Source organism: Pseudonaja textilis, chromosome 1 (genome assembly GCF_049901715.1).
Source record: "Pseudonaja textilis isolate UNSWEBS1 chromosome 1, rPseTex1.2, whole genome shotgun sequence".
Taxonomy (NCBI): domain Eukaryota; kingdom Metazoa; phylum Chordata; class Lepidosauria; order Squamata; family Elapidae; genus Pseudonaja; species Pseudonaja textilis.
The window spans coordinates 126,805,228-127,381,943 of record NC_141990.1 but is presented as its reverse complement, the minus strand read 5'-3'; the positions used below and the strand labels follow the sequence as shown (position 1 = coordinate 127,381,943).

The following is a 576,716-nucleotide window of genomic DNA, read 5'->3' as shown; positions in this document are numbered from 1 at the left end:
AGAAAAAAATATTGCCATAATTAGCCCTTTGTCTCACTAATTTTCAACAGAGCCTCCCTCTCTCTCCCTCTCTCTCTCCCTCTCCCTCCCTCTCTCTGTCTCTCTCTCCCCTCCCTCCCCTCTCTCTCCGTCCCCTCCCCTAGTACTTTGCACCATATCCCCCCCTTCTTCAGTGCAAACAATGAGCCGTAATGCCTTCAAGTAAAATGCTGTGGCTTTTATGTGTGTGTGCGTGTGTGTTTTCAAGAAACCTTTCCGAATTGCATGGAAGAGCTTAATTGCAGGGACTGGTTGGAGAAAAGGCATATTAGCAGAAAGTGCAGAACTTAACAGGTGATGCTGGAAGTGTGTGCATGATATGTGTGTGTGTGGGGGGGGTGGGGAGGATAAGTTCATCCCACACTTAATTGCTGCAATATATAATCTCTAAGGTAGGCTTTGCTTCAGGATTTATACTTTTGAAAAAGTCAGTGTTTTCCAAGTGTCTTTCTGTTTGCTTTGTTCTGTTACTTAAAACAGAGACCTTTGACTGCATTAGCCTTCCCTGAAGTGAAGACAGAACTATTAAAAGCCATATTCCTCTCCTCCCCTAAAAAAAAAAAAAAAAGAACGGAAAAGATAAGAAAAAGCAAAGGAAGCCCTTGGTGGTAATGCAGGGAAGAGAAGATGATTCAGTATGCCTCTTGCCAGCTGCACCCAATGTGAAACCCGAAGTGGCTGATAGAGAGTCCTAAAGGTTCTGGGTTGCTTCTGTGAATCTGACATTGCCGAAAATGTTTCTGAGACCATCACTTTCTCTGATTTGAGAAAGCTTTGTCACAAAATTCCAGGAACAGCCAGGTCGCTGCTTTATGAATGCTGAAACGAGGACTTCACGCCGTGCTAAAAAAGGGCAGGAATGAAGAGGTCACCGGCATCACTAGGTTCCAACCCTGGGTTTTGTCGACATGTCTTTTCTCAATTACAATAAGGCTTACATCTCGTGGGCCTTTGATGAAATGGGCCACTGTGTCATAACTATACCGGTGCCTAGAAAGCTTAGGGAAAGTAGCTTTCTGGAGTATACTTCAGATGCCTGCCTTTTCAATGTGCGATGGGATTATCAAGGGAAAGAGGCTTTTAGGAATAACATACAAATACGCACAATTATAATTATAAGTCATTTGGTCAAATGGCTCTTAGTGAAATGTTAGATATCCTTGTAATTCAATACAGTTTCTCTTTCCTCCTTACCCTCCCTCTCCCCCAAAATAATCATTGAATGGCAGCCACTTGTATATTGTTCTGAATGACATTTCAGTCTATAATTTGCAGCCAGATTTATAGCAAGTCTAAGAGCTGCTTTAGCGGTATGAATACTTTGTAAATATATATTTCCACATTTACGCTTTTTTTCCTTTGCTGGTGATTTATGGGATCTGTGGAGGGAGAAAAGATGCTTTCATGTGTCCTTTGTTTAGCAACAAGTGATTGAATAAGATAATTCATTACAAGGAAAAATACTCCTTAAATACTTAATCTGTAAGTAGCATTTTAAAAGAAATACCACAGAACGGTCACATGCAGTCAGTCTGAAGTCCGAATATGCAGTTGGGCACTGCAAAGGAAATGACTTCTGCTCACCAGAAAATATCAAATGGACATGTGGTGTTAGTCATTAAGCTCTTCACTTTGTAAATAAAATCAGCATAAAACACTTAACATACAAAGGAATGTATGAACATATCCTATAAGCCTACCCAGTGCTTATATTTTTAAATGATTGAACCAATTGCATCTAATATGAAAAAAAGGGAAGTTTTTTGTATAGCATCTCTCTAAAGATAATTCACAGGTATGAAGACTAAGATTTTCATTCAACCTTTGAATTTCCTATATGTTAGTATTTAGTAATTGTAACTTCCTATGTATGCTAGCTGACTAGATTTTAAGTATGATTTGATTTGCATAAATAGCTTTCAGAGGAGAAAAAAAAATATTAGTCCTTTCTTTTTTTCTCTCTGAAATTATTAACTTGGAATGGTCTTTTCCAATGAAAATCGAATAATTTAGAGTCTACTATTGATTTAAATGGAGAGGTAATGTTAAGAGAGTTACTATTAAAATATTGGAATAATATCTTTGAACAAATTTTCCACTTTTCAAAATCACTGAAGCTTACAGAATTGAGAAAGGCATCTAAAAAACATTTGGCCATCTGAAACTTTCAGTCTATTCTAAAGTTTAAACAATAAAGGGTGTAGCATATTTTGCAGCAATTTTCACTTAATAAGATTAATCTAAATGTCATCTGAACTACAACTTGTTTCTATCATGAGCAATCAGGTTTGACTGCAATTCAATTAAGTGGACTTAAATTGGAATAATATTGGTTCTGGCCAGAGTGCTACTCTTGGCATCTACTAGACGACAAAGCCATATGACCTCCATGAATCACAGAGTAAGATATTATAGAATAATCAAAACAACGGCTTTTTATATTCCCGAGCCCATGAAGATCTAAATTAGATACATTTAAAACCATTGATTTCAGTGAGCTTCAGAGTGCTTAGCACTGCTCATTCTATTTTTCAATCAGATGAAAAATAGTGATGATTTTATTCTTTGGGAGAAATAGTATTAAGGGCAGAGAGCTGGATACAATAGTATAATGATTAAATAAGCACTGATCAGAATAATCCTTATTTATCTGGAATACTGATTTCATAGCAATGGAATGGAATAAATGCTCAATGGAAGAGTATGTGTTTTGCGTTCAAAATACCTTAGATACAGTTTTTAAATACTATATTTGGTGCTGGGAAAACCTCTGTCTGAACCTCTGTAAAGCTATAACCAGTCAACAGCATAGCATTGAATCAGATAGCATAAAATCATGGAAATGGAAAATAATGGAATCCTTCAAAAATGGAAACAATCCACAGACAAAACCACAAGAAAATTAGTATAGAAAATTAGATTTCATTGGATAAATATTATATTCATCTTTAATGGTTGGCTTGGGAAATAGATTTTATTTATTGCAATTCAAGAGAAAAATTTAGCTAGACATCCTGGTTATGAACAGAAAAAGAATGATACTAAGGTGGCTTCACTGTTCCATGTACAGGATTTTTGTAATTTCAAGTTTATTGTATTGTGGATACAATTACTGCATAGAAATAAAATTTAACAGAATTGTATCATGCATGGTAATGGAACTGCCGGAACATGTATGTCTCCAAGTGTGGATGTGTTTCTTTGATCTGCTGCTGTCTTTTGCACACTCACTGAATTTACTGGGAGTTCATTGCAGAAATAATACGTATCATCATCGTGCCATAGTAAGTCAAGAAAGCATAGATACAAGCATCTGCATTTATTATTCATTTAGCAATAAATTTGATTATATTTAATTTCTTATCAAGCCATCAAGACAGCATTCTCTAACAGTGAATAGGTGTTGTAAATCAAAATACTGTGTGATCCTTATCAAGTTATTTCAGACTAAATCCCCTTGAGTGTGGCTGGATCAAGAGAAAAATAAGTGTGTTTAGCTTGTTACTACCCCATTTAGCACAGAAGGACATTGGTCACTGACTATATCAAAAATGCATTGGGAATATGATAATCTGTCTCACTTTTTTTAAAACTTACATAATAGAGTACATAGGGAATGGTAATCAAAACATTAACTTGACCTAGACGGAGCGTCTTCTTTTTTTCCATAACTATATTTTGTAAGCAGGCAATGTTACTATTATATTGATAGAACACTGGAATCAGCTTATGGTAACAAATTGCCAACATGCTCAAACATAAGGTTGTCTATTAAAATACAGCTAGACTTACAAGCAACTTCTGGTAGCTTTTTGTCTGTTAAAACAAAGCAAAACAGAAGCAAAGCAAATCTTAACTAATTATATTTCAGAATGTAAATGCTGGTTCTGTAGTCTGATTGTTCCAATGCACAAGCCATGCAAAATACATGCATACATCAATGTACATACTTGATCCATGTTTCATTGGAATGAGCTCAACCCGTCAACTCCATTTCCCTTGCCGCCTTGAAAGGGATCATATATTCCAATCAGTCTTTAAAATTCAAGACAGGTGATATACTCTATCTGGTCAACACCAGTGATGTTGTCATCTTCTCCACAGCCTAGAAGGTAGAAAGAGTAATAGAAGCTCCCAGGGCCCAGTGAAACAGATTTTTCTCCATCAGAGTTTGGGGCTAGTAGTAGAAACCTTAGTAGAAAATGACAGTATCCCCCACCTCCAATGAAAGTGATGAGGGATGGGAATATGAAGAATGGAAATAGTCTGAGTTTTCAGAATTAATGTAACTCCAATCCTGCTGATGAGTAATTAAGCAGGTGTAGCTGTTTAGATGAATGCTCATGCATGAATGTTTGCAATGCTTATAAAATTGCTGCCATTGGCTCAGGAGGGCTTAGGAGCCCTGGTGGCACAGTGGTTAGAATGCAATTTATTTATTTATTCATTCATTTATTTGATTTGTCAATCACTTAAGATAATAGAGATAAGAATAAACATAAGTATAAATACAGGAAATAGGTACAAATAATTGGGGGGCAATAGGAGAGGGACGGTAGGTAGGATTGTGCACATATGAATGCCCCTTACATACTTCTTAGGAATGGGGTGAGGTCAATAGTGGTTAGTTTCAGGGAAAAGGAGTGTGGGTTTGGGGTAGTGTGTTCCAGGCATTAACCACTCTGTTACTGAAGTCATACTTTCTGCAATCAAATTTGTAGTGGTTTACATTAAGTTTATATCTGTTGTGTGATCTAGTATTGTTGCGGTTGAAGTTGAAAATGTCATTGACTGGTAGTACATTAGGGCAGATAATTTTGTATTCAATTCTTAAGTCAAACTATAGGCTGCATAGTTCTAGGTTGTCCAAGTTCAAAATCTCAGGCCTGATGGTGAGTAACTAACTTTTACATGCAGGCTAACTTTACCCAGAGTTTGGAGTTCAATCCTGAACTCAAAGTTGACTCAGCCTTCCATCCTTCCAAGGTCAATAAAATGAGGACCTAGATTGTTGAGGGCAATAGGCTAACATTGTAAACTGCTCAGAGAATGCACTTTGGAGCAATATATAAGCCTAAGTGCTATTGCTATTGGCTCATCCAAGGGAATCTGGCAAAGGACAGTTGAACATATCTTATTCTACCCTGTTTCTCTAAGTCGCCTCTTTATCCAATGCTAAACCAGAAGTGTGGGGGCTATCATTCCACCATCCACAGGAACAAATAGTATTTCTGCAAAACACTGTTTTTATGAAGTCTTCCTGCTCTCGATCCCACTCATGAATGCCATCCCTATCTATTATTTTTTAATTAAAAGTTGGCCAACCTCTTAAGTTTAAGTAGAAATTTTAGTAACTCCGTTGGGAACAAACCATTTTTTTTTTTTAACAGTAAATTTTCTTCTGGCATTTTGGTGGGTTTGGGGTTGTTGTTTTTTTTTTTGGTTTTCATTCTATTGCATTACTGTTTTTACTGGATGCCACTCAGTATCACTGTCGAGTTTAGAGCTCACTATTATAAGTGACTAGAATAAAATAAATACACAAGAGGCTGTATGTTAGTACCTGTTTTGCTATGTTTATAGTGATAGAAATTTTCTTCGTCCTGCCTACTGATACACTGAACTGTAAACTTTGGAGGGCTTGATATAATATAGAATAGTGTACGTGTGTGTGTGTGTGTGTGTGTGTGTGTGTGTGTGTGTGTATGGGGGGAGCGAACCAAAGTCTTGTGGTACTTTCATTCTGCTCAAAAAGCATGCTCCTCTTTTTCATCTCTTCGCCTGCTCTCCTTTAGAATAATCTAATTCCAGAATGAGTATACTGTCATACTGTCATAGTCAGCATGATGGATGTTTCTAGGTAGAAAATCAAGAGTCTGATGATAGTCTTTCATTGTGCCATTTCAGGGGTCATACTCAGCGGCTCTTTGGTGTCAATGATAAAGAGAAACAGATGCTTTCAGGGTCATTGCCCATGGGTCTTTGTGAGTCTATCTATAGCTCTGCAAGCCTACATTTTTGACATACGATGTGATGACTGATCAGGGAAGGGGTTATCTTTTTACATTACTCCTTTGCTGAATCTATACATTTGCCAGCAAAAAGCCAGACCAGGTGCTAAAGCCACGTGAAACATCTTTAGGTCTTCCTGGGTGGCCTTTGTGGGAGTTGCTGTAGATCTGCAGGGGAGTTCAGGCAAAATCAGTGGTTCTCAAAGGAACCATACTGCTTAGAGAGGAATTGAGACAGCTATGCCAAGGACTGGCCTTTAAAGGGGTATTTCCTTACAGCTCTATTGCTTTATTATGTCTGTCTGTCTTCCATTAAAGCTATTCTCTGGTGGACTAAAGTGTCAATATGAAATGCAACAAATCTTTTAGAAAGTTAAGGGACTGGGCACTATAGGGAAAGCATGCAATTTGCATTCATTAGTTCCATTTCCAGAACCTGATGTTTTCTGTTTAAGGATGTCAGAGCTGAAAGGCGACTACAATTGAAAATTAAAGTAATCACTTTTGGGGTAGATGGAGTAATAGTCAAATTTAGATTTTTTGAGAGTCTCGTTTTTTTCTATCTAACCCCCTTTTTTTGTTTGTTTTGTTTTAAAACTGAATTACTCTGAGGAACAGTTTGCAATGAATCATTTTGTAGGGTTTTTCTCTTAATATTGCATGCTCTGGTACGCATAAAATACACACTTTCTGGAATTTGTTTAGGAGTCTTTTTGTCTTCTTTTATGTTCTTTGATTTTTATGAAACTGCATTCAGCTTAATAAAATTTCAGAAAAAACAATCTTTTCCACAGAGTTTTTAAGAACCATTTTCGGCAATCTTAGCTCTGGCTGAGCTGCCAGCGATCGGGCCCCTTGCTGAACCATGTAATCAAATTCCACTCTCCCCAAATTAGTTTTTTTGGATTTTTTTCCACTCAAAATTTGGTACCCTAATGTGCCCTACATCGTGACTTAGTTTCCTGCATAAGGAAAACAAATCACATCTGAAAACCTGGGCCAATTTAAAAACCTGATTTTAGTGGCAAAATTCTTGTTCCTTTGAGTAGCTTCATTGAAAATGGATGTTTCTTTCAAGTGATTCAAGCAAGTTTTGGGGGGATTATTCACTGATGATAGAAATGACATTTGAGGATGTGAATGTTAGGAATTTGCCTCAGTCTTTTTCCATTTTCTTCTTCCCTTTTGATATTTTAAATGGCTCCTCATAGTCATCGCTGTCTTTTTTCTGCCATTTAATCTTGCAATCCTTTCCATTTATACAAAACTTCTATCTAGTCACTACAATGAAATACAAAGAACACACCACATTTGTTATTTTTTAAATAGGAAAGAATGAATCAGCTATTTCCACTTGGCGGGATTATTTTAATCATAACTACCTAAATCACTGCAAATCGATCTACTTGATCAGTCTATGTCATGTAAAAGACCATCCACCTCATGTTTTGCTTTCAGTTAATTAGAAATAGTGATCTCAGAGTTTTGCTTTGACATCTATTTGCTAGGATCTAAATACTTTCCAAGATAAACCCAAGAGCTTCAATATTCCAGCAAAATGTTGAATTATCCCAGCCTTTCAACTGTTAGCCATCATTCTGAATCACATTTTTTCTCCATTTCATCATCATTTTGCCATAAGACAAGAGGAAAAAGGCTGAAAATTGATTGTTTTACGAATGTTGAAACGTTTTCACTAAATAGCAGTGTTCCAATATCTCAGGGGCTGCCACAAGGAAGAGGGAATCAAGCTATTACAAAGCACCTGAAGGCAGGACAAGAAGCAATAGGTGGAAACTAATCAAGGAGAGAAGCAGCTTAGAACTAAAGAGGATTTTCCTGACAGTTAGAGCAATTAATCAGTGGAACAACTTGCCTCCAGAAGTTGTGAATGCTTCAACACTGGAAGTTTTTAAGAAGAGTTTGGACAACCATTTGTCTGAAGTGGTGAAGGGTTTCCTGCCTAGGCAGGGGCTTGGTCTAGAAGACCTCCAAGGTCCCTTCCAACTCTGTTGTTCTATTCTATTCTAGATTAAGGAGAAGGGGGAATCAAAACTTAGAATGAACATTTCCAAGATATGTTTGCTATATTGATAGAAAGAGACAACTCAAAAGCCTCATTATTCTTCATTGATGTGGAAGATATTGAAATCACCCATACATCAGAAATGTGAACTGAAGTATATCCAGTGAATGGTATGCTGCAAATTGTGAAAGCACTGCCAATATTCTAGGAATGCCAACCATCAAACATAATCTTCAGCGGTGCTGAAGCTTCCTGTAGCCTTTCTTTGAGATTGTAAAAGAACAAGGGAAATGTCTACCATTAGGACATTGTGCCAAAAGAGTATTTTAAATTAGGATGCCTAGCTTGTCTAGTTGTTTTCCCTTTTAATCATTTATAAATTTACCCAGTGGTGGGATTCATTTTTTTTTACTACCAGTTCTTTGGGCGTGGCTTGGTGGGCGTGGCAGGGGAAGAATACTGTAAAATCTCCAGGCAGAGGTGGTATTTGCTGGTTCTCCAAACTACTCAAAATTTCCGCTACCGGTTCTCCAGAACTGGTCAGAACCTGCTGAATACCATCTCTGGATTTACCCCACTCTAAACTCTCTGATATAGGACAGAGCCAACAAAGTTTAGTAAATCAATGAAGAGATTTTTCTTCTAAAATACAACTTCATAGCATAAATAAGACTGTTGAAGATAAAAATATTTTGTGTTTTTTTTACAGCAAGACTCAGAAATCCTAAGATATTTGTACTTGTAATCCTGGTAGTTAAAGCAATTAATTAATTAAATCAATTAATTGTACTGATTGATTGATTGATATGCTCAGCAAGCAACTCTGGATGGCTTGCAATAAAAGTCATAAATACTGAATATTTGTTCTTACTAAATTCTATTTTATTTTAATACTAAAATATTAGCAAGACAGATTAAAAACCCAAGGCAAGGTCAGTATGGTGCATTAAAACTGAAAGGACATCCTGATAATATTAACTATCATAGACCTTAAGGTGCACGTATATAAGACTTGCACTTAAAGTAGGACATGCAGAAACAAGCAAAACCTGAATTAATGATTTAAAATTTGAAGTTTGATATTCTTTACAACTGTTCTGTAGAATGTTTCTCTTTGGAAAAAATTGTTTATAGATGTTTTTCTTACTTTTTTCTTTTGCTTCCTTGGAAGTATTCTGCCACAATTTGATGCTTCAAATACAGTGCAGTGCATAATTTATCAACAGCAAAGACAAGTAAAGGTTTGTTAGTGGAGACATAAAATAGTGTTCGAGAAAGACATTTCCACAAAGTATATGTCACACAACTATGGCTTTGCTTTTCATCTCTTATTCTTGTTTTATTGTGTGTCAGCTTTGGATGGCAAATGGACAGAGAAAAGACCATGGCTGTACCCAATCACTGGGTACCTGCTAAAATGATTAACATGAATTTTAATTAACAGTGAATAGTTATCCTCAAAATATGTGATGAGAAAGCAAGGTTTTTCAAAGAAAATTCTTTTTTTTAAATTTTTATTGGTTTTTAGGACAAACATAGACAAACAAAACATAAAAACATCAAGCCATCTTCCATATAAATACATACAGTGTGTCGGTTGGTTTACAAATTGTTTTGTGCTTCCATTTCGTAGTCTTCAATTACAATTACATTGTATATATTCTCATATTTTCAATCAAATATTAAATACATTTAATATCATTGTTAATCAATCATTTGACTATACTTTTATTCACTCATGTTTTACGAAATAATCCATATTTTACTTAATTTGTTTTATGACAGTTTATATTATCATCTCAAATCTATCCTACAAACATTTTGTAGATATAATAAGAAAAGAATACACCTTTATATATTTATTATTTCCTAAGAATCTACATATTTCATTACCATGTTTTATTGTCTAACCATTGATAGAATAGACCCCAAATTTTATAAAATTGTTTATCATCTTGTTCTCTGATTTCAAATGTCAATCTACTCATTTCAGCACATTCCAATATTTTCTTAATGATTTCCTCCTGTAATGGTATTTTCTCATTTTTCCAGTTTTTGGCAAATACAATCCTAGCCACTGTTAATACATTTACAATCAGGTATTTCAATTCTTTACTATATATTTCAGGTAAAATTCCCAATAAAAATATCTCTGGTTTCAAGTCTGTATGCTTTTTTGTCATTTTTTCCAACCACATGTGGATTTTAGTCCAATATTTTTTGGCATCCGCACAAGTCCACCACATATGGTAATATGAGCCAGGTGTCTGATGACATTTCCAACATTTTTCCGATTTGTTCTTGAACATTCTTGCTATTCTTGTCAGGGGAAAATGCCACCTGTAAAACATCTTATACCAATTTTCTTTATATGCTGTTGACATTGTCATTTTATAATTTTGAAACCACAATTTTTGCCATTTCTCTAAATCAATCCCATATCCAAAATTCTTCCCCCAAGCAATCATTGTTTCTTTAACGTGTTCTTCTTCTAGTTTAATTTCTAATAAATATCCATACAATTTTTAAATCACCTTTTCATCAGTACCTGTCAAAATCTTATCTAAGTCAGTCAGTTTATCATAGAAACTTCTGTTTTAGAGTCTTTATCATACCTTGAATGTATTTGCGCATATCAAAACCAATTCATCTTTATACCTTGTTCCTCTAGTTTTTGCATAGATTTAAGTTCACCCTTTTCATTCAATATTTCACCATATCTAACTGTTTGTTCCTTTTTGTATATTATAGGATAAGAAAATGCTTCAATAGTCAATAGCCAGACTGGAATTTTCAAATAACACTGTCTTTTAGTCTTCACCCAGTTTAACCACAGGGACTCCCGTATATAATGTCTTCTAAAATACCCCTGTGTTTTAGTTCCCTTATACCATAGAAAAGCATCCCACCCCGACAACAGATCATGTCCTTCTAATGACAGTCTAGTATTTCTTAATGTTATCCATTCCTTAACCCACATCAAATTTGTAGCTTGGTGATACAACTCCCAATTAGGCAAACCAAATCCTCCTCTTATTCTGGCATCTTGCAAAAGTTTTAATTTTATTCTCGCTTTCTTACCTTGCCATATATATTTCAACACAATTTGATTTAAATCTTCAAAATAATCTTTTCCAAGCCTAACTGGAATTGTTTGGGTAGGATATTCATCTTGATTGTTGATATTTGCCGTATTAATGACAGTTGTAAATTTTCCCACTTTGCCAAATCTAGCGCTATCTGCTGCTTAAGTTTGATATAATTATTCTCTTTTAGTGTACTACATCTTGCTGTCAAATGTATCCCCAAGTACTTGATCTTATTTGTGACCTGAATTTTCAATACATCTGCCAGTTCTTCCTTTTGTCTTGATAGCATATTCTTTGTCAAGATCTTTGTTTTATCTTTATTTATTTTCAAACTAGCCACCTTCCCATGTACCTGTATCTTTTCTATCACTTTTGATGCTGTTTCTAGTGGGTCTTCTAAAATGAAAACCAGATCAACTGTGAATGCTTGCAACTTAAATTCTTCCTTTTTAAATTTCATCCTTTTTATATCCCTTTCTTCTCTAATATTTCTGTTTAACACTTCCAAGGTTAACACAAACAACAAAGGTGAAAGTGGACACCCTTGTCTTGTTCCTTTTCTTATATCAATAGAGTCTGTCAGTTCTCCCTCTATCATTACCTTTGCTGTTTGGTTATGATATATAGCTTCTATTGCTTGAATAAATTTTTTACCAAAGCCCATCTGTTCCAGCTGTAATAACATGAATTGCCCATTCACATTATCAAATGCCTTCTGTGCATCTAAGAATATCAAAGCCATTTGTTTTTCAGGGTGTGCCTCGTAGTATTCCAGTGTCCAAGTTTACTCTCATAGTCTTTAATTTGTCTCTTTGGCAGAAATCCATTTTGATCAGGATGGATAAAATTATTTAGGTATTTTTTAAGTCTTTCTGCCAATATTGAAGCAAAAATTTTATAATCTGAGTTTAGTAAGGAAATACGTCTATAGTTCTTAATTTGTAATGGATCGGCCTCCTCTTTTGGGAAAAGTGTAATATAAGATTCTGACCATGATTTGGGTATCTTCTTCTTTAACAAAACTTCATTCATAACTTCTAGCAATGGAAGGTTCAACAATTCTTGTAGTGTTCTATAAAATTCTGCCAGAAGTCCATCTGGGCCTGGTGCCGTTCCATTATTTTGCTTCTTAAGTGCTTCAGTTAAGTCCATCATCGTTATATTGCTTTCTAACATTGTTTCAATCTCTTTAGGTATCTGGGGTAGATTAGCATTCTGTAAGTACTGTAACTCTTTCCTCATCAATATTCTCTTGTGTATATAGTTTCCTATAATAGTCTCGAATAACTTCCTTCTTCTCTTTACTATCATAGCAAACTTGGCCTTGGTCATCTATTAATTGCAATATTTTCCTTGATTCTTTCTCTTTTCTCAGTTTATATGCTAACCATCTACCTGGTTTATTTGGATCTTCAAAATAGTTCTGTTTTGCACCTCTGATTTTCTGTGCTAGTTCTTCTTTTTCCATTAGTCCCATTTTATGTTTAATTATATCCATTTTTAACTTAATGTCCTTTTTCTGTGGCATTTTCTGTAGCTCTTTTTCAAGTCCTTAATACTCATCCTCTAATGCCTTTTCATGGTATTTCTTTTCCTTGTATAGTCTATTATCAAGTCTCTGGCATATGCCTTCATTGTATCCCATACGTTCTTCATTCATTTTTGTTTTCTCTAAAGAAGAAAGCCAGTTCTTTCTCCATCCACTGTATGAAGTGTTTTTCCTTTAATATAGTATTATTTAACGTCCATCTAGATCTTCTTCTTTGTCCCTTCCACTTCATTGTCATTGTATTGTGATCTGCCCAAGTACTTGTTTCAATATTTATTTCTTGAATATTAGCTAACAATTCTGTTGACATCCATATCATATCTATTCTGGACTATGATAAATGTCTGTTTGAATAGAAGGTGTATTGTTTAGTCTTAGCGTTTCTTTCTCTCCATATATCTTTTAAATTTATTTCATCTATCATTTTAAAGAAAGATTTAGGGAGAGTCTTTCTGTTTTGCTTTGTTGTTTTCTGTGCTGTATAGTCCCATTTATTATCTACAGTTCCATTAAAGTCTCCCATCATAACTATATTAGCATAGTCCAGTTCAATTATTTTCACATGTAATTTTCTATAAAATTCTTCTTGATTGTCATTTGGGGCATAGATTGCAATCAGGAGTGTTTTCCTATTATTGTCCATTATTTCCACCATTAGTAATCTTCCATCATCATCAGTATAGATCAATTTCGCTGGGATAATATCTTTAATGTATAAAACCACTCCTCTTTTCTTGCATTGTGTCAAAGAAGTAAATATTTTCCCTAATTTGGCTGTATCAGCAATTGTTCATGTTGCTTTTTAAAATGTACTTCTTGTAGGCAGATTAATCAAATTTTAATTTCTCTAATTTATGGAAAGTTTTCCTTCTTTTAACAGCTGAGTAGAGTCCATTTATGTTAACTGTAATCAGTTTTTTCTCTCCCATGTTTATATTTTGTAGTTGGGTTTAGCAGCTCTCGTAGATCTTGGTTCACGTTGTTCTTTAGCTTCCACCTTTCCACCTATTGCACCTTCTGCTTTTTCAGTCGCTATTTGGCAGTCCTCTTGGAATTTGATTAGTGACATTTCTTTTTCTGCCTCCTCCTCTTTCCCTCCAAAATATTCTGTATAAAATAATTCAGTTTTCTCAATTGAGTCAATTCTATGTCTCTGTTCTTGCCATGTAAACATTAAACCTTCTGGAATCAGCCACCTATAATTCACCTTTTTTTTTTAAGTAGAATTTTAGTCAAAAATCGGTATTCTCTTCTCATCTCTCTCACTCTTCTGGGTACTTGTTTCAGGACCACAATCTCCTTGTCTTTATATTTTAATGTTTTCTCTCTTGCCACTTGCAATATTTGCATTTTAATGGCTTTCTTTGTAAATCTGATGTGAACTTCTTTTGGTAAGCTATTTCTCATTGCATATCTTGTGAAGACTCGATAAACCTCATCTATTCCATCCATCATCTTCTCTTTAGTTATTTCCAGAGCTTCAGCCAAAATTTCTATCATTATCTCAGCTAGGTTTTGTCCCTTTTCTTCCACTATGTTTTGGAATCTGAGATAAAATTCTGATCTGTCCACCTCCCATCTCAACCTCCCACTTTTATCTTGCTCAACCACAGTTAATCTGCTATCAATATCTCCAATCTTCTTATCTCTTTGTTTATCTTCTTCAGTTTTTTGGAATCTCTCATCATACTTCATCATCATTTGTTGAATGTTCTCCACCTTTTCATCAGTTTTTCCTGTTCTTTGTTCAATGTTCTCTGTTCTCTTTTCAATATTCTCTGTTCTTATTTGTATATTTTGAATTCGTTGCATAATCAGCTGCAGCATCACTTTTTCCTGTTCTTTTTCTTGCTGTAACATCATCTGTATTGAGTGTTGTCCTCCAGATGGTGAAGAGGAAGAAGTAGAAGTTGAGGAACCAGAGGCTGTTAGTTTCCTACTCATTTCAGACAATTCAAAATCTTCAGGTTCTTCTAGACCTTAATCCACTTGTGAAATAACCAATTGTAATTCCAAGTAAAAATAGTGGGAAAAAAGAAGCATAATAATAATAATAATAATAATAATAATAATAATAATAATAATAATAATAATAATAATAATAATAATAATAATAATAATAATATAATATTTCTTCAGGTTCTTGTATACCTTAATCCAGTCGATTGGTTAGATAGCAGTAAAAACTCAAAAATGGAAGAAAAGACAATAAACACACACAAAAAAAGAAAAAATTGTTAAATCCTGGAAAAGATGGAAAAATAGAAAATAAAAAACTAAAGAAGAGAAGAGAAAAGTTCTTCAGGTTCTTCAACACCTTAATCCAATTAAAAAGTCTCAGGTATAAAAGGATACATAACAAAAAAAAAGAAAGCCACACACACAAAAAAACCCAATATGGAAGGTAAATAGAAAAAAAATACAAGGGAGGGAGAGAGAAAAAAGAAAAGAAACTACTCCCTTAAAAAAAGAAAAAAGAAAAAGGAAGGAAATTATTAATACTAAAGCTTTTCCTTTAAAATAAAATGTAAATGTAAAAATTAGACTTCAAAAACAAAAAGAAAGACAAAAACAAGTTCCAAAAGGCCAAAGATCCAAATAGCTATTACAAAAAGTAAGCTAGTAAGGAGGGAGTTTGTTAAAGTAAAAAATAGACCAGCTTAAAAAAAGTAAAAAGAGCACAGTGCACCTTGTTTGGTTATCCAAGGCTTTTGTTAAAATTTATAACTCTCTTCTCCAGAGTCTTATCACCATTTTTTTCTATAAACTTCAACACCAGACTCCAGCTATTGATAGAAACCCAGAAGAGCACCTGCAATAATACTCTTTCCTCTATCTTTTAATCAAACAGCAATGTCCTTGAAAAGAAGTCTCAGTTCTTTCTCAGCTTTGTCTGGTCAAGAAAAAGAGATAGAATATTTCCAAGCCTCTAGTTGGCTGTGTTACAAAGTTTCTTCTGCTTTCACTTTTCCCCTCCTTTTCCAAACAAGATATAATAAGAATTAATTAAAAAGGGGAAAAGATATTTAAAAAGATGACCTAGAAGGGAGTCTGTAGCCTAAAATATTATAAAATCAAAAAGGAGAGAAAGAATAGGTGGAAAAAAACAAACAGTCCAGTTTCAAAATATAAAATCATGTGTAAAAAATCCAGCAATGAGAAAAACAATAAGAAAATTATTACTTTAACTTCCTGTTTAAAATCGACGCTTAATCACTTCTGTCAAAACTTTTATAGATTCTTTCTTTTCCTTAGGGTGTCCTTTCAAATCTTAAAGTAAAGAAAAAATTCTCACCAAACCAGCACACTTTCTCTTTCCATTCTCTTTCGTTTCAGAGATGTCCCAACTTCAGCAGCTTTAATGGCTGCCTCTTTGCCTCTAGCAAAAAGAGCTTCTCTGGATCTACCAGGGACTTTGTGGTGTCCCTGGGATTGACAGGATGATCTCTTTACATTCACCGTCTCTTCGGGACGGTTTAGATCCATTTGGACCATCCAGGAGCAAAGATATCGGCAGTTATCTCAGACCTCCAAGATCGCATGCCATATCATTGCGACGCCAGCTCTACCCTCCTTCAAAGAAAATTCTGAAGTTCACAAAGCAGTTTTAAAGGTCGGATTGCAGGTGGATGTGTTCTTGGCAAGGAATTATGTTTAAGAGTTATGATCAGAATTGAATATTCAGCCATAATTTGGAAGTCTCCCATAAGGAACTAGAGGGCTCCATGCAAGTCTTATGATCCTGTATTGGCTGAGCTTATCTTTCTTAGGTAATAAGCAAAATATAAAATGATTAAATAAACAAAATATACATCTTGTGAAGGAAAATTGGGGATTTTCCCTAACAAAGATCTAATTCTGACAGTGGAATTATTTCCCCATCTCTCCAGACATGTCTGGCAGTGGCCGCAACAATAGCAATCTGATAGGATGAGATAAAAGTAATCCACTTTGATTGGAGAGAGTGCTTCCTAAGAGGGTCTTCACTGCTAAACAATGGAGGGACATTTAAAACACTGCAAAGAAGTCATTGGATGACATTAATTCCTCATTCAATGCAGCCGACTAACTTTATTATTATTATTAAAATGCAAATCATAATTTTAGCTGGTATCCTACTTCATTTCAAACCTTGTGGACATGGAACCACAGTGCTGTGGAATTGAAAGGGCCATTTAAGTCATCAATCAAATCTATCTCCTTGCTCACTGCAGGCATCCAAATTAAACCATCTCCAAAAAAAGCTCTAGATAGCTTCTGCTTGATGGCACCCAATGACAGGAGCTCATTACCACCCTTGGTGACCATTCCCATTATCAAACTTTGCTTATCGCTTAGAGCCCCCCCCCCCAACATTCAACTAGAATTTGCCCTCTTAAGTGAAGACAAATATTCCATGAGTTTGGGGAGGGATCATAGAGATTAGATAATGACTCTCTTCCCAGTGACACTCCTTCAGCAATTTCTTAAAGAGTGCTATCACGTCCCTCCTGGTTCAGGTCTTCTCAAAATTAAATATGCCTTGTATGTTCAGATGTTCAGCTCAGGGAACATTCACATTGGCTTCTGCCAGTTTGTCTGAATCCTTCTTAAATTGTCATGGTTGGAATTGGGAAGTCTGGATGCCATCTCTATTAATACAGCCTAAAACTGTCCTGTTTTTTTTTTCTTCCAAACATATGGTGCTGATGGCTTATATTCATCTTGCGAATTGGTATGTGAGTGCATGGCTAAGGCACCCACTGGTCTATTCTTCAGAAATTTTTTCTCCTTACCAGGAATGGGTAGAAATCTCTCAGTTCAATAGAGATTCAATGATAGCCATTAAATTAAGGAAGTATTTCAGATTTTGTGAATACACCATATGTGTTTTATATTTACCTGCAAGATCCACTTTTCAACATCTTAAAGCATGACTGTCCTTTCTAATTAAAAAGAAAGATTGAGAGAGAAGGAGACAAGCCTAAGTTAAACTGAGAGAGACCAGATCAGTTAATGGACTTCTGTTATATTCTCTAACATGGTTCGATCTGGGGCACAACTGACGAACAAAGAGGGTTTCATTTCATCCCTAACTCTGGGACCATTAAGGTAGGAAGGTGTCAGCTTTATTTCCCTTTGTTGATATTCTTGCACTGTATTGGAAAACAACTACTATTTTTTTCTTTGGATAAGAAGTAGGACAATATATACCAGACCTTCGAGGTAGATCAGACTGTGAAACCAATGCCATGTAGGTCAAAATGACTTTTATTGTAACAGCTGTAATAATAGAATCTTGCAAGTTTCGGGGTGCTTCCCTCTTCATCTGAATTATAGAGGGTCCTTTGTGAAACATTTTCTCAAGTTATTTTCTCGGCTTGGGCTCAGGTGCCTCTTATCTGACTACTGCTTTAGTAGTGGCTCTACCTCCTGTTCTTAAAAGTCAATCTGTCATCTCTCTGCTACATAATATTGCATACACCCCTCTTCTTTCTAATGCTGGGCAACTATACATTTTTAGTTGTGTAGTATTTAATAATGATTTTCAATATGTATTTATTGGCTTTCTATTTTAATTAAGTGTTCTGTGCTGCCCAAAGTCATTCTATTTCAAGACAGGTAGCCATACAAATAAGATAGATAGATAGGCAGGCAGGCAGGCAGGCAGGCAGGCAGGCAGGCAGACTGAACTAGGAAGCATTAAAAGAGCTCTTCCCATTGACTTCCTTGCTCCTATGCTTGTGTTGACTCCCCTGGACACTTCCCAGAAACCTCTCCAGATGTCAGCTCAGAGGAGGATGAACCAATTCCAGGCACATCTGGAGAGGAGTTGGTCAATGGCTCCAAGAAGCCATTGAGAGGGATTTGGCTGAAGCACAGCTGCAGCAGGTTAGCCCTAAGGCTTCAGGTGGGGGAAGCACACAGCTGCAGCCAGTCAGTGATGAGGAAGAGGAAACTGCTTTCTGGATAGAGAAAGGCAGGAGCAGAGATGGTCAGCTAGATTACTCACAAAAAAATGCCTCACCCTCCTTGATGGGCTGCACTGGAAGCTGGCTATTTAGCACAGCAGACAGATGGAGACGATGTTGGAAACAGCATGTTCATTTCCTAGCTGCATGTTCTTGCCTTGAACGTCAGATTGGCTCTCTTCATCTGTTGCCTTTGCTTGCCTTGCCTTTGCCTGCTAATTTACCTTTGTCTTGGAACTTGCCTTTGCCTTGGGAACTTGCTTTTGTCTAGTGGACTGGACTTGCCTTTGCCTTGAAGACTAGTGTTGGCTTGACTAGTGTTCATTTGAGTAGCTGTGGAACTCATTGGGGCTGACCTGGTGCTGGCACAGGGAATTGCTGGGGAATAATAATTCAGGCTCAGAAGTCTTAATAAAGACTCCCTACACCTGTAGTGTGTGTGCCTGTGCGTGTGTGCATGAGTGGGACAGCACAATGCTGTGCTTCCATATAAGAGAGACAACTATATTGATTGCTTCATGCGGGAATATCTACTGGAATATGTAATGAGAAAGATATCTTGTTGGATGTGTTAGGCTATGAACATGAAACACAAGAAACGATATGGTAGGGTCACATGTTCTTCCTGAGTAGAAGTGGGAAGAACCCCATGGGCATGCCAATAGAGAAGTTATGCCTTTTCTTTATAAATACATCGAGAATGGCTGGGGATATTCCATAAGAAACTTAAGGTTACTCAAGAGAGATTTTGCTTTGGTCAAGAAGACCAGCATCATAAAGATTTGGGAATGAGGGAGAAATATCGAATTCACATTTTGCTTTTTTCTATCTAGATCAAGGGTCTTCAAACTTGGCAAGTTTAAGACTTGTGGACTTCAACTCCCAGAATTCCTGAGCTAACATGACTGGAGGAGGAATTCTGGAAGTTGAAATCCACAATCTTAAAGCTGTCAAGTTTGAAGACCCCTGATCTGGATGATCTTAGACCACCTGTGATCATCTAGTTTTGTTGATAAATTACAGCGCCACTCACTTTGTGAAGTTAGAACATTGTTTTTATAGTTTATACTGACAATTTAGAGAACTTCCGTATCACCTTCAGGTGAATTATTATGAGCTATTGGTCTATATTTGAAAACCCCCTTTTTATGACTCTGTTTAAATTAATCCATTATCGTAAGTCACTGGACACACTCAGAGATTGTTAAAATATACTGTCAAACTTTCTTGGGGACTAACCTCTTGGGATCTTCAGCACAGAGCATTAGCTTTAAATCATTCTCTGAGGCAAAAAGTACTTGCGTTCTCTCTCTTTCTCTTTCTTTCTCTCTCTCTCTTACTAAAGCACAGTTCTATTGCAAGTTAAAATAGGCAAAATTAAAAACAAAGACTACAAAGTTATTTTATCTGGTCACAACATTCCTACAATCAAATAATTAGCTTATTTCCATATGAAGTCATATTAGTTAAGTAATATTGTCAGATACCAGCTGCTGAGAAACAGTACGTATAAGCAGAGTTGTGAAGTAAAAATACAGTATAAGAAGAAGAATTAAGATTGAAAAATCATAATGACGTGCACATAAACGGATTACTCAATCATCAAAAAGCCTGAATCATTAACACTTAGCAATTGTGCAAAACAGCTAATTTTCTGGATAGTTCTGGAGAGATATTTGCCTTTTCCTTGATTCACATTTATGTACCTGTGCAGGTAAACTATTTCCTTAACTGATATAACTGAACCATATCAAAAAGGAGGCTGAACTGTCCATTTCATGGTCTAAAATAGCTTTAACATGTGTTTCCTTTTCCTAATCTCATATTTATCTGATAGGTCATATATATGACAGATATTTATTTATATATTTATAAAATTTTATTGGCCGCCCATCTTACTGTAGGGCAACACTGGGCGGCTTACAGTTACATAATATCTAAAATATAAAAAGTTTAAAACAAACATTAAAATTATGAATAAATAAGCTGAAATTACCCTACCCTCACTCCACAATCATAAATATTGTTATACTGAACTTGTTTGTCAACATGTCTATTCCCCCAAGACAGCATGTAAAATGATACTCTCAGTATCTCGGATATCTCTGCAGTGCTTTCTTTCCCAATGTTTGTTGCACTTTCTGAAAGTCTGCTAATTCAAGAACGAAATAAGGAAAGCATGACTTTAAAACCAGTCATGTTATGCTTCTTTCTAGTTTTGAATTTCATTTTTGAAAGATCAAAATTACCTTCTTGTAAGAAAGGAATTAGACCCTGTTGTTTATCAGACTAGTATTTGGTCTCACTCATGATGAAGAGAGCCAACGGCGAGAATAAAGTATGAGAGTTTTGAGGCTAATCTCCAGAAAGACTAGAGTACAACTCTTTTTGAACATGATAATGGTTTGTCTGGTGGGCCATTCTTCCCAGCCAATTACCTACCTAGCATTTTAACCATATCACATGGAAGTGCTCTTCTTCTTGCATCCATGCTAATGGACAGAAGTAGAAAAACATCCTGATGCATGACTGCTTATGACCTTGTCCACAGGGAGAAAGTCTGCTGATCATGTGTGTATGATTATTTGCCCATATTATTACAGCATGAACCTAATAATCTTTTTGGCATCCATTTCATGTAAAGACATCTGGAGCACAGTAAGTGGGGAGTACACAGCAAAACGTGTATAACGATATCATGACCCACACTATGGCTTATGCATTTGAGTCTGACATTAAGATATAAATTTGAAAGGCCAGTGTTTATGTCATGATGTTAAAAGAACACAGAATAACTGAGTTGGAAGCAGAGGTGGTATTCAGCAGGTTCTGACCAGTTCTGGAGAACTGGTAGTGGAAATTTTGAGTAGTTCGGAGAACCGGCAAATACCACCTCTGGCTGGAGATTTCACAGTATCCTTCCCCTGCCACATCCACCAAGCCACGCCCACAGAACAGGTAGCAAAAAAAAAAATTGAATCCCACCACTGGTTGGAAGGGACCTTGGAGGCCTTCTAGTCCAATCGCCCGCCAAAGCATGAGACCCTCTCTGATTGTCCAATAAAATGACTGTCCGATATCTTCTTAAAAGCCTTCCAGTGTTGGAGCACCCACAACTTTTGAAGACAAACCATTCCACTGATTACTTTTTCTCTCTGTCAGGAAATTTCTCCAGAATCCTAAATTGGATTTCTCTTTGATAAGTTTCCATCCATTACTTCTTGCCTTGCCCTCAGGTACTTTGGAAAACAGTTGTCCCTCTCTTCTTTGTGGCAGCCTCTCAAATATTAGAAGTTTGCTCTCAAGTCACCCCTAGACCTTCTCTTTGTTAGACTAGACATACCCAATTCCTGCAACCGTTTATTGTATGCCTCTGACTCCAGCCCCCTAATCATCTTTGTTGCTGCTCTCTTCATTCTTTCCAGAGTCTCAACATCTTTCTTGTATCACAATTTTGCATGTTGCGATACTTTTATATGTGTGTTTTTAACCAGAAGTCTTCCTATCTAGGTGTTTCAGTAATGCAAAGAAGAAAATACTCATGTTCTACTTGCTGATCAGCCACTACAAACTTGGAGAAGGGATGTCAAATTCTGTTCCGTTCTAGAGGTTCTTGGGATCGCTTTGCTCCCCAAGTATATTCTTGTACATCGGACCCGTGTTACAGAAATGCCCTCACATTTCAATTCTGCCTTTCTTTCTCCCCTCTTCTTTCTTTTCCCTCTTTCTCGTTATTATGGTTGTTTGTTGTATGAAATACAGAGCTCCTCATTGATTGTAAATAAAGCTTGTATTACATCGGATCAGAGGTAGAATAAGAAATGTGGAATGCTTTCTATGACATTAGCTGTTCGATCTTTCTTCCCAGAATTCTTTCTTGTTTCCTTGGCCTAGAACCAAATGCTTTTTCTGGGAGATTTCCTGTATTCGATTCATTAATACTCTTAGCCAAATTAAATGGGATCCTTGGTCCCTTCTTCCACTTAATTATGCTTGCTCTTTTGGAGACGTAACTAATGTTGCTTGCTTATAGTTAAATTGGATACAAATGGAAATAATTTTATTCTGTCATGAATTTCATTCAAGCACTCCGTTACAGACCCAACTGGGAGACAATTGTTTGGACTGAAAGAAGGCTTAATTTGAATAATTCCTTGTGGTTTTATGTTGGTTTAATTATTTATTTATTGGCCCCAAAATACTACACAATTGGATGCTTTTAATATTAGGAAGCATAAAAAGAGTGTATGGAGAAAATGCAAAGTGTGAATCTGAAAAATATCTGTGAAATACAACAGGTATGATTTTAAAAAGTAAATATTCCACATAATTCTGAGAGCGTACAATCTGAATTGTTTGGCTAGGGGAATAGACTAAAAATGCATACAAAAAGTTCTCCCTCCTGTTTTCTCTCTCTACTGTTTGAATTAAAATTTAAGCCCTTTTTATATTTGAAACACTAATCCTGCTAATGAGTTATTTAATTGCAGCTGTTCTCATTCATCTGTTTTATTTTAAAACATGAAAGCAATAAAAAAATAAACAAGGAATATGTAGTTGTGGGGAGAGTGAAATTATTTATAGATTTTGGATCTGTGTCCTATTAATGGAGAAGAAGCACCCACCTGTTAGGAAGTTTGGAGTAGAAGAAAGTGAAAAGTACTTTACAGTATTTCACACAATAACTTCCAGTAGGTTTTGGTACAATCCTGATGGTATCACCTCCTTGATGCCAAGAGTTGCTTCTCTCATTGATTCCAATAATTCTCACATCTAACTTAGGAAATTCAGCTTGTTTGCGAACACATCAAATAAATCAGATCATCTTTCATTTCCTGCAATATGATGATCAGCCAAAAAAAATGCCAGTTTTTATTGCTGACAGGTTAAAATAATATAAATGAAATATCCAAATTGAGACTGTGCAAAATAAATGAAATACATCAATGATAGAATGCAGAATGTAAAAATGCAATTACTTTGTAACATCAAATAACATCTGAAATAACAATATAATCTGATTTCAGTGTGAGGCCAAATTCTAGAAGCAGGAGGAATTCTCTTGGGAGAGGTACATAAATAAAAGAAAGCTTGAGCAGTAGCAAGTTTCAGAGATCCACAGTAAGTATTTGCAATACAGTTGCACTAGTGCTACACACTTAACAGTAGATTTTTTCCATAAGCCATACAGGCATGGAAAATGCCATTTCCCCCCATATATCTAGGCTATTTAATCTTTCTCAGAATGGAATATAGCTGCATATGTATATTTTGCACACAGAATGATGAGGCATAATAGTTTTTGTTCTTGCCTGGAGCATTCTATGAACTATTTTTAAGCTTCTTTCTTATTTAAAGACTAGTCCGAGAGCACTTTCAGACTGAGCTTTATTTAGTTTAGCTCCTTTGAAGAATTCTTGAGGGTTCTTCTGTTCCTCTTACACCTACCTGCTATTTGTTACAATGAGGATGGAAAGTTAATTTCCTCCCAATTTATTGTATATAGCTACCCATTTTAAATATATGACTCTGGGCAGCCAAGAGCAATTAAAAACAATATAAAGAACCAAAAGTTGGTATAAAAACAGGTCGTCTTCAACTTATGGTAACAGTTGAGCCCCAAATTTCTCTTGTTAAGTGAGACATTTGTTAAGTGAGCTTTACCTCATTTTATGACCTTTCTTGCCACAGTTGTTAAGAGAATCACTGCAGTTGTTAAGTTAGTAACACCGTTGTTAAGACAAAATGGATGGAAACTAATCAAGGAGAGAAGCAACCTTGAATTAAGGAGAAACTTCCTAATGGCTACAACAAAGAATCAATGGAATGGCTTGCTTTCAGAAGTTGTAGGTGTGCCACCACTGGAGGTTTTTAAGAAGAGACTTGTCAGACACTTGTGTGGAATAGTATAGGGTCTCTTGCTTGTTCAGGGGGTTGGACTAGAAGACCATCAAGGTATCTTCCAACTCTGTTATTCTGTTATTCTAAGCCCACATTTTTTTTTCATTAAAGAAAAAATATTGATCTCTTCTCATACCTATTAGGTGCTGAAATTAAACTCTGCCCCTGCCCTTCACTCCCTATCCCTTTAAAAAATACCCTCATCTGCTACATTTACTGCATTACTCCAAGTCAACTCCCTTGAATTTATTCTCATGAATGGAGGACATTCTCTTGAGCTTTATGAAGGAATTGTAGAGAAGTAATAGAGAAAAAAAAATAACATAAAGATTTCCCTTACGGAGATGCAGATTTTAGAAGCAGAGTCTTACATATTACCTTAACAATCAAGTAGTGTGTTCAATTTTGTTTATTCGTGTCAGAAGCATCACAATTAAAATAAGGCATATTGTATGATATAACATTTAAAATATAAAATACAAAATTAAAATATGTGCAAATTAAACAGATCTTGCCCCCAAAACAGGGAACATTAATTGTGTTCTGTCGGGCGGCCATGACAGATGTGTACACTATGTACAATTGTGCAAGTGGAAAGGTGTGATTATGACAAGCTCCAAGGAACTGATCACCAATACCTCTTTTGCTGAAGGCCTACTGTAGTTCCCTCGCTTGTGCTATGCTTAGTGTACGTAGTCTTACGCCGTCATGTGTCTTGCAGCGATAGATTGAGAAAGGTGCTATTACTAGGGTCTTTATGTTGAAGTAAGCTGCTCCTTGATTCAATGGAATTGCAGTATTGGATAGCCAAGCTTCCAGCTCCTAATTTACATCTAATGTGACAAAAGAAAATAACACGCAGTTTGATTAATGTGTGAAATGTCATTATTTGGAGCAGTTACTGTTTTGTGGATATACTTCATGTGGGACAATTGTCTATTAAGAAGGCCAGTGCTCAAGGTGGGGTAATAAGAGGAGGACATATGGCTGGAGATTATGCTTGCCAAAGTTCAAATCACAAGCAATTACTAGCATGTTGACATAATGGTTACATCAAGCTGTGTCAGTCTGCCCCCATTCACTACCTGACTGCCTCTATGATTCACACATGCTACTTAATTTTTTTTTTTTTAAGTCAAGCTTTCTCATATCTACAATGTTTGAACTGGTTTGAAGTTATTTCTTTTGATCTATAGAATCTATGCCAGCATGTAATGAACCAGCTTTTAATGTTTTATCCTTAGATTATGACTAGTGCTGCTAATTCTTAGTGTTTATTTCCAGGAAAACTTTGCTACCTTAGAAGACTTGAAAGAAGTTTTTAAAGAAATATTTGTACTGATACAGAATAATTACATCTCGATTGCTTGTGAAGAGAATTGACTGGAACTTTTCCTGAATGCTATTGTTCAGTAGGGTTGTAGAAAAGTAGAGGAACTAGATATGTTTGGGGGGCGTTGACAAGGAGAGCAGGTTAATTTCTATCTCAATTGTTCAGGAAATGTTTTTTCCTTGGTTAGAAGTTACTAGATTGATTAAAATCACTTGACTATCCCAAGCACTGTTCATCCACTTAATTCCATGAATATGAAAAGAGAGAGGCAGGGAGGGAGAAAAGGCAGTGCTTTTGAAGTGTCTGGGAAGAACCGTCCATTGTCACTTTACATACCTTCTACAGTATTGACCCTTCTAGGTAGGACTGGGTTTTCATAGAAAATGTAAGAGAACATGTAGCAAATCAAAGGCACAGAGGGAAAGAACAATTATTTGCATTAAATGGTCAAATGTGAATAAAGTTCTGGGTCCATTCACTTTTTCCTTTAAAAAAAACCTATTTTCAAATCTTTGGAATTCTTGGGGAACACAATTCTCCACTCCTGCCGTGTGCACTATCTTTGTACAGAGTAAATTGCTCTATATAAAAATAAACCATCCATGGCCTGAAACAGAAGAACCAATGTAAACCACATTTTATATGTTAAAAAAACAACAGCAGCACTCAGATGTGCTATACAATAAGTTTTTAAAATTAATGTTTATTGCTTTTAAGTTAATAACAGAAAGGTGCTTTAAGAGAAAAGTTAAAGAAATATGACAGAGAAAAAACACATAGTATGATAAATCATATTAACAGTAAATAGTTACAATTCTACTGTATATATATATATGTGTGTGTGTGTGTGTGTGTGTGTGTGTGTGTATGTTTTCTGAGGTTCTCGCGGGTATTTGTATGTGGATCTTTGGTTGTTGGAACAACCAAAGATCCATATATATATATATATATATATATATATATATATATATATATATATATATATATATATATATATATATATATATATATATATATATCTCACAGTATGTAATGCTAATATTATTCAAGTGCATATATATTTATAATATCATATAACTATCTGTTATGTCCCACCTTCCAAAATAAACAGATAAGGCTGAAAGCAGCAGTCCTCGCAAATAAAGGCAGCAACCAGGAATCTTCACTGATAACAGCTGTAGTTAGCCTCCACAAGATAGTCCAAGTTAATAGTTCCAACGAAATAAATCCAAGTCCCAACAAGATATTTCAGGTTTAAATCCTCCAAGCCAAAATCTTCGGTTCTCCTTGCAAACAGTTTGTTCCGGACAGAGTGCAGAGTCATCTCTCTCCCTTTATAGAGCAGCAGCTAATTAGTCTAATTACTGATCTGCCCTCCTCCTGTGCTCCCGTTGGTTTCTTCTCGTAAGGAGACGCCTGCTTCTGACATCCACCCAGCAATCGTCTAAATTATTACTTTCACCTGAAGACTCCATAAGTTCCTCATTATCAGCCGTTCCCGGCTGATAACCTGATTGAGAAGCCGAGGAGGTTGAAGGTTCAGGCCGGTCCTGCAAATCAAATGTGACCTCCCTTGTAACATTCGTCTCCTCCTCTTCATTGAAATCACTAATACTTGCTGATTCATACAAGTCCTCCTCGCTGGAGCTTTCATTCAAAAAACCTGTAGCTGATGCCGGAATCACAACACTATCATATTTTAACCTGACTTTATTTTGTATAAACGAGCCCCATATTTCCTTATATTTATCCATACAAAGTCTACGTCTATAGGCAATCTGTTATAGGCAAGTGCAATCAGGTCTTCAATCCATTGAGTGAAAAAAATAAAGTTAAACGGTAAAGGAATCCCTGTGGATTTTACTCCACTAGTCATTGCTGCCTCTAGGGGTCAGTGCTCATATCTGTTTCAAGGCCATTGAGCCAGCGCTGTCTGAAGACATTTCCGCAGTAATGTAGACAGCATGATGTCACAGAGCACTGTTACCTTTCCACCAAAGCATACTGCTAGGTTGGTAGGATCTGGGGCAAGGATGGGACTTCACCCCATCATGTGACACTCGGATCTCAAACCTTTCTATCTGACAAGCCCAGCATCTGAACTGCTGAGCCACTGCATCCCCCCAATTGAGTGAAAAGGGCCTTATATACCTCACTACAGAATGATTGTAGAAGGCAAAGGGGTCTCACAACGGTAGTGTCAGCATTCCAACTAACAACCTCCAAACCAATAAACTCCGAGACAAGCATTTTCTGAAAGTTCCATTTTATTAGAGTTGTCATATTGGCATATCTGGCAAAACCTGAATTTGAGAGTTCCAGGTTTTCCCCTCCCAATAGAAATTGAAATCACCCATCACATCAAACATTGTCCCAACTTGAGACATTACTCTAGACACTCCTCTCCAGGTGCAGGGTAATATGTCCTTAACTTTATAGGAAGAATGTTGTTGAGTCTAATCTTCCACCTCTCTATGAAATCCCGCCTCTCAATTTCCCAGGCGCTAAATGTGGCAGCCTCAAAGCTTCGAAGTGAAATATGGCTTCCAAGGCTGACGAGTAGAAGGCAAAGGGAGTCTCATTGTTTCCTTTCAGTTTCCTTCTCTTTGTTGCAAATTAAGGGCCCAATCTGTCTGTCAGCAAGCAGCAGCCCAGGGAGGGCTTGATAGAGAAAATGGAGTGAGTAGAAGGATCACACTTTGGGGATCCTATTTCCCAAGAAGACTTGTGATCTTTGATCCTATCCACGTAATCCCAGGCCCAGTCTGGACTGATTACAACTAGTATTTTAATTGATTTACTTTTCCACAGGACAGCCAACTATAAAAAAGTTTATTTGCATGCAAGTGGCTATTTCAGTCACAAATGTGTAACCTTATGCAGGTGCATTTTCATGCTTATGAATGCTGATCGAAAAGCAGTCGAGCAGCCTTGAACCATTGATCATTTGCATTTTTCTATGTCAGTTACTTGCTTAATAGCCCTGATTCTATTTCATCTTAGGTAGCGAATCATTTCTTTTCATTCAGCATGCATATATATGCTTGAAATATTTAACTTTCCCTGCATTGAAGAAAAATGGGAGGAGGGAATTTAAAATTACTGTCTAGTGCTTCCAGTAGCTCCACTCAGCCTAGATCCCTCCCAGTGTTTTGGCGTGCAATACCTATCATTTCTGACCATGGACAATACTGGCAGGAAGATAAAGTCTAAAATAATGAGAAGGAATTGAGACTGAGGAAAGTTGGATTGTGAAGTGTTGTAGTGTGAGCCATAAAAAGGATTCCCAAAGGCTGCAAATGTTCTTCATCTTTTATGTGCAGACAAGCATATTTGTATGTATTATATCTGTCTCTGGGCATTAATTGGGATTATCATTTATGTGCCACACTGTGCAAGTTCTAACTTTTACAACAAACCTTAATCTAGGTCATTATTCCTCCTGCTCCTTCTCTCCTTTCCTCTCCTCTCCTCTCCCCTCCCCTCCCCTCCCCTCCCCTCCCCGTCTTCCTTCCTTCCTTCCTTCCTTCCTTCCTTCCTTCCTCTTCATCTCCTTTGTACCTCTGATCCAGTACTGTTTCAGGAGAGAGGCAGTGTGTGTTGAAAGCCACTTGGAGCAATTGTGCCTGGGGCAAGACTCAATCTGCAAAGATTGACTTATAGTTTGGTCTCTTAGCAGCTGCTATTTTTCACTGGGTATCAGAAAGAATGAGGGCTCACCTCCTGAGTGGTGTCAAGAAAGCAAGAGCTTGACATGGGCACTTAGATATTTTGTCAGGTGGCAGGGGCCTGAAATGTCCTTTCTTGCTCTGTATGTACAACTTACTTTAGTGTCAGTTGCATCTCTGTGTTGTATTTATTTTGGAGCATTGTGAACAGGAAGGCTTTAATTTTATGGCAATTAAGTAGGCTTTCTCGTTTATGTTTAGTTATCTTCTAAACACAGCGAAGAAAAAAAAAATTTCCTAGAGAGAAAGGAAGAAAGAATCTTAAACTTATTTTAAGCACTGCATATGTTAATTAAATCCAATATGATAATGGTTGTAGTATTTAATAATTATTTAATAAATGAAATAAATAATAGTTAGTTCCTAAGTATGCTGTTGTCCTGAACTTGCAATCTTCCTAATATTAAACTAGACGCAGAGGTCTCCAACCTTGGCAACTTTAAGACTTGTGGACTTCATCTCCCAGAATTTGTTGGCAGAGGAATTCTGGGAGTTGAAGTCCACAAATCTTAAAGTGGCTAAGGTTGGAGACCCCTGAACTAGAGAATATCATTTTAAAACAACCTCTGTAAAGCAAATGGAAATTAATCACTGTCATTTGTGTTGGGTATTCATGTTCATGCAACATTGTAGCTGGGTTACCCTTTAAAAGATGTTCTTAAAAGACTGCTCTCCTTTTACAAAATATGTATAATTTGGATACTTTTACCTTCTCTATGAAAACAAAACTGATGCAGGGTTTTAATTATGTTGAAATTGTGGTCGCTGAAATGCCATCATTTTGTTTTGTAATTGAATATCATTACTGTGCAAAACTGCCCTTGTTTGTCAGTAATCTTGTCAATAATTGTAAGCGGTCAAGATCTTTTCTATGGATAGCATTAACTATGTGGCCAGAAATAGCATTGTACTGTATATGAAAAAAAAATTGACAGGTGATTTATTTATTAGGAAAACTCTAGGCACAGCTTTAGTTGTTACAGTTTCCTATGGGTTTGATGGAACATAGGATCTGTCTGTCTGTCTGTCTGTCTGTCTGTCGTCTGTCTGTATCTCTATCTATATTTCTATCTATCTATCTATCTATCTATCTATCTATCTATCTATCTATCTATCTATCTATCTATCTATCTATCTATCTATCTATCTATCTATCTATCTATCTATTTTTCTGACAGTGAGAACAATCAACCAATGGAACAGCTTGCCCTCAGAAGTTGTGGAAGCATCATCACTTGAGACTTTCAAGAAGAGATTGGACTGCCATTTGTCAGAAATGGTGTAGGGTCTCCTGCTTGGGCGGGGGGTTGGACTAAATGACCTATAAGGTCCCTTCCAATTCTGATTATCTGTTAAATCTGCAACTATCTTATCTATCTATCTATCTATCTATCTATCTATCTATCTATCTATCTATCTATCTATCTATCTATCTATCTATCTATCATCTGTCTGTCTGTCTATCTATCTATCTATCTATCTATCTATCTATCTATCTATCTATCTATCTATCATCTATCACATTTATATGCCGCCCATCTCTCTGTTGAAGTGGGACCTTGGTGACTTACAAAATGAGGTTCCAGATTCATACTGTCCACTTTGGCCATCCTTCTGCTGTCCAAACATGTCTGCTTGTTGGGAAATCTGTGTCCCAATCACAGTGACCCAGCCAAGCCTTACACCATACTTTTTCTTGTAAAACCTATCCTGGGAGCCTCAAGGTGATCTGCAGTTTTGCAACGTCATCACCTCTTCAGCCTTAGGAGCATTTCCTCCACACTGTTTGTTTTATGGCCACTAGTGGCGCTCCCAGACCTTGGATCTCCTGACCCAATGCTATAAATGCCACCACACCATTGTGATGTTTTACTGATTATACTTTACCAAATTGCACATGCTTTAATAATAGGCCCAAAGGGATCAGATAAAGCTCATTGCCCAGATCCAGGGTGGCCTGAAACATAGCCTAAAAACTTTAGGTCCATTCTTTCTACAGGTGGTCCTCGACTTACAACAGGTCATTTAGTGACCGTTCATGGTTACAATGGCACTGAAAAAAGTGACGGATGACTGGTCTTCTAACTGACAACCATTGCAACATCCCTGTTGTCAGAATTGGGACATTTGGCAACTGACTTGTATTTATGACAGCTGCAGTGTCCCAGGGTCATGGGATCCCCTTTTGTGACCTTTTGACAAGCAAAGTCCATGGGGAAGCCAGATTCACTCAACAGCCATGTTACTGTAACTTAACAACTGCAGCGATTCACCTTACAACTGAAAAGTTGTAAAACGGGGGCAAAATTCACTTACCTGTCTCACTTAGCAACAGAACTTTTGTGTTAAATTGCAGTTGCAAATGAAGGGCTGCCTGTAGCTCTTCTTTTCCTGGATGGTCAGCATGCTAATGGAGGGGGAAAGTAGCTTTTCCTAATAAGACACACTTTTTTTTCTGTTTTAATATCTGGAAGAGATCACAATGTTTGGGGTGGCTTTCTTAGTTTGGCTGTTGAGATCCTGTAGACACAATGCATTAGCATCGTGATGCTTTTGCATTTTGGCTTCTTTCTATGGTAGAAGAGTAGAACCAGAAGCCTCAATCATGCTGGACGTTTGCAGCCTTGACCTTCATTGTGTCTGGTTCCAGGCGATTGATGTAGAATGAGGAACAATTACAATAGAGATTCTCACCCTTTAGCCAAGTTGCTTTCATTCTGGCCCTTACCTCTTCTCAAATCAGTTTGAGTGAGTAGCAAACTAAATAAAGTAGTGTCAAGCAAAAGCCATAGCTATTCCTCTTTCAAAATTATGCCTCTCCAGTAAAGGGTCAGGCAGCCACCAAGGTCAGTGGCTTGGAAAGAGTAGAGGAGCTCAGAAGAGAGTGGTTAAGTTTGGTCCAGAGATGGTATTCAGCAGGTTCTGACTAGTTCTGGAGAACTGGTAGCGGAATTTTTGAGTAGTTTGGAGAAACGGCAAATACCACCTCTGACTGGAGATTTTACAGTATCCTTCCCCTGCCACGCCCACCAAGCCACGCCCACAGAACCAATAGTAAAAATTTTTGAATCCCATTACTGGTTTGTCCTCCATCATTATCCATGGAATTGAGTCAATATGTGTTGTAATCATGCTGAAGACCATTTCAGACGTTTCCAATTATAGAGTAGGATCATGTCCATAGACCCATTCCTAATCTTAGCATGTTCAACCGAAGATATGAAGTTATACAAAGCAACATACATTTTTTTTTAATTAGAGCAATATTAAATGCATCGCTTCATATTGTTCCTCCACTTTTATAATAAAAACCAATATGGGATTCTAATATTAGAACTACAGTCTGTGGAAATGCATTGGATATTGCTGTAATTTCAGCAGTATATGAAGTGTAGCAGTTTATTGAAAATTCCTGTTTGACTTAGTAGAACTTTTCTAAGTAACGAGCATTTTAAATTTTCAAGAACACCCTATTTGGAAGAAAAAATGACAGGCTTCACGGGTGTTTCCTCTTTCTTTGTTTGACAACCTATCATATTTTCTCCAGATGCCTCTGAAGATCAGGACATACCTGAAAACCTCCATAGTAATTACCAGTTCAACAGACTCTTGTAGAGTTCTGCAAAGTTGTGATTGTCTCCTCAAAAAAAAAAAAAAAAATGCACCAACTATTGCGGTCCCCAAGATAACACAATGTAGATACCATATTAATAAAATGAGGGATGATTGGCAAAAAGATGAAGCATTAAGAAATGTCAGACACAAGAGCGTGTAAAGAGCAGCCAGATGGAATGCAGCTGTAATGAATGACATTTAACAATGCGATTACTATCTCAGTAACAATTAGCATGAAAAAATATTTTCAACATTGTAAATGATGTGATTGGGTAAAGACCCCTTTTTGAGATTAACCACCGAGTAAAGTGAAAATGTAGCTGAGAATTCATGCATGACAGTAGTAAGAACTGAAGCTGCACTGGATTAAGAAACCCACATTACAAAAGAACAGAAGATGAAACGCTGTATTATACATAAAGAGGAGAAGCAACTAATCGGTGCACTTGCAGATGAGAAACGATAGATTAGACATCCAGATTTATTTATTTTTTAAAGTCGTTGGAAAGATGTAGGGATGTGAATATGGAGAACTGCATAAAAAAGGCCAAAATAAAAGCTTTGTTCAGTGAAATAAAGTTGCTATGAATGCTGCCTACAGCGGAGACAAGATACCATATGAAGATCTGAGGAGACTGTGAGACATAGATGGAATATATTCTGTTATAAACAAGAATTAAAAGTAACATTTGTGTGTGTGTGCATTCACACACACAAATACATAAATAGGCAAAATATAAAACAACAGTGGCCTGGGGAGGAAAACCCTATTCAATTTATAAACACTTTCAAGATACTTATATGGGCTAATAGAATGAGTAGATGTATGTAAGTCTGGGAAAACGAAAGAGGGAAAAGAAAGTTATCTGTATTTCTAGAATAAATATAGGTGGCATTTTAATGTTTATTATCTACAGCAGCCTTTCTCAACTAGGGTTACGCCAGAGATCATGACTGAAAAAAGAGCCACAGTTTTTATTAAGTTTGCTCAGCGCACTGCACTAGGAATGTTTAAGTTTCATAACTCAGCTGCGGGCCTGTTGGTTTGGTGTTGTAAATGTAAGGAAATGTGGTTTGTGTAGGTTAAAAGTGAAATTTCTTGGGAAGTTTTCTTATTTTTTGCAGTTTTTATGCAAGAGATCTGAAAATTATGTCAAGCATCCCTACTGGGTGGAAAGGCTGATCTATAGAGACATAGTAGGAGCAGTGGGCAAGATATGGAACCAAGAGAAAAAACAAAAGGGATGTTGCTCATCACACACTAAACACGATCGCAGCACCAGCCACTAATAATTCTCCAAAGAAAAGTGACATTAATACTTGCAGAAAAGAAATCTGTTGAGAAACATTTCTAAAGAAAAACTATAGAATTATTAAGTTCTATCAATTTCCCCCTGTAGATTTACAAGTTTGTATGTGTGTATGTTTATCAGTTTGGTGTAGTGGTTAAGGTGCTGGCCTAGAAACCAGGAGACTGTGAATTCTAGTACCACCCTAGGTGTGAAAACCAACTGGGTGACATTGGGCCAGTCTCACTCACAGCCCCACCCACCTCACAGGATGGTTGTTGTGGGGAAAATAGGAGTATTAGGTATGTTTGCCGCCTTAGGGTACTTACAAAGTAATAAAGGCTGGATTTTAAAAAAATGGAATAAATGAATAAATAAATGGGTGCTAATTTATAAAATTCAACTAGGCATGGTGTATATTGCTTAAATATAGGAAATAGCATACCATAACACAAGAAGTTGCAGTCAGTGCCATCAAAAGTAAGATTCACTATTAGATATAAATCAAATCATTCTCTTTTATTGATTGATATGGGTTCAGAAACATGTCACGTAGGGTCCTCCATTCCTTGTGCAGCTTCGTCTCCATGTCTTTGGCTCTAAAACATGTTGCAATGGCACAGGGATTTTTTTTTTAAGTACAGGGCTGTTTTGTTTATTTGTTAATTATCTCATTAGTTACAGTTACTATAACTAACAAGCCTGCCCAATCGGAATCCCTTGGCAGTCTTACTACTTGAACAAGACTCTCTGGATCTGAATTGTTCTAAGAGTTTGTGATAGAATCTGACCCCAAAAAAGAAAGGTGCAAATTAGCAAACTTCCTCCACAGATCACTACAGTATTTGAAATATGACATTAAAAACAAAGTGGTCTGGAAAGTTCTCCCTCTGTATTATTCTATTATCCAGAGTGCATTTGGAGTTGGGTGACGAATGATGTTTTTTTAGTGTGTTCTGCCTTTCATTTAAAAAATAATTCCAGTTGTCAAGCATGTACAGTTGACATTTCTTTCATTTGCAATTTTTGCTCTTATTTACTACTAATATAGCCATATGCTTTGATAAAAACATAAGGAATCTTTATTGGATTGTTCTTATTGATAAACTCAGATCAGGATTCTTTGGGGTTGATGCTTTATTAAAGCATGAACATTTTCTTAAACATTATTAAATAAATCGATAACTTTGATTTTCAAACTTACAAAATTACACCAGCTTAGTTTTCCCCACTGAGGTTTCTTAATACACAATATTAAGTTCACAGTTCACAAAAAGAACTTTGATGCAATAAAGTACTTTTCCTGCCATATTGATCCTGCACTGTTTTATCAATAAACACACTTACATTATTAATATTGTAAGGAAAGGGATTAATTGAAAATTGTGACAAACTGATTAGACAAATCCTCTGCAAAAAAAGTTAAAAGTAAAAGGAACGGTATTTAATTAAATTGAATCAATTCTGATTTGGATACAAAAATGGCAATTTGGAATTCAAACTTGGGGACAACAAATATAGTTTTTGAAGGTCTCTTTAAGGATCCGGGAACTGCTTTATTAGAAAACTTCTTTTACATTGGAGTTATATTTCTGCCAACTGATCCAGCAAAGAACTTTGAAATTCATCAATATTGAATCTTGAAGAAAGGTGTGAACATATTCCATTGATGTACTATCTTTAGCTCTCTTTCTGACAGATATAGAACATTGTTATTGATTGAATTTGCGCAATAGGATTTTCTTTCTCCCAGAAAGAATACAATGTGTAAAAAGCAGCACTGTGAAATGAAACAGCAGCAAGAGGCTTTCATCTGTTAAAAAATATTTGCTGATGTCTTACCTTTGAATTGCTAAGTGTACACATCCATTCATACCTCTGGTTTTGAAACACAGCAGATTAGAACAAGTGATGGAGCTGTAATAAGTATGCCTAAGGTATAATCTAAATAGCAAGTTAAAATTGTATTGAAGAGGTAGGTGGTATTGATCATCTAAGACAGGAGTGTCAAGCTCACGTTGTCACAGCAGCGTCACATGACATATCAGGACTTTTCCCCCTTCGCTATACCGAGTGTGGGCATAGCCAATGTGCGATGCATCCAGCCCAGAGGCTGGGAGCTTGCCAGCCCTGATCTAAGACATTGGAAACCAATTTCCTCTGGCTTGGATTGAAGTTTCTTATTTAGATTTGTGGGAGTTGTAATACTGATCTCATTAGAAAGCACGAGGGATGCTGAAATATTCAGCCCCTAAATCAGTGGTTCTTAAATTGGGCAGAGGATAACGAAGCTGTTTGTAAGTGGAGAATTCAATTTGGGACTGATGCTCCCGAGACACTTGTGTAAAAGAGATTAACACTAAGATTAATATGACTAACAATTAAGAAGTGAGGAATATGCCAATCAAAGAAGTACAAACTCAGACAAATAACCAAGCTGTAAACAACAGCTTAATCAAGGAACCACCAAAACCACTCCCACAAACACTGACTAGACAAGTCATTGGTATATAAAAAGAGATTAAACCCCATTCTCTCTCAGCACTGATGATGGCACTGGTTTGGGTTATGAAACGTCTGCAAGAAAACCACCAAGTTCAGAGAGCACTCCATACAAAGACTCCATACTTCAACCTTGAGCTACAAATATTCTCTTCTGTCGATTTACTTCTATCAAACAGTGGAGTCTACAATTGGGGAGGGGGGGTTGTAATGACATTATTTAACACTTGGGAAAGAGATAATTGAGTCAAGCCATTTAACAACTACTGTCCTAGATAGAAAAATATTCATTTGAGTTTTGTTTTTCATTAACAACAAAAATCAAGCATTTTTTTTTCAAATTCTCAACCTTTTAAACAAGTAGCTGCAGTAACTATAAGCTGGTTATGTTTTGATATCTCTCAAATAAATAGGGCCAGTTTTCCAATATGAACGATTGATTTTCTACTATAATTTTTGAACAATGTAATTACTGGCCTGTTTTGATTTTCCAATATTTATTTCATGAGAGGGAAGCTCATAGGCAGAATATTTTAGGATATTTTCTAAATATTTGGAACACAAAGGGCCTATTTTGGTGGGTGTGGGGAATCAGAGATCCACCAGTTTTCAATCTTACCAAAACCTGAATTCATTTGGGAAATGTCTTCAAAGCTCTACACGTAACAATAACCTCCTTTAACTTTCCTAGTTAGCAATTTCTTTGGAAGATGTTTAGGAAAAAAAAGAATGACCTTTCCTAATTTGCTTGTGCAGTTAGTTAAAAATTGTAAGAGTTTAATCCTTTCTTTGTCTGGTGACATTTTGCTTATCTTTGGAAGGTGCTTTGAAAAACAACAACAAATTATTATTATGATATTGCCACCTATAATTTGAAAATAAGAATCCTATAGTAAGGATAAACTACTCTGTAAGTCTTCAGAGAACTTATGCAAATACAGAGCAAACAATTTTATTTTATGTTTAATTTGGAAAAAGATAATGGTAGTATAGACAGCCACTTTGGTCTAGTGGTAAAGCAGCAGGCTGGAAACTAGGAGACTGTGAGTTCTAGTTCCTCCTCAGGTCTGAAAGTCATCTGGGGGACTTCAGCAGGACACTGTGTTTAGTCCTGCCTCAGGCATGAAAGCCAGCTGAGTGGCCTTGGGCCAGTCTCCCTCTCAGTCCTACCCACCTCACAGCATTATTGTTGTGGAGAAAATAGGAGGAGGAAGGAGTATTATGTACATTCACTACCTTGAGTAGTTTATGAAAATAATAAAGGTGGGATATAAATTAAATTAATAAATATTATACAGATAATTTTCATGTACATTACATTTTCAGCTTTGCAGGGAATGTGAAATTAACTCTGTAATGTTGCCAAATCTCTGCTTGCAGTGCTATGAGAAATGCCCCCGCGCCCCATTTATTCTGATTTATTCATGCTAGATTTGGTTTCATTCTCAGGTTTTCTTTACTCTTTTTTATGCAAAATTTTATCGCTTTGTTTAGGTAGACAGTTTGTTATTTTAATTTTTAACTTCTTTTTATTTTCACTTTATTCTTCTTTATTTTATTTTGCTTATTTTATTCATATTTACTTTATTTTTTCTGCTTTTTAAAATTCTTAATCTGGGTGAATGAGTTATGGGCTTCAGTCCTTTGAAGATGATGATTATTTATTTTTTCAGCTTTGAGCTGGTATCATGCACGGTCTTTATCAAATAAGTATTCCTTCACAAAGAAATCATAATTTGTCCTGTATAATTTTAAAAGCCTGAGTTCATATCCAAGAGAAGAATAGGCTTTTTAAAAATAAACTGAATATATTAAAACCTGAAAATAAACTGATATTTTTCTTGACCAAAGATATTAGATTGGAATTTGATTGATCAGATAGATTGTGCCCAATCAAAGAATTGCTATATTAATTAAGAAATGTCCAAAAATTATAATCAATATACTGAATATTTGATGTTAAAAATGCTGACAGCCAGATATTTTATATGGTTATTTAGCTGTTTTTTTAAAAAATTTACTTGCAAATCATGTAATGCTGAGAATTTTTATTTCTTATTAGACACTTGAATTGATTATAGCAACTTCTTAGAAATTTCTAAGCAATTTCTAAGTCAACTCCTGAAGATAAACATTTAATTTAATTTTGATGGACTTATAAAGGAAATTGTATGTGATTCAAACCAAACACAGATGTTTCCAAAAAAATTCCCTTATACACAATCTTTGGCTTACTTTCCATCATTGCAATCCATTGTTTATCAGATCAAGAAGCATTTTATTGGTTCCATTATAATCTCATGCTGTGGCTAAGCAGGATTCAAGCAGCTGCTAATGGTGTCTTACAATTAGAAGAATACAGTTTGTTGATCAACAAAAAGATTTTGAGGGTGTTTTTTTTTTCCAAATGAGCAAACCATTAACAGGATGTGTTTAAAGCTCATATACCAGGTAGGACTAGAGCATCTTTTTCATGGAAGAAGATGAAAAAAATCTTGCTCTAATAATTCAGAAAGGAAAATTTGAATTTGACAGCAAGGAAACCAATGAAGAAGAATTGTAGAGTTCCTTTTAATTAACTGTAGAATTGTAGAGTTCCTTTTAATAGGCTAGAATGCTAAATGTGAAAGGCAGTTTGGTGTTGTGGTTAAGGTGCTGAGTTCAAAAGAGGGAGACTATGAGTTCCCTTCCTCTCTTAAGCATCAAAGTTGAGTGATTTTGAACCGGTATTCTCTAACAGCCTAGACCATCAAAATAGGGTTTGGGGCATTAGGTATGTAATATAGACTACCTTTTGTTGACCCAAATATCCCAATAGAGATAAAACAAATCTAATAAATAAAATAAATATTAATGTTTCTAACATGGAATATTTATTAAAATGGATTAAGTGTACATTCTATGAACATTGGTTTCATGATTGAAATAGCTGGAACATGTTACATAACGACTATAGATACAGTACATAAAGATGTAATTGCAACTTTCAATTTTTATATATCTTTGCCATACAAATATGGAGACAGCTGCAGTCAGACTGAAAGCGTTTAAAATGACCTCTTTACTATTTTTAGTACTTTAATATTTAGTACTTTACTACTTCAGTATTATTTTTATTTTGTTTTCCTTTTGATAGATGACCACCTTGATTGATAAATAAATATGTTCCAGCAATTCCTTACACTCTTTCAAAAAAAATAGCTAGACATTTAATATAGCACACATTAATTTAATATTTGATATAACAAATTCTATAAAATCTGGGAAGCTCCTGAACCAATATGTTGCCTATGGAATGGTATAAAAATACAAAGAATTTTTATTATATATATTGTTAGAGCTTTTTACTAAGTCTTTTGGAAAAGGGTGATCCTCTTTTCATTGTGTGAGGCATGAATAACAGTTATCATTAGTGAGTAAACTGTGTGAGCTAGCACCTAATTTCCTTGTGAAGTGTGGAAGCAAAATCTTCATTGCAACTTTAGCATGTAGGTTGCACCATCTGGTGTTATGAAAGGATGCCAAGCTTCTGATCATAATTAGCTGATTGGAGGATAATTCTAACAATTCAATTTTGTTATCTTGAAATCACAGTAGTATCTATGCTGGGTGAAGAAAAAAAATTCCTCTGATATGGTACAAATTAAAATTAAATTAAATGTATTGAATTAAAAGGCATTCATTCTTCAAGGCTTTCTGCACAAATCATTACAAATGAGATTATTGCTTCCTTCCACATCCAAAATGCATTATAGGTATTGACAAGGATGTATGTTATTGCTCCTTATAGTTAATTTGGTTTTATCTTTGACTCAATTTATTAGATTATATAGTGTCACTCCAGGTAGTGATAATCCTCAACTTACAACTGTTCTTTCAGTGACTGTTTAAAGTTACAACAGCACTGAAAAAATTGACATGGTCAATTTTAGCACTCATGACCATCCCAGCAGTCCCACAACCACATGATCAAAATTCAAACTCTTGGTAGCCAACATGTATTTACAATAGTTGCAGCATCCCAGGGTCATGTGATAGCCATTTGTGACCTTCCCCGCCAGTGGTGGGATTCAATTTTTTTTACTACTGATTCTGTGGGCATGGCTTGGTGGGCGTGGCTGGGGAAGGATACTGTAAAATCTCCAGTCAGAGGTGGTATTTGCCGGTTCTCTGAACTACTCAAAATTTCCACTACTGGTTCTCCAGAACTGGTCAGAACCTGCTGAGTACCCATCTCTATTCCCTGCCATCTTCTGATGAGCAGAGTCAATGGGGGAAGCTGGATTCATTTAAAGATCATGTGATTCACTTAAGAAATTCAGTGATTTACTTAACAATCATGGCAGAAAGGTTGTAAAATTGGGCATGACTCAATTAACCATGTTGCTTAGCTGTGGAAATTCTGATCTCAATTGTGGTTATAAATTGAGGACTACCTGTACACAAGTGACTGAAAATCAAATTGATATAATATTGGGGTCTTCATTAGTGTCAAGTGCTTTACCTAATTTAACTAAAGAACAAATCTTCCATGAAAATATGTATTGCATTATCTCTCTTAAATATTTGGGAGTAATTATTCCTTGCAAAATACTTTTGTTTGTCACAGTGAACATTTCAGGTTCTTACATATTAATATATGGTTGAAAATATAGATGGAACCAAAATATGTGAAAAAGGAAGATAATCTCAGAATTGGCAAAAGAAGGATGTGCATATTGACTAAATATTCAGATATTTCAGAAAAAAAATGATAAGTTAGGACCATTTTTAAATGAATGCTGAAATTTCAAAGTTCTCTCTTTGAATTATATGAATATTTATTATTTATTTATATTTCATAATTTGTAACCAATCATCTCCCTCAAAAAAATATTGATTTTTTATCTCAGAATTTGTCGTTTTTATTGGTCAGTGACCATAATTAAGTTAGTTGAACAGTATGGAACAGGGTTATTTTCTTGGTTTTTAGTTGTATCATTGGGTATATTTTAAAATCTCTTCTATTTGAATGAAACTAAGTTTGAATATGTACCATTATGGGCACAATTGTTGAGATTATTTGGAATCTATTGAGATTATTTGGGCTCTGGGGAGGGGGAATCACTGACTTTAGGGATAACATCATTGAGAAAACCTTGGATTTCTAGACCACAATCTTTATCTATAAGAAGGACTTCTGGCAAGATATGGGTTGCATCTCACAAAGATGGAAAAAAATGTCTTTGGAAGACATCCTTATAAGGTCATATAGAAATTTTTTTAAGTTACTCTGGAGGGTAAAATTCTGAAAAAAAGACTTCACAAATGAATAACATTTTTTTAAAGGGGAAGATACCTGATGAAAACAATATGGTTGCATTCTGATAAACTGATGAAAGAAAAGGACAATGGAAAGAGGGGAATATAACAGAATATCAGGAAGTACAGGGTTAGGAAGACTAAGGTTCAACAGAAGCCCAGGCTCATTATGAGGGCCAAAAATAAGGAGGGGGGGAGTTTTGGGGGCTGTATTTGGAACAAGAAGAAAGCCAAGGAAACAATTGGCCGACTGGTTGAAGAAGATGACATGATACCGATGGGCAATAGAAGAAAGCTAAACTGCTTAATTCTTTCCTTGTGTCTGTCTTCTCACAAAAGGAAAAAGCAGTTCAACTTGTCAGAAGTGTCACAGTGAGGAGCAGAAGAGGAATGTAGATCAAAATAGATGAAAGAACATCTGGTTGCCCTGAATGAATAAAAGTCTTTTGGACCAAATGGATTACATCTCAGGGTGTTAAAACAACTGGAAGGTGCCATTTCAGAGCCGCTGAGTGAAACCTTTGAGAAATTCCAAATAATAAGGGAAGTGCCAAAAGCCTGAAAAGAGTCAGTGTATTCCAATATTTAAAAAGGAGAAAAAAGTAGATCCCCGGGAAACCACAGACCAATCAGCTTGACATCAATAAGAAAATTCTCTCTCTCTCTCTATATATATATATGGCATTCAGCTTTGTTCGGGTATTTTCCCACGTCATTGTAGTTGTGCTTTTAAAGTTGTAGCAACATTTCAGCAGAATCTCATCTGCCATCATCAGGCTTCTGTATAGTGTTCATCAGAAGCCTGATGATGGCAGATGAGATTCTGCCGAAACTTGCTACAACTTTAAAAGCACAACTACAATGACGTGGGAAAATACCCGAACAAAGCTGAATGCCATATATCTATATCTATATCTATATCTATATCTATATCTATATCTATATCTATATCTATATCTATATCTATATCTATCTATCTATCTATCTATCTATCTATCTATCTATCTATCTATCTATCTATCTACCTACCTACCTACCTATCTATCTATCTATCTTTCTATACATACACATATATCCACAATTAAGCAGGGGTGGCTGCTATGAGTTTGCCCAAGTTTGGGAGAACCCATAGCTAATCTTATGGCCGGTTCGGCAAACCACCAAATATCCCCCCCAGCTGGCCCTTCCCACCCTGCACCCCCCATTTTTGAAGCCCACCTCTGCAATTGAACCCCAAATTTATGTTGCTAAGTGAGGAATCTGTGTGGTGGGAGGTGCAAAACGTTCCTGAAAGGGAGGTCAGACTGGAAATATCTTCCTTGAGGTTGGATGAGGATGGATGAGGCTCTATTCTCTCTTGCAGTCAAAAGAAAAGTTGCCCCAGAGCCCCAAGATCCCTGCAGACTCCTCTTGTGTGCTGATCAGAATATTTGAGCAAAGGAGGGTTTATGCCACCTCACACAGGAAAATGCTTGCTTCCCGCAGGCTCACTTTGATCAGATGGAGGCACAGATGTCCTCCAATGAGCACTAAGCAGGTCATCTGAGACCTTGGGCAAGAGAAGACCATGGGAACAATTGCTAACTCAGAATAAAATGCTTGCTATTGAAATGATACCTCCTATATGGATGTGTGCACCTGTCTTTGACTGTTTTTGACTCCTGATAAGTGCAATGTCCCTGCAGTTTTCTCTCTCCCTCTCCTCCCTCCTCCCCCCCCTGTGTGTGTGTGTGTGTGTGTGTGTGTGTGTGTGTGCGTGTGTGTAGTGCATGGTATAGTATGTAATATATACATTTTATGTATGTATGAATGCACAAATGTTATTTTTTTGTCACTGTAAAATTTCTCAATCCAGTTCTAAATCTTGATTTGTGTATATGTGCCTTTGAGCCAGTGTTGACTCCTAGAAATTCTCCGGGCAAGCTTTGAAGCTTTCTTAGCAAGAGTTTGAAAATGGTTGCCTCTTTCCTAAGGCTCTGAGAAAGGGAGAAGCCCAAGATCACCTGTCTAGCTTTGTGCCTAAGGCAGTTCTAGAACTCAGTCTCCCAGTTTCTAGCCTGTTGTCTTTTAACAACTCCACTAAACTGGCTCTAGATCCTGTAGTTATTTTTGTAAAAAAAAAAAAAATGGCATTCAGTATTAACTATGGAATGAACTTTAGGTGGGGGAGGGGAGACATTGATGTTGGTCTTCTCCACTCATTTCTCAACCAAATAGACTCAGCTCACCAAAGCTGATAACTTTGTGATAAATACGATTCATAAAATGGTAACAAACCCTCATTTAAAGGCAAACATGCAGTCGTTTAGACAATTTAAAACCAATGCATTTCTCAGAAAGGTTTCAACAGTTAGAGTGGACATTCAGTTTTCCAATTAGTAAAATACTGTTATAAAAAAAAAGAGAGATTTAGACGTATCTCCTAAGAATGGTAGAAGACAGATTGGAGGGAAACGAAGTGGAGAAAACTAGTGCATTCCGAAGAGGTAAGGAAATTGCTAAGAGGTTAAAGCAAAGCAAGTGTGGTTCAGCTTCAACTCTTCTCCCCATCCTGGAATCTCCCTGTCCCCAACCTCTTCCTCCTCATCACAGTTGATCTCAGAATCCAGGCTGCTTTGATGATCTCAAAGAAGGTTGCCACGAAAGCCTGTTTTGCTTTCTTCACTCTCCTTTGACTGGGCTAAAGAGTTAGGTGAGATCTGGTGTTAATACACTATTCATCTTATTGGCCAATAGCATCCCTGAATGAACCCAGGCATGATTTTGGGATTAAGTGTTCCTGGTCTATTTTAATATTTATACTGAGGCCCTGAGAAGTGGGCTATTGACTTAATTGCCTGCCTCGGGGGCAAACACTGCTGGATATTAATGGGATTATTAATAATTCCAGCAATGGAAAGGCCATTTTGTAATAAAAGTTGATTTCATTGTCTTCATTTACCTTTTCCAGGTGGAAAAAAAAACTATTAAAATGATCCTCCTTGAGAGACTTTTAGAATTCACTGAATGCTGAAGCTAATGATCCTGTCAAGTCCTTGGTTTTACTGTGGAAATGTGAAATATTATGGGTCATTGGACCAATCACTCCTGAATGCTCCCTCTGATGCTCTGGAGGATAAGCTGTTCTCTAGTTTTGCATAAAGCTCCAAGCAGAGAAACAAATAAGGCAACAACAGTTTGTACACACCAGTGATGGGCAACCTGATGTGAAGCCAATTGAAGACTTATAATCTCACCATCTGAATGGCAGCGAGAGCAGCAGAAGACTTACTTTCCTGCTTCAATTTTATCCTTGAGTAGCTGCACAGAGAGCTTTTCTGAGCTGTGTAGGTTTTAATGTCATCTAGAGGAGGAAGTCTGGTGTCATCAATCTGTCAAATAACTTGATGATACAATTGCTCATCTCCCTGGCAGCCATTGTTACAATTCCATATGAAATGTCCAATACACCATGTTGATGAGGTTCATGTTTTGCGGTGTGAGGATATTGGTGAAATGGGATGATTTGTTCTAGCTCTTATTCCTTTGCTCCTTGCCAATCATAGCTAATTCAAGCTAATCAAGGGATTAGGAGTATAAATGAGCACTGAAACTATTCCTGGGCAGTTACAGAAGATTTATAAACGGGTGGGATTCTAGCGGTACTGTCCACCACTGTAGAACTGGTTGCTCTGAAAAGCAGTAGACAGAGAGCATACATAGAACTGGTTCTATTTCTGCTGCTGTTTTGGCCCATCCGCCCGCCCGGGCTCTTACGTGACCTTTATTTCCTGCTTTTCTCAACTGTAGCGGCTTTGTGTGACACAGCTACGGTTGAAAAAGCAGGAAAAAAGGACTTTTCCAACTGCTGCGCACCCGCGCGCAGCACTGCTCAGCTGTCCAGGCAGCTAGATGGTTCTGGCAATTAGTGTTTTGGCCATGGAGTTTATCTGTGCTGGGTGGTGGTGGGATTGGGCATTGAGGTAGCAGTTGAAAACCTAAAAAATTTCCTAACACACCTAAACAGCACACACCCCAAAATCAAATTCGCCATGGAAATGGAAAGAAACAAACAACTACCATTCCTACATGTACTAATCTACAAAAAAACAGATGGCACAGTAGGACACACCATATACCAGAAGAAAACACACACTTACCGCTACCTCAGTGCCCAATCCCACCACCACCCAGCACAGATAAACTCCGTGGCCAAAACACTAATCGCCAGAACCAAATGCCTGGCAGACAAGACACACATAAAGACTGAACTATGCACCCTGACTAAAGTACTGACAGCTAACGGCTTCCACAAAAGCAAAATCACTGGCCTGATCCACAAAAACACACTGAAACATAATGGAGACCTAGAAGATGAACAGACCTCTGGAACAGCTGTCCTGTCCTACATAAGAGGTACTACAGAAAAAATCAGCAAGATACTACACAGGCATCACATCAAGACTGCCTTCAAAACAGACAGAAAAATAGCAGCCATCCTAAGAAACCCCAAAGATAAAATTGACCTGGAAAACCAAGGTATACATGAAGTCCCCTGTGCATCATGCCCTGCCACATACATTGGACAGACCAATAGAAGAATAAGTACCCACCTGGATGAACACAAAAAAACAGTAAAAAAGCTGGAACACACTTCCTCACTAGTCCAACCCATGAAAGCAACAGGTCATAGCATCGACTTGAATGGCACCCAAACCCTAGCCACTATAGAAAACCCCAGCTACAGAATTATCAGAGAAACCATAGAGATTGAAAAAATACCTGAAAGCATGAATAGAAGAGATGACTCCACCAGACTGTCAATTAGTTGGAAGCCTGCACTCACAAACAAAAAAATCTCCACACCACAAGCCAGGCAAACACCTGGGCACAAACAGATCCCCCCTGATACCTCCAGCTCAAACACACCCCAACCAGGCACCCAGATGAAATCTAGCTTCTTAATAAATGATAGCCATCTGTTTACTTGAAGCCAAGCCACACTAAAAGCCTCCAATACAGGAACACAATGTTGCCAGCCAATCAAGACAAAAAAAAAGCTACAAAACAGACAGAAGATATTAGAAATACCAATCAAGCAGAACACAGCAAACTCCAAGACCAATAAACACAGACCAAGACTCCCAACCAATCAGGATGAAGAAAAAAACATTCTGGCACAGCGGTAGGCTAGCCCCAAATTTAAAACAGAAACAGCTGTGAAAGTCTGACTCACAGATGAACACAGTACAGAAGCCTGATGATGGCAGATGAGATTCTGCCGAAACGTTGCTACAACTTTAAAAGCACAACTATAATGACGTGGGAAAATACCCGAACAAAGCTGAATATCATACATACATACATACATACATACATACATACATACATACATACATACAGTATATGGCTTTGCTAAGTTTTGTGCTAGCTGAGGTTTGTGACATTAAAAAAAAGAAAAAGTTGTACTACAAGGAATTCTGTCTCATATCACATAAAATATAGAAAACTTTGTCCTATTTCCTGCCTGGCGCGCCCAAGTAGATTTTAAAAATGTATTGTTAAAGAAATTTCAGACAGCAAACAAGGCATAAAGAGGTAGTTTTGTAGATTTGGTAAAATGATGCTATTTAAATAACATTATTTTTCATCTATTCCAGTTTTATTAATATTTTAATTCCAACTATTTGGATCAGGAAAAAAATTACTAGAAGCTACTTTGAGCCCATGGAATATGGCAGGATAAGAATCAAATGAGTAAGGAAATAATTGACTATCTTTCACCAAATGACAACCTATGCACAAATCCTCTGCCTTCCAGTAACTTAATTGGCAAATGGGGGCCCAGAGCAGCAACATATGCATCAATTCGGTAGAAAGCCTCTCCAGAGAGCGGGCAGTTTTGCTGAGAAAGTACATCAAGAGTGAGCTAATTATATCCAGAGCAGAGAGTTGGCAAAATTGCTAGCTTCCATAGGAATATGATTGGAATGGAGGGAGAGAAGGCCAGAAGAGTGAATCATAGATATATAAATAGATAGCTTATTGTGAATCAGACTATCGGATCCATCTAATTCAGTGTTATTATACTGACTTGGAAGAGGATCTCAGCAGTTTCAGGAAAGAATATTTACTAGCTCTATCTGGAGCTAGGAACTGACGCTACAACTATTTGTCTTCCACTCACCTACAGCTTTTCCTCAGCATGCATTGTGATGGGCAGTGAAGGATGTGGGTCTGTAATTAATGGATTGGGAATCCTGTGGACCATTTATTTATTGGCTTAGGTTTGGATTCTGATACATAAATTAAGATCCACCGCTATATATATTTGTTCTGACCCAGGCTTCCTAAACCATAATTGTGCACACACTTATTTTAAAAACAAAACTTATTTTATTGCAACGCTGGGAATTGTTTTCATTCCCAGCCGGAATTAATCTCAAACAGTCCCCCGAGATAAGCACACACCTTTCAATTTTGTGAAGTGCTGCCAAAAACAGAAGTATCAAATGAACTAGAAAAGAAACCAACCGAAGTACCAAAAACAACAAGCAAAGTACAAAGAGTTTCAATAATGACTCTGAACCAATCGAACTACTTTGCTTCCAGCTAAGGTTTCGTCATCTTGGCCTGACCTTTATACCTTATGGGAGGAGCAATCACCTCCCAGCCTTGCTCCCGAGTCGCTCCTTTTGTTTTGACTGCTCTCTCCTTCTAGCAGCTCTGCACACATGTGGATTGGGAACAGGCTCTCCTGGGCTCTCTGCCTTGCTATTGCCAGACTCCAAAGGCTCCAGAGGCAGCACCCCACTCCCAGATGGTCCTGGCCCCATATCTGCATCAGATGCAGGACCCTCATCTGAGTCCTCTCTAGGCTCCCTGACTGGTCCCCATTTTTCCCCACTGTCTGATTCCGCTGCCGTCTGCACTGGCTGCCGGCGAACCACAACAATATTGTAATATGTTTTCGACTAGAATGAGTAAGCAAGAGACTCCAGCAGGAGGTTTGTGCTCATGGCAGGTTGCCCCATCTGACTCTCCATATATGTTAAATATTCTTCTTAAATCAAGAGGAACATTTCACATGTATAGTGCGCTTTAGATCAATGATCACATATATTATGCCAGTGTTTCCTACAAGATCCTTATATTGTAAGAATAAGAGCAGGATGGTGGTTCTGTACTTAGATTTGGAAAGGAGAAGCTAAAAGATATTCATTTGTCTGGGGCTTCATATGGAGGAGATGGGAGCATTAAATATTGATACTAGACTTTCTGACCCTTCTTGGGTTTGGTTCCCCCCCACCCCCGCATGTCTCTGGTTTCAAGCAGAATTTGTTTTGTTGTCTGTTTGTGAAAACCACAAAGCAGTAGTACCTTGAAAAGTTCAATAGATCAATTTAATTGTTAGTTGAACTAAGGAAAGAAGGATTTATTTCCTTAGTTCAAAGAAAAGTAGGTTGGCTTGTATTTTCTGCGGCCATCCTCAAGCTCCTATCTAGTTGATAGATAGTCGACACTATACAACAAACACTATTAGGAGACAAATTAGAGTTTATAAAACAGCTTTAGTGAATAATGTTTTCATGATGTTCAGAAAACATAAATGTGGAACAATTAGATCAAGAATCTGACTGAAGTAATAATCCAGCTTTTTACCCACTGACATCTGAGGAAAATCAACAACTATTGTTGTATCTAAGTCACTAGAATTATCATGTAGAAGAAAGGGGAGAGAGCGAAGCAAATAGGCAAGATCAATTTTACTGAGGAATCCCTGAATAGAGATCCTTTGAATAGATAGAATCTATGTTCATGTAAGTTTGAAAAAAATATGATTTATTTCTTCTAGTTAAATGTGCACTGCCCATGGTTATTTATTTAAATCATTTAAAGAAGCTGGCAAAGAGAAAATGGCAAACCTACATGTTTTGTGCCCAGTTCATCTAGCATGGAAGAAAAAGAGCTGCAAAAACACAGTGAACAAGTTCACAGTAAACACAAAATGGAAATAAGGTTGTTTTAATACAGTTGGATGGGTAGAAACAAAGCTACAAAACAGATGTAAGCAAGATGATATTAGAATCATTTCATGGGCATTGATGCATGACAGCTTGCAGGACTTATGATGCATGCTAGAAAATTTATACATTTATTTATTATTTGGACTTACTGTACAGCCTGTAAATGTTCTTCATGTAGATGTTAGGTGTGAATATTTATTGGGAGATGCTGATAAATAATATGCAATAATTTTTCATCATTCAGTCATAGTAAAATTGTAACAAATATATTCTTGGTGTGAATGCCTGAATAGACAAATGTCTCTAGAAGAAAAATAGGCAAGGTTTCCTCAATATCAGACTGAGCTTTGCTTATCTTCTGTTTCTGTTGTGATTGGTAAAGATGAAATTTCTCCTTTTTTAGATATCTGGATTTAACTTAGACGGATGGTCCGAATTCAAAATACTATTTGCAGAGAGTTTCTCCAGAAAATGGCTTAACTGCATTCACTCTCTAAATAAAGCAAAAGTTATATAATCTATAAAGGCTATATTCCAGTATTGGGATTTTAGTGCTAAAGGTCAAGTTAGCATGACTATGTTAACATTTTGTATAAATTTCTAAATATATTAAAGGAACTTACATTAGTTTTACTTTCAGTTTTGGGTAAAAAAAAAAACCAACTATGCCAGCTGAGGAATTCTGGGAATTGAAGTCCACAGGTCTTAAAACGGCCCAGTTTCGATATCCCTGGTCTACATGCTTATTCTGACTATCAGACATTTTTGTTTAAGCTTTCTTCATCATGATGGTGTGACTTGTTGCTTACGCAAAAGAGAATTGTGCATACATGGGTTTCTTCTTGATCAAGTAGCTTATTATATAGGAGGATTTATATAGTTGTCAGTAGGAGTTGGTATTCTTTGATTTTAGAGCAGTGTTTATAAAGAGTGGTTGCAAGAACAACTTCAGGTAGTAACTTAGTGGTGTGATAGCAAAATACTATTACTGCTTGGTTGTTTTTGTATCACATCTAGGGCGGCTCTAAATTTGGGTATGAGGGATGGCAATGACAGTTTCTAAACAGCCTTGTCTTATCTTAAAAATAATTTGATTTTTAATCATGGGGATGAAGGATGAATCTCAGTGTACCTAAGGCCTCTTTGAAGGATTCTTTCAGTTCATCTCTCTGATCCATGCAGAAATCCAAATTAATGCAACCTTGAACAAGTTATACTCTTTTTACTGTCTCCACACATTTAGTGAAGGAGAATACACTGCTTTCTTGGGTAATTGGTTCTACTACCGAACTGCTCTTATTGTTAAGAATTTTTCCCTAACTTGCAACTAGAATTTATCTTCATTTAACTTATCTGTGTCATGCCTTGTAGGACAATAAGAATAGATCTTGGTTTTCTTTTATGTTACATTCTTTCAAATACAGTCCTCTCCTCTTCCCGGAGGTTTTCTTCTTAAGGCTAATCGTTCCTAGCTCTTTCAGTAGCTCTTCATAGAGCCTCATTTTCAGTCTCCAGATTTTTTACTGTTCCTAAGCCTGATATCTCCCTTTTAAAAAAAAAAAAATCTGTGCATTTGATTGCTGTTTTCTAGCTGAGCAGCTTTGACTTGGTTAATGACAGAATGAAATTGATCCACCTATTTCTCCAACATATCACAATCGTTTTTGTATTTCCGCCTTTTAAACGCTAGCAGTGTTGAATCCTCAGTCCATCCAATAAGCACTCTTACTAGTTTTCCATCCCAAACATTACTAAAAATGTTGCAGATGCTAAGGCTAGATTTTGGGTTAAACTCACTGGGCAAATCCTTTCAGTTTTCTCTGAACGGAAATGATGGAGAGAGCCTCGTGGTCGGGGAGTTTAGCAGTGGTGGGATTCAATTTTTTTTACTACCGGTTCTGTGGGTGTGGCTTGGTAGGCATGGCAGGGGAAGGATACTGTAAAATCTCCAGTCAGAGGTGGTATTTGCCAGTTCTCAGAACTACTCAAAATTTCCGCTACCGGCTCTCCAGAACTGGTCAGAACCTGCTGAATACCCACCTCTGGAGTTGAGTCTTTTCAGACTCAGTCACTTTGAAGGCTGTGAGGGAAGGGACATGAGGAGGGAAGGAGTAAGCAAATACAAACTGAGGGCAGAGAAAGCAAAAGGTGAAATATGTTTCTGGTTAACTGCTATTAAGCTCAAAAAAATTGTATTTCTTTTTTAAGAAAGCCATTCAAGCTACATCTGGTCATGACCATAATTCGTTCCATAACTTTGGCAATTTCTTCATCTTCTAATGTTTCATCTTCAGGAATTTCTGGATCAGGGGTCGTGTTTGATCGGCACCCAAATATGTGTTCATGACCAGATTCAAAAATTTTGTGAATTTTTTGGTCGGAACCCAATTTGGTCATGGCCAGAAGCATTTGTGACCAGAGGTTCTACTGTACTCTGTTTGGCATCTCCTATTAATGTCATATTGAGTATTATTGGTATAACCTCAATAATTATCTGTGCATCTATAGATATATTTTTTAAATACATCTGTTTTATTTATTTATTTGTTTGTTTAAAAAATCTACTCAACTATTCAGGCCACTAAAACTTCAAAGAAGCCTTGGTCTTAAAACATCTGATTTTCTTGATGGAGAACTCAGCTATTCCCTCAAATAGGAAGAGCAAGGTAAGCAGCAAGGAAGTTAGCTCCTATTATGGAAAGGGGCCATCTAACTATTTCCCCTGAGGGTGGCATGCCAGAATTGCCTTAGTGGGAAGGTAAGATCAAAACACTTCTGCAACCTAGTCAATCATATATCTCTTTAGTTCAAGGGTTTTCATGATTGGGGTCTGGAGGTTAAACTCATATGAAGAATGAAATGAACGGGAACTAGGCACGTGTAGCCTTTTGAACAAAAGAACTAGTGTAAGACTTATGGACTTCCAACTCCCAGAATTCCTGAGCTAACATGACTAGGGAAGGAATTCTGGGAGTTGAAGTCCACAAGACTTAAAGCTGTCAAGTTTGAAGACCCCTGCTTTAGTTGAACATTATGATTGGATTGAATAGTCGGAAGCTTTAAAGGAGACTGGCTTTAAAGCTTTGGTTCAGGTACGAATAAATTGATCCATTTTTATCTTGATATATCATATATATATATATCTTATAGCAATTGCTTTCTCTTACTGGCGTCCTTTTTACAGTACTTTTGGAAAGGGGTCACCCCCTGACAAACTCTGAGCCAGCAACATACCTTTTACACCATCTTCCTCATACTGAAACACCTTGCAGAAGGTACCCTTTGCTGAAATTACAATATATTATGTCTACAGCATTGCCACAATTTATTTAAGGAAATTAATGGATCAAAAAATGCAATGGCCTGTCTGTCAAGGCTAATTCTTGACAAACTTTTTGTGAACAATTTCTCTGTATTAAAATAAGGGGGAAGAAACCTTGTGAATTGATTTCTTTTTTTTTAGCTAAACCATTGATTTAGTAGTTACTGAATACGTTTATTAGTTTTTAAATTGCACCATCATTTTTTTTCTTGAGAAGTGTCTCTCTGGGGTCATATGTATAGTTAATTGTATGAAACAAAATATTTTTGTCTCTTTTTGTTTTTGTTTTTCTTGTTTCCTTGTTTTTGTTTTGTAAGACCACACTTGGAATACCCTGTTCACTTCTGTCCACAATATAAAAAAGATGTTGAGATTCTAGAAAAAGTACAGAGAAGAACAACAAAGATGATTGGGGTCTGGAGGTTAAACTTTATGAAGAATGAGATGAACGGGAACTAGGCCTGTGTAGCCTTTTGAACAAAAGAACTAGGCATGACACAGTAACAGTTTTCCAATACTTGAGGGGCTGTCACAGAGAAGAAGGGGTCAACCTATTCTCCAAAGCACCTGCTGAGGACATGACAAGAAATAACAGAGGGAAGATTGTTAAAGAAAAATCCAACCTAGAACCAAGGAGAAATTTTCTGGCAATAAGAACTTTATTCAGTAGAATGGCTTGCCTCTAAAATTTGTGGGTGTTTCATCGCTGGAGCTTTTCAAGAAGAGATTGGATAGCCATTTGTCCAGAATGGTATAAGGCAGTGGTGGCTAACCTTTTTGGGCTCTTGTGCCAAAAACTGCATGCGCGCTTGCATGCCAGCACTCAGAAGGCAATGCACATTGCCTTCCCCCTGCCCCCTGTGCATGCACATGCGATCCCCCCTGCCACCCCCTTACCTGCACTGCACCTCCCAACTGATTTTCAGCCTGTTTGAGGCCTTTTTTGGCCTCCCAGAGGCTTGAGGGAAGCTTCTGCAGCCTTTGCAGGCTGAAAAATGGAAATACAGGAAGTGATGAAAGGGGCCTATTTTTCCTCCTGCAAAGGCTGCAGAGGCTTCCCTCAAGTCTCTGGGAGGCCGAAAAAGGCCTGAAAATCAACTGGGAGGTGCGTGCATGCGCATTGAGATAAGTTTGGCGGAGGCTCTGCGTGCCACCTGTGGCACACGTACCATAGGTTCACCATCATGAGTATAAGGTGTCCTCCTCAAGCAGGGGTTGGACTAGAAGACCTCTAGGGTCCCTTCCAACTTTGTTATTATATAACTAATTACTCTAATTACTAAAATACACATTGATTGACATGACTGGATGAACTAATTCTACTTCATTGTAAGGCTACATTTACAGAACCTTGCCAATTTGAAAATTCGAATCCCCCACCATCTCTTTTATGGTCTGAGAAGTTAGGGAGGGTTTCTTTGGAGCCTCTTTCTCTGCCCATTATGCAGCAGCTGGTTATGTCCCCTCTTTTATCTCACCATTCCCTAGGCAACATCTCTTTGATCTGTTTGTCAAAAGTCTTTCTCACATACTATTATACATACCCGAGAAAGAAGAAACTGAACTTTCTTGTTGGATAACCAAAGTAGCCTTAATAAGAGTTCTCATTTTAGATTCCTCCTACTTAATAGATCATGTTTCACATTTGAAATATATTTATAGCCAAATGATCTGAGATAGTACTTTCTTCTCTCCCAAATTATAGAAGACTTTTGTGACAAATATCTTTATCAAGGTATATGTTCCTAAGCTAAAATTATATTCCCAATTTTCTGTTATCTCTGATTTTACAGATTTCTTTCTCTTTTTCAGAGGTCTATTATCTAAAATATAAACAAGGAATCTACGACTAACCTTTATGTAATAATACTGGATAATTCTGGATAATTATCTCATTCCTACCAATGCAATATGACCCATTGTCACAGTTTCTTTTCAGAAGCTTTTTTTTTTAAAAAATAATTTGGCCTCTATGACCAAATAGTTTTTTCTTTTCCTTTTTGATCCATTATTATTCTCCTCATCAAAATTAAAATATGCAGTTAATTTTTGTCTTGACTATAGTAGTTTCTGGTGCTTATTTTAAAATACTGATTTTGGTACTCCTGGACTTACAATTAGAATTGGAACCAGAATCTTGGTGATTGAACAAGCAGTCATTCAGTGAGATACAAAGTGACTGCTTTGCTCAAATGACCACAATCCTGGCACTCCTGGTTGTAGTCATTAAGTGATCTTGCAAGTCATTAAGAGGATGGAGTCCCGAGTAAGAAGTGGAGGTATCTCAGGGAGGTGGGGTAGACTCAGTGTGTCCCAGTGCAGTTAGTGTGTTACTGTCTCCCTGCTCAGGAGCTGAAAATCCTACGTGCCAAAATCCAAGCAATATTTTCATCCCGAGCAGAGAGAGCGAGACTCACTTCACCTGTAACCTGTGTGGGGCCTCCCAGGACCATCTCTGGAGCATCGCCATTTCTTTCCTTACTACACTGCCTCTCTGCTCTGGAGCTGAAAATACTGCTTGGACTACATCTATCTCTCATCTCTGGGGACTAGCTGAAAAAGCTGCCTGCTGAAGGATTTCAGCTCTATGCCTGCTTTGGATTTGGCAAAGATGAAAATCTCCCTAGCCAGTTTTAACTTCTGCATTAGGTGGAAAAGTTATCCCAAAACTCATAAACCTTTATTGATACCAGTGAAAATATTTGAATGATTGATCATATATGATCAACTTGATGTCAACTCTTACTGACACCTAGATAGATTTTTCTCTGTGACAATCTGTCCTTTCATATTCATCTTTGTGTTCTATTCCATATCTTATTACTATTTTAACATTTTCTCAATAATTTTTCCCTTCCCTTAGTTTTCTCAACCTTGCTTTTAATTATCTCATTCCTTTCTAAATTCAATTATATATATCTTTTTCTAAGTTTCAATATCTTTCTAATCATTATATTTATACTTTTGTCTGTCCTGTTTCAATTTCATATTTTCTTTTCTCATTAAACAAAATTTCCCCCCGTAGTTACTGATTGGAGTATGACACCTTTGTATCTTTTAATTTTTGTCCATTCAACTCTTATTTAAACTTCAATTTATGCCTTTATAATTATAACATTCAATATAACAACACATAACTTCCAGTCAAATTCTGCTTGGTACATTCTTAAAATACACACTAAGTTCTTAAAGACAAAGTATATATATAACAATAATAAATAAAATACCCATTCTATTCCAATTTAGCTCTATCATTAATGTTAGCTATAATCTTTAACATCTTTAACATTTCTTTTCAATGGGATATCATACTTCCTTAGGAACACTTAGAATATTTCAATAATTTTTTCATATTTCTTTCATATTCCTCTTCACTTAAATTTTTATAACTCATTAATAATAATTAAAATGTTCCCCTCCTTTCCTAATTTCATTCTCTCATTCTCTTTATTTCATTTATTTATTAACAAACATTCCATTACATTACAATGAGTATTTTATCTATCATTTTAATCACACTTGTTTCATATTTTCAAAGTGCATTTCTATTACTAATATATCAGTACTATCTTATGTACCCTTGCAGAATCCCTCTTTCAATTAAGTTTTCACCCATTATTTCTGTGTCTTCTAAATAGACTTATACCTTTAATCCTTGTAAATTTTCTCTGATTCTCTATATCTGATTTCTGTCCTTTATAATTTCTTTTTCTTTCCCTCTTCCCACTCTTCTTCTCCCTCCCTTTTTTGACCCCTTGTCTCTCTAATTCTGATTCTCTCTTCTGTAATCCTCTCTTCTCTTTCTTCCTAATGTTGTAATTACTTTTCAAACTATTCTTTTTTGGGGTTGTTTTTTCAGATCTTAAATTTTTCACTCTCTTTCCCCGTTTTCCTTTCTTTTCCCCACATAATATTACTTGGTCATTGAAATGGCTTTTTCTTTTTCCCGCCCTTCTTGTTCTACAAGCATTTCTTGTTGTTTCTCATATTCATGATCTCCATTTCTAAAAGTTGAAATACAAAGCCAAAAAAACCCTCTTCCTTGTTGTGCATCTTCTTTCTGTTTTTTTAAGTTCCATTTTCAGTTCTTCCAAGAGTGATACCATTTTAAAAACTTTTAAACAACCACCCGATTAATTTTAGTCTTTTAGATCCAATAACCAAAAATCCAAAAATCACCAAGTCATCCAAATAATCCAAAGCTTCTTGCTTCCTTTTTCCACTTTCTCCTCCTGGGGTTCTATTATCTTGTTACAAAGTTTCAGTTAGACTGTATCTTTTAGAAATCTTGTTAAAGCTTCACTATTAATTCCTTTCACTTCCAGGTGGTCTTCTCCATTTTTCCAGATCCCACCCTTTTGTTTTTTTTCCTTTTCTCTCCTTTCCTTCTTTTAAATTTTTTTGAAAATCCAGAAACATTTATTATCCCTTTGAAATTTTATTTTCAGCTTAAATGCCTTTTAATGTCAAAGTGGATTTTTGTCAGTTTCTTACTTAAATCTCTTAGTTGTCAATATGGGGAAGGAAAGAAAAAAAAACCAAATCCTTTCCCTTCCCTCTCTCATTTGCCGCTTCAAAATCGTCTTTGGGAGCAATGTTATTCCTTATAGTTCAAATTCCAGGGTACCTTATGTTGTTGCTTTTTCAGTTCAACCCAGTCAGCCAAAACTTTCTCTTATCTTCCTTCTGCACATTCTTTTCCAGTTGAGTTTTTCTTTGAGGTGGCCATTTCTGACCACCACTGCAATCGCCTTCTGGAAAGGGAGTAATGGCCAGCTAGGAAGGAGAGATGCAGCTCTCCTCAACCCTGCTGGTGGTCTTCCCCCTCTTCACCACCTCTCGGGGTGGCTTAGTCCCAAAACCAGCCGGCTTGGGGTGCTCCAGCGGTGAGCACTGCTCGAAACCACGCACGATCACAGATTTCGGTCTGTCACCGAAGAAGTTCAAACCGGAAGTCCTTGGCATCAATACTTTTTCTGTCCTGTATCTTCAAAGTGCAATTTTTGTTTCCACAGAATACTGGAAATAGGAATACTTTTGCTTGCATGATTCTGATCTTTGTAGGTATAGACATATCCTGGCATCTGAATATCTTTATGGCTTCTCTACCAAGTGTTAGTCAATGGCATATTTCTTGCTTGCTTGTATTTTTACTTTTAATGAGTCCTAAAGGTATACACGATCCAACAATCATGTTTAGAAGATTTAGTAAATTCATTGTCAGTTCTAAAGCTGTTTTACCTGATGTCATGAGTTTGCTTTTCTTTACATTTAATTTTAGTCCCATTTTTTTTCCTTTGCTCCTTGATTTTTCTTACTAAATTTTATAGATTCTTTGCATTTTTGGTTCCAATTTTAAAACTTCTTCTTTCATTTCAGCTTCCCTTAAAAGTAAGTTGAATAAATAAGGGGAAAGTATGGAGCCTTGACTCACTACTTTACCAAACTGAAGCCAGCCTGTTTCATCATATTTTGCCTGTACTGTAAATTCCTCATCTTTTGTATATATAGATTTATTATGAGGACAGTGAGGCATTCGAGGATTCTCATTGTTCTAAGCACATTCTACAGCTTGACAGAAAACATTTAATTCTATTTTAAATGCAGTTCAGTGTAATAATTTGCAATATGGATCTGTTCAAGCAAAAGCTTAGGAAACTGGTTCATTTAAGGATTCATACTTTAGTTGAATTACATGCAATTTGTAACATTAAATACCTTTATAACTTTTCCAGAGATTGCATTTGCAACTGACATCCAAGGAAAAAACCAAATACATGGAAATCACATTTTTGCTTTTAAATAGAAGGTTTATTAAGAGGGCACTAGAGTTAGATTCAGTAAAAATGAATGAGAAATATAGAATACCACACATGCACAGCTAGTCTGAAGAAGCACGATATAGTAAAGAGACATTTCCATTTAACAAAGCAGTGGTTATATTTTTCTTGCTATAGGCAAATGTGGTTTTCCTTATTCTCTATTTTCAGTCTACAATTCTAAAGGATTTTGTATTGATATAAGGAGAAAGTCTATAAATAAATATCTAATGTCTGTGAGATTCTATTGTAATTAATATTGAGGCCATTATAGGATCCCAATACTGTCTCTGTATAATGAAATTCTTCTGCTATGTAGAATAATCCTTAATGCAGGTACTTCTTTTTAAATTTAATTAGAGACATTGTCAAATGTATCTCATTTTTTAAAAGAACTATATCTTAATGGGCTTTTCCATTTTATTCAGCCCTTTTATTAAATCAGTTTGCAGAATGAGGTGGCATCCAGGAACAGAATCTGAATGGCAATAACAGAGTGATTTGGATAGCGACACTCAGCATGCCTCTGGTGAATTTCCTGAGTCCTCTTTTACCTTGCAGCTCTCTGAGCCCTAAATATCCACTTTAGATGGCTGAAGGATTATCTGGAATGACTAACAGATAACACACAGAAGTCTGATGGGAAAATAACATTTAAATCAGCTTTCCTCTGCATCTTTTACAGTGGCACCCCTACCCCCTCTATCTCATTCTCTTCTGTTCAATGAATAACAGCTGCTTGGATCCAGCCCGAAGCTCTGTGAAATACACTGTAATGATGCTGATTAGTCTTTATTTCCTCTTCTCATGGGAATCAACAGACAGCATGCCTTGAAGAGCCTGGCCTTTCTTTCATACAAATTAGCAATGTGTGATCAGGCTGGAGCATCTCATATGCGGTATAGCATAGAATGCTGGGCTTGCCTCTCCTTAGTTGGAGCCTTTAAATACAGTGGTACCTTGAATACAATGGTACCTTGGTACTTGGCTCATCCTTAATTGGTTCTGGGAACTGTAATGAGTACTAAATATGATTAGTACCAGACAATTTTCCCCCCTAAGGAATAATATAGTAAGTCACAAGTTCAAGCTTGTGTGTTGGGTACCAAACATGATGAGTAGCGGGACAAAAAGTGTTGAGTACCAAATTCAGTGTGTTTCAAAGCAGTTGAATACCAAGGTACCACTGTATTTTTATAGATACTTCTTGAATATTTCTGTACAAACAACTAGATATCTACAAGAGCCATACCTTAGGGCACCTGGCATCTCAAAGCTGAGAGAGAGAGAGATGCGGGGGGGGGGAGGGAGAGTGGGAGAGAAATGAGTAGTCGGGACTAAGGGGAAAGTATTTTACAGCTCACCTGTAAAATTTCAGCCAGAATAAAATTTAAGATCTCCCAACACTTCCCTCATATTTGAAGCAAGCCAGTGAGTTACCAAAGTTCACATTACAAACATCTAAACAATGTTAATAATTGGCACTACTGGAAAGAGATTAAATAGATTTCTGGCTTGGAGAGTTGATTTTCTGGGAGCTGAAGCCCATCTCTTTTTAAGCTCAGAATTAAATAAATTTCATGATGGCCATTCCAACTGGATCCATAACATCAGCAGGGAGGAGTAATGTTGATCTTATTACATCATTTGTAGGGAAGCAAGATTCACTAGCTGTCCCGGATCTTTCTCCTTCTCAGCCTATGGTCCAACTCTCTCATCTTTGCAAATTGAAATAAAAGGAAAATGTTGAATGACTAAAGTTTGGGTGTACATATTGTAAGTCTTAGTAAAAGAAGTATGATTTTTGGGAATCCTTGGTGATAGTGTCCCAGTGAAAGATAGAAATGAACGGATGAATATAAGGGGGAACTGAGACCTGGGATTCCGTTGTTCAACTATATTGTACAAAACTCTTGTTTCAGACCCATTTCAGCATGATGTTTCTTCTTGTTGCCTTTTTGCTACAACCCCAAATTCCCAGCAAGACCTGATATCATCTGGGCTGTTGTAGATTCTCCCATTTCTTAATAGAAAAGTATTGTGAAGGAATTGTTATAATGTAGGAAGTACTGTGGCTGTTTGGTTTGGTTTCGCCTAGTTTCTAGACAGCATACAGTACTTTGTGGTTATATTTTTCAATGTGTCACACGTTCAGAATTCCAAATCTTTTTTGTGGTTGTTCAATGGCGTAGCTACTGTATTTGACACTTGGAGCAGATTGGGGCTAAGCAGCTGCTGCAGGAGCCATGCTGGAACAACCACATCACTGCAAGCTGCTCTGCTCCATCTCTATGGCTGCACTGCACCAGTGACCATCAACAGCTGGTCAACATTCTGGCAGTAGCTCCCAGTAGCCTGCAGTGCATCCTATTATTGCCTGCAGTTGGACTGGATCACTCCCACTGATCTGCCCATGATACACCACTGTTATTTTCTCACACACTTTAATGTTAGCTTTACCACTAAAGTAAATTTGTGGAATTCTTTCTTTGACCCTGACCATTTCCAGATCTGAATTGCTGAACGTGGCAAGAGCAAAAGGAGATACAATCATTCCTAAATGAGCTTATTTAAATGTCGAGATGCAACTCTAAATAAAATTCCAAACTTGAGAAGAATATGAATTAATTTGGTTACTGTGAGAAAAAAGTGATCTTAGGCTAGAAATAGCTTCTTTAGATCTTAGCATAGTTAAGAATCCTCTTATTGTAGCTTCCTTTTTTTTTCCACTTTAAGAAGTTGTTCTTATTTCATTGTAATATGTAACCATACGTCAAAAAAAAAAAAGGTAATTCAAAATAAACTTAGTGATATTAGAGCAAAAGTGGCAGATGCTGAGCCAGGGCCTATTTGATAGCATCCTCAGGAGAAAACATGTTAATAGATGTTCCAATAAGAAAAGAAAACTGGCCAGCCATAAAGGAGGCCATAAATAAGAAAGCATTCCTTTTATATCTCCAACGTAACCTTCTAGTAAATTACTTCAATATCTTCTACACAAGTTCAGAACATATTTTTTGTGTAGGATGTTCACGATCAGCTAATGAAACTTAATATTGTGAGAGAGAACATAAATATCTCAAGCCCATCAAGGATGGTGGTGAAGGCAAAGATGCTCACAACATTGGTGAGATCATAATTTTGCAAATATAGTCAGGGCAAAGGTAACATTCATGTGCTTAATTGTTCTGCTGCTGGAGATTAAACACGTCTTTCTCCACATCAGTTTAACCATTCCCTATTTATACATTGTGTAAAGGAACAAAACATTGGGAAAAAGCATCTGTGAAGAACAGGGAACTATCAAATGACTTAAAGTAGGGGGTGTCCAACTTTGGCAATTTTAAGACTTGTGGACTTCAAGACCCCAGTCTTTCTGGCTGGAGAATTCTGGGAGTTGAAGTCCAAAGTTTGCCAAGGTTGGACGCCCCTGCTTTAAAGTGTACTTTATGGTACATTGTAAGGACATTATTCTAGTTGTTACTACAGAAAGGATTCTTTGAGGATTCTTTGAGGGTTATGTAGAGTAATGTGTCTCTGGGGATATAGAATTACAGTGGAGAAACAGTAGGATATGTTCTATATGTACAAAATGGCACTTTCTCCGATTAATCTGTGAAGCTATTAGCATGCAGGTTTTAAAAGGCTTCCCCGTGGTTTAATTGTACCAAGTCTTGTGCTAAGACTGTTTGCTCAGTTTTGAAGAAACATTTTTACAAAGTTCGACTGAGCCTTTGATATAGGATATTGAAATAAAATATAATTATAGAACATAAATATAATAGACATTTAAAAAAAAGACCACAAACATTTGTAAATGAGGTATAGATCTGGATGATGAACTATAATAGAAAAACCAATATAAAACCCTTCATCCATTAAAACAGTACAGTACAAAAAAAAAAAAACCCCAAGCAAATAAAGCACCATAAAATGCACACCTACGGAGGCTTTCCTAGCATGCTGGACCTAATACTTGAGGGGAAAACCAAGTTTTGTCAGCTTTTGCGAAAGCCAAGAGGATTAGGGCCATCCAAAGCTCAGTAGGAAAGGTTGAGTTAAAGGATACTGATTTGTTCTGCGCTTTTTAAGGGAAACATTTAATTCTCAGACAATTACGTTAGATTGACAAGTCAAACTGTCTTTTTAAAAAATCCAGAATTAATCCTAGAAAGAAATGTAGGCATACTGACTGTATTGTTCATTTTCTGAACTTACCTCATTCACACTCATCTCTGCATTATTACCTAATAACTAGCTGGCCAGGCTACGCTGGTGTTCCTAACACATCTTGGCAAACCTGGTGTGTACAGGACTTCCTTTTGCATCAATAGTTCCGAAGTTCTCATACATTTTTATATCAACCAATAGCCTTGAACATGTTTATGAATAGATGACTTAAAAGTGTATGCTAGTATTATACAATGGCAACTTACTGATTGGCATTTGATGCTGGTGACAATATGTTGGCATTGGGAATTGATACATGGTTGTCTAATAAATTTACATTGCGCTTCAAGTTTCAGTTTTTATTATTGATGTACATCTGCTTATTCAGATGTTAACTCATTTAATTTCACTGACTTGTATCTCAAGCTTATAGTCTTTAGTACTATGTAGTAGTGGGATTCAACAGTTTTTACCACCGGTTCTGTGGGTGTGGCTTGGTGGGTGTGGCAGGGGAAGGATACTGCAAAATGTCCATTCCCTCCCTATTCCAGGGAAGGATACTATAAAATCCCTATTTTCTCCCCACTCCTGGGGAAAGGATACCATAAAATCCCCGTTCTCTCCCCACTCCACTAACCTGCTTTCCAGCTCTAGTCTCCTCTTCAGGGCAACAAAAGAAGACTCAGCCAGGACTTGGGAGGCAGATGGGGGTGGTGCCAGTCAGAGGTCGTATTCTAAACTACTCAAAATTTCTGCTACCAGTTCTCCAGAACTGGTCAGAACCTGCTGAATATCACCTCTGTTACTATGGCATCAGAGTTAACATTACAACAGTAACAACTTTTTTTTTCTTCATTTGTGAACTTCTGAGAATACTGTTTGTATTCTGGGTAAGTATGGCCCAGAAGCCTGTCTACCACATTTAGAGCATCCATGTTATTGCTCGAAATCAGTTTGCAAATAGTTTGTCAGAAAACTGGGGAATGCTTCTTTATTCTGCTTATGACATATGACTTCAGGACCAGATGGTCTTCAAGAGTTTGATACCCATTTTATAATCAGTATATGTCAGTTGTGAAAGATCAGGACCACATTTGAAGTTCTAATTAAACTGATGTATTACTACTCACGTCTTTGCACAGGAATCTACTCAACAAACAGGTTAGTACTATCTTGGCATTAGATAAGAGCCAATGGAATTCAAGAGGCATTGGACTTAGTCTGTTTGTGGCTAAGTAGAAATTCTAGGCTGATTCCTCTTTTGACCTGCCCACCCCACCCCACCCCACCCCCGATTCTGTCACTTCTTCTACTACAGTATATACCCTTAAAATATATAAAACTTACCCAGAAGTGATTCCCCCCCCCCAGGTTTTATAGTCTCTAATTCCCACTAAAAATATTGTCATTATTTTGTTTGAGATCTGCTATTTTAATTTGAACTTGTTTGATTTTTGGATCTTTCTGAGAATATGTAAAAGGAGTTTGAAAACATTGTCTATGCCACCAAATATTATCATGTTGAACAAATCTTTACCACATCAGCTGCAGTCCATAGTTATTTGCCTGTATGGAGCATAACTTTATTGTCTCTAATGAATATCTTGACTCAGATTCTCCACGAATGTATGATTGCTGTTAATATGGAACAACAATAAGAAGGGAAATATTGGTATAAGACACTTATGCATTTCAGCTAGTGTAACTTTGCCTTTTATTAAAAGGTGCTCTACTCTTATCTTCTAACAAAAAGTGTTTGTGAAATATCTGTTTTGCCAAATCCGCAAATAGGAGGAAAAAGTGATATAGCAGCTAGATTTTTTATTTTCAGAAATAGGAAAATATGCAGTTATAGTTCAGTTTCTCTAAAACAACCTGAATCTAAATTAAAATCATAACATACATAACATAATGAGTTGGGGTCAGGCTAAAAGAGAACAAAAAAGTAAATAACAGACCTTTTATATCATTGCCTAAAGCAAGAGAAGCACGTTGTTAGAAAATTATTTTTAAGCTTGGACTTTTAATTTCTGATTTCAACTAAAAGGTGCATTTCCTGGTTATAATCTTGGTGAGGTTAAGCCCAGCATCTTAGTTTTTAACTTTTGCTTAAAACCTGTATGTAGGACTATCACATCATTTTTGAGGAAGTGGTTGGGCTGGCAGCTATCAGTCCACAGCTTTATCTGGTTACTAGGAAACAATAAGCCATCATAGATTAAAGGGCTAATGCTGACCTGCAAAACAGCTCTAAGTCCTGTATTTCAGAGATTCTTGAACTGTTTTGGGGTGAGAAACCATGTTGAAGGGAGCATTGCAAACCTACCAGCAATAGAAGCCACACTGTGGTTTTTCTTGTAAGAAGAAGAAGAAGGAGGGAGTTAGAAGGGAAGGTACTACTCCCAGTATTTATTTGACTTAAGATGCTTTTATATGGGCTGAAATGTTTGTCTGGATTTTATTCCTGGCATGACCCTTGTCTCTGACACCAGCTACCAGATGGTTAATTACTAGATAGTTCCAGGCAAGTCTTTCCCTCTGAGCTTCAGCCCCCTGTGTGCAAAATATGAATCAAAGGATGTAATTCGGTTCTTGAAAGGATTAGAAAAAGCATAGTTATAAAACATGTTCAACTCATAAAAAGTGCTACCCAGCTTCCAAACTTAATTTTATTTATCCTCTCATACTGAAGTTATTTCTCAACAGCTGGAGTTTGGAGATAGATGCTCTTGAGTTTGGAAATAGCATAGAATCATCATGGTGTGCCACTGAACTTATTGCTGTCATAATTTAACTGGAAAACAGTTAACATGATTGCTCAAAAGATTCACATGTAAACAGTTTTGGCAAAAAATAACACCTCTAAATCAAAGTTGTTTGTTCTGTGCCTGTCAACAGCTTCACTGAAATTATTTTTACTACAAATTGACCCTGGTTTCTTTCAGTCTTGTTATGAGCTGTGATGGTGCAGTGGTTAGAATGCAGTATTGCAGGCTAACTCACTGCGTACAGCCTGGAGTCTGATTCTGAATAGCTCGAGGTTCCATCCTTCCAAGGTCGGTAAAATGAGGACCCAGATTGTTGTGGGCAATATGTTGACTCTGTAAACCTCTTATAGGTGGCTGTAAAGAACTATGAAGTAGCATATAAATCTAAGTGCTATTTCTATTTCTATGGCAACACTTTCTTTAGACAGTCTCCACTATTTTCTTCTGCAGAGACCAGAGGGATGAGGAGCTAGAGAAAAATATGATCAGTGACAGCCTCCTCATTTTGGAATAAATTATCTCATAAGATCAGGGTTTACTCCCCACCCTCTACCTGACTCCTATATCCAGGAAACATCATCACACTATTCCAGGTGATATTTGGGGAGTGAATTTTAATGGAAGATGGCAGCAAACTTTAAAAGATTTTAATAAATTCTAATTGTGCAGGTTTTTTTAAAAAGGAATTGTAATTTATATACCAAGAATGTGCCAAGACTGTGAAAAATATGAAGATTATGTAATCAGAATAACGCAGAACACCTTGAAACAAAGACCGTTATTGAAAATTGGAATATTGTAAACATTGCATTTTTCCTGCAAATTGTTAACATGAAAAGCCAATGCAGAATGTAATGAGTGTTACCTTCACTCTGAAATTGGGATAGTAAAGGAACCGCAGATTACCACTTTCGTTAATCACCTGTTCCTGATCCTTAAAAGTTAACATCTTTTCAACTATCTTATGAATATTGTTAGAAATTGTGGGTACTGCTAGATATGTTCTAGTTGTATGTAACACACCCAAACAAGAAAACTTAATGCTACATTTTACAGAAAGTGTATTTCCTTACTTAACGTATAACTTAACATAAAAATAAGATGATGACTAAAGAAGTTTGTCTCAGTAAAATTGCTAGATTTATATAATTATTTTTGACAGGAAATGAAGTTACTTGTTTAACACTCTTCATATTTTAATGTATTAAAGCTAACACCTACAGATTATAATATTCCTGGCCTTTTTTTTTTTGTATTCTGTAGCTTTAATTGATTTTATGATTGTTCTCCACCCACAGTCACTTGTTTGAGATGATTGGAATAACAGAGTTGGAGAGGATCTTGGAAGCCTTCAAGTCCAACCTACTCAGACAGGAAAACCTACACCATTTCAGACAAATGGTTGCCTAATCTTTTCTTAAAAACTGGGGCATTCACAACTTCTGGAGACAAGTTGTTCTAACAGTCAGGAAATTTCTCCTTAATTCCAAGTTGCTTCTCTCCTTGATTAGTTTCCATCCATTGCTTCTTGTCCTGCCCTCAGGTGCTTTGGAGAATAGCTTGGCTCCCTCTTCTTTGTGGCAGCCCCTGAGATACTGGAACACTGCTATCTTGTCTCCCCTAGTCCTTTTCATTAAACTAGATATATTCAATTCCAGCAACCATTCTTTATATTAGGAGCTATATAAATTGAATGAATGAATGAATGAATGAACTTGATTATTTGTTGATTTCTTAATGAGTACCTAAGGTTAAATTTTAAAATCAACCTTCCAACTTAATGGGTACTGTTTTCAAAAGTTATACTTGTACAATTCTAATATCCCTCAATTACTGTAGGCTAAGAAGGGGTTGTACAGGTAGTCCTTGACTTATGACCACAATTGGGCGTGCATTTGGCGCGAGCATGTGAGTTGCGCGAGTCACGTGATCCCACCCCTGCAGCCACGCCCACCAAGCCATGCCCACAGAACCGGTGGTGGGAACTTTTGAATCCCACAGATTGGACCCCAAATTTTTGTTGCTAAGCGAGACATTTGTTAAGAGAAATTTGCCCCATTTTACAACCCTTTCTGGTCACAGTTGTTAAGTGAATCACTGCTGTTGTTAAGTAAGTAAGATGGTTGATAATGCAATCTGACTTCCCCATTGACTTTTCATGTCAGAAGGTTGCAAAATATGATCACAGGATCCCCAGGACACTTTAACTTAAATATGAACCAGTTGCCAAGCATCTGAATTTTGATCATATGACCATGGGGATGCTGCAACAGTTGTAAGTGTGAAAATAGTCATAAGTCACTTTTTTCAGTGTCATTGTAAGTTCAAATGGTCACTAAATGAGCTGTTGTAAGACTTCAGGTATATTTAAAAGCAAGCTCCTTTCTATCAGAGGAATTTGTTTAATGTGGGGGGAAAAGAAAAAAAAGTTTCATTTCTCTTGGATTTTTAAATGAGTTTATCCTATAGCTAAAACAGAATTTATCTGGGTCACAATGCAAATTCCTAGAATTGAGTTATGTTTGTTTATTCATTTGACTTGATTTTTATCCCACCTTTATCACTGCTTATAAATAACTGAAAGCAGTGAACAGACTTAATTGTCCTTCCTCCTCACAAACATGCTTATTAATGAAAATAATTCACAAGTATATGGATATGATAGGAATACAAGAAGCTACATGGTAGGAAATATTTGAACTTGACTGATGTGGAAAAAGAGCTGAATATAAATGGAAAAATAAAATTCTGAGTTATATTGAAATTGATAGGCTCTTCTTATCACTGCTTCAAAATAAATGTGTCAAGGGAGCAAGATATAAAGGTATTTCTAGGTTTCCATCATCCCACCTCTGCAACCTAATAAGAACTGGATCTCAGAACTCTTAAGTTGCTACCAAGGGTGCCGTTTATTCACAGTGTCCCTTAATCTTGAACGAGTTTTCAATATTTTAAAGAGCTAGAGTGACCTGACTGCACACAAAGGGCAAAGGGGTGTCTCATTTTAACATACCTTAATTTTTAAGCAAGAGGAAGAAGGTCAATCAGGGTTCTTTTAAGAACAAAAAACAAAAACAAATAATATATAGTGATTCCCCATATATGCAACATAAAGCTCCTCCAGTATTTTAAAAGGAGAATCTAAATCGTCCAGCATTGTTATTAAATTGAAACACAATAAATTATTGTCACAGTTGAAGTTTTTAGAAATGCACACAAAAATTACTGGGGGAGTGGGAGATATGTTTATAAAATACTTAAAAATATTTGACAGGGAAGGTCTGTTTATAGAAAAAGTGTGCACAGTTTAAAAGCATTATAACAGGGGTGACAAACTCAAGCCAGCTGGATCCGGCCCACAGGATGCTTAGATCTGGCCCATGGGGCCTCCTGGAAACAATGAAAGACTCTGCCAGTGAAAATACAGCTTGGGGACCTCCATTTTCACTGGCAAAGGGCTGCAGGAGACCGTCGCTGCCAAAAACAGAGTCCAGGCAGGCCTCGAGTGGCCTCCCATTTTCAGTGGCAGAGGGCTGTAGGAGGCTGTTGGGGCCGAAAATAAAGCCTCAACGGGTGACATTGAACTGGCCAGCCGGTCCCGGCCACACCCATCCTAGCCAAGGCTGCCAAGGCCCCCCAAGGTCAAACACAACCCTGATGTGGCCCTCAATTAAATCAAGTTTGTACACCCCTGTACTATAACTTTCAGATTCCAAACCTTGAACTCCACTGATAAACACTTACCAAAGATTTTAATGATGAAAGCTTATGCAGAAATTTTGCTTGCTAGGAATGCACATATCAGACTTGTGACTTCTTGTTCATATTATTAGAATATTTGTAGTTGGAGAAAATGTCCCAATTTCTGTGATAATAATGAATGTTTTTCAAGAATGATTTTTTTCCCCCAAAGAATACTTATTTTTGATGATTCTTTAAACAATGGCAGGAAGATATAGCTAATATCTCCCTTTCATAGCAAGGGGGGAAAAAATCAAAGATTAAACATAAAATACTTCAAGATGCAAAAAAAAAAATGAAGACTGGGACTGCCTGATTTGAAATTGCCTGCTGCTTTGTTTAGATAAAAGAGTTGGTTGTGCTGAGAAATAAGATCTTAGAATTAGAAGGTCCTAACTGGAGGTTTCGATGGCAGGGTTTCCTAAAAATGCATTTATAGGTTTCAGCACCAGTATTTTGCAGGAAAGAAAAAGCAGGTAAAGAAAGACGGTTAATTTATTGATATATGATGAAGACTATTGATAGTTGTTAGAACAGGAATAGGAAGAATATGAAATGAAATCAAGAGATCAATTGGCTGTAGAGAGATATTGTTTTCAATAATTTGTACAGTTAAAGGAAAGATTTAAGTTTAGTAAATAATAGGACATTTGAAAGTGAACAGCAAAAGATAGTATTGGAAGTTGGACTATGTGCAAATGATGAACGTAACAATTGCTAAAATGCATAAAGTTGTATTGAAATACAAAGGAGAAGAAGCGAAAGACTGTGTGATAAAATGGACTAAGATCTTTGGATGCCACATACAGATGGAATAGCGGGAAAACATGTGGATTAAAAAGACCAAAATGTACATTATGTTATATTTTAAAAGACAATTTTTATAAAATTATGTACTGTTGGTGTGTGAAAAAAATGTCTAGAATGTATAAACAGCTTCAAATTTATCTTGGAAATGTAAGCAGCATGAAGGGTCATGTTCCTGGTGGACTTGTAAAAAAGACTGAAATTTTTGGTTCAAATACATATAATGATAAAGGTAATGAAGGTTCCACTGAAACCCAGAACTTTTCTTACTGGGATTAATGGACAGTCATTTGGAAAAGAAAGATGGCAGATTATTTTTCCATATAATTACAGCTGTAAGACTGCAAAATATGTGTAAAAATGGAGAAAAAGTGAGATGCCCACATTGGAGAACTAGTGAAGATGACAAAACTAGCAGAGATGTCAAAATTAGCTTTTTGATTAGGGAAAGTTCAATAACTACATTTATTAGTGACTAGAAACCACTTCTGGACTTTTTGCTTAAAAAAAAAGAGAAAAATGAATGTATGGTTTATGGGTTTGAAAATTAGAAAGGATAGCTTATGGAAAGAAAGAAATTACAATATAATGTTAGAGAGGACAAACTATAAATGTATCTATGACATGTTAAGAAGAGCAGAAGCGCTTCTTAATTTTTCTTTTTCCTTTCCCCCCTGTTTATATTTCATTTCCTTACTATTCAACTAATATCCTTTAATTGAAAACAGTATTGTTTTTAATTTTGTTGAAAAATATTTAAATGAATACCGTTGCATGCCAGGTTAGCACAGACTAGTCATATATTATAGTGCAAGAATATCACTATAAATTATTGATACTTTGCTCTACCTTCATACATTGCAACATATAGAATGTAACTGTTGTTTTACTAGTACTGACGATATTTAAATGGATTTCTATAAGGGAAGCAAGGGGCTGGCAGGCTGCAGCTGCTGCCAGATGCTATCGGCCCCTACACACTCGCTGCCTCTTGTGCATGCGCTGAGGCAGGGGCACCCAGCCAAGCTGATCCTCCTAATTCTGTACTACCCTGAAAATAAGTTGTAATGCAGGGGTGTCCAACCTTGGCAACTTTAAGACTTGTGGACTTCAACTCCCAGAATTCCTCAGCCAGCAAAGCAATTCTGGGAGTTGAAGTCCACAAGTCTTAAAGTTGCCAAGGTTGGACACCCCTGTTGTAATGCATCTTTTGGAGCAAAATAATAATAAGACTGGGTCTTATTTTGGGGGAAACATGGTAGAACTGGACCCAGTAATTTCCCAACTGGGGTCTGATCAGGGTCAGAGTAGAATGGAACATTCTAGTATGCTTTTTGCTACTTTCTCATTTGCTGCTCTCTAGAATTTAACTGAGATTATGGCTTTAAAATGTCATTCGTTACATTTTGTCTTTACCTTTAGGTGGGCACTTTTGATCTCATTATGTCTGTTTACAGAGTAGGGAGTGCCAAGATTCACTTTAATCCATCCGGGTTCGGGGCATGCTGTATTTGACCCAGAAGTTGCTGGACTCACCATGCCTTGTCACTGGACATGACAGATGGTTCTTCAACATCTGAATGGGCCACGAGTTCATCATTCTGTACTAAACTTTGGTTAGTGCTATCGAAATGGATAGAAACTGAGACAGATTTTCTCAGCCAAATGATATACACTCGACTTACGATCACAATCGAGTGCAAAGTTTATTTTGGTAAGTGAGACAGTTGTTAAACAAGGCTTGCTTCGTTTTATGACATGTCTGGCCACAGTCATTAAGTGAATGTTGCAGTTGAGTTAGAGCAGCAATAGTCATTAAGTGATTCTGGCTTCCCCATTGCTTATCAGAAGGTCACAAAAAAGGATCACATGACCCCAGGACACTGTAATGATCATAAATATGAACCAGGTGCCAAGCATCCAAATTTGGATCACGTGACCATGGGGATGCTGCAACGGTCAAGTGAAAAACAATCATAAGTAACTTCAAACGGTCAAATGGTTATAAGTCAAGGACTACCTATAGTCGCTTTCTGAAGAATGATAATGGACCGACTTTTCTTACCATCAGTAGAATTTAGGACTCTAATGACACCACTCACAGCATTTCTGAGGACTGGTGATGTTGATAAATGCTGCTCACAGTTGTTGTTCGGCAGCACCTGGGAGCCAAAAGTTCCCTTCTTTTAAAACTGTTCCATAGATTGAAAAGAAAACGCACATAATTGAAACTGGCAGCTGCTTTCAGAGGCAACCTGACACAGTTTGACACTTTTTTTATTTAAGAGGATCAAAAATAATAGTTGAGGCGGGGAATCTACTGTGTAAATCTTGCAAAAGACATGGTCTGGAACATGCAGAGATGATTTAGACACGCTGAGTCATTGTTGCGAGTGTTTTAGAAGCTTTTTGTGACTTTCTCTGCATTGATATATTTGGACAAGCTCTTTTTCTCCCTGAGGAAGTCTCCATACCCCGTGAGCCTCCATGTTGGGAGGACTTATATTTCCTGCCTTCCTGGGCATTCACCAGCGGTGGGATTCAAATTGTTTTACTACCAATTCTGTGGACGTGGCTTAGTGGGCATGGCATGGCTTGGTGGACGTGGCAGGGGAAGGATACTGCAAAATCCCCATTCCCTCCCCACTCCTGGGGGAAGGTTACTACAAAATCCCATTCTCTCCCCACCCCACAAACCTGCTTTCCAGCTCCATTCTCCTCTTCAGGGCAACAAAAGAAGAACTCGCTGATCAGCTGGGACTTGGGAGGCAGAGAATAGAGGGGGGCAAGGCCAGTCTATTTGCCGGTTCTCCGAACTACTCAAAATTTCTGCTACTGATTCTCCAGAACTGGTCAGAACCTGCTGAATACTCACCTCTGGCATTCACTAACAGCGGTGTGCATGAATAGACAGATAACCACACAGCAGATATTACGTTATCTTTCATGCTATGGTAAATGATAGCAAAATTAAGGCCAAGACACTTAACTGCTTTTTGGAACAGTATCTTCTTTCCCTTTCCTCAAAGCTCAATGTTCCTCAAGTTGAGAACATCTCAAGAGATTTTGCTGTTAAACCAATGGTAATAGTTTTCTTGAGGTTGGACAAAAATATATTAAAGAAATATTACAGGCCAGCCAGGTTTTATAACTGTGACACAATAATAGTAAAGATAAAGTTTGAAGCAAAATTCTGAAAATGACTAAAAGCTTTTAAGCATGATTCTAAATTATAACTTCTATCCCATTTGTACTTAACTGTACAATAATATATACAAGTTTTAGTTATCTTTAAATGGCAGAAAATGGAGTGCAAATCCAATTTCCTGACATGAGTAAAGCATTATGCAAACAAAGACAAATATTCTGTTGTAATCTTTCCTGATATAAGAAAACATAAAACATTCAATATGCTAATGATAAGTTTTTTAAGTTTGCATCATCTTTGCTAAAGTTGCTTGTTTCGTCTTAAACCTGCTTTTGATCTTTAAAATGCATTACATATATCTAGAGATTATGTGGTTGCATGACCCAACTATAGTTTGCTGATAGCATAGTTTCCTCATATGTACTTTAATGTACTATAAAAATACACAGACAAATCATAGGTTGCAACATCATTGCAGTAATTTCAACAACTTTATAAAATATACACACATTGAATGTTATTGCACATTATGGAACACAGTGCATACATACATTAGCATTTTAGCTGTGAGCTGAAAAGTATTCTATTTTCTAAATACTAGAAACTTAGTCGCCACTGATTTTAAGGCAACAGCAACTCTGTTAAGAAATTGATAACTGTTTCCTCAAATCAATGCTGTATTAGAAATTATACCATGGAAATTTTTAATAGTGAAATAAGTAACTGTGGTCATAAAGAAATAAAATAGTCTTGAATGAAAGAGAAAAAGAAACTTGTCCTGCATTCACCAGAAGAAGAGTTCTCATAGAAGGAAGATGTTCAACACTTTCCAAAACAAAATTAGGGACAACATTAGTCCTTGTAGCCTGGGTTTCTACCCTGGAGAAATTCAGATTTGCCATGTAGACATCCAGCGTGTGCAAATAATGTTGTTACTGACTACATGTTAATTCTCATTAGAAAAGAAAGCAATGACATCTTCTCTACTGGTACTTTGCCTAGTTGATTTTACTACAGCCAAGTCAACCTTGACAAGAATGAGTTTCATAATGAAATAGGTTCACCCACCTTGACGGAAGCTTCTTGTTTGAAATGAAGCCTATGTCTTTTGGGCTTTCTGTTTCTTGATAGACCTTCCCACCCTGATGCCTTGTTGCATGAATCATGACCTAAATTACCAACTTTGATTGAACTGGGTTGACTTTTGACTTGTGAACCGTATCACTGCCTTCCCTTTGTTACCTTGTCTATGAGTACAGGTAGTCCTCCCAAAGGTGCTTTTTAAAGAGGCAACTGGACTTGCTAGTTTTTCTTTGAAGACATTTTGCTTCTCATCCAAGAAGCTTCTTCAGTTCTGACTGGATGGTGGGGAATGGAAGGATTTATATTCCTTGCAGACAGCTGGTCATTTGCATTCTTAGTGGGTTGTCATGGTCACCTGGAGGTTTATCTGTGTCCTCGGGGTCACCTGAGTGGTTTAAATGGGTGTGGAGCCTTCTTGGAACTGCTGAAAGGACTGTGTTGTAGACTGGATTATTTCATATCCTTCCCCCTTGAACAGAGAGGGCTGTTCAATATAGGTAGTCCTTGATTTACAACGGTTCCTTAGTGACTGTTCATTAGTGACCATTCAAAGTTATATTGGCATTGAAAAAAGTGACATTTACGACTATTGTAGCATCCCTCTGGTTACATGCTCAAAATTCAGACCCCTGACAACTCAAATTAATGACAGTTGCAGTATCTCAGCGTCATGTGATCCCCTTTTATGATCGTCTGACAAGCAAAATCAATGGGGAAGACAGATTCGTTTAACAACTGTGTTACCAATTTAACAACTGCAGCAACTCACTTAACAACAACCATGGCAAGAAAGATCATAAAATGGGGTAAAACTCACAAGTGTTTCACTTAGCAACAGAAATTTTGGGATCAATTGTGGTCATAAGTTGAGAACTACCTGTAATCCTCTTGTGATATTTGACCTTAAATTATAGCAGTGAAGGTGTTGAACTCAGTCTGATTCAAGAACACCCTCACAGGAGTATTTGATTTGAGTATTCGATCTCAACAAATGAACCAGCAAACATGTGGAAAACTCTTAAAAACATCACTGGCTTCAGCAAACCTCCTTCCCAGGCAGAAGGAAATCAACAACTAGCAGATGACCTGGATCTATTTTACTGAAGGTTTGAAAAGAAACTACAGCCACCTATCTCCACAACCCACATCTCAAACACACCAACAACAGCCAAGCCTCCTACAACTGGCCCCAATCCATTGGGCTCACAACCTCTGGTGATCACAGAAAAAGAAGTGCAAGATCTATCACACAGACAGAAGCCAGGAAAAGCACCAGAGCCAGACAAGATAACTCCTTCTTGCTTAAAAATCTGTGCTGACCAATTGGCCCCCATCTTCACCCGAATCTTCAATAGATCACTAGAGATGTGCTATGTTCCTTCCTGCTTCAAACATTCTACCATCATCCTAGTGCCAAAGAAGCCCTCCATCAAGGAACTGAATGACTACAGACCAGTTGCTCTAACATCTGTAGTTATGAAAATCTTTGAAAGGCTTGTGCTGTCCCACCTGAAAACCATCACAGATCTGCTGTTAGATCCCATGCAGTTTGCATACCGAGCAAATAGATAAACAGATGATGCTGTTAACATGGCTCTGCATTACATCCTACAACACCTTGAATCTCCAAATACCTGTGCAAGGGTCCTCTTTGTAAACTTCAATTCAGCATTCAATACCATCATTCCAGACACTCTTCTAAGTAAATTAAACCAACTAGCGGTACCTGAACACACTTGTAAGTGGATCATAAGCTTCCCAACAAACAGGAAGCAGCAGGTGAAGCTAGGCAGAATTATATCCGATACCTGTACAATCAGCACAGCCCCCCCCAGCCCACCAAGGCTGTGTGCTATCTCCACTTCTCTTCTCCCTATATACCAAAGACTGCATCTCATACGATCCATCTGTTAAAATACTGAAGTTTGCTGATGACACAACAGTGATTGGTCTCATTCAAGACAACGATGAATCTGCATACAGACAGGAGGTTATACAACTTGCCTCGTGGTGTAACTGGAACAATCTGGAACTGAACACACTCAAAACGGTAGAAATGGTGGTAGACTTTAGAAGAAACCCTCCCATACTACCACCTCTTACAATACTAGACAACACAGTATCAATAGTAGAGACCTTCAAATTTCGAGGTTCTACTATATCACATGACCTAAAATGAACACCTAACATCAAAAACATCATCAAAAAAGCACAACAAAGAATGTTCTTTCTGTGCCAACTCAGAAAACTCAAACTGCCCAAGGAGTTGCTGATACAGTTCTAGGGAGCAATTATTGAGTCTATCATTTTATTTTATTTATTTTATTTATTTGTCAATTGTTTACGAGATAATAAGTAAAAGTGTATACATAATTATGAATACATGAAATGAGTACATATAAGAAAAATGAAAGAAAAATAAAAGAAACAATAGGACAGGGACGGTAGGCACGTTGGTGCGCTTATGCACGCCCCCTACAGACCTCTTAGGAAAGGGGTGAGGTCAATAGTAGACAGTCTAAGGTTAAAGTTTTTGGGGTTTGGGGAAGAAACTACAGAGTCAGGTAGAGTATTCCAGACATTGACCACTCTGTTGCTGAAGTCGTATTTCCTGCAATCAAGCTTGGTGCGGTTAACCTTGAGTTTGTATCTGTTGTGTGCTCTTGTGTTGTTATGGTTGAAGCTGAAGTATTCATTGACAGGTAGGACATTGCAATGTATGATTTTATATACCATGCTTAAATCAGACCAAAGACAGCGTAATTCAAGGTTTTCTAGTTCTAGAATTTCAAGTCTGGTGGCATAAGGTATTCTACAACGAGTAGAGGAGTAGAGAACTCTTCTTGTGAAATATTTCTGGACTTTCTCAATTGTGCTAATATCAGATACGTAATGTGGGTTCCAGACTGATGAGCTGTATTCGAGTATTGGTCTAGCAAATGTTTTGTATGCTCTAGTTAGTAGTGTGATATTACCAGAGAAAAAGCTACATAAGATTAGGTTAACAACTCTTAATGCCTTTTTGGCTATGTAGTTGCAGTGGGCACTAGCACTTAGATCATTAGAGGTGAGTATTCCAAGGTCCTTTACAGAGCTTGGATCATCAACAAGATCTTGACTATTCAGCTTGTATTTTATTTTCGGATTTTTTTTGCCAATATGTAAGACAGAGCATTTATTTGTTGAGATTTGAAGTTGCCATTTGTTTGACCATTCTGATACACAGTCAAGATCTTTTTGAAGGGTAGCAGTATTGTCTGTGGTATTGAACAGCTTTACATCATCAGCGAAAAGAACGCAGTTGCTCTTAATATGATCACAGAGGTCATTTATGTAGAGTATGAAGAGAGTTGGTCCTAGAACACTGCCTTGGGGGACACCACTATTGACAGGTACAGAATTTGATAGGACACTCCCAATTTTGACCATTTGTTAACAAACCTACCATGCCAAGAAAAAAATCCAATGCCAAACCACAACCTAAAGAGAATTTAATCCCCAACAATGAACCACAAGACTCCTGCACATGCCTTAAATGCTACAAAACTCTAAAGGATAATGAAAACTCCATCAAATGTTCTCTGTGTAACAAATACGCTCATCATGACTGCTTGGGATTACCCAAGCAATTGATTCAATACCTAGAATCATCCAATGAGTTTCCATTTCTCTGCAATTCATGCAGACCCAAACTGGATCTGTTGGAAAGAGTCGATACCATTGAAACACGATTAACATCCCTTGACACCAAAGTAGCATCCCCGGATGCCTTAAAAGAACGATTATCCAACCTCAAAAAAAAAAGACACAACGCAAAAACCTGAACATCCAATAGCTACAAACCACATCTTTACTCAGCAACCACAACCCAATCCACAACCCAATCCACAAAAAAACATAACCCAGACAAATATTGATATCCCAATCCTCATCAGAGAGGCTGTTGAGAGTGAACGGAAACGTCCAAACGCCATCTTATTTGGTCTAGAGGGCATCAATGATAATAATGACATCACAACTGTCCGAAACATCATCAGTGATTATCAAGCATCAACCATCTCCCCTGATGAAATACTTGACATTTCCCGCATTGGCCGAGAGCTCAAAAACAGTGACGGCTCTGTGACCCCACGCTTCTGCAGGGTCATTTGCAAAAATGAATCAAGCAAACGCAAATTCATTTACACTATAAATTCACTCGCCAAAACCAACACCAACCATAAGAACCTCCGTTGTCGCCCTGACCTAACCATACAGCAACGTGCCCGCTCCCGTGTACTCCGCACTGAACTCAAAAAACATCTCGACAATGGAGAGAAGGACCTGTACATTGACTACCATGCTGACTGTATCAAAAGTAAGTCACACATCCCGCAACTCAGCTTTAACCTTCAACCACAACCTTACCTCAACCAATCCACCATCACCCAAGACTAGGCACGCACGCCCCTAACTACCTCAATTCCAACTACTGCTGGCCTTAAATGCAAGCTACTCAATGCAAGAAGCCTTGTAAATAAAATACCTGAATTTTTCCTCCTACTAAATATGGCTAAATTCAACATTATATTTGTCTGTGAAACATGGCTCAATGCATCTCTCCCCGACTCCATTACCACAGTAAGAGACTATCATGTTTACCGATCAGATTGTGAAATTCGTAGAGGAGGTGGTATTGCTATCTTCTACAAAAAGTCCTTACATCTAAAATATATCCAAGTTACCCAGGAGCTTGCTCTTCCTGAGACCATTATCTGTGAACTATCCTTAAATATCACAATTCGATTCTTACTATGTTACAGAGCACCTGATTATGACATCGAACATGTAAACAAGCTAAATACACTACTAACATGGGCAGCATCCTGCCCATACCCTTTTATCTTTCTTGGTGATTTCAATCTGCCTCATATTGACTGGACCCTAAATGAATGTACAACTGAAACCATACATGCAACCTTTTACAATGCTGTTACTAATCTGGGACTGATTAGTAGGTTTGTTACTAATCATCTGCACCTCTATAACTATCTGGTTTGGTTCTGCAACCCAACAGGAAAGACACAGACTTCAGAGGATAATTAGGACTGCAGAAAAAACAATTACTACCCACCTGCCTTCAATTGAGGACCTGTATACTGCACAAGTCAAAAAGAGGGCTGTGAAAATATTTACAGACCCCTCACATCCTGGACATAAACTGTTTCAACTCCTTCCCTCAAAATGACACCATAGAGCACTGCACACCAGAACAACTAGATACAAGAACAGTTTTTTCCCAAAATCCATCACTCTGCTAAACAAATAATTCCCTCAACACTATTCAACTATTTACAAAGTGTACACTACTATTACTGTTAATCTTCTCATCACTCATCACCCATCCCCTCCCACTTGTGATTGTAGGACTGTAATTTTGTTGCTTGTATCCGTACGATTTATATTGACTGTTTCCTAGTATGATTTGATTGTTGATTATACCCTATGACTCTCATTAAGTGCTGTACATTATGATTCTTGATTTGTAATAGTTTGTAATGTAGCTTTTCTTTATACTGAGAGTATTTACACCGAGAGAAATTCCTTGTGTGTCCGATCACACTTGGCCAATAAAGTATTCTATTCTATTCTATTCTATTCTATTCTATTCTATTCTATTCTATTCTATTCTATTCTATTCTATTCTATTCTATTCTATGTAGAGTTACTGATGTGGGGATGAAATGAAATACCTCCTAGCATTTATTATACAGTAAAAACTAATTGCCTACTCCCAATTCTGGTCACCTCCAGACTTACTTTTCAGTCTTCTTATTCTCTAGGGTGATACCTGTTTGGGGGAAGAATTGGTTTTTTTTTTTAATGCATTCCTGCATAATACTGCTTGCACATCCTTTTTGCCTTGCTGCAGAAAGAGCTGGTTCCACATAAAATGCAGTTGTGAAAACCTGGAAAAAGATGCAGAGAGAGGGGCTTCAAGCACACTCTTGTGTGTTGTGTTGTGCCTATAGGGAAAGGCTTGCAAAGCCTTATTGTTTTCAGTTTCTTCTCTAATGAACTCACATTGCTTTCCTTTGCTGGTTCTTCAGATGGCAAGATCCATTTTTACCATTATCTTGTTATTCAAAGAAGTCTTGTTTATATGAAATATTTAAACATGGATTTTACAGGCCAACCAGCACAAAATCCATAGGGATGTCATGATGTTCCAGATCATCAAAGACCTCTTTGAATAATATTGATTCTTAATTTGTTTTTAGGAAAAAACAACTACCACCAATTGGACCTCTGAGAGTTATTTCTGAACCAACCCCTGTATGATTAGAACTCCAAAAGACCTTGTTTCAGGAAATGTTATGTTTTTGTCAATGGCTTCATGGACAGATTCTCTTTCAGATTATATTGGTGAACAGGGGCTGATAGTCAGAATGTGAGGAATTAATGTGCTTAAGGACACTGAATGGCAAAGTGGAAACAAGTTAGTTTCTTGGTCTTCTTTTATGGTACTGATACTCTTGGTATTGGTATTGTCCTTAACTCCCTGTGAGAAAACATAGACCCAGTGAGAAGCCTTCCTGAAGAGAAGATAAAAGAACTACCTGAAATGATATCATGATGGCTTTATATATATCACAGCATTAAAGACAGCATAACTCCACTCTACCAAATATTGCCACATTTTCTCTGTTGACTTCCCATGGGCATAATTAGTCTCTGTGGGGATAAAGCGCTGGTCTGACCCATCAGCGTATTTCTTCCTTTTAGCCTTCCTTCCCTTTTAATGTAGTGCTGCTCAGACTTCTTGAATCCTCTTCTTCTGTGACTCACAGAAGCTTCTTTCTATTTTTATATTGCCTTCTCCCAATGTTCTACTGAATAAAATCATGTTCCATAAAATGTGGATGATCAAGGAGTCTGTTTTCTCAATGAACTCTGTTTTTGAATAGTTGGATGACCATTTAGTACAAATGCAGGATTAATATACTAGCTCGGAAAGTGCAAAGGGACTATGATGAATTGTAGGTGCCAAAACTCTAGGGAACAGAGCAGAATCCACACTTAAAGACTTTGGCAGCTTGTAAGGCTGTAGTTGTGGCCCATAGGGACATACCAAACTATTTTGAAATGGGAGAGGAGAAAATACCTGAATACTTGTCTAGTAAGTAACCGTATTCACTATATACTCAGTAAATATTCAGTAAAAATAGAGAGAGAGAGCCAACATTTCCTACTACAGGTAGTCTTAGACTTATGACCACAAATTGAGTCCAAAATTTCTGTTACTAAGAGAGACAGCTGTTAAGTGAGTTTTACTCCATCTTATTACCTTTTTAGCTACAATGAATGTAGCAAAATGAATCACTGCAAGTACACCATGGCTGTCAAGTGAATCTGGTTTTCCCCCTTGACTTTGCTTGTCAGAAGATCCTAAAAATGGACTATATGGCCCCGGGACACTGCAACCATCATAAATGTGAGCCACGCTGCAGTGATTGTAAGTGTTGAAAAATGGTTATAAGTCACTTTTTTTCAGTGCTGTTGTAACTTCAAATGGTCACTAAATGAATGATTGTAAGCTGAGAACTACTTGTATTGCGAGGCAAAAATAGGAGTTGAGAGGCTCAAGGGTTCGAGTTCATATGATGAAAGATCATGGGGTAATTTTGGGTCAGTCAATGGCTGTCAACCATGCCTAACTTTCAACATCACTATTGTAGGAATGAAATAGAGATCCACATGTAAGTTGCTTTGATCTCCCGGAGGAAAAGCAGGCTATAAATCTAATAAACTGTTGTGGTTAGCCGGCAGCAGGTGCAGACGGCTGAGGAGAGCAAGGACTCAGATGAGGGGCCAGGACCATTAGGGAGTGGATTGCTGCCTTCAGAGATTGTGGGGGCTGGCAGCAGCAATGAGGAGGTTCCTGAAGAGCCTGTGCCAAGTGCGCGTGCGCACAGGGCTGCTCGCAAGAAGGAGCAGCTGCAGCAGCACGGGCGACTCATGAGTAAGGCTGCAAGATAATGGCCCCTCCTTCAAGAAGTTAAAAGCCAGCTGTGAATCAGACATTCTTTGCAGGAAGCAAAGACATTTTGAAACTTGAGCCTTGTAGACATTGCAGTATCTTAGATGGTATTTGAAGACTCTTGTGTTGTAAAATATTTCTAGGTAACCTCATCCATTATTTTTGGCAGCCTCACACAGTTTTGCGAGGCTTGTGCTTATCGAAGTTAATTAATTTGCAGCAGCCTTTTAACTGGGGATTCGTAAGAATCATTAAAAGGTTCTGTTCCCTTTGGTTCGTGTTTGTTTTATTGGACAAGGATTTGGTTCAGAACACAAACAACCATCCTTGACATTCTTGGTACAAGGACAAAAACTAGATTTCATTTTATTAATTTAGATATGCATATAATTAAGGTTTCATGGTTTTACTGGCATGAATGGGGTGGATGAAAAAAACCAAGATGGTGGCCTCAGCGGTGCAGCTGAAGCCCTTCCCATTTCAACATGCACCAGTGTTGTACAAAGGTTTTGCGTGTATTGCTGCAATCACTATTTTGCCTTTCTGACCACCTCTGCAGACATACATGTACATAGAATTGAATTCTATTTAGAACTCAGTGAGATAAGATCAAGCTTCATTTTTCTCCCTGCTCCACTCACAATTATTTTGGGCCTAGGGTTACTCCTTCTGTTTACCATACCACTCTAAAGTCAAACACAGTTTCCAGCCTAGAAAAAAGAGCAAAACCCTATTCTAAGGTATAACAAAAAGTAATATATTTTTTTCTTCTTTGCAGTGTTTTTCACAAAGCATATTCCCTTTATCACTGACTGCTCTTCTATGCCATCAATGCAACGTTTTGAACAAAAAGAAGAGATCAGAATAGTGCTAAGCTACTTACATTTCAAACAAACAGTCTAAAGCAAAGCAGCAGCATCTTAATGTTATTTCAAGAGTAACATTTAAATTAATAGTTGTGGCATAAAGAGAAAACTGTCACTTAGTGGACTATAAGCACGTGGACAGCATAAAGGCCCAGCTAACAAGACATCCAGAAGCAGCCCAAAGCACATGTAAAATGCATTTACTGTATTTGTATCCAGAAAAAAAGTACTCGTACAATTATCAGAGCAGATTATACTGACCTTGTCAATGTTCTGCTGTGTTGTGCAAGCTTGAATGTTGTCGTTAAGCTTCCTATAGCTTGGTGGTCTCTCAGAGTCTACATAGAGATTTGTTAAAGTCAGAGTAAACTGGCCTCAGTTTGTATTTGCTTACTCCTTCCCTCCTCAAGTCCCTTCCCTCACAGCCTTCAAAGTGACTGGGTCTGAAAAGACTCAACTACGGAGGTGATATTCAGGATGTTCTGACCAGTTCTGGAGAACCGGGAGTGGAAATTTTGAGTAGTTCGGAGAACCAGCAAATACCACCTCTGACAAGATTTTACAGTATCCTTCCCCCGCCAGGCCCACCAAGTCACACCCACAGAACCGGTAGTTTAAAAAATTGAATTCCACCACTGGTTAAAGCAATATGGTTGCTAAAGAAATTAGGTTGGAAATCTTTGTGTTCGGCACTCCCTCCTATACATTGATAAAATGGGAAACCACACGACAAATTGCAGGCTTTGAGAGCAATGGGAAAATTACTTCAAAAATGTGACTTGGAGTTCAGGGCTTTGGTTGTGGCTGAGGACTGTTTTAAGTTACAATTTCAGGAATTGAAATCATGAGAAGTAAATCTTTAAACACCAAGAGAACCCTCGGCATTTTCAAAATAGGTTGAACCAAAAGCCTCTGGGGTTTTTCTTTTAGTAAGCAGTCTCAATTAAAATGTGTTGTTGCAGCCATTATTGACAAATTCTTATCTAGGTCAAAACTATCTCTATATTCTCACCGTAAATAATTTTCAGTCTCCTATTTTGCTCCTTGCAACTTGTTTCCTAAGACAGAGATGGAAAACCAGTTAATTAAACGGACTTGCGTAGGAAAATAACGGAATCCTTTTACATGGTCTAATACCTTTGCTTATCAATTATGGTCGCTATGAAAATAAGGGACAAAGGACCACAATTAGTTGTATATATTTAGTTAACCCTTAGCTGTGTAATGTTTGTCTAAGTATCTGGAAACCATGCTGATGAGTGTTAATTTGTGTCAGATTTTGCAGCGAAAATTCAGACAAATCCCACTTATGTGTAAACATATTCTTCTATGCGGTGTGAAGGAAATCAATGTTGGAAGGTGGGAAGAAGGTTGTCTATGCCAGGGATGTCAAACTGGATTTCTTCAAGAGCCGGATCGGCATTGTAATTCTTATCCTGCCTGGGACAGACGCTTCCTGAAGAGATGGGACGGATGCCTCCTGCTGGCCAAAATGGGGTGTGGAGTGGCATGCCCCCCCCATGCCCCATTTTAGCTGCCAGAGGCACCGTGGGCCAGTCCTTTGCTATTCCCAGACCAGTCCCATGGGCCAGATTTAAGCACCCCGTGGGCCAGATTCAGCCCATAGGGGTGAATCACAGACCTTAATGTCTGAATTGCTTCTTAAAACTATTAGCAAGTAGATTTTTTTTTTAAAAAAAAAAGATTGTCAGCAAATAAAGATTTTAGGCTTCATTCTTCGAACCTGGGGAGAGCCAGGATCCTTAATCATCTTTAAAAAGAGACGAGTGAAAGGAAAGGAAGCTTGAGTTAAGAAGCAAAAATTTGGCAGAGAAGACAAATTGTCAGATGTTCTGGTCCTTGGATGAGCTATGCTGAAAATGTAAAAAAGCCTTTAAAAAAAAAAACCACAAGTGCACACATAATCTGCAACATGTTAATAACTGTGAAGGGCTTATTTAAAAATGTTTGTACATAAGGAAGAAAGTTCACAATATCTTTTAATTACTGTGAAAAATCCATGCCTTATTACATTTCAACTGAAAGATGGTACTTTCCAGCAGCAGGAAAATATCTGAAATCATGCTGAGATAATGCTGATTTAAAATAAACTGTGTCATATTTGAATTACCAACAAGGAAACGTTTTTATAAGAAATCATCTGCTACTGGTGAGATTTAGCCAGATCTAAATTAAATTGGATGCTTCCATTCAAGAGCTGATCAGGCCCTTTATTATTGCAGCTTCTGTTTCTTCTTGCAATCTAACATTATCGCCCCTTTCTCTTCTAAGCTGATGGAATGCTAAAGCAGACAGTTTCCAAGTTTCAGATGCAAATTATTTCAGTATTTTAAGCTTTCAAAGCAAAGCTTATAATAAAGCTTATACAAATGCAAGTATTCTATGTACAAACTCACAATTTGTTTGTTTGTATATGTCCTGACTGGGTCAAGATTGACTCAGCCTTCTCAGTTGGTAAAATGACGACCCAGATTGTTGGGGGCAATATGCTGATTCTGTAAACAGTTCAGAAAGTGCTGTGAAGCACTATGAAGGGCTATATAGGTCTAAATGCTATTGCTATTGCTATATTGTTTCTAGAATCAACATTAATAGTCCTGTAGAGTTGATTTTTTAACCCCCTAATCAATAGAGATAAATCTTTATGCATAAAAGTCTATGGTGAATACATGATGGTTAAATGGCAATAAATATTTATTTACTTAAATTTATTGACTGCCCAACTCCAGTGTATCCAGGAAGTATACAAAACTAAGAAAAACATGGAAACAACTAAAAGCATTGAATCATACAGACAGTCCAGGCTAAAATAACCTAAGAGATGGCAAAAGCAACAATGCCAAACAGGGGGCATTGAACAAATGATAAATATCAGCCCTAAGCTTGGGACCGCAGCCAACTAGTCAAAGCTTTCCAGGAGAACCCCAAGAGAGAAAGTGTTGTCCTTATCTCTCAAGGGATGGCTGTTCTGTTGAGGGTTGCAATAGAAAAGGCACATTTCTAGGTCCCACGAGGTGGCAGTAGTTAATGGAGCGGACCTGGAATGCACCCACTCTGCTGAATCATAATGGGCAAGCAGAAACTGTTGGAGATAAGCAAACTCTCTGATATCCAGGCCCTGTGCCATGAATTACCTGTATAGGCAATAACCAGCAGCTTGAATTGTACTCAGAAGCCAAGTGGCAGCCAATGTAGCTACTGTAGCCATTGTAACACATGGGCATATCAAAAGGCACCTATTATAGCTTGCATCGCTGCATTTTGAACCAGCTGTAGATTCTGATGGTCTTCCAGGTCAGTCCCATGTAGAGTGCATTGCAATCATCCAATTGTGAGGTGAGCAGGATTGTTTGAAGGCCTCCTGATCAAGGAAAGCATATTTTGTCTGCCAAACAACATGAATATTCCTCACCACGGCCCTGGAGATAATCCTGTGGCCTGGACTCCCCAAAATAGGGACTGGTCACCCTGAACAGGGCTGCTGGATGGTTATTGCCACACATAATAAGGGTGAAGAAATAGGGGCATGTTTTATCACGAAACTTTTGCAGTAGGTAGAGATGCAACCAGAAGCTTTTATCAAGTTAAATAAACTTTCCTGCAACTTGGCTGTTTTAAATTAAAGGGCTTGTAGAGCAATAGTAGGACTATTTTGTGTTTTATGACAACCTTGAGAGCCATTAGCTAAAGTTTGCAAAACAATAACTCAGGTTGATGGATAAACAGAACAGGATACCTCTGAGAATATGTATGCTCACCCCAGGAATTTATAATCAGTATTTGTCTTAAACTCACAAAACTGCTGTGGTTTTTCTTCAAGCGATATTTTTCATCAACTAACACTGAGAAGAGAGGGAGGAATGGTGTGCCTATTGTGTATTGCTAGACTATTAGGAATCAGAAACCTCGACAGTTTGTCCCAAAACATCTACAGATCTATTCCTACCTAACCCTGATGTAGCCTCTTCTGTTCACATGTGTACAATATTCCTAGGGAGAGAATTCACAAATGAGTATATTAGTAGAACTGCAACATGTATTTCAGTGGTGTCCCAATCAGTAGGTTATGTTTTGAAAACTGATTAAATGAGAACACAAGGCAATCCATTTTGTTGAGAAGAAGGGGAGAGTCCTCTGAGTAGCAGTTACTTGATGAACCTACCAATTTTAATAGACAGAAATATGAGGATTGTTTCTGGCAAAGCTGTTCACCTAGTTTAATTAAAAAAAAACAGCAGGCAATGAACAGAAGAAACATCTCAAAAATCTAGTACATCTCCCTATGAAATAATAGAAAATATTGTAGCTCGGGTTTTAGATTTTGGTACTGGTTTTGCTAGCCAAGCTTGTTTCAATTTAATTTCTGAACGTTTCATTACCAGACGAGGTAACATCAGCAGCAGGATTTTCTTGTCCTGTTCTCCTTAGCTTTTAAATGTCTTGGGTGCCAGTGTGGTCAGTTGGTCAAGTGATTGGTTGTTCATTTGGAGCTTTATTTAAATTTTGAGCAGCTGATTGGTTCCCTTGTTGATTGGTCATTCAAATGATCTGGTTTTATATGCTAGATCTGCACCCCATCTACTGAACAATGTATTCACTGGGATCAGTTTTACACATGAGGAAGAAAAAGAACGATGCCTCCCCTTCCTAGATATTGACATAAGGAGACAAGCTAATGGTGAATTAACAACTTGAGCATACCAAAAATCCCTGCACACAGACCAGATTCTACATTTCACAAACAACCACCCCACTGCACACAAGCAGAGCTGCATCCAGACCCTTTACAAAAGAGCCAAAACTCACTGCACCACCAAGTCATTAAGAAAAGCAGAAGAGAAAAACCCTTTCAATGTTTTCCTCTGCAATGGCTATCCCCAATAATAATAATAATGCTAATACAATGCTTGTTATCTAAACCCCAACAAAATACACAATCTAACACAACACAAAAACAAGTCCTTTCATACATCAAAGGAACATCCGAAATGACTGGCAGCATACTGCAACCTCTAGAAATAATGATAGCTCACAAACCCACAAGTACACTCAGAAAAGAGCTATCTAAAGTCAAAGACAAAATACAGAAGGAAAACAACAGTATACAAAATCAATTGCAACAATTGTAATCAATTCTATGTGGGACAAACAGAAAGGCAATGGAAAACAAGGGTTCATGAACATCAACTAGCAGTTAAATGACATGACCCAAAATCCCTGATCATAAACCACATTGATAATAAACAACAGCAATTCGATTGGGAAGGAACGAAAATCATTGGCCATGCCTCTACCCGCTACACACATAAATTTGTTGAGGTCTGGTATTCTACCAAAGGAGCAATTAACAGACATAGTGATCTAGATCCAGCATATGAATATATAAGAAACCAGATTATTCGAACGACCAATCAATAAGAGAACCAATCAGCTGCTCAGAATTTAAATATAGCTCCAAACAAACAACCAATCACGTGACCAAACTGGCACACAAGACATTTATAAGCTTAAGACAAAACAATCCTATTGATGATATTACCTGGTCTGGTAACAAAATGTTCCGAAACTAAATTGAAACAAGGTTGGACAACAAACCACTGACAACATTTCACTATACTAGATAGAGCCATGATGGTGTAGTGATTGGAATGAAGTACTGCAGGCTAATTCTGCTGACTGCCGGCTGCCTGCAGTTTAGCAGTTTGATTCTCACCAGCTCAAGGTTGATTCAGCCTTCCATCCTTCCTAGATCAGTAAAATGAGGACCCAGATTGTTAGGGGTAATATGCTGACTCTGTAAACTGCTTACGGAGGTCTGTAAAGCCCCGTGAAGCAGTATATAAGTCTAATTGCTATTGCTATTATGCAGTCTTATGAATGAAACTTGTGATAAATGGGAACTGAAAAAACAGGTTATGTCATTCTATATGTAGTGAGTTGCTCAGTTACTCAACACTTAAAATACATTTTAAAAAATCAGAACTGAAGGACGTTGAAAGGAAATCTATATATTTTCTAGTATGCTCATCATTTTCTGCTGGAACTGTGTCTAAAAGAGAAAAAAATGGCACTAAGATAGGAGAGGGCACTCTCTCAATTCCTCCAAAACTGGTCCCATAAGATAATGTTTAATTTGATTAATGAGAAAATTGATTAAATACTTTGCTATGATTACCTTAACATCTAATGAATTATGCAAACTCTCAGAAGAGGAGCTTTCCAACTTAAGGGAAAACACCTGTCTTTGACTCATTAAAGCAGCTGTATTATTTCTCGGACTCTTTATGGCTGCTTTATAAGTTGCTCACCATTAACTCAGTGCCCATGCATTGCCACTTGGCTTTGTCAGGAAGGCGTGGTAGTGAGAACCAGATTGGCTAGGCAAACACATACAATGCAGTCAACTTGAGAGATCTTATGCAGAAGCCACGAAAGCCTAAAAAAGATGCAGCTGCTTTAATGATCTGGAGAGAAATATAACTTCTTATGTATTGCAATACACTTCTTTCCAAAGATTTTTGTAACTTTACTACATATATATATATATATATATATATATGTTTTCTGAGGTTCTCATGGGTATTTATATGTGGATCTTTGGTTGTTCGGGTTTTTCCGCGTAAGATTCGAAGTATCTAGGCAACGTTTCGATGAAGTCTCATTCATCATCTTCAGGCTTCTGTCTCCGGCTCTGTGCTTTTCAGAGTAATGTGAGATTGCAGCTGCTTCCTCCTTTTAACTGTCAGTGGGGTGGGACTTGATTGGGTGGGGGCTTGGCTGTGTTCTGATTGGGTGGGGGTGTGTTCTCATTGGTAGGGGTTTGGTTGTGTTCTGATTGGTTGGGGTTAGCCGTGTTCTGATTGGTTGGAGCGTGTTCTGTTCAGGTGGGGGCTTGGCTGTGCTCCGGTTAGTCTTAGTTGCTGGGGATTTGAGCTGGTGAGTTGTGATCTTGCTGTTTGGCTTCTAGTTCGTGGTCCTGTTGCATCTTCATAGTGGGTGTCGGTTTGCTTCATGTATGGCTCGGAGGGGGCACTACAGACAAAAGGCACTACAGACAAAATCAGCAAGATCCTCCAAAAACACAACATCAAAACAGCATTCTGCACAAACAGAAAAATATCCACCATCCTAAGAAACCCCAAAGACAAAATCGAATTAGAAAACCAAGGAGTATACGAAATCCCCTGCACTGCCTGCCCTACCACATACATTGGACAAACTAACAGAAGAATAAGTGCACGCATTGAAGAACATAAGAACTCAATCAAAAAAGAAGAAACGACCTCTTCCCTGGTCCAACACCTCAAAGCCACAGGACATGAAATTGATTTTAAAAATACCAGAACTATCGCCAAAACCGAACACTTCAACAGCAGAATAATCAGAGAAGCCATAGAGATAGAAAAACGCCCACACAGCATGAACAAACGAGATGACACCTCCCGCCTTCCAGCCATTTGGAAACCCGCCCTCATGAACAGACGAGTACCTAACATGAAGAAGGACACCAGACCCACACCCATGAGAGCCACACAAGATGCCACCACCACACTTCCATGTAGAAAACAGACTCCCACCCACTCAGAAGATGAGACACGACCATGGACCAGAAGCTGCACTGCAGCTGCATCACACCCACTTCAAACCCCTCCGAGCCATACATGAAGCAAACCGACACCCACTATGAAGATGCAACAGGACCACGAACTAGAAGCCAAACAGCAAGATCACAACTCACCAGCTCAAATCCCCAGCAACTAAGACTAACCGGAGCACAGCCAAGCCCCCACCTGAACAGAACACGCCTCCAACCAATCAGAACACGGCTAACCCCCAACCAATCAGAACACAACCAAACCCCTACCAATGAGAACACACCCCCACCCAATCAGAACACAGCCAAGCCCCCACCCAATCAAGTCCCACCCCCACTGACAGTTAAAAGGAGGAAGCAGCTGCAATCTCACATTACTCTGAAAAGCACAGAGCCGGAGACAGAAGCCTGAAGATGATGAATGAGACTTCATCGAAACGTTGCCTAGATACTTCGAATCTTACGCGGAAAAAACCGAACAACCAAAGATCCATATATATATATATATATATATATATATATATATATATATATATATATATATATATATATATATATGTGTGTGTGTGTGTGTGTGTGTGTGTGTGTGTGTGTGTGTGTGTGTGTGTTGATATATATAAATATATAAATATAAATATATAAATATAAATATAAATATATATATTGTGATGATCTCTGGCTCTGTTTCTCCATCATCTTATTTGTATTTTAAGAAAGTGAATGTAAGCACTCCTGACTTGGAAATGCTTACCATTTTTTTTCTCTATATTCTCGGTAGTACTACATTCTATGCAGGCAGCTAAAAAATAAAGAAGTAGTATTCGAAAGTGTTTTTTATCTTCCTATGAGTGGCTTTGAAAATCAATCTTATAGAAAGATTGAGTACACATTTGAATACAGTAAAAAGGGTTTTACTCTAATATGCTTGGCTCACATCAGATGTAGCATTTATGGTGATGGATAAACTTTTCACAGTTACCTTTTTTCCTGTATCTTTTGTTGTGCAGTTGACAAGATTTTTGGCAGCAGCATTTAGTTTTCAGAATTCCTGCTGCTATCTGAATTAAACAAAAATATTTTGAAATTCTCTTTTGTTCATCATTATGAAAAATGCAGAAGATTTCATTTCGGCAGGCTGGCGATTCTTGTATTAAACCATTTCCTAACTAAGGGTGTCTACAAGGTTGGGTGGGTGGAAATTAAATAAGTCATGATGGTGGGTGCATTTGAAGCTCCATTTCTTTTTAACAAGTGTCTCATCCACATAACAATTGTATGGATGCTCTTGAGAGAAAACTAGGTTGCTAGCCCTTGGAAGACAATTGGACTTATCCAACTGTTTGCAGATTTTTGAGGGGTCATTTTTGTATATGTATATTGGGGGAAACAATGTAACATTTACAGAATGACTAGCTCACTTTTGCACTTAAACTGGAAAAATATTGGTATGAATACAAATTGGATATAATATCAATTCTATTATAATCTCTGTCTTAGTTGGAGCTCACATATATAAGTACAGATAAGTATGGGCTTATATGGAGAATAGATGGTGGGCAAGAACAGTCCTTGTGAATCATGCTGCTTTTTTTTAGGTATGTGAAAATAATGCTTGCCTGATAATGAGATGATGACATTGATGAGGTTATCCATTCAATTGTGTTTGACTCTTGACGCTTCTATGGGCCAAGTCTCTCCATATCTCTCAACATGCTTGCCTGAGCTTTTTTATAATCTCATCTCTTCGTACTTCTCAGATATACACTGTTTATAAGTCAATATAGCTTGTTATTACAGATTCAAAAAAAGAAAGAAGGAAAAGTTACATCATTTGATATATTTGGTATTGATTGCTTGAGATATAATGCATCAGAGAATTACAGTATCAAGCTTGGAGAAGTGGAAAATGATAGCAATAGTACTTAGCAATGGCACTTAGACTTATATACCGCTTCACAGTGCTTTACAGACCTCCCTAAGCGATTTACAGAATTAGCATCTTGCCTCCAACAATCTGGATCCTCATTTTATTGACCTTAGAAGGACGGAAGGCTGAGTCAACCCTGAGCTGGTGAGATTCAAACTGCCGGCAACCAGCAGTCAGCAGAATTAGCTTGCAATACTATATATAAGATAAGGTGGCATTTCCAGCTGAACAAAGATGCTCCCTTTATAGGAAAGTTGGTATTGACTACATTCTTTCTTCTTCTTTGCAGAGTCACAGTGCACACTCTGTGGTGAACCTGAAGGTGAGTCCTGTACTTTCATCATTTCCAAAGTTAGTTTTGTTGTCCAACTTATACGAACTGCTTAACCCTCTAACATGTGTTGTCTGGTGGAAATAGATTGAACATGGCATTAGACGTCACATTCTTTAGAAAAGGGTAGGTATGGGAAATGTTAAGAGGTTTGTTAAATGTCACCAACTGAACTGAACTGAATTAAATTAGTACTAAGGGAATTTAGTTAGTTAGTTTTGTTTTTGAAAAAGAACCTTTATTTATCTATTTTTTAAAAAAATGTAATTATTTAAGATGCAACCAATCTCATAACTGAATAGGAAACTGTCAAAATCTATTATGAAGAGTATATTATTATATTAAAAGTATTGAATAGAGTCTTAAATTTAGAGATGAATAATATAATCTCAAGTTGTGGAATATCTAACAACAGTACATATTTTTGTGATATTATATTTTGAAAAATATAGAATATAGAATTATTCTGATAATATTAGTACTTATAGTCTGTTTAAAACAGATTAGAACTCTGTGGTAATAGAAGTCCCATTGCATGACTTGACACAAAGTATAGGTGTGGGTTAGGTAAAGGAATCAGAGATGTGAATCAAATATATAAATTCACATATCATATTCTAGTTTCCATGGATTTTTATGCTGGTTTTTAAATAGTTTGATGGAAACTAACACTATACTATTTCAGGTAACATCATTTTCTACGCCATCTGTATATAGCATGATCCTGATGTTGCTGAAAAACTTCATTATCTGGTTCTTAAAATTAAGAATATAGGCAGCGATTCAAGGAAAATACCTCATATATGCCATAGGTTGTACTCAACAGGGCTTGATTTCCACATAAGTGGCTTTAAATTGCTCTAGTGTTTTAGCATTACCTTACCTCCAAGGCTAAAAGAAGTCAAGCAGAAGCACATAAGTAGCATAGAAGTAGCCCCATCAAAGTCTTTCAACCCTTACTGAAGCATGGATCAATGCTTCATAATTCTTGGCAATTAAGATCTCTGCAATTTATTCAGCAATTTTGTTTGCTCTAAGAAGGTGCAATATTCCAACTCAATATAAAATGAGTTAAAATGGGATTTTGAAAAAGAGAGTGCAATTTTTGTGAAATAAATATTTGTCCATCTTATAGGCAATTTGATTTGTTAGCTATGAATGGAGGTATTGTTTTAATTCATAGAGAAACTGATACCCAGGTGAAAAACAAAGAAAAAAAGGGGGAAAATTATTGGATGCCAATTTCTCTGCTGATATAACTAAATTCCTCTGATAACTCATTCTGCTTTTTTTTTCTGCCTGGCTAACCAAAATTCACTAGTTCAAAACTAGCAGGGACCACCAAAATAATATGTCAGAATTGTTACACTAAAGCCAAAATAGAGAGGAGTGGAAGGAAGGACTAAAGGAATAAAGGAAATTAGACAATTGGTCTATTCTGTGTAAATTGATGGAAATATTAAACAAAAAATAATCAAGCCGATAGTAGAGCAACTCTTGTGGAAGAAGAAATCACTCCAGTTTCCACAAAGGTAAGTATTCTTGTGTCATCAATACTCTTGACCTGTTTAGAGTGGCAATAGATAGAAAGTAAGGTTGACCCAATAGATGTACTCTGCAGCTTTCAGAAAGCTTTTGACTAAAGGACAGTGCTTTTACGCTAACCAACATAGAGATAAGACTCTAGTGCCACCATCAAGGCTTGGCAAGCAGGAGAAGAGAGATGATGAGAGGTTTCATTCTATAGGATGATACCCCCAAGAACCTAAATGTGCTTTGTTACTGTTGCCAGAGGATCCATAAAAGCAAAGGCTGCAGCAATGATGGAAAAAAAGCTAGAGATAAACAAGGGTCCATTTCTTTCCTACTCTATAACCTGCTGTTTTGTTGTGTGGTGCCAATAACCCTGTAAGATGCAATTTTCCCAAGAGCTGTTTTATTGTCAAGAATCAGTCAAATCAGAACAGAACAGAACAGAACAGAACAACAGAGTTGGAAGAGGCCTTGGAGGTTTTTTAGTCGAATCCCCTGCTTAGACAACAAACCCTAGTACCCCATGAAACAGTAGTATTCTAGAGTGTTTTTTTCTCTAAAGTATATGTTCAATGATCTTGTGAAAGAGTTCTGGAAAGAATTCTGGACACCTTTTTTTTAAAGGTCTCTTTAAAAGGCAGGAATGGAAGAGCAAGGACTGATATTCATTGTTGCTCCTGTTGCATGGAAGAAGAGCAGTGATAGACCCTGACACTCAGATCTCAGCTTCCAAGAAAGGCCTTTTGGAACTGGGTGGAATGGGAGAAATCGATTCTCTGTGAACTTTGTTCCACTGCATCCTGAGTCTTAATTCATAGCACCAAACGTAACAGCCTTTTTTGTGTCTTTTGCAGTAGAATAGAACAGAACAGAATAGAGTAACAGAGTTGGAAGAGACCTTGGTGGTCTTCTAGTCCAACCCCCTGCTTAGGCAGGAAACTCTATCCCATTTCAGACAAATGGTTGTCCAAACTCTTCTTAAAAACTTCCAGTGTTGGAGCATGTACAACTTCTGGAGGCAAGTTGTTCCACTGATTAATTGTTCTAATTGTCAGGAAATTTCTCCTTAATTCTAGGTTGCTTCTCTACTTGATTAGTTTCCACCTATTGCTTCTTGTCCTGCCCTCAGGTGCTTTGGAGAATAGCTTGACTTCCTCTTCTTTGTGGAAACCCCTGAGATATTGGAACAGTGCTATCATGTCACCCCAGTCCTTCTTTTCATTAAATTAGATATACCCAATTCCAGTTGCCATTCTTTATGTGTTTTAGCTTCCAGACCCCCAATCATCTTTCTTGCTCTTCTCTGCACTCTGCACATCTCAACATCTTTTTTACATTGTGGTGACCAAAACTGGATACAGTATTCCACGTGTGGCCTTACCAAAGCATTATACAGTGGTATTAATACTTCACGTGATCTTGATTCTTTCCCTCTGTTAATGCAGCCAAGAATTGTTGGCTTTTTTGACAGCTGTAGCACATTTCTGGCTCATATTTAAGTGATTGTCCACTAAGACTCCAAAATCCCTCTTACAATTATTGCTATTGAGCCAGGTACTACCTATACTATCCCTGTGCATTTGGGTTTTCTTGCCTAACCTTACTTTTTTCACGATTAAATTTCATTTTTTAATAGTGTCCAATGTTCAAGTCTGACAAGATCCTTCTGTATTTTAAGCCTATCTTCTGGAGTGTTATCTATTCCTGACAACTTTGTGTTGTATATAAAATTGATGAGTTCCCCATCTATCTCACCTAAATCATTGATAAAGATGTTGAAGAGCACTGGGCCTAAAACAGAACCTTGGGGTACTCCATTGCATACTTCCCTCCATTGAGAACTACATGTTGAGTGTGGTTAGTCAGCCAGTTATGACTCCATCTGGTGGTGATGCTGTCTAACCCACATTTTTCTAACTTATCAAATAGTAGGTTGTGGTCTACTTTATCAAAGGCCTTCCTGAAGTGCATGTAAATTATATCCACAGCATTCCTTTGGTCCACTAATTTTGTCACTTTGTCAAAGAATGCAATAGCAATTGTCTGGCATGATCTGTGTTTGACAAACCCATATTGACTTTTGGTTATGACTTTGCTTGTGTTCACTGATTTGTTGCTTGATTATCTTTTTCAGAATCTTCCCAGGTATTGAGGTCAGGCTGATAGGTCTGTAGTTTCCTGGATCTGTTTTTTCTTTCCTTTTTTGAAGATGGGAATTACATTAGTTCTTTTCCAGTCCTCTGATAAAAGGACTGGAAAATTTTAATTTGTATTCCTAACCTGTTTTTATGGTACTGTTTTTGATAGGTTGGATTGTTTTTCCTTTTGTGTAAACACAGATGCCAAAAATGAGTTAAGCAATTTTGCTTTCTCCCTGTTGCTTGTCATCTTCTTGCCATTTTCTCTCATTAATGGACCAATCATTTCAGAGGATGAATAGGTAATTCCCTTTTTTCCCTTGCCACTTTTCTCCAGCTCTGACTCAACATCAGTAAAGAATTGATGAACATGTAATATTTTATTCATCTTTGAAAGGATACTTTGGGAAAGTATTCAGTAATTTCACTCTAGTAAGTTCTACAAAGAAGAATCTGCACTTTTATGATCTATGCTTGTTCAAGGAAAAGTAGGTTTCTTCTTATGCAATAAAATTGAGAAAAACTGAAAGGACATACAACTTGAATGAAAATACTTTTATAATTCACTGTTTAAAACAAAGGCGTATCTCTGTACTCTTTGTTCAGAAACAGCTCTACGCACTTTTTGTATTAAATCTCAGATCTTGAAGGTATTCATGGATCTTTCCTCGCTGATAGAGATATTCAATTCATTTCAGCCTGAACTTTCCTTAATGCACATTTTATTATTATGCAGATTGCAATGAATGTGGCCCTCTGGGCTAGGAAGATACTGTCCAGAAAATAATGTTTTTATATTTAATTCCTAATCACTTTGGTTTCTTTAAAATATGATTCGGATATTTATTTTTCTTCTTTAAAATTTCAATTCCTTTATTAACAAGTCAGGCAGAGTGACATGTACTAGTGGACTGAAAGAAGACTGTTAGAGATTATATGGAATGGTTTGCCTCCAGGAGTTGTGGGTACTCCATCAACAGGGGTGGGATTCTACCAGTTCGCACCTATTCGTTAGAACCGGTTGTTAACATTCTAAGCAGTTCAGAGAACCGGTTGTTAGAATAAATTACTGGCCTAATCCTGTAAGGAAGGCAGGAAGGAAACATTCTGGTGTTGCTTATAGAAACTGCCTCTCCATTAACCCTTATTACATTCTTGGCAGGACTAGACTTCCTGTCTCAGGAACATCTCTGGAGTTTTTTTTTCCCCTCCTTTGCTGGTACTTTGCTTGTGTGGAGTGACCATTCAAAGTTACAATGGCACTGAAAAAAGTGACTTATGACCATTTTTCACACTTACGACTGTTGCAGCATCCCCACAATCATGAGAGGCCAGGGGAGGAGATGCGTGCCTCGATGTGAGTGATATTGAATTGGCCACGCCCAGCCAATAACATGACCACCAAGCCACGTCCACCCAGTCACATGACCAAGCCACGCCCACCAACTAAGCCATGCCCACAGAACCAGTTGTTCAAAAATCTGAATCCCACCCCTGGTTTTCAAGAAAAGATTGGACAATCCTTTGTCCAGAATGACATAGAGTCTCCTGCTTGAGCAGGGAGTTGCACTAGAAGACCCCTTCTAAATCTGTTATTTTGATGTTCATAGATTATTCATTTCTAGCCATTGGTGCTATTCTACCAGTTCGTCCCGGTTGTGGCATACTGGTAGCGCCAACGATCAGTGGAGACTGAACTAGTTCTCTCTGATGACCTGCTGTAGGGCCCGCCCATCCACCTGGGCTCCCATACTGATCTTTTTTCCCTGCTTTTGAAATGCAGCTGCTTTGTGCGCCCCAGCAGATTCCTGTGCATCAGCTGCTCAAGCTATAGGGAGAGTGCAGGATTGCAGGAGGTGAGTCGGAAAGCCTCTGCGCATGGGCAAAGTGCGCCTTTGGCACACATGCATGCGCAAAGTGTGTGCGCGCATGCACAAAGTGCACCCACCAAGCCACGTCCACCGAACCGGTGGTAAACTATTCTGAAACGCACCACTGTTTTCAGCCATCCCCTTCTCTCATCATTTTTCAAAGAAACAACTCAGATATACATTATAATTTGGAAAGAACAGTATTGTTAGGTGCTGACTTCAGATCTGGGAATTACCTAAATTCAGTATTTCAAGAGAAATCAAGCAGTCCTAGCTCTTCCTTCTTGCTTGGACATTTTAAAATCTATAACTTGTCTTGTCACCAAAATGCTGAATAAAATGTTTATAGGTATAGCACATACATTGTTAACAAAAAGAAAAACAGGATCTGGGGTTACTCAGACAACTGAAGTATAATTGTCTACAAAAGGTCAAAATACTTGGCTGGTAGAATAGAATGGAATAGAATACTTTATGGGCCAAGTGTGATTAGATACACAAGGAATTTGTCTTGGTGTAAATACTCTCAGTATACATAAAGAAAAGATACATTCGTTAAGAATCAAGAATCATAACATACAACACTTGATGATAGTCATAGGGTACAATCAACAATCAAATCATACTAGGAAACAGTCAAGTGGGAGGGGATGGGTGATAAGGAGTGGTGAGAAGATTAATAGTAATAGTAGTGTACACTTTGTAAATAGTTGAACAGCGTTGAGGGAATTATTTGTTTAGCAGAGTGATGGCTTTCAGGAAAAAAAACTGTTCTTGTGTCTAGTTGTTCTGGTGCGCAGTGCTCTATAGTGTCATTTTGAGGGAAGGAGTTGAAACAGTTTATGTCCAGGATGTGAGGGGTCTGTAAATATTTTCACAGCCCTCTTTTTGACTTGTGCAGTATACAGGTCCTCGATTGAAGGCAGGTGGGTAGTAATTGTTTTTTCTGCAGTCCTAATTATCCTCTGAAGTCTGTGTCTTTCCTGTTGGGTTGCAGAACCAAACCAGACAGTTATAGAGGTGCAGATGATAGACTCAATAATTGCTCTGTAGAACTGTATCAGCAACTCCTTGGGCAGTTTGAGCTTTCTGAGTTGGCACAGAAAGAACATTCTTTGTTGTGCTAGTACCTATTGCCACAATATTTGACATTTCAAGAGTGGAAGCTCATCAGTTTGTTTTCATTCTTATAGCTCCGTGTTCTCAGCCATACAAGTGCCTTTTGAGCACTTAACTCTATTGCTATTAATGGGGTATAATCAAGAAATCTCTAAAACGATTCTAAAGCATTCTAATTCTGCTAAAGTCAAGAGGAATGTTTATGTTTCTCAGATCGGTTTGCTGCTAAATCACTTGCTTACAATCACTATGTAGTAATTCTTCAACCTTGTAAAATGCGTGATTCTTAAAATGATTATTTGAAGGAGGGTTGGTCCTGTCATTATGCAACATTCTTAAAGGGTGACATTGGTAGCAGCAACAATGCTAATTATGAAAAGCAGGATCAGGAATGAAAACTCATATGAATTATTTTGTTAAAGTTTTGGAGCAGGAACCAAACATGAATCTTTGCTAAGTACCCACCCTTGGTCTTCATTTGAAATGCAGTACAGTAGTTTTAAATGTATATTAATCCTTCTTTGGATGAAGCTACAAAACAACTACATGAATTAAAGTGTTTTTGGTAAGATGCTTCTCCCCTTTCCTTGTATCTTGATTTAAGATTTTAAATACTTCCCTCTTCAAGAGTCTACGAACAGTTGTTGCGTAGTATCTCCTTGCATATCAGCACATCGCAACACACGCAAATAATGAAGCATTTAATAATTAGGGCTGCATTTTGTTTTGGGGTATTTCCTTGCTATGTTCAAACATGTTTGGTATTTCCAGGACAGTCTTGAGAAAATGTTGAAGGGTGCTCTCACTAAATAAAATTAATTTATCTTTCCTTGTCAACTGTGAATGAAAGCCATTCAGAAGGATGATGGACTTTAAAGAAAGGCCTGTTCAGAATTGCTAAGATGTTCCCACAATGGATGAATGGCTGATAAAAATGATGGAACTAGCAGAGATGCCTACATTGATTGTTTTAATTAAGGAAAAGAACACATCCAACTTTGTTTCTACTTTGAAACCACTTCTGGATTTTGTGCTTGAGATGGAAAACGAAACTTTGAGTTTTGTTGATTAGATGAGTTTGTTGTCATAGAAATGGTTAATACATATAAAAGTTGAGATTGTAATATTACTATCTTATTCTACTAAAAAGAGTTGGAGGTCAATATTTTTTCTTTTCCTTTTCCTCTTTTAATTTACACTTCTTTCTTTTCCCTTTTCTCTTCCCCATTTTACTACTATTTACTCTTTCATTTGTGTTTTATATCCTGATAAACTTAATATATAAGCTAAGATATTCATGGTGCATTTTGTGTACATCCATCAAATGCTTTGACTCTTAAGAATCACATTCCCCCATTTTTATACACCATAATTTTTCACACGAGCAAGATACAAATACACGTTTTACTGGACTAAGTGACATTTGTTTTCAGATTTTTTTTAATGAAAAAAATTGTACTTCCATATCATGATTAGAATCTTACGGGAGCAGAATAAAAAGTTTGGGAAAAGTTATTTCATCCAGGCATTTTCTACCAGAGTTTCATCTTGGAGATGGCCATAAATCTCTCTCTTGGAATGAAAACACTACTTCACAAATTTAATAGCAGAAGATTTCAAGGACGAAGCTATAATAAGTTGCCTTTTCTGCAGATACAAAAGAACTTCTAAGAATGACAAAGGTCAGCTATTGCAGGTTACAAACACAATGAAACCTTGATTTAATAAATGCTCCTATCCCCAGCACAGTAGACTTCAGCGGCAACAGATCAGCTTTCCATTGTTGTGGTTCGCTAGCAGCCGGTGCAGACGACAGTGGAATCGGACAGTGAGGAAGAAAGGGAACCAGTCAGGGAGTCTGGAGAGAACTTGGATGAGGGTCCTGCATCTGATGCAGGGATGGGGCCAGGACCATCTGGGAGTGGGGTGCTGCCTTCAGAGCTTCGGAGTCTGGCAGTAGCAAAGCAGAGGACCCAGGGGAGCCTGTTCCCAGTGTGTGGATTAAGAAACCCCAAAGACAAGATCCAGCTAGAAAACCAAGGAGTTTATGAAATACCATGCAACAATTGCCCAGCCACAAACTTTGGACAAACCAACAAGAGAATAAATGCACGTACCACAGAACACAAAAACTCAGTCAGAAATGAAGAAAATACTTCCTCCCTCTTTCAGTACCTTAAAGCCACAGGACATGAAATTAATTTCGAAGGAAACAAATTAATATCCAACAGTGAACATTCCAGCAAGAGAATAATCAGGGAAACCATCGAAATAGAGAAACACCCCCATAACATGAATAAATGGGATGATACCTGCCACCTACCAGACATCTGGAAATTAGCCCTCACCAACAAATGATTCCCAGCCATGAAAACCAACACTAGACCCAAAACAACATGGGCCACCACTGCCAATCCCCCTCATCAAACCATCCTTTAAACAAAGGACAACCACCATCCAGAAAACAGACCACGGCTGCTTCGCCAGCTGTTGCACCCCCGACCCCAAAACTAAACAAGCTGACACATGCAAAGAACACAGACCCAGACCCCAAACTCAAAGCCAGTCCAAAACCCAGAATGCTATATCACAGCCACCCTCTCAGGATATCACATCAGAAAACTCAGGAAATTATACCACAAGAACTCAAGAAGTTGCAACACAGCAAACAACCCAGGAAATAACAGCACAAGACCAAGGATACCACAGCAATAAAACTCACAAGGTCATCACACAACCCATTACCCAAGCCGTTACAACACACGAGGCTAATGGAAAAAAGATCACTGCAAAACAAATGACCCAGGAGAATACAACGCAGGACCCAGTATACCACAACAAAAGAACTTGCAAGGCCATCACACAACCCATTACCCAAGCTGTTAAAACATGAGAGGCTAACAGAAAAAAGATCACTACAAAACAAATGACCCAGGAGATTACAGCACAAGATCCAGGATATCTCCACAACAAAACTCACAAGGCCATCACACAACCAACATCAACTCCATCAACCAATCAAGAGGCAGCAGTGCAGCCAACCAGCCCAGCACACCACCACCCCCAGCAGTATTTATAGAGAGACGGCAGCTCCGATCACACACTGTTTGCACTGGCACGAAGCCGAAAGCACCAGCCTGAGGATGGCAAGTGGGACCTCGCTGAAATGTCACCAAGATACTCTTATTCTTACATGGGAAATCTTACACTGGTGGAGTCATCTCTTCTATTCATGCTTTCAGGTCTTTTTTCAATCTCTATGGCTTCTCTGATAATTCTGTAGCTGGGGTTTTCTATAGTGGCTAGGGTTTTGGTGCCATTGAAATCAATGCTATGACCTGTGGCTTTCATGTGTTGGACTAGTGAGGAAGTGTATTCAAGCTTTTTTACTGCATTTTTGTGTTCATCTAGGTGGGTACTTATTCTTCTATTGGTCTGTCCAATGTATGTGGCAGGGCGTGATGTGCAGGGGACTTCATATATGCCTTGGTTTTCCAGGTCCATTTTATCTTTGGGGTTTCTTAGGATGGCTGCTATTTTTCTGTCTGTTTTGAAGGCAGTCTTGATGTGATGCCTGTTTAGTATCCTACTGATTTTGTCTGTAGTACCTCTTATGTAGGGCAGGACAGTTGTTCCATAGGTCTGTTCATCTTCTAGGTCTCCATTATGCCTTAGCGTGTTTTTGTGGATCAGGCCTGTGATTTTGCTTTTGTGGAAGCCGTTGGCTGCTAGTACTTTAGTCAGGGTGCATAGTTCAGTTTTTATGTGTGTCTTGTCTACCAGGTGTTTGATTCTGGCAATTAGTGTTTTGGCCATGGAGTTTATCTGTGCTGGGTGGTGGTGGGATTGGGCATTGAGGTGGTGGTTGGTGTATGCTTTCTTCTGGTATATGGTGTGTCCTAGTGTGCCATCTGTATTTTTGTAGATTAGTACATCTAGAAATGGTAGTTGTTTGTTTGTTTCTGTTTCCAACCTACTCTTAGAGACAAACAACCTACTTTCTAATAAACAATTTGGTTTAAGAAAAAAACTATCCTGCAATCTGCAACTCTTACATTGCAAAAACATATGGACTACACAACTTGATCAGGGCAAAGCAATAGACGCAATCTACATAGACTTCTGTAAAGCCTTTGATTCAGTGGTATACAACAAACTACTACTAAAACTAAAATCTTATGGTATCTCTGAATACCTGCATAAGTGGATAGATGCATTCCTGTCAAACAGACAACAACTGGTCAAAATTGGGAGCATCCTATCAAATTCTGTACCTGTCAACAGTGGAGTACCCCAAGGCAGTGTTCTAGGACCAACTCTCTTCATACTCTACATAAATGACCTCTGTGATCATATTAAGAGCAACGGTGTCCTGTTCGCTGACAATGTAAGCTATTCAACACCACAGACAATACTGCTACCCTTCAATAAGACCTCGACTATGTATCAGAATGGTCAAACAAATTGCAACTTCAAATCTCAACAAACAAATGCTCTGTCTTACATATTGGCAAAAAAAATATATCAGAAAATAAAATACAGGCTGAATAGGCAAGACCTTGTTGATGATCCAGACTCTGTCAAGGACCTTGGAGTACTCATCTCTAATGATCTAAGTGCTAGAGCCCACTTAACTACATAGCCAAAAAGTCATTAAGAGTTGTTAACCTAATCTTATGTAGCTTTTTCTCTGGTAATATTACACTACTAACTAGAGCATCCAAAACATTTGCTAGATCAATACTCGAATACAGCTCATCAATCTGGAACCCACATTATATATCTGATATTAACACAGTTGAAAAAGTCCAGAAATATTTCACAAGAAGAATTCTCCACTCCTCTACTCGTTGCAGAATACCTTATGCCACCAGACTTGAAATTCTAGACCTAGAAAATCTAGAACTACGCCGCCTTCGGTCCGATCTAAGGATAGTATATAAAATCATACATTGCAATGTCCTACCTGTCAATGAAAACTTCAGCTTCAACCATAACAATACAAGAGCAAACAATAGATACAAACTCAAGGTTAATCGCACCAAACTAGATTGCAGGAAATACAACTTCAGCAACAGAGTGATCAATGTCTGGAATACTCTACCTGACTCTGTGGTTTCTTCCCCAAACCCCCAAAACTTTAACCTTAGACTGTCTACTATTGACCTGACCCCTTTCCTCAGAAGTCTGTAGGGGGCATGCATAAGCTCACCAATGTGCCTACCATCCCTGTCCTGTTGTTTCTTTTATTTTTCTTATATGTATCCATGTATTCATAACTATGTTTTTGTTTTCTATGTTTTTACTTATACCTATACTATACTATGTATAGTATAGGTATATACTTATACCTATACTATACTTTATAGGTATTTATAGGTATACCTATATATAGGTATTTACTTATACCTATACTATACTTTTTACTTATACCTATACTATGTTTTTACTTATACCTATTATCTTGTAAGCAATTGACAAACCAAATAAAATAAATAAAAAACATGATGACATACCAACACATGATTATATACTTCTATATTTAACGTTGAAGAAAAACAGATAAAACTCCTCACTCCATGTTAATATGTTAACATGAGTGTTTGCTATAGTTATAGTAGTTATAGTTATAGTAGATTCTAGTTATAGTAGATTCCCAGATATTTCTTCTTAGTAATAGGCTTTCTATCTCCTGTTTCTCAGCCTTGAGTAATGAGGAAACCTTCACAGTCTTTTGAGCAGTGGTCTTGTCTGATCTGCTTTCAGAATCTTGATTTGCCCAATTAACCCTACAAAATAAAGGCCCAAGCTATACATGATGTTTTAATTTTATATGTAATATATAATATTTTGTGATAAAAATAACTGTGAGATACGCTAGTAGATTTCATAGATATTTTTCTAGCATTTAATCTTTGTTGATTTGTTCTAAAGTAGCCTCAATAGCCATACGCCTTCCAAGATAAACCAGACAGGAAACACAACTAGGTGAGCTAATTCTGCTATATTCCAACATAGACTTGCAAGTCTAAAAGTAGAATATTTCTGGCACTTTTAGCTGCCTAATTCATTGGGGGGGGGGTGCTTCCTAAATTTCTTCTTCTGACCATTAAATGACTGGGAGCTCCTACCTCTCTTTTATTATTTCCTGGGCAGTATCTCCTCTTCTTCTCCCTCAAGGTCATTTTCACATACCATTACATCAGTACTGGTATCTAGTATTACAGTTAGAATGTAAAGTTTGGTGCACAAAGTGATATTACTCTAGTTCATGGGTGTCAAACTCAATTGCATCATGTGACACCACGTGACATATTGTGATGTTTTTGCCTTTGTGGAGCTGGGGTGGGTGTGGCCTGCATGTGATGCATCTGGCCCACGGGCCACCAGTTTGACACCCCTGCTCTGGTTAAATATTAGGGCTCTGTGAATGTACTTTGCAGCCAATAAAAGGTGGTTTGGGTTTTTTTAAAAAAAATCTTTTTAAAAAAGAATAAACTAATAAAAATGAATTCAGCAAGAATCAATTTCGGCAAGGAAAATAATGTGTGTACACACATATCATAACAATTTTGCATTATAAATCTACAATTTTATCCCATTAAATAGCTTATAAATGTTACAGCTCTGTCCTTGATCATAGCTTTATATTTGTCCCGAACCAATAATTGGTGGAAATGCTAGAAATAAGAAAGTGAATGTTCTTTCCTAAAACCACTATTCCCCCATCTATTATTTTATCCCAATGTCCCCTCTCTTTCCTCCATTTTATCACCTCAAGCTAGTAAATCCAAAGTTTGGATCCAGCCATTCATTATTATTATACTTTGAAGTTACATATTTTACCTCACCCACACCTTTGAGATCACAGGCTTTTCTACTGAAAGCACCAGGAGAAAATATTTGAAAGGCTGCGTATTATATATTAGAGGCTGACCAAGAAACTGGCAATTATCATACTCATTGCTTTATTCTTTCAATTATACTTTGGAGAGCCCTTTCATGATGATCTTCTGTACCTCTGTCAGAGAATTATATCAAAGAAGAATATAGTTAAATAAGAATCACCAATTTCCTTAAGTAGTCTCTGCCATCAAATTCACTTCCATTTGAACATGAACATGAGAGAAAGGCATAACATTTTATCAGTCCTTCTCACTATGCATTGTATTCCTGGGATTTCATTATTATGAGTACACCAGTGTATACCAGCAGTTTAATACACATGGGATAGATTGAAAACAGGGTTTTATATGGCACAAGAGGTCTTAAAATGAGATTTCGACAACGAGGGCCAGTTCTTTCCTTCCCCTGTCAGATTTTAAAACTATTCATAAGCATTTTAAATACCGGCTTCCTCTGAAGTTATTTCTCTTTTAACATTTCATTGAATTTCAATTCTATATGCACTAATACTGGTTATTGTCTGATTTTATTAAATTTATTAAATCACTGCATCTTCTTTCTCACTCTCAACAAAGTTTAATCAAACAAAAACTGAAATGCCATCCGTAAGAAAACTAATAACACGTAACAAGATGTTTTAAGGGTGAGGAGCTATCTGCTAGCAGGACTCAAGCAAGACTGAAGCAGGAAATACATTAACTGCTGGACTCTTCAGCTGAGAATTAGTTTGCCTGACAAGGAAGTGGCAGTGAATTCTAAAATTGTCTTTGTTCCATAGAACAGTATCCTTCATTTGAAGAATTCTAGGGTTAAATTTATTAGAGCAGGATTCATGGAAAAGCTTGTTTTCTTTTCCAAATATAATATCGTAGTGCTGACCTTTGCTTTCCATCTCTAAATCCTGCCTTTTCTCCCCTGTTTCAATAGGACACATATGGAGGATTGTGTTTAATATATTGTGTTTTGTTCTTCAAATTGTTATCCTGTAGAACTCAATTCTGATACCTGATCTTGGACCGTGATTATGCCATCTAACCAAATCAATTACAATGATTAATTTACCTACCCAGACCAATGCATAACTATATCTAGTAAGGAAAACTATTCTAGCTTGTCAGAGTAAACTAGTAAATAAGGAATGCTGGTAAGCAAAATTACGTTAAGCACAACTGAGGTGTAGTTAGTGATTTATTTATATTTTAGGCTTTCTAAGACAGGTACTGAAACCGAAGCTCAAACACTTTGGCCATCAAATGGTGGTCAAAGTGTTTGAGCTTCAGCATCTGTACCCGCCCCCCTCAAAAAAAAAAAAAAAAAACAACCCAGTCAGGATTGATTTCCTTTAGGATTGACTGATTTGATTTCCTTGCAGAATACAAAGTCAAATTGGGCAAAAAACAAATGATGCCCACCTGATTTGACATGGCATAAGTTTTTGCAAGATTCTTATTATTCCAGGTTCCTGGGATCAAATTGATTAGGATAGACTATGCCACTCTTTCCAGAACATATCTCCACTGTTGAAGGGCATCACATGCTGCTAAAAGTTTCTTGTTAAATATGTCATAGTTCCCTTCAGTAGGTGATAGCAGTCTTGAATAAAAGTCACAAGGCAAAATATCTTTTTCTAAGTCATCAGTAGCCTGAAGGAGAATAACTCCCAGAGCAAAATCAAAAGCATATTTTGAACACTAAATGGGGCTGAAAAGCTACCTTTGATGCCATGAACATTTCTTGGACCTCATGACTCCCCTTGAATGGTGTCTCCTAAATATGATTCAGGTCAGAATTCTGGTGCACTCAGAAAAGCAGATATGAAAGGCCTGAAAATGTTAAAATACCAGAAAGTGCTTAATGACTTTGACATTCCTTGAAGGTTCCCAAGACAGATGAAGTCTATTTTCACAAGGTCCATTTGGATGTCACCTGAATTATAGCCAAACTACTCTAAGGGAACAAATCAAAGTCACGTTTCTCTAGCTTAGCATACAGCTTGTATTTGTGAAGCCTTTGCAGTACATTCCAAGCATTTAGTATGGCATCTGGAGACCCAGAAAAAAAACCTAGAATGTCATTTAAATATACAGTACAGCTACATAAGGCAGTTAAAGCTAATTCATTTCAGTTGACATCTTCTGAATAAAATCAAAAAAAATGTTTCTACATACCCACACCGTGTGAACTGCAGTTACATGTCTATGGAGATTCTCAGTCATCCAGGTCATGGTTGTCCCAAAGGTGCATTTCAGGAGGCAACAGGACTTCTTCTTTTTTTTTCTTTGAAGACATTTCACTTTTTATCCAAGAAGCTTCTTCAGCTCTGACTGAATGATGGGAAATGGAAAGGATTTTGTGATGACCCAGGGTGGGGGAACACAATCACAGAAAACAGGTGAAGCCCCTTTTATTCCTTCAGTTTGCTTTCAAGCTCCAAATATCTTCGACGGAAGACAAAAAAACTTCCACACAGTTATACGGAGAAGGAAAAAAGCAACACAAACCAGGCAAGATAAGGGCTGGATGATGTCCACAGATAACAAACACTGGGAAAGTTGCCAAACTATAAACTAGAGATATTTACAGGCTTTGTTTCCAGGGTTCGCCAGTACGCAGATCCATACTCTTATTCAGTTCTCACACCTGCAGCCCATGAAGAGGATCAAGAACCTTTCCTTCTGAGGAGACCACGTCTCTCCCTTATCCTCTCCTCCCTGCGTGCCCTAGGATGGATAGGGGATGGGCCTGGGTCCTCCTCTGACTGCTCAGCCAGGCTCAGCCCTTCCCTAGCCTCCTCCACAACCTCTGGAGCCACACTTCCGCTCCCTGTCGGGTGTTCCTCCTCTCCCTCAGAATCAGTCTCCACCAGGGGCATGACAGATTTATATTCCTTGCAGACAGATGCTCATTTGCAGGCTAATAAAATTTATTAGGAAAAAGCTGGAAATGAATTAATTTTCAAAAAGAGAACTTATATCCGATTTAAACATTCTCACAATTCTCGTGGGATAGATGCCACCTGTAAAACATCTTATACAAATTTTCTTTATAAGCAGTTGACATTGTCATTTTATAATTTTGAGACCACAGTTTTTGCCATTTCTCTAAATCAATCCCATATCCCAAAATTTCCCCCCAAGCAGTCATTGTTTCTTTAACTTGTTCTTCCTCTAATTTAAATTCTAGGCAAACTGAATGAGAGGAAATGGGCTACTTAAATACTGCATGCTTATTATAATGAAGGGATAAACTCATAAATTAATGGGTGTTGATTAAATACAAAAGAGAGTGAAGATGTATTTTGACATGGTTAGACCTCTGTTAATTTTCTTTGAAGAGTCCTGAGGAATTAGGGAAGTGCCAGAGAACTCCAGGAAAAAAAAAAAGTGTGATCCCTCTCTTCAAAAGAGAGAAAAAGATAATCCCAGTAATTATTGACTAGTGGCCTAAAAATCAATAGCTGAAAATATAGTACAGAGATAATAAATCAGGGCATTTGTAAGCATCTAAGAGAATGCTGTGATTTTTGAGAGTTGGCTGGCTTTGTCAAAAATAGGTCAGGTGAGACAAATCTAGTCTGCTTTGACAAGGTAACTGCTTTAGTGGACAAGGAAAATGCTGCTTCAATTTCTGTAAATCTTTTGACAAGGTTCCACCTGACACTTTCATTGACAAGCTGTTAAAATGTGGCTTTGATGGCATTAGAGTATGATGAGTCCACAACTGGATCATTTGAAAAGAGTCAGCACCAGTATTGGCTCTTTAACAAATTAGACAGCAGGAATCAGTGGAGGCTGGTAAACCTGGATCCAACAGTATCCTCATTAATGACATGGATCACTACTGGACTACTTACCAAATTTGAGGATCTGAATAATAACCAGGTGTCAACTCATAAAACTTTTTCTGCCGGAATCCTGACACCAGGAAGGTAAAATGAGATTTTTAATCTAATCTGGATGGTTTGGAAGACCAGGCTAAGAGGCCAGGCAAGATGTCTTTCAAAAGGAAAAAATGCAAGGTGTTATATTTAGGGAGGCACAATATGGACATATAGATAGATGGGAAATTAATGATTTGTAAGCTGCGCCTCAGAGAAAGACACACAGAGAGGAGCAGAGAAGAGTCTTCTCTTCTCAGAGAAGAGTCACAAAGATCATATCAAGGTTTGTGAATATGTCCTATGCGGGCAGACTAAAGTAAGTTGTAGGTTGTTCAGTCTGAGAAAAGAACTCAGAACATTGTATCTAAGGATGCCACAGGGAATATGTTTAAGAGCTATTTTCCATTGACATAGAAATTAGAACCAGAACTGAGGGATATAAGTTGCAGCTTGTTGTTGCTGTTCACTTGATAAGTCATGTCCAACTCTTCATGACCACATGGACCATAGCACACCAGCACTGCCCCTGGTCTTCCACTGTCTCCCAGAGTTTGCCCAAATTCATGTTTGTTGCATCGATGACACTATGAAGTTGCAAGCTACCTCGATTTCATTTAAATACAAGGAAAAAACTTCCTGATGGCAAGTTCTGTACAATACTAAAGCAATCTATCTGTGCAGATTGTAGATTCTCCAACTTTGCAAGATTGTGTGTGTGTGTGTGTGTGTGTGTGTGTGTATTTGTGTGTGTGTGTCTGAGATGGTATTCAGCAGGTTCTGGAGAACCGGTAGCAGAAATTTTGAGGAATTTGGAGAACAGGTAGCGGAAATTTTGAGTAGTTCAGAATACCACCTCTGACTGTCCCCTCCCCCATCTATTCTCTGCCTCCCCAGTCCCAGCTGATCAGCTGGGTCTTCTTCTGTTGCCCTGCACAGGAGAATGGAGCTGGAAAGCAGGTTAGTGGGTTGGGGGAGGGAATGGGATTTTGCAGTATCCTTCCCCTGGAGTCAGGTGGGAATGGAGATTTTACATGCCATGCCCACCAAGCCATGCCCACAGAACTGATAGTAAAAATTTTTTAATCCCACCACTGTGTGTGAGAGAGATTAGGTAGCTGCCTACTGAGAATGCTTTGCCTTTCCTACATATTACAGAATATTGGACAAGATGACCCTTGTGTTTGGATCCTTCCATGTCCACTGTTCTGATTCTGATTCTCTGCTTTGTTATCAAAAGATTAAAACATTTGAAAACAAACATTTGAAGGAAGTATAACGGCGTTGAGAGGAATGGGAAGACAAAGGATCATGCTTGGTTAGAACTGATGATATCTTGAAAAAGAGGCCTGAGACATTTAAGGAACAGAAAGCAGGATATGGATTGATACATAGATGTGATGGGAGCGAGGATCTTTTGATGGTGAAGAAGCTGTAGAAATGTCTACTGAATGGTACTGGTTGGGTTTAACTATGTTTAAAATATTTGTTTTTATCTCTTACTTGGCTTATTATTTTGTACTGCTTTTCTATTCTGTATATTTCTATGCTTATCTCGAAAAAAAGTAGTATGATGGCTTTGGGTGTGTTTGTGTGTGTGTGTGTGCATGTGTGTACTGTACAGGGAATAAAGTACTAATTCAGAGAAGGCAGCTGATTTTGCAGATTGCATTGTTTTGTCATGAGTGGTTAGCAGCAACTGAGCATTGCCTTTAAATTTATGTTTTGCCTTCAAATAATTGGATTGGTGGAAAAAAAAGAAAAATACGTCCTTCACTTCATAGGGCAATTTGGATGACAGAAAAATCATATTAAAAGATTAATGCTAGTGAAACTCTGAAATATCTTGTTCTAGATGCTTTTTCCCAGTAGACATTCTCCTGTCCTATGAGAAGTGAATAACTTATTTGAAATGTTATTACATGAATTTATTTTGGGTGTGATGCTGTCAAACCACAAAACTGCAGTGGATGGCTCTGAATTGTAGAATAGTGACTGTTTTGCAAATTGAGTCCTGCTCATAACATGAATGCAGATACAAACAGCTTGAAAGCTGGCTTGGATGTACTGTATCTAGGAAAGGGGGAAATGTTCCCTTTCTGGCTTATAATATAAAGGAGTTAATAAACTCAAAGTGGAAAGATATGAATGCCTGCCAGGGTATTGGTTGAGGAGCTGAGTGACCATCAAAGGTCATGCAGTAAACAGAATTGCTAACAGTGTCGGTCTATTTAATGTTTTATTTAGGGAATAGAATAACTAGATTTCTTCCACCACTACCAAGCCAAATAGCTGAACAATTGACCTTTGAGCATGACTATTTTGAAACATCTGTGTTAATTCATATAATTTACAGTATCTTCAATGTTCCTCCTTTCTTTGGAAAATAGTTTATTCATCATTGTTGTGTTTTTCTGACCGTTATAATCTCCCAGATAATAAATTTGCATTTCTATTATGCCAGTTCCTGATATGGAGGGAGTTTGGAAGCAAGTGTCTGGCCTGTGATTTTAAAAGAAAATTAGCCTAATTGTAACCTTATTTTGAGGCAAAAGTTGCAGATAAATTATTTGCTATTTTGTTCATGGTTGTCTAGTATTTCCATTCATCTTACTGGAATTTATTTCTGAGCAGATCTGCAAACTATTTGTACTACCATATTTGTTCCAAAGGTGCTTTTTCAAGAGGCAACTAGACTTTCTGGTTTTCCTTTAAAGATGTTTCGCTTCTCATCCAAGAAGCCTGGATCAAAGCTGAAGAAGCTTCTTGGATGAGAAGCGCAATGTCTTCAAAGAAAAATCAGAAAGTCCATTTGCCTCTTGAAAAAGCACCTTTGGAACAACCATGACCTGGATCGGGGTCGCCAACCTTTTGGACCTTGGGGACCACCAAACTCATAATTTTAAATCCCACAGACCAAATACCTTGGGAAAATCCCCCAAAAAGTCTGCAGGAAATTTTCCCACCCTGTTTTCCTACCAATTGGTCATTCTTTATTTGAAATCACAGGATACTGTCTCCAGCTCCATTCTCGGGGGCGGGGGGGAGAGAGACTTTTGGCTTCATGCAAGGAAAGCAGCAAAAGCCTTTCTTTCTCTATCCCAAACTCCTCCAGAAATGAGTCTTCATGAGACTTGTCACACCGGTGCAGCCTCTTGGAGTAGGATGCCTTGCAGGGTCCCAAAGACTCATTTCTGACAGAGGGGAGAAAGAAAGAAAGACTTTTGCTGCTTTCCTTACTTGCAGCCAAAAGCAGAAGAAGGAAGAAGTGGAAAGAAGCAGCCCAGTCGCCAGGCGAGTTGCATGGGATGAGTGGGTCAAGTTCTCCCCTCTTCGCCCTTTCCCCCCTCCCCTCATTACCTCATGTTGTTCGCAATGCAAGTGATGCAAGCCTTGTGTTCCCGTGGGCCATGTGGGTGGTGCAGCTTTGTGTTCCTATGCAGCCTGGATTAATTGCTTCAGGGGAATTACATAGATAGTCCTTGACTTACAACCATTCATTTAGCAATCATTTAAAGTTTCAATGGCGCTGAAAACTGTGACTTACTACTGGTCCTCAAACTTACAACCATCACAGTCTTCCCAGGGTCACATGATCAAAAGGTATGGCACATATATTTACAATGGTTGCTGGGATATATCTTGTTGATTCAGTATATTCTGGAATTGTTTCTAGTTTAAAAAATGTATTTTCATTTCAAATTACATTTCCAGAGTTGTCTGAATGATACTTTGGATACCTTTCTAGTACTTTTTTTTTTTTTTTGCAGGTGTACCACATGTGTCAAAATGTTTCTTCTGTTTTATTGGATTTCCAACATTTGCTAGTCCATGATTTACTGTAGCTATCTTAGAAATTGACAGAATTGTATAATGTCTATTTTGTACCAGTTTTCTTTTGGATTATAAATTGAAGTGGATTTTAGGGATTTCATCCATAATTCTTCTCATTTTCACATCCATTTTATCATGCAATTTTTTTTCATTTGTTCTGTCTCTGTGTCATATCTGCCTAGGAGTTTATATATATACAGCCAAGCAGATGGTATTGATTTGATATGAGCATTTGAAATTCTGTCTTTTTTTTTTTAGTATGGTTCTTTCATCCTTAATATCAGGGTTTTTTTTTCCCTTATAGCAATTTGTAATTACATTAACTGTAGTATATTCCAGCCTTTCACTAATTCTTGCATTTAATCTGTTCATGAAGACTGAGTCAACCATGTCTGCATATGTAAATTACATTTTTTAAACTGTGGTTTCCAGCATGGAAAACATGCAAAGGAGAAGCTAATGGAGAAATTGTTGAATTTAGTATTTTCTTATGGAATTCCATGACTTTATCAAACTGTAAATGATAATATATCTGTTTAGATTTCTGTCCTCTGTGAAGTCCATTAGTTAGGCCCACTCCTAACAATACTGACATTCTATTTGGCTATTTTAGAACTTTTTTTGTTTTAATTTATTTTATTTTATTTTTAAATAATGATGCACAAAGGCAGAACAAAAAACCCCAAAATAAAAATACAAACATTGTCAAAGACAAAAAAGGCTTTTAAAATGAAAAAATACAAAGAAAAAAGCTAGAAATCATTTTAGCAATAGTTACAATATAACATATAGTTATCTAATTCAATTATTATTCAAATACATATAGATTTCAAATACATTTATATAATTAGCATTTTAACCTACTGTAGTTTATATAAAAGAGGCCCATATTTCATTATATTTGTCCATAAAAAGGCTACAACTAAAGGCAATCTGTTCATAGGCAGCATGTGTGATCAGGTCTTCAATCCATTGAGTAAAAAGAGATATGCATTTATTTTTTCAATATTGCAGTATAAGTCTTTGGGCCATAATAAGGGCACAGGTTATTTATTTAATTTATTAAGGGTAATCTATTCCCTGGTTGTCAAATTCCAAGTAGTAATTATGCAGTTCAAAAGAATATTATCATCTGAAGATTTACCTTACAATTATATTGAAATAAACCAGTATTTTCTTCCAAAACTTAATAAAAATACTATTTTTCCATTTAAAGAAGCATTATCCTTATTATATCTCCAATGAAATATTTCTGACATCCCCTTTCTATGCAAACATAAAGGAAGTCCAATAAATTCTAAATACCAGCTTTTTGTTGTACAAGTCTTAATTTATACTTGTAATTTCAGATTCATTGACATTCTTGCTATAGATGTTAAAACAGTCTCCCCTGGTCTAGGCAACAGAGGAACTTCTAATTCTTTATTCTATTTATTTCTTAGCAACTGCATATTAAATTGATATATAATAACAAATATCTAATAGTAGGTTTTCAGCTTTAAAGGATTTAACAAGTTATTTTAGGTGTCTCAGAAGATGAAAATGCAATTGGTTCAAACAATATTGAACATGTTACATAACTAAATATTGCCATTGGGTTACATCTGATAGATGAGATTTGTCTCTTAATACAAATTATGTTAAAAATTCATCTTTATCCTCTATCACTTGCTACAGTCAATATCTATGCTTCCATCCTCTGTTTCCATTTCAGTTTTTTCCCCAATTTTTAAAAGTTGGGATTCCCCATAAAGTCAATTTCGCATGGGGAAAATGGGTCAAACCTTTTTTTATTAGAAATTACATTCCATATTTTTCTAATGGATGTAATTAATTTTCAAAGATATAGAAATTTAGTATATTTACAGTACATCTTTATATCATATATACACTGCTCATGGCCCTTCAGTGAGGGAGATGAGTCATCTAGAAACACTAAATCAATCAATCAATCAATCAAATATTGTCCATCCAACCAAAGGTGCTATATATGTATATTCCAGAGTTGCCCAACTCAAAAAATTAACACCATTTTTTAATACTTGATAGTAGCTAAGCTTAATGATATAACTCCAGATTCAGAAAACCAAATCTTCCTTTATTAATTGGTAATCGCATTTTCTGTAAAGATATTCTCAGAATTCTCAGAACCCTATAGAAATTCTCTCAACAAAGAATTTGTTTTCTGAAAATATTTTCCAGATAAATAAATTAGAATTTGTATTCCTCTCAGAATATAAATTAATCTGGGAATGAGATTTATTTTGAGAATGCTCACCTTTCCCCAAAAGGTAAGTTTTAATGACTGCCATCTCTCAATAGTTGAAGAAACCGAGGTACTAATGGAGTTATATCCTTTGATATAGCCACACTTAGATATTTAATGGATTCAGTACAAATACAGAATTGATATTTCTTACATAGATAGGTATTTTTTTCATATAGGCATCAGTTCTAATGTGGAACAGTTCATGGAGTATCCTGCTTATTTTACTAAAAGCATCTATCTTTTGCATCAGCACTCAGACAGTAGTATGAAATTTGGAAATCAACAAAAGAATGTCATCTCAGTGTGCTAATTATCATCCAATCTTGTTGATTAATGTTGATTCAAAGATTTTAACAGCAGTGTTAGCAGATAGATTACAGCAGATGATTTTGTTTATCATTAAGAATGATCAAGCAGGGTTTATAAAAACTAGGCAAGCACAGATAACAGTAGGTTACATGCAAATCTGATAGACTTGAATAAAACTAAAGAAGAAATTGTAATTTTATCATTAGATGCTGAAAAAGCCTTTGACAGAATACATAAATAGTACATGTTTACCACACTAAATAGATTCTCTTTGAAATTCATAAAATGGATTATATGAGTTGAAAGTGAAGGTTAATAGCATGTTTTCTCCTACTTTCCCACTATTTAGAGGAACTAGGTAAAGATGTCCACTTTCACCCTTAATTTTTTTCCATATCTGTAGTGAAGCGTTGGCTTGGACAATTCAGCAATATAGAGAGCTCTGTGGAGTGGTACATAACTCAGTTGAACACAAATTAGTTTTATTTGCAAACAATATTTTCTTCATTTCTAAACCTCACAATACTAGCCCAGTATTGATGCAAAAGAATGTAATCTATTTTGTTCACCCTGATAGGAAGCTTGCTTTATAATATAAATTTAATATTTGAAAGAGAAAGGCTACCTCTGATTTTTTAACATTTTTTTCATTTAATGCTAATCTTTTCTGGCTCTACATAAATTTTCTGATATTTGAATTTTTATTTTTTTTTGCCATTCGTGTTAAGTGGGTTTTTTCCCCCTTGAAATTGGATTTGTGCATTTGAAACAAGTAATTTATCTCTGGTAAAATGTTCATATTGATCATTTCAATTGATTCCAACCAAGATGGCTGTAGACTTCTCTAACTTTTGTGGTCTCTTTTGATTTCTTACCATAATTTAGCATATTTATTGTGGTATATATTTTGCTTTTGCCCTCTCAGATGCAGACCACAATAGTGGGTCATTTGACAGCCAGATTCTTCTTGCAAGAGGTTAATTTCTCCATGTGTTAAATATCTTGTAATTAGTTTTGGTTTTAGGACATTGATTCTGGTATTCTCCAAAACTGTGAATTGTTTTCATTAGCTGTTTTATTGCCCTTTGTGGTTCTGTGTTGGCTGATACTGCTTCATCTGCATTACATTAAGTTATATTCCTCTCTACCAATTTTAAGATCTGATAAGACCTGGGACCTATTCAGCCAATATTTCTAGAACATCAATAAATATTAAGGGAGAGTGTGGACACCCTTACCTTGTATCTTGGCTACTTTGAAAGTCTGAAGAGAGTGTTCCATTAGCCATGGTCTTTGCTGTTTGTTATTGATATAGGCAGTGATTTAGTTACAGGAACATTTATTTAATATTCTTTTTTGATAAAAGTTTAGCATTTAATTTCTTCTATTTATGAGTGTGCGTGTGTGTGTGCGTGTGTGTGTGTGTGTAAGAGAAAGAGAGAGAGAGGGAGGGAGAATGTATAGTCCTAAGTCAAGAAAAATTTGAAGCTTATAGCTACTGAAATTTTTTACTACCAGTTCGACTGAACCAGGCTGAACCAGTAGAATACCACTGCTAGATAGGGCTACGATTAAGGAAGTAAGCAGTAACCTTCATCTCTCCAAACACACTGACCACATCCTTGAGATCTTCCAGTTGAATATAATCTAGATGAATGTCACAAAAAGCTGTCATGTTTACCTTCATATGACCTGTCACAACATTGGTGCCCAAACTAATTGACTGTAAAGAATGATACAAATTACCTATAGCTGTCCTTTGGCTGCTCCAGTTCCTTTTCCCCCCCTTAAAAAAATCTTAATGGAGGAGATAAGGCAGTGTGTGGAAAAGTTTTGCCTACAGGCTCTATGCTGATGCACAGAAGTCATTAGAATCTCCCAGGACAAATCAATACTCCAATGCGAATCAGAGAGTATATTGTGATCTTTTGGAATGGCATGCAGCACATCTTAAGCTCTCTGAGCAGAGAAATATGTAGCTTGAGTTTGAGAGGCAAAGCAGAAATGCATATAAGAAACAAAATGCTGATATATCAACAGAAGAAATCAAAATCAAAATTGGAGCAGTATCTGCTCCAGAAGAAAAAGAAAAACATACATGGTTTCAAACTTCATGCATTCCTCCCATCACATCGTTCCATGTATTTACCATAGGAGTGGAAGACAGGCTGGAGTCATCATGTGGTGGCTTTGTGCCAGTCTATCATTGGGACATTATTGGAAATTTATCTATACAGTACTAATCAAATTACTAAGATGCCATTTAAGATCATTATCATTTTAAGGCAGTGGTTCTCAACCTGTGGTCCAAGGACCCCTGGGGGAGCACAGTGTCAACACAAGGTCCATAAAGGCTTGAAGAAATGTTATGATTTAAATCTTGAGTTAAGTCTTGGAGGTCCGTGGCCATGGTCCTTGGACACAAGAGGTATTTAAAGCGGGGTCCATGGTGAAGAAAAGGTTGAGAACCACTGTCTTAGGGTAATGCCTCTGCATGGAATGTTCAACCACACAGAGTAGTTTGTTGCTATTCAATTTTCCCATGACTCTTTTTCAAGTAAGATTGTAAGCAAGCAAATAAAAAAAAAATGTGAACGAGAGATGAGCTGCCTTAGGCTGGAAGTGTAAAGTCAACATTTCATTGCAGTCTTAAAATGAAATTAGCCAATGCTTCTTAGGCGGTACCAGATCATTAATGAAATGTGTATCCTGCTTGACTGTAGAAACAGAAAATGGTTGATCCTTTGTGATTTTTGAGAATGTAAAACCAATCTCCTTAATTGGAACCATTTCAAATCCCAAGTACAAGTGCTTCTGACAAAGGAAAAGGTGGGGGAGGAAATTAAAATGATGTTTTGTAGGAGATTATCACGTTATGGGGAAGAGCACTTTGCTGATGAATTCTTTTAAAATGGGGTAGGCCTGTGACTTAGTCAAGGAATCATGATCATAAACGATTTTAATGGCATCCTGGTGACTGACAGAGCCAAGATAAGAGCATGAGAACAAAATGAAAAAAATCTTTCAATGAAATCCCTGGAGACTTTCTGAAGCACCTGGCTGTCAGCATCTCTGGATCAAAAGGAAATAACCATGCTGCTGCAAAGAAAATACACTGTGACAAACTCATGTTTGCCATTATTGCAAAAAGATTGACTGGTGATTTAACAACCCAATCTACCAACAGGTAAATCTTTTTTTTTTTTTCCTGAAAAGAGAGCCCCGTGTGTTAAAAGCTCTGCCTACATTTATAGTAGCTGCTGGGAGCAGATTTTCTCTCTCTCTTTCTCCTGAAGCAGATTTAATATTGTCTTATATTGTCTTGGGTAATATAAGGGGTGAAACATCTTGTCCACCACTTATATTACCCAGATGAAGCCTGTCAGAGAGGGTACAGAAAATATTTTAGGGTTATTTGAACCGATCCTTTGCAGAGACCACATGAAATTGGACTATGGCCTATCCCTGTTCTCAAGGAACATCTTTGAGTTTGTAAGGATTACTCTTGTAACAAGAGGGGAAACTCTTGGCGCTACAAGCATTAGGGAGTGAGATTTCATCTGCCTTTCTTAAATACCTTGCCAGCTGACTTTCTTCTTACTCTTGTTGGAGAAAAATTCCTGGGAAAAACCCAGCATCATTCTCAGGTTCAGGACTATTCATCAGGACACAGTTTAAAGTCTCCCGATTACCTGTATTCATAGTCTATGGGTCAAGCACACAAGAATATGGTAGCCTGTGTTTCTTGGAGGAGAGTCTGAGCACATGCACAAGTCAGGTTTGGTAGTGTCTTAAACCCAAAGAGATAAAGATGTTATATTTGCATTGGCTACATTGATTATTCTATATTTGGTCATCTTCTAACTAATCTGAAAGTTCATTATATATAGGTTGTCTTGCAAAACAAAGTATCTATAAGGCCTTAACTATCAATAAGATCAAGGACAACCTTGAACTACACCGCCTACAGTTAGACTTAAGCATAGCACACAAAATTATCTGCTACAATGTCTTACCAGTCAATGACTACTTCAGCTTCAACCACAACAATACAAAAGCACACAACAGGTACAAACTCAATGTAAACCGCTTCAAACTTGATTGCAGAAAGTACGACTTCAGCAACAGAGTGGTCAATGCCTGGAATGCACTACCTGACTCTGTTGTTACATCCTCTAATTCCCACTCCTTTAACCTCAAACTATCCGCTATTGACCTCAGCCTATTCCTAAGAGATCTGTAAGGGGCACGCATAAGTGCACCATCGTGCCTACCGTCCCTGTCCTATTGTCCCCATTTATTCGTACCTATTTCCTGTATTCTTACTCATGTTTATACTTTTACCTATTATCTTGTAAGTGATTGATAAATCAGATAAATAAATAAATAAAAATAAATAAGAACGGAAATGTTCAGGTATCTACAAATAGTCCTCAACTTGCAACTGTAATGCATCTGCCCATTTTGGTGGTAATGGTTGTAGAATGCATACCCACATGACTGGCCTGATTATACAATATTTATTGTGGAATTCATTACCTTAAAGATAATGAACACCATGATCATTAAGTGAATCCACAGTTATTAAGCAAACCAGGAATTCACTAGGGGCCAATTTTGCTGAAAACCAGAAGTAAATGTTGGTTTTCTGCAAAACTGCTATAATATGTGGACATGTTACAAGACACTGTAAACAACCATAAATGTGGGCTGCTTGCCAAGCTGTCACATGACCATGAAGGGAAGGTGATTGTCAAAGCTTTGGAAGCAGATCGTAAGTACCCCCACGGAGGTCCATCCTAACTTTAAATGGTCGCTAAATGACCAGTCATAAATCAAGGACTATCTGTACAACTTTCTGGTTGATAAAACCAATGGTTCCTAAGAATGAGACCTTTTCCTGAAAAGGAGGAACTTGGGTTAACAAGCCTCTTATGCTACTCTGTGATATTTAAGCTCCTGTGTTGCTTTGCAATTGTTCTAGTTTCATATTTTGGAACAGTTACTTTAACCATATCCTTGCTCATGCTGAAAAAGAGTGGTCTGGTGAGAAGTTGCTGGTTACTTTTTACCATTCTACCATTGAGAGCATTTTGGCATACTGTGTAATGGTGTGGTATGCTGGATACTCTGCAGTGGATAAGAAGAAGCTACAGAGAGTTATCAACACAGTACAAAAAATCATCGGTTGCTCTCTTTCTTCTTTGGAAGAGAATGCCAAGACCAGACTCCTCTCTAGAACACTAAAAATCTCCATAGACTGTTCTCATCCTGGATGTTCATATTTCAAACTGTTAACATCAGGAAGGTGTTATAGGTGTTTTAAAATGAGGACTGATAGCTTGAGAAACAGTTTCTTTTCTAAGGCAGTAATTGTCTTGAATCAAACAGTGCATTTGTGATTTATTATTATTATTATTGTTGTTGTTGTTGTTGTTGTTGTTGTTGTTGTTGTTGTTAAATACTCTGTAGTATGATTGTGATGTGGTGTTTGGGGCACTGTGCTGGAGTAGCTTTCAAATTTCACTGTATTCGTGGAATGCAACAAAAGTAAAGGTATTCTATTCTATTCTATTCTATTCTATTCTTAGGGCCAAGCATAATAACATCATGGCTTCTGTCTTGCTCTTATATTACCCAGTATATTATATTCATTCTTTACAGTCTACAGAGCATGAAAGGGCCCCTTACTTAGACAACTCTTGTCCTGAGAGAAGATTGTAAACACCAATAGGAAATAATTCCCTGGAACAAGAAAGCTAATCACAGTGCAAGTGAGCCAGCCCCTTTGCTCACTCTACTGCGCTGAGAAGACAGTGTGTGAAGAAGTATCAGGGAAACTTTTCCTTGTTTTTTCTAGATGTATATGCAGAGAGATAAACTCATATTCTCCTTGTGCTGGAAAATGTGCATTACATTTAGAATCATCTTCCTATGAACCAATATACTAATAAAAACAAAAAAACATAACTACCGTGTGCTATTTTTCTTACAATTCAAAATGTAATTTAGTTTATCCAGAGGCAATATAAAATACAAAAATGCAAAAGGAAATAGTAGAAAAATAAATGGCGCGGTAGTGGGCTGCGGCCTGAGTTTTGGGGACCCCTGCCCTAGAAGCTGGATAAATTGGTATAATAAAGAAAAGGTGCCTTCATGGTTGAACTAATTCTTCTTTCAATTGTGATGTGACCTGTACTTGAGGATGAACAATGACTGGAAAATTCTGTCCCTTTTGTGCCAACCATTATAAACCAGTTTCTCCTTCCCCACCAGCCCTCTAGAGGAAGACTGAAAGGAAAATCCTCACCTCGTCCTGGGTTGGGCTACTAAATGCAGTAAGGGAAATCAAGCATACAAGCCTTTGGAAGTCAGGAGCTCAGTCAGGCTGAGTGGGATGCTAGAAGGGCGGCATCAAGTGCAGGATTGAAACAAAAATCAACTTTATTAAAAGTACTAAAGGAAGATAAGTATCCCCACAGCCCAAACACACTTAAAAATAGATTACAAAATAACAAAAACCCTCTCCTTTCCTCATCCAGGACTCCAGCCAACTCTCTGAAGGCAAACATACTCAACACACCTTCCTCCTTCTATTTTCCCCACAAAAACTACTTTAATGTTATCTGAGAGAGAGAGTCTAGCTCAAAGTCACCCAGCCTGCTTTTGTGTCTAAGGCACAGCTCGAACTCACACTTTTAAAGAGTACACAAGTCAGCAAAGATGCTCTACAGCAGTGTTTTCCAACCTTGATAAATTCTAGGTAAAAGGACTTCTCTCAGAAGAAGTCTCTCAGAATTTTTATCAATATTTATGGTGGCTGTGAAATTCTGGGATTTAAAGTTTGCATATCTGGAAAGTGTCAAGGCTGGGAAACACTGCACTATAGGATGGATAGTTAAGGAGGCCTTGGAAAAATTGGATACTGCCTAAGATTTAAAGAGGAATTTTTGTAAACTGCATATTTATGAGCTGAGGTAATGTGTGATTCACAAGCATCATTTGAACTTCATAACAAGCCGTAGTTGTATGTGTGAGTAATCCTTCAAAGGTCACATTCTGGCAGAAATCATCTTCAAGAAGGGGGATGTGCTACTGGGTTCAAATGGATCTGAAACAAGCAGTGTGCAAGGCTACAGCCAAAAGTGAATTGGCACGGTTCTTTTTCTCACCTTCCCTTTTTTATTTAACCTTTCCATGGGTATTTTAAAATTAGACCATTGCTGCTATCACTGAATCAAGAGAACAAGCTATTCCTGCAATTTGACCTCTGTTTCTTTAAAACAGTTCAGAGCAGACTATTATTCTGTGTGCTAAAGTTGCTTTTCCCTTCAACTCTTTTATTGCATATCAACTTGAAGACATATTCTTCCCTCTCTTCTTTCCAATCCTTTTTGCAACCCAATCAGGTAACTAATTATCACCTTCTACAATACTACATGCCAACACTTTATAAGTTTCCTGTCTCTTGTAGTTTGCATTTTATTATGAGCTGATGAAGCTGCCCACCAGAGATTTGAACACATTCTCCTTCCTAGTTTTCCTGCTAATTATGGTCATATTTTACTCATTTCTCATCATTTAACCCCACGCATCGCATCTTCAGGTTTAAAATCTGTTCTTAGATTTACTATTTTTTGTGAATTACGTAATACTTATGTGGGAAAAAGTTAGAACCCAGTTGGAACCCAGTTTGTTTCACAATTGGTTTCTTGTGCTACACCCTCCCACTGATATAGTTATGTCACATTATTTCTGCCAACACATGCAAAAATAAGAGGTAGCTTTATGTCTTTGGATGAAAAAGAAGTTCTGCTTGTGAAAGCTGCATATTGATTAAATTGAAGGACATTGTTTTGAAAAGAAATGTACCTAGTGATGTCCAAACTGATGGAATATAGCATTATTTTATTTTGTAACTTGAAATAAACAAAGAGGATCTTGCCACAGATTTAAAGAAATCTGTCAACCAAATCATTTTAAAAACCCATTAACTTTCTACAGGTAGTGTGATGATTCAGCTGTCAAGACGCTGGGTTTTTCAGCTGAAAAAACAACAACCCAGCTTCAAGAACTGAGAATCATGTGATGGCTTGAGCTCCCGAATTCGCTTAGCTCCTGCCCACCTAGCAGTTTTAAAGCATGCGAGTGCCACTTCAATAGGTACCACTTCAAAGGGGTGGAAACAGCTCTCCACAATGTCATGCTGGCTACATGACCATGGAATTGTCTTCAGACAGGACTGGCTCATGGCCTCGAAATGGAGATGAGTGGTACCCACCCCCCTATAGTCAGCAATGACCAGCAGAGTAAAATCTTCAGGGACTCCTTTCATTTCCTCTTTCCTAACTTTGTACAACTACTTTTCTGATATGGGGAAATCAATCATATGAGGACTACCTGTACAAAAGGATAGCTTAACGGATATTGCATTTCTCAAGTTAAGGCATCTTTTGAATTATACTTACAACACTGTACTATATTGGCTCATGTATATCTTTTGTTCTAAAAATGAAAGAAACTTTACTACCAGCACTACTGTACATTTAAAATGGAAAAATCATATAAAGACTGCACAAATTGGACAGCTCAACATCCAAGAAGCCATTCATATAAAACTATATGAGTTTGGTAGTTGGCTTGCTCTGTACTTTTATTGTTGCTTTTATTACCATGAGTATCTTTGAAATACTGTATTCAGAATGACTCCATTATTTTTAATGTGAGCTCATAACACTTCTATGCATGCAAGTCAATGAAAATGGTTTTATTGAATACTGATGCATCTTTTATTGAATACAGATGAATACCTCTGATGTATCTCTCTTGAAGTGTCAAGAATAATGTTGGATTTGAGGGATTTTTGCATTAACAGCATTCAAAATCCCCACAGCATACATTGTTTCTCAGTTAGATAGGAAAAATGGTTCTTGCAAATTGTGGAGCTGCAGAGGCTGAAATGAAGATGGCCCTCTATTCTCTTTTCCCTGCTCAAAAAACAACTCATTGTTTTTGGACTTTTATAATTGTTTGGAAAAGTCCTTCTCTCCTTTCTTGAAAAATCATCTGCTTGAGTCATCACCTACAGTCTCAAGTTACAAAATCCAAATGCATATTTTCCGTCTCAACTGAATTAGATCAGTGCCCAGTTACAGTATATCCATTGCCATCCATTTCAGCTGTTCAGCTGTGTACTCCTGTTTACAGGATGAGTCAGTTGTGGAACCCACTCACTTGCAGATAGATGAAACACTGTTCTGAATTATTTCCCCATTTTCTTGAACGTTTCCCTAGGAATTTGATTATGTGCTATAAAGTTAATGTCAGCTCTTAGAACTTAGAATAACTTTATTGTCACATTGAATGTACACTAATTGGCATCCATTAAAATGAAATTTCTTTGCATACACCTCTCAGAAAGTCACCACCTCCAATGTACACTACGTAAACATGACAAAATAAATATTTTTTTATTTATTTTATATTATATGACACAGAGAATATTTTATATTATATAACACAGAGAAACAACACAGTCTAGTTCGAATGTATTCATGTACATGGTGATAAAACAAATCTTGCAAGCTTACCAGATGGATGGCATAGGGAACAAAGCTGTTACAGAATCTTGCTATAAATCCTTTGAAACCTCCTCCCAGAGGGGAGCAACGGAAACAGACCATAAAGTGGGTGTGTGGGGCTCTAACAATGCTTTGAGCTCTAAGCACATTGCACTTATAAACAATATTCTGAATAAAGGGAAGTGAACTTCCTATAAACTTCTCCACTGTCTTCACCACTCTCTGAATGGACTTTCTCTCTGAGGCACTGCTACAACCAAACCAAACAGTGGTGCAGTTTGTTAAAATGCTCTCAATTGTGCTTCTGTCAAAAGTGGCCAGGAGAGAAGAAGAAAGATGTGCTCTCCTCATCCAATGCAGGAAATTCAGATGCTGATTTGCATGCTTCACTAAGGTTGACAGGTGGAGACATCAGTTCAGATTGTTAGTTATCTGCTTCCCCAGATACTTAATATTGTTGACCACCTCTACCGTTGTATCCTTTATACTGAATGAATTATGACCATGCTGGCTCTTTTTAAAGTCTACAATGATCTCCTTTGTTTTAACAGCTACATATTGTAGATATTGTGGGAACCAATCTGAGTCAGTCACCAAGACCAGAGGTTTGTTCTTCCAAACTTTTGGACTCATGGTGGAACCAATCCTCAGGGAGCATCTCAATCTCTAGGGTGTGTGCACTGGGCTGTTCTATGCATAGTATTTAGGTTGTGCTTGGTTTTGTGCAACGTTTAGCTGTTGGTTGGGGTGTTGATGGCTGGGTGTTAAACCATTGGTTGCTGTTTCCTTGTGCTGCTGGGCCCTCAGCTCCTAAGGACCTGGTAAGCTGATGGTAAATCAGCGCTTCTGTTGACTGATAAAGGGCCCTGAAAGCTTGGAAGAACAATCCTCTTGTCTTGATGACTGACTCGGATTGGATCCCACGTTATCCTGGGACATGTATATTTGCCTTCATTCACTATAGATATTCTCCAGGATGATTTGTTCCCAACCTGATCCTTCAAGTTTGCCAATGGTGCACCCTTCATTGCTTTAATCAAGTTTACCCATCTTTCTACAGGTCGTCCTTTACTCTTTTCTCTCACCTTTTCCAGCATGATGGAATTCTCAAGAGGCCTGGAGCTCTTGTCCAAAATATGATCATTTGAGCCTGGTCACTTGTCTTGATTGAAAACTTTTAATTTATTTGTTCTGTGATTCATTTCTTTGTTTTCTGGGCTATCCAAGATATTCTCAAGAGTTTTCCCTAACATTAATGTTGAAAGTATCATATTCTTTCTATCCTGTGTCTTCCAAAGTCCAATTTTCAGTTCCATGAATTGTCACAGACAAAGCCATTTCCTGCATGATTTTATCTGTATAAGTATGGAGACATCATAGTTTCTGCATGTCTTTTCCAAGGCTTTCATTATTATTCCACAAAGTGCTAGTCTGTAGAGTAATTCTCGAGTTTGTGCTATATTGTTGATAGCTGATCCTAAAATGCAAAAAAAAACTATCCGTAATTTCAGTATCTTCATGGTCAATTCTTGTTGCTGCACCTGTGATCATTACTGTAGTTAATGTTTAATCTTAGACTGTTATTTAATGCATATTTAATATTTATATATTTTAAATTTGATACTTACCATTTAATTAAATATATAGCTAAACTATATTTATTTGCAAATTAGAGATAATTTGAATAAAATAACTGGAACTATATGTTATAGATATCAGTGTATTAACTCTTCCAGGGGAGTAAAAGAAAAGATATTTCCTCGGAGACAATTCTCTTCAAATTATTTACAAGATGATTTAGCACAGAATGGTGTGGTATGATCTTCAATATTACAGCAACAGTTTAATCACACTTAGAATTAATTTAAAAAATCAAAAGATTGAAGTATGGGGTATATTACTATCCTTTTTTCTGTGTAATCATATGATGATAAAAATAATATATTAAACTGGTACCCTTATACACTGCCCAATCCTTGATGACTAGATGGTTCACAACAAATAAATTACAGTGAAATCAATGAAAAGTAAAAGGTAAAGGTCAAAGATGGCAACTAAGGGATCTCACTCTCCCTCACCAAAGGCCTGGTGAAGAAGTGGGTCTTCAAGGTTCTTCTAAACAGCAGCAGAGTAGTGGAGAACTTTGTTCCGGAGGGCTGGCACTGCTACAGATAAGGCATGCTTCTGTGGTTCTGTTAGATGACATTGTTTAATTGAAGGAATTAATTAATGCCAACCCTCCAGGATCAAATCAGTTGGGCAGATGCTATGAGAGATAAGCAGTCCCACAAGTAACTAGGCCCGATGTAATTTATTACATTGTTTAATTATCAATATAAATTAAAGCATGCATAACTTGGTATGGTACAGGGAGGATATATGTTTATAACATACATGAATGTTTATAACATACATGAATGTTTAAACTACATATGGCTCATATCACTTAGTTGACTTTGGTCCAGTAGTTCCCAGCTTAACTCTGGATTTGCTTTATTATTGCTTTTGAGAGAAGAGGAAAAGAAGTAGAGAGGAAGAATGAGAATGTGCATTCATAAATGCTAACCAGAAATATTTAGATATACCTATATAATTTAAACTCAATTAGGACTGCTACCCAGAGTCCAAACTTTAGAAAATACATGTAAAGTTCATTTGGAACTTTGAATCAAGCTTTTAAAAACGTTTTATGTTTCAAGGCATGCATGTTTCTTTTCTACCTTCTGTTTGATACAGATACACAATATAATCCCACAGATTTATAGCCAAGCTGGCGATGTATAGTCAAATTGTCATGGAGGTGGGAAAAGTATTTACATTATTGTGAAATCTTTATTGCTTTCTGAGTTTGGTTGTTTGCTTGCAGACATTTCATTACCCTGCTAGGTAACATAATCAGAACTAGTGAGTGTGAGGTTTTCCCCTTTTTATTTAGAGTAGCTTGACCTTTCTGTGCTATTGAGACTGTGATTTTCTACTTAGTAGTTCCTTGATCTGTTTTCTGCTTAGTTATATATCTAGTGCAAATCTTTGCTTATCTGGTTTTGGCTGCTGTAGGGGATGTGTTCTGGTCTTTTTATTTCTTTCTTAGCTTTTTATTTTCTCTTTTGAATGGTATGTAAATATGGTTTACTTCTATGTGCCCATTGATGGCTGATTTTTCTGAATGCCAAGCTCCGAGGAATTCTGTAACATTTTTAGATTTAGCTTGGTCTAAGATACTCACAGTTCCCCAGTTAAAATTGTGGTTGAATATGTTCATGTTTTGTGAGATTAAAGAGTTTTCATTGGGTCTTTTTACTGCTAATTGGTATTCTGTTAATTTTCTATCTGTCTATCCTACATAGTGGCTGTTGTATGTTGTAATAGAGCAATTTACTGTAAACAGGAGCAAACCTCATATTTGATGACAGCATTGATATTACCTATGTGGGTAATAAAACATTTGCAATAAACAACTAAGCTCAGAGAGCACCAAAGACCCCACAGTTCAACCCTCAGCTATATATATTCTTCTCTGTTGGAACAATTTATTATAAGTTTTGTTGTGGAGGGTCAAATAGAATATTTACCAAGTTCTCGTACAGAAAAAGAAGTGAGTGCGGGAAAGTATTCATTTCTTTCATTACAAGGAAGATGTTATCTAATAAATTTGCAGAAATGGACAGTTATGAATTAGCTAGTAAGTGTCATTGTGATACTTGAGAGGTATAAATCTTTTCCAGCTCTGTAATAATTACTGAAATTAGTGGCTTCTTGAATATAACTCTTTACTTCTTTGGGTCTTTAAGCAAGATGGTGCACAAAATGTAAAGGTTATATCAGATGACAGGATGCAAGAGAATCTAAATTGCTTTCTTGGGCATCATGTTTTAAGAGTTTGGTGACTCTCTGACTGTAGGAGACAACCAAAATGAGCCTGGGGAGGGGGGCAAGGGGTTAAACATGTCATCAGTCTCCAGTCCTTTTGTGCTTACAAGAGATATAAGTCAGCCCACCTTAAATTGCATCGATCCTTATCTATCAGCAATTTGCTTTGACTGTATTGGTTCAGTTTCTTTCAGAGAGCTTAAGCTTGAAACAAACCTATATATTAATTTGAACTGCCTGTATTTTCTGATTTCTCCTCCTTGACACTGACAATATGATTGGGTTCAGAGTTGGTGAGACTAAGACCACAGGCAGCCAATAAATGTAGTGCCCTACTTTCTGAAACTTTTAAGATCCTCCAGGAATCTCTCTTGCTTTTGCTCCTCCAAACTAAACAAACAAATCCATGTAATGATGACAAATGTCAGGCCAGGAATGGGTAAAATTTTCTTTAAAAAAAAAAGTCTTTTAACTTTAGATTCTCAAAATCTCTGTTGATCTGGAAATCTTAGAGGACATCCTAGTCAAGAACTTCACTGATTTTTCTCAAAGGAGAACACTATCATAACAAAATCGTTTCTTCAGCTAGGCCCAGGGACACCTAGTGATTAAGTTATATAATGGTACTGTCTACACCTGTGCTCTGTTGCTCACACTTTATCTTTTTGTATACTCCCACAGCTATTACACATGTGAGTAAAGGAGACAGATGAAGATAGCAACTATTCTCAGAGCAAAAACTGTCAGTCAAGTACTAGATAAAGAGACTGCTTAAATCTTGGAATCTGTCATTCGGGTGTTTAAAATGTGTTTTGGCAAAGGGGAAACAAAATCAGCCTTTCAAGACCTTTAGCCCATATAAATTGACTTTGTCCTCCTAGAGGTTTTGAAGGTACTTGCAGCTGTCACTTGGGTCTTTCGTTAGCATGGGCAGGTGAAACTCCAGTACTCCAAGCTGTTGTGGCTTTGCTGATCATAAGCTTTGTTGAGAGCGTTTACACAAAGCTGGGTTCTCTGTGCATTAGGATGTGTTAAAAAATGTTTCAGAGAGGGAAAGTTGTGCATTTGTGTGTGTGGTGGACATGAAATCCAGTTACTTTTAACGTTGATGCAAAACTGAATTTGTATTAAACTCTTGTTTCAGCAGCAGTACTGTGCACTCTGTGCTTTCTCTGTACTTTAATAATACCTACAGAAGATTAATGGAAGGACTAGATGGCTGCTTTCAAAATAAATGAAGAGTCCATAATGCCACTAATGGAAATAATTAAAATTGGGGCTACAATTTAGTGTCTTTAGAGTAAATCCTACTGAACTCAGCAAAGCTTGCTTCTGAATAGAAAGAGACTCATGAAAATGATAACAGAAAAATAGAGTTGGAAGGGACCTTGACTGTCTTCTAGTCCAATCCCCTGCTTAAGCAGGAAACCCTATGCCACTTCAGACAATGTCTTCTTTAAAACTTCCAATGTTGGAGCACCCACAACTTCTGGAAGCAAGTCATTCAATTGATTAGCTGTTCTAACTGTCAGCAAATTTTTCCTTAGTTCTAGGTTGGTTCTTTTCTTCATTAGTTTCCATCCATTGCTTCTTGCCTTGCCTTCAGTACTTTAGAGAATAGGTTGACCTCTTCTTCTTTGTGGCAGCCCCTTAGATCAGGGGTGGGATTCTACTAGTTCACACCTATTCACTAGAACAGGTTGTTAACATTCTAAGCAGTTCAGAGAACCGGTTGTTAGAAGAAATTACTGGCCTAATCCTGTAAGGAAGGCAGGAAGGAACCGTTCTGGTGTTGCTTACAGAAACTGCCTCTCCGTTAACCCTTATTACATTCTTGGCAGGACTAGACTTCCTGTCTCTGGAACGTCTCTGGAGTTTTTTTCCTCTCCTTTGCTGGTACTTTGCTTGTGTGGAGTGATCATTCAAAGTTACAATGGCACTGAAAAAAGTGACTTATGACCATTTTTCACACTTACGACTGTTGCAGCATCCCCACAGTCATGAGAGGCCAGGCGAGGAGATGTGTGCCTCAATGTGAGTGATGTTGAGTTGACCACACCCAGCCAGTAACATGACCAACAAGCCATGTCCACTGAGTCACATGACCACCAAGCCACGCCCAACAACAAAGCCACACCCACAGAACCAGTTGTTAAAAAAATTGAATCCCACCCCTGCCTTAGATATTAGAACACTGTTATCATATTACCCCTTTTCATTAAACTAGACATACCCAATTCTTGATGATCATGCAACTTTCATCAGAGGGAATGGAATGGACAAGAGATTTCTAACTTCAAAAATCAAGTTCCATTGATTTTAGTGGGAATTGTGATTGACTCTTATGGAAAGTTGAAATAGTGGAATGTAGGTCGTACTGAACTCGCAACCACAGTTGAGCCCAAAATTTCCATGGCTAAGCAAGATACCTGTTAAGTGAATTTTGCCCCATTTTATGACCTTCATACCTCAGTGGTTAAGTGAATCACTGCAGTTGTTAAGTTACTAACATGGTTGTTAATTAAATCTGGCTTCCCCATTGACTTTGCTTGTCAGAAGATGGCCTGGGGCACTTCAATTATCATCAATATCAATCAGTTGCCAAGTGTTTGAATTTTGATCACGTGACCAAGGGCATGCTGCAACAGCCGTATGAAAAATGGTAATAAATCACTTTATTCAATGCCGTGGTAACTTCAAACAATCACTAAATGAATTGTTAAGTTGAGGAGTACCTTTCTATAGTCGTTTAGAGGAAAATAACTTGAGTCATCCCCAGGCTATAGACTACAAATTTTGATCAGAGCTTATCACCTCTGCTGCATTTGCTTATTCCCCTGTTGTGTGAATAGGAGAATGTATATCTGTTTATATCTGGATGCAAGTTCTGTTTATAACTGGATGCAAGTTCCTCTTTTCTTAATTCAAACCTGTCTCTATTTGCAGGTTTTATATTAATTATGAGATGTTGTGCTTAATGTGTCTAAATACAAAAGACTTGTTCCAGTGGACTTGAATTGCATTGGGTCTTGTACTTGGGTTTTTCGGATTTCAGTGGGAAATGCCAGTTAATGTCATACAATGACAAAGCAAGTTAAATTTGTAACCAAAATTTCAGTTTGTTGGATGGTGAGCTTATTATTTATTATCATTATTAGTGTTTTATTATTCATTATTAATCAATAAACTTACTTTCAGTTTCTTGATTGATTGATTTACTATTTCAATTTCTCTGGCCACCCATCTCAAATTCATGTCTCTGGGCAGCCAAGAGCTGTTAAAAATTAAGCAAAAGAAATAATGCATACATAATCAGCTACTGAAATAAGAAAAAAAAAAGGAACAAAACCCCAAGCAACAAATCAATGTAGGTATTCCCTGGGTTCTGCCACACATCCAGAGACCCAGGCTTGAGGACACAACCATGTCTTAAGGCTTTACAGAAGGCCTGCAACATCATAGCCAATCTAATCTTTGTGGGGATGATGTTCCAAGAGGCTACAGCCAAACAACCATGACAGATAAGGCTGTCTTCCTGAGTCACCAGATGGCACTCCCTAGTAGATAAGACCTGGGGCATTCCTCTTCTGTCACATCTGATAGGACAGATGAACATAGGACAGGAGAGAGGTAGTCCCTCAAATAACCTGGTTGCTTAACCTGACTCAGGTAGGAGAAGAAGAAGCAGAGCCTAGGGGTGGAGTCAACAGAGTAATCAGCCTAGAATCTTTCTCACAAATGGTCTAAATCCAAGCCCTCTTGAATTCCATTGACTCTTATGGCAGCACCAATTTTGTGCTGATCATTAGTTGACTAGTTAACACTCTTGTGTTTAGGCCTGGACAATAAATTGTATTAACTGGAATTTAATGTGTGGTCCTGGTCCTTCACCCTTTAACCTCAGTATTCACTTGATGTTGTTTTTGTGAGCTGGATTCGTGTTCGTAGTTTTACTACATGATTTCACTGCTTATCTGCTAATGAGTCTCATACCAAGTGGTTTCACATACTTTATACAATGTAATGCATTGAGAGAACATGGCATGTTAATCTAACCAAACAGAACTATTAGACTGTTTTTTTAATGGCCATAGGGGGATCTTTAGAGAGAATTTGTTCTTTGAAAAAAAATCCTTAGGATTTTGCTTAATACAATCTTTAAATAACATACCAAAAATAAATAAAACAATTAAAGAATACTTAACAGTAACAACTCTTTTCACTCTGGAATAACTGCTACTGTGCTTAATGGGTCTTCATATGCTTCTTTTGAGTTTCAGCTTGTTTTAATGGATTTGGAATTTCTCTTTTGACCCTACATTTTTTGTATTTAATGTTCAGTGTGTTTATTACTGTACTGAATGTTGGGCTTTAAAAAAGCTGCTATCAAGGAACAGCAGGACACCTATTCTAAGAAGTTAATGTGAGGTAGTTTTTCATAATGGTGACCTATTTCATGTTTCAGATCACCAGGTTTAAGATTATTTTATGAAATAAATGTAGCACTGTCTATTTGATTCTTTATATGTAAACAGAATATGTATCACTAACTCTATCTGTATCATCTATCTATCTATTTAAAGAAGTAGAATGTAGTGCTGGCTTTATAAAAATCCCAAGGATACTCTATTTCTTCCACCTGCCTCTGTTCAAATAAAAATATTAAAAATATTATTTTTCCTTTCCTCAAAAATGCTAAAGGCAATTTACAGTTAGTCAAATAAAACAGACATTGGAAAGTCTCTCCTGTCATATCCCTGTTTAGAGAGCTTCTGAAGCCGGAAAGAGGAGATATGGGCAAAGCATTTTTGGGATGTAGCCCAAGGGAATTTAAGCAATCTGTAGCCTGGGATCTTGCCACTTGTTTTTAATTTAATGGATGTTCAGCAGTTTAGAAATAAACAAATACTGTACACAAATAAGCTAATAAATAGGACCATCAATACATAAAATGGCAGCAAATTAAGTTTAACTACTGTATTTGTTATATAACCTTTTTTGATTATTCTAAATCTGTCTCAATATCAGTTTAATGGATAATCTCAAGATCTAACAATTGTGAGAGAGGAAAATAAAAAAACCTACTTCTATCCGTATTTTCCATATCATGTTGAATGTTGTTGGTGCTAGTATACTGTAGCATTTTCTGAGTATATATGCTTTAACTCTCTTAACAATAAAGAAATTAATCTGTGTCATGTTGGTGAGCCTTTAGCTGAGTAAATAAGGGATTAAGTATCTGGAGATCAGAGATTTATTTTTGTGCCTTCTTGTCGCTTGAGGGAAACCCATTTTGAACATTGTTTCAATTGGAAAATGGTGCATTTATTTTTACTTCTGTTTCCAATTCTTTAGACTGTTCCCAGTTCATGAGATTCACTTCATGGCTGCCATTACTCTACCACATTATGTGGAATAGATATTGGTAGGGATATTAACTGCCCTGTGTTTTTCCTACGTCTTTCTTGAGTCCCTTTTTAAAAACTGAAGACACATTCGCCATTTTCTGCTCCACAGGCTTTTCAAGAGTGGTTAGAGCAGCTTTTTTTCTTTAGTTGTGTGCAGCCCTCAAATAATAGCATCTGGTATGCAATACAGTTAGTCCTCGACAATGACCACAATTGAGCCCAAAATGTCTATTGTTGAGTGAATTTTGCCCCTTTCTTGCTATAGTTGTTAAGTGAAACATTGCAGTTAATAAGTTAGCGACCTGGTTGTTAAGTGAATCTGGCTTCCCCATTGACTTTGTCAGAAGGTCGCAAAAGGGATCACATGACCCCTGGGACACAGCAACAGTCATAAATATAAACCACTTGCCAAGCATCTGAAATTTGATCATGTGACCATGGGGATGCTGCAAAGGTCATTACTTTGGAAAACGGTCATAGGTCCCATTTTTCAGTGCCATTGTAACTTTGAACGGTCACTAAATGAGCTGTTGTAAGTCAAGGACTACCTGTATAGGAAACCAAAGCAAACTTGGTCACAGTTCTCAAGTCCTATCTTCAAGTAAACAAACTCACACAGGAGACACAAGGCCCATAGTTGGTAGAGCTGTAGCACAAGTTATTCTCTCTGAAAATCTTCCCTCAGAGATTGTTGATAACTAAGATTCACATGGACTTAGAGCAGGGGTCTTCAAATTTGACAGCTTTAAGCCTTGTGGACTTCAACTCCCAGAATTCCTCCTCCAGTCGTGTTAGCTCAGGAATTCTGAGAATTGAAGTCCACAAGTCTGAAACTTGTCAAGTTTGAAAACCCTTGACTTAGAGAAACCTTGCAATGCCTGAATGAACTGAGGCCCTGTTGGGTCTTCCCAGTATACCTTCACAGCCAGCTTTCTCTCTCCCTTCCTCACTTTTTAGTAAGAGAACCAACCAAGTGTTTAATGCAGATACTGTGAGCCTTTTTAGCATGTCTCCAGATTATTCAGTGGCCTTATTAATTGCGGGTCAGCCAAGAGCCTGCTCGCTCTCCCTATTAAGAATTTCAGGGCTCGTTTAAACAAAAAGAACAATTTAGCCAAATCTATCATTTTGACTGAGCATCCCCAAATGCTTTGGGTATCAGCAAGATCTGCCACAAGCTGTAATAAGGATGATATGATGAGCAGGTGGTAGGGTGTGTGATGTGTCATTTTACAGATGCTACCATTACATACTATCTTACATCCAAACAACTGACACGATTACGTAAGCCACAGGATGTGTGTAGTGACAATTCATTCCCCTTGCAGTTGCCTATACTTACTATGATGTGTGGTGTCTTGATTACATGGATACATTTGTGCTATTTTCTTGACAACTGTTTGGGAAAGAGTTTTCCGGGACCTTCCTCTTGGGTTGAGAGAAAATGGTTGCTTAACTTCTAGTCCAGTGTCTTTAACCATTACACCAAACTGACTCTTAGAGCATCTAATAGTAAAAATATACTTTGCCTTAACATTCAGCTGAAAGTATTTCCCACTTGAATACATGCAGCCTGCCTAGAGGTAGTAAGGCCTTAATACACTAGATTTAGTGGGGAGAAATGAAATCCAAAGTAAAATCCCCAAAGCATTTTCAAACCATCATTTGTGGCAAGCAACACTTTTACATTAATTAGCAATACATAATACATTCAGTTTGCTGTGATTCTGTGGACAGAAAAAATGTGATTAAAAATTGATGCAATAATAGTCTGTCATTTTTCACTCCTTCCATTCAAATGTGTTTGAGTAATGTACTGTGTTATATTCTCTGTTAACAAATTGTCTGTTGATGGTGATAAACAACCCTTGTATAACAATGATGGGTTTCCATAAATTTTTGCCTATAATCTCCAAAATGGCTCTCATTGAAATCTAGTTCTAAAACAAATTTAACATTCAGTGTGAATTTGAGAAAGGGTTTAATGGCATGTAGGAGCTGATCTGGCATGTGTTACAACGGGGGAAATTTATTTCAAATGTTTTAAAAGAGGGAGAAGTAGGAGACTTAGTTGCCAAGTTACATATTTATTTTAGCCCAAAATATGCAGCTACAGAACTGCCTTTTTTTTTTTATTAAAAAGGAAACACAAATCTTAAAGTTGCCAAGGTTGGACCTCCCTCCTCCCCTAGACAGAAAGAATATAATGAATGGGACTCAGTCAGTCCCTTATCTTCTAATGCAAGAAATCCTTTGCTTTAGAATAATAGACAAATGGCAAACTGATCAACGTTTAGAAATCTTTTGAAGATGGCAAACCCAACTGAGGGTCTGAGTTAATAATTAGTATTATTACATTTTTTTCTAATGTGTCCTTTTAAAATGTTTTATTGTTTTAATCTATTGGCTATAGTCTTTCCCTTTGGAGGATCAGAGAATAAATTTACTCTATCATCTTTGCAAACTTTTGAACACTTAAACTTGGCTTTCGCTTAATCTCTTCTTTGGGCCCTTAACCTGAAAAATGATATCATTTCATCTTCCCTGGTTTCCAGGCTCTTAATCACTGTTGTTTGCGTTCATTCATTTGTATGCTGCCTCCTCCTATTAGTCTAAAGACAGCTCACAATAAAATATAAAAATCATGCACAGCATAACAAATTAACATCTGTTCAACTAGATAAAATACATCGTATAGCCTCTAGATAAACTAATTCATCTCCTGTGCACCAGATGTATTGCACTCTCTGTCCCAAAGCCTAATTGACAAAATCACATGGATTTGCATAGAGCTGAATGCCAACTAGCCTGGTTCACACCAGTTAGCTGGTGCTTAGTTATCTGGGAGCACTTCGATGCTGTCTCTCATAAGGAAGTTGCCAAGAACCTAAGGAAGGAAGCCTTAGTTGTTAGATCCTTGTTCTGGCTTCTTGTGACAGCCACCCAGGAGAAGATATGCAGTTGAGCCTATGCAGTTGAGTTGGCCTCTTTGAGAGAGGAGATAATTTTGCTGGCCCTGAAGGAGATGTGAATACATGCCCACTCCTCAAAAGGCCAGACCCAATCATTGAGATACTTTTTTTTCCTAATGCCCAATCTTCCCTTTTGGATAAAAGTTGTTGAGAAGGCGATCAAGCTGCAGTTACACAAGACCCTAGAATAAAGAGATTATCTGGATCCTTATCAGTTGACGTTCAAGATATAGAACTGAGATGACATTAGTTGGGATGTTGGTAGCCTATCCCAATGCTGGAATTGGAGTGGTGCTACCATATCATCTTTCTTGATCTTTAAGTGTTTTTTTGACATCATCAGCCATAGTATCCTTCTCAAATGGCTGCAGGGAATGGGAGTGGGAGGCATTTTGGGATGCCTCAAAGGTTAATTCTTTGACCCTCCAGTTAATATCTATATGAGGTCTCTAGGAGAGTCATCCATTGGCTTTTGGTTAAGCATCTTAAGAATATCATGTACAACTTGATCCCTGGCCAGCCACATCATGCTGTGGCTCCTTATAGTCACTCGTGCCTTAGTCACATCACAGGTAGTCTATTAGAACATGTTCTTCATTGAGAGAAAAAGGGGATGGACATTCAGACTTGTATGTTTCTGTTACTGCAAATAAAGATTCAGACTTGCATGTTTCTGTTACCATTAAACAACAATATTTGTAGGCCTACATGGCATCTATTTCTTAACCTGGTCTACCTTGCATAAGTCTGGATATGTTTATCTTTCTCTCCCTTTTTTATATCATGGGTTTTTTTCTGAAATGTTTTTTTTTTTTTTTATATAAATTTTTATTATTTTTTTAACATAAAAAACACAACAACAAAACATAAAAGTATCAGCTCCCCCATATTTTTGTACACACCGTAAGTCGGTTGGTCCATCGGTTTTGTGCATTCACCTCATAGTCACAATTACAGTTACTTTATATAATACTCTTATCAATACAAATTTATAAATCCTAGTATCTCTATTAAAGAAAAAAAAAAAATTTGACTAAACTTTTATTCGGTCATGCCTTTATGAGATAACTATATTTTAAATATTTTATTCTAAAACAAATCTTATAATCATACCAATTCTATCCCAAATATGAAAAAGAAAGAAACAAAGAAAACTATTATATAAATATAGTATCAAAAACCAATAAAAGGAAAGGGAAAATAAAGTCATTATTATTCCTTATTATCTAACTTTATATTTTAATATTTCATCATTCAACCATTGATAGAAAAGATCCCAAACTAAATAAAATTGTTTATCTTCTTGCTCTCTAATTTCAAAAGTCAATCTACTCATCTCAGCACATTCCAAAATTTTCTTTACAACTTCTTCTTGCAATGGAATTTTCTCATTTTTCCAATTTTTGCAAATACAATCCTAGCAGCAGTCAATACATTTACAATCAAATATTTCAACTCTTTACTATAAGTATCTGGTAGTATTCCCAATAGAAAAAACTCCGGTTTCAAGTCTATATGCTTCTTTGTCATTTTTTCCAGCCACATGTGGATTTTAGTCCAATATTTTCTAGCATCCTCACAAGTCCACCACATGTGATAGTATGAACCAGGTTTCTGATGACATTTCCAGCATTTTTCGGATTTGTTCTTAAACATTCTTGCTATCCTTGTCGGGGAAAATGCCACCTGTAAAACATCTTATACAAGTTTTCTTTATAGGCTGTAGACATTGTCATTTTATAATTTTGCACCATAATTTCTGCCATTTCTCTAAATCAATCCCATATCCAAAATTCCTCCCCCCACGCAATCATAGTTTCTTTAACTTGTTCTTCCTCAAGCTTAATTTGCAATAAATAACCATACAATTTTTAATCACCTTTTCATCAGTACCCATCAAAATCTTATCCAAGTCAGTTTGCTTATCATAAATCCCTCTGCTTTGGAATCCTCATAGTACTTTGAATATATTTGCAAATATGAAAACCAATTCATCCGTATACCTTGTTCTTCCAATTTTTGCATCGATTTAAGTTCACCCTTTTCATCTAATAATTCCCCATAGTTAACTGTTTGTTCCTTTTATAGATTATAGGATAAGAAAACGCTTCTATCGTCGATAACCAAACTGGAATTTTCAAATAACACTGTTTTTTTATCTTCTCCCAATTCAACCACAGAGACTCCCGTATATAATGCCTTCTAAAAATACCCTGTGTTTTAGTTCCCTTGTACCATAAAAAGCATGCCAGCCCAACAACAAATCATGACCTTCTAATGTCAACAATCTGGTTTTCCTTAATGTTATCCATTCTTTAACCCACGTCAAATTTGCAGCTTGGTAGTACAACTCCCAATTAGGCAGTCCAAACCCTCCTCTAAATCTAGCATCCTGTAAAAGCTTTAACTTTATTCTTGCTTTCTTACCTTGCCATATATACTTCAAAACAATTTTATTTAAATCCTCAAAATATTCTTTTCCAAGCCTAATTGGTATTGTTTGAAACAAAATAAGACTCTGGGTAAAATGTTCATCTTAATTGTTGAAATCCTTCCTATTAATGACAATTGTAAGTTCTCCCATTTTTCAAGTCTTGAGCTATCTGTTGTTTAAGTTTAATATAATTATTCTCCTTCAATGTACTACATCTTGATGTCAAATATATCCCCAGATACTTAACCTTGTTTGTAACTTGAATTTTTAACAGTTCTGCCAACTCTTCCCTTTGTTTCAACAACATATTCTTTGACAAAATCTTTGTTTTATCTCTATTTATTTTCAAACCAGCCACCTCCCCATAGACCTCTATCTTTTCCAACAGTTTCGAGGCTGTTTCTATAGGATCTTCCAAGATAAAGACTAGGTCATCTGCAAAGGCTTGTAGTTTAAATTCTTCCTTTTAATTTTCATTCCTTTTATAGTTTTATCTTCTCTGATATTTCTATTCAACACTTCCAAAGTCAATACAAATATCAAGGGAGAAAGAGGACAACCTTGTCTTGTGCCTTTTCTTATATTAATAGGATCTGTAAATTCTCCCTCCATCATTACCTTAGCTGTTTGTTCATTATAAATTGCTTCTATTGCCTGAATAAATCTTCTAGCAAAGCCCATCTGTTCCATTAAAAGTAACATAAATCTCCAATTCACGTTATCAAATGCCTTTTGAGCATCTAAAAATATCAAAGCCATTTGCTTTTCAGGATGTGCCTCATAGTATTCCAGGGTGTCCAGAATTTACTCTCATATTGTCTCTGATTTGTCGCTTTGGCAAAAACCCATTTTGGTCTGGGTGGATAAAGTTATTCAAGTACTTTTTAAGTCTTTCTGCTAATATTGAAGCAAAAATTTTATAATCTGCATTTAGTAAAGAAATCGGTCTATAATTCTTGATTTGCAGTAGGTCCGCCTCCTCTTTTGGAATAAGTGTAATGTAAGCTCTGACCATGTTTTAGGTATCATCTTTTTTAACATAACTTCATTCATAACTTCTAACAGTGGAATACACAGTGATTCTTGAAAGATTTTATAAAATTCTACAGGAAACCCGTCTGGACCTGGTGCCTTTCCATTATTTTGTTTCTTAAGTGCTTGACTTAACTCCATCATTGTTATATTACTTTCTAGCATTTCTTCAATCTCTTTAGGTATCTTAGGTAGATTTGCATTCATGTTTTTGTAACCTGCCCCTTCCTCTAGGCTTAAGCAATGTTTATCTATGTGGTAATAGAGTTTCTTGCTCTCTGTCAAGATCATACTTTTTACTACTTACATCCTGATAACTCCATTCAGGGCCCTCTGCAAGTGTTGCTCCACAGTTTTCTCTTAAGTGTTTTAAATCAGTTTCAAGCATGCCAGCCAGTCCAGCTGCTGGATTTGGCTTAAAACATGTGTCTAAACAGATGCCAAATTCTAGCTTTCCTTCAATGAAGGATAAATGTATTTTCAGTGCAATACTCTAGTCATTGGCTACAGGTTTCTCCAATGGAAGAACAGAAGAACAGTGTCTCAGAGGTCCAATGTTACATAGTGTATCAGGCTTTCAAAGATATTATGGAACAGAAAAAAGAATTTAGGAGGAATAGCACTATAATTTGGGGCATTCTCATCAATATCTTCTGCCATTTTCTGTGTTGGTGAAGGGTGGGACTCATGTAAATGATTCATTTACAAAGCTTTCTACTAGATATTGATTAGAACTCTTTTAGCACCGTTCTAGTACATATTGAGATAAAATCTTAGACACATAAAAATATATCTTTGAAAGTGTTATGCCAGACCCTTATAGTATAGGCCCTAGATCATAATTATGCTACTCAGATTACTGATACCGAATTGTAGTAGTGAGGAAAAATAGATTATTTTTATTATTTTAGTTCTATTAAATGTGCCCTGCTTCAAATGATTTTTTTAAAATTCTCATTGCAATGTAATTGGTGCTGAAACATTCTATTTATTTGGAAAGATAATGTGAGAAATAATTATTCTCTCATTAAGTTTGCTCCCTATATTCTTTGCTGCAAAGGACTCAAACCTTTTGAGGGAAGAAAAGTCAGAAATTAATTTCTTTAAGTTTCTGGAAGTAACATCCCTAAATGGCTTACAAATAAATTAAAAGAAATGTTGGAATAGCAAGAGAAACACTAGGTTTGATCTGATGTTGTAGATTTAGTATCCTTACCACTAATAATGATTGATTTGGCGACTTTGAAGCCATAATACATTCATTATCTGTCTCCCTTCCAAACAAGAAATTTAATTTTTGTGTATCTCTTATTTTGGGACAGGTAGATTTTCCTTCTTTCTTGTGGCTATGTAGTTTTTACAGGGTGCCACCAGCTGTGTTGTGTTTCTTCTTAAAAGCTCATACAACAAAATGGATAAAACGAATACTTTTTAGCAAGATTTGGCAGTAAGCACAGAGTATTTGCAACTCACTGTAACAAGGGTTAATTAGCTCCCCATTCAGAAGATTGTAATTGCTAGGGATTTAAGCACCAATTATACCTGAGCAGCTGTTTCCACACATCAGATGAAGCTGGATAGTGGACTTAGAATAGAATAGAATGAATGAGCTGGAAGGGACCTTGGAGGTCTTCTAGTCCACCCCCCTGCTCAAGCAGGAGAACCTGTACCATTTCAGATAAGTAACTATGAGGGAGTGAGGGAGCGCCCACTATTTCTGGAAGCAAACTGTTCCACTGGTTAATTGTCCTCACTGTTAGGAAGATTGATCCCAAAGCACTGAATTTTGCTTCCTTATTTTACTTTTCTGTTTGCATTTTATCAAGTGGCATCTGTAGCAAGCCATGATGATGCAAAATCGATAACATGAGTGGTGAAATCACATAGAAGTTGCCATTAGCATACCTATGTCCCAATATCGGACAGAGCTTCTAAGTTGCAATATTTACATGATGGTTCCACCTCCTAATATCAGTTTGGCCTAGAACTGTCTTTTCAGTCTCTTTGGGAAGGAGGGTTATTTGTGAGGCCACAAGCAAGCTTGTATCTCCACTTATTTCACCTAAGATAATTTCTATAGGCAGAAGGTGAATGTGTCCTATACTGAAAATTCAGCACACTTACTTATATATGCTTTCTAGGAGCGTTCAAGCATTGGCCAGAGATTCTGTGAACTATGGGCTGATTCATAATGCACTTCTCTTTGTCAGTCACTTCTTGTTCTTCCACTTTACTAAAGTAAATGGATTGTCATTCATCATTTGAATTACTTTTATTTCTTTGATTCTCTGTAAAATCGGGTTTTCCTGTGTTGTCTATGCCATCAGTGTTGGTGTCCAAAATGGCAGGTTTTATTGATCTGTGTTAATTCCGATGACCTGTTTCAATAGGAAGAAAGTTAAAATAGGGATCACAAATTAGATTGCTGTATATCTACTTTATGTGGATATTTGTACATATTCATTCTGTCTTCCCTAGTCTATTGTACTTTAGACTTTGTGGTATGCTAATATATGCATTTTTTTAAAAAAAAACTGGTTTTCCCTAATACATGTATTCAGGCATTTCCATCAATGCGTACATTTAAGGATGTGCGTTTCCCGTAGGCATCTTTTTATAATATCTTTTCAGAAAGTGGCATGCCAGGATTTGGGAGCTTGTGAATAATGAATGACAATTGTATTTTAATTGTGTCATGAAGTGCTGGTTTGATAACAGCCATGAAATGCAAATCAAGCCCTATCCCCCATTCCTGGGAATAAATGCATTGTTAATAACAACAACTGTAATAGTAAAAGTAGTATTGCAAATGAATATTTGACACTAAATCTAAAACTTAGAGAGAATGATATATTATGTGCTTTTCATTATATATATATATATATATATATATATATATATATATATATATATATATATATATATATATATATATATATATATATATATATATATTCTCTCTTTTTTTCTTGTGACAGAAGCCAAGAGGTTAATAAATTAGTAAGCTGCTAGAAATAGAAATAGAAAATGACTTCAAACAACTTCTGAAAGCAGCTTCAAATCCTATCATTGATATTTTTCTGACAACACCTAATTTCAGAGTCCAGGTTATTGAAGAATGGCATTTAGCCAGTCATTCATTCCTGGTTTTGTGCCAATTAATAGACATGTTACATTTAATCATTTTAAAGTCTTGGATTCCACTGTTGAAATGTACCTTAAATATACAAAATTGTTAGTATTACCTGCAATATAGATCCATGATTTTGGAAATTAAAATTCATATACATTGAAGTGGATAACTAGAACAAACTAAATCAAGGGTCGCCTCTGTGTATAACTGTGGTGGAACCTCCAGCAAGAGTTGGGGAGAAGGAGTGAAAAGACTGATAGACTTGGAGTCCCTGCAGGGAAGGAAGTTACAAAGGTCAGATTCCCCCCTAGAATTCCTGAAGCCTCATTTGGCTGTTTCCCAGAGAATGTAGTTATTCTGGCAAAATTCTTGTACATAGGCGAGCAACAATAAAGAAGAAATTCTGATCAGCTCATGGTGTTTTTCTGGTTCTACACATCAGATGAAGCTGGATAGTGGACTCAGTGATTTAGAATAAAATAGAATAAATGAACATTTCCAAAATAATTTGAGAGCAGTGCTTTAGTAACAAGCCTATTTGGGAATCTGTTCTCCCATTCTAAATATGTAGTAAATATTCTCTGCTTGTCTCATAGAACAGTCAATTTCACATGCTATAACTTTTTTTCATCCTCTCTATATGATTCAGTGATATCCCTCCCTATACAGGAGACATTCTGCTTCTGCTTGTTGGAAGAAATTGAATAGTCTCTTATATGCTTTTGCAATTTCCTTCTATATGGTCCAGCAGCTCAGAATAGGTGAGTTCTCTCCTTCTCTTAGCTTAGAGGAGGGTCATCAAATTTACTGCAGTGATTATTGTTAGTAAACATTCAGTTGTCTAACGATTTGGAAACCTTTGTATTATGCGATTACTTTATAACTGTTTTGTTCTCCGAAATGTTTGATTTTGTCTCTGTAAATTATTTTTTTTTTTTTAAATTGAGGGAAAACATCACAAGTTTAGAATATCATTCAGCAGCCAATTTAGACTTCATGAGTTTGGGCCAGACAGTTTCAGAAATTGCAGAACCTCATTTCAGCCAATGACCTTTTTTCAGTGGTTGTTATAGAGATTACACATGGAGGTTTGAACACATGTAGTGTTGCCTGCAAAGCTATAAATATAAAACATCAATTAGGTATTTGAAGATGGTTTGAGGTGGTGATTCAATGAAGATAAACATGCAACTCTTTGTACCAGAGAGAGGGAGGTTCAGAAGCAATATAGAATTTGTAAGCTGTGGTATCAGTTACTCCAAGAAATCTCTCTCTCTTTCTATTTTTGACAGCTATCTAAATTGCTGTGGATTGCTGCGAGATGGTGTTATATTCATTTTTCATCCCATTATTTATACCAGTTTTTTAAACTGAACAGACAGAATGATAATAATTCTATAATTTCGTGGAGCAAAGCAGTAACAATATATTATTTCAAGTACTTATAAGTAAATATACAACAGCTGTATCTTTAAAACAAATGGGACCCTGTATTATGAATCAGAATGTCCATTCTCCATGACATTTAAAGCATAAAAATACTTAATGTGTTCATGATTTCTGAATATGAAATATGGGAAATTTCTATTATGAGAATATGTTAATTTTATGTCTACTAATAAAACATGGCAGCTGTTTCCATTTTCTATCAGATTACTAAAACCTAAAGGTCTTGGGATTTTCTTTTTAAATTACCACCTTCTGTTTTTAGCAGCAAAATTAAAGTTTTAATAGTTCTGTACTAGTCAGTTGCACTGAAAAGTTTTAAACAAATGGAGGATTTTATTTATACATTTTTAAAAAAACCTGCCAATCTTTTATAAGAATATATGAGCTGGTTCTGTAGCAGAGAGATTTAGAAACAAGCTGTGATTTGCAATCTGCATTCCTGTATTCCTTGAACTATAAGGGACATCTATATGTAAAAGGCAAGAGCTCAGTTGTTATGCATGGAAAGTAATGGGGGTAAGGACCATTCACATTTCCAGAATAATTTGAAAGCAGTGCTTTAGATTCTGAACAAGCTCCAATACCTATAACTTTGGGTCATGCTTCCCTGTGAGATCTTTTAAAAAGTGGCTGCTTTAAGAGTCATCTCATTAAAGTTAATGCAGTTCTTTAACTGGTAACACGTTTTTCATACTTGCACAGAAGTTAAACTACTTTAATGGTATGAAACACTTTGCTCTATTAAGAATGTCCCCCCCCTTAAAATAAGATGTAGGCTTTCCAAATATCATGTGAAGTTTGAATCTCAGTAGGTGGCAGAGATTATATAATTATCATTTCTTGATTTAAGAGTTTACTTTTAAAATTGATGCAGTGACTTATAAGAAAGCTGCATAATGCCTGCATTAAAAGACAATAAATAGTTGAATCGGTCTTACAAAGTAACCAGTAGCTTTTCACTGTAAAACCAGAAAGTGAGTGCAGCCTGGGGACATGTATAGTGCCTGGTCCTTCAAAAAGGTTCATTTTGTTCTTGGATTGAAGACAAGACTGAGCTTAACAAACTTTCAGTAGTACATTCTCTTAAAACTCCAGGACAGAGAATCAAAGCATGAATTCTTTTAAAATGCTTAAATATCTTGGCAATTCCGATGAAGACTGAGTTGTTCTAACTTCTCTGCATACCCCTGTTCTGGGAAATCTTATTTGCAGTGCTTTGGGAAGAGTGATTGGGTGGGGGGGTAGGTGAGGTTGGGCTGCAGGGATGGGATTCAACTGGTGTTACTACCAGTTCAGTAATTATGTTTTGCACTGGGCGTGCAAAAAAAAAAAACATCAGCTGTGCCGCCCAGACAGCTGAAAAGTGCTGCACGCGGGTGCACAGCATTTGGAAAGCCACTTTTTTCCTGCTTTTTAATCTCAGCTATGCCGCGCAAAGCAGCTGAGGTTGAAAAAGCAGGAAATAAAAGACAGGGAAGACCCCAGGTGGGCGAGTGGGCCAATCAGCAGCAAACACAGAACCGGTTCAGTGTCTGCTGCTCTTCAGAGCTACCAGTTCTATAGAACCGGGCAGAACCGGTAGCATCCCACCCCTGTTGGGCTGGGAAGAGAATCCATGCTCATTTATAGTTATAAAGGAGGACTATCACTAGCCAAAGCATCGTGATGGAAGAGAAAATAGATTTTTTAATTATGCTTTGAAATTTTTATATTTTGAATAAATTAGTTTTAATGTGTGATGGAGGGAGCAGTTACATATAATGGATAGATGGAATCACAATGTTTGGGGATGTTCCAAAATTGTCCTCAGTAGCTATTTTTTCTTTCTCCTGCTGGATATATCTCAAAATTTAACCCACAGTGGTATTTTTTTTTAATATCCTTTACCAGACGCTGTTACTACATACTAGGCTAATATAAGGGCAGTAGTTGTATGCATAGGGAGCTTTAAAATTTTCAGAGGTCTCCTTCAGGCTGTAGAGAGTATAATTCTTGAGTTGACAAACAAAAGAGAACATAGTTCTACTTCACGTTTCCTCCATTTTGAAGATACCCCATCTTTTCCTTTGGAGCATATGTGCTGGGTTTGGGGAACCAAACCAGTTGGGCATTAATTTGCCTTACCTGCCATCCAGTTGCTTAATAACCTCCCTTAATCAGGAGCTGGTAATTTTGGGATTGATAGTGTAGAACTCAGGACTTATAATTTTAAAGACTGCCTTGTATAGAAAAGCTTAGAACTTCACGGGCCTCGTGACAATGGAAAATATCTCAGATTATAACAGGGAAAAAGATATATTGGATGTTAGTCTTATATGCTGAAATGGGAAGAAATGATGTGTTGTGGAGATGGCTGTTGATGACCAAATTGGATCCAATGCCATTATTATGAGTAATTAAAAAAAAATAAAAGGGGGAGGGAGCAGCTGCAGGCAAACAAGCATCAACAGGAATGTCAAAACTGAAGAGAGAAAATGTAAACCTTTTCCTCTTTTCCACCTGAAAGGAACAATGTTTCTCCCCAAATAACTATTTGCATTGGATCATCTGCCAGATTTCAATAACGGAGGAGTTGACAATAAGCTTTGGATCAGTTGTTTTATTGGGATTCTTAAAAGATGCAGTCAAAAATAGGTACCAGGAGTAAAATATGTCTGAAAGTCTTCTGATAACTCTTTGAAAAGAATGCTAAGTTCTTTGTCCAGGTTTGAATAGGTATTTTGGAAGGGAGGGAGGGAGGGAGGAAGGAAGGAAGGTCAATAGTTTATAATTTTTATATAACAGTAAAATGGAAGTGGGGGCAGAACAAAAAGAAGGAATGATCCCCCTTTCCTTCAGAGAATTTAATCTGTATTAGCATCTGGTTCTGGTCCATGAAGGTTGGTATTAAATAGATTCTTCAATAGTTGGAAGGAGAAAATGATAAGGGGGTCCCTGTCAATAGTTGCTCACCAGCTGTTCTGCACCTGTAAGAGACTGTGATGAGGTTTGGAAAGAAATGGAAAAAGAGCAAACAGACTCAATGAAGGGATAGCAGGCAAGTCAATGCTAATATGACTTCTAAACATTTATGTGTGAGTGTGTGTATGTGTGTGTATTATTACATTTATGTAATAATCAAAGTCCCTCTTCCAGGAGGTGAAGATCTCTGTTTTACAAAGTATATATCCTGGGTATTACTTTTATTTGTTGAGATCTGTAATGTTGCATCCTATAATCATGCATGTGTCAGGACCGGTGCAAGTAATCAGGAACAGGAGTTCAGTTCAAACTGCTAAAAGTTTATTTCACAGTACCTATACCCAAGATTCTGATCTACTAAAAGTCAAGGCAAATTGGCGCCAGATAAGAATCAATGGAATTCACAGGGGGCTGGCCTTAGGTCTTGTGGGAGTGTAAAGATTCCACACCTATGATGCATTTGACCCTGCCTTTGGTCTCTGCCTGGTCATCTCCTACAGCATGATTTTTACTTCATGAGATGTGTAATACCCCATCCCATGTTCATGCATGATTTTATATAGTAATTGGACTATAAAATATAGATTTTTATGCACTGCATTCATCTGATATCCACATCACAGGTGGCAGCTTCAATGTTTTAGAAATTGCAGAGACATTCAAACTTCTTTGTTATCATAAAATACAGTTCTATTCTAAGGAGAAATAAGTGAAAAATTCTGTTTGGTGCTGAGTTACCTGTGTTAGGACTCTATGTGTGACCTAATAGAGGAAGCAGATCCCACCTTAGATGCCTTGACTAGTTGTACACCAGTAATTATGCATGTTCTGTCAACAGATGGAGACTACTCCTTCATAGTAGTGTGAGAACTCAGCCTTTTGCATAGAAGAAACATAAAGTGGGAAGAGTTTTGGCATGTTGAAACTTCCCATAGTTGAGCATTTCTGTTATAACATTTTTCTTCTTTATAATAAATAGAATTAATCAAATATCTATAATTCTTATATTATGTATTATTCATTTCTATGTCTGACTTCAAGGAAAAGAAGATGATATTAATTACAGTAAGACCTTGCTTTGAATTCCTAGATCAAGATCATGGTAGCTGATTTTCTTGCAATGCTCTTGACTTGCTGAATAGGTCATCAACATTTTCTCCAGTATAAGAACTAAATAGTTCAGCACCAGAACCAGATGGTTGTCCATGTTTGGCATCTTGCCCAAGTCAAACAATTATCCAGATCAGGCGTCCCCCAATCTCCTGTTTGGAACTAGGCCATGTGAGTGGTGGGCCAGCCATGCACACAGCTCAACTTGTACAAGTGGTAGGATGGTATGCACACACCACGCGCATCTCAATTTAGTCCAAGTAGCAGACTGGTGTGCATGTGTGTTCACAGCTCAACTTGGGTGAGCTCTGGGCTGCCACTTGTGCAGGCCAGTTCCCCTCACCCCTGCTGGGCCTCCAAGCCATAAAGATTGGGGACCGCTGATCCAGATGACACAATAGATGCGACAAGCCCAGCTACAATTTGCTGCACCACTTTCTGTGACTATACTGCTTTGTACCTCTGATTCCTTGCCTGATAAATATAATGATAATCCAGAGAAAAGGAATCAAAGTTTTCAATAATCAGTGTGAGTTATATGCCTAGCCTATATCTTTGACATTGGCAAAGTTTGTCATGCATTATTCTTAAAGCAGGATTTTTGACAGAGCTACCAATTTCTGCTTGTAGAAAAATATGACTCTGTTCTGGGTAGTTTTGCCAATAATGCCCAAACTGAGATCTTGATGTCTATCAGAAGGGCCAATGCTAACTAAAATTTGCAGATTACACTAAAAATAAGGGGTCCTTGTTGCTCTCTGAACTTGGATGTTTCATTACCCGAACTAGGTAACATCAGTGCTAATGTGATGTTACCTACTTTGGGTAATGAAACATCTGCAAGATAACTATAAAGTTCAGAGAGCAACAAGCAACCCTCATTTCAACCCTGAGCTACAAATATTCTCCTTTATTGCACTAAAAATAGACTCATGAATGAACAATGGGGTGATGTAGTTCGTCAGGATACCCTGGACTTTTTGGAGTATCTGCAAATGGAAAACTAGAAGAACCAAGAGAGATGTCTGGGAAAGAGAGGCAGCATTATATTTACTCTGCACCTTCTCTCTCTTTCTTCAAGTCCTCATTGGAATTTTTAGAAGTCAAGCCCTCATGGTTTGGAGCAAGTGTAACATAATTATTAGCTGCAACTTTATTAGCTGTCTCTGTTTGTATTGTGGAACTTACACTCAATTGTTCTGCCCAAGTTTCTATCTCTGAACCTTCTGTGAAAGGCACAACCTTTTGTAAAAAGGCACAATATCAGTTTGTGAGGAAGTTCCCACTCCATACCAACCATGCTCTTTTAGGAAATATCACAGGCTTCCTTTCAGAGTTGAAAGAGGACATCTTCCCACAGTTTAGGAAACATCAGACTAGACTAGACTAGACTAGACTAGACTAGAACAGACTAGAATACAGAGTTGGAAGGGACTTTAGAGGTCTTCTAGTCCAACACCCTGCTTAGGAAGGAAACCTTATACCATTTCAGACAAATAGTTATCCAATCTCTTCTTAAAAACCTACCAATGTTGGAGCATTTACAACTTTTGGAGGCAAGTTCTTCCACTGATTAATTGTTTTAAATGTCAGGAAATTTCTCCTTAGTTCTAGATTGCTTCTCTCCTTGATTAGTTTCCACCTATTGCTTCTTGTCCTGCCTTCAGGTGCTCTGGAGAATAGCTTGACTCCCTCTTCTTTGTGGCAGCCCCTGAGATATTGGAACACTACTATCATGTCTCCCTTAGTCCTTCTTTTCGTCAAACTAGACATACCCAATTCCAGCAACCGTTCTTTATATGTTTTAGCCTCCAGTCCCCTAATCATCTTTGTTGTTCTTCTCTGCACTCTTTCTCAACATCTTTCATTTTTTTTAGGATTCACACTAACAACATTTAATCCTGCCTATTATTCTCCATTCTCAGATGGGCTTTGGAATAAAGCTTTCTATATTATCTATATTATCTGTGACTATAACTAATCATAGATTTAGATGTTTCTCACAGATATGTCTTATCCACTTAGATAAGAGACCTATCAACGTAGGCAGAAATCACTGATGTAGTTTGGACCAGTTTCTGAATATACTGTCCCTTTTCACCTCACCATTTCCAATCATCAGGAAATTTTACTATTCTGACTTCTTTACATATACCCACAGCTTTGGGAAAGGATTGGCTCCTGATCCACAATCCACATATTTATTGAAATCAAGGAAGTATTACATTTAACTGCCAGAATCGCCAACATCTCCATTTGCAAAGCTCAAAGCTGCTATTTTGCATTCATCAATAGGATATTTTCACAAATATTCTGACATAATGTTTTTTGAGAAAGAGGATGTGTTCTCTCCTCATCAGATTTGTGATTGTGCTATAACATTGGTTCCAAGAACAAAATACCCATGTTCTCCAACTTTTAAACACTTTGTCTGCCTGAGGGAATTTCTTGATGACAACTTGCAGAAGGACTGTACTTAATATTCTCCTTTCCCAGTTAGTGCCCGTACATTCTTCAAAAAGAAACATGGGTTTTTAAGTAGTTTATAATTTCTGACTTCTAAACTCTGTGGTCATTTGGAACCATTACTTTGTGTTCTCTTGTCTGAACTTTTGGAATATATACAAAATGCAAGTAGTTTTGCTAAACTGAAAGCAAGAGAACTCATAATCTGATTTGTTTAAAGGAGAAGCACCAAAGAATGCAATTGCTTTGTCAGATAAGAATGAGAAATTACTTTTGATCTGTTTGGGATTATGTAGCGTATCACATCTTTTCTGTGGATGTTTAGATGGACTTTGACAAACTGGATTTGAACCTATCATCATCTCCCCTGAGAAATGTCAAAGAGATCCAGAATTTTGGGTATTTTCTATCTTTTATTGATCATATTTGATTCTGTGACTTCTACAAGAATTTTTTATCCAATGTACTTTTTTAAAAAAACCATTGATGTAGAATTCCAAGCATATCAAATCTTTGTTGTATTGGATGGACTGTCAGCTCCAGATCACTCCTTCAGCATCTGACCTTACTTGTCTATTTTATTGTTCTAATTATTCAGAAATTGTTCTGTTATTTTGCTTTGAGAACAATTTTCCTTCAGGCAGTTGATGATTAGGGACAAGAACTCTGGCTGTTTGCCATTTCTTCCAGGCAGCTGCTATCTGCTGAAAAAAGCTGTAATGTTTTTAATAAGATGCTCTTCAATATTGAAGACACCTCTTGGAAGGAGTCCCGCATACTGTCTAAGTCTGGGCTATGCCAAGGCAATCGGTACAACAACAGATTTTGCAGAAAATCACAGAGTGCAGGTGTTAGGAATGTAAGTCACCTAACAGCTGGGTTGGAAAATATATAAACCAGGATAGACATTTTAATACTGTCTCTTTAAGAGAATGCTAAAACTATAATTGGGTGTGGTTCCTCAAATGGCCATAAGATGGAGCCAGAAACCTGGGTTGTTTAGTTCTGTTCTGTTGTTCTGAAGAGTGTTGCCTTGAGTGTTACTGGTCATAGTTCGTCTTGGATTTGATGTATGTCTGTTACTGAACTGTTTTTGATACTGGACTTTGTTACTGGATTATCCCTGGACTGAAAACTGACTGCTTTAACTGTGAATGACTTGGACTGCTTGTTTGGACTTTGCTTAAATGTTTATTGGAAGTAAAAATGTACACTTTACTTTACAGTGTATCTGTGTGCTAGTTGTGTGTTATTCTTCACCACTCTCAGTACGTCTCCCTGTGTACGCTCATTCTCCTAACGGGGAATTACCTCAGCAGCAGGCTTTAATCTGATATTGCCTACATGCCTAACTCACAGCACATGAATATTTAGTTTCTTGTGAACTGCTTCCTAACACAAAACTAGGACATTTTGACCCTTCATATCCAACAATCTACTTGTGAGATGGTGGGAGAGAAGAAGATATATTAATAATTTAACCAAAGTTTGAGTTTGCACATAACCACCTCAAGATTCCTGTTTACTGGATCAAATACATAACCTCCTGATTTTTCTTTCCCCCTTTCTTGGGAAAATGGCATCACAATTTCTATGTTATACTTTGCTCCTTCCCTCAGGGAAGAGGTTTTACGCTGCAGTGATAAGCAACAGCCCACCTTCTACTACACAGTATTGGTGGCCTCGTGTTCAAGCAGGTGTTAGTTTGTTTGTTGTGTTTATATCTGTCAAATTCAACAAAAAATACTTTTTTGCTACTTAAAAAGCAGAGTATAATTATGAAAGCCAATACAAAACATAAGCAAATAAAAAGCCACAAGCGTAATAAAGGACCATTCATTCCAGAAAGGCCTCTGAACACCTCTGTCTTGAACACCTTCAGGAAGGCCAACAGTGTGGTTGCCAATAGAATACTAAGGGTCAGGTGTTCCATAACATGGAGATGGGAGATATATCCAAGAAATATTGCTTGCATGCCCCAAATGGCAGCCAATTAAAAGGTGGTAGGAACTCCTCCTTGGTGTGGAGAAGGAAGGCCGATAAATACTTCAGTGCCAAGCCATGTGGAGCTTTGTAGATCCAAAACACTGCCTATTAATGCCTGCCTCCTGTCTCTGTTACCTCCATTGCCAAGCATCAACCACAATGGTCTGCTGCACTTCCATTCCACCCCAAATTGGGATGTGATTGTGTTGGGTTTTATTTAAAACCTGCCTGCTCTGTGCCAAAGGTTGCTCATTGTATTGGCTATCATTACTAAAGCAATTGTTCTTACTGCCAATTACCCCAATTCAAAGATTGACTCTTCACATATAAATCTCTAAATAACAAGACCAGAATACCTGAGAAATTGCCTTTGCTGTTACAGACCAGATTAGTTTACTAGGATCCTCAGGGGTGACCATCTTTTGGGAGGGAGAGGGGTGAAGGGTAAAAGGTCAAGTATTGCACTGTATCAACTTGCAATTATTCAAATCAGGGATTTCCAAACTTGGCAAGTCTTTTAAGACCTGATGACTTCAACTCCCCAAATTCCCCAGCCTGAATGAGAAATTCTGGGGGTTGAAGTCCACAGGTCTTATAGATATATATCAGACAGACGCCTGACATAAAGTACCACCAGGTCTTTTCAGCAGTGGCTTCTTCATTCTCAAATGTTTTCTCTTCTGATATTTGAGAAACATTTAAGTCTACATCTTCGGACACTGCTAAAGAAGAGCCTATACTTTTAGGCCTTCTGTGTGTGAATGTATAGTTTGGGCTTTCATTTGTTGTTACTTTTTTATCTTGAATATGTCATTGTGTGCCCCTTGAGTTTGCTGTTGTTTGTATTTTAATTGATTATAACCTTTTGATAATTGTAATAGTGGGAAGCAGTATTCAGATACATTAAATAAAATGCAAGAAATAATTTACAATATATTTCATAAGCATTAAACTCTGAAATATATCTGAATATCCGTGTGTTTATATTTACATTTAAAAGCATAGAAAGCATCAGAGTTTCTACAGACATGATTCCTTTATAATTAAGTCATCTTAGATGCCTAGTAATATTCATAACTGTCCAAATTTGAAAGAATAAAAAATATAATACTATAATACAGATTTACATGAAGTGCTCCACTTATTCTGTTTGGTTTGATTAAGCATTGAACAATTATACTATTTAAAACTAAGCTGTATAGATTAATTTAAATTAGGAACACAATATTGACAGAGTAATGAAACAAGGGATGGTCTCAATTTCCAGTTTGCAGCTATTACGGACTGATTTCCCAATCTGAATGAAGAAATTCTTATTTAAAGCATGTTTAAATTACAGCCTAGAAGTATTCTCTTTTATACCTAAAAACATGACTTGAATCTACTAAATTTGACCATTAATCCCAAACATTTTCCTGCTGAATAAGCTAATAAACCGATTTATTTTTTGTGGATGCTCAAGCATATGTCCGTTAGTTTCTGATGCCTTCAGCAATTTGCTTTGCCATGTAGAAGGTCATTTTTTTTCTCCTAGCAATGTTGCACTTTAATGATTAGGCAGCTGCATTGGTGAAGGTTGCAATGAAGCACCAACCAGTAAAACAAAATATTTGACACACACACTCGTTCATTTCCTGGCCTTTATTGTGATGGATTAGAATTTCTCATTTAATCTATTTGTCTAATGTTTGAATGAACCCAACCACCTGCAGTAATTTAAATTGTAAGATAAACTCTTGCAGCAAAATTGCACACATCTGCCAAAAACAAACAACAAAAAAAAAACCCAGCCTTTTTCTAAACCTTTTTCTATTTAGTGCTAGCTTGCAAGATTTCTTCCAAGTAATTCATCAGGTCTACAGCAGGGAATGATATATTACCCAATATTCAAGATTGCCAACTTCCAAAACTCAAAAGGCAATATTCTAGCCTTAAAAATTATTAAGGTGGGTTTTTAAAAGCAGTTTTATAGAACAGCCATGCTGACTCCAGTTTTAAGATATGTATTTATTTGATGTCTGGCTTTTAATTAAGGAAGTGATTAAAGGGGCATATTAATATTGGTGCTATATTCTTTTGAAATATACAGGAAAATGACCGAGTGGACGACTTACAATTTATGGGCAAACACTGCCATTACAGAAATCACAGTTAAATAAAACACAAAATTAGCAGGTAGCATTCTGACACACACACCCCTATGGTATGATATGATAATTCAGATTCAGCTTGTAAAAGAGATAAGAAACATTAATCATTAGCTGAAGCCATGAGCATCTTTAGAAGCTTCCTGCTTTTGTCCAAATAATAGGAATTGCCTGGAACCACGAGATGGGCAGCAGAAACATTTAATTAATAAATAAACAAACAAACAAAAACTGCTGTGCTGTAAGCTGCACCATTATAGTGCATGAGGAAAAGGCAGGTGGGCTTGCATCATGATGATGCTATGCTGTTTTGTTATATCTGTAGAAGAAGAGCAGACAGAACTTGAGGGATATTAGCCTAGAGTTGTTATGGTCCCATAAATATTCTAAGTCCATCCCCTCCTGAATTCCATTGATTCTTTGTCTAGCACCAATTTAATGCTAACCACTTGTTGACTAGATTCTTATGTATTAACTTTGCACATGAAAATACTGAGCTTTTTTTGACCTTGTCATAGCAAAGAAGATATTTTCCTGTTGAAGTATTTCTCATTGACTTGAAGATCTGAGCTGTAATAATCCCAAATGACAATCAAGTGAAATACAAGAAACTCTACCATTTGAACAAAGGGAACAAGTGTCTAATAATGTAATGAAAGTCAGAAAAAAATAGCATTTCAACTTTACATTGATAATATTTTATGACAAGGTGCTAAATAGCAATAGCAGTAGCATTTATGCTTATATACCACTCCATAATGCCTCAAAGCACTCTCTGGGTGGTTTGCAATGTAGAAACATTATATGCATACTGCCACCAACAAATTGGCTCCTCATTTTACCGACTTCGGGAGGATTGAAGGCTGACCCAGTCGAATTCCTGGCTATGGACAGAATTAGCCTGCAATACTGCATTTTAACCACTGCACCACCAGGGCTCAATATCTGACATAACAGGGAGAATTATTTATTTTCATTTTCACTCCTTAATTCAGAGAAGAAAATGTTAATATGTAACATTAAATTACCGTACATATTAATCAAAATATAATTAAAGCTTTAATAACTAAAATTTGGTTATTTAATCTACTCATTAAAATAAGGAATGTATTGCTTAATAGAATTTTAAAAATTATCTAATGTGTTCCAATTTTTCTCTTTAGTTATTTGTAACAATTGTAACATACACGATACCAATTTCCAAGTAAGTGGGAATTATTTCAAATATATCCATTTTTGTGGATAGTTACATTCCAAATGAAATGTCTTTCTTCAATCAGATTACATCAAATGGAGTAGTTTTGTTTTTGTTTTCCACCCCAGAAATCAGTGGAATTTTACTCCCAGGAAACTGTGCATAGACTTCAGCTTTGGACATTCCTTAACTGGAATGGTAATTTAAAGGCACAGTTCCTCTGGGCACAAAAAAGCATTCAAACCAAATTTTATATTTAATGTTTAAGACCACGGGAAAAATGAGTTAGTTGGAGAAAGGATTCACTTAATCTGTATGAAAAGAATGTTTTAGCAATTGAAACATCTCTATTAAATCTTCCACTAATTTGGTACTGGCTTAGTGCTTCAGTAGCTTTCTCTAAATGGCTTTTGGGTTAACATTAATGTTTAAGATGCAAGAAATGTCCACACGGTGTCGAAATGAATTTGTGAAATGAGCCAGAAATACCTCAAGCAAACCTGAATTGGCACCCGTTCAAATCTATAATCCTTTGATTTCACTCTTCCAGCTAGGAAAACTATTGCATTAATATTTGTACTTTTTAAAGGTGCTATTACTACCTTAAAATGTATAATTAGGCTTTTCAAAGTAGTTCTGAAAGAACATTTCAGATTGAAACAACACAAATTGTTAGCTGAAATTTAGAATTCAAATGGGCTTTCCCAAAAATTAAAAATATATATGATAAGAATTTTATTTTGTTTTTAAAAATTATAGTCAACACATCTAGAAATAGAGGTCCATCTTGATCCCATTTTGACAGGGATTTGAGCTTTGGTTATGCCAATCTCTTTCAGGTTTTTATATGGGCTACAGTGCCTCTTCTCATTGAAAATATTTATGAAACTTCCCCAAAATCAGCCTTTTCCCACCTAGACAGTTCCAAGAAAGAAAAGGAGGAATTATTTTTCTGCAGAGAAAAAGTGATTGGAACAGTGGCTTTTCATTTTAAGAATTATATTATAATTATAATATATTATATTGATGAATTTGGTAAAAGTCTCCAGTTTATTCAAACTTTTCTCACAAAGTTAGTAAGAGCTCAAATTCAGTCCTTGTGGATTTCCTAAGCCCTAAACATTCTCAAATTCTTCTCCAGATTATTTCTTTTATAACTGCTGCTTTTCCAGGAACTGATATAACTTGGTTACTAAATTAGATGAATTTAAAGAGAGACTAATCCAATTCATGAAAGACAAGACTGTTAATGGTTTGGCGCTATATAAAAGTAGTCAATTCGTTTAGTGACTTGCAAACATTTTTCACACTAATGACTGTTGCAGCATCCTCATGGTCATGTTATCAAAATTCAGATGCTTGGCAACTGACTTGTATTTATGACAATTGTAATGTCCCCAGTCATGTGATCATCATTTGTGACTTTCTGACAAGCAAAGTCAATGGGGAAACGAGATTCACTTAACGACCATATTACTGTGGTAAGTGGTTACAGTGATTCACTTAACAATTGTGGCAAGAAAGATCATAAAAAGGGGCAAAACTCACTTAACAACTGTCTTGCTTAGCAATATAAATTTGGGGCATAACTGTGGTTGTAAGTAAAAGATTATCTGTATATTCTCCAAAATAAAACTTGTAGATCTTCAATTCCATTTACTAGCAGTAATAATTAAAGAGACCTTTTCCATGTATGACTTACTTATAAGCTTTCTGGATGTATTTGGTTAGTCCCAGTTTAACATAGAGAGCAAGCACAGATAGGTCTTTGATTTGACCTAACAAGATTCATATTATGGTTTTATGTCATTCAGCTTTTGATGGGAAATCAAGCATTGCCATACAGCACACAATGTGAGCCTCTGAGACTGCATGCATCTCAAGCATCATGTTTTATTGAATTATGTCAGTTCTATTAGCTTAAATCCACTTGAATTATACTGCCTGAATGAGTTGGCACAGCAGGGTGACCATTAATGCAACTAGAACTTCAGATTTATTTACTGGATACTTTATTCCAGTCACTGATCTGTTCCTTGAAATAGAAATCATGAGTTGTGCAAAGTCTTCAGGTTTAGTACAATCAAGGAGGGGAGGAACTGCCCAATCCCCAGGGGGATTAGAATCTGATTGGGATCTCTCTTCTCTTTGCCACAATCCAGTTCAATGTTATCAGAATTACATTTTGTAAAGAATGTGAGCTCAGCGCTAGCCATGATGCCTCTCTTTATTAACTTCTCAGTGAATATTATTCATCTATGTGGGAAAGGTCTCACCCAGGTTGTTCAAAGAGTGTAATTAGAAGACCGAGGTGGTAGTCAGAATGGTATAATGAAAGGTCCACCTGTTTTGTAGGTAAATTGAGTGCACCGCATACGTGAATAGGCAGAGTTGCAATAGTACCATTGCAGTCACCATCTTGATTTGCTTTTTTTACTATACCCTCTAGATGTCCCTGAGCTTCACTAAGCTATATTCCAGCAATTGCCAGTGGGTTTTTTTTGCTATAATAAAGTCTTACATCAGGCTACCAGATCATCCTACTGCAAAAATTTGGGCAACACTATTTATTTGTTGTGTATCTGACTTTTAATCACAACAGTCAGTAAACTCATCTCTTTGCTGCAGTAGCGGTTGCCTCCATTTTTGCTGTTCAGATGTGCAGCCCTTGTCTCCCAGAGAAACCATTTTTAAGGCTGTGTTGGCAGACGTTGCATCAAACATGTCACAAAATGGATAAATCTTCCTGGGTTGGCAGAAGTATGGAGGTTTCAGCAGCTACTGGTGGTGCAATGGCTAAAGTGCAGTATTATAAGCTAACTCTGCTCATAGCCTGGAGTTCAATCCTAATGGGGCTCAAGGTTGACTTAGCCTTCTCTTCTTCTGAGGTCAGTAAAATGAGGTTCCAGATTGCTGGGGGCAAGATGCTAACACTGTAATCCAGCACATAGTGCTGTAAAATACTATGGGGCAGTATATAAGTTTAAGTGCTATTGCTATTGCTGCTGCTTAGTAGATCTACATTGGCATTTACTTAACAAAATAATATTAATAAACTGGGATGGGGAAACATAGGCACACATATGTTCTATTATATCTCATCTCTGATTGCTTTTAAATATCTTTTTGCACTTATTGCTATAAACAGGGTAAATATTGGTGCTAAACATGTGAAGAATTGTACAGTCTACAAGGATTATAAGTATATTGGGTATATGTTTTGAATAGGTGCCATCATATCCTACCAGCTTTACATAAAGACCTGCAAGCAGCTAACAAAATATCAGGCAACAAATATACTGCTATATTTTCTAAATTCTAAATGTAAGATATTTTCATAGAAAATAAAGCTGTCTGAATAATACACTTGGAACAAAATATATTTTCGTCCAAATATTGGGGTGAGGTAAACATTTTTTGTGTGACTGCTTTGAATTAGCTTGATTGTAGAAATAATTTTCCAGTGATTGTGGTTATTTGGTTACTATTTTTCTTGTTTTACCACAAGTCAAACATTTCAGAGCCCCATTTTATTTAGAGGACATGGGAACACTAGTGTAAGCCAATTTGTAATTTCACTTGTTAAATTGCAATTGAGAAATCTAATCCACGGGAGAATCCATAGAAGAAAATTGAGGGTGGAAAAAAAGAGAACAGATTGATAATTATTAATTAAATTGTGAATAACTGTGGTAAGCATAAGTTACATTAAAAACTTAACATCATATGAGGAATACTGAGCATGCAGTATATGACTAGTATTATCTGATTCAGTGTAAGAAGAAAAGACGTCTTTGCATTTCCTATAAATAATGAGGAAATCTTGGCTGGATATTACTATAAAAAGAAAAGGTGTCATTTTCATTATATATTTGTTTTTGTTTTGTTTTTGTTTTCCTGGACATTGTGTTTTGATTTTGTATGACAGCACAATTTCTACTTAGATATAAGGACCATTGAATGCAATGGGACTTAGTTATAGAAGAAGAATGAGATTTTGTACCAAGCAATCTTGCTCAAGATTGCATTGTAGAAAGAAACCAGCAATGATTTTCCTGTTGATTAAATGATTTCTCATAACTTCAGAACCACCTAAAATAAAATAAAAATGTACAATCTCATTAAGAGCCTAGATATCTGGAGAAATGAGTCTATGTCATAAGAATGTGTATTTATTTTATATTTTCCTGTTTTAGATTCTTTAGTTACCTAATGGGTAGGGCAGATTATTTTCTTGCCAGCTGCCTCCTCAGCTTGAATTGCTGGCCAATGATGATCGTAGTTTCTGACACTAACAAATTTTGATTGATATTATCATAAAATAAAATACAAACGAAAAGGAAGATAATAGGGAAACAGGGAAGGAAAAATGGGCAATAAAGATGTGGGTTAAAGAGGAAAGAGAAACAAAGGATTGACTTCCAACTTTTTTTTAAGTGCAATAAAATACAAAATAGAATTACAGCCTCAGCTTTTTACTTTTGCATATTTAGTAAATACCAGTCTCTTTTTTAATAGCAAACTAATCTAATCAACCAAACCTAAAGTCATAATTTCATGTTTTTTTCTGATTCAAGGCTAAAGGCTAGAAGTAGTTTCCAAATAGAAACAACACTAGATATATTCATTTCTCTAATTAAAACAGTTTATTTTGCCATCTCTTCTAGCTCCATCACTTTTTCCATCAATTCTTCTATTGTGGGAATTGACATACCTTTCCATTTTCAAACATATATAATTGTCACTGCTTCATGTTCCATATTGCTGTCAAAATCTCCCTTACTTGACTTTCCCTCACCCAAGGATAGATGTAGCATAAATTATATGTAGATGAAGGGGAGGAATGCTATGTTGGAGCTATTACTAAAACACTGATTTCAACAATTTTCTTTCAAGCAAAGAGATAATTAACTATACTGCAATCATTACTTTCTACATTTGTAAAAGGAAAAAATAAGTAAATATTTGGGCAATAAGAGTAGGCCTCCTTGTCATTCATGTAATAATAAGTGTGTCATCAATGGAAACCATTATAATGGAAATAATGGAAATAATGGAAATAATGGAAACCATTATTTGTAAATGTAACTTATTATTATCAATAAGAACTTAATTTAAAATATTTAAATATGAAAATACTATGTTTTGTAATATGTTGGGAAAAACTAATCCCCAAATTCTAAGGATAAATTTCTGCACAGATGAAATAAGAAAACAAGTGAATGTCCTGACAAAGATATTCTTGCACAAGAAATGTTTTTATTGTTTGTGGAAATAATAGTAAAAACAATCTGTCAGTGGTTCATATAGTTGGAAATGGGAAAAACTAGACAGTACAGTTCTATAGTTTCAAGTGATATTTATAAACTAAGCAAAATTTGTCTATAATTTTTGTATAATATGTAGTGATATCTACTAATTATACTAGTGGTGGGATTCAATTTTTTTTACTACTGGTTCTGTGGGCATGGCTTGGTGGGCGTGGCAGGGAAAGGATACTACAAAAGTTCTACTCAGAGGTGGTATTTGCCAGTTCTCTGAACTATTTAAAATTTTCACTACCGGTTCTCCAGAATTGGTGAGAACCTGCTGAATACCACGTCTGATTTATACTACTAAAGACATGTGAGGAAAGAATGTCTTCCTTTAATTTTCCCACCTAAATGCCAATTCTTTTCAAAGAAAGAATTCTGTCGTTGGCACAACTGTAAAACTGTCATTTCTGAGAATTTATCAAAAGGCAAATCAACAATTGTGACAGACAAAATTGTGTTTTCATCCATTAACCTGCTTTCTTGTGGGATACGTCTGGATTCTGAGTATCTCAAGTGGTTTATACTCTCTAAATCCAAAGCAAAACTCAAAGCTTCCTCTTCAAACCCAGTGCTGTTGCTAAGGAACCAGCCCTGTCATGATCACGTAAGCTAGATGACAAAATCAATAAGGAAATTAGTCTTTAATATCACTAGTTACATTTCTTCATGCTTTAACAGCTATTTTGGTTAAGTCAGAACGGAACTAGCTGCAGCAGAAGCCACGCTGACACATTTCCCAAAATTGCTGGTTTTTTTTTTTTTTGTAGTTCGCTGTAAGAGTTGATATATATTTCTTTTCAAGCGAAAAGGTTATATAGTTTAAACAATAACAAAGTAGCTTGCTTGGCTGAAATAGCTTATGCCTCAGGATGTACTGGTTACACGAAGGCTGTTTGCTGTATGCTGAATTTATTTTATTTTAAGACTTGTTTTTACAATGATACTATCTGAAGGCTGCACAGGCAATTTGTTAACACACTGTGGCAATTGCTGGAATTAAAAACACAAACCAGCTGTGCTGTCAAAAGAGACGTGAGGAAAGAGTTTTTTTTAAAAAAAAAAATCACAGCATTGGCCCAGCACACAGCTTCTGCTGGCATGAACAAAGCGTTAACCCTACAAGGTAGCCCAAATTAGAAAACTAACTCCACAAAGAAAGTATTGGTGTAAGCTATAGTAGCAGGAGGTCTTCTTGTTTATTAATTTATGTATATCCAGTTCCTATTTTTTTTAAATAAATAACTCAAGGGGAGGGTGGGAACATACCTACTACTTTTTCCTGTTCCTATTTTCCTCACATCAATAACCCTGCAAGATGGGTTGAACTGTGAGATTGACTGGCCCAAAATCACCCAGCTGGCTTTCATGGCTAAGGTGGGTCTAGAACTCCCAGTCTCCTGGTTTCTAGCCTGGTACTTTAACCACTAGATCAGGTTTCTCTGAACTTGGCAAATTTAAGTCCTATGGATTTCATCTATGCTGGTTGGGGAATTCTGGGAGTTGAAGTCCACAAGTCTTAAAGTTGCCAATTTGGAAATCCCTACTGACTAGATCAACCTTCTCCCCCTGATATATCCTAGGGAGTTGTGGAGATCCAGTCTTTTCTATCTTACCGCACTCAGTGCATGCATGTGTTCTTGTTATCTTAAGCCATCTCTACAGATCTCTACAAAAGTGGGACAATACCAAACTATGCATTATGATTCAAACATTCCTGTTGTAAGAGCAGCACCTGAGTCATAATATCATAAAGCATATTTGGATAAGACTTTTGGATTCAGCAGCTAATTTGCTGATTGTCTTTCTTTGATTCCAATTTAAGGAATAGTATCTTGAAAGGGAACAATATAATAATTGGAAATGTGGAGTGGACTGTAAGATCAGATCCTATGGTTCTTGCTGTATTAGTGTGGGATTCTCCTCATATAAAACACAGCCAGTCTGTATTGTAAGTCTATTAAACTGCCACAAACATAAAGAACAAAGAACACTCTATGTGATGGAAGAATCTATTTAAAAAGGTCAATCTTGATTTCTGTTTTGAAATAAATATTTTAACAGACTCAAGAAAAAACCAAGGTGGCAAAATGTATATAATTTTTGTACTTTATGGTGACTATATAGATCTGTCTGTCTGTTTACCTACCTACCTACCTACATCTGTTATTTCCATAACTAAATGAAGCAATTAGAAATGTTTGCTCTGATCACTCTACGCTTCTACCTCTGTTTCATCTCCCCCCCCACCAATATTTCCATCTTTGTCAAAATGCAAACTCCATGATTAATTTCCACTTCAGTGCTAAGAAATGAAAAGGAAGAATTTTTTTTTTCTGTCTCCTGATTTCCCATTTAAATATTTTTTTAATGTTATAAGCCTGCTTGGAATGTTCTAGGGAGATAGATTATGGAAGAAGTCTTGCCATAGTCTGTCTTGACTTGAATCTTTTAAATGTTTTTGGTTCAAAACTGAGTCTAGTTATCAGCCTTTTGAGGAAGTCCTGACAAGATCCACAAAGCCTGAGTACTAACAGTACTTTTATTGTAAGGCTGAATCTGAGAATTACTTTCATTTTTAAGACAACTAGGGAGGGTCTCTTCTAAGAAGCTTCCCACACCCCTTTGCTTCTGTGGGTTGAGTTACCTTTTTCATGGTGGTTGTCTAGACTGTGGCTCTTACTCCTGTCTCCTAAGGTCATTCCCATGTACCATTAGAAAGGCTCACATAAATTATTTGCGCCATCCCTGGTTCACATTCAAGTACATTAGTTTTTTTATGTCTCTTTCCACATTAATCTTGATACTGTGAATATATTAAAATTAAAAATGTTGCAAATGCCTGATTCAATAGTACTTGTATCAGTACAGGTAGTCCTCAATTTACAACAGTTCTTTTAGTGACTGTACAAAGTTACAATGACACTGAAAAAAGTGACCATTTTTCACTGTTATAACTTTTGCAGCATCCCCATGATTATGTGACCAAAATTCAGATGCTTGGCAACTGGTTCATACTTTATTTGTTTGTTTGTTTGTATCCCACTTTATTGTTTTTACAAATAACTGAAGATGGAGAACATACCTAATACTCCTATTTTCCCCACAACAACAACCCTGTGAGGTAAATTGGGCTTTGAGAGAGAGTGACTGGTGATTACCCAGCTGGCTCTCATGCCTATGGTGGGAATAGAACTCATGGTCTCCCACTTATTTTTGAGAGTCTCCATATTAAACTGCTTCATGCTATCATATGAAGAACATCTTAGATTTATTAAATATGTAAAGATAGTGATAAAAATAATTTAAATGGTTTCTAAAATAAAATCCATATCCTCATAAATATATGTGTTACTTTTTCATTTTTCAGCTTTGCCTTCCTGTCTTCAACAAAATTCCACTTCTAATTTTGGCATTACAAAGCTTAATTCAATCAGCAGAGGAATGTACATTTTTATCTCATCTGACTTTCTATTTCAGTCACGGAATTAATTAAAATGAGCCATGGGCAGTCATTTTTAAAATAATTCACTAATTTTCTATTTTCCCAGTTGAAATTTGATGGCATCTGTAAAATCTATAATGTTTTCCTTCAAGCTGGACTGATGTTATTAGAAGATATTGGGGTTAGCAGAGATAACACTATAAACATCTGTAGTGGAAACTGTAAGAAACTGAACTCAAAATTAGTATCCCTCCCGTTATGTTCATCAACTTCTGTCTTTGGCAAGATACTCTCAGTCTTATTATCACCATCTGCAGTATATGGAATCATACTTATAGAACAAGTTTTTATTCATTTGCTTAAAAAGTTTTGTACTTTCAAGACTGTTTACAGGCAAAAATCATAAAAATAATTTAAAACATAGAACAATGAACCATCTAGTTACAATGCTATAATAATGAGAGAAACATAATGCTGGTGAAATGTATTGAATACTTGAAATCTCTGTGTAGTTACTATACTAAGCTCTCCATTCCTTCCTTCTTTCTTTCTTTCTTTCTTTCTTTCTTTCTTTCTTTCTTTCTTTCTTTCTTTCTTTCTTTCTTTCTTTCTTTCTTTCTTCCTCCCTTCCTCTCTCATTTTCTTTTCTTTCTTTCTCTGAAAATAGACATCACATGTCTTGTCATCATCATCATTGGGTAATGTATTGAGTGGGCTACCATATGTTTTGGTCTTGGGGATAATGTAACATTTTTCAGTAAATATTTGAGTGAAGAGGTGGAAGAATGCTAATCAGATTTTCAGAACATACAAAAGGGGATGGGAAAGCTGATACTCCAGAATATAGAACACCAGTTATAGAACTGAATCAAAGTTACAGGTTAAAATTTAAGAGAGTGAGTGAGTGAGTGAGTGAGTCCGCTCTTCACTTAGGAAAAATAAATAAATCAAATGAGGAAGTAGGATGAGGAATTTCTGGCTTAGAAATAATGTGTATGAAATGGATCTTAAATTGCAGTTGTTCATAAGGTGAATATGAGCTTGTGAGGAGCTCTTCAGCTATGTTCTGTACAAGTTCCAGAATGCAGAACATGCACAATGGATTCAAGTTAGAGGGAAACTGTTTCTGATTGAATGATAGAAAAAGATATCTCTTAATAGCAAGAGCCATTCAGGAGTGGAACCAATTACCCTGAAATGCAGTAGTCTCCCTTTGCTATATGAGTTCTGGCAGAGATTGGCAGCTATTCTGTTGGGGATGCATAGCCTCAGGTAACCTCTTTCAGTAAGTTTGGCTATTTTTCACTCCCTGATGAAGAGATGTCTCTTCCTAAAGATCATCTGACAACGCAAGCCTAGAGCCATCCTTTCAAGAAAGGTGCCAGGTTTTGAATCTGAAGCTAAAAAGGGCTTAAGAAAAGTGTGTGGGCATGCATGGCACACCTGTTTGCACCTCCTTAAATAACATTTATATTTTCTTGGGCTCACATAGTAACTACAATAATATCAGGAAAATAAATATTTTAATTTATCAGGAGTATTCCACATCTTCTCCAAAATACTTTGTCTCATCCCAAAAGCACTTTCTTAACTGAAATGTATATTTTGTGTGTGTGTGTTACTGTGGCTACTAGCCAGTCCTAAGTTCTTTAAGGAGGCAATGACAATGTGGCATGGAGAATTCTGTCTTCTTCAAACCATATTTGCAGCATCAGATTTGAAGTACTGTATGTTCCTGTTTCATTTCCTACCTTCTGTTTCTATCTCAATATTGCCTCTTTTGATGTATGTTTTGAACTTTTGTCGTCTTTTTAGGAAATTCTGGACAAGATATCACTCCTAAATGTTATGCATTTCTCCTTTCAAAGTAGCTTTGATGTACATCAGGCAGCATCCATCATTACAGCAAGATTAGGAAGGACCAAAAGTGATATGATATGGCCAGTAGCATACTGATGCAATGTTCAGCACCTGCTCACTGTTGAAGATCTCAATCACATCTTTTCTTTACTCACCAAAAATACACCATTCAACTTCACATATATCCCGTGTCATGCAAGTAATCATATGTAAGAAGAAAATTCAGTGTCAGTCTTTACTGCTCTATTTTGTAATATATATTTTCTTCAGTAAAGTGAGGTAGTTAACTGCATCTGCTGTTTATTAACGAGAGAAGATATTGTCATCTAGCTAACTGTAGTGTGAACTGGTGTCAGATCTGCCCCAGCCAGGTCCCTAGGAAAGAAAAACCCTTGACTCCATTTGGTTGAGTGATAGGTGCTTTTACTAAGGTTTACTGGTTGAAGCAAAGGCAGGCTAGAACAAAAGCTTCCCAATGCAAAGTGACAAGTTTTCCCCCCTCGTGATTCCCTCCTCCCCTTTGCCAGACTATCAGTGTCCAATAGCATCCTGCTGCAATATTTTCGGAATCGCTTTGAGGTTCGGCGCGACTTGAAATGGCTGTGCATACTTTCCTAGGCTAGGCATCCTTGGGCAGCTGGAATAGTCTGGTTTTCACATGTCTGGTTTCTGTCACTCTCCCCTTTGCCTCCTTCTACTTCCTCCCGAAATGCCTGTGCCCCCCCTCCCAGTTTATGGCAGGATGCCAGTAGCTTAGCAGAGTATAGCAAGGATGGCAGAGCTGACAGCCAGTTTGGTGTAGTAGTTAAAGGCAATGAGCTAGAAACAGGAAGACCATGAGTAGTAGTCCTGGCTTAGGCATGAAGTTAGCTAGATGACATTGGGCAGTCACTCTCTCCCTCTCAGCCTTAGGAAGAAATCAGTGGCAAGCCAATTTCTGAAAAATATTGCCAAGAAAACTTGTCAAATACTCAAGTCTGACTCAAAGGCACAAATATAAATTGTTACTAATAATAGTAACCAAACATTTAATTTTAAAAATATGGATGTCTTGGCTGGAACAAAAGAAAGCAAGATTTTAGTAATTTATAAGGAAGATGTTTCCAAGAATAGTTATGCATTGAAGCAAATTATCAAGGCAAGCAGTGAGATCCCTATCATTAGAAACTTTAAAAATACTGTAGGTTAAACTGAGAAGAGAACAGATGCAATTGTGTTTAAATAAAAGCCCATTAGCTAACTGGTGAAAGAAAGAGATCATAAGTTTTTCAGTGGAACATTCTTTAATTTTTCATTATTTTATATTTTGTTGATTTTCACAATTTATTAACTGTACATTATCCAAATTCTAGTCTTTAAACGCAATATTTAGACTTATAACTCACATTTAGAAAGATTATCAATTATAGGTTAAATAAGAGCAAAAAATTATACTTACCTGAAGTAAGTATAAACCAGAACAGTATGTAAAGAAAATCTATTTATTTAGCTCACTGTAACCTTACCTCTCATTTCATAGGCTTAAATATATCTAATAACAGATTTAAACTCAATATATAGGACTGGCCTATCTGTTTGGCCTATAAAAGCTAAAGTTATTTGTTTTTACTTTTAATAAGTACTTCATATTCCCTTTTATATAATAATGTTATTGAAATTTATAATTAAAAAGATAAGAACTAATATAAACCAAAGAGTAAAAGTAAAGAAGAATCAATAAGTGCCAAAAAGAAAGAGAAAAAAGAAAGAAAAGAAAATGGAATGAATATATTAAAGAGTATTCTCAGTAAGAACTATATACAATTTTAGTAATTTATCATTTTGTCTTAAAATACAATAAATGATATTTTCTTCTCATACCTCATTTTTTCAATAAGCAAATCTTTGAAGCCTCATCATTAAGTCCTGGTAGGCAAAAGTCCATGACAGGTTACTAGAGATAGCAAAATATTTGTTTTAGTCTTGAGCAACTAAACCATCTTAACATTCTCTCTCTCTTTACTTTTAACAATCTGATTTTTAATCCAATCAAATAAAGTCTTAGAACTTGATTTCTTTTTCTTTCTCACAAAATTCTTCCCAATATTAATGATTCTCTTTTATAGGTATAAGAAAGTTATCTAGGTCACTCTTTTTGATCTGGTAAAACATCACTGGATTTCATTTATATATCTATTGTAACATTTCTCCACATCATTCCCATAACCAGTCATTTTTGTATCCACTTTCAAACCAGAATCAATCTCATCTGGTAAAGCTTGTTCCTTTTCCATATCATTTTCTAAACACAATCGGTATATAACAGCAGACATTTTTCAAATTAACTTCTGGGTCTAATGTTCTCAAATATCCTTTAGTGCATCCATTGTTAAAATATGATGCACCATTCTGTATAAATAATTTGAAACGTTCTTCTCCTTAAATTGTCATGTGGTTCCCTTTAGTGTCCAGCCAATTCCCATCTTATTTATTTGAACACACAGTGACGTTTCAATACAAGTAGTCCTCAAGTTATGATCATTCATTCAGCAACTGTTTGAAGTTAAACAAGGGACTTACGATTGGCCCTCAAACCTTTTAGCCATTGAAGTACCCGCAAAGTTATGTGAATGAAATTCAAGTACTAGGCAACCAGCTTGCATTTACAACTGTTTGCAGCATCCTGCAGTCATGTGATTTCCTTGCTGGCTTCCCACAAGCGAAGTCAATGGGGAAACCAATAAGAAAGGTCTCAGTTCATTTGGGAAAGTCTTCCCCATCCCACATTGCACACACCCTGCCCTTCTTTCCCAACTTTGCCCAAACTCATTCCATGACCTCCTTCAGCAATCACCCTGCACTCGCACACATACACTCCACATCCACATTCCCTGGCCTCCCCTGGCCTCGCAAACACCTCACACCCATTCTAATCTTGTACAGCGATTACATCAGTGACCAGAAACAAATATTAGCCTTGTTCATTTGTTCCTGCCAATTTGCAGGAGGGGGGGAGAGGGAAACAAGCTAATTTGCATGAGATGGTACAGATAGCTCCTCTAGTTTTTTCCTTGACCATTGTGAAGATGGCAGCCTTTTCTTAAAATTTGTCTCCAGAATCTTTCAAACAGTTGAACATGATAAATTCAGTATAACTGTCACTGATTGTGCCTATTGACAGAGCTGCTTCTTTTATTTTTATTTATTTTTAAAAGGAAATGAAATCAATCCAAAATGCTAAAGGGAATGTAACTAAAATAACGTAGTTAATTGCTTTGTATGTAAAATCACCTCCAATCTCCAATCTGCAGCAAATGGCCTTAAGTAGCATGAAGTGGAATTGTGATGAATAGGAGTGGTTTAACTGTTGGTTAGAATTTGGTGTGGGAATTGTCTGCATAGCAGGAAGTGCTGTGGCTGTTTCTGCCGGAAGTTTCTTTTAACAAATAAAGCAAAAGCATTTCTGTAAGCTGTAAGCAACGTTTTCAAAGCTTGTTTCCACATTCTGAAAGGAGTTATTTTGCTTAATGCTGGAAAATCCCTTCTTTATGGTTTCAGAACAGTTTTTACTGCATGTCACTCCCCATACATTTCGGTAGTTCTGTTCATGTGAGAAATTTGTATTGGGGTTAGAAAGTTTATGCATCAGTGCTGCTACAATTGATACTTTTCAACTCACCACTCGATTGAGTAACCCAGCTTATGTAAGATATGTTGCTATAGAAATATGAAGAACTATGAATTAGATATTACAAGAGAGATTAACAAGTTAGGGGGGGAAAAGTAGTTTCAGGCCCAAGATTATTCCAAAATTGCATTTTCTTTATATATTTTTTCTAATGTTCCAGAAAGTAATATAAAAAGGACATTTTTTTTAATGAGGGAAAACTTAAATGGCTATTTGAATTGACTTTTTAAGAAGCATTGTGTGAAATGAGGTAGACAAGTTTTGGGATGAATCCAAAGATCAGCGTGAGCTGGACAATAATGGACTTCAAGGTGACCTTAGTCAGATAAACAAAAGAAAGAAATTTCCTCTTTTCATAACTATGTCAAACCTACTTTAAGGCTTATAGGTAGTCTTTGGCTTACAACCATTTGTTCAGCAACCATTCGAAGTTACGACAGTGCTAAAAAATGGACTTGCAACCCATACTTAATATTGTGGCTTTTGCAATGTCCCACGCCAGTCATAGGAACAAAATCAGGGCATTTGGCAACCCATCCATATTTACGGCTGTAGATCACTCCAACTCCCCTCAACTGCCTATATACCGCAATCCCTGCCTTTTGGCCATCCTGAACTACAAGACCCATGTTATCCTGTGCACCATCACCCCAGCTTACCTTTGCCATTTTCTTCCTACTCATCCTGCCAAGACAAGGGCAGTCTGTCTGCTGGGCTGGGCTTTGGCTGTGAGAACAACAACAGCAACAACAACAAAAGCTGAAATCTGTCCCTGAGAGACAGTATGCCAAAATACCCCTTGCAAAAAGATCCTGAAACAATCCTTTTCCTCCTCCTCCTCCTCCTCCTCCTCCTCCTCCTCCTCCTCCTCCTCCTCCTCCTCCTCCCTCCACCCTCTTTCTCCTCTTTTTATTTATTTATTTGATTTGTCAATCACTTACAAGATAATAGGTATAAGACTAAACATGAATATGAATACAGGAAATAGGTACGAATAAATGAGGACAATAGGACAGAGAAGGTAGGTATGATTGTGCACTTATGCACGCCTCTTACAGACCTCTTAGGAATGGGGTGAGGTCAATAGTAGATAGTGGAAGGTTGAAAGAGTGGGGGTTTGAGGATGTAACAACAGATTCCAGGCATTGACTACTCTGTTGCTGAAGTCATACTTTCTGTAATCGAGTTTGGAGTGGTTGACATTGAGTTTGTATCTGTTGTATGCTCTTGTATTGTTGCGGTTGAAGCTTCCCACCTTTCCTTCATGAGCTCAATGTGGCCCTTCAGTTTTATTTATGAAACAAGTATCCTGTTCTGAGAGTCTGAGCCAAAGTCACACATAGTTGAGGTGGACTTTAATCTCGTTTCCCTGTTCTTAATGGACACTCCAACCACAACGCCATTCACCATTCATATTTCATAAAATGAATTGTGAGGGGGGCTGGCCAGTATTGAGCCTACTGATGTTTTCTTGATTGAAAAATAGCCCACAAAATGCAACACATTTTTTTAATAATAAATAGATTTGTTCTTCTCTTCTTGTCTTTGGTTCTCAAGGGAAGTGGCTAGAATCCCTAAAGCAAACACTTGCTTTATAATCTCCCAGCAGATATTTCACTTTGTGTTAACAGTGGTAATTGCGTATATTTATATATAAGTCTAGCTAGGAACTGCACCAAGCTGTACTTATCTTTATTTAAGTGGAAAAAGAACATTATTTCCGTGGCTTTCCCCACATGTCGTCAAATGACATCCTTTTTGTGTGTGTGAAAGAAAAAGAGGAAATAGCCTGATCTGAGAGTTCAATTTACTTCACAGACTCTGCTGAGTAATGAACTCAGGAACTCATCGGAGAATTTCAGTGATGGTGGCCATCATTTTACACACACACACACACACACACACACACACACACACACACACACAAAACCTCTCGAACAAATTAGATGTAGTATCAAGAGACAAATACAGGCAAGTGTTCACTTCTAACTATGCATGCTTTAAAAAATAAACTGGTGCTACTTCATTTTGACACTCATTTTTGAACTACTCATTACATTGAGTTCTTAAGTGCTTCATCATCATTGTTGTTTATTCTCTCTGTGACTTAACTGTGTGATTTTCATTTTTTTAAAAATTTCAGCTCATTCTGATTGTCTGAAGACCACAGCTGTAGACCTGACTTAAACATAGAACTTTATGTACACTGAACAAATGAACTGTATTAATTGGGCGCATATATCAACTATCTGACACTTATACTAACAGTATTAATACAGCACTATTTGTTGGCCAAACTCTGAATTGGCCCATTCAAAAGCTGGTTTTGTTTTGTTTTGTTTTTTACTCAATGCAAAGAAGTCAATTTATCAGAATATGTTTATTCTGCATAGAAACAAAGACATGCCCCGGGACCCAAGTCAAAAATTGGGAGCGCCATTACACAAATTAACATAGTCTTTATAAACTTCTAAAGGGCATAAGTGCAGATCTTTAACAAGCAGTAGGCAACAAGCACTTCATACCCCTTCCAGTTTAGCATTTCAGGCCCCTGTCCTTTCCTTCATGGTTGATAAGATTGGCAGCTGAATATGCCAAACTTTCTAGCTAACATATCTGCCACACAAAAAAAGAGACTTAGAATTGACTGCAGCCTGTTACAAGTTCTTTGATGATGACAATCTTGCATGATGTTCCCAGGAATGTACAGGCAGAGAAGGAGACTCAAAAAAAAAAAAAAAAAAAGGAAACAGAGACAAAAATGGAGTTTAGACAAAAACGGTGTTTGAGCCAACTACATTTGTCCTACACATTTACTTAAAATGGTAGCCCAGTTTAAATGCCCAGCGATGACAATCTTGGAAGCTTCTAAAAATTATTAAGAACATAAACTAATGGTGTTACATTTAATCTACACAACAAACCAGTAATCTATTTTTCATCATATGTATGATATATGTTTTGTTAGGTATCTATTAAAACAAAAATAGGACTTTCTTGGCTTTTTCAATGTAGAGTTTTCAACAAGAGATTTCAGGGCCTGGTCATGACTTGACATACCTATGACTATTCCATAAACGAGAGATAATTTTCTAGTACACACAGAATTTTATTTTAGAAAGAGGAAGAGTCCAGTAATTTACATTTCTACTTTTCCAGACTCTAAAGCTTTCAGGCATAATAACTCATACAGTCTGATCATTCTTTCACTATATTCATACCATAGTTGCTATTACAATAATGATACAATAATATGTAGCTTGTCTACCCAGCAGAAATTTTCAGTTGTATGGCCAGTCCTTACATGGCTTGTTTTCATTAACCATTTACATGTTTGACACATTACACATTACTAGAGAAAGGATGAGGATTGCTTTTTTTCCTACAACAGCGTTTACTTGAAATATCAAAACATATCTCTTTTCTGCTTTTCAACTTGGAGAGGAAGAGAAAGCCTAAGGTAATAGTTATTTTTCAATTAGCCTGCCAGAATTTCCACGTGCAAGAATAAGACAACTTACTTTCTTTCTAAAAAGACACCGTATTTTCATATCTGTAAATTGTAGGCTATAAATTTTAGAATAGTGAAATTTAAAGATAGCATATCTTAAGAATGGAGACAACAGCCATACTGTTAACCTCCTTTTAGTAGCAGCCTCATCAATCAACCTCAAAGTCCTCCCTAACTCCAGTGAGCATTTGTAAGATAGTATCTGGAAGACTTCCTGCTCTGAACTGCACATATCAAATATGTTTTTTAGTACGAAGTTATCGTAGATGCCCACAGTCACCTCAGTGAGATGGTTGGCATATAAATTTAATAAAAAATAAATAAATTGCAGGCAAATAAGAAGAATGTCAGACCACTGCTGCATGATTTACTGCTTCTGAGTTTGCAAATAAATTGGTGAGCTATTCAATACTTCTCAATTTGAGTACTACAAAACATCATTTATGTGCATGACTGACTTTTCCAGGATCTGCCATTTTGCTTGCTAAAGAACTCCTGTTTAGTTGTTGTTTAGAACCTTTATACTCTGACCTTCAAAAAAGCCTTTCTGAGAACAGTTCGCAAATGAAAACTAAAAATACAGTAATACAAAATATATTTCTTTGCAATTCCCAGGGTACAAGTTGACAGCTGCCTTTGTGATTGTTAGTGCTGAGAAGCTAGTAATTTTATCCACATCTGATTATTGTACAAACAAGCAACAAATTGGTCTCTCGAGGCATAATTTAACGTTTGACCAAATTGACAGTATTCTGACACCCTGAGTGCTGCAAACTATACTGTTGATTCTCCACTTCTCTGATATTACGGATTCTGAAAGCATTGATGTGGTAGTATAAAAATAAAATGGAATATGCAGCATTTCCACTGTCCCTCATCATTTTGCAAACATATTCCATATTTTTTGTGTTAATTAAAGTTTTCTGGAATGAAAATTGCCTCTTCCCCTGCCTTCTTTGGTTCATTTACTAGCATCTAGAAAATAGTGAAGAGTGAATTTGTGAAGAAGTATAAATATCTCTATTGCAACTCGAGTAGACACAAGGCCCTTTGAAATGTTCCTAGCTTTAATCTATGTATAAAAGTGAAAGACCAGTCATGCAGCATCAAGAAATCTCCAGAACCATAAAGGCTACAAACTTGAAATTTGGCACATAGGTTCCTCTTGACTTCTAGGTGCTCGATAAGAAAGGACTTTTCAAAATGGCCATCCAATCATTAGTATTTCTTAAAACAGTAATTAACATGCTCTGATGCTAAGGTGTTCTAATCCCCCTCCCGACCTGAAAAGAACTCTGTTCCAACTGCCAGTTGCCTCAAGTTTCCTGTTATCTCACATTCCGTTACCTTAGTAACTCACAGCCATTTGCACCACTTAGGTGACCCGAGGACACAGACAAACCTCCAAGTTGCCTCAACGACTTTGTAAAAGCATGCAAACTACACTTCCAAACAGGAAGCTACTTTGGCATCAAAAGTTGTAGTATTTTTATTACCCATCATCCAGTCAGAGCTGAAGAAGCTCCTTGGATGAGAAGCAAAACATCTTCAATGAAAAAACAGAAAGTCCAGTTGCCTCCTGGAAAAAAAAACACCATTGGGACAACAGTTGGAGGATTGTATTTTACAACATTTTTGATAGATAGATGTCAGATAGATAGATAGATAGATAGATAGATAGATAGATAGATAGATAGATAGATAGATAGATAGATAGATGATGGATAGATGGAAAGGAAAGGAAAGGAAAGGAAAGGAAAGGAAAGGAAAGGAAAGGAAAGGAAAGGAAAGGACAGTGTTGTAGAGCGGCGGAATAACCTGAGGCAAACATGGAGCGAACTTCAGCTTTTATTTTATTGTAGCAATAAAGAGTTGCCGTGGCTGCCACGCTAACAAGGCAGCCAGCTGGCAGACAACAGCTGATGCCATTTGACAGCTCCCTTTTATAGCTGGCTGTCAAATGGCATCACCCAATAGGAACAGTCCGTGTTCCCGCTGGAAACATGGACCAGAGTGAAGACTTCAGCTCATTCTTTTCCGAACGCCGCACTCCTTTCCCCCAGAACGGAGCATGCATAGTCCTTCAGATAACTTGGGCACTTGCACAGGCGGCCAGATCTTCGAAGTCCTGATGAAGCTGCTGCTGGAAGGAACTTTTCAGCTTGTTGGGCAACTTCTGGTGCCAACGAAGCTGGTGTCTCAACTTCAGGCATCTCTGGGCGAGGGACAGATGGCTGTTCAGGTAGGCTTGCGTTCCTGTCAGATCCATGGGAAGTTTCTTTGTGCGCCGGCGGTTTCTCTGTTGCAGGAACGTCTTGAGGGCCATCTGCAGACGAACTCCAATGCCTTCTAAGTTGATGGATATGGCGGCGCCAGATGCGTCCATCTTGCAGTTGGACACTGTAAGACTTAGGACCAGTTACTGCCACAGTCTGCCCAGGCATCCACAAAGGGTGTCCCGCATAGTTCTGGGCATAGACCTGGTCATTCTCAGGAAACTCCCTTGCCTGGTTATTTGACCCTAGGGGCGTGACTGGGGTGTAATGCGGATGGAGTCTGTCTAGGGTGGTTCTCAGACATCTACCCATGAGAAGTTCAGCTGGAGACCTATTAGTAGTGGCACATGGAGTTGTGTGCTGGGTCAGGAGATACTTAGCGAGCCTAGAGTGCCAATCTATGAGCCCAAACCTTGCCAGGGCCTCCTTAACTGATCTGACTGCCCTTTCAGCTAGGCCATTACTGGCAAAGGAGCTGTAAGTGTGTGTCTTATTCCTAGTTTGGCTAGGAAGACCTCAAACTCACAGGAAGTAAACTGGGGGCCGTTATCAGACATGATGATGTCAAGGAGGCCATGGGTAGCAAATATCCTTGATAGAGCCTTAGTGACAGCTTCTGAAGTTGTGGTGGTCATCAAAGTCAGCTCTACCCATTTAGAAAAAGAATCGACCATCACCAGGAATGTACGCCGATGAACGGAATTACGCCCAGTAATCCTTGGTAGAAATATTTTAATTACATTTCCAATTATAACGTACATACAACATCACACTGATGTAATCTGAAATTTCATAAATCAACATAAAATATGTATGTATACATGTGTGTGTGTGAGTGTGTGTATGTATATATACCAACAGTTGGTGACAAGAAAATATTAAATCCAAGCAAATTTTTTCTCTTGTTGATTAAGGATTAGTTTGTTTTACCAACGCAGAAATAAAGCCTTTTCAAATAGAAGTGTTTGATTTTCAATTAAAACCATAAAATATTTTTTAAAAAACCTCTTGGGAAAAAAGGGTGAGATACACAGAATGCATTCGAGGAAGAAAGTCAAAACAGGCCGTGGATTGTGGAGCAAGTTTGAGATGCTACTCGTAGGAACTCAGAGGTATACCGTGTGGGTTGATCAGGGACTTCCAATGTTTTGCAGAAAAAAACATTTACTGAAGGGAGCTCAGTCCCTTCTGCAGAAGTTACACCATGACGGGATAGATGGGGACAAATTCTTTCCCTTCTCTGCTTCTTACCGATTGAACATAAGCTTCCAGGGCTCCCTGTATTAAAATGAGTCACTCTTTCTCTGCCGGATGGTCATCTAGCCACCGCGAGTAATGGGCAATGGGGGCCTTCCGGTTTGTCAGGCTTCGGAGGCAGCAGGAATTCGCGTTTGTGCGCAATCTCTGCTACGCTCGCTGCTGGAGTGCCTTCAATCCAACTGGATTAGGAGGCTATAGTTATCCTGTAGGGATAACTGAAGAGAGGGGAGATCTGGGCAGGGGTCGGGGGATATCGCACCCTCCCTTCCCAGCCGGCTTAACTCCCTTTTCCAAAGGTGGTGGAGAGATGGTCAGCAATGGCCGTCACAAAGAACCTCTCAGCCGGACAAGTTATGTGCAGGAGGAAGTGAAGACAGAGAAAGCTTTTGGCTGAACCAGGACAACAATTAACATCTGAATACCCTGGAACTTTGGCCTTTTAAGTGATATATTGTTTTCCAGAAGATCGTTAAGCTGCGGTGGAAAGTAAAGGGAAAGTTTTTTTTTCTCCTCACTTTCCTTCCCACGGAGACAGCAGATGGAAATCGGAAATACCTGCTTTGGCAGCAGAAGGTGTTCTGGAAATGATGCAGACCAGAATTAGCACCCTCCAGAGCACTGTTGACAGGATCAAAGCCAAAATTATTGACCCCTACAACAAAATCGTATCCCACATGGCACAGTTAGCAAGGCTTCAGGCTGCTTGTGACCTGCTGAGGAGAATCATACGGATCTTGTACCTCAGCAAAAGACTTCAAGGCCAACTTCAAAGTGGAAGCCGAGAGATCACCAAAGCTGCTCTCAATTAACTTGATTACCTTTCTCAAGGAATAGACCTTTCTGGAATTGAGGTAATTGAAAACGAACTGCTTTTCATTGCAAGAGCTCGACTTGAAGTAGAAAACCAGGCCAAAAGGTTGCTCGAACAAGGAATAGAAACCTAGAATCCTACTCAAGAAGGAACTGCTCTTCAAGTTTTCTACAATCTTGGAACATTAAAAGTTACAATCGCTAATGTGGTGGAGGGATATTGCACAGCCTTGGAGGAGAATGTCAGCAACGCTTTGGATTTTAAAGTTTTGACTCAGCCCTCTCAAGTAGCTAGAGGTGGTCCCGGTCGAGCAGCTATGCCCACCCCAGGAAATACCGCAGCCTTCCGAGCAGCTCTCTGGACCAATATGGAGAAATTGATGGATCAGATCTGTGTGGCTTGTGGACAGGTGCAACATCTCCAGAAGGTCTTGTCTAAGAAAAGGGATCCTGTGACCCACGTGTGTTTCATTGATGAGTTGGCAAAGGATGGGAGCTCTGACATTTTGTACTGTTTCTGGACAGCAGTGACTCAAACTCTGGCTTCAGAATTTCATAAAGCATCTGAGACTTCCATGTTTTTGAAACAGGCTTTTGAAGGCGAATATCCTAAATTGCTGCGGCTGTATAATGATTTCTGGAAGCGCCTTCAACAATACAGCGAAATCATTCAAAGAAATGTGATTGAAATCCTGAAAGAAACAGGATTATGACCTGGAAAAGCACTGAAAATTTCTTTGCAACCGTACGAAGCTGCCTATCTATCGAAGTCACTGTCGCGACTCTTTGATCCCATAAACCTGGTGTTTCCTCCTGGAGGTCGCAACCCTCCATCGGCTGATGAACTGGACAGCATCATTAAAATCATTGCAAGTGAGCTGAACGTGGCAGCTGTGGATGTAAACCTCAGCTTTGCGGTATCAAAAAACATGGCCAAGACTATCCAGTTATTTGGTGTGAAGTCTGAACAACTTCTGTCCACACAGGGAGAAGCCAGCCAGGTGATCGGCCTGTTAACCGAAGGGCAGAGACGAAATGTGACAGTCGTGAACTCCCTCTACAAGCTACACCAATCCATTCTGAAAGTGATCTCCAACCAAAGTGGATTTCCAAGCGCTTTGGAGAAAACCGTTCATGCTGCTTTGAAGACAATCCACGGTTTGATGGGCAACGCTGTGCAACCTTTGCTAGACTCTGTGGGTGACTCCATAGAAGTTATTATCATGACCATGCATCAGGAAGATTTTTCTGGGTCCCTTCCTCCTTCAAAAAGCCGGATGTCCTTTGCTCTCTGTACATGAGGGAGCTGCAGGGGTTCATCTCCAGGATCATGAACGATTATTTCAGGCACTTCGAATGCTACGATTTCGTCTATGACAGGACTGAGGGCCTTGCTCAGAGGGCCATTGAGGTCTTCATCCACAACGCTAGCCTGCTCCAACCTCTTGGCGAAGGCGGGAAAATGAGGCTGGCAGCCGACTTTGCTCAGATTGAGTTAGCCGTGGCACCCCTTTGCAGACGCATCTCTGACCTGGGAAAATCCTACAAACTCTTAAGATCATTCAGACCAATGCTCTTCCAGACAAGCGAGCATATCTCCAACAGCCCAGCGGTGGGAGACATCATTGCATACAGATCCGTCATCCAGTTCTTATTCACGAAGGCGCCAACCGAATTGAAGTCCCCTTTCCAGACACCCGGTAATCCGTGAAGAAGTCTTTCCATTAAGGATTTGGAAAATTCCTGGGGCCACACTTACGCCAAATTGGAGGCGCCTACATTTGAAAGCGCCCCTATGTGTTACAATAGTTTGTAGTTCAGTAGCTGTGTCATGAACAGGGAACTGTTGATAGGCCTGTGACATATCTAATTTTGTGAAAATGGTTCCTGGCTCAAAAGAACGTAGTAGGTGCTGGAAAACAGGGACTGGATAAGCGCTGATTTGTAAATATTTATTCAATGACATCTTGTAATCCGCACAGATTCTTACGCTACCATCTTTCTTCAGGGGTGTCACTATTGGGGTTTCCCATTTTGCGAAGTCCACAGGCTCTAATACACTGTTTAATTAATTTGTCAAGTTCCATGTCTAATTTGGGGCAGATTGCAAAAGGTACCCTTCGAGGCTTTAAACGGATTGGTACTGCCTGAGGGTCCAAGTTGAAAGATATTGGGGTTCCTGAATAACATCCCAGCCCCTCGCTGAACACATCAGCATAGTCATTAAACAAGATGTCCACTTTAGCATTTGTAATAGAGTGGATTCCGCTTATATGTAGGCCAAGGGCAGGGAACCAGTCTAACCCCAACAGGCTAGGGAGGGCACCATCCACTACCACTAAAGGCAAGTGACCTTTAAAATTTTGAAATTGTACAAAAAACTTGCCTTTTCCAATGACTGGGATGGTTCTGCCTTGGTAGTCATGTAGGGTTAACTGGCAGCCGTGAAGCTTCTTCTTATCCATTCTGGGAAGTAGTTGTTTCACAATGCTCCATGAGATGATGGACAGTGCTGAACCTGTGTCAACCTCCATCCTGCAAAGTTTCCCTTCTATAGAAACAAAAACACTGATTTTGTTAGAGCCTTTGTTAGTCAGCTTGGCTTGATAGCAGGTAAAACAGTCTTCAACTTGTTTTTGGAAATGTTGGGTTGTCTGAGGCTTTTGGGCAAAAGTCTTTCCTGCTTGACAGATCCTGGCTAAATGACCCTTCCTTTGGTATTTTAGACAAATGGCATTCCTGAACTTGCAGGATGCCCTGAGGTGGTTTCCCCTACAGCTTAGACAAATGGGCTGAGGCTGTGGAGGTAGACTGGGGTTTGGCCTGTTCTCCCCTTGACTGGTTTTTTGCTGCCTGAGGCAATTTACATCATTAGCCTCTTCATAGTCTTCTTCTGAGGAGGCTTCATCGTAATGATGGCTGAGCTGCTCTGGCTAATTGGATTTCCCTGAATTTCTGCTGCTGAAAGTGCTGATAGTTCAGCAGCTTGAGACTATTTAATTGCTAATTTAAGGGTTAAATCCCCTTTAGCCAATAGACGCCTTTGTAGCCTTAAATCCCTGACTCCACAAACTAGTTGGTCTAATAATATGTCTTCCAGATAGTCTCTAAACCCACAATGCAAGGCAGCTGTTCGTAGGGCAGCCATGTACCCACTAATAGTCTCTCCCTCAGCCTGAATCCATCTCCTAAAAGCATGATGCCTGGCAATTCGGGATGGCTTAGTGGAATAGTGGTTGGAAAGAATTTCCTGCAATTCTTCCCATGGAACAGTCTTAATTGAACATGGAGCCAATAATGCCGTAGCAGTGTCAAACACTGTGGCTCCGCAAAAACTTAAAAAGTAGGACTTTTTCCTATGGTCAGAAATGTCAGCAAGGTCTATGGCATCTAGGAAACAGTCAAATCAGTTTCTGTAGGACTCCCATGTTTCCGCTGTTGGTCTGAAAGGCGGGGATGCAGCGTTCGAAGTCATCTCGACTCAGTGGTGCCGGATCTTTTGAGGAAAGCTGAAATTTGTGCTCGCGAATAGTGACAGTAGCTCTTAAAGTGACATTCGGCTCAGTAGTGACTTCGGCTCTTTTTGTAGTGGCTTTGCTCAGCGATTCCTTGCCCGGTTGCCTCTTATATGTATCCCGCCCTCGTCGCCAGTGTTGTGGAGTGGTGGAATAACCTGAGGCAAACACGGAGCGAACTTCAGCTTTTACTTTATTGTAGCAATAAAGGGTTGCCACAGCTGCTGCGCTAACAAGGCAGCCAGCTGGCAGACAACAGCTGATGCCGTTTGAGAGCTCCCTTTTATAGCCGGCTGTCAAACAGCATCAGCCAATAGGAACGGTCCGTGTTCCCGCTGGAAACACGGACCGGAGTGAAGACTTCAGCTCAGTCTTTTCCGAATGCCACAGAAAGGAAAGGAAAGGAGGAAGAGAAGGAAAAGGAGGAAAGGGAAAGGAGGAAGGGAAGAAGGAAAGCCCGGGCTCCTGCATAGCCCGATCACATTGTTTCATTGCGAAGCATGGGTATCCAGCTAGTTAATACATATGTATGGGACAGAATATGAAATGGCCTTTTCCAAACAACATAAATAAGTTATTATGTCCATATGTATGCAGGTTTGTGTAAAGGCTTTGTGGGTTTTCCTTACAAAACCCGCAATGAATGCACCTAAAGTAGGGACAAGTTTTCTGGTTCCTTCCCAGTCTTGTTTTTAAATTCAGATAACATCCAAAACACAATCACATCATGATTTGTATTTCTCTCTCTGCGTGTATTTGCCCTAATTCTCTATACAAGATGTTCATGGTAGGATGGTTTTCTATATGCAACTTGCAAATGTAGATTTTTTTTTTAAGAAAGTAATATTGTGTGATTTAATTCATAACATTGAAAATATTATGGATACAACGCTCAGTAATGTTCTGTTTTTATACTATACATATCTTCAATTAACTTGTAGAAGATTTAAAGTTTATATCATATTAAATATTCCATTCTCTCAGGGTGCAGTTGTGGCAGTTGTTTTGTTATTAAAATGATTAAAATTCCTGATGTTTACATTAACAATCTACCAAGAATTTTGAAACTAGAAATATTTTGAACTATTACTCATACCTCACTAATTAATTTGTATAATTGAGGACATATAGGGAGTAGGACAATTCAGTTCAGATGCTTCATTGTTATATCAGAAAGAGTTACATAACTGCCTGATTGTTTTAAATTATTCTAATCATTTAGGTCTAACATGTCTATTAGTACTTTAAAACATCTACATATTTACATTTAAATTTCCACATGTGCAAATGAAGAAATAAAAATGGCTGTTAGCGATTTGAAGCATCTGTCATTTCCGAAAGAAAAGTGAAGAAGAAAAATATCTCTTTAATACAGAAGTAAAAAAAAAAAAGATTAAGTGATTTCCCCAGATGTCTGAAACAATTATGTAAAAATAGCTATGTTTATCTAGTTTATTATCCTAAATGGCATTATCAGTGGTGAGCTGTACATATTTTAAAATTATCCCACAATGTTCTGGCACAAAAAGAATGTCTTCATCTTTTCTCTCCGTTGTTCTTCCTTAAAATCTTTACGATGGAAGTTATGGCTGCTGGATCATCTGGTAAACAGCACTATCCATAATAAGATCAGGAACCATCCTGGCACCGAATGGAAACTAACTGTGTCTTTCTTATCACCAGATGTCTGATGGGTTACAAGTGGGAGAAATGCTCACTCTGTCAAAAGCACAGAGATCGTTTAGATCTCTTTCAAAAATGCATTATCAGACTGTGGCATGACATCCAATCAGTATGTGTGAATGTTACAATAGAGATAGAATTTTGTGGTTTCTACTTCGTATCTAGACTGCCTTGAAGGGCTGACATCAGAAATCTGCAGGGGTTGGACTTTGGACCTTGGTTTAGATTGCATATTCATACCTGCAACATTTTGCAAATATTGAAAGGAAACTTGCCTGTCCGTAGTGCAGGAGACGATCCTTCTGCAGCTGCTTATCTCTCATAACTGATTTCAGAGCACTTCAGTCAGTAGTTTAGCTGAACTTTCTTCTTTACTGCCCAAATCTATTAAAGAATATCTGCCTAGAATATCCAGTCATGGTTGTCAGCTCTGATCAAAAAGGTGAAACTTCCCACTCCTGTGAATCTCAGGACGCTCATTTATGTTTATCTTTTGGGAAGCCTTTTGAATGCGAAGGACATGAGATTCACTCTTCTCCTGTATCTAGGTCAAACTTTAAACTGCCAGAATGAAGCCACCTTCTTGGCTTTGCCAAAAATAAGTAATTATCAGTACATGTTTCTGGTAGTAGCCAACATACCAGCAGACGGGCCAGACTGGTATGTCTCTCAACTTTCACATAGCATATTGTTGTTCGCTAAGAATCTCCAGTTGAGCATATTGGTTTTACATTAGGAACTCCAACTCTCAACCTATTCAGGGTCCTCCAAGTTGTATAAAGGAGATTCATTCTTGTGTACCTTCAAAAATGAGATTCAATATCTCTATAGGAATAAAAAAAAATGAGAATTATTATCTAAATTGCATAATAAACCAAATAATAATTAATCCAAATTTAGTAATAGCAGAATCCTCATGGCATGATAAAGTAATGATCTAGTTCTACTCTACTAGAAACATTTGATAAAGTTCTGACCACAGTAAATCAGTACTGCCATAACCTCCCTGTCTGGGTATTAAATCCTTGTGTTTCTCTAAAATTGAAAACATAAAGGGAAAATCTTTACAGCTTCTGAAATACAACATTCATGGTTGATCATTTGACTGCAGCTTGTGGATTGTAGTTCATCAGTATTTGGAAAGCCATAATTTCTTCACCCCCACAGTAGTTAGAGTTTCATTCTACACATCGACATTACACAATTATATACAATAATAACAAATTTGCAAAGGAGCAGCTTTATGTAATTTTGTCATGTTGAATCTGTTCTTGGGAAAAGTAGGGCTCAAACTCAGCTAACATGTAAGCTTGTACAAATATTATCAGATTGACTTCTTTATCAGCAACTTAGCAATATTGTGAACTATCTCAAATAAGTTTAGAAAAAAAATCAAGGATTATCAAATTTCTTTAAAGCACTATGGAAGTTACATTCTAGAAAATATTTAAGAAAAATTTAATTGCACTGTTTTTGAAATATAATGCTTCATTTTTTTCTCGATGTCTAGATCATTATCTAGTGATACAGTTAATTTTTGTTACAGTGGAGGTGGAGGTTCAATTCAAAGTAATGCTAAAGGTTTTATTTTGTTTTTTACTTTTTTAATTTCAGGTTTGGATTCTCTGACAGGGCATGCATTTGCAGGTAAAGTTACAGTTAGCCTGGAATTATGTTGTATATGTGTGGTATAACGTGCTGTTAAATGTACTCATGTGTGTATGCAGGATTTCTTGTGTTAACAATCATATATTTTGTATTGTCTGTGAAACGTGTCTGAATAAATATTTTGAACAAATAAATACTGACAATTTATCCGAAATCCTACAAAATGGAAATTGATAATTTTTTACTACAAAAGTCAAATTCTTACAATATAATTCTTACCATATAATTTAATATTTGAGTACTGTTTAAAAGTATATGCATTAACACACAATTCACACATATATTTGAAAGCTAGGCCATTCCATAAGGAGCAGTACCATGTCAAATTATTTTTTAAAACCTAGAAGCTCTCCAAATAGTTTGGTCATTTCACTGATTCTTGTTTGTGTTTGCTTAAAAAAAGTTCAACTTTATTTATTTTTAAAATTTCTATTTTCTTTATTTGATTACCGTACTTGTTGATATTTGTGATTATCTTGAATTTGGTTTCAAACTCAATTAATAAAGGGGGGAGAAATGAAACATTTTTTTTTAATCTCCATCTACTTTTCTACAATATATTCACACTAATCTGTATCTACAAGCTTTGAACTGTTTTGGATACCTAGGTACGAATAAAACAGCCGTAAATAGTAAGTAGAGGACTATTTGTACAATCAATAGCCCAAACCATCACTGCCATCATAGTCAAAGAATGTCCCAGAGAATGAAAAAAGGTCAAAAACCAAAATAGGAAGAGAAATAAGCTCATGAGCCCTAAACAAACAGGGATAAAGGTAAACAAGGTAAAGTGATTGTTCTTCCCTCACTACTCCGTGTGCAGTTTGATATGCAGTTAAACCCACCTATCCTCCAATAAAACAGACCATGTCTGTAGATCTGGATACCTTAATAAAGGAACAGGATGGGTGAAACTAGGGAAAAGTAGGAATACATTCAATAAGAACCCAAATACAAAATAAGCAGTGTTGAATTGCTGGTGAGCATAATAATTAATAAATACAGATAAATCTAAATCTCACCAGTGATGCTATGTGTATGTCTTGTGGATTTTTGTCCTCAGATGAATGTGTGTCACTAATTAGGCTGGATACTTCCTGGTGCTTCTATTTCCTCCAAATGCTAAAGGAAAGGGGATGCACTTGTTTATGGGTGGACGACCCTTAAAGGGCTGGGCCTGGGTCAGTTTCCAAATAATGCAGATTGCTATTTGGCTCCAGCCATTAGATGGAGCCAGAGAACAACAACAGTATATACACAAATCATATCTGGCAGCACGAGTTATGACCTTAGGAACTTAGAGTCTCATGGGGAAAAATATTTCAAATTCTTGTAAAAGAAAAATCCATTTGGATTTTGTATGCTGCTTTAATGTTATACAGTAACTTCATGAAATTGGATTTTATAGCCAAAAGCAAATCCTTAAACAAGATAATTTAAATTAAAACTTGTGGAAGTGGTCAGCTAGTTTAGCTTAGAGCAGAATATATTGTTAATTGGATAACATGGGATTGAAGACAACTGACAGCTTCATAAAAATAAGGTAGAATGAATATATTTCCTAAAATAAATTTCAGGAATATATTTCCTGAATTTTTGATCATACCTGATTTACATCCATAATAGAAAAAGTAAACTTTTCCCTCTTATTCATCAATATTCACATGTGTGCAATACATATACTATGGTGAAATCATCTTCTATCATGTTAAAAGCTTGTAGATCATTTAGGGTTTTTTTTTTTTTTAAGGGAAATATTCTAGATTCTCGTATGCCTTTCTCCATATCCCAAGCATAGTTCTTCTTGAGGAGGGGTGTCAAACTTGTGGTCTCACGTTGTTGTCATGTGATGTATTGTGACTTTTTCCCCCTTCAGTAAAATGGGGGTGGGGTTGGCCAGTGGGTGATGCATCTGTTCTTGAGCATTCAAACAGGTCACATGAAACCCATTCAAGTGGTACAGGTTACCCAGGTGCTATCCATCTATTGTTTAACTGAAACACAGTTTACAGTGTGTGGACATTCACACTGAATTAAATTTAATTAAAATAGGTTCCAAACTCCCTCTGATATAAAGAAAAGAGCAAAGGACTAGAAAGTCCATTGTCTGCAGTGGTTCATTCATCACACAAGATGCTGATTTCATATGCTGTCTAAACTAGGCCTTTCTTTACAATCTATTCATTAAATAGCTGAATAATTTTCAGAGAGTATATTGATACCTCTAATAGAAGCACTGTAACTTCTAGTAATATAATGATATATTACCATTTTTAAATCCACAATATAAATTCATTTTAGGCGCTGCTTTGATGTTTTGGTATCTTAAGCCAGGGATTTAGAAATGTGAACCATATTTAATAAGAGCTGGGCTTGTAATGCATATGTAAACTAGAATCCTCTAGTTTATTACTGTAAATATATTTAATAACTTTATTACAATGAGGTTATATTGACAAATTATAACTTTTAATACTCTTCATAAATTTGTTCTTGGTTTTAAGAACTAAGAAACATGCTATAGTACAGTTGCTGTAATGACCCACAAGGATAAGTTAGATTTGCTAATTAATATGCTACCTAATTTATGTCAGGCTATTTTGTCTATAAGGCCACCAACACACCTAGCAAATAAAAACATCTTTTTTCCCAAGCTTTGCAGAAGAAGAAAAAAGAAAAGGTAATGTTTTGTAAGAATGGAATGAGCACAACCATGTTCATGTCAGTCCTGCTGATGATAAGTCAAGAAAGCAGGTAGTTGCAAAAAAAACACAAAAACATTGGTGATTGAAAACCATTTGACTTTCAAAGGAGGTGGCATCTAGCAGGGATTTATATTGCCGGACCCCCAACGATTCAGAGAATATGGTTGGCAACAGGTTCTCTGTTCTAGTTTAATAGCATCTTGAAATTAGCCTGGGAATAAATAGGCAACTAAAAATAGAAGCTAATGGTATATTATAGAAAGGCTATAGAAAGAGAGGAAAGATAATGATAGGGTATATACAACAATAGCCAGCTGTTTCTTTTCAAAGAAAAAATGCAGTTGTCATCATAGCTGAGATTGACAGCAAGCGCTCATGGCCAGAGTGTCCACATGAAAATCCTAAATTTCACCTAAATTGGAAAAAAAATCTACATCTAGCAGACTCTCCTAGTGAAGAGGTGAATAATTCTATCACACTAGGTTACTGCAGCATTCTTTTCAAACAAAACAGAGGAATAAAAAGGCATTAAAAGCCAATAAGGCCATTATGTATTTTATATATATGGCTGGCTGGAGAATTCTGGGACTTGAAGTCCACAAGTCTTAAAGTTGTCAAATTTGGAGACCTCGCCTCAAGGAAACTCTGAGCAGCCTAGAATCACAAAAATAAAGCCAAAGAAATCAATTACATAAACAAGTTAACAGTCCAAAACACTAAGGTGAATGAAAAGATGGAAAGGGAGGGAGCAGGATAAGGGGGGGATCCATCGTTGATCAATCAACCACCTCCACTGTGATATTCCTCCATTGGCAGAGTCATGCATTTAGGCTATTCCGGCAGGTCAGGAGGATTGGGGCCAAGCAGCCTGGGCCCATATCATGAAGGAGCTTTAAAGTTAGTTACCAACAACTTGAATTGGTACCCAGAAACAAACTGGCAGCCAATGCAGCTTGCAGAGCAGTGCTACTATATGGGCCATTCTTGGGACCTCAAGAACTGCCCACATTGTCATGCTGTGTACCAGCTGTAACTTCCAAATGTTCTTCAAGGGAAGCCCCATGTAGACCGTGTTGTTACAGCCCAATCATGAGATGATTAGGGTCTGAATGACTGAATGCAGCAACTACAGATCCAAGAAAGGCTGAATTTGGCACACAACCTGACGTAGCGCAAAGGCTGTCCTAGCTGTGATTGCCACCTGCTCTTTGAGCAAGGACGGTGAGTCCAGAAGAACTCCCAAGTTGAGGACTGGATCCATCTGGGGGAGTGCAGCCCCATCTAGTTTAAAAGATGCCAAAGTCCCAGATCTCAGTATCCTTTGCACCCAAAGCTGTTCAGTCTTGCCAGGGTTCAGTCAAAGCCTATTGTCCTCCATCCAGGCCCCCACAACCTCCAGGCACCACAGGAGGGCAGCAACTGAATCACTTGGATCATCAGGAGTGAAAATATAGAGTTGGGTATCGCCAGCATAATACAGATACCTCAACCCATCGTGGCAGCAGATCTCACCCAGCAGCTTCATATAGATGTTTAAAAGGAGTAAAAGAGTGTACCAAGCCCTGTGGCATGCCACAAAAATAGGCCGAGAGCTGGGCCTCTCACTCCCAAATAATACTGACTGGGACCAGCCATGGAGACAGGACCTGAACCAGCACAAGACTGTGCCGCCCTTGTAGCCACCCCAAAAGGATACCATGGTCAGTGGTATTGAAGGCTGCTGAGAGGTCAAGGAGAGTGAGGATGGTTGCATTTTCCCCATCCCATTCTTACCAAAGATCATCAACAAGTGTGACCAATGCCATTTCTAAATCCTGATGTGAAAGGGTCCAGTAAATTCATTTCATCCAGGACCCTTTGAGTAGTTGTCAGGCTACCACCTGTTCAACAACCTTCCCTGAAAAGGGGAGGTTGGAAACTGGTTGAAAGTTGTCTAGGCAGGTGGGATCCAATGATGGGTTTTTAAGGATGGTGGGAAAACCAGGGTCTCCTTAAAAACTTCCAGAAATGGCCCCTCCACCAGAGCTCAAATATATCTCGAAAGATGTAGGATATTGCTAGCACATTACAAAGACCTTGATTTTGCATAGTCTATAGTTGTTACGTTGCTTGTTTTAAAGATTTCAAGCCATCATTTCACACTTATTATAAGGCATACTTAAATTACAGATGTGACAGATAATCTGTGAATTGTTTTTGATTACTTGCCTTTCTCCTTCTTCTTTGAGTTGTATACTAAAGTACAGCTAATCGTTTATTAGCTTTAGAAAAGTGGTATTGGGTTCATCTGCAGATCCTGGTAACCGTGAAGAATCTGCTCTCTCTAGTTCTTCCTTCTTCCTTTACTGTAGCAATAAGGTCATTGCTGCAACTGCTCCATTGATCTTCTGCTTTGTGTTGTGAATGGATTTACCAACCATGATACAATAGCTGTTATTGGAGAAGTCTGTCCACATTAGGGAAAACCATCAGCGTTTTTTTTTTCTGCACAGAAATTTGGCTTAATGGGGGGCAGCAGCTCTATTATGGGTCTGGGAATTAAGCGATCACATAGCACATTAGAGAGCCACTGACAGCAGCAGGCAATCATGCTCATGTACCATTTATTTTAGTGAGGGGATTCACCCAGCTGCGGTGATGCCAGGAGAATCGACTGGGTGTGAACAGCCACTTAGGTCTTAGTCATTACTGTTCCACTTCTAGGTGATTCTTAAGCAACAGTTCCTCTGCTAGGTGAGTTTTAAATAACTGTTCTACAACTAAGTGATTCTTAGCAACTGGTTCATTACTAGGTGAGTCTTAAGCAACTATTCCACTATTAGGTGATTCTTAGCAACTGTTCCACTACTAGGTGATTTTTAGTGACTGTTCCACTACTACGTGAGTTTTAAGCATCTAAGTAGGAGCCTGATATCTAAACCAGCCACTAGCGAAGCCATCAGCTCCGATTATTCTTATTTAGGGCCATTGTTTCAAGGAATGATATTGCACCTGGATAGTACTAATTAAGGAATGCGGTGGCTCAGTGGCTAAGATGCTGAGCTTGTTGATCAGAAAGTCGGCAGTTTGGTGGTTTGAATCCCTAGCACCGTGTAATGGAGTGAGCTCCCGTTACTTGTCCCACTTCTGCCAACCTAGCAGTTCGAAAGCATGTACAAAATTGCAAGTAGAAAAATAGGGACCACCTTGCTGGGAAGGTAACAGTGTTCTGTGCACCTTAAGCGTTTAGTCATGCCAGCCACATGACCATGGAGACATCTTCAGACAGCGCTGGCTCTTCAGCTTTGTAATGGAGATGAGCACTGCCCCCTAGAACTGAAATCAACTAGCATGTATGTGCAAGGGGAACCTTTACCTTAGTACTAATTATAATCAGTACTATAATCTGCCTATTTTTAAAGACCAAAATGACTTGGGCCAGGACCCCTGAAAGAATGCCTCCTGCTGAAAGATTCTCAATGCTCACTAAGTTAATTTGGGGAGGTTGCCTCCATTGTCAGCCAAGTCATCTGGATATGACTTGGGATCAACACTTTTCTCTGGTTTCCGTGCATTTGTGAAATTCGCTGGAGAAAAAAAAAGTTCTTTAAGAAAGCTTTAAAATCAAATCTCATTCAGCTGACCTACAATAGCTTCCTTGTCTGAAATAATTATCTCACCAAAATGATCCTTTCCTCTATGTTAATATAAGATTTGATCCTTTTTACAGGATTTCATATGCTTCAAATTGTTATATTTTTGGTACTTCTATACACCACCTAGGGACATGGCCTAAAATTCTAATACTTCTATAAATACAATTAAATAAATAGAGGGACAAAACCGGGCAGTTATCAAAGATATGGAAATGAGGCCCTGACAGCTATAATGCTTTTTCTATGTATCCATGGTATTTGCTGCATTGCAAAAAGAACAAAAATTGGTTTCAGCGATTCCACAATTAAACGAAGATACATGGATGGCATTTGGAGCCTGTAATGATTCCCAGTATTAATGTCTGTGGAGTTTAATTAGTCACAAAATATTTTACATGTTTTTAACAGCAATAACCTTCTGAAATATAATACAGATGTTTTATTCTGTAACAACTAGTTCTATAAATGCTAATTCCAAAGTTATGCAGTGTTTCATTCTGCTTCATATAACATCGAACAGAGTGAAATAAAAGAGAGAGACAAAGATCCCAATTTTTACTAATGGAACCAGGAAGATCCAGGTACATATGGACCAGTCAGCATGACCTGTATTCTGGGCAATTTCTTATCAGCGGTAATAGAACAAAAGAATAACAGAATAACATAGTTGAAAGGGAAATTAGATGCCTGCTAATCCAACCCATTGCTCAAACAGTAGACCGTATATCTACTTAAAAGCAGTCAGTGATGGAGCACACACAATTCCTGGAGGCAAGCCATTTCACTGGTTAATTGTTCTCACAATTTCTCCTTTGTTCTAGGTCGCTTCTATCCTTGATTAGTTTCCACCCGATGTTTCTTATCCTGCTTTGGAAAATAGGTTGATCCCCTCATCTTTGTAAGAGCCCTTCAAATATTGGAACAGTACTCTAGTGTTACCTCTAGTCCTTCTTTTCACTAGACTAGACATACCTAAATCCTGCAAACATTCTTCATATGTTTTGGCCTTCAGCCCTCTAATAACCTTTGTTTCCAGAGTCTCTACATCTTTTTTATCATATGTTGACCAAAACTGGATGCAGTATTCTAAATGTGGTCTAGACTTTATAAATTCGAAGGCTTTACAAAGCGGTACTAATATTTCACATGATCTTGATTCTATTCTATCTCAAGAAAGATAACAGGAACAAACACAACTAAAGAAAAATCAGTTTGACAAAGTTTCTCATCAAAGATATAGCCCATGATATGGCAACCATGGAATAAGAGAACCTATTCTTCTAGTGAATGTTTATAAAATAGAAAGCAAAGAGTAAGGATAAAGAGAAAATTTAAAAACAGAGTTCTTCAAGGAGCTGTGCTGGGAATGGTGCTTTTTAATTGGTTCATAAATGTTTTTATCTTAGGGATAAGAATGAGCTAACTAAATTTGTTGATTATTTATTTATTTATCCCCCCTCCCCCCCTTTTTTTTTTTACAAATAACTCAAGGTGGTGAACATATCCAACACACTTCCTCCTCTAATTTCCCTCACAATGACAAGATCATTGATGATCCTGATTGGAAAGAGTTTTAAAACAAACTAAGAAAGAACTTGTTCACAGAACATAGAATTAAATGGTCAAATTCATTATTATAAGTTCTGGTAGTGGTCACTACCTTGAAGGAATTTAAAAGACGAGAGGATAAATTCATGGATTAGAGGTTTGTGGATGATTATTAATCATGAAAAAAAAAATCAATGTTAGCTCTAGATTGGAGATAACATACAGGTGGTCCTCAACATATGTTGATAAGTGAGGGCAAAAATAAAGAAATTATTTGGAAAAAAATAGTCCAGTATAGATATACCAATTATCTTTCATTACTATATACAATGAATAAACATTTGAAATGTCATGATATCTCAGGGTTGCAGAATATTATATAAAGAACAGGCTATTTCTTGCTTAACACAAGACATTTATAAAATATTTACAGAAGGCTGGCCCTGCCTTCTTTAGAAATGTTTTATATTTTGAAACCATTATCTTTGCAATGAATTGATTACAGTCATGCTAATCTGTCAAGATAAAATAGCATAATACGGGGTCAAACATTATGTGCAAAACTGAAAAGTATTATAAACCTAGAAGCAACGTAAAGTCTGATTTTTTCTGATGTAAAAGTACATAATTTAAGTTCCTAGGGCTGTATAACACCTTTATTCTTCCAGAGCCTTGAGTATAGCCTCAAAGGTCCTCCAAAAATACCTACTGGGTTGTAATTATTCAATTACTTATTAAATACATGGGGAGAAATCCCATTAATTGATTATGCATTATAACTAAATAAAATCAGAATTATTGCTTTGGTCCTATTAATTTTTGTATTCTGGCCTCATCTACTTTTTCACTAGAATCTAGCCAAGGAATCTATCAAAGTCTATGCTCACTGAATTTAATATACATGGTATCCTCAACTTATGACCACAATTAAGCCCAGAATTTTTGTTGGTAAAATTGAGACAATTGTTCAGAGGTTTGCCCTAATTTAGGACTTTTTTTGCCATGATGTTAAGTGAATCACTGAAGTTGTTAATAACACAGTTAATAACAGTTAATAACACAGTGGTTAAATGTATCTGGCTTCTCCTTCACTTGAACCCCATTGAAACTATTAAACAAACTCTTGTAAGTCATGGACTATCTGTCTGCCCAAACATATTTTGAATTTCTGATAGGTTGATCAAGATCAATGTACATGGGGGGTTTTCCCCTGTTTTTTTGTATCATATGAACGTAGTGATGGGTAACTTTACAACATTACAGGGTGCAAATTTATACAGTTAATTTATGTAGAAATTGAGAAAGTCAGAGGATAATATACAATTTCTTTCTACCTAAGTGCATTCATTAAGACTATTGTTGGGAAGCAAATCCTCTCCTAGCACATTTTAGTGTACTTAATTTTGACAGAAATTACCAGGATCAGTAAGATGCAAAGGGAGAACAAATAATCAGTTGATATGGAGGGGAAAACATTTTAATTGTGACAGTTTTAGTGTCACATCGGTCATAATATAAACTTCTAGAACGAGGAAGTATCAATTTGGTCTATGTAGATTAGGGTGACAATGAAGCATTTAGAATCTTAGCTGAAATAAGCTTCCTGTTTCTATGGGAACCATCATTCACAAATGTTCTATGCAAAAACTATAGCTGAAATGTGCGTGTATGTGGTATTGTTTTAAATATGAACCAGTCTGAAGCATTGGCTTCAGCGGTCAATTTTTCTCTACTTAATAAGAGGCAAATATTGGAAACCAAAATGTTTCTGAGCCTATTTGTATTAGACATTAGATAGGAAAAACACTTTCTCTACCCATGGAGGGTACATTTTCTAAACAATGAACACCTGTATGTGGATTATAATCTGAAACCCTCACTTTTTTAAATTATTCATTGTAACTGATACCAATACGAGTTACTTTTCCAGCAAAATAAACTGTAAATTATGTAAATAATAATATCAAGCTTTATAACTGGTTCTGCATATGAGCAAATTTCTCAGGGCTGTATTAGGTATGTTAAGTGCTTCATAAGTTTAAGAATGCCATAACCTCCCCTCCCCCACCCTTTTTAAATTCGTGGACAAAATGAATGGTATACAATAGGAACTTTGGTCCATCATAGCATTGTATCATGTGCTTTATTATTCTTTTTTGGAACAAGTCTAAGCATGCTATGAGTCCTTCTGGATCAGACCAGGCAAGTTCAGCATTTTTGTTCCCACTTAGATGCTTCTGCCTTTCCTTTAGGAATCCAAGATGATATCTGTAGTGAGCATTCTTTAATTTTCTCAACAAAACAACACTGCCAGATAGATTTGTCTGAGATAGAACCATCATCATCATCTTCATTTAACAACCCCATAATCCCTTATGGGGTGGAGTCTGGACAACTGAATGGAGCTAGCAGAGTATTTACTGGCCGGATGCCCTTCCTGATGCCAATGCGGAGATTTGTTCAGCAGATGTATTCTCATTGTGCCCAGAGAGAGAAATATCTGCCTCTACCCACCTCAAACTCACAGCCTCCTGATTGTGAGGCAGGAGTTCCACCTCTAGGCCACCGTACCACTCCTTTTCTGAGACAGAATGATTGGCCCAAAATTATCAGTGAGTCCTGATTCAACTCCCCAAAACTTTAATTGCTGCAGTTCATGGATGGGTGTCAGCTGTCTAATGATATTTAGAAGTGTTTGCCTTTCAGTTCTGGTGGCAGTGTAAAACCACTTTGATTAGTAGCTGTTGAGAGTCTTTGCCTCCCTCACTATTTAATTCAAGTTGGCTGTCTTCAGGTAACCTCTGGTTGCTAGGCTGCACTAAGCTTGGTGAGTCACAGGTAACAATAAATCTATTCCAATTCCTATCATTTTCACATCTGTTCATTCAAAGATTGTTCCATTACTGCATTAAAAAAGGAAAGTATATTTTAAATAGTTTTATTTATTTATTTTCTCACAAAATATACACTTTCACTATAGAGGTGCATCTGATTCAGTTGCATCTCAAAGTGATTTAGACTTTGGCAGTGGTGGAATTCAAATTTTTTTACTACCGGTTCTGTGGGTGTGGTTTGGTGGGATGTGGCAGGGTAAGGTTACTATAAAATCACCAGTCAGAGGTGGTATTTGCCAGTTCTCAGAACTACTCAAAATTTCCGCTACCGGTTTTCTAGAACTGGTCAGAACCTGCTGAATACCACCTCTGGACTTTGGTCTTAGTTTCTGAGGTCATAAAATGCTATTTATGCTTCCAAGTACTCCAGAAAGAAAGAAGGAAGCTGACTGGAAGAAACTACTTTTTTTAAAAAAAAAAACCTTTGTTAGTCATATTTTCACAATTAAAAACATATTTCAACTTATTACAGCGTGTTCGTAGTGGTGTTCACTCACATTGACATATTACTAAGTATGTAAATTATTACTAAGTATTGTTACCATTATTTTTGCATTCAATTTATAACATATATTCATATATTTACATAATTATTTACATAGTTATACACAATATTATTTCATCTTACAATAACCTTTCTTTCATTTATCTACTTTGCGTCTACCTTTTAACCAGTTATACCATAGGTTCCAAATCTCATGGTATTCTGTTTCTTCTCTCTCTTTCATTTCCACTGATAGCCTATCCATCTCTGCTCATTCTAAAACCTTTTTTAATTATCATAATGTCGGAAGGAATATTATCACATTTGACTGGAAAAAACTTCTAATCACAGTTCTTTGGGGACACAGCCAACCCCCCAAACTGAGTCAGGAGTGTTATATTACCCTTAAGAAACCCAAAGGTGTTTTTTCAAAAGGCAACTGAACCTTCTTTGTTTAAACAAAGAAACTTCCAGGTTTAAACAAAGGACATCCAGGTTTGTTTAAACAAAGAAAGTCCAGTTGCCTTTTGAAAAAGGACCTTTGGGACAAACGTGACCTGGGTGACTAAGAACCTCCATAGAGATCCTTAAGAAGCATTTAAATCCATATTTATCCTCAGCTGAAAAGTTGCTTTCATTAAAAAAGAAAAGAAAGAAGCTAGAATGGTGTATTCCATCTCTTATCTGCTAATAATTTGGCAGATTTCTATCAAATAACTACTCTAAACATTACACACCAAATAATAGGACATCCAGGTTTGTAAAGACTCCTTTGTGTTATTCCATTATCCCTGATGGCCAAACATTTAAGAAGAATTGTTCCCAAAGGAGTGGCAACTCTGCCGATAAGGACCATTCATAAGTCTTTTCCCTATTTTATGTCAAAATCCATGTTGCAAAATCCTACAATTGTTTTTTTCTGAAATTGGACAGGCTTCCTTTCCTTAAAACCCTCTTGTTCCTGCCAAATTTCATCCCGCTCTGTTTAAACACCTGTTTTAACCTTTTGGAGGTATAAGTTAATATAAGCAGAAACTCTGGGTTTCTTACTTCTTACTCAAGCCATGAAACAAATTGGGCAACCTTGGATTTGGTGATTTGGGCTATTTTCTGAAATAGATGCAAACGTAAGCCTGTGTTCAATCTACAAGCCCAATTTTTATTCTAAACATAGGATTTCTTTGAAATGCTTCTTGATAGAATTAGGACCCTGTGAAATGTATCAAAACATTCAGAAAATATGAAATTGTCAGCCAACCTTGTTCCATTGTTACATGGCCTTAAGAGGTAGAGAAAAAGCCAATTGATCTCCAGCTCCAGGTTGACACAGGTTGCAACTATATATCAGGCAGGTAGTTGCAAATAATTAAATTAACAACTACTTCATCAAAACTATTTAAAAATATTGTAGATGTTGCAATGAATTCCTCTCCTGAGGAGCAGACCAGCTTGTTTATAGGATATGCCTTCCTCTTCATTTTGATCTCTGTGATTCATACATGGGACATGTGCCTAGGCCATGCCTATTTGAAATCTGTTAGAGTTTAGAGAATTCATGGCAGAAATCCTTGTTTGCATAGCATAAATTATTAGGGGTGCAGCCTCAATGCATGATTACCTGCCACAAAGATCCCACATTTGTTCTGTAAGCTCATAATTCTCCCTTTTGTCTCATCTGTTTATTTATTTTTATGTTTTATGCTTGTCTTTTTACTGCCTTGTGGGTGGCTTTCACTGCCTGAAGAACTGAGCATAAGGCATTATTTGTCACTCTCTCTCAACTTTCTTTCTCTTAAATGCTATTCCATAAATGCAAGCATGTCAAGCACCAAGAATCAGGACCATGCATTAAGTTGCAGTTCAGAAGATTTATTGCTCAAACCTATACACAAGAATGTAATCAACTAAAGTTCAACACTAAATTGGTACTAGGTAAGAGTCAAGACAATTGAAGAGGACTTGGACTTAGACCATTTGTGGGAACATAATAATGTAGGCTGATGACTCCTTTAACTCCGCCTCCTAGCTTTCCCCGTTCTTCTCCCACAAATAATTTGCAAAGGCAAACCTCTCACCTCAGAAAACTCAGTCATTGGCTTTTGTTCCTTGGAGAAGGTTGTGTAACACATTCTAGAAGAATTACCAAGCATACAGTATACTTAAAAGTCTCCTCATAGATGTCCATCACAAGCCAGATTTTAGGAGAAAGGTCTTCAAATGGTGGATTCTAAAATTCTTCAAAGTTCCTTTGTCTTCGTCCAAAATTCCCACTATAAGCCTGAAGTTGGGTGTGCTCAGTCTCCACACTTCTTGTTCTCTTGGCATTAGGAATATTGCCCAATAAATGGCTGTATCCTACTAAAATGCCAGCACTATTTACTTCAAATAAGGGCAAAATGAAGCAATACATAAATACCAGCCTTTTCCTCTCCATTTCAGCCAGTTCCTCATTGCTGGACTTATTGATTCAGATCATCCAATCTCATTTAGCTCCATATACAATAATTCCACATTTAGTTCCATATTTATTACTCTGTGTGTGGCGGGGTGGGGGGGTGAGTGGGTGGGTGGGTTTTATTAAAAAAATGTTTGCACAATTAAAAAGATTTAACACAAAACAAACAAATAATTTTCCTGGCAGTTATAAACATACAGTATATTTAAAACTGTTTTTCTTGTTTAAAATTATATAATATAGTTCCCTTCTCTCCATATTTTGCTCCTATTAATCAGTAATTTTTTCAGTTCCTCTTCAAGCCAGAATTCAGTTTTGTAGGCAGAAAATTTCTATTTTAAGGACTTTTTCTCCAGGCCATCCTGCAGCACAGCTTGATAACTGGGAGCAAAATCCTTCCCATCTCCATCTTAAAATAAAGATTGTAACTCATACCTTTGCAACTGCTCTGTATTTATAGACTACCTTTTGCTGATTTTCATTGGTTCTGTGTCTCTTTCATGACTGATTAGTGTGGTCTCATAGCCTCAAACTTAATTAGTAATTGTACAATTGGGGGGGCCAAGAGATCACTGCACATACTGGAAGACTACGATACACTCTTCTTGGCTTTCCTCCTACACTCATCTTGCTTTTTCCAGTCAAGCTTTCCAAAGACAATAATTAATCAATAAATGCCTTCTCCATTCAAGAAGAAATTTCATTTCCATTGAATTCTCATCATTCAAAATTCAGTTTGGAGAACAAGTTTCTTGCTTTTCTTCTGAACAATTCCATTCATCTGGTAAACAGTGTGAAACTTCAACAGTCATCAGAATTCTCGAGGGCTACTGCAAGTCTCCACTGGTTTGTCAATCTTAATTTTTATGTTCCCAGTCTTGATGGAGACAGAGAGAGGCTCTTGGGCTAAGTCAGTTGTGAAACTTCAGCCAATAGTCACTGAATGCAGAGTTTAGTTCCTAGAGAGTAAATATTTATAGCCATACCTGGGTCAAAATCTGATATGACCACAATGTAATCTTGGTAACTGTTGATCTTCCACTCCTACAACAGGAGATATGGCTTGTAGGGTGATTTTCCAAAATGGTTTCCAATACCCACTTTAATCTATCTCTCTGTTCTACTGTATCTATAATGCCCTACCACCTCCTCAGCTTTTTGTTCATTTTACACTGGATGGTTTTGTTTCAGTGGAACAGTTTGCTTTCAGAAGTTGCGGGTACTCCATCACTGGAAGTTTTTAACAAGGGATTGGATAACCACTTGTCTGAAACAGCAATAGCACTTAGATGTATATACCGCTTCACAGTACTTTACAGCCCTCTCTAAGTAGTTTATAGAGTCAGCCTATTTCCCCCAACAATCTGGGTCCTCATTTTACTGGGAAGTTGAGTCAATCTTGAGCCAGTCAGGATCAAACTCTGGGCTGTGGGCAGAGTTTGACTGCAATACTACATTCTACCCATTATGCCACCACAGTTTCTATGCTGGTAAGTACCATCTAATCCCGTCCAAATCTTAAAATGTTATTTGAGATCCTTTTCCTTTTTTATGTCAAAAATCCTTGTTACAGAATCCTACAATTGTTTTTTTAGAGATTGGACAGGCTTTCTTGCCTTCAGACCATATTGTTCTTGCCAATCTGTTTAAACATCTATTTCAACTGACCTTGGAAGGATAGAAAGCTGAATCAATCTTGAGCCCCATCAGGATTGAAATCCAGGCTGCGGGAAGAGTTTGCCTACAATATTGCATTCTAACCACTCTGACACCAAGAAGGGCTTGAGAAGGATGTTGGACTAGAACACCTCCAAGGTTCCTTCCAACTTTGTTATTCTATTATTCTGTTTGTCAGTTTTGCCATTTGGTCTTGCTACAGACCTTAAATTTTTTTCTAAGTGTATGACATCTGTGGCAGCGTATCTTTATCTTCAAGGTATGCCATTGTATCCTTCTCTGGATGATTGGCTTTTAGTTACACCATTGTTCTTCTCACCCAAGCTGCCAAGGGATGCTTCCTTTATCTGAGAGGTCTTCCCTTTTTTTTCCACATATTTCATTAGGGTAATAGTCAGTGTTAACAAGGGACTTCTGTTTTCTCGCTGACACGTTTATGGACAGGATATTTTCTCCAGTATCTGTTCCCCATATGGCAACCTTTATCTTGACCATTCACATGGAATGTGCCTCTTAAAGAACTGATATCTCCCACCCCTTCCTACCTCCAGTTTGAATCTCAGATGGCTCTATCATATCAAGAGTTTTGGCAACTTTTGGCTGATTATGATAATCACACTGAGGATGACATTGTCATACCATCTTCTCTAATGCAGTCCTTATCACCAATGTATCTAGAGCTATAGAGGTTAGAATGCAGTATTGCAGGTTAATTCAGCTCACTGCCAGGAGTTCAATCCTCACCAAGCTTAAGGTTGACTCAGTTTTCCATCCTTCCAAAGTCATTAAAATGAGGTCCCAGATAGTTGTGGGCAACATACTGACTCTGTAAACCACTTAGAGAGGGCTGTAAAGCACTGTGAACTGGTATATAAGTCTAAATGCTATTGCTACTGCTATCTATGTTCTGGTGTGGAACTCATCTCTCCTTTCTTTGCAACCAAGATACTTGGTTTATATGAGAGGCATTATGGCATTTCACCAAAGCGTTCTGAGAGTTGAAGTGCTTTCTTGAAGATTGCCCTATCCTGAATGTAGATCTACTTACCTTTTATATCTTAACATTAAAAATATGCACTGGTGTGTATGGTGCTCAGTACCATACTGTATTTCCCATAGCAAGCTCTATGTCCAGAAATGACAATGTGTCTTTGCTGATTAGTTCAGGCATGCTTGGTTGACTATTCATGAATGGAGACCGCATAGCTCAGCAAAGGCTCTTGCTTGAATTTCTCCTATTGGGGCAATGCCAAGATCAATCCTGGGATCTGGTTAAGGCCTACGTTTTTGAGCAGGACACTGGCATGATTTATTGTACAACATTGTTTATAATACTTCCTATCTTATACCAAATTGTGCATTTTATCCCAATCAAGAATTAAAACAACATAAAAACCATATCAAATTGCTTAAACTATAAACATTAAAATAACAAAAACTTCCAACATGCAGTCACCTCACATGCTATAGTTATCATATCTACTGCTCAGAAAATTGGCATAAATAATTTTGTTATAGAAAATACCAATGTTCACTCTCTTAAAAATTCTTTTTTAGAATAATAGTTCTCTGAGACTTCAGGTATATTCTTATAATCTTGAAGACATCAGGCTGATTTTAAAAAATAGGCCCTCACTTAGGCTGTTCACTTTTATTTCAGTCACCATAGAAACTGCTGTTGAGTTATTTTAGCTTTTGGAATTTTATGTATTTCAGAATGTGGACATGTGTTTAAAGATGGGAAATCTGTGAAATCCCAATTAAATGATGTTGCCGTATGTACAGCTGGCAAGCTGTAATAATGTTGTGAAATGATAAAAATGTACTTCTTAAAAGAAACATATTTCTCTCCTCACTCTGTTTTGTGGCGTAGCTCTCCTCCTCCTCTTCCTCCTCCTCTTCCCTTCTCCCATTAAAGCTGTGAAATAATTGGTGATGAACAGCCTATGTAAAATTTAGTGAGTTCAGGAATGGGGGTCGGGAAAATCCATTATGGGTATAATTACTAATTTTCCACTCATCTTCTTCATTCTTTTTTTTGCCAACTAGGATAAAGAGCTGTCATAAATAATACATGTTTGGGTTTTTCCTTGTCCAATGGCACTCCCTTCAGTCCTTCATCTTCCTGTATATATCATACAGAACCAAATCTTGACTTTTCCTGAAGTTAATTCTAAGAGTTCACAGGAAGTTTCACTAACACTGCAATGATGTGGAACCATTGATATAGCATCAACATCCCTCCAGTAACAACCAAACCACGGGGGGTGGGGGAGTAAATTCATTAAGAATATATATATTTCTGCATGTATATTTGCAATCACATCCCCCCCAAATTTAACTCCACTGTATGACTAAGAATGTTGTCAAATAATTCGCTACATTACGATCACTTATATACATAGCGCTAAGGATGTCAGTTTTGGAACATATGAATGAATTTAAATTGGTCAGCAATTCTAGATAAGTTTCTTAAAGCACATACAGGTGGACTTGATTGAGAACTTGTTGTGAAAGGATGATTGATGACAAATAGCAAGGCATGTACCGAAATAATATGAAAAAGAACATAGGATGCAGAAAAACATTGTTACAAAATCTCAATTTCACAGCATTTTCAGAAACACATCTTCAGGTGAATAGTTACAGTAGATGAGACATTCTGTTGACACTCAAAATGTTGACAATTTTTGTTGCAAGCAGTTAGAAAGTTAGAGGGTCTGATTTTATGTGAAAACTACTGAGGGTTATTAGTTGGAAAATATTCTCTTAAGCAAAACAGTTGCTAAACACGCATAATTTAGACATAATTGAGCTACCTGAATTTAACATTTAAAAAGTAATGACTTTTTCTCCTTTTTATAAACTCAAGCTTTTGTTATAATTCTATAGACACTAGGAAAAAAATCTCCAACAATGCCCTCAATTTCTCAATTTACGAGATTCTGGAATATTAAGGAGAGTTATTTAGACATCAATGTAGTTGAAATTTTGGATTTGTTTTACTTGATAATTTTTGATTTTTATTCTAGAAAATGAAACACCATGGTTTTAGTGGAATTAAAAAAGGGAACTTTGAGAGATAATCCAACAATTTTGTGAGATTGTGATGTGGTTCCATTGTCTGATTCTCTCTCTGAGCTGAGTTCATTGAGAGTTTGAACAGTCAGGGCAGAATGATTAACAACTGGCTCCATCCACGGCAGTCAAGCTAATAACACAAGAGGATCTTGCAGCAAATTCTGGCATAAAATCAAAATTCTTAATTGTATTGTACCATTGACATCTTCTCAGAAAAATGCATAAAATGCATTACTGCTCAAATGCATTAATTAAAATAACAAATGCATTTATTAAAGTAACAAATGCATCATACAACAATATATGGTCTTCTTTATTTATTCACGAAATCAATAACAATATCTCTTTTTTAAAGGATGTATAATTTTATATAGTGAGAATTACTGAGGATAATCAATGCTTTTGGAATCTAGAGGGCGGGATTACTTTGCTGCCACTAATATTGAATTAAAAACTAATTTTCAGCTTTTAGTGAAAATAAAATTATTTTTCCCACAGAAGCCAGATTAAGAACCCCTGGCTTAGATATAGCACAAATATTCAAAATGTTGGCTCTGCAAAGCACTGCAGAAAAGTTGGCTGGATTGTTTGATCCCTAGAAAATGAGTTATTATTTCAACAAGTTGTACTGGTTCTCTTTGCAATTCATATCTACAGTATAAACCATGGTTCATAAACCTGAAGAGTTGGAATCAAACCACATTCTATATTGAAACTGTATAAATAATATTGCAGTTCAAAACACAGTAATATAAAGACTTAGAGTAAGATGTGAATCCAATCTCTGTTAGTCATAAAGATTAGTCTACTGAGGCGTGAAATAATCCCATGTTTGCTATTTCACACAGAGTTGTGTTTTCTAGGCTGGAGTTCTTCACATGTCATAACACAGTTGGAGAGCACAAGATTGTTGAGAATTATAAAGGTAGTCTGAAAAAGGAAGAGCAGGTTTACTGCTTCCAAATTAAGATCAACAGGAAGATCTTGTTTCTTTCTCAACTAAATGTCATTTACTTGAATTTAAGCAACATTATAGTCTTATAGATAGTCACAATACATAAAGTTCTTCCTGTAACAGTATTATTTCAAAGAAAGCACATGAATATCATATTGTAGGAAATAGTCTTTACATAAATTGATTATTAAATATGAAGCAAATATTTCAATAATGTATTTTGATAGAAAATAACCTCTTGATTTAAGGGAGCGGTGCAGTGGCCTAGAGGTGGAGCTCTTACCTCACAATCAGGAGGCTGTGAGTTCACTCCTAGGTGGAGGCAGATAGTTCTCTTTCTGGGCATGTTGAGAATATATCTGCTAAACAAAACTATGCATTGGCAACAGGAAGGGCATCTGGCCAGTACCACTTTGCTAGCTTCATTCAATTTCCCAGTCTCTACTCCGCAAGGGATAATGGGGTCGTAGCAGAAATTAGAATGCTTAGCATTATTTACATTTATTTTTGGCAGGTTTATGCAGAAACAAGTTACACAGGTTTGGATTAATTTCCAAATATATTGGATCTACACTTCTGTTTAAATTCCCTATTTTGGAAAAAAAAAGTTTAAAAAAACTTACTCATTAAAATTTGTTACTTTTATCAACAAAAACTATTGAGTTGCCAGCAATGTGTAGAATAAGCTCATTAAGCCGTATGCTATAGCTTTTCAGCAAATGATGTGTTAGACAGAAAATGGATAGCTTGTGAGTGGGATCTCTTTAAATTTATTCTGTCTTTGATTAATAAGTTGCTACTTTGTTTTGCTGACTTATGCATTATAACTAATCCCTTTATTAAAGAAAAGCTGTTAACAAAAATTCATTAGTGCTTGAGGAGATACATGCCACTCAGAGGGCAAGTATAGGGTAACGTATTTACACTCACACAAACACAAAGAGAGGGGAGGGAGGGAGAGAGAGAGGGAGGGAGAGACTCCCTAATGTTTATTAGCATCACTCTTTCTATGTAGTAAAGATGAAAAATATCTTCCCAACCCAGAACAATAGCTTCTGAATTATTGCTTGAAAACTATTATTATTGCATACTACTTTGTATGCAATAGATAGATAGATGATAGATAGATAGATAGATAGATAGATAGATAGATAGATAGATAGATAGATAGATAGATAGATAGATAGATAGATAGATAGATAGATAGATAGATAGATAGATAGATAGATAGATAGATAGACAGACAGACAGACAGACAGAGATGGAGATAGATAGATAGATAGATAGATAGATAGATAGATAGATAGATAGATATAGATATCTTGTAAGTGATTGACAAATCAAATAAATAAATAAATAAATATAGATACAGCTATAGTATAGATATAGATATATAGATATATAGATTACACACACACAGAGAGAGAGAGAGAGCAATCAGCAAGCTAAACATAATTTTCAGGAACAACCTCTCCCTACGCCCGAAGAGAAAAGTTTTCTACCTGCTCTAACATATGTTGGTGAAACATGGACACTAACCTTACAATCGATACAAAAGCAATGAGTGGCACAAAGAGCCATGGAAAGATACATGCTCGACATTGCAAGGCAAGATAGAAAGACACACGGATTAGAGAACAAATGAAACTATCGAATATCATCAAGAGAATAAAAAAATTGAAATGGAAGTGGGCTGGTAACATAGCAAGAAGAGGCCTTAAACAAGATGGGTTAATGACAAGGATTGTGGTCCCAATTGGTAAAAGAAAGCTGAGGACTGTATTGGTTAGGAACATGCGAAAGAGGCCTTCATCCTGCAGTGGACAGACAATGGCTAAAATTATGATATGTGTTACTATTACGTTGTAAAGGCTTATCATAGACCATAATAGAAATATTTGATTTGATTTACATATATCAGACTAATGAAATACTTATGTAAATGTATTCCATAATATCTGTGATGTGCCAGGTTTTTTTTATAAGGGTGGTGTGTATGTGTGTGTGAGAGAGAGAGAGAGAGAAAGAGAGGGAGGGAGGGAGGAGGGAGGGAGGGAGGGAGGGAGGGAGGGGGAGAGAGGGTGGGGGTCAGGACACAAAATCACCACCATGACTGAACTGTTTGTTCTACACACATACACACACACACATGGCACCTGCACACCTGCAACAGGAAATATCTCTTTAAGAAATGCCAATTGCTCAGCCAAGCCTCTGGCAAAAGGAACCAAAAGCCAGTGCCTGTCTGCCTGCCTCCCAGCTGCTGATGATTAAAGAGAGAAATTGGGCCAAGCAGTTATATGGCTGAACAAGCAGCTTGCCTGCCTGAGTGCTGATGGTGGAAGAAGGCTGGCAGGGCATCAGCTGGCAGAAGGACAGAAAGGGGGAAGTGGATGTGTGATCTCAGAGAGGAGAGCCCTCTAGAATAGTATCTTCCAGGATACAGAAGTTATTCAAGACAGAAATAGAAAACAAATGCTTATTTCAATAGGGTTGCCAGCTTGTAGTAAAAGCTTCTTTCTCTGGAACAGCTCCCTGGCTACTTCCTTCAAAGTGGATTTAGTCATTGCTGCTTTAGCTGTCCTGTCTAAGGGGTTGTTTGACTTGGACAGAAATTGAATCCAGATCACTACCAGATAGCAGCAAAATGAGAGAGAGAAGCATGTTTCTGCCTTGTCCTAAGCTCTACATTCCTTCAGGGTTCTCTTATGACAGTTGAATGCACCCAACCTAACTGAAGAAGTTTCTTGGATGAAAAGCAAAGCGTCTTCAAGAAAAATAAAAGCCAAGAATATCCAGTTGTCTTTTGGGGGAGGGGAAACACCTTTCGGGCAATCATGACCTAGATGATTGAGAATCTCCATAGACATTCACCCAAGCTAAAATGCACCTTCCTGGTATATCGTATGAACCCAACGGAGTGGAATAATTAGTTTCACTACAGCTGATATACTGGGCAATAGCATCAATATGTTGGGCATGAAGACAGAGGACCAATATGGTTTAGACCGGGGAGTGTCAAACTCACAACCCATGGGCCAGATGCATCACATGCTGGTCACACCCACCCCTGGTTTAGTGAAGGGCGGAAAAGTTGCAATACATCATATGACGGCGCTGTGTCGTCACGAGTTTGACACCCCTGGTTTAGAGTGAGATAAATGCAAGTTAATTATATCTCACAGCCAAAGTCCTGTTTCGGAGATAGGGAGGATCTCAACATTGTGATTTGCCACCCCCTTCCCCCCAAGCTGAATTGACTGCATATCCTCAAGCAAGGAATGGGCTTGCGGTTGCTTTGATACAAAGATAAAATGCAAGAGTGCAATTACAAAGCCAGTGAAAGTTTATTTCTTATAGCAAATTGGGTGGAAAGAAAAGCTGGAAGATACAGGTGTTTATGCAGGAAGTGTGTTTGAGATATTTCAGGGCTGCCAGATCTGGGCTAGGACAGAGAAGAAGAGGATGAGCAGCAGCAAACTGGACATACTCAGTTACAGTGGTGATGACTGCACCTGTGGGATAAGTGAAAGGTCACGCTAGGGATAGACCGTCATGAAGGAAATCTCTTTAAGTGGTTGCTAAGAGTCACCCTAACCCTAACCCTAACCCTAACTGCTTAGAGGTTTGGGTGACGTACAACGAATTCTTTAAATATTAATAAATTGACTATTTGTACATCACAGAAAACTATACTGTAGTTTGTTTGCTTTTAGCTTCGTGTGATGTATGAAACGCCACCATTGTGGCTTATTTGATAGGATTTAAAATAATATTTTGGCCTCATGTATGAATGTAGAATAGCTGAGTAGCAAAAAAACAAAAACAAAACCCTGCTTATTGCAATATTGCAGGCTAACTCTGCCCACTACCAGATGTTTGATCTTCACCAGCTCAAGGTTGATTTAGCCTTTCATCCTAGATTGTTGGGGGCAATATACTGACTCTGTAAACCACTTAGAGAGGGCTGTAAAGCACTGTGAAGCAGTATATAAATCGAAGTTGTTAGGAATGTAAGTCACCTAACAGTTGGGTTGGAAATATATAAACCAGGATAGACATTTTAATACTGTCTCTTTAAGGGAATGCTGAAATTGTAATTGGGTGTGGTTCCTCAAATGGCCATAAGGTGGAGCCAGAAACCTGGTTTCCCAGAGAGTGTTGCCGTTCCTGCATTTCCCTATTGACTGTTGCTGATTGTCGTTATTCTTGGATTTGATGTGAGTCTTTTACTGAACTGTTTTTGATACTGGACTTTGTTATTTGGATTATCCCTGGACTGAATACTGACTGCTATAACCATGTATGACTTGGACTGCTTGTTGGACTTTGCTTAACCATTTACTGGAAGTAAAAACCTACATTTTACTATACAGTGTATCTGTGTGCTGGTTGTGTGTTATTCTTCACAACTCTCACTACATCTCCCTGTTGCGCTCATTCTCCTAATGCGGAATTACCTCAACAAAAGTGCTATTTCTATTATAAAACAAATGGGTTTGGATGTCCAGGTCAGATGGGTGGGGAGGGTAAGAGGGTAATATTTCTTCAAGAACAAGCTATATTGGTTCCAATATCAATATTTTACAATCCTGATTTTATTTTCCTCTGCTTATTATCTGAGTATTGTATTTTTAAAGTGTCTTTTTCTTCAATGGGACTGCTTTGAAATAACCTTTTGTAAGGTTGAAGTCTGAGTTATTAGAAATACAACGTGTTTCCTTTTTATCTGTTAGATGAAGCTTCTATTTTCCTAAAGTTGTCCTGTTGGTAGAAAAAAAGTGATTGTGAAAAATTAATAATAGTTAATATCTTTTGAGGGGTTGTGTAAAATAACATTCTGGGACTTACATGAAAAACTGCTATGTATAGCACAAGCAGACCATAAAAAGGCCATCTCTGCCTCAGACATTATCATTAGAAGCTACAATGTCACTATGAAAAAATATATGATGTAATGGTGCAGAGCTCATGAAGAAAGTTTCAATAAATAGTAATCTTTTAATTTTAATTTAATTTAATCTTGACACCTAAAGAAGTTCCTGGTCACCAGAGGGCTTTTGAAAATTCCCAATATTGGAAATATATATATGATATTATTACTGTGATTTTTATAACACATGAGTTATATTTTAGCATTATATGTAAACAAGACCATTTTGGCTTTTCAACAAATTATGATTGATATTAACAAGGATTTAGAACACATAATAAGCCCAGAAATAACTATGTTTCGAGGTACCAAGGTCTGTAGCAATACTGTACTTTTTAAAAATTCACTGAGCCTGAAATACTTCCTTTTAAATTCATGTCAACAGAGTTCCCCATCACCTGACCCTTCCCCTTTCCTGCACACATTATATATTATAACAATATAAAATATTTATTCATTTATTTATTGTGCCTTTAAAGAAAGTTATGACTTCTAGTAGCTACCTGGATTAATCTTTGCAATTCTCTTGGCAAGGTTTTCAGAAGTGTTTGCCATTGCCTATTTCCTAGGGTTGAGAGGGTATGGCTGGCCCAAGGACACCAGCTGGCTTTTTGCCTAAAACGGGACTAGAACACACAATCTCTCAGTTTCTCATCTGGTACCTTAACCATTTCAGCAAATGTTTTAATTCTATATTAATATTGTAAATGAAAAGGCAGCACATAAATAATACCATAAAATGTGGTGATTCCTAGAGGCCATTTCCCATAATGGAAAAGGCAATTCTGAACCACACAGCTAGCTCTGTTTATAGAAAGCCCAGCCATTTAATACTCCATAACAGCTTAAGGAAGGCATTGCAATTGTCATGTTGTACCTCAAAGAATATCATCTCACACAGGATGTTATTTCCACTGCTGACACATCATTCTTTTCATCATTACCATTTAAGCAGAATCTAGAAAACTGGGGTTTCATTTTTTTAAACAATATTTTTTTATATTGCAGCTAAATAAATCTTGAAGTCTATGTTTTGTAACCTCCAAGTGACTCATAAGATTTCATGTGTGTGAGTTATCTGACTCAGAAGTATGTGAGATTAACACAAACATGATTAGTGATGCATTAAATTACAGAAAGAGACAGAATATATGAAAAAGTTTGCAGATTCTTTTGAGCTTTAATTTGCAGTATAACTTAATTAAATGTCTATTTGGCAAGAACCAATGGCAACTTTCATTGGGTTTCTGTTTTAGCATATTTTGGCTTCTATCACTGTTTTCATTTCTTTAACATTATCTCGAAAGCCAATGCAATAATCTACTTTTAATAACAGGAACAATAATCTATGCAAATTATTTTTATGAATAGGGCTACCAAACGATCATAGTTAGACTGCAAATTAAAAATGCTAATCTTAAAATATATATAATAGCATTCTAAGATGCTGTTTTATATATATTCAATTTTAGAGCAGTTAATATTAGCTACTATATCATTAACTTCATTTTAGCAGCCATGTAATCTTCGAATAACACTAATTTAGCAAATGAGAGCAATACGCTGATTCTTAGGATATCTCAAAATTGTGTGTGTAAATGTATGTGTGTGTGTATATATCTATATCTACACACACACACACACACACACACACCAGTTATAAGTACAAATATATATTTAACCTCTCCCTAAAGTTATATCATGACTTTCTTCTTTCTATAATCTATTATATCTAATCATTAAAACCATAAATTTTAAGAATCATTTTAAGATTCTTTTTTATGCAATCACCAATAACTGTAGATATTGCCTTTTCTCTAATCAAACAGGTCAATTTAGCCATTTCAAACAGTTTTTATTACTGTTGCTTAAGAGATTAGAAAGATAGAATACATTCTCTGGTAGTTTATCTTCTGAATGTAGGTCATAAAATTCATGTCCTGTGAGAACAGAACTGACCATTCATAGTATTAATTTCTTTATTTTTTAAAAGTAGACAACTTCATTGAATGATTCAGCTGGATGTCCTAATATTTATTGTTCCCTGATTTTGATTTTACCCCCAAACTCATTGATTTCCCATACAGTATGAATGCTGAAATCTTTGAAGATGGTTGAAATTACATGATAATCTGTGACTATGGATTCTTATGAGGTTTCCATGTTCCCATCTTTTTTCAAGCTACTTTAGTCTAGTCTAGTGATTAAGGCACCAGGCTAGAAGTCAGGGGACTATACTTTCTAGTCCTATCTTAGAGGCATGAAAAGCAGCTCTGTGACTTTAGACTAATCTCTCTCTCTCTCTGTCCAACTCACCTCACAGGTTTGTTGTTGTGGGGAAAATAAGAGGAGGAAAGGGTATTAGGTATATTCACTGCCTTGATTTATTTATAAAATCAATAAAGGCAGGATAAGGAAAACATAAAACAAATAAATTACTGAAATCTTGCAAGATTTGTCAGTCTTGAAATGTTTCAGCTATTTAATTTTTTTAAAAAAAGTTTTATGAATGGAGTTTATTATGGAGTTTATGAGAGTGGTAGCACCGATACATAACATTAACAACTCTAGCCCTAAGAAATGTCAAATTCCAAGTTGACTTTTCATGAGAACTGATGTATTACTTGTTCTTGAGCTATAAATTATCTATAATAATGTGTGCCTTTCTATTTCTTAAGATTGTCTGTTGACTATAATGTTATCGTTACAGAAAACAATTGAAACCTACTAAAGGAATCTAATTTTTTGGTAAATCTCATCTGGTTAACTCTCTCTCTGTGTGTGTAGATAGATAGATAGATAGATAGATAGATAGATAGATAGATAGATAGATAGATAGATAGATAGATAGATAGATAGATAGATAGATAGATAGACTATTAGCAAAGCAAAAGAGATGCTTCATGAGCTAGTGATTTAAATCGTGCCGGTGACTAAACACTCCAAACCAGAGTGTCTGAATGACTACCGCCCTATAGCACTTACACCTACAATCATGAAATGCTTTGAATGGCTAGTCCTGGCACATCTCAAAACTTGCCTCCCAACTACACTGGACCCTTACCAATTTGCCTACAGCAAGAACATAAGTACTGAGGTTGCTGTTTCCATAGCATTACACACCACTTTGACACACCTGGACAATAAGAATACCTATGCTAGAATGCTGTTTATTGACTTTAGTTCAACATTTAATACAGTCATTCCTTCCAGGTTGATCACTAAACTTGGTGACCTTGGTATTAACACTACTCTTTGTAATTGGATACTGGTCTTTTTGACAAACAGACCACAACATGTCAAGTTGAATAATTCCACTTTATCTACTATCACACTGAGTACTGACACACCCCAAGGCTGTGTGCTGAGCCCCTTCCTCTTCTCTCTCTTCACCTATGACTGCAGGCCTGTGTATGGCTCTAACACCATTATCACACTTGCAAATGATACTACGGTGATCGGACTCATCAATGATGACGATTCAGAGTACAGGGATGAGGTGCAGTGCCTAGCTACGTGGTGTGCTGACAATAACCTGTTACTTAATACTAACAAGACCAAAGAGCTCATTGTGGACTTCAGGAAAAAGAATGGTCACACAAACACTCCTATATACATCAATGGGAGAATGGTAGAACGTGTCACCAGCTTCAAGTTCCTGGGGATCCACCTCTCTGAGAGGACTTGTCCTAGCAGATTAACACCACTAGTCTGATTAAGAAAGCTCACCAGTGCCTCTTCTTCCTGAGATTACTGAGGAAGAATCACCCCTCCTCAACTATTCTGACTAATTTCTACCACTGCACAGTTGAGAGCATCATAACTAGCTGTATCTCACTTTGGTATGGAAATTGCACTATAAAAGAAAAAAAGGCATTACAGAGGGTGGTAAAAACCGCCCAACACATTATAGGGATTCCACTTCCTGCCATTGTGGACATTCAGAGGAAACGATGTCTGCATAAAGCCCACAGCCTTGTTAAGGACCCCTTCCATCCAGCCCACAAATTGTTTACTCTTCTTCCATCTGGGAGGAGGTTCAGGTGCCTGCAGCGCTTTCCTTGCTAAACTCCTCAGTTTGTTTGTCCCCAAACATATGCTGATGCTTCCCTTGATAATATATGATGTATTTTGTATAATTCTCTGTGCATCTGTATTTATATTCAACGTATCCATAAACGTTCTGTACAGTTGTATATGTTCATACATGTGCAGTCACACTTATCTTTGTGTGCTCGTGTACATACATTTTGTTGTGTTTTCCATTGACATATCCATAGATGCCTTGCATATTTGCATACATATATTTATATTTTACCGTTGTTTTGCACTCTGGTTGGATGCTAACTGCATTTCATTGCCTGTATCCATGGCAATGACAATAAAGTTGAATCTAATTTAATCTGTAGATATTTACCGAACAACTTTTGTGATAGCACAAAAATAATATTGATTAAACTTAATATAAGTACGACTTTGAGTATTGCATGTTTCAATTCATACTTTAGAAATTCCACTCCCAAGGTTTTAATTTGGGAAAGGATTGCAAAAAATACTTCTGAAAAAGTGAAGAGAATTTACTTTTTTTTTTTAATTACCATGATTGCAGTCTCTGATTGGCAGTTGATTATTTGCTAGCAAGTTGTATGACTACTGTGTTCTGCAGTTCTCTGACATTCAGTGCAATATAAAGAAAACTTCATAGGTTGTCCATGGCAACCATTGCATCACTTGATACTTATTCTATTTCCAAGGTGCTTTTGCAAGGCGTCATAGAGGAAAAGACAGAATGACAGAGAAGGCTCTAAACACCCCCTGAGAAATGGAAGGCTGTGGAAATGTAATGAAATCTATAAAACATTTCTAGTCTGCCACTTCAGATGGTCCGATCCTTTTCTGGAAAGGATTCCACCATTTTTATGGGCTTGCCATGCAAGCAAACATAATGCAGTCCAGTTACTCTGTCTGTAAAGTTATATGCTTCTAGCGTGATGGGGTACAGTAAATAGAGGCCTACCTAATGTCCCCCTCAAGATTGTCAATAAAATGCCTGAAGATGATGCAGAAGTCATTCATGTCAACTATTAAAGTTAAACGAAGTATTCATCCATTTAAATATACAAACAGTATATTTCTGAAAACAGTTTTAAGTTCCTTGATATTAGAAAAAAAAATACAGGCTCAAATCTCCTTCCCAGAAAATCAGATTGTGATTTTCTCAGCAGAGCTGTTGAAATGCTTTTGATTAATATTAATGAATTTTTGACACGATTTGGGACATTATTTGCATCTATCTGGTGGCACAAGGATTTTTGTTATAGCTTTGGTTGGTGGGGGAAAGGAATCTTCCCTCTTCCTGACCTGTAGGAAGTTTCATTCCAAGGCTCCTACAAGAATTGAAAGAGATTCGCAAGAGTCTCCCTTCAACATTGTTCCACATTTCTGGTTTAAACAACTTTTTAAGAGTGTGATAACTTAAATGGAGTATGTGGAATAATACAAACAAGTTGAAATTGTATGGAGTTCCTTCCTGCATTATTATAAAAGGAAAAGGGATTAGTCAGAGAAAATCTACAACCACCCTTTAGTTATTCCCCTATGTCCTACATAATGTATGAGTAGAACTATAAAAAAAAACATTCTGAAAATGAACACATATCAAAATCAGTGTTGTCAAAAGAACGGATATGACTGAATATTTGTATGGAACTCAATCAGTCCTACATAATATTATGTGACTTTCTGTTAAAAGCTTCTTCCAAAACAACTAATTCCCATGACACTGTCAAACTACTTAGTAAAACTGTATTACTATTATTCTTCTCATCCTTCCTATTACCTATCTCTTCCCACTTATGACTATAACCATGTTGCTTGAATCTTTACAATTTATATTATTTTATTTGTTTGCTAGTATGATTTGATTGCTTATTAGTAACCTATGACTATCACTAAGTGTTAAATCTTATGATTCTTGATGAATGTATTTTATTTTTTCTTTATGCACCAAAAACAAATTCCTTGTGTGTCCAATCACACTTGGCCAATAAAGAATTCTATTCTATTCTATTCTATTCTATTCTATTCTATTCTATTCTATTCTATTCTATTCTATTCTATTCCTGAATAGCCTATAGTCCAATTCTTCTTCGCCTCTCTCACTTTTTCAGCTGCTTGATTTTTATTAGTAACAGTTGAGTATCACCTAAGTATCACAGCAGAGAGCTTTTAAACATAGTGAGAAAAAGCAGGTGATTTAATATGAGCATAGTGATAAGATAAATATCCATGGTTTCAACGTTTCATACATCATGGTTGATTTTTAGTTACTGCAACAGCAGCAATAAGAAAATCAGTTTTGAAATTGGATGAAATCAAATGGAAATCATTTTGTTCCATGCAAATGACATACCATTACATTATTTGTCAAAATAGTAATATAAAATAAAGGGGTCACCCAATTACTTTTCCATTACACTGCAGTAGCATATAAAGCATCCAGTGTGTCATAAATGTTTGTATGAATTGAATTCAATTTGACTGGCATTTAAGAAAAGAAAAGTGATGCTTTGAAGGCTTGTGAATCCTGTTTCCAATAAACTGTAGCCTATTTAACTGTCCTTAAATAAACAGACTAAAATATGTGGTAGACAGAAATTATGTTTCTATAGCATGGGTGTTAAACTCACAGCGTCACATTGCTGTCACATGACATTTAGCGATGTTTTTTTTCCTTCACGGAGCTGGGGTGAGCATGGCCTGCATGTGACGTGTTCTATAGTAATAAAATTTATAGTAATAGCATTAAATTGTGCCATTGTTGACATACTACAGGTATCCAGGAATGTTTAAGCATACTACAGGTATCCAGGAATGTAAGTGTTCCTGCTGTATATAGTTTCCTAAATTGCCATAGGTTTAGAATGCTCATCGCAAGAAAAGGAAGATGTCCAATCAATTAGTTATTTCTTCTTTAACGGGATAAAGAAAATGATTAGCAGTAATATCTAACATTCTCTTATATTCAGAACACATTATAATACTTACCTTTATATGCAGAATTTAATTGGCAATAAAATTAATTATAATCATATTTTTCTCTGAATAAAATGTTGGAAAATGAAGAAAACACACATACACAGAATCATATATACATATGTACTGTATATATTCACAAGATAAATAATATCAATTTAAGAGAATATCTAGGAACGCTTAATAGCAATATTCATAGAGAAGGATACAACCATGTGAAATTGGGAGTAACTAAAATGAAGGACAATCATGCTGTTATTTAAAAAGTGCATCAACCATCACTTTTTTTAACCTCAATAGTGCTGACTGGTTAAAATGGAATTCTCGTTTAAGGCATTTTTACATGTAACTATCAAAAGATTTGCAATAAAACTAAGCTAATTTTGGTATAGAAAAGTTATGAACAAGATTTGACACATAATGGATGAACTTTGGCCACTGAAATCATGTGAGTTCAAGAAAGATTGATTAGGCAGGGGTGGGCAACTAAGGTCCCTTTAATGACCTGTGGACTTTAATTCCCAGAATTCCTGAGCCAGCCATGCTGGGAGTTGAAGTCCAGCTGGCTCAGGAATTCTGCAAGTTGAAGTCCACAGGTCGTAAAGGAGCCATAGTTGCCCAGCCTTGGATTAGGAAGAAGATTAATGACACAGATATTGAATACATTCTTTAATATCAGAAGTGCAAATGTCCTTCCTTCTATTTAGAATAATTCTCTTTGCCAAATAGCATTCTTGATAGAGCAAATCCCACATCTTGAGAATCTAATTCAATATTAAGTATGGACAAGAAGGTAAATAGTTTTGTGGTTATTTGGAAAACATTTCTGAACTTTCTGTGTGAAAGAGAAAAAAAATAAAACTTTGACTTTGGGTTTTGACAATTAAGTGGGTTATTGTTATTGAAATGGCTTATTACTATTGAGCATAACTAAAAAGTTGATATTACAACTTTACTATGTATCTTACTGCACTGAAAAAGGAAGGAAGTAACTGCTTTTTTATTTTTTAATTTTTCCCCCTCCTTTCCCTCACAATCCACTCTATTCCCGTTCCTGTTCTTACATTTATCATTATTTGTCTGTAATTTTTTTTTGTATTTTATGTTTCCTTTAATTTTATTTGCATTTTATATCAAAGGAAAAAACCCTTTAATAAAATGAATTACTAGAATCTAATTCAACATCACATTTACATCTTTAATTTCTAAATTTTCCATATTTTCCCCAAGAAATCTAACCTTTGAGGAAATTTGAAGATTCCACAAAACAAAATGTTCGAAGACTCCTTGATAAAACCTTGAATGTATATAGGCTGAAGTCATATCTGAGCATGTAGACATATTTAAACATCCTGTGAGTTACTTCAAGACAAATATAGTCCAAAATATTTTCCAGTCCAAACAAATGTAATTTTCTTACAATAGTTCATCCGAAGGCATGCAAATTACCCCCCACAACACCAATTTAATAGCATGGCCAGAATATAAAGTACTTTGCTGCCCAGCTTAATAAGCTTTTGTACTGATACCAAATAATGATCCCAAATAGGCAAAATATTAGCATTTTTTTAAAAAAAAATTATATTCAGTCTCCATTAACTACAACGCCCATCATATGTTGTGATTGTCTAAATGAACTTAAAAGGTGCTGTGATATAACTTACTGGAGGGAGATGCAAATCCATGCATGGTAACTCTGGTAGTAAAATAGAAATAGCACATCTTAATCCAATATACCAAAGATGAGGGGAACCAAACCTTTTAAAAACCCACTTCAAAGACTTCACCTGAAAGGTACACAAATGATTCTGGATCCTACATAGACCCCACAGTTGTTAAAAATAAAATCTCATCTAAATTGAGATTAAATGATCTCTAAGAACACACTATGGATTGGAGCAGGGGTAGGAAGCAACTTCGGTAGACATTTCAGACAATGCATGTTTAGAGGATCAATTTTGTGAACAGGAGACCTCAGAGTTTTAAATGTCTCATTGGCTGATCATGGTTGATTAGTCTAGTGCAGAGGTATCAAATTCACAGTGTCATGACGGCATCACATGATGTATTGGGACTTTTTCCCCTTTGCTAAAATGGGCATTGACATGTCCAGTGCGTGACGCATGCAGCCTGCGGGCCATGAGTTTGACAGCCTTAGTCTAGTGCAGGGGTCTTCAAACTTGACAGCTTTAAGACTTGTGGCCTTCTACTCCCAGAATTCCTCCTCCAGTCATGTTCGCTCAGGAATTCTGAGAGATGAAGTCCACAGGTCTTAAACTTGCCAAATTTGAAGACCCTTGGTCTAGGGCAACATTTTCCCACCTGGGTAACTTTAAGGAGAGTGCACTTCAGCTCCCAGAGGGATTTCTGGGAGTGGAAGTCCACACTTCTTAATGTCGCCAATGCTAATGTTAAAAACACTCGGGAACAAAGTATCTGTGGAGATTCTCAGTCATCCAGATTGTGGTTGTTATTTTTTCAAATGGCAACTAGACTTTGTTGACTTTTCTTCAAGATGTTTCACTTCTTATCCTAAAACCTAGAAGCTTCTTCGGTTGAAAGTAATTGGCAGGAAGTGGAAGGATATGAATCCCACCAGTTAGTTTGAAATGAAAATCTCCTTGGATGAGAAGTGAAACATATTCAACAAAAATCAAGACAGCCAAGTTGCTGTTTGGGGAGAAAAAAGCATATTTTGGGGCTCAAGTGCAAAGTAAGTGCAACTAAGAGGCATTGTTTCATCTAGTTCCTTTTAAACATTATTCCATATTGTCCCTCCAGCTTGTTTGTGGTTCTGTTTCTTATCACTTCTCTTTTCTGTCAGGCTGAGCTCAAAGTGTGGTTTTTTTCTTGCAGGTCTAGGCTTCAAAATGGAACTAAAAGAGCCTTAATTACATTATATTATATTCTGGCTTAGGACCACAGTTAAGTCCAATATTTCCATTGTTAAGTGAAACAGTTGATTAAGTGAGTTTTGCCTCATTTTACAAACTTTCTTGCCATAGTTGTTAAATGAATCACTGCAGTTGTTCAGTGAATAGCATGATTGTTAAGTGAATCTGGCTTCCCCATTGACTTTGCTTGTCAGAAGTTCACAAAAGATTATCACATGACCCCAGGACCCTCCAACCATCATAAATATAGGCCAGCTGCCAAGTGTCTGAATTTTGATCATGTGACCATGGAGATGCTGCAATTGTCATGAGTGTGAAAATGGTCATAAGTCACTTTTGTAACTTTGAACGGTCATTAAATGAATGGTTGTAAGTCAAGAACTACCTGTACGAATAAGACACATGTGCACAGAAGCCTGTTAACATTCCTGTCTTTTTCGTGATTTTTGGCCAGTTGACTTAGCCTTTGCATGTGCTACTCATCAGACTTTATATAGTAGCCAGTGGTGGGATTCAATTTTTTTTACTACCAGTTTTATGGCTTGGTGGGCATGGCAGTGGAAGAATACTGTAAAATCTCCAGTCAGAGGTGGTATTTGCCAGTTCTCAAAATTTCCACTACAGAACTGGACAAGTAGCAGAGAGGGGACCCTTTGTTTGATAAAATGTCAGTTTCTAAATCTGCCCTCCAAATGAAAACCAGAGAAGATCAAAGGCCTCAGAAGATCCTTCTGAGCCACTCCTTGCAAAATCTTTTCACTTGAAATCGATTTGGAACCTTTGGCCTGAATGAAAGCTGAACTAACCTTCCAAACGTTGAGCACTGCCACGAAGGTGAAGAATAGAAGAACGTAGTGATAGTTAAATAGTTGTTTGAAGAATGCTGTATAGATTTACAGGCATTTGAATCTAAAGCTAAATTTTTTGGCCTAATGGTTACTGTGCTATAGTGACTAAGAAGCTGGGGATAGACTCTAGAAAATCCATTTGCTTGCCACAAAAGCTATTTCATGAAGATGGAGACATAAATTCATATTGTGTTTGAGGTTATTTTTCCTCTATTTTTTCCCTCCTGCAAAGAGACTTCCTGTTTCTATTGAAGCTATTTCTTTTCTTTAAGCTGCCCAGGAGAGGAAACCCAGCCTTTGATAAATTAGTAGAGGGACTGCATTTTTTTTTGGTACTGTAGTCCGTAAGATAATTGTTGTGGTGATCAGAAAATCCAAAGTTAGGACCTTCCTGCTCTCCCAGGGACAAAATGTCAAAGCCCCAGGGTAATGTCAGTAGAAAACTTTCATTTGTAACTCTATATGGATTGAAAGCCAACCAATCTGAATTTTTTTGGGGGGGTTAACAGTTGACTACAATGATGAGTTCCCTCAGGTTTAACCTCAACATTTTCACTCTTTGGAAGTAAAAAAATAAAGAAACCATCTTTCTATGTTACTTTTGGGAAGTAAAGAAGCAGAAAGTTATTTATAAGCGGTCTCTTGAGTTAATCTGATCTTCTGCAGCAGTTAACGGGGGGATGTCGAAATATATAGTTCAGATTACAATAGCACACGGGAGAAGGTTTCTTTTTTAATGAGAGGGGGAAAAATACTTAATCCCTCTGGTTTACTGTGGGCACATGATAAAAATAATCACGATAATGTCCAAATAGGAATAATAGGAAAACATTCTAGGGTGCAATGGTCTGTGAAAAGCACAATTACTGAAAAGACCAGTAAAATTACCGGTTCCTTTTATTTAAATCTTACATTACAGCAAAGCAAACAGCTGTACTTTTTCTTTCAGCATAATGATTCTCTTTAAAAAATTGATTTTAATGGCTTAAGTAAAAGCTTGGGTGCATTTGGGGAGCTTTCGTAACCATTCATTAAGTAGAATGGAATTTGATACATTTGTTGGCCAAGGGAAACTTGGGCCTATTTTTGTTGCAATAAATATAAAAGACATTTTCCTTTTAGTAATTGTTAATGTTAAGGAATGGTGAAGTCTTCATTATGTTTGTTGAAAAAGGTCCCTCTAAGATTATTTACTTTTTGTCCTCATTTTAAAGAGAAAAGAGAGGCTAGTCAATCCATGGCACTGAGCCTCTATCGCTTTGCCTTTCTCCATTTTTTTTTAAAAAACTATTTTTTCCTTTACTTCAGTTTAATACTATTGTAAACATTCACTTACTTTATGACATCTTTCTGTTATTGTTGTAATTCACATGAGGAAATAAACTTAGAGACTCTGCTTCTCAGTTTAACATGTTGACAAGCACATGCACTCATCTCTATGGAAACTGCCTGATTTGTGCTTGCATTTAATTGGAATAGTCCATGGCTTCTCCAAATAGATTTTATTTAAATACCTGTCACTTCTTAAAAAATTCATTATATTTAATATGTTAGTCTTATTTCTAGGTAGTTACACAATTTATGGTGCACAGCGAATTGAATAGTTTTATATAGAAAAAGTTAAATCTTTTTCTCTTAAAACTTTTCTATTTCACAAGTTTGGCACAATCTTTCCTACTGTTGCTGCCTTAAGTATGCTAGCTGAAACCTTTAGAATAGGTCTTAGCCAGTATCAAATCTATACAAAGTAGCATTTGTTCTTGTACGCATTATTTAAAATTAGCTAACTGCTAAAAGTTAAAAAAAAAGAGAGATTTAGAAGGGTAATTTTCCCCAACCTGATGTCTCTAGGTTTTCATATTACTTGGAGACTGTGCATAACCAACAGATCTCAAGTTTGAGAATATATTTCATTATCATGACTTTAATCTTGAACATATAATCTGTGAAAATTGAAGCATTGGTTTGAAATCTTACAGAAAGTTCTTTATATTTATATTCTCAGCTAAAATTATAATACCTGTAATAAATTAGGTGACGATCATAATACCAAAATAAATTGTCCCAAAGATCCTTTTTCACGAAGTGACTGAACTTTGTTTTTCCTTGAAGACGTCTCACTTCTCATCCAAGAAGCTCCTCTTGGATGAGAAGCAAAATATCTTCAAGGAAAAACAAAGAAAGTCCAGTTGCCTTTTGAAAAAACACCTTTGGGACAACCAAGACCTGGATGACTGAGAATCTCCATAGTCTGCAATATAGTGAAAAAAAATAAGTTATCAGAACTAAAAAAAGCATCTTTTTATTTTATAAAACCTATAAATGATGAAAAATCCAGGTAAAACAGACTTGTTAGTTAATGCAATTATTTTTTTTTAAAGAATTATTTGGTAATAAAATAAAACTGGAATTATTGAAGCAGGGGGAAGCCTAGATAACCAGTTCAAAACTTTTATTTAGGTTAAAATAATTGGCATAATGAAGAAGAACAGGTAGTCTGAATGTTTCAGTTGTTAAGTAAATCCATGGATCGTTATGATGTGTGTTTTTTTTGCTGGAAATGCCATCTGTCTGTTTTTTTTTTCATAAATTACAGTCATATGACCATAGGCTGTTGCAAAGGCCTTAAACGTAGACCAGTTGCCGAGTGCCCAAAATGCAACCATGTGACTGCACTGACGGGGACCGGCCATTGGAACATCAAATCCGGATCATAAATAGCCTTTTTTGATATTTGTTATAACTTTGAACAGTTACTAAGCAGCAGGTCATAATTTGAGGACTACCTCTAAGAGGAAGGGATATTAGGAAAACCTTCCCAATTTTAAGTAGGAAAATGAAGACTGAAAACAGGAACTTCAACCTCAGGAACTTTAAGATCTACGAATTTCAATTCTCAGAATGCCCCATGTCAATTCCCAGAATGCCCCACCAACAGATACTGGTGTTTTTTTTTAAAGTGTATTATGCCCTAATTGTGAGTCTTGAAAATGTCTATATTCTTGACCATTTTTCTATCTTTTCAGAGGAAGACGGTGGTGACCTCCTCAAGACAGGGATCAGTTTTCCTGGCACGCCAGAAGAAGAGCTAGGTACAGAAATATTTTTTAGCTGAACAATATTTTTTAGCTGAACAATCTTGGTCAATCATGATATGCCACTTAAAGCTTCAACTGTTTAAAAGCAACTGTGTGATTGCATGCACTTTTTGTTTTATTTCATAATTACATGTAATAGGATTTTTAATTTCAGATTTATGATCAACATGTATTTCTCACCTATTTCCTATATTCATTCTACACCATCACCACTTCCAGCTTTTCTCACTGGGTGTATTGGTCATGGAAGAGCCAAAGCATTCAAAAACAGAGCTTTAAAATGAGATGATATATCTATAAAGGTCAAGATGAATTAAATTCATTGGGAAATCTTATGAGAATAATAGTCCATTTTAAGGGCTGCACTTCCTTATTTAAAATTTGGGGAAAGTATTGAGTTCATGATCTGGGCTCTTTTCATACAAGAAAAAAATTTCCACATTGGCATAAGAAAACTTGTTTTATCTCATACATACACGAGTGGCAGGAATGTGTAAAAATATATACATATAATGTGTGTGTGTGTGTATATATATATATCCTATAAATACATACATGTATAAATATAATATATATTTTATGTATATACTGTGTGTATATATGTGTGTGTACATATATACACAGAGGCAGAAATACATTAATTATTAATATTTTTAACATCACAATGTATTCAGTTTAATAATAATATTAAATATCCACAGCAATGCAGCTAAAATGTCCACAGTAAGAAATAAAATAAAATAAAAATAAAGGTCTGTGACATATAGATGAAGTATAGCGGAACCATGCAATATCCAACACTAAACATAGATGGGATCCCATCTCTTTCCAAATGCTCAGGATGAAAGAGTTGTATTTATAGTAACAACAAAAGGAGTGCAAGTCTGATCATGATAAACAGTTTCACCTTATATGTCTTGTTAACAGATTAGATTGGGGTATCAAACTCACGGTGTCATGTGACATAGCAGGACTTTTTTCCTCTCTGCTAAACTGGGTATGGGCGTGGCCTGCACATGACACATCTGACCTACAGGCCGGGAGTTTGACAGCCCTAGATTAGATGGTTTTCCTCTGTCTCCAGAAGGCCGTTCCTGAAAGTACCTAGATGCCAATCCATATAGGACTTAATAGATTAAGACCAAACTCTAATTGCACCCAGAAGCCAATGAAAAGTGGATGATAGTCCTATAGCTGGCACGAGGTATTTATGGCAATGAGCACCAGCCAGTGTCTCTCTGCTTTTACATTAATTGTAGTATCTGAGTGATCTTCTACTGTCTTGTAAGCAGATTGCAGTAATCCAAATGAATATTTGTGAAGGCATAAGTTATTGAGAGATGCTTCTGCACCAGCTGAGGTAGCAGTGGGAGCTAAGCAAAGGACCCATGGCCGTAGTCTCAATTTGCCCATGCAGAAGCTGCATGTCCAGAAAAAACTCTGCATTCCAGACCTACTTCTGTGGCATCTTGTCAAGAGATAACATTAGAGATGATGAGGCATTTTAGTGCACAAGCTACAATTCGATCTTGCTTGCTTTAGCCTGTTTCATCCTACCTGGGCTCAACATTCTTCAGACACTGGGATGATATTGACAACATGTCCCACATAGGTTGGGTAGCAATTTAGAATTGAATGATATAATACCACTGATACTATGAAATAACGCATGTTCTCCATTACCATAACCACCACTACCATGGGCCCTATCGAAGCCATAAACTCTTGAGCTCTCCCCGATTGAGCTCCTAACACCAAAAAGCAAAGGGACTCTGGCACCAACCCAGAAATCAGATTTAGAAGCTCAGGTAGGGGCCCAGCAATGCAACCAGGTCACCAGAAAGATCCCTACATGGTTCATATTTGCCAGTTCAATATATTAGCATTTACACTCTATATAAAGACTCTATAGTCTGGGAAAAAAATGTCTAGGTTGCAGTACTTTACTTTCTAAATGTCACTTATGCACAATAAGGAAATCTGTCCAGCCATTGGGAGTTACTTGTATGCTTATATCATGCACAATGTCATTCATACCCTTTAAAGTATTTTACTAAATTAATTTTAATTAGTATCAACAATCCAATGTATGGCAGCACAAAATTAGCTGCCTACCTGTCACAGAAAATGAATGGCTGATTTGCTTTGGTCTTAAGAATCCTTGACTAACTCACCTTAACTAAGATCATCTAGATCAGAAGTCTTCAAACTTGGCAACTTTAAGACTTGTGGATTTAAGATGAAGTTGCCAAGTTTGGGGACCCCTGATCTAGATCTAAGAATATTGGCTTGTTTTTAGCTGGGCCGACCTGAATTGTTAGAAGCAAAAGGAAGGTAGAAGACTTATCGTACATGTGGATAAAGGAAGGGAGTGGGGTAATTCAGCAGAACAGACATCCAGAGCCAGGAATCTGAAAAGAAAGAGAGAAAAATGGGGTTTGGGTAGATGGGAGAGATAAGGAATTTCATATCTGTGACAGGTACATGTTGTCATTCAAGCAAAATCAATTTGAAATAGCCAAAAGATTAATTGTTTCTGTTCAAACAAAGATACCCCTATGTTTAACCTTTAACTATAATCAGTGGAATATAAAAAATATGTAATCTAGGCTCAGCAAATTGCAAAGAAATGTATAATGTGTAAAATACTGCTCTCTGACCATAATTTACTCTAACAGAAATTCAAGTTAACACCTGCTGTCATCTTTGTCACTCACTATGTAGATATTTTTTTTAAAAAAGAGTAGGTGGAAGAGAATCGTGTGGCGTAAACTGTCTTCACCTTCAACCTTGTGTTCATGGAAAATATGCAGTTAAGGCAATAGTGACGATATAGCTTCCTGCCCAATCATGGTTCAATTTCATAGAAGCTGATAAATGTGTTGAATTGGACAGTTATATCCTTAAGTGAACACTTACACTGGGTCTTCTGCTTTGAATGAATAATGAGGACAAATAATTTCACAATAATTCTGTTTTATTCTCCTTCCCTTTTACAGTTAGAAGCCTGTAAGAAAAATAAACTGTTCCAGGTGTTTTCCATTTTATAACAAGTTGGAAAATAATTATAGAACGCTGCATAAATTTAGCCCTTTTATACTCACAAACATGTTAATTTAACCTGCACATTACAGCTAGGTAAATATTATTTAAAACAAAATAATTGAATTTCTAATATACCATATGATGATTACATTTACATATTAATTTATGTAAAGCATTTGTATATTCTTTCCATCACAAATATTTTTCACAAAGGGATTTGCAATGCAAATTAAAAGTACCCACTCACACATACTTATTTCTACTGAAAGTAATTGTGTAAAATGTCTCAATTTTTCTAACATTCAGATAATTTAAAGGAGATCTTACACAGAACCTGCTGACATGAATAACTTAATTTTCAGACTTTCCTATTTATTTTATTTACACAAGTAAATTCTAAAAAATTGCCTTACGCTAATGGGAAGGAAAGTAGAGAAAATCATGTGGTATATCAGCAAGAACAAGAAATTTTGAGTTATTTTAACTATTATAAAAAATATGAGGAGGAGTAGGAAATGTAAAAACTACATTGGATGGATTAGCAACTCAGCATCTTAATTTTAAATGATTATTTGTAGGATTATTTTGAAGACAAATAACTAAAGCCAAGAGGGAAAGGCTGTAGGTGTGATTAATTATGTGTGAACTAGTTGATGTTGATTCTTAGCAACAGTTCAGCCCAGTTCTGGTGTACCGTTAGCGCCGAAGATCAGCTGAGATCAAACTGATTCTCTCTGACAAGCTGCTGTTGGGCCCACCCACCCACCCAGTCTCCTATACTGATCTTTATTCTCTGCTTTGGAAGCGCAGTTGCATTGCGCGGCACAGCAGATTGCTGTGCATCAACTGTTGAAGTTACAGGGAGAGTGCAGGATTGCAAGAGGTGAGTAGGAAAGCCTCTCCACATGTGCAAAGTGCATGTTTGGCACACACACACAAAGTGTGTGTGCGGGCGCAAAGCGCGCTCACCAAGCCACGCCCACCGAATCAGTGGTAAATCTCTTTGAAACCCACCACTTAGCAACCACATAGACTTTCTCTAGCCTGGTCCTTCGGATCTCCCAAATGGTGCACCCTTCACCACTGTAATTGAGTCCATTCATTTTGCTGCTGATCACCCTTTTCTTTTTTTTCTTTCCACTTTTCTCAACAAGGGGAACTTTTTAAGAGAACACATTTACTTCACAAATGTAGGGAAAATATTATTTCTGCCTCCAGTGAGAACTCTAGGTTGATTTATTCTAGGATCCAGTTGCTTGTTTTCTTTGCTATCCATGGTACAGTAGAACCTCTGGTCACGAACGCTTCTGACCATGACCAAATCAGGTTCTGACCAAACAATTTACAAAATTTTTAAATCTGGTCACAAACACATACTCGAGTGGCAATCAAACACAACCCCTGGCCCAGAAATTCCTGAAGGTGAAACATTAGAAGACGAAGAAATCACCAAAGTTATGGAACGAATTATGGTAGTGACCAGAGGTTCTACTGTATTCTTAAGAATCTTCTGCAGTACCAAAATTCAAACATGTCAGTAATCTTTCTATTTTTCTCCTTCAAGCTCCAACTTTCACTTTCATAGGGTGTCATAGGAAAAACTGTTTTCTGCATGATTCTGATCTTTGCAGGCACAGACATATCATGGCATCTGAATACCTTTGTCAAAGTCTTTATGGATAGTCTACCAAGTTCTGCTCTACGGCATATTTCTTGACTTGCTGGTTTCTTTATCATTACTAATCCCCCCTCCCCCCCCAAAAAAAAATGATCCACCACTTCAGTGTCTTTGTTATCAATTCTGAGACTGCTTTATGTACATATTGTCACTTATTCTTTTTTTATATCTATATGTAATTTTAGTTCCATTTTTTTCAATTTCATTACTACAACTTGTAGATCATTTACAATTTTAGCTATCAGAGTACTATTACCAGTATCAATATAGCACAGATTATTGATATTTCTTCATCCAGTTTTAAAATCACATTAATCTTTTTCAATGCAGTATCCCTCAATCTATCTATATACTACTAAAATTCTCATGTCTGTAACCTTTGATTGAGTGAAACAATGCATCAGAAGGCAAAACTTTATCATCAACAAATGTACCTTAAATGGACTGACATACATAATACTGGGACCCATTATTCCCAAGGAAATGGAATTTGGGAAAGTTCTAGCTGCTTCAGTGTCACCAGATTATGTTATCCTCATTTTTGCCTCATTCTGTGACAGTTTCCCTTACCTGAGGGAAGGGAAGGGAAGGGAAGGGAAGGGAATTTATGACATCCCCTGTCAGTTTATCACAAGCGAGCAGGAAATCACAGGTCATTGGTGCTCAAAATGATGTTTTGCCAATCCTTGGTCATTCTGTTTCCCTGTTTAAGTAAGAGTAAATAGGGAATATGTTCTAAGGTATCTTGGATGTTGACACCTCTTACAAGGAGGAGGAGGAGGAGAAGGAAGAGGAGGAGGAGGAGGAGGAGGAGGAGGAGGAGGAGGAGGAGGAGGAGGAGGAGGAGGAGGAGATACCAATAGTAATAGGCACCCTAGATGCAATCCTAAAATATCTGGAACACTACTTGAACACCATCAACATTGAAAAAAAATCACCATCAGTCAATTGTAAAAAATAGCTTTACCAAGAACAGCTTACATCCTATGAAGCTGCCTTTAACACTTCCAGACACCACCAACCTATCCCAGTCCTTAGGAAGGATTCAACAGGTGGATTAAAATACCAAATCTAGAGTAAACATCAGGCTGACTATGGACCAAACCATAATAATAATATTTCTATTTCTAATTTACAACCAAAAGATCTGAAAATATACAGAATTTAGAAATTCTGACCATTTCTGTTTGATCTTTGAATCAATTACTTTTTGTCCAGTGGCATCTGTTAGCATACTAATTCAAGACTGAAACATCCTCCTGAATTCAGATAACTTTTCAGCAAAATAAAAATATCTTTTAAATATGGTTTATGCATCAAAAATCCAGAATTTTTTTTCACATATTGACAAATTCCAAATCTTTGGTATCTTATTCACCATTATTCAAACATGTCCAATATTTAGATCCTGTTCAATCTTACATTTCTAATAAATAGAATTTGTCAGCCATTCTTTTCAAATGTCCTTTTAGCATCTAAGATGAATGAAGTGTATCTAAAATTAAAATATTAATCTTTAATATTATTTCAATGCCTAAGTATTTTAATTGGTTAAAACAAAGTATTCCAACACTTTATTCCACATGTTTTATAAATTAGCAAGTTGTAATGTACAAGCTTTAATTTAGCCTTAGGATTATCTGTGGAAGAAGATTTGAAAAATCATTATTGTGATTGTCATGACAAATGTGGAATATGGGCTTGTACTATACTGTAGATCTCAGGAGTCTGCAATAATGGGATTAAGTTTTTGAGCTAAATGAAAACAGAAACTCATAAAATAAGCAGTTCCAGTGTCAAGCTTATCATCTAGCTGCAAGAATAAAAGTTCACATATAACTTTTAGGCTGAATTTCCTTAGTGTTGCAGGGAATGTTTAGAAAACGTAAATTAGTTATATGAATAGCAATAGCAATAGTACTTAGACTTATATACTGCTTAACAGCCCTCCCTAAGCAGTTTACAGAACCAGTCTATTGCCCCCAACAATCTGGGTCCTCATTTTACCGACCTCAGAAGGATAGAAGGCTGAGTCAACCTTGAGCCTGATGAGATTCGAACTGCCAAATTGCAGGCAGCCAGCAGTCAGCAGAAGTAGCTTGTATGCATTCTAACCACTGCACCACTAAGGCTCTATAATTAAATATTTATTTTTATTTTTTATTTATTTTTATTTGTCAATTTCTTACAAGATAATAGGTATAAGTAAAAACGTAGTTATGAATACATGGATACATATAAGAAAAAATAATAAAAGAAACAATAGGACAGGGACGGTAGGTACGTTGGTGCGCTTATGCACGCCCCCTACAGACCTCTTAGGAAAGGGGTGAGGTCAATAGTAGACAGTCTAAGGTTAAAGTTTTTGGGGTTTGGGGAAAAAAACCACAGAGTCAGGTAGAGTATTCCAGACATTGATCACTCTGTTGCTGAAGTCGTATTTCCTACAATCAAGTTTGGTGCGATTAACCTTGAGTTTGTATCTATTGTTTGCTCTCGTGTTGTTATGGTTGAAGCTGAAGTATTCATTGACAGGTAGGACATTGCAATGTATGATTTTATATACTATACTTAGATTGGACCGAAGGCGGTGTAGTTCTAGGTTTTCTAGGTCTAGAATTTCAAGTCTCATGGCATTAGGTATTCTGCAACGAGTAGAGGAGTGGAGAACTCTTCTTGTGAAATATTTCTGGACTTTCTCAACTGTGTTAATATCAGATACATAATGTGGGTTCCAGGCTGATAAGCTGTATTGGAGTATTGGTCTAGCAAATGTTTTGTATGCTCTAATTATTAGTGTAATATTACCAGAGAAAAGCTATGTAAGGTTAAGTTAACAACTCTTAACGCCTTTTTGGCTATGTAGTTACAGTGGGCTCTAACACTTAGGTCATTTTAGATGAGTACTCCAAGATCCTTTACAGCATTTGGATCATCAACAAGGTCTTGACTATTCAGCCTGTATTTATTTTCTGATTTATTTATTTTTTTGCCAATATGTAGGACAGAGCATTTATTTGTTGAGATTTGAAGTTGCCATTTGTTTGACCATTCTGATATATAGTCAAGGTCTTTTTGAAGGGTAGCAGTATTGTCTGTGGTGTTGAATAGCTTTACATCATCAGCGAAGAGAATGCAGTTGCTCTTGATATGATCACAGAGGTCATTTATGTAGAGTATGAAAAGAGTTGGTCCTACAACACTGCCTTGTGGGACACCACTATTGACAGGTACAGAATTTGATAGGACACTCCCAATTGTGACCATTTGTTGTCTGTTTGACAGGAAAGCTTCTATCCAGTTATGCAGGTGTCCAGAGATACTGTAAGATTTTAGTTTTAGGAGTAGTTTGTCATGTACCACTGAATCAAAGGCTTTACAGAAGTCTATGTAGATTGCATCTATTTCTTTGCCCAGATCGAGTTGTTTAGTCCATATGTTTTTGCAGTGTAAGAGTTGCAAATTACAAGATAGTTTTTTTCTGAAACCAAATTGTTTATTAGAGAGTAGGTTGTTTGTCTCTAAGTGGAGAATAATGGATTGGTTAATAATTGATTCCATGACTTACAGGTGACGCAGCATAAAGAGATTGGTCTGTAATTTTCAACTAGGCTGAGGTCTCCCTGTTTGAAGATGGGGATGACCGTGGCTTGTGACCATAGTTTTGGCAAGGAGCTGGTCCTGAAAGATTTTTTAAAAAATTATGCTTAGAGGTTTGGCTATGGCAGTGGATAGCTTTTCTAAGAAGTAGGCACATATTCCGTCCGGTCCAATATACAGAGATGGTTTTAGATTGCATAGTGCTTTTTCAACAATGTCTTCTGTAAAATCGATATTATTAGATCATTGTAGTTGTCTGTGTTTTGACTAGGAAATACTGGGCATGGTCCATTGATGTTTACAAATACTGAGCCAAAGAATGTCTTAAAGAGGTTGGCTTTAATGGTGTCGTCGTTGCAGTCTTTACCATTAGGTCCTTTCAGGGGTGGGATAGACCTTGAGGCTTTTAGTTTGTTGTTTATAAAATTGTAGAAAGCGTGGGTGGAATTGGTGCGTAGAAGTTTTTCTTCTTGTTTAATGTGATAATTGGTGCATTCAGTTTTTATCTGGTGGCATAAATTTTTATATCGGCTTTTGAAGTTGGCAACATGACCAGATTTGTTTTTCCACCAAAGTGATTTCTTTTTGGATTGAAGCTTCCTTATTGTTTTGGGTAATTTGTTTTTTGCTGGTTTTGGGAGTTGTTAATGGTACATATAGTTTGATGACTCTTTTGACTTCAAGTAAAAATATGTTGTAATGGTCTTCTACAGTATTGCATCCAGAGAATATAAATTGCCAATCAAGGGATGAGAGATCGTTGTTTATAAGATCATAGTTGCCTTTTTTGAAGTTATAATTGGGGATTCCATCATTGTGATGATTTTTGTGTGGCTGTATGTTGAGACAAAAGTCAATCATGTTGTGGTCACTGTTGGAAAAGCGTTCTTTAATTTGTATTCTGTAAATTGAATTCAAACTATTGCAGAAGATGAGATCAAGGCAGTTGTTAAGTCTAGTGTTGATGGTTACTAGTTGTTCTAGTCCCAGATTTGTTACTGCATTGCAGAAGGTTGCATGCGTGGGTTCAGTTGTACATTCGTTAGGGGTCCAGTTAATATGGGGTAGATTGAAGTCACCAAGACAAATAAAAGCGTGTGGGCAGGATGCCGCCTGTGTTAGTGGTGTATTTAGCTTGTTTGCATGTTCGATGTCATAATCAGGGGCTCTGTAACATAGTAAGAACCAAAATGTGATATTTAAGGACAGTTCACAGATGATGGTCTCAGGAATAGCAAGCTCCTGGGTAACTTGGATGTTTTTTAGATGTAAGGACTTTTTATAGAAGATAGCAACACCACCTCCTCTACAGATTTCATGATCTGATTGGTAAACATGATAGTCTCTTACTGTGGTAATGGAATCAGGGAGAGATGCATTGAGCTATGTTTCACAGACAAATATAATGTCAAATTTAGCCATATTTAGTAAGAGGAGAAATTCAGGTATTTTATTTACAAGGCATTGAGTAGCTTGAATTTAAGGCTAGTTGTGGTTTGGAATAGAGGTAGTTAGAGGCATGCATGCCTAGTTTTGAGTGATATTGGATTGGATGGGGTGGGGTTGGATGCAGAGTTGTGGGTTGTGTGACTTTCTTTTGATGCAATCAGCTCTGTAGTCAATGTATAGGTCCCTTTCTCCATTGTCTAGACGTTTTTTGAATTCTGCGCGGAGTTCACGGGAGTGGATTCTTTGCAGTATGGATAAGTCTGGTCTTGAGTGAGGTTTTTTGTGGTTGGGACTGATTTTTGCAATGGCATTTATTGTATGAATGAATATGCGTTTGCTGGACTCATTTTTGCATACAACTCTACAAAATCTTGGGGCCACAGAGCCATCATTGTATTTGTACCCATGGCCATCTCTGGTTATTTCAATGATATCTTCTGGAGAGATGTTTGTTGTATTAGAGTTGCTTATGATATCATGAACTTTGGTGATGTCATTTGATTTGTTGGTGTCTTCGAGACCAAATAAGATGACATTTGGACATTTCTGTTCATGTTCCATGGTGTCTCTGATGAGTAAGCAGATATTATTTGTGGAATTATTTGAAGGGATAGTAATTGCTTGTGGCTGTAGTTTGGTGGTTATTTTTGGTTGTAGTTGTGATTGTAGTTGAGGTAGTGGTTGTGGTTGTTGTGGGATTTGATTTTGAGCTGATAGATACTCATTTATCTGTGCTGTGTTTTTTCCCCAAGATAAATTAGGCTTGCTTGTATAGTTGTTTCAAAACGTGTTGCTAAGCATTCTTCTATTGAGTGAATGAGTGATTCTATGCTTTCAACTCTGTCAGGTAGGGTACTCAGTTTGTTTAGCTTAGGAGAACATGATGGACATAGAAAAAAGAATGTATCTGAATTTTTAACCATATCAGCTAGGTTTTTGTTTGCGTTTATTTTTGTTTACTTTAAAACTTATGTCACATGAGTTACAAATTGTGTATAAGTGTTTTCCAGATGAAAAATTGTTCTTTTGTGTGAATGAATTACCAGACTTTTCAGCACTGACATTTTTAATGTACACACTTTTTTTAACTGATTCATATTTTCAGGTTTCTAAATAAAATTTTCAACCTCATCTGCAAATTATCCATTGCAGTCATTCTACTTGTTGGTATATCAGGGAAGAGAGCTTTTAAATTTGTGGGTAACTCAGTTTTATTTTCTTGGTTTTCATTTAAGTGCTGCCTAAATTGAGCCAAAACTGTTTTATGCTCTTCTTCAAGCTAGAGAGCATATTTTCTTTTCTTCTGTTTTCCTAGTTTCAGATCTAATCAAATAAAAGTCACCCATTCCCAGTTCCTCAGGTAGGATAATTTTTCAGTTTACCAATTGAGCAATAAGGTATTCCAAACTAATTATGTATATCATTTTGATTTTTCTACCATTTAGATAATTTAAGGAGATTCCACATAGAACTTGCAGTCTTTCCTGTTCACAAAATTAAATTCCAACAAATTGCCTTACACTAATGGGAAGGAAAGAAGACAAAACTTAGAGAGATATGTAAACACATACAAGAGATTTTGATTTATATTAATTACTGTAAAAATTTGAGGATTGTTATCATTCCCATATACATCTCTGTTATACTCTTTCCAAGACTCCCTCACTTCAGTTTTATCACCAATCACTCCATTACTTTTATTTTTAATTCCATTCACTCTGGTGGGGACTCTTTGTTTCAGTCACTTCACCTACTTACAAAACAATTTTTTATACTTCCATTAAAATGACATTGTCTGTTCACTGCCTATTTTGTTATACAGTATTCATTTTTTATTATGTCAAAAATATTTTTTCATACAGGTTTTAAAGTTCCTCTTTTTTACAGTCATTCTACTTCGTTTCATAGCTCCTGATATTACCAAAAAACAGTCTGTCTCTCTCTTTAAGAACTTAACTAATTAAGTACTTAGCTAATTCTCTCAATCTTCCATTATCAACCAGTCATGATCGTAAGTCTATATTCATTTCTTTGCAGAAATATATGTAAATGTAAACAACTTTTTTTTTTAAAAAAAAGTTCTTTTCTAAGCAGGTATTTTCTTAACTGTTTGCAATTCTTAATCATTCCTCAGTCTCCAAAAGACCCAGTCACTTTTTCTATAGCCCCTCATCTCATTCTCCTATGTTCACTCATGTCATGGAATGGAATGTATTCCCCAGCTCTCATTAAGTTAGAATGTTGCACAATTTCCCCTGAAACCTATCTCTATCTCTTATCACAATTTACTGGAGCCATAACATGCAGTTACCACCCACTCATAGGTATCTACTATCAGGCACATACAGAACAGTCTCTAGGTCAGAGGTGTCAAACTCATAGCCCACATGCCGCACATGCTGGCCCTGCCCCCTCCCGGTTTAGCGAAGGGGTAGAAAGTCCTGATATGTCATGTGATGCTGCCCTGACGACGTGAGTTTGACACCCCTGCTCTAGGTCATATCTTTTGCCATATAACTTAGTCCTTTCATTCATTATTAAAAGTATACATCCAGGGCTCTAATTCATTAACTCTTAACCCACAAGATTGGCATGTTCATTAAGATCTATTCTGTCTTCCTTTCTCTTAGTTTTACAGGCACACAATCTAAATAACTTTCCCATTCATTTCATTTAATTAATTCACACTGTTTATCATTGACTTGTCTCTTACATTCCAAATCATTATCTTCCATCAAATAAACAAATGGATTGGCCCTAGCAATTATACCTCCACCATCCCTCATAGTCTATTAAGGTTTTAATATTATGTTTGTTAGTAAGATAGAGGACAAGGAAACAAGGTTCTTGGTTCAGTCATACCAATAATTGCCAGTAATTTAAAGCACATTTTGAACAGTACACCACAAGGGCAAGCAAAGTCTAGTTTACACCCTCAGAATCCTCTTACTATACTTTGCAAGCTAGAATGTCCAATTTAGAGTCTTCTTTAAAACAAGCCAACATTTCCTCCCCTCAAAACAAAGGACATGTGAAAGAAGGTGGAGCTTTCTCGCTGATGGACTGTGGATTGCAACTCTCTGCGGCTACGGTCTGTGCTCTTTCATTGGAGAGCCCCGATCATTGGGGCTGAAGCTGCCTTCAGCTGCCTTCAGCTGCCTTCAGCTGCCTTCAGGGGTGGTGGAGTAAGGGGAAGCTGCAAGCCAGGTTGAGGGGAGCCGCATCTCCCCTCCTGGGCTTGGTCTTTTTCCCCCCGAAGACGACTGCAGTGGTGGTTTAAAATGGCCACCCCGAAGAGAAGGACTCAGCTGGGTTAAGATTTGTGCAGGAGGGAAGAAAGAGGTGGATAACATCTGAACTGGGACAACTGGGCAACACAACTAAACAAAAGTACCCTGGGATCAAGGTAACATGTAATTTTTAAGAAAAGAAAAGTGAGCGGTGAAATTACAAAGGGACGGGAAAAAAAATAAGAATATATTTTTGACAGCTAAGCGGGGCTTCGAACCGGGAAAGGAAGAAGCCAGAACTAAAGATTTAACTAAATTGGACTAAAATATTTTGGCAATAAACAGGCATAAAATAAAGCTGGACTTAAGATGGAATAAAGCTGGTCAAATAATAAAGTTTACAAATTGGAGACTGGACTGTGCTGGAATATTGAGGTTCGAAAAACCCTAAATAAAAAAATAGGGGAAAAAGGTGAAGACTTTGTATAATGGAGAGTGCCACCTTTTGACAAAAACCTGAGCTCAAACAAAAGGGAAAGCATCCTGTTTCTGAATGAACTTGTGTGGATATAACATTAAAGAAATATTGAAACAAAGTAAGAATTTTAGAAAGTGAAAGCAGAACCAGAATAAAGAAAAAAGCAAGGAAAGACTGACTGTGGGATTGATTGAAGTTTTTGGTATAGACCCTGGGCTGGAATAATTGAGAACTTTAGAAAATTGAAAGAGGAAAGAAGGAAAGTAAAAGTGTTTTTTTGTGTGAACTTAACAATCATAAAATACAAGAGTGTGTAATGATGATATCTCTTTGGGAATTAAAAATGAAACTTAAAAATATGAGAGAATTACTACAGGAAAGAGGCAAATCACTTTGCTCTGTGTTAGAAAAAATGGAAATGGCGATTGAAGAACAAGAAGAAAGAACTTCAGAGGAGGAGGAATCGACTCAAGGAGAAGACATTTTAAATAGACAAGTAACACAAAGAACACGACAAAGAAGTGGAGAAAGAAGGAAGGTTAAAGTTGAGATTTAAGAAGGCAATCAAAGGGAATATCTGTGAAGTCGGGAAAGGCAGAAAGACCCAGCAGAAAAGGGGAAAGGAAGATATTAAGAAAGAGGGATATGAACTGGAATGAGAAAAGATATGGGGAAAAGAGGGGGAGGAGAAGCAGTAAGAAAGGTGCATGAAATAAAGAAATACGAAAATAGTAAAATGTTGAAAAGAAATTGTTTTTTCAGAGATAATGGTTGATGAATTAAAAAGGGGATTCTGCAGGATGACAAGGGGTAATAAGAATATTTCTGCAATTAAAAATATTTAGAAAATAGGGTAATATAGATACTGATAACTCTTATTAAAAATTAAGGGGGTGAAATATGCTGCAGAATCCAAAAGAAAAGATGTAATGATTATTATTGTAACTTCTTAAAAAATAATGGTTTACTGGGAATCAAGATGAGGGAATAAAGGTCTATTTTAATCATTGAGGTGTCACACTCAAAGCAGTAAAAGGGGGGAAACCTATACTTGTTTTTTTCTTTAGTTTTAAAACTTGTATTAATTTAGAATGTATAAAAAGAATGTGTAATGGAAAGGGAATATGACAGATTAAAGAACCAACTAAATTAATAAGTTAATATAGACTATTAAAAGCAAGGAGAGACATTGGTAACCCATTATTATTATTATTATTATTGTTGTTGTTGTTATTATTATTATTAGGTGAACACATATTGTTTATCTTTATTTTTAAAATAAATATTAAAAGGATTATATTTGAAATAATTGAAATGAAACAAAAAGATGTTTCGATTGAGATCAATGAAAGAGGCTAGAATTAATGTGTTTGTTTCTCTCCTTACTGAAAATTTGGAGTGGAAAAGGTAATAATAGAATCAAGTATGCATATATGAATGTATAATTGCTGTCATATTTGTATGTAAAGGTGATGACCCAAAAAGAGATTGTTGTTTTTAATGTGAAAAACTGAATAAAATTTGTTAAAAAAACAAAAATGGAACAAAGGCTAATAATTCCACCATAGGTCCACTGTATCACATATTCAACTATTATGGTTGTAGAATTCCCTTACAGGGATAGGCCCATTTGCAGCAGCTGAGAATAATGTTGAAAATAAAGACAATCATAATTCTGTTTAGGAGCATGCCAGCTTTCTATATTTTATTGAAAATTTAAAGGATCGTTTAATAAATGAAGCTGGGGGCCCGGGAGAATGACAGGATTCTTTTGGGCTTCAAGATAGAGCTTTTTGACATCACACTGCCTAATCTTTATTTAATTTGCCTTTTGCCCTGAAAGTAGGTATGAGAAACTGAGGAAGGAACTTAGACGATACACTAAAATTAAGAATCTTCATTTAGTACATCTTTTCTAAAGAAAAACAGACTTATGTTTTTGAGACTGGTAACACACTGAGCATATTTTGCATTTGCATACCCAAATTGTACATGCTTTCCTTAATTTTTTGCGGCTTTTGACAGATGTTATGTTTGTTTAAATGTCTTTTACTAAAAGAGGAATATTGCATGTCAAAGAGACAGATATTGAAGTTTGAAATTCTATGTCTGAGTATATCAAAAATGTAGCTGAATTGACTGTTGATTTTTAAATTGCCATTGTTTCAGTTAGGCTTTTTACCCCTTTTCTGGTTGAAGTTTTCATGTTACTGTTTCTTGAGCAGGTAAAAGCCCACTTGTGACCAAGGAATATCAGAAGCTAACAGCAGTCATCCGTTTCCTTTCAAAATAGAAATATGTGCCTATAACTACTAAAATAATGCAAGGTCTATAAATAACTCTGATTCAAATAATGGTTACTTCTACAATGAGTAGGTGAAAAAGTCTGTGGAATTATTTAGGGCAAATTGAAATAATAATTTTACTGTCTGTTGTACCATCTGCATGGAAGTATGGTCCCAAAAGAATTGTTGTTAAAGCTTGAAACATAACAATTGAATATGTACTTTACTATTAGATAAAAAGTAGCTCATCATTCCCAGTTTGAATGTCTAAAATAATTCTTTTGGAGAAACACCAACTAAATTCACCAAAAGGGGAAGCAAATTGTTATATACATAATATTGCATGTGAACTAAATAATAATACTATCACTTCTTGAGATGGCAGCTATAGATATCAAAAAATAAAACAAAACAAAAAAACCATTTTGGCATGCTTAAATCCGGTGAAATTGTGGCATGCTTAAATCCGGTGAAATTGAGCAAGTATGATGTTGTTCCATTTATGCTTATGGGTTAAGTAAGCATGAGATGCTGTACAGCAGGGGTCTTCAAACTTGACAGATTTAAGACTTGTGAACTTCAGCTCCCAGAATCCCTCCTCCAGTCATGTTAGCTCAGGAATTCTGGGAGTTAAAGTCCACAAGTCTTAAACTTGACAAGTTTGAAGACCCTTGCTGTACAGTATTTATGAAAGTTAAATAAACCAGCTTAAAAGAAGTTGGCATTTTTCAGAATCTGCAGAAAATCTATTTTTGTGGCTAGATTCAGCAATTCATTGACAAAACAATTTTCTGTGGAGTGAATTATTGACAATTAGCATCAGTTGACATCTGATGAGGGATGGTAGAGTTGGGCACTGAAGACAAGGTTTCTCTGAGAAATAGCATGGAAGCTGGACAACTAGCCTACTAGCCTAGATAGAGCAGAGTAGGGCTTCTCTTTAATTCTTGTGAGGTAATGTGGCCATTCATTCCATTCTGTCCATTGTCTAAAATAGGGTTTTACTCCCTGGAAGATTTGTAGACAGTAGCTCAGATTTGGGCAACTCAAGGCCCCAAGGGTGTATCCAAATCTCTTTGACTTTCAGGTCTCAAAGCCCATGTTAGAAATATACAGTTTTGGTATACACATGAACTACACTGTAAATTCACAGTTATGTCTAACTAGTAGTTGAGTTGAAAAGGTTTTAGCTTTAATAATGCAACTCAAATATAATCCCCAAAGTCACCCTCCCCCAAAATAGTAAATATACATATATTTTACTTGGCCATTAACTGACCTGCTTTTTCACTTTCCTATGGATGCCCTTGCCTTTTCAAAAATGAGAGGAGAGGGAAGTATGCCCTGTTGTCTCCAAAATTTTCAAAATTTTGAACTTGTGAGACCAGAATTTAGATTTCCTTGTGGAATTTAATCTTTTTACAGACTGCTTTTATCCAGATTTGTGCCCCCCCCCCCACCACCACCAATTTGTGACTGCAAAAGTAGATTGGTGGAATTAATAAAGGAAGAACCTGTAGCTATCATTTGTTGAATATTGTAATTTGTATGTTTGGATATGGAAGTTTTGTTTAAGAATAAAATAAGCATTATTATGTTAGATGTTGCAGTTCAGCATTTAAATCACAGGACAGAAAGATAATTTTACATATCTGCAAAAGGATTTATCACTTAACCTTTTTTTCAGTAACTACAGTTAAAAGTGAAAGAGATTTATATGCATAAGGATCCAAGCTATATACTCTTTAGGTCATATTTTAAGTCTAATATTATTTATGAAAAATATGATGCCCATGAAACATGACACTATAACATACTGAGTTCCACACAATATATTATGTGCTATGTGAAGGTTTTTTTTTTAAAGTATATACATATATAATTATTCTCAATTTCTGTTTAGTAATCCTCAGAATAACAAGTTTATATTAACTGGAATAAGCACTATTTGTAATCAAATTTAATAAAGGATTGGATTCTGCTGTTGTTGGGGTTTTTTTTGTGGGGGGGAGAAAGACTTTTGAGGTCTATGCTTCTGGACTGTCATCCAATCGACTTGTCCTTGAATAATGCAATATTTGGTCAGAATCCCTTAAACAATCTTCAGAAGAGATTATTCATGGGCACAAACCACCAGGAGCCACCACTACAAGATTTCTGGAAATGGAAGAGGAGCACAATTGGACAGTTAAATTCCTTCCATTGGAATCTGTGTGGGAAGTGTTGCACCTGATCAATTCATGTACATCTAAGATTTTAACATGCAACAAAGTCCATGTACTACTCGGGATGCATAAATTCTTGGTGTGAAGTGTTCATGTGTTCCTACATTAGATAATAGTTTAATTAATTATTTAGTGATAAATAAAAATAAATGAATAGAAAAATGACATGCTTGTACTAGAAATCATTCTTCTAACAGCCAACTCATGTGGTGACTGCTGACTGAACAGGTCTCCTGGAGAACAAAGGAGAGATACCAGAATGATTTCCAAAACAATCAAAGATAAATAAAAACTTCAGTATCTGCCTTCCCCCCACAAATCAAATAAGTTCTAGTAAAGATTGAGCATTCTAACAAGTCACGGAAGGAAGGAAGGAAGGAAGGAAGGAAGGAAGGAAGGAAGGAAAGAAAGAAAGAAAGAAAGAAAGAAAGAAAGAAAGAAAGAAAGAAAGAAAGAAAGAAAGAAAGAAAGAAAGAAAGAAAGAAAGATTGATTATGCCAGTGTTCCAGGTTCAGGAGTTCAAGGAAAGAGAAAAGCTATGTTTTAGAATCCTACCAAGAAAGCTTTGGTGCAGTGATTAAGGCACATGGAGAAACCAGGAGATTGTGAGTTCTAGTCCCACGTTATGCACAAAGCCATCCAGGTGATTTTTGAGCCAGTCATTCTCTCTTAGCCTTAGAAATAGGGAAACAATGGAAAACCACTTCTGAAATTTTATAGGAACTAGCCCAGGCAATTGCCAGGGCCCGGGAGTCAACAGTGGCTGAAAGGTGCATGCTTACACACACACACGAAGAAGAGAGAGATTATAGTAGATTGATTTTTTTTAAAAAAAATAGCACAATTTTATAAACTTCAGGGAAGATTTTTCACTCTGTTAAATGTGTTTTAGGATTAAATGAGTTTTTTCTGTGTTTTATATTATAAGTAAATAGTGATCAGTACCATCAAAATGATAAACTTGCCTTTCCCATTAATAAAATTGGTATGAACATAGATATTCTACCTCATTTGGACCTAACTTGTTAGTTCATTCCAATGACTTGTGTTGTGTTTGTTTTTTCCTGCTTTTATCTTCACTGTTTTGTCATGTCAGTGTTGTTCATGAGTACCATGCTTAACTATTACTTATCCTGTATTAGACTGTTGGTTGCTTTTACAGTAGAACAGCAGGCTGTTTTACAGAAAATTTTTGACATTCCTGTTTATGGATGCCTTGACTTTATTTAATTTTCTTTCTCTTAAAACTGTATTTTTATAAATTTTTAGAGTTTCTTTCTCTGGACAGAAACAGTGCTACTTAACAATTTGTGAGATTGTATTGGTCAGAACAGAATTCACCTCAACCCAGAATTCATTTTCTGTCAGCATTGGGCTCATTTTCATATTCTGCTTGCCGTGGCACAATGACATTTTACTAATCAGAAGTTCCATAGATTCATCAGCTAGGATTTCTTATATGTCTGTGTGTCTGTGTGCTGGGGGCAGATCACAAGATGGGGAAAGTCTCTATCCCTCACCTCTCTCCCCCCCTTACATACATGTGGAATTGTGGGAGGGAGAGGAAAAAGATTATTTGTCTAATCAACAGTAATTCATAGAGGAACTTGTCTTCACCAGGGAGAAAGAGAAAGCTCCAAAGTATTACAACATTAAGGGTGCTATAATTTAGGATTCTCTGTTTGCCTTTTAAATTTTATCTTCCAATCACACAGGCAGAAGACAAATAGTCTTATGAAATGATTTCATAGATCCTGCCACCGAGAGGTCACCCAGATTAATCAAGAGATTGACAGTCCTATCAGAAGAAGCACACAGTAAAATGTAGAGTCCCTAAATCAATAATACAAATTAGAGATTGAATTCCTGTGTGCTCAGGAAAACAGTAGTGATGCTCTTGCCAGTAGGTGACATGAGTGGGTGAGGAAAGCTAATCATGGAACACATCAATTGCTCTCCTGAAACTACTCTGCATTAAATTGCAAATTTTGCAGGTGAGGGTTATAATACGGCCCAGTCTCATTCTTGAAAGTGTGATAAAGGTTGACGATAGGGCAGTGTAGTTCCTCTCCTCTCAGGAACTGGACAAAAGCACATGAAACTAATCAAGGAGAAATCTAACCTAGAACTAAGAAGACATTTTCTGACAGTTACAAGAATTAATCAGTGGAACGACTGGCCTCCAGAAGTTGTGTTTGCTCCAACACTGAAGGTTTTTAAGAAGAGATTGGGCAACAATACTTGCTGCTTGAGCAGGGGCTTGGACTACAACACTTCCAAGGTCCCTTCCAACTTTGTTAGAAGGTTAAGCAACAGCATGCATAAACCTCTTTCCCTCCTGTGAATTAAAACATCCCTAAAGTTGTTCTGCATGGAGGCCAGTTTGGGTATACACACAAAGGTTAACTCAGTACCCCATGATTAAATCAGCAATGGTCTATTTCAGGGGTTTCCAACCTTGGCAACTTTAAGCCTGGCAGACTTCAACCCCCAGAATTCTGGGAGTCGAAGTTCACCAGGCTTAAAGTTGCCAAGGTTGGACACTTCTGGTCTAGTTTGATGTGTTAACCACACACAGCCATTTAAATCAGCCCTTAATTGTTCCATTATTTGGATTGTCACATTCTGTATTTATTTTTTTATACATTTTCTGCTTGTTGTATTTTTTTCACTCAATGGCATGTTTATATATGATAAACCTAGCAAGATCTGATCCCATTCTTAGCATAAGAAGGTTTTTCAAATAAGGCAACAGGAATAACATACTGTAACTGCATTAGCATTCATAATAGGACAGAACTGCAAAAGGAACTGCCCGCCATATATCAGAAATCAAATTAATTGAAATATCACAGCATTTATGAACAGGGCTCGTCCGTTCATAAATCTTCTGATGTTCAAGTAACAATTCTGAGCATTTCACACAAAGATGTACAATTTTCAGTTACTATGTTCTTGTGAAAACAAACAACATATGAACCTGTATACAGCAAATTAACAATTAGATCAAAAAGTTGTATTAAAACTTGAACATCTCTAGCAACCCCAGATGAGTTTTCAAAAGATTTCTGTAAATGAATTCTGAAGGAAAGGAATTTTCTCTTTCTTGTATTTGGAATCAGCACATCTTTAAAGCATTTGGGAATGCCGCTATTAGGACAACAAATAATCAAACACAGGTTCCCTCATCTGATCATACCCAGATTTATTGGAATCAGAACTTCCAAATTCTCCAAACAACAGAACTTGTCATTTCCAATAGAGCCTGGGATCATCTATAGGGATCAGGATGAAGGCTGAAGACTAAAGAACAGAATTATTTTTATATAATTGTTAGATATACTAAGATTAAATTATTTGCTATAGGGAACAACAAAAGTCTTGCACAATTTTGCTTCTGACATCCAATAATTCGGTTTTTCCTTAACATTTTTGTACTAGTTCAGACATAATTATAAATTGTTGCTTTGGCTTGCACATTCTCCCCTGGCTTGTGCCAGTGGGGGACATTAGAAGCATTTACATCTAATTTTGTATCAATGAGAACTGGGAAAAATTTGGCTATTTCCAGAATCTGGTGAACTAGGTGGCATTTTTAAATATATATGTAAAAAATAAGTAGAATTTAAACTTTGGAATTAAGTAAACCTGGAATTTTGATTTGATGTTGGCAAATTTACAAAATCCATAATTTAAAAAATGAATTCTGGGTGATCTCTGATTTAAAATATTTTTTTCCCTTCACTTCCACACATCAGAGGAAAGTGGAATGTGTATAGCCTAAATATTCAACTATAGTTTATAGTTTGAACCAGACAACGAGGAAAAAAACCATCCACTTTCTTTTTCTTTAGTGTTGAAATATAAATTAATGAAATGTTTAGATGTAGTGTGTTAAAAATTGCTAGTCACTATCCAAAGCGCCAAGCATTAAGTATTATTATTACTTTCACAGATTTTGTTGTATTCTATGGAATCCAATTTTTCATGTAAAAATGGAGTTTGGGGGCCTCCTGTTTGAAAAGGTAACATTTCTTCTGTAGTTAAATGTATCACAGCATTAAGTGCAATTAGCTTTGTAGACAAATGCCTAGTAACTTTTGTCAGTTATAGGTAGCATTTTGTACTTCTTTGGGTGGCAACTTCCTGTAGACTATAGTGCAGATTGCATCTTTCAGATTCATAATCATTGCATGTTGATTGTTGGATTTCAAAACAGAACATAAAATATGGAGATATAGAATCTTCATTTAATTCCTGAATCTGATCAGCTGTGTAGGAGTTCAAAAAAAAAAACAAGTTCACTCAAATTTCTTGTTTTTCTGATGTAGTCACACTTACGGTTTGAAATAGGGAGGTCACCTAGCCAGAGCAAGGATTATGTATGATTTTGTTACATTTCATACCAGTATTACTAAACTCAGGGAAATTGGGAACTGTAAAAGCAACCTGTCTCTTCTACTGTGTACTTTCTTATATTAACAGAGAGATGGGTGACATATAAATTTAATAAATGTAACAAATAAACATGAAACTACCAAACATATAACACTTAGGGACTGAATAACCTGCATCAGGTGCACTGCCTTTTGAGATATCTTGGCTACCATAGATATTTGCGAAGAAGTTGGTTAATACCTTTGAGAACATTGATATGCAGATCACATTTTTATATTTTGGTATGGAAGGGCCATTTTGCTGTAGTGATTAAGGCACTAGGCGAAAAAAAACCAGCTGGGTGACCTTGGGACAGTTACTTTCTCTCAGCCCTAGGAAGGAGTAATTGGCAAACCACTTCTGAAAAAAATTTCCAAGAAACTGCAGGGATTTGTCCAGGCAGACTGAAAATCTGATATGATTGAATCTGAATGGAAGAAAACAAAATAGAAGGGATGACCAGGCAGGTTTTTTTTTTTTTTAATGCGGTAGATTGCTGGCATTGAAACTTGGTAAAAATGTTTTAGATGCAAATGAGAGTTGCTTGTTAATGCACACATGTCTGTAGAAATAAAATGTATGGTATAACAGTAAAAGCTTTCTCTTGCTATCATTTGATGGTGTGTATTTACATCGGCAGAAATATATAATTTCCATCATAATTCCACCTCTCTCAAAAAGGAGAGATTTTTAAAAGGGCATTCAAAATGTGGTTCCTTCTCTGCAAAGTGAAGGACCATTTTTGTTTTATCCATAGCATAGCTACTTTTAGGCCTTAGTGTCATTCTCCATCTGAGAGCACCCTATATAAAGATGTAGATGAGTTAAATTACAGAATAAAATGTAGTGTGGACTTAAGGCTTGCAGAGCATATATTGCAAAGAGAAAACGAACACCTTGTTTACTCAATGTAAAAGTCAAGGGGAGGGTGAAACAGTTTGATCCAGTTGCTTCTGAGGAAGGGTCCCTGTGAGGGTGAGCTGGGCTTCATTATTTGGTTGCAGGGCATGTGAGGAGTTAGTCTCGTAAAGGCCTACAGCAGGAGTGTCAAACTTGTGGCCACGCCTACACCCGGTTTAGTGAAGGGTGGGGAAAATCGCAATATATCACGTGATGACATGAGTTTGACACCCCTGGCCTACAGAGATCTGGATATCAGGTAAGAGCTGAGGATCGGTGGATATAAATAGGGAAACATTCATTCATTCAAGTATTGGATTGGTTTCCATTTCCAAACTTAATTTCCAAATTAAATCCGTGTAAACAGTTATAGGGAAATTTCTGTAATAATTCCCTTGCTACTTTTTTTTAACAGCAGTGAACTCATAATTAAAGAACTATTCTATTGTCATTCATCAGTTGCAATACTAGATACGTATGATTTGCCAGGTTGTGTTGGCATCCAATATGTTGTAATCAAGATTACAGTTATTCTGAAAATATTTAACATATGGGTATATTAGGTAAGACTACTTTATTCAGTCCCTGTGGTGTAGTTAGTGTGTGCTGTGAATGTTCTCCATCCATTGAGAGATAGACTGATTTTAACATTCAGTTTCTAATTGCACACTGGTTTTGAATGGCTTCAGAATTTCCAGCTGGTTTTATGTGATTTCAGTTAGTCAGGAACATCGCTATCAATGTTAATATTCTAATTTGGAGTCTTCTGTCTTTTTGAAGGGGGCACAATGGCTCAGTGGTTAAGGAGGCTGAGCTTGTTAGCTGGAAAGTTGACAGCCTGGGTTTGAGACCTGAGCACTGTGCGATGGGGCAATCTCCCATTCTTGCCCCAGCTCCTGCCCACTTAACAGTTCAAAAGCATGAAAATGTGGGTAGATAAAATAAGCTCCACTGCGATGGGAAGGTAACAGTGTTCTGTGTTTCTCCGCATGCTCTGCGCTGCAGTGTGATGTCATGCTGGCCACATGACCCCAGAAATGCATTTGGACAACCTTGGTTCCCTCCGCTAGGTAGCAAAGATGAGCACAGCCCCCTAGAGTTGGGCACGAATGCTTCAGCTGCAATGCAGACACCCTGGCGTCCTTCAGTTGTTTTGAAATAGAGCATCCACACAATTGGCCATACAATTATGTACCTGATATTCCAGAAATATCTGGAAAGCACAAGGCTGGTATCCCTGACGTAAGCAAAACAAATGTAATGTCTAATGTAATCAAAACAAATATAGCGCATTCTCCATTTAATAATTTATTATATATAATATACAGGATGGTCTTTATGCTTCCAAATTATTTATTAGCTGGCTTAGGAGCAGGAAGAAAATGTGCTGAATGTTAGGCATTCAGCAGCCAATCCGTGGCCTCCAATGCAGAGCTTGCCAGTGTTAGAGATATCGTGGTTGAAAAGGCAATAAGAAAAAGGGAGGTTGGGAGGCAATCAACATTAGCAGCATAACTTTGGCTGGAACTAATCCCATGAGCATGAGCCAGATTGCATGAAATGAGACTGAAAGAAAAAAAATGTTCTTTCTATGTAGGAATTTGCTAAAATTAATAAAAATTAATTTTTACTAAAATTTACTAAAATTAACCTGTTTTTACATAATTTAAGTACCTAATTCTGATTCCCTTTTGTGGCTATTTTAGTGTGATGATGCTTTTATTATGTGTTGATGTTTGACTGTATAGTAGTTCTTGACACTGATTAGGCTGTGTTTTGTCCAGAAAATCAGGTTACAAATATTTTAAATAATAAAAACCAAATTTTAAAAAAGGTGTTGGCTTAGCAGAAAACTCCCTTTTTCTCAGTCAGAGGCATAAACTGATAGGAAGGATATAAGATCCATGAAGGCTAGTCTTAGAAGAATGAGTGCAGTGTGATCTGGGGGCTAAAACTTCCTAGACATTCCAGAGTAATAACCCATTTCCAGATTTTTTTTTTAAAAAAAAACCACTCAAATCCCTAAAGCCACTTGCAGTCTACTTCCTAGCTACTGATACAGCAAGGAAAATAATCCAAATAATAAACAGCCTGCATCGTTGAGGTGAGGACACCCACCTTACAATCAATCTCCAAAGGATTCCCAGAACAGCAGCTCTTAGTAGTTTTTCTGAATGCCAACAGGATTGGTGCTGAGCCATCTTCAGGTGGAGCATTATTCCAAAGAGAAGGCATGGCTAACCATGGCACATAAATTTGTCCAGGGTAAAGCCAAGGGAAACTCAATGAATCACTTGAAGAAAAACAGAATTTCTGCCTGAAGGTATTTCTGCGTAAAGAAGGGATGTGCAAATGAATTTAAATGTGTTTTATTTTGCCCGTATCATTTATTTATTTTGCCCATATAGATTCCATTTTGCGATGTGTGGTTTTTTTTAAAAAAAATGTGGAAATCCCATATTTATTGTTGTTGGTAGCTTTCAGCAGTTGCTACACTTTTCTATGCAACTTTCCTAACGCAGGCTTTTTAACGCAAATCATTCTACCAACTTTATATTTCTTTGTGTGTGTGTGTGAATATTTGAGTCGCAAGAGCACACCTTCCAAGTCTCCATTTTTGTCTGATGGTGCTATCACAAGCCCGGTGAAATCCATGCTGGGTTCTTTTCTTTCCCTAGCCTTGACATTACATTTTACTCATATTTATCCTGTCATGTTTAAGTTTATGTTTATATTAGAGGTGGAGACTTTTTGAGAGCTGTATGCAATGTAATTTCATTTTAATGTATGCCAGTTAGTGTACACTGAAAGTGACAGTAAAGTCTTCTCTTCTCTTCTCTTCTCTTCTCTTCTCTTCTCTTCTCTTCTCTTCTCTTCTCTTCTCTTCTCTTCTCTTCTCTTCCACACCCTACCCTACCCTACCCTACTTCCTCCTCATCCATAACTTTTCTTCGGCTTCTTTCTTCAGTTGTCCAACATATGCAATGGCAGGGCAGTATTGACAGAAAAAACACATGGTTTTTCGGCTTTTCATTGCTGAGAACAATGAATGGGGGGGGGGGGGCGGACCTGTCTGCTGAATGGTCTTTATGATTCTATAGAATCCTTTGATGATCAAAAGCTTGAAAACCATTTCACTCATGTTAATAGCTATGTCAGTTTGGGTTTTGTGATGCCTCTTCCTCCCTTTTGCTTTCTTTAATTGCTGGTGCTATCCAATCCTAATTTGATTGCTATGTACATGGCTAATCCAAGTGTGTCATTTTGATTTGTAGGCTTATTGTCCCAAATTATGTCATCAGAGTTTGGCAATCATTCCTGTTCCGCATCCAGATCTTCACAGGCATTTCCAGACTTTTGAGGGGGCGGGGGGAGAAAGCAGTGAAGAATATGCGAACAGAAACATTCCTAACTTTTAGGGGGGAAAAAGACTGCCTACAACTTCAACTTTGCATAGACTTATGATTCGAGGGCTTTTCATGCAATCCATTTTTAGGTAGTTATTGTGACTTACCAATGGAAAAAAAGGCAACTTTTTTGAAGTCACCTGGAAAAAAAAATGAAAAAGCAAGTGTTATAAATGCAGAAACCATATACATTGGGATATAAGAAAATTTAAAGGGAGGGAGGTTCCCCTTGATAGAAATTAGGGGAGGACACCGAATTGTCACAAATGGGGAGGAAGAAGGGATCTTTCTTCCCCACACACCAGGCAAGAAGTTCACTGTTGCTGCTTTTCATCTGCCCATAGATTTTCTCACTATCCACTCACGAGAAACTCATGTGTGTTGTAGGCTTGAAAAAAGAAAGTTATTATTATTATTACTTTTATTATCAGAGTACAACATGTGTACATTGGCTGAGCCTCCATTCGTGCACCCCTCCCAAACACAACTCACAGTGAGCACAGAAGTCCCTAACCCAGTCCCAATCTTATTACACTATGTGACCTTGTTGCACAATGCGCCGGCCCCGCAAGTCTATCATATTATGTTGACAAGAAGCTATTTTCTGTTCAGAAGACTGACAGCTCATGGGTAGAAACCAAAGGTGGCATTCAGCAGGTTCTGACCAGTTCTGGAGAAACGTTAGTGGAAATTTTGAGTAGTTCAGACAACCGGCAAATACCACCTCTGACTAGAGATTCCTTCCCCTGCCACGTCCACCAAGCCACACTCACAGAACTGGTAGTAAAAAAAATTGAATCCCACCACTGGTAGAAACTGTTCTTCAGCCTGTTGGTGCAGCTGGCTATGCCTCTATATCTCCTATCCAATGGTAGGAGAGTGAAGAAGTGCTGACCGGGATGTGAGTCGCCCCTGAGGATTTTCCTCACTCTTCTAAGGCAGTGAGTCCTTGTGATGTCATCTAGTGGCATCAGGGAACAGCCCACAATGTTTTGTGCTGTGCTCACCCCCCTCTGTAATGTCTTTCTATCCGCGGCTGTCAAGCCAGCATACCACACCGTAATGCAATATATGAGGATACTTTCTATTGTGGACTGGTAAAAGGAGGTCATCAGTTGTTATTCCACTTTATTCTTTCGCAAGATCCTTTCTGATCACCTGGGTTGTGTTGATTTTACAGGTGAGATCTTCGCTGAGGTAGACTCCCAGGAATTTAAAGGAGAAAACTCTCTCCACACAGCCCCCCTCGATGTAAAGTGGGGCAAGTTCCTCTCTCTTCTTCCAGAAGTCTAACACCATCTCCTTTGTCTTGCTGATGTTTAGATGCAGGTTGTTTTCTAGGCACCATGAGAATAGTTTTTGAACCTGCCCCCTGTACGCTGTTTCATCTCCACCTGTAATGAGACCCAATACTGTAGTATCATCTCCGAACTTAATGATCACAGTAGCTGGGTCAATCGATACAGAGTCATATGTGTACAGTGAGTACAGGTAGGGACTGAGCACACAGCCCTGTGGGGAATCAGTGCTAAACTTCAGGGAGGTGGATGTGGGAGACCCAGCCCTCACTGTTTGTGATCGGTCCCTCAGAAAGTCTTTGATCCAGTCGCAGATGGAAGAGGGAAAATCCCAGTCAGTCAGCTTTTCGATAAGGATGCTGGGCAGGATAGTATTGAAGGCCGAACTGTAGTCAATGAAAGTATCCTGACATAGTTTCCGGGTTTCTCCAGATGGCTCGCTACAGAATGTAAGGCAGTTGCTATGGCATCGTCTGTTGACTTGTTCCTCCTATAGGCAAACTGATGTTTGTCAAAGTCTGGTGGGAGGCATGTCCTAAGATGTTGGAGAACCAGTCTTTTGAAACATTTCTTCACTATTGATGTAGTGAAAAGTTGAAATAGTTGTTGTTCCCTTAAAAAGAGAAGCAATAGGAAAGCAACGGGAGGAACATAATTCTTTTGGAGGGTGGGAGAGTCAAATTCTTCCATGGTTCCTTAAGAAATATGGGTGAAGGAAGGACAGCCTTTTGCAACATAATATTTAATTGCATTTATTTTCCGAATTAAGGTACCATTAAACCAGAGGAATCAAGTTTTCTTTCTTTTAAAAGAACTCACAGCATCATCATTTTCATTTCAGCCAAGATTTGTGTATTTAAGAAAAGTACAAGTTGTAATTTTGCTTTGCTCAAGGAAAGACACCTGAAAGACTTCGGTTCTGCTTTTTGTCATTGCATAAAATCTAGATCGTCTCAAACTCAAACTCGTGAAAAGGATCAAATTACAGTTTATCAAGTTATAAGGCACTCTTTGAATGCCTTCCAAAGTTTGTTGGCATTTCCACTGTAGCTCAGCAGCTGGTACCATCTTTCATATCAAATTCTATGCATTCTATCAGAAGATATTTCAACATTAAACCATTGACATGATAAAATGACAAGGACAGCATTACAGGGCTTCAATTTCCCTTGAAATCGACCACTTATTTGTATTGTGCATGAGTAGTAACTTTCCATAGCTATCTTTTCCAGAGCATTTTTTTTAAAAAAAGTCTTTAAGAAACTAGCATAAAGCATAATTATGGTAATATATGGCTGATCCTGTAAAGAGCTTCTCTTAACAGCTCGGATGCTCATCTCCTTTTGAAAAAGTGGTAAACTGAATTTGAGGATTTTGAATACCTAAATCAAACCCTTCTCTTCTATTCCTTTGATTTGTTTGGAAAATTTCCCAGCTGCAAGAGCTTAAATAACATTGAGCAAAGAATTCATCAAGCTATTAACACAATGGTGTTGTATAAGACACTTAATTAGAATCCCCTTCTTTATTTATTAGACATAATTTACCATGAAAAGCATGAAGAAATTTAGCAGAATCTGCAGCTCTGGCAGTATATTTCTGCCTTAGTGAGCAAGAGTGCAAGAATAGATATAATACATATACAACATACTAGAACTATCCTATTTCATTAGGCTCAACATGGATAATAACTGTTGATAGCAAGAACATTGCTACCTAACCATAATTGATAAGGAGCTGGATGTTTGCTGTGTAATGATAGAAATAACTTTCTGGACTTGAACCGACTCCAATTTCTCCTCTTCCTCCTCCTCCCCAGGAATCTATCAGAGAAAGTATCCACATTTAAATAGCTGATTGATTCATCTTTATTTTTAAAAAATGAATTAACATGAATAACACTAATTAAATTAGAGAAATGAATACAATTCATCAGAGTCTAATCCTTTAAGGATTTCAGATTGTGATTTATGGAGTTGTAGTTACCCTCCTCTTCCTCCTCTTCCTCTTTATTATTTGCAATGAATGTGGGGTCAACTCAGTGGTGGGGTTCATTTTTTTTACTACCAGTTCTGTGGGCGTGGCTTGGTGAGCATGGCAGGGGAAGGATACTGTAAAATCTCCAGTCAGAGGTGGTATTTACTGGTTCTCTGAACTACTCAAAATTTCCACTACCGGTTCTCCAGAACTGGTCAGAACCTGCTGAATACCACTTCTGGGTCAACTTTTAGCAACTATGTAGATTCTCTTTGTGACAATCTGTCCCTAACCAGTTCTTTAAATCTTCCAATATTTTTTCCCCAATAGCTGAAAGCAACACATGACACTGTACATGTAGTCCTCAACTTGCAACCACAATTGAGCCTAACATTTCTGTTGCTAAGCAAAACAGTGGTTAAGTGAGGTTTGTCCCATTTGGTAATGCATTTGATAACCATTCTTACCACAGTTGTTAAATAAGTCACTGCAGTTGTTAGACATGATTAAGTAAATGTGATGTGGTCATAAGTTTTCAACAGTGTTAAAAGTTCAAATAGTCATGAAACAAATGGTTTTAAGTTGAGGATCACCTGTATAGCAACATACACAGAGTACTGGATTGAACCATTTATTTGTTTGCTTGTTTATGTATTAAACTTGTAAAACTACCTATTTCATGTCACTATAGTGCTGGGCTATTTACAAAGAATCACAAAAGTTTTTGATGCCCCTCCCCCAAAGCAGCACATCCACAAACACATTTACTAGGCTCCACCCTCACTGAACCCCAACCAGACAGATCTCCCCTGAGATCTGGAAGGCAAGGAGGTTAGGGTCCTGCCAGATTTCAGGAGAAAAGGTTTTCCACCTTTTGATCCAGGTGGCCAGGAAGGACCAACAGAGACTTCATTTCCTCAGGGTCTTGCACAAAAACAAGGTAGAACAACTGATGACCCCCTTTTACCAAACCACAATAGAAAACGTCCTCACTCAGTGCATTACGGTGTAGTATGCTGGCTTGACAGCCGTGGATAGAAAGACTTTACAGAGGGTGGTGAGCACAGCACAAAACATTGTGGGCTGTCCCCTGATACCACTAGATGACATTGCTAGAGCTCGCTGCCTTAGAAGAGTGAGGAAAATCCTCAGGGACGACTCACACCCTGATCAGCACTTCTTTACTCTCCTACCATCAGGAAGGAGATATAAAAGCATAGCCAGTCGCACAAACAGGCTGAAGAACAGTTTTTATCCATGGGCTGTCAGACTCCTGAATGCAAAATAACACCATAACTACATAGTACGATAGACTTGCAGGGCCGGTGCAACATGCAACATGTTCACATTGGTGCAATAGAACTCTGTGTTTGTTAATATGCTTTATTGGGTTAGGGATTTATGTCTCTACTGTGAGTTGTATTGTGTTGGGGGGGGGGTGCACTAAGGGAGGCTCAGCCAATCTCATTGTACACATGTTATGCACTGACAATAAAGGTTTGAATTGAATTGAATTGAACTGAATTTGAATTGAATTAAATTGGTAGCCTCCCTATTTTTTGTCTCATACAGAATGAAACATAACTGAATTGCAATAATATGTGCACTAACAACCACTTTAAGTCTGGAATGCTCTACCTGATTCGGTTGTTTCAGCTACAAATTTTCACTGTTTCAGTCACAAATCTTATTTAAGTAGTTATAGAGTGCATAAGTGCATAAGTGCACTAATGTGCTTATCATCCCTGTCATTGTATTTTTGTTCTTTTATTCTTGTTCTCATTTTTGCTTGACAAATTCTAATAAACAAACATATAAATTGTTTGAAGCAATTATCCAGATGAAATCTAATCGTAGATTAAAATATTTAATATTTGGTAATAAGACGAAATGAATGAATGTGAGAAAGTTCCTATTGGATCAGATCAAAGCAGGACATGAACACAATTATGCTATCCTGCATGTACTATCCAGCAACTGTGGCTTTTCTTTTCTTTTTTTAACCCATTGAAATGATTTTGCCTGGACATACATACCCTTTTTATTGTTTTCTTCTATTTTAACTATGTAAGCAGCCCAGATAATTTGAGTTAAGCAACCATCTAAATCTAATATAATAAATAATAAATGTAAGAGTTAAGTGTATTTAACTGTCACAACAGAAAAGGATGCTAGCACTAATATTAAACTGTCATAATCATAATAGCCATCATAATAATATTTAACCATCAATGAAATATTAGTATTTCCGTGTATTATACGCTCAAAGTCATTGTTAAACTTTAATTTCTATTATTAGTTTAAATATATGCTATACTTGTCCCAGCTGACAGATATATCTCTATTCATTCCCCTAACAGATCAGCCGTACTCATGGTCTCCAACTCAGCAGTCCTTCAGTGAGGAAAGATATTCTCCTGTTTCAAGTAACATGAAAGGATTATCTGGCAGTCGTAATCAATCACAGTTATGTTCTGCACATACTTGTGGTTTAGCATCCCCTGAAGATTGTGAACACAGCCACGACCATCTTCATCATGGCCAGGATTCAAGGCAATCGTATCTTCTCAGCCCAACTGAGAGTTGCCCCGTGGATCACCATCGCTGCTCACCACGAAGCTCCATCCATTCAGAATGTATGATGATGCCCATGGTTATGGGTGATCATATGTCCAGTAGCACTTTCCCCAGAATGCACTACACCTCACATTACGATACTAGGGACGATTGCGCCATGACTCACGCAAACCCGAAGATTAACCGGATCCCAGCAAATTTGCTGGATCAATTTGAGAAGCAACTTCCTCTCCATAGGGATGGCTTTCACACTTTGCAGTACCAAAGGACATCAACAGCAGCTGAACAACGCAGTGAAAGCCCAGGTAGAATACGTCACCTCGTTCATTCAGTCCAAAAACTGTTCACAAAATCACATTCTTTGGAAGGATCTTCCAAGAGCAATGTAAATGGGGCAAAGGGAGATGGCCGAGGTGATGACCATCATCATGGACATCATTCTAAGCATAGCAAAAGAAGTAAAAGTAAAGAGCGAAAGCCTGAAAGTAAGCATAAAACTGGAATGAGCAGCTGGTGGAGCTCTGATGACAACTTGGACAGTGATAGCACTTACCGGACACCTAGTGTGGTAAACAGGCATCATGTGGACCATATCTCTCATTGCTATCCTGAAGCTCTTCAGGGACATTTTGGGGATCTCTCATTAAAGACTTCCAAAAGTAACAACGATGTGAAATGTTCCGCTTGCGAAGGTCTTGCAATGACCCCTGATGGCAAGTACATGAAACGGAGCTCTTGGTCTACCCTCACAGTAAGCCAAGCTAAAGAAGCTTATCGGAAGTCGTCTCTTAATCTAGACAAGCCTCTAGTTCATCAGGAAATAAAACCCTCCCTGAGACCATGCCATTACCTTCAGGTAAGTGTGAAATGTTGCTAATATCCTTCACTGAAGAGCAATATGCTCTTTTAACATTTATAAGGCAGTTTTCTAATGGGCATTCAAATCCCATAATTTTTCTTTTAAAATCTCCTGTTTTTCCCCAAGGTTCATCTACACCTAGAAATAAAACACGAAGCAGAACTCAGAAACTGGTTTTATATGAGTTATCCATAACACACTTTCAGTCAAAGTAAAACATAACCATCAATCTTTGATGGCCTTTATCTCTTCTCAGAGGCAGAGCAGATACCTTTTGCTGAGCGTCCTCTATATTTTTCTTTAACAGCACCTGCATAAGATAGCAGTGATGGTGGCCATAGGTCCTATTCCTGTTCTTTAATTTCGTGCTAACCAAACGGGACACAAACACTCTGCTTCTCACGGAAGATTCTGAATGGAGCCTGAGTACCCTCAAGAATGTGTGATGTGTGTATTTTCTTTCAGCTATGACCACCAATCACGAAGGGCTAACTTTGAAAGATGCTGATTGGTTTCACCTAATTCGTGCAATGCACGTATAACAAATAATATTATTTCTTTTTTTAAAAAAAGAAGAAGCAAAAATCGTGGGATTGGAAAAACCTACTTTCAACTTTTTATCTATTTTTTTAAGATTAAAAAAATAAAAATAGAAAGATAAAAGATAAATGTACTGGTTGCAGCAGAGATTAGGAGAGAATGAGTAACAGAGACTTTGGAATCAGAGCTCAAGTTGCAATTTGTTTTTGGCTTAGTGTGAAGTATGAACCAGTGGCTTATACTTTAACTGACACTAGCAGCAGATAACCTGGAGTAAAAAGCTTCATTTTTCCCTTGGCAGCTACTTCAGACAGCCACCATTCCTAATTCCTTTTTCTCGTCAGCTGATAGATAGCTTATTTTCCAATATGTTCCAAAAATGCTCTCTGTCTCAATCTGATGGGAGAGCATCATGCGGTAGTAGCTGCTACAGATCTTGAAAGACTTTTGAATTGCCATGTATCAACTCATAACAGCTCTTGCAGAAGTCTCAAGGCAGTGATGGTCTTCTGCTAAAGAAGGATGATTCTGGAGGTTAGTGCTTTGCTTTGCATCATGCCAGCTCCCTTTATTTAATTAGATTTAGGCACCATCCAACTCCAAAATGATTCTGGGTGGCTCACAATGTAAAACCAGACAGGACTATATAAGTAAACAAAATAACACCCACCAAGATAGTGGAATTAATCTATCTATCTATCTATCTATCTATCTATCTATCTATCTATCTATCTATCTATCTATCTATCTATCTATCTATCTATCTATCTATCTATCTATCTCCTAGTGAAGAGAAGGACCAGGGAGACATGTTAGCAGTGTTCCAATATTTGAGGGCCTGCCAGAGAGGAGAGGGTCAGGCTATTCTCCAAAGCACCTGAAGGCCAGACAAGGAATAATGGATGGAAACTGATCAAGGAGAGATTCAACCTGGAAATAAGGAGAAACTTTCTGACAGTGAGAGCAATCAACCAATGGAACAGCTTCTCTTCAGAAGTTGTGGGAGCTTCATCACTGGAAGCTTTCAAGAAGAGACTGGACTGCCATCTGTCAGAAAAGGTGTAGGGTCCTCCTGCTTGGATGGGATGTTGGACTAGATGACCTACAAGGTCCTTTCCAAGTCTGTTAATCTGTTAATCTTCAGGAGAAGTTGGAGCTAAGTAAACTGCTGACTCCAATGGTCACTCATCCTCCATAGATCAAAAATCTGTCTGTCTATCTATCTATCTATCTATCTATCTATCTATCTATCTATCTATCTATCTATCTATCTATCTATATACAAGTAATGGGGTGGGGAAGCATATCTACCCTATTCCAAGGCCAGGAAGAACAGCCAGGTTTGCAAGCCTTCTGAAATGTCAAGAGACAAGCAAGATTATTTGAGTACATCACCAAAGCCATTTTGCTTGGTTGGGTGGGCTTTTTAAATCTAATTGAGAAAGAGAAAGAAGAGAAACTTGATTGTGCACCATACAAATTATCAAGGTCAGAAGACCTGTTGTAGGAAAATTGGGAACAGGATGGTATGCAATATCCCATGGCCTTTAAACTCATTTCCACACCTTATTGGAACATGGGTGACTGAAATCCTTGTGAAGAAACAGAAACTATTTTCCTGGCATTCTCCTCAGTGTAGTTTGCTTCTCAACATGACTAAAAATTCTGAACACAGGGTAAATGCATATTTCATGAAAATATAGAATTAATGCATACAGAGATGGCATGCACACATAAATTACATATAGAATACAGCTGGTAATTAGCCACACACTTGCAAACCATACTGATTCAGGTAAATCTTCTGCCAGGTTCTAAATTTAGAATATAAAAATTGCTTGATGCATTAAGCAATGTGTGTACAGGGATTAACTGTTTAATTCAAGAAAAGGCTTCTGAAAAATATCAACATTTATAATAATACCAACCAATACAAACTCTACAGATGGAAAATTCAGGCTTCAGTAACTATTTGAACAAGCAGCAAAAGCATTTTGATGATTTTTGTGTATACATATGGGGTTTTATTACCAATTGAAATGACACAGAGAAATAAATCCAAGATGAAAATGCTTCCTTGTGCAACTGGCTATATGAAATGGAGAACCAGAATTTAAGAGAAGCTGGGATTTTTATTTCCATTTCTGGAACAAAAGTTATCAGAATTAAGCTATAGAAGAAAAGCTACAAACTAAAATGATACATCTTTAAGAGCTAAATTGAAATTTCACTTGGAAGAATTGTTTTTCATGCTTTCCAAATGAAAAGTCTGAGGAAAGCAATCCCCTCTTCCCAATTTTTAGGCCTTCTTGGCATTTCCTCTGTATTTTTCCGCTTCTGTTAAACATTCAAGGCAGCTTTTAATCAGGTTGTAAGAAGCCTATTCTACATATCACTCTATTACTTTAAGATGTTACTTAAGCTTGCGGCAATTTTTGTTGTTCTCTTAATTGGATAAGCTTTTTCCTCCTTTTGTATCTTGTCAAAACAAATAGAGGCAGACTTTCTCCATCTCTTCCCCTCTGTTCTGAGATAAGTAAGATAACATGATGGTGTGATTTGTTTTATAAACTGACATTTTCTCATGATTTCCCTCCCCCTTTTTTCCTTTACATTCTTTTTCATTCTTACAGATTTTAGAAGTCCTTCACATGTACACATTAACTCAGAATTCTGTCATTTTATGTAACATTGTTGGTTCAGGAGAATGCACACAAGAAATCAAGTAGTTTCTAAATATATCAGTACAGCTGTATCTTTATCATGTGCCAGAGTCCACAGACAGTCATTACAATATATAATTATCGAGAACACAACCAGTGAAATCAGTGGAAGCCATAACATTTAATTTTAGTGAAATGCAGTTCACATCTGGAATTCTTGTTTTATCAAACACTCAAGTTTACATGTCAAGCAATTCACACTTTTTAAAACTACTCCATGTCTTTCTCACCATCTGCTCCCCCCACCCCAAATCATGCAATCCTTTCAGGAAGAGGCTTATAAAATTACAGTTCTGAATGTTTCTTGTGAGGCTTCCATAAGATAAGGATTGGTGAAATGGTTTCTCTGGCATTTTTGTTTTATTTTGCTTTTCACTCCATGTACAGGTAGTTCTTGACTTACAACCATTTGTTCGAAGTTACAAAGGCATTGAAAAAAGTGACTTATGTCTGTTTTCCAAATTTAACAGTGTTGCAGCATCCCCATGGTCGTGGGATCAAAATTCAGGCACTTAGCAACTGCCTGTTTTTATGATGGTTGCAGTGTCCCGTGGTCACACAATCACCCCTTGAGACCTTCTGACAGGCAAAGTCAACAGGCAAGCAAAATTCATGTAACAGCCATGTTACTAACTTAACAACTGCAATGAATCACTTAGTAACTTTGGCAAAAAAGGTCATAAAATGGGACAAAACTCACTTAACGACTGCCATGCTTAGCAATGGAAATCTTGGGTTCAGTTGTGGTCGTAAGTCAAGGACTACCTGTATGCATCTTCTCATGGGTTGAGATCCTATTGATCTAGGAAGAGAAAACTCTCAAATGGGGAACGGTTCCAGAAGAGAGCAAGTAGAGAAAAAAGGCTTTGCAGAAAGGCCATTTTAAGGAAGATCAAGGGAAGCTATGGTTTCAGGGGGAATCTTTGTAGAAAAGTAGGATGCCCTGAAATAATTGCCTCAGTTAATTTTCAACATCAATCTGGCTTCTTCTGCCTTGCTTCATTTTCGGCTCTTTTGTTTGCTTAAAGCACAAAAATATCTTGTCAAGTAATATTGTAAGGCTCAGACAATATTGTAATCTGGGTTTTTCTGCAAGCTCTGGGAAAGGATCTAATGTAGGTTAAATGCATTGCATTTTGTTATTTTTCCTCTTAGTGGCCTTAGATTCTTCCTTGGTAACTTTTTCTTTACTAGTTCTCAGTGTAGTTTTTACTACTACTACTACTACTACTACTACTACTATTATTATTATTATTATTATTATTATTATTATTATTATTATTATTATGCTATTTTTGAAATTTTAGCCCTTTTATTCCCAGAAGGGTATATAAAATGCTCTGCATATAAGCCCCAATAAACAAACAACAGACATCAGGTGTATTCTTGTATATAACTATCTTTTTTCAGGCAGAAGGATTTGCTTCTAGTCCCCCTTGACTCCCGTGACTGTTATGATGAGTTCCAGCAGTTTTCTTGGCAATGTTTTTTTTTCCCCAGAAGTGGTTTACCATTGCCTCCTTCCTAGGGCTGAGAGAGTGACTAGCCTAAAGTAACCTGGCTGCCTTCATGCCTAAGGTACCTCTTACAGATAATTAGAGTTGGAAGGGATCTTGGCTTGTAGGTCATCTAGTCCAACCCCTGTCCCCCACCTAAGCAGGAGACCCTACACCATTTCTGACAAATGGCAGTCCAATCCCTTCTTGAAAGTCTCAAGTGATGATGCTCCAACAACTTAGGACTAGAACAGTCTCCCGAAGTCTAGCCTGATGTCTTGACCACTACCCTAAGTTGCCTCTTACATGTCATTTACAACAGGAAATATTTAATATGCTGAGGAAAGAGGAAATTAGGCTCCTATATCCAGACATACACCATTCAGCTTGTACAGTGCAAACAACATCTGTAAGCATAAGGTGAAGATGTTTTTGAGCTTCATTCTTTATTAAAATCAGGAATACAAAATTTTCAACAGCAGCTACAAAATTTTTATGTGTAAGTTTTTTGCATGTGTATGTTCTATATATTCAAGACTGGATGTGAGCCTTCTCTACATTCCATGTCGGAAACAATCCTAGTTATAAATTAAACAGCAAGACACGAAAAAGAAAATGTCCATAATTATGAAACAATAGCACTGAATAATGTAATATAAAGCCATGTAAACACTTTTTTTATTTTGTCTTTTTTGTCACTTTTCATTGTTCCCCTAAATCCAGGATCATATTGTTAATCATACTAATATTCTAAATGCCTTCATAATTCTATAGCTGGGTTTTGTAACTACTGATTTTAGTAATAGTTATACAACAGTATGTATACAGTATGTGTGTGGGTGGGTGTATGCATGTTAGAAAACAGCAAACAAGAACAAGTGTTTAATTGAGGCCAAAACCACAACTATTGGATTAAGCACTTGCCAAAATTCAGAGCCAAAAGCTAAGTTGGAACAATTAAACATTAGTCATATGCATGGACAAAGTGTTGTATGTAGCAATATAGGCCCGTAGTATATTTAATAATATTGTTTGATATTTTGTTGTAAAACTTCAATTTGTTTGGAGGTGTTATTATCCAAATGATATTAATGTTATCATTTGATTACCAGGTTGCAAATGTAGATTTCCAGAGCTAATACATTAGGCTTATTTGGGTTTCTGCTAAATCAGACAGGTGTTTCAGAAGTTTATGTCAGAAGTTGGTCTTTTTTCAGCCTGTTGTGTAGAATTAACATCATACCCATTCTTTAGCAAATACTTCTAGTTATCAAATGCTTTTGTGATAGATGAACGATTACAATGACAGTTTCAATTTGGTCAGAAATCATCCTCTTTTAAGACACTTGAAAAATCAGGGTGATAGTTTTTCCTCACTCACCTTGTATATTTGATTTTGATTTGTGTTGAGTGAGCCTAGTCATTGCTGTTTATAAATCGAGATATATGTCTTGTGGCTAATTTTTGCTTTCTTCAATAAATATTAAACAAACAGTGGTATACCACAAAGTGCAAAGCAAGTAATAGCTGTTATAGCTATTACATCACACCACATAATCGTCTGGTAAACAATTTTCTGCATTTACCCCGTCAAATATCACTATAATGTTGTACTTAGTTAATAGCTAAAGTAAAATCTATCCTTTTGGCAATGTCAAGTACTTAGTTGTTATTTGTAACAGATTGTTTAAAGGGCCCCAAATAAATGTCAGATTTATTTCTGTTTTGTGCTTGTTGTAATACCTGTCCCAGGTACCTCAAGATGAATGGGGAGGTTACCCTGCTGGTGGTAAAGATGAGGAGATTCCCTGCAGAAGGATGAGAAGTGGAAGTTATATTAAAGCCATGGGAGATGAGGAAAGTGGAGATTCTGACAGTAGTCCCAAAACATCACCAAAGGTAGCAGTCCATCCGGAATCATTGTTAAAATCTATTGGACAAAGAGCCCTTGGTGACCTCCAGAAGTAAGCCTCTCAAAGCTTTTTTCCTTTTTTTTATTTTTGTGGGTTTCATTCCTTTCTACTATTTCTTCATCTTCTACTTCAGCTGATAATGTTCTAAAAATAATATTGGTTGGATATACACTTTCTCAGATTAAGCAGGTGCTTTTTATTGCTGGCGAGAAAATAATTTCTTACTCCATAACAGCTGGCCATTGCGTTTCTAAGGCAAAGGGTGAATGTCTAGTCACGATTCAAAGTATAAAACGCCTGAATGTTGGTCAGTTAGTTTGGAGTGCTTTAAAAAAAATACAAAGAAATGAAGCCATAGTCACCTGACTATGTTAAAATACTATCCACTGTTCCTTGAATTGGCTGAAAAGTATGCCAGCCTTACTGCCAAACCCTATTCTGTCTCAGTAATGAGGTCCATGACCAGTGCTGTCCATACTGTTTTAATGCAGAACAAGTTACAGAAAATGAGTGATTGATTCCCTATCTTGTTCCTCTCTACCAATCATTGTTTTTAATAGGAGATAAAGTGTGGGTGGATGCTTAGTGTTCAGTCACCTTTCAGTTGCTTAATTATAGGTTGCAACCATAGAGATACTCCATGCTTGGGTTCCATCAGTTAGGCATTTTCTGAAAACAGATCTACTATTTTTCAGGTGTCAAAAAATAGATTGGCTGACAGGACATAAGACTGTAAGTGAGGCCCAAGAGTGAAGTAGTAGAGAGCGATTAGTAATGAGCCAAGAGTCCTGAGAGACAGAATCATTCACATCAAGAGTCTATGCACCAATGTATCTAACCATAGATATGGGGTTCATGAGGAATCTTTTGTTGCTTTGCAACCCCATGTCACCATCAGCTTCTTGCTGATACAGTATCACAGAGAAAAGTCCTTTGACAAGGAGAGTTTTAATCCTCTCTCAAGGCCCTGACTAAACATCCCATCTTCATCTTGGAATAGAGTCAGAATATTGATTCTGTAAGACATTTGAAAGTTAGATGAAGCAGCAAGCCAAATTAAGTTGGTCACCTGGTTGCTGAGGATTCAAATGAAGGAAATCCTGTTTTTGGTGTGAGGGTTTCCTTGACTAGGAGAAGGGAAAATACACAATCTTAACACGCTTCTTAAGCCTTCACCATTGTTTTTCCACTTCAATTGAAAGGCAAAATACACATGGTATTGTCAGTGTTCCAAGTAATATACCCATTTCAATCAGAACTCTGAGGCAAGTTGGTTCCTCAAAGGAGAGATTTATTTGGAGATATCATCTTGGCACAAACTGGTAGAAAACCATCTCTGAGTGTTTCCATGCTTTTCACCACTTTAAAAGTTTCCTGTTTTCTCAAAACAATAAATCACATTGTCCAATCTGGATACTAGCTGGTTGCCTGTTTACGTCTCTCCTCCTCCTCTGGCCATCCAGCCATTGAAATTTCTCTGACTCATCAAAGAGCTATTTTGTTTTGGCTACACCCCCCCCCCTTCAGCTCCAGGCTGTGTCAACCTGAAACCATGTGAAGAGAAACCCCAATAGGAAAAACAAACCCCACAGAAAAGAAAATGGCCACAGCCAGGTCAGCTTCAGGCTTGACAGTTATATTATTGAATGAAGAATGAAGAATTGAATGAAGGCTAAATGAAGAAATAGCTGTCCAATTACATTTTTTCCCTCAGAGTTAATCACATCTCTTAAATGGAAGGCAATGTGGTCTGTCCTGTAGTTTGCAGACTGATACAGCTTTGTGTCTTTTAAGAAGTCAGAATCAAAACATGTATTTACAAGTCCAGCCCTCCCACAAAAAAAGCTTGCTAAATACTTAGAATTTCTTCTTTTAGCTTTGCCTTGGAAAGGTCCTTCCATTTCTTAGCTGCTCATTGGGGAATACCATCAAAAGCCTTCTGATCTCTGCCTTTCATAGTCCAGGAAGTCCCTGTCATGCACTGTATTTCTGTATCATTCATGACATTTAAAACCCATAGACTTTACTGAAGAGATAAAGTTATTCATTGTTCAAGGACCTTTTGTAAGAAGCTAGGATGAATGGAAAGTTATTCATACATCCACTGAAATCAGTTTCAGAAGCATTTGTTTGTAGACTGCCATTTTAAATGAAACAAATATTAGTCAAATTAAGCAATGCTGTTAGTCCACTAATGAGAAAAAAATCTATCTGTTTGGAGGAGATAAATTTTATTTAAATTGATTGAACATCCAAGACAGGGTCGTCAACAAGAAAAATAATTACCAATTTGAAAATTGTGAATCAATTTACCACAAATAAGCCAGATCTTCATGTAAGAGTAGCATCAAAGAAGCTCAGTTAACTGCAGGGAAGAAGTGCATTACAGGTTTGCAGTTTTACGTTTTTCAAAAGTCAAAAATATTAATAGGAAAAAGGAAAAATGTCTGAATTGAAGTAATATCCCATGTGTAGCATTTTGAGAATTACATTACCTAGCACGGCAAGTAAATTATCATAGTCTAAGAAATCAGATTACTGCTGCTAAGCTAAAATATTACATTGTCTCAAAAGCGCTACATTGCTTCCCAACATGTATTCTTGAATCAAGGTTTTGCTGTCTGACTATGTCTTTTACGTGTGTGTGTGTGTGTGTGTGTGTGTGTGTGTGTAGAACTCCTTAGAAATGTAGAAGCTGTAAATCTGCTATGAATGATTGTGAGCTGGTAGCAAACAAGTGGTTTAGGAGCTCTGTCTGTTACTCTGCAATCCTCAAATTGAGCCTTTTAAATCCCTTATTTTCTTTTTTAATGAAAAGGAACTTTAGGGAGTTGACCAGGTAATTTGGTGAAGGAGCATTAAATGCAGGAGAAAGAATGAAGGGAAATGAGACCTTCAACCATGTGTTTTCAGGAAGTCAGTGGTGGTATTCAGCTGGTTCACACTGGATCGGGTGAACTGGTAGCAAGAATTTGGCATGGGTCGCTGAACCGGTAGTAAGTTCTGGCTGCCCACGCTCCCGAACCGGTCGCTCTCCTGCCCAATGCTCGTTCACCTCGCCTGCCTGACGTTCGCCTAAGGTTTTTCTTCCTTATTTTTCCCTCTGAACAATCAGCTGTACATTGATCAGCTGTGCCAGGATTCCCCTTGCTGAGGCCCACGAAGGCAAAAAATGGTTCACACCCCTCCCTCCATTTTTTGCCTTCCTGAGCTTCAGAGGAGCCTTAGGGGAGCAGAAATGCCCCCCAGAGGCTCTTTTGAGGCCAGGAAGCTTGCTGTGTGCCTCCCCCCTATGCTCTATTTCTTTTTCTTCCTGATCCCAGAGGAGCTTTAAGGGAATAAAAATGCCCCCCACCCCCAGAGGCTCCACTGAGGCCCAGAAGTCCCAAAAAATGGGTGGGGGCTGCAAAAAAAGTCATGTCCACCCAGCCACATGGCCAACCCATCAAGCCACACCTACAGAACCGGTAGTAAAAAAAATTGAATCCCACACTACAGGAGGTGGGAATTATTGGCCACTCTTTATAAATAACATTACATTTTTTGATGCTGAAGAAATCTGAAGCCAATTATCAAGCATCACCTGCCCACCCGTTGCCTGCATAATCTCTAAGGTAGCTGGCTGAGGAAATCATGAATAGTCCATTTGTATGCACCCCTCAGCATAAATTTATCATCTGTTCATTTGCCACCAACCACATTCCTCCAGAATGGAAATTAATGAAGTCTTCCATGGTCTTGATCCTGCACCAGTCTTCTTTTCCAGTGTTTCAGCTCCTCGTCTTCACAAGTACCTTTCCGATGCCTTTTCAATGCCTCCAATGCTTGTATTGGCCAAAACAATTGTGGCAAAAAGTATAAGAAGTCCATGAATTGACATTGGTCCCTTCAGGGAAGAGTGTTATGGAGAAGACCTGTTCCTGACCAGAATGGAATGCCCCTCACGTAGGCAGCCCCTTTATGAACTAAGTTGTAACAAAAGCTTAGCATAAATTTCTATTCCAAATTATTATTTTTTCCAAGTGCCTCATAGGGGTGAGAAGGGATTTTGTTTGGGGAGGGTTTTTTTTTATCATAGTTCGTATATGACATATAGCTCATATATAGTTCATTAAGTACAGAACGCCTGAAGAGTTAAAGATCACTCTCCTCTCAGCTCCTTACATTCCTTTACTTTGGCCAGTTTGAAAATCTAAGCTTCTTGCCTTGTTAATAAATTTTTCTAACAGAAATTTTCACTGTCTACAATCCAAGAAGAGAGCTGGAAAATATAGAAAGAAGAAAACAAAACAGGGTAAAACCATTATTTTACCCTGAGCTATTCTCTTGAGAAAAGATATCTTTTCTTTTAATCTTTGCCATTTAATGGTTGTTGTCTTTTACTTGCCTCAAGGGTGGGTTGTAATTCTTACATACTAATTAGCTCCCTTCCTTTATCATATAGTATCCAGGTATTTAAATGAAGATTATTTGAGCTGTATTTCTGAGAAAGCCAGAATTTTAAGCTTTGGACTGAATGGCATGGCTGTGCAGAAAATTTGTAAAATAGATAAGGCATGATTTTCTGTCTTTTAAAGAACAGTTCTTTCTAAATTAGTGTACATCCAGAACCAGGTGTGACCTGTGTATTTTCACATCATTTTTTTAAGGTACAAGTGAAAGCTCCATCAAAGCACAGTCTTCATGGGTCTGTGGACCTCCTTTCTAGACTACCAAATGCTTTATGAATGTTTAAAATCAAAAGGGAGGCCAGATTTGTAAAAGTTCATTTAATAGAGTCTGCTGTGTGTTTTACCACCATGAAGATCTATTCAGACCTATTCAGTAACAACAGAATTATTAAATAGAATTAACCATACAAGACAGAACATAGATATCCTGATTCTATAATTCTGTAGCTTGATAGGAGAATGAGAACTCAATACTCTCATGGCCTTAAGAAATATTATTAATTGAATTAATTACTAAACCTCTGAGATCACTTTCCCAATGAAAATTTATTAAAAAGAACAAGAAAAGGAGCTAAAATATATTTGAAACACTTAAGTGCTTATAAGCGTGTCCGTCAAGCTAGATAATTTTCCATTCTTAACGTGCTTCTAAAATTACATGTGCTCAAATTATACGAAAGGCATTTAAATTCCAGTGGGAAATGTGTTTTTTAATGTAATTTTGTTGACAAAATTGCTAATGTTTACACAATTGGGTGCATGTTAGATATATAAATCAGGAGGCTATACCTTCCTTAGTCTAATTTGAACTCTAGAGATATTAAAGAAACTTGTATGTAACTTATTTCCAGAGCTTGAAATTCAGCCTGCCTATAAAATCCTTCAGTATACATTAGTTTTACTGCCATTATGTTTATAAAGAGAAGGTGGATTCTTAAAAAAATTCCTCACTTTTTCTCCTAGCTTGATTAACATTTATAACCTCAAAAGCCCTTTTATGGCAGCCTTACCTTATATACCTTGATGTAATACACAGTGTGCCTTACACCAAGGGAAGACTATAAACTAGGTTTTCATAGTAGAACACCTGAATATCTCTTTTTACTCTCTCAACAGTCCCTGCCTATTAAGTAAGAAAACTGTTCACCTGCCACACAAATAATATGGTTAGTTGATCTCCTCTATTAACCATGTTATTCCTAAAAAACAGAAGCAAACAAACAAAATGTTAATCTTACCTAAGACCTATGTCTATTTTTTTAAAAAAGATATATTCACTCACTCTAGGATACATTGTTTCCAAATATAAATCAAATTAGAGTCACAGAATAAGGTGATATTTGAATGTAGGGTCATCTTTGATCCACTTTTGGAAAGAGTGTACCATTTAAAGACTCCTTCCACAATAATGTGTCTCTTAAAATTATTTGATTTTCCAAATATACATGTTGTAAAACTAATAAATCTCATCCCTACATTTGGGGTATAAGAATTTGCTAGAATAACGTTCTTAGAAGTAGTGGAACCTCTAAGAAATGAAAACAAAAAACATGTTTCAGGGTTGCCCATAAGCTTTTCCATTGTTGTTTTTTAATTTTGCAACCTTGGCATCTTACAAATATGTGAGCAAAAATGTTATTAATTAACAGATGCCAAAGAACTAGCTATGCTTTGTCTATTGTTGACATTAAAAACACAAATCCGTGATGCATCATTTGGAAATTCTATTATAAAATGCTTGATGTTTTAGGGAGATGGTATTTAACAAGCTCAAATGCATTTGACAGCTAGGTCTGTTATCCATAAATTCTCTTTTCTGACAATGGTTGTTTAACAACAACTCTTTGAAGTTGCTTTTCATGCTGTTCCTTGAAGAAGTGAAAGGCTTCTTGTCCAATTATTTCTGTCCCAATTGGCAAGCTCTCTTTCATAGTGTTGTCAGTCTTTTTTTCTTGGTTGGTTGACAACATCACTTTTAGATTGGCTTTTCAGGTAAGAGCAGTTTCCAAAGTGGATTTGTCCTTCTGGAGAGAGACATTTATGTTCTTCGCTTTCAGTGATATAGATGTTCAGAATATGTCATCTATATTAAGGCTTTGGAAAGCAAAAAGGCAGCTGTAGCACAGGTAAGCATAAATGTAAACTGAAGCCCATAAATATTTGATAATATTTCTGCTTATTCTTCCCCTTGACAAGGAGCTAAACGTGTTTTTCAGATTCATTTTAAATATTGTGGTGGGCTAAAATGTTGGGATCTGTGATTCAAATTCTGAAAATCACATAAACAGCCCCAGACAGAGATTGAGAATATCATATATAAAAGATAAATGATGTGTGAGTTTATCCTAATTTAAGATGCTTTTGTGAAAAGAGAAGCTAAAATGAGATGCTGTAGCCACAGTCAGCAATCCATCTTAGTGAGGAATGTCTACTACTGACTTACATTTTTCATAAACAGAACAAACTAGATAGGGCACAATATATTGAAAGACTTTGCTGGTGATCAGGATGTTTTTAGAAAGATTGAAAAAAAGTCATAGAATAAAGAAGGGTTTAGCTTTGATTTTTAAAGCCAGTCAGCTCTCTACAATTCCTAACATTCAATCTTAACTGCATTATCTAAACAAAGCAGCCAAATGTATTCTCTATTGTTTCATCGGTTTATCAAATGTTGATGGTTGTTTTACAGATCTGGATTTGCAGAACTTCCAATCATTTTCAGAGAATCTCCAATTTTTGGTCTTTCATAGTATTGTTTTTTTTTAATCAGATGGCATGAGTACATTTAGTAATTAGAGAAAAGCAAGTCAGTGTTTATACGGTATGTATTTCTTAAGATTCTCCTTTTGCTCTTGTATTTACATACTGCACTTTTTTGTGCATGTGCTTTCAAGTCAGTGTTGACTTCTGATGACTACCTGAAGTAGCCTCTGTAGTTTGATACTAATATAATTAATAGAACTAATTTAGAATAAAAAGAATATTCTAAACTGTAAAAGATATTTTTAAAAAAACATAAGTCAATTAACTCTGTCTTTTTTAGATGAATCCTGGAATCTAAACAGAAACACACCTTCTATCAGACGGCTCTAAATGCCTAAATAAACCATCATTCATCTTCCAATTACTACAGATGTTTCCCAGAGAATAATCTAGTGATTCTGATCATCTTAACATATCTTATTCATTTAAAGCTTAATTTGTACATGTCTGAGAATGCAAATGATCTGAGAGTACTTCCTATTACAAACATAAGAAAGTATAAAAATGAAAGATTTGTTTGCAACAATACCAAGAAACTTCATGATGATGTTGATGACGACAAAGATATAAAGTTTATATCTTGTCTTTTCTCCAACAGTTCATGGTATCAGTTGAGATTATTCCTTCATTTTTATTCCCATAATAACAACCCTGTCAGGAAGGGTGACCTGAGTGTGACTCACCTAAAGTCTTCCAGTGAGTTTCCATGGCAGAAGATTTACTATAATCAGAATATAATATATTCCTATCTTAATCAATAAACTTCACTGACTCTCATCTGCCCATGTAAGTGGTACAGACATAATGCTTTTAATATATAGTCATCAAGTCTGTTAATGATTGGTAGTCTAATCCCATTTGATAACATCATAGTTGGTGGTCATAAGAGCAATATTTTTTATTTATTTAACTATGTGCCAATTAAAGAAATGCTCCCTTTTTATTTCTCTTCCATCACTCAGTTTCTGGTTATCAGAGGAGGGAAAAAAAGTATTCTAATTCTGTTTTATCCATGTAATGGGTAATTTTATACATCTCTTATCATACCCACCCCGCTGAATTGTATTTTCTGAATGAAAAGGCACAAAATATCATGGAATTACAAGGCATTACAATATTGGCAGTTTTATTTTCAGTTTCCTAAAATTCACATCAAGATATTGGGCTTTGTCATAATGATAGAGATGGATTGGTATTCTCATTAAGCTTTCCATGAAAATTCCACAATTCTATTTTCGTCAAGTCTGTTATCATCCCCGATCCCATCAGCCTGTAGGTGAAGGTAGAATATTTTGCCCCCATATGCATTATCCTGACTCATCTTGTTAATATCTGTTCTCTCTGAATATGTCCATTTGGAATTCATTATTGTTCCTTTTTTATTCCAACCACCCTGAATAATTTAGCATCAGCAACTTGGTCATCTCAATACTTACTTCTGATTCCAGATCATTTATGAAAAATATCAACAGCATTAATCCCAATATTGATCTTTGCATCTCTGATTGATAGAGACATCCATTTATTCCTACTCTCTGCTTTTTGTTCTTTAACCAGTTACCGATCCATAAGAGAGCTTCTTCTTATCACATGACTGCTAACTTTTCTCAGGAGTCTTTGGTGAGGGGTTTTGTCAAAGCCTTTTGAAAGTTCAAGTAAGCTATATCTTCTGGATCACCCCTATCTACATGCTTGTTGACACTGACAAAGAACTCTTAAAGGTTAGTGAGAATAGGATTTATCTTTGCAAAAGCTCTTCTTTAGCAAGACTTGTTCTAAATGCTTACATTACTTTTGTGCAGGTGTGCTTCTTTTTTATTGTTATCCTTTGCTGAGAAAACTTTCAATTCAATTATAACTTCCATGATAAGGCTCATTAACCATGCTGGTAATCACTTAGATTTGGTAGCATCTTTCCAAAATGCAGCACATACTCCAACAGAGCGCTTATTATTATATATTTGAGAAAACTCAAAGATTATAGAAAGCAATTCTAAACTAAACTCAAATTGTATTTAACTTTTAATTTCCTTTTCAAATTTATTTCATTTACTTTCCTCTCTGAAAATAAATATTAGCTATTTTCTACTTCACAGTTTTCTACTTATATATAAGTGGCTTTTTAAAAGTGTTGTCAATAAATGCAGCATACATGCCAGAGCCTCTGGAAGCACATTTCTGGTATTTTATTTAAAGTGCAGCACATCCCTAATTTTCACCTCTATCTTTTTGGTATGTTTTTTCCTGAAAGATGCTCCTTAGTATTCCTCAGAATTCAGTTTAACAGTGGCACATGTATGTGTTTGAATACTAGTACTCTGGGCTCTTTAAGTTAAAGCAGAGCTTATTCTTCATTCATTCATACAATTTCAAAGCTATCCAACTCCCAAAGATTCTGAGCAGCTTACAATTTTAAAAGAATACATAATATGAAAAAACATGATCACCTAAACCTAGCCATACAAATAACCAAAAATCACCAGTGTCTTCACTAGGTCTGGGGTGTCTTTAACCCCAGACCTAGGAACAGAATCAAATATTCACAGACCTACAACTCATTTAAAGGATGAGAACCATATTATCTCTAAGGGGGGTGCTATTCCAGAGGGTGACATCAGCAACAGAGAAGGTATACTTCCTCCATCCCACAGCATGATAATATGTAATCGAAGTGTACCCATTCTGCCCAATTCTGCTGTTTGAAATGTAGTAAGAAACATCCATTACTACCTGCACCTTTGCTTTTGGCCCCTGCTGTAGCTCCTGGCTGATCTTCAAGGATAACCCCATGTGGATCACATTGCAATAGACCAGTCATGAGGTGACTAGGGTGTGAGTGACCATCTGAAGAACCTCCCAGTTGCAGAAAAGGCACAACTGCATATGAGGTGGGCCTGTGCAAAAGCCTTGCTAGCCAAGCTGCAATTTACTCTTCAAGAAATAATTACAAATTCAGGAGGATCCTTAAATTATCCACTAGTCTTAAATAGGGAAGTGCAATCCCTACAAATCTCAGGTTTGAATCTGATTCTGTTTTTTCTCCCTCCTGACCCAAATAGCCTTCAGACATTAGGTTAGTACCATACATTGACAGGCTCACCTGCACAGCCTGAAGTTTTATACAATTGAGTATCATCAGCATGCTGATGATACTGGACCCCAAACTGACAGATCTCACCTAATAGTTTTATGTAGTTGTTAAACAAGAGGAGTGAGTCTCGTTCTGAGAAACCCCACCACACTCCAATCTGGGGCTATAGGTTTCACCTCTCCCTTACCCTTAGTGACACTGATCAGAATCAATCAGGAGAAGAAGGCCAAAAACTGTAGCATAATACCCCAACTCCTGACTCCTGCATCAAGTCCACCATAGATGATGGTATTGAAAAATATTGAGATCAGTGAACACAATGTTGGATGCACCATCTCCATGCCAGCTCCATCAATGGTAATTGTCAAGGACAACCAATGCTATCTTAATATTGTATCCTGGCTCAAAATCCAGATAATCTATCTTCTCCAAGGCCCTCAGCAGCTGCTATTAAACTACTTTCTCTTTGACCACAAAGGGAAATCCAAGATGAAAGGGTCTAGTGATGGCTTCTTGAAAAAGGGTCATACTGCTGCCTCCTTCAAGATCAGAGGAACCCCTTCCAAGAAGCCCAATCACAATTCAATCACTTATTCGGCTGCCTTGACCACCCAGGAGGAGCATGGATCTAACAAACAGAAAGCCAGACTCATAGTTTAGAGGACCATATTCATATGATCAAGATTACAGAATCAAATTCAGTCCATGTAACATCATAGGACTGATGTCCCAGGCAACTCATTTGTACTTACTTAGACTCCAAGATTGTTTTTTGTCAGAAAGCATGAATATTCCTCACCACTGCTCTAGAGATGCTCCTGGGGTCTATCTCTCCTATCTACAAATGCAGTAAAGGCTGAGAAATATGTTTGCTAAGCCCAGCTTGTCCCAAATATTTCCCAGGGCTTAATGGACATAAATCCCTTCTTCTCATGCTACCACTTGCTTCATTAGCTTGAGATGTCTCATTTCTTCTTTCTCGTGTGCAAAACAATTAGCATTTCAAAGAAAGCTGCATTTTAGCATTTAGACATTTATGAAAGCTTAAATTTGGTTCCCAGGAGTTAATGACAACTTGCTTAAATCATTGTTAGGATGTGCATAATCATATGTTCCAATTTAGCATCATTGGATTTTAATGACTAAGAAATCTGGAGCCATATTGATTCACCTCTTATAAAAATGAGCTCTTTGTTCCAAATATTATTATAATCCACACACTAAAAGAGATGGAAGGGATATTGGAGATCTTCTAGTCCAAGTCCCTGCCCAAGCAGGAGAACCTATACCATTTTAGACAGTCCCTTCTTAAAAGCCTCCAGTGTTTGGAGCACTCACAACTTCTGAAGGCAAGTTGCTCCACTAGTTGATGGTTCTTACTATCAGGAAATTTTTCCTTAGTTCTAGGTCGCTTCTCTTTTTGTTCAGTTGCCATCCATTGCTTCTTGTCCTGCCTTCTGGTGCTTTAGAAAATAGGTTGACCCTCTTCTAATATTGGAACACTGCTATCATGTCCCCCTCTTTTAGGCACAAAGGGGTGACTGTTTATCCCTTTGAAATAGATGACATCTAAAGGACCATTTCTCTGTTCTTTGCTGATTGTCCTCTTTTCAGCCCTCATTATCCTTCTAGAAACATGACATTATTTACCAAATCCTCGATGTTCCTTTAGGTAACAGTCATTTAAGAATCTGTCAAGAGTTTTTCTTATAAAACCCAAACTCTATATTTATTGTTTTTACCACTTCACTGTATACTATGCTAAGTTTCTCCCTGATAGCTTCTTTTCCCAGTAAAGCATCTTTCCTATTTACTTTTTCATATAGTTCTATGCATATTGCAACAGAAGAACCTGTCCACTAACTCCTGTATCTTATCTTGAGTAGATGTATATCAGATTGCACTTTATTTATGTTGTGAATTTAAGCAGGTTGCCCAAAGAAGACTTATTTACTGTTCAAGATTTTGCCAAGCTATCAAATGAATGGATATAATAAGAGTATAATCTAAGCTAACATTAATAATGTTAAGGTATGCCTGAGGATAAACCGAGGCAATTTTATTTGAATAATTTATAGTAATGTTTAACTGTAGCCTGTATTAGTGGTAGCACTACAACAGGCGTTAAGTGTACATTGTATTTGATCAAGACATGTTGCCTTGGTAAACATATTGCAGCTCTCAGTTTACATGACTAGCAAGTGGTATGTTTCAATGTCGGATTTGGTAATTTGTTTCTCTGACATATTTAACAGAAGATTGCTATTTTTTTCTGCCAAATTCCATTAGCTGTAGAATTCAGCAGTGTGCCATTAGTTTCTCTTTCTTTCTTATTCCTATTATATGCTGAAGAGAACGTATGATTTTAATAGCGTTCAACTCTTCACTAGATCCGGGCAATTCATTACAGTCCTGAAAGTTGTTTTAAGTATAATATACTGAATTTCAGAGACATTTTCCACAAATATTTACAGCGCACATCATATGTTTTAGTAATAAATTAAACATGGAAATGCTAGGATTAGATAAAAGGGTTGAAAGTTATAAAACATTTGTTATAGCTGTCATTTGGTTGTATGTGTTACATAAGTTTTTTTTTCCTTTTCCCAATGTTCTTTAAATTTTTCTAGGTGTCTAAAGGCATTTTTAATTTAATATGTAAATATATACCATTCAAAGGTCTTTTACACTGACTGCTGACATTCAAAAAATGCAATAAGTACTGCAAAAGTTTAACAGTTTTAGGTCAGATGAATGTCAGCAGGAAAGGCAGAAGTGTTTTGACACTTAATTCTTCCATTGATTAGAATACCCTCTAAAAGATTATTAAAGCCTAGGAGGAGTCTTTTACTCTTTTGTTCTCCAATTAGCTTTGGTTAGGTATGCTATTTTTACTGGTAAGCTTCTGTGTGAACTGGACCCTCTACATTTTTTTTATGAAATTAAGAATAATAATTATAAGCCAGTTTCCTAATAAATACGTTTAGGTAATTATTTCCTAGAATTATTTAATGTTGAGGTTCAGTTAGAAGTAATAATATATAATGTCGTTTACTAGGGACTGTACTTACTTATTGGCTTACTCACTTACATGCTTCTTTAGACGCAACTGTTCTCAATATATTGGTTTTTTTTTATTATGCAAGAGATGTGCTGATTAAGCCCAGAGTTACATGCTAGCGGTTAAGGGTGGCAAAAGTTTAAACTAACTTTTCAAGCACAGCAAATCTATATTTGATTTAAAGTACGTGCTGTTTAAATTAGTTTACAGGAAGCCATCCTTTGGGATTGTGTATAAGCATCAGCCCTGGGCCGAGACATCTTTCTTAATGAAATGGGCAGCACAACCATCCTTGGGGATCCATTGCAAATGAATGAGAGGACTGAGCATGAATTAAACAGTGTTCTCAATGTAGCGGAGACCCTACTGAACACAAAATGATCCACCGTTTTGAAATGGAATATAATACAAAGCTGAGAGAGAAACAAAGATCTCAAACACTAAGCAAAAAGAAAGAAAGAACTAACCAGCAGATCATATTTGGGAGGGAGCTGTTTGTGTTATCGGGCTTGCAGAATGAATTTGAATTACCAGCAAGGGGCTATAGGTTATTATTACAGAATAATTAAATTATTTAACATAAACTGAATGTTATATACTTCAAAAATACATAGGGGGAAATGAAATTTGGGGCTGTAAGCTTTGGAGGAGATTTGTTCTGAGCCTAAATTTTGAGTATTCCCTGTAGTAGGATGTCAACAGGTTTCAGAAGAGCTTCACTGATCTGACTGTTTCAGAATTCTTAAGTACTTATTATGCTATTAGAGTTTATAGTAGAATTTAGGTAGGGCTGATCTAGTACATGTCCTGTTTTGACCAGATGATTAGTACTGCCAGGGCCAAAACTTTACCTAGCAACAGAAGAGGCCAAATCCATCATATGTTCTTTTGCCATTGGAACATTACAATTGTCAGTACTGTGTCTGCAAATACCCACTATGCAGAAATCATTTATTTTCTGTATTAAGATACGTTATATAGAACACTTTTCAGCTCTTTCAGGAATGTTTTTGTCATAGTTTTTTCCAACTTTGTTTCTATCTTTCTTTAATAGTCAGAGCTATCTGCAAGCTACAAGTGAAGTGCCTGGTGGCCATACCCTGGATCCTTCGGCAAACTACAATTCCCCTAAGTTTCGATCAAGGAATCAGAGCTATATGAGAGCAGTAAGCACACTCAGTCAGGCCAGCTGCGTTAGCCAGGTTGGATTCTTTTTCCTGTTATGCGTTTTACAACAATATTAATAATTATAGGGTTTTTAAAAACAAATTCAGGAGTTTGACCAAGTATCCCAGGCTTATAATCAATAATTTCTACTGGTTATTTTCCTAAGCCAAAAGCTTTGTTTATGTGTAGTTTAATAAGATTTTTTAATGGAAACCAGAAGAGTCTCAGGCTGCTTACACACTGAAGTTTGTAAATAATAATTTTCAATGGTTTTACGCATACACCTAACAAGAACAATTTATAAGTGAAAAAAATAATTTGTAGATTCCAATTATCTGCTCCCTTACTGTATATTTTATGGCAAATACTTTCTTTCCTTGATACCATATATGCAAAATAGACCACTGAGTTAATATATCCTTAAGTCAGTGCTTGCGTTGCACTAATAGTAATTTGCAATATATTATAAGTATAAATAATTAGATTGCACTCATTGATACCTGCATTTGTATCTACAAAGTCACAAATAAATAAGTGATTATTATTTTTGCTTGTTAACTACTTTTAAAAAAAGCTGAACTGGAAACTTAAAGGGAATAGTCGTCCTATGAGCCATATGTATTTTTAGAACCCCATTTTTTTCAACTACATTGTTTAAAATCTACCCCAATATTGAGTAGATAATTTTTGGAAATAATCCATATAATTTCAGTAGTGTAATTTTTCACTTTTTAAAGGAAACCACAAATTAAAGTGGATTAGTCATATATTTGCAGGCATAAACCACATCCATTGACTTTGTTCCTAGATCCATAAGACATTAGAAAGATCTTTCTCATCCAGGGACACCATCAATATGTCTCCCAAAGCCATATTCCTCCAGTCCTTATTTGGCTTTCAAGAGAATCATGTTCTATAGGACAGGTCTCTACAATCCAAAGCCGCTTAATATTTAATTTTGATGCATCTGGTTTTGGTATCCCTTTCATATTTAGGTATAAAAAGTAAACTGGAGTAAGAATTTTCTTTCTTTTTTTTGTAGAGGACATGGTTACTTAGTGATTAAAACACTAGGCTGTTGACCAAAAGGTTGCCAGTTCGAGATCCAAGTACCATATAACTGAGCGAGACCCCAATTCTTGCCCCAGCTCCTATTAAGCCAGCAATTCGAAAGCATGCAAATGCAAGTAGATAAATAGGTACCACTTCAATAGGAAAGTAATAGCAGTCTGTGTGCCTTGGCTTATAATGATGCTGGCCAATTGATCATAGAAAGGTCTTTGGACAATGCTGGCTCCACCAGCTAAGCAACAGAGATGAGCACTGCCCCCTAGAGTTGGACATAACTGGACAGGAAAAACCTTTTTTTATCTTTTTAAAATATTTATTTTATTCATTCAATCACTTTGTGTGTAACATTGCTTTGTGGCTGTTATAGCTGAATTCAGAAAGGTCCAGTTGTGATTGCCCACCGTTACTGTAAAAGCTTAATAGTTGAAATAGCTATAGTTAGGAAAATCTGAGCAGCATGGGAGAGAAAGATTCTTACTAACATTATGCAACTCTTGTGCAAGAGTCCCAGTGGCTACTGAAGGTATAGAGACTATAGTTTTCAGTGCTGCAAATATATAGAGAGCTTGTTTGCAGAGTCCTAAAATAACAGAGAGGGCTGGCTGCTGGCAATCTAGCAATCCAGCATCACTTCTTCCTCCCTTCTTTAAACAGAAAATGTAGCCAGGACCATTCTAGAATCTTATGCTTCATAGAGCAACTACTGCCTTCTGCCCTCTGGGACACCAAAATTAATCCAATATTTGTTTGCCCCACCCCCACCCTGTTTAAACAATCTCTTGGAACCTGGCCTCCCCGCACCCCAAGATGTAGGTTAGATAGAATTAGATAGAATTTCAGCTGTTTGGGGTTTTTTTTACTTATTTTCTCTGGGTTCTTTTTTGCTGTTATTTTGGTGCTTTGTACTTTGTAAGACAGTCATAAGAAATTGGAGCAGAAATCAACTGATGAATGACAGGTGCTCTTGAGTTATATGACCTCATAACAATTTTGTATTATTAAATATCAGAGGAAAAGGAAGAACAGCCTGATAACTCATTTTCTGTCATATTCCAATTATAGCCACGCCCACTGGCTATAATCTGCATTCCCCACTTGGTCATGGTTCTGTTTTAAAAATAAGGCTAGTGTCAGATCTACACGGTAGGCCAGACTAGAAACCAAGACCCTATAGATCGGGACTACTTTGATTGTAACAACTATAGTGATGGAATCTTGCAAGTCTAAATGTAGTTTCCCCCTCCCTCACTTTGTCTTCATATGAACTAGACATGGGCTTGTCTGAGAGGTTTTCTCAAGTTATTTTCTTAGCCCCTACTCAAGCCCTACTTATCTGACTATTGCCTTGGAAGAGACTCTTCTTCCTGTCCTTCAAGGCTGTTCCCTATACTCTCTGGTATGACAAGAGAATGCTATGGCCACATAGCATTTGGAGTTTGCTAGGTATATCTTCTGTCATTTCTGCAGAAGACCAAAGGACTATACAAGCTGAGGGTAATGCAGGTTTGATAGAAACCGTTCTTCCTCAGATGTTCTCCATCTTACTCATTCTTTGTACCTCTATAATAAGGTATTCATCTATACTGCAGAAGAGGGTAATATGCCATTTTGCTCTCATTTTTCTTCAACAGAAAATAAAGATCCTTTCTGCTAGCAGATTGGGTTTGCACGTAAGGAAATAAGACATCCTCTTCCTCATATTTATAATTGTGCAAGTCCACCTTTCTTTCTTAATAAATCTAATAAAAATAAGATTGTTTGTCTTTCCAGAGTGCCCTTAATACTATTAGAATTTATTTATTTATTTATCACTTTTGTATGCCACCTGACTTCCTATGGGAGAATTGAAATAATAATTGCAGGCATTTAAAATAATTATTTTCAGTAATAATTATTTTCAATACTTAAATTCATTGTGGAGGTCAACTTATGGAGCATGATTGTGTTTATTCCATGTAGACCTCACTGAAATTATTTAATTAACAATACAATCCATGTTTAATCAATTTGTCTCCCTGCTTCTTCATATTGGCATAGTTCTAGCAATATTACTGGGGTGAGGAGCAAAGTGGGCATAGCAGTCAATTGGGGCTATGGTCAAGAAAAGAAGTGAGAGATCCAAATCTCTTCAGATATTGCTGAATTCTACATCCAACAGCCCTGTTTGATGGAAATGTTGCTCAAAATATCTAGATTAGCACAAATGCCCTGCCCTGGCTTAGGATTTCCCATAAACAGGGATATATATTGAAAATATTTTTTTTTTCAAAAAAACGTTTAAAAATATATATAAGGAAAGCAGTATGTTTTGGTTTTCCTCATATTTTTCCCTACCTGATCTTACTGATATGGTTAAATGCAGTACCAACGAAGAACCTATAGGCATGGAAGCAATGTCTGTTGTACTAATTCTTACTTCTTGTCATTCCTTCTTTTGAACTTTGCATTTGATGTGTTGTAACAATGTACTGCTTTCCTGGTAGTAGAATGCAATTCAAACAGAAGGGAGGTTATTTTGAATTCATATCTAGAAAAATCAGGATGCATCAGATGGTTCTTGATGGTGGTCAGCTTTGCTAATGTCCAACGTTGCTCCTTAGATGTATTTGAGTTCCACTCCCATTTACACCTGTAAGGTACAGAATAAACAGCTATTTCCTGAATTGACCATTGAACTATCTGAAAGAAATAACAGCTGGAATGCATACTTTCCTGGTCAAATTTAAGAGAAGACAAAAATTTCCATTTATGGTCTGGGGAAATTTCACTTAGTCATGTTGTCCTTTACCTCTTCTGTACCAGGGAATAAAATCTCATTTTGCAGTTTAAAATACAGAATAATTTTCTATTATATCCAAATTTGAGGAAATGATTAGCCCAGCCACAATCAAGTTGGTTCCAGGTCAGAGTTAGCTAACTAATTATAGTTTGAACAAATTAGTGGCCTGTTTGGGGACTTAACCTATTCAGCTTTCCTAGTTCACACAATGAACTAAAGGAAGGAAGGACAAATTAAATGAAGCAAGCACACAAACCAGAACTCACTGCTGTGATGTCACAAGAATGGTAATTTGTTGCTGTAACTTCTAAATATGAAGAGTTGAGGAATTAGTCATTTTTTTTCCTAAAACTATTTACTCATTTAAAATTTGAGAAAGGGGTATTTTAGTTATATTTCTGTTTTATTTTCAGGATGATTCCTTAAGAAAGGCAAAATAGTGGCAATAGGAATATAGGTTAACAAAAATTAAAACAATCAGAATGCCTCAGCTTTAGGACATACTTCCTGTTTATTTAATGTAATATAATGAAATTAAAAATCACTGTCTGAAAATGTTCTTTTAGACTAACACCGGAATCAAAAGATAGTCTGCTAAGCTCTCAGATTATAGCAAAGGGAAGCTAATTTCAATTAAGTTGATGTCTACTGCTGCATTATAAACAATATTGAGGAGGGAGCGGAAGGAGTAAATGGGGTTATTGCATTAATTATATTGAAATAAAGTCTTTTTGAGCTCTGATAGTGTATTGTAACATAATGCATTTCTGCAAAGCCAGTGGGGGAAAAAAACCCACACCAAATGCAATGTTGTTGTTTATCTAGATGAGTGAAGCAGAGGTCAATGGGCAATTTGAATCTGTTTGTGAATCAGTGTTTAGTGAAGTTGAAGCTCAGGCCATGGATGCCCTCGGCTTGCCAGGTTGCTTCCGAACCAGAAGTCATAGTTACCTGCGCGCCATTCAAGCTGGTTACTCTCAAGATGATGAATGTCTCCCTTCAATGGCATCTTCTAACGTCACCTCAACAATCAGGTCAACAACGGGTGAGTATTCTTCTTTATATATTTTATATCAGAGCCAGGGTGGCGCAGTATTGCAGGCTAATTCTGCTGACTGTCGACTGCCAGCAGTTCAGCAGTTTGATTCTGACTGGTTCAAGGTTGACGCAACTACCATCCTTCCAAGGTGGCTACAATGATGGCCCAGAATGTTAGGAGCAATATGCTGACTCTGTAAACTGCTTAGAGAGGCTGTAGAGCACTGTGAAGTGGTATATAAGTGCTATTGCTATACTTTGTAACCAGAAGTCTTACATCTAAAATGATGGCAATGCAAAAGAGGGTGTATGAATTAATTAAAAGTTGCATGTGCATCTCAACCCAGTGATGAGCAAAAGGAAATTATTTTAGTTCTGATATGATTTTATATTTTGCATACTTTTTACTGTACTCTTTTTACATTGTATGTCAATTTTGGTTGATACTCTGATTTTATAAATCAATTTTTGTTTTGCATAATTTTAAATTGTTGGGACTGTGTGTTAACTTTTAAGGCTGAGCTTTCTCAGCTCCATGGTAGGTTCCAAACCCTGCTTGTGTCTTTTATCCCTGAAGCTGTAATAACCTAGTTGTCTGGAGGACACTGAAATCATACCAGTTGCTTTGCTGTCTCATGATTCATAAGGCTGCTTAGATATTGATGGAGACAGTGGCAGAAGGAGTGGAAGGGAAGGACGGAAAGAAAGAGAACACAGTTCCTGCTTTAAGCCAAGTACACAAAGAATCTTGAAAGCACCCTAATGAAGAGGAAGTACGTACATAATCATGGTCATGGCATTTATATTAAGGCTTTTTCGTATGTTTATAGCTTATTAAGGATTTGTAAAGAGAATTGGGTTATGCTCAAACTTAGAGCCTGGGTGAATCTCAGCATTCTTGCTCGGTCTCCAATTGCTCATCGGCGGATTCTGCAGGATCATAGTTTTTTACTCTTTAATCCCTCTGATGCACCACACAGTAATCTTGGACATAATCTGCACAGGACTATTGCAGACATCATAAATGCTGCTATACCACTCACTTTTTAGCAGCTTTGGGAGCTTTGGGTTACTGAAGACTGCCCCTAAGAGGCTGTCTCGACTCCTTTATTTATTTTATTTATTTATTTGATTTGTCAATTGCTTACAAGATAATAGGTATAAGTATATACATAGTTATGAATACATGAAATGGGTACATATAAGAAAAATAAAAGAAACAATAGGACAGGGATGGTAGGCATGTTGGTGCGCTTATGCACGCCCCCTACAGACCTCTTAGGAAAGGGGTGAAGTCAATAGTAGACAGTTTAAGGTTAAAGGTTTGGGGAAGAAACCACAGAGTCAGGTAGATTATTCCAGAGATTGAGCACTCTGTTCCTGAAGTCATATTTCCTACAATCAAGTTTGGTGCGGTTAACCTTGAGTTTGTATCTATTGTGTGCTCTTGTGTTGTTATGGTTGAAGTTGAAGTATCCTTCAATCCAAAGCTTGCCAAACCCGCCAGAGTCAAAAGTTGTTTCTTAACCGTTTTGTTTAAAGGTCGCCAAAGCCTTTAAAATGCCATTCACCCCGTTGATCAAACATTGCCATGCTGCAGACATCCTGATCAAGCTACAGGTTCTTGTAGGTAAAATGTGTTTTTACTTAAAACAATATTTTTCAGTTAAAATACCATCAAGACTCAATATCCAGATCAGCTGGCTTAAATTAACTTTCTTCTTTACTTAATTCAAGCCAGCAGGTGTGGATTTTGAATGATATGAACACATTTATCAACCTAATACAAATAGGAAGTTTGAAGGGCAAAGAAAGGTGAAAGGAAAGTAGACCAAAGTGCACGGAGAGCCTAACAATGCCGTCGGTAGATATTCTCAGCTATCCAAGTCATGGTTGTCCCAAAAGTGCTTTTTCAGGAGGCAACTGGACTTTCTGGTTTTTTCTTTTGAAGACATTTTGCTTCTCATCCAAGAAATTTCTTCAGCTCTGGCAAGATAGTGGAGAATGGAAGGATTTATATTCTTTTACTACACAATTTGGGATGAACACCCTTTGAATGGTATGGGAGCAGGAATGGATTTCCAGAAGAAAAATTGCAGAGTAGAGGAACCAGGAGCACTACTTAGGTGACCCTGATGATACAGATAAATCTCCAAGTGCTTCAATGACCCTTTAAAAAGATGCAAGTGACCAGCTGTCTGCAAAGAAGATAAATCTTTTCCTATAATTATGAAAGGTATATCAAGAAGAGTACTTGCTACAATGCAAGTTGTAATCTAATGCCCAAATAATATTGATTATACTTCACGGACACATCTTTAATATGACAGATCATTCAAGTTTATGTTTCAACCACTGATGCAGATGAGGAGGTTGTTGATTTCTGTGATCAAGTTAAATTTGAAATTGATAGAACATGGAAGCAAGATGAGCTGCTTTTGATTGGAAACTGGAATACCAAAATTGGAAACATGAGAGTGGAAAATGTAATTGGATAGTATGAAATGAAGCAAGAAATCGACGTATCAATTTCTGCCATCCCAATGATTTCTTATTGGCTAACATTCTTCAAGCAACCAAAATGATGCCTTTATATATGGGCATCACCAGATGGAGTATACAGAAATCAAATTATTGCTAAGATGAGGTGGAGAAGCTCAATTATAGCATTAAAGATATGGCCAGGTGCTGACTATGGAACAGAAATTGCTCCTGTGCAAGTTCCACGATGTGCTAAAAAAGAAGAAGAAATCAGGTCAATTTCCACAATATGATCTTGAATATATAACCACCATTTCAAGGATAACATCTGGAATCAGTTTGAAATCCTGCATCTTGTTGATAGAGAACCAGAGGGATTATGGAAAGAAGTTTTAAAAGTTGTTAAGGTAAAAACAACTGCCAAAAATTAACAACTCCCAAACAAAATAGAAAAGCAAAATGGGTATCCCAATAAATGATGGAAATTGCCAGGAAAGAAAAAAAAAGCCAAAGGGAAGTAAGACAAGAAGCAATATTACATCTATAAAATTGAAAACAAAAGGCATAACACGGGAAGTTTTCCAAAAGATGAAGCAGACTGGTTCCAAGTTAGCAAAGGTGTGAAGCAAGCTTATATGCTCCCCCTTTATTTATTCAACCTATATGTTGAATGTATATTAAAGGAAATTTGATTAAAAGAAGATGAATGTGGTTTTAAAATTGGAAGAAGAAACATCAATAACCTGTACTTTGATGGTGACACTATTCTGATAACTGGAAAAACAAAAGATCTGCAAGCCCCACTAAAAAGAAGAAGTCAAGGAACACCTTTCTAACAAATATAAAAAAGACCAAACTAACGACAACAGATAGAACAACCATCATTAGAATCAGCAATAGAATTATCAAAGTGTTGCATAGCCTCTATCTTTTAGGATAATCGATCAACAGTAAAGAAACAGTCAACATATACACCACAGACCAGCATTAGGTAAAGCAGGCATGAAGACCTTAGAAAAGATATTCACCTGTCATGATGTTTCTGTACCTACAAAGGTCAAAATTATGCAAGTCATGGTACTCTATGGGAGCAAAAGTTGGATTTTAAAGAAGCAAGGTAGAAAGAGTATTGATGCTTGAGACTTCTGAGAATACCATGGATAGCCAAGAAAATAAACCAATGGATCATTGAATAAATCAACCAAGAATTCTTACCTGAGAACAAATGACCAGGCTCAAATTATCCTACCTCAGACACATTATTCAAAGACCTACTGTAGGTCTCTAGGGAAGGCTCTAATGCTAGGAAAGTTGGAAGGAAAGAGAAGAAGAGGATGACCAGCAGTTACAGTAGCCATGAGTGCACATTGGAAGAGTTGAAGGACTGGGTTAAGAATAGATCATCATGGAGAAAGCACTGACTAGCACTGATGATGTTATCTAGTTTGGTAATGTAATATCTGCAAGAAAACCACTAAGCTTAGAGAGCACAAAGGACTCCACAGAAAATCTATACATGTGGTCACTAAGAGTTGACAACAACTTCATGACATGTAATCAATCCATCATCTGACATATTTAAGCATATATAAGACTACTTTTTTTCCTGAATTCTATTTCTCCATAGCCTCAGATGAGAAGACACACTTGTTTCTGACCCCAAGACTATTCAGCATAAACTCTTTCATAATACAGGTACAGTACTGTAGAATGTTAGGTGAGCAAATGCTTTTTATTTTAAAGCGTGACACAAATAATTAGCATGTTAGAGATAGTTAAGTAAAAACACTAAATCAAATCACTTCATCATACACCATCAATTTCCAGGTACACGTTTACAGTATATATTTTCCTAAGGAAGTGACTTGTTTACATTCAGTATTATAGTTCAGACAGAGGTTTACAAGTCATCTGTTATTTGTAAGAACAAAGTCACAGACCTGTGACTCTGCATGCACAACTTTCAGAAATATAGTCAAATAGCTGAAACACTGTGTGGCATAATAAAGTTTAGGACAATTTTGAAGGTCAGGTTACCTCCTACAATATCTACAAACAATTCTCTGCTGGCTCCTGAACTATGAATTCTCTTCCTCAACCAAGTTCCCTGACTCCTTCATTATGCACTTCTAAAGCCCATCCTCTTCTCTTTAATTAACCAAAGAGCTCAGCTTTGTTGTCTTTGTTGTTTACCCTGTAAACATGATGAACATGCTATTTTAATTAGCTTTGTTGGTTTATATTGTTGATATTTGATGATAATATTTGGTGATAATTATTTTGTAAGCTTTCTCTGAAAATGCATACATTGTGTAACCTATGAATAGGTGTTGTTTTATTCTTTCAATTTACAAATGTTAATTTCAAGAATTGATCATCTGAATAGAGCCCTTTGTTATAGTGTTTATCAATGGCCTTTTCCTCTTTGCTAAACAAAAAAGAAAATAATAACAATTTAAAACCTTTTAAATCCTGCCATGCAGTTAAACCATAGCACACTACTTCATACCAATGAAACATGAATCTTATTTGTATTTCTAATAAAAAAGAGCCACAATGTATTGAAGGGGTGTCATCAGGGAGAGGTCACAAAAGTCAACATTGCGGCTATAACCATATAAGTCTCTCACAACACATGTAAAAAAGGATCAAGTCTTGAATTGCATGATTGTAGGTGTGGTGTTTTTTGACCCCCTGTGAACAACTTTGAATCTGTTCTAAGGGAAAAAGATCTCAGATGACAGTAGTTTAGTTTAATGTGGAATGTGAAGCATAGATATTGGGCTGCCTTGTGGGATAGACCAGGCAGGAAACATGGCCAAATGAACTAATGTTGCTTTATAGTAAGATTAAATGAACAGCATCTTGCAAGTCTGAACGTACATTTCTCTCCCCTCCCCCACAAACTCCCCATCCCCTTTACCACCTAGGAAAATAGGGAAGGTCTTTTCTGAGCCTCTGGCCCCATCCACATTCCTGCTGAGCACTCAGCTGCGTTTTATCTGCCCATTTCCTTGTCTGTATCTCTTCATTCTGTCTCCTAAGGTCATTCCCACATACCTTTATATGGGTTGCTATGGCTTAACACACTAATTTTATCCCTTAGAACTTTCCCCAAAACTCTTCTTCTTGTTGTGCCAAATCCATCATCGGACATTGGCAATCCTATTTTTATCAATAACTGCACGAAAAAGTGCTGTTGAATTTTGTCCAAACCGGTCCCTTAGATTTTGAAGCCATGACGTTCTTCTGCCTGAACCTTGGTTGCCTTCAATCTTTCCCTGGAGGATTAAGTGAAGTATGCTGTATTTTTCTGGGTGTCGCATCACATGTTTTCCACAATTTCCCCCACACACATCAAAAATAAATACAATTTTAATCCATTCCCCCAGTAATGACATCCATATATAGTTCCAGAGACTTTCTTTTTTTAAAAAAAAGAAAAAAAAAAGAAGAGATGCCGCTTTCAACTAACAAATGTTGCCCATTGTTAGATAAAGGAATATTTGTTTCTTTGTTTGTTTTTCACAGTTCTTAACCACCCATCTCCCTCAGAGAGGGGCCCTGAGCAGTGTACTATTAATCAGTAAAATTAAGCATTAAAAACAGTATAATTTAAAATTAATAATTTTTTAAAAATCTAAAAGCACATTATGACATTTTAAAAGATGGGGTAATGTGTTTCCAATGTGATCTTATCTTGACCTAAGATCATCTTAATTATTTTTTTACTTTGTGTTATCATAACACCCAATGCCAATCTTAAAACAAATCTAGTTTGGAATCTTTCAAGACTCTCACTTTATACATTCGATGTAAAGCAGATCATCACATTAATCAGGAATGATTTCAGAAAGACAGGAGTAATACATATTATTGTTATTGTAACCCAAAGTTGGGGGATTAAATGGTGCAATGAGAAATATATTGGAGGAGAGAAGCCAATTTCATTGAAAAGAAGTTTCTGCAACTTTGCCCCTTTCAAATACATTGTGTCCCCATTGTCCTTCTTTTCCAGTTTAACATGTCTGAAAGCCAGCCATACAGTTAGGGAGAAGGAAAAAAAATCAACCTGAAAGGTTCTTAATTCCCAGTATAGATCCTAGAAATTTCAACCTAAATTGCAAATAAATTGCATTATTGAGTTCAATATGAAAGCAGCATAAACTCCAAGGAGCTCTTCTTAATAGTAAATAAAATAAATATGTTGTATAGCACAGCCTAAAAATTGCCAAAGAACTCTTGGCAGGTTATGAAAAGGAATGAGTCCCAAAGGAAAATTTCCATGTGAAAAAAAACAGCTTCTGATCAGTTCAGTTTGATCCTGGGAATGATAACAAGAGCCTGAGACTTGGTGGTGGCTGGATTCATAGAATAGGGATTGAAGCAGGGGTGGGATTCTACCGGTTTGAACCAGTGTTGGTGAACCTGTAATTCCGGTAATCATTTACGCCCCCTCTCCCCACCCTTTTCCTGTGCTTTATTTCCTGGTTTTTGAGCATAGCTGATTCACATGGCAGAGTGGTTTGCCACGGATCAGCTGTTTTACTCACTGGGGCTGCAGCAGAAGGTAAATATTATAGCTAAAAAAAGGTATTTTCTAAATGCTGGGTGCATGCACCGGTTGAAACGCACCACTGGACTGAAGACTGTTTTTTAAGGGAGAAGCCTTGACAGGTCTGGCTAAAGGGGAGAAAGCCCTTTCTGCTCTTGAGGTTGATCAAGTAGACAAGTCTGTAACAGGCTTTGGGAAACTAAGGCTGTGGTCTGTTGAATTTATGCAGATTGGTCTTAATCAACCATCTTGCTGATCCCATAATACCAGCAGTGGGGAGGCTACATCACTGGAAAAGTTGTAACTGTAGGGGATTTGGCCCACAGACAGCAATTATCCACAAATTTCTATGAATATAATTACAAGTTCCACTCACATTTTCAAATCCAATTGATTCAAAAATGATCACACAGCAGGAGGAAATATAGTGTCGTGCCAATAATAAAATCTTTTCGTATTAACTTCAAAATTATTTGAGATGCAAATTATAGCATGTTGCCAAGGCATCAGTGATAACAGCATAGCTTCATGAGGTCACAAAAAATAATTGGAGTAGTATGGTGTAGATTCTTGACAAATTCCAATCTGTGATTTATTCGTGAGCTGATATGGAATGTGCTGATTATCTGGCACTTACATCCTAAATATTGTTAACATTTAAATGCAGTCCTCCCACCTTATAGTTTTTCAACCTGTCCTATTTTAATAGAAATAATTATGTAGTGCTCATCTGTATGACTTGAAATTTATGAGATACAGGTAGTCCTCAACTGATGACTACAATTGAGCCCAAAATTTATGTTGCTAAGTGAGACATTTGTTAAATGAACGTCACCTGATTTTATGACTTTTTTTTGCCAAACTTGTTAAGTGAATTATTGCAATTGTTAAGTTAGTAACCCAGTTGTTAAATGAATCTGGATTCCCCAATGACTTTGCTTGTCAGAAGGTTGCAAAAGGTGATCACATGACCTTTGGACTGTCACATGACCAGCAACTGTCATCAATATGAACCAGTTGCCAAGCATCTGGATTTTGGTCACATGACCAAGGAGATGCTGCAACTATCATAACTGTGAAAAACGGTCATGTCACTTTTTTCAGTGCTGTTGTAACTTTGAATGGTCACTAAAAGACCTGTTGTAAATTGAGGACTACCTGTACATAACTGATATAACTCTAATCCAATTTATGCCCCCTATAGAGGAGGTATACATCATCTTCATTTTTAAAAAGCAAACCAAGTAGAGTGTTACAAGTGTTAGTCTACTTGCTGTTACTATTGAGAACAAATTAATCCCAGTTGGGAAGGACTAAGAACCCATGAATAAAATGAGGTGGGGAGGGGTGAAGGAGGGTGTAATTTTTAAAATCTATCAAGATACATCTTCTTTATCAGATTTTTAACGGTTAATCAAGTATTAAGTTGCCGGACTCATGTGAGACACTTCTTTTTTTTAATAATGATTTTTATTGTTTTCCACCAGTACAAATCATAATTACATTTTCAATAACATTTTACATCGACATATAATATTGTCTTATATTTCTATCATCTATTCATACATATCACCAATAATTGTTATCTTTACTTATATTTATTATTAATATCTAACTTTATCTATTTTACGTATCTACATATAGGAAGTCTCCTATATAATCTTCTTTTTTCAATCCTTATCTCTATTTTCTAACGATTGGTACAATCCAGTGTTGGGATTCAAATATTTTTACTACTGGTTCTGTGGGCATGGCTTGGTGGGCGTGGCAGGGGAAGGGTACTGTAAAATCTCTAGTCAGAGGTGCTGGTTCTCCGAACTACTCAAAATTTCCGCTACCGGTTCTCCAGAACTGGTCAGAACCTGCTGAATACCACCTCTGGTACAATCTATGCCACACTGAGTAATAATCAGATTCTTCTTTTTCCTTCATTTTTAGTGTGAAAATATCCATTTCTGCACAATCTACTATTTTTGTAAGACTAATTCTTCTGTTGGGACCTTGAGACCTTTCCACATTTGTGCACAAGCTATTCTGGCCACTGTTAGAATGTGTAATATTATATATTTTATCTTTTTTGGATATTGATATTTGGTTATCCCCAATAGATAGAGTTCTGGCTTGAGTTCAATTTGATATCTGGTAATTTCTTGTATCCAATCTTTGATTTTGGTCCAATAGGTCCTGGCCTTGAGGCATAGCTACCACATCTGGTAAAGGGTACTGTCAACTTGTTGACACTTCCAACATTTTGGGCTAGTATTTGGGTATATCTTAGCTAGTCTTGCCAGAGCTAAGTGCCATCAGTAAAACATTTTGTATAAATTTTCTTTATATGTTGAGGCTGTTGTTAATTTGTAATTTATGTTCCATAATTTTTCCCATTCTTCTAAATTTATATTATAACCACTTCTTTATATTTTATATTATAAATTTATATTATAGATACTTCTAATAGACTGATAATTAAACAGAGAGAAATTTAAGAAACTCAGCTTCTTGCTATATTGGTGGTAGGGGTTGCAGCCTCAAAAACAATTGCTTTTGACTTGTTTTTGGAAATTTAATATTCCCAGACTGGTTTAGCAGGGAGAAATTCAGGCATCACAAACTTGCTTAATTATAGGAAGCAGTGTATCTTTCCTTTAATTCCACAGTCTGTTGGCAGGAAAGCAGGCACAGAAGTATGCTAATGCCCACATTTTGGAATTAACAGTGTTTAACATAACAATCTACCCAGTTCATATCAGTGGCTTGAAGTCATATCACATAGGCCTGATGGCATGATCGCCATTTGCAGCCTAATTCCCCAAATTTAATTTCTAGCAACTGCAGTACCATTCATTTATTTTTTAAAAGAAAGCCTCTCTATCTTCAGTGGAGTGTGATCTATGGTGTTTTTAGGGTTGTGTTTCCAGGGAACTTTTTAAATAGGTCTGCAGTTTGAAAATCATTCCCACTAAGCATGATCAAAGTAACCTACACTTTGACCTCCATTTCAGGTGCACAGATTCTTATGGATGCATGAATGGATTTGTTGCTTGCTGCAAAGATCTGCTAAATATATTTATTGTGATAATTTCCAGATGGATCCTTCAGTGCTCATTGTCACCTCCATATCAGTTTAGCTCACATTTCTGTAAGAAATTAATTAAATCTTATATCACTGTTTAGCATTTATATGGAAGCATTAAGTACATCTGATTTTAAAAGACTCAATTTCCTGATTTTTGTTTTACTGGAGTAAAAGTAAACCATAGCATTATGATCAGAGGTGCTGATTATGATGCTAGCTAAATCTCCAGATCAGCAAGAGAAATTGGAGAGAAATTGCCTCCTGCATTTGATCTCACCAAACTGATGTATATCAAAGAAAAAAAAAGGCATGGCTATTCATGGCAATATGTATATATGCCATTCATGCCATTCATATATACATATTGCCACCCTCTTACTCCTTTTTTTGGGGGGGGGGATTATTTTAACATCTCAAATGTTAAGAACTTTAGATGCATTTGGCAGTTTGTCATTCCTTTGGCAGGCTTTACACACGAAGCACGCTGTTGCAAATCAAATGCTGTTATAATTACACATTCTCAAATTTGTCAGATTAAAAATACTATTATGTATAAAATTTCAAAATTACTGTTCAGCCTTAAGTATTATTCTCTGGCAACTTCAAACATGAGTGATGGATTAAACTGCCTACCTTCTAATGCTTTGGAAGCTTCTCAAGGATCTTTTCATAGAATTTATGGAGAATATGTACTGCTTGAATGAAGAATATGTACTGCTGCTGATCATCCCCTGCCACAAGTGTAGCAAAGAGAATGAATGGAGCATGCATCCCTAATCCTTTGCAATCTACAGGCTTCCATGACACGCAAGGAAGAGCTTTATGGCAGGCGTACAAATGAATGTGGAAAATGTTTTTTGAAGGCCAAGTGGATGAAAATCACTATGATGTATGATTAATGTCAGCTTTCAGTGTTCTCAAATGCTAATCTCTAGCACATTATCAAGTACTGTCCAATATTAACTGCCATATATCTGATACTACAATTAGTTGTTAGTGACTAATATTTTAAAATTTGACATGTAAATGAACATTAAGAATGCACGAGAAATATCCAGTATTTAATTGCTGATTTATAATGTATGGGAATCCATGCATTTCTTCTCTACTTTTTTAAAAATAAAATATACATGTCGCTAAAATATTGTTACATAATAGTTGGAATGAGTAGAAGGCTTTATTTTGCTGTAAATGTGCACGCACAATCTTAACTGGATAGCTGCTATTAAAATTGCTCACATCATGACGATTACCCTGAATAAATACTTCGATGATACAAACATTAATAAAATGAATACAAGCCTTGACCTCTGCTATTATGACTCATATTTGAAGTCTGCTTAATTACAGGAACGCTGCCAGGGCTCTGACACTTCAGCCTCTGCAAAAATGCAGAGAGTATATATGGCACAATGTTTACGGATGCTTAAATTGTGCCAGTTTTTAGTGCACTGAACAGTAAATTCTGCTTCCTATCTGACAGCAGGAAAGATTGTCTAGAAAATGGGAGAAAGCAAGCTGCTGTCAGTACTTCACTGTCTTCAAGACTTCAACTACTTGATACACTATAATTTATTGCTAATTAACAGAACTAAAATAGAACCTTTTGTATGTCATCCATTGGCCTCTGTGTAGCTCAAAGCTTTCTAGCTTCAATGTAAGCGTTCAAGTGGAGGTTTGCATGACGTGTGACTTTTGCAAAAGGACACTGATTACGCTGGAATATGGAACGTTGTTTAGTTTGAGAATCACATTCACGCCAGTGTTAGGTGCACATATTAGTGCTGGGCGTGGTCAGTGTCAAAATGTGAAAGGCCAAAGCAATGTTCTCTATTTGCCCTCCTTTTTAATGTTAATTTTAATCTTTCCATTTTGCTCACTCTTTCTCTCCCTAAATCAAAGATTCATCATGGATTACATACAACTGAAAAGCAGATGGTGCAATATCTGGAAAAGTTAAAGGGAGTCTTCATTAATGCATGGAGATGGAGGAGTATCACTTTCCTTTAGCAGTTTTAGGCAACAAGGTAAAAGGGGTGGAGAAAGGAACTGAAAAGAAACTGTATTCCACTCTTGTTAAACAGGAAAGAGAGACAAAGAAAGAATACTGAAGTGCCATAGCTAGGATAGGGGTGGCTTAGGACAGCCACTACTTACATTATTAAGATTAGGATGGGAGGAGAAAGAAAATAGAGGATGCCTCGGAGCAGCACTGTCAATGATGGGGAAAAGAGGAGCTACCTGATTTCTGACCTCATCTATTCCATAAAGCACTGCAAATAAAAGTGCCTTCAGTCTTAATTCCATTTGCCTGGAACACCACACTGACACAGCCTGCTTCATTTATCTGCCTTCCTGCCTCCTCTCCTCTCCTCTCCCATTTCTCTTTGGATCATGGAGAGGAGTTTGGTAGGTTTGATGTAATGAAAAGAAGGACTAGGGGTGACATGATAGCAGTGTTCCAATATTTAAGGGGCTGCCACAAAGAAAAGGGAGTCAAGCTATTCTCCAAAGCACCTGAAGGCAGGACCATGGATGGAAACTAATCAAGGAGAGAAGCAGCCTAGAACTAAGGAGAAATTTCCTGACAATTAGATCAATTAATCAGTGAAACAACTTGCCTGCAGAAGTTGTGGGTGCTCTGACACTGGAGGTTTTAAAGAAAAGATTGGACAACCATTTGTCTGGAATGGTAGCATGTCTCCTGCTTCAGCAAGGAGTTGTATTAGAAGACCTCCAAGGTGTAAGGTTTCCAAGTGATGAAATCCATTTAAAAAGAAAAGAGCAAAGTCCATCTTCCAAAACAATTTCTTTTATTTAGGAAAGCATCAAATTGACAAAGTCCGTGATAATTCCAGATCTGACACAACCTGGAATTACCCCACAATATTAGAAGTGGCAATATTAGAAGATGCAATACTGTAGAAGACCATTACAACATATTTTTACTTGAAGTCAAAAGAGTCATCAAACTATATGTACCATTAACAACTCCCAAAACCAGAAAAAACAAATTACCCATAACAATATGGAAACCTCAATCCAAAAAGAAATCACTTTGGCGGAAAAACAAATCTGGTCACGTTGCCAACTTCAAAAGCCGATACAAAAATTTATGCCACCAGATAAAGACTGAATGCACCAATTATCACATTAAACAAGAAGAAAACCTTCTACGCACCAATTCCACCCACGCTTTCTACAATTTTATAAACAACAAACTAAGAGTCTCAAGGTCTATCCCATCCCTGAAAGGACCTAATGGTAAAGACTGCACCAATTCCATCCGTGCTTTCTACAATTTTTTAAACAACAAATTAAAAGACTCAAGGTCCATCTGACCCCTGAAAGGACCTAATGGTAAAGACTGCATTGATGGCACCATTAAAGTCAACCTCTTTAACACATTCTTTGGCTCAGTATTTGTAAACAGCAATGGATCATGTCCAGTATTTCCTAGTCAAACCACAGACAACTACAATGATCTAATACATATCGATTTTACAGAAGACAATGTTGAAAAAGCACTACGCAATCTAAAACCATCTCTATCTATTGGACCAGATGGAATATGTGCCTACTTCTTAAAAAAGCTATCCGAACCACTAAGCATAATCTTTGAAAAATCTTTCAGGACCAGCTCCTTGCCAAATCTATGGTCACAAGCCACGGTCATCCCCATCTTCAAAAAGGGAGACCTCAGCCTAGTTGAAAATTACAGACCAATCTCTTTATGCTGCGTCACATGTAAGTCATGGGATCAATTATTAACCAATCCACCATCGTCCACTTAGAAACAAACAACCTACTCTCTAATAAACAATTTGGTTTCAGAAAAAAACTATCCTGCAATCTGCAACTCTTACACTGCAAAAACATATGGACTAAACAACTCGATCAGTTGTTCCTCCAGGCCTATGCTCCTGCGGGCACCTTGTTCCCGTGCGCTTATTATTCTTGGAAGTTGTCGGCTCCAGAGCGCAACTATACGATTTGGGACAAAGAGCTATTGGCGGTTAAGGTCACTTTTGAGACATGGCAGCAACACCTGGAGGGAGCTCATCACCAAATCGAGGTTCAGACGGATCATCGCAATTTGGAACACCTACATACAGTTCAGACATTGAACTAGCGTCAATGTCCTTATTCTTTGCTCAATATGATTTCTGGGTGACCTATGTTCCAACTGGAGGGAATCAACATGCCGACACCCTATCTCAGAAGCCCAAGTATACCCGAAGGGAGGATAAAATCTTGCCCCAGACGGTGATTCCATTGGAGTGGTTTGCAGCCACCGAGGAACCTGTGGACCTCCAAGTGAGGATTCAGGAGGCGCAACAGCAGGACCCATTTGTGGCAGCTCGACATCGAGAATTGGATGAGAATGGGAGACAAGAGACTCCTTGGGCATATATTGGGGACCTGTTGTGGTTCCGTGATCGCATTTACGTGCCTGGAAGTCCTCTTCATGGCCTTATCCTATGTCAGTGTCATGATAGTCCAGCGGCGGGACTCTTTGGGGTGTTCAAAACACTGCACCTCATCTCTAGGAAATTTTGGTGGCCGAGACTTAAACATGATGTGTCAGGATATGTGGCATCCTGTGGGATCTGTCGCCAAGCCAAATATGCTCCTGGTGCACCCTTTGGTCTTTTGCAGCCCTTGCCCACACCAGAACAAGCATGGAGGCAGTTTCATTGGATTTCATTGTTGAGTTACCACCATCGAATGGTGCCACAACCATTTTGGTGGTGGTGGATATGTTGACTAAAATGGCCCACTTTATTCCATGTGCAGATCTTCCATCAGCCAAGATAACGGCTCAATTTTTTATCTCCCATGTTTTCCAGTTGCATGGGTTACCAGACCGCATGGTATCAGATCAGGGGGTACAATTTACTGCATGCTTCTGGCAGACCCTACTCGTGAAACTGCAGGTTCGGGCGTTTCTGTCATCTGCTCATCACCCCAAAACTGATGGGGGGACAGAGAGAGTGAATGCTATTTTGGAGCAGTACCTCTGCTGTTTCAGCAATACTCAACAAGACAATTGGGTGGAAGTGCTGCCAGTGGCAGAAGTCGCTTATAACAATGCTCAACCTGCTCCACCCATGTGTCCCCTTTCTTTGCTAACTATGGGTTTCATCCATGACTTTTCCCTTTAGCCCCATCTGATTTCCCTTTAGCCCCATCTGATTCTCTTGCAGGAGTTAAAAGCCATGCACCACATGGTCCACGATCAACTAGAGAGAGCCAAGGAGGACTATAAATGGTTTGCAGACTGACATCATCACGATGTGATGATGGCAATCAGGTTTGGCAATCAGGTTTGGCTCTCTACTTGATACTTACCAACAACGTGATCATCAAAAAAGCTTGATCACCGTTACTTGGGACCTTTTCCGGTTGAGATTGTGATCAATCCTGTGGCTTATCATCTCTCCCTGCCACAGACCATGCGTATCCATCCTGTTTTTCATTGTTCCCTATTAGTCCCTGCCACGGCCGACAGTCCACATAGACCAGCTCCATCACAGCCAGCCCCAGTAGCCCCTCTGGGAGAGGAGAAGTACGAAGTGGATAGCATCTGAGATTCATGCCAGTTGCGAGGCTGATTTCAGTATTTGGTGGCAAGTTTATGGACCAGAGGACTTCACCTGGGTCTATGCCACTGATGTTCATGCTCTTCGTTTGGTCTAGGACTTTCACGCTTTGTTTCCTCACTATCCTCGTCCGCCTGGTCCCGGGGGAGGGGGCCCTGTGGGGAGGGATAGTGTCATGCCCCTGATGGAGACTGACTCTGAGGAAGAGGAGGAACAGCCAACAGGGAGTGGGAGTGTGGCTCCAGAAGTGGTGGAAGAGGCTGGGGAAGGGCAGAGGCCAGCTGAGCAATCAGAGGAGGATCCAGGCCCATCCCTATCCACCCTAGGTCCCGCAGGGAGGAGACGATCAGGGAAAAGTGAGGTCTACTCAAGAGGAGGTTACCATGATACTCCCCATGGCTTGCAGCTGGGAGCTATGTATATAAGTTTGTAACTGCGTAGTCAGAATTGCTGGAGTCAAAGTTTAATGTTTTCTTTGAAAGAGGTTTATCTTTGCTGGTGTTCTTCCCATGGACTCTCCTCGGTTATCTTCCTGGAATGTATGATTAATTATCTTGGCTTGCTTCGGAACTCTCATCAATGCGGTTTGTTTTGGTTTTCTTTTTGCCTCATTATTTATTTCTGTGACTTTAAACTGTGCCTAATAAAACAGTGAAGTTAAGTTGAAGCCATTACTGGACTTTAATATATGTTTTGGGTTTTGGGTTATTTTGAGAGACTACGGATCATCACATTTGGGAAGAAGAATCACCTAGCCTAAACAACTCTCTCTATCTCCACTCCTCCCTCCTTAGGAATGTGGCAAGCCCAAAACCCTTCCCCCATAACCACCAAAGAGAAAGTAAGAAAAAGAATATATACTAAGCCTAATTAAAATGACTATACCTATGTCAATTTCGGGCTTGACACAAGGTCCCATTTAACTCTGTTATTCTATTATTCTGAGAGTACCTTAAAATGTTGTGGCTATAAGAAAAAAAATCTCTTTTGGCCCGGGTTGCTCAGAAGAGGTCCACTTCTAAAAATGCTGTGAAGTTTCCTTTCCCCTTTCTATTTCTAATTCTTCTTGTTTTCCCATCTCTTATATCTTCTGCTGTATTTTCAATTCATTCCGTATCCTGGTCATGTCTTCTTGTGTTGGTCACCCTGTCTCCTGTGGCAGTTACAGAGTAAGACAAATGAGATGAGCTGACCAGTGAAGGAGACCATCAAGTTACGGCAAATCCCTGAGCTTTTCAAATGTCATGATGTGGTTTTAAAGAACCAGGGAGTGTACTAGCGCAGTGAAATATTTACCAGGAGCAAAAATTTATCTGGTCTGCATCATAGAAGTAATTTTTTTCCTTTTTTGAACAAGTGGAGTATGTAGCTTGAGTTAACAATACTACTTTCAAGGAAAATTGTGACAATGTTGCTCTTATTTAACAAAGTTGAATCCATTTAAAGAAAAATACATGGCAAGGAATTAAACATTTATTCATATTGTGGATTATTTATGCTGGTATAATTTTAACTATTTGGATAGATTGCTGAATTCCATTCAAAAGAATGAAGCAAAGACGCATGCTATAGTTCTACCTAAGGTGCAGTTGAGAGTTTTTTAGGGAGGGCTTAGAATTAGTCATATTTTGGACATGTATATTAAAAATACAAATGGAAATCAAAAGCCTCATATCCACTCTTATTCTCTATTACCATGGTAATCCTGATGGTAATTTGACCTTGTTATCAGCAATTAAGTGGCTGAATGGTCCCTCATTTCCCCTCTCTAATTATATATTTACTTTTTCAATTAGCCTGTGATTTATTGGCAAGGAACAGCATTGCAGAGATATCAAAAGGCCCCATTCACTCAACAAATTGCATCTCATCTTTCAAATTAAATTATCAATTACCATATAGCTAGTTGAATTCCACATACTCTTCCCGTCCTACCCCAAGTTCTGCTTAGCATGTGAGACAAAATTATTTCCAAGTACCGTAGTAATCAGTCATGTACAAATTCCTTTTGGCTCAATTCAGAATCTCCTTGACTAACCTTAGTTGGGTTAATGCCTCTGCAAGCCCAGTTTTGTCATTTGAATCGTATCCTGTTCCTTTTCTAAAAGCTGCCAAGAGAAGCTTGGGCATATAATGGCTGCTAAACTGAGTAGCCTGAGCTTGCTTCTCCTTTTCTAAGTTGCTTAATCAAGCCTCTCCTTCTGATAGGTTTGCAGAAAGAGTATGGGATGTAAGAAACATCCATTTCATTTTAGTTACACACACGTGCGCGCACACACACACACACACACCTTGCCTGGGCAAAAGGCTGAAAAATGTGCCTATTGAGGGTAGTTGGGTTGTGTGTGTTGCAGGGTGTGATTCTAAGAGGCAAAATGAATGTCTAATGCTTTGCAAAGTTTTCAGATGCTGTCTTACCACCACACCTGAAATAGGTTTTTTTTAGAAGATATGGTGTGGAATCTCTAGCAAGACTAGAAGGAGGTGTTAAGAGGAGATCAGGTTTAGAGTTCTTGCACAGGAGCAAGTGGCAGAGGCCTGATTTCTTCTAGAATCCTTGAGGCCCCATCTGACTGTACCCAAGGAAATATAGCCAGTCTGGCAAGATTCTTGTAATGTAAGTGACTAACAATAAAGCTAGTGTTTGAGACTCTTCACAAATAATTCTGGTTTCTTGTGCCTGACAAAATTCTGTTTTGATCTAAGGCAGGTTGTCCAAAGAACACAGGACAATTTCTTGAAGCAGAGGTAAAGTTTAGAGCAAATTTAGCTAGGGATTACCAGAAAGCACTTCAGATCCACTGGAGAGGAAATGTGGCTTCCTGCCTTGCAGGATTTTGCAGTTGTCATCTTTTGTAAGTTAAGGTGGTGACATCAAGGTGATGGGTTTGAGTGGGGAAGCCTATTGTGGGCGTGAGGAATTTTCATAGCTGGAGGAAATTCTTCTAGTTTTTAATTGAGTTGCCAGTATTTGCCATTTTTTAAATCTAGTGAGTTAAATTTTTTAAATTACGCTTAGTGAGTTTCAGCCTAGATGTCAAAATCAGTGGAAAGGCTTTTAAGGTTTGTGGGTTCACCAGCAGGTCAGATCAGACCATCAGGGTTGGTGGGTGGCATGGAGGGTAGAGGGGTGGCATAGCATTTTTCTAATGACAAGATCAACTCTGCTCTTGGTCTTGCCCTTATTCCAACTACATTCTTTATCATATTACACAAAGCCTGTTGCAGCTCTCAAGCTTTTAAAGGGAGCAGATTCTTTTCTAAGGCATTGCCTTTTGTGTTGAAAGAATATATATTGTGAATTGAAAACTGGTTGTTAACTAAGAACAATGGACCACAGGCTCTGTGGGAAACTGGATGAGGAACAAGGCTCTTGTCCCATCATCATTTGCTGAAAGCTCAACTATAGAGATGCTGCAGACCAAGTAGAATGACAAACCCAGTGCTCGGAAGAAGGAAAACATTTTTTATGGTTCTCCTACCCTTTTCATTCTTTTAATAGACATTAGATTGTGAAAATCAGTGGCTGCAGCATTATTATTTGAAAATTGAAATATCTCAATGGAACATGAGAACAAGACGAACCCCACCCCAACATTCTTAAATAGGGCTAGTATTTAATTAGAAAATGAAACATGAAATGAAATTGTCATAATTCAAAATTGATTATGATTTTTAAAGAAAAGAGGAAAATTTAGAGCATGGAATGTCCCATATCTGTTCTAAACATAACATATTTAGTGATCTAAATCCTATTTAATTCAACTGTCAAAAAATGCCCCCATCATTTTTTCTTCCAGAATACACTGAATTCTATAATTGATTAAATGATGGTAGCAACTCGGACTTTTACTGAGTTTGGGCTTGATTTTCCTACTCCTTTATTTTTCTCAAAAAGTAATAAACTTATATTTTTTATTTATTTTATTTATTTATTTTATTTGGTTTGTCAATTGCTTACAAGATAATAGGTATAAGTAAAAACATAGCTTTGAATACATGGATACATATAAGAAAAATAAAAGAAACAATAGGACAGGGATGGTAGGCACGTTGGTGTACTTATGCATGCCCCCTACAGACCTCTTAGGAAAGGGGTGAGGTCAATAGTAGAAGGTCTAAGGTTAAAGTTTTTGGGGTTTGGGGAAGAAACCACAGAGTCAGGTAGAGTATTCCAGACATTGACCACTCTGTTGCTAAAGTCGTATTTCCTGCAATCAAGTTTGGTGCAATTAACCTTGAGTTTGTATCTATTGTTTGCTCTTGTATTGTTATGGCTGAAGCTAAAGTATTCATTGACAGGTATTTTGCAATGTATGATTTTATATACTATACTTAGATTGGACCAAAGGTGGCGTAGTTCTAGCTTTTCTAGGTCTAGAATTTCAAGTCTGGTGGCATAAGGTATTCTGCAATGAGTAGAGGAGTGGAGAACTCTTCTTGTGAAATATTTCTGGACTTTCTCAACTGTGTTAATATCAGATACATAATGTGGGTTCCAGACTGATGAGCTGTGTTCGAGTATTGATCTAGCAAATGTTTTGTATGGTCTAGTTAGTAGTGTAATATTACCAGAGAAAAAGCTACATAAGATTAGGTTAACAACTCTTAATGCCTTTTTGGCTATGTAGTTACAGTGGGCTCTAGCACTTAGATCATTATAGATGAGTACTCCAAGATCCTTGAAAGAGTTTGGATCATCAACAAGGTCTTGACTATTCAGCCTGCATTTTATTTTCTGATTTATTTATTTTTTGCCAATATGTAAGACAAAGCATTTATTTGTTGTGATTCCAAGTTGCAATTTGTTTGACCATTCTGATACATAGTCAAGGTCTTTTTGAAGGGTAGCAGTATTGTCAGTGGTGTTGAATAGCTTTACATCGTCAGCGAAGAAAACACAGTTGCTCTTAATATGATCACAGAGGTCATTTATGTAGAGTATGAAGAGAGTTGGTCCTAGAACACTGCCTTGGGGGACACCACTGTTGACAGGTACAGCATTTGATAGGACGCTCCCAATTTTGACCATTTGTTGCCTGTTTGACAGGAATGCTTCTATCCAGTTTTGCAGGTGTCCAGAGATACCGTCAGAAGTCTATGTAGATTGCGTCTATTGCTTTGCCCTGGTTGAGTAAGAGTTGCAGATTACAGGAATAGTTTTTTTCTGAAACCAAATTGTTTATTAGAGAGTAGGTTGTTTGTTTCTAAGTGAAGGATAATGGATTGGTTAATAATTGATTCCATGACTTTATAGGTGATGCAGCATAAAGAGATTGGTCTGTAATTTTCAACTAGGCTGAGGTCTCCCTTTTGAAGATGGGGATGACCGTGGCTTGTGACCATAGTTTTGGCAAGGAGCTGGTCCTGAAAGATTTTTCAAAGATTATGCTTAGAGGTTCGGCTTATGGCAGTGGATAGCTTTTTTAAGAAGTAGGCACATATTCCATCCAGTGCCAATAGATAGAGATGGTTTTAGATTGCGTAGTGCTTTTCCAACATTGTCTTCTGTAAAATTGATATGTATTAGATCATTGTAGTTGTGTGTGTTCGACTAGGAAATACTGGACATGATCCATTGCTGTTTACAAATACTGAGCCAAAGAATGTGTTAAAGAGGTTGACTTTAATGGTGTCATCATTGCAGTCTTTACCATTAGGTCCTTTCAGGGGTGGGATGGACCTTGAGTCTTTTAGTTTGTTTACAAAATTGTAGAAAGCGCAGGTGGAATTGGTGCGTAGAAGGTTTTCTTCTTGTTTAATGTGATAATTGGTGCATTCAGTCTTTATCTGGTGGCATAAATATTTGTATCGGCTTTTGAAGTTGGCAACATGACCAGATTTGTTTTTCTTTGAAGATATATATTCCAAGATGCTATGAACTTTTCCATGAGTCTTTCACTTTTCATTCATACTTGCTAAGAAAATGAAGAGTTAATTGAAAACTGGTTGTTGACTGTTAATCTTGAGTACAGAAAAAGTATGTTCTGGCTGACATATGAGTTATTTTGATCAGATCTTGCCTCGTGAAGGATACTTCCTTTATTTTGTCTTTCACAGGGCTGTAATATTTTGAAGGCAAGCACAAGTGCATTTTTGATGAATGATATTTGTTACATAGTAAATGCAATGTGTTTTCATGTCTTTCCAGCAAAGGAGAATAAGTGAAATTCAAGTGAAATTTTATCTCCTTCAGCCTATATATTTTTCACTTAGGCTAGTGTTACATTGATTCCTAGGTAGCTCATATTTTCAAACAAGATGGAATTTATGGAGGGATCCTGCACTTTGTGCCTTTGACACCTTCATAAATGTGACCTTCACATGACTAACATTCCAATTAAAAGTGTTGTCCCAGAGCTTTCCCATCTCATTCATATTCTCTTTGATATATTTAATGTACTATAATTCCTACTTTAAAGAATATACGTATAAAACCTGAGACAAGTAGTCTAATTCATTCCATACTAACTTAACCAAATTAAACACAGGGAAGATGTTTATACTGTTTGCTATACAAGTACAACAGCTGTCTATCAGATTTGGTGGCCTCATAACATGGTGTGCAAGAGATAAAAGAACTCCTGCAAATGATTCTTAGGGTAAGAATATAAGCATACTACTTTCATTTTCAGAATTATCATTACTGTAATACAAACATTATTTGGAAAGTATGGTGTTCTCAGTCTTCTGTAGCCCCTCAACCTAATCCTGCAAAATTGGATGAAGGGATATTATACCACTGACACCTAGGTGTTCTATCTCACATTATCTCCAGCAAGCAGGGTCTATAGTACAATGCCAGAGAGCACTGGACTGGAGGTGGCGACTTCTGAAGCTGTTCTCCCCCATCAAACATATTAGAAGCCAGCTACCTCTGTTTAGAATCTGCCGGATATTCTTTAATATCATATTATCTAGCTTCTATTTCCTCTGCCTTTCCCTTCCTGTATTAGTTGGTTCCAGTATAGTAAGAAGATTGTTGTCATCAACAATACTTTCAAAAATCATTGTATTTTATTTCTTATCTTGCATAACTGTAGCACAATAGATCACATGGATTCATCTAAGGTGAACCTATGTTGAACTCCACATGATTATGCAATATAAATTTTTTTAACTGAACATTTGGTAGCTTACTTAACCAAATTTTGTATCTTAAGCTAACTTAACATTGGCAAGCCTTTGTTTAAATGTTCTTCACCCTTTCATACACATTGTATTAAAACAATTGTGTCTAGGTAAATAACCTCGCTTTTTGTTCCTTCCTAGAATTTCAACAAAGGAGTTAGAATGTTCAAGACAGCAACAGAGAAGGCTATAGCATTGTTCCTACAAAGAAAATTTATATGTCTAAAAAGTGCACTGTTTAAAAACTGATTAAAACCAAACTCTGCGGTTGTTTAAAGTAGATGCATATGATTCAGACTAATTTTTTTAATAAAAGAATAATAGTTATTTTGTGGATAGATCATGTTGGTTGAGTGACCAAGAAGTTGATTGGGACCTATTTTGAAGGTCTCCAGGCAACATGCAAAGGTTTCAGGTTCCTATTGATCCCTCCATATCTTTTATAGCTGAAATTTTTAAAAGAGGTTAATAAGGAATTGTGGTATGAATGAAGTGTGGTTTTCTTTTGATTCTGCTATTTTCAGTTATGGTTCCCCAAAAGAAGCAGGGGAGCAAAATGAAGCCACAGAATTTTTGAAATGACACAATATGTATTATTTTCTCAAGTGAAAATTCAAGGAGCCTAATCCAGATTGGGGGGGGGGGCATGCATTGAGAGGGAGAATCCTTCTTTCCCCCAACATTTGCCTGTTAAAAATAATTGGTATCAATGGAGAAGAAAAAAGCCATGCATTCTGATTTGTGTTGAGTAAGAACTATAATATATGGTAATAATTGCACATATAAAGCTTAAAGCAACAATAACCATATAAATATTATTGCAAAGTGCTGAATCCAAAATTTGCAGCTTCACACCTTTTTTAAAATGGGAGAGGACAAGAGGACGGGACAAGAACCAAGCAAAATTCTAAAACAGTTGCACAATTTTGGGTCTCACACAAGAAGAATCCCTTTATATTCGGACCAAGAAGTGGGCTTCTGCAAGTGGGAATTCAAAAAAAAGACCTCCACTTGTAGAAATAAACATCTGTGGAAGATCATAATGAGACCACCAGTCCCTCTGATAGCCTTAAAGATTAAAATTGGAAATTGGACATAATTAGTCCTTCCAATCTTATTCAAGCATATTGGTTGGGCCATCACAAGAAAAACAGAAACTTCTAACTCCAAGTTCAGCAACTTGCTTGTTGAAAAAGTCTGATTTCTGCCACTCTTCATCAAATTTTCTCTGATGAAGAAGAGGTTAGAAACGTGCTACAACTACACAGAACTGGTTAATTCAGTAAACTGCATAATAGCTACATTCACCTATTGTTAATAATATAACTATAGATAAGCCTGTCTTGTAAGCACAGCCACTCTCTTGCAATAATAGATATGTATTCTTAGTAAATCACTTAAGTAATCAAAGACAATGTCTTTCCTCACCTTTGAAAGGAAATTAGATGGGTTATCATTATATTATTTTCCAGTTGGAGCACCACCACAGTTTCTTCTGAAGTTCCCCTTCCTTCTCCCAAGAGTTTTCTTTGGTGAGAAAAAGCAGCTTCAAGGAAATTTTTTAAAAATCATCTAGAAATCTTTATTGAAATCAGTAGTCTGCTGTGTTTTCATCCTGGATTATCTTGCAATACTATAAACTAGGTAAAGGCTCATTCAGACAGCTCCACTCCTGAAGACTTCATGGGCAAAGCCATTCCCTAGAGTCTAGACAACCATTAACAACAGGGATCCCCAACCCCCAGTCCATGGACCAAGACCGGTCCACAGCATGCCGGAAACTGGTCCACACAACCAAATGAAGCCCCATCAGTGGGATGCAGGCAACACACAAAGCCCCACCCCCTCCGGTCTGTGGAAAAACCTCTCTCCACAGAACTGGTCCCTAGTGCCAAAAGATTGGGGACCGCCGGTTAACAATGTCTGAAATAATTCCGTATCACTCACTTCCATTTTGCTTCTGATTTTGTTCAGGTATAATTCCATTTTGTGCAGGTAAAACAGGAACATGCGGGTTCTGTCTGTCCTATCAATAGAAAACCTTTTCATGAAGAGGCATTTATTCCGTAGCTTATTTTTTCCCCTTCAGTATCAGAATAACTGGATTGAGAAACTATGCATTTGACTACTGTGTGTGTGTGTGTGGGGTCAATTCTCCATTCCATCTAATGGGGGGAAAGATATATTAGCCTCATTTTGTCCTGTAACTTTCGGTTTTCTAGAGGGAGTCCTCAAATTATGAACATTCGTTTACTGACTGTTTGACACAGAATAAAGTGACTTATGACCAGTCCTTGTATTTAACAACTATCATAGCATCCCCAGAGTCATGTGATCAAAATTGGGGTGCTTGGCAACCAGCATATTTTAACAATGGTGGCAATGTTCAAGGGGTCCTGTGATTGCCCTTTGTGTTCTTCCCAGCCGGCTTCCAACAAGCAAAATCAATGGAGGAAGCTGGAATCACTTAACAACCCTGTGACTCACTTAATGACAGGGGTGATTTGCTTAACATAAAATCATAAAATCCATTGTGACTCACTTAACTACTGCCACACTTAGCAATAGAAGTTTTGGTCCAAATTATGGTCATAATTTGAAGACTATCTGCATTATAATAAACTTTGGTTTATTGGTGAAGATATTTAAATTGAATAGCTGAGAACAATGGGGTTGTACAATGAGCCAGAACACACCGTTATGATTGATTGGTTGGAGAGTGCTGGCTCCTGTGTGAGGCAATCTGTGTGATTGGTTGCTGCAGGTGTGGAGAAAAAGGGCAGTTTCCCTTTTTCCCCGCCTTTTTCTTCTTTCTGCTCTGCGTAGTCTATGGTTTACCTCATGATGCTCTTGTTTGCCTGACTATCTTGCTTGCTGTAAATATAGATGTAAAATATATAAAACTACAAGTTTGCATCAGCGCCTCTCTGACTTCCTTTGGACACCTGCTGCGAAATTCCCTGACATTATTTCCCTCAATAAAGTGACAGTCAGAAGTCTTGTTCTAAGTTACTGATTAGGCAATGTAGTATTATGACGCAAGTGGAAGGAAAGGGCAACAGGCCAGTTCTGAATAAAGACAATAGCAATAGATGCGCATTGTTGGGTTTTTTTTAAGATGGTAGCCCTTGACCAACCCTATTTGGGAAGTCCAAAAATCTCAGAAGGGATCGACTGCCAACTGTCTCTGCATTCATGTGACACAGCTGAGTGTTCTTTGCCATTAACAGGAATTCCTAGAAAGTGCAAATTGCTTCCTGAGGTGGTGGTGGGGGGGAGAAACACCATCCCCTTTGCAGCTCTGCTTAACTAGCCTTCAGTAGACCCATCAGCCTGCTGGTAGTGAATCCTTGAAAACTTCGTGAGTGCAAGAGAAATTAGTAGAACCGAGGGAGAAAGTTGATTTGCTTTTTTTTTCTTTCTCAACCTCCAATGCTTCTTTTCAGAGCCCTTAACAAAAAGAGAAATGTTACTGGAGCAGAATAAGATTTTGACTGTAATCATGGTATGATCACCTACAATCTTTTACAGCCACCTTACTCCGCCTAAGTGGGATAATTGAAACAGGGAAGGGGTGAAAACAGCTTCTTTACTAGGACAGCAGATCATTTCATAGTGTAAGAAGAAATGCTGCCTCAGGTGATTCTCCACTTTTGGAAAATATCATCGGGCTTTTAAATTCAGCATATTTTCAATCCTTTCTCTTCATCATCACCTAAATACCTGCTGTAACTGAAAAAGACACAGAATCTGTTGTTCAGTTATTTGCTTGTTACAATGTCACTCACAACTCTCCTTAAGTTCAAACCCTTTTTACTGATCCTTCCTTTCCCACCCAAACCTATGCATGGAAAAAAAATCTCCTTTAACTTGTTATTGGCTGAAGATGCTCCCCGCCATTGTTGCTTGGGGTTTGAAATGCAATGAATGTGTTGCTATAGCAACTTGTTCTTTATACGAGGGAGATGTTATGCTAATTCTGAGGAGACCCATGGATGCATATATTAAAGGAAGGCCTCCAATTTTTAAGTAGTAGAGTCAGGTTTGACGCCTATGTTTCCTCACAACGACTTTTACTAACCCTGTTTTCTCTCCTCTTTTGCATTCCTTTCCCAGCTGTAACTTACACAAGTTACAAAAAGACTCCTCCACCTGTACCCCCGCGCACCACCTCGAAGCCACTCATTTCAATTACAGCACAGAGCAGCACAGAATCCACCCAGGATGCCTATCAGGATAGCCGGACTCAGGGGATTTCCCCATGGCCTCAGGATGGCCTCAGGATGTACAACTCCACAGACAGTTTGGATAGCAACAAGGCTATGAATCTGGCCATGGAAACGGCAGCTGCACAACGCCACATGTCGGAAAGTCAAATCAGCTCCGTGAGAACCAGCGACAAGGCCATCCTCGTGACAAAGGCTGAGGAGTTCTTGAAGAGTCGGCGCTCCTCTATAGGGATCCAGGTAGCCTGCCCTTAACACTTGTTCTGGGATGAGCTGCTCGCCTGAGCTCTGTAAAGACATGAGTCATTCAGTCCAGAGGCCCCTAATAACTTGAACAACAATCCCTGCGTGCAGCAATTATCATTAATTACAATTCACATCCTGGCTACATGACCATGCAGAGCAGAGTTGAGCCAGTGTGCAATGCCTGGAAATAAAATGAATGCATATATCTCTGAGCAGGTTAGCTGCCACTAATGCTGTGGGTGAAAGTTATCCTGCTCATTCACAAGTGAACAGCATGTTCATCTTTCTCTCTTTCCCTGGAGAGATCATGAAATTATGGCTGTGCAACTGTCAAGCTGGGAATTGTAGTCAGATATTTCTTTTTTTTCCCCTTCTGCTTTGTGCTGCCCTGTTTTTCCTTCATAGCTGTGTTTCAATTACATAGCAATAGAGACTAATATAAAAGAGTTAGTTTGAAGCTATAAAAAACTATTTTATAAAGAATACAGAACTAGTATCATCTTTTTCCTTTGGTGCTCCTTTGGTGTTTGGGAAGAAAGGAAGCGGTTTTAAAAGCAAATGGTTATGAATCTGCAAAGTGTGATGCTATAGCCCCTGCATGAAGATTTTAACTCAACATTTATTTATTTATTTATATCCCACCTTTATTATTTTTATGGAGATAATTTCTTTGAAAATATCCCTCCATTAAGAATGACCCATGTCTTTTATTTATATATATATATAAAGCATCTAACTTCAACATTCACCCTGCTGCCATATATGTATGTATGTATGTATGTATGTATGTATGTGTATGTATGTATGTTAGATGCTTGTTCCAAGGCTCTGCTCTTAGGTGTGTTGGACAGGATTTTATATATATATATATATGTTATGTCCCACCTTCCAAAATAAACAGATAAGGCTGAAAGCAGCAGTCCTTGCAAATAAAGGCAGCAAACAGGAATCTTCACTGATAACAGCTGTAGATAGCCTCCACAAGATAGTCCAAGTTAATAGTCCCAACGAAATAAATCCAAGTCCCAACAAGATATTTCAGGTTTAAATCCTCCAAGCCAAAATCTTCGGTTCTCCTTGCAAACAAACACTTTGTTCCGGACAATGTGCAAAGTCATCTCTCTCCCTTTATAGAGCAGCATATAATTAGTCTAATTACTGATCTGCCCTCCTCCTGTGCTCCCGTTGGTTTCTTCTCGTAAGGAGATGCCTGCTTCTGACATCCACCCAGCAATCATCTAAATTATTACCTTCACCTGAAATCTCCATAAGTTCCTCATTGTCAGCCGTTCCCGGCTGATAACCTGATTGAGAAGCAGAGGAGGTTGAAGGTTCAGGCCGGTCCTGCAAATCAAATGTGTCCTCATTCAAAATATTTATTATCACTGCTGACAGGAACTGTTAGGACTCCTCTTCGAAATTCAAACAGACAGAGCTCTTTGCAGTAACGTCCTCATTCAAAACTGCAGGCAAAACTGTTAGGACTCCCCTTTGAAATTCAAACAGACAGAGCTCTTTGCAGTAATGTCCTCATTCAAAACTGCAGGCAAAACTGTTAGGACTCCCCTTTGAAATTCAAACAGACAGAGCTCTTTGTAGTAACGTGCTAATTAACTGGCTTGCCCATCAGATTAACGTTTCCTGGTTCTGACGTCCATCCACGATCTAACAGTCATCAGATTCAAAGTTCCTAACAGGATTGGTCCTTCCAATCACAACATATATATATATATATATATATATATATATATATTATATATATATATATATATATATTCTTAAGTTTTCGCGGGTACTTACATGCATGGTATTCAGCTTTGTTCGGGTATTTTCCCACGTCATTATAGTTGTGCTTTTAAAGTTGTAGCAACGTTTCAGCAGAATCTCATCTGCCATCATCAGGCTTTAAAAGCACAACTATAATGACATGGGAAAATACCCGAACAAAGCTGAATAAAGACCCAAACACGCCAAGACCTGCATACCTGTACCTGTGAAAATCTATGAAAACATATATATAAGCTAAGCATTTCTGCAGCTATGAGCAATTGGGCTCAAGGCCTATGCCTATGAAATGCCATGGGACTGGATAAAAATCCATCTATTTCCTTCTGTCCAATGGCTTTACTACAGTCTAATGGAAAGGATGCAGTTTAGCATAAATGCAAAATGTACCGGTCATCTATTCCCTATAGGCTTACGCAGTAATTAAACACAGGGGTGAAACAATTCACACTGCAGTATACTGCAGTGAGGTTTTTCTTGTTCTCTTAAGGATGTGCATGCAGCTTCAGTAAATTATAATGAAAGGCTTGGAAGGTTCTCTGTTAGTTTAGGTTTTCAAGAACCACTATAGAGTTTGTGACTGGGTCCAAAGCTGTGATAATATCAAATGCTTTGATTTGTCTGTTTTCTGTACAATTAATCATAACATTCTCATTCCATCATTCAAATGTTGCTTTTCCTTGTTCCTTTCAATGCCCTTTACAAGAACAGTATCTTTCTATTCACTGATTTTGAATTATGTAGGTACAGAATCCTATCATAAATTTGCCTAGCAATTTATACAGACACCCAACAAATCTCTATAGCAACAAGACATTTGGTGTTCATTCTCTATTCTTTGCTTTCAAGTGCAGCAAATGACAAACATTATTTGTCAAAGGTATAGTCTCCTTAAAAAAAAATTAAGCTGAGTAAGATAAAGACTTCCTGCAGCCATTTCTTCAGCAGATCCCACTGAGGCTATAGAGCCCATAAAACTGGAAGCACAAAAGCAACCAAATTTATTTGTTTACAAGTAAATCATTTCTGTGGCCACTGGCAAACCCTCAGCAGTTGTGCAATCTGTGGAAGAAAAGATAGAACAGTTATGGCTGCCAAAAATACAAGGAGCAGGATCTTGTTTACAATACGCAAATCATGTGTTTCATAAACCTTTTTTGGTTTCCCAGTCAAACCTACATTTAGAATATCTGAGAATTTTATTTCTATATTGACTTGATTAAAGACTCAGCAAGCACGTTTATTAAATGACTATGCACTAATTTTGCAGTACATCTATATTTTATTCACAGCTGGATTATTTATTTTAGACATTATTTGATTTATAAAGCAGTTTTATATAATTTGTAAACCAGCAGTAATATGAAGGAATGCAGCTTAACGTAAACCAATAAGCCAGTGTGACATTCTTCATTTTAGCCTTTTTGACATCAGCAGGTAAAAAAAATCAACTACTAACAAAAATTGGCTATAGAGCAGATTTTTTAAAAAATCAAAATTTTGTTGGATTAACAAAGTAGATGTACAGTCTTCAGGCCAACGGCTTAGCTAAGTCATTGTCATCATCGATATTTGGAATCAAAATATTATTTCAGTTTTAAATATTTCTCCTGATCAGAAATAACTGGAGCGCTATAATTCAGATGATCTTCCCCTCATCAAATATGCATTTTAGTTTAATGTTGCATTTTGTTTAAAACCCACTTCATACTGAGCACGTGGCAGCCAGATTCTGTTACTGTTTTCCACAATGGGCATATAAAATATAAAGAGGGCCAAACATTTTGGATCATGTGGGAAAAAGATACATGCATTCTGAAATCCTTGTTATTTATTACTTAATGGCTGCATATCTTTTTTTATTCTTTATGTGTTTATTATAGAAATCATTGCTATGGATGTTAGCCAAATGCTTTAGTTTGTTTGCAATTAGGGTCTCTGACCAAAATATTTCATAAAATGCCAAATGTATCCTGTTTATAGTGTTTGTATAGTAATTTGCTTTGTGCAAGCTGCAAAAACGTTCTCAGAGGCCTCATCTCTTTTCTGCCATAAATGCTCTGGTTGCTGCTCTTCCCCACACAAAAGATATATGACTAAACACTAATGTTGCTAATTCTCCTTCACTGCCATGTCTTTCCTGGAAAGGCGAAGGCAAAGGGATGGGCCAGCCATTAGGGTTTTTTTTTTTCATCAGCATATCTGTACAGACTGGGAGCATTCAGTCTGCCTTTTCCAGCAATCATAATCACTGTGGATAGAAATGATCTCCAACTGTCATGTTCACTTCAAAACATTTCTCCTTTGTCTTGAATTAGGTGGAAGCAGCAACTGATTCGGATACCGACAGCAAAGGCTTACGGGAGTATCATTCGGTTGGAGTGCAAGTGGAAGATGATAAGCGGTAGGTTGGGCCATTTCTGTATATTTTTTTTGTCTGCACAATGTATAGTATAGAACTCAGACTCAGAATGGTATCAAAATCAAAATGAAGAATGGTATATGGTAATTCTTCCAAGCTGAGTTCTTTATTGTTCCACACCTGTAGACAAAATCTTGCCAGATGTGTTGCCCTGCTCCCTACAAACACACACACACACACATACACACACACACTCCTATGGCAAGAGTTCTACAGGAGTTTATTCCCCCCGCCACAACAGGTCCTCTGTTGCACAGGTCTGGATTCCAAGGTCAGCCCAGCAAGAGTCACTGTGTAACTGACTCCAATGGGCACACACAAAGTCCAGGAAAGCAGTCCAGGAATCAAACATACTAGGATACATGGCATGAACACACAAGGCACAGAACTGGGCACATTGCTCCAGCAACACTCAAGTCTTCAGGGCGGGGTTAAATAGACAATGCCGGTGCTGCCCTTCATGAGAGGCGAGCTAGATTACCTAGCTGACCAGCATTGTGCCTGTCTCCTCTCTGATCTACATGTTCTTGATCAGGAGGAAGTGTGGACTCCACCTCCTCTTCATTGGTAAGGGGCGGCAGATGCACTCCATCCTCACCTGGAGCCTCCTGGCCAATTTGCTGCAGCTGTAGCTCGCCTCCTTCAGCCTCAGCCTGTGGCTGGTCTGATCGACCCAGCTGAGGTTGCTCCATTAGGCTAGCCTTCTTTGAACCCCGATGCTGACCAATACTCAGTTCCATGCGTACTCAGTTCCTCTGCATACTCAAACTCAACCTCCTCCTCTGAACTTGCATCTGTAGAGGGGTCCAGGAGTGGATCCATTTCATCAAACTGAGGACTCATCTACAATATACTGTATGAACTATTAAGAAGCTGTCTTCACCCTCTGTCTCTCACACATAATATCTGGGATGAATTACCTCTTACTCTTCTGGAATTCACTCCCTCTTTCCTGGGAATCCATCTCCTCACTACATTACATCCCATAAGATCAGAATTTCTCAACCTTGGCAACTTGAAGATTTGTGGATTTCAACTTCATGCTGGAAATTCTGAGAAATGAAAGTCCAAGTTGTCAAAGTTGAGAAACACAGGTACAGATATAGTCATGTGCTCACAGATATCTATTGTTTTCAAATAAAAAATGAGAAACATTTCTCAAACCCCATCATCTGCACCCTCTGTTTTAAACTTCATGGTTTTTAATTCATTTATTTGTGTTTAGTTTAGTGATGATGTGTCACTGTAACATTTACAAAATACTTCTATTTTCTACTGTGAGAATAAATCAACATTTGCTGTCCAAATGAAGTTTGACTGATATTGATTTGTATCTTGCTTTGAGTCATTAATAACCATTTATCCTATAAAGACTGCAGTCCATTCATGTTGTACCTTTCAATCTTTATATTCATTGTTATTAATATTTCTAAAGCTTTTCTTAAAACCCTGAAAATTGCAGAATGTAGATAGTGCCTTCTTTTTATAAACTAAACATTGTCAATATATGGATCAGTGTATTATTTTTCCATTTTACTCCAGCCATGGACGATTTAAGCGCTCAAACAGTGTAACGGCAGCTGTTCAAGCCGATTTAGAACTTGAAGGCTTTCCTGGACACATAACAATGGAGGACAAGGGACTTCAATTTGGTGGCTCTTTCCAGCGACATTCAGAGCCAAGTACTCCTACTCAGTATGGTGCAGTAAGAACTGTACGGACACAAGGCCTGTTTAGTTATAGAGAAGATTATAGGACCCAGGTTGACACCTCCAATCTCCCACCACCTGAACCCTGGCTGGAACCATCCATGGAGACCATTGAAACAGGACGAATGTCTCCATGTCGACGGGATGGGTCATGGTTTATGAAGCTGCTACACACTGAGACTAAAAGAATGGAAGGATGGTGTAAAGAAATGGAGAGAGAAGCAGAAGAAAATGATCTCTCTGAAGAAAGTAAGAATATGTCTAATTCTTTCCATGCTTATTTTTATTTTATAGTTTGTAATAATTCACTTCTGTACTGTGGCTGCTATCGCTTTGCATTTTGGCGTTGGACAAAATAGGGAAATTTTGATGGACCATGCACTCTGCCATTGCACTGCAGAGTGACTTCCCTAGTGTACTTCTTTTGCTTGTAAAAGCTAAACTACTACATTTTCTATATCAAAATCATGTGAATATGTTTCCTTGTAAGTACTGATTTCCAGATATGAAAGAGAATTCAGATGGGATTTCAAACATAAAACAAAATACACTAAGCTTTTAGAGAGAATAAGAATTAGATTAGGAAGTATTTGACTCTTGCCTTCATTATATATTGCTAGCTTTAAAGAAAAATAGATCAAATTAATACCAGAAGCCCAGTAGAAATATATGTTGTTTTTAAGGTTAACATATTTTATGGATTCTATTATTTCTAAGTTCCTATTAAAAGTTTACTAGCTTTTCATATGCTGGTGAATAGTATTTCTGAATAAAATTGTTGTTCACCAATCACAGTTTTGCCAATCGGATAAGTTACTCATGATTGCATTAATGCAACGTACCCTCAAAGACCACCTAGAACAGTGGTCACCAACTGGTGGTTCCTGGACTACTAGTGGTCTGTGAGAAAATTTTGGTGGACCACAGAAAAATTATTTGCATTTTTTTATATTGCACTAAATACTACTTATCTTTTTAAAAAGTTCATATTAGAGGTCCACAGGATTTAAAATTTGAATTTGGTGGTCCCTGAGGTCCAAAAGGTTGGTAACCTCTGACCTAGAAGCTATGGCTGGTTCAGAAAGCAGCTGTGCAAGTAGTAGCCAATGCCTCTTGGTGTGCCCATGTGCATGACTGCATTGGTTGCCAGTCAGCTTCAGAATGGAATTCAGGGTGCTGATTTTTACCTATAAATCTCCATTTTTACCTAGATATCTCTGGATATCTGAGATAAGGCATTTGAGTTTCCAGTCATATCTGCCCAGCCACTATATTCTGGTAGAGTGGGTGTGGCCCACGTCCCCAGTATAAAAACCATCCTGCGGGACGGAGGAAGTGAATCTTCCACCCTCTGAAACAGCATCCCCGCTAGAGAGAAGGATGACACCCTTTTTTCTGGAGTTCCTGAATGTTTTGAAAGCCTGGCTTTGGTCCCAGGCTCGAGGTTGATATTTATTATTGTTCAATGGTTCCCTGTTTTGTTTTGTTTAGTTTGATTTTACTCTGGACTGTCCATCTGATATGATATTTTTATTTGATTTGATGTGATATTTTTTTCTAGTTTTGTACACTGTCCAGAGTCCATTGGAGTTGGGCAAATAGTAAATTCAAATAGATAAATATAAATACTTTAGTATAATGTCAATAAAATATGACCACAGCATGTTATGTAAATCATACTTAGAACTAGTATCGATAATAGAGGTGACTGATTGATTTCCAATTCTGAACAGCACATGCTTAGAAATTGGGAAAACCTGTTTTAGAAACTGGTGTTTTATCAGTTATATTACAGAAGTAAGCATACAATACAGTGGAGCTTCAGGGCGTGATCATCATCCATTCCCGGACTCTGTCGCAAGTGGATTTGGGCGTGTCCAGAAGCAGGACCGACTGCACGTGCGCGCAGTCAAAAAAAATGGCACAGAAGAGGAAATTGGCACAGAAAGGGAATCTTTCCATGCCGCTCTTGTTTGCCACCCAATTTTTGAATTGTAACCTGATTCAAAAATCAGGTGGATTTTTTGTTTGCCACCAGATTTGGTCACAAACAGGAGCGTTCATGACCCAAGGTTCCACTGTATATTCTATATTGGTTATCATATATTATTTTCTATAGGTAAGGACTTTGTCTGTTTTTCATCAGTTATCAACAGCAGTCCAAACTCATGTCCGTAGAAACAAGCACTGAATAGGAAGATTGAGGAAAGATTGTTTCAATTTGCCCTAAAATAAGAGTAACATATTTTCTAATAGGTACAAATTACAAGGCAGATATATTGTGTTTTCTGCTAAGACAAGTTGACTTTGGGAAGCTACAATATAAATTGCTCTCCACTCTTTCCATGTAAAACATAAACAGGTAGCAAGTCAGAAAGAGTTGTACAATTTTTGCTCTATTTTTGTATTTTTGAATACAAAAATAAACATATCTTGCTCTACATTAGAAATAAATGGTTGGATCCAGAGAAACTTCATCAATCAGTCAAGCAGGCAAGCAAATGAAGGAATGTTTTTTTTCCGCAGAAGTCCTTCAATGCTAGCCCATTAGTTAGCTAGCAAACGTAGTTGAATTCTATATCAGATAAAATAATTGTATACTTCCATTTTAAACCAAGATAAGCATTTTCAAAGCTAAACATTTATTAAACTCTTTTTCATGTTGCACAAATAGAAATTATTTAAACAATGCTTTGTTTCCTGAAAGGACTGAATTGCTGCAAACATGTTTTAGTGTAATTGAACAGCAATATATTTCTCTTTTTAGTTCTAACATGAAACCAATTGGACCATTAGTATTCCACATTTTTTGAAGATAAACAAAAACATGACCCAAAAGCATTTTAAAGGAGCTATATAAATCTCCATAAACCTACTCATCTTGATCTACTTAGAGTACAAGTTTCATTTTATTCCAATATTTGATATTCAAAAAATTTAATAACAATTCTGCAATACAAAAAATAAAAATCTTGTCAGGAGTAGTTATAGTATTTCAGTTCAGTAAATCATGCAAGAAATAACCAGCTAAAATAGGAATTATTTTTCTTTTTTGCAATGCTATCCCTAACCTGAAAATAAGGAGAAACTTTCTGACAGTGAGAACAATCAACCAATGGAACAGCTTGCCCTCGGAAGCTGTGGGAGTGCCATCAGTTGAGATTTTCAAGAAGAGATTGGACTGCCATTTGTCAGAAATGGTGTAGGGTCTCCCGCTTGGGCGGGGGGTTGGACTAGATGACCTACAAGGTCCCTTCCAACTCTGATTATCTGTTATCTGTTAAAGTCAGCAGTTTTCTGTGAGTGCAAATTTCATTAAGATCCATGCCAGGGGGATTCCAGGGCTTGGGTCCATGTGCCCCTATTAATTATACATCTGCAATGTGCAGTTAATTAACATTTTTGTGTGTACTGTTTCAAGAGAATACTTTTGAAGTTGCTGCTTATATATAGCTCACTACTACAATACTGCTTCATTATTCCCCATTGCAGATTCAATGGATGTGTCAGGTTGCTTTTACAGAATATGGCCAACCTGTAGTCCTTTGATTAAAAGATGTGCGCTTGTAATGTATACCTGGGATAGTGAAAATACCAGTCTCAAAGCATCAGCAATTTATATCTTCAGACCAACAATCTTGGTGACTGCGTTGATGGTGCTGATAAAATATCCCTTTTAGACCATGAAAGGAGATGTTAGATTTTCACAAACATGATGGTGATAGCCATCCTATACTTCTCTCTGTGAATGATTAACTGTAAGGAATAAGCCATTCATGGATAACATCTAATTTTTCTCAAAGCCATGGGAGCATTCTTCTTTTAATATTGTGTGAACAGAGAAGACATATATGAAAAGTTTGTTGTACCAATATACCAGTAGTATATTTTTGTAATTCATTCTCTGGAGTGGTTAGACAGAAGTGGCACTCTTCAAAATATGAAACTGATTTTTGGACAAGGAAAGGGACTCTAAAACTTGGGGAGGGGATCCACATCTTCATAGTGCAAGTAGCATTACTCAACTACATGTGACAGGAAACTTTCTTTGACAGCGCAGGGTTCCCAATGACATGGAGAAAATTTTGGTTCCAAATTGAAATTCTTTAGACCTTTGCTGAATATGGTTTCCTCTACCAGCCTGTGGCAATAATAAAAAGGAATGGAAGAAGAAGAGTTGTTATTGGCTTGAAAAACAATGCATCTCCCTTGTTTTGATGATTGCTGTGTAGTTTTAAAAATGCACTTTATAAGTTTAAGATTATTTTTTTGTCCACGAATGTTGAAAGTCGGTGCTCAATTATAAAGAAAAATGAATTCTACGTAAATGTGTACCTAAGTGCGAACACACCACTCAAACATCATGTATTGCATAAGTCGTCTTTCAAAAACAATTATATGTTAATTTTAATGTGTAACTAATTAGTCATTAGAAATTTGAGAAATATCTTTTTAAGAAGTACTTCTGAGGATGATACTTTTGAAAATAAGTGTTAAATTAAATATATAACAAGATCTCAAAATGTAGAACAAGAATTGGAAAAAAAAATGGATTCTCAATGTTCTTTTCCTGTGCAACTGTGCAACAGTCATTCAGCTGGATTTTGCAGTTTATCTTAGTAATCATTTGCCATCTAAGTATCACTTCCAGTGATGAACAGATACAAAATTACTGAAAAATGCAAAGCCATAAACAGTCCTCTAAACTTTCAGTGTAAGTTTCAAACCTTTAATCACCTTCTCCTCTCCCCTGTCACTTTACTAATTTCTGAAATATTTAATTGTCTGTTTTGCTTTTTAATTAATAAGAAAAAAGAGCAAAACCAAATATACTGTATACATAAAAGTGTTTTAACAAAAAATGAAGGGCAACTAAGAACAAAGAAAATATATGTCATTATAATAATAGTTACAATTCTATATATACTTGTCTAACAAAAATATTATTCAAGTATGTATATACAGTATTTCTAATACATTTACATAAATATTTTTGTTTTTAACCTACTGTATTCTGTATTCATTATATTTATGTATACAAAGTCTAAGTGTATAGCAGTGATGGGATTCTATTTTTTTTACTACCGGTTCTCTGGGTGTGGCTTGGTGGGTGTGGCAGGGGAAGGATACTGTAAAATCTCCAGTCAGAAGTTATATTTCGTTGGTTCTCCAAACTACTCAAAATTTCCATTACCGGTTCTCCAGAACTGGTCAGAACCTGCTGAATACCACCTCTGGGGTATAGTCAATCTGCTCAGAAGAGGCAAGTGCCATCAGGTCTTTACTCCTTTTAATAGGTTGGGCCATACATTTATCTTTCCAGTGATGCATTATCAGTCTTTTGGCCATAATAAAGGCATGGAGAATCCATTTACTATGTCCAATTGTCAAATTTTTCTATTCTATTCTATTCTATTCTATTCTATTCTATTCTATTCTATTCTATTCTATTCGATTCGATTTTGTTTCTGGAATATAAAAATGTGGTCCTTACCATCAGTGGTGGGATTCAAAAATTTTTACTACTGGTTCTGTGGGCATGGCTTAGTGGGTGTGACATGGTTTGGTGGGCATGGCAGGGGAAGGATACTGCAAAATCTCCATTCCCTCCCCACCCCACAAATCTGTTTTCCAGTTCCGTTCTCCTGTACAGGGCAACAAAAGAAAACCTAGCCAATCAGCTGGGACTTGGGAGGCAGAGAATAGATGTGGGTGGGGTCAGTCAGAGGTGGTATTTGCCGGTTCTCCAAACTACTCAAAATTTCCACTACTGACTGGTTATTTAGAATTGATCAGAACCTGCTGAATACCACCTCTGCTTACCATCCCTGCAAATGTTTAAACTATTTCGAGCTACATGTCCTGCATGTGATACGGCATGTAGAATCCACTGGGCTAAAAATACACTAGGAACGTATTAAAGATCCAGTGGATCAGAGTTAAGAGGAGAGCTGCTAATGACTTTGGTAGAGTTTTGCCCATCCTATTCTCTTCACTGGGGTTGGAATTGCAGCTATATTTCACATGTATTTTTTTTTTTTTTAAGTCAGCACAAAACTGTCTGAAAAAAATGTGAATATCTGGTAAACACTGAACTTAACAGGTTAGTGACAGAAACACTTGGATGTTTCATAAAAAGTAGATCCACAGAGAATAGGGATTCTAGTCAATATAGCCAGGATTTTTACATTATTTTCTGAGGGGATAAAAGAGTATACAGTAAGATTTTATCATATGCTTTCACCTTGATTCCTTTGCAACTTGAGAAAATAATTTCTTTTCTCAAGCTTCTCATGTGGCTTTTTCCAATATTGTTTAAGCTGAGCTGATCTCTGATTTTCTTTCTCGAATACAGTTTGAAAAGCCTACGTATCTAATTAAATTCATAACCAAAGAGCAATAATAATATTTTTTCCTAGATTAAGCCTTGGTTATACAAATATATTGGTTGTTTTCTTGCTTCAGATCTGAATTGATATTCACCCTTCATCTTCAGTTTTAGGTAAGATCCGAAGCGCTGTAGGAAGTGCACAGTTGCTAATGTCGCAAAAATTCCAGCAATTCTATTGGCTTTGTCAACAGAATTTGGTAAGTTCACATTTTTAAACATTGCATAGCATACTTATTTATTTTCTCAAACTTTAAATGCTATCTTTTTATTACTCATCTGGAGATTAATTTCCTTCAGAGGACATTTCATTCCACATCTGCTAAGCAGACAATTGCGCATATAACTTGTGCATAGAAGCTTCATTATTTGTTTATCTTGTTGTGCAGTATCCCTATTGCCTGAGCTTTAAAGAGGAAGGCCCCCGTTCTCCTATGAGCATTTCAGAGTCATCTGGGAATTCATTGAATCTCAGCATGATCTACATTAATGCCTTGGTCAGGGTGTAAAGTGATAAAGATTGTGATAAGATTGCATTGAAATCATGTTTTATATCTTTTTTATATTTGATGATATTTAGTTTTATATTAGAAATCACCTTCTGAAGGCATGACTTAGATATGAGGAAGGCTTCTGCTGGTCAATATTGCCATCAAAGAACAACTGTTACAGTTACATTGGCTTTTCCTAGAACTAAATAAAATTTTGAGGGGGCATTAGAAGATGTGACCTATAAGTCTGCCTTATTTATAAAACCAATCATTCTGTAATATTTGCAGTTTAACCTTTACCGGCATGAGAAAGCGTTTCTTCTGTGTATGGCTCTTTGAAATTTGCTATCCAATAAGATTAAACCAAACCAAGGTTTAATCTTGTCAAATGGACATAGTCTTCAGTTACAATTGCTGGATTTTGATTCATAGAATTAACATTATCAGCACCCATGCCAGATTGTTCTTGTTCTTATGTTTCTTTCTCGTTCTCCTCATCCTTCTTTTCTTCCCCCCACTGTGGGTGCGGGGAAGTAATAGCAATAGCACTTAGACATATATACTACTCCACAGTGCTTTACAGCCCCCTCTAAGCGGTTTACAGAGCCAGCTTATTGCCCCCACACTATCTGGGTCTGCAAGTGATTCTACGTGCATCACAATGGCAGAACATAAGCCCTGTGTCCAAAGTCAGGATACAAGTTCAATTGGGTGGGTTTAGGTCATGTTGAAATCATACCCAATGTCACTTTTTCCTAATTATGGCTAGTTGTGGCTGCTAAGCCTTAGTGTATCCCAGAGAGGTCCACCACATTCGTTGAGAGTATCAAAATATCTGCCCCATACAAGTAGAGGCACTCTTAATGAAAGCCAAGCTTCCACTGGATTTAACCTTCTCTTTTTGCTTTTCCACATTTTTTTCTGTGCATGTTCTTCACTACTTACCTAAGATGAAGACTGGAAACTGTGAGTTTTCATACACATTAGAATTGTAAAGTGCTTTGGACCAACACTGGCAGGGCAAGGTACTGCATACAAAAAGGGAGTAAATCCCATATTCAGTAGCACTGATAAAGTTACCTGGTTGGGTAATGAAATGTCTGCAAGCATGTCCAGTTTTGTTAAGTCATACAGTAGTAGTAGTAGTAGTAGTAGTAGTAGTAGTAGTAGTAGTAGTAGTAGTAACCCAATTCACTGAGTGACTGAGACAATTACTCTTTTTCAGTTCAACACTCACAAGATTCTTGGTGTTCAGAAAAAATAATAATGGAGGGAGCACTGTGAAGGCTACTTTGAGTTCCTGAATAAAAGGAATAGGATTAGAATTTAAAAACAATGACAGAAAGGGTGTAAATGCACAAGAGGATCATTTTGGGTAATGAGATGTTATTGTGAATTGTGCTATCTCCCCCAGTGGCACAGTGGTTAAAGCGCAGTATTGCAGGCAAATTATGCCAACAGCCTGGGGTTCGATCTTGATGGGCTTGAGGTTGACTTGGCCTTACATCCTTCCAAGGTCAGTAAAATGAGGACTTAGATTGTTGGGGGCAGTATGCTAACACTGTAAACCTCCCAAAAGATACTGCATATAAGCCTAAATGCTATTGCTATTGCTAAGTGCTATTGCTATCCAAGGCTGGTGATTGGCCAACAGGAGTCTCAGATGGCAAATGTGAAGATACATCATGATAATATAAACATGCATTTATTTTTATAACACAGAAAAGGCCCAGTGCTGCCACATAACTGGGTCAACTACCATTCAGAAATTCAAGGACTTAAGGAGAATGTAAACTATAGAAACTATTTGTCTAGATTGTTATAGACAGTCAACATAAATATTTCAACTCCTTTTAAGTAGACGATAGATTATTCTTGAATAAGCTGAGGCACACATGTTTCATTTAACAATAATTTGCTTGAAACCCGACCATTGAAAGAAAGAAATACAGCAGCCAACTTTCTTAAACTTGTCCAAAGGAAGAGAGCTTGGGACATAGTTCAAGTTGTGGAGACTTAATATAATTTGCCTGTGGATTCATATGAAGGGTGTTTATAAATCTCTAGGCAATGCCAAACATGGTATCTTTAGCCAGATTGTAGAATTATAGAACATATTCTCCTGAGTTACATTCATAGACCAAGACCAAAACAATAATAATATTAATAAATAAATTTAATTAATAAATAAAGGAATCCCAGCTAACCAAAAGTGATCATTTGTATATTAAACAGCATCCCTCTATATTATATGCCTGTTTTGAAACTGGGGGAAGTTCTAAAATAATCCAAAATAAATAAACAAACAAAAAAAAAACCCAAAATGCAGACCAGTGCTCAAGCTTTGCTTTTTAAGAAATTAAAAACTGGTGTAACGCAATGCTTACATTAATTACATATATTAATGTCAATGCTAAGTTAGAGATAAATTGCCAAGCTTTCTTTCATTCACAAATTTGTAATGCTAGCACAGACATATGTTCACACACAAATACATAGACACACAGCTGAAGCAATGTTTCCCTACCTGATGACCTTTAGGCAAGTGCAAATCCCATTATTTCAGCTAGAGTGACAAGTGGTGTCTTTGAAATCCATCATACCTTGAGGTTGCTGGGTTGGGAAAGATGGCCTAAGTACCTTTTATTTCACATTTTGCTGAAACAAGATTTTTCTACATGCACCAAGCTACTTGAGATTAATGCTGCCATTGTAATGAGATCAGAGCTCAAAGCACTGTGTAAGTCAATACAGATGTGCTAACATGATGCAGGCCCTTTCTGTTAGCTGTCTTCCTCTGGACATAATCTGTTTATTTAGGTCTGTTGCAATTATTATTTTAAAATACATAACTTCCTAAGTGAGATTACATTTAAGGATGCCTCAAGATGAAGCATCTCTCTTATTATGTATGCCTTTTGAGGAAATTGCATTAGTCTGGAGCCATACAGGTTATTACAGATACATAAAGTTCAGCAGCACAAGACTGTCCTCTTGTGGCCCAAAGCAGATCAAGCAAGCTTCATTTAAGGAAACAACTGGGCTGAAAAATTAGGTAGTTGTGCTACAGATTGTTTCAACAGAATACTAGACCTTTGTTCAGAAATAGCCAAACTTACAGGTCATAAATAGAGGACTTCTGTACTTTCTAACTGATAGGTGCTTAAACTTATTTAGGGCAGGCAATCGTCAACTGGAGGTGAAGTGATGTTCAGGAGAAATTCATCAGTCGCTTTCCTTATCTTAAAACTTTCCAAAAACTGAAGGAATTCTCCACAACCCAAGGCCACAGAATAATGGATTTAAGTTACATTTGTAGAAAAAAAAACTTTGTATTGTTAAGACTCATTCAACAGTAGAACTGATTGCCAAATGAGGTCGAGAGAAGTCCCCCTTTCGTCTTTGTTTTCAAGTAAAAAGTAAAGTATTTGGTATGTTTTAATCTGGATTTCTGCATTCAGCAAGGGGTTGAACTTTGATGGCTTGAGTCTTCCATGCAACTTTTGACTATTTATATAATGCCAAACATGTTCTACACCCGAGTTTTCAAACAAATGACATTCCGTTTGTTTGTTTGTTTGTTTGGTGAATATGGCAGGATCCCAGTGCTATGCCCCGACCAACTGCACAGGACCTTGCAGGATTCTGGGACTTATTACAACTCTCAATTGAAGACGTCAGTATGAAATTTGATGAACTGCATCAGATGAAACTGAATGAATGGAAAATAATAGAATCACCCGAAAAAAAGGTAAGCACAATCTAGTTGCTTGTGGTGCATTTCTTTGACTTTTAAGCCTGAAATTATTTTTCTTGTGTGAGATCATTAGTGGACAATACTCTGCAGAAGTGCAGGGAACATGGCAAGTACCATGGCAGGTATTTCTTAGCATGCTGGCATATAGAATACCATAGTGAAGTCCTCCCTCCCTTCCCTTCCTCCCTAGAATTTATATGCTACTCAAACCAAAGCTCAAAGCAGCTTAAAAATAATAAATATATATATTAAAATACAGCTATAAAAAAAACAATAGAGACACACACACACACACCACTTTCAACTCAGTATTCCAAAGAACAGCTTTAACAACCAAACCCACAGGCAGATTCTTCTCATAGTTAAACTATTTCCCAAGAGTCTCTGAAAATGCTATTATTTTGTAACCTTTAAAAAAAAATAGGAAACAATAAATCTAATCTTGGAAGGAACATGATTCCAAAGAAGTGACCGAGAAGGCTCTCTGAAGATGACATTATGAGATGATACCTCAGCAAATCCCATTTTTCCTAATATTGCTCAGTAAGCAGCCATCGAAGTCAGAATGAGACTTTAAAGGTGATAACCAGAACTTTGAACTATAAGGAAACTAGCAACTAAGGCAGCTGTTACAATAGATGAGCTGGATGGGGGTGGAATCTAGACGTTCCCACCACTACACAAAATGATGAATTCTGGACCACCTGAAAATATGGCTAAGGTTTGAGTAACAGGGCCTCCTGATTCACAATAAGATGTTACTGGTGCCCACTAAGGAAGTTGTGTGAGTGTCCTCCTAATCCCAGCTGCTGCCTAGTCTTCAAGCAATAGGTATGAATCCATGATGACCTCCAAATTCTATTCTGCAACCCCAATCAGAACCAAAGATAAAAAAAACTTTTGTATGTATAGCCTTTAATTCTTGCTGTGTTTGAACTATAGTATATTAATCCAAATTTTCTGGCACTGAGATAAGACTTCACCTCATCTCCTGTTTAGCCCAGGAACAACATATACCGCTATCATCTGTATACTGATGATACTTGACCCTTTGATAGAGAATGATCTTACACAACAGCTTCCCATAAATATGAAATAATTCTCAACCTCGGGCCACCCTGTAATAGAGAGGTCTAGGGTATGACCTCTTCCCTTCCACCACTGTAGACTGGAACTTCTTTTTCAAAAGCAGGCAAGAGACTGCACAATAATGCCCCCAACTCCAAATCCCCAGAAGTGGTCCTGTAAGATACCATAATTGGTAATATCAAAAGTTCCAGCTAGTGAGAGTTTCAACAAGATCAGATCAGCTGTAGTCCGACTGGCCTGTGGTTGCCACAGGTTGCCCAAAGGAGTGATCAGTGATAATTGTGCTGACTGAGGACTGCCAGTAGTTTGGCAGTTCGATTCTCACTGGCTCATAGTTGACTCAGCCTTCTGTCCTTCCGAGGTGGGTAAAATGAGGACCCAGATTATTGGGGACAATATGCTGACTATGTAACCTATTTAAAGATGGCGGTAAATCACTGAGACGCAGTACATAATCTAAGTGCTATAGCTATTGGATAGAATATTTAGATTTTCTGAGACCAAGATTAGAAATATAATGTGAATATTATGTACTAAGGATTAACCATATCTTTGGTAAAATTACCTGGTCTAATTATGCCCTGAAATCCCACAAAACTGCAAAAATTTCATGAGTTCTTATATTGTCATCTTGACCTCATGTTAAGATGCATATTTTGCAGAACCATCTCATAAGATCTTGGGTAATATTTGATGATTTTGCAACATTTTGATCATTATTGGAATTTAATTTGGAGGATTGTCAGCTCTTTGTTAGTTTAAGTTAAAGCAATCTTCCTATACTAAATAAAATGAATCCTGAATATTAAAAGGAACACAGTCTTATCAGCTCCCTTTTGATTGCTTGCTCAGTCGATAGTCTGGCCAGGATTTTAGTAAAGAAAGAGCACAGAAATGTGCACACAGCTGCTACCTCATTTGTAGTGAAGAAAAAACATTAGTATTTAAAAACTTGTCTTTATATGGTTTTCACCTCACCTCTAAGGCTGAGAATTCTTAATAAAGCCAGTTAAATATTAGCCTGTTTTGCGGAGTGTGAGAGTTTAAAATTCAGTTTTTCTTCCATGAAAGTTAAATACTTCTCATTTGTATTTCTAGCTGCATCCACTCTTGTCAGACGGATTTAGTCATTTTGGCAGGGCTAAATGAAAAGTGCTCAGGATACTAGTGCTCCATTCCATTCACCAGTATAAGGAGATCATCTGTTTATTTCTTTACTTGTCCTAGAAGATCTAGCAGAAACAGCATGCTACAAGTTCATTCTAAGAAACATTGGCACCTAGTGGGACAGAGGAAGTGTGCCTATTCTGTTGTAGCATCTGCCCTATGGAATCATATTTCACCTACATCAAGGGAGGGATGTAAGGAGGGAGGAAGGAAGGAAAAAAATATAGCGATGATAGATGGTAGATGATGGGTAGGTAGGTAGATAGATAGATAGATAGATAGATAGATAGATAGATAGATAGATAGATAGATAGATAGATAGATAGATATAGATGGACGGAAGGTTGGATGAATAGACAGAGATAGGTTGGTAGTTAGGTAGGCAGGCAGGTAGATAGGTAGATAGATATTAAATTCATTCTTTTCTGGACTTCCATTACTACCATTAATTAATTAATGAATCCCTAATGCATATTTGTATTTGGAACAGAGATAAGAGAGCATTCTTGATTATTGCAATAAAGGAGAGAACGCTCCAACCTGTAGGGCAATGCAGACCCAAAAAACCCATGATGATATCAAACTGATGAAACAGATATCATGACATGTCTCATCACTGCACATAAATACATGAGGGGCAGAACTTGTGTGGCAATGCACATTTTTGTCCCTTGTCCTCATGAGTGCAGCTAACATTAGTCAGTGGCTACCGTGCTTGGGACAGTCTCTACTGTCATGGATGCCTCACAGGGAGGCACCTGCAGCTTCCAGGGAAAGTCCCTGAATGAGTCTGATACTGTACCTTCTTTAGGCTCCCTTCCTTCCGTGCTTCATATCTTTTTTCCTCCCCTGCATCTTAGGAAGAGAGAAAGGTCCCTCCGCCTGTACCAAAGAAGCCCCCTAAAGGAAAATTCCCCATCACCCGAGAGAAGTCTTTGGATCTGCCTGACCGACAGCGCCAAGAAGCTCGAAGACGCCTCATGGCCGCTAAGCGGGCAGCCTCTTTCCGGCAAAACTCCGCTACGGAGCGTGCAGACAGCATTGAGATCTATATTCCAGAAGCCCAAACGAGGCTTTAAAAGACCCAGATGCTGCATTGTTGCTTCCTCTTTTTTAAACAAACGAAGGAACCAAGCAAGTGCTTGTACAGCTGGTCTCCTCTTCCCTGCTCTTTCTTCCCTCCCTGTTCCCGGCCCCCTCCACACCCTGTTGTTGTCTCCTTTGTGCCAGACGCACAACAGAATGCTGTTTATGTCCTCAGAATTTGCTGAGCCCATTGCAAGAATCCCTGCTCTTTTCTTTTTTGTATTATTAGGATCGGACTACACCAGTCAGCTCCAACGTATAGGGCTTGTTGAGACCTTACTTATAAAAATTACGCTCTCAGAGGACAACAGGAAACACCTCTTGAGATGGAACCCAGCTTACTTTTTTGGTTATTTATATTTTTATAAATGATGCGATATCTAGGAATAAGAAACAAACAAACAAACTTTGAATTGGGTGCATCTCTCCATTCACCAGAGGCATTAGCTAATTCAAGTAGAAGGTGCTACAAATGTAAAGTGCAAGAAAAAAAAGGAATCCATTTCTCTCCTCCTTTCCCTTCCCTTCCCTTCCCTTCCCGCTTCAGTTTCTTTGCCTTGAACCTGATTAGATTTTCTGCCCATGTGCTTTGCAATTCTGCTTCTCTTGGTTACTGCAAACACGCACCAGGTCTCTCCTCACATCTCACACTGAGTTTTTGGAGATGGAACAGAAATATCCATCCATGAAAACTCCAACATTCATCCAGAACAGAGAAGCATAGGAATCATTTCCAATTGGGAAAATCTGTCCCTGAAAGAAAATGTCCTCCAGGGACACCCATCCAGAAATATGAAGGAAAAATGCAAAGGAACTTGAAGAAAGAGGAACAAAGGAAAGCCTTAAGAATTTCGATCATCTGTAGCAAGATGTGAAAGCTCTATTTACTCTTTGAGAACCTTCATTACATTTTAAGCAGTTCTTTTATGTTGTACTTCTTTCATTTGTGAACACTCTTTTTTTATTTGAAAAGCGATGCTACACGTAATATTTGAAGTTTCAAAATGCTAGATCAATTGAGTTTTCAGGGTATCCTTTCAAACAAAAAACAAAACACAAAAAAAGTTTGCTTGTTTAAAATACCAGTTGTGATGTTGTAACCAGTTTAAGAAATATGAATGTGAGTGGTAAGTATATCTCAGTTTCAATGGTAATCTTAAGGTTAAAAAAAGGTGAACTGTGGTTTACATTTGTATTTTTTTTTCCAGAATTCTTTTTTCCTATGCAGTATGAATTAAAGATAAGAAAAAGTCTCTTGATTGTTTCAGACATAAAGAACATGTTTTAAAAGACATGTGGTTTCTAACAGTAGAATGTAAGAAAGATAGCTTGTTTCTAAGTTCTTGATCAACATCACAGCAAAAGCTAGAAATTACACAGAAGTTTAACAAATTCTGAGAATAATGTGTTATTGTTTTTGCCTTCTCAAAGGCTGTGATCCAAGTTTTTGAATCTTTTCAGGTGAAGATACAAGAAAACATATCCCACCACTATTGAAGTCAGAATTCTGAGTCATACAAAATATTAGAACAGAGTCAAGTTTCTGTTATCAGTCTGTTAAACAAAATGTATTTAGCCATAAACAGAACCGCTATTTAGCCTACAGCACTTTGATTCTTCACCTTGATGAGCACTTTAAATATGTACTTTGTGAGCCCTTCAGCTTGTCACATGACTGAAAAATACTAGGCGTTTTAACAGCAATCTCCAACCAGATGCCCTCCATAGATGTTGAACTACATCTCCCATCATGCTAGTTTGCATGAACAATAGCAGTGTTATATAAGAATTGTACAAACAATGGGGAAGTTTAGGCCTAATATATCTCAAGAGCACATGTTGGAGATTGCTGTTGTAAGAAGTAAAGAAGACATTAAGATTTCCATCTCTCATCCCCCTTTCTTCCAATATATTTTGTTAAGCATGCATTCTGTTTTAGGACAAAGCTGATATAAGCATGTTTAGCTTCAAGATATGAATCTTTAGAATTGAATGTTTGAGAAGGAGGGAACACTGTAAATTGAGCCTGATCTCTTATGTAGAATTTACCAAATAGCCTTAAATTGCATTTGGAAGCAAAAAAACCCCAACAACCCCAAGAGGAATGTACAGCATTAAAAAAAGGAAGGAAGGAAGGAAGGAAGGAAGGAAAGAAGGAAGGAAGGAGAAGAAGAAGAAGAAGAAGAAGAAGAAGAAGAAGAAGAAGAAGAAGAAGAAGAAGAAGAAGAAGAAGAAGAAGAAGAAGAAGAAGAAGAAGAAGAAGAAGAAGAAGAAGAAGAAGAAGAAGAAGAAGATAATGAAATATTAATATTCCTGAACTACTAGTCTGTGATGATATAGATACTCCCATCCACAGAATATTCAAGAATTTCTGCACTTGGAAATAAATTGATTTTGGGGTAGTGTACAATATTAATGCTGCTTATAGTTTTGTTTTAAATGCAAGAATATCTGCAGGGATAAGGCATCTTTAAAGATAACATTATTTCAAATGGAGCTGTTAATTAGAAATAATTACATGGAAATAAATGAATAAAATATGCATTTCTTTGAGACAGCAGATTTGAAATATCTCTCTCTCTCCTTCTGCTATATCCCTGTTATGCTGCTATGTTTTTATTTCATTTTATTTTATAAATATTGCCAAATCACATGTGCTTTTCTTCCTTCCTTCCCTTATGTAGATAAGGGACTGATGTTGATAAAATGATCTGCATTTGATTTGCAACTATAGCATACCCAGAGACAAAAAAAAAGTTCCTAGCTATGAAATAGAAAGCTTAGGACAGATAACCATATTTGCACATCAATGCCCTCCAATATTGTTTGCACAGAAATTTCATTAAATTTTAAACTGTTTTTGCTGGAGCTGTAATTAGTGTTTGCACAGTTAGGTGCTTCTGTATTCAATATTCAGTTTCTGCTATTTGCAATGTGTACCAGCAACAACAATAACAAAAATATGCTAGATTGAAAAAGTACATATAAACACCCACAGCTCCAGCAAAATATACATGGTTTTTTTAAGGTATATATCCAATCCACATACAATTAATATATAGTTTGATCCTTTCCCTAAGAATTTAAGAGAGGTTTCCAAAGGAAAAATTCACTTCTGGGACAAACAAAATGTTATTCAAAATAGTCTGAAGTTCTTTTGGTTGTTTTTTTTTTACATAAAATCCTTTTTAAAAAGCATACTCTCAATTAAAAGGAAGGCAAAATGCATGAAGGGTAAATTTGGCTCTTTTGAACGTTCTACGCTAAATTGTATGTTGCTCATGCAGTGATGGGAATATGTTGAAGGAATGCCTTTGCCACTGTATGTCCCCGTTTGTTCCACTTCTGTTCCAAAGAAAAATCTTTAAAATGTAAACCAGATGCCTTCTGCCCATTCCAATGAAATGTTACCTGTTCACAAGTTGAGTTTTTAAGTGCAATATATTTAATCTCTTTTATATAGGAAAGATTAAAACAATAATGGCAAATAATAAGCCATGCTTCTTATGTATTATATTTTTAATTTGGGAGAGGGAGATAAAAATTAGTGTTTCTATTATGTGTGTCACAAGGCATTCAGCCCTGTCTAGAATGAATGTGAAAAGTAATATATTTGAGAATGACTTGCAGTGCTTTTGATTTAAAAACTCTTTCAACAGTATAAAATACAACTGTATATTGCAGGACCATTGAAAATTAATCACTTCCATTTCAAATATGACTATATTCCTGTTTCAAAGTTAACAAGTTTGGGAAATAAAATGCTTTAATTCTAATAACAATAGTCAAAATAATAGTAAAACTTGCAAAATAGCGTTTCACATGCGTACAATATCTGTTTAGCAGTAAGATCCATTAAAATGCAGACGGTTTAATCTCAAGGCATGTGGGCGTGGAGTTGCAACCTGGTTTTGTTTTGTTTTAATAAAGATGTACATGTAATTACTAGAATCATGTACATTATTGCATTGGTTAATAACACTGTCCTTCATATATTTATTCATATATTTATTCAGAAATAAGCACTATCTTTCATGGTGTTTACTTCCAAACTATTTTCTAATCCTAAATCCACATTCAAGGTAGGAAGCCCCAATGAATTCTATAAGCCTTAATAATGCATAGTTTTCGAGCTTGATGGCAGACCTTATGCTGGCATATCTCAAATAGCCTCATTAAAGATATTGCAGCTTGTGTAAACATGCAAAGAATTAGCTTGAATGGAAGAAATCTCTAAATGAAAGTAGAAACTATTCTGGACTTCCTTTTCCAGGAGTCTGGACTATAGTTTATATCGCCCATCTTCCATTTTATGTCAGCCATTTATTATCACATTTATTAACGTTCTTTATGAGTTACATCCCATCATTTAAAACATCATTAGAGCCAATTACAATAAAATAGTTTGTATGTACATTTTGAGTTTACTACATAATTGATCTGATAGGACTTTCTTGGAATAATACGCAAGGATGAAAATATCATTATGGGTAAAACCATTTTAGCTCATCATCAGCAAACTAATTTTTCTCTTACCTACTTTACTTACAGCACATATATGTCGAATTCAGAAAAAAAGATGCAGTTTTTATATAAAACATTCATCAAAAGCATTTTGGAAAAAAGGAATTTGATGTTTTGTTATTATGCACAGACTCACACAAAAAAACTCCAGATTGATTGTACCAAATGCATTCCAGGAGGCGATTCAAAGATTTCCCTCTTCTACAAATGTAAAGGAGCCTCCAAAGTGAGCATGACACCACATCCTGCAATTTTCTTAAGAACAAAGATGCAAAAACAGCTTGCCATTCTGTCTTTCTACAAGACTTTTCAGTTTAGCTTAGAGCTCTGCTTCTTTGGAGGAGTCCCCACTAACCGCTAACTAGGGTGAACCCTGCTGGTCAGTTATATGTTGTCATCAGCTAAAAATTCTGAAAGCCTGAAAACATGTTAGTTTCTTAGAAGCAAGCTGATGCATGCTTATGTTATTCTGACTCAATCCTTCCCCTGCCAGAGCTTTCCTCTCTGCAGAATTGTTAATTCCTGCACAAATGGATATTGACAGTGGATATTCAAAACAAGTTGAGATAAGATTGGCTTAGGGTAGATCTCCCTCTTTTAGAAAACAATAATGGTATCGTTCCTTAACGCAAATTAGTTTTAATGAATTATTTAATCTGGGCTATAAAAGTACAGAGGTCCACTAAATTCTTACTTTGCTACCCTCTAGTGGACCTCTCCACTGGCCAAGCAAGCAGCAGGAGATGCTGTCTTTGGCCATTGTTTCCTGTACTATTAGGGCTTGTCAGTGAAGTCCCCCCCCCCCCGCCGCCATTGTTATATCCTTCTGGTTCTTTTTCACCAGAAGATTAGTTAGGTAAAATGGGCCAACGGTGGGATAAAGATATTTCAGTGACATAACCGATCATGTGAGGTTTAACCCTGTAGAAGGCAAAATACTGTTGGTATTTCCATAAACCAACAACAGTCTTCCCTCCTGATCCAGTTAAGATGCTGGAGAAATAGTACTGTTGTGACTCCATTTCTCTAAAAATTGTCTTGCGCTAGTTTTGCATTTGGACAACTGCTAATAGAGCCTCTTAGCACCTAGGGATTATCTCATTGTGCAAGTTTTCCTGTTTAATTAGCAGCACCTTGTGTACTCCGCTAATGTTTGTCTCATTTATATATTAATGGCATTTTTCACATTCATTCCTTTCATACATTTTAATTGTGGGACATCTCTAGAAGTCTGCGCTCCATTTACTCATAAGGGCTTCTAACAGAAGATTTATCAGCTAGATGATATAATCAGAAAAAGAAATTAGGGTATCCATTCCATGCACAGTTCTCTTTCTGAATAAGATATGGAGTTCTGAAATGTTGATCACATTTTGCTTGCATCTTCCTGAGCCTGTACAATGCATGAATAGTTATATAAAATTAAGTTCTAAACTACAGAATGGAAGCTTAGGAAAAAAACCTAATTAAGAGAGAAAGTATTGCACTGACAAAAGTCACAAAGATAAAAATAGCTCCTTTTTGCTTTATTTTCTGCATCCTTTTCCTAATCATGTTTTTTTAAGATGGCTGATACAATAGATGTCTGAGTTATATAAAAGCTGGAAAACTTTTCATAATCAAATGGCTTCATACTGAGTATGAGATTAAAAAAAAATAGAAATCAGCCAAGACTAGCTATGAGTCTACCACAGCTATTTTTTTTCTTCTAACCAAACTATAATCACAGCATGGTTGGTCTGAATATAAATTTGGATCTATAAAAACAGCTCTTTTTTTTAATGGAGCATTTTCCCTGTTTTGCAAATGCTTAATGACAAATGTGGATGAAGTCCTTATTGAAATGTTGTGTTCTCTGTCCTATCCATTTTTCTGCCCCTTCCCAATATACAATTATCTGTGAGATGTACATTCATATCTGCAAATTAATTTACCACTGAGCTTTGGTTATTCGTTATCCTTTCGCTTTTAAAGGGCTCAAGATATATGCATTATCTCCTCTGTTATACGCATGTGTAAATTTTTTAAAAAATAATCGATCACAGTGGATTTTCTTTAAAAAGAACTCTCTAAAATCCATGCAAATACTGCTACACTGGAACTGTTCTTTCCTATAAAGCAAAAAGTAACTATTATTATAGTACAGCTTCTTCTGTGCAGGAATAAACAGAGGTTCACTTAGGTAGTGATACACCAAAATATCCAAGGTGGCCTGGCAATTAAATTAAATCAAATCAAATTTCTCTTATAGAATTTTAAGGAATGTTAGAAACAGGAAAATAGTTATTTAATCTATTGTTAAAGAAGTATATATATAAAAATACTGTGTGTGTGTGTGAGAGAGTATGTGTATGTATACACACACACACACACACACACACACACACACACACAAATGTTAACAATGAGGACAAACTGAGTGCCAAATATTTGTCAACTGTATAAATCTACACTACTAGAGAAACTATTTTATGTAATTCTCTTTTCCCATGCTTTTATGGTTCTTTTGAGCAGTTCTGTTTGGTAGCATGCAGGATATCTATACAGAATATACAGTGCAATGTTTCATTACAATAATTTCTTGCTTCTCGGTAATATCTCATTTAACAACAAAAAAAATGTTGTTTATTTGAAACTTCTTTGCCAATTGTTTTATTCCTGGTTTTTTTCATTATATTTTCTCTGCCTTTGGCTAATTGTAAGAAGAAGAAAAAGAAAAAAAAAGCAGATGTGCTTCACTACTTCCCTCCTCTCCCATAGCTCTTTTATGAAGCTGCCTCTTTTAATTGGTTCCTGTATTGTTTATGACCATATTCTGTAAATAATTCTGCAATTAAATTTTTTGACATAACTGGCTTTTCCCATTATTAACATAGCCTCAGGTCATTGAGAATACATCGGAATTGGTCCTTTATAAGGAGTAGAGATATCATAGCGAGGCTGCAATACACCAGATGACCATTAGATGGCAGAACCCAGGTACTTCTCACTTACCAACCATGATTGCTAAAGAACGTAGTCGTCAAATGAAACATCACGTGACCATGCCTGATTGTTTTATTCATTTTTATCTCGCCTTTATTACTTTTACAAACAACTCAAGGCGGTGTGAACTTGTCTAATATTCCTTCCTCCCATTTTCCCCACAACAACAACCCTGTGAGGTGGGTTGGGTTGAGAGTGAGTGACTGCCCCAAAGTCACCCAGCCGTCTTTCATGCCCAAGGTGAGACTAGAACTCATAGATTTATGATATCGGTTCCACTGCGGGTATTAAGCAAACCACCTCTGTTCATTAAAGGGCAACATCGCATGGTAGTGATTTCCTGTTGGCTTTCCCATTGACTGCTCGTTGGAAGCTTGGCTGCAAGGTTCACAAAGTGTGATCACTTGACCGCAGGACACTGCAACTGTCATAAAGGCACAACTGGTTGCCAAGGGCCCAAGTGGCAATCATGTGATCATAGAGATGCTACAGCGGCCATAGCTTTGAAGAAACGTTGTTAAGTCTCCTCCTTTTTTCAGTTTCATCAAAACTTCAAACAGTTGTCAGTAAGCGAGGACCATGTGAATCGCCATCTAGTGGTCATCAAGATTTTCATCGCCCAGGTATGGCAGTCCAAGATAGTCCTGAGATACCTAAGTGCTTATCTAACAAAGCTGAAATCTAGGTGGACAGTTATGCACAGGTAGTGCTCAACTTACAACAGTTCATTTAGTGACCGTTCAAAGTTATAACAGCCCTGGAAAAAGTAACCATTTTGCACACTTATGACCGTTGCAGGAACTTCTATGGTCATGTGAATTACATTCAGATGCTTGACAACCGGTTCATATTTATGACGGTTGCAGTGTTCTGAGGGCATGTGACCTTTCTGACAAGCAAAGTCAATGGGGAAGCCCAACTCACTTAATGACCGTGTTACTAACTTAACCTGTGATTCCCTTAACAAATGTTAAGCCACAAAGTCTTAAAATGGGGCAAAACTGACTTAACGAATTTCTCACTTAGCAACATAAATGTTGGGCTCAATTGTGGTCATAAGTCAAGGACTACCTGTACATATATACGCGTAAAGTTTTGTTTCATTTGCTTGTTGTGCCTTCTGGGTAAAGAAAGGCTGATTTTACACTGGAAAATTTCCTGCAGAGTAAAACTTCCTAATCTTTTTGGAACTTAAATTTAGGCTTCCTAAACTTTTAGGGAATTAAAATACTGCAGGGACTCTTAGAAGAAACAGCTACCAGGAGAGCTGGACATTCACAAAATGACCCCACAATCGGTTAAGAAGTGATTTTTCTTTTTTGTAACTTTATTTGCTCAATCTCTTGTCTCACAGGATACCCTTAATATCCCTACCTAAGCATTTCCCTTCGGACAGACAAGGGCACGACAAAATATTTGCATTCTTGTAAGTAAAAAGATGCCGGAGCCTACGGTTTAATATGATTGCAGATTATTTTTATAGTGTAATTACATGGGAGATGCAAGCTTTTTATTTTTATGGCAACAGACTAAACAGCAGTTTACAGGAGGGATTTCTGAGAAGACACGCTGCTTTTCGTCAGATAGGTGATGCAAGCTTTTGAAACAGATTAATAACTTTATTACATGTGCAAAGACAACTTTTGATCACATAACCATGGGGATGCCACAATGGTCATAAGTAAAGACGTAAGTCACTTTTTTCAGTGCCCTTGTAACTTTGAAAGATCACTAAACCAAGTCAAGAAGCAGCGGTATAGCCACACCACAAGGACACATCAAAGAAAGTAACAATACCTAAATGCAATACCTAAAATCAATTTAGCAATTTCATTCAGGGTAGCAACAATATCTCACTAGAGCAGGGGCCTTCAAACCTGACAGCTTTAAGACTTGTGGACTTCAACTCCCAGGATTCCTCCTCCAGTCAGGCTAGCTCAGGAATTCTGAGAGTTGAAGTCCACAAGAGCATGACACAAACCACTTTGTACTGTGCTTTTATTTATTTGATTTATTTGATTTGTCAATCACTTACAAGGTAATAGATGTAAGTATAAACATGAGTAAGAATACAGGAAATGGGGACAAATAAATGGGGACAACAGGACAAGGATGGTAGGCATGATGGTGCACTTATGCCCTTACAGACCTCTTAGGAATGGGGTGAGGTCTTCTTTAGCAAAGACCACCGTCAGGCCATTTAAGACACATTTCAACACAAATAGAAGATAAAGCAGAATTAGTCGCCACCACACATAACACTATTAACATTTCACCAGTTGCATTTGGGGAAATACAGAGAAAATTAACTGTGCAAGCCCACCCAGGCAGACACTGCTGGAAACGGTTTCCATAGTAACCGAATCTATGGTGGGGGGGAATGTATAGTAGCTGCTTCAACAGTTTGAAGAGAGGTGCTTCACAAGTGCTCTTGCACATTCACAACCCTTCTGGTGGACTAGAACATTCTTATTGTGTATACACAAACAAAAGTATGTGATTTATACAACTTATAAATATGAGTGACGGTGACAAGACATTTGTAGCCCATTAATTAGGAATATTTTTCTTTGGTCACTGGCCACATTCCTTATTACTGTTTTATTCCAGGAGCACAATGTGCATTCGAGTGAAACGAGTGCCTCGCCCAAGCACATTTCCTGGTTTCTAGTTTAGAACTGGAATGGAAGAAGAAGCTGTTCGGTCAGGGTTTTTTTTTCCAGTTAAATAGCTAAAAAATCTGGAAATTTTACACTATTAAATTGGAAAGTTGACCCACCTCTGCCAGCTACCCCAAAGTTGTCCCCTCTTGAGCTAACTTACCAGCAGTTCTGTTAGGAATGATAGTCACCTAACAGTTGGGTTGGCAATATATAAACCAGGGTAGATACTGTTGTATCTTTAAGAGAATTCTGTAATTGTGATTGGCTGAGGTTCCTCTGATGGCCATAAGATGGAGCCAGAAACCTGGTTTCCTCTCTTCTTGCATTTCCCTGTTGCTTTTTGCCTGATCATCGTTCTGCTGGAATTGCTGTGAGTCTTGCAAACTGTTAGCAAACTCCGCTTACTGAACTTTGTTTAATGATACTGGACTTCGTTTTTGGATTATCCCTGGACTAATTGTATTGAATACTACCTGCTTTAACCGTGTATGATTTGGATGGTTTGTTGGACTTTGTTTACCCATTCACAGTAAGTAAAACCTACATTTTACTACTCAGAGTATCTGTATGCTGGTTATGTGTTATTCACCACTCTAACTACGTTTCCCTGAGTGCACTCATTCTCCTAACGGGGAATACCTCAACAAGTTCATACTATGGGAAAGATGACTGGACAATCTGGAGCAGTTGAACTCCATACACAGTTGTGATGGTGGTTGTGCAGTCCTTTCTCAGCCTCAGCTGATGAACCAGCTTCCATCAATTTTAGACTAAGTCCATGGGGCAGGTGGTGGTCCCTCAACCTCTGTGGGGCAGACCAGAGGTTGCAATTAGCTGGGAATGTGGTGGTGACGGAGATCATCTATATTTAGAAATGGCTACATTACTGGTAATGCTTGTTTAGCAACCACAGTTGGGACATTAAGCTTGGTCATTAAGCAATCCAAAGGTTTCTGAGTGAAACTGCAATGGTGCTTGTATGCTTACTTCAGCTTTCTTTTGCTTAATAGACTGCAAAGGTCGTAAATGTGAAGATTGGTCACAAAATTACTGTTTCCTCACTGTTGTAACTGCTAAACCAGACAGTTGCTAAACAAGGTGACTGTGTGTCTAAAAATGTTATCTAATTTGGGGCTGTATTATGTGTAAGATGGATAGATTCACATAATCTAAGCCAGGGGTCGCCAACCTTTTGGATTCCAGGCCCACCAAATTCATACTTTTAAATCCCAAGGATCACTAATATGATTTTTTTAAAAAAAAAATCTAATATATTTAATATAATTTTTATATTATACACTGCTCAAAAAAATAAAGGGAACACAAAAATAAGACATCTTAGTTCTGAATGAATGAAATATTCTTATTAAATACTTTGTTCATTACATAGTTGAATATGCTGACAACAAAATCACACAAAAATTATCAATGGAAATCAAATTTAGCAACCCATGGAGGTCTGGATTTGGAGTTACACTCAAAATTAAAGTGGAAAAAAACACTACAGGCTGATCCAACTTTGATGTTATGTCCTTAAAACAAGTCAAAATGAGGCCCAGTAGTGTGTGTGGCCTCCACGTGTCTGTATGGCCTCCCTACAATGCCTGGGCATGCTCCTGATGAGGTGGCGGATGGTCTCCTGAGGGATCTCCTCCCACACTTGGACTAAAGCATCCCCCAACTCCTGGACAGTCTGTGGTGCAACGTGGCGCTGGTGGATGGAGCGAGACATGATGTCCCAGATGTGCTCAATTGGATTCAGGTCTGGGGAACGGGCAGGCCAATCCATAGCATCAATGCCTGCAGGTGGTGACCACAGACCACTTCTCAGTTCCTATGCTTTCTGGCTGATGGTTTGGTCATTTTTGAATGCTGGTGGTGCTTTCACTCTAATGGTCACATGAGACAGAGTCTACAACCCACACAAGTGGCTCAGGTAGTGCAGCTCATCCAGGATGGCACATCAATGCGAGCTGTGGCAAGAAGGTTTGCTGTGTCTGTCAGCATGGTGTCCAGAGCATGGAGGCACTACCAGGAGACAGGCCAGTACATCAGGAGATGTGGAGGAGGCCGTAGGAGGGCAACAACCCAGCATCAGGACTGCTACCTCCGCCTTTGTGCAAGGAGGGACAGGAGGAGCACTGCCAGAGCCCTGCAAAATGACCTCCAGCGGGCCACAAATGTGCATGTGGCTGCTCAAATGGTCCAAAACAGACTCCATGAGGGTGGTATGAGGGCCCAACATCCACAGGTGGGGGTTGTGCTTATAGCCCAACAAGGTCCAGAATGTTTAGCATTTGCCAGAGAACACCAAGATTGGCAAATTTGCCACTGGCGCCCTGTGTGACCTGGCCCTTTCACAGATGAAAGCAGGTTTACACTGAGCACATGTGACAGAGTCTGGAGACACCGTAGAAAACGTTCTGCTGCCTGCAACATCCTCCAGCATGACCGGTTTGGCAGTGGGTCAAACAGTAATGGTGTGTGGTGGCATTTCTTTAGGGGGCCGCACAGCCCTCCGTGTGCTCACCAGAGGTAGCCTGACTGCCATTAGGTACCGAGATGAGATCCTCAGACCCCTTGTGAGACCATATGCTGGTGCGGTTGGCCCTGGGTTCCTCCTAATGAACAACAATTCTAGACCTCATGTGGCTGGAGTATGTCAGCCACATGAGCCACAACTGAGCAGCTCTCTGCTTTTCCAGCCCTCATTGCCTCTCCCAACATCGAAGCCTCAGAAATGCAGGCAAAGCTGCCACAGCAGTAGCATCCTGAGTTGCTTGCTTCTCCACTACTGCCTCCTCCTCTCCCTCCAGCACCTCCTTTTTTGGGTAGGGCGATTCTTAACTAACCATGCATGCTAAGGCAACTCAGGACGCTACTGGTGTGGCGGCTTTTCCTGCACATGCTTTCTCAGGCCTTCCGCATGTGGGAGAGGGGAAGAGGGGCTGAGAATAAAGCTAGAAAACGAAGGGGGGGAGCTGCACATGGCTGGGTGGCTGTCTGCCACTTCTGTTGCTGCCTGCATAGTCAGGAAGTGAGTAGGGAAAGAGAGGAGGCAAGAGCATGGCCCATAAGGGGCTAGAAAACTAAATGGGACCAGCTGGCAGCAGGCGCATGGGAGATGGGAAGCCCTAGAAATCTTAATCATGCAAATTCTCTGTGGAAAGGACAAGCTAAAAGTGCCCGGAGTTACTTTTTTACCCGCTCTTTACATCTCTTTAGGGACCTGACTCAACAGGGTCCCTCAAAGAGTTCAGGAGGTTTCAAGTTGAACTGTCAAATGGCCCAAGTACCATTAATAACAAATACTGAAAATTAGGGGAACGTTTTGAGCCTCTTTTAAACTTTCCTGTCTCTTGGTCCTCTGGAATGCCACCCCTCCCTCCTGGGAATCCAGACTACATTCACCACAGTAAGGAAGGTAGGAAGGGGAAGAAGATTGCATTGGATTTATGATGTACTTTTACTTTTAAAGAGTTTTTGGTTAAACTTTTAAGGTTTGGGGTTGTTATTGTTTTCTAAAACAAGATTCTTGTTTGAATAGCCTTTACTCTTTGGTCAGCACAACAAAACCTGTCATTTAGCTACAATTTTTCCAAGCCTGGAGTTATTTCTGAATAGACCCAGGGCATTCCCACACTCTAATTCAGCACCATGGAGAGCTCTGCTTAGCTTGAAAAACAGCAGTTGTCCTGGACAGTTCTTGGGGGGAAAATACAATCTGGTCTCACTACTTCCTCTCCCTTTCCCTTTGATAAGCACAATCAATGGTTTATGTACAAGGCTGTAGGCTAACAACTGATCAAAACAACATACTTCAAGCAATTTATCACCCAACTACACTGGTGCCCTGCTCTAAACGGCAAAGTATAGTTCAGGCAATTGTTTTTAAAAAGTGGCAATGAATACACTTGCAAAATCCTTTATGACATAGTGATTGGGTTTAAATTGTGACATCATCATAGTAATTCCCCGGAGCCTTTAAACTAAAATAGCCTGTCTAGCAAAATATTAGTCTTGTTGAAGCTTTTTGCAGAGAGGTGGTTTTAGGACCACAAGCTAACACCACCATTTCATTTCAAAGATGGATTACCCACATGCGTTAGAATGAGGCACGAAACACATAACAATGTCCCTCTCCAATGGTAGTGTTGACAGGAAAAATTAGGTCCATTCTCACCAAATTTGAAAAAAAATGCCAAACAGAAGAAAAACAGAAGAAAATATATATTTCTTTTTTTAAAAAAAAATTATTGATTTTAACAACAAACAGAATTACATAAAACATTACAACATAAAGCATAAAAACATCATCCCATATATTTCTGAGGGCATCATAGCTTGGGGGCCAAGGAATTTGAAGGACCACTTCTTTCCCTCTCTCCATTCATCCAGCCCATCTGAATAGGAAGGCAGGGCATGTTACAGGTCACAAAAATTAAGGATTGTCACCTGATGGAACCATGAAAAAGGGCCTTGTCAGTGGTGGCTCCTTCTTAATGGGAAAAAAATCATCCCAAGGTATGGCTGGCCCCTTCCCTGTTGCTCTTTTGAAAGGCCCTAAAAGTATGGTTTCATCAGTAGACCTGGGGACCAAGAATGTAGACAGCTGTTCAAGTGGCTGGTTTGATTTTGTTGCTATCATGGGGGAAGACAGACTTTTTTAAAATGGTTTTTTTTTAATTGTATGGTGGAATTGTTTAAATTTTGTAAGCCACCTGGAGTCACCTAAGTGCAAGATGGGCAGCTATGGAAATTTGTTTAACAAACAAATGATCCCAGCCCAAGATCAGCTGATCAGAGATGATCAGCTGATCATCCTGAGTTCTCCCCCCGCAAGACCCTTACATGGCAAAGCCTTACCTTGAAATTGCCCTGCTGATCTATGGTTTAGTGTTTGTTTGCTGATTGAAAGCAGCGATCTCTTTGGGGAAAGACTCTTTTTTTACTATTTGATCAAAGAGATCTCAGGAAAGAGGATCAAAAAAAAGAGACACTGCTACATCTGGTGTTTCCCATTGCACTTTGATTTTTCTCTAAAGCAGAAGTCTCCAGACTTGGCAACTTTAAGACAACTCCCAAAGGAGTTGAAGTCCACAAGTCTTAAAGTTGCCAAGTTTGGGGACCTCCGGTCTAAAGCCTATTCTAGTTTGTGATTTTCAATGACAGTAACAGTAGCCCCAAGAACAGTAGCCATTTTTATCTGATGCCATGTCATGAAGTTGCCCTTGTCTTTTCATCCCCCGATCAGATAGCCTGTCCCTGTGTCAAAGTAACGTTTCTTCCTGAGGACATTTGAGACACTGACATGATGTAGCCAACCTCACCTGCCCAACTTCTTTTAAGGTGTTGCAGGCATTCCTCCATCCCCCCCCACCCTCTCCTCTTCCATTTATTATATAATAGGGAATATTATGAACCCAGAAATCTAACTCAGCAAATCCTCTTTTCCTTTTTTGTACACAGGAATTTTTCCCATTATACTGTATATAGGAAAGAAGGATCCTTTTTTTCTATATACAACAAGGCAGTTCAGGCAGTCCGTATGAAAAATAAATACCGTGTTTCTCATATAATAAGGCCGGGTCTTTTTTTTTTTTGAGCCCCGAAAAAATGGCTAGGCCGTCTTTTCGGGGGTGACTTAATTCTCCCCCCTTGCATCTTCAGGTGGGCGGGCGGGCGGTGACGGCTTGGATGTTGACCTCGGCGTTGGTGGGGCACTTCGTATTGGGGTCAACACAGGCAGCATCATATCCGGGTGTGCAACAAAAGTACTTCCTAATGGCAAGCCCCCACCCACCCACCATTCCCCCCCATTTTGCATGTTTTAATATAGGCCTTAACTTGGGGGGAGAGGCTTAATTTCATTTCATGCCTATAAAACATGCTGGGACTTCCTATTGGGGGAGGCCGTATTGTTGGAGAAACAGGGTAGGTTCTTCGGTAATGCATAATTTAGCTGTGAGAGCACTTCAGATGGCAAAACAGCTGAGTTACAAGAAAACACCATCAAACTAGAGGAGCTATTGAGACCCAAAATAATATCAATACAATTGTTGATTGTATAATGGCTAAAATGATATTGCTATCATTAGAAAGTAAGCCGTGCTTATAGTGCCTGCGTGTTTTCCAATCGGTAGCCATCTGCGGAGAGAAAGGTGAGCATAAGTCAGCTTTTTGCTGGGAAACAATTTTTTTTTTTAAAGGCAGAGACGCTGCAGGCTCCACCCTGAAGTACCAAGCAGCAACCACCAGAGGGAGCTCCTGAAATACAGATGGGTTTTCAATTGGCCCACTTCTCTGCACGAGATAAGAAGCTAAAGAGAGAGGATAGAAACATCTGGTAAATACAAAGCAGGCTATGCTGGGCAGGAGTCATGCAGAGCCACTTTTTGTTCAATGGGAATAGTACAGAAGTGTCAAAGAAACTCTACTGTACGTCTCTTGATTCAAAAAAAGGCTTCCAATAAAGCCAATAGATTTGAATTGTGGAATGTGTTCTATTCATACGGTCCAAAGGGGTTACCGAGTGTGTAAATAACAGCACATAATTGAAGGAAATTATGCAGGGAGGAGGGAGGGGAAAAGGGTGTTTCATGAATGGTTCAACACTGTGCAAGAAGAAATGAAGGATGTCCCTGTGCCTGCGCATTGTATTCATGGCTGAATAGTTGTGGTGATGTTGTGATGCCTCGGTTGGGGACATGAACATGCATTTACAGATAGTCCTTGCTTAACAGTGGTAATTAGGGCTGTAATTTCATCATTAAGCAATGTGGTGGTAACATATGACGACACATCACCAGGCCACTTATCAACAAGCACTTCCAGCAGTCCCCAGTTACCACTGGGAGTGGGAAGCTGGCAGGGAAGATCTCAAACAGCGATTATATGACCGCAGGACCCCTGACGGCTGGGACTTTGAGAAACAATCATAACTACCATTCATTCAGTACCATTGCAAGTTTGAACGATCACTTAATGGTCATTAAATGAGGAATGACTGTACTTTGGGGTGACATGATGCTGTGATGTTGACTGTGAACATGAACGATTCCACCAAAACTTAAGTAGATTGTATGATGCTATGAGAAATGTGGCTTTCAAAAGGGAAATGAATCCAAGACCAAGGTAGGAAAAATAGAGTGGACGATTGGAAGTTATACATAAATGGCAGGCAAATACTTAAATTTGCCTATTTATTTGTTTGTTTGTTTGTTTATTTGTTTGTTTATTTGACTTATTTGCCATCTATCTCACCTCCGGGTGGCTTAATACAAACATTAAAAGCCAATAAAATATTGCAACCCAATAATTTATTTATTTATTTGTTTGTTTGTTTAAATTGTCAATCGCTTACAAGATAATAGGTATGAGTATAAACATGAGTAAGAATACAGGAAATAGGTATGAATAAATGGGGACAATAGGACAGGGACGGTAGGCACAATGGTGCACTTATTCCTTTAGAACAGGGCTGTCAAACTCTTGGCCCGCAGGGTGGATGCTTCACACGCTGGCCACACCCATGCCCGGTTTAATGAAGGGGGGGGGAAATCGCGATATGTCATGTGACAACATCATGCCCATGCAAGTTTGACAGCCCTGCTTTAAAATGTTTACTAAAGAGGGGGAAATGGTTGGAGAAATTATAAGACTTACAAATACTAGTAGAAAGATACAGTAAAAGGTCTGCAATCATGAATGATTGCTGAAAACCATGGAAAACAAAAATTAGCTTGAGATAATAGCATTATTTGTTTACTGAGATGCCTTTGAGCCAGTGTTGACATCTGACGACCACCTGGGCGAGTCCCTGCAGTTTTCTCAGCAAGATTTTGGAAGTGATTTGCCATTGCCTGCTTACTAGGGCTGAGATATAGTGACTGGCCCAAGATCACACAGCTGGCTTTGTGCCTTGGATTGGATTGGAACTCAGGGCCTCTCAGTTATAAGCCTGAGAGTTCAGCATCTCAGGAGAAACATAAAAGTAAGTCAAATGCATTGAGGACAATTCAATTCAGACATAAGTATAGTAAAACAAGAGTAGAGAATAAACAGGTAAGGAATAAATACTGACTAAAGACAAAAGTGATTGTGAAGAAGGGCCGTATAAAGAGAATAATAATCAAATTGCAAAGCAAGTAGAATATATGGAAGAAATGTAAGTAAATTGAGAAGAAAAGGGAAAGCCAAGAAAAGTGGTCAGGAGGCATAGATGAAAAAGAGGGAGGGAAGGAGGGATAGAAAGAGAGAGGGAGGGAGGGAGGGAGGGAGAGAGAAAACATCAACAATAAAATGCACAATGAACCTGATCATGGATAGAAATAAGTATAGTTTGTAAGCATATGAAGGTAAGAGAGATGTGGGGGAAAATATTGCTATAAATTAGCTTGTCTATATTTTATTTATTTTCTTACTCTGTCTCAGTATTATGCACCATTTACTTACCTGCAAAGGAAAACGTATGATCGCTGTGCATGTATTATGCAGAGCTTTCCCAGGGAGCTCTTTTACGTTTTCCCTGAATGGAAGTTACGTCTGGTTTATTTATAAGAAAACACGAGATCTTTACAATCCCACTCATTTGAAAACTTTCCCAAGTCTTAGTCATGACATATTCTGGATTTTTAAAAATTTAAATTCTTATATTTGCAGAGAGATGGAGGAAGGAATGAGCCTATTAAGACCACATCTAATTTTAAATAATTTAAATTGTTCTTGGGGATTAATCCCACCTTCCCTGCAACTTGATTTATTGTATTTTTAGCACTTTATTACTTTGAATTCTCATTATGTTGAGAAGTAATCAGTCCCTGATGGACATCAGGAACAGTGGGTGCCATTTTGAGCTTTATATGTCATTAGTCATGCTAACTAAGGCTACTTAAAGTTCTTGTTGCACGTCAAGTATACAAGATTTCATTGCGTCTTGGAGACGATTATAAATACTACAGATTGCATATTGTTCTTGGGGAAACTCCAAGAGCTGCTTTTAGATTTTTGCAGAAACATTTGTCATATTTTTAATTATTAATGTAATTTTTAGTCACAAGCATAGCAAAGAAGGTATGACACTCTGTGTTCAATTACTCTACAAACATGACAAATTATCAAAACAAATGTTCCATTGTGTACATACATGGTTAGGCCACAATCAACAAACTAATTAATCCAATGTTGAGTAGGAGAGTAGCAAAAGGGAATGAAATTAATCCTTATTAAGTAGAGATAATTGCTACTGTAGTGAAACAACACGATGAGACATTTCATTAATAAAAAAAGGTAAGGAAAAGACCTGTAGGAAGTTAGCACCCACCCCTCTCCTAGAAAATTGAAATATCCTAAGAAATATTAAAAAGGGAGAATATTTCCCCTAAAGAGTAGAAACTCAGAAGCAGAAACTCACCCCCACCTTTGTTAATGTGCGGGCCATTAAGGCCTCGGGCAAAGTATTCTATATAACAAAGGCCTCTACCTATCTCACCACCTGGCCTGGGAAGATTGCATCAGCCAGCACTCAGGCAAAGACATGTGGTCCAGCTAAGACCTCAACCCCTGGAAGTCTGACAGCCAATGGGATACATTTCTTACACAGGAACAGGAAATGCTAAGATGGGGCCCAACAGAGGGTATATAACTAAGGGTCTTTCAGCATCTTGGCCCTTCTTTTCCTTCACCCAACATCTTGAAGCATGTGACCATCCTTTTCACTTTGAAGCTCCAAGCCACGTGGTCCTGCTGTCCACCATTAAACCATCTTTCCAAACAGCTTCCATGTTTCCAGTGTCTTTTTCCCCATTTGGAACTGAACCCAGAAGGATAATTCTTCCAAAACAAGCAAAGTCAACGGGGAAGCCAGATTCATTTAACAACCACGTTACTAATTTAACAACTGCAGTGATTCATTTCATTGTGGCAAGCGAGGCCTTGAAATGGGGCAAAATTCATTTAACAAGTGTCTCAGTTAGCAACAGAAATTTTGGGCTCCATTGTGGTTGTAAGTCGAGGACTACCTGTATAAAACCCTCTAATTTCTTGTTGCCATCTAGCGAACATCTGGATTTTTGCTGCATCATTTCTGCTGTAGAATTATTCTAATAAGAAAAAGAATGTAAAATGAATGTAAAATTCCACCCAGAATCAAATCCCACCCTCAGTTTTTGCATAAGTGTTGAAATTATTTTCATCCCTCTGCCCTACCACGCCAACAGCCAGCATCAGGGATCCCAAAATCAGCCTTTTTCAAGAGGAGAATCCAGAAGTAGTTCTAAGCATAAATTTCTATTTATGATCCCATCTTGCTGTCTGAAGACAATGATTCACAAATCATTGCCTATGGTTAAGCTGGTTTGGCTAGAAAATCCTTCACTGCTGTTACCATAATAAACTCTTCGTTTTCTTATTAACCGGCGTGGTTTAAATTGGGTGGGTTTGATACCATCACTGCGTCCAAGCGGAAGACAAATAAAATGTGTTTAGGGAATAATTAACACATGGAAATGTTTGTTATTTGGAAAGATGAAGTAATGTATTTTTTATTATTAAATATGCTTCGTTTTGGTTTCTAATGTTTATTCCCAACTGGGTAATCACTCAATGCATTCTCCTTCAAAGGCATTTGAGTCACCGACAGCCCAGCCTAAGGAATTTCTTAATGCTGGACATTCACATTCTCTAGCAGTCTTCCTTGGTTATAAGTCCTCAACCTCGCTTTGGCTTCTAAGAAGAATGGCTGGTTGAAGCCCCTTTTTTGCAGCAGAGCTTCTACCACGCTTCGAAACTCTGCTTTGACTCTGCTCTCGTTGGACCTTTGAGCAAATCTGATGTTTGGCATTGTGAGCTACATTTTGTGAGTAACAGAAAAGAGAAGAGTAAACTTATGTTGTGAGTAACAGTAAAGAGAAAAGAAGGACTGGGGGGTGGGGGGGTGACATGATAGCAGTATTCCAGTATTTGAGGGGCTGTCACAGAGAAGAGGGGATCAATTTACTTTCCAAAGCACCAGAGGACAGGACAAGAAACAATGGATGGAAACTAATCAAGGAGAGAAACAATCTAGAACTAAGGAGAAACGTCCAGGGGTAGGATTCAAATTTTTAAACAACCAGTTCTATGGGTGTGGCTTAGGTGGTGGGTGTGGCTTAGGTGTGGTTGTGGCTTGGTGGTCATGTGACTGGGTGGACATGGCTTGGTGGTCATGTTATTGGCTGGGCATGGCCAACTCATTATCACTCACATCGAGGCACGCATCTCCTGCCCTGGCCTCTCATGACTGTGGGGATGCTGCAATAGTCGTAAGTGTGAAAAACAGTCATAAGTCACTTTTTTCAGTGCCATTGTAACGTTGAATAGTCACTCCACACAAGAAAAGTACCAGCAAAGGAGGGGGAAAAAACTCCTTCCTGAGACAGGAAGTCTAGGCCTGCCAAGAATGTAATAAGGGTTAATGGAGAGGCAGTTTCTGTAAGCAACACCAGAATGTTTCCTTCCTGCCTTCCTTACAGGATTAGGCTAGTAATTTATTCTAACAACCGGTTCTCCAAACTGCTTAGAATGTTAACAACTGGTTCTAGTGAATAGGTGCAAACCTGTAGAATCCCACCCCTGGAAACTTCCTAACAGTGAGGACAATTAATGAGTGGAACAGTTTGCCTTCAGAAGTTGAAGGTGCTTCATCACTGGAGGTTTTTAAGAAGAGACTGGGCAGCCACCTATCTGAAATTGTATAGGGTCTCCTGCTTGAGCAGGCGGTTGGACTAGTTGACCTCCAAGCTCTGTTCTAATTGATTCCAGCTCTGTTCTGATTGATTGACTAATTAAGAGCACACATTTTAGGCCACCAAAAGGATGCATGCAATCTTGGCATATGTACATGCATGTATGGAGGGGCGGGGGGCATGCGCGGGGTGCAGGCCACATGCACGGGGGCATGTGTTGCATTTTGGGTATGCGCCTGCACGCAATTTGGGCACTTAATGCTGAAAAGGTCATCATCCCTGGTATATGGTCTCCTGCTTGAGCAGAGGGGAGGATTACAAGACCCCCAAAGTCCCTTCCAGCTTTGTTATTCTGTATCTTTTCTGTCCTTCTCAAGCATGGCAAGTGGCTGTTGTTGAACCAACTTAAAGCAAGCTGGAGTTTTAGAACAAACTGTATTTAATACACAATGTTTTTATTTTAGCACCCTGAGGAATTCTCTCCGGTATGTCTTCCATGGATCAGTTGCATTGCATACACTTTGCGGATGGGCCGCTAATTAGGCTTCTTTTGTACCCCACTTCTGACACCAGTGTAGCAAAGGCCCTTGCAGGCAGAGAAGAGCAACAGCAAACAAATGCTGAACTCCAAACTTGTAGAAAACCAACTGCAGTTTATTCTTTCCAGACACTTAAGGACTCAAACTCAGGGGCTGAAACCAAATAGCCTCTTTTGAGTGTGAGCATTCAAAACAAAGAATATAAAAGAAAAAAAAATCTCCAACAGAACATATTCAAATCTAGGAAGAAAAATCGAACGTGCAGTAGGAATTTGAGGCTTGATAGCTTCAATGCACCAGCAGCCTCAATGGGCTCCCAGCCTCAGCTAAACAGGCAAACTGGCCATGTCCTTTTTTGTGAAGACTTTGGCCCTTTCTGGACTCTGCAATTCCACAAATGAAAGCAAAAATGTGTGTCCCAGGATAGTATTGCAGGATCCAATCTGGTCACCGGTACCAGAGATATAGTCTTCCAAGTGTACAAACTTGTTCTGGAACCCATCTTCAGGGAAATTCTCTCTGACCAAAAAGTGTCTGGGATTCCACTCTATTTAGTGCCTGACAAATGGCCTGGTCCCAACCGGACAGGCTATACCGGTAGGAGAGTCTGTTCATGCAGTCCTTCATGAGGATAATTTCTAGCTCTTGGTCTGGAAATTCTCTTTGTTGTCCCCAAGGTGGTTTTTCAAAAGGCCACTGGACTTTGTTTTCCTTGAAGGCATTTTGCTTCTCATCCAATATCTTTCTTCAGTTCTGACTCTTTGTTGTTCTTTCTACTCTGATATCTGCCATTTCTCCACCTTCCACAGTCCACGCCTGCTTCTTCGGCAGAACAGCCTTTAAACTAAATCACTCTTTTTTTGCCTGCAGGCACTTACTCTCAGCAGCTGTAGCTTACTCATGAGGAAGCTGCAGTTTTCCTTTGCCATGCACCTCCTATAATCACTGTAACCAAGACAGCCACAACCAACTGAAGCCACAATTGTTGGACAAGCATCTGTAGGAGGGGACTCCTGTTCAATCCCATTTGCAACCTACGATTTTTCTTTTCCTTCTCAAGACGAGGTGCATTTTGTCTATTCAAACAACACAAATGTCCAAACATTTTGTTATGGGTTTGCAAAGTCAGGACATGCGCACATGGACCTGCTCCATAAGTTTTCACGGGGTCAGAGCTTAATACACAGGAAACAAGGTATATTTATAATCAAACCACAAGGAAACACAAGCTTGTGTACACAAGGTTATAAATGCGATTGGTTACAAATCCATTATAAAATGACAAAACTTAAAATAGAAGTGACTCGCTAACTTGTAGTCACGAAATGTGAAACCACAGCTTCAGGTGCCTCTTGTTGCCCTGCCCAGCTTCCTCTTGAAACCTAACCACAAATATAACATTGAAGCTATTCTTATGTTCCTACTTGCTTCTAGTGCTCATTAGATATTTGCTGCCATCTGATAAAGGTGGCAAAGATTCTAAAGGTTTAAATACTTCCCTACCTACCCAAGAACACTTTGATTTCAATATCACCAAGTGACCAAGTACATACCATGTTAAGCCACAACTGATTTAATTGTGTATTACCTTCAGCTACATCCATGCACGTTCTACATGTTCCACAGATTATAGCTTAGCATGATGCAGGACCCCAGTCCCTCAAACTTAGGAGTTGTGGAGGTCTCCCAACTGGTGCACGGATAACGACTAAGGATTTCCTAATCTTGGCAACATTAAGACACCTGGACTTCAACTCCTAGAATTTCCCATGCTGGCTGGAAAATTCTAGGAGTTGATGTCCAGGATCTTGAAGTTTCCAAGGTTGGGAATCTTGACTTAAGGAAAGCTGCTTCACAAGCTCCCTTGCTTCTAAGAGTGAAGATGAGTGGTCCATTGCCTTTTGTAGCATTTGCAACATCTGGAAGAGGCTTCGGTGCCTACTCCCTTGGCTATCCCGAATGCTGGAGGAAACTGAAAGACCACATTGAGAGCTCCGCCAAGGCAAAAATTTTCCCTGTACAAGCACACTGCCTTTCCTGCACTGCATAAAGTGCTTCAGGAAGACACATCAAAGCCCTTTGCATAGGCCCAATGAACACAGCTTAACCCAGACTTAAAAGAGATTTCTTCCCAAGCCCAATCCAGAATATTTTTGCAGAATGCCACTGGATATGTCCCATCCTGGAATCCAGGGGAAGGAAAGAGAGAGACAAGATGGCCAAAACTGACCCACACAACACTCACTCCTCCAACAGTTGGTCCACAGAACCATCACCCTGTGAGGGAGGTTGTATTGAGGGAAGAAAATAACTATCCCAACTTCACCCAGGGAGCTTTTATTATATTAATAAATAATGCATTGTGAAAGACTAGTTTTTTATATCTATCTATCTATTTATCTATCTATCTATCTATCTATCTATCTATCTATCTATCTATCTATCACCTTAACAATAATGACCCAAAAGACTAACACTTTCTGCAGACCCACTTCAGTGGGCAATTTCTATTGCAGTCAAATAATTAATTGATTAATCCATCCATATCTAGCCTTTATTATTTCTACAAGTAACTCAAGCCACCAAAGTTACTCAACACGCCTTTCTCCTCCTACTTTTCCTACACTAACAATCCTGTGAGATGAGTTGGGCTGACAGATGGCCTAACGTCACCCATTCAGCTTTCATGGCTCAGGCAGGACTAGAACTTTAAGTCTCCTGCTTTCTACCAGACTCCAAGCCCTGCAGTTGTTTAAAAAAAAAAAAGGATCACCAACGCCCTTAATTACACCTGAAAACAAGCCAACATCAATGCATCTCCCACAATATTGCTGCTACCGTATTTCCCCATGTATAAGCACCCCCTTTGTATAAGCCACCCCCCCAATTTTTGGACTGTGAAGTTTTGAAAAAAATATTTTATTAGAGAAACAAGTTATGAAGAAAGAAAATTTACAAAGAAACAAAATTCGACGCAGCCTAGATCTACAACTCGGTCATGACGCCGAAAGCGTAAAAGGGCGACGCTAGCACCCACGATCGAACGAGAGTAGGAACGAAGCATTCAGGCCGATGCCTAGTGTATGCATTTCTATCGCGTACTCGCACTCGTAATCGTATCATCACGTACAATATTTACAAAAAAGTATAGCATACTGCTGGAAAACCAGTTTATTCCTACTTTATTATTTTATGCATTTTTCACGTATAAAAAGTGTACCTGCTTTGTATATGCCACCCCCCTACTTTTTGGGCTTGAAAATTTTGGAAAAAAGGGGTGGCTTATACATGGGGAAATACGGTATATGACAGGTTATCAGGTTGTCTTGGTTAAGATGCATGCAACTATATTTAGGGTGGGTTGTGATTTCTGGAGTTGTCTCGTGCAGGTATTAGATTTACTGTGCTATGCAATGACAAGCTCAAGAGTAACTGTTAGCAATGCTTTTCACTCCAAGTCGAGGACTTTGTAGCCATTGAACTTTTGACGAATGGGGCCTACAATTCCCAACCCTTGGAGCTGATAATATCAAAGGCTGTGTCAGAATAATAATTTGGGCTTCCAACTCGATCTGGAATAAAAATCAGATGGAGACAGCTGTGAGGAAAGAAGAAATATTTACTCCTAAAAGTAAAACAGTTGGCCTTTAGGGGCAGGCTGTACAGAAATGAGGTACAGCAGCAGATTTTAATAAGGGGAGCTTGTCCGGAGCAAAGCATCTACATGCTGATTCTAGGGTGACACTTGAAGGGCACGTATGTGAGCGTAGGCATGTTTATTCTTGTGAATGTGCAGTTCCTCTGAGAGACCTATTTTAGTTAACTCAGTTTGTGTTTGCAGATTTTATCCTTTGATATGTGGATTGGATTTGGGCAACTTATTGGGGGATTTGAAAAAGTTTGCTAATTTTAGTTGATTAACTTAGTTTCAGTTTAGCTGTCAATTATCTAATGGAGGCACTGAATCCCAGACCATCTGCTAATATTTTAAGAGAAGATGGAAACAGTACAGGTAGTCCTTGACTTACAACCACAATTGAACCCAAAATTTCCATTGTTAAGTGAGACATTTGTTAAAGTGAGTTTTGCCCCATTTTACAACCTGTCTTGCCACAATTGTTAAGTGACTCACTGCAGTTGATAAGTTAGTACCATGGTTGTTAAGTGAATTTGGCTACCCCATTGACTTTGCTTGTCAGAAGGTTGCAAAAGATGATCACATGACCCATAGGACACTGCAACTGTCATAAATACGAACGAATTGCCAAGCATCTGAACTTTGATCACATGACCATGGGGAAGCTGCAGCGGTTGTAAGTGTGAAAAATGGTCATACACCATTTCTTTCAGTTCTTTTGTAACTCTGAATGGCCACTAAATGAATTGTTATAGATCAAGGGCCACCTGTATAAGGAATAAAATGTATTTGGATATAGAACATCTCATGCTATCAAAATAACTAGAAGAGCTTGGTTCTCCTATCTCAGCCCTATCTCATAGGTGAGTGAGAAAGATCAGAGCAATTTCCATCTCCGGAAGTGAAGCCTGACTAAAGGATTCAGATTGCCTCTTCCTTCCAGATTATCTGGATGGATCTTTCCATTTGCTGCCACAGGCCCACTCCATTCTCAACAACTTTCCCCGGAAAGGGTAGGTTAGAAACGGGGCTACAACTACCCTATAGCTTGCAAAAATGTTAAAGATTGTTTATGCCACGCATTGTTGTTGTTAGTCGCGAAGACGTGCCTGACCTGAGGTGGTATTCAGCAAGTATCACAACCAGAGGTGGGTATTCAGCAGGTTCTGACCAGTTCTGGAGAACCTGTAGCGGAAATTTTGAGTAGTTCGGAGAACTGGCAAATACCACCCCCGGCTGGAGATTTTGCAGTATCCTTCCCCTGCCACACCCACCAAGCCACGCCCATTGAACCGGTAGTAAAAAAAAATTGAATCCCATCACTGATCGCGACCCCATGGACAACATTCCTCCAGGCCTTCCTGTCCTCTACCATCCTCTGGAATCCATTTAAGCTCACGCTGACTGCTTCAGTGACTCTCTCCAGCCACCTCATTCTCTGTTGCCCTCTTCTTCTTTTGCCCTCAATCATTCCCACTATAATGCTCTTCTCCAGTGAGCCCTTCCTTCTCTTAAGGTGGCCAAAGTACATTACACAAAGTACATAATAATGCCGTGCATTATTTCAACAAATTTAATTAAGTTTAAATTTAATTTAGTTAATCCAGATTTTCCTCCCAATGTTTTAAGACTTTCAAGAAAACTTAGTAAAATAACTTTTAAAACATTGGTACAAAACATTTTGTACTAAATGAACTAGATATACATTGGGTTTGATACAATCTAAAGATATTACAATTAATGACTGGACTGACTAAAAATTAGGTCAATGCTTATGACTACATCTTTCTCTTTCATAAATCCATGACAGATATACTATGGTTGAACATTATGTATAAGTATAATGTTTCTACTTACACACATCAAGTGTTTATGGAGGATTTAAATGAAGATGAAAACATCCTCTAAGTGCTGTATATGTATTACCAGAAAAACTAGATCCCTAAACATGTTTGTCAAGTTTTCATTTTATGAGTTAAGATGAGTAGATTAGCTCACTTTCACATAATACCCAGAAGCGTGGCTCATGAAACATCATAGCTGGAAAGCTTCTGTGTTTGTATCAGAAATTGCATGGATACTATATGAGATGGTTGCACCAGTGGTAATTCATTGTGAACCAAGATTTCTGAATGGATATTGTAATTGCAACAGCAGTGATTTGAGCAGGGTGTGGAACAGGGTTTTAGTATGATGAAGACATTTCCTACAAGTTCTTAAAGACCAGGATCACTGGCAAGATGTCGTCTCCACTACCATCCCTGGGATGGTGGCTGGGATTTGGCATGCAGTTGGTAAGTTACAAAAGGGTTGTTTATCATTAAGATCTGCTTTGTAATCAAAGGCAATGTGAAATGAGGGCAGGGAGGGAAGAAGTAGCAGCTTGTGCTTAATTGAGTTTCTGAACCTGAAGGTCCCTGCTCTTCCGCCACCTTTCTTTTATTGGTGCAATTTATCTGGGGGGGAGGGTTGTCCCAAGACCCTTTGAGTTTATTCATTCATTTACGTTTCCCCAAGGGGCTTTTTTTGGGGGGGGGGTGTTTCTTCCCTGCAACACAGCCAGCATCTCTCCCGGGCCCAGCAAGACACTGTCCTCCCCACTGGAGGGAGTTGGGGGTTCAGGGAAGTGTCCTGTTAATCATTAAAGCAATCTGAAAGAGCACCCTTTGGGGCCACCAGGATGATCTTCACCCAGCTCAGGAAAAAAACCCAGGAGCCCCTCCACTCTGCCCCTTCCCTGCCCCCCCGCCAGTGCCTGCTCTGCTCAAATCAGAGATGGGGGTGGGGGAAGGAAACAAGCCTTGGATTCCCAGAGTGCACCTGGGAGGGGGCTTGTCTAGGATGGAACCTAAGCAGGGTTGGAGCTGGGATGGAGTCCCCAGGAGAGGATTTCCAAGGCTGCAGAGAGAAGTTTAAAAGAGTGGGACAGGAGAAGACAAAAGCTTCTTTAGTGACCCTCCTGCGATCCAAATGGTTGCAGTGGGAAATCTGAGGTGGGGGGGGAATAGGGCTATCTGAGGGGATGAAGAAGAGCGGCTGGCTCAGGAAGCAGAAATGCAGCGGGAATCTTGAGGTTGTCTGATATTTATTCTGACAACAGCATATGCACATTGCATTGAGCTTGCAGTTGCATTGAGCTTGCAGTTGGGAACCTGATGCATAGGTACGCCTCGTCCCGAAGCAGCTGGGGACTCTGCCTTCAAGGGAGCTTTCATCTGCCGATAGAAGGGGCCTTGCGGCGAGGGGAGTGTGTGTGTGCGCTCGCCCCGAGGCCGCTTCTACCGGCCGATCGAAGTGGCTGGTGACTGCACTTGGGGAGCTTCCATCGCCCAAAAGAGACTGCCTAAAGGTGAGGGGACACAGGCAGCCATGCCACGCCCTGAAGCGGCTGGGGACTCTCTGCCTTCAAGGGAGCTTTCATCTGCCGGGGAGCTGCTCTTCCGGTTTCCGGTGTTCCCATGTGTGTATGCGCACTCCTGTTTTTGCACTTGGTGCCGAAAAGGTTAGCCACCACTGCCCTATACCATTTCAGACAAATGGACGAATCCCAAGGCAGTAGCTCTTTTGAATTCTGCTGTATAGTATAGTGTTGTGGGTTTCCGGTTCAATGTGTGAAGGGTGAAGGATGTGTGTTTGTGTTTATTTTCATGGTCATGATGTGCACTGAAGATGGTGCTTGACTTCGTTGTACGTGGTGCAATGGCAATAAAGTAAAAGTGAAAGTGAAAGTGAAAGCAAAAGCAAAAGTAAAGCGAAAGTAAAAGTAAAGTAAAAGTAAAGTAAAAGTAAAGTAAAAGTAAAGTAAAGTAAAAGTAAAGTAAAGTAAGGTAAAGTAAAGTAAAAGTAAAGTAAAATAAAGTAAAGTAAAAGTAAAGTAAAGTAAGTTAAAGTTAAAGTTAAAGTTAAAGTTAAAGTTAAAGTTAAAGTTAAAGTTAAAGTTAAAGTTAAAGTTAAAGTTAAAGTTAAAGTTAAAGTTAAAGTTAAACTAAACTAAACTAAACTAATCTCTTTTCCTGGAGGCAAATTGTTCCACTGGTTAATTTTTCTCAGTGTTGGGAAATTTCTCCTTAGTTTTAGGTTGGATCTCTCCTTGATTAGCTTCCATCCATTGCTTCTTGTGCTGCCTTCAGGTGATGGGACCTGCCTGTTCAGATAGCAATGGAACCTTCATAAGACAGTGCCCTTTATCTCCAAGCCTTAAGGAGGACAGCACAAGTGATCGTAGTCAATGCTGCTGAGAGCATTACAGGAGGGCTGCATTTCCCATTCAGGTTCTGATGCAGCTCAGAGTGACCAATGTAGGTTTTTTTTTTCATTTAACCCAACTGAAAAGAATCCAGATCACCTGCTTCACACTAAGGTTCTCTGAGATTCTTTTCTTCTATTACCTTTCCCCACGGGAAGGGATTGGAATGTGGCAGAACCTGTCTAATGAAGTTAGATAAAAAGGTAATCATTTAGGAGCAGGTACACCACTGCCTCCTTCAAGATGTATTACACATTTTCTCAGTGAGTTATTAATTAAATTCTTCCTTGTATAAATTCACTCTCTCCCTAAAGACACACAGAGCTTAAAGGAGCCAAGGAAGTCATGGAACCAGCTCACAGGTTGCAGACCTCACCTGCAAAATACACGTAATCCTTGACTTACAACCACAATGCAGTCCAAAATTTCTGCCGCTAGGTGAGACATTGAATTTTGCCCCATTTATAACTTTTCTTGTGAGCTGTTAAGTGAATCATTGTAGTTTTCCCATTCATTTTGCTGGTCAGAAGGTTGCAAAAGTGATCATGACCCTGGGACATTGCAACTGTCATAAATACGATCCAGTTGCCAAACGGTGTGAATTTTGATCATGTGACCATGGAGATGCTGCAATGATCATACAGGCGAACAATGGTCATAAGTCATTTTTTTCAATCCCACTGTAACTTTAAATAGTCATTAAATGAACTGTTTTAATGTATTTTATGCATCTTCTTCAACTCCAATGCATCCCAGCTGCCTTTGCAAAATGTTCTCCTGGTCATCTCACTAAAGTGTGCCAATTGTGTGGCAGAATGGAACAACCCCAAATTTATAACCCCAAATATCTGGCAAACCTGTCATAACCATCTGCAGGAATGTCATCCCACATACTTTCGGGCAACATCACTCAGCTATCTTGAGCAAAGTTCCTGGATGAGTTTCTGTAGATTCACCAACAAAAGTTGTCCTGTCCCATCACAGTCCCATCACATTGTTGGCCTCATTATGGACCTCTCTTTACTTATACTGGTTCTCCTAGTGCAGGACTGTCAAACTCATGGCCTGTGGGCCGGATGCATGCTGGCCATGCTCCTGCCCGGTTTAGCAAAGGGGGAAAATGTCCTGATATGTCATGTGACGCTGCCATGATGATGTGAGTTTGCCACCCCTGTTTTAGTGCTTCATTTCCCAGAGCTGCTCGGTGAATTCAAGAAGAGAAAGAAATAGATTACTTGGAGTTAATCTCATCCAGTGTTCTTGCCATCTCTCAGTCCCAGAGCTTAACAAAGTACAAGGCAGATTTGACTGTCAGATTGCTGAAAATCATCCCTAAAAGTATCTTGAAGACCATTCTAATTGGTCTTCTTCAGGTTCAGGGATGCTATGAAATGAATATTTTTATTCTTACTTTATCCCACTTTTGTTTCCCACTGTGGTAAACATGACAATACTGTATTCCTTGCTCCTTCTGTTTTCCCTGAAACAACTCTTTGAGATGGTTGGAATGAGAGAGAGTTGACTGGCCCAAAGTCACCCAGCCAACTTTCATGCCTCAAACAGATGAGAAATCATATTCTCCTGGTTTCTAGGCCAGCTCCTTAACCGCTACATCACACTGGCTCTAATATCTGACCATATAAAGAATTAATTACAATATACCCCATCATCAAAGAACATGCCATCTACTCCAGGAGAAATAAAAGTTTATTATCTGCTGATTTCTATGAGGCAGGTTATAAAGCACTTGAGACAGTAACACGATTTACCATAGAGGCCCTGAATTCCTAAATCCTGCAATGAGATATAGGAGGATAGGATTACCTTAGGATCATCTTTTGTGATCACCTTTTGTCAATAGAGAAGATAGATTCACTTAACAACCATGCTATTAACTTAACTGCAGTGATTCACTTAACAACTGTGACAAGAAAGATAATAAAATGGGGTGAAACTCATTTTAACAAGTTGTTTTGCTTGAAAAATTTGGGCGCAATTGTGATCATAAGTTGAGGACTAACTGTCACTGTTATGACTCCCCTTCAAAATTCAAACGAACAAAACAGAAAGCAGCCGTTTCACAATTAAATCAAATGGAAAGAAGTCTTACAAGATAACGGCTGGCAGAAACCACAGCATAAATCTTTTACTCTGTCCGGCAAACCAGTCCTGGCAATAAATCTCCAGTCTCAGAGCTCCTTGCTGTAACGTCCTCACTCAAATAGTCATTTTGTTCCTGGCAAAATGTACCAGCCCAGCTGTGTCCTTTTATACTCATTGAGGCAATGTGCTAATTTACTGACTTGCTCTTCTCATTCGCTCTAGCTGATTTTGCCTTCTCAACCATCTTCTATTTTTTTACATTTAACCACAAATTTTCCAAGTTCTCATCTCCACTAGAAGACTCTCTCAAAACTTCCCTGTCAGCCATTCCCGGCTGTTGATCAGATAAGGAACCAGAGGAGGTCAAAGGTCCTGACAATTCTAATACATCAGGTCTGTCGTCCTTTGTCACGTCCATCTCCTCATCCAGGTTATCAGTCCAATCACTAAGCCAGGCTGGCTCATATTTTTCTGCGATGACCTCCTTACTTGAACTCATATCAATCACAGGAGCTGAATCCAAGCCCGGAGCCACAACATGTCACTAAGCTTTTAGTGACCATAACACTTGCTTTGTAACTTGTTGCTATGGTCCATGAGACATAAAAGTCTTTTAAAAGTATCTTCGTAGTGGCCAGCATTTTAGTTTTTCAAACATTTCAGACACCAGTGCTTTCCCCTTGCTTGCATAAGAACTGATGTGAAAATAGTATAGTATTAAAAACGTTTAATTCAGGAAAAAATGTTTTAAAAATCATGATTTTTAGGGGCAAAGATTTGAAGGAACTCTTGCTTATCCTACCCAGTTCTGGTCTGTGTTTATGAACATTTGTGGTTGAGGAATAATTCAAATTGGCTGAATGGAGTCGATGAATCACTTGCTAGGAATTTTAGCCATGCTTCGCCATGACAAAATTTTTCTGCTGAATAAACTTAGTACCACCCAAACCTTGGGGAAAGCAAAGTTGATAAATAGTTAGAAACATTGTGATTCTGGCTTTAGAGATGTTGGAAATTCTGATTCCTGACTACTGATCTTCTGGATAGGGCTCAGGAGTCACCAAGTCAACAACATCTGGAGTTCTTCTGATTTTATGCTCCTCTGAGACCTTTCCATTTTGACCTTTCCTGGTATATTTCTTCCATCATCCTTTATTAATGAATGTTTTTTTTTAAATAAACATGGTGGAGCAGTGATAAGGAAAAAAAGGTTTTTAAAGGAGAATGAGAAACATTTTTGTAAATAACCAAAACTGTGGCAAGCTTATTGCACAATAAAAGCCTCATTTGGAGGCATCCCTAGAAATAGAAACTGTTTATTAAGAGAATATTTTCAGCCTAGCAATTTCCAGTATCTGTGGAATCACTGTGGCAATGAATCAACCACACAAATAACATTATTTCCTTAGAGACAGTGGGATGAGCATTAGTATGGAAAATCCCCGTGCACTAAATCACAATCTTTCGACTAAATATAGCCTCCAAAATAAACTCTCTTCAACTTGAATACATTCTCTAGGCAACTTCAGATTGCCCTATTCCAATGGCAGTTTGGGGGAATAGTGCACTAACATGGGCTTAGAGAACTGTTATAAATATAATTTAATTGTTAACTGATCTCAGAAAATTGACAACTATTTGTAGCCCCATTGAGCAAGAGAGGAAATCTATTATATTTGTTTGAATTATATTTATCAACATTCATCCGAGGTAGAGGCTGTATGTTTAGTGTTAATTGTCTATCTGTTATATACACTTTTTTTTTTAACCAAGTGTTGTTCATTTTTTCCTCTATCTTCTTTACAGTTATTATTCTTTGCTCTTGTTGTTTTTTATTTGTATTTTATCTTATCTTTTGAAATCAAAAATTTCATTAAAATTGTTAACTGGTCTCTGACTATATGTGACTAAATAGATAAATAAATATGAATGGCTTTAAATATTGTATTTGAAAATAATAAATAAAAAAACCTTTATTCGATATTGTTCCCTTTCCAGTACACTGATAATCCAAAATGCATTTGGGGCAATTGGGGGCCTGAAATGCTGTGGTTATGAAGCTTTCAGAGATCACACCAACAGAATTGGCCAATAAAATTTAATTATTATGTCATGGAAAGTTAATTTCTTACAATGTTTTAATGGGGGGAAAAAGGAAAAAAAGATCATTAAAGAGAGATTTAACATAGAACCAAGAAGAAATTTCCTAACACTGATAACAATCACTGAAATGGCTAACATTCAGAAGTTGTAGGAGCTCCAGTACTGGAGGTTTTTAAGAAGAGATTGATCTAAAATGGTATAGGAAAGGGGTTGAACTAGAAGACCTACAAGGTGCCTTCTTAACCCTATTATTCTATGTTCTATACATGTGCTTCACACATCTAAACATATAAAACAACCATTATGACAGCAGCAATTCTTCCCCTAAATCCCAACCGCTCCCAGATTGTCCCAGGCTGCTGAATACTGTGCCACCATGGTTCTTATATATAAATGTTTGTTTAGAATGTGTTTGCTATATACATCAGTGTCCCTGAGAAAATGGGCTGGACTTAACATTCCCATTTACCTAAATCAACCTTTCCTAACTTGGGTTACCCAGGTGTGACAGGCTACGGGCAATCCTCAACCTATGACCACAGTTGGCACCAGAAGTTCCATTGCTAAGCAAGGTGGTTGTTAAGTGAGTTGTATCCAATTTTACAACCTATTTTGCCAGAGTTATTAAGCAAATCACTGTTGCTTAGTGAATTGGGCAGTCGTTAAGTGAATCCAGCTTGTCTCATTCACTTTATTTGTCGGAAGCCATCTGAGAAGGTCGCACATGGTGATCAACTGCAACCATCATAAATACATACTGGTTGCCAAGCACCCAAACAATGAGATTATGGGATATTGCCATAGTTTTAAGTGGGAAGAATGGTTACAAGTCACTTTTTTCAGTGTAGCGGTAACTGAGACCAGTCACTCAGCCTATGATTGTTAGTTAAGGACAGCCTGTATTAATTTTCAGAATTCCCAATCAGAAACAAAAACATATTTTGGATTTCTCATCCCATTTTTTCCTCACACATTCACACATAACTGTTGTTTTTATTGTTATATTGTTATCCTACTGTTTCACTGAGAATGTTCAAGATGTATAGATATCTGATAAGTTAAACTGTGCTGTGGCCCGACAGCAGCCAGCAGAGCTGGCAGCAGATTCGGACAGCAAGAAGGTTGGGGAGGAACATGGGTCAGTCCTGGAGTCTGGGGAAGAAGGCTCTGACGAGTGCTCTGCATCAGAGGCAGAGGCAGAGGCAGAAATGGGGCCAGGGCCGTCTGACAATTATCAGCTGCCTTCAGAGTCAGACTTCAGTGAGTCAGAAGAACAGCTGGAGCCTGATCGCAGTGTGCACATGCGCAGAGTTGCCAGACAAAGGCAACAGCTGAGGAACAAGGGCCAACTTGTAAGTAAAGCCACAGGTGGACAGTGAATGACTTCTCCCCTAGAGAATAAAAGAGGAGAGAAAGGGGAGTGAGGCTTTGCAGGAGACAATTAATTTCTTCCAGCATGCTTGCCAAGTATTGCAACATCTGAAAGATATCGGCCTGGCTACGCTCCAAGCTTGATAAAGGTTTGTAATTGGAAGCCAGTTTGAAAGACTGGGACTTCGTTGGATGGGAAATTCATTGTAAATCAAATAAAGGAGGTTTATCAGGACGAGGACGAGGCTTTGTGCTGTTGGGAAAGCCTAGATCAGAACAAACTGCTGCATTTTGTAAATGCCTTAGCAAATCTGATTAGTAAGTGTTGTTTAAATAAAAAAAATATTTTTCCTTCATGCTCAAGGTATCACTAAATCTGAACAAAAGAACATCACAAAGGACAAAGTATGTATTATGGGGTCCTTGGTGCTCTCTTATTTCCTTGCTGACATTTCATTACCAAACGAGGTAACGGCATCAGTGCTAGCAGGGAGTGGGATTTGCTCTCTGTTTATATACAAGTGGCCTATCCCATCATTGTTAGTGGGGATGGTGTTGGTGGTTCCTTGATTAGGCTGTTGTTGACTGTGAAATGATTTGCTGATTCATGAAGCTATGCTTTGCATGGAAGAATCTTACTGAATTATAAGCAAAGCCTCAAAAGATGTCCCAAAGTAAAATTCTACATCATTTGGAGATATATAGTAACAACTCAGCAGAATGTAAAATATAAAGATAGGTGATATGAATAAAAGAATAATAGTAGCAATTTGAATATGTTACAATGGTTAATATGCACAACTCACCAGAGAACTATAATAATAAAGACTTTCTATGTGTCGCATAGTTGTTTACAATACATAGCATATAATCTAATAAATTCTTTTTCTTTTCCTAAAAAGAAGGAAAAAAAGAGAAGGAAACTAAATCTAATCTAGTTAAACTCTAATTAACATATCACATACTTGAGGTTTAAATCTCAAGAATTGGCTTACATCATTTGGTGTTTCACTATAAACCACAAGATCTGATTTCCAATGATAGATGAAACCCAGTTTAAAAATGGCACAGTCAAACTGGTTGACGTATGGTAAATTTTTACCTTTCAACTTGGGTGACCCAATATTTAAGCCAAAGGAAGAACTTGAATTATGTTTGCCATTGGTTTACTTATCAACAACTGAAAAAAAGGTTTAAACTGAATAAAAAGTGCTATGGATTCAACTTTCTTAAAAATGATTTGGAAATTTTATTATGTGGTAACCGATGAACATATTATTGCTAGGATCTATAAAATGTTACTAAAATAGAATTTGGAAAATGAACATGTAAAATATTGTATGATTCAGTGGGCAAGGAATTTTGGATATAATCTGATGCTGGAACAATGGGAAAATATGTGGACAAAGGGTTTAAAATTTGCATTAAATTATAATCTAAAAGAAATTTTCTATTTTCTCTAAAATAATGTATTGTTGGTATTTAACACTCGATAAGTTATCTAAAGACATGTAAACTGAATATTAGAAGTGTTAAAGTAAAGAGGGGACTTTTTGTCTGTGGTGGACATGTGTTAAAGCATAAAAAAAATTTTTTTAATATAAATTTAATTTGGGTTTTCACAAAAAAACCATAATACAAATAAAACATCTTTTTTTGAGAATAGCATGATCACGGGTTATCACTTCTTCATACAGACACAAACTCAATTTCAGGTTCATCTTTGTGTTCTATTCCATGTCTTATTACTGTTTAACATTTTCTACATAGTTTTTCCCCTCCTTTGATTTTATTTTTAATTATCTCATATCTCAATTCAAATCATTATATTTGTACTTTTGTCTGTCCTGTTTCAATTTCATATTATCTTTTCTCATTAAACAAATTTTCCCCTGTAGTTACTAATTGGAGTATGACACCTTTATATCTTTTAATTTTGTCCATTCAGCTCTTATTTAAACTTCAATTTATACCTTTAAGATTATAACAATCAATATAATATATAACTTCCAGTCGAATTCTGCTTGGCACATTCTTAAAATACACGCTATATTCTTAAAAAATTATATATATATGCAAATAAAACACTCATTCCATTCCAATTCAATTCTATCATTAATATTCATTAAAATCTTAACCTCTTTTTCTTTTCAATTGAATATCATACTTCCTTGTAAACACTTATAAACTTTCCATAATTAATTCTTTTTTTCCATATTTCTCTTCATTTATATTTTTATAAGTCATTAATAATAATTAAAATGTTCCCATCCTTTCCTAATTTTATTCTCTCATTCACTTTATTTCATTTATTTATTAACAGACATGCCACTATATTACAATAAATATTTAATCCATCATTTTAGTCATCATATTTTCTAAAATTATTTCTATTTCTAATATAACAATACTATCTTATGTACCATTGCAGAATCCCTTTTTCAATTAAATTTTCACCCATTATCTTTAAACAGACTTATACTTTCAATTCTTATACCTTTTCCCTGTTTCTCTATATCTTGTTTCTGTCTTTTATAACTTCTTTTCCTTTCTTTCTTCCCCCTCTTCGTCCCCCTCCCCTTTTTACCCCCTTGTCTCTCTACTTCTAATTCTCTCTTCTGTAATCCCCTCTTCTGTTGCTTTCTAATATTGTAATTATTTTTCAAATTATTCTTTTTTTTTGGTTGTTTTTTCAAATCTTAAACTTTTCATTCTCTTTTCCCCCTTTCCTTTTTTTCTCCCACATAAAATTACTTGATCATTAAAGATGGCTTCTTCTTTGTCCAGATCTTCTTGTTCTACAAGCGTTTCTTGTTGATTCTCATAGTTCCAGATCTCCATTTCTAAGAATTGAAATATGAAGCCAAAAGAACCTCTCCCTTCTTGTGCATCTTCTTTCTGCTTTTTAAGTTACATTTTCAATTCTTCTAGAAGTGATGCCCTTTTAAACACTTTTAAACAACCACCCTATTTATTTTAGTTGTTTAAAAGCAATAGCCAAAAAATCCAAAAATCACCAAGTAATCCAAATAATCCAAAGCTGTTTCTTCTTGCTTCTTTTTATCACTTTCTCTTCCTGGGGTTCTATTATTTTGTTAGAAAGTTTCAGTTGGAATGTATCATTTAGGAATCTTGTTAAGGTTTTACTATAAATTCCTTTTAGTTCCAGGCAGTCTCCTCCATTTTTCCAGATCCTGGCCTTTTATTCTTTTTCTCTCCCTTCCTGCTTTTAAAAGTTTTTAAATATCCAAAAATCTTTATTATCCCTTTGGCATTTTATTTTCAGCTTAAATGCCTATTAATGTCAGAGTGAATTTTTGTCAATTTCTTACTTAAGTCTCTTAATTGTCAGTATAAGGAGGGAAGGAAGGAAAAAAACCCAAATCCTTTCCCTTCCCTTTTTCCTTTGCCGCTTCAAAGTCTTCTTTGGGAACAATGTTATTTTTATAGTTTAAATTCCAGGGTACCTTACATTGTTGCTTTTTCAGTTTAACCCGGTCAGCCAAAACTTTCTCTTCTTATCTTCCTCCTGCACTTTCTTTTCCGGTCAAGTTCTTCTTTGAGGTGGCCATTTCTGACCACCGCTATAACCGCCTTCGAGAAAGGGAGTTATAGCCAGCTGGGGAAGAGAGATGCGGCTCTCCTCGAACCTGCTGGCAGTCTCCCCCCTCTTCACCACCTCTACAGGGTGGCTTAGCCCTGACTCGGGGCACTCCAGCAGTGAGCATGGATCAAAACCTCGCAGAGACTGGCAAAATTGACTCTTTTGATTAAAGAACATAATATAAGTACTTTTGTTTCCACATAGAGACTGCTTCTGAACTTTGTGTTTGAAGTGGAAAAGAATGAAACTTTGATTTTGGGTTTTACCGATTAGATTGATAGATCGTTATAGAAATGGCTTATTCATATTATTATGAAAAAACAAAAAGCTGTGATTTGTGTTAATACCTTATTTTACTACAACAGAGAGAGTTGGAAGTCAATATTTCTTTTTTTCCCCCACTTATCCTTCCTCACTTCACTTCCCACTATTCCTCCCCACTGTTTTCCTATTTACTTTTGTATTTTGTATATTATTTTATAATCCAATAAAAATGTAACAAAAAAGAAAGAAAGAAAGAAACTGTGGATTAAAAATACAGTGCTCACATTATCGGTTCATCAGTATGTGTTAAGACCAGAATCTCATTAATACAGGTAGTCCTCAACTTATGACAATTCATTTCATGACTGCTCGAAATTGCAACAGTGCTGAAAAAGCTGACTAACAACCAATCTTCACCTAACCATCACAGCATCCTCACAGTCATGCGATTATGATCCAGGATCTTGGCAACCGTTGCATTTATGATGCAGAGTCAATGGGGAATCTGGCAGGGGAGATCACAAGTCATGATCACGTGATGCCTCACTGAACAACACTGATTTTCTTGAAGAACATGGTAAAAGCAGTTGTAAAATTGGTAAGGTTGTGTGATGCTTCACTTAAGGACCATACCACTTAACAACAAATCTCCCAGTCTTTATTATGGATCATAGGCTGAGGACTGGCTGTTGTAGAAAAAGGGAGAAAGATGACAGACAAAACTGAAATGTATATGTCTATCATTCTGTACAATAACTAAATCATTCTTAATTAATTCTTGTTGAATTAGTTGTTGAATTTTAATTAAACCACTTGTTGCTTTAATTAATAAAATCAACCAATGGAACAACTTGCCCTCAGAAGTTGTCGGTGCTTCATCACTGGAGATTTTTAAGAAAAGACTGGACAACCATTTGTCTGAAATGTTATAGGGTCTCCTGCTTGAGCAAGGGGCTGGACTAGAAGACCTCCAAGGTCCCTCCCAGATCTATCCTGATTGATTGATTGATCTAAAACAGAGTGCAGAGTTGAAACCTCTCAACCAATGGTGGGATTCATATTTTTTTTACTACCGGTTCTATGGGCGTGGCTTGGTGGGAGTGGCAGGGGAAGGATACTATAAAAATCTCCAGTCAGAGGTGGTATTTGGTGATTCTCCGAACTACTCAAAATGTATGCTACTGGTTCTCCAGAACTGGTAGGAACCTACTGAATACCCACCTCTGCTCTTAATCTTCTACAAATAGTCAGGAGGGGAAATGCAAAATCCTTGCTCTAAGACAGGGGTGTCAAAGTTGATTTTTTTGAGGGCTGCTTCAGGGTTGTGCTTGAACTTGGAGGGCCGGAGTGGATGATCCAGAGTGGCAGTGGCCAGCTCGATGTCACTTGTGTCGAAGGTGCCCGTGGTGGCCCGAGTGCTCTGCCAGTGAAAACGGGGGTCCCGAGCTCCATTTCTGGCTGCAACAGCATCCTGCAACCCTCTACTAGCGAAAATGGAGCTTGGGAGGGCCACACGTGGCCCTGCCGAGCTCAGTTTTTGCTAGCAGAGGAACCACAGGCTGGTCCCTCACTCTTTCCAGAGTGGCCCTGCCAACCAGCTCTAAGCACCCTGTGGGCCAGATCCAGCCCGTGGGCCTTGAGTTTGACACCCCTGCTCTAAGAAGACAGTCATCTTGATCATGTCAATATGTCAAATTAGTATGTTTTCAAATGAAACTGATGTGAACAATGTTTTCCGATTGCTAGACTTAAGCAATTTCCTGTACGCTCTTATAAAACACAGATTATTCTAATCTGCCTTGCAGAATGCAAAGGGCTGCTACTTCTTTTCCAACTGAAGGCAGGTCTGTACAGAGCTGCTTGGCATAGCAAACACCATTCAATATAATAGTTCACCATTCTACTTCCTAGAGCAAAGACAAATCATAGTTTGCTAATGGAATAATAAGTTTGTGGAAGAGTGAGCTCACTCTGAAGTGAACAGTCATTTCTTTTCTCCTGAAATCCAAAAATTTTATGCTACCTGGGAAGGAGGGTTAAATAGCCCCATCCCCTCCTTAATTAGAGAGGGTTTGGGGTTTTTTTGCAGTGGGCCTGTCCATGGGTATGTCAAGAAAGGAGTCAAACTAGGAAGACAACAGAGATATGGGAATGAGAAACTTCTAAGCCAGAAGCAAGCATTTCAGTAGTTTGTCTTAAAACAGCAAGATAGAACTTCAATTCTTGAGCTGCAGGACCCCTGAGAGACTGGGAGGAAAAAGGTCAACCAGAGTCTGCAAACTCAAGCAAGCCAAACCAAGCATAGAAGCTGAGGATTGTGTGTGTGGGGTGGAGGAGGTAGAGAAAAGGCCATTTGCAAGTCTGTAGGAGTGAAAAGGACTTTCATGTGCATGTGAACTGAGACTGGCCACAAAATCTGGAAATATGGGGGAACATACAAGATTTAAAGATCCAAGAAAGAGCTAAGATGGGAAAACATACAAGTATAGGGACATAGAATATCAAGACAGAGGTTTATAGAATAAATAAGAATCAAAACACTTGTCAATTGATAGGGAGCTAGTGGAATAAGTTAGATTTTGTATAATGGAACTTTTGTGATGGGAAAAACAAATACAGTATTTCTGGCTGCGTCCTCTACCATATTAGGAAATAACCTAAGAAAGCTACTGTTTGTATTAAACAGAATGTAATGAAATTAAATAGAGAACAAGAGATAGAATCAGTGATGGGATTCAAAAAAATGTACTACCGGTTCTGTGGGCATGGCTTGGTGGGCATGGCAGGGGGAGGTTACTGCAAAATCCCATTCCCTCCCCACCCCACTAACCTGCTTTCCAGCTCCGTTCTCCTGTGCAGGGCAACAAAAGAAGACCCAGCCGATCAGCTGGGACTCGGGAGGTAGAGAATAGATGGGGGCGGGGCCAGTCAGGGGGGGTATTTGCCGGTTCTCCCAACTACTCAAAATTTCCGCTACCAGTTCTCCAGAACTGGTCAGAACTTGCTGAATACCACTTCTGGATTGAATGTGTGTGAGGCTCACACTTTCTTTTGCAACACTAGATCATGGCTTTGGAATTCATGAGGTTATTTCAGCTATTAGGGATGCTTATCCAAAGTTTTCTCATTAGGTCACTATTCGGGCTTGCCTAACACAAGCCATAATGGCTAGGAATGCTTAGTATAAACTGAACAGATGATATCATGGGTTAAGGTTATACTGGATGTTAGGGAGCCATGAGAGAAATGCCTCACCTATCATAATCCTAATCTCTCTTTCTTTCTTTATTCCTTTCTCCTCCCTCTTTCTTTCCTCTTTCTTTCTTTCTTTCTTTCATTTATTTTTTTCTCCTTTCCCTCCCTCCTTCTTTCTTTTCTTTCTCTCTTCTCTCCCTTTCTTTTTCCCTTCCTTCTCTCTCTCTCTCCTCTCTCTTTCTTCTTCCTTTCTTTCTTTTATTTCTTTCATTTCTTTCCTTTTCTTTTTTTCTCTCCCTTCTCTCTCTCTCTCTCTCTTTCTTTCTTCCCTTTGGATGAAGCTGGCCTACCTACCGCTCCACTCCACCCCCGCTCTTCCCTTCGTTATCAGGGAGGCACGATCAGGTACAGGGGATCTTCCACCCCCTCTCCTTCTTTCTGCTAACAAGAGACACCATTTGGCTGCAGCACTTCCCCCAACCCCACCCCTCTGCAATCGATCTCTCATGGCTTCTGGCTGCCAGCATTGGCAGCTAGCCGATTGGCTGGTGGCGAAACTGACATGGGTAGCCAAAAGGCAGGGATGAACATTGCGTCAATGAACAGGCCGCGCCAAAGTGCATGGGATGGACGGGCCATGGGCCATTGGCCAGGGTGAACAGCTAAGGGACTGTCAGCCGAGGAGAAAAGCTAGAGGTGAACCCTGGCAGAGAAGTAGGTGCAGCCAAGGGTAGGAGCCGAAAAGATTAGCTTCATCATTAGTCAATATAGAAGTCTGTCTCCCAATGCCTGCCCTTATTCTTTTAGGGATTGTACTTGACCCAAAAATTTAATGCAGGCATGTGCAAACACGTTAAATAGAGAATGCAAATCCCTCTTTCCAGGAATTTAGTCTTACCAAGGAAAAGAACCCCAACACACACCACAAAAATAGCTGCAAACACCCACCCCACCCCCCCATAGGGATGAATGGAAAGGCTGGTGGCATTGGCTGACAGGGTGGCTGGAGGATTTCAGCTGGTTAAGAACCTAGTAATGACCTTGGCAGGCATCATCATTGTTCTCTTAATCACCTGTTGTGCCTTACAATGCCTTCTGCTTTGCCTTTCCACCTGTAAGCAAACTACGGGGGTCGCCCAGTACATGGATACTGATGTTGGGTGCATCTTGGAAAATTAAATCATTTTCAGATTCAAAGGGGGAGGGGAATGATGGGCCATTTGCTAAAGTAAAGCAAAGTCATGGCACACACTTGAAAGTAAATCAGAAAGCCTGTGATTGTGGAGTCTGTTTGGCAAGAACAAAGAATGCTTATTCACAAGAAATATGCAGGTGTAAAGCCTGTACCAATTCTGGGTAGTTAGAAAGTTGATAAAAGTAACAAACAGTTAGGCAACTTGCAGATCTCAGCTAAAAGTTAGGAATAGTTGGCACGCAGCAAATAAAACGTGTATTAAATAAGTCCTGGGGCCTTCATTAGCCAAGGCTTAGGGACAGCTAGTGATCAATAGAACAAATTGTAGAATTATTACTAAAATGTTTATTAGATGATATTTCTTATTATTCCGCCTTGTCCCATCTTCTCCCTCAGTGGAAATGTATAAACCTTTCTTAATCCTTTGTTCTTAGTTCTCTTGGCATTTTGGTCAGGAGCCCTTTTCCTGGGGGTACCCCAATAAAAAGCAATCAAAACTTGCACCTCGTGTCTTGCGTCCTTCATTGGCCTTGGCATCTTTTTCTTTTTCTTTCTTTTCTTTCCTTCTTTTTTTCTTTCTTTTTCTTTCTCCCTTTCCTTTTTCTCCCTTGCCTCCCTTTCTTTCTCCCTTCACTCCCTCCCTCTTTCTTTTTCTCTTTCTGCCTTCCCTCCCTCCCTTTCTTTCTCTTTCTCCCTTCAATTTCTTTCTGCCTTCCCTCCCTTTCTTTCTCCCTTCCCTCCCTCCCTCCCTTTTCTCTTTCTCCCTCCCCTCTCTTCCGCTTTCTTTCTCTTTCTCCCTTCCCTCTCTTTCTTTCTCCCTTCCTTCCCTTTCTTTCTCCCTTCCCTCCTTTTCTTTCTGCCTTCCCTCCCTTCCTCTTCCTTTCCTTTCCTTTCCTTTCCTTTCTCCCTTCCCACCTTCTTTATTTTCCCTTTGGATGAAGCCGGCATACTTATCGCCCACCCCACTCCACCCCCAGGCTCAGACCCGAATCAGAAATTTTCCTCACGGCCGTTCCCTCTTTCCTCCCCTCTCCGAGCGACCAAATGGTTTGCCCCAACCTATCCGCCTGATTAATGAAGAAAAAAAAGGGAAACGAGGGCGGGTGCGAGGCCGGGTGCACGAGCACGCACCGTCTGCTAAGGCCGGCCTTGGCCGAAAGCCTTGATCTGGACCCAGCTGGCCGTGAGGAGGGAGGGAGGGAGGGGGAGTTGTTAAGCGCATGACGCGAAGACAACGTCTATTTAAAAAACAAACAAACCCAAACCCCTTCCCTTCCACAGTAACATAACTGAAGTCAGACGGGGTTAGTTGCAAAAGAGGAAGGGAAGCCGACCGACCCGTGAGGCCTTGGCGTCGACCGGTAAGGACCGCTTCTGAATAGTAGTGGCTGCGCGGAATTAGGGAGAGCCTTGAGGGGAGAGAAAGGAACGCGGTTTCCTTTGGGCGAACTGTCTGTTCCGCCTCCCTCGCTGTGGCCATCTCTGACCACGCGGGTGCGGGGGGGTGGGGGGGCTGGCTTCTGGGTTTTTATTTTACTTTTTTTTAAACTTAGAGTTGGATGTTATATATGTCTCATCATCCGAAAGTGCAGCCGACACGGATAAAGAAGGCTGTGGTAATCCATTTAAGTTTGTGTGTGTGTGCGCGTATACACGCAACCCTTCTCGGTTGCCCGCGTTGTTTTAAGGGTGAAGTTGGAACACGGACGTGCTTCTTAAGCCCCGAAGAGCCTCAGTTTCCGTTTCCCACCCGCCATGGATGAAGGCAGCTCGTGGCTCTCGGTGTGCTGGGTGGTGGTTTTTCTTCGTTAGTTTTACAATTCCGCATGACTCTTTTAAGCAGAAGTGAAGCTAATTCGGATTCCTTTTTTTTTTCCTTTAAGAACAGGAGGGACGAGGGTGAGGAGGCCTGAAACAGGTGCTGTACAGGTGCTCCTCGACTTAACAAGAGTTCATTTAGGCGCTGTGAAAAAGGGAATTATGACCGTTTTTCACACCTACGACCCCTATAGCCTTGTGGTTAAAATTGGAAGGCTTGGCACAACAGACTCCTCTTTAGGACGGTTGCAGTATACCAGGCTCATGTCATCTTTTGTGACCTTCTGACAAGGCGGAAGCCAGATTCACTTAACAACTCAACATGTTGCTCACTCAACAACTGTAGAGATTCGTTTAACAATGGTGGCAAGAAAGATCATAAAATGGAGCAAAATTCACTTAGCAAATGTTTCGCTTAGCAACAGAAATGTTGGGCTCAATTATGGTTGTAAGTCAAGGACTACCTGTAACTGGAAGTGTAATTTTCAGGATATGGTATTACTTTTCCTGTCCCTCTGTTTCTTCAGAATTGTTAGGGCAGCTACCCTTCCTAAAAAGTTTTTTTTTTTCTCTATTGGTTTTAAGCATTTAACGAGGGTGTCACAAAGCTATTAAATCTGTTGCTAGGCAAGAATTAATCTGGGAAGCCTTCGGCATTTGGGATGGCTTGGTTGTCTGCATTACCCAGAAAGGTATTCTTAAGCACTGAGGTGCACAGAGAAAGGACTCAGGAAGACAGGATTTTGGAAGACAATCATCAGGAGAATGTTATATGAAATTACTAACACTATATGGTGAGCATCTAGTGACAGTGGCTTTACTTACCTTTTTGTATCGCCAAGTTAAAAAGATCAGGCTGCAGAAATTTATTTTAAAAATATTTTGGGGTGGGACAGATAATGTTGAGCTAGCTGTTGCTTCTGTCCTGTGTTGGAGTTCCGCTTTCATCCTCAACCAGCATGGAATTGGTAATTCAACTCAGAATTAGGCTTACCTGATTTTTGTGTAAATGGGAGATAGTCTGTCAACTGAGTGCCTGTCAACTCTAAGGGAAAAATATAATTCTATCTTTGGTAATCAAACAACTACAACCATTGTTGTAGAAAGTCATCAGAAAAATACATACTAATTTTTTTAAAAATAAAGTCAGAAATCAGGAACAAATAAAAAATATCTAGTAGGATATTAGCAAGTACAGCATATTCTTTTATGTTTGTGTGTATATTTATTTCCAGTTAAGGGTTAATTATTGTGATTCAGACCTGAATCATAGTGTATAATGTGCTTATAATGTTTAATGGCTAGGAATGAAATATGCACCTGGAACTTAGTGTTTACTTAAATCGTCTGCAAGGCATAATAGAAGAAAGCTTGAAAACATCCCTTCCCTGCTAATGACTAAGGCAGTCATGTGCACCTGTGAAATTACCTGAAAAATACAGCAGTTACATATTATTAGGGCCTTAGTGTTTCCTAAGTAGCCTCCAAGGTTGTATGTGCAACTTCATTTTCCTGACAGTGTGGAATACAACCCAGTACGGGTAAGAACACAGTGAAAGAAGTCATAGTAACCACTGATCATGTTTTTATTTAGCTCATAATGCTGTCCCTGCTTATTCATGTTTTAGTTAACCATGTTTATCTGCATTTACCTGAGTGTTTAGATTCATACAACATATCAAACCATATACTGGTTATACTGACTGGATTTATATAATATATTGTGTCACAAATTAGCCAATCATAATTTTGTCTAAGCTCTTCTTCAGGGTCATTTTATAAGTTCAGTCCTTGTGGAGGGCACCAGACCAAGGAAGGCGACTATAGATATCTTGTCAGCCACCTATCCCCCCGTGCCATCTTTAGTTTTCTCCTCAGAAAGCCCTTTTCTTAGTTAGGTGCATGCAACTCTAACATTTTTTTAAAAACATAGCTAAATAAGTTCATTACAAGCATATATTTACACATTTAATTGAGTAAATCACAAAGACATGATAATACAAAGTTGGATTCTCATTTGATGTTTACACAGTTTGTTTAATAATTATTGGGTTACACAAAATTCTAAGCCATTTTGATTATACAAAAAGTTTTACCCAAACTAAAGGACTTCTTAGTGCAGTGTGTAAACTGAGTCTGTATGACTTCTTAGAACTAGGTATGTGTAATGTATGTGTTTCTATACTGTATAGAGTATTTTGTCTTTTTTCCCCCCTACAGATGACAATGAGAATTTGGTTGCTGCTCACTGCCTGGGCAAAAGGTGAAGATTTTTAAGTGGACCTGACAAGTGGATGCTACCCAAACCACCTCAACATAAGTAGACATGAATCGTCCAAATGATGAGGCAACATCTAAATCCATATTTGCCTGGAATTATTTTCTGTGGGAAGTTCGTTTGGCACTAGTGACCATTGGCTTCTTTTTCTACTTGGGAATATTTTGTTTTTCACATTTTTTGTCTTCATGGTTGAGTATAACTTACCGCTCATTGTCAGCAAAGGAGAAAGTCTTTTGGAATCTGGCTGCTACACGAGGCGTGTTCGGGGTTCAGAGTTGTGTGGCTGGCTTCTGGGCTTTACTTCTAGATCCAGTTTTTCAGGCTGACAAGGTTTATTCCCAACAGGACTGGAGTTGGTTCAGTTGCCTCGTAGCCGCTGGCTTTTTTTTGCTAGAAAATGTAGCCGTTCATGTTTCTAATTTTATCTTTAAAACATTTGATTTATTTGTAGTTGTTCACCATTTTCTTGCCTTTGGTGGTTTTTTGGGTCTGATAACCAACATAAAATCTGGACATTACATACCTTTGATGGGAATGCTACTTGAGATGAGTACACCTTTCACTTGCATGTCTTGGATACTTTTAAAGGTGAGAAAACAGTGAGCAAAGGAGAGCTATGGTTGCTACATAAAATTACATCTCTTGTCTGGACTAGTCCCCAGTGGAAATCCATATTGCAAAACAGGCTAGAATTGCAGCAATTCTGAGAGCATGATGACAGCTTGTTTCAGTAATGAGGCATTTTATTCTGCAAGGTTCAGGCTACAACTCTCACTCTTCTCTTTTTTCTTGCTGAATCTCATATCTAGAATCTAATTCTCCATCTCTTCTCTGTTATTGTATGTATTTCCATTCAGAGTCACTGAGTGATCAGGCCTAGGCCCATGTCTGAATAAAAAGCTGCTTGGAGGTCCTCACTGCTATTGTTCTTCATCTGTAACTGTTACAGTAGAGTGTCATAATAAATATGCACTTGAAAAGATTAACTGATCCTCACATCTAGAACATTAAGCAGTAGAGCAACAGCTAGGAGTAACCCTTGATTGAATAATTCATACTTTAAATTTAAATGCTGCTTTAAATTTAACCTAGGACTCTGTTTTAGAATACAAATGCATCCAAAACATTTGTTCTGGAAAAATATTGTAGAATCAATAAATCTGGTTAGGGTAAACAACTTTCTGTACTTGTCTCCAGCCAGTTTGGGGACGATGGGAAATGTCACTGGAAGAGTTAAGAAGCATTTGAGACTTAAAATAACACTGTAGAAATTAGCCATGTAATTGTTAATTCCATTCAGTGGTCCTATTGGGGGAAGGAGGGGGAGCCAAGTAACTGTCCTTTTCCTTTGTAGCTAATAAGAATGTTGAGTTACACGAACTCTAATCTGACCTGAAACAGTTCATGTTGATAATTAGTGTGCATCCCAATGAAGAACTAAAGTTGTATTAAGAATTTCAATCCATTATAGGTTTGGCACATGGAGATTTACCACACTAAATGGAAGACTACTGTTATCTGTGAGCTTGTTTTAAGTAGTTAAATGAGATGTAGTTCTATATGAAATACGTATAGTGTCCCGTTTTACAATATTGTGAACCACGTACATAATTGAATATTTTTCCTGTGACATGGAACCATAGATTAAAACTGCTATTTCTGTGGATTGCTTGTTGACTGCCCCACAATACCACCAATCCAAGAAAATAAAAATGATCTTGAGCTCTGTTTGGAGAATGTTGCAACTACATTCTGATGTCAACAAAAGTTCATAATTTTTGAGGAAGTTATGTAAAACCTTGTTTGTGAGGTCATGACATAATACAATATCTTCTCTTTCCCTAAGACCTTAAAGGGGAAGTGAACAATGCGTCATTAGGATAGATAAGGGAAATGACAGCAAATGGAATCCATGTAAACTTTTGCTCCCTTCATTTGGAGGTGGCAGAGAAAGCAATAAGAGGAGAGTTGTATATGCAATAGTTCAGAAGCTCTCCCTTAAAGCTGCTTTATTGGGATAGTTTGTTTTACAATTTTTGAATATGCCACTTCGAGTCACTTGTTATTCAGCTTTATAAATTGAATATATGAATAGTATTCCTTTAAAGCAATAGAATTCTCTAGACAGCATACATGATACTATACTTTAGATTGCAAATTGAAAACAGTATTGTAAACATTTATGACAGAAATGCAAACAATTTAGACAGTATTTCAGTACATGCTTATGTGTAAATTTGAAATCTAAAAACCAGGTCAAAAATTGTGTTACAAGTGCTTATTATTTAATGTACGGGTAGGAAGTTTGTAATCTTTTAGATATTGCTGAGCTCTAAAACAACTCAGCCTGTGGCTGGGGGTGATGGGAGTTTTGCTTAAACATTGGGAAGACTATAAGCTTTCCAAAGTAGGGCCAAAGAGAAAAAAGGAAAAACAGATGGTTCCAAGTAGTGGTTGGTTCATACATTATGCTGGGCCATAATACAGTTTGTTTGAGCCCAACCATTGAATGTAAAGGGCAATTTGTCTCTGGCCATAAGACGTACATTATTTTATTTTTTTAATTCCTGGGAATTGGCAGAGGTGTAGCAGTGGCAAAATTATGTCAGTAGAGGAGGTAAAAGGAATGCTGATAGGTGCCTGTCATTCCAGGCTATACTTTTACAATCTAGACTAAATATTTTATGTGAGCTCAACCAGCCTCCTCTAGATTAAAATAACTATAGAAAACAAAAGAGTAAATGATATGAACCCAACCAGTCCTTTCTAGATTTGAATATTAAAAGTAAAAGAGAATAGGTATACATCAGTTATGGTTAATGACACTTTTGATTTATGAAGATTGATAATCATTTGTGGAAATATTAATATTTTGAACCTAATTGTAAGTAATATAAATTGAAAAACATTTGGGTATACTTTTTATTATATTTGACTAGTTATGAACTGTCCACTGTTACATATTAGATGATGAACCATGGTGTTTCCAAGCAGATATGATCTCCAGGATTTCTTTCAAAATATTAAGGAACAATTAAATTCATAGGAACAATTGAGCAATTTAAACACTGTGGGTTATTTTGCTTCCATATGAATGTCAAGTAGGTATCATTTGTTTAGATTTTGTGCACGAAGGCTTCTGGCCATCTGTTTATGTTTAAGTGAAATAACAATCACAGCAGTTTTGGAACCTGACTCAAAATTCAAATGTTTCCCTTAAGATACTGCTAGAATTGAACATACTGTACTGGTCTAGTTAACAGTTCACATAAAACATGATTTATATTGCTAAGTAATGTCCTGAGTGAGTAAAAGAAGGGAGAGGTTAGAAATTCTCAGATTTCCCCTACCTTAGGATTCAAGCCAGTGGTGGGCTGCTGATGGTTTGGACCACCAGTTGGGCCTGCCCACCTGTCCAGTCCTATATATCTTACCTTTTTGCTCGCGCACCTGCCCTCACAGCCCTGCTGCTTTCTGCACTTTGCTCAATCTCACCCTGGCTGTTGCGTGAAGGAAATTCCCTTATTTTTGCAGCTGCGTGTGCAGGGGGCATGCGTGCATGCACTCACATTTTTGGTGAATTGGTTGTTAAGGTATGTGCAGCCCACTTCTGATTCAAGCTGTTCTCTAGAGATATTTGGATGGGTGGGAGACATTGCATGTTATAGTAAGTTTACATCAGAATACTGAAGCCTCCAATTTTACATTACCCTTATTAGAAGAGTACTTTGAATACCATAAAGATGTTTAGTAAGATGGATTTAGAATATTAAAGGACAGATTCATGAATATGCTGCCTTTATTTACAAATAGAGCAGACACTTTTCTCCTATTTTCTCCACAACAACAACCCTGTGAGGTGGATTGGGCTGAGAGCGTGTGAATGGCCCAAGATCACCCAGCTGGCTTTCAGACTAGAACTCACTAGAACTTGCCTTAACTACTAGATTAAAATGGCTCTTTCTTCTCAATTGAATTCTACTTCTAGTAATGCAGCCTGGGATAATATGGCTGGAGACATCCCTCTTTTTATTTAAATTAAGAGGTATAGCTATTAAGAAGTAGAATTAAGAGGTACTATTTTCTATGGATTTGACAAACCCCACAGATTAAATATAGATCTGTTGTGGAATAAGTCTGTTTTTGGAGCAGTCCTCTTAAGATTTATGTGTTGGGACATTTTCTCCTGCATTTTCCAGTTTTGTAACTGATGTAGGGCATGGATTATAAAGTTGTTGTCTTGACATATGCAAAAGGTTATTTTTCCTTTGAGTGATCCTTTTCAGTCATGAGACAAAAAGGCATAAATCCGCTCGAGTTGGAAGAACTTAAGCATACTTCCTAATAGTTTTTCTTGGTGACATTCCATTTTTCCTTCAAAAGGTCATCCAGATGTTTAATCAAGTCCTTACTCATAAGCTAGTTTTATTTCAGATTCCCTGCTTCTTTCGTAACTTTCAACAAATGTGGAAGTAGTAAGGTTCTTTAATGGTTTAACTTTGCAAATATGGTTCTTGTTTCATGTGAAATATGAACTACGTTTCAGTTCTATCTATTTGGTATTTTAACTTGCGTTTCTTTTTTCTTTTTCTCTAGGCTGGCCGAGCTAATACTTTCTTATGGAAGGCAAGTCAGTGGATAATGATCCACATGTTTCACTGCCGCATGATGCTTACCTACCATATGTGGTGGGTGTGTCTTTCCAATTGGAATGCTGTGATGGAAAATCTGGGATTCCTATATTTTACTGTTCTATTAACAGGATTGAGTGCTGTTACCTTCGTACTTAATCCGTACTGGACATACAAAAAGACTCTTCAACTTTCTTCTCCTGTTGACTGGAATTTTAGTGATAGAACAATGAAAAATGGTTCATCTGTGAAAGTAAATGGAGAAACATTCCAGAAGAAGGGGCTCTGAAACTGGCTTGGATCTCTACGGGTTACCGTAAAATCTGGTCAGAAATAAATAAGACGGAGAGCCGGGAATATGAAGCTGTGCCTATCAAGGGATCTAAATTACTAGTTTCTAGTAATGTTATCTAATTGGGAATATTATTAACCTCATTTAATGAATATTGCAGGTGTGTCCTAAATGTCGGACATTCTTAGTCACATGAGGAAATATTTTATAAACCAGCAAAGTGCAGGAAACAAACTGCCTTGTCTGTCTGTCTTTAGAACCTGCATTGCTGCTTCTAGGACTTGCTATTTTGAACATGTCAGCTTGTCAGACAGATTACAGTCTAGAAAAGATTCTAGGTCTTGTCTCAAAGAATGTCCAGTACAGTTTTGCTACCTTATCTAATGAATGCCAAATGCCAATCCAGTTTAATATCTAATATGAGAAGGGAGGGGTAACATTACATTTTCTTCCTAGAAAAACATCCAAATGTTTAACACCAATGCTAGAACATTATGAAATATACTTTAGTTTAGAGAGTAATTGGACATTGAAAATATGATCATGACTTGGGTTTAACATTTTTAAAAAATATTTCTCTTTAACATGCTATAGTGGCCAGTAGAAAAGCTATAGACCTTAAAGATTATTTCCAATACATAACGCATTCAAATTTTGATATGGCACCTCCGGAAAGCTGCTGTTTTGCATTTCATTATGAGAAATATTGAAGGTGGTTGAGCTTCCAGCTTTTTGCATCCCCAAGTTTTAGACAAATAATTTATAAAATTCTATTAAGTTTTGTTCTATTCTGTTAATCCCAGGCCCTAAAATCCAACATCAATTTATAAATCTTAAAACTTTTCTCAAGCTAAGCATTTTAAAAGAAGCTATTAGCTATTCCAATATTTAGTTACTGTGAAGATTGCTGAAACTAATCCTTAACCTAATACTGTATTTCAATGGAAAGTTATTGAACACTGCCACCTAATGGCAGTTGTGACCCAGCATGTTATAAAATTATTTGGAATATACAACTACTATAAAAGATAATACTTTGAGTTTGGTATATATTCTTTTAGTATAGGACAGGTAATATACAATGCATGAGAATATGAGATTAATGCTTTATATTCAAGCTCAGTATGGAAATATGTAAATGAAATACTTTGAAACATCTCTTTCTCTTTCCACCCTAGTAAAATTGATAAAACAACCTAGTAAAAGTGATAAAACTGCACAAAATGTTAGCATCTAAAGTTTTTTCCAATTTCTATTTTTCCCCTGTTTAGGAAACAGTATTACAATTGTGAAAGTTAGGCATACAAGAAGTATTAAACATTTGCTCTAGTCATTATTTGGAAAGAATAACAATTCAGAGAGGCAAACTTTTGCATAATCTACATGCACGTATAAAAACTTGGCTTGAACCTCTGTAATCCATTTATCAATCAAATCTTAATGACCAGCATAATAATAATCTAAGTTAAGGTAGTATCTTAAATCATCTTCACTACTCTTCATTCTTGATATTTTGAATTATGCCATATTTCTAGCTAAAATGTTATTGGGAATAATGTGACTAATGTATTTTTCTTGACTGTACTTATATTTTTGAGTAGCAGCATAGTACGAGATGAAAAATTGAAAATCTGCATTCTGAAGATGGTTGTGACCATGTTTACAGTCACCTGTCAAAAAGAGACCCTGAAATAAGGTTAAATGCCATTAATATAGATCGGGTTGGGATCAAAATCCAGTCAGAGACATTTTAGAATTGTTACTGATACATCATTTCTGGAGGATAACGACCTGCCCATTGTTGTTTTCTATGAAAAATCACAGAAAAATTCTGTTTAATTGCATTTTCCTTGGGGTCTGGGCAAAATGACTGGTCTTCCCAGTCATAATGATTAGCATTTCTCTAATGAACATATAGCGATAAATGTTCGTTTGCAATCCCTCAAAAGGATAGTGATATACTTTTGATATTGAAGTCGCAGTTTATTTTGTGACCAAGACACTGGATCTGTTTCTAGATAGCAGAGGTTTAGCAGTTTGCTTATTTTTAATCGAAATAGCAAACTACTTGCAGTTTGCACAACAAAAACTTTTTATTAAACATTTGCAGCTTGAAAAAATGGAAGCAATCAAATACGTCTATTGGCCACTGAAAAAGTTGCATACTTTGGACCCTTGAGGTTTCATTTATCTCAGTTGCCTTCAATAATTCAGTCTATATTTTTCCCCTGACTGAGTACTGTGATTTAGTTAGGAATGCTGCTGCTAAAGATTATTTTGATTAGAATCCCTCTCCTGAATATATGTCATTTCTGTTCCAAAAGAGGTCAGGCCACACCTCCATTAAATTTGATTTAATTTTTCTATTCCTTATGCATATTTAAGATGTATACATGTAATAGTTTATCCTGCTGTCATATTTGGTATTTGATGGCAGCCTTGGGGACCATGAGCACCACACCAAGAAATGGATGGGAAGAACTTATGCATTGCTTCATAATTCTGTGATTGCAGGTTATGCATTCTGACTAAAATATAAAAGATCTCTGTTACAATGGTTCTTTGCTGCTTAGCACCAAAAGAATAAGTAGGTCCAAATAATAGAAATGGGAATTTTGCTGGGGCAGTTGGACAAATTTGCAACAGAAATAAGACTTCTCTTTTTTCCCCCTAAGAGTAGAGTACTTTCTAAAAGAAGAATAGTAGGCGTTGGGCATCTGCAGTAGTTTAATGAAATCACATGTATAGATAGAATTTCATTTTTTATTCAAATGTGAGAGCTGAACTAGATATCATATGAGAAATTTGGGTGTTTCAGCTATGCTTTGTTCTTAATTGCAAGCCAGTTTAGGTTATTTGCATTTTGTAAATATTTCTTAGCAGCTACAAGTTATTTTTCATGCAAATGACCTTTAAAATATGCTTCAGTTTGAAGAAAAGTCATCATGTGCACTTTGTAATGAAGAAAAGTAGGAGTGGGAGGGAATTAAGCACCTTTCTGTTTTCTACTGGCACTATGAAATATTACAAAATGTGGTTTACGACTTTCCTACATAAATAATATTGATAAGGTTGAACGTGAGATAGTTATTTATACTCTTTGCTATTGAGATGTCATGCTTTTATTTTCCTCTACATCTCCTTGCAGTTAACAAAAAAAAAGTGTTTATATTGATTCCCGCCCCCAGTTACATATCATCTGCAAATGGAGGATAACTACTTCCTAAAAATAAGAACTTTATTTTTAAAGTATTTTATGCAGCAAATATATTTCCTATATTGTTTTTTTCTTGCTCCTCCGTAATTGATTGTGCTAATAAATGTATTGCTTTCTTTCCTTTTAAAAATTGATTAATTAATAAGCTTTACAGTTTTTTGCTTGCAGTTAAAATAATGGGCAGTGAAATGTACTTTCTTGTCAGTAAACAAAATAGTTTCTAGCATTTTTAGTTTAATCATTTTTTCCCTAATATATTGAAATGCAATTTCCCAGAAGTCCTATCTAATTTCATTTCCTGTCAATCACAATAGCCACTGAGATACTTTGATATCTGTATGTGGAATAAAAAAAGACATGGACTTAGTTGTGGTACTACTTGGAGGTATTAATTGTGTAAACCGGTATTCCCAAATATTATAATAAAGTTGTAAAGCTGTAAAGTTTGGAAATTAAGAGTATCTGGAGGACACCATGATGGGAAAATCTATATTCAATCTGGAACAGCATTCAGTGCTACCAAAATCCATACTTAGCCATTAACAGTCTTGTCTTCTGTGATTTTACAAATTAAGCCAGTAGCAACTGCTGCCTTTTTGTAAGAAACTATACTTTTTTTTGTCTAATCTGAACTAGTTCCGGATTATTTCATATTACCTGAAGTCTAGGGAGCTGTTTGTTGTTTATTGTGCTTCATAAACATTTATCATATTTCCATTTAGTCTCTCCCTCTCTTAGTAAATTACACAGTACAATATTTTTGCCCATTCGTGGAAAGGAAAAACCAGAATCCATGTCATGGTTTGTAATCTTCAAGTACTATATCTTTTCTGGAATGGTACCATGCCATCCGAATTGCATCCTTCATTTCAAATGTGGTTTACTATATATTTACATCAAGATGTTAGTTGTTCAATTTAATCTTGTTCACAATTATCCAAGGAAGGAATTGTCTCTCATTGCTGAATGTTGTTTCTATTTCTATTTTATACTACCCAAATCTATCAGTTTACTTATTCTGTGATCTATTTATGATAGCCTTACTAACCTGCTGTGGTCCAGTTGTGATAAAACTCAAGCAAAAAGGCCAGAATACAAACACTTTAAACCAGGGGTGGGATTCAAACGGTGTAATGTCGGTTTGGTGATTATGTTTGTATAAAACAGCAATAGCAATAGCACTTACAGTAGACTTATACACCGCTTCACAGTGCTTTTACAGCACTAAGTGGTTTGCAATGTCAGCATATTTCCGCCAACAATCTGGATCTCATTTTACCAATCTTGGAAGGATGGAAGGCTGACTCAAACTTGAGCCAGTCAGAATCAAACTGGCAGTGAGCAGTGAGTTGGCCTGCAATACTGCATTCTAACCACTGTGCCAACACAGCCCAAGAAAAGCAGCTTGTTATATACATTGTGATAACGTTTAGTTTAACTCAAAAATAGAAGGTTGAAAATTAAATTTTTACAATCTCTTTCATTTTATTATAAATCATTTTCCAAATTTGGGGGCTTTATATCATTGCCACAAAATGTTAAAAAAGTGACCAAGCCTTATTACTTCATTTCCAATGTTTAGAGAAGAAATGATACATATTTTGCAATCAGTACCAGTAAAACATAAACATACTAGTTTCTTTTAGCGTGATATTAACTATGTGTAACATTTTCCCTTCCATTTAACTTTCTCCATCACAATATATTTCCCTTTATACATTTCTAAATCTGAAATAGTTATTCATAAAGAAATCTCTATTTTTGTTGTTAAGTAAATTCCCAGGTATCTGATTTTTTAAGCAATAATATTAAACCCTGTTATTGCTATTGTTATTTGTTATTGTTATTGCTACTGTTATTGCTATTGTATATTGTTATTGGCTTGGATGAGTATGTTACTACAACAACATTGGCATATAATTTTCATTTATATTAGTAGTTTATTAATTTGCTTCCTGTCATATCCTCTTTGCAGTTCTCGTCCCAATAAAAATAAAACAGGAAAGAAGGGACAGCATTCTTTCATTTCCTTCTGTCAGCTGGTGATCCATGCAAAATCCAAGAAAGAAATACTTAGACTCTTTTAATTAGAGAAAAGATATCTTACTGGAAATCAAGTGGTAGCAACAAAAGAATTCTGAATCTGAGAAAATGGGCGCGTAAATCACATATACAAAGCAATGGCAATGTTCCCACCCCCAATATTTCAAATGGTTCTTCCAATTAAGTTGTGAATATCATGTGGACATCTCCAGGTGGTGATGAGGCTTCTGTCCGTTGACCTTGGCATACTTTGATAAAGGTTTGCAGCTGCGCATAGAAGAGAAAGCTAAGCACGGAATAGAAACCTAAGCAAGAATGTACTCCCCCGCCCCCCCAGTTTATACAGTTCTAGGTTGTAACACCTCCAGCTCACTTCCCATAATTTTCCTCCCTCCTCCCCGTTACTTATGATAGCCAAAAGATGCAAAGGGAGAAAATCTTGAAGGCTGACACCTTCATTCCTAGCAAGGAAGTTTGCTTTCATATTAAACTTGTTGAATTCTTGGTGGCTGACTGAAATGATCAGTTGTCCCAGCCTAAGATATCATTTAAATGACTTCTAAGTTTTGTCCCCACCCCATCCAACTTGAAGAAACAGGAACACAGCCTCTTGATCCTCTGCTCTTGATCCTCAGGCTGGTATAGTATCAAGGAATACTTTTTTTCCATCTGCAGACGATCTATGAATGGCATCCCTTCTCTGAAAAAAATGTAATTGGGCTACTATTACCCATGTTCCAGTTCCTTCCCAATTAGACAATTGAAGGAAGTTAAAAAAAAAATGATTATGGATGTAGAATTATTAATTTATTAAACAAATGTATACACCCACCCAAGTCACACATAGATGGCTCTGGGCAGCTTATAACATTAAAAAAAATCCACCTCGTATTAAAAACCCATACAAAAAAATCACCCCACTCCATCCTCCCATGGCAATAAGACAATCAAATCATCCACTGATCAGTTCCATCTCTATTTGTGGTCCCCAGGCCTGCTAACAAAATATTTTGGGGGCCTTTTGGAAGAGCAACAGGGTGAGGGCCAGCTGTGCCTCATAGGGAATGATGATCTGTAAAGAAGGGGCCACCACTCGAAAGAATGTGGCAGCTAGGTTTCTATTGGGTGGTTCCTGACATGATTCCTGTTTGAAAAAGTTTTAAGTTAAATTATATATAAATTCCTAAACAGCCTGGAACCTATCTGTATATAAATAGGCTTCTACCCTATTTCATAAGCTGAGATTTCTGATTGTCTCTAAAGAGTTTATTGCAGGTACAAAAGGTGAAGACCCATGGTGCCAACAGCTGTTTCCAGTTCTGACTGCCCCCCTTTTCCTGTGTTTTAAGAAAAAACTAAAGCCCCATCTCTATATTCAACCATTCTTATCTAGTCATTTGTTTTGCTTCTATAGTATTATGTTTGAAGCCATATCCCCTTGTGTTTGGAAGCATTGTAATTTAAAGATTTAGGTTTAGAGATTTTGATTCAAAAAGAAAAGCTATATTTTTGGAATTCTGTGAATAATAATTTTAATCTCTCTTGCTAAGTTTTCAGGCTGCCTTGCTGGGACTGGAGGATTAGACATGAAAAGTGGCAACGGTGCTTATTGCTGATGCCCTATGGTTTCCACCCCTCAGTGCTAATGTAATATGGAACTAACAATAAAAAATGATTTGTGTCTGAATTACTTTTGTTGACAACTGATGGTATCTCATTGTGTATTTTAATTTTATTGCCCAGGAAAAAAAAGGCATGGTGAAAGGGAAGAAATGTATACTTTCTTGGGAACGAAGCAAGCTTTTAAGCTTTTTTTTAAAAAAAGTGAAATCCAGTTTTCTGAGGGCCCTGAACAATTGATACCTGTGGTATATATAAATTCAAATGATGCAGCTTCCTTAGCTTCTAGATGCAACAATGTGGAACTGTAAACTCCATGTTATCAATCTTCAAAGGACCCTATTTATGAAGTGGGCAAAAAGTTGACAATGCTCTTTATTTTTATTTATTAGAATTTTAACCCACCTTTATTACTTTATAAATAATTCAAGGTGGCAAACATACCTAATATTTCTTCCTATTTTCTCAAGAACAACAATCCTGTGAGGTGAGTTGGGCTGAGAGTGATTGGCCCAAAGTCACCAGCTGGCTCTTATACCTGGGATCTCCTAATTTCTAACCTGATGCTTTAAAGCATTAGACCAAACTACCATATCATTTCTATCATTGTCATTGTCGCATAATTCCCACAGATGCAGGGTCTGCTTTTCGGATCAGTGAATACTATCTTGCACAATCAAATACAGTGTCAGAGTCATGTCTGCATTTTGGCTGCAGATCCATGGATTGCTACAAAAAATTGACCGATTGGCCTGTTGCCTGGGCCTAATGTTGGTTTATTTCTATAGTCCATAATTCATGTATTAAATTTATATACTGCCCAGCGACCTGTTGGCACTACTATAGAATTACACAATAAGTTACCTTGATTTATTGTTGGGACATTTACCAAATAGCAATTATTGTTAAGAGCAACCAAAAAAATATCCCGTTCAGCAACTTTTTAAGACACAAAACGGATTGCTTCTATTCATCTTACAAAAAGTGTCGCTTAAAGTGGCTATGAAGACCACCCTATCTAGGACTGGAAGCATCACTGGAAAGAGGCCGTCAGGAAACTTTAAGCTCTGTATAAATAATTCAGCCAGGTTGTGGTCTAAGCCAACAAAACTGCTTAAAAAGACATTCAGATTTAGCGCACCGCCTGTGTAAGAAGGCGGACTGAGTGACTCCTCAGGGCGGGGATACCTCAGAAGGCTTCCACTGGAATTGAGGGCGACCGAAAGGTGTGGAACTTTTCCTCAGGGCGACCGAAAGTTGTGGAAAACGAGGTGAAAATGCCAAATTTGTTGTTTGTAGTGACAATTGAGGGGTTTTTCACATGATTTTTTTTTTGGAAGCAGCCTCCTTTGCTGAAAGAGAAACTAGCCAGGACAACCTGGACCGCACTCAAGAGCGGATACGCTGGCTGCAGCAGCCGCCTTACTCCGCGCAAGCCCAGCTGTACAATCGAGAGCAATTAGGCGGGTCACGTGGGCACCAAGGAATGCGATGCATGCGTGTACGGGGGTGGAAAGAAAGGATCTGGAGCGGCGGCGGCGCAGCTCTGCTCCTCGCAGCGCCCTATTCCTCTGCAAAAGCCGGAGCAACCGCTGGAGTGGCACTCGGGAGAGCCAACCCGAGGGGGCGAATCCTCCCCGGCTTCCTCCAATCATGCTCGAGGTCTCGGCGACATCCTCGGCTCGGCAGGGTAGCCTGCGTGAGCGTGCGGGCGAAATGCTGACCGCCTGCTTGTTTCGGAGGAGGGGACCTCAGCATCGGTGAAAGCCGGAGGAGTGGAGGGCGGTGGTGACAGTGCCCGGAGGCTGCAAAGGTGACCAAAGCGATGCCGGCTGGACGGGCTTGGCTTTCGGCCGAGGGGGTTTGAAAGCTCCTTTTTTAGGGCATCCTTAAAGGCGAGACCGGGACAGAGACGGGCTTTTGCGGAGGAGAAAGTTGAGGCGCGTGTGGAAATGGGCTCCTGAGTACGGGAGCTTAAATTCTGCCCACCCCACCCCGCGCGCCTTTTCTCTCCGTTCACCCTTTGCAGGCGCTTGGCTCAGGGGCGGAGGGAGTGGGGTGGGGTGGAGGGGGGAAAGAGAAGTTTTACTTGTTGTTCCCTATGGGGAGCCCCACCGAGTATGTCCCTCTCGTCTCCCTCCCCCTATGGAGCCGTGGTTCATCCACAGCGGGGTATGTGGGGTGTCTGTGTGCGTGCGTGTGTGTGTGTGTGTTGTATTGGGTGTGCAGCCTCTTGGATCCAGAAAACTGATGGTGTCACGATGAAAAAATTCGTATATAGGCATAGGCTATGGGTGCCAGAACTGTTCAAAGGAGTTTTCTGTGGAATGGTTTTGCTCAGCAAGACACTTTGGAAAAGAGAGTTGGGAGGATCTCATTTTTTAAAAAAAAAAAAAAGTAAACATGCACGGAGAGGGGAGGTTTTCTCTTCCCCAACATAAATGCTGGATGTGTTTGTCCTTTAATAAATGTATCTAATTAAATCTGTGGGTTTGAGTTCTGTCTAGAGTTATTGGTGCTCAGCATTTCTCTCTCTCTCTCTGTCTGTGTGCAGGATGATGATGTTCTGGGGTTGGGCATGTTTTAAGAATGAAACAATTTAACTATGGAATTGAGTTGTGAACCAGCTGTGCAGGAGAGCAATCTGTAGGGGCATTTCTTCATTTATAAATGTTGGTGTCTGCGGCTGCCTGCTTTACACAGAATGGGGTCAGCTAGGTAGCTTCCCAAAGTGTAAAAGTTCCTTCGGAAAGAGGGTGGTGGTGCCAAGTGTACATCCTGATTCCTCCTTAATCCTCTCCAGTGTCTATTGCAAAAGAGGGAGGCTCACTAGGGGTATGGCAAAAGAGATGGAATCTGCACAAGAAAATGATCAGTTGATTACATGCAGAAAAGGGCCTGTTCACTGCTCAGTTTTATTCACTTGCCCAGTTGTGGACTTGCTAGAAGATGCTGTGTGGGACTATAGAAATGCTTTCTTGACTTCTGTAGCAAGAGGTGGCTTTCCCCCCCAGCAAAAAAAAAAAAAATCACCTTACATAGAAATGATTGGGGATGCAGTAGTTAGATGACTGATTGACAGGTGTTTTGGTGTGGTTATCTGAGCCGGTGCTTCACAGGGTAGTTGTGGAAATAAAGGGAAATTTCCAGATAACTCATCTTGAGCTCTTGAAGAAGAGGTGTAATAGAGATCTTACTGATTAGTAATTTTTTATACAGAAAATTCATTTAGGATGATTCCTTCCTTCCTAGGGATTGCAGAAAAAAAACCTTTGCTGCCATTATTGAATTATCAGCACATCTAGACCATTCCTGCAATTTTAAAGTTGGAATTTCTTGTAAAAAAAAATTTCTGTTGAAAAAAAAAAAGTTACCAATAACTTGAGACTTTACCTGTGCCAACTTGAAGTCATTTCTTGTGGTGGGACCTATCAACATCTCTCTGTCCCTTAATATCTGTGATTTATTTTGGAACTAGTTTCTGTGTGATTCCACTAATGCTGGAAAGTGAAAATAAGTATGTTATCAGGGCTGGCTGATAAATTGATTAAATAAATAAATTTATGCACCTGCCAGATTTATCTTCTGAAGACTTTGAGAGTCAAGAGAATGGTGTGTGTGTGTGGAGGTGGTGATCACTGTTTTCCTTTATATATTTTTTTCCATCTATAAGGTATGAGAAGCGATCTTGAGGAGTATGGCACAAAAATGGGAGTTGCTGGAGAATTATTTGAAAGAGGGACCTAAAAGGCTGTAGTTAATACTCTAAAGACTTTCAAAGAACAATGGGAGCATTTAGGTAGAGTGCAGAAGATAAGTTTGCAATGTTAAATGAAGCCTCTGAATTGTTAATTTTGAACAAGAAAAGGAAGAAAGTGTTAATTGTATAGATATTACTTATAATAAATATACTAAATGTATGTATTCATGCACTAAGTATAAGTAAGTCAGTTGAAATAAAATGTCAGTTTTAGTTAAGTGTTCATCCTTGACCCAACCAACACTTTGGAATATGGCTGTGGGGCATAATTCTTACTTGAAGTCTCTAACTTAGAGAGACTGGGAGGAAATCTCATTGTTTTAGATAACCTGTCAGCTGCTGAATTGAGATGGATTTTAAAATTATTGAATTCTTGGGCTTAGAATGCTGAATGGCTGAGAAGATTTGGAAAGGGTAATTCTGTATGAAAAAACTCTTGACTTCAAATGAATGATTTGTGTTTTGTGGCTCAGTCCTAGCTTTGCCCATGTGTTCAGATCTTGGACAAGTCATTTGCCATATCCTCAACAGCTTTCTAGCAATATAATGATTATTTATGATTAATTGCATTCTGCCACAACTAGTTATCACCTTTAACTAACATGAAAATATTCTGAAAATGTGAGAAATAATGTAGAGAGGAACAAATACTACTTTAGATTTTAGACACTTTTTTCAGGAATAATTGATGATAGACCTTGAAAATATAATGATGCATCAATTTGAAGAAAGCTCAACATGCTGAATTACAGAATATAATGTTTATCTTTTATTTGAAATGTTGATTAACTTTTAGATAAGTCAACATTATTTTTCAAGAGATTATTTGAAGCTGAGAAAACTGTAATGCAATCTAAGAAATAACTGTTGTAAGATACTGTATGGTATAAAACATGGTGTGCTCATCATGCTATTCCAATATTTCATAATTCACCAAACAAAGAACTTATATTACATATGATGACCTGTGTCTATGTATATTTAATAACTTTTAAAAATTCTGCTTTCAATATTATATGGCTTTATGAAGGCTCCTCTTGAGTGCCACAGGTGCAGAAAGATGAACTTTAAATATTTTAGATAAAATATTTAGAAGCATTGTTTTCAGTCCAGTTCATCTTTGTATGTATATCCACTTGACAGAATTTTAGGAACTGGAAAACTTTGTTAAAATACTTTGTCTGGCAGTTCACTGTGTATTTCAACATTCAAATGAATTAGGAAATTCCCAGAATATTTTATATAATGAACACTTGAGGAAAAGAAAAGCAGCCTTTGTAGAGAAACTATCAATGGAGAGATATTTTTTATTCACGCAGAGTTCTAAGTTTTATTTCTTTTTTTAAAACCCGTCTGAGCAGAATTGCATTTGATACCAGCAGTGAAGGAAAACCTGCTTTTTTCACACATGGCTCAGTAAGTGAGCCAGATTTCCATTTTATGTTGCAGATTAGAGCAAGAAAATTGGTTGATCACTCAAAAAGATCCAACTTTAAATGAATAAATGACTTGGTGCACTAATATTTATGATCTAGTATAATGTAGACAAGAGTTTGGAGGCTGTCACAAGGATTAGTATTAGAAAGACAGAACAATTGTTTTGGAAGATTTTAAAGAAGAAAAATGGCCTTAAGGCCCCTGAATAACTATAGACTCCATTGTGAAGCTACAGAAAGGATGATTGTAGATTGTAATAGGAAAGTAGAGATGAGATTTGCATACTGCATTAACTCTAATTGTTTTAACTTTCATTTATTGAATGTGCACAATTAGATGAGTTTACTCACACATTTCAAATGAGAAGAGAGGACTCATTGGAAAAGACCCTGAGATTGGGAATTTAAACCAAAAAAGAGAAGGGAAGGCAAAGGAAGAGGTGGTTAGATACGTCATTGACACAAGAAACATGAATTTGAGCAAACTCTGGGAGACAGGAGGACAAGAGGGCAACCTGGTATCAATTTACAATCTGTCCTAAATTGAATATCACATCATTCAAACTTGTGCTAAAGGTGGCCTATCTTATCTGTAATTATAATTGGTAAGAAAGACTATACTGGAAGAGGAATGAAATGTAATGAAACGAGAAGCAAAACATATGTACAAACACACATCAAACCATTGCTTGTGGTGGTTTGGAAGATCTGTTAAAAAAAACAACACTGTCTTGTTAGAACTAACTAAAAGCAAATAAACTGGAATCTGCAACCTCAGAAATGCAAGGGCATTAAATTAATACATCATCATTCACCTGATAGTCCCGATTCAAATTTAGGGAATAGTAATTCTAATGAACAACTAACTAATCCTTTAGTCCATGAGTGGATAAGCAGCTAACCCATACAAGCAGCACAGAAGTTCTGTTTAGAAAAATCTGTTTGTTTCAGTTGTTACAAAGCTTGTATTTTATCTGCCAAACCTCTGAATTTACTTGGTAACTTTCAAGGTTAAGAATTTGTCCTGCTTACTCTTCTATATTGGTGATAGGAATAATTGAATTACAATACAAAAAGTAGCTTAGAATTCTTTTCCAGAAATTTAAAATGCTTTTCCCTCACTTGAATGCACAAAACACAAGGAAAATAAATGATAGTCTGCAATATTATTTTAGGAATATTCATGGCAATTAGTATGTTGAGAATGGTTTGAAATAAAGTACCTAATTTTATTCTAAAATATGTAGAGAAAATGTGTTGACTAGGATCTATAAAATAAATGAATTAGAATTCTGTACTTTATTACCACAACAGTACATATCACTTTGTAAGAGCGGTACTTAAGTTTATTCATTTGCAGAAACATAACTAATTAACTGTTAGTTAAAATTTGTTTTTTGAATTATGGAGAAAATAATAACATTTATCCTTCAAGCTTAATTTGAACTTGCTTTAGTTTGTAATAATATTTCACAATCAAAATATGCTTAGGAGAAAACTAATACAAAAGAATCAAATTATTTATAGGTTTGTCTCAAATGATGTCAATGTAGTATTATGTAGTAATAAAAACACAGCAAGTTATTGATGCTGGCTTTTCTTTCTTAAAATAATAAGATAACGAATAGAAAAGTAGAATATAAATAATGGAATCATAATCTATGATTTAGAAAATTAATTGCTAAATTATACACATTGTAAATAGCAATAGCCATGTCTTTGAGATGACTTGATTGCATACATGTTATTGTAGACAGCCCGGTATTTGTAAGATGGATATCACAACATTGAAAAGCCATTGAAACATATTTAGCTTGCTCAGAGTATTCTTTTGAAATTCAAAACAAATTCCTCCCCCTGGAATATTTAATTAAAGTTTCCACTGTGGGTATCAGTTCTGCAACCCCTTAGTAAAGAATGCATTCCATATGGTAATTATTCAACAAACAATGGGCTTTTTCTCCTTGATTCACAGGTAATTGAGATAAACACCCCAAACAAACAAAAATAGAGGCCCATGACATGTTAGATCAAAATTTTATTATATTAAATTTAGGGTATTTCCCATAATGAAATGCTTGAATTTGTGAATTCAACACATTTTACTATTGTTTATTCATCTCCGTGTCATGAATTCAGTAGGCTTCCCAACCTATGCGATACACACGACAACTGATGAAAAAATATTACCGTACATATAGTGGCCTGTTCTAAGGCTGTATCATGCAACGTGGTTCCTTTCCTTTGCATTTTAACATGGGGATGTGTCAGTTTCTCAATAGGATTTTAGTAAAGCAATAATCTGAAGCCAGCAAGAAATTTTGGCAGTCCTGGCAAAAAGTTGCTGATATCATAAGCAAATTGGAGAGAAGTACTGGCAGTGTGCCTCTTCCGTATAAACTATTGGCAGGGCTAATGTACTGCGAAAATGCATGGAAATGCAGAACAAGCAAGCTGTATGCACAGTCCTCACAACATACACAATGGAGCTGAACATTTCTGTTGCTAAACAAGACAGTTGTTAAGTGAATTTCATCCCATTTTATGACCTTTCTTGCTAAAGTTGTTAGGTGAATCACTTCATTTGTTTAAATTAGTAACATGATTGTTAAGGTAATCTGTCTGCCCCATTGATTTTGCTTGTCAGAAGATTGCAAAATGACCTTGGGAAACTGCAGCCATCAATAATATGAGCCAGTTGCCAAGGGTCTGAATTTTGACTATGTGACCATGGGGATGAGCAACAGTTGTAAGTGTGAAAAATGATCATGAGTCACTTTTTTTTCTGTGGTGGTTGTAACTTTGAATGGTCACTAAATGAATTATTGTAAGTTGAGGGTCATCTGTACATTATTAGGTCTGGTGTTCTAGTTTTGCTTCTGGGTTTAAAGCTTATTGATGTCATTTTTAAACCCTGTGTTTCTTGTTGCTAAACTTACAAAATCTATCCTTAATTCCTTGTTGTTCAGGATTATAAATGAATTTGAAGTTAGGCTTATATGGATTTAAGTCTCATGCCATTTAATCATAAATCTACCAAATTATGTGTAGAAAGATTTATTTTATTACAGAGTAGCCCCAACCCATAATATAGGCTTAGAGAAGGCTTAGCAGTATCTTTGACAAGAGTTTACACTTTTGCTATTGGTAAGGGCTGTTGGCCGAGTGCCTGAGTTAATTGCTGAGTTAGTATAGCATGATAACCCAAGCACAATTAGACTACAGGCAGTCATTTCTGTATCAGCGTAAAAAATGGAAGATGTTAGGACAAATGAAGGAGAGTTTAGGCTGGTATAATAAAGATAGATTTTGTGGCACAGTATTTGTTTAAGGACCACTTATTAAGTGTCTTGCACCAATAATCTTAATGAAAGTTAAGCAAAATGGAATTGAATGGATTCATGATGTGAAATGGCTGCGGCGATCATATTTTCTTGGGGAAAAAAATAAAGGACACACCTGATCTGAAAGCAATTCACAAGGATGAAATTTTCAAACTGTTTACAAAGGAAAATTCGAGAACAAAACCAAGAAAAACTTTACCAAAATGCATATCCTAATAAAAAATATCTAAAATCAAACAGTATATTTAAATTCATTTTAAAAAGACAATTCAATTTGCATGGTTTTTCACAAGAATTTGAAAGAGGTGCAGGTTGGACGGTAAAAGTTAAATGACCAAAATAGAGGACAGAAGTTATTTTTGAAAAATAAATAAATCTAAATCTATTTCTGAAATAAAGCACTACCTATTATAAACACACTGTCATTGTAGGTTGGCAGAAGTCACTGCTGTACTATAATGTCTTCTGCTACTTTGTTAGGTTTTTCCCACCTTTGTTACTTTATAAGTAACTTGAGGTGGTGAACATACTACTGTACTACTTCTTTCTAATTCTGTTTTTTCCCCACAATAACCTTGTGAGGTAGGTTGGGCTGAGAAACAATGGCTGGCCCCAAATCACCCTTCATATCTACAAACAGAACAAGAATTCCCAGTCTCCTGGTTTCTAGGCCAGCACCTTAACCACTGTACCAAATTGGCTCTGCAATGGGCCCAAACAAGCAAGCAAGCAAACAAACAACAAATGAGCACCATCCTCTGATTTCAAAAAACTCTCGTTCTTAAACATTTAGGCAAGTTTTCTATTGTGTAGTCAATATGGTATATGATATGTTCTAAAAATGTGAAAAGCTGTTCATTTTTTAAAATGTATTTTATTACAGAATCATTTATTGTACATTGAAAAGAAAACACAATAGGGAAAGAAGAATAGAATGGAAATGGAAGGGTTCCCTCCACCACCACCTCCTGAAGGTAGTACAAATTTATATTTATATATATATATAAGGACTGTTCATGCTAAATTGAAAATGCTTGCATTTTAATACATTTTAATTTATTTATTTTGTGCCTTTAAATCATTGTTGTCTCCTGGATACTGTCTGGAAACTTCCTGCAATTTTTTTAGCAAGATTTTTGGGAGTGGTTTGTCACTTGCCTTCTTCCTTAGGCAGAGAAGAGTGGGGGGGAGGGAGGGAGGGAGGGAGAGAGAGAGAGAGAGAGAGAGACTGGCCCACTCAGCTTCAGGTGGGACTAGAATTCATGGTCCCCTAGGTTTTAGCCTGGTGCCTTAACCACTATATCAGGGTGGCGGTTTTTAAAATAATTCATTAAATGTTGTTTTTCGATTCTGAATTATATCATTGTTGTTTTTTACTGCATTCTTTGTTTTCATAAACTCGTAGGGAGGAGATTCTGCGTCTAGCAATGTGTTTTGGATTTCTTTAAGATTCTATTGAATGACTTCATTTGTTGGCACTGGTTATTAAAGATGAGAACTTGTTTCTAGTATTTTTTTTTCATTTGTTATATACTGTATTATCTCCTATCTGGAACTGGATCTCTACTATTGGGGGATGTAACAGGTTGGTTATGCTAATGCAAGGTTGTTTACAATGCAGTTTTTATTTAGGGTGGATAAGTCAATATATGTGATGGGACAGAGCCAGTGAAAACATATGTGAATGTATAATTTTCTGGAAAATGTTGACTAACGTAGTTTGCAATCTCTTTTCTGCATTAGCTAAATGATCTGTTTGTGTTCTGGCTAGGGTTTTAACTGGTTCTTCATGGAATTACTGGGAGAAGTCGTCTATTTGCTGGGGGATCAGGAATCATCAATAGCCTCCAGGCCAAAGAAATTATGCTGTCCATATCCTGGCTCAGTACCTGGAGCTTGTGCAGATGTGGATGGAGAGGCCTAATTGTGATAAGAATTCATTATCTGTTTCTGGGGATAGTCCCTGTTTAATATTCAGTGAGGTTACTGTTCGCCTTGTGTGATTGGTCACAGTCTGGAGGTCCTTTTCGACTGACAGCTGCTGAAAGAGAAAGAAATTTTGTACAAGTTCATTTGGTGTGCTTGTTATACTCCTTTCTTCAACCAGCAGGCCCCTCAGGACCAAGGAATTCAATTATACTTTGGTCTCTCTCACAATTGTATTACTGTAAATTGTATTATCCACAGGGGGCTGCCCTTGAAGACTACCCAATATTTGTACCTGGTATAGAGTACGGTAATGCAGCCAGTGAGGGTTGTGTCACGGTGTTTGTCCCCATTGCTTCACGATTTGCACTGTTAGCAGTTGGCTTCTGGGTGCAATTTAGTGTACTAGTTATTAACTACCATTATAAAGCCCTTCATGGCATCACCTGCTTATTTGAGGGCTTGCTTCTCTCCATATGCGTCTACCAATCCAGTGAGGGCTGATAAAGTGGACACATTCTGAATCTCATTAAGCAAACCGTGTCATCTTGCAGCACCCAGAAAGCATGCCTTCTTGATGGCAGACCCTGTCCTCTGCAGTGTTATGCTCAGAAAGTCACACTGCTTGAATTTCCACAAACGATAACAAACATGGCTGTTTTCCCGGGCTCTGGGAAAGGATGGTTGTCATGCCCCTTTGACTTCTTGGTTTTATATGTATCAAGGTTTTCTCTTCAGCTGTACTCTCTGTTTGATATATGTTGTTTTCTTTTAATTATAAGTCTCCCAGAGTTATGGAGGAGTTGGGCAGCCTCAAAATTTAATTTAATGAATAAAATATGGTTTGCTCACAATTTTGATCCTTAAGCATGAGACTCTCTGGCTTTGATATTTTTTTTCTTAACTTCCAATCTCAGAAGAAATGTCAGTTTAAGGCTTTTATAACCTAATATTGTATTTCTATATAAAAACAAAAAGTGCCTATAGTCAAGGCTATGGTTTTCCCAGTTGCAATGTATGGCTGTGAAAGTTGGACCATAAGAAAGGCTGAGTGCCAAAGAATTGAGGCCTTTGAACTCTGGTGCTGGAGAAGATTCCTGCAAGTCCCTTGGACTGCAAGGTGATCAAACTGTCAGTCCTAGGGGAGATCAACCCTGACTGCTCTTTAGAAGGCCAGATCCTGAAGATGGAACTCCTGAAGGAAGGACTCACCGGAGAAGAGCCTACTGCTGGGAAAGATTGAGGGCAAAAGAAGAAGGGGATGGCAGAGAATGAGGTGGCTGGATGGAGTCACTGAAGCAGTCGGTGTGAGCTTAAATGGACTCCAGAGGATGGTAGAGCAGTGGTCACCAACCGGTGGGCCGCGAGAAAATTTTGGTGGGCCGCAGAGAAATCTTACTCCCAGAGTACCCCTTAAAGCCATTAATCCAGGCTGCGCAGAAACACAAGGCTGTGCCTCCCACATGGCCCGTGGGAACCCTCCCCGCCCACTCACTCCTTACCCAGTAAATTTGCCTGCTAAATTGCTATTTTTCCTTATTCCGACCATCATCTGTTCTGTGCCGGGAGATTTAGATTAGCTAGGAAGCAGGAAATGGTTGGATTTCTTGCTTTCTAGCTAGTCTTTAGATCTTCAACTCAGCACAGCCGAACCTCCCTTAGGACTGAAGGTTTGCTTGCAAGCAAATTCAGTGCAGACTCACTGACTTGAGAGACTGAGCTAGCTGATGGCAGATAGATCACTGAATGATTCTGTGAGGAATTCAATTTGTCTGCTTTGCCTGATTTTGGGTAAAAGTTGCTCTTTTTTAAATAAAAAAATCAATATTTATGGTGTGTTGTGAGTTAATTTTGCAAGCAAATTTTATGTGACAGACTGAGCTAGCCAATAGCAGATAGATCTCTGAATGAATCTGTGATTCTGTGAGCAACTCAATCTGCCTGCCTGCTTTGCCTGATTTTGGGTAAAAGTTGCTCTTTTTTTATAAAAAATTCAATATTTATATAAATATTTATAATATTTACATACAAGCCATGCCCAGCCAGTCACATGATCATCAAGCCACACCCATAAATTAGGCCATGCCCACAGAACCGGTTAGCAATCCCTGGGATCTAAAATTATGAGTTTCGTGGTCCCTGAGGTCCAAAAGGTTGGCAACCCTTGTGGTAGAGGACAGGAAGGCCTGGAAGAATGTTGTCCATGGGGTCGCGAAGTCTGTGAAGTCAGACATGACTTTGCAACTAACATTGAATTGGCATCCTTCAGTCTCAAGGGACTGTGGTATCACGCTATGAAACCGGTAACTGCCACTTCCCATGTTGTTTCAGTGTTATATGAAAAGCTGGAGTGTCTTCTCCAGAGCACAAGGGCTGGGTAATTTAATATGGAGGATAAATTGTTACCCAAGCAGCAGATTCCCCCCTCTCCACGTCACTGAAATAGTCTAATGGAACGGCAGAGTTGATACAATTAGTTCCAGCTGTATCGCAGGAGTTACCAGAACGTGATTGTACACAATCATAAACTGCTTCCAGGAGTCCGGTTCTGGATTTTGCCTCGAGGTTGACTCCTGAAGCCTTTTCCAATAATAGATGTAGCCATAAGACAGCAGAAGTTTGAAATCAGAGTTTCCCTTATCCTAGAAGATGGATCTACTGTTTTATCTGCCGTTGGGGCATAAAGCCCTCTTCTGCCTTCAAAACTGTTGACCATCTTCTCCTGTAGCCCTGGAAAGTGGCCCTTACGAGGTGCTACCAGCCGGGCCAGCTGGACCAAGGTTTTTTTAAGGAGGTATTACTCCACCGGCACTTCTCCTCATTCCAGGATGCCCAGCTCTGCTCCATTTTCAGTGTCCATTATCTTCCAACTAATAACAACAATATATAAAAAAACCAAAAACCCAGCTAGTGCATAGAGTTTTTGGTGTCTACTGTCTGTTGTCTCTGTCTATTTATGTGTATCTCTCTACCTACCTGTCCCTCAGTCTCTCTCTCTGTGCTTCTTCCTCCCTCATTTAGAAATGACCCATATTGTAGGAGGACTCTGGACAGCATAAAAATGAAACATATTCAACCATAATCTTTCATATAGTGTACTCATGGAGATAGTGCTGGGCTGACTCTGAATTCATGAATGATGGACTCCATAAAATATGCTGATACTCCCTGAAGGATACCTGATATTCACTGCAATTTTGATTTTGCAGGCTGTTGTCGTTTATACAACACTTAATCAAGTTCTGTATGCTCACAGAATTCCATTTGCCTAAGTATTTGAAAGGGAACACTGCCTTTTAATGCAGCCATAAATAATATTATTTGGCTGAAAACATGTGAAAATGCTGCCCAGCATAAATGTTACTTCTTTCCAGTATGTATTAAGGATAGTTTAACCCCAAATGTAAAATAAAATAGCTGTTTCTTCTGACATTGCCACCACTGACTTTCACTGTACTGTCTCTATTATACAATTTCTTGGGAGTTCCATATCATCAAGCCAGTGTCTCTATGACTTCCTTGCAGTGCAAAAAAACTTTCTTTTTTAATGTGAGATAGTATATCCAGATCTTCTGAGTTATATTTAGGATGAGTCTGAGAGATTTAATAATTGCACTATATTATACTTTCCTGTAAAGAAAATTATCTTTTTCTCTGGAGATTTGGGAAGACTGGGTCCAAATTGGATGGAGAGGCATCAAAAGTTAAACCTGATTTTTTGAACCTTTTGCTCTGACCAGAATTACTCATACAGCTTTATTTATCTTCTAAAACTATCTGTGCGTAGAAATGTTATTCAGAAGCTTTGGTAAAGAATGTTCAACTTTGAGTAATTATTTAAAGAAAGTATATTTAGAAAAAGTAGAGTATTACCCTTAAATACAAGAAAACATGGTAGCCTGTAAGGCTTCCGGTTTGAGTTTCTTTGGTGACAGACTGAAACCTCGTCTCTGTGAGGCTTCGATCCATGCTCACCGCTGGAGTGCCCCGAGTCGGGGCTAAGCCACCCCGTAGAGGTGGTGAAGAAGGGGGAGACTGCCTGCAGGGTTGAGAAGAGCCGCATTTCTCCTTCCCAGCTGGCCATTACTCCTTTTCCTGAAGATGGTTGTAGCGGTGGTCAGAAATGGCCACCACAAAGAAGAACTCGACTGGAAAATAATGTGCAGGAGGAAGATAAGAAGAGAAAGTTTTGGTTGACCAAGTTAAACAGCAAAAGCAACAAATAAGGTACCCTGGAATTGAAACTTAAAAAAAAAAACAATAACATTGTTCCGTAAGAAGATTTTTAAGCTGCGAAGGAGAGAGAAAAGGGAAAAGATTTGGGTTTTTTTTCTCCTTTTCCTATACTGACAGCTAAGAGACTTAAGCAAGAAATTGGAAAAAAATCCACTTTGACATTAATAGGCATTTAATGCTGAAAATAAAAAGTCAAAGGGATAATAAAGATTTCTGGATAATCAAAAGCTTTTGAAAACAGGAAAGGAGAGAAAAAGAATAAAAGGGCAGGAACTGGAAGGGAGGAGACTGCCTGGAATTAAAAAGAACTTACAGCAAAATCTCAACAAAACTTCCAAAAGATACATTTTAACTGAAACATCGCAACAAAAACCCCAGGAAGAGAAAGCGGAAAAAGAAATAAGAAGAAATAACTTGGGTCTATTTGGATTACTTGATGATTTCTGGATTTTTGGTTATTGTATTTGAATGACAAAAATCAGTCGGGTGGTTGTTTAAAACTATTTAAAATGGCTCCACTTTTAGAAGAACTGAAAATGGAACTTAAAAAGTACAAAGAAGATGCACAAGAAGGGAGAGGTTCTTTTGGCTTCGTATTTCAGTTTTTAGAAATGGAGATTGGAATTATGAGAGAAAGAAATGCCTGCAGAACAAGAAGATTGCAACAAAAAGGAAGCCATCTTTAATGAACAAGTAATCTTAGATGGGGAAAAAAAGGAAAGGGGGGAAAGAGCATGGAAAGTTTAAGATTGGGAAAACAACTCCAAAAAAAGAATAGAGTGAAAAAATAAGTATAAAATCAGAAAGCAACAGAAGAGGAAAATGCAGAAGAGAGAATTAGAAGTAGAGAGACAAGGGGGTAAAAAGGGGAGGGAGAAAATGAGAGGGAAGAAAGAAAGGAAGTTATAAAGGACAGAAACAAAATATAGAGAAACAGGGCCTATTTAGAGACAATGGGTGAAAATTTAATGGAAAAAGGGATTCTGTAAAGATATATAAGATAGTATTGTTATATTAGAAACAGAAATAATTTTAGAAAATATGAAACAATGTATGATTAAAATGTTTGATAAAATAGCTATTGTAATTCAGTGGAATGCTTGTCAATAAACAAATGTAACAATGAATATTTAATGATTTACAAAACATATATGAAGAGAAATAAGGGAAAAATTAATTATGGAGATTATACGTGTCTTTAAGGAAGTATAATGTTTAATTGAAAAGAAATGTTAAAGATGTCAAGATTTTAATGATTATTAATGATAGAACTGAATTGGAATAGAATGAGGGTTTATAATTACATATATTTATATATTTTTTTTCTTTAAAGAATATAGTGTGTATTATAAGAATGTACCAAGCAGAATTCGATTGGAAGTTATGTATTATGTATTATACTGAAGGTCATAACCTTAAGGTATATATTGAAGTTTAAATAAGAGTTGCATGGATATAATTAAAAGATATAAAGGTGTCATACTCCAGTTAGTAACTACAGGAGAAAATTTGTTTAATGAGAAAAGATAATATGAAATTGAAACAGAACAGACAAAAGTATAAATATAATGATTTGAATTGAGATAAAATAATCAAAATAAAATTGAGAAAATTAAAAGAAGGGAAAAACTATATAGAAAATGTAGAATAGTATAAGATATGGAATAGGACACAAAAAGGAGCAGGAAATTGAGTTTTGTGTCTGTATAAGGATGTTCAACCCGGGACCATGCTATTTTCAAAAAAGATGTTTTACTTGTATTTTGTATGTGTGAAAACCCAAATAAAACTTTATTAAAAAAAAAATATGGTAGCCTTTTTATAAATGAATGAAAAACGCCTGATAGACTGCAATCCTATTTATGGCATTTCAGAATTAAATTCTACATATCGCAAAGAAATAATTAAAATAATTTGCGCACTGGATGTTGGTCATATTGTAAATTATGGATTATTAAAATTCATGTAATTTAAGGTGAGATGTTTAACAAAGGATTTAATAGGAAGTCTGTCTGACAGAGCCTTCTTTGAGGATTGTAAGAATATTGCTTAAACTGAACTTTGTACTATATGGCATTTGTTTGTGAGAAATGCCAATTTATGCACACAGACAGTTACAAAAGATGGTACAAATGGAGCCAAGATTTAAATCGAATGAGAACAGCTTCTGAATTGTAGCCCTCAATAGACCTTTTTGTGGAAGCTGCTGGTGATTGTTTGGTGTCTGAATTTCTGCTTTAAAAGAGAAGAGTCTTTTAAAAAGAAAGGGAAAAGCCAACGTATTTAATTTTTAAAAAAATCAGAGAAAAATAAAATTAAGTAAACCAGCTTTAATTATTTACTTTTATATAACAGCCATGCTTCACAACAGAGAGATAGAACAGAAATCTTTTCCCCCCACTAATGTAAGCAGGGCATTGTGCATTGTTAACGTATACATGAAAGAACATATTCCTAATTAGAGATAAATCTCCCAAGTCATGCTGGGCTCCTGGTGATTTCATGGACATGCCTAGTCAGTTTCTTTGGCAAGAATACAGAAGTGGGAGTGCCATACTGGGATTTCTTTTTTTTTTCATTCCTGCGTGTAGTTTATCAGAACGATAAACTACAGGCAGGAATGAAAAAAAAAATTCTTTAATTAGGAATACGTTCTTTCATGTATAAGTTAACAATGCACAACACCCCTGTTCATACTGGAGACATGTTCTATCTAATAGGAGTACAGAAAGTCCTCAACTCAAGACAGTCATTATGGTCAGAAGTTGTGACAGCTGTTAAGTGCTCACATGATTGCCTCACGACCCTCACACCCCAGGCCTTCCAAGCCTCCTTATCTCATGAGGCACCCTGTATTCTCCTTTCTGTCCCTGCAGTTGATTGTAAGGACAAATGACAGTATGGGGACTAGCAATGAACTTAAAACCAGGTCATAAGTAGCTTTTTTTTGGGGGGGTCTACTGCAACTTTGAGTGGTTACTAAGCAACGTGTCATAAGTCAAGGATTACCTATATATAGTAATAAAAGGACAAGCTTGCAAATGTTTCCTGACATAAATTTGTTTGAACCCAGGTAGTTCATTTTGGTTTTGTACATGTTGAACGATTTAAATGTTGAAAAGTGTATTGGAGATACTTACTGGCTTTATACACCTTTTGGTGGATGCGTAAGGATGCTGATCACTAAGAGCAGATTGTCTGCATTCTTCTTTTTATCAGCATTGATTATTTGGAAGCTCCATATTTTTAATTTGCTTAAGAATGATGGATAAATTGAGTGCATGAATATCAAAATAATATATTGCATACATTACTTTTGAGCAATAACAGCTACCGACTAAGTAGTGGCATTTCTTCTCATGTATTTGCTGAATTTTTATCATATGCTTCCAAGTTCCACAGTAATCAATATATGTTATAATTTTGAAAATAGATATTCATAGGATTTGAATGTGAAGCATACTGAAGTCCTAATGCTAAGTGTTAAAAATGTAATTGTATCTCATTTCATACCCATTGTTTGTCAAGGGTTTGGTTTGTCTTTTCAAGATCTCCACTTTTTAGTTTTAGGAAATGACGTATCAATCACTGCTGCTAATGAAGAAGAGGATGAAGAAGGAGAACAGTTTGACTTTGATAGTGGAGATGAGATTCCAGAAGCAGACAGACAAACTATTTTGCCAATTCAAGAAGAGGCAAATTGTATAGGTACATGATTCCAGGCAAAATAAATAATGAGAATGTTACTTTTTGTGAATATTAATTGCCTTTTGAGTGTAACTCTATAGTCCTTGCAAATCATTACTCCTAGGAATCATAGATTGAACTAATTCGGGCTCTCAAAAATTAAAACTGTTCATTGCATGAAAGCCTAAATGAGCTTTGTCCCAGGAAAAGGTGTATGTAAATTACTCTTAGGGACCCATGAAATTAAGCCACTGCGAGATGACGCTCTCAACGTATAGATTCAGAGATTATTCCAGTGCCAAGAGATGCAGCTTTCTGAAATTCTGTCCTGCTTTCCATAACAATTTGCAAGAGCAGGCCAACATGACTACTGTATAAAATTGTCATATTCTCCCCCTGACTCCTCGAGAAGAGGCGTGTCAGGTAGGACCAACGCCCCTTTTCTAATGCTGCTACATTGAATGGTGCAAGTTGTATAATTCAGGACAAGACAGTGATTGCGTTGCTAAATTTTTCCATCTGTCAGCCTGGCTGTCAGTGGAGAGAGGTTTACAAGACTCTTCAGTTTAGAATAGCAGCTGACAGCAATTGAAGCCGACCAACATGAAGGTGGCTGAAAACCTTGGTATAAATTCAGGCAAAAAAGGAGAAGAGAATCATTATACAACTATTTTGGATTAAGATATACACATAGATATTGACACAGTGTTATTACTATGCCTATGCAATATTATACTATACTTATTTTAAGTGTCAAGGTAGAAGTTAGGAAAATAAGCATGTTTATTAAATTTATACCATAGCAAAAGCCTTTTAAAGGCTTTCCTTTAAAACATAGGAAAGATAAAACGTTTGGTGATTTGTACTATTTCCCAAAAGACACCCCCCCGCCGCCCTTTATACTTCAACAGTCACCAGTCCCAGGGGAGGGGGAACATTAGGTTTAAGGAATTGCAGATAAGTGCCTTTGTACATTCTGAAACATCCTTTCCCCTTCTGATCTGAAGCACTCAACACCTCCACTCTGTTCTAAATCTTGAGGCAGAATAGTTTGCCTAACAGATTAAACACTCAAGCTGTGGATTCTATTTGTATGCAAGCTAATCTAAAATAACGCAGCATTCTATCTCACAATTATTGAGCCTCTATTATAACACCCCTGGAAATATTTGTAGCCAGCCTCCACGTCCCACGTCTCTTTTCAGGCCCCAAAGGCCTCTCGGGAGGTGTTTTTTGTTGTATTGGTACAAGAGGGAAACAGAATTTCTTTCTGCTGCTTTGCAGATACCCTGTCTGTGTTGAGGTGGAAAAAGATGTTTTAATCACCTGTTGACTAGCTGCAGTTTCTCACCATTTCTAAAGGAGTGATGCGCCTGCTGAGCTCTGCTTCCCCTTTCAGCTTGCCTCCTGTTGGTTTGCTGAAGTCCAAGCCTGCTCTTCCTTCCCCATCACCTACCTGTCGAGTTGACAGCTGCAAATTCTTCGTTTCTGTTCTTCCACCTGAAACAATTTTTCCTTCAAACATAACCCTGCTCTCAGCATTTTCCCTTTTAGAATTGGAAACCAGGTGTGGTCCAGTGCTCTCAAGATTGCCTTAAAATCCCAGGGGAGAAAACAAAGGGTGTAGGGGGGAAGAGCTCTTGCTGACCATTGTAAGGCTTTTCTTCTTCAAGAAGTCAGCTGCATTATTCTGGGAAAGACAGTTGCTTTAAGGCAGAGGTGTCAAACTGATTTCATTAAGGGCCACATCAGAGTTGTATCTGACTTGCAGGAGGCCAGGGTGGGCATATCGGGGGTGTCTGGTGGCTCAAGTGCTCTGCCACTGAAAATGGGCTCCCGAGTTCTGTTTTCGGCCACAACGGCCTCCTGCAGCCCTCTGCCTGCAAAAACGGAGTTGGGGGAGCATGAGCAGCCCCCCAAGCTGTTTTTGCTAGTAGAGGGCTGCAGGAGGCAGTCACAGCTAAAACTGGAGCACAATCCTCCCGAGCTCCAATTTCACTGGCAGAGGCACCGTGGGCCCATCCTTTGCTGTTTCCAGGGTGGCCCTGCAGACTAAATCTGGCCCACGGGCCTTGAGTTTGACACCCCATCTTTAAGGAGTCAAAGACCAATAATATATAACCACTTCATATGTGCTCCAAGCACCTTTTTGCCCTCAGATCTGAAGTGCAATACATAGAAAATAGCTTGGTTTTGAAGAGGAGGAATATTCATTTTGCAAGGGAGGAAGTGTGATTTTTTTTTCTCATTATGAGAAGAGTTTATTTGACAGAAATGTGTATCTTTTGTATTCAAGGGAATGAAAATCTAGAAAACCTAGAGGAAGCTGAGAAAATGCAAAACTCCAAAGCCAATGCAGAGGGCATCCTACCACGGGTAAACCCATACTCTGTCATAACCATTTCACCAATGCAGGAAAAGGAGCTGTTGCTGTCACCAGAGCCAAGCACACAAGATGGCACTATAAGTCCCACCCTCTCAAGTGGCTATTCGGTTCCGGTGCCTTGTGGCTATGCCGTGCCATCCAATTTGCCATTGATATTGCCGGCGTATTCCAGTCCTGTTATAATCCGCAACCCTTCTGTGGATGAAGAAGGTAGTTTAGAGCTATGCATAATTATATTTTTTAAAAAATAGAATTATTTTCCTGTCAATGGTCCTTTAATTTCTTGGATATTTTGAATCCTCTGTGTAATCCAAAGATATGCACATTGCTCAGTGGGTTGGACTTGCGACATAGTTTAAATATCTTTGTTAATAAGATTTATTTAGACTGTTAATGATAATTTTGTGGTGTTGACAACTTATTTTTATTCTAGAAAATGTCAATTTTATTAGAATTGTGTTTTTAATAAACAAAATAAATTATTAATAGGACTCTCCCCTCTTTTCTTCCCCTCAAATTCTCTCTGCCTGGTTTGTCTGGCTTTTGGTAAAACTTGGAGTGTGTGCAAAGGGATATTTTTGGGAAGAAGAAAAAGTTCTTTTGTGGAAGCAGAAATCTGTTTGTTCTATATTGAATTATAGAAACCTTTATCTGTATTATTATCAGTTCTTCGAAATGTCTCTATTTCTAAACTATCTTGTATATGTGCTAATATATGACCCATACCACTGTCTTAGGCCTAAAAATATTTACCCAATGTATTGATATTATCCTTCTTATTTTTCCTATTACCTTCTCCTATTGATATCTATGATTTATCACTTGTATATTATGATGATTGTAACTATGATCTATGATATATAATTTATCATTTTGCTGTTTGTACGTACACTGAGAGCTTATGCACTGGACACAAATTCCTTGTGTGTTTAACCACACTTGGCCAATAAAGAATTCTATTCATAGCTTATAAAATGAAAGGGGTTTTACATATATGCATGGAAGGATATATCATGCCCTTTTGGCTTACTTAAATATTTATAATCGTATATTCAGAGGAGCTCATAAAATGCATTATTAATGGAGGCCTTTAGAAGCCCATTGAAAGTATTTAAGAGCAGGAAATTTTATTTGACAAATTACTATGATGAATGTTACTTTAAAATGCTTTCCCTTTAATGTCACTGTGACTGAGAGATTGTATCATTTCTTTAGCAAATATTCATATAGTAGCTGAGGATGGTCATTCTCAGAGTTCAGAAGAGCCTCCAAATTGGTAAGTCAAATATTTAATGACATTTATTGTGAAAGTATAACAAGACTATAGTCTCAGTGCATCTGGAATTCAGTAGAAAAGTAGGTGGCCAGTGTTTTAAATTGAGGACAACAGGATTAATACATATTCAGGAAAAAGTGATAAGATCCTTGTACAAGTCCGCCTTTTTATAGCTGAATAATGTCTATGAAAAGAAGGACTTCGGAAAGGATCATATCGCTTCTTTAACAATACAGACCATTATCTATGGAAATTCTCAATCATCCAGGTCATGGTTGTTCCAAAGGTGCTTTTTTTCAAAGGGCAACTGGACTTTCTTGTTTTTCTTTGAAGACATTTCACTTCTCATCTAAGAAGCTTCTTTAGCTCAGAGCTGAACAAGCAAGCTACTTGGATGAGAAACGAACTGTCTTCAAAGAAAAACAAGAAAATATAATTGCCTCTTGAAAAAAGCACCTTTGGAACAATACAGACCATGGTTAATAATACCTGTCTGTTGATGGAATGACATCCATCTACGAAATAGATGCTCCTCATCAAGTTTCTCCAAAATCTGTTCCAGAAGACCACTGATGTCTGATTATGTTCTTATTAGATATAGGCTGGTACATCTAGTGCTACAAATGCCTTATTACTACTTTGAGGGTAGTCAAGCTGTAGCAATGTCATGCCTATAATTTTTCCATCAACCATCTATTGAACAAAGCAAGATGCTGCACTAAATGAACTTCATTGCTTTATATAGATTTTTAAAACCTTTTTTTCCTTCTCGTTCCTATAGCAAATGCTTTTTCACTTCAATATCTGTTTATTTCTTTATACTTCATCCTGACTACCTGCCCCTTGCCTGATTATTATTGTGACTCATTTCTGAGTCATTTCCCCAAACCTTCCCTTTATAATGTCTTTTGTAAGCAGTTCAGGTGGACATTACCCGTTTATAGACAGCCACAGACTGTGTTTTTCAAATCGGGGCTTTTGGCGGGTAGGGAATGAAAGGTAAACATTTGCTAGGCAGCATGGACCAACTCAGATTCCTAAATTTAGAGCCAGTGGGAACATACTGGCAATAATCCATATGGCCTTATTTGAACAAAAGCCACCAAGTCTCTTGAGTCCATGAAAGCAAGGCCATTCCACCCACCCCACAACCCAAACATTTATGGGAGAAAGTCCTACTGCAATGCCTAGAGATTTTGTTTGTCCTTACCCTCTCTCTTCCCAATGACATTGGAAATAAAATAGCTGTTGGTGCAGAGTGGCGTGTTAGTTCATCTTCGGCATTTGTTTCTATGTGAAGGAGTCCGTGTTAAAAACAGCCACTCTATCAGACTGTATCAGAGAAAGGAAACTGTGAAGGGGATTGCTTGTTCAATAGCTTCTGGGCAGTCAAGGCAACCTGAGTGTGATTTTTCACACCTGCTAGTGGATAGTAAAGATAAAGCAGAAATGTAGCCCTGACCATTATTAAACTGGTTGCTTTTTTACCAGTGCTTTGGATTTGGTCTCCAAGAGATGCTTCAGAGTGCCCAGCTCTGCAAGCATGGAACTGATTGTCAAAACTTTACAGGAGCCGCATTTTTTTTCTAATTTGGAGATGAAATATGAAGCATGCATAGGTCATTACTTACTCTATTGGTATCTTATTACTATCACCTGTCTGTTGGTTGTATTGTATGATTTATGACTGTACAGGTAGTTCTCTCAGTACATTTAATGACTGTTAAAAGTTACAACTTTGGCATGGAAAAAAGTGACTTATGACCGTTTTCCACACTAATGACCGTTGACTAATGACCGTTGAAGCATCCTGGTGGTCATGTGATCAAAATACAGATACTCGGCAACTGATTCATGTTTATGACAGTTGCCGTGTCCTGGGGAGGTGACACAAAATCACCCTTTGATCTTTTGACAAGCAAAGTCAACGGGGGTCTCAGATTCACTTAACTGTGTTCCTAACTTAACAGCTGTAGTGATTCAGCTGTGGCAAGGAAGATTGTAAAATGGGGCAAAACTCATATATGTTTCATTTAGCAAAAGAAATTTGGGACTCATTTGTGGTCGTAAATGGAGGACTACCTGTATCTCATGCTTTATAATTTATCACTTTGGTGCTTGTATGTATCTGGAGAGCTTTTGCACCAGAGAGAAATTTCTTGTGTGTCCAGTCGCACTTGGCCAATAAAAATATTCTATTTTGTACAGGCAAAACCTTAAGATGAATTGAGAACGTTCTTTATATTTTAGATGAATAATTTCGGAAAGAATAGTAATATAAATATAGGGAAGGCATTTTAAGGCAGGGGTTGCCAACTTTTCGGACCTCAGGGACTACTAAATTCATAATTTTAAATCCTGCGGACTAGCAATATTAATTTTTTAAAAAGATAAATAGTATTTAAATGCAATGTAAAATGTCCAAAATTTTCTCATGGACCATCAGTGGCCCACAGACCACTAGTTGATGACCGCTGCTGTTTTCCAGGGCTGACAGCTGCTTTAAGGCTTGTTGGGTTCCCCTTTTCACCCAGTCATTGTCCTGTACTTCATACCTGATCCTGTGAGGCAGAACTGTGATATCTGAAATACAAACCTTGAGATGGTGGCAAATAGATTCTTCTTCATCTTGTTGCCCTTTCCTATTAGGGGGCACCCCAAAATGCAGGGCCTCAGCAGAAAGGAGAGGAAAGAGAAGACTTTAGGAATTGCTGCAAGCAGCTTTCTTCATTTTTCACACTCTTTCTTCCTCCTCCTGGACAAATGAGGAGAGGGAAAACATGTATTATACCTTATTTGTTCTTCAAAAATCTGTATGACTCAAGACAGAGGCAAGGAGATACAAAGACTCTCCCTCTGTATGGTTATGGAGATGCCTCAAAGAGAGAGAAGCAGACTAATGAGGGGCTGGGAGGGGGTTCTAATGCAAATGTACCACTATTTTCTGAATAGGAGGAGTGAAGCTGTGTTTAGCATTACTTTAGGTAACTTGGGAGATCAGGGTCAGAGGTCTTGCTTGAAAAGATTGCATTGAAGCCCAACGGAGCACTACTTGTGCCCCACCAAGGAAGATTCTTTTGTGCGTTCACTTTTTTTCCTGCCCAATTGTAAGCCTTTAGATTCAGGATTCTTTGCCACTTCTCTCAGAAGCAATTTAGATTTTTTTTTAAAACAATTTTATTGGTTTTTAAAGACAAACAAAAACAAAACATCAAAACATCCAGCCTTCTTTCATAAACATACAAGCATATTTTTAAGTCATAATATAGTGTTGAGTACAACATTTCGTGGAAGATCTCTTTAAATTCAGTAATTAACATTGTAGTAATTAATGGAATTTCATATTCTCCTGCTCCCATTAAACTTAATTGAGTTTCCAAGTCAAGATGCAAATAAGATTATGCTTCAAGTCAATTGAATACATGAAAATCATATTTATTTTCTGTGTGTGTGCTTTAATTTATAGTGAAGACAATCAGGGGAGCACAGATGAGAATGCCTTGGCCAAATGGGTGGCTGACCCTGCAAATACAGAGTGGATGGAGAGTGAGTATGGATGACCAACAGTTCCTCTGAAGGCATTTGATAGTCTTGGATCAATGGCTCAGATCGCTGCACTTATCAGATTAATTACACTCTGGACCAACATCTTTTGGATGCTTGGACTGTTTTCATTATTCAGATGATATTTATAAATTCCAGGAAGGCAGTGCAAAATTGTCTGCAAAACGTGTCAGTTTGAGTATATAATAAACTGTTTCAAGTAACTTGGCACTCTTTTAATCTCAGAACCATCCTGTTCCAAGATTGAAAGGCTTCTAAAATTTTGAATAGTCTGTTTGCTACTGGGGTGGGAAATTTCATATCATTTCAGGCTTGTAACAGTTTGAAAGATTATGTTTTGGATGCCCCGAATTCAGAGATTGTCTCTCTGCAGAAATGTTACAGCAGTTCACAAAAATAAATACTGTTTTATGTCCAATCATATCTTAGCACTCATAAAAAATATTTGTTAGTTGCTTGATAAGGAAATTATTTACATATGTGAGTTAGATGAAGCAAATAAATTGAAAGGCGTATATTTTGTACAAGTTCAAAGGTATAAACAAAATCTGAAAAACAAGATGTTGCATTTGATGTGTGTTTCCTTTCTCCAGTGAATCTGGAAGAAAACCTCTTCGTTGTAAGGAAATCCAAGGAATTTAAACTTTGGAAATACCAATTTGAATTGACTTTCTGAAATAGTATATGCAATGGATATTAATTTCTCTTCTTGTTTTAATTGCATTCACTTCTTGGCTCAAAATCTCACCTGCTTTTTGTGAATATTTGTTCATTAAAAAAAACTTTATTCTGTGACAGAAATGCAAAAGAACAGATATGAATTAATAGTCATCTGAAAGGGTACTAGAAACAGACAAGAATTGAGCAGGTGTGCTACAGTTTGAACAATGCTTCTAAGAAGGATGTAAAATAAAAAGGAATTGCTGCCTTAGTAGTTATACTCAGGCTAGATATTAAGGAATAGGTGTTGAAAATGTAAATTGTCACATGAGCAATTGTATAACGTGAGGAATCACAATATAGAAGATGGACTTTCAAATCTAAAATGCTTATTCAGTTGTTTACTACTTACAAACTGCAATTATGCAAATGCATTCAGTAGAAGCGTATGTAGCTCATGTATCTAAATGCTTATGTAGATACATAACCATCAATGTGTTCTAATGAATGCATTTACATAAGTGCACTTTTAAGAATTAAACAAGTCTTTGCAGATTTATTTGTAAAAATAAGAGTTTTCTTCTAACGCAAAGCAGAAATTTGGGTAGTGCAGGAGAAAATCAAGAGACTGGTTTTGAAAGTTTTTATTTGGATCTTGTTAACTCACTTGAAATTGTGAAGCGGTATCAAATGAATAATATGCTTCTGACTAGACAAAAAACAGAATATATGTGTGTGTATCATTATTTTATTGCAATCTTTAGAAATCTATATTACACATTTTTACTATTTTTAAAAGAATCTCTCCAATAGTAATGAATTGAGGGTTTCCTTTTTGGTTTTAGATCCTGATGAAGTAATATACGATGATGTACCAAGAGAAAATTCAGACTCTGAACCAGGTATAAATTTAAATTCAATTTTAATTAGCAGTATTAGAGGGGAAAATAACAATAGATGATCCAAGTGGAAGAAATGTTTAATTTTCCCTAGCTGTCCTTCTACAACATTTCTTATATTTTAGGCTGTTGTCGTATAGAATGGGGATCTAGATCAAAGTCTTTGTTTGGCTTTATAATAGCATGCTAGAGACTATGCACCTAAAATGATGACTGGGGCTAAAAAATATTATACGGAAATGAAAATGTATTTCATTTCCATATAATTAAAATTAATAAAGATTATTACTCTCCAGGAATTTAATAATTCAATAGTTGTGGAGGCTTTTGAAGCCTCACAAATGATTCTGGATTGTGTACCTATTTTTCAAATCTGTGCTTATATGCATGACAATCAAACCTTACCAAAGTTAAAAATTTAGTTTGAGGTTGATTTAGACCAGGAAAATAATTAGGAATATACAAAACCCACTGTGTTAAGGTTGGAATGCTTTGATTTATTGATTGATTGGTTGGTTTAAATACCGTGTTTCTCATATAATAAGGCCGGGTCTCATTGTTTTTTTTTTTTTGAGCCCCGAAAAAACAGCTAGGACGTCTTTTCGGGGGTGAATTAATTTCTCCCCCCGCCCCGCACACCCTTGCCTAGGGTGCCCCACCGGCAGCTATGCCTTGCCACCAGCCACTCTTAACGGTCAATCATGGTGGAGCGCGGAGGGCTCCCTTACCCCCACCAAGCGCCTTTGCTGCAGACCCAGGTCAGCAAGCGGGCAGAGATGCCCACTGGCAGCATTTCAGCTGCTTCTCAGGCCTCCATAGCTTCCACGGTTCCCTCCAGTGCTGGCGCCTCTCTCACCAGCGCTGTCTCCAACAGCAACCTCTGAGTCGCTCCCGCTTTTCCCCCGTCCCCATAACAACAGGAAAAAAAAAACATTTTGAGGTACCTGGGAATGCCGCACGCTGCGTTTTGGTTTAATCCCGAGCGGCTGGGTGGGCGTGAGAAGAGCCGAGCGAGCGTCTCTGCTGCTGCCACCCTTGGTGCTCCAGCCTCGGGCTCTGCAAGTTTCCAAAAGTCCCGGTGTGCAGCCCGTTCCTGCATTCCAAGCGCGCCCAGGCCGAGCTGCAGCTGTCCGTCTCTCACCAGTGCCATCTCCAACAACAGTGGTGGCAGCGGCGGGAACTGTGGAAGCGTTTCAGCCACTTCTCGGGTGGGGGAGCCGCCTCCGTAACTTCCACGGTTCCTGCCACTGCTGCCGCTGTTGGAGAACCATGGAAGCTACGGAGGCCTGAGAAGCGGCTGAAATGTTGCCGGCAGACATCCATGCCGATGCCGCCCTCCTGCTAACCCGGGTCTGCAGCAAAGGTGCTTGGTGGGGGTAAGGGAGCCCTTTGCGCTCCGCCATGATCGGCTGTTAGGAGCGGCTGATGGCAAGGCGTAGTTGCCTGCGGGGCGCTCCTAATGGCAAGTTCCCCCCCACCTCCCACCCCCAATTTCGCATGTTTTAAAATAGGCCTAAGTTTGGGGGGAGAGGCTTAATTTCATTTTATGCCTAGAAAACATGCTGGGTCTTCTTGGGGAGGGGGTGTATTGTTGGAGAAACACGGTAGTTTATATGTCTGCCCATTCCATAACAGTGATTTTGAGTAGCAGTTATGTTCTGAAGAACACTGGAGTGTTGTGTTTTTCTACCCAACTTACACATACCATCCATTTCAGAAGTTGTTGCTAGAGTTGGTAACTTCCAGGGAATAGTTTGTGGTCCAGAAGAAATGTGGAACGTTCAAATGTTCCCTGGAATGTTCTGTCTCTATATGGACTTCCCTAGAAATGATATCTAACAAAGGAGCAATCATTACCCTAAATCACACAACACCAGGAATCTGGCCATCCTAGCTAAGTCTTGTATCATCACTGAGGGCTATTCCATAAACGATAAAAACTCTTCCATTTCAACATCCTTTTGGTCTCAGCTGATTGACTGTAGACACCTATGTTGGGCTTTATTTAGGGTGTGTGGTTTTGTTTTTAAATTCTGGATCTAATTTATTTTTATGAAGGGGTGTCTTTGATGTTGATGTTGTACATCACCCAGAATGGTTTTGTTCATATCTGATTTTTTTGGTAATTTATTAGAGATGTGATATGCCTTTTTAACTTGATGTTGTTCCAAACTGCACATTTTCCTTCAAATCAAGTATCATATTTTTTTCAAGGTTGAGGGAGCTCTATCGAAGTTGTTGGAAATACAATTCCCAGCAGCTGAGCCACCATGACAATTAGAAGACCGCCAAATGTTTATGTCTGTGATGTGTGATGCTGTTGTGACACTACAGTAGACAATGTGATATGCAAACTCCTCACTCTAAAGGATGCTTCCCCTCTCCTTGTCATTAGCATAAATCAGATTGAATATGTACCAGTATAGCAGAATGTTATAAGATAATTTTCTTCTCTTTTCATTGTTCATTTTATGTTCTCTCCCATCCTTTCTTGCATTAGGACAGATGGGTAATGTTTTTCTAAACAAGGGAAGGGCTTGCCAAAAGTCAGTGTTATCGTAAACCTGTTGTTTTATGCTTCTGTATATTATCTTTACTTTATATACAGTTTATGTCTGCTGTGACCCATAATTTTCCCCCCAGGAATAGTACTTATCTGATGTGTTGACATGATGTGTTGTCCAGATCTTTCTTCTGATCCTTCATCTCTATATAGAATGTTTTGATTTCAGTTATATTTAATATTGTTGCCCCCTGCCATAAATCTTTTAGAATGTGTAGATTATTTGCAACCTATTCATACTTTGTGCCACCCATGATAAAAACCATTGCCAGGATAAAGATTCCTTGATTTTACATTTAAGCGTAGATATTTTTTTTTCCAAAATTCTATATATGGTAATATGGTATGCCACTAGGGCTTACTAACTGGGGAAAAATACACAATTATATATATATATATATATATATATATATATATATATATATATATATATATCTAATATAATATAATATAATATAATATAATATAATATAATATAATATAATATAATATAATATAATATAATATAATATAATATAACATAACATAAATACAGTTTGACTGAAATCAGCTGTTTCTATATTGCCAGGTAGTTCTTTTATAGCGTTACTTATCTTAATTCAGCCAACCCCTTTTATTTATTTATAAAATTTGTGAAGTCTCCTCACTCTTGAATGACTCTGGATGTGATTCTGCAGACTAAGATCCTTAGTTCCATTAGAAGGTCACTAAGGGTTCCCTGGGAGATCATGATTTATTTAAAAAACACAAAAACCAAACAAAAAGCCTCCAATGTTGGGTTGATCCACTGGAACGTTTGCCAACCATGGTGAATGCACATGCAAGCAATGAAGTAAGCAAACCGCCAGCTGATGAGGAGGGAGCTAAGGAGGGAGGAGCAGCAGATGATGAAAGATGCATCAGAGAGAATCGGAGACTCTGCTGAGGCCTCTATACCAGGACTCCCCCTGCTGGTGTGCCTGCTTTCCTGCAGGGACAGTGGCTCACTGTCAAGACAGACCCAGGAGATAAGAGGATTGGGCTGGCTCAGGCACGAGTGCAGGATGCCTACCTTTCTGCAGGTGCAGCAGCCCAAAGGGCTCTATCTCAGGGCAGGCACAGGAGGTCTGAACTAGTTTCCCGTTAGCTTCCAAGTGCAGTTTCAAGTGCTAGTATGACTTGGCTCCAGACTATCCTTAGGGCCATCTTGTCCAATTAAGCTTGATCGGGGATATTTATTTTCCCAGGGAGAAACATCTGATAATCCCACTTTTCATGAGTTACATATTATGGAAGCATGTTCCCCCCCACCCCACCCCTTTTATTCCATTCAGTCATATCCAGTTCTCAGAGGTAGCCTGGATAGGCCCCTGAAGTTGGCAAGGTTCTTCAAAAGTAGTTTGTCATTGCCTCCTTCCTAGGGCTGAGAAAAAGTGACTGGCCCAAAGTCACACAGCTAGCTTTGAACTCATGGTCTCCCAGTTTCTGAGCCCTTAACTATTACACCAAACTGGTATTTCATGGAGGTCCATAGGGTGTGCTATTCCATGGTAGCATCTGTATTTCAGAATAGCCTTCCACTTGAATTTAGGTTGTCTTTTAAAAATTTTGTCTTTAGAAAAATTGTCCTGGTGGACCTAGGATGTCATGTTTTTTGAGTTTTATGATTTTACAATATTAAACATTTTATTTTTTTAACTGAGAAGTTTTTTGTTCCAATAATATAAATCATTAATAGCCTTTGAACTGTGAAAGGAAATGGATAGATAAATGAAAATGGAGTTTGTAAGAGAATTAGCAATGGAAGGAAATAGTCATTCTTAAACATACAATAAAACATATTTTAATTTATGTCCAGATTTTAAAAAAATAAAATTATGACTTTAAATTGAAGCTGAATTTCGTAGAGATTATATTTTGTAGGAAATTCTATGTCTGAAGTCCAAATTTTAAAATTGGTGCATTGATAATAGGCCTTTCCTTATAAGTCTCTCATTATTTTTCATTCCTTGGATTGAAAATAGCAAAGAAATATTTTCATTTATGGTCATATTTGAGATATAATTTTTCCATGAGTAGACCTTAATTATATTTATATTTTTTAATAGATGTAGGGGAGATGATTTATGATGATGTTGAGAATGGAGATGAAGGTGGAAATAGCTCCCTAGAATATGGATGGAGTTCCAGTGAGTTTGAAAGCTATGAAGAACAGAGCGACTCAGAGAGTAAAAATGGAATACCCAGTTCTTTTCTGCGTGGCAACCACAGAAGACAAGTATGTAATTCTCGTGGCTTTTTCTAGGATGTTTGTGCTTCCTAGAGTTGTAGTATGTCAATGTTTATATCATCCAGCTGCATTACATAATTCCAAGCCAAAACAAGTACATTAAATGTTAAAGAAGTTTTGAAAGAAGAGGTAGAATATCCCATGGCATTGCATAAATGGATTTGTACTCAGGAAGTATTAGATTCCACCCTAATATACATATGTTCTTGTTTCCGGATATCCCATTATATAGTTTATATGCAGTTGTACAGTAGAAGTTATTCAGTGTGATGGGTGGTACCTACGAAGGGAGAGGTGGTGTGATGGATTAGTTGAAGCGGCTGTTTCTCAGCAAGGAGGGGCCTTGCAGGGGGAGTGTGTATGTCAACAGTCAACACAGCCCATAGGAGATGAATAGGAGACAGAAGAACAGATTGAGGATAGAGAATCACTTCCTAGAACCTCTCGGGATACATAGGTTAGTAAAAATTTAGTCTGGTAAGATTCTGTCTATTGGTATGAGGAAATCAAGAACTGAACTTTGGCTGGATTGTTCTTTGTCATTCTTGGGCTGAGCTTGACATTGATATCTTATTATGAATCCTAATATTTAATATAGTGTTTAATTCATTCCTTTATAACTCTGTGTAACCACCAGATGAACCCTCAGTTGTAAGTAAATGTTCTAGCTTGACAACCCTATCATACAAGTAGACTTTGTTTTATTTTTTCAAAACTCAGTACACTTCAGGTCTGGCCTGAAAGAACTGAAAATTAAGTGAAGAAAGAAATAATATTAGGGAAAATGAGAGATCAGAGGCTTGTAAATATACTTTACTGTTAATAGTTTAACAATTAAACAGTGATGCAAAGGAGAATCATATTTAAAATTATGAATGTAGATATGAAAAAAATAGTTTTAAAATTGAATACAACCGGTATATCAAGAACTACTGTAACTTTAAATAATTAGAATAGTTTATATAGAACAAGTTTAAATAGCTAGAATAGTTAGCGCTCCAAAGTGTTAAAACAGTGCCATAATACAACGTTAACCATAATTTGAGTAGGGTTATTGCAGGACTAAAGCCAGATTGATTGCAAATTGATTGCAGTGTTCAGGATTTATAAGGACAGTAATTAACTTCTTGCTATGACTCCTTCTGGAAACTCTAATAAACTGAATAAAACTCTAATAAGAATAAAGTGTAATTATATCACACAGAAAATAATTTCAATTCTCTAATTCTATGGCTTCGAGAATCCTAAATTAATTCATTGAAGTTGAAAAATAGAAAAGAAAGCATACAAGTTGTGTGAATGACTTGAGAAAAGGTACTTTTCTCAAAACCAGGCAACTATGAGTTCTAATCCTATCATGCTCATGAAGTCCCATGGGTGACTTTGGCCAGTCACTTTCAGCCCCAGAAAAAGGCAAGGGCAAACCACTTCTAAAAACCTTGCTAAGAAAATTGCAGATACTTCTCTAAGCAAAGTCCAGGAGTCACGCTGACAATGTGCTCTATACACAGACACAAACACACACACACACACACATATACTGGAATGATGCAGCATTCTGCCTGGAAAGCAAATTAGTTTTACAGAAGAGAGATTAAGGTCTTCTGTTATGCTGTCTGGCAGAGAAGTTTACCAGTTGTCCTCTGCATTCTTGCATCTTAAGTGTTCAAATTTATCATAAAGAAAAGCTTCAGTGGCGATTAAAACATTCCAGAGACTGGTAATAATTAATTCCTAATTAAAATACTTTAGGATGATCCCAGGATAAAAATCAGATGAAACAGCCAAATCCACTTGTCTCTTGGAACTTTATTTTTAAAAAGGGTCAGGCAAGGTGCATTTTAGTTTCACTGATTTTCATTTGTTAACTCTAGTGAAAGCAGTGTCTAAAGTAGTTCTTATCCACAATTTCCTTTCTTATATCATAACCCTTATTTTTCATGGCAAAAGACTAACAGAGATCTCTATACCTGCTAACTGTATAATTAATGTTGGCTGTGCATTACATTACGGAGCTTGCTTCTTAGCGAAGCTGAATGTTTTTCTTCTTTATGAAAGAGAACCATAGCCACAGAACAAATTAGTCCAGATTGGAGCAAATTGAAGTGACAGAGATAATATATGCATTGCTGTAATGCCACTCTAATAATTGAGCTAAGGCCATAAGTAAAGACTGTTTTTATTTTTATTTATTGGCATCCCACCTTTATTATTTTTATAAATAACTCTAGGCAGCTAACACAGGCTATTAATTTTTTCCTCATCCTATTTTCCCCACAACAACCCGTGAAATGGGTTGGTCTGAGAGAGAGAGAGTGACTGATCCAAGGTTACCCAGCTGGCTAAGGTGAGACTTGAACTCCTGGTCATCTAGCCTGCTGCTTTAACCACTAGACCAAGTTGGCTCTCTACCATATGCTATATACTTTTCTTAAATAACCCATTTCTACTACATCCAACTGCTGTTTCTTACAGCATCCCCATGGTCACATGATCAAAATTTGGACACTTGCAACTGCCTTGTATTTATGGCGGTTGCAATGTCCTAGGATCATGTGATCACCTTTTGCAACCTTCTGACAAGCAAGAGTCAATGAGGAAACCAGATTCACTTAACAACCATGTTACTAACTCATTTAGCAACACAACGTAAATCATGGACTACCTGTATATGAACTTTAGGAGCAAAATGTATCCTTTTTTTAACGTTGACATTGTTTCTCGTCTGCCTCTCCCCCTCAGTTTGTGCCCATACACTTAAAATTTTAAGATTGTATCCTTTTGTATGCTGCAGTTCTCTCATGACCTAACCCGTTTCAAGGAGCACTATGAGAAAAAGATGAAAGATCTGATGACCAACACAGTGGGAGGAGTAGAGATTCAGCAATTAAAGCAAAAACATGAGCTGAAGGTAACATTGTTGATTTTCTAACCAGATAAATGTAAAAACGATTGTTCTGCAGACACAATGAATGTACGTTTTAGTAAATGAAGCTGATGGGGAAAAAAATAGCACGTGTTCACCTGTACTGTTTGTATTGCTCTCACCTTAAAAGAACTTTATCAGGGGTTTTATGCCAGTTTTTTGGACTGCTGTTTCAATATTTAAAGAATGAAAAATACAGTTGATTTTCTTTCTGGATTTTTTGGCTATGCTGTTGCAGTTTAATTCACCTAGATGAGTCATTGTTACTAAAGTCTGATTCTATCTCTTTGGAAGGTCATGTAGATTTTAGCTTTTGGAAGAGTTTGAATTTAAATAAATGTGGTTGTCGTTTTTCTTTTTCAGTATAAGTTTACTTTAGCATTAAATAGTTAACGTCTAATTGGGGATACCAGCATTACTTTATCTTGTTATGGAATCAGAGGGGAAAACACTTTCCATGAAGGAGCAGAGAGAGTGAAACTGCAAATGCAAGTGAAAATTGAGAGCACTGTCCTTCTTTCTCTCCAAATTTGGACATGCATGGTGAGCTATGCAAGGAAAATCTCATACTTGGTTGGCCCCTTTCCTGGTTTCTGGATATGAAGATTTGAACAATCAAAGAAGGAGTAGGATGGTTTCTCTAAATGTTAGTTTGTTCTGCTCATCCTACTTCAAGTGAGATATAAGTTCCATAAAAATGAGGATTAAAAGTTGCAGCAGTATTTGAAGAACATTGTAGTCCAACGTTCTAATCTCTTTATGTGCATATTAGACTTAACTTGGAGATGTGGTATCTTGATGTTAAGATGGAAGAGGCTGGTATAAACATTGCAAAGCGGAAAAGCTTATTTAAATTCTGTTAAGGAGGTTAAATACTGGAAAATAATGTGTGTATATTTTCATTGTCCCAGAGACAATATATAAATGTATGTGTAAATATGGAAGATATTAATGACCAGGCATGAAACATTACCATAGGTTGTTGACTTTGATCTCCACAACCTGACATCGTTCTTTTTACAAGCAATGCTTGTCATGTAGTGTCTGCTATAACATTTGTAACACTTTGAATTCCACTCTGATTACTCACTGAACATGCAGGATCTGTTTGTCCCTGTCTTGCAGATGCAGAAGCTCATGAAAGCAGCAAGGGAGGGCACCAAAGACGGGCTTGAAAAAACTAAAGCGGCTGTGAAGAAAGGTCGGTCATTCATCAGAACCAAGTCCTTTATCAGTCAAGGTATGCACTGATCATCCATTCCTTTTTTTAAGATGATATACTAATTAACCATTTAAAGCAAAATAGCATTGAAATGGTTAACTGTTTATCTTTCAAACCACATTGCTTCAGAAAACGGTCTTAGCTCATAGGTAGATTTTCAGGTAAGGAAATATTAACTGAACTTATTTTTGGAAAAAATAGCATTGATTTTAAGATTTAAAAAGTGTGTGTGTGTATGTGTGTGTGTGCAATTAAATTGAGTTTATTAACTGAATAATTGAAGTTAATAATTGAATAATTGAAGTTAACTTTCACTCTCAGAAATGGAAAACACATTGATTATCTTGACTGGGATTATAAAGTTACTTTGGTTACTTCTGCTGTTAAAATTATAATGCTCCAGATGAACATGCTATGAATTTTGACTGAAGATGTGAAAAGAATGATAGGTCAACTCTCCAATTCAGTTGAGGCAGTTTCACAAATCAAATCAAATCCTCTAAAGTTTATACTGTACATACGATTGACTACTTAATTTTCATTAATGGATCTCTTTGCTACACATGGCAAGCAATATTATACGGAATATCAAAAGGAGTAAGACAAAGAAATGAAAGGCATGGCACAGGGGAAAAAAAAGTGGTATTATAGTTTACAGAAACACCATGTACTCTGCCTCCCCACATTCTCTGTCCTTACAAACCTTCCTTGTGTGTTCTTACCAGGTTTGTTGCCATTTCCCTCACTGCTTTTTTTAAACAAATGTTTTTTAAAGAAAACTTTAAAGTTTCTCTTTTTTAGGATCTCATCAATGACAGATATTCAACTACAACTATTTTGGATTTCCCTTTTCTCTTCACATATTTGTTTTGGCCCCATCTTTGAGCAAAATAGCTTGGTGTACTTTTTTTCATACTGATCATTCATTTTTTTTGTGTTGTGTCTACATTTATTTAGCATCTATATATTCTTGAAAAGAAACAGTTTTGTATAATTGTTAAGGCATCAGGTTAGACCTCGGAGACGTCACATTTGAAAAACTTTGCCAAGAAAACTGCAGACTTCTCCAAGCCATCTCTGACAATTGGATATCATTGGATAGAAGAAAAGTAATATATTCTTGATACATGGTCTTTAAATATCCTGTTCCCTCTGCACTCAACTTATTTTTACTTTTTTCTTGATATATCCAAAGCTGCCTTCCATATTACATGGCGATCAGAAGAATACCTTAAATGTGCTTATTTTTGCTTCTTTTGTGAAACATTCCTCAGGATGAACTGCACGCTACTAACTGTTACATTTATAGTAGCTTTTGCAAGTCTAAAAATGTATGTTTCCATTTCTGCATCTTTGGAAAACATTTTAAGATACACAAATATTCTTTCCTCTAAGTTTTTGCCTTTTAAGTGTATAACTAGGAGTTCTTTGCTCCATTTCCTTGTCAAACCATTACTTCATTGCCAGGCATCTCAGTTAGCAATCTGAATGTATCTACAAAAAAACCAAAAACCAAACCCACATAGTTCCGAGATTCCGAGTTTCCCACAACTCGGAATCCATTTTTCCACGAACATATATCATAGATCCATCTAACTTGCCCTTAATGTTAAAACAGTTGTTAACTATTCCACTTATTCTTCCATATGTTCTATTCCCACCTTATGCCACTGTTTATCACATTCAGAACAATCTTCAGTTCTGTAATTTAAGACTTTTCATGTTGTCATTGCTATCCCTAAACCAGCAAATGTACAATCAACCTCCTTTCTCATTCATGTATTTACCAATGACTTGATGAAGAACAAATATGTGGTTTACATAAAGCCCCTGCATGTGTAGAGCTGACAGAATGACAGCATTCTGTGCATTGTGGATTCATGGACAGAGTATAAAGGTCTCCTACTTTAGAGAATTAATTATTCAAAAGAAATACTGTTGTATAAAGATATTGGTAAATGTATATTGAATTTTTTTAGAACCATTAATTCAACATTTTTACTCAATGGTGAAACAAATGCAAATCTAATCTGACCAATAAATACTTTTAGGACTGATTACAAACATATGGTACATACATACATAAATACATACATATGGATGAAATTCTAATATGATTTATTTTTAGAACACAGAGCTACCTGTCTAGAGGAAGAGGAGCTATTTATTGATGTAGATTGCATGCACACAGAAGCAATCATGACTCCGATGCCAGATGGATTATCCCAACAACAGGTTTGTGTGTTGGATACTATTGAAATCAATTCCCCAGTCTTTTTGTAGATACCTTAATTTCTAGCAGTAAATTCACTTTGCTACCATTTATATCTTAATTTATGAACATTTGTCTTACTAAATTGATTGACGTGATAAATCCCTTAAGTAGAGTCTTTGAAGAGAAACTAAAATACAACTTAATTTCATGAACTTCTGTGACTTATATTTTGACATGTTCTTTCCTGATGGTGATTTTCTTCAAATCTTGCAATTAGTAACAGACAAGTCAATATATTATGGGGATGAAAAAGATTTAATTCTGAACATGCTGCTGTTTGCCACCAGGTGGCATCGTTAATCACTTGTGTATGTCTTTTGCTCCTTCCCTAGATAAGAAATGCTAGATTAAACAATTTAGGCCAAGTATGAATTGACTGGGCTCAATTTAGCACATTAGAAGATAGTTTGACTTTTATTGGGGGATGATTTCAAAGTGAGATTTCTACCTTCTTTAGCTGATATGAAAGTTCATGAAGGCCTCACTGTTTTTTAAGATTTTATTTTAGCAGAATAGGAATAAACCTGCGGGCCTTCTGTACAGAGGCAATGAATCCAGTTTCATAGAGAACATAAAATACAGAGAGTAGATTGAGATAATATGTGCTGCAAAGGATTGCCCCAAAACAATGTGTGATTGGAGAATTATGATAATGATCCCAGAGACTAGAAAGTAGACCTGTCAATCTCTTGACTCCATTCTTTGTAGACTTCTCATCTTAGCTTTTTTTTGCTTATGGAACTGAGCTATACGTAGCTGTTATTACAGACCATAGAAACCTGCTTCACAAATAATGCTAAGTCATTGTTGTGGATTATTCTGAGTTTCCTGTGATATAGGTAGTCCTCAATTTACAACAGTTCATTTAGTGATTGTTCAAAGTTACAACGGCACTGTGAAAAGTGACTTATGACCATTTTTCACACTTATAATCATTGCAGCATCCCCATGGTCATGTGATTTATATTTGGATGCTTGATAACTGGTTCATATTTATGACAGTTACAGTATTCCAGGGTCATATGATTACTAAGCCAATAGGAAAGCCAGATTCACGTAACAACTGCAGTGATTCACTTAACAAATGTGGCAAGAAAAGTTGTAAAATGAGGCAAAACTCACTTAGCAAATTTCTCACTTGAATTCTGGGCTCAATTGTCATAAGTTGAGGACTACCTGTATATGAACCCAGAACATTTAGCAACATCCTGGCAGATACATTTAGATATGCTTCCTGTCTTATAATCCTAATATTATTCACGTTGTGCTACAGAAATCTGCTGTACCTTCAGAGTGGCAAAATCAGCCACATTTCTATATATTTTGCTGGATTTTACTGAACTCTTTTTTTTAAGTTCAGAAAGATTTATTTTTGTTAACTACTATTAAAACTATTTTTAACTCTTCTTGATAGATCTCATATCATATTGCTTACTTAAATTGTATGCAGTTGTTTGATCAAAATAGTGAACAAACATGGCTTGCTGCTATTTACAGATGTGGAAACTATGAATGAAGACTCTTTCCCCCCTTGTTTCTCGTGTGCAAAATGTATATTTCTTTTATTTAAAAGTATAAAAACTCCAAACATGTAAATACATTTGCCATTTTGCAGCTTTAGTTGAGAGCACTTTAAATCCTACAGGGGCCCTCCATCTTCTTGCAGATAGGATTAAAATAGCTACTGGCACTTGTTCTGGAGTTGCAGTTTCTCCATCTATTTTCATCTTTGTGGACAGAATGGTGTGTAATTAAGCAAAGCAGCAGATTTAGTTGTCTGTGAATGTGGGACTGTAGGAAAAAGTTTTTTATTCAATGCAGTGCAAACCAAAAGGTAATTCTGGGTATGAGTGACTGGAGGGAAGTTAAATAATATAGCTTACCTCTTTTTGCTATTACCAGTACAACTTTTAAAAAAGACTGGGTGTCATCATCATGTTAGAATAAGTAAAGTGTATTTAACAGTGTAAATGAGTTTTAAAATTTTTGCACTGCACTGTGAGACAGGCATATATTAAATCATTTTAAAGGACAGTATATCTTTAAATTGTTAAATTGCAAGAATTCTATATTTAAAGGGAGATAAATCTTACTCCCTATTACATTTAACATGAACTGCTTTACATACTTTTTAAGATGTCCGTTTGCTAGATAATTATGATTTAGCTTCTGACTGGATTTTTTCTTCTTGAGCCTAACATTTTGTTTCTCCCTGTTTCTTTTTCTTTTTTTTTCTGGAAGGTTTCTTCCATGTATTTTTTTTAAATAGGGTAATTTCCCATAAATTGGATGTCCTATTTAGATACTTGTTGCAAGAATGATATACAGGTAGTCCTTGATTTACAACTGTTCATATAGCAACAATTCAAAGTTACAGTGGCATTAAAAAAAGTGACTTATGATCGGTTCTTGAACTTACAACTGTCGTAGTTATCCCCATGGTTACTTGATTAAAATACAGGTGCTTAGCAACCAACGTACATTTACAGTGGTTGTAGCATCACAGGTCATGTAATCATCATTCACAACTTTCCCAGCCAGCTTCTGACAAGCAAAGTCAATGGGGAAAGCCAAATTTGCTTAACAGCCACACGAGTCACTTAACAACTGCAGTGATTCGCTTAACAACAATGGCAAAAAAAGGTCACATAATTGGGAGTAACTGCCCTGCTTAGCAATGGGAATTCTGGTTCAAACTGTGATTGTAAGTGGAGGCCTACCTGTGCATGAAGTTGAAAGATTAGGAATATGTCTCTGAAATAGTGGATATTCATGAAATTGTCCTTCTGGTTTTTCTGAGTTCTAACTGACCAGATTCCACGCTTTATCAGACAGAGGTGACAAAGATTATTTGAGGGAGAATAAAGTTGATGTTTGTGCAGCGGTGTCCTCGAATGGCAAATTAAGTGTATGATTGTGCCATATTTAATATTATATTTTAACAGGTTGTACGAAGGTACATTTTAGGCGCTGTGGTTGACAGTGAGAAAAACTATGTAGATGCCCTGAAAAGAATATTAGAGGTAAGTAATTGTCATTTTGAAGCCAAATAAATACGAGGATGAATGAATCTCATTTATGTAATTCATTATTGCTGATGTTTTCATTTACAGTTGTGAAGATAATTCATTTGATAATAGAATAGAATAGAATACTTTATTGGCCAAGTGTGATTGGACACACAAGGAATTTGTCTTGGTGCAAATGCTCTCGGTGTACATAAAAGAAAAGATACATTCGTTAAGAATCAAGAATCATAACGTACTACACTTAATGATAGTCATAGGGTACAATCAACAATCAAATCATACTTGGAAACAGTCAAGTAGGAGGGGATGGGTGATAAGGAGTGGTGAGAAGATTAACAGTAATAGTAGTGTACACTTTGTAAACAGTTGAACAGTGTAGAGCGAATTATTTGTTTAGCAGAGTGATCGCTTTTGGGAAAAAACTTTTCTTGTGTCTAGTTGTTCTGGTGTGCAGTGCTCTATAGTGTCATTTTGAGGGAAGGAGTTTAAACAGTTTATGTCCGGGATGTGAGGGGTCTGTAAATATTTTCACAGCCCTCTTTTTGACTCGTGCAGTATACAGGTCCTCGATTGAAGGCAGGTGGGTAGTAATTGTTTTTTCTGCAGTCCTGATTATCTTCTGAAGTCTGTATCTGTCCTGTTGGGTTGCAGAACCAAACCAGACAGTTATAGAGGTGCAGATAATAGACTCAATAATTCCTCTGTAGAAATGTTATCAGCAGCTTTTGATAATTACTTGTTGTTTTTGTTTTAAATTTTAGCAATATGAAAAACCTCTTTCAGAGATGGAGCCCAAATTACTGAGTGAGAGGAAACTGAAGATGGTCTTCTATCGAATTAAAGAAATTATTCAGTGCCATTCAATGTTTCAGATGGCCCTGGCAAGCCGTGTCTCAGAGTGGGATTCTGTCGAAATGATAGGGGATGTCTTTGTTGCCTCAGTACGTGAATGATCATAGCTTTGGGGTCACTTAAGTCTGTTTAATTCATAAATGGGTTGAACAAGTGAAATTCCAAAGAACAACAAAAACCTTTGTCCCAAGGTCAGATCAAATTCCTTTGGGCTCCTAAAGACAAGTGGTGGCAACATTTTACTTATTGTATCCCCATTTTGGTTTTAATTTTATCTTCCTTTGGCACTGGGATAAATTATAAATACTGTGAAGAAAATAAAGTTAATGTCTGTCAGGGAATTATGCAGCAGGTGTCCAAATGTACTCAGAGACGCTTGACATGAACTTGTAGTTTTATATAAATAAATATATTTTACATCAATATGAGCACCAAACGAGAGCCAGGCAAACAAGAGCATCGTGAGGTAAATTAGAGTGCACAGGACACAAAAAAGAAAAAGGCGGCGGGGGGGGGGGGAAACTCCTTCACACCCAGAACAACCAATCACAGTGCAGATTGCCTCATCAGGAGTCAGCAGTCTGGTAACAATCAATCACAACTGTATGTTCTGGCTCACTGCACAACCCCACTGCTCCAGCTGCTGAATTTAAATATCTTAACAATGTCATCCCCAGTTGCTATCACTATCACTTGGTTTGGGAGAGTTTAAACTTAGCTAAGTGTTTTAAGTGTGTACTTGCAGTATTTAGGGCACCATAAAATCCCTACAGTGAAATAATGCATTGATTCTTTTATTGAACCTATTTTTAAATGGATTTAGTTTGGAATTTGTGCTAATAGTATCCTAGCAACAAGAAGCATTCAAATTTAAGATCTTAACAGAAGCTACATTTTTAAACCTTTCCGGTTATTAAGTCTTTGATAATGTAGATAACAATTTCAAATGAAAGGTAACTAAACTCAGAAGCCATCTCACTCTAATATCAGACATACTTTTGAAAATATTTTCCCATTGCTAATTGGTTCAGAAAGTTGGGCTTCTCATTTTTATTTTTATTTTAATCTTAACTGCATATCATTCAAGTATTGCAAATCCTAAAACTAAAGCCTCCACATCCATCTTGTTTTCCTGGCAAGGATATCGAAGTAATTCACCTCTTGTTGCCTTCTGATGCGTTGTTTGAACTTCCCAATCTAGTTGACAATTCCAAGATTTCTTTTCATTTCCTATCCAAGTATTGTAGTTAAAAGTGACAGCGGTATAAAACAAGTTTCAAAATTAGATTTCCCAGACCTATTGTATCATGTTTTCAGACTAACATATTCTATTATAGGCTTTATGAACTGCAGCTCACTTCAAGAAATGGATGGGCTCGCTTAAATGATACAGGATTTAATCAAACATTTCTTGATTGATTAAAAAAAAATCAGAACATAAAATACAAGCTGGATAGACACAACTTGTAGACAACCCTCACTCTGTCAAGGACCTTGGAGTACTCATCTCTAATGATCTAAGTGCCAGAGCCCACTGTAACAAATTGCTAAAAAAGCATTAAGAGTTGTTAACCTAATCTTGTGTAGCCTTTTCTCTGGTAATATTGTACTGCTAACTAGAGCATACAAACCATTTGCTAGACCAATTCTCAACAGCCTATCTGTCTGGAACCCGCACTGCATATCAGACATTAATACAATTGAGAGAGTCCAGAGATATTTTACAAGAAGAGTCCTCTACTTTTCTGCTTGCAAAAGAATACCTTATACCACCAGACTTGAAATTTTAGGCTTAGACAATTTAGAATTACACTGCCTTCAGTCTGACCTAAGTGTAGTACATAAAATTATCTGCTATAATGCCCTACCTGTCAATGACTACTTCAGCTTCAACCACAACAATACACGAGCACACAATAGATACAAACTTAAGGGAAACCACTCCAAACTCTATTGCAGAAAATATGACTTCAGCAACAGAGTTGTCAGTGCCTGGAATGCACTACCTGACTCTGGTTTCTTCCCCAAACCCCCAAAACTTTAACCTTAGACTGTCTACTGTTTAGCTCACCCCATTCCTAAGAGGTCTGTAAGGGGCATATATAAGCCCACCAACGTGCCTACCATCCCTGTCCTAATGTCCCCTTTTATTCATACCCATTTCATGTAATCATAATCATGTTTTAATTTTATCTGTTATACATGCTTGACAAATAAATAAAAATAAATAAAATAAATTTATTGCTATCATATTCTATCCAGGCTGTATCATAGTATAAGTGACATTGTACACAGTATCATAGTATAAGTGACATTGAAATTATGAGATATAATCTTAAAGGCAAATGCCAAAACAATATTTTATGGAAATAGCATGTCTGAGATTTCTTGGTAAAACCTTAGTCTTTTGTGGAGATCCTTAAAAAGTGGCAAATATTTTTAAATAAAAGTTACAGGTTTTGATTATATACTGAGTATATTGAATACTCAATATGTGTTCTATATTGTAACTAACTGATAATGTGCATTTATTTTATTGTGTCATTTAGTTCTCTAAATCCATGGTACTAGATGCCTACAGTGAGTATGTAATCAATTTTAGCACAGCTGTGGGGATTCTCAAAAAAACATGTGCTACAAAACCTGCCTTCCTTGAGTTTTTAAAGGTGAGCATTTTGGATTTTGGTTGCTTTGTGATTGTTTGTAAACCGTTAGAGTAACCATGACTATCTGGGAGATTGATCATTTGACAAATATTGAGATCCAGTGTTTAGCTCAGCCTTAAAACTATTCATGTACATGTGTATATGTTTATACAGTTGTTGTTGTTCAGTCACTAAGTCGTGTCAGACTCTTCGCAACCCAATGGACTATACACACCTGGTCACCTGTCCTCCACTGTCTCCCGGAGTTTGCCCAATTAATGTTGCATCAACGACACTATCTAACTATCTCATCCTCTGCTGTCCCCTTCTCCTTTTGCCTTCAGTCTTTCCTAACTTCAAAGTCTTTTCCAATGAGTCCCCTCTTCTCGTTAAGTAGCCAGAATATGAGGCATATATTTTATCTGTGCGTCTCTCGAGAAAATCTCTGGCTAATATTTAAAAAAACCCTTTTTTATTACAGCAATGTCAAGAATCTAGTCCTGATAGAATCACTCTTTATGGCTTAATGATGAAGCCCATACAACGTTTTCCTCAGTTCATCCTTCTGTTACAGGCAAGTCATGTATCAATTCTTAAAATTGCTTGAGTTAGCCATCTTCCTTGGTTATTTGCTAAATAATAATGGCTAACACTAACATGGTAATAGGATCTGAGTGTTAGTTGTTTTGTCATTGAAAATCAATTCTGGGACTAATTTCTGAGTTGTACCTGAAAGTGCAGAATGTATCCTTTAGTTTATAGGATTGCTTGGTTTTAAAATCACCCATGTTGCTCTTTGTATATGACACTCACAACTTCTTAGCCATGAATTTCCTGGATATTAGGTATTTGCAAGTGTTCTTATAAAACATTGAAAGGAACTTTAGGATTTCTTTAAAATCAATATCACTTTTGAGTTTAGAACAGGGATGCAGTATAAAGACAGTTCTCTCTGTTGTCAATGATGGGCCATTCTGTTCTTGTCAGATCTGTTGGCCAATTTTGATACTGTTCATCAAGGGTTATTTCTGAGGAGGCTTGTTTGGATTTTAGTTCGTCTAGATGGCCAGGCTTTTATATAGTTCCAATCCTGTTTGTAAATAATGATGAGCATCTAATTTTTAGCTCGTAGGCCTCCCTTTGTGGTATTCCACAAGAGTCCACTAACTGACATTTACAGTTAGAAGACTATGAGCTCCCTTACGCTCAACACTGAACACTCTGGTGTTAAATAGGGGGAAACATTTTGAGAAAATGGATGCAAGTAACTTGTTATTTCTTAGGAAGCAAGGGTAGGATTCTGTCCAAAGCTTGAGAGCCGAGTTTTATTTTAGTCCCTTACCATATTATTGTAGATAAGAGTCCAGAGTTGCTTCAGTCAGTTGAAGCAATTCTGTTAGGCCTACTCTGCTCTTCCACACACTAATCTCATCATGTCGCTGAACTGCGGTAGTGCAATGGTTAGAATGCAATACTGCAGGCTACTTCTGCTGATCAGCAGTTTGGCAGTTCGACTCTCACCGGCTTAAGGTTAACTCAGCCTTCTATCTTTCCGAGGTAGGTAAAATGATTGTTGGGACCAATATGTTGACTCTGTAAACCACTTAGAGAGTAAATGAAGCACTGTACAGAGAGAGAGTACAGTAAAGCACTGTAAAGTGGTATATAACTCTAAGTGCTATTGCTAAGTGCTATGTCATGTATGTGCCAGCCATCATATTAAACTACCTCAATTTATGTTAACTTTCCAGTAAGTTTTTAGTAACTTCAGGCAATAAAGAATACAGCAGGTTGATTGCTGCTGCTTTTCTTTTGCCCCATTGTGCATAATCATTCAAAAATTACTTCAAAGTTCTATTAACCGTATATAAAAGTTTTTATGAACCAAGGCAACCTTCAATTGTTTTTTGCCATTGGGTGGAATGTGCATGAACTAGAGCTAAGCAATAGAATTATTTCCTTGGCAGGTGGGAGGCTTCAACTGTAGATTATTTTAAACAGCTTTAGAAAGCTTTAAATTTTTTAATTTTAATTTTTAATGTTAGGCATATTCCTTCATATATTTATTAATTCATTAAATTTTTATGCTGCCCATCTCCCCATAAGGTGACTCTGGAAGCTTACAACTTATAAATCAAGTATAAAAATAATTACAACATTAAAACTACACAGGTTCAGATTTTAAAACTATACTGAAACCAGAACTAAGAGATGGATTAGACGAGGATGAGGTCTTCTTACCTCATCAGCTACCTCCAGCAGTGATCATCCCTCTGGGGACCCCAATAATCTATAATTATTATATTCAGCTGTTGTATGATCCTAGTTAAATGATATTAATGCAATTGAATGCTATAAAAAAAACAATTAACCTGCCAAATCCTATGACAAGAAATGTTACTATGCCCTGTTGTCAACTGCATGAAAATTATAGTTATTTTTGAAAATCGTAAGAAAAGAAGAATGGAATGCTTTTCTCAAATGTTCTTACACTCCTGATCCAGTAGCTACAATGCAAGCAGTGGAAATACAGATAGTTACATATTTATACTGGTCACATTAAATTACAATACCCTAATGAGTTCTTGGCAGATTAGACCAATGTCAGACTCCGTTGAGCAAAGAATATAAAAGCTCAGTCCTTTTGTCTTCTACTTTTTCTGGCCCCTGGAATGACATCCTATTGATGAAGCATATCTCTAGTGTAACTATGAAGATTGCTCGTACTAAGTTGATTACTGTTATTATTAAAGGAGCCCTAAAAATTTTTCATTTCTTGGCTATTACACCAAAGTGCCAGCTTTGCAGATGATGAAAAAATCAGTTGCAGAAATGGAAGTTGCATGACAGCAGATTTTCATGTTGTCAGAAAAGAAAAGAGTAGGATGCTATGGGAAGAGAAGTCCACAAAAATGAATTCAATAAGGGTGGGGATATCTTTTAAAAAATGAGACACTAGAAGCATAATTACAATCATTTCCAATGAGAAGGAAAAATCCCCAAGAACAGCAATAGACAATCCAAGAAGCTTAATGAAGATCTGAAAACAAAGTAGGACACAAGGAATGGAAATAAGATCAGGTCACAAGGAGAGAACATGGATCTATATTTTGGAGCTGGTATGAGGGAAGAGTGGGCTGAGGTTACCAAAGGATACAAAACATAAGGCTTTTTAATCATGTTTAAACAAAAAAAACCTGAATTATTTTATTTTGGTCTCCTATATGTCTCATCAGGAAATTGTGAAGGGCAGATTGAAGGTGCAGAGTTAAATTCTTAGAATAATAGAAATGTGGTCAACAAATATGTTACAAATGAGTTTAAAACTGCAAAACTAGTTAAGAGTGCATTCTTTGGTAATGAAGGACTTCAATGATTGAGTGAATTAGTTGGTTTGTCTGGCCAAACCCCTAGATGTTATCTTTGAAAAACATTATATAACTGATGAAATGTCAAACTATGGGACAATGGCAAATTTTGTCCATGTCATTCCAAAATGAAGGGGGAAAAGGATCTGATGCTAGTACTTGGGAAGATCCTAAATCAGATAATAAACAGATGAATTTGCTAGCTCCTTGAAATGAATATGGAATAAGACATGGATTTGCCAAGATTAAAGCTTGTCAGACTATTCTTTTCTTGTGATTTGACTGGGCAATTCCTTAATAGACTGTTGTAAACATAATGTACCTTGATGGCAATGAATCATTTTACACAGTCTTCCATAACATGTTGATCATCAAGCTAATTAGGCGTGGTTGACATGATAATTAAGTGAATATATGTAAGCCAGCAGTGTAATGTGGCTGTAAAAAAGGCAAAGGGAGCATTAGGCTGCATCAACCTTGGTTAATTTCAAATTATGGGAAACATTTATTCTTGTTTGGTCAGAAAAAGGTAATGAGGAGCATTGGGAAACTAAATCTTTCAAAGAAAGATTGAAAGAACTAGATATCTGAGGCGTCCTTAGTGCTCCCTGAGCATGGTTGTTTTCTTGCAGATGTTCCATTACCCAAACTAGACAAAATCATCAGAGAATTGATGATGTTACCTAGTTTGGGTAATGAAACATCTGCAAGAAAACAAACTCACAGAGCACCAAAGACCCCTCATTTCACTCCTGAGCTACAAATATTTTCCTTTATTAGCTAGATATTTTAAAGCTTGTGGGGAAAGATATCATATTCTTCAAATGACTTGAAAGAATGTCATACAAGTAGTCCTCGACCTATTACTACAATTGAGCCCAAAATTTCTGTAGCTAAGGAAGACAGTTGTTAAGTGAGTTTTGCCCCATTTTCTTGCTACAATTGTTAAGTGAATCACTGCAGTTGCTAAGTTAGTAACATGGCTGTTAAGTGAATCTTGTTTCCCCATTGACTTTGCCCTGTCAGAAGGTCACGAAAGGGGATCACATGACCCCAGGACACTGCAACCATCAGAAATACATGCCAGTTGCCAAGCGGCCACATTTTGATCATGTGACCATGGGGGCGCTGCAACAGTCAAAAGGGTGAAAAACAGTCATAAGTCACTGTTTTAGTGCTGCTTTTAGTGCTGTTTGACTTTGAATAGTCATTAAATGAGAGGTTGTAAGTCAAGGACTACCTATGCAAAAGAAGATGAAGACTTGTTCTTTCTCATGCTTTGGAATAATGACATTAAGTTACAAGAGGGCAAATTTCATGTGACCATAAGAAAAAAATTAATTTCGTACGAGCAGTTTGATGTTGGAAACAATTGCCCAAGAGTTTGTAACTGGATAGATAGTATGGTGCTTTCTAAAATTAGGTAAGCATTTCTCACTTGACATAGCAGGAAAACCCTAAAAAGGATTGTATCTGTAGCTTTGGAAATGGTAGCTATGAGACAGATACGTTTAAATTACTTCCTTCTTGTAGTCAAGAAAAATAATCTGAATTAGCTGGGTCAGAGCATGGCAAAACTTTTCCCTCCCCTTTGTTCTGTCCAGGATATGTTGAAGAACACGACTAAAGGCCACCCAGACAGACTGCCTCTGCAGATGGCTCTCACAGAACTTGAAACACTGGCAGAGAAATTAAATGAAAGGAAAAGGGATGCAGATCAGCGCTGTGAAATAAAACAAATAGCCAAAGCCATGAATGAGCGTTATCTGAACAAGGTTTGGAGAATTGCACTGCTTGTTTTTCCCTTATTTCTCTTGTAAAGAATGCTTGTTTATTTGAAAAATGTGTACAACTGCATAGCTCACAAAGGGGACTCTGGACAATGTACAAAGATTGAAACCCAAAACAACATATGAAGTCAATATACAAACCATATGGTGACCATGCTGGGTTTGAAAATCCATTCCCCTCCAGTCAGTAAACAAAACAATCAAACAAAGGGGCCCCGCCCACTTTTGGTCCCAAATGACTGTGCAAGCATCCTGGTCTTTAATGTCTTGTGGAAGGCTAATAGGATCAAAGCCATCCAACTCTCTTGAGGTGCAGATATGGTGACAGAGAAGGCGTAAGTCCTTTGGTCCCACTGAATGACAGTGAATAATAGAGAATCCTGGAGCAGGGCAACTCTGCCAGTTCTGATGGATTCTAAAATGTTTAGGCTTTCTTAACTAATTATTCCCAATATGTATTTTATACAAATACATTCCATTTCTTTCATAGACATTAATTGCCGCCATGTTGATAGTACTGAATTTGGTTTTCTATCCCAAGTGGGAAAAAGGAAAAAGCCAAAATAGGAGCATGTGTGATGAAGGTACAAGAGTGGCTTTGCTCATTGGATAAATGTGCAAGGCTCTAAGCATCCTTCTTACACCATTATTAACTTAATGTTTTTCAGAATCATGAGCAATTTATTGAATGAACAGAGTAAACTCTATGCCAGTTTTTTTCCCCATCAGAAGTCATCCCATTAGTCCTGATTGACCAATTACAATTTTTTCGGCAACAAACAATTCTAGACAGCCTTATGGCTTGCCACTTGAGCGATAGTTTCTTTTGGGATACACTCGGGCTAAAAGAATTTAGGTCACTCACATTCCAGCCCATAAAGGAGCTCACGTAATTTATTCTAGGCGAGAACTAGGCAGATAGTTGTATATGTTAACCTTCCCTACATAGGAACAAAGCCAGGCTTGCTGTTTGACCCTCCTCAGTTCTTAATGGGAGGTTTAAGAGCCATGGTGGGTCAATAGTTAAAGGGCAGTGCTGCAGACAAAACTCTGCCCACTGCTAGGAGTTTGATCCTGACCTGCTCAAGATTGACTCATCTGTATATCTTTCCCAGATCAATAATGCTGACTCTATAAACCATTTAGAGTGCTATAAAGAACTATGAAGCAGTATATAAATCAAAATGCTATTGCTATTAATTAGAGCCCCTATATTTATATTAATTTTTCCTGGAGCACAAAGGCTGTTGAGATCACCACATCTTTTATACTGCCCCCATTATATATGTAGTTGAGAAACTTTAATTCTTTCTTTACTGTTATAGGTCATGATGAAAGTTTTCTTCTTGATTTTATCTTCTCAGATAAGGAACCATTGATTATATACAATGTTGCCTGATTTTGCCTGATGGCAATTAACATTTTCATACAAATAATTAACAGTAAAGGGTATGGGTAACCCTACTGAGAATTCCTGTTTTTAAAATATTCATCTGTTTTTACATCTTTTTTTGTGGACCTTCAGACCCCCCGCCCCTTTATTAGTCTGTAGTTTACTCTTAACGTTAAGAATTTATCTAGACAGGTTTTTACACTTTAAATGTTGTAGTATGATGTTAGCAATCAGGCTTTTACTTAACTTTTATCTCTTAAAAGTGTCAGAGTTATTACTGAAATGGGTGAATATTTTTTTCCTTGATTGTATTTTATGTTGATCCCTGACTTGAAATTGAAGGATTGATTGATACCTGATTATCATGATGCTGTAGATACAAAATTGTAAAGAAAGAATTTTATTACATTACAGAATTAACAAAATTCTACAGACTCATGAAACTGGTTCATATATTTTTAACGCAGAATATGTTCAGGTGTAAAAATACTATGTTATTAAATATTTTTGTATTATTCAGTTACTCAGCAGTGGCAACCGGTACCTGATCCGAAGTGATGATATGCTAGAAACTGTTTATACAGACAAAGGAGAGATCATGAAAACCAAAGAACGGCGTCTGTTTATGTTAAATGATGTTCTCATGTGTGCTACTGTGCATATTCGGTAAGATTCTAGTCACGCGCTATAAAATAATTGTTAAAGCATAAGAGATAAGACACATGAACTAGGAATTTTTTATTTTTGTTGTTCTGAGTCCATTTTACGTGGTTATCGCTTGCATGTATACAATGGATTATAATTCAGGGCTCTTACTTAGTGGCAGAGCACATTCATTGTATTGTGCACAGAAAATCATCTCTGGTTTTGGGCAAAGCTGCACTGTAGGATATATACGCAATATATGTAGGATATCTAGATGAGATGGATGGCACACAAATCTAATAAATAAATATTGAGATCAAAGATTGAAAAGTTGCAACTTAGCTCTCTCCACTCCTTCCCCAAATAAGGATTTTGAATCGAAGGAACAAAAATGTTATATAAAGGGGTGCATGGACCTCATGGAAACAAGGATTGGAAGGAATGAAGATACTTTATTTCTTAAGAATAAATATTTCTTGTATGGCTGCCCAACCCAGAGTAACTTCAGACAACTTACAGAAATCGAATCCCAATACAAAAGCCAATAAACCCTCATCCTCCCCTCCTGGTGACAACAATAAAACCAATCCACATGACCCTGAGGTCGCCAGGCCTGCTGGCAGTACCATGTCTGCAAAGCCTTTTGAAAGAGTGTCAAAGTAAGGACCTCCTTATTTCTGCAGGGATGATGTTCCACATGGAGGGAGCCACCTCAGAGAAGCCCTTTCCAGTAGATAGACTTCCTTAAGAGAGGGGATGCTTAACATCCCCTGATTCTCTGCCTAGTGGTATTAAGGTAATTTAGGTTGAGTTAGACTTCCTCCCCGCCCCCTTGCCCCCAAATTATATTGTTACTGCAACCCACTTCTTTCCTCCCCATCATTACATTTCCTAGTCAACAAATACTCAGCATACTAGGAAATTGAATAACATTGTTAAAGGAGGTGGTATAATGGTCAGAATGGGATGGGTCCTGATTAAATAAAACTGTTGTAGAGACAGTGAGATGCGTTAGAGATAATTTAAGAACTAGAAGCTTTTTATTAATTTCTTAACTTCAGGAAAAGTAAGGAAAAATGCCAAATTCCCAGTTGTGCACAGAAATGAAATTCAGCGGTCATGTAGGATTAGAAGGCCCTGATGAGATAAGAGCCAACATTTCACCGTACAGTGTTCCAGTATTTATTGCTGGCAAAACTTTGTAGAAAATAATCTGGAATATCCAGATTTAGAGGAGATTGATGCTATACTTCTTAAAAACTGTTATCTCCAAAAAGCAAAAGTGTAGTCTTTTATCTAGTCTTTTAACTAAAGCCTTTTCATTTAAAAGTCTTTTTGTAAACAGTAAACTCTTCCAACTTTAGAATTGTGAAATTAATGTCAATCAAATATTTTGCAACTCAGCTTGCTACTTTTTGCACTGTTGCAATATGTGTGCATCTTTACGGACTTCTCCCCCTTCATTTTTCTTCAAGAAGGAAAATGCACAATGTATGCTTATAAGGAAGGAAGTAAAAGAACAAAAGGAAAAACAAAAAAAACCTGTTAGATCACATCCTTTATTTTTCAACTATTTGTTTTGCACTCAAAATCCTCACAGGTAGAAATGCCACTTTATTTAAAGTATTAAAATGAGCTGTGGTGACAAATTGGTTACAATGCAGTATTGCAAGCTGACTTCTGCCCATATTCTGGAGTTCAGTTCAAACCAGCTGAACATTGACTCAGCTTTCCATCCTTTTGAGGTCGATAAAATGAGGACCCATTGTTGGAGGCAATAGGCTGACACTGTAAACCGCTCAGAGTGCTGTGGAGCACTATGGAGTGGTATGTAAGTCTAAATGCTATTGCTATTGTTTTCATAGAAGTAATATTATAGAAATAAGGTCTATGCCATAGTCTCCTAAAGTGGTCAGGATCGAACTACAAGGATAGATAGATAGGGCTATCCAAAAAGTCGGTTCATTTTTATTTTATTTAAGAAAAATTGACATATTGTCAGTGACACCAAGTGGCTCACAAAGATAAAAACCTAATATAAAAGAATAAAAAGCAATAACCCCCACCCCCTGGTGATAACAGTTAATCAAATAAGCCACTTGATGGGCTCCATCCTACTTTGGGCAAAACCAAGTCTTTAGGACCTTGTGAAAGAGTGTCAAGGGTGGGGGGGCAGTCTTATTTCTATGGAGATTATGTTCCATAGGAAGGGAGCCACCCCAGAGAAGGCTCCTCTTCTTGGTCGCAGTAGATGTGCCTCCTTAGGAGAGAGGACCCGCCACATTCCTTGCTTCCCCTCTCTGGTAGGTTAAGTAGATGTAACCAGGTTGTTGTTATCATTACTGTTATTCATCACACAGTTAATTAAAGTAGTATGAAATTATCTTCATACAATAAATGCTTGGGAGTTGATGAACAGTCTGAAACTTTATGAAGGGATGGATGAACTGAAGAGTATGGAGACCTCTCGTCTATGCCAATAACGAGAAAAGCACAAGTTTAAAAATCCACAGTTTGGGGTTGAAATTGTCACATATAATGCATGGTTGCTGTTTCTCATTTTGCTTAAATGCCTAAATGAAATATCTCTCTGATAAAATCATTGCCTGCTGTAATACTACCGACCCTCAGTATCCATAGTAGTAGGTTTGAAAGAGCTCTCCCTACAGACAGGATCCTATAACAGTCCTACATATCTGCTGCATTTTGCATCCCTCCTGTGAAATGCCTTGTTCTAAATTTCATAGTCTCTAATGTAATTATGTGGGTGGGATATATCTGCAAATGTAGGCTGAGTCGGTCTCTTGCTACACAGAAGCTCTTATCCAGCAGCATTCCTATGGCAACTGAATATGCGCTTTGGTTCCACTGTCTTCAAGTAAACAGGCCTTGCCAGGGTAAAATTTCTCCGGAATAGTTCCTTTCTTTATCCGTTTTTCAGCATCCACCTGGTGTGGATTCTTTATGTCCGATATTAGAGTAGACACTTGGGGTTTGAGGGTTTTCTTGTGCACACAATTTTCTGCGTACAAAAGCCATGGTGCTCAGTGGTTAGAATGCAGAATTGCAGGCTAAGTCTGCATTCCCACAGCCAGGAGTTTGATCCTAACTGGCTCAAGGTTGACTCAGCCTTCCATCCTTCCGAGGTCAGTTAAATGAGGACCCAGATTGTTAGGGACAATAGGCTGACTGTAAACTGCTTAGAGAGGGCTGTAAAGCACCATGAAGCAGTATATAAGTTTTAAGTGCTATTCCTATTTTTCTTTTTTTCCACTGTTAGTCTTGGATGTTTGTTTTTCTATTTTCTGTTTTATTTTTGGTGATAAATGAAAATAAATATGTTTTTAAAAAGTCTGTTATGAAAAACATGAGTCATTATTAATCATATTGTTAATTATCAGGAGTGCAGTTCTCCTTTTGCTGTTTGCCTCTCTTGGATTTTGGGAATATTTTTCTGCTTCTGTTTTTAACCCACTCAATTAACACTCTCCTCTCACTTCCTTGCATGCTTTGTGTGATCTGGGAATATTACACACACATATATTGATGTTTTTATGCTTTCCATAGCCCATCTGTGTTCAAGATCAATGTGTTTCCTCAAAATGCAGTGTCCTGTGGAACAATGGGAACTAAATGTGGCCTTTTCCTTTATGATGATAACATTTTGTACTTCATTTTAGAAATAAATCCCCAATTTTTTTTTCTGGAAATTTTTGCTCATTAACAAACAAGTAATGTAGTAAAACATTTACAGGAAGTTTACTTTGGTTTTAAAAATGAGAAAAATCTTCATGACATCTGCAATTTACCTTGTGGTTTTTGTTAATGCCAAAAAAACAAAATAAGGTAGTAGCATTTCTAAATCCAGTTTGGCTCAGTGGGGCTTTTTCTTTGGGAAGTACTTGTAGAATTAGAGCAAAACGTTATACACCAGGGAGATTTCTGTATGAGAAGATTAAAAAAAAGCTTGAAAATATATGGAAAAAAACGACCTCTTGTCATCATTTTTGTGGCCTTATTTTCAGCTCTTCCCATGAAAGTAGTGGTGTTGTGAGTGGCCAAAGGTACTTATTAAAATGGAGCGTGCCACTTGGGCATGTCGACGTCATAGAGTATGGCAGTAATGATGGCCAAGGTGAGAACTGCAGATTCCCTTTGCAGCCAACTTCTGAGATGATGGTTACCAACGCCAAGCCAAGTAAGTCGCAGCCAGTTATTATGTGTGAATGTACTTCTTTATTGTAGATGGGCTTGAAGTGCTTGCGAAGATCTTTACACTAGATTTTTTTAAAAAAGGTTAATGCAGGTAGCTGTCGACTTACAAAAGTTCATTTAATGACCGTTCAAAGTTACAGTGACACTGAGAAAAGTAACTTACGACTGTGTTTCACACAACCGCTGCATCCTCCTCAAGGTCACCTGATCAAAACTCAGACGCTATGCATCTGACTTACATTTATGACCGTTGCAGTGTCCTGCGGTCATGTGATCAGCTTTTGTGACCTTCTGACAAGCGAAGTCAATGTGGAAGCCAGATTCACTTAACAACAGCGTTACTAATTTAACAACTACAGTGGTTCACTTAAGATCTTTGGCAAGAAAGGTGGTAAAATGGGGCAAGATTCCCTTAGCAAATGTTTCACTTAGCAACAAAAATTTTGGGCTCAATTGTGGTCGTATGTCGAGGACTACTTGTATTCAGAAAGCATCTGAAGGATTTGTTATGAGACCGGCATGCACGTATTTTATATCAGTATGGGTAGTCCTCAACTTATGACTACAATTGAGCCCAAAATTTCTGAGACATTTAAGTGAGTTTTGTCCCATTTTATGACCTTTCTTGCCAGAGTTGTTAAGTAAGTCACTATGGTTATTAAGTTAACACAGTTGTTAAGTGAATCTGGCTTCCCCATTCATTTTCCTTGTCAGAAGCTTGCAATAGGTGATCACATGACCCGGACACACTGCAACCATCGTAAATACATGCCAGTTGCCAAGCATCTGAATTTTGATCAGGTGAACATGAGGATGCTGCAACAGTCATAGTTATGATAAACAGCCATGAGTCACTTTTCTCAGCACTATTGTTACTTCAAACGGTCACTAAATAAATGGTTTAGTGTAAGTCGAGGACTACCTATAGTACATACTGTGCTGGGCATCTTGTTTAGTGATTTTTTGTTTTGTACTTGAGCTACATGGCATTCGTTCACACAAGAAGCTTCCAACTAGAACAGGGCTCTTAAGCTTCTATTTTAGTAGCCATTTGTGTATTAATCAGGATTATCTAGTAGAATTTAGAGAATTTCCCATTTTGAAATGGATCCACTTAATCTGCATCTTGTGTTTCTCCAAACCTCTGTAGCAGTTTTCCAATTTTTAATTTTTTAAACATGAAATCCATAAATAAGACAGGTAGGGGAATATATCTTCTTCTGGTAGGCATAGTCTATTTCCCACAATAGCAATAGCACTTAGATTTATATATTGCTTTATGGTGCTTTTACAGCCCCCTCTAAGCATATTGCCCCCATGATTTGGGTCCTCATTTTACTCACCTTGGAAGGATGGAAGGCTGAGTCAACCCTGAGCCTGGTGAGATTTGAATTGCCAAATTGCAGTCAGCTGGCAGTCAGCAGAAGTAGCCTGCAGTACTGCGTTCTAACCACTACACCACCGCAGCTCAAAAGCTCAATAAAAAGAAAATTCTACTCTTGTTGCAAAATTGGTTTTACTGTATAGCTGAAGGATAATCCATCTTGATCCTTGTTAGAAAGTTGCCAGAATAAAAAAAAACAATGTAAGAAGTGTGATCTCTGGGTTGATTTTTGGTATTGGGCTAGTGAAATAATTCTTTGTTGAAGTATTAAAGTTAATTTGGTACTTACATTAATGCTTCAGCAGGTGGCAGCACTAGGTTTACCTAATCTATACTCAGAGTTGCTGCCAGTTAGTATTTAGATGGGAAATCTCCAGGATTGTAAATTTCAGTAGAAAATAAACAATCTCAGAAGAAGCCAGTAGCTAACCACTTCCATAGTGCTGGCAAGAAAACTACATGCCTGTAATTTCGTTCAACAGTAGATCTAAACTTGAAGAGAATTTTCTTTTTGCATTGCATATGTTTATCCGTGGTACTCCTAAAATAGCGTAAGTAATATAAAAAGTATGCAAATTTTTTTTAAGAACCACCCCTAGAAACAATATAGCCTTATCTGTCTTTTTCCATTTTAGTCTAGAATTGAGCACAGTTCCTGTCTACATTGTTCAATCCAGCTTTTCCATCCTGGTGGTCTCTGGATATTAAAACTAGAAAAATCCCCAGCTATCGTAACCAAACTGGCTAAGAATGGTTAAATTATACTATTAATACAACTAGAAGGCACTATTGTCTATAAGCATATTGTTCACGTTCTTGTTCATTATCTCCTCTTTGTGTAGGTTTTTTTAAATTTCATAGTGATGACAAGAATAGGTGCTTTATAGATACAAAATGGAGTTGTGGGCTATAGGGAGAGGAGAGAAAGAGAAAGCACATAATGGTTAAATAATGACAAGATAAAGATAAAAAAAATAAAAATCTTGTCTGATCAGTATCCAGATTGAATGAAATATGGCAGTCAGGGCACATTGTACAATTTAGCTATTGTTGAAATTATGCAACTGGTGGGTTGCAGTTTTATTACAATGAAGGAAAATATACAAAAACTGCCTTAGCACCAATTCCATTTGCTAATAACTTTATGATATTATTTGGACTACCTTAGAAGTATGCTTCTGTGGAAAGCGATTTAAAAAAAGAATAGCAATAGCACTTAGACTTATACACTACTTCGCAGTGCTTTACAGCGCTCTCTAAGCTGTTTACAGAGTCAGCATATTGCCCTCAACGATCTGGGTCCCCATTTTACCGATCTCAGAAGGATGGAAGACTGAGTCAACCTTGAGCCTGGTGAGATTCGAACTGCCAAATTGCAGGCAGCCAACAGGAAGCAGAAGTAGCCTGTGTACTATATTCTAACCACTATGCCACCACAGCTCATGCTATATTCTTCTTTAGAACCTATCAAGGTGAAATGTTAGAGCAATGTTTCTCAAACTTTTAAGATGTGTGGACTTCAGCTCAGAGAATGCCCCAGCCAGAGTCATTGCTTTCCCTTGGCCTGTCTTATGAATGAACTCTTGTATAGAAAAAAAAAACTCATTTCAAAAAGCAGAAGAGGAAGTTCTAGTTGCTGAAGCAACAGCAAGTAATCACACAGTAGGCAATTGGCATGGAACCCACATGACCCAGAAATTCCACCTGCAAGAACAACAGTCAGAAGAAATCTTGTCAGCACTTTTGATATTTGAATCAGCTTTCGTTGTTAAGTGTACACAGTAGCTGGGTTCACACATTGCACTGAGCCTAGGTATGACTTGTTTGTAAATGATGGTTCTAGCTTATTACACTGAGTTGAAGCCAATTTTGATCTATGCTCATTGTTAAGCAATTTGTAGCTTACTGTGAGGTAAGAACCGAATCAGTAAATATTTAGCTTTTTTTCCTTACACCATTTGCAAACACTTCAGTTTCTTGGAGAAAAGACAGCTAGCTGCTCTATACTTCTTGTATAGAGATGGTTAGATTTGCTAAGAAATGTGAAGGGGTGGCCATTTATCTTTACAAAGTAAAAAAATGTGTATAATAGTACATGTGTACTCTTTATTTCATAACATGTTAAATTCTATGGTGCCTTCACAGCTCCCAGACTGATTATGCCTCCTTTAACTAATCTTTCCACCCACCTACATTTAATATCATTACTTTCCCCCTTGAAATTTGTGCTATTGCTGTGTAACTTGTGAAAACCTAGCAAGCTTTTGTTTTTGTTAAAGAGCCTAAAGAAAGTATACACTTAGAGAAGTAGGATGCGCTTTAATAAAAACAGAGACAGTGGTGGGATTCAGCCGGTTCTCACCAGTTCAGATTGAACCAGTTGTTAAATTACCCACCCACCCCACTATCAAAGTGGATCCTGGGTGCTGCTCTGGAGAAATGGGCAAAGGAGCGTCTGGCGCAAGGGAAGGAGAAGGCTGCTTTCCCTCTTTCTTCTCCCTGCTCTTCCTCCTTCCCTCGTGTTGGCAGCTCCATTGCCCGTTACTCCGTTGTAGTGCAATGCAGCATCCAGTATCCATTTTGATAGCGGGGAGGGGGAGTAATTTAACAACCAGTTCGCCCAGGGTCAAGTTGGGCCATGACTCCCACGACCCTGAGCAAACCGGTTGTTAAATTTTTTGAATCCCACCACTGCAGAGAGTCTTTAATAGCAGTAGCACTCAGATTTATATATCACTTCATAGTGCTTTATGGCCCTCTCTAAGCAGTTTAAGAGCAACAGAAAGTCTTATGTTATTACTCTCACCATTTATAATGTGGTGGCAAATACACTGGAGATGGGCCTCCAAATAAAAAAAATAGCCTCAACATGAAAGGTTTTTCTTGAGATCAGATCCCCTATACCGATTGAAATATATAAAGCATTCAGCTATCTCATTTTTTAAAAAAATTATAAATTATAATCAAATATAGCCTGTTTGTTGTTAAGATGTAAATTAACATATTGGTTGAATAAATAGATGAGCTTCAGTAAGTTTGGTGTACTGTGGTGGTTAAAGGATTGAGCTCAAACCCGGGAGACTGTGTGTTCTAATCCTTCCTACAGCACTTCTGAGTGGCTTTGAGCCAGTCACTCTCTCTTAGCCATAGAAGGAAGGCCAAGGAAGCTACTTCTGAAAAATGCAGAGATTTCTCTAGGCAGTCACCAGGAGTCAAGACTGACTCAAAGGCATGCACATCCAGCAATCAGGAACCCAATAATATATATAACTATGTTTGGTTTTATGTAATGCCTTAGTAACTTTGTAGGAAGCTCACTTAAGGGCTCAGTTTATACTTTGGTTAATGCCCAGCAGAATTTGAGACTTGGCCTTTATTGGAAGCACTTAGCCCACTGAAACAGACATAATTGTTTTATGCCTTTTGGCAAGGATATGGAGGAAGGGGGACAGAAAAAGACGGACTCCTTTGTCTTTTTTTTTTTAAGTGCCCTCGCTTATTTGGAAGCAGTAGGAAGTGTTAAGAAAAAGTAATGGTCCAGCAGGAGGCTTGCAAACATAGTCAGGCATTTTTAAAGGATAACAAGATAAAAGTAGCTTTAAGACACACACACACACACACACACACACACACCATGATTTTGATCCAAATTCTGACCTGGCGCAGTGGTTAGAGTGCTGTACTGCAGGCTACTTCTGCTGATTGCTGCCTGCCTGCAATTTGGCAGATCGAATCTCACCAGGCTCAAGTTTGACTCAGCCTTCCATCCTTCTGAGGTCAGTAAAATGAAGGGCCCAAATTGTTGGGGGCAATAGGCTGGCTCTGTAAACTGCTTAGAGAGGTCTGTAAAGCACCGTAAAGTGGTATATAAGTCTAAGTGGCGTTTGATTTCATTGTATGAGGTGCAATGACAATAAAGTAAACTAAACTAAGTGCTATTGCTATTTACCCCATTTTAATTGGTCCCTTCCTTTCAGAAATAAGGTAAATTCAAAATGGATCGAGCATGCAGATCCCCTCTAAATCCAGGACACCTTAAAACTGTCCTGCTGAATTAAATTGAAATCCAACAATATCAATCTACTGATAAACAAAATATATTATTGTGACAATACTGACTTGATCTCTATAAAAGAACATTGAAAGGCAGTACCAATCCTTCATAATTAGGTATTTGCAATGTGGGGGTATTCAGGTAAAGCAAGCTTGCTTGAATCATTAAAGTAGCTACGTCTTTATCCTGGCTGATATGGTTGCTTTATTGGCTGCTTCTGACTATCTTTGCCCAGGGAAGCAAAATGGCTGTGCATATGCAAAAATATGGAGATAGTTGAAAGCTGCAGCAGACTTGCAAAAGACATGGCTGTCTTACTGTTTCTCATATGTTGCAAAGCACCTCTTCTCATATGTTGCAAAGCATCATATTGTCCAATTCATACTGCTCTAACTAATGGGAACAGGATTTATATCCTCTTTCTTTTAACATGAAAAATCAGATTTTAATTTTAATGCTTTCATTTCCTCTTTATTTTTTTTCTGCCTGTCTATGTTGATTTTCTTAGGAAATAATTTAAACATTATGCTTGCCACATCTTCAAGCTCACTGCTTCCAAGTGTACTTGTTTTTTGATATGCTGTAGATGTTGTGGTAAAGTTTTAATTTAGCTTGGCTTTTCATGGTGCATGTGTTGGTTTCAGTACATAAGAATGTAAAAGGGCTGAATTGGCTCAAACCAAAGGCCTATCTAATTTATTTTAATAGTGCCCAGATGCTTTTAATACCAATACTTTAATACAAGAAAATCCTTCTGCTTTTATTTTCTAGCAACTGTATTAAGAGACATATTGATGCTCCCATTTGGGAGAGGAAGTATACAGGTAGACATTGACTCAGGACCATAATTTTAAAAAATTAAGTGATACAGTTAAGTGAATTTTGCCCCATTTTGCAACCTTTCTTGCCACAGTTGTTAAGTGAATCACTACACTTAAGTTAGTAACAAGTTAGATGAATCTGGCTTCCCCTTTGACTTTCTTGTTTGAAGGTTGCAAAAGGTGATCACATGACCCTGAGACATTGCACCCATCATGAATATGAACCAGTTGCCAAGTATCCACATTTTGATCATGTGACCATGGAGATGCTACCATGGTCATAAGTGTGAGAAAGGTCATAAATCACTTTTTTCAGTGCCATTTCTTTGAATGGTCACTGAATAGCTGCAAATCGAGTACTGCCTGTACAATAATCATCAGGTTTGTAAAAGGAGGTTATCTAGAGTAGGGAATGAACTGTTTTCTGTTGGTCTGTAGGGTAGGACTAAAAGCCCTGGGTAGACTCTTCAGAAAATAGATTTAGATTAGATACGGGGAAAAAAGGAAGAGTTTTCAAATGGTGGAACAGGTTTCCTAATAAAATGGTTTCTTTCCCCTCATTGTAGATCTTCAAACAGAGGCTGTGTTGTCATCTGATCTGCTTTAATAGATTTTGCATTAAGCAAAGGGTCAGGCTAGGTGACCTCTGAAGTACCTTTTTACTCCATGGTTCTATGTACTGTTTTAACATCACTAATTCTACTTACTTCTGAGAAAACTGATTTAGATTCACTTTGCCAATTTTGGGGGAATGCATGAGTTTTACATAATAGATTAATTGAGAAGATTAGTTAAAGATTATGCTTTTATATCTATTAGAACAATGTTTAATCCCCTAAATCACTGTATTTACCTCTGTAAAATTAACGGGATTTGATCAAATTTCAGTGTCACTTTAATTCTCATCACCCTCATTTGTGAACTTGTTTAGTACATAATCATGTTTCATTCCAACTGAGAATGCAGGGTTTTTTTGTGATTCTGTTTTGTAAATTTAGTTGGATTTATCATGCCAAGAAAACATTGGAATCTCCTCTGCTGTTCAGGTTGTTCAATTACTGGGCATGACAACCAGGAGTGGGTGGCAATTTCAGAGGTAACCAAGGAAAAGCACAGGGCTAATGGCAACAATTGAGCTTATGTAACACACACATATAAAAGAGATGCAGAAAGTTTATAGAGTAAGACAATCTAAAAGGACATAGTTCCTTGATCCCCAACTTTAATATTAATAAGGGATATTTTAGGTCAATCTGTTGACCTAAAATATGGAGATCAATATCTAAATCATTAATGAAAGCTTTTCTTTATTTGAAATCTGTTTCTGTAGGATTCTTGGTTTGGTTTCTTTTTTTGTAATAAAAATCTTGCTTCTTAATGTTTGATAAGGTGAAAAAAAATAACTGTATGTTGCTATTAACTCTGCTGTTGCATTATAGGTAGATCACATCTACCCAATGGTTGGGTCACTAACAACAATTATTTTCATATTATTTAGATCACAGAGCTTCATATTAGGACAGGCTACATTGCTTCGTCAATCCGTTGTTGATCTGTGTGCGTGAGCATGTGTACACCTGAGTATATTCACAGTAGTTCTCACACCAGTGGTGCCTATTTTAACAGAGTGGAAACAGATGGATTGAAATATGGCTGGAAATGAGAAAATCCCAACCTGCCCTATTTCTGCAAGTTATTAGTATAGGTTTCCTACCAAGAAAAGCTGTATGGGATAGGATTTCTCAATTTGTACCATTTCAGGAGACAGGTACACAAAATCACATGGCAAAATGTTCCTAAGTTTGTGTATATGCACAAACATATATAGACTGCTTAATCATTTGTGTTGAATCAACGTATAATTAAGCATGCAAGTGCATAGATTGATTATATGCCATCAAGTTGTTTTCAATTCCTGTTCCAAGGTATATCCAATGCCTTGGATTTTTTTTTTTTTTGCATCCTTCTCCTGTCTGATACTGTCCAATTGCTCTAAGAGGCAACTGAGTAAATGTCAGAAAAACCCTGCTACAACAGCTGAGCTTTATATGGGCTTGATCAGAGTCACTTTAATTGGTGGCAGGTGTGTACAGATTACTATTTAATATCAGTTTGAATGTGATTGGTTATTTCTGCCACAGCCACATGTTTACTTATAAGGAATGAGCACACTTATGCAACCGCATTTTTTACAATATTTTATTGTTATTTCCCCCCCTACAAAATCTCGGTTTGCTTTTCAGTTAAATTGTATAGCTTATAATTGTATTAAAAGGTGGAAAAATTTTTGAAGTGGTTTATCTTGGTCTGACTTTTTTCTTTCTTTTTTTGCATCTTAAAAACCTGGCATTCTAACAAGGGTGTATAGACTTTTTATATCCACTTTAGGTACTATTCTTGTAATTTTGGTTACAATATCTAATAACTGTCTTACTTTATGCATACATTTAATAGCATATTTTTATGTTTCAGATAAGCTTTATATGGGACCAGGGCAACTGTACAATGATTTGCAGAATCTCTTACATGACTTGAACGTAGTTGGCCAAATCAGTCAACTAATAAGCAGCCTGAAGGGAAACTACCAGGTAACAAGTAATGGATGTAGAATTAAGTTTTCAGATTAAGCAAACACCTATATTATTTTATGTGATGCTAATGTGATTATTGTTAAATGGTAAACTGTAAAGTTGTAAGTAGATTAGTGATGCCTTGCTGAGTTAGTTGTACTTAACCTATTTGTGTAAATGCAATCTAAGCATAGGATATTCAATAAGGTATTTTTATTCAGTGATGTTAAGAAAAATGTCATACGCTTGTATCATGAGTTAATAGCAGTGTTTCTTTAGCATAGAGAATTATGCCATGAGGTCTATTTAAGTATTATTTAATCCTACTGGCATGGTTTTTTCCCCTCTTTGTTTTAATCCATGCTGTACAGTATGTCTGTGCCTGTGTTCCTTTCAAATAAAAATTACATAGAATGGCAGTAGATTTTTGTTATTTAATGCAGGTCTTTCCAGACTGCATCTGCAAAAGATATTTCAGCTTAAATTCTGATGGTGTATCTTAAAATGGTTTGTAGTCCAGCTTCATAGGTTTTTGATATGATGGAAAAAAATAAACTTAATGTAACATTATATGAACTTCAACATTTGTTCTTGTTGTTGTTGTTCCACCAGAATTTAAATCAGTCAGTGGCTCATGATTGGACTTCAGGTTTACAAAAACTCATTTTGAAAAAAGAAGATGAAATTAGAGCCGCAGACCGCTGTCGAATTCAACTTCAGCTTCCAGGAAAACAGGACAAGTTAGTAGCAACCTTGAACTACAGAGGACATACATTTTCTGGAAAGCACTTGAGGGGAAGTTGTGATGAAAGCCAACGCAGTAAAATGTAGCTTCTGGGTAGGAGGAAGGAGGATCATGTTTAGTGTTGCAAAATAATGATGATAGCCATGTGCTCAGAAGCAGATCGTGATAGGATCTGTCTTTCTGTGTGAGACATTTTTCTGGCAGCAATTTTCCAGCTCTCCATTGCTGCGTAATAAGCTCCAGGCAAACGGTACCTCAACATTTATACTATGTTCAAGATGTGAATAGACAGTATGCACCTTATAACTACAGAAGGAGGAAGCATTTTAGGTGTCCAAGAGAACTGAAATAAAATCCCACTAGCTAACTAATGCTGTGTTTATTTAGTTCAATGTCTTTTCTGTATATGTGTATATAGGTAGTTCTTGACCTACAACGAATTGTTTAGTGACCATTTGAAGTTATAACGGGACTTTTACACACTCACGACTGTTACGGCACCCCCATGGTCATGTGATCAAAATTCAGGTGCCTGGCAACTGACTTGTAATTATGGTGGTAGTGTGCTGGGGTCATGTGATCACATTTTACGACCTTCTGACAAGCAAAGTCAATGGGGAAGCTTTAACAAGCATTTTGCTAACTTAACCCACCGCAGTGATTCATTTAACAAATATGGCAAGGAAGGTTGTAAAAATGGGGCAAAACTCACTTAACAAATGTTTCACTTATCAACAAAAGGCCTGAGTTCAATTATGATCATAAGTTGAAGACTACCTGTAGTTTGAGCCAGCAATCCATCTCTAGATATTTGATAGTTTTTAAAAAGCATAATTTCATAAGGAATCAAACATCCTTTCCTTGTATGAGAATGGATAGTCGTGCCCACCTCAGCCTGACTGCTTATTTTATTTCTTATTCTCTTAACATATTTCAGAAGTTATAAGAAATCCTAATCTAGTCAATTTCTGTAACCTTGTTTCAGTATGCCAATACTTTACCAATTTGCCAGCTTTGATTTTGCATCAGCAGCAACCCACAGATAAAAGAGATAGTATCACAACTATGACATAACTTGTATTTCTCAGTGCAAGGAGACCACAGTTGCCTGAAAGGGTGTACAAAGCTATCAATATAGGACATTTATCATGTATGCTATGAATGGAGTCAGAACAATGGGATACAATGACTATGAATGTCAGCCTCTGGTCCTAAACCAGGAATCTTTCACAACTCTGGGAGAGTTGATAGGTCTTTACTTAGATAGGCATTAAATAAAATCTATTTGCAAGTTATGAAAATGTTCCTTTCAATGTTGAAAGAAAAACTAATGCTGTTCAATAGAATTTATTTGGTGCTGTTGCAGCTAATGAATCTTTGCTATCTTTCTGCCAAAAGAGTATATGGCATACTTTTTTATTATATAGGTAATAGGAAAATGCACTCTGACTTATTTTCTTTAATTTTAATAGATCAGGACGGCCTACTTTTTTTACGGCTGTGTTCAATACATTTACACCTGCCATCAAACAGTCATGGATCAGAAGTTTGCAAATGGCTAAGCTTGCTTTAGGTAAGATTTTCTTTTGCTGTGCTTAAAAATTACATAAATTAAACTGAAGGAGAATTAGCTGTGCCTTCTGAATAATGGTGTTGAAGGAGAGAAACACTCACAGAGAATGAGTTAATAAATTATTTATCCAGGGCAGTGACCAGAGTTTGGCAAAACTTAGGAAACTCAAAGTCTAAAAAAATCAGTTGAGAGAAGAAAGATTTCAGCTCTATTTGCAGGGGAATCTCCATGGCTGACTCCCACTGCTAAAGACCAACCATTTCAGTCCTGGAAAAGGATCAGCAATACTGAAGAAATTAATCCTCTAATGAAAATATGAAGCTAGATATATATAAGATCATTTTAAATAGATATTTGCATGAGGGATTATTTTCTGTAGAGATTTTATAAATATTGGTTATCTTTTAAAATGTTATTTTTTAAATTTTTGAATGCATAAATGTTGCCTTCTAGAATAAACCAGATAAGACTGCAATGTTTCTTTAGAACTTCTCATTATTAACCTTTATTAAACACCTTTGTGGGCCTTTAAAAGAAAACATTTGATTACTTGGTTATTCTACAGAGACAGTTACTAGAAAATATGTGTCATTCATATTTATTTTGTAACATAAAAACATAGCAATAATTTATTGAAAACAATGACATTTTTTCCCTTATGCCATTACAGCTGATGAAAATCTGCTGGGTTGGTTCTGTATAGATGATGACGGAAATCAGATTAAAAAAGAGAAACACCCACTCCTTATGAAACACATGCCTGTTATGATGGCCAAACAACAGGAATTTAAGGTATATATCATTGATTTTGTTTGCTAAATAACTAATGTACAGATTGAAACATGCATGGGCTAATTGACTTTACCTAAAGTTAAGTTTATTTCCTCTTTATCAGTTATTTGGTCTGGAAACAATTTTACTAACTTATTTAATGTCAAAATCCAAAAATGACATAAAAATAAAAACTGTTAAAAATGGTTAATTATATATATTTGTATATACATTAGAGCCACATAAGGTTGCAAAATAGAAACCATTTATCTTTTACTCATTGGCTTCAGTTTAACTAGCAGGGGGGCAGAAAAGCTTTCATTTCTTTTATTTATTTATTTTATTTTATTTTTTGCTATAGCAAAATATATGAAATTTTTGCTAAGAATCTTTATTTTGTGTGTTAAGGTTGAATGTGCTGCTTATAATCCTGAACCTTGTTCATGTGAAGAAAGTGATCCCGATTCTCTTTCTACGGAGTATGGTTTTCTATGGGTAAGAATTTAATTTTTTTCCAAGTTCATATAATAACATTTATAGAGAATAGAATAATAGTCTAGAAATCCATTCACTTTTGCAAATTCAGTTTCACAATTATAGGTACGGATATTATAGGATATAGAGCTATAGATATAGATATGCAGCATGGTGACATAGATGTGAAGTTGCGCACTTCCCACTCGGAAGGTTGAGAGTTCAATCCTAGGCAATGACAGATTTTTCTCAATCAGGGCTAAAGAGAAAATATCTGTGGGAGGGCATCTGGCCAGTAAATGCTCAACTCCATTCAGTCACCTGTCTCCACCCAAGATAAAAAGTGATTACAGGGTCATAAAAAGAAACAAAAATAGAGATAAGATACAGATATGGATACAGACATAGATATACCAAGCTGGATTACATATTGATGACTCTGTGTTCTTAAAAAAAGCCTGTTCATTTGGTTTTAGCTTTTTTAAGATGAAAATTGAATGAAGAACAGGTGATGTTTAGTGCATGAAAACAGCAGGACAGTTTTCTCATCATAAGCCTTTCTTGAGACTTCTTTTCTTAGAAATTGTTAGAATGGGAGGTACAGCCAGATTAGGAAACATTTAAGCATCCATTCTGCATAATACACAATCAGGCATATCAAAACCATTCAAAACACTTAAAAAAATTAAGGGTAGAGAATGATTTCCCAGTATCTTGTCTAATTTGGCCCTTGACATTCAATATTAACAAGAAAGTAGGGATATAGATGGACCCTTTGACATTATACAACCATGTATTTTGTGGCCTGATGTTGATTTCTGTGTCCAATATTCACCTATGTTAATTTTTGCAAATCATCACTTGCTCTCAAAGTGTACTCCCTCTAAACACTTTAAAATGTTGAGACTTTTGGTCCTGAGCATGAATGGGGAACATTCAGGAAATAATTTCACAAATCAGAAATAGTTGTGGGCATGTGACTTCTTGTATGCCGCTTGTACAGGAAGACTAAGATGTTTTTAATCTTAACAAAGGTTATGAAATATATTTAACAACATGAAATCATGCAAATTAATAATTTCCTAAAACCTGAGGACTTCCGGTTTGAGCTTCTTCGGCGACAGACCGAAACCGCGACCCTACGCAGCTTCGATTCATGCTCGCCATTGGAGTGCCCCGAGCCGGCTGGTTTCGGGGCTAAGCCACCCCGTAGAGGTGGTGAAGAAGGGGGAAACTGCCTACAGGGTTGAGGAGAGCCGCATCTCTCCTCCCCAGCTGGCCACTACTCCCTTTCCCGAAGGTGGTTGTAGCAGTGGTCAGAAATGGCCACCACAAAGAAGAACTCGACCCAAAAAGAATGTGCAGGAAGAAGATAAGAAGAAAAAGTTTTGGTTGACTGGGTCAAACAGCAAAAGCAACAAAAAAGGTACCCTGGAATTGAAACTATTAAAAAAAACCAATAACATTGTTCCCAAAGAAGATTTCTAAGCTGCAAAGGAGAGAGAAAAGGGAAAGGATTTGGTTCTTTTTCTCCTCTTCCCATACTGACAGCTAAGAGACTTAAGCAAGAAATTGGAAAAAAGTCCACTTTGACATTAATAGGCATTTAATGCTGAAAATAAAAAGTCAAAGGGATAATAAAGATTTCTAGATAATTAAAAGCTTTTGAAAACAGGAAAGGAAAGAAAAAGAATAAAAGGGCAGGATCTGGATGGGAGGAGACTGCCTGGAATTAAAAAGAACTTACAGCAAAATCTCAACAGCACTTCCAAAAGATACATCTTAACTGAAACATCGCAACAAAATAGTAAAACCCCAGGAAGAGAAAGTTAAAAAAAGAAATAAGAAGAAACAGCTTGGGACTATTTGGATTACTTAGTGATTCCTCGATTCTTGGTTATTGCATTTGAATGACTAAAATCAATCGGGTGGTTGTTTAAAACTGTTTAAAATGGCTCCACTTTTAGAAGAATTGAAAATGGAACTTAAAAAGTACAAAGAAGATTCACAAGAAGGGAGAGGTTATCTTGGCTTCGTATTTCAGTTCTTAGAAATGGAGATTTGGAATTATGAGAAACAACAAGAAATGCCTGTAGAACAAGAAGATTGGGACAAAGAGGAAGCCATCTTTAATGAACAAATAATTTTAGGTGGGGGGCAAAAAGGGAAGGGGGGAAAGAGAATGGAAAGTTTAAGATTGGGAAAAACAACCCCCAAAAAGAATAGAGTGAAAAATAAGTGTAAAATCAGAAAGCAACAGAAGAGGGAAATGCAAAAGAGAGAATTAGAAGTAGAGAGACAAGGGGGTAAAAAGGGGAGGGAGAAGAAGAGAGGGAAGAAGGAAAGGAAAAGAAGTTATAAAGGACAGAAACAAAATATAGAGAAACAGGGCCTATTTAGAGATAATGGGTGAAAAATCTAATGGAAAAAGGGATTCTGCAAAGGTACATAAGATAGTATTGTTATACTAGAAATAGAAATAATTTTAGAAAATATGAAACAATGTATGATTAAAATGTTTGATAAAATAGTTATTGTAACTTAGTGGAATGCTTGTCAATAAGTAAATATAACAAAATGAATATTTAATGATTTACAAAACATGTGAAGAGAAATAAGGGAAAAATTAATTATGGAGATTATATGTGTCTTTAAGGAAGTATGATATTTAATTGAAAAGAAATGTTAAAGATGTTAAGACTTTAATGATTATTAATGATAGAACTGAATTGGAATGAGGGTTTATAATTACATATATTTGTAATCCTTTTTTCTTTAAAGAATATAGTGTGTATTATAAGAATGTACCAAGCAGAATTCGATTGGAAGTTATGTATTATGTATTATATTGAAGGTCATAACCTTAAGGTATATATTGAAGTTTAAATAAGAGTTGAATTGATATAATTAAAAGATGTAAAGGTGTCATACTCCAATTAGTAACTACAGGAGAAAATTTGTTTAATGAGAAAAGATAATATGAAATTGAAACAGAACAGACAAAAGTATAAATATAATTATTTGAATTGAGATGAGATAATTAAAATAAAATTGAGAAAATTAAAAGAGGGAAAAAACTATATAGAAAATGTAGAATAGTATAGGTATGGAATAGAACACAAAATTAGCATGAAATTCAGTCTGTGTCTGTATAAAGAAGTTCAACCCGGGACCATGCTATTTTCAAAAAAGATGTTTTACTTGTATTTTGTGTGTGTGAAAACCCAAATAAAACTTTATTTAAAAAAAAGAAAATTCCTAAAACCTGGTGATCATCATCATTGCTTGCAAAAAGTCACTTGTTATGAATTTCATTGACAATATAATCTGATATAGAATAATATCTATATTGTAGGATTAACAAATAAAAGCTGGAAATCTCACTATTTCGTGTACATTAAACGTTTATGAAGTATGTACATAAATGTTAAAGAAATAGACTGTTTCTTTTAGAGAACAAAACTGGTTTGCAAGTGAAATATTTTTCCAGTATTTTCAATCAGTAAGATAGGCACGTAATATCATTGTTTTCTTTTAATGTCCAGTTTCCAGAAACTCCTTAATTTAACTATTTAAATTTTAATGATTTTTTTTGTAAATATTAACTATGAATGTTATTGTTAAAGATATATTGCTTATGAAATAAAGTAAAAATTTTCTCTATAATACAGATTGGCAGCTGTACTAATCAAATGGGCCAAATTGCCATTGTATCATTTCAAAACTCCAGTCCAAAGCTTATTGAATGCTTCAATGTGGAGTCAAGAATTCTCTGTATGGTCTACATTCCAGAAGATGAGAAATCCAAAGAATCAGATAATATGTTTCCTGAATCTGGAGACATGGCTACAAAACCCCTTAGTGTGCCTACTATTTGTCTAGGCATGGAAGAAGGAAGGTATTTTTCATACTTGTGTCTCATTTCTGTAGATTATTTAGCTCTGAGGGAGGGAGGGAGGGAGAGGGAGGGAGCTGAAAATACAGTGTTGCACTAAATTAATTATTTCTAGCAAATGTCTAAAATCACAATTATTTTGAAAGATCTAATTTACTTAAAACTTTGCACATCCCTATAGGAAATGTTATGTTTTATTTAAATAAATGAGGATGATTTCCCATTCTTTGCAAGCAGCTGGATGTGTTCAGAAATAAAATAAATAGTAATCATTGGTAATTTGCCACAAATAAATAATGGCAAACATATTAAGTATTTTATAGTAATATGGCTTTAAACCAGTGAAATGTTTTAGGTGTTGTTGGTCAGTCTTTTAGTCTCTCATTCTCATTCTTTCACTAATTCCTTGCACTATGGTTCCAGTTGTTCTGTAGACAAAGGAAAAAGAAAAAAAAGAAATAATATTTATTGAAAAGCATCAGATACATTATACGTAGGTCTAGATATTGAAAATTTCTGCATTATGAAGAAAATATTATATTCCAAGTGGAAAGCATTCTTTTTCCTGCATTAGAAGAAATGTATTGTTCCCTCTGTTTTTCCCCAGTCTCTCTGTGTAAATGTTTCAGAAAGTGAACACTGTGTTTTGTAGCTGACAAATTCTCTCCTTGTACTTTCTGAAATAGTATAGAAATAGAGTTTGTAGATTGACTTAAGCTTTATTAAGTTTTGGTTTGGATTCTTAATTTTTAAATGTTATTTTGAGACTATGGATATATGTAGAATTATGAGTGTCTAAGTAAGTCATATATTAGGTTTTGTTTCATCGAATACAGAATTTACAGCATGACATCATTGTGTTCAGTCACCCAGCATATCAGTGCTATGATATGTACTGTATATGTGTGTGTATATGTGCAATACACACACAGGTCTGTATTAGGTGTTACAAAGAGAAACAAAGAGTAAAATAGCATAGAGAGGAAGAAACTCTCGAATGTAATGTTGAATCCGTTTTTCTTTTCATATCATGATTTTTAAACTATTTCCTGTTCTTTTTAAATAGCATCTCCGTTTACAAAAGTAGTCAAGGGTCCAAGAAAATCCGTCTTCAACACTTCTTTGCTCCCGAGAAGTCTACTGTGATGAGCTTAGCATACAAGACTCATAATTTATTTGCTGGCCTAGTCAATGGAAATATTGCAATCTACACCAAATTGGAAGGTACAGGAATGTTATGGGATATCCAGAAGGATTTCTGAGTTGCAATATTTATAGACATAGATTTCATTACTGTGTTTTCTTTCCTACATTCATATTCACATTTTTATTTTGGATTGCTGTGGTACCAGCGGTCATCGGAAATTGCATATATATTTGAAAAATCTGCTTAGTCTCTAATTTCATTAGCAATACATGTCTCAATTTTTCCATGCAGATTGAGAATAGGAACTCTTACATTAGAAACAGGTTCCTGAACCACAAACCTATGTATATTGACATTCCTGATGGTAGTTTTCACAGGAGTTCACATAGTCTTTTCTAATTGAAGAGAATTTGGGTGGGCTGGCCATTTCTTGTAAGTTTTAGTTCATCTGGCCTGAAAATTGGGGGAACTGCAGCCTTTTCACTGCTGGGGAGTAGTAGGATGGGAAAGTCTATGTAGATACTGCATGTTAGTTCATAAGGAATTAATTCCAAATCTTTCTTAAGAGGAGACATAAATATATCTATTTTAAGATGTAACATAAAATAGCTTTAAGGCTATATCTTGTGCATGCACGCATACACTATTTTTAAACTATCTATTGTAATATTAATTGAAAAATAATGTACATTTAAATTTTTATGCTAGTAGTTTGTCCTGTTCCATGTATTGATCTCCTCAAAACGGTCTAGTATATACTTGTTAAAAATGAAGCTCCTTATTAAAAAGTATTAAAAGTTAAAGAGGAGTAACTATTTGTTAACTTTTAATACAGTTAAATCAAAATAATGATCAGTGGAGTTCCTTGGTGCCCTCTAAGTCTGGTTGATTGCTTTCAGGCATTTCATTACCCAATTAGCTAACTACATCAATTGAATCCAACTTGGGTAATCAAATGTCTCAAAGCAAACAACCACATCAAAGAACACCAAGAACTCCACAATTTAAACATGAGCTACATACATTTTCTTCTATTGCAATAATGATCTTAAGTATAGTGTTAAGTTTAAAATTATGAAATATCTTGTTTATTTATGGAGAAAGGATTAGAGGAGAAATTTTGACTCCCTCAGCCTGGCATCTACCAAACACATGTGCAGTTCTTGTTTATGCAACAAGATTACAAATAGTAAAACACCTGCCTGGTAGGTTGTCATCTTAAGACAGGACAAGGTTTTCCTAAGTACTTGCTTCAATTCTATTACTTTTATTGTGGATGTTGAACTTCTTAATAGTAGGATGGCATATTTTTGCAAATAGTGCAATCAGTTATCAGCATCATATATTTAAAACTTCTTTTTTATATCACAAATAGCTGGGTATATATTAAGAAGAGAGATCAAAGCACATCCATTACATAGCGATGGACTCTTTAATGCAGCTGTCTGTTCAGCAGAGTTTGCCTGTGCTTCGGGTTGCTGTGATAGTAGCTTTTTTTATGTCTAAAGCAGGGATGTCAAACGTGCATCGTCATGGCGGCATCACATGATGTACGGGACTTTTTCACCCTTCACTAAACTGGGTGTGGCTAGCATGTGACGCATCTGGCCCATGGGCCAGGAATTTGACAGCCCTGGTCTTAAGAAAGCACATACAGTGGTCTCCATGTTCCCCTTCTTCTCAGATAAGCATTTGCTGCCTCCCACTTTGTAACATTTTTAAAGCAAATTTTATTGAAAGTTTTACAAGAACATTACAAACTAATTTTATTTATTTAAAACATTTGTACCAGTTTTGGGCTGCTCCCAGTCAAAAGTTAAAACAGCATAAAAGAAAGTCATAATAAAGAGAGGAAGGAAGGAAGGAAAAAACTAACATGACATAAAATGAAGCTTTCAATTTTCTTTGCAGCAGATATAAGTAGAATTACAAAATTATTTCTTACTCTAGATTACAAAGGAAATCTCACTCTTTCTCCCAGTTTTGTAACTATAATCTTTGTCAGCTCAAGCTGCTTTTCCAATCATGCTGAAGAGGCAGCTTAATGAAAAACTGACCTATTTTGTCAGATATATAATAAAGGCTGGGACAGAGGATTTGATTAAATAATAATTGGTACAAGTTGACATTGGAGAACCCAAGTTGCACTACTTAATTCTGCAGGTCAAAATGTTTTTCATCCCAAGTTTGCTAACAATTCCTGGCATTGCCAGTTTTGTTTAAGTATCAGCAGAAAAAGAAAAAAAAATGAAATGCAGATATATTTCTCTCAGCTTCTAATGCTGTTTAACACTCACATTCAGAGAGTTGATGTGTTATATTTCAGTTGTTCCCATGACCAAGAGAAAATAAATTGGTCAGTCTTTAATGTCCTACCCAGAAAGCCCTTTTATTTGATTCAGGGGTAGTAATTCCATGTTCCTGCGATGTTTCCAATATCAATTATTGATTTGACATAATTGATAAATAACATTACTGACTTGACATAATTGATAAATCATGCAATGTCATTCAGGGCAATGTATAAAATTCAGGTATTTTGTATTAATTAAAAGAAAATTAACAGAATCTTACACCATAAAGATGGAAAGGAGAGTATTTGACATCATGACACCAGAAAAGAACTTTAAAGACTAGTAGAATTTCAACTTGAGAATGCAGTATTGGTCATCTGGTGTACAAAGTTGAGGTAGGGTGATTTGATCTCCCTTGGAAGAATTGAGGACTCAGGGCGCTTCTGTCACAAAAAGTCTGTCACTTTTAGAGTTCACCAATCTCATTTGTCTAGGTAGGGATAATTATTTTAGAAGTTATTTTGTATGTTTGAGGCAGGTTCATGTATCTCAGTTTCTTCAGAGTTTTATATATTAGTATTGGCATCTTGAACTGGGTAATGTTCACTATTTATAATTCAGTAAAATGATCTGGTTAAAGAGCCTTATATTTCAGAGAGAACTATAATGGTGAAAGGGGCAAATACAATTGAATTTAAACTTGATTTGAAATGTCTGGCTTTTGTTTATTCTTTTAAGGTTTTATATTGTCTTTTAATTATGTGACTGTAAGCTGCCTAGAGTCACCTTGGTGAAATGGGCAGCATAGAGGCTTAATAATAAATAAAATAATTACAGTTCTATTGCTCTTGGTAATTCTTTCCCAACTACCTATGTCAATTGAAGAATTAAAACACTGAATAGGGTCTTTTCCTGAGGAGGAATTGCTACAATGATAACATCATGAAAAGTTTTTATTTTGCTCTTAGTATATATTGATATCTTCAATTGTTGCTGATAGCTGTTATTCTGAATAATCACTGAAGTAAACATTAATTTCAAAAGTGTTCAAACTGAATTCCTTTTAACTATTGCTGTGTATTTTTAGTCTTGCTCTGCTGAGATAAAAACAAGTCAATATGTAATCATTTCTCTTACTGTTTATGCACCATTGCACTACTCAGTTAACAATCTCTGTTTACAGGGCCAATTTAGCAGCTCTGTTGAAATGCCAATGGTGCTACACAATAGAGAAAATAAGGAAGCTATTGAACAGTAAGATGAAAACTTGCTAAATCAAATAGAAGAGAACTCTTCTCCATTGCTGGAGGGCAGAGGGAAGGATATTATATTTAATTAAATGGAATTAATGACAAATCCTGAGTTACTGTCCAGAATTAGCTTTTTATTTATATATAAAAGATACCCACCCTCTGGCTACAGGCTTTGGTAAAAATGGTTTTGAATTAGAACAAAAGGTAGAAAAAAATCCATTTGAGGCAAGAATATTTTATCATTAATAAGTATATCAAGGTAATTATTATATAAATAAAGTGATTTTTTTAAAAAAAATAAATCTTTCATTTCTTTTTGCAAAAGATGGGACATGGAACTCAGAACCTCAGAAAATAGTGAAATTGGGAGTTCTTCCTGTCAGAGGTCTTCTTGTGATGGAAGAATCCATCTGGGCTGCTTCTGGTGGACAAATATTTATAATTAACACGGAAAGTCATGCTGTAGAGGTAAGCATAATTCCCTTTCCAAACATAAGCACTTTATTTTGTGGGTTTTAATATAATTTTCTATATAAGATGTAAGTCTGTTCTTGAATCAAACTTGCACATGAAAATAAAATTAAGGTAAAGGTGTCTCTTTGGGTTTTACCCCACTAGTCGTGACCTACTCTAAGGGGCAGTGCTCATCTCTGTTTCTTAAGCCAAAAAGCCAGTGTTGCCTGGAGTGAGGGCCAACATGAAATTGTGCCGCAGCACAGACTGTACGGCGAAACACAGAATGTTGTTACCTTCCTGCAAGCTTATATGTAATGCCTATTTACCTACTTGCATTTGCATGCTTTCAAACTGCACATTCCTATGATATCAACTTGGAGAAAATAGGAATATCAGCTTAGAGATGTGGAAAGGAGCAGACTGGTTATATTTGTATATGAATAATCTGAAATCCAAGCTTTTGCATTTAGTGAACAACTTTCTTTATTGTTGAATATTTGTCTCTGATGTCTTTTGTCTTTCCAACTCTGTAGACAATCTTTTTTTTGGATGGGGGCTTTTTTTTGAATCAGATTGTCACAGGATGTCAAAATTGGATGTAACTGGGATCTGAGAGACTTTTCTTTGGAAGAAACTCAGTAGAAATTCCTCCTTGTATATGTTCTTCTAACCCAGTACGACTTTTGCTTTATGGAGATGTCTCCCAATATGATTGTTGCAGTTTCCATCTTAAATTAAAAAAGGTTTTTTAGTGAGTTTTTGACGTGACTAGTAAAATGTAAAAATCAGTCTAATGGATAACTTTAATGTCACTGAATATTAATTGCTACATTTAATCATTCAGAAGGGATGATCTGTGATATGGATTAGAGCATTTTATTCTTAGAGAATGAACTTGACTATTCCATCCCATGTTTTTGCCTTTAGGAGTCCCACTTGTATCCCCTTGCCTGAAGCTAAATAGAAAATGAAATAATGTGCATAACATGCAAATATCACAATTTTTATTTTTATTTTGCAAAAATTATACTCACTGGTATCCTTTCTTTCCTCATTATTAATTCTACAGCCTTGGAAAATCATAATCTTGGAGTATGTCAAAACAGAACTGATCTCTTCCATGGCTATGTGGGAGTGGGAGCTAAAATGGAAAGAAAAGTATAATGAAGGGGTGCTTTTTATATTCATTTGTATGCCACCTTTATTATTTTTACAAATAACTCAAGGTGGAGAATATATCCAGCACACCTTTCTCCTCATGTTTCCCCGAAAACAATCACCCTATGAGGCAAATTAGGCTGAGAGAGATTGACTAGTCCAAAGTCACCCAGCTGGCTTTCATGGCTAAAGTGAGACTAGAACTTACAGTCTCCCTGTTTGTAGCCTGGTGCCTTAACCACTAGACCAAACTGGGACTCCAAAAACTTTATTCTAGTAAGAGCAGGTTCCATTATGGTCAGGTTTGTTACTCTATGAGTTAAATTTTGTCTCCATTTGGAAGTACACAGGTCACAGAAGAGCATAAGCTGAAAAATCTTAAAACACAGGCATATATGGATATATGTGTAAGCATGGGTGAGAGTCACTGTGGCATAGTGGTTCAGGAACTGGAATAGGAGGAAAAAGATTCAGGTTCCAGTCCTTCCCTAGACATGAAAACTGGTTGGGTTTGAGCTAGTCTCTCTCTCTCTCTCTTTCTTTCTCTCATCCATGGACTGGAAAGGGAGGGGGGGAATCTATTAATTCACATGATGGTTGATGATGGTTCATAACCTCCAATGACTGCAGTGACTTCATTTGTATGTAAATAAATAAAATATATAAGGAGTGCAAGTGTATGACCACTTCAGCCTTCTTGGGTGAGAAAAGGATAAGGCACCAGCTAACAAAGACTGACAAATGTGTCCTCAGCTGATATTTTTCTTGTGAGCTGCTCATTGTTCCCTAGTGCATGATCAATTTGAATTCCTACCTTAGATAAAAGCACTGATTGCAGGGAATGTTAATTATCCAGAAGACTGTTTCTCTTTTTTCTGAAAAAAAAACCTGAGGAAATCACTGAGGAAAACAATACTCATCCAAAGATATGCCCCCCCAACACATACACATGCAGGAAAAAGGAGAAGATTAGTAATTTTGGTCCAACTTCCTTCTGTGGTGCTACTAGCCAGCAAGCAGGAGAATTGGGAATTTGGGATGAATGAGGTCCATGTAGCTAGGCTTTTGATTTGATCAAGCTTCATTATTTATGCAGCCTTAAAGTGGAGCAAAGAAAAATGCAACTTCTTAACTTCTGTTCAAAGCGGCATTTTTCTCAGTTCTGTGATTCAGCCAGCTGGGATCCCATTTATTTATTGCAACATTCATAGACTACCCTCAATCACCAGACTCCGGTGATTTGTAATCAGTAAGAACTAATCATCCCATAAAACCCTTCCATTCTAATAAACTCCATAAAAGGAAAAACACACTGAATGTAAAACGAAAAAGAAATGGGGGGGGAAGGCAACCCAACAAATACCTGCTTATGCTCCCTAGGACCAGCAAAATGAAGTTGTCTGCCATTTAAAAAAAAAAGGAAAATATGAGGTCCATCCTGATCTCTGAAGTCAAAGTGCTTCATACTGGTGGGGCAGTCACCAAGATGCCCTGCCTCTAGGTCCCTGCTCACACCAACCTCCCTCCTATTATTGTCCGCCCCCACCCACTAACAAAATTGCAGCCATGTTGCTCCTTAAATTTGGCGATACTTTGCTAACAAGCACAAAACCAAGACTTTTGAGGCACAGTTGAGTGTTTTTCACATATTCAGTATTTTCAAGGTCTTGAAACAAATTATTTGGCACACTGCATTGCATTGCTCTTGCTTCCTACCCACTGTTCCTTTCTTGCTGTTTGTGTTTTTGATGCTTGGACTCTTTCTGAAATCCCAGATTCAAGCTGAGGTCAGCTCCACTTGAAAATATTTTTGTTCTAAGCTTCATGCCAACTACAGTGATACTACTCATTTCAGTGGTTACTGGGTACGTGTTTAGCTAGAAATAAAGTTACATTTGAGGAATGATTGAAATATATTGAAGCTTTCATAAACACCGTCCTTGGCTAGAAAGGAAATTTTCAAACAGAGCTAACATAGATATGTGCCCGTATCTAGTTCCACTGAGCTGAAGCAGCATTTATGAGAATGCAAAGAGAATATATATATGTGAGCAAGAGAGGGAAGGGTCAAGGATGTGTCCTGTGTGGTATCCTGTCACTATTTATTTCATAGGAGAAATTCCCTTTTCTGTAACTATTATAAGAACTCCTAGGGTAAATCCAACAGGCTTGGTAATGCATTAGCATCAGGTTTGCAATTCTTATTCTTAAAGGGGTCGATGCAAGCAAAGCAGGATGTAAGAGCTGGTGTAATAGTGAATGTCCTGGCCTAGAAACTAGGAGTATATTTTTCTTTAGGCACGAAAGCTGGGTGGGCGACTTTGGGCTTGCCTCTTTCTGTAAACCCACTCTACCCCACAGGATTGTTGTGGGGAAAATAGGCAGAATATTAGGTATATTTGCTACCTTGATTTGGCAATAGATGGATAGATTAAAAATGTATTATTATTCATAATGTGAAATCACAACTGCCAGCTGGCTTTCATTTGCATTGAGTTCTTCTCAAAAACCCAGGATGTCGTAATGTATCAGCGTAATATATGTGCAGATTAAGCAGTATGCCTTTTGTTACTGGCAAATGGAAATTTTGTCAATGCACAGGTTTCCTAAATACTATTTCAGGTTTTTTGATAGGCACCCAGTGTTTCATTAACCACTGGGATCACTGCCAGATGACGATGATGATGATATTATTATTATTATTATTATTATTATTATTATTATTATTATTATTATTATTATTATTATTATTATTATTTTCATTAAACATGAAACTCAGTCAACTGAACATTTAAAAATGTATCACAAATATCATTGACTAGCTCTGATGATTGATATGGGTTGCTATAGGTATCAACCAAGTATCTTCTTAAAATGTACCGTGTTTCTCAAACAATACGGCCTCCACCAATAGGAAGCCCCACCATGTTTTATTGGCATAAAATCTAATTAAGCCCCTCCCCCCAAATTAAGGCCCATATGAAACATGCGAAATGGGGGGCAATGGCGGGGGGGGTTGCCGTTAGGAAGTACTTTTGTTGCATGCCCGGATATAGTGCTGCCTGCGTTGGTAGGGCACTTCATATTGGGAGACCTTCCACCACCGTTGCTTTCCCTTCTCCCTTGCTGCCACAGCGTTAAGAGCAACGCCGTCGCATTTGGCGCAGCCATGCACTGCCAGCCAGGGCTCCTCCCTGCAACCGGAGCCCTACAGAGACACTTGGCTTCAGGCGCTCCTGTCACCGCCTTCCCTTTGCCTTCGAAGGTAAAGCCAATTCTTTTAAAAACGACATCCTACTACAACAAAGTGTCCCCTGCCCGAGAGGGCAGCCCAACCCCACATGGGGAGGCGAATCTCCTGGGGCTGCAGCGCAGGATCGGCTCATCCCGGGAGAAGCACCCAGCCGCCATCCCTGCCTGGCGCCGGGCAGAGCACGAAGAGCTTCGCCTGGGGCGCCCAGCACAGCTGACAGGTGGGCCCTCCTTCCCGGCGGCAGAGCTCTCACCAAGGCAGCGAGCGCCTCCCCGCCGGGCCCTCCGCTCATCCCACCAGGGCCGCACGGGCTGGGCAGAGCTGGGAAAGTGAGCCGTGGTGCACGCCCGCCTGCCAAGCGAAAGAGCCGGGCCAACCCCAGCTTGGCTTCCTTCCCAAGTCCCTCCAGCCCGAACCTGAAGGGGCCACCGGGAGAGGCCGCCCGAGGCAGTGATAGCACCCACCCATCCGTGGAGAGGGAAGCAAGGCGACGGCCTGCACCGCGTCCTCCGAACTGAGTGGCACCGAGTCAGCGCCTCTGCCTGATGCCCGTTCTGCTGCAGCATTTGGAGTGCCGGCGCATTTGGAGATGCGTGGGGATGGGGACGGGCTGGGCGAGGGGTGGAAAGGACGGGGGGCTTCGGGCTCTCTCCAATGGCCAGGGAAGCAGCGCTGCCATCACCTCACCTCCCTGTCCGCGGACGGGTGGGTTTTATCACTGCCTCGGGCGGCCTCTCCCGGTGGCACCTTTGGGTTCGCGCTGGAGGGACTTCGGAAGGAAGCCAAGCTCAGGTCGGCCCTGCTCTTTTGCTTGGCAGGTGGGCGCGCACCCACGGCTCGCTTTCCTGGCTCTGCCCAGCCTGCACAGCTCTGGCGCAGCCCTGGCAGGATGAGCAGAGGGTCTGGTGGGGAGGCACTCGCTTGGTGAGAGCTCTGCTGCTGGGAAGGAGGGCCCGCCTGTCAGCTGCGCTGGGCGCCCCAGGCAAAGCTCTTCGCGCTCTGCCCAGCGCCAGGCAGGGATGGCGGCTGGGTGCTTCTCCCAGGGTGGGCCGATCCTGCGCTGCGGCCCCGGGAGATTCATCTCCCCACGTGGGATTGGGCTGCCCTCTCGGGCAGAGGAGGCTTTGTTGTAGTAGGATGTCGTTTTTAAAAGAATTGGCTTTACCTTCGAAGGCAAAGGGAAGGCAGCAACAGGAGCGCCTGAAGCCAAGTGTCTCCGCAGGGCTCCGGTTGCAGGGAGGAACCCTGGCTGGCCGCATGTGGCTGCGCCAAACGCCGCGGCGTTGCTCTAATGCTGAGGCAGCAAGGGAGAAGGGAAAGCAACAGTGACGGAAGGTCTCCCGATACAAAGTGCCCCACCAATGCCGAGGTCAACATCCAAGCTGTCGCCACCCGCCCACCCGAGGATGCAAGGGGGGGAATTAAGTCACCCCTGAAAAGACGGCCTAGCTGTTTTTTCGGGGGTCAAAAAAAAATAAGGCCCGGCCTTATTTTGTGAGAAACATGGTATGTTTTATATTATAATATATTATTGTTGTTATTATTGTACTCATTTATTCATTAAACAAGAAACTCAGTCAACTGAACATTTAAAAATGTAACATAAACATCATTGACTGGCACTAATGGTTGATACAGGTTACTGCTAGCGTCTTAGGTATCAACCAAGTCTCTTCTTAAGATGTATGATGTTCTAAATAGCACAGTTTTTTGCAGTTCCGCTTGTGTTATTGCAGGAAGCTGCAATTTCTTGATGTATTTTATAAAATTCTTGGACATGGTATCAAGTGCCCCGATGACAATGGGTATCACAGTTACATGTTTGATATTGATCCATGTTTGATCCATAACCACATTGATGTTGTTGTTATCTTTACAGTTCATTGTAATGTTTCTTTCCAGAGTTATGTTGTTTAAAATGAGTGTTTACAACAGCCCTTGATTCAAGACACTTGTTGCAGTATCTGTTTTCCTGCCTATCATTCATGTTGTAGCCTTTATATGGGCTTGCTAGCACTCTTAATAATTATACATCCCCCTTCAATAATTACATATAATTATTACAATGGAAGATTATAATTTGTAATTTAAATTTTCTAAAAACAAAGCCTGAAATATGCCAAATAAATGAAAATATCCCAATTTTTCCTTAATAGCATGTATAAACATGGCCATTTCTTAAACATAGTAAAATCCCTTCACTTTCTGTGAACAATGAGGCCTATTATACGGAATGTGCTATGCTTGAGAAAGCATTCTGCAGTCCTTGGCAGAGCTGTTCAGGCTGAGAATCACAAAGGATTTTGTGCTGCGTATAAATAGGGGGGAAGCGAAAGATGCAAACTATGCAATGTCTTGTATCAAAAAAAAAGTGGTTTGTTCTTTCAGGCACCACTGGGATGAAAGAATTGGCTGTAGCCATGAAAATGTGTGCTGGCACTCTTAAGGTTGCCATAGTGCTTGAGGAAAAGAGAAATACCAGGCTCTTCGGTCTGAAGGAAGGGGAAGACTTTAGCATGGAATTATGGACCAAGCTAGCTTAGATGCTAGGGCTGCTTCATTTCGCAGGGAAATGTCTTGGCAGCATAGCAACAACTATAACGGTTTATCACGATCTGTGTAAAAGATTGGAGGACTATGGCTGTTTATGTGTATGGAGGGTGTGTGCAAGAGGAGAAAGAGACCCTCACCCAACCATCAACAAGCAAAATGATGTTTCCCTTGCATGAGAAACAGGGTGGTTCTATATGTTCTGTCTCTGATAAAGAATGAGAATGGTTGCATGGTACAAAAAAGATAAAATTGGAGGATGAATGAAAAGGCTTCATAGTCATATACTAATTTGTGAGAAAGAGGGTTAAAATAGAATTATTTATTGTGCAGAATGCTTCTCATTTAAAAAAAATATGTTCTAGGCTTCTTCAATGTTGTGATGTAATATCTGCCAGTTTCAATTGAATTAATGAGCTAACTTTTGCAGGACATAGTGTAAGGCACAGTATGAGAGAGCTATGTTAGATGATAGTAGATCCCAATGCTCTGAGTTAAGAGAAGTCACAGATTCCTTGTTTAGAGCATTACGTAGATGTATGTGCTGTCGCCTGAGGTCATTCATTCCAATGTCTATGTATGTATTCAGGAATGACTAAGAGCCGGGCTAAAGAATCTTTTAGCTGAAGAGTGATGCACATAATGTTGATCTTACTACTTGGGTGAATAATTTACCCATCTTTCAGCAGAGCATGAAAAGTGACACTAGGAATTGCAGCAACAAGGAAAAATTGGAGTAACTGATTCATGATCTTTTCAACAAGCTCTTCCATTTGCAGACATTAGATGAGAAACTATCCTCTTAGAAATCTCAAAAATTGAAAGTGTTTGGCTAATAATCTCACTTATGAAAGAAATAATGCCAACATACTGTATTCGTGTTCTTCATAAAAATACAAGTGCATTGGTGTGGATGGCATACAGTTGTAAGATCAACCCTACAATAAACACTGTAGAGCTGATGATAAAGATAACTCGGACCCTCTGGTTAAGAAAAATATTATACTGTTGGTTGCTTCCTAGACAGAGGAAAAAATAGTCCAGCTTTTGAATTGGACTATTAGAAAGCGACATAATTGTGGCAAGATAATGGAGAAATATGAACATTTTTTTCCATTTGTACTTCTGCTATGCTGTTTTGCAAAAAACATACCCTTGGGCATGTAAGGAGATTCTGATGGTAGAATGGTATTGCTGTGCTGTATTTTTATTTCTGTTTTCTTCTAAATGTTTTTCCTAATAGATATATTGTTTGTGTATTGTATGAATCTATAGGCAAGTTTAGATGACTTTTCTGTATCTCTGTTTATGTAACTTCTTATTATGAGAATGTTTTTGTTTTATGATACAAAGTTTAAGATAGTTGTCTTAAATTTAAAGTTATAAGCTCCCTCATGTTTAAAGCAGACATGTAAATCACAAGCATTTTAAACTAAACATTCTATTGATGTTATTTAGACACATAGGAACTCTTTATTTTTCTTTCCAAATTTTTTATTGTAAAGTGGCTCTTATTTCCTGTCATGTTTGGCTTGCAACCACTTTTTGACTATTGCTGACACTTCTCTTCCTTGTTAGAATTTCAGCATTTCCACATATATTATTTGTTGTGAAAATAATGTCACAATTGCAAAAAGAAGGCAGAGAACAAGATAGGGCACTAGTTGTGCAACTAATAACTGACAGGCCATGCCAGCAACAACAGAAACTGACAAAAGGGCTGACTTTCAAAGGCTGTGCTTATGAGCAAAGGAAAAGGAAAGTGACTGAATGGATGTAAGGCCAAAATGAAGGTGGTCGATGAACAGAGTTAACTTCTAGGTAAACATTATGACCAAAGGGTCAATTTCCTTAGTTGCTGATACACAGGCACACACACACAAAATGTATCTTGCTAAGTGAAACATTTGTTAAGTGAGTTTGCCCCATTTTATTACTTTTTTGCCACCGTTGTTAAATGAATCATTGCATTTGTTAAGTCAGTTCTTTTATCTGGTTCTTTAATCCTTTTTTAGTTTAGAATAAACTTATTTTGAGGGCCTCAAGAAACACTTTGAAATGTCTTAATGTTCTCTAACCTGTCATATTGTAGTCATGAAGAACACAGTAATGTTGTGCACTACCATATGATATGTCTCACAGCAACCACTCATCTAGAAATAACTCACTTTTAAGGTTCCTTAGCAGCAACCTTTTTCCCCTATGCACCTTATTTTTACTTACCTTAAATAGTTTTAACATAGGGACTTCAATAAAGAAACAGGCTAATTAATTATCTTTTATCATTTAGGTTTTTACGATGGTTTAATAATGTTAATGATTTGATAAGATTAATGTAGCTTTTCTTGGCTGTCGCCCAACTTGTCTTGTTACTTGGGTGGTACCATCTGTTTTCATAGATTTGAAGCAGAGGAATCACAACAGTTTTGTTTTTATTTTTTTCTCAGAAAATCACTGGAAGCTTTATGGCATGTATTTTATCATTCACTGGACTATTTTATTATGCCCTTTAATAATAAATTCACTATCTTTTCAGAAAAGCCTAAGCCACATAAATAAATTATGAGATTTGTTCTGGGGTTACTCAAGGATTTTATTGGTTATGTTTTTGTAAAAAGTTGGAAAAATCCAGATTTCTACCTGTTAAAATAACAGTATTTATGTTTGACTTCTATTCAGTATTGCTACCATCATTGCAAATGGAGATACTTAAAGATGTTTTGAATTTTTGCAACGTTTTGGAGACAGATAGCTGTCTCAGAAGGACTTCGGGGCAGAAAAGTTTTGGGAATTGGATAGCTATCCCAACTGATAATTAAAACTGTTTACCATCTTTTAACTGCTTGAAATCCATACCTTTATAGTAAAGACTCTGAAAAAAATATATAAAATATTTTTGTACGATCTGGATGCCAACATATTCTGCTTGCCAATTTACAATCTGAATATCATGCTGGAAGTATGGAACAGGAAAATCTGGATTGCAGTTCACTTCTGAGTTATGAATGCCCCACAAAGTATCATTTTCGGATGCATTTTACATTTTAATTGTTGTTTACCACTATTTTTTGTTATGGTTTGACTCAACAGTAATTGAAAAAAATACCATATTCTAAATTTATTGAGAAAAGTCAGCCATTTAATTTACTATATTTTGTCTCTTTGCCAATTACTTTCATTCTGCCCTAATTTTATTCTGCCTAATCTAATTTATTTTCCCATGGTGAAGGAATTAAGCTTAAATTGATTTTGCATGCCATCCACATTCCTTCATGAATAATATACAATTACCCTCACCTCTTTCTCCTCATGTTTTTAGCCACTTGCTACCCACCAAATGTTTTAATTATACCTTCCATTGATGCTCATTATGATGGCCATTGGTTATTGTTTATGAGATCTATAGGGGACCACATCCTGCTTTGACATGATGTTCAAGTATAAAAATTTCTAGGAAAGGGATTGTGAGTCGAATCAGTGAGAAAAGTTCACCGTATGCCAAGAGAAGATAATGGGAAAGCAACATTTGCCAATTTCTGCCCTCTTATCTTCCTGTTCCAGAAGGCTGGGGTATTTTTTTGGAATACCACGGGAGATACTAAGATCCATGGTCTCCATGGCAGGGGGGAAAGGATCATCATTTTAAAAATGGCAGATGCATTGCTTTGACCCATGGGTACAATGTTGACATATATACTTATGGTAAATTAATATGTCTAGTCTAATGAAAAGAAGAATTAGGAGTGATATTATAGTAGTGTTCCAATATCTAAGGGGCTACCACAAAGAAGAAGGGAGCTCAACCTATTCTCCAAAGCACCTGAAGACGGGACAAGAAGCAATGGATGGAAACTAATCAAGGAAAGAGCCAACCTAGAACTAAGGAGAAATTTCCTGACATTTAGAACAATTGATCGGTGAAATGGCTTTCTTCCAAGTTGTGCAGGCTTCATCACTGGAGGGTTTTAAGAAGAGATTGGACAACCATTTGTCTGGAAAGGTCTAGAGTGTCCTGCTTGAGCATGGAGTTAGGTTAGAAGACTGCAAGGTCCCTTCCAATTGTGTTAAATGGGTATCAATTATAATGTTATGTTCTGTAGGCCATTAGTGAAAATTGTGATCACTTCCTTTCTTCAGCAGGGGACCACTAGTATATATTATTGTCTTTTGCAGAGAGGTCGTAGCTCTGAGAAATATCTGAATCATTGTTCTTTTGTATTAAGTACTGCACAATAAGCACTTGTGGCCACCTCTCTTTTTCAATTCAGCCTTGTGAGAAGGCAAGATAAGTTTTTGTTCATGGTGCCCTTCACAACAGGTCCACAGTTACTGTGTGAAAACAAATAAATATGGGTTATTGTTATTACTGTTCCTACTGAATGCTTTTTAATGGCCTCTCTCTATTATCTAGTGCCATTTTGAAGCTCATCAAGAGGAAGGGATGGTGATCTCTCACATGGCTGTTGCAGGAGTGGGGATCTGGATTGCCTTCACATCGGGATCTACTCTCCGTCTTTTCCACACTGAAACCCTTAAACACCTCCAGGATGTTAATGTGGCCACTCTTGCTCACAATATGTTATCAGGTACCATTATTTATTCATTACCAGATTGTTTCTTTAAACAACTCTTGCTTTGAGCGCATGATGTTAAATCTGAAGGTTTAAACCTGAGATTGTGCAACCTGCTGCCCTGCCATTGGCACTTTATATCCAACCCATGGAAGTCACCTAATAATCTAGTTTTGCTATCATTCACAAAAGTGACTTGTCTTTTACTCATAACTCTGGTCTGAATGGAAACCTTAAGGACCTGATTTCTTGAAGGCAAGTGTTAACATAATTCTAAAAACACTGTTGGACAAAGAATATAGTAAGACAGAAAATCAGAGGGAGCCAGTTTGGCTTAATGGTTAAGGCATCAGGCTAGAAACTGAGAGATTTTTAAATTCTAATCCCAATTTAGTGAGGGCTGTAAAGCACTGTAAAACAGAGTGTGTAGGTCTAAGTAGTATTGCTATTTAGACAGGAGGCCAGTTGGGTGATCTTAGTTCAGTCATTCTTTCTCAGCACTGGGAAAAAGGCAAGGGCAGATCATCTTTGAAAATCTTTCCAAGGAAACTGCAGGGGTTTCTCCAAACAGTCTCCAAAGTCAATCTGCATGTTTACAAAGTCCTCCCCATCCTTCAGCTCTAAAAATCAGACCGAGGAACCCTTGTGACCACAGGGCAAGTTAACCACTCTCTTTTAGACAACCTATCTATTGTCAGTTCTCTGAAATTCTAATAGTACTTTTATTAACTGTATATTTTCTCCTCTCCCTCCTCTTCCGGTACTTTTAGAAGGCCCTAAGTTTGGGGCTACCCAATAAACACACAAATTAGCCACTTGTTTCTGTATTCTCAGGGAAGTATTTTTGAAGTCTGTTGTCACTGTGCTAGAGGTAAACTGCGCCTGTGTGTGGTTTACAAATAGGTATTCCTGTGTGTGTGTGTGTTGTTTTTTTTTTAAATGGCTATTTGGAAAATATCTAATCTTAGCTATTACTGCCATGGAAAGACAAGAAGAGAAATGTAAACTATGTTTTCCTGCTGAAGAACTTGAGATAAACATGCATACACCATTACAATTACGCTTCAGCTGCTTCTACTTTATGTGAAATGTCCCCCCCACACACACACAATTCGTGTAACAGTTACAATAGAGTTTTTTTGTACAGAGTAGCAAAGATTACATTGTAGTTAAAATTGATTTGATGTGGAACAAGAAAAAGGAGAATTTGTTTAAAGGTTCTTGTATCATAGTAAAAGCTGAAAAAAGTTGAAAACAAAGCAGTAAATGCATTGATCTGTAGATAATAGACTTCTGAAAAGCAGAAAGTAAGCAATAGAATAAAAGGAGTGTGCTTTTTAGTGCATTCGCACTAATGGCTATATTGCTGCATATTTTACTTGCCCATTTCTTCAGATTCAAACTATTCTGGTATGAAAATGTTTCCTTCATAAAGAGTAGAATGTAGCACACTTATACACATAAGTGTCTGTTTCCAAAATTAAAAAGCAAGTCTACATTCTGTAACTATACTGAACATGCAGAAGGCAAGCTGTTGCTAGGTGGGCATTGCTAGATGTAGATACATTCCCTGGACCGTTATTTAAAAATCACTGGGCTCGAAGAAGACATAAAAGCTATTGTAAATGACTGCTTAGTATTTAAATGTTATGTCTGAAGACACCTTTCTGTAGTTCCTTTTTATATATGATCAGGCAGGCATGAAGGTTTAGATTTCATGAATTCCTCATCACTATAGTTGGCTCCAAAAGCCACGGTAAGTTCTTTTTCACTTCTAGAACATCTGGAACTAGAGTGGCAATCTCTAGTTAAATCTTAATTTTAGAATTAAGTTTCTTAATTCTACAATTCTCACCAACTAAGGTAGTCCTTGACTTACGATGGTGATTGGGACTAGAATTTATGTAGTAGTTTATAAAGTGTGAATGCAGCAATGGCAATCCCTATAGTCCTGCTTGCCGCTGTTAACCAAACCATATAATTATAAGACAAAGTGTCTTCCCTCCAGTTTCCCATAATCAAATCAGTGGGGAAGCTGGCAGGAAGTCTCTGGTAGCATGCAAACAGGATGGCAGATAGGTGGCTGGCTACTGCCAGGTGGGGGAGTATATGGAAGTGGGAGGGAAATGTGGCAAGGGTGGGAGATATAGTGCAGGAGGATTTGGGGAATGTGTGAGAGGATGCACAAGGATGCAAGAGATGCAGAACAAGGCTCAGGGAGAGTGTTAAGAAATGCAAGAGAGATGTGACAAGGGACAGCAAGGATGTAATGGAGATATGAGGCTTGAGGAGGGTGTGTGAGAGTGCACAGGGGTGCAGGGGAGGCATGGCAAGGTTTGGGAGGATGTGCAGGGGTGCAAGGGAAATGCAGCAAAGCTTGACAGGATGCAAGAGAGGCACAGTGAGAGTCAAGAGAATGGGTGAGAGTATGGGTGTGTGTGAGAGGCGCAGCAAGATTTCAGGAGGATGCATGAGGGTGCATGAGTGGCCAGCATGGCATGAGCGCAGAGAAGCTGAGGAAGGATGTATGGGTAGGGGAAACTTCTCTCACTGACTTGTGAGCTTCCAAGACTAGCTACCTTATTGATTTTCTGAGGAAGGCAGTAGGGAAGGTCATAAACAGCAATTACATGATCAGTGCTGCAACCGTTTATTGATTATGATTGGTTATATGCCATTAAGTCATTGCTGACTTCAGTGACTAAACAGAGTTTACCTACGACAATCTGTCTCTAACTGGTCTTTCAGGACTTCCTTTATTGCCACTCTAAGTGAATCCATCCCCCTTACTACTAGTTATCCTCTCACATTTTTAAAAATAGGAACACATAAATATAACCCAGATTCATGAATTTACCCGGGCACAGCAGGATAGAGTAAAACACCTGCCTAACATCATCTCAAGATATGCTGACAAAAGTCACCCTTAAATGATAACATGCAATTTGAGCACCTTTAAATAAAATATGCTTTCAGATCATTCCTGCTCCTGAGATGAGATCAATCAATCTTATCCAGGGGTGGGATTCTACCAGTTCGCACCTATTCGCTAGAACCGGTTGTTAACATTCTAAGCAGTTTGGAGAACCGGTTGTTACAAGAAATTACTGGCCTAATCCTGTAAGGAAGGCAGGAAGGAAACATTCTGGTGTTGCTTACAGAAACTGCCTCTCCGTTAACCCTTATTACATTCTTGGCAGGACTAGACTTCCTGTCTCAGGAACTTCTCTGCAGTTTTTTCCCCTCCTTTGCTGGTACTTTGCTTGTGTGGAGTGACCATTCAAAGTTACAATGGCACTGAAATAAGTGACTTATGATTGTTTTACACACTTATGACTGTTGCAGCATCCCCCCACAGTCATGAGAGGCCAGGTGAGGAGATGGTGTCTCGATGTGAGTGATATTGAGTTGGCCACGCCCAGCCAATAACATGACCACCAAGCCACATCCACCCTATCACATGACCAAGCCACGCCCACCAACTAAGCCATGCCCACAGAACCGGTTGTTAAAAAAATTGAATCCCACCCCTGATCTTATCTGTTACTTTTTATGGAAATCATGAAAGAAGGGAACATATTGTGCATTCATCTAAAACACACATTCGGTTTGTATATCACACCCACAACTTTCTCATCTTGTAAATAATTATATGTCAACTTACTGAGAAAATCTGAAATGCTTTCTCATCCGGAAAATTTCACTACAGGTGCCAATGGTGGCATCTTTTAAATGCCGTGAGCTCTCTGTGCTTATATATCTGGAGTGTGAGCCAGTGGTGGTGTTCTAACTTTTTAATTTTTAAAATAGTAAAATGATTTTTTTGATATTTTAATTGCTTATGCATTGCTTTGAGATGGTAATTCAAGAGTTTGCCAACACAGAAAGTATAATATTTATACACCTACATGTTCCACAAATAATGACTTCAGACATCCAAAATATATGGCTATAATCTCATGATATGCGGATTCTTATGCAAGACTGCTTTTATCTTGATAATCTGTATGTTTAGATAAATTTCTTTGGAGTAGAGTTGCCTACATTACATAATAGGAGTATAAACTTTTTTGAGGGGGAGGGGGGTCTGTCAAAACTTTGAAAGGTCATTAAGTGACTGGTTGTACATCAAGGACTAGCTGTAACCCAGTCCCATGCCAAGAAAGTCTTTAAAGGACAAATCCACCACCTTAAATTGAATCCAGAAGTAGACTGGATATTTTAAGTTTTTTAAAGTATAACCTGGAAACATTCTAGCAAGTGGTCCAGATTGTTCAGCTTGTAAATATTTATAGCCACTGGGTTAAAAAAAACATTAAAGCCCAATAAATAACTAGAACAATGGGAGCTCTTCAGTTTTCTAAACATCCCATGTCCAGTTCTATGAAAAAGAGGTGACTCTGTAGTAAACCTAGATTTGTTTCACCTGTATATGCATGGGATCAAAATTCAAATGCTTAGCAACTGGTTCATACTTATGGTGATTGCAATGTCCCAGGGTCATATGAACAATATTTGCAACTTTCTGACAAGCAAAGTCAATAGGGAAGCCAGATTCACTTAACTGCAATGATTCTCTTACCAACTGTGGCAAGAAAAGTCATAAAATGGGGCAAAACTCAATAAATGTCTCATTTAGCAGTCTACATTTTGGACTCAATTGTGGTAATAAGTCAAGGGCTACCTATACACTGTTTGCCCTATGAAGATACATTGCATTACAGGAAGTATATACATATTAAACAAAGTTGTTGTACTATTTAAATTTAACCCAATTTAATACCTTAAATGTTTTAGTCCAAATTTTATCTATTTAGGATCAAGGTAGGAATAATTTATTCCAACAAAATATTCACTGGAAGTATTGATAAACTGAACCAATTTGCAGCCATTCCTGAAAACTAAAACTATTGGAAAAGCACAAAGCTGCAGTGATTCCACCATTCTGTACTTAACATGGAACGGTGCGCACAAATAAACTTAATGCATTTGCCATCTTATATGAATTATGTGTTTCAGAAGTTCATGTTCTCAAACAGGTGCTTCCCAACTGTTCAATCACTCTAAAAGCAGGGGATTTCCGTTTGACTGCACTTTGAATTGTTTGTTCCAAAGTTGGTCTTCTGCGTTGAAAATGTGAGCATGCAGGATAATTGTTAGCAGTTTTCACATGTGGAAACAATGTTGTTTAATGAGCATGAGCCCCCAGTTAGACATTTTTGTAGATCCTGGGGTCAGGAGAGGCCTTGAGCTTTCTTCCCTTGATGTTAATGTCATCAAACTACTGCATATTAGAATTACACAACAGAATATACAGGTATTTTCAGTCATTTTGAAATAAAAATGCTCTGTAAAACACATAGTATTTTTATAATATTATGTATTTTAGGCATAGTATTGTGCCTAAAATTGCCTAGTATTAGGCAATGCATTTAGAATGAACATAATATATGTGTATATCTTGTACGGGAAGAGACGGTTAAAATGTCTCCCGCCAACCTCATTGTTCTGTGAATGTGAAAAACAGAAACAAATAGACATGTTTATATTTTACACTGAACTGGTACGTAAAGTCCCCAATATTTGCAGATTTAACAAGAAAGAGATTCTCATTCTGTTTATCTAAATCATCTAAGCTTGCTTTTTTTTTTTGTCTGATTCTTCCTTTTCGACTTCTGTTTTTCTTGCTTTTTATACACGTATTCTGAAATTAAATAAAAATGATTAAATCATCCAGACATTGAAATTAAGGACTAGAGTATGATTCACACCATATGACTTGTAGCAAATTTTGGGTGTAAGTTTGGAATGAGATTTGAGTATGGGGACATACAATATGATGTAGGGTCATGCTTAATTATCTGGAAGGAGATTGAGGCTGTTGATCTTGAGGAAATCATTTTACTAAACCAAAAAGTTCTGCTTTAGGTCACTCGGCCTTTGGTCACCTCATATCTGGACTTTAGCAATGTGCTCTACATAGGGCAGCCCTTTAAGACCATTAGAAATTGCAGTTAGTCCAGGAGGCAGCCAGATAGATATTTATGGGTTTGCCTCAGGTCACCTCTGCTTTGTGAATTGCACTGGCTCTGATTGGACTTCCAGATATGTTTGATGGTGCCAGCTATCATGTATAGGGTATAGGGCCCAGTTAGTTGTAGGTCTCTGCTGTCTCCCATTACTTCTGCTGACCTCACACGTTTGGACAAGGTAGAAATTCTCCAGGTCCCCTCAATAAGAGTGGCATCTAATAGGATCTAGGAGGTGGGCCTCTTCTCTGCCAGTGCATGAACAACATTTTTCTCCTGAGATTTTGGTGGCTCTGACTTCATTGGTTTTTCCTAAGGCCTGGCTGTTTCCCTGAAGATTGGGCCAAGGAATTGGGTAAATCTGTTTTGTTATATCACTTGGGTGGGATCTGCTCTGTATAGGTTTATTTCTCCCATGAGCTGTTCAGAGCATCCAGAAGTGGGAGGTGCTTCAGTCTCTTCTGGAAAGGCTGGGCTTAAAACTCCGGGATGCTCCTCCTCCTCCACAGGACACCTCCCAAGCATCCCCCAGTTTTAGCTCAGCCTTCGTGGTAAGAGGTTGTGCACTCCCTGACTGGAACGGTTTCTGATTCACCTAGTCAAGATTCAAGTTTGATCTTGGGTTAATTTGGCTTGCAAATTTTCTCCCTATTAATCTGGCAATTTCAAGGCTTGTGGCTCTATTAGGTTATCCCCCCAATCAGTTGAGAGCAGCTCTTTGTGACTGGCGGAGCCTGCCACTTTGCAGGCAGCCTGAGACGGCCGCTTCAGGCAATTAGCCTATCTAATTCCCCGATTGTCTTATCTTTGTGATCTTGCCGGAACGCTCACAGCCACAGCTCACTTCTCCTTGCCGTTCCGACTGACAGGATCATTTGTCTGACATTTTAGAGAGTCAGCAGCAGCAGCTCGTTAAACTGCTCAGGCATTTAACATAGGAGATTCTGCCTTCCCGCCATTTTAAACGGCTGGCTTCAAGTTCGCACCTAAATATTACAGGCTCCATTCCCCACTGGTTTCCCTTCTTGGGGACCGGGGCAAGTACTTTTCCACTCCACTTTCCTGGGATTATTTCTCTCTTAACCTGCTGGCATTGGATAAGCAGGCTAGTCCTTAAACAGGATTTTTTTTTCCCCTCTCACAATTGCTTTTGGATTGTTACATTGGAGCGAAGCCTCAAGTGCCATTTCAAATAGCGGGACCGTTTTGACAGGAAAGGATCCATCCAGGACCTGTATAGCTGGTTTCCCTTGTTGGGGACCAGGGATCCAGAATATTTCTTGCTTGGAGCGCTTGGGTGGGTTTCCCTTGATGGGGACCCTTAGATACTGTTTCCCATATATAGAGGCTTACATATAGATATAGGCATATGTATATATGTGTGTGTGTGTGTGTGTGTGTGTGTGTGTGTGTGTATATGTATGTATGTATGTATGTGTATGTATGTATATATATATATATATATATATATATATATATATATATATATATATATATATATATATATATAGTCAGTCTTACACTCCTGGAGAAGCGCTTACTTTCAACCACGGGGAGGCATCAACCCTAAGTACTACTACTACTACTAATAGTAATAAAAGTTAGAGACACGAGATTCAGTCCTCCACAATGGAAGGTGATAACATCTTCCGCTCCAAGACAAATAAGTCCTGAGATAAGTCAGTGGGCCCCGAAAAGGCCTCTAAGGCGGTGGATAAGGATGCCCATAGACGGCACCAAGCCTTGGAAAGGCAGTTGCAGAAACGTGCCAGGGAGGTGGGCAAGATGGCTATGATACAACAATCGGATCAGGGCCCAAGTCCATTGCTGGGGCCCTTGGACTTATCTACCCAGCCCAGACAGGCTATTTCTGGACAGCTTCCCATAGCCGTATCTCCTCCAATGAGCACTGCCTGGTGAAGCCCAGAGGCAACCTTCACCCCTACAGCCGCCAGTTTAAGACAGGAGGAGGGATTACCTGAGACTATTCTCATTAAAATGAGGCAATGGATGGAGATGGCAATTCAAAAGGGCATTGCGGTTGGAATTCAGCAATCCATCTGGACCAGACACTTTTCGGCTACTTCGGAAATGGGATCCCTGTCTGCTCGATCCTTTGTGCATATGGGACAACATCAAACTCAGGTATTCCCCAATATTCCTGACATACCAGTCCAGGGTCTTCGGGAGGAGGTGGAATTAGATGACCAGGATGTTCCCATGGAGGTGGGGTCGATCCATCAGATGGGGTTGTCAGAGGCTGACCCACTAGAACGAGGAATGTCAGATGACGAAGGCCTCATTCTGGACCAACCTACCTTTTCTGGTCTTTTTCGTCCGCACCTCTTTAAATCTTTACTGTTCAAAGCAAAGAACACCGCTAAACTAGGCACATCAAGTCCTCATCCATTGTCAACAGGGTCTCAGGACGAATCCAAGGACCTAATATTCTCACAACCGGCTAATGAGGCAGAAACTATTCCTGTTCCTCGTATGTTTGCTGAATTAGTACAAAATCAATGGGTATCAGCAGCATCCTACCCAGCCCCAACAGGGTACGATAAATGATATTATAATTTGGCACCAGAGTTTTCAAATTTTCTCAAAATACCGGAGGTGGATGAGCCCATTGTGGCACTGGCCTCTTCTTCAACCTTTCCCAATGAGGCCAAGGAAGCCCTGAGACCGGAGGAAAAGAGAGCAGAGTTGGCACTCCGTAGGGCGCATGTTTCTGACGCCTGGGCCATTAGGGCAGCTACAGCTGCGTCCTTTTTTGCACGGTTCTCTCTATGAAGGCTCTTCTACTTGAGGGATATATTGCCGGCGTCAGATGCCAGAGCCCACCAGGACATTGCTAAGATTATTGCAGCGGCAGAATTCTCCGCCGACGCCACATTTAATGCAGTCAAATTCTCGTCTAGAGCCATAGCATCTTATGTGTCAGCACAGAGACTGCTATGGCTCAGACATTGGCAGGCGGATACCAAGCATAAATGCAAGCTGGCATCAGCCCCAATATCGGGGGATAAATTATTTGGCAGTGTCTTGGAGCCCCTGCTTATTGAGAATAGGAACAAGAAAAAAGTGCTTCCCCCTCTTTTTCGGAGGTCTGAAAACAGAACGCCCCAGTCATTTTGAAGGGGTTCCTTTCGGCCCTACTATCAAGGTCCATACGTTCCCAGATCGCAGAGAACATCAGGCTACAGGCCCAGTTTTAGACAGGATAGGTCTGAATCTTCCAATAGAGGTCAGGGGGGAGGTCAAAACAGAAGAAACCCCAGAGGTACCGGAGGCAGATTTTTTCGTCGCCCCAAGTGAGTCCTTGACAGCAGCTCCCATTGGAGGGCGGCTAAAATTGTTTGCTGATCAATGGGACAGCTCCACCTCTGATGCGTGGGTCAGGGACACTGTTAGGTTTGGTTTGGCGCTAGAGTTTCAATCCTCCCCCCAGAACTTTTTCATTAGGAGTCCTAGGTTCACGGACCCCATTAAGAGAGCGTTGAAGCAGGGGGCTGTCAGTCATCTTCTGCATATTCGGCCATTAGGGAAGTCCCATCTGAACAATGGGGTCAAGGCTGTTATTCTATATTGTTTGTGGTCCCAAAGAGTTTGGGGGGCTGGAGGGCAATTCTGGACCTCAATTGTCTGAACAGATCATTGGTTTATCGAAAATTCAAGATGACTACTCTCCAGTCCATTCTGCTCAGCATCAGAGAGAACGATGTCTTGACCTCTATAGATCTCACAGAGGCTTATCTACATATACCAATTAGACCTTCTCACTACAAATATCTTAGATTTTGCTATTGTGATCGGCACTACGAATATATCGCCCTACCATTCGGTCTGGCTTCGGCCCCTAGGATGTTTACCAAGGTCCTAGCAGCTTTGGCTGCCTCCCTGAGGATCAAATCTATTCATTTACAATGCTATCTGGATGATATTTTAATTTTGTCATCTTCCAGACATCAATCAAATTTGGATACCAAGATATCAATCAAATTTGGATACCTGGAGACCCTTCAAGGTCACAGTTTTTCCATAAATTGGGATAAAAGCCATTTGATCTCCTCAACTAGGTTAGTTCATTTAGGGGCAGTGATAGATACCGTGGAGGGCAAGGTTTTTCTCTCTCAGGACAGGTTGAATAGTATCCAGTCTTTGGCCAGAGAGATCAGAGCCTTAAAGAGGGTTTCCCTGGCAGTTCTGTCTCAGCTGTTAGGGAAACTGATTTCTTGTATTTCCATTGTGCCTTGGGCTCGATTCCATTCTAGAGATCTGCAATGGTTCCTGCTACCTTTCCAGCGATCTGGAAGAGCCACTTCCAACGTCCGGATAAAAGTACCACACAATGTTTTCCGATCGCTCCACTAGTGGTCGGAAAAAACGATAAACAAGGGGTGTCCTTTCAAGGAACCTTACAGGGCAACGATCATAACCGATGCCAGCCCAGTAGGATGGGAAGCTCACTTCCAATCCCACACTGCATAGGGAATTTGGACTATTTACGAACAATCACCAATCATCAACCTGTTGGAGATGCGAGCAGTTCATCTGGCGTTACGCAGTTTTCTACCCCTCTTCCAGTTATGTCACGTTCTGGTCTTGACAGACAATATCACAACCAAGGCCCACATAAACAGACAGGGGGGTACCCATTCCAAACTTATGATGCTGGAGACAGCCAGGTTGTTCAAGTGGGCCGAGGCCAGTCTGTTGTTGCTCAGGGCAGAGCACATAGCAGGGGCCTTAAACACACAAGCGGACTGGCTCAGCAGGGCCACAATAGATCAGGCAGAGTGGTGCCTACACCCGTCTCTCTTCCAGGAAGCAGTGCGGAGGTTTGGGCAACCAGTGATCGATTTATTTGCCTCTCCCCTCAACGCCCAATTGCCCTGGTATATTTCAAGGTACCTGAATCAGGGGGTGGAGGTCGTCAACGCTCTGCGATGTCAGTGGCCTCCCAGACTTCTATATGCATTTCCCCCACTCCCTGTAATACCCAGGTTGATCCAGAAGTTATTGGAGGAACGAGCGGAATTGATATTGGTCACCCCTTACTGGCCCAGGCGAACGTGGTTCGCAGACTTACAGGACCTGACAAGAGAACAACCTTGGAAAATTCCACCGTCAAGGGTTTCTCTCTTGCAAGGGTCGGTACTTCACCCAACCCACAATGGCTCAGCCTAGCTGTATGGAGCTTGAGCGGAACTGTTTAAGGACCCAACAGATTTCAGAGGATGCCATTGCCACCATACAAGCATCCAAACAGTCCTATACAAATCATATATACGAGGCCACGTGGTCCGCTTTCTGTCGCTGGTGCTGGGGGCCTAAGATCAACCCAACTGCTCCATCAATAGGACAATTATTGGACTTTTTACAGGAGAGGTTGACCAAGGACCTATCTCCAAATACTTTATGCAGACAGGTGGCGGGCTTAGCCTTGGTGATAGCCTGGGGTGACCTTCGTTCCATAGCGCATCATCCACATGTCCGCAGCTTTCTTAAGGGTCCTGCAAACTTACGACCTCCTGTAATTCACCGCTATCCCACTTGGGAGCTCAACAAGGTGTTAACCGCACTTACAACTGGCCCGTTCGAGCCTTTAAGAACCGCTAGTCTCAAATTCCTGACATATAAGGAGGTCTTCTTAATTGCGATCACATCAGCAAGGAGGATTTCTGAATTGGCAGCATTGTCAATGAGAAAGAACCTGTGCGTGTTTCATGCGGACAGAGTGGTTCTCAGATTGGATCCATCATTCATCCCTAAAGTAAATCCAGCCTTCCACAGAGCGTAGGAGTTGGTGCTTCCAAATTTTTGTCCGAAATCATCTCATAGACTGGAGCATCAATGGCATCGACTTGATGTTTGAAGGGAGTTAAGCATCTATCTAGACCACACAGCGGCATTTCGAAAATCTGAGGCTCTATTCCTATCCTTCAACCCATCCACTTTAGGACACAAGGTGTCGTCAACGACCATTGGTAGATGGTTGAGAACCATCATAGCTAAAAGTTACGAATGCCAGTCCATCTCAGTTCCTAAGGGCATTACAGCCCACTCGACAAGGAGTGCGGCAACATCAACAGCATGGACCACTTGGGCTTCCATAGATGAAATTTGCAGAGCGGCGACTTGGGCTTCACTATCGCCCTTTGTCAGAAATTATAAAATTGATGTCTACGCCACAGCGGACGCTTCATTTGGCAGAAGAGTCCTGCAGAGGGTCCATAGAGTTTAGGAGTGGATTTCGATCCAGACGGAGTCCCCCCCTAAGGACAGGCCAAGCTTTGGTATGTCCCACTTCTGGATGCTCTGAACAGCTCATGGGAGAAAGGGCGTTGGTACTTACCTGATACTCCCGTTCTCTGTGAGCTGTGAAGAGCATCCAGCCCCACCCATTTCTTTCCGTCTGGTGGGGTTCCATTCCAGTCCAGGGATCTAGATCAGGTGATAAGTTCCAGACTTTGGCACTCAGTCTTCGCAAAACTGGGGGACGCTGAGGAGGTGTCCCGTGGAGGAGGAGGAGCGTCCTGGAGTTTTAAGCCCAGCCTTTTCAGAAGAGACTGAAGCACTTTCCACTTCTGGATGCTCTTCACAGCTCAGAGAATGGGCGTTATCGGGTAACGCTCTTTTTAATTTAAAATTTAATTTAGTTTAAATTTAATTTAAATTTAAAACATATTTATTTTTAGCTATCTAGAGTCTTACATTGATTGGCAGCCATGTCCGCCTATCTGTTTACCTATCTGCCTTCCTACTTATCTACCAAATAGGAGTATTCATTTTGAGCTGTTTTTCAAACTAAAAATAGGAAAGAAAAGACTTCCCCTCCCTCAGATTCAAGCTGTTTAGAATCATAGAACTTCCTCAGTCTATCAGCAGCATTATCATTCTAGCTGTGTGTTAGCCATTTCAGGATTACATGTATGCAGATCTTCATGCCCTCCACTTCAAATATCAGAAAAAGCAGGGGGGAAAACAGCTGCAACTGACCATTATGAAGACATTTCCATAGGCCATGTTTGATTATTATTCTTTATTTCTGTGGAAGTGACACAATACCAGATTTACACATAAGTTGGGAACACACTGATTTCAAAGTACAGTATTGGGGGGTCTTGAATTTATGACTCCTTAGTTTATATTTTCTTGCTTATAAAACAATAGGTAGTTGTTTTATTGTTGTTTTCTGCATAAGGCATTTTTCCATGAATAAAAATAGGGCTGGGTCTTTTCATACATTTTCTAGAGCTGTGATATTTGGTGCTATTTATTCTGGCATCATTCATGTTTCATTCAAGGTTGCCCCTCTGCCCAGTTTTGATAGAATGCTCTTGAATTCCACTTTCCAAACACATGACTTTCCTTTTTATGAATATTTGATAGTTAATTTTAGCATCAGTCCTTAAGGGCCATCAGCAATTTCCTTTAAGCACAGAATGAAATGTCTGGTGGTATTTCATGTCATGAATTAGTTTTCTCCAGCCAACAGTGTTCAGAATTCTCAGTGAATTCACTGTTTGTTGTTGTTGTATAAAAAAAGCTGGAGTCTTGCAAATAAACATGAATGAGAAATTGAAAAAATGGGATAGATTATTGCTTGGCTAAGTGACTCTTGTATTATAGTGATTTATTATAAGCTTGGAAAACTAATAAAACCACAGTAACATTTTTAGATATGGAGAACATGAATTCATTAAATAACGTATTTACAAGTACAACCATAAACAGCAAAAAAAAATCTGGTTTGGAATTAATGTAATATTCTCTACATCTTGCAGGACAGCAGCGTGTTTCGGTGACTAGCCTCTTAGTATGCCATGGCCTGTTACTGGTTGGAACGAATGTTGGGATTATAGTAGCCCTCCCAGTTCCTCGTTTGCAAGGAATCCCCAAAGTAACGGGTGAGTATAACAATCACAGTGTAAGTAAAAAAGAAAACTCTTATGAGTACAAAAAGTTATATTGATTCATCATAAGTTCTACAGTTAGATAAAGGAAGGCTCATATCAAAAATGTTGGCAAAAGAGCCTGTGCTGTAATCTTAGCATCTTGTTTCCTGTTTTTTGTTTTATTTAAATGACATTTGCAAACTTTAACACTTATCTTTTGTTGATTTTTTTGTTAAAAGACTGAAAGTTCACAACATCTGTGTAGCAAACATGGTCTACTGATGGTCAGCTCTGTATTGGCACTCTTCTGCCCTCCTAAAGGCACCGAAGGGAAAATTCTCTATAGTAATGGAGATACATATACATACTGTACTATAGAGAATTTTCCCTTAGAAAATGCAGAGCTGCCCATCAGCAGACCATATTTGCTGCACAGGTATGTTGAATTTTCAGTGGTTTGGTCTTTTAACAAAAAAAAAGGAAGGTAAGAGTTAAAGTTTGCATATGTAAACTAATTTAATGTTCTAGTTCAGGGTGTCAAACTGGCGGGCCACAGTCCGGATGCGTCACACACAGGTTACGCCACCCCAGTTCAACGAAGGATACATCACATGACAGTAACATGGCACCGAGAGTTTGACACTCGTGTTCTAGGTGCTTTTATAAAAAGGCCAAGGAGTATTTAAATGTCTAGGATAAAATTAAAACACATAGTTGATCTATGATACATAGAGGGTATTTGGTAAGCAGGAATACTCACTTTCCTGAGGATTCTTTAAAAGCTTGTTTATCCCTTTTAAAACTAATGTATTGCTATGGTTTTAGCTTGCTTCCAAAAATCCAGTTTGTATTTGCTAAATATGTCATTATACCGATCATTTGTTTTCAACAATCAGTTCATAGGTTAACAGGTAAACAGATTTTTGGCAAATGTATTATAGAACACATTTCAGATATCATAGCAATTAATACTATGAATCATAATTGTTCCCACAGTTGGGATCCCAAATTTTTCATACTTTAATCTGATATGTTTAATAAAAAGTGAGATCTATACTGTTTCACTGTTGCCAGCACTAACATGATTACGTGTTGTAAATGTAGAGTAAGTTTTATTGAAAACAAGGTCTTCAGTAATGGATGGTGAAAAAAGCAAAATTAAGATAAAAGCAGTCAGATGATTCCCCGACTCCTGCTGCTATAAAAACAAGAGAACAAAGCATGAACTGAATACCAATTTCAGCTTTGCCTCTTTGAAAAACAAATGGTAACTTCCAGAGGATGTATGTTCCATTGGATAACACTAAGCTGTGGATTTTATAATTAAATATTATAAACCCTGTTTATAAGATTTACATTTTCATTGTTTTTAAAGTGGAAAAAAGAATCTGGTTACAATTTTAAAAATCTTAGCCATTTAAAACATACCCAATTAAAAATAGTTACAAAATTAATAATTCAGTTCAAGATATCAAAATGTGATTTATATTATAACACCCTTAAAATGTGATGTGTTGATGTGTGAACAGCATCCCAAAAGAAATGATGTGGTGTCAAGAACATCTTCTCTTGGATCTCCTTGTAGTAGGTATGGCAGTCTCAAGAGAGCCTCACTAATATGTTAAGCTGATGAGCCAGTATATAAGGATGTAGGTTCTGACATACATCTGTCTGAAGACACTCTTGCAAAACACTAGATGTAAATACTCCTGACTCCGTCCTTCTATTGTAGGAGGAATAAAATTCAGCTAATATATATTGCTAAGCAAACCACAAAATCAATTGAAGATTTGAATGTAACTCACTTATAGCTGATTTGTGTTTATTTTATAACACAGTTCCTTATTTAAGTACTAAAAGAAAAACCAGGAACTTGTTAAATGACAGTTCTGATTTTCTTCTTCCTGGTGGGGAGGATAAGTGTGAGGTGGTGAGCATCTTCTTGTTAACTCATAATATTGAACTAAGACATAAGGCTAATTGCCAAGTAAACATGTACACGTTCGATCCTAGGTAGAGGCTAATATTTGGAATAGACTCTCCTGCTTGAGCAGGGAGTTGGACTAGATGACCTCCAAGGTCCCTGCCAAATCTGTTGTTTTGTGTTCTATGTGAAATCTGTTTGCATGCATAAATCCTGAGCAAGAATCAGGAAGAAAGGGTCAGAATGTGATTTGAGAATGTCTATTTATGTAATAGGGTGAGGTCATAGAAATAAATCCTTGTAGAATTAGGTACTATTTTCCAATGGCAAAGTTGTTCCACAGCTCTAATAACTGCTTGCTTTTCAGATAGAAATGAGTGTAGAAGGCTAGAGCTTCGGCTATTATCATGAGCTAATTTTTCTGCTTATTGAAAAATTTTCCCCATGGAAAATTCTGTTTCATAACTGAAGTTTGAAGTGAATGTTGACCTGACCACATATGAAAGGCATATTACAAGTTATCCATTTTTTATTCAATGCTGTATAGGTCCAGCAGTTAATGAAAAGAATTAAGCTGCATGAAAATGGGTGTGTCTGACAGTGTGCTTTTTTTCTTTTGACTGCAGGAAGAGGCATGGTATCTTATCATGCCCATAATGGCCCTATCAAGTTCCTGGTAATGGCTTCTGTGACAAGCAAGCAGAACAAAAGCAAGTCAAAATCCAGGCTGAATTGTCCTCATTTAGGCCTGAAAGAGGATGACCAAAAGGGGGTCGGACCTGAGAGGCCCAATTCTTCTCTGAACAACCCCAATGACAGTGCCATTTGGTTGGGGGGCTCAGTCGGATCCATTGCTCAGAAAAGTGACTCATCTTCATCATCTGGGTCACTGACATTGTCTCACGGATCCAACACAACCGAACCTCGGCCAGAAGAGAGTGCTGTCTATGAGCTTTTGAAAGAAGTCTCCCCTGACCAAAGTAAAAGACATAGATCCAGAGAGGGGAAAGCAATATCCATCTTAGTCATCTCTGGAGGACAAGGACACAGAAGGGTGAATAAGAAATGCAAGCAGCAGCGGCCAGACGAACTGGTGTCTTCGATAATGGTTTGGCAGATTCCACTGTTAAAGATCTGACAACAGGATACAATGCGATTCGCTCAATGGCAAAGTTTGCTTTGGTGTTAACACCATCATGATGAATTTACGGTTTTTTTTATCTCAAAGCAAATTAAATATCAATGTTTGCAAAGGCCTCTTTATAAGGTTTCTTTGTCCTGAATCTGTGTGAGTTACCTTGTTAAAACAAGTGTCTTAGATCTAGTCTAAGAAGCCCATTTCAGAGCTACATCTAAACATATATTTCAGTCTTCAAAAGTTCTTTAGTTGAAAAAAAAGTATGATTCATTTCAAGCTATTTTTCCTCATTTTGCTATTATTTATATTCAAATATTGTGGCCAAAAATATTGAGTGAAGGAAAAGGATCAAATAGTATTTCTCTGATCAGCCTTGCTTAAATAATTATTTCTTGCAAGGCAACATCATGTACATTTTATTTCCACAAACATTTTTAAAGTAATCATTATTCCAAGATAGTCTACTAGCTTAATTCCAGAGACTATAAATAAACCTGTAATATACTTTCTCAAGTAAGTGTCAGACACAATAAACGTTTTTTTTGGTTACATACTACAGATTTATACTTGGGAGGAAAAGAGCTAGGGCTAACTTTTAATTATTAATACTTAAAAATGAATATTATAAAAAGAAATGTTAAACATTCAGAATGAAATATGTTTGACTTACTAAGTGATGTATTTTTTTTAAATCTTTTGGTTACTCCCAGTAAGTAGAAGGGAAAATGAAACCACTGTGAAATTTAGTAGATTCAGGCAGTTGTTTGTGTTTTGGTGCTCCATTTAATTATAGTACATTCTGTTGCTGGCGGTGGAATGTGCCCCATTTATATGGCTGCTGATATATTTCGATTATCATTAGATAATAGTGAGGAAATGAAATATAAACATAAAATAAAGAGAGCCTAACATTAAAGTATATTGTTTTCATAAGATGATTATGGTTGGTCATACAGTCAGCCAGTTGGATAGTCTGGGTTTGGCATTCTGATCCACTTACTGAGTCCTTCCCAAGGACCCAGGATAGGCTGGTGGGGTTGCTTGATAGTGTTAACGGTATCTGTTCCAAGTAAGGTTGCCTTTTGTAATTGATGGTAGTAATTTTGTCAATGCCAGTGGTGTTCAAGTGGTGCTCCAGATGTTTTAGGATTGCACCCAGGACACTTATTACTGTTAGTTTTATCTTTGCTTTCTTTTGCTGTTGTTGTTCTATTTCTATTTGCAGGTCTTTATATGTTGTGGTTTTCTCCAGTTCTTCTGTTCTGCTGTTTCTAGTACTGCAATGTCCGTTATCCAGACTTTTTTGTTTTTCTTATCAACATTTGATACGTCTGGGGTATTGTGTATCAGGTGTCTATTTTAATTCTAAAGTCCATAACACTTTAGCTTCTTCATTTTTCTATTATCTTGTCTATGTTGTGGTCCCATTAGTATTTCCTTGCAAATGGCATTTTTTTGCAGATCTTCCTATACACAATTGGAACATCTGTTTTGTTATCAGTCTGTGCAATCAGCTAACTAGGTGGTCCACTGTTTATTCAGTTCCTTTGCTGGGACCACTGTCTGTTGCTGTCTTCTCAGTTCTGGCTTTATATGCATTTGTTCTTCAGTCTTGGCCTTGTGCAGGCAGAATTAGCTCCCCAGTCTCTTTCTTCAATTTTCCTGCTCTTAGCCATTGACAGGTCTTGTTACTATCTGCTTGACCTGCTATATTTTTAAATGTTCTGGCTGTGTAATACTTTGCCTTGCCATATCTCAATTCTATGTTTCTTTTGATTTTTCTTGTAGGCCAGTTGGCTCTTTGGAATATTCAATAAGCCTTTATGGTGTACTAGCTTCATTGCATCTTCTTTATTGTTCTTCAGATATTCTTCCAGTACCATTTTTTTATCAACTGTCTGGTGTACTTGCAACGTTCCACATTCCCCGGTTTTCCTTGGTAAATAACGTCTGTCGCTTCCTGAATGGAGTAAATTATTATTATTTTTCTGATAATCCTATCCAGGGCTTTTAGTTCTGCTTGAGTCTAGTCCAACTGTTCCAGCTCTGTATCTAATAATTTGTGCAATTGTTAATTGCCTTGTTGATATTTCCATTACTGGGTCTGGACTTTAAAATCTTTTTTACTGCCATGATAAATCCACTTCTAACTTTCTTCTTTACTGTTCTTGATGTCAGCTTGAAGGATGCCAGGAATTTGTAATGAACTTATTCATCTAGACTCTTGATAGTATTTCCATTCATATTTCACTATTTTTGCCTTGTTGATGGTAAAGATGGCACATTTGTCTAGCCCAAACTCCACAGTAACATCTTGGGACAGTGTTGAGCAGCAATTCTATTTCAGATGGTGCTTTTCCTGTTGCCCATGCAGAAGAGATGGAATAGCTTGGCAGATTTCTTTGAAGTTTGGTAACCATCGCCTGACTTATTCAGTATTGTTGACAGAGGAGTCAGTGTAACAACAAACTAGTGGTGATAATATCCTTGAAAAATTCCTTTCTTGATATTAATCTCTTCTTCTATTTCATCATTGACCAGCAACTGTGTCTTCTATTGTGCCATGATCTTTGCTCAAAGCTTCGGATTTTCTACTGATTCCTGTTATTTTTAGACATTTAATTATTCAATAATGTAACAGAGTCAATTGCCTTATTGTAATAAATCCAGCCTATGTTCAGCTTGGTCTTCCTTCTTGTAGTTTTCCGGAATCATCTTATCAATTAGGAATTGAACGTTGTTCCTTTTCTGATGGGCGGTTTTCTTTCTGCTCAGATAGAAGGAGCTTGTTTTCAGTCAGATGCTATCGAACTATATCAGCTACTACACCAGTTAGCAAGTTGTTGATAAGAAGGTAATTGGCTTGTAGCTGCCTGGTACTGTTCCTTTTTCATGAACTTTCATTATTGGGTAAGTTTTACTAAATGTTAGCCACTCTTCAATTTTACCTCCTTGCGGTATGTTGCTAAACTGCTTGGCAATGATTGGGTGTAAACCAGTCAAATGTTTAGACCAAAAACCATGCAGTTCATCTTCACTTGGTGCTGACCAATTCTTGATCTTCCTTGCCCTTTTCTGCTATTATTGCAAGTTCTGTTTGTTCTTATCCATCTCTTAGCCAAGATGCATTCTTGTATTTTTTAGGTTGTCCCATGACCTTGCCCAGAACTGCATTGTTTCTTCTTTGCCAGATATGGCTGGTTCACTGCAGTCTCTCCACTGATGGATTGGTGGAAACATTTCTGATGTACTGAAATTGAAGATTCTGCCTGTAGTGTGAAATTTGAGCTTCGTATCTGCTGATTTTCTTAACTGTAATTGTTGTTTGCTGATATTTCTTGATCAGGTGTTCTTTGGTCTTGTCTTTCATCTGTTCCAGCTTGTTTGCATCTGATCTTAATATGCTGTTCTTATTTTCCAACCCAATCTTCCATTTTGGTGATGTACTGTTTGGCTTTTTTTTTCTTTTTGTTGATTTTGCCGCCCAACATTTTCAATTATAACTGCACCCATGCTGTAAATTAATTGGATTGTTTGACAAAAGTGGTTGAACCTCTGTCTTAGCTCTCATCCTCCTCAGAGCATGCAACACCCACAGCCCTGCAAGATAGTGACTCATTATGACTTCATTGCTCTCCAGATACATCACTGACTGTTACCAATGCATATTATTAACACAGATTTTGGTCTGAAGTCAATAAATGTACATTTGTCACATGAATACTGGCCAAAAAGAAAAAAAAACCCAGCCCTACATCTATAGAAAGAAGAAAGAAACGGCCATGGCCATTTCCAAGCAATAAAGAAGGGAATTTGTACAATCAAAGCAAGTCAACATATTTCCTTTTAATAAAACTGAAAACTACATATCTACCAGGGATGCAAACGCAGATACTGTCACTGCTGTGAAAAACTTAATTGCTCGTAACCAACAGCTACAACTTCAGGAGCCATCATAATTTGTAGAACTATCTGTTGTCTTAAAACCTGGGTGTACCTGAGCCTTGCCAGAGTGTAGCTGCAGGATGAGATCATTTACCTCAAGCTTATCCATTTGGATTTCTTGAGGTTGGCATATATAATAGTGCTATATTCTGATAGGATGGAACATGAGAATTTAAACTTTAAAGGAGTTTTGCTGTACCAACTAAGAGTCTGCTTATAGGGAGTAATAGCAGAGCAATATGTTGGATCACAGGGAGTCCCAAATTCATATTTTTTTCTTTTTTAAAATTTTTTTTATTGATTTTCAAAAACATGAACAAACAAAACATAAAAAAATAAAACATCGTTTTTGAAAGCAGCATAATCCCGGGTTACATCTCTTTGTACAGACACAAATTCAAGTTCATGCTCATTTTTATATTCCATTCCATATCTTATTACTATTCTACATTTTCTATATAGCTTCTCCCCTCTTTTAACTTTCTTAATTTTATTTTATTTATTTCATCTCAATTCAAATCATTATACTTATATTCTTTGTCTGTCCTGTTTCAACTGTCTACTATGTTTTCTCATTAGTTTTTTTCTTCTTCTTGAAGAAGGGGGAATTCTAGTAGGAAACTTGCATTACAAAGCTTTGTTATGGCCATTTCTTTCAAGTATAATAGACTGAATTCACTGCACTTAGGGAAGATCCATTTAGATCAATGGATATTAAATGTTTGTTACCCGTGACTAAATTTGATATAGTCATACAATAATGAAGACATAAATTTGTGTATGAGAAAGTGATAGAAGGGAGACTTCTTGTCTCTTCCAGAGGATGGAAAAAGAATAGGCAGAAAACCAATTGGCCTCCACCAGCAAGTTATTGGTTTGCAATAAATTAGAAAGCACTTTTAATATGAGCAATAGATTTTTCCCTCAATTAGATGATAGAAAGCCCTGCTATCTAGTTAAACAAATGTATATTCATATTTGTGAAGTCAAACAAATTTACAGCATAGCAGGTATAAAGGGTAATCACTTCGGTCTCTTGAGTTGCTCCATAGTTCTCATAACTGTGTGTCCTTGGTTAGATGTGAGACTTAGTCATATATCTTTAAGTCAGCAGTAATGAAACATTTGAATTTCTAGCTCCTTAGTGCAGACTTGGGTATTCCCAGAATTCATTTCTAATCAAGAATTTCCCATAGTGAAGATACAACTTTAAGTTCTTTAAGCCATAATTTTATGGAAAAGGTGTTCAGAGTTGCAAATGCATTCTCAAGTAACAACTTCCAAATGAGTCCTTCATTGCAGAAATGGGCAGAGGTCATGAAAAAGAACTGATAATGTCTACAAAAGTTGGAAGAACATTTTTAACTTTTAACACTTAACCATCCTAATTTACACCCCTCAAATACTTGTGGTTTAGGTTTTTGTTAAATACTGATTTGCCATTGGCTGATAAAACCTGAAACTAGTTTCCCAGTTTTAGGATTTCTTTGAACTTGCCTGCACTCTAATTCAACTGTAGAAACTGAAGGGGCTTTGAGGAACAGTTTGTGATACAGCTTTCTAAGGAAAATTCCATTAAGCTCTCTGGATCCTGGTTATTGAGGGCTGCTGAGGAAGTTTCCTAACAAGACTGTTATAAAATATGTGTGCTATATTACAGAACTTTTTAAAACTCCAATAAAAATGTATATATGTATAGATTAAAATGCTAACTAGTAACCCAAGTACTGCTTTAATATTGAATACAAGCCACATTTATAGTCCACACAGAAACATATATGTGTTGCTAGGCAGATTTTTGTGTCTGATCCCATGTGAGAATAATGATATCTGGGAGGAAGACAGCCACTATGTTTCATCAAATGTTTTCTAATATCTAACAGTACATTTGTTATAACCTGAGCCATACAAGTATGTATTTATGTCTAAAATAAACTCAATAAACTGTGAATAAACAAGACCTCAGAACTGTATTAGTAGCTTATTATGTTATTTGTTCAAACAACAAGGGGGAGCATGCTTGTAATATATTGGAAAAAGTGTTCAATGGAATACAACTAGGAACAAAATAAGTTTTTTAAAGTACAGTGGTGCCTGTTAGTGTCAATTCTTATAATGACGTGGAAAACATGGGTTGCTATCCATTGGTTCACACACAATGCCAAGTGTGTAAATAAACAAAGAGTTAACTTTGCCAAGTACCACGTCTGAGCAACTAGAATTTAGTTTCATCTAAGCAGATTCCTGATTTATATGCATCAGGAATCTGCTATATTGAATCTGTTTTCCAGGTCATTATAAGAATTGACATAGGATGCGGTGGCTCAGTGGCTAAGACGCTGAGCTTGTTGATCAGAAAGGTCAGCAGTTTGGCGGTTCGAATCCCTAGTACCGCATAACGGAGTGAGCTCCCATTACTTGTCCCAGCTTCTGCCAACCTAGCAGGTTGAAAGCATGTAAAAATGAAAGTAGAAAAAAGGACCACTTTGGTGGGAAGGGACCAGCATTCCATGCGCCTTGGGCGTTTAGTCATTGCCAGCCACATGACACGGAGATGTCTTTGGATAGCGCTGGCCCTTCGGCTTTGTAACAGAAGAGCACTGCCCCCTAGAGCTGGAAACGATTAGCACGTATGTGTGAGGGGAAGCTTTACTTTTACCTTATAAGAATTGACACTAACAGACATCACAGAGCTTTAAAAAAAACTTATAATCCACAATCTCAACAAGAAGGGCTGGAGAGAGGATGATAATTGTCCAATACATCTATATCCAAGGTGGGGTGAGTTGAGAAGGCCTACTACAGACTCCTTCAAGGTTGCAGGAATCACCCCCTTTCATAGTAAAATACTTTTTTAAAAAAATGCAGAAACCAAACCAAAAACTGCACAGGAATAAACATGCAAAAAGCAGAGAATAAAACAACAAACATGCTGTGAAGAGGAACGTTCAGTAACACATTCTTTCTCCCCTTTTTTCGTTAACAACTGCTAAAATATTTGCAGTGTTTTGAACACTGGGGATTATTGCTTAATCTGCGTAAGGTTTCATCTGTTGTTTTTAATTAGCCACAACTCTTTTCCCCAAAAGCTTATTCCAAATGTCTAAATCGATTGCCTTGCTGTCTAATGTGTCATATATAAGGAGATCCCAGTTTAAATTTACTTAAACTTCTATCATGAGCATATACTGTGTTATCAGTTTTGCCATTGCTGCAAATTCTCCAGTTTTGGTTCTCCCATTTTTATATCATTGGCAAATTTTACTTTTCCAAATTTATGCTAAATTTTGAGGATTTTTCATGACTGCTACATGCGAGAAAATAGTCCTTTTTTCTTTCAGCATTTGCAACCATATGTTATGGTTTGTCCATCTTGGACTAACTCCATCTATAAAACATTTAATACTATTTTCCCCAAATGGTACTTTGGAATACATTTCATTGGTCCCCCCCCCACCCACCCATACCTCTTTCCATTATTCTCATTCGTTTATTTGAGATTTTACACGGGTGGGATGCAACCAGTGTTACTATCAGTTTGGTGATTACGTTTTGCACTTTTTTACTGCTTTTTCAACCTCCGCTGTGCCGTGCAAAGCTGCTGAGGTTGAAAAAACAGGAAATAAAGGTCAGGTAAGAGCCCGGGCGGGCCAAACAGCAGCAGACACAGAACTGGTTCTGTGTCTGCTACTCTTCAGAGCTACTGGTTTTATAGATCCGGGAAGAACCAGTAGCATCCCACCCCTGGTTTTACATCCATTTGATCATGCTATATTTAATTTGTTCTGTCTCTGTGCCGTATTTCAATATTAATCTTTAATACATGATCTTTATTCTGAATAAGCATTTCAAATTTAGTCATTTTTCTCAAACTTTCGCCTTTCTTCAAGTGACTTTTTACTCTTCCAACAATTTGTGCATACAATAACTAGTGTAAATTCCTATTTTCATTGTTGAATTTTTGATCATTTGCTTCTGCCTTCCATTTGTACACAGTCATGGCTAAAATATGCCTTGGTAATATTTAGAAAAGGGTGTGTCTCACATGTCTTCATCTTGTTTCTCACATGTGAATAAGACAACTTGAAAGTTGTTTGTTATGGACCTTTTTACATTCCAGAATTAAAAAGTTCTGAGGGGAGAATGATCCACTCTGGAGCCAGATAGTCCATCCTTTAAGGAAACCGTGAAAAGTGCTGGATGAGGCTGAACAAAGATGGAGAGAGGACGCACACATCAGCTGCCTGAATTTCTGATCCCATCCCCTTCTGGTCCCTGATTTTATGGCAAGGTCATGGGTGATGGTGACACAGGACAGGTTTTAGTGAAGGGAATGAAATGTAACAGGTTAAGATTGTCCTTTCAAAGTCTTGGACTACTTTCAACATGGGCAAGAGAGGTCTTACTTATGTAGCCAATGATAAGGTTACACCTCAGGGATAGAGCTGAAAGAAGTTCAACCCTATAGACAACCTTTGAAGTATGATTAGATACCACATTGAGAAAGGTCTTACGGATCTTGCAATGCTGGGATGTGGGGAGAAGAAATGGGGCTTTATGCTAATAAACTGCATTAATCATTACCTCAGTCCCAACCCACTTACTTTTGTGGAAAGCTAAATGGAGTGCTAGGGAGCGAAGCAAGTACAATTAGGATCCTGACTGATAAATAGCTTGTGTTTTTGCACTGGAGCAGCCACAGGTGTTCGCTATTTCAGGTGTTCACTGTATGCTTTTTTCATATACTGCTAAGAGCCACTTTCCCTCTGGAGACCAGAGCTCTAAACGGCGTGTTATACATCAGGAGGTGGCTTTTTCAAGTCACTTAAGGACAACTTAAGACCATGAACAAAAACTACAATTCTGATGAAGGAGAATATTTCTAGCTCAGGGTTGAAATGAGGAGTTCTGGGTGCTCTCTGAGCCTGGTTGTTTTCTTGCAGACATTTCATTTACCCAACTTAGGTAATATCGACCACAATTCTATTTGTGGTCTCTTGGAAGAAAGCCAGTGAATCTACAGGTTAGGATCGCGTCGCCAAACAGGGCTTGCCAGGGCGGCGCCAGGCGCGATCCAGGCCCACGGATAAACAAAAGCTCAAGGGGGCGCAGGGCGATGCTCGGGCGCCGGTAGCGGTCGGGAAGAAGCAGCCATTTCCAAACAAAGGACTTCCTTCTCTGAGGGCGGCTTGATAAGAGCCGAGCTTCCCTACAGCCCGCCAACCTCCATCGAACCTCCATCCGCACGCGCGGCTCGCCTCTTTTCAGGGGAGCGCGCGCGCTCCGGCACCCGCTCCTGCATCATTCACACAGGCGCGGGCGGGCGCGCGCGGTTAGTCAGCAGCCCGCGGATTTCTCCGGGAGATCCGGGCTAGCCAGAGACGGCGCGGTAACGCTGTCCTCCCTGAAGCGTGGCCGCGGCTGAACGTTGCAAACCGGGGAGGTTTTCCCTCAGCGGCGGTGGCGGCGCATCTCTTCTCCGCGCTGGCTTGAAGGCGGAAACGGCGCGGTTTTGCGCGCCGGCGGAGGGGGCGGCGGCGCTGCCGCCTCAGCCTGCCGTTGACTGCGAGGGTTGCAGCCAGACTGGAGAGCCGCCTTCTCGAGTGGACGACGGGACGCCCGCCTGACAGGCCGGACTAAGGTAAGGAGGCGCTCCCAGCAACTTCTCCCGCGGCGACCGGGGAACCGAGCCATACGCTGCGGTTCCGTACCTGGCGCGCCGGGGTTTGGAATAGGCTGCGCTTTTACGCAGCCTTCCTCGCAAGGGCCCCCGCGACGATCCCCAAGCAAAGCAAAAGCAAGCGGGGAGGCTCTGCAGCTTTGCCGACTTGCTCCCATTTAATTCGGATTGATCCTGGGCTTTAGTCGGAAGGGTTTTGCTTACTGGGGCTGCGAAGCGGAGAGATGAGAGGTTGGTGCTTTGCAAGAACTGGATCCTCCCGGAGGAACCTGAACTCTTGCCTCGTCCCTGGTAAAATGCATCGTTCGGAATTGCAGCCAGGGACAACCGCGGGAAATCTCTTCCTTAATCGAGATTGTGAAGCCACATTCCCCCCCTGATTCTGGCATCCCCACCCCCTTCCACTAATCCATTTCACCGCCTGTACAGTAGGACCGCAGCTGCACTGAGCATGCTCTCACCCACACTGGGCATTCATCCTCTCCTCTGCTCTGCCTCTTCTCTCGCCAAACCCTTCAAATAGGCAGAGAACTTTCCTGTCATTTTCGTTGGGTTGCTAGCATTTTGATTTCCGTTCAGATTTTGCTTTGTGGGCTGTGTTAGAATGATGCGTGGTTTGTCGTCGTTATTCCAACTTGACTCTTCCGATATGGAAAAAGGCACATGCTGTCATATAGATTTGTCTTAATGTTTTTTTAATAACAATTATTTTGACCTTTCCACCCCCTCCAACCACTAAGCCACAACCACCACTACTTGAATCATGGTGCTTAGCAATTCTTAAGAAATGTCAGAACATTACTGGATGAAAACGGCTGTTTTTACAATCACCATCTCTCCTTTCCAGTTTGAATTCTGTTACTTTCGTCCATCAAAATCAAGGGTACAATTGAATTTAAAGATAGGCTTGGAAGGAAGGTTGGTTTGGTAGAGAGAGCCTCACTACCCAAGATGTAGATGCAGCTGCCCTCCACATTAAGATCTATTCCTGCTTCTCATTGAGCAATTACAATCCTTAAACTCAGATGAAATCTTAAAGGTTCATTAACAAACAACAGCAAACATGCCTAATTTCTAAATTCTTAGTATAACCTGTCAGTCCCAGCATCTCAGTCTCCTTCAAAAAAATAATAATAATAGATAATTGGTGTTTGACAAAAATAGGTTACCATCTGGCCATGCTGAAGAATTTATAATTATATAATCATCCTGGTATCTACTCAGAAGTAACGTTAATTATATTTAGGAATTTTTTTTTCCGTCCCAAGAATAAGTTTATAAGCTTGCAATGAGTACCTGTATATAAATTTCTGCTGGCCGAAGATGCTCACTTTGTCTTTACCAACAGCTGGTTAAATCTTTGAGGGTTACGTCTCCTAGAATTTTAAAGAATTATGGGATTCATCATTGCAGCACATCTGGATTGAGGACACCAGACTGGTAAAATTAATATTCGCTAGTATACATTTGCTGCAATGTAAAGGCATTTGGTTATCTCTGAACCAATGGACATGCTTATTTTAGGGAACTGCTTATTTAGGGAACTGTTCCCATCTCTAATTGATCCATGCAGAATTCTCCTTTGGGATTATTTTTCTTGAGAAAGCCTGTGCACAGTACTATGAGCTTATTGCTGTTTCACATAGCAGAATATAGATATTTTCTCCTTAAAGTACTGAAGGAGAAATCCAGAAAGTTCTGTAGCATGAAAAGATTCCCTTTCAACATTACTTTGCTCCCTTTTTCCAACAGGACCAGGAATCTTTCTGACAGCAAACATACTTTGTAGTTTGATTTCCCCCCCCCCCCCCGCCGCCTCCCAATTGTCTCCGGGTTCACATTAACCTTTAATTTGAACTAGCTGTTCACTGTCTTTCCCAGGTCAAACTGAACTGTCAGGAGATATATTAATGTACTATAGGAAATGTTGTTTAGATCCAACCTAGCATAAGTATAACATGACCCTAATCAAGATGGCCAGAGAATTTCATTTAGCAACCCTCTGCTTCCTTCTACCGTCTTACTTACAGCTGGGAACAAGAAACTTGAAAAGATGGAAATAGGCCCATAATCAAATGCAGGAGATTATTTTCCATTTTCAAAATAATCTCACGTATTTTGTGGTGAGATGGGAGAGGAACATACCTCAATCTGTCAGATGTGTTAAATTGCAAGCAGAGTGATGGGTCTGCTATAAGGGAAGTGGCATCAGTCATCTAGCAAACATTTTTATTACTCCTGGAGCCCTCACAAGTAGCATCTTCAAAAAGTAAGTTTGTGCTTTTTGAATTTGCAAAATAAGAAGCAAATTAGGTACTTTAGGGTTACCATGCTAGTTTTACATATGAAAAAACAGTAAGCCTCAAAATTAGAAGAGGCCATTTGACCCAACCAACTTCTTGGTAATGTTACTGTCATATCTCCTCTGGGAGACTGATTTGATTACAGAACACTTTCAAGATCTTCAAAATGATCCATTTCACACTTCACATGAAATGTTGTGCTTGAAGTATTTTGAAGCAAAATACTGTAGTTTGCACACACCTAAATATAATATTTCATGGTGGTTTTTTCATGCTATAGCTCAAGGATCTAGTGAGGATTACCACTTCAGTTGTGGGCTGCTAAATTTAACGAAGAGTACATGCAGTCTTCGACTTACAACACTTCATTTAATGACTGAAGTTATAACGGCACTGAAAAAAGTGACATTTTTCACATGACAGTTGCAGCATCTCTATGGTCATGTGATCAAAATTCGAATGCTTGGCAATCAACTCCTATTTATGATGGTTGCAGAGTCCCAGAAGTCATGTGATCACCTTTTGCCACCTTATGTCAGGCAAAGACAATGGGGAAGCCATGGTTCATTTAACAACCATATTACTAACTTAACAACTGTAAGCTAGAGATTCACTTAACAACTGTGGCAAGAAAGGTTGTAAAATGGGGCAAAACTCACTTAACAACTTGTCTTAGCAATGGAAATTTTGGATTTAATTATGGTCTACCTGTATCATACTAAAGTGTGCTAAAGAGCAGGCCTGTGTCAGATTGCAGATAACAATGCTAACACGAGCTGGTTAAAGCCAAATTCAGACTTCCATTGTTCTATTCACATTTTTTTCCATTCCGAACAAAAGAATGAGTCCTTGTATTAAATGCTTAGGCTGCAGTTCTTGCCCTGTTTAATCGAGAAGACTCCTTAAAGTCAACAGCCCTGTTCTGAGCATGGAATTACTTTGCATGCAAAACTATTGGGATGGATTTGGGGTGCATCAGTCCAGCATCTTGGAAAGAGTCAAAGATCCATCTATCCTCACCCACCCAAAATTAGCACATGAGGACATGCAGAGATTTTGATTATGTTGGCCATGGGATGCCTCCAGATGGAACAATCCTAGCAACACAAAATCAAAATACATTGCACAGCTATTCCTTTTTTTTTTTTAAATGGAATAGAAAAAGATAAGTACTGGGAAAACATGGGAGGGTTACAAATGGAAAAATGAACTCATGATCTCCTGTAAAAGGCCAAGTGATTGCACAGCATAAGCATAGAAACTTCATCCTGAAGCACCCAGGGCAGGGAACAGATGGCTCCCTGCCCAGTCCCATAATCTCCTGTGCTCTCTTCTGGTCCTGCAGTTAAAATGCAAAGCTAAACAAGATTCTTTGTAGACGGGACTTCTAGAGTGCATGATTGCATCATGCAAATTAGCGGCAAATTAGAAACACAAGTCTATCAAGAAATGACTCAGGCTAGCCAGGAACTCCATTACCAAAGTAATAATCCAATCTCCCACAAGAGGAGCTAAGTAAGAATGTTATTTAGAAGAGCATAAATATACTGTAGCAACCCAGAACACCAGAAAAAAAGAAAGAAACAGATCACCTTATACATCTTCCAATAAAATCAATGCCTACGCAAGTTTACCAAAAGGTATCTCACCACTCAACCCACTGCAGCACAACCAACACAAACTATGAAAAGGATAACATCGCTATACATCAGAAACATCTTAGGAAAAAAAAATAGCCTATTACAATCTCATGGAATCTCCAGGGATAAACTCCTGAGGTAGCTATTTCATGCAATACCATACAATGAGCGTCTCTGCATTTGCAGAGCGGCAGAGGTAGAGGATCTGGCTCACATCCTATTTGACTGTTGCCTGTATAAGAGGATGAGAGACAGGTATCTTGGTCTATATATCAGACGAATGACCCATTGGGATACCCATTTCAAAATAACTTACCTTATGTCCGGCCAGAACTTGAAAATAACATTTAAAGTAGCACAGTATTTAAACAAAATGATTCGGTTGAGATCTGCATATGTGGGATTGATTGGGGTAGATTGCAAGGGCGACTCCGAAATATAATGTTATTATATTTTATCTATATCTTAAATTATTGTACAGTATTACAATTTTATTTTGGATTGTATTTTATTACAATTTCATCTTAAATCGTATTCCATTTTGATTCCATTTTAAATTGTATTTTATCAAGTTCCATTTTAAATAGTATTTTATCAAGTTCCATTTTAAATAGTATTTTATCAAATTTCATTTTGAATTGCTTTTATTGAATTTTAGTAACAAGTTGTTGCTGGAACTTTGCACTTTGATATGGCCCAAGGGCTAATCAATAAAAACTTATTCTATTAACATCCCTGCATTTATTACAGGTAGTCCTTGAGCTACAAAAGTTACAATGACACTGAAAAAGTGACTTATGACCATTTTTCGCACTTATGACCATGTAAGAAATGTGTTGTTCAATATCTGAGAAAAGATTTAAAAAAAAAACAACACTAGCCAAAGGTTCCATTGTGGCTATCTACATTGGAAGCAGTCACATATCCAAAGCTATTGGAGTAGGAAAATATTGTCAGGTATAAAGATTTACTATATGATTCTGGAGAGCTTAAAAATAGGAACCAAATACAAATTCAAGGAAAGGAGATAGCATGGTGGCCCTTTGCACAAATACAAATCCATTATAAAAAAGATAGAGAACAATTTGGCTTTAATATGATTCCACAAGAATTAGATAAAATATGGCTAGGACAGGAAAAGAAAACAATTAGTAAAACAAATATCTTTTGGAGTACAAATTAAAAGAAGAAACAGTCACAGAATCTATGATAATTTAGGCTAAAAATGTGGGCCATAGTATTGAATTAGATAAGTAGGAACACATTTGGCAAACAAATTACAAATTAACCATGTCAGTCTTGTATAAAGAAAACTTATATAAAATGGTTCATCACTGGCACCTACCTCCTGTGAGACTGGCTAAGATGTTCCCCAACCTACCACCCAAATGTTGGAAATGTAACTACGCACAAGGAACATATTTTCACATGTAGTGGACTTGCCCATGTGCTCAGAAGTTTTGGAGAAATATTAGAAATTGGATTTTAAATATAACAAAACATAATTTAAAACTTGAACCTGAAACCTTTCTGCTAAGTATGATAGATTTAAAAATGGAGAAAAAATATCAATATTTAATTTTGCACATCATAACTGCGGCCAGAATAACCTATGCACAAAACTGGAAACTGTCATTCCTTCAGACAATATGGTAATTAAAAAAATACATGAATGTGCTGAGATGGATAGCCTAACCAAATTGTTAAAAAATAGACAAAATGGGGCAAAATTCACTTAATAACTATCTCACTTAGCAACAAAAATGTGGGGCTCAGTTGTGAATTAAAAGAAATCAGAGTCCTCAAAATCAGAGTCCTCAAAAAAACATCTTAAGTACACTAGAAGTTCCAGTAGCCTAAAAAGAAAAAAAGAAAAAAACAGGATTCATCTATTTGATTGATAGATAGATAGATAGAATTCTTTATTGGCCAAGTGTGATTAGACACACAAAGAATTTGTCTTGGTGCTAATACTCTCAGTATACATAAAAGAAAAATACATTCATCAAGAGTCAAGAATCATCAGGTACAACACTTAATGATAGTCATAGTGTACAATAAGAAATCAAATCATATTAGGAAACAGTCAATATAAATTGTAAGGATACAAGCAACAAGGATTCAAGCAAACAGTCATAAGTGGGAGAAGATGGGTGAAAGGAAGGATGGTAGGATTAATAGCATAAATTGCATTACTATTACTATTAATCTTCCCATCTTATAATATATAATGTGAGAATTATAACAGTCTCTAGACAGGCAGGCAGAAGAGCTCATCCATGAACATCCACTAACAGAAGATTTATTGTAAACTCATTAATCTCGCAACACATGAACATATAGTTTCAACTGGGAAACTTTGAGCAGCTTAGACCAAGCTAAATTCCAAAATACTAGGAAATTCCTGGAAGCTTGGCATTCTGACAAATCAGCCATCAACAAGCACATAGAGATAAACACACTATTCCAAAGAGACTATCAAAAAGCTAGAAAGGAAAGAAAAAGACTAAAACACCTCCTTGCCAGCAATCAGATAAGCATCGGGATTAACACCAGAATTAGCACCAAACAAGCAGTAAACAACAGCTTAATTAATGAGAAAACAATACCCAACTCTGATAGGCAAGCTAGTGTACATAAACAGAGAGGATGGGGTTATTAGCTAACTAACCCCAATTGATGACATATTAGTACATTCCTGCAATCTTATTTAAGCCCTTCTTTCTATTGTCCCATCAGTAATTTTCAGTGATGGGATTCAACTTTTTTTTACTACTGGTTCTGTGGGCATGGCTTGCTGGGCATGGCAGGGGAAGGATACTGCAAAATCTCCATTCCCTCCCCACTCCAGGGGAAGGGTACTGCAAAACCTCCATTCCCTCCCCACCCCATTAACCTGCTTTTCAGCTCTGTTCTGTGCAGGGCAACAAAAGAAGACCCAGCCAATCAGCTGGGACTTGGGAGGCAGAGAATAGATGGGGGCGGGGCCAGTCAGAAATTTCCATTACCACTTCTCCAGAACTGGTCAGGACCTGCTGAATACCACCTCTGGTAACTTTCCTTTGAATTCACCCCAATAAATTACAAAATTCTTCACTCCATCCTGGAATTGAACTAGTGGATTTTTTTTCCTTGCAGTGTTATTCTGCAGCTAGACTGTTCTTCAGTATAGATCATATGGGTAAAGCCTGCTTATTAAGAAGCATGTTCAAGTGCATATCTATAATTAGAAGCAATTCTAAGGAGTAGGCATAGGCATTTAACTTGAATTACTGAGGCTAAATCCACAACATTTTAATGTTTGAAAAACTAAAAAGGCAGGTAGAGAGGGAATTAGATAGAATCCTCATTCAATCCTGATTCTCTCCCCACTTCTCATTTTATAGTGGAGGATGCCTAATAAAAATCTCCTTATGTGCATTCTAGTATAATGCAGTAAGAAATCTGTCTCCTCACACTGGTTTAATTTGGTAATATTGCAAAATAACCAGGACTGCAGTCACAAAAGTTTCACCAATTGGCTGGTCAGTAAGAGGGTATCACCTGAGTGGTGGTGATTTGATGGGAGAAGAGACCTATTTCGGCATCGTGTTTGTTAGGAAGAAGAAAGGCACACTCGGAGAAGATGTGTTGTTGCTGTTCCCCATATTGATGGGCCCAAACTATACCTTGGAGCAAGACAGCTGGACTCAACAGTTTTAACCTTGGTCAGTATGGCTGAATGCATTGGATCTAAAACAGAAGTGCAGAACGATGGGACCCTTTATGACTTGTAGACTTGTGGCTGGCTCAGGAATTCTGGGAGTTGAAGTGCACAAGTCATAAAAGGGCCATTGTTCCCTACCCGTAATCTCAAACAATCACTTAAGTGGTTGTCCCGATCCATATCCTTGGTTCCTTTTAAAGAACTGCAGAAGTGGGTGATCTTTCCATTGATTACCATTTTTTTGTTCATGTAAAGCAGGAGTGTCAAACTTGCAGCTCGCAGGCTGGATGCATCACATGCTGGCCACGCCTATCCCCATTTTAGCAAAGGGGAAAAGTCACGATATGTCACATGACGACAACACGATGGTGCAAGTTTGACACCCCTGATGTATAGATTTTCTCTCTGACTAGCCAGATCTACCTAAACTCTTATATGTTTGAAGAAGTTGTGCAATTATTGAAGAGTCTCAGCCTCAGACAGAATTGTAGAGTTGGAAGGGACACATTTTCCACCAGCCTTATGTTGGCAACTGGTAGATTTCAAGTAATGAAGAGTTTTATTCTGCTTTATTTCACCCTTTATAACGTGGGAGGTAATATGTTCAGCTTTAGGCTAGGGCTAGTTATCTATTGTTAGTAAACCAGACTGCATATTGGTACTGACCAATCACAAATGACCCAGCCATCTGGGTTTGGGAGACAGCTTGGAACGGGAGAATAATGTAGCTGAGTATAGATATAGCAACAGTTGCATTAAATTCCAACCTCACAAAAAAAAATTGATACATTGACATTATCATCATGTATAAAAGACTTGATAAGACAACAATCTGAGTCAAGAGGCTTTTAGCCAGATATTAGCTCTACATTATATATCATAATTACATTGTACTTTCTTTTTTCTAAAGAAACAATCTTTAATCGTATTAAAAAAAGAAATTGAAAACAGTTAAAATACAAACTAAATACAAATTAAGAAGAAAAAAAGTGTCTTATATTTTGTACTTATCGATTGTCACTAGTTTACCAATGAATTCGCTACTATGTTGTATACTAAATAATACAAGACATAGTAAAATATCACAAAGCCTCTGATGTAATACCAGATATTTTATTGATAGAAAATATTGCCTTTTTTTACAACAGATCCCACATTTCTAATAATCTTTCCTTTGTATCTGGAATAATATCATTTTTCAAATTTTTTATTGTAATTCTTTTTGCCATACTCATGCTCAGTGCAACCCCAATTCCTGATAAATGAATCAAATTTCAAAAATTTGATATTTAACTAAATATTATATTAATATCGTTAATATTTAAATATTTTCCCATAAATCTACTAATATGGTATACCTTAATATCCAATGCCAAAAAGATTCTAAATGTCACATGACCATAAGTAAGCCTCAACTTTCTAACATCTTCAGCAAAAATAAAACTGGTTTCCATTTTTACAAATAAATGCATTATTTGGGAAAGCCAGTACACCCTAAATACACTTTCTGAGAAATCAACCTTAACCTCAAATCTGTAGGTACCATTATAACATTTTTAAGACCCTGAAGCCATTGCTAATGTTATACTTACAGTGTAAACTCATTCTTGATATTTTTTTTTAAAAAAATATTGTACTTATGCATGTGTGGTCCTAATCAGTGAAATGTGTGGTTGGAAGCTTTTGTTGTTGTTACTGTGGTTGTAGAGATTGTTAGAGAATATATATCCTTACCAGCTAAAGTAATTATACTTATTTTATGCACTTTGGGAGTATGCTATGACTAGTGATCATGAGAAAGTTTAAATAGGCACTTTGAGAACAGCTATAATGATATAATCTAAGATGAATTCTGTTGTTGAGGCAAAATTGCTCTAACATTGACTTTTTGACAGAAATTAAGCTAACCCCCCTTTCGATATTTAAATATTACATTTCACAAAGAAGAAAAGCCTTGCTTTGATAGAGGATTTTATTTTGTTTTAAGAGAAAGCTATTTTTCATTTTATTCTGATTGGGTGAAAATATTTTAGGGCTAATGTAGTCAAATGATATTACTTTAAAGTACCTTGATTTCAGGTAGATACTTAAGCATTTATGTTTGGGTTGTACTTTTGTAACCTGCTTAATTCTAGAATGTGTACCAATGCTACAAATATTTCTTCAAATGAACTTTTAACATGATGGCTTTGTTTGCATCACTTAACTGGGCCATGGTATATGTGAGTTGTGTAAACTCCAAAACTGAATTAACTGACCAAGGGAATTAACCCAGAGATTAGATTTAGCACCACACAGATCCAGCTTAACTACCCTCTTGAGTTAATCAAGATATCCCTGATAACTTGTAAACTACTTTATGGAATGCTAGCTGTTCCCTTTGATATCCTAGACAGGATCTACAAAAAAAGGGCTTCTCTAGGCATACCATATCTGTAGTCATTTAGGTTTCTCTCTCTCTTTCTCTCTCCCACTCCCTCCCTCTCTCTCCTCTCTCTCACACATAAACCATACAGAGAAAGAGTGTCATTATATGAGACAATACAAAACATGAATAAATGGGTAAAGAGCATGGCTTCTCTGAAGTGACACTAATTCCAGTTACATCCTAGTAGAATTAAAAAAAGTTCTCTCCCGGGAAAAAATTAAAATGAAACGGAGAGGAAATTGACAACTTTCCAGCCTACTTTCTACTGGCTGGAAGAACTAAAATGTAATCCTCAAATGAGAAAAGGTATCCAAGATTTTGTGGGCTTGTTCTTTTAACTCGAAGAATAGTGCAATATATGCACAACTTTTTAAAAATTAGTTTACAATATAAATACAAAAATACAAAAGAAGATAATAGGAAAAATAGGGGAGGGAAAAGGGAAGGAAAAAGTGTAGAAAAGAAGGGAAAAAGAAAGAAAAGGCATTGGCTTCCAACTCCCTTTGGTGCAGTAGAATAAGTTAGTAACCTCAACTTTTAATTTTTACATAATACCATAGTATAAACTAATCATTTTTATAACAACAAATCTATCTAATCAATAAAACCCAAAATCGATATATACAAGACTTTTTTGAAAAATAAAATAAACTTGTGTTTGACTAATATTTATATCTGAGATACTTCCAAGTATCTTTGGATCAAATGTTGTTGATATTTGCAGCAATGTTTTTGTCCTGCATAGATAGCAACATTTTAATATTCTTTTAAATATTTTCTAATGTTCTTATTATTTTATATTCACTTTTATATTGTTATAGAGTCATTTGACAATGAGATGGGCAGCATCTAAATTTAATAAATGAACAGATAGCAACATAGCAGCAGTATTTGAAAGGTGGTGTTTTTTTCCTTAGTACCTTCAATTTGAAAGAAAAATGATAAATAAATGATAGATGATAAATAGATAGATACATAGATGGATACATAGATACAGGTAAAGATAAAAAGATATTCAGATAAATTAAAGCCCAGTTACAACTAATTAAGATGATATATATCAGATGAAGTGATTATATTATAATCTGTATCTCCTCAACTTCCCTTTGGTAATCCCCCAAGCACCTGGATGTTAAAATAATTTTATTTCAGGGGAAAAAGACTTTTGGACTTGTGTGATAATCAAAAGTATGTTGTTAATAAAAATAATGTCTGAAGCTAACACTTCATTTGGCACTATGCTAGGGTATGTATGTATTTATATATGCATGCATACATGCATTTGAGAAATCTAATAAAGTCACTTGTGAAGGCTGCCAAGAGAAATTTCATTTGGCATATGAGTACCACGAGGGTCACATTGACAATGTACAAAGGGACAAATTTGTTTTGCCTTTAGTAATTATATTTGTTTGTTTGTATCCCACCTTTACTATTTTTACAAATAACTCCAGGCGGCTGACATATCCACTGCACCTTCCTCCTCCTATTCACATTATGTGCAATCTGTTTTCAAACAAATTTTTAAAATTTAAAAAAGAAACTTGCACGATGTGAACTGCTTACTCTATGAAGTAAAACAATTTCTTTCTGGTTAGCAAGTCAAATTAAGGAAATCTTTACAACAAATTGCTCATTTGCCAAACTAGCTTGATGTGAATTGTGCTGATGAAGAAAAACTGACCTGCATATTTTGCAACATTCCTAAGAAACCTTTATGAGGAAATTTAAAACATAAATGGAATTGGTATTTGTAACTATAAAGTTATTAGGATACCATAGTAAACTGGGTTTACCGTTGGAAGACCTGAAGGACATTGAAGTAGAAACTCTTGGAGAAATCTATGTGGTTAATAAGAATCAGCACTGAGTTGATGTACAAATACAAATACTCAAGGAAGTGATTAGAATCACTGTTAACTATCACACTTGGAAATATTCACAACTGTGAACCATCTAAAGAGCTTTTGATCCTTATCGCAAAAATGCCAAGATATGCTGTGTGCTTGACAGTTTAGCATCAGCTTTTAAATTTAAATTTAAAATAATATCTTAATATTGAAGTCATTGCTGTTTGGGAGACAAGATATCTTGTATCACATGATTAGGTCATTTTTTTTTTGTAAATAACACAATTAGCTGGAAATTATAGGGTCTGTACCGCAATATGTAGGAGAATGTTGATATGGACACTGCTTAATATTGAATCTGATTTAGGGCAAACTTCTTAACTATACTTTTTCTCAATGTTCTTTAGAAGGAAAGATACTGAAACTGAACCTCAAATACTTTGGCCATCTAATGAGGTGAGAAGATTCCTTGGAAAAGACCCTTGGGAAAGATTTAAGGCCAAGGGAGAAGAGGATGGCAGAGGAGGACCGGGGGTGGGGGTGGCTGGTGTGTATGGGGTTGCAAAGAATCAGACTTGACTTAGTGGCTGATCAACAGCAATATATGTTGGGGTGGACCCTTTCTCAAGCTGTCTTTGACAGATTAGTTTTAGCAAGCCAGGTAACTTGACAGTTATGTATGTTGAGTCTTGTCATTTTATGCTAAGATCCAGGAACTGATTTTCATTCCAGATAGACTGCATAGTGAACATGTTTTTCATCTCCGTTACATTAAATGGGCTGGATAAATCTTTTGATGTGGGTAAAAACATAAATTCCCACCCTGGATCATTATTTCCTGTGCTAGACTAATTGTATGATATTATACCTAGATGGGTTTTCCTAATTAGTGGACAGAAATGTTATTATCTCTCATTCCGGTAAAAAATACAAGATAATGAACTGCCATTTGGGGACTTACATAAGGTCAAAGAAACTCTGGAGAAATAATAATAATGTGTTTAGTTTATGGGATTCAAACCCCACTATTAAAGGGAATACAATTATTATAAAAACTTCCTCTGTGGGAATTACTCCAGACAAAATATGTACTGCAGTACTTGTTTCATTCTGAAAGTAATGATCATTAAAACTTTCTTTTTTAATTATATAGGTGGTGAAGGTAGCCAATGACCTCCTAAGAAACAGAAGACCTCTTTGAAATCTTGCAGTCACAACAAAAAGTTCTGGAAAAAAATGTACAGTATCGCAGCTAATTTCTTCCACTGAAACAATTTTGGAATGCCTATATCTGACATCACTGACAGTCAAATATAATCATCATATTAAAAATATCAGATTCTCAAACACTTCGAAGAAGGAATATAAAAGATGCCATCCATCACAAGAAATTCAGGTAATACAAGCAAAAATATTATAAAATAACTTATCACTTGAGCTCCTATTGATTGACAAGTTTAAGTGACCGAAGACAGCAACCTATATATGTTAGTAAGGAAGGTCTGTTAAAAGCAGTGGGATTTAAGTGTGAATAGGTTTTTGTAGGATTAACCTCAGAGTAAATCCTTTTAAGTAAACATGCTATTGCCTAGTCTCACTAAATTATTTTTCTATTACATTTGCAATTACTATCATTACATTGGTGAAATACAGGTCTTTGTGTCTTTAGAACTCTTCTCTGAGGAGGAATATTTAATCTGGGTCTTGAAATCGTAGGGTTGGAAGGGACCTTGTGGGTTTTCTTGCTCATTCCTTTGCCCTGTATTGGAGTCCTCATACCATCTTCAACAAATGATGGTTCAGTCTTTATTTTTTTAAAAAAAAAAAAACTTCCAGTGATGGAGCACCCATAACTTCAGGAAGTAGGATGTTCCACAAGTTAATTGTTCTCACACTCAGGAAATTCCTCATGTTTGAATCTTTCATGGTAAAGAACTCATTGGATCATTGGATTTTTGCAGTTGAGATCTTTTACTTTAAAGAACCCATTGGTTCTTGTCCTGCCTTCGTGTTCTCTGGTGAATAAATCCACCACCTCTTTCCATACGTAGAAAAACAGTTATCATATCCTTAGTCTTCTCCTCTTTAGGCTGAAGATACAAAGTTCCTTTAACCATTCTTCACAGGGTTTAGCCTCCAAGCACCTTACCGTCTTCGTTGCTCTTTTCTGCACTCTTTCCAATTCCTCAGTGTCTTTTCTGTATTGTGGAGGCTGGAATGCAGTGTTCCAGGTGTAGTGTGACCAATGCGACACAGTATGATACTATCATACCCTATTATCTTGACATTATAGATGCAGTCAAAAATTGCACTGGCTTTTCTGGCACCTGTGGTACTTTGCTAACTGATGCTTAATCTGTTATCTATCAAGATACCCAGATCTCAAGTACTAATGCTAAGGCAGGTGGCACCTATCTTTTACATGTGCATTGGTTTTTCCTGCCTAAATGCAGACCCTCATCAATCAACGTTTTGTTGGGTAGGACCCAAAGTTCAAGACTATCAATATCCTTTTGAATCTTCACCTATTTTCTGAAGTATTAGCATCCTTCTCCCCAGCTCTGCGGCATCAGCAGATTTTATCAATACCCCTTATAGTCTAGATCTAGATCAGGCCTGTCAAACTGCTTCATGCGCAGACCATGCCCACCCTGGCTCCACAAAGGCACAAAAGTCATGATGCATCACGTGACACAATCGAATTTGACATCCATGATCTAGATCATTTGTGAAGATGTTGAAAATCATTGGACCCAGGACTGAAGCTGAGGTACTTCACTGTATACCTTCCCCAATGTAACATAGATCCTGTCCCACCAAGTTGCAATTATACCTACAATATCACACATGCCATCCTATCTGTACTAGGATTAAGTTCTTCCTATGTTTTGCCCATATTCTGTGCATTGTATAAGCACTTGAGTCTTTTAATGTTATCCCTCTTAAATTCCTCTTCAGCATCTCCTGGTGTATTCTTGAGTACCCCTTTCTTTCCTCTTATCTTTTCCTTATTGTAAAGTTTACTGCTTTTCGTCTTCTGTTTTGGACAAGGGTGGGCAATTAGTTTTCCCGAGAGGCCACATGAGAATCTGGGACTATTGTGGAAGACCACTGCCATCCTTCGCCACCCCCTGCCCTGCTGCCGCACCTCTGCTGTCCTGCGCTGCTCTGATGCTACCAACCTTGTAGACCAAACAGGGAGAGTTGAAGGGTCGGATGTGGTCAACAGGCCATAAAATATCCAGATCAGGTTTTGGATTTGGTTCTAAATAATGGCCATCCTCTCCCTCTGGGTTTAATTAAAGACCTGCAGATGACTTTATCAAAATGTCTTGTAAAGCCATTCTTCCCAGACTTTTATGAGATGCAGCCCATCATTTGCCAGAAGCTCTTTTTGTCCACACGTCAATTTTCATTAATAATAGAAAAAAATCTGAATTGCAGGTAAATAAATTGCTAAATTAATTACAGTGATAAATCATTTGATACTGTAACAAGGTTATTTATAATGTATGGATTAGACTTCTCTGATAGGACTGTTTCAAACTATAAAAATGTTAAAACCCATCTAAGTTAGTCTCACTTAATGGATACTTCAATTATATATCAGCTTTGGAAAGCGCTTGGAGCTATTGGACATCATAAATCCACTTTTCTTTCCATTCATGTTTGAATAGAGAGGAATGATAGGTTTACAGAACTTCAGTACAATAATATTGCATAGAAAGTTACCATAGAGTTGAAAATCTGTATATGATTTGATGCCAAATTTGATGCTTTGATGATATTTGGCTTTTTGGAAAACAGTTACACAATAGTTTTTCTTTAAAATCAACCTCTGTTTAATGTTCAAAAATTACTGTCATTGGTTTTTGGAAATCTTTTAAAGGTTGCTGTTCACTCCCTTTCTCTCCACATTTATAAAAGGAGTTAGGACCTCTTTTTTCTAAATAATTTAAACTGCACTGATCGTTTTTAGATTAGTTAAACTTGGACTTAACAATTTTAAAGTATTACTCTTGTTACTTAACATGAAGCAGCTCATGGATAGAACAGTTGGGAATGAATTGAAATAATAAATACGATTACAACACCATGCTAAAAAGGCCATCCATATATTGCTGATTTGGTTTAGTGTTGAAGCACACATTCACAGCACCCTTTCATTCACCAAGCTATCACATAGAGTTCACTTCTGATTTCATGCAAATACCTCTGGAAAGTAAATAATCAGGATCAGTGCCAATCTGACCAATTTTTGTTGAGTCACCTGTTTAAACCACATATCTACAAAGGATCATTTGGCATTTCCTGAAGCAATCCTTCCTTGTTTTTAAAATATAGATTTGCCACCAAAACTTAATAGAACTCAGCCAAGCCTTTGTTGTCAAAGGGCATTGCCCAGGTTTCAAGAGAATAATAGAATTTGTCTCACAACTTAGAACACTTAAAAGAGGTCTTAATCTTTTTTTTTATGAGCAGCTATGCTGTGTTGTTACCGGTAAACATGATCCACTGTTGCAGGAAAAATCTTTACTTTTTTTGAGTAAAACTTTTTTTACTCAAAGTAAAACTATTGAAGCAAGGCTGTTGTAATAGATTTTGTTTTCAGAAGTATTGCCTTGCAATGATTTTGGCGGGTTACAGCATGGCAAAGGCAATGCCAAATAACTAAAATTCTCTACTTTTTTTGTTATACGAACTTGAATTTTCCAGATGTATTTTTAAACTTTTGTTTTTCAAAACCCAAAATTTTATGGTATCTAGATCATTGATATGTTAAGTGCTATGGTGTAGAGGCCAGGATTCAACCTTCTCTCACTCCCTTATTCGCTTTAATATCTTCTCAAAACAGGATTTTTTTAAAAAAAAACTTTTTGATGAAAAGATGTGTACCAAAAAACGGCTAGGTGTATGAATTTAGCTGCCTAGGGTTCAAGTATCGTATTTATAATTGGCAAACTACTATTTTTTCCTAATGATCAAGCTTTTAACCCTTTATCTAGACTAGCAATACCATAAAATATAATATGCCTGATAAATATAAAATGCCCGATAAAATATAGAGGCCAGAACAAATCTCAACTGGTTTATCACCGATCAAACAAAAAAGCATGCCACTTAAACCTTTTTTGAATAAATTATTTAAAACTTCATAAGCATATAATATTCAACAAAGCTAATTATATGTCCCTTTGAAGATTGCCTAGATTTGCATGACCTCTAGAGCAGGGGTCTCCAACCTTGTCAACTTGAAGCCTGGAGGACTTCAACTCCCAGAATTCCCCAGCTGGCTGGGGAATTCTGGGAGTTGAAGTCCTCCAGGCTTCAAGTTGACAAGGTTGGAGACCCCTGCTCTAGAGGTCATTGTTATATCATTTCTGTAGGGCAGGAGTCTTCAACCTTGGCACTTTAAGACTTGTGGACTTCCAACTCCCAGAATTCTCCCAGCCAGCCAACTGGGGGATTCTGGGAATTGGAAGTCCACAAGTCTTCTTTAAAGTTGACAAGTTTGGAGACCTTTGCTTTAGGAGGCAGAGTTAAACTTACCTCTGCATGGCATGTCTGGTGCTTACTATGGAGATGTAATCATGGGCAAAGAGTTGGATTAAGGCCAAATGTTTGCTTATCAGAAACTGATCCTTTTTTTCCCCCTTTTGGCTTGGATACCCGAGCAAACACATGGATAAAAATGAAAGGGTAAAGAAAATATCAGAAAATTAGGGGGGGAAGGGAGGGGGGGCGGAGAGAGAGAGAGGCAAGGCCAGCACCGTCCAGGCCCGCCTTTCTTGGCACGGAGAGACTCACGTGAACTTTAATCTCGACGCTGCCACCCAGGGAAGCCCCGCCTGGTCAAACAGCGGCACCGGGCAGCCCGAAGAGTTGGCTGCCTTTGACAGTTCAAACGTTCAGCGGGGAGCGACGGGGCGACCTACCCCTCGCCTCCCGATCGTTCCGTCAGGCGGGGAACTAGCGCTCAAAGGGCAGGAGCGGAGCTGTCCTGAGCTACGGGGTGGCGGAGGCGGCGGGAGGGCCGATGGAGCGCTCAGCCCTGTCTTGTGTCCTCTCCCCAGGTGAGAACGGGACCGTCGGCGAGGTGAAGAAGCGCGGCGGGGAGACGGAGCAGCCGCAGCCGGCAGAGGCTGCTTCGGAGGGCGGCGGCGGCGCCGAGCGGTCCCTGGCGATGGAGCCGAGCGCGGGCCCCGAGGAAAGGCCGAGCGCGCAGCTTCCCCTGCAGGCACCCTGCAGCTTCAGTTCAGCGCTCTGCTTCAGCTCGTCCGGCGGCGGCGGCGGCGACCAGGCTCCGCATCCGGAGCTCGACGCCGCTTCTCCTTCCTCCTCCTCGCCCGGCAGCTGCAGCAGCAGCAGCAGCAGCCGCGTGGTGAAGCACCAGTGGGATATTAACAACGTGGCGCCCGAGTCGGAGGAAGAGGAGGAGGGCGGCAGTCGCGGCAAACCCTCGCCGGTCTCCGTGGCTACCCTCGATCCGATCGGCGAGTCGCCCCTCCAGCCTTTTCCTTCGCAGGCGCCGGGGGAGGAACCGGACTTGGTGATCGAGGTATCCGGGCGGCGGATCCGGGCGCACAAAGCGGTGCTGGCGGCCAAGAGCGACTATTTCCGCGCCCGCTCCTCGCGGGACATCCTGCGCCTCAAGGGGGTCAGCTACGGGGCGCTGCGCCTGCTGCTGGAGTACGTCTACACGGCGCGCATGGGCGAGGTGCGGCACGACAACCTGGCCGAAGTGGTGAGCGGCGCCCGCGTGCTCCAGATGCCCTGCGCCCTGCACTGCGCCGCCGAGGCTATGCGGGCCCAGCTCAGCCTCGACAACTGCTACCAGCTGCTCTGCCTGGCCAAGAAGCAGCGGCTGGCCGAGCTGCGCGAAGCCGCCTTCCGCTTCATGAGCGACCACTACCTGCAGGTGCTACGCGAGCCCGCCGTCTACGGACGCCTGAGCGGAGCCGAGCGGGATCTCATCCTGCGCCGCCGCCTGGAGGCCGGCAAGGCCTGCCTGCTGGTGGCCGAGGTGAGCGACGCCTTCGAGAGGCTCGGCGCGGGCAGTCGCCCGCAGAGCCGCGAGAGCAGCCGCCCGCAGAGCCCATCCTCGGTGGTGTCCCTGGAGGACGGCGGGGCCCTTCTCTACAGCTACCAGGAGGCAGCCCAGGAGTGGAGCGTCCTCACCCGGTTGCCCGAGGAGGCCAACGCAAAGGGGTGCGCCATGTGCGTCCTCTACAACTACCTTTTCTTGGCCGGCGGGATCTCCACCGGGGCCGGCGACCAGCGGCCCAAGCTGTCGGACAAGGTGTTTTGCTACAACCCCTTAACTGATACCTGGAGCCAGGTGAAGCCCATGGGGCAGGCACGCTCTCAGCTGAAACTCCTGGCCCTGGACGGGTATCTCTATGCAGTGGGTGGGGAATGCCTCTTCACAGTGGAGAAATATGACCCCCGAGCAGACCGGTGGAGCCCTGTGGCCCCTCTGCCTAAGGGGGCTTTTGCTGTGGCTCATGAGGCGACCACCTGCAACGGGGAGATCTATGTCTCTGGAGGCTCCCTTTTCTACAGGCTGCTCAAGTATGACCCCAAGCGGGACGAGTGGCAGGAGTGTCCTTACAACAGCAGCCGGCGCCGCTCGGCTGACATGGTGGCCTACAAGAGCTTCATTTACCGCTTTGACGTGAGCAGCAGTCGCGGGGAGCCAGGGCAGGGTGCCGGAGTGGAAGTCTTCCAGTACAATACGGTGGCCAAGCACTGGCGTCAGTGCACCTCCTTTCGCCCTGCTGGCAGCCTGGTCCAACCTTTTCGCTGTGCCGCGTTGGGCAGCACCATCTATTGTGTCAACCGGACTGGGATGTTGTGCTTCAACTTGGCTCAGAATGGCGAGGTGGAAGTGGACGGGGGACTTAAAGGCACCTTTGACACAGAACTGCTCAAAACTCCCTTTGATGCTAAAGGTCTCCTCCTCCCATTTGTGCTGATTCTCCCAGAGAAGGAGAAAATTGGGGAGCCAGAGAGTCCTCTGTCATTGTGAGAGCTGACATGTTCGGGTCGCTGCTTAGCATGCAGTTTGTCCCCTTTATCTGTGATGTCAACAGTGTAAGGCTTTTACTGAAGCATGGATAAGGGCTGGCACAAGCTCTCCAGTCTTGGGTTGTGATGATGGTTGGGCTCCAAGGGCAATTGAAGTAGCAGAAGCTAAACCGAGGTGGAAAGGCAGCAGTATGTAACAACTCCTTTGAGGGTATAGAAGTAAAGAGGAGACCATTGTCAGAAATGTCTTTAGTTCATGCATGCACACACTACTGTGGGGGATAATTGTGTTCCACCTAAAAGTGTTGGCTAGCTGTTCAAAGGCTTCCTTAATGCACCATGTAGGAAAGAATTCATCTCTTGGCACTCATATAAACCAGCCAGTGAAAAGCTGCTAAAACAGGTTTAATTGTTGTACCGTATCTGTGTCCCTTTCCAATCTAGAAGTATGTTGGATCTGTGTAAAAACCAGGAAACAGCTCATTTTTAAAAGGAATTTCAGCTATGGCAGTGTTCTCTTTGTACATAGATATCTTCGAAAGGAGATTCTTCTAGGCACCTTCTGCTTGATCTTCTTGCTCTTAGATGCAAGAAAGGAGCCATAGGAGAACTAGGAGCATGTAATGTGGGACGGGATCAGTATGCCGTTTGGAAGTTTTCATAGGCAAAAAAAAAGTTCTTGTATGAAAAAGCAATAGGTGATCATCCACCTCATAGTCTTTTTTTGTTTGCATTTTTAAGTTTAATGGAATCTTTATGGAAGACATGGCATTGTGCAGCCTCAGGAAGTTGCAACAATTGTGAGTGATTTGATGTCAGGTTTGAAACAAGTAATATTTCTCCCATTTGTATATGTTGGAAAAAGAAGGAAAATGAAAAAAAAAAAAGAAAGCACCAACATATCTATTTAGTTCTGGGTTTGCTTTTTTTTAATGTGCAACTTTTTTTTAGGCAAGATTGGAAATGTGTGTGTGTGTGTGTGTATGTGTGTATAAATCAGTTTTAGTCTTAAACATGCATTTGTGTTTTTTAAACATAGTTTTGCATTGTAATTTGCATATTCAAATCTTTACAAATTGTCAGGAATGAACATACCAACAAAATTTCAATAAGGGAGATTTTTCTTTGCATAAGATTACTATCTTCTGCAGATCAATACCCATCAAAGTAAACCAACTGTGGCTTACTTGAAATATATTGAAAGACTTTTTTGTCCAGAATCTTTTAAGAAGAATTTATTCTTCTTTTACTCAAATAAGAAAATGGGTAGTTTTTAAGCCAACTGATTTCCATTTTGCACTGGTAGTGTGCTGGATCATAAATGAGACTGGTTTTATTTTAGTTAATAATTTACTTGTCAAGTTCATTATATATAGAGGTCATATCCCTTTTCTTCTTAAATCCTTTGTTGAGTCATTGCTTACTAAGCCTGTTGAAAGCATCAACTTTCATACATGTAGATATCTGGAACAGAAATATTTTCAATTAATTTATCTTTATTTAATTTTATCAGCTGCCTTCCAAAATGCTGCCACAATGAATTTTTCAAATTATCAGTAGCACAGCTGACACTTCATATCCAATCATTGATTGGACTTGCATGCCCTGCTGAGCCACAAGTTGACTAATCATGGTTAGTTGACTTATGTAAATCACAGATCATACCAAGATTGTGCAGATTGTAATGGTTAGGTTTACATATTGTAATAAGCCAGAACCAAATGATTCATATCATAAGCTACCACGTTCTGTTTTTATTTTTTATAGTAAAAGAAAAAAAACATAACCCAAACAAATTACACACATACAGAAGGAAATAACTTTGTTATTAAATTGAACTTTGATCACACAGAGTCTTAGCCAGTCCTTAAGTATTGAAGATTTGTCTTTAAATGAATCCAAACTCTAGTTCCTCTTTAAGACAATGATGGTTTATTCAATATAGCATCGAACAACAAAATACTCTAATCAGGCAAGAATGGCTAAAAGCCAGGCAGGGTCAGAGTTGGGTTTGGGTTTGCTCCCTTTCCTTTTATCACCATTATCATGAGACACACCCCACCACACCCAGGCCTATACGCAGTTCTAATTCTGGCCATGCCTAACCCATTATCCCTAAATGCTATTAACCCTATAACATGTCTATGTCCTTACCCATTCTGACCCTCACTAACTAATCCCCACCTGGTGCCACCTTCACCATGTTTTAACCTAAGTCCTAATTACCACCCGTATGTGTCCCAACCCACTTTAACAATATATACCACATCAATAAAGAGCCAGTTCCAGCAGCCCCACAGTTGTTGCAGAATCCATCCTAGGCCCTGCTGAGTCATTCCAAAGCCATCGGCCACCACACAAGCAGAAATACAGATCCGGCAGCAGCAGAGATAAGGTGACATGGCCAGCTGACTTGCTGCGAGGCATATTCGGAGCTGATGGGCTCTGGGTGAACTCGGAGCCCAAAACAGAGAAGTATTAAATCTGACTTTATGTCAATATAGATAGTCCTCGGCTTATGACCATAATTGAACCCAAAATTTCTGTTGCTGAGTGAATTACGTTAAGTGAATTTTGCTCCACTTTATGACCTTTCTTACCTCTGTTGTTAAATGAATCATTGTAGTAGTTAAGTTAGGAACATGGTTGTTAAGTAAATCAGGCTTCCCCGTTGACTTTGCTTGTTAGAAGATCTCAAAAGGTGGATCACAACATGACCCCAAGACTTTGCGACTGTCATAAATATATTCCGGTGACTACTAACAGGTATAAGTGTGAAAAATGGTCAGAAGTAACTTTTTCAGTGCCATTGTAACCTTGAAGGGTCACTAAACAAATGGATGTAAATTGAGGACCAGCTGTATAGGACAAATTCAAATAAATGTGCTTCTTCAATCCAGGTTTAAAACTGGCTTGATAGTGTCTTTCCACAGGAAGAAAACCATGTATTTTTGCAGAAGTCCATGCGTGATAAATTTAGTTTTTCATACATTGTTGAATACTGTATTTTGGATAATTGGTTAAACATTACCTTAAAAGCTTTGAATCTTACTTTTCTTTCTAATGCTCTATTAAAATGTTTATTAATACGAAACCAAAAAGGGACCAGTATGTAGCAGGCCCATTAAACACGTGCCAGTATTTCTTCCACGGTTTTAAGACAGAAGATGAAATCCAGCTGTTTCCTAACATGACTGAGTACGTCTCCAACCATGGCTGATTTTGAAAGTTCCTTCTGGTTCATAAGCAGCTCTGAGCGTGGAGGAAGAATCTTGCTGGCTTGGGAGCAAAAAAACAAAAACGCCCCACTTACAAGGAAGTAATATGTAAAATGCCTTGTTGCAATACAATCCCTGCTCCTTAGATATTTTGTACGTGCTGTTACATGCAAACATGAAAAGGCAAAGCTTGCCTTGTGATGCCATTGACCATGGGCGACTCTGTTGGGATCATTGTGATTAGGAATTCCTGTTGCATTCTCCTATCTATAGTATTGATAGGGAATTTTATGGACTTAATTGTGTAGGTGCTCACCAACACACTTGTGTTTCCAAAAGAGTCTCACAGAAACTAATTAATCCCATTTTTAAAAAAAGTGAAAAATTCAGTTCCTAAATCTGTTTTTTTATTCTATCTTCCTTGAGATAGCATGAAAAAAAAAAACCAGATGTTAAGAACTTCATATCTCTCTTTATCTTTACCCAGGTGCAGTTTGGCTAGAAGGAGATGGAGGAACTCAGCCCTAGAGGACAGTTTTGAACCAATAGTCTTTCCTCTCAGCTCGTGCTAAATATTCAAACATACCCATTTTAAACCTTTCAGTATTAAATCTGCTATTCAGCTCTTAAGCTCTCAAATAACAGCTTGCTAAAAGACTGGATTTATTTCAGTCATAAGTTTTCCTACAAAACTGATTTGTTTTATATAGCAAGCTATCTGAAAAAAAAAATGATTTGGGGGTTGGAGTGTTGCACCTGCAGTATTGACATGGAATTTTTTTGTGCGCTTTGTCTTCTAGTCCCTGGGATATTCACCAACAGGCCTGAAGTGCATTAGAGTTGGGAGAAATTTGTCTATACTTCTCGCATTCTTATTTTGCAGTCCCCAAGCTGAAGAGTGGATGGAGGTTTTATACAGGTAGTCCTTAACATACAGCAGTTAATTTAGTGACCGTTTGAAGTTATAACTGAAAAAAGTGACTTAAGACCCTTTTTCACACTTATGACCCATGGTCACATGATTTACCTACAGAAACTTGCCAACTGGTTCATGTTTATGACAGTTGCAGTGTCCCGAGGTCATGTGATCCCCTTTTGTGACCTGACAAACAAAGACATTGGGGGACATCAGATTCACTTAACAACTGTGTTACCAATTTAACAACTGCAGTGATTCACTTAATTAAGTGATTTGCTTAATAAATACAGGAAGAAAAGTCATAAAATGGAGGTAAAACTCACTTAACAAACTTCTCACTTAAATTCTGTGCTCAATTGTAGTCGTAAGTCAAGGGCTACCTGTAGAAGGAAGGCGAGAACAGGGAGATAGGATAGATAGGAATCTTTCCCTAATTTCAGCATATGAAGATGGAGAGGAAAAAAATACATTGCATAAAAATGTTAGGTCTGAGATCTTTACTGGTGGTCATGTACAGATTTGACCATGAAACTGGAAGGAGCTATTTAAAGCACATAATTTAATTTCAGAGAAGGCCTGTAGAAAATACTTGATTAAAATACTTTCCACAAGATGCCAACTTTACAATTTTATTTCCAAAGGAAGCCAGTAATTCCTGTAATGAGTGAGACATAATCAGGAATGAAAATCAAGATACTAATTTATATCCACCTTGGTTTTTTTATAATAAATAAATCGCTTTCAAAATTGGCGTTATAGTTGTGAAATGGTTAGATTTATAGGTTTATTTTTTTGAAACAAATATGGCAGAATATCTATTAAAACTGGTAAATATGAAATTTAAAACTTCAAGTGAGCATTTTCTAAGATCATTACTGCTTATATTTTTCTCTGCATACTCAGAGTTTAGGACCAGGCCAATGCAAGCATTGAGTAATAAGTTTGTTTGTTTACTGATTTAGATTTACTCATGGGAAAAATATGTTTTTATTCACAACCTTTCTTCATAAATAAACAAATTAATATATAATGCATGTTAGACTATAGTAAAACTTATCACGATTTACTGTGATAGTTTAATTATATTCCTCTGGATTTTTTCAATCACAATCCAGTCTGCAGACATCTCTGCTTCTTTCTCATTGTCACTTGGTAGTTCTTTCTGGTTTTAACATGATAAGGAGGTTGGAAGCTGAAATTTATGTTCAACTAAATTTAAATGATTGCTTGGAAAATGCCCGCAACTATATCAAGAGTGCTTGTATCACATCTGTCAGAGAAAAGGCGCTATAGGGGTGTCTCTTAATTCAATTTAAAATGCTCTGAATTAACTCAGATATTATTCCATACAAAAATAAATAAGTCTAAATAAAGTGAACTCTGCTGTGCATTTCAAGGAACAATGATGAAATACAGTTTCCTGTATTTCAACATTTTGTTTGAGACAGCAACTTTATAAACATTTTACCACTAACAAGCTAAACCTTCCTCTTCTATTTTAACCCATTTAACTGGATAGTAGGTTTTACTGTTGCAGAAAGTCAGTGCAACTATTTCATTTCATTATTACCCTAATTATCTCATGAGGGTTCCTTAATATATCTTCCCTCTGCCTGCTAATTGTCTTGCTGTATGTCTTCTCAGAGGGTTTGGGAGTAATTTGATGCAGAGAATGCTGGCTTTCATCCTTATTAAGCAAGGACACTTCTATTACTGCAGTTAAGATTTCCCATTTCTTTCCTCTGTGGTATTATATGTTCTGGATTTGCTCATTTGCCCTTCAAAACTAACTCCAGAACAAATTTGAGAGTAGAGAGTGGGAGGTAGAGTAAAAGTACAGGAAGCGCTCAACTTATGACAACAATTGAGCCCAAAATTTCTGTTGCTAAGCAGGACAGTTGTTAAGCGAATTTCACCCCTATTTTACAACCTCACTTGCCACAGTGGTGGTTAACTGCAGTTGTTAAATTAGGATAAAGCAATTCTCATAAATATGAGTCAGTTGCCAAGTGGCCAAATTTGGATCACATGACCACAGGGGGATGCTGTCCTAAGTGTGAGAAATGGTCACAAGTCTTTATTTTTTTTAGAGCCATTGTAACTTCAAACGATCACTCAATGAACGGGTGTAAGTCAAGGACTATCTGTATTAGAATTGTGTAAAAATATGCTACTGAATCGAGTCTATAAAGCAGGTTGGATGAAAATGTTGACAAGTAATATTTCTACCATTTCACATAGTTCAGTAACATATAAATCTCACGTTCTGCAGTACTAGTAAAATTGTGTTCTCTTTGAATTCAAAGTTAGGCGCAGTTGAGTATTTCCAGGACCATAATCTGAATTTAATTACTAGCCATTTCACTTCATTTCCTTTATGTGAGGCCTACATAATCATAACCAGATGATTGATTCTTTGGGCAACATATGGGATACTTCTGAATTGATTTCCTGCTCGGGGCCTTTCATTTCTCTTTTTTTCATACAAAGATTCCAGATCAAGACTGTGGCATCATTAATTTTTCAACACTAATTTGGTTAAATGAATAGCCGGCAAGTTTTTAACGCCATGCATTACAAGTACATGGAAAATGAACCAAGCAATTACACCAAAGGCATTTTGTTTTATACAGATCCTGTTTGTTCTGTGAAGCCTTTCAAAAGAAGCAGCTGAGAAAGGATTTGACCCCTGCCTGAAGTACAAAAGTGCATTCGTAAAATGAGATGGGTGCTGACCATACCTGTCCAATGAATCAAACTGAGTATTTTATGCTCCATGAGTTTGCTTGTAAATGAACACCGGATACCATTTCAGCTGTTTGAAAAGAATAAATGATTCCCAATGAAAGCAGAGTCTCTTGCACTTTTGGCTAGCAGAACGTGCTTTTAGGACATTTTAACTTTCTGTTCAAATGGCTTATAATTTTCATTAGAACTTTGTCCCCTGGAAATGTTAAGTTTGATGCAACTATAGAAAGCAAACAGACACCACCTGGGACATCTTGTGCCTACCTGTAAGTGCTGTTGTACCAAAGCATAGCTGTAAGGCGTAAAGGTGTGTTGGCATATTAGGAGGATACAGTGCCAACCAGACTGGTCAGGTGTCCAAGTATGACATAGGTGGCCCTGGCCCTATACACTGTTCCTTATGGACCTCATGGCAGACTTGGGAGTGGTAGATGAGAGCAGTGTATCAGCTGTGCCTTTCACGGTACAGCAGGATTGTATGATGAAGCCATAGAAAAACAAACTTTAATCTGCCATCATACAATGCAAAAGTGCCTGGCCTGCAAGTAGTCCTTGAGTTACGATTATTTGTTTGGAGCAGTGCTGAACAAGTAGTACTTAGGCACAGTCCCTGAAGTTACAGCCATTGCAATGCTCCTGGTGTCATGGGATCAGAATTCACGTTGAGGACCATAGAATACTTGGTCTCCCTCTGCCCCCCATTCTCTGCCCTTCTGGCCGCCCTATACAGTGACACTTCTAAAAGCTGGAATAGATTTCTGCTGCACTGCATGGCACAGGTGCGGCTGTCCTTCAGGGACTGTTGCATAGGTGTTCCTTTTAATATGTTGGTGAGTTTTAATGTTTCCCACTTGAATTTGCTTTGTCTTCCCCTCACCTGCCAGCCAGAAAATGGAACCAATCAGCATGCAGGGTATGAACCTCTGCTTCATGTGCAGCTGGGATTCTAGAGGTCCATCTGCAGCCCTCCGCAACCTCTGCTTACCCATCAGTCCCTTCGCAGTGTAGATAGACAGTAATGGCTACAGGCAGTTGTGGGCAAACGTAAAATGGCCTTTAGTGATGGTGGTGACAGCATTGGGTTGGAGTAGAAGCCTGGGATTTCAGCAGTCTTAGCCAACTACCACCATTCCTGGGCCTCTCCTTCAAACCCAGCATTGTCGCTGTCAAGGAATTCTGCCTAAGCCTCACACTATCACCAGCATCCCAGGGCAAAAGCCCCAGATACCCTCACCTGCCTGGGCTCTGCTCACCCTGCTAGCCCTCCTGCCTGCAACTGATCTTCACCATCTTCCATGACTAACAAGCTGTGCCCATCCTGGCCCATGCGGGACCATCTTCCCCAGGCTGCTCAATGCTAGTCACCGAAGAGAGTGGGCCATTTCTCAATGATGCTTGAGAAGGCCGGCGAACACAAGGCGACAAGTTCAACAAAGCAAGCAGAGTGCATGGTGGCAGGGACAACAAGGTGGCGGGATGGGTGGAGCACAAGGCAGCAAGGCCAGGTGAGGTGGCAATGTGCCAGGGAGGGTCAAAAGTGTCAAGAGGTGGGTGGGAGGAGTTGAAGGAGAGGCAGTCTCTCAAGAGGGAGGGGCTGGGAGGCTGGGAGGGTCCAAGCCAGGGTGGTTTGAATAAGGGTGGGCCCTTGTCTAAAAAGTGGCGGGATTTGGTTAACAATGGCAACAGGGAGCGTCAAGATTGCCATTGCTAAGTGGTGGCAGTCAAGTGATTTCACACTGTACAACCGCATCATTTAACAATGGAAATTCCAATTATTATCATAACTCGAGGGCTACCTGTACTTCTTTTCTGAATAACATACCATAATGTTGGTAGGATTTGGTTTTTTTTAAAAAAACAGTTGAGTTTCTCCTAAGTGTTTTGGTGGTTTTATTTGATTTTATTTTTTGCTTTCTGTGAACGATCCTCTTTGAACCTGTGAGAATTCTAAGTATAGATGCTTTTTATTTCAACTATTTTATTCTATTTTAAAGATTTTTGCCATTTTAACTTTGGTATTAGAATTCGTACAGCTCTGCTTTACATCTTAGCAGTTTTCTCACTTGTTCTGTGTCTCATTTTGTTCTCAACCATTGCTGTATTCTAGAGTCAGATTTCTTCCTTCCTTCCCCCTCTCTCCCTCCCACCCTCTTTCTTTCTTTCTTTCTTTCTTTCTTTCTCTTTCTTTCTTTCTTTCTTTCTTTCTTTCTTTCTTTCTTTCTTTCTTTCCTTCCTTCCTTCCTTCCTTCCTTCCTTCCTTCCTTCCTTCCTTCCTTCCTTCCTTCCTTCCTTCCTTTTTCCTTCCTTCCTTCCTTCCTTCCTTTCTAGAAGCAAACCAGAGTAAGAAAAGCTGTCATTCTATCTATATCTTTTCAAGGTTATATCCCACTGAGTTCAGCTGGAGTTCATCCCAGGTTAAATTTACAAAGTCTATGGTCTCAAAGTGCTTGATTCGCATAGCTCTTTTCAGAATTAAGAATTTACTGTATCATGGTTGTCGAAGCCAAGATGTAAATTACAAGAATAATTGTATTCCTACTCTCACGGTTGTGAATTAAAACAATTCGGGGGAGTTGTAATCTAACATAATTTGGGAACCCAGCTTGGGGAAGGCAAAATTGAATGAAGCGAAGATGACCAGTGCACTAGAGAGGGATATTTCAGGGTTTTTTTAATTTAAAAAAACCCCTAGTTCTTACATGGTGCACTTAACTCCCTTTTGACAATCGAACAACCCTTTCAAGCATTCATTCAGAGATGCATTTTATGGTGGATTGTTGTACATTTCGTCAGTCAACTATGCAGAAAGAAAAGAAAGTCATTGATATCCCTTCCCCCATCACTACAGTCCTTAGGGGCTACAGTACTAACACAGAGGCGATTGAGTGCAAATTATGGGACGCAGGACTGCTGCCAAATTGTATCGTCACGAGTCTCATTTCATTCCCATCAGTTTTGAACACTGGACTTGTTTCCAGTATATTCAAGTTCAACCTCCAACACATGACCAAGGTAATTAAAATAACCATGACTGTTAAATTGTTCCCTCCCTGCTACTCCAATCTGCAGTTCAGGATCTTTTCCATATTTTTTTTTTTTAAAAGCATCACGGACATTATGCATTGTTTCAGTAAGCTGCCTTGGTGTTGCTCTGTTAGATCTGAATGAATTTCTTCTGTGATTGTGTTGATGCTCCCAGTTCTTGCTGATTAACGCAAATGCTTTGGACGCTGCACAATTCAAGTGAATTCCATGCAGAACAAGCGTAATTCGTTAGCAGTTTGTTTTTTAAAAGCACAGGCAGATACTTCCGTGAAGCTCTTTATGTATATTTGGCACATGCTGTATTGGAATAAAATATAAGCAGCAAGCAAATGCTCCATGATGGAGAACAATTAGCCAGTGTCTTTTCATTTTTAATGTGTCCTTGTGTTTCTGTATCTTCACGCGACTAAGAGAATTGGTACTTACCAGTGATGGGATTCAAACATTTTTACTACCGGTTCTGTGGGTGGCCATGGCATGGCATGGCTTGGTGGGCGTGGCAGGGGAAGGATACTGCAAAATCTCCATTCCCTCCTCACTCTTGGGGGAAGGTCTGAACTACTCAAAATTTCTGCTACCGGTTCTCCAGGCCTGGTCAGAACCTGCTGTATACCACCTCTGGTTCTTATGTTGGATATTTGTATCACTATAAACCACATCAATCAATCACATGTGGAAGATTATGCTTATTCTGCCAGAATATGACATTTTGAATGTATACAATGCCATTGTTCGTGTCATTTCCTCTAACATATAGGTAAAGCTGCAAGTAAATATCATCATCATCATCATCATCTTTTAACAACCCCATAATCCCTTGCGGGGTGGAGTCTGGGCAACTGAACGTAGCTAGCAGAGTATATTAATGGCCGGATGCCCTTCCTGTTGCCAATGCAGAGTTTTGTTCAGCAAATATATTCTCAGTGTGCCCAGAAAGAGAAATATCTGCCTCTACCAAGGATTGAACTCACAGCCTCCTGATAGTGAGGCCACCGCACCACTCCCCTGCAGGTAAATATGATGATTTTTTAAAAAATGGATTTATGTGTAGTAACATCCTGATGCAAACCTTGTGACTTTTGGGCTTGTTTCCTGATGGGATGGGCTGTGTGTTGGGACAATTAGGACACTGTCTTTCACTTACCACCATCCCCAGACTCCTATTAGCAAATTCATATAGAAAATGTATGAAGACAAGAGACCAACCCAGCCCGGAAAACGTTGATTCCCTGAGCATGATTATAGAGATAACTGCAAAAGTCCTAAAGGGCAACCTTCTGGCAAAAGCTTAATAAAGTTTTTATATTTTAGACACCATGGAATGTGGTGTACCAACTGGAAAAGAAAAGGGACACAATATATAGTCAAAGATGAGCAAAAGGCTATAGATTTTATAGCCGCCTGCTTATCTCTGACTATATTGTTATAGTATATAGATGGTTGATATGGTTCAGTAATCTAGTTGCAAATCTTACTTGTTTGGTTAACAGAGTATATGTCCACTTAGATGCTAAATTAATAGATTTGGATATTTACAACAGAGGCTGAAAAGGAGATGCAAATGAACACGTAACTTTAATTTTTGGAACTTTTGCCTATTGAATATGCCTAACACTAACTGCTTTGACTTCAGTCTCTCTGTGGGTTAGAATTTGGTTTGGCTTTTCATTGCTTCTCTGTTTCTCTTACCCAGCAGGATCGTTTTACTCTCTCTTGGCAATTCCTTCGGCAGGGGAGACTAGATAAACCAGATAATTTCAGCCAAGCCACTGATATGCTATCAGAGCTTTTGAAGAGAGGGGGAAAATAATCTTTTTGTATCTTTTTATTTGTAGGAAATAAAGCGGGCAGAGCTGAGCTTTGTGGTATAAAACCTTTAAACAAGTCTTTGCTTGTTAAGCAAGAGGGTGAAAGGGAAAAACTACTGCAGGACTTAGGCTCAGATAAAACGGATGTACAGTATACAACGAATACAGGCAGTCCTTGACTTACAGCCACAATTGAGCTCAAAAGTCTGTTGCCGAGCAAGACATTTGTTAAGTGAGTTTTGCCCCATTTTACAACCCCTCTTGCCATAGTTGTTAAGTGAATCACCGCAGTTGTTAAGTTAATTACACAGTTGCTAAGTGAATCTGGCTTCCCCATTGACTTTGCTTGTCAGAAGGTCACAAAAGGGGATCCCAGGATACTGCAACTCATCATAAATACGAGCCAATTGACAAGCACCCAAATTTTGATAATGTGAATGTGGAATGGTCTAGTGTGGAACAGTGGTGGGATTCAAATTTTTTTACTACGGTTCTGTGGGCATGGCTTGGTAGGCGTGGCAGAGGAAGGATACTGCAAAATCTCCATTCCCTCCCCACCCCACTATAACCTGCTTTCTAGCTCCATTCTCCTGTGCAGGGCAACTAAAGGAGACCCAGCCGATCAGCTGGGACTCGGGAAGCAGAGAATACATGGGGGCAGGGCCAGTCAGAGGTGGTAATTGCCGATTCTCCAAACTGCTCAAAATTTCCGCTACCGGTTCTCCAGAACTGGTCAGAACTGCTGAATACCACTTCTGGTGTGGGAAAATGGCCATCAACCACTTTTTTCGTTGTTATTGTAACCTCAAACGGCCACTAAATGAATGGTTGTAAGTTGAGGAATATATGTATTTTGTAGTGTATTTACAGATGTAAGCAGGCTAGCTATATTTGTAAAATGTGATAAATTCAGCTGAAAAGGATTCCGGCCATTTCTCTTGGTATAAACTGCAGAGAGGAACTCCCTGTGGTCCAAGATGAAGACATTTTTATCCCAGCATTTTACTAAGCTTGCAGTGTGCTTCAGTGTTACATGTTATTTTCTTCTCAGGATATATTATAGAAACAAACGTACAACAAAGAGATGCAGCCAGAATGCCAACAGATATTTTCAACCCAGTTCACACAACCTATGCCTAACTAGAATTTCTTGAATAAGCTATAAGTAGATGGGTTTACTTTTCATGCAAATGTGTACTTTATGATTTACAAGCAGGAATGGCTAAGTTCACACCATATGTTAACTCACAACAGTGCAGAACATTAAGGTTAAGATATAATGCTAAATGTGGTTTCCCAAGTCCTCAGTTTCTCTCCTTTTTTCCATTCTATTTTATTATATTCATTCATTCATTGGTTCATTCATTCAGTTTAGAAGCTACCCAAATGCATAAGACTGGACAACTTTCCGCATTAAAATCAAGAAAGGCAATAAAGCAATGAGAACAAAGATCATGTGTCTCGAAAAAGAATAATACTTAATTGGATAAAATTCCAGAGGAGCTGGGTACCCCACTGTCCCCAGGCCTGGGGAACAAACAAGTTTTTGATCACTTTTAAAAATATTGTCAGAGTGGCAAGCTCCATGAATTAAATTTACTACCCCAGATTGAAGTAATTGTTTCCCATTTTGTCCCCTAAATTTTTAAAAAAATTTCTGGAATCTGCCCTATTAAAATTTAAATGTGTTCCTTTTAATGTTTAATAAAAAGAATTATGTCTGTGCTTTCCTAAAGAACTTCGTGTACATCAAGGAAGCGTTGGACTTTGTGGAAATCCTAAATTCTTCATCTTCTAAACAAATTGGAAGTATTATAGTATAATGATGCTAGAGTTCAAGTTGGCATTTGTACACGGATCTACTTTGAGCTTCTCAGATATTTTGTAAAACGAATTTGAACAAGAACAAGGTATTAACCCAGATTAATTCAGTGAACCCAGAGACCGGGAATTTGAATTTGAATGCTCCTGGATCTCAATCTAAGGTGATTTGGAGCTGTGGTGGTGCAGTGGTTAGAATGCAGCATTGCAAGCTAATTCTGCCAACTGTCAGGGGTTCGATCCTTACTGGCTCAAGGTTGATTCAGGCTTGCATCTTTCCGAGGTTAATAAAATGGGGACACAGATTGTTGGGGGCAATATGTTGACAATGTAAACTGCTGTGAATGGGTATATAAATTCTATTACTATTATCATAGTGCAAAGCATTCAGATGACTTCATAGCTAGTCAGGCCAATGGATGCCAAACCATTGGGAGGCAGGCAGGAATAAAACACAGTTCACTGAACTAATACAAAGCAAATTTAGCCTGGAGATAGCAGATTATATACTCTCCTCTTCCACTCCGTATAGAAAATGACTGGCATTGAATCATTGTCGGTTTGGCAGTTGGGCAGAATCTTCTACATCAGAGGGTTCCTTTCAAAAACTTCCTAGAACAGAATCATCAGCTATTTTAATTGCAACTTTAATTAAGAGGAATTTCACATTGGCTTTGGGAACTGTCACTGCAGTTCTCCTTCCTTGTTGATTGCTTAATTGGAAAAACTGAGTCAGCAAGTACATGCCAGATGGAATTCTAGCTTGAAAGGTTTTGCTCAGGTCTCCGTCTCTCATTTCCTAAAAAAAGTTCTGCTTTTCTCCCCTCCCATTCCCCCACCCCACCCCACCCTGACACTGTGTTGATATAGTAATGTTGATCAAAAATAAATGTTGCTTTATTATGTCCACGAGCCCACTTGTAAAGAGTTGCTTTAAGTGATGACATCATTTAAACCAGTGGTCCCAATCTTTTTTGTACCACAGACTGGTATAAAATGTACAAAATGATCCATGGACCGGTAATGCAAGACTCCACCACCATCGGGATGGCTCTTTGTTCAAGACCCCCTCTTCGACGAAACTAAGGCGCGAGGATTCCTTCAGCACCCAAACGCCGCTTTCCAACCGATGACCGACAAGCTCACCTGGAAGCACTTTCTTAAGCGCCGTTGAAACAAGATGGCGCCCAAGTAAAATAGGCGGCCCGGTACAAAATGATCCATGGACCGCTCCGGTACCGGTCCGGGGCCCGGTGGTTGGGGACCACTGATTTAAACTACAGCTCAGTCACAAAGGATTTTCTATTCCTTTATGATAAGAGGCCTAATTGGTGCTGATGATGGATCTCCTTGCTCTGAACAACCACCACTTTTATTTAGGATTTATTTGAAGGAGGAAAAAAAAACAGAGGATGCCTAGATGAGTTCTTTCTCACCAACTGAAGTTAAAAAGGGATGGGTTGGAAGACTGCTATCTGAGTCTCCAAGGTGCCTTTTCCAAAAAGCTACTAGACTTTCTTGGTTTTTTTCCCCTTTGAAAATCTTTCACTTCTTCCCCCAAAAGCTTCTTCAGTTCTGACTGTATGATTGGGAATCTCCATAGACTTTGGCTGTCTTAGACTGCAATATGATGGTAACCTACATGAGCCCCGCTGAACCCAAAGGAAGATATATTTGAATAAACAGGTGCTATAATATAACTCTGGGATTTTAATGGAAATAAGAAGATAGAACCTATTTAGCCAATAGTTGTTGACAGAGGTGGGTATTCAGCAGGTTCTGACCAGTTCTGGAGAACTGGTAGTGGAAATTTTGAGTAGTTCGAAGAACCGGCAAATACCATCTCTGACTGGAGATTTTACAGCATCCTTCCCCTGCCACGCCCACAGAACCGGTAGTAAAAAAATTTGAATCCCACCACTGGTTGTTGAGGGTAATTTTTTAGTACGGGATGAGCAGCTATGGCCACTTTACAATCTGTGGACTTCAACCCTCAGAATTCCTGAGCCAGTCATGTATCCCACAATTCCTCCCATGCTGGCTCAGGAATTCTGGGAGTTGAAGTCCACAGGTCATAAAATGGCAATAGTTGCTCTTCCCAGCTTTAGCATGTGCACATAAATAATAAGAAAAAAGCAGACAATGAAAGCACACAAACGTTCTAGAACAATTCAATGTCTTTAACGCTTCATGAGTAGGATAGAGTTTTGGGAGGACAGGACAGGAAAAGCTTCAGATCTCATTCAGTGCTGTTTGCATTACATTCTGTCCTTCTCCTCGTCATCCAATCCACTTGCTCCCAAAACAACTCTCTATTTCTGTCATACTCTGGAGTGGCAAAATCTAGAGTTATCTGCGTGATCTAGGCAAACCCAAAGCTGCTGCTGTCTTCGTTTCTGCTGAAGAAGGGATATGGGGTTTTAAAAGTGTTATTTTTTTTTTAAAAAAAGCACCGATTGTCCAAACAAAACGAAATGCTGTTTCTATTATTACGGTGCAATTCACGAAGGTTCCACATACGGCTTTTGTCTTCTTTAAATATAGCCTCTGCCCTGTGCTTTGACAAAGCCCTGGGACTGTTCACTAGTCCTATGAGGCCTTGAAAAGGTCCCTTAGCAACGGTTTTACAAGGTTGACATCATCTGCCAAGAGGGAGGCAGGTTGGCAGGGCAAATCTGAGGAAAAAGGGAGGTTAAGAATGAGCCAGAACGAGGAGCTGAAACTATTTTCCTTGCTAAGCTGCAGCTATTTAAGTGCTTGTTACGCCCACACAAGGCTCAACATTACAGTAATTAAGAAGCAGCAACAAGAAATTCCTGTGGAAAAATTGTTGAGCATCCTTCTTCTCTTTAGACACCGGGCACCGATTTCTTCTTATGTCAACCATTTCTGTTTTAGACTGTGACTTTCCCACTCCTTGTGGGCTCCATTTCTAAGGAAGGACAATGATGGTAAATCCTGGTATTATAGGTAGTCCTCGACGTACGACCATCAGTGAGCCCCAAATTTCCATTGCTAAGCTAGAGAATTGTTAGGGTGAGTTTTTGCCTCATTTTGCGACCTTTCTTGCTACAGTTATTAAGCGAACCGCTGCAGTTTTTAAGTAAGTAACCCAGTGGTTAAATGAATCTGGCTTCCCCACTGACTTTGCTTGTCAGAAGGTTGCAAAAGGAGATCCCGTGACTCCAGAACACGGCAACCGTCATAAATATGAAGCAGTTGCCAAGTGCCTGAAATCTGATCACATGACCATGGGGATGTTGCAACGGTCATAATTGTGGAAAAGATGGTCGTAAGTTAATTTTTTCAGTGTCATTTGGAACAGTCACTAAATGAATGGTCGTAAGTCAAGGACTACCTGTATATGCAACCAGGTTTTCTTCATACTAAGTAAAATCCTGTCCAATCCTTGCACAATGTGTTGCTGATAAGGGGTTTTAGGGAGTAGAAAGGATGTCAGTGAAGATGCCTGGTGTCAACTGAAGGTGAAGATACCTTAGGCCAGAGGTCTCCAACCTTGGCAACTTTAAGACTTGTGGGACTTCAACTCCCAGAATTCCTCAGCCAGCTGGAATTCTGGGAGTTGAAGTCCCACAAGTCTTAAAGTTGCCAAGGTTGGAGATCCCTGCCTTAGGCCACATTGAGTGATGGTGTTACCTGTTGCCAATGCAAAGATTGGCTTCTTTGGCACAGCATTTGTTTATGGGAGGAACATTGGTGCCTCCTAAACTTTGGCACCCGAAGCCAGCTCCTGCTAGACCTTAGCTTAAAGCCAGCCCTGAACATGCCTTTTGGAAAGGGTGTTCCGCTGAGGTTGAAAGCTGGTTTTTCTCTTTTGATCCCCCATGAAGAAAGGTGGACATTTCACAGACTGCATGGAGCCCAGGCTCATTTTGATGGAATGAGACAGGTGCTACTCAATTTTTCAGGAAATTATGGATTTGCAGCAAGGCAATTTTTATCTTTCTCCAATCAAAATATTTGTAGCACATCAAGTTTAGTCCTATGATATTTGGACTGCGGCAGAGGTGGTATTCAGCGGGTTCTGACCAGTTCTGGAGAACTGGTAGTGGAAATTTTGAGTAGTTTGGAGAACCGGCAAATACCACCTCTGACTGGCCCTCCCCTATCTATTCTCTGCGTCCCGAGTCCCAGATGATTGGCTGGGTCTTCTTTGGTTGCCCTGCACAGGAGAACGGAGCTGGAAAGCAGGTTAGTAGGGTGGGGAGGGAATGGGGATTTTGCAGTAACCTTCTCCTGCAATGCCCACCAAGCCATGCCCACAGAACCAGTTGTAAAAAAAATGAATCCCACCACTGGACTATGGACAACTAGACAATCAGTAAAGGACAGCAAAGATGTGTAGAAAGTCTAGATATAGTGGGCCTAAAGCTATTTTACTAAAATCATCATCGTCATCATCATTATTATCATCCAACAACTTCCACAAAAGACTGAAAACTCTGTCCTTTCACTGCACAAATATTTTGAATTATATGACCTGTCTGAAAAATATTACCCTCTGACTAAAAATCACCGATACTTCTCCACATTCATTGAAGCCACAAAATGTCATCTGCTTAAGGTGCCCATAGCCTAGTGGAGAACTGTAGGCAGAATTGCCTTTCTTCAACCGCTTGTGGGATGATTGCAGACATTTTGCAGACAAAAAGTGTTCATGTTCATTTCGACTCCATCTCCACGTTGGCAGGAACAAGTGAGCTCACAAGGATAACATCTTACAAAGTTTTCGGAAACTGTTTTTTTTTTTTGCTTTTTTTTTGCTTTTATTGGAAGTAGACAGGGTTCTTGGCAGCTAGAGAGCATCTTAACTCAGAACACAATGACCAACGTTATTTTTTGCCTCTTCCAACTTTTATTTAACTTGGCATCTTAGGTATCCTTCTAAGACGATTATATCCATTTGTCCCTGACTGAATGGCTTTTTGAGATAGCTGGGAGGTTGCGGGGCGGCGCGGTTGTGTGAGGCTGAATTCCAGAGGTGGTAAGTGATTTTCAGGGATTGTGCTTTCTGTCTTGTAAGGAGTGGTATACAACCAGAGGTGGTATTCAGCCGGTTCAGACCAGTTCTGGAGAACCGGTAGCGGAAATTTGGAGTAGTTTGGAATACCACCTCTGACTGGTCCCGCCCCCATCTATTCTCTGCTTCCTGAATCCCAGCTGATTGCCTGGGTCTTCTTTTATTGCCCTCCACAGGAGAATGGAGCTGGAAAGCAGGTTAGTGGGGTGGGGAGGGAATGGAGATTTAGCAGTAACCTTTCTCTGCCACTCCCACCAAACCACGCCCACCAAGCCAGGCCATGCTCACCAGGCTACGCCCACAGAACCTGTAGTAAAAATTTTTGAATCCCACCACTGTGTACAACCCTCCTCAAAATACTGTATTATATCTTAATCCAACTGAGTTGAATAATTTCTGACCTCTGATCTCTAATCTTTTCTTTTTTTAAAAAGGAAAGTGAAACAACTGCAATTTTTTTTAAATAAAGTTTTATTTGGGTTTTCACACATACAAAATACAAGTAAAACATCTTTTTTGAAAATAGCATTGTTCCGGGTTGAACTTCTTTATACAGACACAAAACTTAATTTCATGCTCCTTTTTGTATTCTATTCCATATCTTATACTATTTTACATTTTCTATATAGTTTTTCCCCTCTTTTGATTTTCTCGATTTTAATTTAATTATCTCATCTCAATTCAAATCATTATATTTATACTTTTGTCTGTTCTGTTCTGTCTCAATTTCATATTATCTTTTCTCATCAAACAAGTTTTCTCCTGTAGTTACTAATTGGAGTGTGACACCTTTATATCTTTTAATTACATCCATTCAACTCTTATTTAAACTTCAATATATACCTTAAGGTTATGACCTTCAATATAATACATAATACATAACTTCCAATCGAATTCTGCTTGGTACATTCTTATAATACACACTATATTCTTTAAAAAAAAAAGGTTGTAAATATATGTAATTATAAACCCTCATTCCGTTCCAGTTCAATTCTATCATTAATAATCATTAAAATCTTAACTTCTTTAACACTTCTTTTCAATCAAATATCATACTTCCTTAAAAACACATATAATCTCCATAATTATTTTTTCCCTTATTTCTCTTCACATATGTTTTATAAATCATTAAATATACCTTTTATTACATTTATTTATTGAGAAGCATTCCACTGAATTATGATAGCTATTTTATCAGACATTTTAATCATACATTGTTTCATATTTTCTAAAATTATTTCTGTTTCTAATATAACCATACTATCTTATGTACCTTTGCAGAATCCCCCTTTCCATTAAATTTTCACCCATTGTCTCTAAATAGGCCCTGTTTCTCTGGATTTTGTTTCTGTGCTTTATGACTTCTTTTCCTTTCTTTCTTCCCTCTCATCTTCTCCCTCCCCTTTTTACCCCCTTGTCTCTCTATTTCTAATTCTCTCTTCTGCATTTCCCTTTCTGTTGCTTTCTGATTTTATACTTATTTTTCACTCTATTTTTTTTTGGAGTTTTTTCCCCCAATCTTAAACTTTCCATTCTCTTTCCCCGCTTTCCTTCCCCCCCACACATCTAAGATTACTTGTTCATTAAAGATGGCTTCTTCTTGTTCTGTCGCAATCTTCTTGTCACAATCTTCTTGTTCTGCAGGCATTTCTTGTTGTTTCTCACAATTCCAAATCTCCATTTCTAAAAACTGAAATACGAAGCCAAAAGAACCTCTCCCTTCTTGTGCATCTTCTTTGTACTTTTTAAGTTCCATTTTCAGTTCTTCTAAAAGTGGAGCCATTTTAAACAGTTTTAAACAACCACCCGATTGATTTTAGTAATTCAAAACAATAACCAAGAACTCAGAAATCACCAAGTAATCCAGATAATCCTGAGTTGTATCTTCTTATTTCTTTTTCGACTTTCTCTTCCTGGGGTTTTTGTTGCGATATTTCAGTTAGAATGTATCTTTTGGAAGTCTTGTTGAGATTTTGCTATAAGTTCTTTTTTTAATTTCAGGCAGTCTCCTCCATTCCAGATCTTGCCCTTTTATTCTTCCTCTCTCCTTTCCTGTTTTCAAAAGCTTTTAATTATCCAAAAATCTTTATTATCCCTTTGACTTTTTATTTTCAGCATTAAATGCCTATTGATGTCAAAGTGGATTTTTTCCCAATTTCTTACTTAAGTCTCTTAGCTATCAGTATAGGAAAAGGAGGAAAAAAAACAAATCTTTTCCCTTTTCTCTCTCCTTCACAGCTTAAAAATCTTCTTAGGGAACAATGTTATTGTTTTTTAATAGTTTCAATTCCAGGTTACCTTATTTGTTGCTTTTTCTGTTTGACCCGGTCAACCAAAACTTTCTCTTCTTATCTTCCTCCTGCACATTCTTTTCCAGTCGAGTTCTTCTTTGTGGTGGCCATTTCTGACCACCGCTACAACTGCCTTCGGGAAAGGGAGTAATGGCCAGCTGGGAGGAGAGATGCGGCTGTCCTCAACCCTGCAGGCAGTCTCCTCCCTCTTCACCACCTCTGTGGGGTGGCTTAGCCCCGACTCGGGGCACTCCAGTGGCGAGCACGGATCGAAGCCTCGCAGAGACGAGGCTTCGGTCTGTTGCTGAAGAAGCTCAAACCGGAAGCCCGAAAAAACTGCAATCTTATGTAATTCTGAAGGAAGCTGATTACTTAGATCCTATTGGGCTGAATTTCAGGTATTGAACTGGTAGTTACAATCCAGTGCTATGCTTGGAGACATACCCATCTGTTTAAAAAAAGAAAAGAAAACAAAAAGCGACTTCTTCTGAATGTCTTGATGACATGCTTTTGAAATTCCCAATTGGCCAACAGCTGGAAAGATTTCATACTATACCCAGTATACCAACTAAAATTGCCAGTGACCCTCAACTTTTTCCTTCATGTATACTTTCTATCAAAAAAGACAATACCTGACCACTTGTTTTCCAAAGCAGTGGAAAACATATCTTTGTTCAAAATCAGGAGGCTTCCTACCAGTGGTGGGATTCAATTTTTTTTTACTACCGGTTCTGTGGGCGTGGCTTGGTGGGCGTGGCTTGGTGGGCATGGTGTGGCTCAATCAGCATGGTGTGGCTTGATGGACATAGTTTGCTGGGCGTGGCAGAGGAAGGTTACTGCAAAATCTCATTCCCTCCCCACCCCACTAACCTGCTTTCCAGCTCAGTTTTCCTGTGCAGGGCAACAAAAGAAGGCCCAGCCGATCAGCTGGGACTCGGGAGGCAGAGAATAGATGGGAGCGGGGCCAGTCAGGGGTGATATTTGCTGTTTCTCCAAACTACTCAAAATTTCTGCTACCAATTCTCCAGAACTGGCCAGAACCTGCTGAAAACCACCTCTGCTTCCTACCCATAATTTTAACAACACTACTAACTGCTTGTCCTCCTGCTTGCTTTTTTTTTTGCAAATTGTTACTCCTATTTTTGCCAATAGGTCTAAGTAAAGAAAACAATGCGCAATCTGATAGAGATGAGGAAAATCATTATAAAATATGCTTCCAAAGCCTTATGAAATGCTTCACAAACAAAAGACAAATGCCATGCTCGGAATCATGCTAAAGGGCAGTCTTCCTTGGCTGTGTCCTTCTTAAAAGCTTTGCCTTAATTGCATGCTGTGGTTTCAGTTATTTTGTTGGGAAATAATGGATTTTAAGCAGCATTTATAATCCTTCTGAAATTCTTTCTAAGCCACTGATGTTGGCTGGCTAAAACAAAGTCCAATAGCTGGAAATCTGAGAAACCACTGCAACCATTGACCTGAATAAATTGGCTGATGTCAGCAAGCTCGGAAGAGTTCCCCCCACCCCTCTTTCCTTTATATTCCTGCCCCATAGAAATCATAAGATATTTTGGCTTTATTAATCGAATGACTTTAATGTAACTTTGGAAAGCAGTCCTTAGGCTCTTACAGCTGAGATAGGAGATGCTGTAATCAATGGCAAGTTCAAAACATTTGCTTGGGGGCTTGCTTGCAAGGTGAGTGACACCTTGCAGGTAAGCCAGACAAGTTTCATCCTCAAGCCATCCAGGCATCCCAGGCCTATCAGAAACAACTCCTGCATTCTTCACTCTTTTACTCTGGATCACAGGCGTCAAACTCGCTGCATCACATTGCCGTCACATGACGTTTTGCAACGTTTTCCCCATTTGCTGACCTGGGATGGGCGTGGCCTGCACATGATGCATCTGGCCCATGGCCCGCCAGTTTGATACCCCTGCTCATTGGTGGGCTGCAACCGGTTTAACAACCAGTTTTGTGAGTGCACATTTTGCGTGCAGCATTCAATATACACCAATTTGAACATCTCCAGCACACCTTCTAGTCTTCCCCGGGAGGTAGAACTGCTGAGGCACCGTAATCCACTTTGCCGCGTGAATCAGCTGAGTTGCAAAAGAAGGAAATGTAAGATAGGATAGGATGGAGGCAGGTGGGCGGGACCAACTGATCGTCATTCGTACCACTTCACTAGAACCATTTCCGAACCAGCAGCAGCTCACTATCCCCCTGCTCTAGATAATATAAAACAGAATCTAAACCACAAAGCTACCTAATGACAAGAGCTAGATCATAAAGCAGGAGTGTCAAACTCACAGCGTCACATCATCACGTGACCTATCGTGACTTTTTTTCCCCCTTCACTAAACCGGGGGTGGACGTGGCCAGCGCATGACACATCCGATTCATGGGCTATGAGTTTGACACCCCTGTCATAAAGCAATGATCTCCGTCTACATCACAAAAGCTTTTTTGTGATCCAGACCAGACATCACAATAACTGGTGGAGCCAGCATAGAGATGCCTATAATTAGATCAGAATCTCATGCTATTGAACTGCAAAATTTCAAATGACCACAAAATAGCAATGAAGGGTTAGATTGTATTCTGTATTTATTGGCATCCTGCAGTTATCCAGATAACTGTAGTTCAGGTAAGACAGGCCTCAATTGAGAAGTCATCTTAGCCTTTTGTTTGCATGATGAATGATCTGAGCAGGAAAGGACCACAGCCGGCTGGGGAGTTCTGTGGGAGTTGAAATCCACCCACCTTCAAGTTGCCAAGGTTGAGAAATAGTTCATGAAACCATTGTATTTCCTCTTATCAAATGTCCTTGGTCCGGGTGCTACTGCAAATGACTCTTTACCTGTGTCACATACCTGGAAGACTGCCAATCCTGAACAGAGAGCAGAATGAAGAACGGCAGTCTCTCTATTAGATACATTTTGATAGGAGAGCAACAGAAGCCTGACATTTTCTGAGCAAACAGGGAGCTCTACGTTTATAGTAATACTGCATTAAAGCCATTTTTGGTGATCGCTCTTCCTGTATTGTTTATCTTATAAGGTCAGAGTTGAATGACTTTTTTTGTGTGACAGAGGCCTTCTTGGTTTTTTTCCCCTGGCTTCTGAGGTTATGGGCAGGGTGACATCACCAGCTGACCTTGTAATGTTTGCCTCCTGCTTTTATTTTTATTTTTGTGGAGTTGCATTTTTAAAAGAATCATAGGGATGCTCAACCCATTGGGACGATTTAACGTTCTCTTGAGGAAGTATGATGGTGGTGGGCAGGTTAATTTCACATGGTTAGAAGGCAGATAAGATTCTCTAAATGAAGTTCTCCTTTCACTCATCTAAGGCAAAATAAGAGAGGAATTAACAAGGAGAAAGTGTTTCTGTCTATGGCACACAATGATTTCAAAACTTTTGGACTTGTATGAACCACTTGGAGCTAAGTCCCATCGAAAGCTCTGACATTCATTATGACTCACTCTTTGTGACTGGTTCCTATGGTAATTCACTCACACACACACACAAAAACCAAAGACGTTGGCAGCTCTGCCTCCATTACATATTTCTTCTGCACTGACTCACGGTGGCTTTGAGGATTGCTAAGCTAAAAAGCAATTACATTTATTTACTCAGGGAGGGAAAGCGAGAGCAAGAGAGGCTCTCCCACCCAAAACATCACATTCTGTTCATATAGTTGACCCTTATCGGTTTCTGTAGATGCCCCAAATTGGAGGAATAATTCAAATGCCTCCTTCTCCACACGAAGGAGAGTTATGGGTAGCAACGTATGTTGTAAGTCAAGGACTAGCTGTAGTCTCCTATTGTGGGTTTTGCACAAAAATGTCCGTTACATGAGAGGTCTCCATGCTGGATGGAGAATTCTGGGAGTTGAAGTCCACAAGTCTTAAAGTGGCCAAGTTTGGGGACTCCTGCTTTACATGCTCTTATTTAGGACAAATGTTGAATTCCAGACCTTGGAAATGGAGAAAAGACATTCTTGTGGGCCTTACGTGGAACCCTTCTGATTCAACCTGACAGTTGACTTTTTTTTCTTTATCCTTGAAGCATATTTTACTTTCCCCTTAATAGTCTTCCATAAGTCTTGTCTCAAAAAAGTCTCCCGCTGAGGGGACTAGGAAATTATGAACACAATATACTTATTGGTTTATTTCTCTTCCTTAGATGTTAATCAAGGAGACTATTTCCAAGGTTACTTTTATCCTGGAATGCATTAGGGGACTTGGCAGTGGGACCAATGACATTGGTTCAGGATGCAATTCTCCATGGATTGATTCGGGCAAATTTCAACACGCCGACTGATTAAATGGCAGGACTTAAACAGGAGGATATTGGTCCAATTTCTGGCATCTCCATGGAGAGCTGGGTAACAAAAAAAACAGCACCTATCTGATAAACCATGGATGTTCAATGCCAAATTAGAGAGATTTGACACAGCATGAGATGTACGCAACTGATGGACCAGAAAATCAAACTGATGACATTACTTACTGTTGCAGGATGGTGCTCAGTTACCACTGCTCATAATTTTGTTTATTTATTCATGACATTTATATGCTGCTCATCTCTCTCTTGAGTGACTCTCTCCTACATAAAGATTCCACACATTTCTAATATTGTAAGTGAGAACTTCTTTGCAGCTACCATAATACCAAAAGAAGAGATCAAGTGAAATAGGGCAGAACTTACATTCCTCTGTCTCTCAGGCAATTTAGAAGGAAAACATCTTCAAATTTTCAAGTTCATTCTCTCTCTCTCCCTGCCTATCTTTCTCTATCTCTATCTATCTATCTATCTATCTATCTATCTATCTATCTATCTATCTATCATCTATCTATCTATCATCTATCTCATCATCACGCCTCCTCCTGCCCTCCCTCTATCCCTCCTTGTACCCTATCATAATCAGAGAATCTCCACAGCTTACAGTTTAAGAAGTATAATGGAGCATTTCTACCCTGCTCTTCTCTGAAAGCAAAATACTGCCTTCAAATGCTCAAAGAGATGGTTTCCTATGTCTGTCCTGATTTTTGCACTGGCAGCCAAGTCAGGAGATGGCCAGCGTTACCCAAGATCCTTTTTTCAGCTCCTGAGAAAGGAATTAAGGGTGATCTGTTTTTGATCCTGACACCAGGGGTGTTGTGGTTGGCACCAGGTATGATGAGGCCAGTTTGCTGCTCTAAGGAAATAAGTCATAGACCTTAATAAATAGAAGACTACACAAGGAATAGGCCACTCAATGAAGTTATTACAAGGGTTGAATCAACACCCTCCTTGCTGTGTTCCCCTCAAAGTCTCTCCCCCGGGGCTGATGTAGGCCAGTTAAATATTTCTCATTATTAAAGCACTTTTGACCCGTCCTTGTTTTCTCTGGTGCAGAAGGAAACAAAGCAGCTCTTAGTATCTGAGCAGTTACAGAGCTCCTTGCAGTTACAGAGCTGAATCACAGCCTGTAGAATGGCTCACAGGATCAAACTTGTAATTCTTGGATAGCTTAGTCCTGTCAGTCAGTTATCCTGTGAAATCAACACCAAACTTATTTTGACCTTTCCTTTATATTCTCTCTCTCTCTCTCTCTCTCTCTCTGTGTGTGTGTGTGTGTGTGTGTGTGTGTGTGTGTGTGTGTGTGTGAGAGAGAGAGAGAGAGAGAGAGAGAGAGTGAGTCCTGAAGCAAATTGGTCCAAAATCAACAAGGCAAGATAAGGCTGCCCTTTTTGACATGTAAATAAAAACACATAGCTACAGAGTGGGGTCAGTATCTATAAATCTGCCCCCAAACACTGTGACCTGGGAATACTGTCATCCAAAGCCGATCTACAAATGTATCTTACATGCCCTGCAATTGGCAGCTCATCTAAATCCAAGACTGGCTATTTCTTGGGTATTAATAGGGCCAGTTTGGCATTGGTTCAGAAGCCAAGAGACTAGTCCCACTCCTAATATTAGGCATGAAAGCCAGCTAGGTTGACTTTTGGCCAGTCATCAAGAGACAGTGAGTTGTCCTGCCTTAGGCATGAAAATTGGCTGGGTGACTTTGGGCCAATCACCAAGAGACTGTGAGTTCTAGTTGCACCTATTTGGATGACTTCGGACCAGTCGCTCTCAACCCAACTCATATCACGAGGTTGTTATTGTGTGGAAAATAGGATGAGCATGGGGTATTGTGTATATTCCCCACCTTTGAGGTGCTTTTTAAATAAAAATAATAAAGGCAGGAAGTAACTAAACAAACAAATAATAAGACAGCAATTGTTGCATTTTGGTTGAGTACCTGTCTCCATAGCATACATACCGATACATACCGATGCAAGCTGTTGAACCTGTATACTAGAGGTGGAAAATTATGGCCCTTTTATGAAGTCTACAAGTCAGAAAAGTCTACATAAAAGTTGAAGTCTACAAGTCATAAAAGGGCCATCATTCCTCACCCCTGCAGTGTATACCTTTATAAAAATGTTCTCATAGCTCATTCTTGTAACCAAATGTGGTGGTGGTGGTGGGGATCCAGTCCGGTTCCAAGCAAGGAGGCAGGTGCTGGAAATAAAATGGAGGCTGATTGGAAGAAGAAGTCTGTTTATTGATGAGCAGAACTAAAACAGCATGTAGTTCTTGGACAGCTGACAAATTGACTTGATAAGTACCTGGGTTTTTTGAGGGTTCTGAGATGCTGCAGCGGGTTGTGCAATGTACTGAGCCTGGTGTCTTTTGCTATTCTAATGGTGGTAGGTTAATCCTATTATGTCCTAGAGGTCATGTCCTGTTCTTAGAATTTGGGGGGAGGGGGATGTAAAATTCTTAATCCCACCAGCTGGACCTGAAGGTGTTTTGTTTGTGAATAGGCTGGCTTGGATTTCTTAATGGGCACGAAATATCCATCTCTAAAGACTTCAGGCATCTGATGGAGGCTGTTGGGGCTGCTTTCTCCTTTTGTTAAGGTTTTTCTCCATTTCTCCTTTGGGGAAATAAAATATTCTGCTACTTTTCATATTCCCCAAAATATTTCATTCTCTTGGAAGGTGTGTGTCAGGGGTGGGATGCTACCGGTTCTGCCCAGCTCTATAGAACTGGTAGCTCTGAAGAGCAGCCAACACTAAACCAGTTCTGTGTCTGCTGCTGTTTGGCCCACCCACCCACCTGTCCTTTATTTCCTGCTTTTTTCAATCTCAGCTGCTTTGCGCGGCACAGTTGAGGAAAAAAAGTGGCTTTTCAAACGCTGCGCACCTGCGCGCAGGGCTTTTCAGCTGTCCAGGCGGCACAGCTAATGGTTTTTATATGCACGCACACCACAAAATGTAGTCACTGAACCGATAGTAATGCCGGTTGAATCCCACCCCTGGTGTGTGTGTGTGTGTGTGTGTGTGTGTGTGATTACTTCTTTCACAGGTAGAGGAGGGGCTCTATTTAGAGTTGAGGTGCAAATAGCAAAAAGTGAGTGAATGTGTCCCTCCGTTTCATACAGATCTGCAGAAACACTTTGGATACACCATGGGCCAGCATTATATAGTACGTTGCTTTAAAAAGAGAGCATTGGCCTTTCTGCAAATAGTTATGCCACATAGTTTAATCACTGGGTGGCACTGACCTTGATTATGTACAGGTACTTTTCATCACAGCTATGCCTTTGCTGATGTGCAACTAAGCTTCTTGCTTAGGTTTGTTTGCTTGTTTTGACAAAGAGTCCTGTAAATCTTCTAGGACACTGCTATGAGAACAGATTCCCTTCTGCCTTTGTGGTTCCTTTCAAAGGCCACCAGGAAACCAATGCTAGGGAAAACACAGCCAACGATGGAGATTCATAGAGCCATCACAGCCGAATACTGCTGTCTGTCCTTCTGGTGTTGCCAAATTACGGCCAAGCTCAATAGCAGCTGTTGGTTTTCACAAGGAGATCAGCAAATCGACATTTCTCCAGGCAAGTGGGAAAAGGTTTGCTGCTGGGAGTGGAGAACAAACAAGGAGGCTGTTTTTTCTCTGCATAATATGCCTTGAAAATCTTCTTTTAAGCATTCAGATAAAATCAAGTTGAAAAGCATGCGCAAGAACAAGAATTTATCATGGATGGCAGGCTGGCCTTGAGTGGGAAAGATGCTTGAAAGGGACTTAGAAGCAGATCTTGTGGTTAGTTTCCAAGGTTCAGGGAGCAGCGGGAAGAAGCATTTATGAGATGACAGAGGTCGTTCTAAACCTCTGGGATCAGCTCAGACACCCACCATCTCATACGCCTGGTAAGGAGGAAAATTTAGTGGTAGGACATTTAGTGCTTTGCCTGTGTCAATCTCTAACATCTGCAGGTAGAACTCATGGATGAAATCTGCTTCTGCCAGGGCATGCAAACTTTATTGCGGAGATTTTTATCCTGCTTTTATTACTTTATAAGTCTCTCAAAGTAGCAAACATACCTAATACTCCTTCCTCCTCCTATCTTCCCCATAACAACAACCCTGTGAGGTGGGTTTGTTTGAGAGGGAGTGATTGGCCTGAAGTCATCCAAATGGCTTTTGTGCCTAAGGCAGTACTACAACTCAGAATCTCCTGGTGATTGGTCCAAAGTCACCCAGGCAGCTTTTATGCTTAAAGCAGGATTAGAACTTACTGTCTCCCAGTTCCTAGGATAATAAAAACAGCAATAGCTATAAATGCTGCTTCGCAGTGCTTTATAGCCCTCTCTAAACAGTTTGCAGAGTCAGCATATTTCCCAAACTATCTGGGTCCTCATTTTACCAAACTTAGAAGGATGGAAGGCTGAGTCAACCTTGAGTTGGTCAGGATCGAACTGTCAAACTGCTGGCAGCCAACAGCCAGCAGAATCAGCCTGAAATACTTCATTCTAACTACATTATAAGCCATGGTGGTGCAGTGGTTAGAATACAGTACTGCAGGCTACTGCTGTTGACTTCCTGCAATTTGGCAGTTCAAATCTCACCAGGCTCAAGGTTGACTCAGCCTTCCATCCTTCCGAAGTGGGTAAAATGAGGACCCAGATTGTTGGGGGCAAGAGGCTGACTCTGTAAACCGCTTAGAGGGTGCTGTAAAGCAGTGTAAAGCAGTATATAGGTCTAGGTGCTATTGCTAACCACCACAGCTCTTAGGAGGTTTGAACAAGAAAATCTAAAGATGAAGGCACTTTTAATATAGTATAAGACACGTTTCCTCTGATGATATATGAAACGGAGGTAAAAGCCCACATTCAACATTCAATATCTTCCAGTTGTTTCTGGCAAGCAATATTACCTGTCGCTTGCTTTGATGGTGTAGGTCTGGTTTATGTTGAGGGAAAACTTCTGCTGTAGCTGAGTTTTGGGGTTCTGTCTTGACCAGTGTTGCAATAAAGGAGATTATTTGTAGCTCAGGGCTGAAATGAAGAGTCCTTGATGCTCTCTGACCTTGGTTGTTTTATTGCAGCTGATTCATCACCCAAAGTAGGTAACATCATCAGTGCTGATCTTCACTCTAGATCAGTGTTTCTCAACCGTGGGAACTCTATGATACGTGGACTTCAACTCTCAGAATTCCCCAGCCAGCCATGAAGTTTCTGCATCTTAAAAGTTGCCAAGGTTGAGCAACACTGATCTAGAAGCGGTTTGGAATAGAAATGATTCTGTCATTTCTGGTCAGCTGATGATCTCCCTGCACACAATGCAGAGATGTTACAGCAGGGCTGCTGCAGGAAGTCTCAGATTTATGTTTGTGCGGCATTGTCCGCTATATAACTGGGAGAAAGGACATCTGAGAGAGTGGAGGAGCAACCAAGAAGACAAGCTTAAATACACTGTACAATGGATTTATTGGCAAGGCTGCTTAGGGGGAGGGCTGGCTATAGGACTTGAATTGTGGGAAGGCAAACTCAACAATGTCAAACATGACTTATGTGGAAACACCAATCTGCCCAGTGCAAAGCATGGTTTATTTAAAGCAATGCCATTGAAAGAAGGGTGGGCTGTCCAAGCATTAAAAGGTGGCTGGGGTGGGGAAGACACATAACTCTAGAAGCCTATAATAGGGATTCTTTTCTCTCCGGTCTCCAAGGGCTTCTTTGAAAAGGGAAAGAAACACATTAATTTTGGGGGAAGCGCATGCTTATGCATGTGTTGCCAAGTCTTCCTTCACAATTCATTCTTAGAGTTTGGAGCCCACTGGAAATGTTCTTTTCCTTGGCTCAAAGGGCAAGGAAGATTTTGACTTTACTACGGATATCTGACATGTAAGTGTGCAAAGAAATGCCAGAGTTGAGGTGTGGAGAAGCTAAGTGGGCAAACGATGGATCAGAAGCTAGTCTTGAAAACGCCTAGGTCAACTCTGATCAGTTTATTTCCCCACTTCTTAAACTCTAGAGCAGGAGTGGGAAAACGTGGGCCCTTTTATGACTTGTGGACTTCAGCTCCTGGAATTCTGGGAGTTGAAGTCCACAAGTCATAAAGGGGCCCTTGTTCCCCCACCGCTGCTCTAGAAGGTGATTGGGTATTTTGCCCGTGACTCTGTTTTAAACGTTTCCTGAATAATTCTAAATCTGTGGTCTCTAGGAGGCCATTTGTTTCATAGCAATTCCCAGAAACATGGCATGCTCCTGTGGTCAATCCAGAAAGCCCCATGCTGTTATGAATTTCTCAGGTATTATTATAATAGAAGAAAAACCTGCTTTCTAATGCATCTTAACTATAAGCCAAAGTTCTTTCAGAGAAAGATAAATGCTAGCTGGCATTTATTCCTGTTAAATGTCCACTCTACCATTGACCTGCTAGGTATGGATGCCCAAATTTGCTCCCAAAAGTTTTATTTATTTATTAGATATTTATTCTTCCCTTATTATCTTTTATAAGTAACTCAAGGTGGCGAACATACACAATATTCCTTCCTCCTCCTATTTTCCCCACAATAACAATGCTGTGAGGTGAGTTGGGCTGAGAGAGAGAGGGACCAACTGGCTTTCATGCGTAAGGTGGGACTAGAACTCACAGTCTCCCTGGTGATTGGTCCCAAATCACCTAACCAGCTTTCCTGCCCAAGGGGAGATTAGAATTCAGAGTCTCCTGGTGATTGGTCCAAAGTCACCCAGCCAGTCAGGATTAGAACTGACCATCTTCACAGTCTTCACAATTTATGGTGAAATTCTTAATATTTCTATCCAGAACATAAAACAAATATGTTCCATAAGCTGTTTTAAGAATTCAAACATGGAAAAGTCAAGGGTGCATTCTTGCCTAAAAGAACCCCAAATAAAATAAAATTTGAAGTGTCTCATATTTAATCGCTAGCGTACGTTTTAAGCTTCGAAGGTTCAACCAAGAAGCAAGAAGAAATTAAAAACAAAGAAAAACATTAAAGAGAGTAACTTGGTATATTTGCACATGGTAAAGAAACGAACAAAGCAGAGAATCAAAGCTATACGTTTTTAAAACAGGAATTTGAATTTAATTCATTTGAATGTTCCTTGTCAGATTTTGCATTTCTTTTTTCTTTATTTCTTTATTCTTCTTTTCCTTAATTGTAGATTATTTTTAAAGCGCTTCCGTGATCGAGAAGGGAAAATGCTGAATTTTTCAGTCATTCAAATTGCCTTTGTCTGTTTCCACTTCAGAGATATTTTTCCTTCTGCACAAAATAGAACAAACTGTCATGTTTGTACAGCTGTGCCTTAATGATTGAAAACCCTATTTAGAACACTGATTCTCCTTGCAGATTTTTGTCCTTGCAGTAGCTGTCAGTCTTGATAACAGGATGACACATTTCCCAGTACAGTACACGGTTATTTTGGTCTTGCGTTTAGCAGCAAATTTAATTTTTCATATTTTGTAGCACCATCTAGTGGATGTATAGTAAAATGAAAAATGCTCTGGATAAATATATATTACAGATATTTTCCCTTTTTTACAAGATACTATTAGAAATTATTATTTCTTTTACTGAGACTTCAATGAAAGCAAAGTATTCTCTGTGTGTGGGAAACTACTGCAGTTCTTTATGCAGTAAACTTAAATGAAGCAAAATTCAATTCAGCTGAATTTATTTATTTAAAAGATTTGTGTTTGGATTCTTTTTCATGGAAACTATAGATATTCCAGGAGATGCCACTTATTGTTTCCTGTAATAATGATTTGTGACAAAATTCAAGAACCATGGGAGAGTCCTTTGTTAAAACTAAACAAAGCAAGAAAACAAAGAAATTGGAATGGAATTTAGATCTTTGTATCATGTCTCCAAATTAAGAGAGAACTCCACAATGATGTCCAAAGATGTACCAAAGATGGTAAGTAAATTCAGGAAGCTGGACTTTTCTGTGAATATTAAGATGTGCAATTTAATATTGTGGATCAAATGGACAATGCAATAAGTGTCCCAAAACTTTATAATATCTATCATAATATTAATTATATTAATAATAACAAGGTGAGTGTGTGTACAATTACTTTGAATGCTTAACAACCATTCAAAGTAATGACACCCTCCCCAAACCTCCCATTTATGACCCATTTTAAAGCTTACAGAGGCTGCATGCACACCCAGCTACAATCATGTGAGTGCATTTTGGGAGCTTGGCAACCATCTCATCTTTGTGGCTATTTGCAGTGTCCCATGTTATGGGACTGAAATTTGGGCCAATGTTTACTTTCAGTTTTGGTAAAAAAAAAAACCCACTCATGAGGGAAAATTGATTGCAGTGACTGCAGTGTTAATGAAGTGATGTTTCAGCTTACGACTACCATGATTTACAGCCATATTTTCAGATTCGAGTCTGGTTTTAAGTCGGTATGGTCTTGTAGGAAGTTAGCACTCACCCCTCTCCTAGAAAAAATGAAATATGCTAGGAAATATAAAAAGGCCGAATATTTCCCTGAAACGGAAATAGAAACTCAGAGAGGCAGAAGCTCACCCCCCCACCTTTGTTAATGGGCAGGCCATTAAGGCCTCAGGCAGAGTATTCTACATAACAAAGGCCTCTACCCATCTCACCACCTGGCCTGGGAAGATTGCATCAGCCAGCACTCAGGTAAGTCACGTGGTCCAGCTAAGACCCCCACTCCTGGTAATCTGACAGCCAACGGGATACATTTCTTATACAGGATACAGAAATAGGAAATACTAATGTAGGGTCCAACAGAGGGTATATAACTAAGGTTGTCTCAGCATCTTGGCCCTTCTTTTCCTTCACCCAACATCTTGAAGCATGTGATCATCCTTTTCACTTTGGAGCTCCAAGCCACGTGGTCCTGCTGTCCACCATTAAACCATCTTTCCAAACAGCCTCCATATTTCCTGCGTCTTTTCCCCCACTTGGAACTGAACCCAGAAGGATATTTCTTCCAACCGTCTGAATGATTGCAATCAGACTTGTTCCAATGATCCTGTCATTTTCAAGTAGATTCTAAACAATTCTATACATTTCATTCTTTTACCCCAGGTATAATAGACCTCTCAGCCCTCTCTAATCTTCCAGCCAAAAGCCTTCCTTTTTCTGCTGATGGATAGATTTCCTAGATTCTGGAAAGCTTTTGGGCTGGAAGAAGTCAACATATAGCATGACATGCACAATTCCTTCTCCTTTTAGATTTAATGCAACTACAAACATCTGAAGTAACTTTTGATATACAGCCAATATTATATCCTGTTCAGAAGGAAGCTCTGCTTGGACCAAACCCACACCCAAGCAAATTTGACAGCTGAATATTTAGACCAACTCTCTACCCTCGAAGCTTATCGAGTTATCCCCATTGACACTCAGTAATCAAATTAGATAAGTGTGAAGTTTATTAAAAAAAATCTTTAGCAGTAAATCACAGATCAGTTACTGCTCTAGAGCCAACATGCAGTTCACCCTATTAAGATGATAATCCTTAATTAGGATTAAAAAATATCATGAGTTAAAGTCAGAAACGCTCTATGTTCTGGACAAGAAGGAACACAAGCACACTCTTGTTGTGTCAATAGGAACTTTTTCTAGGCACACAAATTTGCCATGCTTAAGACAGACATAAATATTTTATTCTTCAGGTTTCCTCTTTTTAAAGTCCAAATAAATGTATGTTTCTTATTTAACATTTGGTGTATACATTCAGGATTAATCTATTCAATGGCAATAGCAATAGCCCTTAGACTTATACACCACTTCATAGTGCTTTACCACACTCTCTAAGCGGTTTACAGTAGAATTCCATTGCATGCTAATTCTGCTGACTGTGAGGAGTTTGATTCTCATTGGCCAAAGGTTGACTCATCCTTGCATCCTTACAAGGTTGGTAAAATGAGGAGCCCAGATTGTTGGGGCATATTGAGGGGACTCTTAATTTTACTGACCTCGGAAGGATGCAAGGATGAGTCAACCTTTGGCCAATGAGAATCGAACTTCTCGCAGTCAGCAGAATTAGCATGCAATACCACATTCTAACCACTGTGCCACCGTGCCACCACAGCTCCTACAACCGTATTAAGTGAATAACCCAAGAATGTATAACAGTAGATTTGTTTCAGCTCTGTATTGTCCCTACTCACATTTACTTTCCTAAACATTTGTTGTCTTCGTGGGATGATGGGACAGTATTCACAACCCTCAAAACCAAGGCTTACAGAACCATGCTATTTGAGTAACTATGCAACGCATGATCTCATACCCTCCAAATGTAGAAAAGTATCTTTGGAGAAGCCAACGTTTTAAAGCTGTTTTCTTTACAGTAGCTGTGGATTTCTGACGTTCTCTCACTATGCTCAGCCATGCAATATTAATATGAGTGGCACTTGTGGCAGGCTGCCAGCAAATGCAATTACCAAGCAGAGGGTGGGAGACCAGCTGTCTTCAGCCTTCAGGGTTTTGCATTCTGGATGACCACAGCTTCTAGTCATTTATTACGTTGGAAGGAAGCCCTTTTTGGTCTTCTTAATAGTTCAGCTGGGTTGGGTCAATAATCTTTTTGCGGATGAAAACTTGAAGTGTTTTGCAGATTGTGTGCACAGCTTCTTGCTCTGTTTCCAACAGCAGTCCGTAATAAATAAATGTTTGGGGTCTTAGTTTGGGACAATTCGAATTATCTTCTACATAATGCCTCCAAATTAGTTCCTCATACTTAATGGGTTTGATAAACACCCTGTTCTAATAATACACCATGACATGGAAGGGTGAAGTTTTGATCCAAAGGAAGGGCACCAGAATTAATACTTATACATCATGAGAAGACTTTCCAACTGTCCAGCTGAAGTATTCCATTTGGCTTGGAGTACGGCCTGCTAATGAGACATGAAGGAAAACTCAAGATTATTGTATTTTGTCAGAATTGGGATGAGTAGTAAAATGTGGTATTCTAACTGAACCTGTTTCCCTTCTGCTGTAGCCTATATTGTTCATTCAATTTACAAGGAAATCCAAAGGCCTTTTGAACAAGTCACACTTTAAAATGACTTATTCATGTATAATATTTTTTAATAAGAAAAAAAGAACCCTTGAACTTACAATTGGGCAGTTCTAAATATTTTCCTATGATCTCCTTGCACTTTTCCATCTGGAAAAAAGCCAAGCACAACACAACGAGAAGAGCACACCTTCCTTCCCCTGGCCTTACCGCTTTCTATAGAGGGACGATTGAGAATATCCTGTCATATTGTATTACTGTTTGGTTTGGAAGTATTAACTGCTTGGGACTGGAAGGCTGTGCAGAGTGTGGTGAGGATGGTAAAACAGATTATTGGAAGTTCACTTCCTTCTGTCTAGGACATGGCTTATAACTGCTACTTGACCAGGGCCCGCAGTATTGTCAGGGATGGCCAGTTTTCATTGTTGCCTTCTGCGAGGAAGCTTTGTGGTACTTGAAGCAGAACAATTAGATTCTGTGATAGCTTGTTAACTCTCAAGACTCTTTTTTCTGCTGTGTATTCAAATGGGCTGTGTATGTATGTGCATTATAGATTACAGATTAATAGAGCTGGAAGGGACCTTGTAGGTCATCAAGTCCAACCCCCACACCCAAGCAAGAGACTCTAAACCATTTCTTACCTAGTGTGTGTTCTGTTTGTGTGTGTGTATTACATAGTCCATTTTGAATACACAGAAGAAGAAAAAAGGATATGTAAGTTTTGTACGTAGGTTTTGGTGTCGTAACTTGGCACTTCTGCCTACTGCTGCTGTTATTGTGTTATTATTGTTGTTATCCTTGGGATGGTGACATTGTTGGGTGGGTGCAGAGGTGGTATTCAGCAGGTTCTGACAGTTCTGGAGAACAGGTAGTGGAAATTTTCAGTAATTCGGAGAACTGGCAAACACCACCTCTGACTGGCCCTGCCCCCATCTATTCTCTGCCTTCCGAGTCCCAGCTGATTGGCTGGGACTCCTTTGGTTGTCCTGCACAGGAGAATGGAGCTGGAAAGCAGGTTAGTGGGGTGGGGAGGGAATGGGGATGTTGCAGTAACCTTCTTCTGCCACACCCACCAAGCCACGCCCACCAACCCATGCCCACAGAACCGGCAGTAAACATTTTTGAATCTCACCACTGGGTGGGTGGCATTTTTTTCTTTTGAAAGTGGGCATTGGAATTTCATTTTAATATGTGCCATTGCACATAGAGACAAATGACAATAAAGGTTATCTTATCTTTGAGTAGAAGTATACAAGATTATTCTTGGAGAAGACTCTTGAGAGCCTCTTAGACTGCAAAGAGATCAAAACAGTCAAATCCTAAAAGAGATCAACTTTGAAAAAGACAGATACCTGAAGCTGAAGCTCAGATACTTTGGCCACCTAATGAGAAGAGAGGACTCCTTGGAAAAGACCTCATGTTGGGAAAGGTGGAAGGCAAAAGGAGAAGGGGATGGCAAAGGATGGGATGGTTAGATAGTATGATCAATGCAGTGGGCATTGGCAAACTCCAGGAGACAGAGGATGACAGGGGGCTAGGCTGCTGTGGTCTATAGGTTTGCAACAGGACTTAGTGGCTGAATAACAATATAAGATGATGCTGAAAATTCTTCCCAGATTACCTGTAGCTCAGATTTTGAACCCATCAATCTACCCACACTCTGTATGGAAGGAACCTAGAACTCAGAGTGCCTTAGACTTTCCAACCCTGGTACATGGTGCATGAGTTGGATTTGCAACTTGAAGAATAATTGATCACGGGAATTTGGGGGTACTGAGACCGTGGCCAGAAAAGAAGAATCTGCTATCAGTTTGGACTCTTGACATGAGTCGGCAAATGTGCCAATAACAAGTGCTTTCTGCCACTTCCAATTGGTGGAGAGCACCTGAAATAGCAACTGTTACAGATATTATAGCTGATGAGGAAGTCAATTACAGATAAGAGGGAGTTTTAACCTATCTTCCACATATATCTGTCATCACTTTATTTCATGTGAAACCGTGTAAACCTGCTTTGGGAACGCATTAAGTTGAAAAGTAGGCTATACTTAACATTAATTGAAATAACTAGGGATATGTCTCCTTTAGAGAGCCAGTTTGGTGTGGTGATTAAAACACCACGGTGGAAACCAGGCCGGCTGTGAGTTCTAGTCCCACTTTTGGCATGAACTTAGCTGGGTGACCTTGAGCCGGGGATTCTCTGTCAGCCCCAGGAAGAAGACAAGGCAAACCATTTCCAAAAATCTTGCTAGGAAGACCACAGGTTCAGGAGTCAAAATGGACTCAAAGGTGTATACCAGGGCTGTCAAATTCCTGGCACGTGAGCTGGATGCATCACATGCTGGCCATGCCCATGCTCGGTTTAGGGAAGGAGAAAAAAGTCCCGATATGTCACCTGACACTGCTGGGACAATGTGAGTTTGTCACGCCTGGTGTACACATAGCCCCTCCCCCCGCCACACACAGGGGGAATGTGTCTCTCTTTTGGAAATAATGTGAGCACTAATCCCACAGCAGCTTAGCAGCATTCTTTAATAAGCTCCGAACTGCAAGCAGAACAATATCAAAATATGACATGGCCAATGGAATGATATTGGTTAAATCCTGAGTGGATTATGTAGATTTAACTGCTCTGACCTCCAGGAAGGAGAGATGCTATTCTTGAATGGCTTAGCCACTTTTATGGTTTTGTTAAGACTCCATTCTACCTATTTTCTAAAGCGCCTGTAGGCCAGGCAAGGAATAATGGATGGAAACTGAACAAGGAGAGATTTAACCTGGAAATAAGGAGAAACTTTATGACAGTGAGAACAATCAACCAATGGAACAGCTTGCTCTTGGCAGTTGTGGGAGCGCCATCACTTGAGACTTTCAAGAAGAGATTGGACCGCCATTTGTCAGAAATGGTGTAGGGTCTCCCGCTTGGGTGGGGGGTTGGACTAGATGACCTACAAGGTCCCTTCCAACTCTGATTATCTGTTATCTACCAGCAGTTTTTACAGTTCTACAACTTCTGTGAATGGGAGCAAACATTAAGACAGTTGCTTATTACTTACAGTACAGTGATGTATTCTCTTCCTTAATTTTAACCCTTTATTTAATTTTATTTATTTATTTATTTTGTCAAATGCTTACAATATAATAGAAATAAGAATAAACATAAGTTTAAATACATGAAATATGAACTAATAATTGGGGGCAATAGAACAGGGACGGTAGGCACGATTGTGCATAAGCACAATCATTAGGTTTCATACATGGCTCAGGGTGAATCACCATTTTTGTCTTGATTTCTAGCTAAATCTCATTAGCTGCTCGGAGTGGAAATACTTACTATGTTCTGTCATGTAGCGCTTGCTCCAAAAAGGAATAAAAGGTACCACATGAGCAAAGGACTTCCTCTTTTAAAATCCTTGTACAGTTATACTTGATACCTTGGAATCAGAACTAATGGCCAGAACTAAACTTACATGTAGCCATGTCTGTTTTTTTTTAGAGCATTAGTGTTATTTGAACATTTATACTGTTGCGAAACCAGATGGTAGATGTCAATTTTGTTGGAGAGAGGAGAAAAATTCTATTTAATACAATTGTTGGCCTCCCCAGCATTTCAGAGAGCATCTAGATGAAATTGGTAATGTATTTGTTTCAAGAAAATCAAACCAAATTATTGGGAGTGAGTATGGGATATATAAAAAGCTACATGAAATTACTTCAGATTTTTTTTTCTTGACTGTTTTCTTTGTTTCTTTGCAAAGTAAGAATGTGGGGGCTTTGGGCCTGAACTGTGAAGGGCTGAGAATTGACACCTATTACTGACTGTTGAAATGCTGTTAAGTTCATTTAAAATAAGGGATGGCCAAGTCTTTGAAGGGGTATTGTGGGAGAAGAGCAAGCTGAGCTAGAAGGTGGGATTAAATGTGTCATCAGTCTGAAATCATTGCATAGTCATAAAAAAATGCCTCTCCCATGAATTTCATTGACCCTCATCTAGTGCTAGTTTAGCTTTGACCATTAGTTGACTAGATTCTTATTTTAGAGGTAGCAGTAATAAATTCTTCTATGCTTTGAACTCAATGACTGCCTCTGGTTATTTGCATCTGACAGGTGTTTCACAAAACATTGGTGCAAATCAAACAGCTGAGGCAGTTATGTCTTCTTGAGGACTTCTTACTGCAAAGGCCTTTCTAGATCTTCTGTGTTTTGGGAGGCAGGCAGAGGTGGTATTCAGCAGGTTCTGACCAGTTCTGGAGAACCGGTAGTGGAAATTTTGAGTAGTTCGGAGATCTGGTAGCGGAAATTTTGAGTAGTTTGAAATACCACCTCTGACTGGCCCTGCCTCCATTTATTCTCTGTCTCCTGAGTCCCAGCTGATTGATTGGGTCTTCTTTTATTGACCTGCACAGGAGAACGGAGCTGGAAAGCAGGTTAGTGGGCTGGGTAATAGAATGGCGATTTTACAGTATCCTTCCCCTGGAATGGGGTGGGAATGGAGATTTTACAGTATCCTTCCACTGCCATGCCCACCAAGTCACACCCACATAATTGGTAGTAAAAATTTTTTGAATCCCATCACTGGAGGCATGGCTATTTCCCTGGCAGTCCCAGAATTGGGAGAACTTTGGAAACCATTGGGTCAAGCCATCTGAAGCACATGCTACCTCATTGCTTCAAGGAGAAGAGCTTTGTTGGCACCAGAGAACTTGGGGCCTCTTTTGAGTGAGAGCTGGGTTCCATTGTTTGTTTGAAAGCCACCTAATTCAGAATAATTCTGGACAGCTTACATTTAAACTTATTACAAAAACAGTAAGAAGAACCTAAATGCCCAGACAGACTGCCAAGCAAACACTCAGAGCTTTACAAACCCTCAGCCAAACAATCAGCTTTTTATAGACTTACAGAATATTATCTGGATGCTAAACGATCCCTTGGAAAAAATATATATGTTAAAACCAGGAGGCTTGGCATTGATTACACTTGCTATCACATAAATCAGATTTAACATCAATCTTCCAATAACATCGGAGGCTATATAAAAACAATACCCAATTTCTTAACATTAGTAGTAACATTTCTAAGCTTGTCCCTTTTACACTAACTGTATTCATGTTAGCTCAAGAGGTATTATGGACTTGAACTCTGTAACAGGAGCCCCCAAACTTGACAACTTTAAAGACATGTGGGCTTCAGCTCCCAGAATTCCCTAACCAGCATGACTGGTTGAGAAATTCTGACATTTGAAACCCTCAAGTCTTAAAGTTGCCATGTTTGGAGATCCCTACTATAGAGCAATGTTTGATTACGTTTGTTTTAAATTTTCAATTAAGGGGATTAATATTGCATAGCATAGCAGTTGTATGAAGATACCCCAGCACCATATTCATTAGGCCTGTGTGAAACCACAGAGCTCCCCACCTCCACTCCCAGGCCCGTGGAGCAATTTTAGGCTATGGAGGCAACCTGGTTAGTTTCAGCGAAAGACACAAGGTCACCTACATCAGTGGTCCCCAACCTTTTTTGTACCACGGACCGGTACAATCCACGGACCAATCCACGGACCGGTACCGGCATCAGCACGCACGACCAAGGCAAGGTGAGCCGAGCGACTGGCCAGCCAGCTGTCCCCCGCTTCTCCCTGCCACCTTCAACTCCTCCTTTGTACTTTCTCGCGGTCGATGGGCTTTTCGGGCTCTTAATCTCCTCCTGAGTAACGTGAGACTCCACCGCCATCGGGACGGCTCTTCGTTCGAAGCCACCACCCCTTCGATGAAACTAACGCGCGAGGATTCCTTCAGCACCCAAACACCGCTTTTCAACCGATGACTGACAAGCTCACCCGGAAGCACTTTCTCAAGCGCCATCGAAACAAGATGGCGGCGCCCAAGCAAAGTAGGCCCTACTTTCATTCTTTACGGCCCGGTACAAAATGATCCACGGACCGGTACCGGTCCAGGGCCTGGTGGTTGGGGACCCCTGACCTACATGGTTTCAATGAAGCCACTGTGGTGGCCTCAAAAACCCTTGCAGCAAGAATGTGTGATGGAATTGCAAACCTGACAGGTAAAATAATTAAAACTTAACAAGTATGAAGATATGGGAATTATTAGTGATTTAAATGAGAAAAGAATATTATGGAAAAGGTCATGCTCAAAAGAAACATTAATGTTTAAGAAATATTTGAAATAAATTGAAATGAACTGAGAAGATACTTAGAATGAAAGTAATATTAGTGAACAGGATTAATTTGTTTGTTCCTTTTCTTATGTAAAAGTTGGAGAATTAAGTTAAAAATGGATAAGATAGGAAGTTGAATGTAGAAAATGAATAGATAATTATTGTCATATTTGCGTGTAAAAGCGATGATCCGGAATCATGTTGTACACTGAAAAGAGCTTTTTTATTTCTCTTTGTTTTGGAAAAATCGAATAAAACTTGTTTAAAAAAAAAAACACCCTTTCAGCCCAGTAACAAGGAAGGACTGACCAATATATTTCCAGGACTGCCTACATCTGAGTGCACGGTAGGTGATTTTGCAACATTTACTTCTCCGCCTGGAAACTCTTTGGCAGCCAATTTGGTGGGAGAAACTTCTTTGCAATCTTCTCTCTCCCCCACCTCCCAATTCTTCCTGTTTTTTTGATCTTTCAGGCTACTCTCTCCTCTCTTACGACAAAACACATTTTGGATAAAGATGCTAGTGTGGCGCAAATACAAAGTCAACATTGGTTCTGTGTATCCAAAAGTTGGTTTGTGACTTTGCAGTGTGGGAAGCCCTTCCTAGAAGAATGAAATATTTTGAGGAATATCGAAAAAAGCAGATTATTGTGTTTCTCAAAGGGTGAAATAGAGAAACGTGTTTTTTTTAGAGGCAGAAAGCAACCCCCACTTTCCTTAATACCCAGAGCAGATGGCAGCACTTAAGAGATAAAGAGCTTATTGAAAGAAGGCCAATATTTAAATAGCTCTATTCATAAGCAAATACCCTCACCCAAGAGCCAAAATAGGATGAAAGCCATTAAGCCACAAAAGAAATTACCCAACACCCTTTCAGAACACAAGTCCTTTCATTGCATCACCCTCAGAGCAGTCCAAACTTCAACCAAACGCAGCTCAGGCAAACACTTAGGATTTGTACTTTGCCTATAGAGCCAGCTATGACCTGTACATAACCCCTGCATGGCCCCATAGGAGTCTGACAACAGCCAATAGAAAACATGTTCTTGCACAGGAACAGGAAGCCCTCTCAACTCCATTTGATCAGCTGCACCAGAACCACAAACTCATGTGGTTCTGCTTCATCATTAAGCCATCTTTCCAATCAGCCTCCATGATCCCAGAGTCTTTCTCCCAGTTTGGAACTGAATCAGATGTTTCTTCCCACAGCAGTGACAATTTGCATAGAAAAGGATGAAGGAACAGCTGCTCTCACACCTGATCATATTGCCCAGCAGCAGGTTTCCGTTTTGCTTTCTAAACAGAAGTTGCAGGTTGGCAAGTGGTGGCTCACAAATGAGAACCAACTGAGAACATTTATTGCGCAATAGGCACTGTCACCCTTGCCGAGAGGTGTGTTATATGCTGGGAAATAGTTGCCTGCTAGGCAGCATGCATTTCGAAATCAATTGCAAACCCTACTGATTTAATTACACCTGTGTACCTATTCTTTTAAATATGGCTCAGGTCTAAGTGACAGTTACCAGCTGGAAATTTGCTATGTATGTTCTGGCTGTATGCTAAAGTAACAGAAAAAATAAAATAAAATAAAACATAAATGGAAAGGATTAGACCCCTATGGTGACCACATTGCCCTGTAGTCCAAACATTAACTTGCATGATGATTTTGTGTTAATTTACACCACAATTTGAAACTCCAATCATTTCATGTTTAAGGTGCTCTCAATACGCTGTAAATACATGCAGTACCATTTGCCAGTTCTTTGCCTGTGGCTGTATAGGGGTCATCATTTCAGACAGCAGACTTCCTCCACCCCAATAGTTTTAGGCCATAGGGTCCTTGGTGCTGTCTCTCAGCTTGATTGTTTTCTTGAAGACATTTAATTACCCAGCTAGACAACATCATCAGTACCAGTGATCAGTGAGATGTTACCTAGTAAGGTAATGAAACTGTCTGAAAGAAAACAACCATGCTCAGAGAGGACCAAGGACCCCTCATTTCAACCCTGAGCTACAAATATTCTCTCCTGTTTTATGCTGGGCAGCACTTTCACTCAATCTTCTTTCTTGACATCTCCCTCCTGAAGTCAGTATTAATATTTACACAGTCTATGGGTGAAAGGAATGTCCATTCTAAATCCAGAATCTTTACGACTTACGTCACATTGGTTCTTAAATAGTTAATTCCAGGTGATTTGGTTTTTGAAATGGAAGTGACATTTTAACTAAATTAATACAGTATTACAGTATTGCATTGTAAACCAAGTGATTTTTTTCTGTAAGGAATTTGCCTACTTTTTATAACAGCATTATTTTTATAAATACAAACCAACTTCAATATTTCAAGCCCCTTAGTTAATGCAGGTTCCCATGTTTCATTTTGTGGGTTGTAGAAAGCCTTGTGTTCCCTAACTGCTTGTTCAGCAGATGGGTGGGAGATAGTATTCATTCACTGTCACCCTCAGTTAGATGTTCATGTAGAATATAATAATATGGCCATATGAAAAAGAAGAAGAAGAAGAAGAAGAAGAAGAAGAAGAAGAAGAAGAAGAAGAAGAAGAAGAAGAAGAAGAAGAAGAAGAAGAAGAAGAAGAAGAAGAAGAAGAAGAAGAAGAAGAAGAAGAAGAAGAAGAAGAAGAAGAAGAAGAAGAAGAAGAAGAATATACAGATTAAGAATGGTTTCATACATTGGTCCCTAGGGAGTGCCATTTTGCGCAAGTGAATGAATTACTTACTTCTTACAATGAATTACTTACTTCTTTCTACTTTATATTTCCTTGTTTTGAGCCAGTTGCCAGTCTATCAGACCATTGTCCTTTCATCCAGGGGCAATTGGGTTTGCTAAAGACACTTGGATGATGAAGGTTCTCAAAGACTGTTGAAAGTCCAAATATACAAGGGTGACCTGATATAAAAATCAGTATAGAATGAATGGAAGTTTATGATAAAGGACCCGAGAACAAACATAAGAGCAAAATAAGATAACAGCACAGATTTTGATATTACACAGGAAATCAATCACTCAGCAAATAGTTTCATCCTACATCTAATGATGGCAGCCAAGATTTGGGCTACTACCAGAGACCCATTGGGCCTCGGGTCATTTTTTTTTTAAAAAAAAAATATAAATTATCTAAACAATCTTCTGGAATAATCAATAAAGGGTAAATGAAAGTGTCTCTCTGATCAATATAAACCAAAAGTACACGTCCGACTACTACTCAGTTATTATAACATTTTTTTTGTACAAGAGGTGCCAAATATTCCAGAATCTTCTTAATAGGACCGCTGATGGAAAGGTAGAACTGCAGTGTGTGTGTGTGTGTGTGTGTGTGTGTGTGTGTGTGTGTGTGTGTGTGTGGTCCAGGAAGAGAGCCTTTTCTACTGTTACCTCCATCTGTGGAATATTCTCCCTACCAGAAGTGAGACAACCTCACCCTCTTGGCCTTCCAGAAAGATGGGACAACATGGTTCTGTGGTCTTGTGTGGGGAGGCTAGAGTTAGTGCTCTGCGCTCTGAGAGCCCTGCCTTTGCCTTTTAACTAATTTTTGTCTCTTGCTTCCTCTTACATTTTTAAAATTTTTATATATATATCCTTTTACATTTTGACATTTTATCGTACACTGCCCAGAATTCCTCTTTGAAGGAGACAGGTGGTTCAGAAATATGAAAACTAGATAAATAACATAAATATAATTTAATCACACCTTTGCAAAAGCCATCTGATAACTACTGGGACTTCGATTGCCTAAAGATGGGACCGTATGCCAATTATACCTAAATCAACTGGAAAAACAGAGCAAGTTAGATTTTCTAATCAAATCCTGGGAGTTTACATCCCGGATTCTGCCTCTTTAACAAAAAAGCTGAAGTATGCCCCATTAAAAATAGATAATCTGGAGAGTGGCCGGTTTGTCAATTTCTTTTTAAAATTCTAGGCTGGGAGAATGCATGCCGATATGAAATAGAATGTGTTTCCTTTTGCGAAAAGATCAGCCATTTCAAACTTCTTGAAAAACTCTTGGGGGCGGGGTGGTTAATACCATCTGGTCCCAAACCTCTTTTCAGCTTGTCAGGTTGGCTTAAAACCTCACCTCTCACTACCTCTGTCTCGCCGACATATCAATGGGGTGGCATTCCACTCCGGGTACATGAAATGAAGGTGGGGAGGCGGATACAAAGATAAAGAGGGTTGCATCCAGTCACTGCTGCCAGCATGCCAACCAGCTGTTTGGCAGTTGGCAACAGCTCAGCAGAGACGGAAGGGGAAAAAAAGTCTGTATCTTCAAGTCAATGTTGACTCTTGGCGTCAGCCTTCTGCAGTTTTCCTGGCAGCTTTTTCAGAAGTTTTGCCCTGTCTTTTTCTTAAGGGGGGGAGGGGGGGAGGGAAGGAGGGAGGGGGAGGGAGGGATTGTCCCAAGGTCACCCAGCTCGATTGGTGCCTAAAGCGGGACTAGGATTCCCGGTCTGCCTGTTTCTAGCCTGAGGCCTCAAATGCCAACCTCCATCTGGCTCTCAGCAGCAACGGAGAGGTGCGTGAATAAAACGATCCATTCTGGGTGTCAAATATAGCATATTTGCTACAGCTCCCTCTTCTCTTCCTTCTAAAAATAGAAAGCCCAGGTGGAGATGTCAGCTTCACATCCTCAGCAGGGAAGCCAGAAGCCAAAATTTCCTTTCCTTTCTTCCTTCAGTGCATCTTTAAGACTTCCATTCTACAATGGCCCTTTAGCTGCTTTCCTATTCCAATATAATTTAATATATTTGCTGCAGTTAT

At 37.8% G+C, this 576,716-nt stretch overlaps 4 protein-coding genes, 1 long non-coding RNA gene and 1 pseudogene across 7 annotated transcripts; 5 read left to right on the top strand and 1 right to left on the bottom strand.

The window, feature by feature from the left end:
• Positions 1-93,918: 93,918 nt before the first annotated feature.
• Positions 93,919-335,690, top strand: DLGAP2 (DLG associated protein 2). Of its 2 annotated transcripts, XM_087916459.1 has the most exons (13): positions 93,919-93,948; positions 188,511-188,543; positions 226,735-226,800; positions 259,176-260,248; positions 266,763-266,974; positions 281,344-281,491; positions 286,132-286,351; positions 313,307-313,656; positions 317,766-317,851; positions 319,412-319,827; positions 326,075-326,166; positions 330,056-330,208; positions 333,331-335,690. In XM_087916459.1, exons 4-13 carry the CDS (start codon positions 259,247-259,249, stop codon positions 333,547-333,549), a joined length of 2,898 nt encoding a protein of 965 aa, XP_087772585.1. In that variant the 5' UTR covers positions 93,919-93,948; positions 188,511-188,543; positions 226,735-226,800; positions 259,176-259,246; the 3' UTR covers positions 333,550-335,690. The 2 variants fall into 2 exon arrangements, with proteins under 2 accessions (XP_087772585.1, XP_026551007.1); XM_026695222.2 differs by lacking the exons at positions 93,919-93,948; positions 188,511-188,543; positions 226,735-226,800 and adding an exon at positions 248,750-248,821.
• LOC113455288 (conserved oligomeric Golgi complex subunit 5 pseudogene) lies at positions 180,664-183,409 on the top strand (annotated as a pseudogene).
• A 43,095-nt stretch (positions 335,691-378,785) lies between the features above and the next one.
• Positions 378,786-393,677, top strand: CLN8 (CLN8 transmembrane ER and ERGIC protein). Its single transcript, XM_026695219.2, has 3 exons — positions 378,786-379,069; positions 381,747-382,395; positions 386,404-393,677. The coding sequence occupies exons 2-3, from the start codon at positions 381,853-381,855 to the stop codon at positions 386,725-386,727; spliced, it is 867 nt and encodes a 288-aa protein (XP_026551004.1). The 5' UTR covers positions 378,786-379,069; positions 381,747-381,852; the 3' UTR covers positions 386,728-393,677.
• A 1,144-nt stretch (positions 393,678-394,821) lies between these two features.
• On the top strand, positions 394,822-500,059 carry ARHGEF10 (Rho guanine nucleotide exchange factor 10). 2 transcript variants are annotated; one of them, XM_087916434.1, is made up of 29 exons: positions 394,822-394,881; positions 403,034-403,124; positions 411,877-412,020; positions 414,296-414,595; positions 415,601-415,661; positions 419,128-419,207; positions 420,731-420,787; positions 425,435-425,604; positions 428,411-428,527; positions 429,668-429,782; positions 431,893-431,999; positions 434,985-435,062; positions 435,830-436,009; positions 438,470-438,586; positions 439,047-439,139; positions 443,538-443,708; positions 445,637-445,782; positions 449,787-449,959; positions 458,708-458,823; positions 459,418-459,545; positions 461,023-461,123; positions 461,794-461,915; positions 462,303-462,389; positions 466,040-466,266; positions 467,330-467,487; positions 471,283-471,425; positions 482,786-482,960; positions 496,765-496,887; positions 499,426-500,059. In XM_087916434.1, exons 2-29 carry the CDS (start codon positions 403,085-403,087, stop codon positions 499,935-499,937), a joined length of 4,041 nt encoding a protein of 1,346 aa, XP_087772560.1. In that variant the 5' UTR covers positions 394,822-394,881; positions 403,034-403,084; the 3' UTR covers positions 499,938-500,059. The 2 variants fall into 2 exon arrangements, with proteins under 2 accessions (XP_087772560.1, XP_026551002.2); XM_026695217.2 differs by lacking the exon at positions 394,822-394,881 and adding an exon at positions 395,278-395,423.
• A 9,140-nt stretch (positions 500,060-509,199) lies between these two features.
• Positions 509,200-530,419, top strand: KBTBD11 (kelch repeat and BTB domain containing 11). The gene is made up of 4 exons (XM_026695216.2): positions 509,200-509,523; positions 521,897-521,945; positions 522,643-522,885; positions 527,564-530,419. The coding sequence occupies exons 3-4, from the start codon at positions 522,861-522,863 to the stop codon at positions 529,516-529,518; spliced, it is 1,980 nt and encodes a 659-aa protein (XP_026551001.2). The 5' UTR covers positions 509,200-509,523; positions 521,897-521,945; positions 522,643-522,860; the 3' UTR covers positions 529,519-530,419.
• A 6,693-nt stretch (positions 530,420-537,112) lies between these two features.
• LOC148127801 (uncharacterized) lies at positions 537,113-537,387 on the bottom strand. Its single transcript, XR_015740101.1, has 2 exons — positions 537,301-537,387; positions 537,113-537,192 (listed from the first exon to the last, which is right to left on the bottom strand). It is a non-coding gene; the product is annotated as an uncharacterized LOC148127801 (long non-coding RNA).
• Between the last annotated feature and the right edge of the window lie 39,329 nt (positions 537,388-576,716).

Coding starts and splice junctions, on each gene's coding strand:
- DLGAP2 (XM_087916459.1), top strand. CDS start 259,247: ATGAAAGGATTATCTGGCAGTCGTAATCAATCACAGTTATGTTCTGCA. Junction 260,249..266,762: donor GACCATGCCATTACCTTCAG/GTAAGTGTGAAA, acceptor TACCTGTCCCAG/GTACCTCAAGATGAATGGGG. Junction 326,167..330,055: donor GGCTTTGTCAACAGAATTTG/GTAAGTTCACAT, acceptor TGAATATGGCAG/GATCCCAGTGCTATGCCCCG.
- CLN8 (XM_026695219.2), top strand. CDS start 381,853: ATGAATCGTCCAAATGATGAGGCAACATCTAAATCCATATTTGCCTGG. Junction 382,396..386,403: donor TGTCTTGGATACTTTTAAAG/GTGAGAAAACAG, acceptor CTTTTTCTCTAG/GCTGGCCGAGCTAATACTTT.
- ARHGEF10 (XM_087916434.1), top strand. CDS start 403,085: ATGGAAATGGAAGGGTTCCCTCCACCACCACCTCCTGAAG. Junction 436,010..438,469: donor GGGATGTCTTTGTTGCCTCA/GTACGTGAATGA, acceptor TGTGTCATTTAG/TTCTCTAAATCCATGGTACT. Junction 496,888..499,425: donor AGGAATCCCCAAAGTAACGG/GTGAGTATAACA, acceptor TTTTGACTGCAG/GAAGAGGCATGGTATCTTAT.
- KBTBD11 (XM_026695216.2), top strand. CDS start 522,861: ATGCCATCCATCACAAGAAATTCAG. Junction 522,886..527,563: donor ATCCATCACAAGAAATTCAG/GTAATACAAGCA, acceptor TCCTCTCCCCAG/GTGAGAACGGGACCGTCGGC.